General features: G+C 40.3%; 1 protein-coding gene across 2 annotated transcripts; it reads right to left on the bottom strand.

Moving 5' to 3' along the window:
• Positions 1 to 38,844: 38,844 nt before the first annotated feature.
• Positions 38,845 to 313,353, bottom strand: ARID5B (AT-rich interaction domain 5B). Of its 2 annotated transcripts, XM_069980286.1 has the most exons (10): positions 313,139 to 313,353; positions 312,643 to 312,897; positions 261,426 to 261,651; positions 204,231 to 204,461; positions 102,480 to 102,592; positions 100,248 to 100,470; positions 95,652 to 95,704; positions 90,902 to 90,999; positions 54,243 to 54,438; positions 38,845 to 47,070 (listed from the first exon to the last, which is right to left on the bottom strand). In XM_069980286.1, exons 1-10 carry the CDS (start codon positions 313,157 to 313,159, stop codon positions 44,944 to 44,946), a joined length of 3,543 nt encoding a protein of 1,180 aa, XP_069836387.1. In that variant the 5' UTR covers positions 313,160 to 313,353; the 3' UTR covers positions 38,845 to 44,943. The 2 variants fall into 2 exon arrangements, with proteins under 2 accessions (XP_069836387.1, XP_069836388.1); XM_069980287.1 differs by lacking the exons at positions 204,231 to 204,461; positions 261,426 to 261,651; positions 312,643 to 312,897; positions 313,139 to 313,353 and adding an exon at positions 111,798 to 111,901.
• Positions 313,354 to 558,967: the final 245,614 nt, after the last annotated feature.

The following is a 558,967-nucleotide window of genomic DNA, read 5'->3' on the forward strand; positions in this document are numbered from 1 at the left end:
ACAATTAACAACCGTGGTGGGACACCACAATTGTTACTAACATATAAAGATATAGCTTTCGTATATAAGCATTATATTTGGCATATGTCCACCCAGAGAAACATCTTGTTTGTTCTACAGCCACCTGGCATAAAGAGAAACATGTCTGTTCCTTCACCACACATCATATACTAAATTATAGATTGTAAGCCCTCGCAAGCAGGTTCCTCCTCCCCCATGTACCTGTCTGTCTTTTGCCTTCATGTAATGTGTTCTGATCTTGTATTGTTCCTGATTGTTCCTGTTTGTTACCCCTATCTATTGTATAGCGCTCTGGAATTAAGGGCGCTTCATAAAAAATTGATAATAATAAAAATAAGTTGTCAGTATAAATGTTCTACACTTGCTATATCTGCCATGAGCACCACCACAGAGCGGAGTGCTGTCCCCTACCATATTTATGTTATCTGTATAGGTGACATTTTATGTACATTTCAAGTTATATGAAGTGTAAATGATCTTTACCACTTTTCTGTTTCTGTTTACAGAAATGACAAAACTATGAAGAGCACATGGCGTCTCTGGCCCCCTATAATCACACATGACTCCTAGATACAATGCTATAACTGAAGTTACCCCTGATTAGTGACTCTTTTTAGGTAGAGATAGATGTAAGGCTATTATGTAACTCATATTATTTTGGCACAAATTATGCAGTTGTGGTTAAAATAGCGCCTATTCAAGAGCAGGCCTTTAAAGGGGGGGGGGGGGGGGGGGGGGGGGGAGGGGGGAGTGTTAGTAACGGTGTAACAGTAATAATACAGAACTCATTGTATAAATTTTCCTATTCAGATATATCGTATGTGCTGTGACAAACAAGTACTTAAGGCTAGCTGAGATTTTTATTATGTTTTGATGGGTTGGGAGATCATATATGCCCAATAATAAATCCAAAAGGCCCATATGGTTAAAAAATTTACTAGGCATATTTGATTCCTAGTGAAAAAAATTCTTTAAGTCTAAATATTTGATCCACTTTCAGGATCCAAGTGCTCAGTAACATAGTTAGCTTACATGTATTAGCTTTGTTTTACAATAACTCTTTGATATGTAAAATAGAACTTTTTATTTTACCTTTAATATAACTTGTCAGATTAACAATAATGTTAATATTAATATTGAAAATTTTTACTAATCTTTACCTTTCATTCCTCACAATAGTCTTAATTGGTTGTTTAGGTAATGTTAGAACATTTTAAAAGTTTTTTTTTAGAGCTTATTTAGCATTAGGTCTAGCATTTTATGTAGGAAGTTGCTACTACATGTCTTACTAACAAAGATTAGATGTCATTTGTACGAAGCAAAACTGATCTGCGCTCATCTCCCTGAGGCTTCTGGCGCCATTCAGAGATCGGATAACGCCTGTGGACAGCCTGGAAAAAATGGATCAGTGCCGTTTATGGCACTGACAGCAAGGGGGCCCTGGTGGCACCCCTGGGACGTCACTCAGCGGCGATGTTTAGCTTGCCATGCTGTTATCCCTCCCCACCGGAACAGCAGGGCAGGAGACATTATTGCTTCATACGAAGCAAAACTAATCTGATTTGTTCATCGCTTAACATTATCTTTAAAGGGTAACTTCAGGTAGAGGTTATAAAAAAAAATTAACTTCTGCAGAAGCATATAGCATCACTTACCTATCCCAGTTTTGAAACTACCAAAAATTCATTTGTTTTGGGTGCTTTTGTTCTGTATTGTGTTTCTGTACTTCCTGGTTGAGCAGTTCCCAGAATGCAGTACTGGTTCCAGAATTCAGTGCTTTCCCTCAGCTGTTCATCACAGTCCTCCACCCTTCCCAAATCTGTTGCAGAGCATCTAGGCTGTGTTCACACATTGCAGTTTCATTGTGATACTGATGTGGTCCCACCCACACAGCACACTGTTACTACCTGTAACACCACACAGCACGCTGTATTCTCTACCTGAAACACCACACAGCACGCTGTATTCTCTACCTGTAACACCACACAGCACGCTGTATTCTCTACCTGTAACATCACACAGCGCGCTGTATTCTCTACCTGTAACACCACACAGCACGCTGTATTCTCTACCTGTAACACCACACAGCACGCTGTATTCTCTACCTGTAACACCACACAGCACGCTGTATTCTCTACCTGTAACACCCCACAGCACGCTGTATTCTCTACCTGTAACACCACACAGCGTGCTGTATTCTCTACCTGTAACATCACACAGCGTGCTGTATTCTCTACCTGTAACACCACACAGCACGCTGTATTCTCTACCTGTAACACCACACAGCACGCTGTATTCTCTACCTGTAACACCACACAGCGCGCTGTATTCTCTACCTGTAACATCACACAGCGCGCTGTATTCTCTACCTGTAACACCACACAGCACGCTGTATTCTCTACCAGTAACACCACACAGCACACTGTATTCCTTACCTGTAACACCACACAGCACGCTGTATTCTCCACCTGTAACACCACACAGCACTGTATTCTCTACCTGTAACACCACACTGTATTCTCTACCTGTAACACCACAGAGCACGCTGTATTCTCTACCTGTAACACCACAAAGCACACTGTATTCTTTACCTGTAACACCACACAGCACGCTGTATTCTCTACCTGTAACACCACCCAGCACACTGTATTCTCTGCCTGTAACACCACACAGCACACTGTATTCTCTACCTGTAACACCACACAGCACACTGTATTCTCTGCCTGTAACACCACAAAGCACGCTGTATTCTTTACCTGTAACACCACACAGCACGCTGTATTCTCTACCTGTAACAACACACAGCACGCTGTATTCTCTACCTGTAACACCACACAGCACGCTGTATTCTCTACCTGTAACACCACACAGCACGCTGTATTCTCTACCTGTAACGCTGGTATTGGAATAAAGTAAAGACCTTATTATACTGACTGATTATACCTCTTTTTTTTTTTTTCCCCCCTGGTGGGATTGGTAGTACCCACTTTGATCCTCAGTGCCGTTTAGCTTAATTTACTTCATCATTCTTGTGAATACACTGCAGTACTGCAATCAAACTCCAACATGTGTGAACAAAGCCCTAATTTCACTGCAGACTTTTGCACAATCAGTGAAATCAGTGCAGCAGCTGCTTCTGGCCGGTCAGAGAATCACTCAGGGGATTGGGGGATCCAGCCCCGCCTCCTGTGACATCACGCCCTGCCCCCTGTCTGCATCATCAGCCTGCACTCAGCAAACACACACACACAATGTGAGACAGAGGCATGGAAGATTTGTCTCCTAAGGTGGGAGAGCAGTTGGAGCAGGAGACAATGTGAATTCGCACAGAGGCCATTTTTCTTTACTTCCTGGATTTCAAACAACTACCAGTGTGGCAGAACCACACAGATACGGTAATACATTATACAGACACATCTATATAACTTTTAATGTACTTTTAATAGAAAACAAGTTTTCCTTATGTGGAGTTTCCCTTTAAAGGGATTCTGTCACTAGGCGATTGTATTCTGTTTCTCTTACATCTAGTGTGATGAATTCAGATCTGGTTATAGGTTTAAATTGTTCCTCTTCACAGTTCAGTTCTATACAGGATATTCTAAAATGTTGCTTAAACCGAGATTTGACAACCAGCTCATAATGTTGTAGTTCTGACTTTGCCTTATAACCCTTGATTTACAGCTATTGTTAATGGTCTTTTGTCTCTGTGTCCTACTTACATAAGAATGCATAGATGTGATTTCTCAGCTGCTCCTACTTGTAGTGCTCATCTTTACTGTGTATAATCAGAATGGTGGATAAATCAGCATCTCAATCTTTTTATTATTTCATTGCTTAAAAGCAGCTGTTATAATATCAAGATTAAAGATTTTTCTTCTTTAGATGCAATTAGTCTTGTAGATCCATCCATTAAGTGAATGCATACACACTTCAGTGTCTTATAATTGCCAGTACACTGTATAATGTCTGCATTTAAACATGAATTATTTCTGTCTAACTGTAAGAATAATATGGCGCTTCCACATTGTTCGGCTCCCAAAGAAAACTATCTAAGGTTACAAATGGGCCACATCATCACAGCACATCACTGCCAAGCCTAACTACAAAGATATGTTTTTTCTATCATTAATAACATCTGTATCCTGCAGCAAACTACAGTTAAACGTATACTTCAAGCTGTCAGAGCTGTGGAAAGACTGTCTAGATTGTTCAAGATGACTCTTAGAATCATCTCTTAACAATAGAATTTTGAACTTTCAATTTCCACCTTTTGAATCTGTTTTTCAGTTAATGATGGCGGCTTTTAGTCTGACTATATTGCATTGTTATAATATTTTATCTATATAGTATATGATGACCAGTAGTTATCTGTTGTTGAGATTAAGCTTAACCCCTTAAGGGCACTGTGGATTTTGGTCTTGATGACCAGGCCTATAGGGTTATGACTTTTTAAAGTATCACTGTCATTTGGAAAAACTTTTGACGTCATAAAGACTAGGCTTGATCGAACATCTGAAAAAGTTAGGTTCGATCGAACTCGAACCTGGACGGACCTTCCGTATTATATTTCTGATGTCTTCACGGACCGTGTGGAAGGAGGAGCAATCCCGGGGACTGCCTGGAATTCCGGGATTCAGCCTATTACCTAGGCGGTTCCCGGGATGTCTCCTCCTTCCGCACGGACTGTGAATGTTTCAGCAATTAAATGCGGAAGGTCCGGCTAGGTTCGAGTTCAATCAAGCCTAATAGAGACGTGACAGAAGTTTTGAGTGGGACGGGTCTGTGTGATCAGACCCATACCGATCATGAGAATGAGCCAGGAGAACACTACGCTTAGCTCTGTGTCACATGATCAGTTGGGCTCTGACTGACTGCCTGTGTAAGTGGCCCTCTCCCCGCTCATTCTCCTGATCGGTACAGGTCTAAACACTCTGTAGCGATCGAAACTTTTGGCATGTCTGTATGACATGTCAAAAGTTTTCCTAAGCAACAGTGACACGTTAACCTTGAAAATGTTAATTATCCTGATGTGCATTTGATGAACTTTTGCCTATATGTTGGTTTTCTCATGTTTTGTTATTTTCATTGAAAAACTTCCCGCACCCATTCTAATTTACACTTACATAGTACTTTATGATGTAAAGCATAAAAAAAAACTATAACTATGAAATATATATACTGTCCTTGTCAACAAGGAAAGAATCAACTGTGCTTTAACACTTGGTTAAAGAAGCGATAGATGTACCCACACCATCGCAATAGGGAATCTGGCATCAAGGGGTCAAGGAGGCAGAAAAAGTGAAGAATAAGCCGAAAGAAGTTATTGGTGAAGAGGAAATTGGTGAAAGACTGTGTAGACGAACTGATCTGTGAATTATCAGTGAGCGACCAGCAATGATTTAAGAACATGTTGAAAGACCACGATAAACAATTTCTCGCTGGTCGCCTGATCATTGGGTGTTTACTCGAGCCGATTATCATTCAAATGCGATTGTTATATGAACCATGTAAATGGACTAGAGATGAGCGAACCTTGAGCATGCTTGAGTTGATCCGAACCCGAGCGTTCGGCATTTGATTAGCGGTGGCTGCTGAAAACATGGATATAGTCATTGGCTGTATCCATGTTTTCCAGACAACCTTAGAGCTTTTTCCAAGTCCGGAACCCCCTGCTAATCAAATACCGAACGTTCGCTCATCTCTAAAATGGACCATTGTACCTTTGATGACTTTATAGGTCTGTGTGCATAAGACCCTACCTTAATGAGGGTCTGAGGTTTAAATGCGGTGTGATTAGTCACTTACTATCTGTAGCTGGAATGCCTCTGTAAAGGTAATAATAATAATAATAAATTTATTTGTATAGCGCCAACAGATTCCGCAGCGCTTCTTTTTTTTCTATGCATACAGTACAGAGGTACATAATACACAGTTAAATTTGAATAAATAAGAACATAATAAATAAAAATATACAAAAATACAAAGTATAAACGAGACCTGCTCGTTGGAGCTTACAGACTATAATTTGGGTTGGCACCAGGCATAAGTGCTTTATTTGTCCATGGTCCAGCCATTGTACATAGTTAGAAATACAGGATAAGCCAGTAACAACGCCAATGTCTGATGCAAGTAAACATATAAAGTGCAGGAACAGTCAGAGATATAGAGCAAGGGAAACAACAGAAGGGGGAAACAGTTTAGGGAATGTTATAAGCGAGCCTGAAGAGATGAGTCTTCAGGGCACGCTTGAAACTGTGAGTATTGGGTATGAGTCTGATGTGTTTGGGTAGGGCGTTCCAGAGAATTGGTGCAGCACGAGAGAAGTCTTGGAGGCGGGAATTAGAGGTTCTGATTATGGAAGATGTTAAGGTTAGATCATTTGCAGAGCGCAGAGCACGGGAAGGATGATAGGTGGAGATGAGGGAGGAGATGTATGGAGGGGCAGAGTTGTGGAGAGCTTTATGGGTGAGGAGTTTGAAGTGGATTCTGGATTTAATGGGTAACCAGTGCAGTGACTGGCACAGAAAGGAGACGTCGGTATAGCGGCTGGAGAGGAAGATGAGCCTGGCTGCTGCGTTCAGGATAGACGGGAGAGGGGAAAGCTTAGAGAAAGGGAGGCCGATTAGTAGGGAGTTACAGTAGTCAAGACGGGAATGGATCAGGGCCACAGTCAGAGTCTGAGCGGTGTCAGTGGTGAGAAATGGGCGGATTCTGGAGATGTTTTTGAGATGAAGATGACAGGAGCGTGTAAGAGCTTGGATATATGGAGTGAAGGATAGGTCAGAGTCTAGCATAACCCCCAGACATCGAGCTTGATGCACAGGAGTTATGCTAGTACCACAGACTTGAGAGTGAGATGTCGGCTTTAGGTTTGTTAGAGAGAGGAAATACCAGAAGTTCAGTTTTGGAGAGATTAAGTTTGAGGAACAGAGAGGTCATAGTTTTAGAGAGAGCGGATAGACAGTCACTGGTATTTTGCAGGAAGGCAGGGGAGATGTCACAGGAAGAAGTGTATAACTGGGTGTCATCAGCATAGAGGTGGTATTGGAAACCAAACCTGTTGATGGTCTGTCCGATGGGGGCTGTATAGAGGGAGAAGAGAAGGGGACCCAGGACTGACCCCTGGGGAACTCCGACATTAAGAGTTAGGGGACCGGAAGTAGAGCCAGAGAAGGATACACTGAAGGAGCGGTCAGAGAGGTAGGTCCCCATATTTCACATTTCCATTCACATTAGTAATGTGTTAGCCCAACTTACCTATATGAGCAGGACTGGGTAAGCATCTAATGTGTATGGGGGGGGGGGCTCTTGAATCTCCCCCAACAAATGGTGGGAAGATTAAGGGTTGTTACCATTTGAATTTTAATTGCTCAATCCTTTTGTTCTAATAGAGATAAGTCACTGCCATAACAATCTATCTCTGTATTCTGTTCAGGTGAATGCTCAGTCATGTCAAGTGTTCATCTACAGTATATGGGGGAATCCAGACAGATAGGTGTCAGCTGGGCTGCAGTAACCCAGCATGGCCACTATACAATGTACAGAGCTGTCCGTTTCTGTCTCTCTTTTATGTAGCTAATCCTGAGGCTCAGCCAAACAGATAAATGGTGGGGTACCACTGAAGTATACACTGATTGATGGCCTATCTTGGCAATAGGCCATCACTACCAAAAGCCCTGGCAAACACCATAAAAGAGGTCTCATTAGGACTATTTGGTCACCTCACATGAATCCTGCTGTGTAAATGAGCCCTTTTTCAGTATATAAAAAAAATATATAAGATGTCAGTGTGTTTTACTATATCAATTGTTCTGCACTCTGGCTGCTAATAGCTGCATAAAATAGTTTGAGTGAAGTTTAAGAACGACAGTGATATGCTGAACGATACATGAACCAATACAAACATAAATTCCGGCTGGTCAGATATGTTATAAAGAAAACCATTTAAGTCTATGCGGCCAATATCAAATCACAGAAAAATCTACTACAAAAGTAACTCTAATAATAAACTAACTTTGATATTCACAGGGTACATTATTGTTGGCATGTTCTATGCTACATGGTTGTTCTTGGCTTTTGTCATTGACATGCTGCCATATCTTTCTTAGTGCAGAATTATAAAATGACTTGGTCAACAATCCTCATCAGCAATATTACCTATTTGGCTTAAAAAAGAAAAAAAATGTACAACATAAATATTCAACTTATTACTGAATGTCCTGGGGATAAACTTAAGACGCTAAGCAGGTGTTTTATGTTAGCACAAGTCTCCTACATATCTGGTATGGGATCTGTTGGAGATTGCTAAACATTTTTTAAAGAAATTGTAGGGTTTATACCAAAAAAATCTTAAAAGGAAAAGCGTAGTCTTACATTATTAAAGGGGTTATCCAGCGAAAATCTTTTTCTTTCAAATCAACTGGTGTCAGAAAATTAAATAGATTTGTAATTTACTTTATTTAAAAAAATCTCAATTCTTCCAGTACTTAACAGCTGCTGTATGTCATGTAGGAAATGTTGTTTTATTTTCAGTCGGACACAGTGCTCTCTGCTGACATCTCTGGCCAAGACGGGAACTCTCTAGAGAAGGAGAGGCTTTGTATGGGAATCCCCATAGAAAACCTCCCCTGCTCTGGACCTGGACAGTTCCTGTTTCAGCCAGAGATGTCAGCAGAGAGCACTGTGTCAGACTGAAAATAAAACAACATTTCCTACATGACATACAGCAGCTGTTAAGTACTGGAAGACTTGAGATTTTTTTAACTAAAGTAAATTACAAATCTATATAACTTTCTGACACCAGTTGATTCAAAAGAAAAAGATTTTCGCTGGACAACCCTTTTAATATATGTATATATTTTCCCAACCTCCATTCTCTTTGATCTGTATGGTGACAATTACTTACTGCAAAGAGAGAATAAGAAAATGGATGGTACTTCCTTGTGTAATATCGCTCTCACATCTAGATCCACCAGCATAGACTTCTAGGGAATATTGCTATCACACCGGGATCCACCAGCATAGACATCTAGGGAATCTTATCACACCTGGACTGCATCCACACCGGTATAGACATTTAGGGAATATTGCTATCACTCCTGGATCCACCAGCATAAACTGTAATAAAACTACTGCAGCTGTAATCTGTCAGGGCATGCTGAGGGTTGTAGTTCTGCAACAGCTGTAGAGCCTCAGGTTGAGTATCATTGATCTAGGGTCAGACCACTATATCATTTGAGTATGATATGCATAGTGCATGAATGAACTGTCATCAGTGTGCTACTTAAAATCAACCAGGTCTAATGCTTCCCCTCGGATAGATATTACCCTGTCTCTGCAGGGTAAGTAGATTTAAGTTTCTCCCAACGTTTTTTTCTATTATCACTATTGCCACTAATGGGTAGTGACAGTAAACCAAAGCAGGGCAAACAGGAACAGGTCTGGATATTGACTTATGTAAAGCAATAAAATACTGGCTACGTAAGAAAATGTCCATGCAAGATAGATCATTACACTTCCAAACACATAATCAAGCATGAAAATTAAGGGCTGTTACTTTTTCTAATTTTTATTTTAGTTTTGCGCTGTTGGTTACTTTAGAACGGTTTAAATCCCTCTTTAGGTCTGGGTGAAATTATATTGGACCTTTTTTTTTTTTTTTTTATTAAGATGCGGTTAAACATGATGATAATTTTCTAGAAACCGCAATACACTTGTTGCTAAACTCTGTTTCAGTATGAAATGGTTTGTTAGCTTAGTAAGAACAGTGTGTATATCGCCATCTTGTGGTCAAACAGCAGCCTGCACAGTGTGAATAAAGTCTATCCACTTTAGTTATAAAAATATGAACTCAGAAGGGACATGTTCCCCATTGTCATGCAACATTTTATGTAAAACAAATGGTTCTGCTTTTCCAGTTATAGTAATGTTGCTCTTGTGTTATTTTTATATTCTGAAAACATGCACTTTTTTTTAAGGGTAATGATTCGGGCATTCATTCTGTTACTAGATAGAAAATGTGTCTTTTTTACTTTCTTACCATATATTTACCTTGCAGACATTGCTTTTATGACTTATAATGTGTTGTAATGTTATAATTACCTAAAATTTGACAAAAGACACCCATGTGTTTCCCCTTACATTAACAACAATATGAAAAAAAAAATGTGTATGTGTGTGGGAGGGGGGAGAGGGTTTTAAAACAGTACAGCTACTTTCTTGCACAAACAGCGCCACCCTTCCTCGGGCTGTGAGTAGAATTACAGTTCAGATCATTCACTTCAATGGAACTAAGCTGCCAAACCACATCCAAACTGAGGACAAGTGGTACTGTTTCTGAAAGAAAGAGGCTAGAGCCTTATATTTAGTCATATAATACTTCTATAAAACTCAATATTCTTCCCCATTAGCACTCTTACACGGCATTTGTTGGTGCTTACGATTTGGCACAAACTGGCACATGCTAAAGTCAAACACTGAGACTGCACTATGTAATAGCACCCTAAGGCTAGGGCTATATTGAGACTTTCCAAATAATGGCACCAAGACTAGAGCATGCTAGAGTCTGATCTTTCAGCACTAATTACCGGTGACTGAAAAAGTTGGATGCAGCCCTAGGGTGTCTTGGGTAACATAGATACAGCCTATGGCACACAGTTATACAGCCTATGGCACACAGTGATCCATGTTTTCCCGGACTCCCTAAGGCTGTTTCCAACTTCTTCAGCCACCGGTATTCAAATGTAGAATGATCGGACTTTGCATGCTCGAGTTGCACTAATTTCTACCCAGGACCAAAGGCTTTGTTTCACTCCCAGCTGATATCACTGTGGTACGGGAACCCTGCGCTGCACTGATTGGCTGAGTGGGACGTCCAGAAGCCCCTGAAGCAAGCTGGATCGTGGAACAGGTAATGTATGCTCCGGCTGGCGGGGGTTAAGGGGGCTCTCACTTACATACTTGCAGCGGGATGTCAATCCCGCTGCAAGTATGTCTTCTCATTGAAAATAACTGACAAGGGATCCGCAGCGGATTTAGCCGGGAATTCGCATCTTGAAATCCGCTTTGGATCCGTTACGTGTGAAACTGACCTAAAACAGAAACTGGGGTAAACTGCCCATAGCAACCAATGTCAGCTCAGCTATCCTTTCAACAGACCTGAAAGCTGAGCTGTGATTTGTTGTTGTGGGCAGTTTACACCAATTTTACTCAGTTTGATAAATGTAGGCCATATATATATATCTTTACTATTGCCATACTGTGAGCTCTAAGTGCAGTGGTTTCTTTCTTAGACCTATAAAGAAATATGACCATATCACTCATATGTCTCAATACTTTTGTATAAACCTTGGCCAGCAGTATATGTGAATAATAAGGGTTCACTCACAAGCAGTTTTGCAGTTTTTTTTTTTTTTCTTGTGAGCTGCTTCCTTTGTGGTAAAACAACATATTTAAATGGTAAAGGCTAGAGATGAGCGAACTTTTCAAAAGTTCATTCCGACCGGACTTACGGATTTTTTTGAAAAGTTCGGTTTGACCGAATTTCGGATTTCTTCGGATTTCATAGTTTAAAGCATCTATATGATACAGGGGTAGTGTATTTGGTTGAATTTAGGGCTCTACATGTCAGTAACATAATCACCATTACAGGGTCTATGCAGGAAAAAGGTCATAAATGCAGTGAAGGAGCAGTCTCTCCACTACACTCGCAAGGGTCCAACTACAGTATAGTACTTGTATATCTGTACAGCACTTTTTTTTTAGTTTTATTCTACACATATGCACAAGTTATATATTTGTGCCTCAGGAAAACACCTATGTCATATACACTTTTAGGCTCTGTTCACACTACGTATATTTCAGTCAGTATATGTATATTTCAGTCAGTATTGCAACCAAAACCAGGAGTGGATTAAAAACACAGAAAGGATCTGTTCACACAATGTTGAAATTGAGTGGCCCCGTCTAATAGGGGTTTTACTCTGGTGACTTTTTTTTTTTTTTATTGCTTTGTTATAGAATTTCTTTAAAATAAATGTACGGTTCCTTATATACATATGCTTCCTTGACTGGCGGCAGTAAGGGGCAGCACAGCACCTCTGCTGCCAGTTACCAATCCTGTGCTCGGAGCAAGCCCCCCATGTACTGTATATTCTTACACAGTAATCTTAGCCTGACACAGTCACTGTGTGTGTCAGCTTCTGTACAGCGAGCGGTGATTGCACTAGACCAGGGTAGTCAAACTTAGGTCCTCCAGCTGTTACAAGACTACAATTCCCATCATGCCTGGACAGCCAAAGCTAAAGCTTTGGCTGTGCAGGCATGATGGGAATTGTAGTTTTGCAGCAGCTGGAGAGCCTAAGTTTGACACCCCTGCTCTAGACTGTACTAGAACCAGTAGCAGAGCGCGCAATAATGGCATTCACTGCTCGCTGTGGAGAGGCTGCTGCACACAGCGACCATGTTGGGCATCCTTCTCCAGGTATTAGAGAATATACAGTACACAGGGGGGAACAGGACACTGCAGCACTAAATCAAAGCAGAGGATTACAAAATAATATAACCTCAATAAAGCAGTGTATCAGAAATATTTTGTCTCCAGAGTACCCCTTTAACAGCAATTTCTTGTGAGTGGAATTGTCACCCATCATTCACCCAAACGTCTAGTACATGTGAATGCACCAAAACTAGACTACAGGAGCCACAGGAGACGGCCCACTACCTAGCTAGGTTGGTCAGGATTTTTTGTATGATAGGTGACAACCACTTGGTTGTCACCCAGTTTTCCCATAAATTAAAATAACATTTAATCAAACTGAAAACAAAGCTGGTGTTTATTATCTGCGCATTTCATTATCGTCTATATTATATTGCGCTATGTCTAACACACATCTAATATAAGGCGAGGTAACGGGGGGTAATGGCGGCCTGGCGTACTCCATCTCTTCTGCTGCTACATGGCAGTGATATCGGGTTGTGTTTTGTGAATAATAAATAAACTACTGCTGTTCCTTCCATTATAAACAGGAGTTTGGCTGCCAAGTGATTCAGTGCGTGTAATAGAATCCCTGAGGAGAAATAAACAAGATAATATAGAAATGGTATTAGCAGAATCAAATCTACAGAATAAAATATATGATCACATCTGTTGTTTGCAATACATTTTAATGCTCTAATGAAACTATTTTAATGATGAGATTAGAGAGGAACCATGCCTCAAACACAAGCGTATGTGACGGGGGAGAACAGTTTGTCACCATTTACACATCTAGACGTTCATGTTCTAAGGAGCTGGCAGTACTTGCAATGTAGGGATAGACCTCATCTCTGGTACCTAGCCTTTCTGCTGAGTGGAGAATAGCTCATATATTGTGGTGAAATTTAATGTTGAATCACAATTCTTGCAAGTGAATAGAATTTGCATGGCTTTAGATCTCGGCCTTTGCAATGCAAAATGTAAAATTTAAAGGGGTTGGCCACTTTATAGTAAAATAAAATGGCCTATGGATAACAATGGGGGGGGCATGGTCACATGCTCCTCCATGTTGGCAAATTTATAGACAGAATCACCACAAAGCAGGGCAGCACAGCCTGAGGAGGGGAGTGTGATTTTAGTTCTGTGAGGTACACAGGAAGCTGCTGTCAGTAAGGGCAGTGAATACACTTACTTATAATACACACAAAATAATTTTACTATAAAGTGGCCAAACCCTTTAAAGAACCAACAGTCCCCACTTGTCAAATTGTCAAATTAAAAATAAAGACATATTTATTATGTTCAGCAAAAAAAAAAAAATCTTTGAAATCAACTGTTGCCAGAAAGTGCCAGAGATTTGTAATTTTTCTATTGTAATTTGTATTTTTTTTTTTTTATTGATTTGCTCAATTTATATGTTCTATGTGGTTTTTTTTAATGTTTTTTATTTATATAGCGTGCACAGATTCCGCAGCGCTTCACCTATCTGTATGTCTTTGGGTGTGGGAGGAAACCGGAGTACCCAGAGGAAACCCACGCAAACACAGAGAGAACATACAAACTCTTTACAGATGTTGCCCTTGGTGGGATTTGAACCCAGGACTACAGCGCTGCAAGGCTACAGTGCTTACCACTGAGCCACCATGCTATTTATTCAATGTACACGTTTGTCTGAATCATTTTTTGTTGTTCCTAATACGATGCATCAAATACCATTTTCGATTTAGTGTACTTTTATTTCCCAACCTATTTTCATATTACTGTCTCTTTCCTTAATAAATGTCTTTATAATTTAGCAAGTGTCTAGCCTCGAGGACCATTTGTTTGTTCTTTAGTTTTCTTCTTTACTTCTTCACCTCAGTAGTCACCTATACTTTTTAGCAGTTGAACTCACACTATTTCCTTTCTCAAAAGGTAAAATTTGGAGAAAAATGGAGAAAAATCCAAGGCACAAATGTGTGCATTATGACACTGTTCATTCCCTATAGCAACCAATAGAAGCATCCATGTTATGGGGTACAATGGGGGCTGAGTTTTAAAGAATAGTTGCTTTGTATTGTAATTCTTTACTTTCTCATCCTAAATGTCTTCCTACCCAGGGACAGGTGAGATGAGGATTTCAGGGCTCCTGCAATGCTTATCCCTGCCATCAGCTGTGAGTATAGTTGAGTCAGTACTGCACCACCACTATGCTGTGTGAGCGACCGCAGCCAGCAGTGGGCATAATCGTTGAAAAGGAAAATTCAAAGACAGTCTTCCTTTTCCTTCTTGGAGGCCAGAAACAGTAACGGCACATACAAAATCATATCAGTAGTCATGCACAACTTACACCAGACAGAAGAGGAGAATATGTCAGCATGGAAACAGGGTGGAGGTGAGTATACTTATCCATCTTCTTTTTAAAGGGAGGCAAATCTCTACATACTTAGAGAACTACTGGGGGGACTCTACCTACTGAGGAGTGGAGATGATCAAACATCAGGAAATCTTAGGTTCGATCGAACTCGAACCTTCAGCATTTGATTTCCGATGCCTTCCCGCTCCGCGGGGAAGGTTGAGACTGCCCAAGTACCACCTGGAAAACAGGGATACACTCTATTACCTAGGCTGTATCCCTGTTTTCCAGACGGTATTTGGGCTGTTTTCCAGGCGGTACTCGGGCTGTCTTAACCTTCCCCACGGAATGGGAAGGCATCGGGAATCAAATGCTGAAGGTTCGAGAAGGTTCGAATTCGATCGAACCTAAGATTTCCCGATGTTTGATTATCTCTACTGAGGAGAAGCTCTACCTACTGGTAGGCCAATTCTACTTACTGGGTTGAAGCTCTACCCACTAGGGGCAACTTTATATCTACTTTGGGACGGCTCTACCTTTTGGAGGAACCAATCTACTAACTGCGGGCACCTACTTAACTAGAGTTTGGGACACTATGGTGGGGCAAAGGTAAAATGGAGCTGAAAAAGTGCAAAGCCTAAGAAGAGTGATGGCTGGAAGACGTCTTTATGGCGGTCTGGGCCAGACAGAGAATAAAAACCAGAAAAAATATATATATGATCACAGAAGATGTGGTCACTGGTTGTAATTATACTGCAATCACTATATTGTGACTATATGAGGAGAATATTGATCTGGGTATAGTGACTTCTATTCGGTAGCAGTATTTGTGATATTTATCAGACACCAGGAAGTGGTAATATATTGTCAGGATGTATCTGTATTTTATTTCCCCTTGTATTCTGTTATTATTAGTAATGTTAGCCTTGGTATGCTGGGTTTTATTCAATAACAGTATGACATTATTTTAGTATGTGGTCATAATATATGGTTATGATGTGGTGTTATTAATCAGTCTTTATATAATGTTAGTCTTGGTAAATTGGGCATCGTATGACTTTTTGCCTCAGGCAACAGAAAAGTTAGAATTGGCCCTGCTCCCACCTTCATATGACTCCTGAAGTATTTAAGCCTCTGGCTAAAGATGGTTATCTGTTAGCAAACTGATATTCAAGAAAGAAAGTTGGCAAAAGTATAACACATTATTAACTACTGACAACTGTTAGTTCTCAGTGCCAAATGAAAGCATTTCCACCCAGAAACAAGATATCTCTTGCATATGTAAGTCCCTGAGCTAACTTTTGGGAGACAATGGCAAACGTTTAGGTCTTATTCACATCTCCCGTAAAGTTGTCCATAATTGCGGATCCGTAATCACGGTTCAACTTAGAGCACATTGATTTATATTGGGCTATTCATTGTTAATTTTTAACCGTAATCCGTTCCGTAAAAAAAAGGACATGTCCTAGTGCAGATTGTGATTGCGGTATGGACCATTTACCAATAGAAGCTTATGGGATCCATATTTTTTACGGACGTCACGGGTGTCCTAACCATGACGTCTGATAAAAACAAAGATCAAATCTATGCAAACTAGTACTATTCACATTTTACGGAAATGGATGCAAATACGGATGATTTTCCACAGATCACGGAGGAAAAAAATAGCGGGAGGTTTTGTGGCCAGAAAAATCACTGAACGTGTGAATGAGGCCTTAGTATGCAGTGTATACCTGGTATTGTCATGACCTATGGTCACATGCAATGTTATTCCTTGTCCTTGTTATCAAAATAGAGTGGTCTCCAATGGAGATGTAGTTTAGGGCAAATTCATTCTGTGAAGGAACCGGCACAGTTTGGAGGAAATCTATGCTTACACTCAGTTGCTTTGTCACGTACAAATGCACTAGTGTTGAGTGTTAAGGCCAAACTGTTCGGGTTCGACAGCCTTCTCTGAACCCCAATGCTAGGCATTTGACTCCCCATGGCAGCAAAAGTTGGATGCTTGTGGCTGTATCCATATTTTTCAGGGCTCCCTAGGGCTGCATCTCGTCTCTACAGCTGGGAGGAGTCAAATGCCAAGCATTTGGAGAACATTGCCAAACAGTTTGGCGCCTCCACTCTACACTATGCACCAAATTTATTTAGAGGTTTATATTTATTTTTTACAAAGTGTCTATTTTTTTTTTTTAGGGTGGAAATAAAAAAAAACACCAGTCTTAGAAAATATGGATTGATCAGTATTGCCCCTATTGCAACTCCCACCTTTAATATTTAACCCCTTAACGACATCGGGCGTAAATTTACGCCCTGATGCCGGTAAGGGAGTTCAGAGCTCTGAACCGCGCCGGTCCCGGGTGCCGCGTGTAGCCAGGGACCGTAGGTATTAGCGGACACGGTCCGATCGCCGTGCCCGCTAATACAGTAATCAGATGCAGCTGTCAAACATGACAGCTGCATCCGATTACCGGACGCAGCGTCATCCCTGGTGTCTAGTGGGGAGATCGCTCCTCCGGGATGTTATCCCGGAGGAGCGATCTCCGTAAATGAAGCCGGCCGGGGACCGCTCCAAGGTGGCGCCGTCCCCGGCTCGGCACTCGTTTACTTCCGGCTGCAGCAGCCGGAAGTAAACGAGTGCCTATCTCATGGATCTCTGCAGCATATCTATGCTGCAGAGATCTCAATGAGAGATCAAAGCACTTATACTAGAAGTCCCCCAGGGGGGCTTCTAGTATAAGTGTAAAAGTTAAAAAAAAAATGTCATTATTAGTAAAAAGCCCCCTCCCCTAATAAAAGTCTGAATCACCCCCCTTTTCCCAGGTTATAAATAAAAGTAAATAAATAAATAAATAAACATGTTTGCTATCGCCGCGTGCGTAATCGCCCGAACTATTAATTAATCACATTCCTGATCTCGCACGGTAAATGGCGTCAGCGCAAAAAAATCCCAAAGTGCAAAATTGCACATTTTTGGTCGCATCAAATCCGGAAAAATTGTAATAAAAAGCGATCAAAAAGTCGTATATGCGCAATCAAGGTACCGATAGAAAGATCACATCATGGCGCAAAAACTGACACCTCACACAGCCCCATAGACCAAAGGATAAAAGCGCTATAAGCCTGGGAATGGAGCGGTTTTAAGTGTCGTATATTTGTTGACAATGGTTTAAATTTTTTACAGGCCATCAGATACAATATAAGTTATACATGTTACATATCGTTTTAATCGTAACGACTTGAGGAACATATATAACAAGTCAGTTTTACCCCAGGGCGAATGGCGTAAAAACACATTTCCCCCAAATAAACAAAATGCGTTTTTTTTTTCAACTTCACCACACTTTGAATTTTTTTCTGGTTTCGCAGTGTACTTTATGCAAAAATTCAGCCTGTCATTGCAAAGTACAATTAGTGACGCAAAAAATAAGGGCTCATGTGGGTCTCTAGGTGGAAAAATGCAAGTGCTATGGCCTTTTATGCACAAGGAGGAAAAACCGAAAACGCAAAAATCGAAATTTGCTCTGTCCTTAAAGGGTTAAAGGGAACCTGTTATCACCTGCATACTACCTGAACCACAAACCTCAATGTTTGCTCCCATGAAGGTCATCCACCTTGGAAGCTCATATGTGGTTTAGTTGATTATATTAGATCTTACATGTGTTATTCCTACCCAGTTGATGACTGCTGACCATGACCTCAGCACAATGTTAATTAATGTAATGTGGTTAGAACTGGTTTGATTGGAAAAATAAATGAAATATTACCAGCATTTATATTGTCCTTCTTGTGGCAGATCAGTCCAGATTCCAGTCTTGAGAGGACTTTAGTTACTGGAATTCCTCCTTCTGTTAAGTTGGATAAGTCACATTCCTTTGCTGGAAATCTATCCAGGCAATAATGAGAGTGATGCAAGTTAGGAGATATATCATATGCCTCCCAGCTGTTCCTCCCTTCTTGCATTTATGTAAAGTTTTATTGCCATTAACTATAATCTGATGAATTATATGAAAGACTAAAAGAGCCACATTCATATAGTGACGTAAAAAAAAAAAAAAAATCTTAATAACCAAGTAATGTTATTATGTTTGTAGATTATGTCTCCACCCCCAGGAGCAAGGCCATGGTCTTCTACGTCTTGGTACAAGTACATTCTCCATTTATACATTGCAATGATCTAATAACACACACTACGATGCAACCAGTGAGTACTTGGGCTCAAAGATCGGGTGTTACCAACTAAGGCACCATTACATAAAGATTACACTAAGAGGAGGAAGAGCAAGAGAATAATTGGAGCACACTACTATTTGTAATTCTAAATGTATAATTTTTTGTTACATCCAACAACAAGGTATGACAAAACATATAAAAACAGGTAGAATTGCTTAGAAAGATGAACCAGTGAGCCCTGTAATAAGGCTGATTTAAAATAAAAAAAAACACCAAACAAAAAAGCCATGGCTTTTTTTTTTTTTTTTTTTTGCAAAAATGTCACTGGCCCGATGTTAGCTGGAAGTCAACCGCAGCTTATGAAACGCTTTACATATGTGCCTTTTTTTTCTTGGTGTGACATTTTTCTCTTCTCTCTGGTGTCTCTGGACCAAAAAGTGACAGTTTGGCTCCCAGGGAATTAAGTTAACCTTCTGTGAGTCAAACTGTGCTTCCTTGGTGGGGGGGGCAACCACCTTTAAAAAAATGTCTAATTAAAATGTTCGACCATCTTTTGGCTAGAGATTATCGAACATCGGAAAATCTTAGGTTCTATCAAACTTGAACCTTGTCGAACCTTCCGCATTTGATTCCCGATGCCTTCCCGGTCCGTGGGGAAGGAGGAGACAGCCCGAGTACCACCTAGGTAATAGGCTAAATCCCGGAATTCAAGGCGATACTTGGGCTGTCTCGTCCTTCCCCACGGACCGGGAAGGCATCGGGAATCAAATGCGGAAGGTTCGACAAGGTTCAAGTTTGATAGAACCTAAGATTTTCCGATGTTCGATCATCTCTACTTTTGGCATCTTTCCGTAAATGCCAGTGAGAAACTAAAGTCCCACTATGGCCCCATTCTTTATGAATATGTAGCTCCGTCCTCACCAATCCCATCTTTGTCCTTTCATCGCTCTGACCAACCAACCAATCTTCTGAAAAGTTTGCTTATCTCTAATCCTTTTCATTGTTTCAATTATTTTGTCGCTGGCAATATTTTCTTTGAATGAGCCAAGCCATTTTCTTTGAATTAGCTCAGTAAGGTCTAGGTTTACTTCCTTATAACTAAAGGATTCTTTACATTTTAGGCTGGTGCTGGTAGTTGTTTTAGAAATGCAACTTAAAAGGTGATTCCATTACTCTTTCCTCAATTCTGAAGGAGTCAGGTATGTTTTCCATCTCCAAAATACTCACATATAATACAAACATTGCTTTGCGTCAAATCTGTGATTTGTGTATAAGTGCTGGCTGAACATCAAAGTAGGTTCACCCTATGATTTCCACACCCTAACTTCATAGAATTTTACATGCAAAGAGTTGTTATAACATGAAATGCATTAGTAAACTGTTAGCAGGGTATTCCATTTGGTCAGCAATGATAAGCATCACCTTTGGTCTGTAGGAGTGATATTATCGCTTTAATATGGTAAATGGTAATATACAGACTTGTATGCTGTTTGTCTACTCCTAGATAAGCATCTTACAGCTGCGGAATCTGAGCTAAGCGCTGACATAAAGTATGCTGTGTTGTTCTATCTTATGATCTTATCTACAGTTTTTCACACCTGTTTTTTCTTTATACTGTAGATGCCTACGGTGAGCTTGACCTTCTGAGATGAGAAGGAAACTGTTGTCTGTCTGCACATTTTACCTTTTGATTTTTCCATATTTTTCTAATAAACATTGTGGTTTATATCAGGTGTAAATGACTATACAGTGGTACCTTAGTGTAAGAGTAACTTCGATTAGGAGCATTTTGCAAGAAGTAATTTAAAAGAATTGTAACTTGGTTTAAGAGCATTGCTTTGGTTTAAGAGCTCTATGTACTGAATAAGTAGAGGAAGGGGTAGAGTCTGCATAGCGGGGTCTACAAAACTGGTCTCCCTCACCTTCCAAATCATAGCAAATTCACTTTAGGCTGGGGCTTGCATCAGGGGACAGGACTGTGGGGGGTAATCTCTTCATAGCTGTAACCGCTTCCTCCGCAGACAGTGCTACATTATGTGTCCACATATGTCCTGCTCCTCTCCATTCCTGCTATAATGTTCCTGCACTTACTTAGCTATACACACTGCTGCTATAATGTGCCTGCCCTCACACTCAGCCATTTACACTGCTGTATAGAAAAGTTTCTGTCATTGTCCTCCTGCACAGCTCTGTGATTCTCACTGCCTGATTGGTCCATGCTGGACACACCCCTTCCCCATTGCTGTCATGTGACCACACAGACCTCTGACAGCAGCCCTGCTTCTCTAGCCTGTTGTACTACACTATTGCATTATGGGGATTTGCAGCTCCATCCTGTATCTACAAACTGCTACTGTTTTTCAGGCGTATGCCCTTACTATACATTATACTCCACATGCTGATTGCTATACTGTACAGTAACTTATAATATGACATATTCAGCTTTTTCTCATTGTTTGTTTCATCTGTTTTACATGTTATTCAGAATAAAAAATCATTATTTTTGGGGGTGTGGAATCACTTGTCTGCATTTCAATGATTTCTTATGGGAAAATTTGCTTTGGTTTAGGAGTGGATTTGGATTACATGCATGGTCCTGGAACGAGTTATGCTTGTAATCCAAGGCACCACTGTACATGGAAACAGGGCTGGGGCACGATTAAAGTAAATCTTGATGGGGAGTGGCGGTGCAGTACCTGTGCTGGATCGGGACGTGTGAGTGTTGTTTGTTGTGTTTACTGCTCCCCCTGCTTCCCAGTATTTGCTTTTTATTTTGTTGGACAACCCCCTTTAAATATACCAGTATACATGTTGTATCTACCTCTGTATATGTGTAGTGAATATCTGATTTTTTTTTTTTTTATTGTCACTAATTGTTAAAATTATAAAAAACTAGAAAGAAAAAAAAAACATACTTGGTGTGTGAAATGTACGCATATTACATTTTTCAATTTCAGATCCCACAAGATCAACGTCGTATTACTTAAAAATACCAGTCTAAAATTGAAGATTTGTAGTGACATCACATCCCCCCCAAACAAAATTGAATACAAAGTATCAACTAAACTAAAAATTACATGACAAAAATATGCCCTCATTCAGCCCCACAGATGGTAAAATAAAGAAGTCATAGGGTCAAAATAGGGTCATTTTATGCCCTTTTCATTTGGCAAAATGAGAGCTACATGAATTGGATATCATTGTAATTGTAGATTACAACACATTACATGTCAATTATTTATTTATTTTTGATTTACCAGAATAAATTCTGGAAAAATTAAAGGGGTCATTAAAAAAAGGGTGTCATGTAGGTTTGTAGATAGAAAAATAAGAGTTATAGCTTTTAAAGGGAGATTATCAGCAGGTTCGAAGCATCTAACCTGTTATGTCCCTATAGAACATGGGGCACTGAGGATGTATGTAAGTTTCTTCTTTTCATCCTGAGTGCCATTTCCATCATATAGTTTAATCCCTATACTAATAAGTGCCCAGTGCCCCAATCCGCACCCGGTTGGCCTGCCTCTCCTAATGAATATCAGCAGAGTGGGCCTGCCGGAGGGTTGGGGCAGGGCAGATTGGTGCACTGGGGGCGGTAGTGCACTAAAACGACTTATTAGCATAGGGATTAAACTCCTTATACAACAGAAATGGCACAAGGATGCCTCAGCGTCCTGTGCCCTATAGGGGGTATATACAGGTTAGATACTTCAAACCTGCTGCTAATTTCCCTTTAAAAAGCAAGGAGGAAAAAATAAAACTGCAGAAATGTAAATTAGCGACATGAAGGGGTTAAAGTAAAAAAAGATACCATGTGGTAAACACAGTAACGCGCTCCATACTCTGTAGTGTTCTTTACTCTCTACATTTACAAACAGAGCGAGTGAAATTCACTAGAAAATAGAAGTTCCATTTGTTTTATTATAGAAATAACTTTGGATACAATTGTTTAGGAGCCGTGACCTTTCATGGTAGTCAAATTTGTTTAATGTCAGCTTACACCCTTGATATTGCCCACACGCTGATTCTTTTGCTTACACAGAGAAAACACAGACCTCTGGGAAGCAGATGTCAAAATGTTGATTATTTTTTCTGGTTAAGCTGATTTTTATCTGAGTAATTATATTTCTATGATCATTTATATTGCAGTAATTACTTTTACATGATAATTAAGGCATTGCAGAATGTTAAAGGGGCGATGTACCTGCCTTGTATATAGAAAGGAAAGGCTTTATTTCCTATTTCCAATTGAAGACAGAGATGTAACATGAGGTCAACAAAAATCTCAAGGCAAACAATTAAAATGTCTCTAACAGCAGTCTGGGTTTACCTCTTTTCTGCTCAGCCCATTTCGAGCAATAATGATCAAGCACTTTTTTCTTTTTCAATGTCACATTTTAAGAGCTTTAACTTTTTTTTTTTTTTTTTTTTCATTTTTCAGTCAACTAAGTCATATGAGGGTTTGTTTTTGCAAGGCAAGTATTTAGTTTTAAAGGGGTACTCTGGAGAAAAAAAATGCTTTTAAATTAACTGGTGCCAGAACAGACTTGTAAATTACAAATTGTAAAATTATAAATTTAGATTTAAAAATCTAAAGTCTTCCAGTACTTATCAGTTGCTGTATGCCCTGCAGGAAGCTATGTATTCTTTCCAGTCTGACACAGTGCTTTTTGCCGCCACATCTGTCCTTGACAGGAACTGTCCACAGCAGTAGAAAATCCCCATAGAAAACCTCTCCTCCTCTGGACTGCTTTGTCCTATTGTACCTGAAGTTTTGTATTTAATAGAAAGAGGCAGCGTTGAAGGTAGAGTAATAGTACAGCATAAGACACAGCATTGATGTTAGCAGCAAGATCACATTATCAAAGGAGAAGTCTTATGAAATTAAAAAAAAATACAGGAAGGGGGGTGAGGAACATAATAAAAAAGGTATACTTACCTATCCTTGTGACCCTGTGGCGCTGCCTGAACTATACCGAAAGTCAAGTACCTGGCTGATGGATCGCCCGCTTACCCACTGGGGTAGGGCACCGTGTAGTGACTGACTGGGTTAGTGGGCAATTCATCAGCCCGTTCACGAACCCCACCTGCATTTTTATTATTTCATGGAAGTTCCTCTTTAAAGAAAAGGCGTTTCTATAGTGTGTGATATTAGCTACCAAAGTGAAGGACCAAAGATATCTGGTCAGTATACGCTATAGTTGTTAGAAGAATTTGTCATGTCGGTCTGGCCAGCTATAAAAATGGAAAGAGAATGTCTGAAATCAAAGAAGAGTCACCAGATGTAAGAGTTGTGCATCTCTGAACATGTCTGAGAAGTCCAGAACTGAGGCCAGTCAGACATGGACATAATACAGACACTTCAAGGATCTGTGTTATTTCACATGTTTATACTGTGGAATTAATTCTAGGGGCCCATCCCACAGTTACTGTATGTTACAGTATTTACCTGATCACTTTAGGGTCTCCGGCACATGACTTCTGGATATGAGATCTAGCCTCACTCAATAAACACAGACTATGAAATGAAGGCACAAAACACACTTTCTGATGTCAAGATGGGCACAGCTTTATTTAAATCACACGAATAAAACAATCGCAGGAGTCAGGTGAAGTTCTAGGCCACTGGACTTTATGAATACTGTGAGATCCCCAGCTGTGTGATGTACAGCAACCAGCCAGACAGCACATTCCGGCCATTCTAGTAGAATCAGGATACTGCAAGGGCACAAATGACCCTACTAAATATCCTCACTCTTCAACCACCATGCACGTCTCTGGATGACATTTCCATTATAACATCCCTAAACATCCCTAAGGCTGGCCACTTCCAGGCATCAGCCTGTTCAACATCACGAGTTTTAACATCCTCTTGATTTGAAATGACTCCCAGTGGATACACCAGTTGGCAGTAATTAGGAGGGTAAAGAGAGAGCACACAACGTGAGCCCTCTCTGTACCAGGCCACTCCTTTCTGCTATCTGCAGCTGGGCACCACTATTAGCTGGCACAGGCTGATTGCTGCACCAGCTAATTAACCATTTAAATGCTGGAGTCAAGACTGACAGCTGCATTTAGATGGCTTTAACACGATCATTGGTGGTCCAGTGGCGAGACCGTCCCTCAAGATAATGAGAGAGCGGTCCTTTCTATTTGCTGGGCTTCAGCAAAGTAATTCCACTTATACTAGCTTGGCGCTCGATTACTATGGCCTTCAGCAGCCCTTACTAACTGAGCACCACATTCATGGATCTATGCAATATCTACATACTTCATTGATCCCTATGAGCAATCAGTGCATTTCTCATATGGGGATTAAAAGTTTAAATCACCCCCTTTTTCTATTTTATATATACAAATAAATAAATAAACATTATATCCAGAAAATTTTGAATAAAAAGTGACACCTCAAAAAATCATTGTAATCATACTGACTTGAGTAACATAGATAACATGTCAGTTTTATCACAGGGTGAATGGCGTAAATACAAAACCCCTTGAAATTAAAAAAAAAAAAAAGCTTTTTTAAAAAATTTTAAAGGGAAAGGGACAGATTACAAATGATTCTATATTCCAATAAGAAAAATTGGTTGAACAATCTCTTTAAGCTCTTTAAGGATTAATGTCAAACTATAACTTATCAAATGAAAATAAAATTGATATTGTCATCACATATCCGGCACCATGCACATAGATAAGATTTACAATAATACATGCTTTACATTTACAGAAAGAGAATCCGTTGTAAAGATTAAAAAAAGGGTGTGGGGGGACAAGACAGGAAGTTATATCTATTCATAAACCAGACTCAACTCATAGCAATACACGAGGCACTAGGCATAAATATACTCCTCCCTTTTAAAGCAGAACCCCCCATGCTTAAGTGTATATCATTATACAGGCAAGACTGCAGGGCTATAGGTCCCCCCTCTCCCCCAGAGTCATGTTCCCCTTTGCTTAGGGCTTCGAGGGAGTCTTAGATGGATGCAATGGTAATGGTCATATGATTGTCATGATGTAATGGTAATTCTTAGTGCACTTACTATTTAAGGCCCTTATGGTATTTTTATGCCAAAGTGTGAAAAACGAGGAGGATGATGGCGGCAGGCGATGGGCCTCTTGATGCCGTGACTGCACATTTACAAGTGAAAGCCATGTAAGGGGGTTGGTGGCAGGTGGCAGTCTTTATGTCCTGCATGCAGCTGCTCTGCAACAGATGGTGAAGGTTGGGGAACAACGGCGGCAGGCTAAAAAGAATCACAGCTGCATGCCCTGGTGTTCTGTTCCAAACAGAAACTTTGCTAGGTCTTACTTTTTGGGGAGGCCTTTTATTTCGGCAAAACCTTTACTACAGTAGGTCTTATTTTCGGGGAAATGGTATATAATAAATAGTATTTTTGGTACACAAATGTAAAAACTTGACGCACATCTGTGCCTTTTTTAATTTTAAGTTATAACAATTCCTTTTATAAGTGTATTTTTTCAACAATATAGATATTTTACACCGTTTTCTCAGACTACATTGGGATTACTTTGGCATTTCATTTCAGTTTACATAGTTTCCTGTTAAATATGAAACAGTTGTTTTTGTTGTACATATTTTAAGATGACTTTTTGCTGATTTATATATACACAGTGCTATATTTACCATAGTGTCTGTTTTCCTTCTTTTTGAGCGGCATGTGAGAAAACCAACCCTTACAAAGCCACAGGAAGTCTAACTTCCCCAAACGATGACTTTGACAGGTTCGGGCTAAAATTGGAAAGTAATGAAAAGCAGAGATGCGGTATATTTCTACTACTCAAGATGTTGTATGCTGTTCACAGGTTCCACAGTTAGGATGATAATATGTGGTTTTGTTTTATGTCAGATATGCTTTGCCGCTCTGTGGTGATGTTTTCATTGTCTGTGTGCTAAACCAACAAAGTGCTCTGCAAGCTCAGCACCCTACATTCCATCTAACCGACTATGCTGTACAGTTCTATCTCCTTGTCTCATATTTGCCTGCAGAGATCCTGACTGTAGTGTTCCTCTACGTAATCATGGCGGTCAGAGGGAAATGCATTAAATTGCACGTTTGTTCATAACAGCCCAATCGGTTTGCCAATATGCAATAAAACTTTTTCCCAGTAATTGAAGCACATTAAAAACTGTGTAATATGCTTCAATCACCTATCTGCCTCCCTTCCCTGTCTTTTCCCCCACAAGAAGGAGCTGCCTGGTGACGGTGACGACAGTAATTAGGTCTGTGAGTCAGGACACTTCCTGGTGGGGGGTGGAGGGGGAAAAGACAGGGAAGGAAGGCAGATTTGAAGCATATTACAGAGTTATATAACTTTGTAATGTGCTTCAATTACTGGGAAAAAGTTTTTCATGGCACTTGTCCTTTAAGTGCGCTTTATAAATAAATAATAATATTAATAAAAATACCAATATTTGGAACCAGTAAAGGAGTTATTTAGCTTATAGCTGTATCCATGTTTCCCCAGACTCCTTAAGATTGCATCCAACTTCTGCAGCCACCGCTAATCAAGTGCTGCTCACTCAGGCTCAGATGAACTTAACTCTAGTTCCTACCCCTTCAAGGAGCTGTTTGAAGGGACCACAGTTGGGGGTTACATTAATGTGTTGTTGCTAGTTATAGCAACAGAACTGGAAGTACAATATGCACACACACCCCCAGCACTGTCCCTGGACATATAAGTAAATGCTGTGAGCGTCACTTATATGTCCAGATAAAATACTTTGTAAAACTCACCTATCTAGTCATGTGGGCATTCCAGAGCTCCTAAGTAGTCATGGCTGCCGGGAAATCACACCAGCAATCCCGCACTTTCTAGCAGCGTCATAGAGGGGCCAATCACGCCAAAGCATGATTGTTGGCATTATTTACCACCAGCCTTTATGCAGGCTCCTGTCTATTTCTTAAAGGTTACCAGCAACTGCCATGAGTAAGGACTAGCTATATCTACCCACACATGGTTAGTTCCATCTAGTGACAGCAGCATGCAATCAAGATTATATAATTTCTCATAAATCAGAAAAAGGTCTCCCATATACAGACATCATATAGCAGTCCATTAGGGATTCATTGTACACCCAAAGGAGCCTGAAAATCCAATGTAAACCCTTAAATATGTAAGTGGGGGGTTGAGATAATGGAGGATGATCAATGGCTGAACACAGAGCACCAGTAAGGTGGTAGACACAAAAAAGGAGATGTATGGCCAAGGTGGAGACTTTTATAAGTTAACATGACATATACTAAATTCGACTGAAATGATTAGTACTTTTGCAATTTTAATCTACCTTTCATGTGAAAAAGCATTGAAATAACAACACACGGTATTGTAATGGATACACGAGCTTCATTTGCAGTAAGAAAAAAGCAGTGGATACAAATTAAACTCTTGCTTATTCTATATTCTGTAACAGTTCTAACAATATCAGGTACCCTTTAGAAGTTGTAAGAAACAATTGTATTGTAGTGATGCTACATGCAGACTATTATCTCTAAAATGTCAGACACCTGCGATACTATTAGTCATTTAAACAGGTTAAATGGAGAGGAATACTCCTACAGTACGTTCAGAAAAGAGAAGATGCAAAAAGAAAATTTAAACATATTAGATTGGTAACATTATGGAAAATGGGGAAAAAACACCTTTAAAAGGGATTGTCAGGGCAGAACTTGGGTCAATATATATGTCATATCTTATTTAAGACAATAATTTCATAATTAAAAGGGAGAGTAATTTTTTTTTTTTATACATTACCTTAGTAAAGGTTCATTACTTTGTAATATAACTTCATTAAAATAATTTACAGTTGTGCTCAAAAGTTTATATACCCTGGCCGAATTTTGGCCTTCTTGTCCTTTTTCAGAGAATATGAATGATAACATATTGTCAAACTACTGTGTTTTTTCCTTTTAAATCATTATGACAACCAGAAACATCCAAATGACCTTGATCAAAAGTTTACATACCTGAGTTATTAATACCATGTATTGCCCTCTTTAACATCAATGACAGCTTGAAGTTTTTTGTGCTAGTTGTGGACGAGGCTCCTTATTTTCTCAGATGGTAAAGCTGCCCATTCTTCTTGGCAAAAAGCCTCCAATTCCTGTAAAATCCTGGGCTGTCTTGCATGAACTGCGTAGTGGAGATCTCCCCAGAGTGGCTCAATAATATTGAGGTCATGAGGTCAGGAGACTGAGATGGCTGCTCCAGAACCTTCACTTTGTTCTGAAATCTAAAGAATTGATAATGCCAGTCAGCGGTGTTCAAACTGTTATTAACAAATGGAAAATCAGGGGCTCTGTAAAAAACAATTTCAGCCAAAACTGCCAAGAAACTTGTTCAGGATGCAAAGACTCTGAAAACTAGCGGTGTGGCTGTTTCAAGATGCACAATAGGGAGCCATTACTATGCAAATGCCACAAAGTTTCTCACCTACAATATGCCAAACAGCAAAGAGACAAGCCTCAAAACTTCTGGAACAAGGTCATTTCGAGTGATGAGACCAAAATCAAACTTTTTTGCCACAATCATAAACATTGGAGAGGTGTCAACACAGCTCTACAGATACATAATGCATGTTGGAATGTATACCCTTTGCACAGAGACTTTTTGTAATAGAGAGCAACTATGCTTTCACAGCACCCGTACCTGTAAACTGTGCGGGACACAATGGCATCAGGAGACATTTATCATTTCCATTGTTAGAAGCTGAAGCTCAGTCTGGCGTCATGGGTCCTACAGCAGCATAATGATTCATACCATACCTCAGATGGTAAGAAGAAAATGCTGGAAAGCATGCTCCAGTCCATCCGAACCCGAACTTTCGGCATTTGATTAGCGGTGGCTGCTGAACTTGGATAAAGCCCTAAGGCTATTTGGAAAACATGGATATAGTCATTGGCTGTATCCATGTTTTCCAGACAACCTTAGAGCTTTATCCAAGTTCAGCAGCCCCCGCTAATCAAATACCGAACGTTCGGGTTCGGATCGTCTCTAACCCGAACCCGGTTCGCTCATCTCTAGTCCTTAACTTCTTTTTTTTTTAACTTGTTTTCTTTTTGTTCTTATTAGATCAGCTTCTTAGTCAATATGTATGACTCAAATATACTAAAGTAATCCTGGCCATGCCTGTACTTACTTGGTAAGGACAACATTTTCCTTTTTTGCCCAAAAATGCAAGCTAAAATCTCAGCCAAGGGATTGTTACAGTGAACTGTACTTCTCATGCCTGATTTTTATAATACTAGTATGTATTGGAGAGTTGGGGGAGAAGGCTGCCAAAAGCCAACTATTCAGTGTTTGAATAATGTATTCTTCATGATAGACTCAAATTTATTTCAAGTGGGAAATTATACATCTTGGTGAACACAAGTAGTTTCCTATGCCTATTTATACAACAATGAATGTGATATGACTGCACCTGTGCAAGGAACATCGAGAACCGAGACAACAACGTCTCTGTATTTGTGGAAGTAAAATGATCACTCCAACCACTACTCAACTACTACATAGAGAGCACACAGAGTTGCCTAAAAGTATGACCATAAATTATGTTCAATCGACTAAATTGTTTATAATTTATATTGGTGAGCTACTTTCCCTTATTTTACTCGGTGTACTACATATACTACATACATTGAGCCAAAATTTAGGAAAGATTTCATGTCAGACAATTCACCTTTTGGGTTAGATTTCAGTTTCTTGATAGTATAGTAAACATTTTGACACTTACAACCTGAGGCATTAAATATATAGCTTCCTATAATTTGGGGTAGGACTCAAAATCATTTCATATTTCCTATGTAATTAAACCAACGCCAGGATCAGGCTGCAAAAAAAGACTTCTCCAGCTTGCTGGGTGCAGTGGCTCTCCAGTTCACCATTAAGGGCCCCAATCTCCAATGGTGAAACCACAGGAAAACTCACTGTGAGTGGTAGGGTTAGGCACAAGTCCTTGCAGCATTCCACTTCATTGTTCAAAAAATTCTTCCTAAAAAACTACATACACTCATAGGGTACCATAGACTTAATTCTATGCACATGCAGATTCCGCCATCCGTCCGAAGAATGAACCGGTTCCTTCTTTGGGAAGACGGGTAATCCGCCTGTGCATAGAATAAAGTCTAGGGCACAGGTGGAAATGTGCGGAATCCGCAGCGGGTGATCATTCCTCAGTATGCACATACCCTAACTCATCTTCCACTCTAGCTTATGCTGTCCACAAGTCCTCACTTTAGGTTAATCAGATGAAAGCGGAGTGAAGCATGCCTGGTTAACCTACTGCATTTTATCGTTCTAATTTTTGTGTATTTCATCCCCTAAAAATACTTTACTTCATGACACAATTGCCTGTTGCAGAGCTGTGTGTTAAAGGGGTTATGCAGCGAAAATCTTTTTCTTTCGAATCAACTGATATCAGAAAGTTATATAGATTTGTAATTTACTTCTATTAAAAAATCTCAAGTCCTCCCATACTTATTAGATGCTGTATGTCCTGCAGGGAATGTTTTTTTATTTTCAGTTTGACACAGTGCTCTCTGCTGACATCTCTGGCCAATACAGGAACTCTGTCTCGGTTTTCTATGAATCCACATAGAAAAACTTTCCTGCTCTGGACAGTTCGCGTCTCGACCAGAGATGTCAGCAGAGAGCACTGTGTCTGAATGTAATAAAACAACACTTCCTGCAGGATATAAATATGGGAAGACTTGAATTTTTTTAATAGAAGTAAATCACAAATCTATATAACTTTCTGACACCAGTTGATTTTCCAGTTGACAAAGATTTTCGCTGGACAACCCCTTTAATGTTGTGTGTGTATGTAGCAGAGTTGTCTGTATCATGTGTGCAGCAGTGTTGTGTATACTGTGCGTAGTGCAAAGCTGTATACGTGTATGTGTGAACATGTACACTCACCGGCCACTTTATTAGGTACACCATGCTAGTAACGGGTGGTCTTCTGCTGCTGTAGCCCTTCTGCCTCAAAGTTCGACGTACTGTGCGTTCAGAGATGCTCTTCTGCCTACCTTGGTTGTAACGGTTGGCTATTTGAGTCAATGTTGCCTTTCTATCAGCTCGAACCAGTCTGCCCATTCTCCTCTGACCTTTGGCATCAACAAGGCATTTCCGCCCACAGAACTGCCGCTCACTGGATGTTTTTTCTTTTTCAGACCATTCTCTGTAAACCCTAGAGATGGTTGTGCGTGAAAATCCCAGTAGATCAGCAGTTTCTGAAATACTCAGACCAGCCCTTCTGGCACCAACAACCATGCCACGTTCAAAGGCACTTAAATCACCCTTTTCCCCATACTGATGCTCGGTTTGAACTGCAGGAGATTGTCTTGACCATGTCTACATGCCTAAATGCACTGAGTTGCCGCCATGTGATTGGCTGATTAGAAATTAAGTGGTAACGTGCAGTTGGACAGGTGTACCTAATAAAGGTGCCGGTGAGCATATACTGTACAGTTCCTTTAAATTCCTAACACCAGGCTTGATAAAGAAAAATGATTAGTCAAAATGAGTTCATAGTAATGTTTTATTAAATATTACAGTGGATCAAAAAGTACAAAATATCTTTTTGTCTGCTATGTGATTGGGAAATTTTATTAGCACATCATACAGTATCAAAAGCAATTGGATAGGTACAATTTGGAAAACATACAAAAATTGAGTGTCAGTGTTTGGCTCAGCGTTTTCTCGCGGTAGTGTTTAGACTCACACAAGGTTACTCAATAACCTTTTATTTTCAGTTGAGAATCCGAGCTAAGAACATTACTGGGCCTTTACACTATATACAAATATTCACTTACACGGCTTTTAAGCTACATGACTTGAATCACAAAAGTGTACAATATTTACAGCAGATTATTGGTTTTACTTTAAAAAAAATATACACAGCCAGCAATATATGAACAAACGTCAACTCCAAGTAAAATATGTTATACATTTACAGCAATTCTTCCTTTGTAAGTGCTTGTGGCTAACAAAACTGGTAATGTCCGTGAGAGATTACCATTCACATAATCATGAGGTGCACAGGACAAGACAGGTAAAATCAAAGTATGACCCATTCCCAGCCATTCATTTATTAGTCCCCAACAGCCAACCATCATTTCCAGGACATACTGTAAATCTAAGGGGATCATGTGTGATCAAGTGTCATCAAGTCAAATCGGTACGTTAACCAGTGGCTGCCATCACTTTCATGCTGCCTGAACCACAAATCATTGAGGCAGCCCCTGGCAGCTTCTGCCCACTCCACCAGCCTTGATCAATCTGTAACTTTTATTGATCACGGTTAGTGGGGTAGGGGGAAGCCATCAGGGACTGCCCCAATGACAAAAAAAAAAATTATGAAAAGGTCCCTTTTATATTGGCCGCTTGGGCACAATGGGCATTTTCTTCAAAATTTAGGACCTGGAGATTATGGTTGGTTGGAGAGTAAAAAACTATTTTATTAATCATATACACCCTTGCTTAGGGATAATATAGGCACAAGCTATTTAAAGAGTTTGTCCAGAATTGGAAGAAAGCCTCTGCGTTTCAGCCAGAAATAGTGCCAACCTTGTCCATTGGCATATTAAAGCTTTAAGCACTTTAAGTGCTTCACGAAACACTACATTGCCACAGCAAAATGCCCTGTTTGCTATGCATTTTTTTGCGGTGCGGCATAGCCCCGTACACGCGTACAGGCGTGTGAACCAGGCCATTAAATACCACTGTTCCGGGGACCGCCTGAAATTCCAGGATTCAGCCTAGGTAATAGGCTGTATCCCGGAATTTCAGGAGGTCCCCGGGATGTCTCCTCCTTCCGCACGGACCGTGAAGGCATCAGGAATCAAATGCGGAAGGTCCAGCTAGGTTCGAGTTGGATCGAACCTAGCTTTTTCCGTTGTTCGATCAAGCCTAGTCATAAGTGGCCGATAATGAGTTTGAAGGATCTTGCTATCATTTGTGTGGCCTGGCCACATGATCGATCAAGCCTTATGAAGACTCTGTAAATGAACACCGATCACTGAAATAAGCACTTGTTTCCTGCAGCCAGTTGACTTATGTTAAGGGACCCTTATTTGAATGGGTTGTATCACCAGACATAGCCAATAGACAAGAGTGGCAATGTTTTTTGGGGAAAAGTACATAAAACCTTTTCTTCTAACCCTGGAAAGACCCTTTAAATGGATTGCAATCACATTATATTATTAATCCTTTAAATGGATTTCCTTCTAAAACACTTATTACTAGTCAGACATGCCATAAAAGCCTGATAGGTGGGGTCTGGCAGCTGGAACCACCACTGACCAATCAACCAGTCCCATTATTGAAGAGATGGTCTTGAATTTATAGGCCCTCCCTATAGAAGCGACTGGCAGTTACAGAAGGCAACAACTTGTTCTTTTACGACAATGCTCACCAATTTACAATTCCCCACAAATCAGGGAATTTCTTTGGGACATCCCATTTAAAGTGCACCCTTCACCTGTTTAGGCAGATCCAACATTCATGACTACATAGAGGTTCTCTAGAAACCCCTTACTTCAAGACAACTTGGGTTGTCATAGTTTACAGAAATTGCCTATGAAATGAATCACTGATCTTGGTCGTCACAGGTTACTAGTGAGTAGGTAGATTTCAATTCTTTTGTAATAAAAGCTTCCACAATGGTCACGTGCCATGCAGCCTCTACCATTGCTCTGCACATGTGTGTCCAAGCACATCCATTGACACTATGCCGATCGCTGTGCCTGCACACACATCTGTATGTGTACAATATACCACACGCATACCATACAGCATATAATAAGTGATTACAAAACAAACAGCATCTTTTACAAAAGATAAAGGCGTGGTTCATGGCAAAAGCCTAAAAACACGTTGTATATCTTCAATGGGATGTGCTACACAACACATTTACATGGAAAATGTAATGCACGGAGGGTAACAAAGGGGTATCTTTAAATGTGCTCCAGATATATGATATATTCATATTCTCAGCAAGGCACGGAAATACACAAGAATGAGTGGGTGGCTATAGTTTGATCTATTAGTTACAGTACTTCTTAGAAGTCATGCATCATATTTTTAATAGAGTACATTGAAATATATTTGGTTTACTTGAGCAGGGAACTTGATATTTTCTCATCATTATAAAAAATATTTTTGTGTTACCATTTGCTTGGGGGGGGGGGGGGGGGTATCGGAGAGATTTCTGAGGACATCAGCCGCTCTCTCCTGGTTGTGATTTAAGCTTAGGAAACAAAACAAAAAAAATACTTTGCAATCTTTGCCAGGGGGTTAGAGGAATGTTTTATCTCACAACCTTGAGAACGGGTAATGAATGAGTAACGTGGCAGAATCGTGTGTTACAACATTTCTTGGAAGAGAACGCACTTCATAGATTTATGAGTATTGCCAATTAGAATTTGCAGTGATTTTCTTTTTTTTTTTTTTTTCCTTCAAACTTCAAACAACAATGGTTTAATTGCACTACATAGACTTGTGCATTTCGGTATTAAATCCTCTTGAACTCACACAATGCAAACAAAGCCCCTTTCTAAAACATTTTTTTTTCTAATCTGCTCTTAGCTGAGCGAGAATTCAACCGTCTTTTTGAACTGTATCCAAGATTCCTGTAAGCAGTTTTTAAACAAATAATCCAGCGGGGGGTTTCTGCCAATAGTGTTCATTTAGAAGCCGATCTGCTGCCTGCTTTGAAAACACTTTCAGGTAAAATCAATAATTTACAAAGTAACATACTGCAAATGAATCATAATGATGTCAAAGTGAATGGAATATGCTGTATGACACTAGTGAATACTGGCGGGAACGCTGGGCTTTGCTTTTTTATGTCAGATTCATAATTAAAGAAGTATTGATGAGGCTGAGAGCGCTTATAATTCCTGTTGCTTTATAGTGTCAACATATTCTGCAGCACCGCAAAAACACTCGCATGATCAAATGGCACTGACCAAGTGTTATACTTTCCATCCAGAACTGAAGGACTGCCACAGTACTGCCTGCATCCTACAGGTATCAATCAATTGCTTAAAGGCGACATATAAGATCAAAATATGGAATTTATCAATGCTTTATATATAAGTTTTGGTGTAAAATTTTTTCTTTTTTTTCTTTTTTAGAAATTGCTAATTTGCCATTGTTTCTGAGTTTTATGCAAAATTTTAAAGCATTAAAGGAGAAGTCCCATGCACTCAAAGGCTAAGTTCACACAACGTCATTTAACGGCGGTTAAGAAATGGCCGTTAAGAAACGGCCGTTTCTACCGCAGTAAAAACGGCCATTTTTTAATGCGGTGTGTGCATTGGACGTCCGTCCTCCCCATTGACTTCAGTGCATTGCCATTGCTGTCAGTTAAATCGCGGCAAAAACTGACGTTTTTTTAATGGCCGTTGAATGACGTGTGAACCTAGCCTAAAGATGGCAGCGGGGGATGGGATGAGAAAATAAACTCACCCATTCCCATGCCTCTGTAGCGCCGCTCCCAGATCCCGTTCAACTCAGCTGGAGTCCTGCAGCTCTGCTAGCTGCAATGTCATGACCCCGGCTGAGTGATTGCTCACCCAGCCAATCACTGACTGGGATGGGACACCGTTCTAGCCACTGACTGGCTGAGCAGGCAATTGGGCAGCTCAGCCAGACCGTAGTGTTGCTGCTGCAGGAGCTGGGCATGTGATGTACTTGGTTTACCGCAGAAGATGACAATCCGCAGCGATGCATGGGACCCCAGAGCGGCACAACAGAGACACGGGGACAGGTAAGTTCACGTTTTGTTTTTTGTCACCCAAACCCACCTACCTGCCGTTTTTTACAGTTCATGAGACTTCCTCTTTAAGGAAAAAAATTGCAGCCTTGTACAAAAATTGTTGAGTTTCTTACACTAGTTTACTGGTGAAGGCAGTGCTTAGGTCCTTAGGGTTTATATGGGCTTCAAGTAAACTTTGGGAATAAAGGGCCTTTAATGCTTTTTTTAGGCTATGTTTACACACCATCAAAATTACTATTTTATTGGACAACAGTTATTTAACGGCAAATAACATTATCTGCCTTTTTAAAACAAAACAAAACAAAACAATGGATGTTATTCATAAAATAATGGCCCTTAAATGATGGCCGTTCAATAAAACGATTTTTTATATCGATGGAGTCTGAACAAAACTTGTTTTTCTTTGAAGTAGTGTTCTCCAACCTGAGGCTGTCCAGCTGGTGCACTATTTTTAACACTAAATTATGGAAATACATAAATAGTCATAGGATAGATCCGGCCATAAACTACAACAACATTAAGATTCCCTGACCATGCGCTGCATTTATGACAGTCAATTATCTCAATGTTATTAAGATGATTTTGACATGTAAAAATACTATTATGATTGGAAGCAATCCAGCCATACAGATATTACTAGACGCCAGCTACAGGCCACATTATACAGATGTACTATGCCATCGCTGGCACCTACACATCACCACTAGGGAGCCGTGAACCCTGACACTGTTTACAAGCTGTGTAACCACATTAACTGCATTGGTTTTCTCTTTTCTTATTAGTTAAAAATCAACCATTTCTGTCACCCATTATCTCAAGCGTCATTACCTCCCGACTGACAGTTAATGTATTAAAGGCACACAAGACTGCGGTAAATGAAGCGGAAACACAAAATGCAACATCAACGGCATATCTTATTTTCAGATGATGAAAAGGAAATAATATTATCAAAGTTGCTACTGGAAAACTAAGGGAGATAAGCGGGCCTTAAAATAAAAATCGGCTATTGTCCTTCAAGGATTTATGATCATAGCCTGGCGGAAATTGCCCTGTTGCAATGCCAATATCTAGGCCTGTTGCCACAACTACATGGCCAATAGTTGGGCACTCAATTTTGCCCATTACCTTACTGCTTGCTATTGATTACAGAACATGTAATCTAATTTTTAATTTAATTGTCCTCATATTTTCAATGAAGTATTCCTTTAACTAGAAATAAATGCAAGGATGTGAGACATGAGTCATGGTTTGGCCAAATCAATTCAGGCAATTTTCAAATTGATAATGACCACATGGCTGGCCTGCAAAACTGAGCAAACATAGTGAATAGACCCTAAATATATAGACAATTTTGCAGGTAAACAGTAATTTTATCAGTAAATGCTAACAACAACTGGATCTGTGGCCAAAAAAAACATTGGCCTGCTTACATTGTACATAATTGTCATGTGTTACTCCTACGGTACAAAGATAATCATTTGGTTGTATTAGGAAGTGGAACATCCAAAATTCAACCCAGATCTTATTTTATTTACATTCAAGTGTACTAGCAATACATCCTGTCAATGCAACAAAAAGCTTAGGCAAAAGAAATGAGAAACTTATCGCTGATGATTCTCAATTATTTCTTTTTACAGATTAGGGCTATGTTCACATTACGTATGAGACCGGCCATTCCGTGACCCCGGCCGGGTCACGGAACGGCCGGTCTCTGGCCAGATCATAGACATTGCAAGATGCTAATGACAGTGATTTTGGGGTGTTGATGGTACTCCTTTTAGGAAGGCAAATACAGCAAGGCTGTACAGTGGGTATTAGCAAAGGCAATAATATATTATGCTAAGCTATGGTCACAAAACGTAAAACTACGGCCGTAGTTCTCGCCGCAGAACTACGGCCGTAGTTTTGCGGTGTGTAACAAAGCCTTATGTGCAATGGGATCCCGGCCGGAGCGTACACACATCGTGTGACCATAGCCTAGCACAGTATATTATTGCCTATGCTAATACCCACTGTACAGCCTTGCTGTATTTGCCTTCCTAAAAGGACTTACATCAACACCCCAAAATCACTGTCATTAGCATCTTGCAATGTCTATATTTATTGTGTCACTGGCTTTTATTACACCGCACCGAAAAATAATAATTTTTGAGTTGTACTGATGTAACATAACAAAAATCCCCATCTAATGCCAGACTGTAATTTTAGATGAAAAATAATTATAGTGCAGGACTGTGCCCAATAATCTTTTTTTTTTTTAATTATTCATTTTCAATTCGGCTTGTAAATAAGTGCAAAGATTGGATGTCTGTGCTCTTGGCCACACATAACCATGCAGAGCCGAGTGTCTCCTAGACACCTGTAGACAAAGTGAGACCTATTGCAATGTTTTTCTATGGGAGTTATGGAGAGAAGAAAATGCTTTGCTCCTACTGCCTAGTTATGAGTGGTCGGGAGCATGGCCAAAGGCCCCTCCCTACAGCTATTTAGAAGTTAAATTGAACATAAAAGTAAAATGATTATATTGTGCAATGCTTTACTATAATTATTGTTTATCTATCATTTCAAGTACCCATAAAAAAGGCCCTCCGATATCAACTATCAATACTAGTTCCCCTGTATCTAAAAGAAAAATTGCTCCATACCCTCTGCCTCCCTGTTGGGACTAAAGCCTCTGCCTATAACCCCAGTTCAACATATAACAAACTATAAAATCATCAAGTGTTGTGCCCAATGGGCAACCCAGCTCCGCTACCTCTAACAAAACTGCATATGAAAAGTGACCTATAAACATAGCCTTGCTAATGTCTAACATTTACCATTGTGTTCTGCAATGTTCTTTTAGGCTCGGTAATAACGTACCATCATAAAAAGCCAGTAACATAGTAACGTACCTAAAAGCAGATTTTACAACACTCAGGAGAACCCAATACATAAGTTTAAATCAGCCTCTAATTACCTCTATGTAATTTTCTAAAATATCAATTCCCCTTTTGCTTGAACATTTCCATCGCCCGGGTGTTTGCCTGGAACTTGGAATGTTAAATGCTTTCATTGCTCTAATGTTTACACCAAAATGATTAGAGAACAAAGGAAGTGGTTTATTAATATAATTCTCGTCAGAGATGTGGAAGTACTTACATTTACTTACATTTGTTTTCATTTGAATAAAGAATAATTCATGGCAGTTTACGTTATGTGCACAGCTAAATTTGCTTGCCCACTGTGAAAGATAATCAAGCGGTTTTATATATTATGTCTACTGTGAACGGCTTTATGGCTTAGTAAAGGTTGGATACGGCTCGATGTGTTGTTTTTTTTTACAATTATTACGTTTAACCGAGCTATCGAAGGAAAACACTCCATGCAATTCAAATGTTTGGATTAATTCCGACTAAAAATAAGTCGGATCTGTATATCTTTACGGTTAAAGAGCACCTGTCATCTACCCAGAAGGCTGCCAATATTCATGAGACTTATCAATTTAATAGGAGCAGTGACATCATTAAGGTTCTTTACAATTAATATTCACAGAACCAGATGAATATTCATATGACTCCAGGTAGCAGCTCTGAGCTCATGAATGTAAACTTTCCGACGGCAGGAAGGTAACAGGTGTATGTTAATATTACTCGATTTCAGCATGATGAAGAAAATTTCTGCAAATGGGGGAAAAGAGCTGAATGTCATAGAAAATAATGGGATTCTACATAATCTACTCATAGTGGCCCATACGCAATGATATATACATTTGTGCATCAATCATAGACCATGTTATATAGGCACTGCCCTTAATAAAGCCTTAGAAAATTAATTAGAATCTATTGTTTTAATAGCAGATCAGATTTTTTTTCCTCTAGGGTCATTTTGTAGGATGAGTGGTAAATATATAGAGGGGGCTGAAGTGGATGCATACGAATATAAATTTATAGTCCTTTAACTAATCAGATTAGTCATGAAGACCAACTGAACTTCTCTCTGTATATGTGCACCAGATTGTTGATGGATATTCCCTCTATTTCCAGCAGGGTCCTCCAATGACCACCAGTGAGCTCTGTGTGTTAAACCAGCTCTTGTTAAGTATGTCTCTTCTTCATACTGGTAAACTATTGCCTCAAGAATTTCTAACATTTATATGTTACTTTTTGTATTTTTCTTGAAACAAAAATATGTTTTGTAATTTCTTAGCAGCCCCCAATCTGTACCCCACCCATACATTCTTTACTAGAGTGTCACCACCAACTTGTTATGACCATAGTCTGCGGTCATGTGCTTTTCCCCTAAACCTGCCCATTGAGGGTCAACTAAAGGTCCTTTAACTAGTAGAAGTTGATTATTGCTCATTTAAAGGACCATTTACACGGACCCACTGTCAGGAGTGGACAGTTCCACTTGCAGCAGAACATCCTCTATTTACATGTGCTGTGTTGATCATTCATCAGCTGATCGCTGGGCCTCGTACGTAGGACTATAAATGGGAATAAACATTTCCACAAATGTCCGTACCGCCTTATAATTTACCCATAATAAAAGGTTTTCCTTACATGCCATATAATATCACCCACTGGGCGAACATTTAAAAAAAAATAAACAGAAGGAAACCTAAATTAAAGGTTTATATAATAGCTATAATAATATAATATAACTGGTTTGACTGTGGCAGCCATATGCACTTTTCTGGGCACTCTCCAAATTTGGCAAAGAAAGTCATAATTTTTAATCAAAATCTTTTTCTGCTAATATTTACGCCAAAAAAGTGTGTAGTTAATGTGACTCTTTATACAACATGAATGTTCTGCAGGTTAATAGATCTGGTTTTTAATGTTTCCCAAAGTTGAAGTTGACAAGTGTTTTTATTTATTTTTTTATATTTTTATATTATAACTTCTAAGCCATGTAAAGAATGCGCATGTAAAGCAATGCAGCATATATTGACACTACATAGGTTATTACCCTATATAGTATATTTATGAATTAGAACAAAGGGAAAGCAAAACGGTAAAGGTGTCATCACATAATGTCATTGAAACCTGCAAGTGTGAACTGCAAAGCAAACCACGTCACCTGAACCCCGGCCTAAAGAGCAAATTGCCAAAAATTAATTATTGGCCATGGTAATAGAATTTTACTGGCAAACAATTACTTAGACAAATACGTTTTCTGAAATGAGAGTAAAGGCCGTATTACACAGCACAATACTCCTGGGGAAGTGAGCGCCGACCTGCTATTACATGTACAGACAGCAAGCGGGGGGTGGCGGGGGCGTTGTAGCCTGGACGATCCTTAGATTGTTCGGGCTGCCCATTGAAGTCAGTGGCAGTCTGCTGCCGCCGTTCCTCTTACACAGAGCGACAAGCAGCAGACCGACGCTAACATAATTGTGATCTTTTAGCATAATGAAAGGCCAAGGTCAGCCGACATCATGCATGTTGGATGATTATGGCCTTTCACCATGTGCTATCACACTAAACAAATCTCCTAGAAACCCCCCCCAGGCCTCCCCCAACTGCTATAAATAATTCCCACAAAAATAATGGGGCTCTTGGTTACCATTTTCAAACAGGCATGGGGCCACCTTATCGTTGGTGTGGTGGTTTACACTGTTTGCAAATGGTAATCAAGAGCCCCGTTATTTTTGTGGGAATTTTTTTAGCAGCTGGGGGGGCTTCTTTTAACTATTTTCATGTCTGTAGAGGGTCTGTATCTTACCATTGCGGTGAGCTGTTGCATTTTTGCATTTTTTGTGTGTTCACACTAAACAATTATTGACCTTAACGGTAGGTATTCAACCAAATATAGCTTGGCGTAATAGGGCCTTAAGGTCAGATCGAGCAGACTTGAGTATCAGAAAATAATATTTTCTCTTTCATTCCATACTAGAACTTTTAGGCGATCATGGACTTGATTGAGTTCAATACAGTGTGGGTAATTTATCTGTTCACGACACTTTCTTGACTAAAATTGTGCCAATAAATTAGTGCTCTCTATTTTATCCAAATTTATAAAAAAAAATGTATGCCAAAACTTCGGGACATGTTTGGGTAGTGTCTAACAAATTTATTATCTAGTAAAAGCATTATTCTGTCTATAAGGGGTTACCAAGGATTAGAAAAAGCAGTTACTTTCTTGCAAAAAGAGCACCACCCCTGTCCTCAGGTTGGGTGTGGCATTACAATTCAGCTTCATTCATTTCAAATCCACACCCAAAATGAGCATAAGAAGTCTGGATAAAGGTGGTCATGTTCTTCTAAACCTGCATAACTACTTAAAATTTCTGAGTAAGACTTATTTATTATGTGGTCTGGACCTGAATCAAACCAATAAGTTATCATGTGTAAACACTTATAAGTCTGGCCATTATTTACGGTTCACCTTATATTCTTGTGCTCAACAGCACGGCAGAAGACCAAAATATAAGAGATAAGAGGGGGAATATATTTCTTATATACAGCAGTATTGATACAGGCATGATTGGTAAGATTAGCTGACAAGAAATTCCTGTAGAACAGACCTACTGGCTTCATGTATAATTTTTATAAAAGCATCTAACCTGCTGATATCTTCCTATAGCGCATTGGGCACTGAAGATGAAGGCAAGTTTCTTGGCGCTATTTTCATAATATTAGGAGTTTAATGCCAATAAATCGTTTTGGTGCATTGGGGCTACTACCCTCAATGCACCAATCTGCCCCTGCCCGTTCCTCCTAATGAATATCAGCAGAGTGGGCCAGACGGGAGCGGATCCGGGCCTTGGGGTCAGTAGTTGTTCTACCACCAGAACTCCATAATTACTTATTAGCATAAGGATTAAATGCCTAATAGCTCAGAACCAGAACCAAGAATGAAGGTAAGAAACGTACCCTCATCCTCAGCACCCCATGCACTATAGTGAGATATCAGCAGATAAGATACTTTTAACCTGCTGATAGTGTCCCTTTAATTCTAATTATACTTCATAGTAACATTTTTTTTAACCCTCCGCTGGTTATTGTTCTGATAAATACATACTCAAAGGACAGGAACCTAGAATTGTCAAATTCTTGCTCAGTTTGGCTTTGTTTTTCTATAGAGATTAGATGTCCCAAAGCAGGAACACAATTGTGTTCCCATGCTAGTCTAGTATTGATTGTAATGTACAAAGGTGAAAGGTAACATTTATCATTTATATAACACTGTAATATACTGTTGGTGATGAAATAAAAATGGAAAAAATTTAAATTTGAAAGAAAAACTCCGGTCAAACAAAGGGAAGCAGAGTTTATGTAAATTTTTTTGAACAAAATGGGGGGTGGAACTTAAATGACCTGCCATATAACAAACACAAACAGTACTCTACATCATAACAAATGTTCCATTGATGACTGGAGTTTTCCTTTAAGTAACAATTATATACTCCAGCAATAGCTGTTGTGTACACAATAGTATTTGCTCAGCCAAGAAAATGGTGCAGGCAATGGGTATGGTTTGTTTCCTTGTATATGTAAACATGCATGGATAGGAAAAGCTGCTTCTTAAGTTATAATCCTGACAACACACAAAATCAACCTCTCAAAGTGACCTTGCTGTTTACACACAACTGTTTAATAAAAAAAAACAAAAAGATAAAAAAAGCAAAGAAATCAACTGAGGGCTTATTCCATATAAATTAATAGAACAGACAGTGACACCGGCAGATATGTACAGTCAAATAAACAGTGTTTAACCTTCTTCTGCCTTTATAGTGTTAAATTTTACTTGTAAATTTACTTGTAACTATACATTGCATTGATTGAACCGTTAACAGTCAAAAAAGACAAAAAAAAAAAAAAGCAAAAGCGTTGCCTCTAGAGTAATTCATGACATCTGAACCTACAATATTCCAGCTTTTTTTGTTAGTTTTTTTTTTTTAATCTTCTGTCACAAATGTGTGGAGCACACTAGGTTCTCTACTTTTTTGTGCAAGCTGTTTTCAATATAAAACTGAACTAACCCAGGAAAGTGTGACCTTGACGCCATTGTTTTTACCTCTTATATGTTACATATAGAGTTACAGTGTGGCTCACACAGTAAAAGAATGTTTTTTATGCAGAATATTGTGCTAGGCAAGGAATGTAGCTAAAGTATTAACAATTAGATTTTTTTGTTTTGCCAAAGGGAAATTGCTTAAAGTTTTGTGCTGGGGTGTACGGATGATAGCTGGGATGAAGGAAAAGAGGACTGCGGGTTGATAGCTGTTAAAGGGTAAAGGTTGTTGTGTAGTAGGTCGCCGTATGAAGATCCTACAGGGGTGGCTGAAGCCAAATGTCTATATAGCTGCTGGGAGTTAGCGGAGTTTAGATATTGTCTTTGCATCATCAAGGAATGGAGAGCTAAGGGTTGCATTAGTGGTGAAAGCACACTCTGGTTTTTCAAGTACTGCAGTGGATGAGAATAGGCAGGTGGTATGCGTGTGCTTAGCCCACTACATAGGCCTCCAGGATAGATCCCAGTAAAGATTGGCGCTGATAGTGGATATTTGTGACTCTCCATCATACTACCAGAGTGAATATCATGCAGTGATTTGCTGCTTTCACCCTCTTGACCTGATACATCTTTAGGTAAATTTAAAGGAGACACTGCTCTTATTTTTTTCTCACAGAGAGGGCTGTCCATATCATCTAGATTTCTTTTCAAAGATCGTGAGGTCCCGAAGTTCTGCGGACTGGCTTTACCAACCGTGATGGGATGGACAGTGGCTTCCATCTTTCTTACATTATCAAGTCTTAAACTGTGGGCCTTAATGGGCCTGTGAACCGATTCTGCGTGCCTTTTTGATACTTGTATCGGCATTGGTGAAACTCTACAGGCCTTTGGGTTACAGTCTATGCCAATAGCCTTACTGTTTGGAACTTGAAATGGACTTTGATGGGTTTTGCTTTCTTGCTGTATGAAATGATGGGAGAGGTTGCTTCCCGGCATTTTTGAAGTGTGCTTGTGCATAGATTTCGGGAGGCTCAAATCAGTCGGCTGGTCATCCATATTATCGGAGACATTGTGTTTTTCTTGTTGGTGTACCGAGTGATGATAGTGAAGTTTCTCTTGATGTTTGTGTGTAGAGGACATATTTTCACTTTCTCTATACATTTCCCGAGGATGATATTTAGATGAATGTTCATTATGAAGATGGTGCTCTGTATGCCGGTAAAGCCTATGCAGATGAGGCGATGAATAGAACTCGGCCAAAAAGGCTGGCATGTTGGAGTTGTGCGCGGCTCTCTTCTCAGCCATTTGCTCTTTGCATTCAAGCATACTGGACTTTAAGGAGTATGACTCGGCCAGCACGCTCTGATGCTGCTTGGCATATTCACAGCGATAAGAGTCTGTTTTGCTTAAAGCACTGCTTTTGTACAGGTCATTTATGCTCTTTTTGTCATCTGCTGATTTTTGCTTAAAACTTTGAACATGCTGTATCACAGATGGTCTGTTTATAGCCACTGTTTGTGAGTTCGATACCTGATGGGTTTGCCCTAAGGGTTGAGATACTTCTATTTTGGAATTTAATTTTTTTTTGCTAATAAGTGGAGGTGGTGAGCCATAGGGGTAACTTCCAGTTTGCGAAGCCCCACTAACCTGCGACAAAAGCTTCTTTTTTGCTAATGGGGACATTATTCCCGGGTTTCCCCTCGAATAAAGCAAAGGGGTGTAACTGAATGATGAGTCTTCATTCGATGATGATGAAGTATCCTTCTCTTTCAGCATGTCCAGAGTCTGAACCAAGTACACTTTGGGATTCTGCTTCAATGCATTCTGTAAAATGTTACTGTCCAAAGGATTTTTAAGATCCTCAGAGACCAAAGGGTCCATCTTTACGGTGCAGTTTGCAATATAATCCGGCATATCTGGCAATTTATCATCTGCATCGTGAATTTCATGCTGCAGCTGGACCTGAATTGAGGGAAACATATTGTAATGTCCTTCCCGTACTTCCCTTTCTGATGGATCTGGCAATTCTTGCTTGCAATGCTCTGCTTTTAGTACAGTTGCACTTTCTATAAGTGTTTCTGTTTCATCATCGTCTAAACTGGAGTTATTCTCTTTCAGAACATTGGGGAATGAGTCAATGGAAATAGGTTCCGAGTCCATTTGATCTTCTTTCACGTGGCATACGCTAGGAATGGACTCATCCAATTCTTCATCATCCATATGTGTGGATAGACTGTCTTCTATCAAATCAGCGTTTTCTAACTTTGTCTCCTCTGAATCACAAGTAAGGTTTTTCTCATCGACATCTATATCCTCCTGTGGTGAAGCCTAAAATAACAGAAATAATGTTTTAGTGTTGTAAGCAAAATCATTGGAACAGTCATCCAGAATTAATATCATAGTCTATTCATTGTAAATAGTAATTTTATACTTGGTGTATTGGATTTTGACTATTTGACCCCTGTCTGTTGGCAGTAGTATCAATATACTGTTTCAACACATACCCTAGTCACAGGTCAGTAATCTTGGCAGAGATAATGTTTAGTTGATTCCTCTGCATCATCTGTTGACAGTCCCAGTCATATTAGTAGTAGGGATGGGACTGTCAATCAATATATGAACTAAATATACTTTAATAGCTGTCAGAGAGCTCCAAATCCCCAGAATAGACACAGATAGATAAGATACCCTTATAAATGCATGCTGTGTCCTCTAGGGGGAGCTTACTGCAAACTCTGCAATAAAGCTGTATTTGTATATAGCAAACCGAAGTGTCATGATTTAATTCAACATACTATGAATGCACAAAAGTTGTAAAATTCTGTGCAAGCCTAGTGCAACAATGTAATTTTTTTTTTGTTTTTATGCTACTCTAAGCGCTTTCAAAAAATAAATAAAAAGGCATGGCTTAGCAGGAGGAACGTGTCCTTCCTCAGTCCTGCGGTTTTGCTATAATTCACACCAGAAATTTATGTAAATTATAACTAAAATCTAATATCTCATAGCTGCAAGAGGCGACCGGTTTATTAGAAGGCTTGTGCCTCTTAACAAGTTTGGTGCGTCTTGCACCAATGCACTTTTCCTTAATACCAGCAAGTAAAAAGTCGGCCTGGATAAAATTGGATTTTTAAACTTTAAGGCCAGTATACAAATTGGCAAGAGTTGCTGACCATCTATGTGTATGGTGGACTCCCAAGGATCCATTTGGATAAAGCGGGGTTGGGAGATGTAGTTGCCTGCCTGATGAACATTAATCGACGGCTATCTTATGTGTGGAACAACTGTAAAAACTAGTCGATTATTTAAGGAACCTAAAAAAATATTTATGTATAGGGGGTGTATAGACAAATGATTGCTCCTTATATGTATGGTAACTAAGAGTAACATTTTTTGTTAAGAATAATAAAAACATAAATAAAAAAATAAATAACTATTTAATCAGGAGGCTGAGAAATATTTTATCTTGTTTTTTGTTTTTCTGTTAGATATTTATTTTCCTTTAATCAGTCTTAGGCAGTGTACAACATTACTTTTTACTGTCTAGTAACCCCCAAGACCCTAGGGTCAGTGGTGTGTTCTCTCTACCATACTGCAGACTGATTGATATGAACAATAGCGTCACTGCCTTGCATGAAAGCAATTCTGAGCCATTGTGTGAAATCTTATTTTTCTTCTGTCTCATTACGATAACAGACGTTGATATAACATAAAGAAGCGCATTATCTAAATGCCAAGCTGCTGGTCTTTACTTTAAGGTGAATATAAAGAGCCTAATGATTCACAACTGTTTTACAGCTGCCTGTTTCTATGCAGAATCCTCCACTATCTCTACGCTTAGATTTTTTTTTCCCCTCTTAAGTTCTATTCATATTTTCTTTTCTCAATTCAGCCAAAATGCCATTATTAGCTGCTTAATAAGTATTGCATTATCTGTGGTCTCTAGGGCTTATTCAATTACATGAAAATACCAGACGGATGAGAAAACTTAGAGAGGGAGTGAAATTAATATCATTACAGAGAAAATCCCACCACTGGATTATAATCAGTATATACTTTTAATACCAGAATGCAAAACAGAAAAAGAAATGTTGGAGCTCTAGCGTTCGGTGGAATGTGGAGATTAAATGGAGGCTGCGGGGCAGAATCGGGGTAAGAGCCAAGCGCAAAAAGTAAAAATGCTAAGTAGTCAAGGTGAAACCTAGGCGTCCTAGAATACTGGGGGCAGAAATGTAATCTTAAAAGTAAACAAACCCAAAGATTATTAGAACATATGGAGAAGGTCTACTGAATTACATCTTGAATTCTCAAGCTAGCCCCATGACCCAATGGTTGTCATCTTTTGCCCTGTTGCACTACAACGATGGAGTCCCACTCAGGCCTACATTTACATTGAGATTCTAAGTTTTCCCCAATTTATCATGACCTTTCTTCTGTTCTCTGGGTGCCAATTCCGGGCAGGGGGATTTTTTTTGCCAAAGTGCAAGCAGGATAAAAAATAAAAAGCACTTACAGCTTCAGCACTGGTAAGTGCACATTATTTTTTCATCCTCCCTCAAAAAAATCTGGCAAAAAAATCTCCCTGCTTTTAATTCACCTTTAAACAGTGATCTCCTCCAATTCCACTATACACATATATGATTGGCTCACTTGAGCCATAAAAAGCCATAATCAGGCTTCCTGAGGTTAAAAGAATAGGGCATGGTAAAATCCAACTGATAAATCCTTAAAGCGACTCTGTACCCACAGTCTAACCCCTCCAAACCACTTGTACCTTCGGATAGCTGCTTTTAATCCAAGATCTGTCCTGGGGTCCGCTCAGCAGGGGATGCAGTTATTGTCATAAAAATAACTTTTAATCCAGCAGCGCTGTTTCTAACAGCCGCGGCTTACATTTGTGTATGCATTAGGCTGGCACACCCTCTCTGTCCCTCCTCCCCACCCTCCTCATCATTAGGAATGCTCCAGGCAGATTGCTCCCTATTCCCCACCTGTGTGTATATTGAACATGGGCTGGATCGTTAATACACCTGTGCAAAGCTCAAACAGCAGTAAATGTTGAGGAGGGTGGAAAGGAAGGACAGAGAGGGTGCGCCAGCCTAATGCATATAAAAATGTAAGCCCCGGCCGTTAGACACAGCGCTTCCGGATTAAAAGTTATTTTTATGACAATAACTACATCCCCTGCTCAACGGACCCCAGGACAGATCTTGGATTAAAAGCAGCTATCCGAAGGTACAAGTGGTTTGGGGGGAACAGATTGTGGTTACAGAGTCGCTTTAACTTATAGGAGAAAGTTGGAAAACCTCAATATACATTAGATGGTTACAACAACTGAAATTAGAGGACTTCACCGACATTTATCTAATGTGTACTGTGTTTAAATAGCAATATAAGGCTATGTTCACACAGAGTATTTTTGCTCAGTATTTTGGTCCTCATATTGCAACAAAAACCAGGAGTGGTTTGAAAACACAGATAGGCTATGTTCACACGGAATGGCCAGTGTCAGAAAAGATCATCCCGGCTGGTACTGCAGTGAATTTGGATGCAGGCGCATCCGTAAACGCCCGCATCTGAATTCCCAACTGGTCACAATGGAGTGTGCAGAGCTCCATTGTGCGAACTGACAGGGTTTTCTGCGGTCGCTATTCACTGAATAGCCGACAACGAAAACTGGCATGTCAGTTTCTTGCGGCGCCCCTGGGGATCCCCGCCGGAGCATATACTATGTATATACACTCCGGCCGGGATCCCCTCAGCTGCAGCACTACGTAAGTACTGTAGAAATTACTACAATCCTAATGTAGTGTGAACATAGCCTAAGACCACCAATTAGGCACCAATTTGTGTATTGGGTCCTACTCAGTAGTTCTTAAATATTAGTTCAAACATCTCTTGGGGGAGAGTCAGGATACACATTGGAGAGTCAGCTGATCCCTCCAAATGTTGGATGAGATTTCACTAAAGTGTAAGGGGACATTAAGTGTTTAAAACAACTCTGTACCCACAATCTGCCCCCCCCCCCAAACCACTTGTACCTTTGATAGCTGCTTTTAATCCAAGATGTGTCCTGCGGCCTTTTTGGAAGGTGATACAGTTATTGTCCTAAAAACAACTTTTAAACTGGCAGCCCTGTGCCCTACGAGCATGGCCTAGATTTTGTATGCATTAGGTTGGCACAACCTCTCTGTCCCTCCTCCCCACCCTCATCATCATTAGGAATGCTCCAGGCAGATTGCCTACTATTCGTCAGCTGGGTCAGCCCGGCACATGGGCTGGATTGTTAAGGACCTGTGCAATGTTCAGCATGGAGAAAATGTTCCAGTGACATTCCTAATGATGAAGAGGGTGAGGAGGAGGGACGGAGGGGTGGTGCAAAGTTAGGGCACAGATACTCCCGTTTGGCACGGGGCTGTAAGTTTAAAAGTTATTTTTTAGTACAATAACTGTATCATCTGCCGAAAGGACCACAGGAAAGATCTTGGATTAAAAGCAGCTATCCGAAGGTACAAGTAGTTTGGGGGGTCAGATTGTGGGTACAGAGTCGCTTTAAAGACATATTTCAGATGTCAATAATTTGAAGTGCATCAGTTTGGTTGACAGATTTAATATAAAAATAAAAAAGATGTTGGCCACATTCATATTATTTCCCTGTATAAATTGAAGCTGTATTGCCATATTTCTATTTTAATAATCCCACAGCCCAATTTAAAATGATGCACAATGACCCCCCACATATAAATTGCCCTCCCACAATGTGAAGAATGAGCGGCTTTATTATGCCGCTAAACCTGAGAATATTCATCCCCGCTGCTCTGAGCTGTCATTATTTACTATACATCAACAGTAATTCTCAGATGTTTCTTTCAGAACTGGAGAAAAGCCTAGTTAAAGCAAGCTTTTTAAGAACATGCTGAACGTCAGAAACAAGGAGGCTCTACTTATAGATTTCTTCTTTACATCTGCTTTCAGTTTACTTCGACACAAATTAAACATCCTCTTCAGCATTCACATGTTAAGAAAACATCATAGGGTAACAACAAGCATTTTAATTATGACAAAAATGAAGAAATAGTCCGACGTCTGCACACAGTCCTCTTTGTGTTTTTTTTCTACCTCTCCTTTGTGGCCCATGAATGGCAATAGGCAGTGTGCAGAGATAACCATTTTATTTACTTCAAATAAAACAAAGAGTTCACAAGTGTTTTTACATCGGGTGACACTGGACTGTAAGTGACCCTGATCAGAGAGATCACTACTGGTGTGTAGAATCCCATGGGACAAGGCCACATGAACAATCGCTGGATTATTCGAGTGACCTATCGACTTGATGATAGTTGTCCACAAATTTCTCATTCATCAGATGATCACTGGCCCTTTTACATGGGCAGACTCTAAGTAGTGATAGAACTGCTTTGGCCTTGGTCCTCCTTAGGACCTCTCTAAGAATCTACTACTTCTCTTTAGGACTTCACTCCGAATTCACTACTTCTTTTTAGGACCTTACTATGAATTTACTACTTCTCCTTAGGACCTCACTACAAATTTACTACTTCTCCTTAGGACCTCACTCCAAATTCATTACTTCTCCTTAGGACCTCACTTCAAATTCATTACTTCTCCTTAGGACCTTACTATGAATTTACTACCTCTCTACAAATTCACTACTTCTCCTTAGGACCTCACTACTTCTCCTTAGAACTAGAGATTAGAGATGAGCGAACTGGGTTCGGGTTCGAGTCCATCCGAACCCGAACGATCAGCATTTGATTAGTGGTGGCTGCTGAAGTTGAAAAAAAGCTCTAAGGTTGTCTGGAAAACATGGATACAGCCTATGACTATATCCATGTATTCCACATAAACTTAGGGCTTTATCCAAGTTCAGCAGCCACCGCTAATCAAATGCCGAAAGTTCGGGTTCGGATCGACTCAAGCATGTTTGAGGTTCGCTCATCTCTACTAGAGACGAGCAAACTTTTCAAAAGTTCATTCCGACCAGACTTCCGGACTTTTTTGAAAAGTTCGGTTTGACCGAATTTCGGATTTCTTCGGATTTCATAGTTTAAAGCATCTATATGATACGAGGGTAGTGTATTTGGTTGAATTTTTTTTTTTAGACTTTAATATTCACCATTACAGGGTCTATGCAGGAAATTCACCATTACAGGGTCTATGCAGGAAATTCACCATTACAGGGTCTATGCAGAAAAAAGGTCACAAATGCAGTGAAGGAGCAGCAGTAGTCATTGGAGGCTAGTGGAGGTCCATCAGTAGTCATTTTAGGCCAGTACAGGAGCAGCAGTAGTCAACATGGAGGCCAGACAGGAGCAGCAATAGCCAACTTGGAGGGCAGGCAGAAGCAGCAGTAGCCAACATGGAGGCCAGGCAGGATCAGCAGTAGCCAACATGGAGGCAAGGGCATATATATATATATATATATAGCACTTTTTTATATATATTTTGTCAATGACAAGCTCTGTGCACTGCTAACAGTATGCTTCCTCTCTCTCTCTCTCTCTCTCCGCGCAGACTGTGTCGTGACCGCTCCTCTTAAAGCAATACCGACGTCACAGGGGGTGGGCTAGTGCAAGATCCATGCTGATTGGATGTGTTCCGGGCATCATGGGAAAGCGCTTTTCCCGCCCAGACCACTTCCTGCTTTCTAAAATGGTGGCTGCCATTTTAAAAAGCAAGAAAAAAAAATCGGAGCGGACTTCCAAAAATCCGAATCCGATCGGACTCCAAACCGGATCCCATACCGGCCCAACCAGTTCGCTCATCTCTACTCTACCTCACTATGAATTCAATACCTCTCTACAAATTCACTACTTCTCCTTTGGACCTCACTACTTCTCCTTAGGACCTTACTAGGAATTCACTACTTCTCCTTAGGATCTCACTATGAATTCACTACTTCATCAGACTACTCTTAGTCTTGGTTTAAGTAGAGAAACTAGAAATGTTCAGTCACTTGGCTCTAAATATTCAGTGAGCAGAATCGTAACCATAGATTTTCTACACTTGAGCTGCAGTGTCAAAGTATTTACAGCACACTTGCCAACATATAAAAATCATTTCCAAGGACACATTGATGATAATTGGTGCATGGAAACAAGTTTTATGTGATAAGTCTTGGCGAGTCAACGTCCAACTATGAACATCATCATGTAGTTTTTGGTCCAAAATTCGGGGCTGATTAATTTCATAAGGTTTCTGCAGAAGGGTCAAAGCTCCGAAAATATGTAATAAATTGGCATAGAACACTATAACAATATGATGTTTATTGTTGGAAAACTGGGAACACCATTAGAAAAAGTCATAGGCAGCTTACCACTCCCACTTCCTCTCAGCATGGAGCATGTGACTGGCTTAATCGGTTACAATGCATAGGAAGCAGAAAGTAGGAAATAGAGACCCAGCAATCATTGGAGTGAAGGGTTTATACCATTTTTTCCAAAATTTGCTTATGGGGAGGGGGGATACAGTGCACTATTAGTTACCTCAGATTCTTCAGATTTTCCCGCCGCATCCTTCTCCTTCTTCATCTTTTGGCCTTCCTGTTTAATACGTTTTGTATTGCACATTTTCGTTTTCACCTCCACTTCTGGGGAATTACTTTCTGGTTTCCGAGGCTTTACAGGAGGTAGCGGTTTGTCCTCTTCTCCTTTAATAAACCTTTCATAAGGCAGGATTAATCTAAATAAGCAAGAAAAATACATTAGCTCCACATTGTAAACGCATTTAAAAGAATTACTGAAAATGCACTTAAATACTTTCATGTCCAGGCCATTTTGTAGGATTATTTTTTTTCCTGTGAATAAAGATAGCAATTACATTAATGTAATAATAATCTGCTGAGAAATACAGTAATCAACCATAACAATAAAACCACTGACAGGTGAAGTGAATTACACAGACTCGGGAAAGTATCACTTGAACAGTTCCCTAGTTCCCTAAGTTGATTTGTTGAACACTGGCAAGAATAATTAGGCAACTTTGACAAGAGCCAAATAGTGATGGCTAGATGACTGGTTTATAGCTTGTTCCAAGTAGCAGGTCTCCTGGGGAGTTCTAGGCATGAACATGTTATTACCTACAAAAAGGGGTCTATGAGAAGACAAATGGTAAACTAATGATAGGGTCATGCCTACCCATGAAGAACATGATAAAAACTTCAAGGTAGCCTTAAAACTCCCAAGAGCCCAATCCAATTAGACGTCTGTGGGACATGCTGGAAAAACAAGTCTGGTCCATAGAGGCCACAGCTCATAACTTACAGCACTTAGAACGTCTTGGTGTCACATATCACAGCACAAAGGTCTTGTGGAGGCCATGCTATATTCTTAGGCCACTAGAGGACTTATACAACATAGACAGGAAGTGGTTTTGTTATGGGTGATATTGTCTACATGGAACGGGAAATAATTTATAAAATAATTTAATTTTCAAATCAATTGGAATGAAGGGGACCAAGAATAGACTAGTGATGCAGCTAACCTGATCAATAACCAATAGTCGGATTATAGGGAAATCTATGATAACAAAGTTGTTATAGCTATACTACCATAAAAATAATTCATGGCAACCGACTGAAATATTAGCTATCTTTATCAGGTTCATAAACTTGAATGGAGCATCAACATACGTCGCAGTATCCCAGTGGTCGAATGGCCACCGAACTGACACTTATCACCAACGGGTATGTGCACACTGAGCAATTCTCGTGGAATTTCGAACAGAAATGCGCGCGGAAGCCGCTCATAAATCCGCCCGTAAAAAAATGAGCAGTCTTGGCTCCCATTGTTTTCTATTGTATTACCGAACATTAGCGCACACGGTGGAAATTTCTGTCTGGAATTCTGTACGAAATTCCGTCCGGATTCCCCGTTCCGCCCAAAGAATTAACATGTCAATTCTTTGGGCGGATTCCGCTAGAGGAATGCTAAAGAAGTCAATAGGACTTAAATTCTGCTTGAAATTCACTTAAATTCCACTTGCATTCCGCTCAAATTCCGCTCCTATTCTTTTCCTATTGTACCAGAGCAGAAAAGGAGAGGAATTTCAAGCAGATCTTTCCTCTTCAATTCCTTGCGGAATCTTCAAGAATTGCTCAGTGTGCACATACCCTACCTGTGGAAAGGTAAAGTGTGTGGTTGGTGGGAAAACCACTTCAAATATCAGTGCCAGACTCCACCTTATGCTCATGTCATATTATGGCTCTGTACAAAATCAGGAGTAGCACAGGTCATGACAACAATTGCAGAAACCCCTCACAATGAGATCTGCCACACTCATGGCTTCGCCCATCAACAAACAACACAGCTATTTTTTTTATTATTATTCCAAGAAGAAGACAATGACAGTAACAATGACCACAGATATGTTCCCTTGTACCAGAGCCCAGACATGAGCAATCTCAGGCCATACGCAACTACTGGGGGATTTACGACATTAAAACTTTAATCACAATTATAGAAAACTAGACACATCAAACAATGTACTACTTAATAATCTGTTTTCCAGTCATTGCTGAGTTCTTGATCTTAAAGAAGAACATAACTGTGTTATAATTAGAATAGATGGATTATATTACAATCTCAGTTTCAACTTCAATGATGAACTTTTTTTTTTCTTCTTCCAAATGCATTTGGCATGATTAATGACTCACTGTGGGATTAATGCACAACTCAGCGACTTCACAATATGAAGACTGTTATCCAGAACATTATGTTGTTTTAAAGACAAATTAATTTAGTGGAGCCAAAGCTTTGTTTATAAGACATACACTCATTGTAGAGAAGCATGTTTAGTTACACAGAGAAGGGTAAGAAATGCAGCACAGAATGACATGACATTTCCAGATATTTCTGCCAAGTTAACCCCTTTAAGCTAATTTCAGACTTCAGGTGGATGGATTTTTTCAGTTTGATAAATGAGGTCTTCTGTTTTGCAGGATGAGTTGTACTTTCTACATGCTATTTTCAAGTTAGGTATTATAAGCCTTTTATTTATATGACCTTTTTCTACATTTTTTTTTCTTTTTTACACCCCCACTGCCATGCAGATCATTCAATCACTTTGATAACATATTGAAATAGTTTTAGATTTATTTATTTTTTTTACTTAAAGGGAACTTATCAAATTGAAAATACAGTCCTTATTGAAAATACGATCTGCAGGCATCATATAAAGCAGGAGGAACTGAGCAGATTTTGGGAAAAGTTCCATTATAATGTCTCATTTATTCATGTAAACTTCGGTTTATTTTTGGGCTCAGAGGTCATGTGGGCGGTCCTGCTCAGTGACTGACACCTCTGTATTGATGTGCATACATAGAAAGCTGTCAACCACTTAGCAGGACCGCCTACTTGACTACTTTACATGTTTACATGAATAAATTAAAGTTATCTAGGAACTTTTTCTAAAAACGATATATAACTCTGCTCAGCTCCTCCTGCTCTGTAATGTGCTGCCTATAGACTGGAATACATTTGAAAAGGAACAAATCTAACCTGCTGATATGTTCCTACTGCACAGGAGACGTTGACCTTCCTCCTTTGTGTAGTTCTGGTGCAGTTAGTCGCGTGCTACATGGTCTGGTGAGACTGTTAGGAGCACTGCCCACCATTAAAAGCACTGCCCACCCCCATAGCTCTGATCTATCCCCGGCCGGCATGCTCCATTCATGATCATTAGAAAGAGGCGGGCCTGCCGGGGGCAGATCAGTGCCATGGGGGCGGGCAGTGCTCCTAACAGTCTCACCGGACCGTGAAGCAAACGACTAACTGCACCGGAACCATGCAGAGGAGGAAGGTAAGAGACATAACTTCCTCCTCAGAGTCTCCTGTGCAATAGGGAGCTTAGATGTATCTAACCTGCTGATAGTTTCCCTTTAATGTGACCGGTTCAGTAAGAAACTGACACTTTATTGTCAACAACATTTTTTTGTTCCTTTTTTTGTTGTTTCTGTGTTATTGTTGTTTTTTTTTTTGTACTGTATTCCAATGCACTCTAATTACTGCATGTGCCAAGTATGGTGCATGTCCATACTTCCAATATCGTAACCACTTGTGCCTCGAGTATAGGTACATCCTAAGAGTAAAAGGGTGAAATATTGTCAGCCTTTTGTATGAAATACATGACCCTGCTGTTCTTAGCTACCAACAAGTTTTCATGTTTCATATTACAGCGCAGTTTACAGAATTAAAGCTGGATTCTGGCTGAGGTCCTTTTATTATTTTTACAGCTGTTTTCTCTGACTGCTTGTTCCATTTAAAGATACGAGTTTGTAGGAAAACTAGTCTGCATTGCTGCCTCTAGGGTGCACACTGGCTGCCATTAAGGGGGTCAGGAGCGGCTTTTCCACCTTTTCAGGTATTACTTTCCCAGATTTAATACAAAAAACAGGCTCTCCTCCTCCCAATAGCATACAAAAGGACTAACTATTGTTGTACCACCAGTGACAGAACCTGACATACAGTTGAGAGGTACAAAACTTTATAGACATGAGACTTGTAAACCAATCATAAAAAATGTGCTCTCATTTTCTAACTGACCCTAGAAGTTATGGTGACTTAATGCTGTATACACCTCCGCTCCTCAACTAGACTCATTGTCATAAAGTTTAGAAGAATGAACCGTCAACAACATAATTCATTAAGGGTGCATGCTCTGACATTGTATGTGTAAGAAAATAACATAAATAATGTTCTCTAGCCCGGGGATTGGCAGTCAGCCAATGAGGCTAAACAGAGCCTACGGGGAATATTCATCCTCAGATCCCATTACAAACTGAGTTTAAACATGTTACAGCTGCTGAAACTGTAAACTGTTCCCTCTATGAAGACTTACCAAAATAATATATGGCTGCCAAATGCCGGCCTCCTGCTGTAATGTTACTGTCCATATTTACATAATAAAGAGGATGGAAAAAAGAACAGAAGGGGTCGGTGTATACAGAACAGTGGGATCTCCCCTGGCAACTGATGTGCTCTAAGCAATATACAGTAGCAGAGGGTAGTGAAAAAAAGCCATACATTATCACTAAATAAAAAAGCACCCTGGCTGATCATATTAGTTCTCTTGGCCTGTGACCATATTGTCAATATGGTGAATGAATAAATAAAATGCTGTTTTTCACATTGAGCAATAATATCTGGATAGAGCGGGAGGATCCGGGGATATTTGCACAATATTTTTAAAAATGTGTTTTATAACCTTTCTAGATATCATGAAACGGGGAAATGGATTATAGTATATAGTATACAGTATATAAGGTGGTTGGGGGCCAAAAAAAGCCAAATGGGTTGTTTTATCTATTTTACTCCCATAGGCTATGTTCATACTGTGTAAAAAAAAAAAAAAAAAAAAGAGAAGGGACATCCGTTTTTTTTTTTTTTTAAATACCATCCATTATTACCGAATTATATCTGGATGGAATGACGGCTGTGTAATACACATCAGCGTATTGAATAACGGACATTGTTTGCACAGACATCAAATTAATGTTCATGACAACGATTCACAGATGTTATTTTGCAAACAATGGACGTTATTTTTAACCCAAAAGAGCCAGAACTAGAATAATATACCAACGTCTGTCATTGTAATGATGGGCACCAAAAACAAGAAATGACGGATGTCAATTTCGAAGAAAAAGAAAAAAAAATGTCATGCAAACATAGCTACAAAGGTTAATAGAGTAATAAAGTTGTGTAGATAGCATAATATGGTAAGCTATGTAATTTATGTAACTTGGGAGAAACTACATAGCTTATTTGGCTGTTTTTGACTTCCCAACCAACTCTTGTCCATGTTCTATAGATGGTCCTTGAGTAAGACCCCATCTATCAGACATTTATGGTATCTCCCTTTAAGATCAACTCAAATCGATAGCTATTTCTACATAGTCTCTTCCAGAGATGTCTGATGGGTCTCATCATTGTCTTTAACCATAAGCTTGTGTCTTTCGACTCATCTGTACAACGGCCATAAACACTATAAAATACAATTTGTCAGCAACATAAGAAATAAACATTATAGTAACAAAACATCAGCTCTAATGAACATTGTGATCAAACAAAATTCTAATATCACAACAAGTGAGGCGCAGTGAACATTTTAGGGCTCATTAGGGTTGTAAATGATGGCATCACACGAGGCAATGCATCAGCCGCTATGTCTTTTCCGAAATATTTAACATCCATTGTAATGCTGGTGGATTCCGCGGTCCTCATTATTAGCTTAATAGGATAACTCAACATAATGTACTTCTTTGTCTTCTAGAATTCATTTTCAATATTTTAATTCAAGTATTTCATCAGACAAAAAGTATTCTGCAGCTGCAACCCCATCTCTATTAAATAACGGCAGCAGTTAGCGACCCGGCCATAATGTATCCTGACCATGGTCTATGGCAGATCCGAGAGGAGGTTGGTTTGGATTCTATACGCTTGTGATACACTAAGCCATAAATGTTTTATAGTCATTTCTCATTGAGATAACCGTTCTATTACTTTGTTCTTCAGTTCACGGCTAATTGGGGTCCCCCCATAGCATTCACGAGAACATAGAGGAGTTTATGAAGTAGAGAAACATTTTCATGTTAAGTTCTTTTTTTTTTCACTGAGCTCAGCAGTTGGCAGTAAGACAGCAGCAGAAATACATTTCACACAGCTGGTCATAGGCCTAGAGCCAAGAGCTGAAAATCTGGAATTAAATGTTTCTTGTATCTAAAAAGAGCCATGACTAAGGTAAAAGTGAATGAAAACACAAGGCGGCCATGCTGAAGCTCATATTCAGAATAGCTTAGCTTAAATGCTGTAGGAGTTAGCTTATCCAACTTGTTCCAAGCAACATTTTATACTATTCAGCCTATACATTATGCTTTTTATTTTTTATTAATAAATGTGTAACATATTTTTTTCTTTATCCACTTTCTCTGTTCCAGAAATCGCACCACATCCTGTCCTAAACCTAGACTAGACAGTCTAAAGAATGAGACAACATTTTCAGAGGCACAGGCTGTTTGAATCTCTTGCATTTTTAGGCTTTGTTCACACAATGTAAAAATAAGGGCAAAATATGACCGTGATTTTAAAAAATATAATGTGCCCCACTGAATTTAATTAAAAATCATCTTTATTTTTGGACCTATTTTCACCTCAAAATGACAGTGAACATACCCTAAAACTGGTTACTCTATACTAGTCGCTGGCTTAGGCTGGGTTCACACACTGTATACTTCAGGCAGTATTTGGTCCTCAAGTCAGGTCCTCATAGCAACCAAAACCAGGAGTGGATTGAAAACACAGAAAGGCTCTGTTCACACAATGTTGAAATTGAGTGGATGGCCGTCATATAACAGTAAATAACGGCCATTATTTCAATACCACAGCCGTTGTTTTAAAATAACAGCAAATATTTGCCATTAAATGACGGCCATCCACTCAATTACAACATTATGTGAACATAGCCTTTCTGTGTTTTCAATCCACTCCTGGTTTTGGTTGCTATACAGCCTCACAAATACAGTCTCAAATATACATAGTGTGAACCCAGCCTTAAACTGTACCAGTATCTTGCACTAGACCTATGGTGAACATGGTGGAAAGTTGTCTAAAAAGTGTCTAAACTGTCTAAAATGTGGGACAAGTCGTGTAAGCCAGGTTTTTGGAACAAATTACGTAAGAATTCTGGTGCATCTACAATAGTAAATCTGCACAATTGTGTATATTGCATATAACAAATTCTATCACCTCTTAACCCCCAACCAAGCTCATTGATATCTATCCAGCAGAATCGCCAGCTCAGTAGGCCACGAAGAGGCACCGGATTGGCTTTAATGCCAATGTAAAATGCTAGGGCCAAACGCTAGATTATCCTGTCACACACAGTCCACCATATGTGGTTTCCATCCATCTTGAGAACAACGAGAAATTCTGTATGTAATGGTATAATCTAAAGATATTCCATCACAACTCTGTCAAAATTTGTATCGACATCATGTTATAGAGCAGAGAACAGAGTCAGTATACCAACTAATTGAAATTCCTGAACATTCTGGGTTTAAAAGTCAAATGGGTGGGGTCCAATGATTTACACACAATTCCCTGCTATATTGTTACCACTCAATGATTAGCCTTGTATGAGCCTTGCACAGAGAGACAGCTGTCAATCACTGAGTAGGACTGCCCACTGGACTCTAAGCCCAGAATGCCCAGGGATTTAACTTACTTATGAGCTATACTGCATACCTATACATCAATCTACTCAGCTCCTTCTGCTTTATAACATGCTGTCATCAGGTCACACTGCATTTTCATAATAACAAATTCCCTTTAAGAACATTAATTATCTAATATATAGAAATGTATACATAAAATATCTTATATTAAGATAGAAAACGCCTTTTGATAAATGAAGGTAATAACACATCACCTTATAATTATATCGGACTACACCTTTAAATGTCATGCGTCCACGTACCTCACTGGCTGCATTCTGAAATTAATACGTTATGTTGTTCCATCAATAATAAAGTACATACATATTTACTGCACAGCTCCAGGGATTACATGGAATTCTAAAACCATATGAACAATTGCTGTTTTAAAAAGGTCTCTGTAATTTTCTCTGAAAGTTTCTTTTTTTTTTCCGTCTCCCCCCCAGCCATCCTGGTAATAGTACAACACAAATGCCCACAGGATGTGATCTTATCATTTGATTATGAGAGAGGTTGTATTTTCTGCTCGCTCTTAACAGCACAAGAGCTATTCTAAATGGATTTCTGGTATTTTCAAGCTGCAACACTAAAGAATCAGCAGAGGTCATTGTAAAGTAAACTGAGCCCCCCTCCTCGTCCAGGCACTAATGAGGGTTATATTTATCTAGCCATGCATGAAATAATAGGTTGTGACTATAAAGGCAGCATAATAGCATGGGAATACAGTATAGTAGCTGTAGTGTACATAAACCCTCATTATATATCCACTGATTACATAAAGGACATCATCAACATTGGATAAAGGGCTAAAAAAACATCATCTATAGGCTGCTACATAAGACAAACACTAAAGTGGGATTATATTCTATTATCTCTAATAAGCCCAGCTAAGAGCAGTTTAAGGAGGCACAATGCTTTTATGCTTTTAACATTTATGTTTCCTTATACATAACACTAAATAGTAAATTACTCAGGAAACTTTAATTTTAGATCTCATCTATGGATAAGCATGCATACACTGAGAGGGTAATGTTTCTCCTCGGAGAGAGTTCTAAAACGAGTCTTTTTTCCTATGAACCACTTGGATAAATAATATGCAAAGTAGCCCTCTCCCAAAAGGAAAGGGGCTTGCTCTCTGGTGCCGCCTACTGGAGGTACAACACCAAGACTGTTGTCTATAGATGGGTAACATTCTCTTGTGGCTGGTAAATACCTAGTCATGTTCTAACGCTTTTTAAAGAAGCCAAACCCTGACTACAGAGATGCAATGTTCAACAGGTGGCGCCAGAAAGCAAAGCTGTTTTCTTTCTGGAATAGAGCTACTTTGCATATCCTGACACTACTCATCCACTGACAAAGCTGCATACATAAAGTTGGAGCTATACAAGTTAGGGTACGTAAGAGAGAACACACCCTAGTCCCTGATATCACTAGATTCTTGCCTGCTACTTCCTATGGTTGTACAGATTCAGGCTGGGTTCACACTACATGAGACACCAGCCGTTCTGTGACACGTCCAGGTCCCAGAACGGCCGGTGTCAGTGAAGTTCATGGATGAATTTCATTTGTGCTGAATTGGGATGCAGGCTCATCCGTGTGCACCCGCATCCGAATTCACCATAGCACACAATGGAGGATGCGTCCAGAGCTGCACACTCCATTGTGGGAGCTGTCACTGTTGTGTGGCCGTTATTCAATGAATAGCAGCCGCACAAGACTGACATGTCAGTTTTTCCTGCGGCTGCTAGCGATCTTGGACGGAATTTATACTATGTGGATTCCCTCTGATTGCAGTACAGCATAACTTTCCATTAATCATGGCCGTGTTGCAAATCGGCAACAATGGCCGTGATTAAAAGAAAAGTTACGTTGTGTGAAAGTAGCCTCCAGATGTATCATACAACCATGATTATATAGGGGGGTTATGTTTTTCCTTGAGGAGAGTGCCTAAAGGCAAGTGGAGACTTACAGGCCCTTCGGCTCCACTAGGGAAAAAGATATGCAAAGTAGTTCTCTCCCAGAAAGAAAAAATATTGCTCTCTGATGCCACCTATTGGAGGTACAACCTCAAAACAAGTGAATCACGGAGCCACTACCTCCAAAAGGTTGTACCTGAGAGAAAGCTACTTCCCGCATATCCTAAATGCTATGTACATTACTCATCCATAGCGTGAGATATATACAGTACATAGAGTTTAAGCTGTAAAACTGAGCAAATATATGAGGAAAACTTATCCCACGTTTACTGCACTAATGCCTGGTATTTCTGATACCTATAAAGTGTTAGATTCTTGTCTCATCCATGAAGACACAACTGATCTGTCCAGCATCAGTACGGCAAGTACAGGAAGGAAACCAGAGGTAGGAAGAGCCATGACCAGGCACCGTAAACATCACAGTATTACATTTTGGAATCTTGCCCTTGAAGCTCTTGTTGGGGAGTTTATTGCCTCGCTATGTCCGCATGGTATCTTACTCTACACCTGTTACTCCGAGCTACATGTCAAGCATGAAATCGATGAAGTGTCAAAATAAAGAGCCTTATAGAATGGTTTATGGCCTCTATCAGCAGCGGCGCTGACAACTGATGACATATTAGAATTACTCCTTAAACCCTGACAACAGAAGGAAGTAACTCCACACTGGGAGACGCCGCTACATTCCTCATCGTTGGCTCAAACCTTGTCTTTACTGGAATTAGTTTATCTTAGGTTTTTGACAAAAGACGACAAATCCAAATGCTGATGTTGCACCAGAAATATTGCTCTAAATAGACGATGGTCGCGGATAGCTCACATTCTCCAGCTTCTAGTCTGTATGCTCTTTAGTAAATTTGCTTTAGAAGTCAAGGGCAGCCCTGGTGGTGACAAAGCATAAAACTGAATACGACACCATAACCATAAAACTGTTTATGAACTGTGCAAGAGTTATTATTTTGTTCCATATTGTTCATACTAAGAAATCCACAGCAAATTTGCCACAGATTCCACTTAAAATTCAGCCCGTAAATTATGAAATTAGCATTGTCCCATTGATTTTCATACAATTTCTGCACTGTTGTTCACACGGTGGAATTTCCACGCCGAGAACTCTGCCGCGGATTCACATGTCAATTCTTTGGCCAGATTTCGCTAGAGGAATCCTAAAGAAGTCAATGGGGCTTGAATTCTGCTTGAAATTTTGCTTGAGCTGAATAGGTAAGGAATTTCAAGCAGAAAACTTTCCTCTTCAATTCCTTGCTGAATACTCGCCTATTCCTGAACATACCCTTATATTGCACCAACATATTCCACAGTGATGTGATTTTTTTCCCCACAACCTTTCCTCCTCTGATTTTATTTGCCTCCATAGCCTTCTCCATTAGACAATAAACATCTATGTATAAAACAAATCAAATTTATCCAAAAATGCTTGCAAAATATGCAGTTAAAAATTTGTATTTACATGGAATCCCGGAAAATTTTATAATAATTTTTTGTTTTTTTATGTACTATTAACAGACATACAGTAAAAAAAAAGTTATCAGTGTGCATTATCACTCATAACCAGCAGATGGCGACAATGAACCAAACCAATTTTTTTTTTTAAGTCAATTATTTTACACCACAATACATAAAGACTGTAAAAACAATATGTTTTACTATTTATATTAGTCTTCTTATTACGTGTATAATTCCTTGAAATAGTGAGGTCATTGTTAAACTATCCACAATCACACAGCACTATGGCAAGTCTGTAATCAGTCATCCTCCTAACCTGATAACTTCCAGATTACTAGTAGAATTATTGATCAGCTATTTATAAAAAAAAAAAAAAATCACTTTAAGAATCCAGGCATCTGATCACTTTTCTAGTTTCATATACTGGTCTATTCAGCAATTTAGAAGAATGAAGGAAAACTTATGGCTATTTGGGTGAATGTTACATACTGAATCCCTTACAGATTTCTTTAGCAGTTTTAGTCACTAAGGAATTGGTATTCCATCCACTAAAAACACCCGTCAGTCCGCTTTAATATACATTAGAAGCCGGCAGCCTTGATAAAGTATTCTCTCTGTGCGCTAATGAGTTCTGCAAAGTGATCAGTTTTTCAGAAAGGATAATGTCATTTTTGAAGCTTGTATCAAAAAGCTGGTATTAAGATTCATAAATTGCAAATCCGACCTATGAAGTAACTAATACAACCACAGTACAGTCGTATGTTATAAAGGAAATAATCTACTCAGATACAGCCATCATTTCCTTTTATTTTCCTCTGTAATGTAAGATTAACATAAGAGAGAGGGGGAGAGGGGGGGATGAAGAAGAAAAACCTGGAAACAGTGGGTGGCAGAACTTTCTTCTCTGACGACAAAGCTTCTACTTAAATGAATGTGTCTTCTCTTCCTAGGGCTGAAGCACGAGTACGTTTTAATTGATAAAAGGAAAGCAAAGTAATATTCGCCTAGTCATTTCACATATCAATAGTTCTGTTTTCATACATATACTTGGGAAATAGATTTTCCCCTGCTGAAGTCACTGCGGCTCCCGCTGCAATTCATCTACATAGAAACGTGTTTCAGACACTGCTCTCAAATTAAATAAAGGTGTGGGGAAAAACATGGGCTTTAGTTGTTGTTTTTTTTTTTCCAGCAGAATTTATGAAAATCCAATGCAAGGCTTCAGGAAAGGTCACACATCTATTACAGTAAGTAATCTGGACTCCTGCCAGTGGGTCTAGGAAAGACGGAGGAGGACAATTTTACATTTGCAAATTGTAAAACTCTCCAGGGACATCATTTCTTTCTCAATCAAAATCACTGTATTAAGAAAAGGTTATTTTGAGGAAATTTTTATTTCATGGCAAGATCATACATACGTCCTTCAAAGTGGTTATGCAGAGATATTTACTGTAAATGATAGCAGGAATTCTCTGTGTATGTGTATATATAGGATCGCTACTTCTAGAATGGGAAATGTCAGGATCATACAGGAGACAATGATTTATTTCAGCTATTTGCATCACATTCCCAGCGGCTTTGAAGTTTACATATACAGTATGTGGTTAGTATTCAATAGCTTTGTCTTTAAATTGTCTAACTTAGGTCACACAATTTGATTACCTGTCCACGTGCTTCTCCCTCCCAATAAGGACAGGTTCACACATCCGTAGTCGTCCACAATTGCACGGACCCATACATAGGTGAATGGTGATCCTTGTGGCAATTGAAGGCCACTCAGATTTTTTTTGCAGCACAGATCACATCCCTGTAACACCTACAGTCTGAATGGGCCCTTAGTCTGTCTGCAATTGTGGACAAAAATAGCATATGTGTGAATGTACTTTGGATATTTTGGCTCACTCCTTCCAGCAGAACTGGTAAATGAGTCAGGTATGTAGGCCTCATTGTATGTAAATATTATTCCAGTTCTGTCCATAAACTGTTTATGAGATAGAAAACAGAGTTTTTAGGGGCAACATTCTGTGCTAATTAGAGACGAGCGATTGGGGTTCGGGTTCAATCCGAACCCGAACGTTCGGCATTAGATTAGTGGTAGCTGCTAAACTTGGATAAATCTGGAAAACATGGATACAGCCAATGACTATATCCATGTTTTCCACATAGCCTTAGGGCTTTATCCAAGTTCAGCAGCCACCGCTAATCAAATGCCGAAAGTTCGGGTTCGGATCGACTCGAGCATGCTCGAGGTTCGCTCATCTCTAGTGCTGATTAAAGTAATCTAATCTATCTATCCATCAATCTATCTTACGGACATCAAACAGCATATAAAAAGACAAAACCTGTTACCAGTACCCACCACTAGGGTTATCTGCACGGCAAACTGTCTACTATGATATACTTTTAGTACAATGTACTAACAATGCACTGTAAGCTCCCCCTAGTGGTGGCTAAAGGACATAGGCTTTTAGAAATTATATATTTGCAGTCCCCCCAAAAAAGATGTCAGGTAAATTATTCAAATTTTTGAAAACCGAATAAGGAATGGAATACCACTGGCTGAAAATATAGTGAAATTACTGTATTTATATAGTAAAAAATACTATTTTATTCTCTGAGCACACATTTATATTGTACATATACCGTGCTTTGCTTAGTACCACGTGAATCATTCTTGTAGTTTCCACTGAGCTCATTAGGAATCCATAATAATCGTACATCGTATGATTGTGAATCGGAGTGTTTTTCTATTTCCAGCAGAGACATCAGTAAATATTGACATACATATGGAAAGTCCTCAGGTAAATGAGGTGGAGCACCTTTGTACAAACAACCTACAATCTTAATTATTACTATTTCGGTGCCATCCCACACTAGAAAATTACCTAATCTCTCAGTCTTGGTCTTAGCTGTCTACTCCCACTGTATCTCGTACCTTTGTATGTATCCGGTTTCTAAGAGCTTTCACTGCTGAGACATTAATCTCACGTTGCTAGAATTAATGAAAAACAAGGTATGAATGGAGCAAACTCTCTCATCTCCAATATACTCGCAGCCCTACGGGCCCCTTATACTGTAAATATTCACATATGTATTCAGGCAATTCATCCATATATTCACCTTATTTTGGAGTCTGTCACTTTCAGCCAGTGATTTATATTTTGGTACGGCCAATTCATTATTTTAATTGATTTGTTAGCGATATGGTCGTTTTGTTATACTGTGCCATATTCCCTTATTTTATGGCCATTTTTTGCTCCGCGTAAACATAGCCTTAGAAGTTGTCTACTATAGAAACATGCAGATTACTTCCAGTTAATGGATCTGGAATTGTGCAATGTTCTCTTTCCATAGTCCATATAAATAGTAATACCTATACTACTGTGTGACTATTCCAGTAGGGAGACCTGACCACATCAATTATAGGCTGTTTGCTCCATGCTACTTGCTCGACTGGTTTCTGTAAGTAGATGTGGTGTTATTTTTGCAAAACAACTGGGAAACAGTTGGGTAGGGCTCTTAAGAAGAAATCCTTTTAATATCTTATTAAACAGGAGTCATGTGGAGGTCACGTATCTGTACACACTGCTTTTATGTAAGAAATGTTACCAAATGATTCATCAAGCAATCCTTTAAGCCCCGATATCAGATGTAACATTGTCACTATATTTGTCTTTGTAACACACGCTGGAATGTCATCCCATTGCAAGCAGCTGGCTCCAATGACTCCTAACCGGCCACAATTCCTGGACTAGAAATTAGATTTTTTTTTTACAATAGATTTGAGCTAATTGGGTAGCCAGAAAAAATATTATTCCCCTTCTATAAATACTACATCTCTATGTTCTGTACACAGGGGGGTAATCTATCCTGTATTCTAAGCTAGGTCTTAGGTGTACAAAAGTTGTAAGATTGTGACTTGGGATGGTCCGAACTCTCCGAGGCTCGGGTTCGTATGAACCCGAATGCTCGGCATCAGATTCCCACTGTCTGCCCGATCCGTGGAGCGGGTGGATACAGCGGTAGGACCGCCTGGAAAACTGGGATACAGCCTATGGCTATGGCTGTATCCCAGTTTTCCAGGCGGTCCTCCCGCTGGATCCGCCCACTGCACGGAGCGGGCAGACAGCGGGAATCATTACCAAGAGTTCGGACCATCCCTAATTGTGACTTTTAGAATTGTGACTCCTTTGAAAAAATGGCCAGGACTAGGTGGGGAGCCTCCTAATAGCATCATCTTGCTCTGATACACTTTGCTTTAAGACAAAAAAAAACTAAATGCCAGTCGTAAAGGGGAACCAGCATTTTGAACTGGTGTCAAAACTGGTTTACTTTAATTTTAAAATGTCCAGTCTTCCAGTACTTATCAGCTGCTGTATGTCCTGTATGAAGTGGTATATTCTTTCCAGACTGACACAGTGCTCTCTGCTGACACCTCTGTCCATAAAAAAAACTCTCCAGAGCAGTAGAAAATTCCCATAGAAAACCTTGTATGCTTTGTTCAATTCCTGTCACGGACAGAGGAGGCAGCAGAGAGCACTGTGTCAGACTGAAAAGAATACACCACTTTCTGCAGGACATACAGCAGCTGATAAGAAATGGAAGACTGGAGATTTTTAAAAAGTAGTAGATTACAAATCTATATAACTTTCTGAAACCAGTTGATTTAAAAGAATTTTTTGCTGGATACCCCCTTTAATAAACTGCAAAAATATTGCCCAAGTTTCCTCTAAAGCAGCAGTTTCCCTGTCAGTCTATAAGCAGTGCCTTGAATTGCAGCTCAGCGCTATACACTTGAATGGTAATAAACTTAAATACGAGACACCACCCATGGACAACCTTGGTGACGTTTCTGAAACAATAAAAATTGTACTTTGTCCAATCTTGGACAATTCCTTGGATTAATTGACTGCCCAATACTATTCATATGAATAATTTATTATTTAATAACTACACGGTGAAATAAATATGTGTATTACAATGCTTATTATTATGATTATTATTATTATTTATAATTACTCATAAAATAAGGAACCCCTGCCCTAAAGAGAAACTTTCCTGAGTGGCAGGCGCCCCCCGGTGGAAATCTATTGTGTTTCATCAAGTCATCAAAGCATCAAATGTCCACGGTTATTATATACACCATACAAAGGAAAGCTGTTAAAAGGGAAAAAGTGAAATTCTAGAATGAAGAACATAACTGATCTCATCTGCTAAACGTATGTCATGATTTTTAATGCATATTAATCACATTCTCCTGTCATCTGCGTTTTGCACTTTTTCTTAACTTGCTTCCTTATTTTCAATAGATTCTTTGTGAAAGCATCTGCTACTCCCATAATTGTAAAGCTGATTGTGCAATGGTATGCATAAGAGTAAAGTTACTCAGTGTTAATGGTAAAGCCCCAGGGACAGTAAAGCTTCTGTCTCACAAGGAAGAAATCTATGTAAACTTTTTTTTTTTATGCACACACATCGCTTACTCATTTCAATAGGTGTCACCGGTGGCAGGCAGTGTGCAATGCTAGTGTTCATTGATATAAAACGTCTATGGCCACCAGTAAAACTATAAGTCTTATTTGAATGTAGATCAACTATTGTCAGCATCTAGGTATGTTAGGATGTGCCAGTTTACAGACACAAAAATATGTCCGTAATGTGTGAAACCGGCCTCTAGGCTATGTTCACACTGACAAGTTTTTTTGTTTTTTTTAAAGAATGGCCATTGATTTCCACAACAGCTGTTTTTTTTTACACTGCAATGATATGCACTCAAGTCAATGAAACAATGGCCATTGTTTTCACACAATGCATTGAACGGCCAAAACAATGGCCGTTTTTCTATTGACTTCAATGCATATTATTCAAGTATGAAAATAAAGGCTGTTGTTTAAATGGAAAACAACGACCATTCTTTTAAAATATAGTACGTTGGGTGAACCTAGCCCAATAGAGATATTGATACAGATCCACTGTAAAGTTTAACCTGATAAAGAAGACACTGCAATATCCCCGCCCTGGAGATAAAGCATGGAAAGCCAATTTCCTTTAGAAGTCTTTCTAGTAAAAGTTATAAGTCAATATCCAAGAGCCTTACATCTCACACAGAACTCCAAAACAGTGTTTCCCCTGAAGAAGTCATGCCCAGTGGCAATGTGCATGGGAAGTTAGCCAGTCCAGGCCCTGCTTGCTCATATTATATTATGGATGATACAACTTATTATTTTCCTACTGATACTTATTTTTCTTCCCCTTTTGGACACATAGCCATGCTATTATTTATAAGCACTTTCTATGTGTTTGTCTAGCCAGTCAGCCTATTAGCCCCTTCCTCTAGTAGGTCCTAATAGGTATTAAGGCAGAACTGGGCTCCTTTCTAAAGCTTGTGGTTGCTATTAAAAATTATTATCCTTCTGCAATGGCGTTGCAGGGTAAACAGAGGGGGCGCCACTTAGATACCATGCTGTGTGTAAGTACGATATGGTTGTATATTGTTTTTTTTTGCTTTTAGTAGGATGTTGTTCACCTGTTTAATCATTTCTACTGACGTGTGATTTAGGGGAGGAGAGGTCTAATGTTTCTATTTTGGTCAGGAGTGGAGCTGACACAGGTAAAAACTATAATGGACACATCTGCACCTATTTCCGTGTATTTGACACATGGCTTTGGTAGAAATGCTGATAAGAGCGAGGCGCAAAATACTATATGTGCCCGAGGGAAGATCATAAATGCATCAGCTGGACACTTTGAGTGTTTCACATACAGATGTAATTGGTCTTAAACCAATGGAATTAAAGTGACCTTTTCAGTGAATCTAGTGTCAATCATCTGTTTTTCTATTGTTAGGGGAAGCAGGATTTAGACACCAGCTGAACTGGGAATTTTAGGTTCTTTAAAGTATAAGGTAGTGCAGAGCCCCCTTAAAGAGTACATGTGATTTTAAAAAAAAGCTGTGATATGTAAGAGACATGCCAAATGTCCAGACCTTGACTCCCCAGGAAAATTCTCCGCTCTGTCAGGGACCTAGATGGCCCCATAGACTTACATTGGAAGTCAGCCTAGGTCATGTGACACAGGACTGGGAGTGAATGCGCTGTGCACTAACTTCTTCTCCTGGCTCGTTCGCCTAATCGGTTGCAGTCTGAACACTAAAACCCCGACTGATCAAAACTTTTGATATGTCTCTCTGACATATCAAAAGTTTTTGGAATAACAGTGCCCATTTAAGGTGGAACTAGAAAGACCATTGTCTCTCTTTAAGAGAAGAACTATTTTGTACACTGAGCTGTTTGAAGTATTTTAATTGTTTTTTTTTTTTGGATCCGGACAGTTTAGCGTCACTCCCTTGTCAGGCACAATGGTCCCACAATGGTTGCTCACTGGCAGCAGGAAATCTGTTTATATAGATTTGTAATTTACTTCTATTTAAAAATTTCTAGTGTTCCAGTACTTATCAGCGGCTGTATGTCCTGCAGGGAATGTTGTTTTTTTCACAGTGTTCCCTGCTGCCAGCTCTGTCCATGTCAGGAACTGTCTAAAGCAGGAAAGGTTTTTTATATGGAGATTTGCTACTGCTCTGGACATGGCAGCAGAGAGCACTGTGTCAGACAAAAACATTTCCTGCATGGCATACAGCAGCTTATAAGTATGAGAAGACTTGGGATTTTTAAATAGAAGTAAATAACAAATCTACAGTATATAACTTTCTGAAACCAGTTGATTTGAAAGAAAAATATTTCCGCTGGAGAACCCCTTTAATTTCCGGATGTGAATGGAAAAAAAACACCATAGACCTGCACATAAGCGCCAAAACAGTAAAGCAGATTTATTCAGCAGCTTATGTAGATTTTAACTGTGGAATGTTTTTAAAGGGATGTTCAAAATAGACTTTCCTTTAAGTCATAGTATTTTTAAATGGCCCATTATTACAAAGGTGCCACCTACACAAGTACCTAATGTGTTAAAGAGGAAATGCTGGTTTTTATTATACATTCCAAAAGCTCAGGCTGAAACAAGAGTTGAATTGCAAAAAAACAAGGTTGTAATTTGTAACGTTCAAAATTACCATAAAGAAAAGGACAGGGAAAAAAAATACATCAACCAGGCAGAAATGTGATGCTGTAGCCTGATATATTTTCCACACATCCTGAGTAGCTTGCCTCAGCAAAACCGGCCTCTATAGCTGCTGTAAGTGCACGTCATGGAACCCTGACTACAGTCATGTCCTGGAACTTCTGGAAAGTTATAGAATACAAGACTAAAGAAGCAAAGGCAACAAATCTATCTGCTCAATTTACTTTACTGGAGCAGTCAGTGACTGTGTTGTCTGGCAATGTTCAGTCATAAGATTCATAATAGACATACCAGTGGTATGCCATGACATACCGCCATATATGTCTCTCCTATGGAATGCTTTATTTCATCTAACAGAAATATTAGGAATCTAAGAATTTAAAAGCTAGGCAAAAAAAATCGGTACCTTTCATGAGGTAAAATAAGTATGTCGGGAAACAGGAAAGCAAATCTTAAAAAAAAAAAAAAAAGCTATTCACAATTTTATTTTTAGGTTAAGTTCACAGAATGTAAATGATCAATTAATCATGGCTGTTGTTGCGATTTGCAACAACGGCCATGATTGATTGACAATTTACATTGTGCTGCAGACAATGGATTCTTAGCCGGAGTGTATACACATGGGGGGGATTTAAGAGTATTACGCCAGAGTACGCAAGGGAGAAGGTGCAGATTCGTCCCTTCTCCCTGGCGTACGCCTCCCATGCGCCCCGCTCGCCTGATTGGCAGGCTGGTGGAGCTTGTGGGGGCGTGGCTTCCCCCACACCTCATTTATCATGATTTACGCCTGCTCACATACGCAAATCATGGCGCAAATCTACACCTTCTGGAAGCAGGTGTAGATTTGGTACTCCGGAGCAGTACGCCTCTTAGTGAACTCTGCCGCGAAAAAGGGGGCGGGGCCTTATATAAGACCGGCGTACTTGTACGCCAGTCTTCGTAAGTCCCCCCAATAGTATTTGTCAGTTTTGTGCTGCCGCTATTCATTGAATAGCGGCCACACAACCCTGACAGTGCACACAATACAGAGTGCGGCTCTGGCTGCACTTTCCATTGTGTGCAACTGTGAATTGGGATGCGAGCGCACATGGATGCGCCCACATCCCAATTTAATAGAAATGAAGTCTATCGCGGCCAGGTCACAGAATGGCTGGTGCCATACGTTGTGCGAACCTGGCCTTAAACTGTGCAATGTTTCTAAGGTTACAAACACACTTGCCGGATCTGCAGCGAGTCTCCTTGCTGCGTTTTTGCAGCGAGACTCGCTGCAGATCCCGGCCCTATACTTTCAATAGCAGAGAAACTCGCAGCAGGGATGTACATCCCTGCTGCGATTTTGTCTGCAGCCCGCCCCATTAACCCCCTGGCCGCCAGACATTATACATTACCCGGTCCCCGTTCCTGCTTGCTTCGGAGCCGCCGAAGCAAGCAGGAGCCGGGATCAGGTAATGTATATCCTGCCCGCCCCCAGCCCCCGGCCGCATGATCGCCCCCAGCCCCGCAGCTCCCGGCCGCACGATCGCCCCCAGCCCCGCAGCCCCCGGCCGCACGATCGCCCCCAGCCCCGCAGCCCCCCAGCCCCGCAGCCCCCCAGCCCCGCAGCCCCCGGCTGCACGATCACCCACTGGGGGCGATCGTGCGGCCGGGGGCTGCGATGCTGGGGGCGATCGTGCGGTCGGGGGCTGCAGGGCTGGGGGCGATCGTGCGGCCGGGGGCTGGGGGCGATATACATTACCTGATCCCGGCTCCTGCTTGCTTCAGCGGCTCCTGGCACGTTCCGCCTGGCCAATCAGTGCGCTGCCCCGCCGCAGTGCACTGATTGGCCGGGCGGGCCGTGAAGACACCGGGAGCCCCGAAGCAAGCAGGAACGGGGACCCGGTAATGTATAATGTCCGGCGGCCGGGGGGTTAATGGGGCGGGCTGCAGACAAAATCGCAGCAGGGATGTACATCCCTGCTGCGAGTTTCTCTGCTATTGAAAGTATAGGGCCGGGATCTGCAGCGAGTCTCGCTGCAAAAACGCAGCAAGGAGACTCGCTGCAGATCCGGCAAGTGTGTTTGTAACCTAAAAGAGGAATTTATAACCGAGGAATTCAATATTTCAATAGAACAAATTCCAAATGGAATGGACAGGAAATATCTAAAAAGTGCTAAAAATAAATGGTTAAAAAAATAACACTAAAAAAAAGTTACACAACACGCAAAATAATTAAAAAAAAAACAACACCACTAGTTTCATATGGTATATATTAGGCAATAGTTTTCTAAGGAACGTCAACACTAAATCTAAATGAAAAATAAATATGTCAGTCATCACATCAGTTATTAGGTCGGTCTTTCAACAATTACAATAACGATTATTTGAAACAAGCTTTTTCTTCTGGATGGATTTGTTGTGTATAGGAGGACATTTTCCTGGAGGGGCATTAATCATCATTCCCACAGCAAGCATGTAAACTAGGAGTCACTTTAGTGTGCTCAATATCCCTTTAAGTGACACGCCATTTGATGAATGTTACACAGCTAGCAAGTTACTATATGGCAGGAGTAACTGTGTGACACTTTTTTTTTTAAACCCTTAGCAAATAAGTAGCCCAGGGACCTAAATGTCGTGTCTCCTTTTAGCGGGCTTCTTGGGAAAATGTAGAGAATAGCGGTGGGTGGCTTCGTATACGTTATCCCTTTAAGTGCAATTACATCAAACTACAGGGGTAATTGCTCCGGTTAATATGCCCCACTTTGTTTCCCATATGCTAAAATGTGTGCGAGAATGACATTCAATATATTTCAATAAGAGAGCAGATGAACATGCTTAAAACATGAAGTCACTGTTTATAGAGCAATTCTAAATACAGTCAAGATAGTCTAAAAGCCTCTCTTCTGTATCAAAACAAGCAAAGAATGAAAGATTGTTTAAAGATAGGCCTCTTAGGTCTCGCTCTATCCCAACAGACATGCGGAGAGTAAAGCAGAAGAATGTTCCTTAAGAATATAATCTTGTGAGACAGATGAATTTCATGTTTTGCACATTTAAGAGTCGATGATATTTGGGAAGAAACTGTAATCTCTAATGTGAAAACATATGTTCTACTTTAAAGGGGTTGTCCAACGAAAATGTTTTTCTTTCAAATTAACTGGTGTCAGAAAGTGATATAGATTTGTAATTTACTTCTTCTAAGTCTTGCCATACTTATTAGCTGCTGTATGTCCTGCAGGAAATGTTGTTTTATTTCCAGTCTGACACAGCGCTCTCTGCTGACATCTCTGGCGGAGTCAGGAACTGTACAGAGCAGGAGAGGTTTTCTATTTGGATTTGCTGCTGCTCTGGACAGTTCTTGACATGGACAGAGGTGGCAGCAGAGAGCTGCGTGTCAGACTGAAAAGAAAACAACATTTCCTGCAGGACATACAGCAGCTGATAAATATGGGAAGACTTGAGATTTTTTAATAGAAGTAAATTACACATCTATATAACTTTCTGAAACCAGTTGATTTGAAAGAAAAAGAATTTTGCTGGACAACCTCTTTAACCAAAAAAGGGACACAATTTTTGTTTTGTCTACCTATTAAATATATTCTTACTGTCTCCTATGTAGCACCCCAAATCTGTTAACTACTGGTGACATCATGAAAATCTGATAGATTATCAAGCTTGGGGTTGTTTAATTTAGAAAAAAGACGTCTTAGGGGCAAACTGATTACAATATACAAATATATGAATGGACAGTACAGAGATCTTTGTAGTGATATTTTTACTCCTAGGTCTGTAACCATGACAAGGGGAGGCGTATGCTACGTCTAGAGGAAAGAAGATTTCACCATCAGCATCGACGCGGGTTCTTTACTGTAAGAGCAGTGAGACTATGGGACCCTCTGCCACATGATGTTGTCATGGCTAATTCATTAAATAAGTTCAAGGGAAGCCTGGATGCTTTTCTAGAAAAATATAATATTGCAAGTTAAGTGGATCAGATTTCTGTTGACAATGATCCAGTGATTTACTCTGATCGCCATGTTTGGAGTTGGGAAGGATTTTCTCCTCTGGGATGGGGCAAGTGCCATCTGACTCTTAAGTTTTTGCTTTCCCTTGGATCAACACAGTAGGGTGATAGTTTGGACTTAATGGTCTTTTTTTCAACCTTATCCATTTAGTGACTTTGTTGTGTTGTGATTTTCTATCAATCCTCATCCTGAAGACCCCCATCAATGGGGTCTGAAAAAAATCCACTGAAGAAGGGCTCTGTAACAGCCTCCATTATACAAGTATAAGGCTCCTATGAACAGAGCCGGCCACCAGGACTTCTGATCCCGACTGACTCAATGTTTTCCTTATTACAGCGGCAGTAATAAGGGGGCCTATAAAAGTAGTAACATAGACCAACGCATTACATATGTAAATCTTCATTTTGAAAAAGATTTTCTTCTTAAGCAATGATGGGATGGTACAGAAACCTTCTGTGGCCAGTGTTTCATCTGCAGATGTTTCTGAGGAATAAAATCCGATACCGCGGCTACTGAAGTCCCAAGTGAATCATTTTCTATAAACTTAAATTATGAACACATGGGGGCTTCAAGCGATGTCCTAAACCATTTCATGTTGACAGGTCTGCATTATAATATTGTGTTACCGACTAGAATTGTCACTGTATTATATTATATGAAAAGGAACTAATCTGGTTACTTATAAAAAAAAAAATATTGTATATATATATATATATATACATATATATATATATATGTATATATATACAGTGGTGCCTTGGATTACGAGCATAATTCGTTCCGGGACCATGCTTGTAATCCAAATCCACTCTTAAACCAAAGCAGATTTTCCCATAAGAAATCATAGAAATGTAAACAATCGGTTCCACACCCCAAAAATAATGATTTATTATTCTGAATAACATGTAAGACAGAAGAAACAAACATTCAGAAACAGCAGAATATGTGATATTATAAGTTACTGTACAGTAATGGAGAGGATGGGAAACACAAGGACTGACAGAGACTGCAGGAAGTATGAGGGAATGAGCAGTACAGATGTGGGTACATACATGCAGCACTCTCTGTCCAGGGAGAGAGGGGTTACAGCTACATGAAGAGGTTACCTCCACAGTCTTGTCCCCTGATGTGAGCCCCAGCCTGAAGTGGATCTGCTATGATTTGGAAGGTGAGGGAGACTTCCTGGGTCAGAGTACAGGGCTGTAGACCCCGCTATGACCATACCCCTCCTCCACTCGCGCTCCCACCCCATACAGGGAGCTCTTAAACCAAAGCAATGCTCTTAAACCAAGTCACAATTTTGAAAATCTGTGAGCTCTTAAACCAAAACGCTCTTAAACCAAGTTACGCTTAAACCAAGGTACGCTTATACTATAGCTAAAGCTTCGGATGTCCAGGCATGATTGTAGTTTTGCGACAGCTGGCAGGCCACAGATTTCCAATTCCTGCTTTAGACAATATAGCATATATCTACAGACAGTGCCTTTCAGTATTATATTTTCAAGGGACAATTCATCTAAAGAATAAATTAGTACTAGATGTATATGAAGTGATTAAAGGGACAGATATTTTGTCAGTGAATCCATTGAAGGCCGCCTGAAATGTCACACCATATCCAACAGCACAGGAAAGTACCATATATTCATAGGGTTCATGTCTCTTTAAAAACAGTGGATGTAACAACGTATATATGATCTACCGTGAGTGGTAATCATTGTTATGTTCCTATCTGGCATCCTGACAGTGCGCAGTGTTACATGATGGAGCACGACTTAGTAAACATAGTTCAATGTCAATAACACACACTTTATTCTTTTTTCTTGTCTCTGCCATAAAAGTAATTTGAATGAACATCTGTTGTAGATTTTGAAACAGATTTGTTTTAATGCTGTATTTAACAAGCCTCTTTAATCTACATCGACTGATGCTAACCTTTATTTCTATTATGCTATTTTGAAGACATCCTATTTTTAAAGCCTTAAAAATGTCTCACCATTACAAAAAGGAGATATATATATATATATATATATACACACACACACACACACACACACACACCTAGGTATATAGAGTAGGGTGTGTAGACGCTAGAATTAAGAATTCTTCAAGTGGTCACCCTAATTTTAATGCTGGTCAATAGAAGGCTGAAAGAATTGTGCAAGGTTCCATAGGGTGAAGAGAGGTAGCGGTGAGAGTAAACTGACTGAATTTGCTCACCTTGTGATGTACAAAGAGCACAACATCTACAAACGCTATCAGTGGAGAAAGTGAGGTGGCCCAGAGCAGCCATAGCTTCCAAGGTTGCGGGGGTCAGGAGCCAGGAGGCAAGTAGTTTGTGGTGTCCTCTCACTGTGGTTCGGATGGTGAGTGTAGGTGAAACCTCTATAGGCGCTGTACGGAGGAGTATCCAAAACAGGTACTAATAAAAGTACATTTAGTTGTCTCACGCAACAACGCGTTTTGGGGTACAGAGACCCTTTCTCAAGTTAAGAGAAATGGGGCCCTGTACCCCGAAATGCGTTGTTGCATGAGACAACTAAATGTACTTTTATTAGTACCTGTTTTGGATACTCCTCCGTACGGCGCCTATAGAGGTTTCACCTACACTCACCATCCGAACCACAGTGAGAGGACACCACAAACTACCTAAATTTCAGTGTGTTATTCATACTCTCTTAACAAGTTACTTTTCCATTAATCTGGTTCATCAATCATGGGTACAGGTCTGCTTTTATTTGACAAACTCCCAATAGTTTATGGTTATACAAAGCCACAACTTTGTAGCATGGACATCGGCCAGGGATGTAGAATCTTCGACCATCTAGCTGTTGCAAAATGACAACTCCCATCATGCAAAGCTTTAGCTTGATAGGAGTTGTAGTTTTGCTAGAGCTGGAGGGCCCAAGGCTCCCCATGCCTGTCTCAAAGTAAAAAAAATATATAAAACATACCATCCTGATAGTGGCTGGTCCAAACTGAGCGGCATTTTCTGCTTTTGACTTGACATACAGGCAATGGCTGCTCTGCCGATCAAGACCAACTACTACAGAGGACATGATAGGTATTAGCAAGATACATGCTATGGTTACGCTCCTCAGCCTAACCTCTTACTTTATTTCTGGTTCTCTTTGCAACGCTACAATGTTCTAATTATTAGATCTATTGTTCAATGTGAGAAGGGCTCAGAGCCCTAACCTTATTTAAATAGGGTTTTCACACAGCCCTAGGAAGCTGCGAGCAGACCATTAAAGTCTAAGCACATCATTCTGTGATGAAGAGATCTGGAGGGGTTTTCTGGTCTGTTGCCTCTGAAGCACGAAACGCAGAAAGAGCAATCTTGAACTGCCCATAGATCTGTATATAAATATCATCAGAGGCAATCTTTATTTATATAAGTGACTAGATGCATTATGACAATGTGATTTGGGTTTCATGCTTTACAGGCAGTAGGCTAGAATAACGTCCAGATTTCTGCATTGTAGGACCACAAGTGAGAAAGGTGGGAGATTGCATTCTTTTAGGACACTCAAAGATAGGGACAAGTGATGAGCAAACATGTTCGTATGTTTCTACAAACTTGACGCTAATTGTTTCGTGTTCGACGATCACAAACAATTTGTTCGATGGTCAGAATAGTTATAATGATCATTTTTTTACAAACTCGAACATCCAACTGTTCATCTTGCGATGTATGCAACTGTGAAAGTTTGCTCCAACCAATTTGAAAGAGCCAATAAACGTGTGGGGGAGGAAGGGCACATCAAGTAATGCAGTAGCCATATTCACCACTGGCATTACTGTGAATGGCTGTAAGATTAGCGTCATTACGTATGTTATGTACATGCAATAAAAACGCGACACTGAGGCGGATTTTCGCACAGACTTTCCTGATTCTTGTGCCGTTTAGTAGGGAGAGTGGAATGAGCAGGGTCACAATCTGAATTTAGTCAGGCAGCAAGATTCACAGTGGTAGTTAGTCAGGTTAGGGAGGGAGAGTTGACCGAGTAGGACTTAGAACATTTTGAAATTATCAGTGTAGGGAGGGTGACAATATCCAGCGTCTAAGCACTATAAGGATTTATTTCTTAACCCTGTAATGACCAGGCGTCCGCTGTGAAAAAATTTAAGAACCCAATAGTCCTTTTTACGGCTAATTTATATATATATATATATATATATATATATATATATTTTTTTTTTTTTTTCAATTAATCTTTTTGTATGACTCTTCTCTTCTCCTCGTAATTGCTCCGCTATTACATATTTAGGCTGGGTTCACACTACGTATATTTGAGGCTGTATTTTTGAGGCTGTATAGCAACCAAAACAAGGAGTTGATTGAAAACACAGAAAGGCTATGTTCACATAATGTTGTAATTGAGTGGATGGCCGTCATATAATGGTAAATATGTGCTGTTATTTTAAAACAACGGCTGTTATATTGAAATAATGGAAGTTATTTACCATTATATGGCGGCCATCCACTCAATTACAACATTATGTGAACAGATCCTTTCTGTGTTTTTAATCCACTCCTGGTTTTGGTTGCTATGAGGACCTGACATGAGGACCAAATACAGCCTCAAATATACATAGTGTGAACCCAGCCTTAATATGGACCTGCGCCTGAGCGTAGACCTAAACGCACGCTTCTACTGTAGTGGACACAAAAAAGACAAAAGTAGACTATCTTTTGACAGCTCTATCAAGGATATGTTTATTTTGAACAATTTGACATTATCTTTCTATACACGTCTTTCAGTAGAATTCAATGTGTGGTTTCAATCTACGTCTTGATGTTTTAAATAGAATATTACAAATGTTAATCTCATTAAATGGAAATAAAATAAAACTGAAGATGTACAAAATATTACGAGCTGCATTTTCATCCGTGTCTCTTTCTCTTTTTTCAATGGTAACTAATGCTTGAAAGTGACCTTTCCAAAGGATTTCCTAATAACTAGATAGTTTGGTTAAGCATGTGTGACTGCTTTATGGCTGAAAGGTCAGATGCTTAAGTACTTGGGTTACGTTAAAGCACTTTTTTTATTTTACACACTCGGTTGATGCATGCTGCTTAGATGGAATAAGAATCTCATTATATAAGCCTCAACAAAAGACATATTTAGATAATGGAGTGATTAAGCTGATGACATGAATGATGACATCATTTAACAGCTCAAGGGAGAAAATCCAAGTAGGACATTAACCCCTTTCTCAAATAGTTTCCTTAGATTTTGTGCAGAAATACGACCCCCTTCCACTTACCTAATGCTGCTCTGTTAGCTATTATAATTATAGGATAAGGCAAACTAAAATGTCACCACCAATAGCACAACTGGATGTATGCAATGCCCAGAACTCAAAGCCATGGCTATATACATTGTGTAGCAGTGGTGCCAGGATACTGTAGTGAATCTCCCATCTGTAGGCACTTTAAATGGGCATTGTCACATGTTATAGAGATGCTAGAACGAGCCAGAAGAAGTGCGAGCTAAGCATGTTCTTCCGACTCTGTGCCACGTGATTGAAACAGATTACTAATATAAGTCTATGAGACTCAGTCATGTGCCCAGATGACACCGAGAGAAACACTTAGAATGAGCAGAAAGTGAAGAGTGTATATATCGGTCAGGGTCTGAAAACGCCAACTGATTGAGACTTTTATCATATCTTTACGAAATGTCAAACTTTTTTTAAAGAAACATATACACTTTAAGGCTATGTTCACACTACGTAAAAGTACAGCCGTAGTTCTCGCCGCAGAACTACGGCCGTAGTTTTGCGGGGTGGAACATAACCTTACTTTCAATGGGATCCTGGCCGGAGGGTACACACATCGTATATGCTCCGGCCGGGATCTATGCGGCGCCGCAAAGAACTGACAGTGAATTCAGAAATCAGTGAATTCCGTCGCAGAAAGACCTGTCAGTTCACACAATGAAGCGAGCCGCTCCGGCCGCTTGCTTCACTGTGGGCTATGGGAAGCTCTGATGCGGGCGCGTGCTGATGCGCCCGCATCAGAGCTCTGCGGCTGGAAAATCATCCGGCCGGTACTTAAGTACCGGCCGAGATGATCCGGCCAGAGACCGGCCGTTCCATGACCCGGCCGAAGTCACAGAACGGCCGGTCTCATCCGTAGTGTGAACATAGCCTAAAGTGTCACTGTCATGCAAAATGTAAATCAACAGTAGATGTGATATAAAGCAAGTTTCCTAATTACATTCATTTTCAAGTTATCATGGAAAACACGGCACTTCCTGTTTTCTGACTTTTTTTTCTCAAAAAACAAGAAACAGTCGGAAAACAGAAAGTCCTGTGTATCCCAGGCTGTCTGAGTGCTTACAGAGAGAAGGCAGTCATGTGACTGACGGACACGTTGAGCCGTGACTCTCTCTACTAGACGGAATTCCTGTATTTAGTCTGTTTTTTTTAACCAGTCAGAAAATCTGCCTTCAGGAGACTGGACCTGGACTTCTGGTAAGTACAGCTTTGTTTTACAGCATGATAACAACAACAAAAAGTAATGAATGTATATTGCAAACTTGCTTTATATCACGTCTACTGTTCATTTAGATTTTGAAAGTTATAACGGCAGGGACACTTTAAGGTCTGCATGGGACAGATCCACACTACAAAAACTCTTCAGGAATGGTTTCAGAAATATGACAAAGGTTCCAATTTTAAGGCTGCATTAAGGCTGTACTTTACCATTTTACAACCAATCGTAACTATTAGCATGATGACGTTTGCCTCAAATAAAATACGCTGACTTAAAAAAAATATGCAATTTACTATAGAGTCTCCTACAGGGAAAAATGTGGTCATTTTAGCAAACCAATGTACAGGACAAAAAAGCAGAACCTAAAAAGCTTTAAAAATACCTTTTGAACCATGCCAAACAAAAGAAAATGTAATAGCGACTATAAATCACAATGTTACATTGGTGATTTAATATCTCATAGACAAGAAATGTTCAGACTCGCAGCTGGATACAGAAGCCTATACAAATTGCAATACCTACTGGCAGTGAAGCACTAAATTGACATCTCCTCCACAACGCTCACACAGGGTAGAAATGACTAGTTCATAGAAAATGTCATTTACATCAACCCATCCGCCACAGTTTGAAAAGCAAATGCAGATCTTTTTAAAGTGTTAAAGCCTGCACTGCATCGCTTTCTAATGAGAATATTAGGTCCTATACCACTGTATAACAATGTAAGTGCTATAATTACAGATGGGAAAGTATCTGCGTAACCCACCAAATTAGGAGCAATTACAATTAACACATCTCTCATGTCTCCCGGTAAGGATCTGCTGGGGTTGTCACAAACCATTGGTGTACTGTATGGTACTGCCATTTTGTAAGGTTGATGCGGCTGGATACACTGACAGTGAATATACACTTAATTATTAACTATAGATCCTTACACATCAATGGGCAGCAGAGGCTATTGACATTTATAGATACAATGTACAGAAACCATGTCTGTATTGATCTGTCTACCATTAGACTAGGGCTATATAAAGAAGAACAGGCAGCGTATTTCTTAAAGGTCACCTACTAATGCATTTGGTCTTTTAACTGCAAAGCATTGTGACCGAGAATCTGCAGTTGAAGAGTTTTGGGTAATGTTGACAAGTAGCAGAATTGTTGGAAAAATTTGCTGCAGGAAAAAAAAAAAGGAAAATCTGCAGCCGATATGATGACATAATCAGGGGCCGGGAGGACAGAGACCAATGGGAACTAGAGGAGTATTGCTCATTGGGTGCCCAGAAAGGTCAGTGTTTTTGTTTAATTTTTTTTTGTTTCTGGATTTTGCTGAATGTCATACCTTTTCCTACTTTGATATTTTACTACATTACATATCCTACTGGTATGGGCAGATATAGCTTTAGATTTGGTGCCGCCTTCTTACAGTAAGGTTGACCCAAAACAAAATCTTATAGTGCCTCTGTCACTTTAACAAACCATATACTTACATTAGGAGCCTGACCACTTAGAGTGGTCTTCTCCTGACTCATTCTCATTATCAGTACAGATCAGAACACTTAGGGGGAAATTTATTAAGGGTTTTGCACCTTTTAGGTGAATAATTGAATTTTTTCTGCCCATTTTTGGTCTAAGTTCTATTTTCTGCAACTTTTTACTTAGATACATTCACTATGGCAGTACTACATTTTCATAAATCATTCCCAAGATAGTGGAACAAAATATCCACCAATCCCCATTAGAATAGTCACACAAATTAGACTCCTTAGTAAATGTTCCTCTTAGACATGAACCAATCAAAACTTTTGACATGTCTCTATGACATGTGAAAAGTTTTTTCAAACGGCAGTGACACTTTAAAGTGAAGACTACCAGGGAGTAAAGCAACTAGCCAAGCACTTCTGCCCAGTGTTTAGCACATGTCAAATGTTTTTTAAAGTAACAGCGCCCATTTAAGTAAAAGAGGAATTTCACCTCAATTGATTTTCTGCCATGTCCTTCGAGCTGACCAGGGATACCAGCTCCCAGAGAAATATTTATGATATCTGATACCAATGTTTTGTAACATAATCATGGGCAGAATAGAGAACAGCGGAGCAATAGACCAAGGCCTAGAACCTGCATGCTGCTGCACAGGACATACACCGAAGGGTCCCCTGTGCCTTCGACCTACTTCTTGGTGTCAATGTATCCTACTCAAAGAAATGATGAATCTGTTATGTTTACACATGGCCTATACACAGAGGATTTCACATAGTGAATATTAAAACGATCACTGCATGGAATTTGCAGCGTACAGTAAATGCAGCATATGAACATAACCATTTAACACTTCATTTCTGTAATACTTGGGCAAAGCATGATAAGACAGCAGCTACCAGATCTACTGTCTGCAGCCAGTCTACAGTCAAGATTGAACACATCATTTATTTTTTTTTTTGGGGGGGGGGTCAATATAATTTCAAGTCTCCTTGATGGTTTTTAATACATTAACGTGTCCTTGCCATTTAAAAAAAAACAAAAACGTTTGACTTGTTACCTAGAAATGTAACAGAATCTGTAATAAAATAAGACCAGTTTAGTTACATAATAAGGTAAACAGAGCAATGTTTCAATCTTCAGGTCTTTGTCAAGCCTTGGACTGTTGGACTCTCTTTTTGTTGGGTTTTCACAGAGAAATGTCAAACTTTTTTTTTTTTTACCAGTTGGGGTTTGGGTGTTCAACACCCCTCCAATCACTAGAGAGAGCTCAGAGAAGCACTTGCTTAAAGCCCCAATTTATGGGGCACGGGGCGATGGAGAGGAGCAAACAAGCGGTGTCAGCGCTCGCTTGGTCCTCGTTCTCCACTCGCTGCTGGTGCTATTGCACGTGTCGGCAGCAAGCGAGTACGGGGGGGGGGGGGTCTGCCCAGGTGATCGCTAGATTGTCTGGGCAGCCCATAGAAGATAGCAGCGGTCTGCCACTCATATTCTACAGAGCGATGGCAGCAGTCATTTGTTATTTGTCTTTCAACATATTAAAAGGCAACGACAGACAACGACGTTCATGTCAGCTGATCGTTGTCTTCTATTACACAAGACAATTAGCAGCTGTAACGGCTGATGTCGGCCGAATACGGCCGATAATGGTTTTGTGTAATAGGGTCTTAAGGGTTTTTTTCCCCCATCTTTCTGCTGGAGACCAGCTCCATAGATTCACCGCTTCCTAATGCGAGAGGAGAAAAGTAGAGGGCCATGGTCGGTGAGGATCTGAACACCCACACCCTGATCCATAAAAACTCTCTGTTTTTTAAATGACAGAGACACTTTAATAAATTAATTCACAATTATAAAAAGTATTGGTCATAAGATTATATTGTGTAATCGGTGTGCATATCTGAATATACAGTCCTTGACATACCATCTTATTTCCTATGCAGTCAACATTGAGCTGGGACCAAATACCTATTTAAAGTGAATGTATCATCAGGCCTGGGCTGAAGCACTGGAGGCAGGCCGACCCATCCCCAGTGGGAGAAAACCCCTGCCCCTCTATGACGCGGCTCCATTACAATCAATGGATCCATATCATAGAGGGGTGGGTGTTTCCTCCCACTGGGGGTGGGTCGGCCTGCCTCCAGTGCTTCAGCCCGGGCCTGATGGTACATTCACTTTAACCTACATTCTTACTCTTTGCCCGTCTCGCACTATTAATAATACATCTTGTATCTCTAATAGATCCTCAAATGTTCCAGCTGTTTTTAGTCAAGGAGAAATAGATATCTGTTTAAATTCTAATTTTAAAGGTTTGGAAGTCACATGCTCCTTATTCCTGAGGATGTGGTTAGGCATTCATTTACTATTGGAAGCAATTATACTTTCATTAAGAAATGTTTCGATTGATTAAAATGTCAGATACAAGCAGCAGACTGTTTACATCGTGGCACTGCAATGCTCTTCTAGAGTCTTGTAATGTACTTTACAGGATCGGGAGCGAATTAGGAAATTTAAGACAACTCACATTTTTTTGGTACAATTAATTACAAAGTGGGTAATTTTTATTACATAAAGCTGGATGAATGCTTTAATCGCTTACATATTTAAGGAAATTATTTCATTCCTCATCCAAGGCATTGTTCCTCATGTCTGCAGAACCATTCCAGTAAATTAAACCGTTTGGCATATTATTTTTCCAATGAGAGGTGATAAAATTTGAGAAAATGACTCAGAAAACGTTGTTTTTTACTAGTTAAGATAAATAAAACTATGCACGCAATGTGTAAAACAGGAGATATGTGTTCAAAGGGACATGACATTTGCAATGAATTTTAGAGCTGCACTAAAACAGTGAAACTGGATCCCTTTAGTACTAGGGGTACCTGCATCACATTATACTTTTTTTCTTTCACATCCTGAAATATTACCCTTTAAGTCTGTATGTAATTAAATGTAATAGTCATTGTGCATTAAAAATGCACATTAAAAGATCTCATAAGAACAACGGCCAAATGTATTAAATCTGAAGATTGGGGGCGGGGGTGGGGGGGTGGGGTTGTGTTTCAGTCGAGAAACATAAAATCTGTTGTCCCAATTCAAGGAAGAGAAATGCTGTTTTTCTTACAGTGGTTACATGCATAATATCATCTACCATGAGCATAACTCATCCATAACAAAGATGCAAACTGCTAATCATATAACCATTTCATACACTAAAGATAAGAATACGTGTACCTCTCATCTCAGGATAACCTCTCATGTGTGTACATAAGGGTTTGCAACGTTTCTGAACATTATATAACATGTATATGGCATTATGCATTAGATTTTGTTATATAGACTCATTTCTGTACAGTTGTCCCTGAGCTAGTGGGCGAAGGCTAGCCTCCATGATGTCTCCCATACAATAATACAAAGAAGAGGGGATGCTGCAATGATATGTCTCTATATGGATCCTAAGAAGTAAGAGCAGCATAGAGAACAGTAATGAGTAGAGATGAGCGAACCTCCAGCATGCTCGAGTCCATCCAAACCCGAACTTTCGGCATTTGATTAGCGGTGGCTGCTGAAGTTGGATAAAGCCCTAAGGCTATGTGGAAAACATGGATATAGTAATTGGCTGTATCCATGTTTTCCAGACAACCTTAGAGCTTTATCCAAGTTCAGCAGCCCCAGCTAATCAAATGCCGAACGTTCGGGTTCGGATGGACTTGAACCCGAATCCGGTTCGCTCATCTCTAGTAATGAGCAATATCAGCTGTAAATCAGGACCTAAGGTGCCAGCTGATGTGTAGTGTATTTGTGTCTCTCTCTCTTAGTGTTTCTGATTTCTCCATTTGTTCCTCCTATTTCCTTCTGCCTTACTCCAGCCCTCAACAAAGTCTTGTTTGTATGGACAGTATGCAACCTGATCTCTCACCAGTAAACTGTTCTTCAGAGTATATGGACAAATATAAGCTTAATAAGAGGAAAAACATTTTTTCTGATAAGATATACAGCCATACTGGAGAAAAGTACAGGACTGACATTGGACAGTGATGGTAAACTTTGCTTCTTAGGGTCCTGTTACATTGAGCGATTTTTACCGATTAACGACTAACTATAAACGGTCGCAAACGAGATTGTTTATAGTTAACCTGAAATCGTTCACCATATTACACAGAGCAATAATCGTTAGTTACGATTGTTACTATGATCGTTTATTCCTTCTGATCCCAGAAGAACAATTAAAAATGTGCTATTACACTGAACGTTTAGTGAAAAAATGCGGAACTTGAGCGAACAAACGTGGAATTACAGCGAACGATTAGTGAACGATTAACGATAATTTTAGGTTCAGATCTATATCAACAATCAACGACATACGAACGATTTTCCGATCGTTGCCTGAAATTACATAGAACAATTATTGTTTTAATTCGAACGATTTAATGATTTTTCGCACGATAATCATCCCGTGTAATAGGGCCCTTGGGGTGAGACTAAGGGCCCACTTACATGGTACATTATATATAAAAATCCTCTTTTACAGTCAGCCCATACACCAACACCAACCATCAACCCCAAAATGTAATATCAAACTGTACATAAGGTGTTAAATAGCACAAAAGAGCTTAGCATGTTTCAACAGTTCAGAACATGTAATCATAACCAAAAATTTAGACCCAGATTCAATATGGCCGAAAATATGTCCTGAATTTGTTTTCTTCCCCCAGCATCTCTTTACCATACCTTTCATAATTAGACATTTGCTATTTAGTACAGCTCTATGCAGATCATATTGAAATGGGGAAATCTAATTTGTTCCCCGTCATCTATATACTCAAGTATTGCTTCCTTAAAGAGGATGTACCACCAGGTGCATCCTCTTTAACCTGAAGTCATGGATCGAACAGCGCCGGCAGGGGGAAGCAGGTGCCGCGGTCCATTTTTCGAACCGAGGCCCGGTTCCCGTGCACGGCGCCGTTCTATGCACAGGAACCGGCCGGTGCTCAAGCACTGGAGGTGGGCCGTCCCGTCCCCAGTGGGAGGGAATTCCCTCCCCTGTATGACGCGGCTCCCTTAGAATGAATGGAGCCGCGTCATAGAGGGGAGGGAATTCCCTCCCACTGGGGGCGGGCCGGCCTACCTCCAGTGCTTGAGCACCGGCCGGCTCCGGTGCATAGAACGGCGCCGTGTACGGGAATCGGACCTTGGTCCGGAAAAAGGACTACGGCACCGGCTTCCCCATGCCGGTGCCGTTCGATCCGTGGCTTCAGGTTAAAGAGGATGTACCTGGTGGTACATCCTCTTTAACATGATACATATGTGAACATTGTCTTTTCCAGGAATAATTGTCAATATGTCAATATTTGTACTTTAATACAACGCACAGTCAAAAAATAAATAAATAACTATAAACACATCAGGATCCAAAGTTGCATTCATTGGCAAATAATAGAAGGTTTACCTCTCGTAATGCCTCCGAGTGCAGGTGGCTGCACTGGTACTTCCTGGATTCCCACCCAATTCATCGTAAATATGTTTCCATTGCCTCCGAGCTGTAATCTGTACAAAAGCAAGAGGCGTATTTATTTGAATAGTAATGTTTTCTATATTACAGTCTGCAGAGTACACATTTTACATCAGGCAAGAACAACATTGTAAAATGATCTACAAGAACATTTTATATAGCCGAGAACTGTATGATCCATAGATTCAAGACTCTTGACTCAAATTATTGGTGGAAGAGTTATTACCCTGCCCTAGTTTCTGTAAGCCACAGAGGGGGTTTATTACACTTGACTACATCTTCACTCTCATATGTTTTCAAGACAAAGAACCTGATTTACACTTATTCCAGAACAGCAACAGGAAAAATAAATTTAGCATTTCAGCAGCAGTTGTGAAATGTCAAAGGTAAATATCAGCCTTTAACCTGTCCCTGTCTGCAAAGCACACATCCACTTTACAGTCCTGGCTCTTATAGGCATTTAATGAGTGAACAGAATGCCCTATTGATTGCAATTGGAAGATGATGGTTTTTGTTCTTTATGCTTACATTTATGGCTTAAATGCATTTGACTATACAGACATAAAAAGCTAAAGTGCACAGATAATTAGTTACAGGCATCCAAACTAATGAGAACAATACATTTCTTTAATAAACACCTTCTTTAAGGGTAAGGGAGAATGTTTTTGTTTTTTTTACATACACATATTGCAGCCTTCATTTATATTGTGATTAATCACAGCAATCCTGACCATAAAAAAATTAGGTTATCTATTGCCCTGGTCATAAAAGATAGCGGCTTGCAAGTGGAGGGTGTCATGGGGTAGATTGGGTAGTACAGTAGGTCTCAGTCTTCTTTACTTAAAATTTATGATAGGGCTCCATAGTTACTGTATTCAGTGTCATCGCTTATCAGTTTGCACATTGGAATATTGAGGTGGAGCTTTCCATTATGAAATCTAATTCAATTATAAGTCTATTTCAATTCAAATTATACATCTAATTCAAATCTAATTCAATTATAAAAACAAACAAACAAACAAAGAAAACCTTCTTGTTTAACAGTTATGTAAAAATAACGCTAATAACATTTTTCTGGTTGAGATTTTATGTTTTCATAGATGTCAAATCATACTGGAGATATTATGTAACTGAATTACAGTAGTGGCTTTATTGCACCTGTTAAAGGTGTCGCTCAGGATGGTGAAAAAAGAAAAAACGTGTGAACAACTAAAAAATAACGTCCGCTGTTTGCAAAAGACGTCATTACATGATCATGATTTTGATGTCAGCGCAAACAATGTTCGTCATTTTATACACTGTGTGCATTCAAGTCAATCAAATCTTTTTAAATCGAAAAAGCGGCCGCCATTTCTCTTTTTTTGACGTTGTGTGAACACAGCCTTATAGTGTGCTGCAGCTAATATAATTCCTTTTTAGTCCATCATTTCTCAAGTAAACCAAAGTAAATGTGTTGAGCAGCGTCTTCATATTCTAGATTGTTTGTCCTGAAGCCAGAATGGCTGGAATGGACTATTTTGTGAGATTGTATTTGCAGACCTTACATACTGCTGCCTAACGCATGACCTCATATCCTAGATCCGCCGACTGCACGAACCTCATGTCTAATGTTTACATGCATGCGAAGTTAGCGAGGGAGACTATGGCTCTGATTAGAGTATCTCACAATTAAACAGGAATAGGTTTCATTTAATCAAAGCCGAATCTGGAAACAATTAGAGATGACATCTTTCATTTCTCTGTTGGACTTGTCATCTGGGAGTGTGTGTTATAGCTGAATGGTTTACATTGGGGAACAAAAAAAAAAAAAGGATCTTAATCTTTTCTGCCTTATCTAATGTTTTCTTGGTTCAAAGAACATAATGTTCAGTCTGTGACCATCAAAATGTATTTGTGAGCTAAATATAGAGCGCTCATGCCAGATAGCATTAGTTAATAAAAACGAGTGGAGAGAGTTTTCGGAATAACTGATAACTTCCTGTTTATCCGCTCGTGGCATTTCACCCATTAAGCTATTTTACACTACAATTAAAGCAGATAAGTGCAAAACCCAATTTCTTAATGGCCGTTGCTGCTGCTGATGATTATGTTTTAAAGCTTTTAAAAGACATTCCACATTATTAGACATGAGCAGATGTCAGGTATTTTGCCAAGCGGAGTTTTCTTTTTTATACAATCTTGGCTGCTTATACAATAATAAGCTCTTTCTTAACATGGGAAAAAATTACAGACCCAACTAATTTCCTTGACGGGGAAGAGTTACATGTGTTTTCCACTTGTACATTTTTTTTTTTTTTTTTACGACAAGTTTACAATAGTTCTAAAGCTGGAATTAATCAGGCGTCTCTCCAAGGCTAGTTCAATAAACCCCCTATGTGAATTGCTATTCTGAAATATTGTTTATTTAAGCTTTTACTCCAAATTTGTTAAACAGAGGAAAAGTTACATTTCACAATTCGTTCTGCTAGTGCAATCTCATGAGCTAATGCATTATTTTCTAAGGTGTTCACTGGCAAAAGCCTGAGTCACCCCCAGCAGGAAAATCTATTTGTGCAATAGCAGTTACTGTAAATGAATAACAGAATCCGCAGTAAAGTGGAGAGCTTATTGTATTTGTGTGTTGGAACTGGGTATTAAATTCAAAGACTTGTGGGGCAATATATTGATTCTGGTTACCTGGCTCAGTTAGAGTTACCTGTCTTATTCCTTGTGGTTTATGTTCTAATATCTATATCTATCTATTTAAGAGTTGGACAAAACCCATTTGTCAGGTCTCCAGGACAATGAGAAATTCTACCCTGGTGACTGGATTTTGCTGACTGCTCTTCCTGTACATTGTGGCCAGGTGCTTCCATCCAGTGTATGGAGCTATATGCTGAGGTAGTTGGTGTAGTCTGCTACAGCCAGGCGGAGTAGGCACACTGATAATGTCATATAATGGTAGTGCTGTGTGCTCACCCTGCATTAGGCTAAATTCACCTAAATTCACACCATGTATATTTTCAATTAATCATGTCCTTTGTTGCAAATTGCAACACCGGCCGTGATTTATTGAAAATATACATGGCATTGAAGTCTATGGAATCCCGGAAGTGCACACTCTGTATACAATCTGTCCGGGATTCCTTGCGGCCACACGAAAAACTGACATGCCAGTTTTGTGCGGCCGCTATTCATTGAATAGCGGCTGCACAAAACTGACTGTGCAGACAATGTAAAGTGCAGCTCCAGCCGCACTTTACATTGTGTGCTATGGGTAATTGGAACGCGGGCACACCGAAATGTGCCCACATCCCAATTCTAAAGAAATGAAGTTCACCCGGCCACTACTGCAGTAGCGGCCGGTATGAACTTCACTGACAAGGACCGTTCTGTGACATGGCTGTGTCACAAAACGGCTAGATGTCATACGCTGTGTGAACCCAGCCTTAGTCTGTTAATAGAAAGGGAAAACATATACTGTATACAGTACCCGATGTTGTCTTTTGCCAGCATGTGGAATGTTAGTACATGGAGGGAGTGAACTCCATGCCATGACTACTGGGAGCAGATAAGAGGCGAGTTGCAGAAAGTCCTGCTGTGACTAATAGGAGATGAGATGGACTACCATGACTACTGAAGAAGTAGAGAGGAGATTTAAAGTGAATCTACCAGCTGAAATTTTTATTCCAAACTGCTGACACTGTTAGGTCAAGACGACACATAGAACCTTTAATATATTGTCTGTGCTTAAAAAATGTAGAAACATGATATTCTCCAAAGCAAAGTGTCAAAGAGGTGTTCCCAAGTTCTTGAGGTGCAGGAAGCTGGAATGCCTCCTCATTTCCCTTCTATACCTACCCTGCTTAATTAACAATGAGCTGGAAGTAGGGATAGGGATAGCGAAAGGAGGGGGAGTGAGGAGGCATTACAGCCCTCAGCAAGAGCTTGGGAAACAATCTTTGACACCATCAATGTACGGAGACAAAGCATTTCAGCTCTTGTTTACTTCCAGGTGCAGCAGCTGTGCTGACCAGCTATTGACCAGCTTATTCTGTGGATAGGCCATCAATTATTTTTCCTTAGAAAGCTGAGGTAATGAGGAGGGACTTCTGCTGCAACTATTCGGGAATCAAGGGAATGCCCTACCATAATGGAACTACAGTATACTATAATAATTATAGGGGAAAAGTTGAGGGGATGGGAGAAACTCCTGGGGTGCCATTTACAAAAGAAATGTAAATTAACTTTAAACTCCTGGGTCCAAATGCAAATATGTCTCTGTATGGAATACTAATCACTTATGTGGCAGAGGGGTCTTGGGCTAAGAAAGAAGGTGGAGGTGCTACTGTTAACCAACATATCCACTATATTTCTATAGTTATGCTTTATTCTAGTTACATGTACGGCCAGGCTCAAATATCTCTGGTTACATTGCATTTGGCTGCTATTTTATGATTTTATTTGTGTTTTTATTTTTTTCCTTTTAAATGTGCATCAGTAGCTCCTTATCTAGGTTTTGGGACTCACAGTATGTTATTCTGGCTCCTGCCTTTCAGACCTAACTCCCAGATCTCTTTATTCCATATACAAGAAGCGCTCAAAAATAGACACACTCTTTAATGCATCAGTTTGATTAAGTAGAACACTATATATGGGAACCTGGGAGCAAGAAAAAGTAGAAGAATAAAATATTCACAACACTTACTGTTTCATATCCTCCCAGTTTTTGAGCAGCTTGAAACATAGTCCAAAGGTTAACTGTTAGAAGGACAATAGGTATTTAGATAAGCATTGCATTATCCAGAGCACCTCAAACAAATACATATGAAAAGATAACAATAGACTCATAATAAACAGATCAAACACAAAGACGGAAATCTGGATATATTTCACAGTGGTGCAGAACACAGTTGTATTTCTTTCAGCATAAGCAGATGTAATATATGATGAAAAATTAATGAAATCTGCACATGGAGAAAGCTTAGAGACGGTTGTTTATAGGCCGTGCTATACATGTTACATGGCTTTGATAATAAAAATAAACCACAACATTTTTTTTTTGTTAAATACATAAAAATGATATATATATATATATATATATATATATATATATATATATATATATATAATAAAATACCAGTATATATAGCAAACATTCAGTTCTTAAACTAGAAAATCCTGTCTGTACACTAAAAGCAGATTAGACTCTAACAGAGGAAGTGTGACTGTCACAACATCACTTTTCTTACAAATTTACTTTCAAAATACCGTGATATTTAGCATTTTTAACATAGCATTACACTCCCTATCCCAATAATTATAAAAAAAACTAAAAACTAAACGCTGCTAACTTGTGCTTTACTGTTGAATGTTTTTAAGGTTATGTTCACACACCGTCAAGACAACAGCCGTTTTCCTTGGATGGACGTCACTGAACAACAAATAAGGATCGTTATTTTATAACAACATCCGATACTTTACAAACAAGGCCCATTGTTACAAAATAACGGTTATTTGGCGGTAAATGACAGGTGACCAATATTGATGGCCATCTTTTTGACGGTGTGAACATAGCCTTATGCCGAAAGTTGAAAAGCACTAAATGACTATGTATTTTATGTGGAACCAAAGGGGTTATGTTTCTTCTAGAAGACAGTGCCATAAAGACATGTGGAGACTTATAGGCCATTCGTGCTCCACTGGGAATTCTGGGATAAGGATTAGTGATGAGCAAATACTGTTCGATCGAAAAGATATTCAATCGAATAGTAAAGTATTCGATAGTATCGAAAAGTACATAGAATATTTGATAAATATTCGATAAGCGTTCTAATCCCCCCTTCCCTTTCCCTGAGGTGTCATTGTGGACTTGGTGAACCTCCAAGTGGTCGAATAGATGTTTTTCAATAATCGAATACTTGTTCCCATAGACTTTAATGGGATCGAATATTTGATCGAATAGTCGAATATCAAGGAGATATTCGTACAAATATCGAATATTCGAATATTTCACTATTCGCTCATCACTAATAAGGATATGCAAAGTATTCTTCTTTTGGAGGTAGCTTTCTATAGCGCGGCAGGGGGTGGATATAGAAGTCGCTGGTCACTTACCTCCCCGTTTCCAGCGGCAGGTCCTAAATCGCGCCGCCCCGTTCTCCTGTTCGGCTGCCGCTTCCTGGTTGGAATTGCGGCTTGAGACGTAACGTCTCAAGGCAGCTCAGACCAGGGAGCGGCAGTCGGATGGGAGAACAGGTTGCGCGTTTCAGGACCTAGCCCCTCCCCGGCCGTACACTAAAAATAACCCCAGCCTGGAGTACCCCTTTAAGGACCTATTACACAAAGCAATTATTGGCTGTACTTTGCTGATTACCAACCGTTCCAGGGGATAATTGCTTGGTGTATTAGGGCTTGTTGAAAGGTAACGATCAGCTGGTATGCACAATGTCGGCTGATTGTCATCTTCCAACATGCTGAAACCAAACGATCAGCACTGCAACGGTCTGCTGCGCACCGCTCACTTCCTCCTCAACCCATGTAATAGGGCCTTGAGACTGTGTCTAAGTGACTTCCTCTGGATCAACACAGTAGGGTAATCTTTATAGGCTCTAATCTTTTTTCAAACCTTATTAACTATGTGTCATTCTGACCACCATTGGGTCCATGTGACATAACTGATTGATGCGCTACCAAATTGGCCATATACCTAGTTATATAAACTGGGCTGAAAGTCCAGATATCCCTCCAGAACTAAAACCCTCAGATTACATATATGCAAATGAAAAACTTACATTAGCTGCTTGTCTTAACTGCAAACAGATTTATCCAACATTATTCATGCGATAATTCTTTAGGAATGTAACAATGATGGACATAAGATTAGCATTTTCCCAAGAAAAATGTCATATTCTTTACTTCCTAACAGAACAGTCCTGAATGAGGCAATGCTAAAGGAGGAGAAAACTATTACTGTAACTCAGTTACATTCATAGGCCCTTATCCACTTACTAAGTACACACTGCTTGCCATCAAATTAAAAGCAGCTCCATAGCCCGGGATTTAGCCCTATCTGTTTAATACTCTCTTGTTTATGGGACATTCAAGAAATTAAAATTAGACAACGCACCCTTCAACAGAAAACAATTTGGAAAGCCTAGCTGAACCTTCCAATGTTTTTCAAATCCATTAACAGATTTGCTTAGGTCTTGATTTAATCTAAATCAATACATAATGTAACAAAGCTGTTCAGAGAACATTCATTGCTCTTCTATTTCAAACAGTCAGTTTGGAGACAAACATTGTAATCATCTGCAGCTATTCAGATGCACCATGGCTGCCAGAGCTCCGCAGCAATCAGTGCCAATTAGGTATGTAAATTGTTATGTAAAACATGCAAAGGGGTGACATTCCTCATAAAAGGAACACATGGCTTTAATGAAGTGGGAAAATATTTCCAAGTATATATTACAAATTTGGGGAAAGGAGTTGGGGGAATAAAGTAGTGGTTGGATGGTTATCCTAATTGTAGGTAATTAATATTGAACACCATACAGCCAGTTGTTACTACTTTTACAATACAGCATACCACTTCTTTGACCTTTTGATGACTATACAAGACATTATATTTCTTTCTTTGCTAACCCTAAAACAACCACAGACCTACATAATACTATAGTCTTATGCACAACTGTAGTTCAAAGGGGTTGTCCAGCGAAAAGTTTTTTCTTTCAAATCAACTGGTGTCAGAAAGTTATATAGATATTTAATTTACTTCTATTTAAAAATGTCAAGTCTTCCCATACTTATCAGCTACTATATGTCCTGCAGGAAATGGTGTTTTATTTACATTCAGACACAGTGCTCTCTGCTGACATCTCTGGCCAAAACAGGAACTGTCCTGAGCAGGAGAGGTTTTTTAATGGGGATTTGCTGCTGCTCTGGTCAGTTCCTGATATGGACAGAAGTGGCAGCAGAGAGCACTGTTTCTGAATGTAAATAAAACAACATTTCCTGCAGGACATATAGTAGCTGATAAGTATGGGAAGACTTCAGAATTTTAAATAGAAGTAAATTACAAATCTATATAACTTTCTGACACCGGTTGATTTGAAAGAATTTTTTTCTGCATTATCCGAATTATCAGATCTTCCATATTGTTTTACACAAAAGCATTATAGTATATAGAGAGACATGATTAAAATGGATATAGTTTGCTCTGTTTGGTTCTGTATATCCACTTAAAAAGCTGTTTAAATTCTACCAGGGCTTGCAGAAAAGCCTGTGAGTCCTGTTTCCCCGCCCACACTGAGCTGATTGGCTACTTTTTCTAAATATACACCAATAGGCAAAATGCAGCCAATCACTGTGTGTGGGCGGAGGAAGAAGGGTTCTCAGGCTTTTCTATAAGTCCTGGCAGCATTTAAACAGATTTTTTACATGAATAATAAATCAAATGATAGAAAATCCCATGAGTAGAGAACTACCAGGGTCTAAATACTTATAAACAAGAAATATGCTAAAACTTTTTATAAAATGTTTCCCTCTTTTCAAAATTATTAAACTATTGTTTCTGTCTATTTTGCAGCTTTTGCTTCTAACTACCACCATATTATCAGCGGTTCGGGAGTATGCAAAGCTGGTTTAAATGAGTTGTTTAATTAAGATATGTCTCTTATGACCTTGGCGAGACAATCACTCCAAATGGATTACTTTGTACTGATATGTAGAGAAAATGACATTTCTCCGATGATAATGTAACAAAGTACAGAGTACAATGGTGCGGTGCCTTTGTACCTTGGATTGTATTGGCAATGTTAATATTGTTATATTTTAATTGACACGCTACTTCAATGCAAAATTAAGCTAAGCATAGTTTACAGTCAATACCTTGACAGGCCAAAAATGTTGGATTTGATTGGAATACTTTAGGTTTTATCATGCACTCTTCAGCTCTCGCACTATAATTTAGTGTTCATGGCTTAAGCTTCTAAACTCAATAAACAATGGCAAAAAATACAAATATTTGCGAAAACATTGGCAATTAAGGTTGGAAAACATAATGAAACATATTAACGGTAGGCAAGATCAATACCACCGTTTACCCGGCATTATCATTTATACAAGTGCTAACCCATGCAGGTTACATACAGCAAAGACAAAATATATTACATTCCTAAATACTAGAACTCGGTTCTTATAGGAAAGACATGTCTCCACATTTGACAAGCTATCATAAAGCACAAACCTATATCACAGTACTTCATTTAAGCATATATAGATGTAATAAAAATCCTGTACTTACTTTGCTTAAACCCTAAATATGGTATCCTCTCAATGGGCGTTTTCCGCTCTTTCATATATTTATACAGTTCTACAAGAAATGCCTGCTCATCGGCTTTGCACTCTTCACTCTTACATCCGTCTCCTGCTGCAGCCACATTGGGTTTATCCTCTGTTGTGATTTTCTTGCAGTTGCCGTTGGCAGTCTTGGCTTTTGGCAGCACTGCCTTAATTTCACACTTTACCTAGAAGAATCGTGCACAGTGCATGAGCTTTAATACCACAGCGTTCCAATTCACAGGCAAAATACATACTTTGACTCAAATATGCACACACACTAGGAGATGGAGGAGAGATGAATGTGTTAGTGTGTTGGGGGAAATGACTGCACGTGGGCTGATAAAATAATCTAGTGATTCCTTTCTGTTGGCTCTAACATATGAGAATACCTGACTGGTCATTTTATCCGAAATGTTTTTCTAAATCAAAACATGCAGAAAGTTCATTGCCTGTAAGAATTCTTTTTAACATAGGCACTTATAATTGCCTATGGCCCTTGCTATCGGTTGTGCTACTTATACATAGCATAAAAACTTGCGTCCATATAGAAGTGTGCAGCAGACATCTCTATTTTGTATGTAACCGATGCTCGACTGAGCATTTTGGGGTGCTCATGTGCTTTTTAAATATTCATGCTACTGTTCTAATGCGTCTTGCGTCTATTGCATTTTTGCTCTAATTTTTGCATATTAGATTTCAATATCCCTTCAAGGGACAAAATATACAAACAATCAGAATTGAAAAAATGTAATACTGTAGGTTACTGCAAGACCCAATGGAAGTGAACCAGGCACCCACCATTCTGCGCATTCTAAGCAGGACGCACCTGGTTAAAATCTTGGGTCTCCCATTAATTTCAATGGGTATTTTGTTACTCTTGTCAAGCTCTTATGACTCTTTGGCCTCCGTCAAGTAATAGTGGTCTGTGAATATGCTTGCCGTATACAGTATGCTGGGAGCTATCTCAATGCTAATGCAGTGTGAAAAAAGTCTCAGTCTGACCATAGACATTTACAGAACCCATTGATATAGACAGGACTGGTTATCAATTGTTTAAGGGGAGCTCCCAATTTCTCATGGTCACAGAGGTCCATGTTTGCAGCATGGCAGTGCCCATAGAAGTCAGTGGGTCAGTGAAAAATACAAACAATACACAGTTTAACATTTGTGTGCTGGCTGGGCTCCTACCGGTGGCCATGTCTTTTTAGCAGATTGGCAAATATGAATAACATATGGATGTCATATGGAGGCATTGCATGTGTTTCTTTTTTTTTTTTTGCTATGGAGGGTTTGGAGATAAAAAAAGTATGTGTGCATAAAGACCTTAGTACAGATAAGCCCCATCCAGAGAGCTACAGTAAGGGCCCTATTCCATGGGGCGATTATTGAGCGGATAATCGTTAAATCGTTTGAAACAAAGCGATAATCGTTCAGTTAAATATCAGTTAACGACACATGAGAAATCGTTGATCGCTTAATGAGAGCTGGACCTATTTTTTTTGTTGCTCGTTCACAAATTGTTCGCATGGAATAAGACGTCGTTCGCAGTAGCTACGAACGCAATAGCAATGACAAGAGGACTGCAAGAACAATCATAAGTAACAATCATCGTTCCGTGTAATTGGGTAAACGATTTCAGGTCGTTTGCAATAGCGGTCTTTTGAGATTGTTTATCATTAACGATTATCTGAACGATAATCGTCCAGTGGAATAGGGCCCTGAGTATCTCATGCAGCAGTGTACAAAGAAGCCTCATGTAATAATGAGTATCTACTTCCGAGGACTAATGGTCCCTGAGATTATACACTGCTAATATTAGTGAGTGTAAGCCCTTTTGTTTTCTAGTTTGCACAATAACGTTGAAGAAAGTTGGACAGACATCTCCCCCTGCCCAGCACAGATCCAGCATTTACCCACAAGGCTGTTTTGTTTATTCTCCGACTGTAAAAACATTCAATAAAGTTATTATGTCACCAAGATTAAGCTAACACTACATGACATGAATGGAAGAACACTGTCCTACTTTCAGCTCCATTCTTACGACAAAATCAGTCCAGTGTCAAACTAACACTGCATTTTTACAGGAGAAAAAAAAAAATCCTTTGTGCTAAAAATAGGCAATCTCCATCGGAGACACTGGAACAATAAACAATCAAGAGGCAGCAGAAATGAAAGTGAGCTCTTAAAAGATTACCTTGGCAACAGTTTTGCCATCACAAATATTGGAGGCATCCTTCACTCCGTTCACTGAATCTCTCCTCTGCGGGCATTGCTTCTTTTTACGTGGTCGGCCTTTCAGGTTTGGGGCTGGAAAAAAATGCAAATCAATTCATTAATGCAGAAGATGTAAAAAAAGAAAAAGAAAAATCAATTGACCTATTAAACATGGTGGATACTTTGTGCTCAACGTAGAAAAAAAGTTATCATTTACGAGGTTAATAAATTAACTGAAAGGTCAGACACACAGTTTCTTAAAGTTTATCTGTCATATAAAAGCGCTTATGGCATGTCCTAGCTATAAGGATTTGATTGGTTGGTCTCAGTTGTTAGTTCCCCACCTAACCACAAATAACCTGACACTTGTTCTACATAGAATACTTTACAACGGTGTCCTCCTTATTATCCCAAACAGAATAACATTGAAAGGTGGCACAGTATCTGATAGAGCTCATTCTCCCCCCCTCTATACTATGACCTATGCACAGGGCAAAGAGCATGCCTGGAAACTTCTCCCTAACAACTTAAAGGGATACTCCAGCGAAATTTTTTTTGTGATTCACTTCTATTTAAAAATCTTAAATAATGATTAGGATCATTAATTCCGGCCATAGGTAGCATTAGACAATGGCCATTCACGAGAAACGGCAGTTCTTTGTACAGTGTGTGAACATAGCCATGAGATCTGGAGAACTTCAAAAATTTACTGCGCTCCAGGAACATCACTTGAGTTGGTGAAGGTAGTATTTCATTTTTCAGGGGCGATAAAAGAGAAATCCAACATTCACCAAAAAAGTTTCCTCTACAAAAACTGCTGATTGTGAGCTACCCATAAACCCCAACTGAACAATCCCCATAATCAGATATACAACGGTGGAAAGCCCAGATCTGATGCACATCCTGATATAAACTGTTGCCCCAAAAGACTTCTACAGTATATGTATTCCTATTAGATATGTATTCCTATTAATCATCTTCAAAGTGTGCCACATGGTCGTCTGATGCGGTAACATGGCAAAAGTATCCAGGTGACCTGTCAGACTAAGGTGTTGCTCCATTCAAAGCTTAAAAAACAAGAAAGACTTTTTAGATAAATGTTACTTTACTATTTTGGGGAAGCAAAGGATCAGTCAACGCCCTTTATTTTGGCCTGTAATCTGTCAATCTGCAGTAATTCCAGAGTAATTCCATTTTATTGTCTCATTCTGGACTATTTTGGACTGTTTACATCCGTTATTGTGCAATGAGAATAAACAATTAGAAACATATTAGAATTCCTGGGAAAACACATGCTTAATTACAGAATTCCAGTGGCCAAATCAGAACAAGGACCTGGAAGTATTTTAATCATGTCATATAAAACTATTGTTTCTAAGCAGTCTCCAAACAACAAACTCCCCAGCACTTGAGGGGCCATATCACTACTCGCACTCAGTACCATGAAGCTAATATTACTGGTACTTGACATCACAATAAATGCAATTTTATCTGATCTGATATTCCTATCCCTCATAGAAAACCTCTCCTGCTCTGGACAGTTACTGACATGGACAGAGGTGGCAGCAAAGAGCACTGTGTCAGACTGGAAAGAATACACCACTTCCTGCAGGACATACAGCAGCTGATAAGTACTTGAGTTTTTTGAATAGAGATAATTTACAAATCTCTATACGTTTCTGACACCAGATTAATTTAAAACATTTTTTCACCCCTTTCAGATGGAACAAATAGCTGCCTCATTTACTTGTCTCAATACATTCCTCAAATACAGATGTAGTCTTTGTATCTACGTTGTCATCAAGATAGAGAAGGGTTGTGGTTCATTGACTCATGACTGTCTTGGTGCAGACCAGCAATGAATTAAAGAGGTAATCCTGTGAAGTAAAATCCATGTTCAATAATCCCCCCTCCTGGAGACTAACTGCTCCATACTTCCCAAGTTCCGAGTCTGCTGCTTTCTGCTCAAGAAACAGAAAAATGTGTCTGAGCAGTTCTCTCCATCTCGCTCTAAACTCCCTCTTTTCCCCTTCCTCCAGGGACCCTCATGTAATGAGTGATGCTGGGTGGCTCCCAGTAAGGTCACTAAAAAACCCTTGTGGCCTCACAGAGTGCAAATGTCCATCTCTGAAAGGAGGGGGGGGGGGCTTCAGAGTAGAACGGGGTGAGCTGCTTAGACACAGATTTCTGTGTCTTCAGCAGAAGGCAGCAGACTCAGAACACGTGACGGAGACTGATATAACAAGTATGGAGCAGAGTGTTAGTTTCCAGGAAGAGGGATTACTGAACATGTATTTTACTTAACTAGTTAACCCCTTCAATAATGTCTACCAGAGGAGGCTGAAAAAACAAACTGAGGAGTGTTGTGACTATTAGAAGTTTAGGTGCACTGTATTGAGACTGTGAAAAGTTAAAAATCTTTCCACAATAAAATGTCTGTGAAGGTCACGTGCAAAAAATGTGTAAATGATGAGAAACAGTGCTGTACTATGCTACATTTACACCATACTGGGATGAATAACAGAACAATGAACACGTAACAGCACCAACCACTGCCTCATACTACTACAGATGGTGCCCTAATGTCCTATAGAGATAACCTCCATGTGATGAATGGGAAAACCCCTAAATGGTGGTGGCCTCAGGGTAATTTCTCCTTTTGAACATGATAGAATCTGGTCTAAGATATAGATACCACTCTTATAATACAAAAGAGTATGTGTATATAACAAATAAAGGGGTATGTGAAACAAATATGCAATCTTTATGATGTATTTAGAGGGAATGTGTCTTCAGAAAATGTCATATTGTTTGAATCAGGTTTATACAAATTCTAAGAATTTCTCACGTCACTGTCTATTCCATAAAAATGCTGGAATCTTGGTGTTTTCACATAAGCCGCTAAGCCTAATAATAAGCTTTGATTCTGTAAAGATCCCTTTTCGGCAGTCATCTACTTAGCACAGGCGGGAGAAACACATATATACTATAGATAACACAGGCAGGAGAGACACATACATATACCATAGGTAACACAAATTTACATCATTTACATTAGGTGATTGTCACCTAATGATGATGATCTCCTCTCCCCTTCCATACTTAAAGAGAGTAGGGGCCTGCACTACCGAAGCAGTAGGAGAGTAGGGTGTTTCCTAAGACAAACCAATATACATAAACCACTGAGAGAACAGAGATATGTCATACATAGGAGCACACCAGCAAATGTCCCCTTCCTTCTGCACAGGTTACAGAGCATGTCAAGAAAACGCTCAAAAAAAGTCAATGATTCCCAGACTACATGTTCATGTGGTCTGTGTAGCTACAATGAAGAATCTCTCTAAATATCTTTAGGTTTTAACAGCAACTTCGGCAAGATGGCTGCCCTTATAATCATGTACAGAAGATAGAATTTAAGAATATACAATCAAGAATTAAAGTGACTCTGTAGACACAATCTGACCCCCCCAAACCACTTGTACCTTCGGATAGCTGCTTTTTAATCCAAGATCTTTCCTGGGGTCTGTTCGGCAGGTGATGTAGTTATTGTCCTAAAAAAACAACTTTTAAACTTGCAGCCCTGTAAAAAACGGGAGTATCTGTGCCCTAACTTTGCACCACCCCTCCGTCCCTCCTCCCCACCCTTTTCATCATTAGGAATGCCACTGGAACATTTTCTCTATACTAAACATTGCACAGGTGGCTTAACGATCCAGCCCATGTGCCGGGTTGCCACAGGTGGGGAATAGGAGACAATCTGCCTGGAGCATTCCTAATGATGAAGAAGGTGGGGAGGAGGGACTGAGGGGTGGTGCAAAGTTAGGGCACAGATACTACCCTTTGACATGGGCTGCAAGTTTAAAAGTTGTTTTTTAGGACAATAACTGCATCACCTGCCGAATGGACCCCAGGACAGATCTCGGATTAGAAGCAGCTATCCGAAGGTACAAGCGGTTTGGGGGGGTCAGATTGAGGGTAGAGTCGCTTTAAGATTATGCTGGGTTCACACGTTTTTGCAATCCGTTTTATGTTAGAAAAGGATGAAAAAATGTATGCATTTGTGTGCATCCGTTTTGATCAGCTTTTCCATTGACTTCTATTATAAAAAAAACAAACAAAAAAAAAACAGATCAAAACGCATCATGTGCCCTCCACTGTAGGCAATTCTTTCAGTGGAGAGCGGAGGGCGCACGATGCATCCTATTCAATGAATAGGACAGGCAGAACTTCTAGCAGAGTCCACAGCACGGGCTTCACTCTGTGTGAACGCGCCCTTACACAAAGATAAATATATGATAGTTTCTGTTTTTGTAAACAAACATAATATAGGTGTTCCATCTCTTTAATTCTAGGTTTTAATTGCAGAGCTATTATTTATATAGAAGGTCTGTGCGCAATATATTACAAGTACTATTATCAAAACATCTTCTAGTAGATGGATACCAGAGAACATCACCTAATGGCTCTCCACAGGACTTTGTTTCATGTCTAAGTGGCATATTATTCCATGAAAAACATGTCAAAGGTAAGAATGATCCAAACGAGCAATGCGTCACTTGAATGGCAATTATTAACATATTATACATATTATGAGTAATGTTCTTTTTAGTACCTTGCAAATAAATGCAACTGACAAACTAACAAGAATTTATCAGAAGCAGCATTACAAATATGACTTTAGAACAGAGGCTGACTCACAGCACTGACATTTTCACGTATGACTAATCACTTACTAGAAATACTCTACGTTTCTCTTTGAAGATGCAGATTTATTGGCTTATTAGAGAAGTTTACTTTTTGTAACCAACTTTTCTTCTAGTAAACTGCATTGGAACTTAAGACAAAAATTACAGCATAACGTGTAAAAATGTTAGGGCTTTTAAAGAGGTTTGCCAGGAAATATGTTTTTACATTTAAAACTGCTTAGGGTGGCAAAAAAAACCCCCAAAACATTTACTCACCTGCCACCCATCCCCCACTGATGGACACTGCCCAGGGGTGTAGCTAGGATTCATGGGGCCCCATAGCAAAAAACTGTATGGGGTCCCATGAATACTGTACGCCCCCCCATACCTGGTGTACGCCCCCCCCATACCTGGCCTTCTCCCAGCTCCCCACTACCTACTGCAGCTGGTGTGTGTGCAAGTCCTTGGGGGTCTTATTTTGTTCTTTGAACTGTTGGCCAGCAGGGGGAGCAGCAGTCCAGGTGTGGGTGGTAGCAGGAGACTGCTGGTGCAAGTCAATGTCTTGGGGGGGGGGGGAGTTGCCGTCTGTTCCGTGCCATAAAGGCAGACCACCTAGGTCCCCTTATCATTCCTCCATGCCTTCATGGTTCACTGACACTGCCCATATACTGTATGAGTCTATATCACCAAATGACAAAATAAACCCAAAAGGCACAATACAAGCCAGAAGTGTATCCTGCAGGAAGAAGTATTTTGTATGTTCACACACAGCAAAATAATACCAAAATACGTGAGTAAAATTGAGTAAAAATAGGGCAGTATTTCAAATAAAATAATGAGCTCTGCTGGAGTCTATGGGGAATTATCTGTCAGTGCACACACAGAATAACAGCTATAACTGAGTGCTGGTGTAAAAATAATGCACAAGCTCATTATCAATAAGCTGCTTTTATTTAAAAAAAAAAAAAAAAAAAAAAAACAGCAGTTTTTTAATTTAATTACTGCCCATCCAGGGGGGAGGGGATTACATAACACCAAAATAAAGGGCCTCAATAGATGAGAAGCTCCGCCTCTTTGACACTGTCCACCAATGAATGAACATGTTTTTGTACATAAAAAGGACATACACAACAATGAGAACGAGCAGTTTTGCAATGTGCAGTAGACACTCTAATTGTTGGTGCTAAAAAAAAATGTATGGCCCATCACAAAAGGTAAATTAGTGGATATAAAGTTACAAACCAAAAGTTACAAAACCATATCTTTAAACTGTGTGAAGTAAAAAAAATAATCTGTCTTACTAATATAAAGTTGTTGTTTTTTTGTTTGTTTTTTGTTATTTAACTCTGCCAAAAACAGTGTGTCTGTTTTTTCTACATATTTTCCTTTTCTTTTGAAACAACTAATGGTTTTGGCTTGAAAATAAACTGCGTCAAAAGCAGCTCTGGCGTTCCTCCAGCCACCTGAAGCTGACCAATGAATAACCTAGCCGTGTTAATTGCTGGCTGACATAACCAATTAATGGATTTCCCAATTTTGGTTGCTCATTTGCAGAGGTTGAGTTATAACAGACACTGTCACTAAGTAATCACTGAACATCATTTCTGGCAAACATAAGTCACAGCCTTGTGCCCAGACACTTAGATTCCCAACCCTATTGGGATGCAGACGTACATACTCTAGGCAATATAATGTACATGTATTCGCCACTCCAGGAAAACCTCATCATTCCTTCATATGCCAATGTCACTGACTCTCTCTCTCTCTATATATATATATATCTTCCATATTGTGAGCATTAGCAATAAAACCAATATATATATATATATATATATATATACCAAATACAAAACATATATCTGTCATCTGTAAATATTTATAAAGACGCCCAATGGTAGACAATGGTACCCACATGAAACCACTTGGTTAAACATTCAGTTAAAGGAGACCTGTCACCCCCCGTGCCGGGGTTACAGGCTCCCAACCCCCAGCTAGATCCCCTTATACAGACCTTATCTGGCCGAGTCCCACTCACGGAGCCAGTCCTGGGACGGAGATAACCCGGTCAGCAGCCAGCGTGCACGCTGTGGGGAGAGGTCCGGCGTCCATAGAGAATGAATGGAGCCGTGCATACGCTGCAGAGATGAGTCCTGCTCCATTCATTCTCTATGGACGCCGGACCTCTCCCCACAGCGCACGTGCTGGCTTCTGACCGGGATATCTCCATCCTGGGACCGGCTCCAGGAGCGGAACTTGGCCAGATGAGGTCAGTATAAGGGGATCTAGCTGGGGGTTGGGAGCCTGTCACCCCAGCACGAGGGGGTGACAGGTCCTCTTTAACCTATAGATAATATGAGCAGGGTTTCTGAAAGAAAATCACCAAGAAACCATCACTTTATTTTTTTTTATCTGTATATCCTGAAGGAAGTGGTGTATTCTTTCCAGACTGACACAGTGCTCTCTGCTGCCACCTCTGGCTGTGCTAGAAACTGTCCAGAGCTGTAGCAAATCTCCATAGAGAACCTCTACTCCCCTGGGCAGTTCCTGACACAGACAGAGGTGGCAGCAGAGAGCACTGTGTCAGACTGGAAAAAATACACTACTTTCTGCAGGACATACAGCAGCTGAGAAGTAATGGAAAACTTAAAATCAAAGTTCCAAATCTAACGCTAGATAATTTAAAAACATTTTTTTCCTACGGTGTACCCCTTTAATGACAAAACTGTTGTGAGAAGTGTCCTATGATGCTATAAAGGATAAATCCGGTAAATGCTAGTCCGAGTACATCCATATCTAGGATATTCTGAATATTAGGTAAGACTAAGTAATAATAAAGTACTTAATACAATTTACATCAACACCTAGACAATACTGTACATCATTGTTCCAGGTATAGGTGACACATCAGTTATATGGCTTCTCATCTTACAGGTCATTAGGCCTTCATTTTTCTTAAAAGACCATTCCATAAAAGATCTGTATTACACTATGTACAGTAAGTATAACCAATACCAACGTGTAATCATTATCACTCAGCTATGGAACCCATAAAGTGGGAACATAAAAGTCCAATTGTGACACTTTCCCATTTACAAGCATTGAATTCACCTACATCTGTGAAAAAGCCTAATGTGCCCAGACTCTTCTGGCGACCGCGATGATAACCAATTAACCGGCAGCAACACAGCGGTTGCCATGTCATTGCAGGCCACATATGACTGGCAGCTCATTGTGATATGCTTTACAATGAAAACACATTAATTATATGCAAATTGCTTCCATTGTGGATGGAAACCACAGGGGCTGGGACCAAGCATCACACAGCAGTAAGAGTGTATGTGCTCATTTATTAATAATCACTATCATCTATCTATCTATTATCTATCTATCTATCTATCTATTTCCTATCATCCATCTATCTATCTATCTCCTATCATCCATCTATCTATCTATCTCCTATCATCCATCTATCTCCTATCATCCATCTATCTCCTATCATCCATCTATCTATCTATCTATCTATCTATCTATCTATCTATCTATCTATCTATCCATCCATCCATCCATCCATCCATCCATCCATCCATCCATCCAGTGCACTGCACACTTGTACTGTCTTCCTGATCCATTCAAGGTAGGCAGATCTTATTTCCCTCTTCTTGAACCATTAATCATGTCTTGTTAATTGTTACTTTCCTCCAATGTAAAAAGACATTGTATCCTGTTTAAGAAGACATTAAAGTTTGCAGGGAATATTGGCGAGCATTGGACTAATTGACGTAACCCATCAATAATTGACATCATAATTGACCAGGGATACAAGTCATCCTACGTAGACCGCCAGCCTGCAGTCTATTCCCCCTTTCTGATAAGCAGCAGCAGCAAACGCTGACGTATCACATATTGTACCATCACATCCCTTTATAAACATTCCTACCATGTGCACCTCATCCCTGAATGTCCCAATTTCCCTCCGATACCAGTTCACACCATTAAATCATATTACACGGTGTACATTAACACAAGTAACCATGTAAAAGTAAGAAAAAAAACATATGAATGACAAATCAATCAGCGGCTGCTGAATATATGACATACTGATTTAAAGGATTACAGTATTCTCTTGGTACATATAATTCAACTACTCGCCCTCCCTCAACCGCCCAAAAAAAAAAAAAAAACACAGCAGAGAGAAGCTGTCACCATTGAATCCACAGCAGATCTATCGTCTCTCCTAATTGTTTTTCACTTTAAATTTGTCACCCAGAGAACTGGCAATGCTCTTGACATGTTACATTTACATTTTAATCAGTCTGCAAATACTGTGCAATTTGGCACTCATTTAAAAAAAAAAATCCTGCATTTGCAAAAGATGCTATTCCCCCTTTATCCCGTGTATAAGAATTAAACACGTCAAGCAGATTTTCAGAAGGAGATTGCCATGTCCAAGCATCTCATCTCACAAAACAAAGAGTAACATTCTAAAGAACGCAGGCAGCCTGTTTAAAGTTTGCCCCCTGCATGCAGTCCTGAAACTAACAAGACATAAAACATGCAAAATCAGGTTACAAAAGAACAAAAAAAAAACAGGAAAAAGATAAAGGTGGCGTTACCCATTCCAGTCGGCTAGCATCTGTCTCACTTATATCAGTTCTCATGAATGCTACACTGCATTTGACTGCCCATTAAATCCCTGGAAGTCTCGACTTGGTGGGGATGTGAGCTTAACACAAAATGAACACTTTGAGTATCTGCTGTGTGCTTACAACTCCCCCTCCCCCTTAGCTACAGTACATTACTCGTATAAACACAGATTACATTAGTGGCTAGGAGAGGAATGACTTTAGCTGGCTGCCAGTTGGGGCTGCACTTACACCACCTTTTCAATGTAGGTTATGACATTTTGTCTTAATTGTTCTTTTTTTTTTCAGCCTCCTCAATGGCCTCTGCCTCTTTGATATAGTTTTCCTCTCAGCTGACACCACAAAAAGCCCACCTAAAAACAAACCCAAGATGGGAACAAAACCAAGGCGTTAACTCTTTGCAGACGAGACAACCTGCACTTGGCACAAACAGAGCACTTAGAGACATAAAAAGAAGACTTGATGGCTGGGATGCGAGGGTTTCACAACAGCCTGTGCCTCTGAGCATTACTTCTTTCTTTATAGGACAATAAACAACTAGAACGAAGCAAATCAGAGCGTGTGACTATGATGTGACATCGTGAGGAAGTAACCGCACTACAATATAATTAATAGGATTGCAAGGGGATGGATACTATTTATTGGATCATATGATCACTGATGCTGTTTGCCTGTATCACACTCGTACTGTAATTGTTACAATGTGTTACAATACTGAACAATGTAAACAGCCAAAGAAGATGGAAAGAAACAAACAAATGTAAAGCTACCCAAACCGTATCCCCCTATGACAAGCCATTGCATCCCTGCAGGCTATAAGGAACCTTAACTCCTCTAGTGCTGCTCTTCAAGTGCCAACGGCAGGATACGGGCACAGCTCACAGGCATTGTGACTGCCACAATAGACACCACTTTATAGAGCATTTCCACAGAAACCTAAAAATAACCACATGTAATGATTTCTGAAGAACAGTAGACGTAAAAAAAAAAAATAGATGTAAAATATTAAATGGTCGCTATGACATATTTGTAGTTCAGTTATATTATCTAAAAGAACTCCTTACTCCCAGAAAAACGGTTCTAAAGTTTTGGCCACTAGGTGTCCCACTTTTCTGCAATCTGCTGTTTACTGTTTGTTGTTAGGGGAAATTCATTTGTAGTAACAGAGACAGCAAGACAGAATACAGCAAGTGGGAACATAGCTTAGCAGGTGCTGCAAGCAGGAGAGAAGGAGGGAGGAAGGGAGTGACCATTGGCTATAAGGATGCAAATTGAGGCTTTCGCTGTGCTCCAGGGAATCTGCACTGTTCAAAGAAGGTAGAATAAAGGGGTTGTCCAGAATAGAAAAACATGGCTGATTTCTACCAGAAATGGTAATGCTTGTCCTCAGTTTGGGTTTGGATTTTGCAGCTCAGTTAAATTGAAGTGAATAGCGCTGAAGTGTAATACCACACCCAACCCATGAACTTGGGTGGCACAGTTTTTGCAAGAATCTAGCTTTGCTTTTCCTAATCCTGGATAAGACCTTTCAGGAAGGGTTCACAATACAGAATCCATGCAGATAACTTCTGGTGGATTGCGGCGCTCGTACCGATCAGGGCGGCGCACGTATCCACCAGTGCCATGGACACAATTCTATGTCCGGGCCGATTCCAACTTCTCTTGAAAGAACTGACATGTCAATTCTTTCAGCGGACGGTGGAATCAGCCTTGCCATAGAATGGAGTCTATGGCACTGGCGGATATGCACGCCGACGTGAGCGGGTATGAGCGACGCAATCCACCGGAACTTATCCGTACGTCATCGCATAGCAGTAAAGAATAGAGTCTGTCTAATAACTATGTGCGCACTACAGACAAATCACCCAGCTCTGGTTCTGCCCTCTGATACGGAGAGAATGAAAAAAAGCTGGCACCCTGGAGGGGTCTCAGCAGTGAGAGCACCAAAACCACCCCGCTACCACTATATGGGCTCGTTCACACAGAGCAAAAGCAGCTGAATTTCTGCGCTGAATCAGCGCTGAAGTTTCAGGCGTTAAAATAGGTACAGAGCTAATTTCCATTGTGTTGAATGGAAATTCTGCTCTGCAGTTCACACAGTGGAATTTCCGCACTGAACTAATCCGCTTTCCGCCAGAAGAATGAAAATGTTCATTCTTCCGCTAGCGGAAGCCTATACAAACCAATGGGACTCTGATTTTCTGTTTCAGCATGGAATATGCGCGTATTCAGCGCGGAATACAAGCGTAATACAAGCGGAAATTACGCGCTGAATCAGCGCGGAAATGTGGAAAAAAGGGGGGGAGGAGGATTCTAGTATATGTTCTGGTATAGTCTAGTTTACTCGCCAAATACTCGCTGAATTTCAGCGCTGAATGCATGCGGATTCAGTGCGGATTCCTCGAGTATTCCGCTCTGAATTTGTCAAGAGCTGATTACGAGCTGAACACTTTCCTAGCAGAATACGCAGGGATTCTGCTTACATTCTGCTTATATACTGCTCGGAATTCAGCGTCAGTTGATTTCAGGCGGAAATATTTCCTCGCGTAATCCACCCCTTTTGCTCTGTGTGAACGTAGCCTGAAGGGTCAATGTTAGTATGTTGTAAATGTTTACTATTTATTATTATTACTAATAATGATATTAATATTTGTGCGTCCCTTGTATAATGTATAAATAGAACAGTCCAAATACATGTATTTATTTCTTTGCTTCAGAATTGTTGTCTGTGTGGCTCAGAATGTATAAGTGTTGTCTCCTATGTTATTGTGTGGTTTAGCAGTTTGTGGCTTTTGTTGTATTTTAGTTAGCTGTGGGTTTTGTAATAATGTACATCTATAAGCCTGCAGAAGGTCATGCAACTATATGAAAGATAAAAGTATTCTCTGTATAAAGTGCAAAATGGAACCACTTTGCAAGTCTAACACATAGGAAACTATGACAGTAGGAAAGTGGTTTACTTCAACCGATAAGATACAAGGTCCCACTTCACATTACCTCAGTTTACAATAAATATATCCGTAATATAATATGCTGCCGATTGTGAATACTCAATAAACATCCCCATTGAGATCACTGTAGCAGCTGGATAAATGGGGCATTGTGTGTGACACTACTACAAGGTCTGTTGTAGAACATATCGTACCAAACAAGTAGGGAGATCGAAATATACATATCATTGAGTGCCTATAAAGGGCTGATTTGAAGAGACATGTAAATTAGCTTATGGAATTGTGCTACAGAACTTAAATAGCACTTTTAATAGCACCCAAAGATAACATTTTGTTATTTACTGTAAATCATAATGGTGTCATATAGTGCCCACAGGGACGGTCCTATATGAGATGAACCTAGATTACTATAGAATATAGTGGTTACAGTGACATATACAGAAAGGTAACCATCTCATCTAGTGTTACGACTTTAAGCACAGTGTTATACATTATATTCACTGATATTGCATAGAGCAATACTTCTCAAACTGTGAGGCGCCCCCTAGTTGCTGGTGAGCACAGCCGAGAAGGCAGTTTTCATAAAAGTGACTATAAGCTGCACAGTCCTTTACCTGGCTGCAACAATCTCTGTCGGCAGCAGAGAGCAGAGAACAAAGGATTACACGGCGGGAGCTGTGTGAAGGCCTCGATTCAGAGGTTAGAGGTCAGTGCTGACTTCAGAGGAGATAGCTGTAAATTAACTCTTTGTTGTCCTGTTTTGGTGCCTCATCTCCCTTCCTCCACCCCTCCCCTCTCCATAGAAAATAATGAAGACAGGGCTTCAAACTGCTTTCTCATGATAAAAATGCATTTTTCGCTAATAAACCCAAATACAAAGTTTCCTAAAATCGCTTGTACTATTGACTTCTGCAAAAAATAAATTAAACGACAGGTACACTTTAACTTTCTATCAATTAAGACTCTGCCTAACAGCCACGTGATATATGAAGGGACAGACTTTTGTTTTGAGTCCATTCCTCTGAATGCTCTGGTGCAATAGCCATATCATAGGGATAGACTTATGTGATACTCAGAGGAATAGCTCCATCACTGGATAGGGACACAATAGGATAGTAAGATATAGACCAGCTGTTATTGATTAGCCTGTCCATTCACTAGGCAATGTTATGTTCTTTTATTTTTTTCCAATGTCTTTAATTACAGTTATGTTTTAGGGTCTGTTTCTTTCAGTAAATATCATAATGGCGATATTATAATGGTGGCGAAGTACTTATTCAGGCATTCTATACCCGATAACACAAAAATTGCCAAAAAACCTACAGCATTAAAATGGTGCGATTCAAAGTGAGATTACAGACCTGTAAAGACCAATGAATGCTTAGTTTAATGCGGCTTTTCTCCTCATTCTGGATGAGCAGGAACGTGGTCCACTGACTCCTGATTGGTGCATCGTTGCATGATAATGCAATTGAAGAGAGCACTTGATTAGTCTGAAAAGCTGATTTCACAAGGCTGTTTTCAAATGGGAAATGAAACATGAATGTAGCTTATGGCGAACAAAAGATCTGCTATATTTAAAAGCCTCTGATAGAAATTGCCAGAATAAATATGGATAACATATTTAGAAAAATAAAGTCGAAAATAACTCCAGTATTCCAATATCAACAAGAGGTGGCAATGAAAATAAGCAAATGCAGCGTGCACTATATATATATGCTTTCCAGCTTGACATTTTCGTTTTGCTTTCAAGCACAGCATGGTAAATTTAAAGTTAGATAAATCCTACATTCAGCAATCACAGGCATATTTGATCTTTTATGTGGTATTGGTTAGCTGTATACAGCAGAGTCTCCTAATCTTTCTAGTGGCCCGTATGTCTCTTTGGTTTTGAAGTCAATGGAGAAATAACACAATAATTGCAAAGTAGTTGACTGAGGGGCAGAAAAAACAGCCCCTGCATTCCGAGAACTATACGTTTTTTTTTTACTTTTTCATTGATATAACTATACAAGTGCTTGTTTTTTGTAGGTAGGTATATTATTTTGGGCTGGAGAACCTAGATGCAACCCTAAGGGAGGGTTCACACTACGGAATCTGCGCAGATAAGTTCTGGCAGATTCCGTCGCTCGTTCCTGTTCACGGTGGTGCGCCTCTCCGCCAGAAAGAATTGACCACTATGGAGCCAGAGCTAGCGGGTACGAGTGATGGAATCTGCCAGGAACTTATCCATGCGGATTCCGTAGTGTGAACCCACTCTAAGGCTGCCTGGAAGACATGGATGCAGCCTACAGCCTAGCCTGTGTTCTGTCATCTCTACTGGTAAACAGGAATTCCAAAATATTTGATTTAGTTTTTAATCTGTTTATTGGACACAAAAGTTTGTTCCTAAAAACTTGTTTTAGCAGGATGAATTATATTTTGTAATGGTACCAAAATGGGCTAATGGGAAATAAAGCCACCTTTGTATTATGGATCTTTATGTCATTAATTACTATTATCTATTAATATTAATTAATATTAATATTAATTATTATCAACTATTTGGGCACTTTTAGAGAACTTTAGTAAGCAAGAAGAAATAGCATGTCGTGGGTTAACAGAATGTGTCATCTAATCTTGATTGCTTAACCTTCCATTACATTTCCAGGAGAACTCAAGAGTTCTGTAAAACAATTAGGAGATGGTAAGATTACTATCCCTTACAGCGGTCTTGTGCAATAGTCTATTGTAAAATAACCTACATGAAAGTAGATTCTTGTTCACATTCATCTAATCTGGTCCAGTGTTTTACAACTATACTCAGAGGCTATGCAGCAACAATTAAAAGGGACAGCACTACAGTACCAAAGCTAACCACAGTGGTATGTATGGTGCTATGGGGCTATGGAAAATATAAAAGAGCCCCTTTGAAACACAAATACAATACTTGTACAATTCAGATATCATAAAGATCATATACAGATGCATCACCATTTTCAACACTCTTCACAGACTTCATTAGACATTCTCATTCTCCATTGGAAAAATTGATGAAAAGAGCACATGCTGTTTTTTTTATATGTCCATAGATATTTTACACACAAATGTGAATTGCCACACTAAGTGACATGGAAACCTATACTATTTTATATTCATAGTAACATGGTTGTATAAAATTGATGCAATATGGTGTATAGAAACTGAAGCAATATGATTATGCAAATGGATAACATTACTTAAAAGTGTACCTGGCATGTACAAGTCATCTGATCAACCAGGATAATGTTATAGAACATGAAGAGCCGAGAAGATTGATATAAAATGTTGTGGAAAAATACACCGTATAACTTGTATTTTATTTATTTCTGCTAATTCTGGTCTTAGGAGTCCAGTGGGTGGTCTCCAGTGGGAGTCCAGTGGGTTGTCCGAATCAGTCACTGACAGATATATATAGAAAAATAGATAGATAGATAGGTACCACCACAGAATTACTGCTGCAGTCACTGGGTAACTCAGCGGTGTGTCCCTGTTCACACCAGGTATTTCCTTATCTGACAGATACACATATATATATATATATATATATATATATATATATATATATATATGCCAATTCTGCCTAATCTGGTTTTAGGAGTCCAGTGCGAGTCCAGTGGGTGGTCCGAATCAGTGACTGACAGCTATATTTATATGCCAATTCTGGTCTCAGAAGTCCAGTGGGTGGTCCAGTTGGTGGGCTCCCGTGGGAGTCCAGTGGGTGGTCTGAATCAGTGATTGACAGCTACATATATATGCACACACATTACTGATTAGAGCCAACCTCTGGGCTCAGAACCCGTAGAGATTTCAACCAATAAGTTACGAGTTACACTTTTACCACACAACTACATATCTATCTGCTTTATAGTATAAAGCTGAAGAAGTGGGCAGCATTATCATAGTGACAGGTTCCCTTTTGTACATCACTCAATGCAATCTTTATCTTCAGGTCACTAGAATTTACCAGCAGCAAACTCCATAAAGACACTTTAACAAGAAATATTGGTACCTTGGGTGCATTTACTGTATTAGGTTAAATCTGATTTTCACATAACAATAGCTAATTATTTCATACTTAAATCTATGGCAGCAGTCGTGGAAATGGTTTTTACCCCCTGATCAAGAAGCAGAAACATGAGCCCATCAGCATTAGACTAAGTACAACATGTTCTGCAAAAGAGATTTTACTGGTCACCATGAAAGAGTTACAGTGTGTGCACTGGGTCTTACAGTGTGCAATCTAAGTCATTCTCCTTCCACAAGACTATATTACCCGCTGTGTGTATATACGTGTATATGTGCACGCGGGTTTGTATTAGAGTTTAGTGCAATGATTGAAAGGGAAGTTCTGAGCGCTGGCCAAATAGCAAAAGCCATTGACTATTAGATTCAACAGACCAAGATCAAAGTGTAGAGAGCTGTGAAAGCTAATGGGTTAGTCAGATGGTATTATAGTTATTAATAAGTTAGAATTAACATTCATTTTCATCTTGTAGAGATTAAATAGGTAATTCAAAATGTCTTTCATCAGAGCATATCAAAGTTTTACATTACATTTCAGAGATTACACAAAGGAAAGGTTAAAGTCTACTGGTGGCCAAAAACACAAGTGTGATTAAATCATATAATTGATCTCATTGTATGAATCCACTAGTAGGTAAAAAAAATACTGATAGTGGCAGTTATGCAAACATCTAGATGGCACTGGCTTCTCCCTCCAAGAACAAAAGGTTGGGCAGTGAAAATCCAGAATCCCTGACCCTTATCTCCACCAGCATGATCCCCTATACATCCCCTATACATCTTATCGTGTCACCAGGACCCACCAATTGCTGCTAATGACTATGAGCTGCGAGACAGCAGTTGCCAATAGAAGACATTATAAGGCTATGCTCACATAACGTCTTTTTCTGGACATATTTCGTCCGTCTTTAGGGACAGCTGTCATTTTGAAGCTAAAATATGGATATATATGTACGCAATTTGCATAATAGGGCAATATTTTCACTTAGAAAAGATGGCAAAATACGTCCAAAAAATTACGTTGTGTGAACACAGCGTTCAGCCGTGATCACACACAGAATTTTTTTTTACCAATTTTCTAGCCACTTTCTCAGTATTTAAGAACTTTTCGCCAATTTTCCTATACCTAAAAAAGGGAGCAGCTGTACAATATTATGGAGCAGTACTGAGCAGTGTTAGCTGTGAATCCAGTCCTGGGTTGAGATCTAATACTCAATGTAAGCTTGTAGTCTCTTGTACACACTCTGTAGCTACTGGCTCTCTCCACTCAAGCACTTCCATCTCCTTCTTCCATCTCCATAGACTTGTATGGACAACATGTAACCTGAACCTTAAGTGAGCTACTAGTCTTTCTTGTGAAAAACAAGATGAAATTGAACTATATTAGCAGGGGTGGAAAATAGCCTGCAAATAGGGGAAAGCAGCATTTTTTTCTGATAATGTACAATACAAAGTTTCTTACATTTGCCCGTACTATTGATTAATGCAAATAAAAGCAAAGGCCTTGAATGGCATGAAATCAAATTTAAAATAAGAAAAACAAAATGCAAGCCAAAAATGCATATACTAAACACACTATTATAATTTTTTTTTTTTTTAAATCACATGACGAAGAAGCTACCCCAACCCCCCTGGGCAATGTGTGGGGTGTTAGTGGATTTTTATAAAACTGTATTTCTCTAAGTTGTAAAACCTCTATATGATGCAATACAACGTTGCACATAAGTATCCCACATTGGACAGTGCGGCACATGATATATGACCCTCATAACGCAGGGTCTGATTTTCCCATAAATCTGCTGTGTGATCAGTGCCAGTAGCAGCGCAGTATTACAGCACACATAAGATGAATCCACCCTTTTACAGTGTCCAGGTGATTACAGATATCACAATAAACACTGCAAAAGGAAAATACAGGAAATTCTGCAAGCAGCCCGGAGGAGAAAAACAATTTGATCCTGTTATACAACCGCTCTCCTTCATGTCTCAACACAAACCACTTTTCATATGTTTTCCTTGTTCCGCACTATGTACATTGGAAACAATCGGCTTGCAGTTTCTGCCTTTCAGACAATAATCTTTTATAGTAATCTTGATGACTCAAAAAAGAGGTAATTACAGGGTAAAGTCATTTACGCAGGGCTCCAAGTTCCTAATCTTTCACTTGTATTCTTGTTTAATAGCACATGGTCTGAATAGTGCAGCGTTATTAACTCATGAGCAGCTGTCACTTCAGCACACAGGGGACGAGACCTGACATATCTGGCTAAATAAAAAGGGGCACTATACTAAATAGGCTCTCGGACTTTGCTTTAGCCATCTAGGGGTTACATGCATTAGGATTTCCAGGCAGTGAAAAATAAACCTTTAGCTGCTGTAAAACCATTTACAGCTCGCTTAGCAGAAACCTCTAAGGCGCCCTCTGGTGTTCAAGAGCTGCTAGTGATGGCAGAACAATATACAGTACTGTACAGCAGTGATGCCCAAGATATGGCTCTTCAGCTGGTGCAAGACTACAACTCCCAGCATGTAGTGATAGATGCACGCTGTCAGGGAATGCTGGGAGTTGTAGTTTTGCACAAACTGAAGAGCCATAGATTAGCAATAACTAGTATCCCATATTGTGGAACTGAGCAGAGTAAGTGCATGATGTACAGTTATTCTTTTATTTCATATTGCAGTCAAAGGTCATGCAAAAAAGAAAAAAAAAAAAGAAAAATCTATCTATCTATCTATCTATCTATATCTATCTATCTATGAATAATAATAAATATGTATACATTGGTTATATGTTCTTATCTGGGGCTTGTACTGTGCACCCCTTTCACATACACACCACACATACATATATAATGTAATAAGAAAAAATTATAGAAAGTTGTATCATTGGAGATATTTTTATATTATGTACATCGGTGCTGTGTCATTTCATTATATTTATGCAATAGAACAACATTGTCAGCACAGCATATTACAGCACTTAAATACATTAGATTTGCCTACGGTGTCCACATTATGGCCTTAAGTGAACTATGGCCGCATTCACCCATTCTGTGTTCTGCATGGAACACGGACGTGGAATGCCTGTAACGGACTCTCCCCCGCCAGGGCAGCATCTGTGATAAGATGCTTGGAGCAGAGGAACTGTACAGATATACACTGCGCTGTAAAGTCATTACAGAGCAGCACATATGTATACAGCTCCCCCGCTCCCAGCATCTTATCACAGATGCTGCCCAGCGTGGAGGAGAGTCCGTTACAGGCATTCTACGTCCATGTTCTGTGCAGAACTGAACATTCACCTGCTGGTAGTGCAATCCCACTCACGACTCATAGGCATACACCTGCAGGGTGCTCACTCATGTAATAGCCCAAGTCTCCAAACAATACTGAGGAAGAAAGTAAGTGGCAACTCACCGCATCTAAAAATCTTCACATGGTAGGGAGAGCTACTGCGAGCCTTAAAGTGGCCTTAAAGTGGCACTGTGAGTTTAGTTTTTTTTTTTTTACATGTTGAGACCTCAATGGATCGGTAGAACAAACCAAAAGAAGTGTGCATGGACTCACAATGTAAGTCTATTGTACTGTCTTAGTTATGCAGGGGGAGGAGCTGTGCACTAGCAATTGTTCTAGCAATTCAAGCAATTGGTTAGGGTCTGAACACTCAGATTCTGACCAATCAAAATGTTTAACATGATAAAAGTACACTTTAGGTAGGCTATGTTCCCACTTTGGGAACATACAATATCAAAGGAGCGTGACCATTTGGTGAAATAGCCACCAATAAAGATCTTATTCTTTATTAGCAGATGTCTATTTAACAAGATGGCTGCATACCTCCGAAAATTCATGTTCCCCACTGCTGACACTTTTAGATAGCTGTCAGAGCATGAGACACGTGGTACCTTTCATATAGCTGTCTGTGATTCCATAAAGTAGAAAAATGCTTTAATTCTCCTGTGCAAAATGTCAAAGACTTTTTCCCAAGTCCCTGAATTACTGCAACCTGGAATATAATCTTACTCCCCTTCCCATCCCTGATCCTGCTTGATTGACAGTCAGCTAGAAGCTACGCCAAAAGCAGATATAGGGATGGGAGGGGGAGCAAGGAGGTATTCCACCTTGCATCAATGTAGGAGCGCTGGGAAGCCTCTCTGACACATTGCACAAAAGAATAAAAGCATTTTTCTGCAGGTCTAATGACTGGAACACAAAGCATCATAGATCCCTATATGATGCTTTCTATCGGGGTCATTAAACCTGAAGTCAAGACGGAGCATGCAGCCGTAATACGGAGGCAAAGATACAGCCATATTATGTTCATCTGAAATCTTCAAAGAAGATTGCTCACAGCAGGAGTTTATATACAACATTAGCCCTCGTGACTGCAAACAAAACAAATGACTAACACTAAAGACAGCTATAAAATAAAACTTTCTATTCCCTCTTGTGTTTTCACTACCCAGCTCCCATTTCTGTGGAGTTGCACAGTATACATTCTTCTGAGAAGGGAGCAAAGCAGTTCAGCCGTCAAAGTGTTTGCAGAGCTGCAGCAATCTTCAATGGGCTCGATTGCCTAACACTATGTATCATGAAACAAAACAGCCAAGTTGCCAAATACCAGCTACTAAAAATGTCTTTCTGAAGGCAACAGTTTTCCTTGTAACATAGCTGAGATGCCACATAATATGACCAAGAGAGGAATATTTACATTGAGACTCCACACAATAAACTCTGCTCCGAGGATTGTTTAAAGCTATAAAAATCAACTAAATTCCAGAACAAATTGAGCAGCTGCAAATTAATGCAAAGGTTTGCCTGCGTTGCACCCATCCTTAATATATTAGGGGAATGCATTTATAGGGGGGTCCTTAATATATTAGGGAAATGCATTTATAGGGGGTCCTGAATATATTAGGGAATGTATTTATAGGGGGTCCTGAATATATTAAGGGAATGCATTTATAGGGGGGCAGGTTCACAAAAGCCAAATTCCCCATGACTGCTCTCCTGGTGCTGACAACACAAACATAGAGAGAGGATGCGGCCACCTAAGGAAGCTGCACACAAAACAGCGACTGTCCCATCAACACTAGACTTTTATTATTATGAAGCTTCTTATTTTGGACTTTGGGATTTTTAGAGCTTAAAGGGGTACACCGGCACTTTAAAATGTTTTCATAATGTTTTGGTTTTATACAACATACTGAGCATCTTATTCTTACCTCACCGCGTTTCCCTGGTGTCACTTGCAGCCTTTATAAGGCACGATTAATGGCGTGCCCGGGTGTTCGTGCGGATGGGATAGTGTGTAGGGCCATTTATATACATGGTCATTAGCCGTACATATTCCGTTTACATAGTTGAGTGGACTTTAGGAAACTATCCAGGTTCAGAAACATCTCCGAACCCAAACACTAGGCATTTTATTTCCGGCATCTTGAAAAGTTAGATGCTGCCCTAGGGAGTCCTGGAAAACATGGATACAACCTATGGCTGTATCCATGTTTTCCTGGCAGCCCTAGAGTGGCATTCAACCATTCAACTTCTCCAGATGCAGGAAATCAAATGCTAAGTGTTTGGGTTCGGAGACGTTCCTGAACCCGGACAGTTTCCTCAAGTCTGCTCAACACTACAAATCAGTCGACCAGAGGGTGTTTGCTGATCGTTGGACCTTTTCCATGGGTCGATTATTGGGTGAAGGAGCGTTTTTTATAAAAGCTCATGAATGATAATCGGCATGTGCAAAAGGGCCTTAAAGTGTCCCCCTTTGCGCATTCTGACATCTCTCCAAAGGTGTAAAGGGTAAATTTAGCGTTTTTCATACCTTATTTCACAATGGTACCGTTGGCCCCGCCCCCTTACCGGCCATTGGAACAGGCTGGCCGAAAGGTCTAGACTCCACCCCCTTTACATCAGCCAACCAATGGGCATCAAGGGGGCGGGGCCAACACCCACTTCATACAATCTGCAGTTTATAAAAGGACACTTTTTACTTGAACAAACACCATGACGTATGATATGAAATAAGGTATGAAAAACGCTAAATTTACCCTATATACCTGTGGAATGATGTCAGAATGCACAAAGGGGGGGGCGGGAGCTAGCCGGCCATGTGAACGGACGTGCACAGAGAGAGCTCCGTCCATGCAGCCCTGAACAGGCCTAATTACCGGTGTTCCCACCGCCAGAATCGCACACCGGCACATGGGGAAGACCACCGGGGGACGCTCACTTACCCCGACTCCAGCGGCGCCACGGAAGACCCGCTTACAGACGCTTGAGCGCTTCTTCCCGCGCGGTACGTCTGGAGGCCGTGAATCCCGCAGCCAGCGCCAGCCACCCGGAGGGTCAGAAGCCACTGACCCGACCCGCTCCCTCAGCTTACCTCCCGCACCTGCACCGGACTGCTGCGGAACCCGGGCGGCTCACTTGTTAGCGGTGAGCGCAGAGCCGAGGACACGCTCTGAGCACCGGGAAGGAAAGCGGGCGCCATCTTGTCCACGTGGGGCGCTGGGCCCGGCTGCACGGGACGCAGAACAGACACCCCGGCACCCTGAGACACCATACAAGCACACAGTAAGTGAGGCCCTGAGACCGGGGGACCCCCCCAATAGCCCACAACCTCCTGAGGGGACTCTAGACCTATCTGGACTCCCCCAAATCCCAGAGCCGGCGCCATCTTGGCCCCAGGGAACCCTCCAGGGACACATAACACAGGAGGAAGCGGCTCCCATACAGCCTCCTACACAACCCCCCGTCTCGCAGAGGGACCCTCTACCTGCCTCTCCCACCCCCCCCTTGCGGAATACCCTGCACCCTGCCCTCTCTCCCTCCTGTGGGTCTGCATCTTCTATAAAATATAATCTAGGCATGGCTGCAGCACCTTTGCCTCCAAGAAGTGACAAATCTCATACAAAAAACCCACAACAGAAATCCTCCCAGAGACAATCTACTAAAGCTAAAAATGGGGGCAATTCCCTCACAACCACGCCGCCACATGAGACTTCTTGGCAACCTGGGGGAGACTCTGACTCTGACTCGTCTATATTTGGGGCTCAATCTCAGGGCAATGTTAGACAACTTCTCTCTCAGCTCCCCACACGAAATGATTTCAGAGCCCTACTCTCGGAGATCAAGGCGTGTAGGGTGGAAATATCGGAAATCCGCAAAGATATCCAACATGTGTCAGAACGAGTAGAAAATCTGGAGGAGGAACATGACGCCACTCGCTCCTACATTGCACAACTCCACGCTACAGTAGGGGTGCAATCTTCCGCCCTCAATGACATGCAACGCCACATGGAGGACTTGGACAATAGGGGACGGCGCAACAACATCAGGGTCCGGGGGCTTCCTGAGGCAACACACGATGAGGACCTCTCTGAAACTCTTGAGGCCATATTCAACATTGTCCTGGGAGAGCCCTCCTCACACAAAATCAAGCTGGACAGGGCTCACAGGGCCCTCCGGCCTAAGCTGAACTCTGGCGTCCCTAGAGACGTTATCTGCTGTGTGCATGATTACGAGGTGAAAGAACGCATCATGACTAAAGCCCGGGCAATGAAGGATCTTGAGTTCGATGGAGCCCCTATTCAGCTCTTCCCAGATCTGTCCTGGCTCACTCTGCAAAAGAGACGGCTTCTCCGTCCCCTCCTCATTACTCTGAAAGATAGCCAAGTCAGGTACCGCTGGAACTTTCCATTCGCCTTGGTGGCTAGGAAGGATGGCAGATCGGCAACTCTGAGAGACCTCTCCGACCTTCCTGCCTTTTGCGAGACTTTTGCCCTCCCCATCCCTCGGATAACGGAATGGACTGTCGCACATCCTCCCGCCCCTCCCGAGACTGTCTGGCACTCCACACAGCAGAAGCGGCGCAGATCCTCCTCTCGCCCCTCACCTCCTCCAGCTCGCGACCCTGGAGGTTCTTCTTCCTCTCCCCGCTGATCTAGCGCCCTGCCTTCAGGGCCCATTGAGCTACCACCTGGCGGTGGGACTGTCTTTTCCTTTTATTGATTATTGCTTTACATTTGGCCTATTTTTTACTTCTACAGCTACTTAGGCTGCATGGACGGGTTGCCAACCTGACTACCGTACACCCTGTTGCCTGTCTGGTTCGTAACCTGGTCTCTCCCTCCCCCCAGGAGCCTTATCCCTATGCTTTTTTTGATTCTACATTTATCTGTGTTTCGTAGGGAGAACCTTTTTTGTTTTTTTTGCTCCTCCCCATGCCCATTTTGCATGGGTATATGGCCTAGAGCCGTAAACTTCCTTTTTTGGGATTTTTCTGAAATGTTTATTGATGCATTGTTTACCCTTTTCTTTTTTCTATGTACCCTTTATGTACCTCCCCCCCCTCTCTTTCCTCCCCCTCCCAAGCAGCTCCAGACTTCGAATGGAATTCCCGCCTTCTCGGATTGCCTCCCGTGGTGGATCCCCTATGTTGTGGATTCGGGTGAGTTTTATGCTCTCACTAGCCTTATGTTCCACCTGACCTCCCTATGGCTCAGATAGTCACCATTAATGCCAAAGGGCTAAACTCTAACATTAAAAGGCGCCTGCTCCTGCAGGAACTGCGCTCCTTGAGAGCAGACATCGCCTTTGTACAGGAGACCCACTTTGATGCTACAGCCAACTTCAACTTCTCTAAACACTTCTATCCACACGCCTATTCGGCCTCAATGGGATGTAAAAGGGGAGGGGTAGCTATTCTGATCTCCCGACACTGTCCTATACAAGTGACTTCCTCCTACTCAGACCCTGGGGGGAGATTTGTGGTAGTGGAGGGGACCCTACAGGGTAAACCCCTCCTACTCTGTAATGTGTATGCCCCGAATCGCAGGCAAATTCCCTTTCTCCGAGGGGTGCTCAAGCGGCTTGCAGCCTATCCGCCCTCCCCCAGAATACTAGGGGGTGATTTCAATCTTCCATTCTCAGATCAGATGGACAGATGCTCTTACTCAGGTATTCCTCCCTCTCATGATTTACGTAGGTTGTCGGTTGAATTCCGTAAATTGATTCGCCGACATAACCTTTATGATCTCTGGCGTATTGTGCACCCCCTGGAGAAAGCTTATTCCTTTTACTCCCACCCCCATCAAACACACACTAGAATTGACTATTTTTTTGGGAATATCCCGACAGTTCGCTTACTCCGGAAAGCAGACATAGAACCCATCTCGTGGTCTGACCACGGCCCTGTTCGCATCACCCTGGCCCCCATGCTCTCACCCACCCGACAGTGTCATTGGCGTCTCAATGAATCCCTACTTAAAACCCAAGTATCCCGAGACTCTATTAAACTATGTATCGAGAATTATTTCAGGGAGAATGAGGGATCAGTTTCCTCCCACTCAGTTCTGTGGGAAGCCCATAAGGCGGTCACAAGAGGGCACTGTATAGCACTCAGTTCTAAACTCAAAAGGGACCGCCAAGCTGGTATCCTAGAAGCTAAGCGCAGTATCCGCACCCTAGAGGCCTCCATGTCTTCCCGTCCCTCGGTGAGTACCCTGCGTAGGTTGGTGGCGGCCAGAGCTAAGCTTAAGGATCTCTCTATCCATAAGGTAGAGCGTTTACTTCTATTTTCTAGACAACGCTTTTATGAGAAGGGGAACAAGGCGCATACCCTTTTAGCTCGTATGCTTTCTGAACGCTCGGCAGCACAATCTCCGCAGGCTCTCAGAGACGAACAGGGGAACACAAAATACCACCCGGCAGATATATCCCGAATTTTTGAGACATACTTCTCCGCTCTATATTCCCTCCCATCCTCTCTGCCATCCGACCCAGCCGCTCGAGCCCAGAAGATAAGGGACTTTCTGACCACCTGCAATCTACCCACTCTAACCCCGGAAGCAGTGGAACACTTAAATTCCCCAGTCACTCTTGAGGAATTACAGGAGGTGCTGAAACATCTGCCCTCGGGGAAATCCCCGGGGCCGGATGGCTACACCTATCTATATTACAAAACTTTCTCTGAACTCCTCTCCCCCCAACTGGTTTCGCTCTTTAATACCTATATGCAGGGCTCCCCCATCCCCTCCTCCATGCTTCATTCCCACATAACTTTAATACCCAAACCGGACAAAGACCCTCTAGATTGTTCTAGCTATCGGCCCATCGCCTTGTTAAATACGGATTTAAAGCTTTTCACAAAAATCTTGGCCACACGCCTTGGGCTCTATCTACCGTCATTAGTAGATAAGGATCAAGTTGGATTCGTTATGGGTAGGCATGGGTCAGACAATACCAGGGGAGCGATCGATATAATCGATGCTGTCAACCTCCAAAACGACAAGGCACTGGTCTTGAGCCTGGATGCTGAAAAGGCGTTCGATCGCTTGGGCTGGCCCTTCTTAATGGAAGCCCTTTCGCTTTACGGGTTCTCCGGTCCCTTTCTGGCAGCGATTCAGGGTCTATATTCTTGCCCGACAGCATCCATTGTATCCTCGCACCAACGGTCGGGAATATTCCCCCTCTCTAATGGCACCCGCCAGGGCTGCCCACTTTCGCCATTATTGTTTGTTCTCTGTATAGAGCCTCTGGCGGCGGCCATCAGGAGTAATGTAGATATCAGCGGAGTCACTATCAGGGGGAGGGAATACAAGCTGATGTTGTTCGCAGATGACGTCCTGTTGACCCTCACTAACCCACTCATATCACTACCTAATTTAAATGCACTGTTGCGAGAGTTCGGGGTGTTATCAGGGTACAAGGTCAACACAGCCAAAACTGAAGCGCTTCCCCTCAACTTGCGAGCTGGAGAGCTGCAGCACCTACGGGCGACCTTTAAATTTCGCTGGTCTACGGACTCTATCCGCTATCTGGGGATTCGTCTGACCGCATCCTATCTCTCCTTGTACCAGGCTAACTTCCCCACACTCTTTAGGGACGTTAAGACCCTTATGGCAAAATGGAGCAAACACTACATCTCCCTCCTGGGTCGAATAGCAGCGGTAAAGATGACTATACTCCCCAAACTGCTGTACCTATTTGAAACCTTACCTGTCAGGGTCCCTATGCAGGAACTTAAGGCCATGCAGGCGGCTATGTTTAGATTTATATGGGATGAGAAGAGGCATAGGATCCCCAAAACAGTGATGATGGCTAGTAAACTACAGGGTGGCTTGGCGGTCCCAAATGTCACACATTATTACTGGGCGGCCCATCTCCGTTATATCCCTTCCTGGACTGCCTATCACGCCTACAGTAAATGGATGGCCATAGAGCGAAGGTGGCTGGCCCCTACCCATCCTAACTCTATCCTCTGGCTCTCTAACCCAGCTGCCACCTTCCCTGATTCACTCCTTGGCCCTATCAAACATACGAGGCACATCTGGCAGACATGCTCGGCCAAATTTAAACTTACCTCTGAAGCATCACCCTTAGTCTCATTCCTTCTTACCCCCGCATTTCCCCCGGGCATGCAGACTGCAATAGCCCGGACGTGGGGGGAACACAACCTGTTTCAATTCGCTGACATTGTCAACCCACTAACCCGCACTCTGCTACCTTTTGCGGACCTGCGTGAGAAATATGGACTCCCTCGGACTGAACATTTCACTTACCTGCAACTACATCACTTCATGACAACCCTAATGGCTTCCACCACGGTATCAAGGCCCACAGCTTTTGAGCAATTGTCTAGACTAGGTCCTAATATGCAGGGAATGATCTCTGATATCTACAAGATATTAGGCTCGCCTCCGGACGACACCCCGACCTGCCATAAATACATGGCGAAATGGGAGGCGGCTTTGGCCAAGACTATCTCTCCAGAGTGTTGGAGGATCATATGGGAGAGGGCAGCCAAAACGTCCATATGCACTGCGTACAAGGAAACCCAGTACAAACTGCTTATGCTGTGGTATCACACCCCCGAATTACTGAACAGACTGAATCCTTCCATCTCCCCCCTGTGCTGGAGATGCCTGGGGGGAACCGGAACGGTTCAACATATCTTTTGGGACTGCCCGATCATTAGGCCTTACTGGGCCGCTGTGTGCGGCATGGTGTCCACTATTATACAGAAACCCTTCCCGTGTGATCCTCTGGCCTGCCTCCTCAATTTGACCCCCAAGAATATTGGAAAAAAGCTACTAAGCTTACACTGCAATTACTGTCAGCGGCCAAAACTTTGATAGCGCGGCAGTGGAAGCAGACCCTACCCCCTGCATTGATGGACCTGATAGCTAGAATAAAGGATATGAGGACCATGGATCATCTCACGGCCTCATTGGCAAACCGCCTAGATACCTTTGATGCAGTGTGGTCCCCATGGGACGCCTATTGTACACAACAGGGATATGCCTGAGAAGTCTGGATCGCTGCCTTACCTTCCCTCCCCCCTTCCCCCTCCTCCCCCCCCCCCCCTGTCGCTATTTGTCATGTCTGTCCATCTTTCTTCTCCTAGTACGTGTCTCCTGTCGTTTGGTCTCCAACTATGTGTCCTCTTCTGGTCTTATATACTTATGATGTGACGTCAGTACCCGATTTCGCACTACTTATACAGGCTTGGAGATTGTTTATGTTGATTTACTTCCTCACGATGTTCCAGTGTTTCTATGACGGCTTTTCTGAAAGAACTATGTGCTCTCCGCCTGCCACGTGCTCTGCGACCTCACTCGGGAGCTCAATGCTCATAATATGCCGTACTGTAGAGTCACCTGTTCTTGGCTTTACAACCTGTTGTTTCATGTTTTTCTGTTGTATAAAACTTTAATAATAATAAAAATCACAGTTTAAAAAAAAAAGAATGCACAAAGGGGGTGACAGTGTTACTTTAAGGGTATGTTCACACAGGCAGACTTTCTTTAACTGATCTGCAGCAGATCTGCATATCTGAACATTCCCTGGAGGGCGTATTAGACACCTCAAACTACGCTTAACATGGACACCTATCTTTTAGATCAGCGCTCGTTTACTGGGCCTACATGGCTTAATATTCATGTGGCCCAGGCTGCTCGAACAATCGATAGATTCCCTTGTTGGCTAAATTACACAGGAAGATTACACTGTTACATGAGATGTGCAAATGATGGCAGATTACTTTTTGACAGGTCAGAACTAAGTGATCAGCTAACGAGTGTTTCTGCTCGTTCATTGGCTCATTGCTAAACCCATTATATAGGGTGATATAGGGCAATAAGTCCTCAAGTCTACTTTCACACACACCTGATCTGTTAAATTTCATGCTGTTAATTTTCTGATTTAAACTTTCGCAATTTATTTATATTGATAAAAATCCTCTGCATTCAATCTGCAGCAGATTTCCCTTATACTGATCCATCTAGTGTGCAATCTACCACCCAACAAACATTTACCAAAGTCAGCGTACCAATGAATACATTTTTTCTTGGTTCCACAAATGATTATTTATTAAACTATATTTTATTTTCTGTAGGGCACTATATGGGCAATGACGGTTTATAGCCCTCTTTGTAACCCTGGGTTTATAGCTACTTGGTTAAGGCTATGTTCACACAATGGAAAGAGACCGGCCGTTCCGTCATGGAACAGCTGGTCTCTGCCCAGATCATCACGGCCGGTACTTAAGTACCGGGCGGATGATCTTTCCAGCCGCAGTGTTCTGATGCGGGCGCATTAGCGCGCACCCGCATCAGAACTCCCCATAGGACACAATGAAGCAAGCGACCGGAGCCGCTCGCTTCATTGTGTGAACTAACAGGTCTTTCTGCAGCCACAATTCACTGAATTGCGGCCACAGAAAACTGACATGTCAGTTATTTGCGGGTACGCATTGGGATCCCGGCCGGAGCGTATACGATGTGTATACGCTCCGGCCGGGATCCCATAGCAGATAAGGCAATGTTCCACTCTGCATAAAGTACGGCTGTTGTTGCTGATGGCAACAACGTCCGTACTTTTACGTAGTGTGAACAATGCCTAAAAAGGTTATTTAAAAAAATTGAGTTATATACCTAAACAAAAACATGATTTATATACATAAAGCTCTTAGTCTTAAAAGCACAATTTATAAGATGCTGCATTATGCAGAGTGTGCAAAATGTTTACTCAATATTTAGAGCACCAGATAAAATTAGCAGGGAACTTAATACCCAGAACACAATAAATCTTGTACTGGATGCCTTGACAATGCAAAAGTACAATATTAGGGAAGATGAAAGAACAACAACAATTTCTAGACAATCTAAAGTACTTGTGAAGTAAGGCTGACTCAGCGGTGGGCTGTGCTCGCTTTCCCATCATCTTATTACTGTTTATTGTACTGTATCTGCTGGAGCCACAAAGACATGAGCTAATGGCCTTTCAATACCAAGTGGTAGTTTCCACAGTATGTGAATTGCATACATAACTGCCAGATGTGTCTGCAGCAAAGGCTGCCTTATATAGAGCATCTGTTCTATTGTTCTGTTTATTCTGGACTATTACATTAGCTATAATATCTGATTCTTCTTAAAGAAAACCTCAAGCAAGATAAAGTTTACCACTGAACTATAGACTAGCAGGGACGCTGAGGCCTCAGAATGTCCCTAATTTAGTAAGAAAACTGGCTCTGCCTATAATATCACATCCATAAGGCCTGAAATGATATTCAATGGCTTTACAGCAGTCAAAGTATTAACATTTATAGCAGACTTCACAATCCCGACTTATCAGAGTTAAATTGGCTAAGGGTGGTGATAAAAAGTGTCTGTCCCATCAGAACAATCCCTGTCCATGTGTCCTTTAGTAAAGAATCCAGGCACTCACCAAAATTAACTGATGCTTATTTATTCAGTGTAGAAAATCACAGATAGGTAACAAGGACGCGTTTTGGCCCACTGGCCTTCATCAACTGTACTTATGTGTCCTTGTAGCCTATCTATGACTTACTACACTGAATAAATAAGCAATCAATTTTGGTGAGTGCCTGGATTCTTTCATAAATATTTCTGGATTTCCCTACCACAAGCATCACTAACCCACAAAGTGCAATCTTTCTACTCTAACACACATGTCCAGTCTTCCAATGAGCTAGAGAGTTCCATTGACTCTTACTCTGATAGATTTAGCCATCTATATGAATGGTTGTCAAGTAATATTACATTTCCACAAAGATAACCAAACTGTTTGATGAGCGTCTAGAGAGCCAAGCCTTCAACTATCAGTTGGTCGCCACTGCTTCAGTACTCAATGCTTCTCTCATCTTTTTTCTCTATTTGTAGTTTCGTTGCTAGTAATTTATAATTCTACTACTAATATATTAGAAATCCTCACCATATGCACTAACTTCCTGTACATGCATTAGTTGACGTAGGCAAAAGCTGCAGTATAAAGTATAGGGGACTAAGCAGTGTCTTTGGGGTTCTAGAGAAGAGATAAACTTCAGGCTCACTTGGTCCCTATTGAATATGACTTACTCCAGGCTTTTCTCTTTTTTTTCTAATTCGGCCATAGGTATGAGATTTTTTCTCTATACTGATTGATAGACCGCCCCATATGCCTCTGTGGTGTATATGGTGTTGGATATGTTTGCTGGTACTTCTGCTATAATTAAGTTACTAGTCAGTCAAGTAGTTAATAGGCAAGCACTGACCACAGTTTAAAGAGGTATTTAAAAAAAAAATCAAATATCCTGTGGATAGGGGAAAAGTCTGAGAATGCGGGGGGTCGGACCCTCTGTTCCCCCCGCCGATCTCCGTATCGGGTCTCCAGCTTCTATATTATGAATAGAGCCATTGATACAGCACATGACCTGTGGCTCTATTCATTCCTATGGAGCTCTAGAGATGAGCAAACCTTGAGCATGCTCGAGTCCATCTGAACCCGATCGGCATCTGATTAGCTGGGGCTACTGAAGTTGGGTAAAGCTCTAAGGTTGTCTTGAAAACATGGATACAGCCAATGACTATATCCATGTTTTCCACATAGCCTTAGGGCTTTATCCAACCTCAGCAGTTACCACTAATGAAATGCCGAATGCTCGGGTTCGGATGGACTCGAGCATGCTCAAGGTTCGCTCATCTCTAGAGCTGACGGAAAGTACAGCACTCTTTTGGCATACTTGGCTCTTTTCCTCGATCCATAGGAATAAATAAAGCCACGGGTCACGTGCCGTACCCACAGCTCTATTTATAATATAGAAGCCAGGGGCCCGATATGTAGATCAGTGGTGGTGGTGGGGAGTACAGAGGTCAGACCCCCTGCTATCTCCTACTTTTCCCCTATCTTACAAATAGGAGAAATGTTTATTTTTTTGCAATAGCCCTTTAGGACTTTAGGACAAACTATGAACAATATTTAAATATAACTTAGAAATTTAAAGGACCATCTGCAAACCCTGTTCCCTCACAAGCATCTCGGAATAAAAACGACTTTCAGCTCTTATTTTTAAAAGACGGGAGTGAAGACTTCAGCTTATAAATACTTACCTTCTTAGTACACTGCAATGCCATTTGTGCTGGAGAAATCAATGCAATTACAGTGTTCATCTGTTTGGGAGAATGATTTATTGACATAAATTCCAAGTCCTGTAACCGATACTGTGAATAAGAGGAGGCCAGGAGTAGGACATAGCTTTAAATTCCAATAGAAACTAAATTAGAAGGGAACATTGAGAGTCTGTGATCTTCAATGCAAATCTACATTTCTACCTCTTGTTTTACAAGCACATTTTTTTAAATCTTACATAGCTGTATTCTCTCCCCCGAAAAAAAAAAAGAGTCTGCCCCGTTGTTATTAAACCTGGGTGCTTTTATAATGCCGGTTTTGCGCTGTCATATATATATATATATATATATATATATATATATATATATATATATACACTCTCTGCATGTAGAATCCATTTAGATATTCTTATCACCTTGAAAGTTAAATTGCACTGTGAAATTGTGAGAAGAGCATATCCAGGATGACAAGTTTATTTTGAGCGCGGTGAACACATCTTTTCTATTGACACAGAAGAACACTGATAATGGACAATTAAAGCTGTTTGTTCAAACTTTATTCAAGAGCTGTGCTTTAGGGCATACGAGGAAAACACTGTACATACACTATTTTTAAACAGTAGCTACTTTCTCCTGCACAGTGCCCAACTATAAGGTGAGGTTCTGGATGTATGGATGGGAGTCTCTATCTGGCTATGTTTACACAACGTTTTTATTCAATACATTGTGTGCATTGGATGTCCGTCCCCCCATTGACTTCAATCCATTGCCATTGCAGTTAAATTGCGGCAAAAAAGGACGTTTTTTTAAATATCAAAATCGGACGCCTTTTCTCTATTTTTGACATTACTGTTTTTGACATTATTTGACTACTGTCCAGCACTGCAACATAGCATGTCAACCGGTAGGGTTGCTCCAGATTTAAAAAATGTTGCATGCTCCACGCTAGAGGGCAACTCTGCCGGAGGGCCCAAAGGTCTGGCAATGTGCCCCATTACATGCAACAGATCCATTCAAGCTTGTTCCATCCAGTGATACTATCTGGGGCACCATACATATCTGTGCACAATCTAACTATGATTGCAACATTTTGTCAATATTGAAAGTAGGACAAGTACAAACTATAAATACAGTCACACATAGTGTAGCTAAAACAGGAACATTCAAGGGCACATACACGTTTCAGCTGAGGTGTGGGTTTTTTTTTTTGCATAGTGATGCTGTTATTTATAGTGTTCTATCATACACTACTTGCTGTTCTAATGATAATTCTATGGTTCCTCTTTTATGCCTAGAGATATAAAACTAATTGCTAGGAATATATTGCCTAAGACCTGTACTATCCTATATACCAGTGCTTCTCAAACTTTTTCTACTGGAGCCTCACCCAACAGACCAAGGCAATGCCTGGGCCTCACTAGACTGACCAAGAGGGTGCCTGGGCCTCACTATCTGTGGTGAAAGTCCATTTGAAAGCTGAAAATAATGCTAGGGCTACCTTTCACCTGTCTCCCAAGCTCTATATACTAATAAAGCAAGTACGAAATAAATTAATAATGTGGCTAAAATAGAGATTTTTGCCAACAGTAAAAAGAACTGTGCAGATCATAGTTACTTTGTGAAAACTGGCTCCCCAGCTGGGCCTCACTAACAACTAGGGGGCACCTCACTGGTGAGCCCCGCCTCACAGTTTGAGAAGCACCGCTATATACTGTTGTCAGATGCAACTCCCAGCAACCTGTTTAATGTAAAAGATTTCCTGATATAATTTACACAAGGTTTTTCTCTAGCTCTTAATCAAGTATGAAGCTAAACGCTCCGTGGAAAAGGTGGAGACAGCCTGAGGACCACATAAAAGAAACATGTATACAGCCCAGGAAAACATGGATACAGCCTATGGCTATGTTCACACAACGTATATTTTCAAAAACTACAGCCGTTGTAGCAGATTGCAACATGGTATACACTCCGACCGGGATCCTTAGCGGCGCAGCAAACAACTGACGTGTCCGTTTTCCGTATTCATTGAATAGCAACCACAGAAAACGCTCTAGCCGTACGCTCTATAGTGTGCAGTGGAGAGTTCTGATGCGCGCGCACACTGATGTGCCTGCATAAGAACTCCGCGGCCCTAAAGATCATCCAGCTGGTATTGATGATCTTTTCTGAGACCGTCCGTTCTCATACGCAGTCTGCACATAGCCCATGGCTGTATTCATGAATTCCAGGTGGTCCTCAGGTTGTCTCCACCTTCTCCACGGAGCGGGCAGACATTGGAATTCAAAAGCCGATCATTTAGCTACATACAAAGCTAAACGAAGCCCGCTTTCTCATCTCTACTCTCAGTTTGTCTGTATTGATACCTCATACACCCCCTCCCCAACCCCAGAACCCCCATTGTATCTGATCCTTTTGTTTTCTTGGAGGAAGTGTTTTAGAATATATCTAGTGGTGACTTCTACCTCCCATCAGAAGTTATTCCACCACAGATATCCAGGCCTGTTTGGACAACTAGAAGGGACTCCACCCCCATCCCTAAATTAAAGGTGTACTCTGGCAAAAATCTTTTTTTTTTTTTTTTTTTTTTTAAATCAACTGGTTTCAGAAAATTATAGATATGTAATATACTTTTATTTAAAAATCTTAACTCTTCCAGTACTTATCAGCTGCTGTATGTTCTGCAGAAAGTGCTGTATTCTCTTCAGTCTGACACAGACCTCTGTCCATGTCAGGAACTGTCCAGAGCAGGGGAGGTTTTCTCTGGGGATTTGCCAATGCTCTGGACAGTTCCTGATATTGAAAGAGGTGGCAGCAGAGAGACTGGAGAGAATATCCCACTTCCTGTAGGACATACAGCAGCTGATACGTACTGAACGACTGGAGATTTTGAAATAAAAGTAAATAACTAACCTATATACGTTTCTGAAACCAGTTGATTTGAAAGAAAAAGATTTTCACTGGACAACCCCTTCAAGGTCCTCTGTAAATAGGATAAAATATGCAAACAGAGGATACTGATATATAGAGAGGGCTACTAAGCTCAAAAATATAATGGGCAGAGATACTTAGACCTCTTTGTTAACTTAAGGATTGTTTGGGAGGTGACGTCTCTTTAAATAAACAAGTTAAAAGGCTCAGATCTATGAACAGCTGTATTGTGCCAAATCAACTATAAATTAGTCAACTAGAAACTTTGGTGCAGGATTTCCCATCCAACTTCTCTTTTCACATCCCATTACAAATTATTAAAGAAAACGAAGACTCTGTGTAGTTATACGCTGCAGTATAGTAGACAGGTAAGATAAGAATAGATATGTTATTTATTGCAGGCTAGTAAATCAATGGCTGAGTGACACTGATTGATCTATATGGGTTCAAAGTGGGATACCTTAACAATAAGGACGCTTAGTGACATTCGAGAAGGTGAATTACATTAGTGTGCAGAATGAGAACAGTATGGGACTAAAAAAAAAAAAAAATCCATATGTTTTTAATACTTAAGACTGAGTTAAGTCGCCTGATCTGCTGATTTCTGATTGGAGCGTTGTACAATAATTTCATATAATACGAGAGGTGATTAGTATGAGAATACTTCACCCTGGCAGTGAGGCTGGGATAAGGTCAGTGTGTGCTGATCATGTGCGTCTGATGTCTCGTATACTTTGTATCAGCCCTCAGATTATTTCACATACATTATAACAATATACTTTAACACTAGCTATAGCGGGTGAAGACATCATTGCGGCTTCTCCCATTCTATGTTTGCTGGATATAAATAGAGTTTGCTTTGTTGGTTAGGTAGTAGGAATTGAGAGATAGATATCAAAAACATTGCATGTCTGTTAGTGCATATGGATATATACTGATGTTTGTACATTATTCTAGTTTGGGTTACTATTTGCCCTTTGGCTGTGGCTTAATTGAAAAGTCCATTGAATTTAATCGTAAAAACTGAGAAAGAACTGTGACAAAAGAAAAACTGTGTGAAAAACTAATAAAAAACGTCCGCTGTTTGCAAAAGACATCCAAAAATAATGATCATGTTCATTATTTTGACGCCCGCGGTAAGAACGTCTGTTATTCAATACATTGTGTGCATTGGACGTCCGTCTATCCATTGACTTCAATGCATTGCCATCGCAGTCAGTTAAATCGCGGCAAAAACTGACGGTTTTTAAATTAGCGTAAGCGTCCGCCATTTCTCTGTTTTTTAACGTTTTGTGACGTAGCTTAAGGCTATGTTCACACATATTATTTCTGTCAGTCTTTTTTTCAACCAAAACCAGGAGTGGGTTGAAAACACAGCAACTGTACAACTCTTTCCTTTATAATTTTGCCCTGTCAGTTCCACTCCTGGTTTTGGTTGAAAAAAGACTGACCAAAAGACTGACGGAAATACTATGTCTGAACATAGCCTAAGACTATGTTTCCCCAATTTTAAAATGAGGAAAATTACAGCCGTTGTGTCATGATGGTGATTTGCCCTTATTTTTACATTGTGGGAACATACAGTAGCTTTAATGGGATAAATACTAAGAAATATAAAGCCTACAGAAACAGAGTAATTGTGCTCTATTGTGCTTAGTGATGAAATACTTAACACTGCTTCCTTTGGTTATAGTGATGCAATAAAATACTTTATCAGCATAGAGAATATAAAAAAAAATCCAAAAGGAAGTTCTTGTATACACTGTAGATACAAACAACATTAATTCTGTATTCATTTCTAGTCTAAGGCTAAGTTCACACACAGTAAAATAATGCCAAAATACAGCCGTAATTTTTAATTTTGAGTGAAAATAAAACAAGGTGTGGAGTGTGTTATGGACATATTTTCACTCAAATTTGCTGATGTATTTTACCTTTATTTAACTGTGTATCAACATAGCCTAAAACTGGACATACACATTACATTAATGTTGTCTGCCCCCCCCCCCCCCCCCCCCCCCCCCCTAGTTTTGATGGGATCTGGGGGCTTTCCAATCCTCCTCCAATGGCAGATGTCAAAAAAAGAGAATGTCATTTTTTATTTCAATATGTCCAGTTCTTTTTGGGGAGATAAAACACTGCTACAGATGTCTGTCAGGGGCTTCCCCTTCTATCACGCTTGGCTGAACTACATGTACATGTCTATGGGTGGGTCAGATGACGTAGCTGTTCGATTTTTAGTTTATGTTCCCATTTCGGGAACATATTAGGGAGTATATACTGACAGCAGCTCCCTGTGTACCTCATAGAGCTAAAATCAGACTCCCCTCCTCCAGGTTGTGTTGTCCTGCTCTGTAATGAGTCTGTCCATAAGATGGCCGACATGGAGGAGCATGTGACCATGCCCCGCCCCCAGTGTTCTCCATAGGCATATACAGGCTCAGTGATGGACACTGGGGCGGAGCATGGCCACACAACAGGGCAGCACAGCCTGGAGGAGGGGAGTCTGATATTAGTTCTATGAGGTACACAGGGAGATGCTGTCAGTAAGTACACTTACTAATACTGTACATTGAACTATTTTACTATAAAGTAGCCAACCCCTTTAATGTTCTTCTTTCCTGTCACCTCCATCCAGAATTGTAGACTAGAGTACAACCGAATTCCCTAATGAGCCCTGGCTCTGGCACAATATAGGACCCATAGATACATCAAATCCCCCTAAACTGACTTTAACCTATTTGCTACTAGGGTCTGTTTGTTACTAGATAACCCCTAGACCTGTTTGACCCTGCTGATGGTACTTTCTGAATGTAACAAGACTGCTAACATAAAGTTTTATATGTGAGCCCGGAAATGATTCCACTAGTGGCCTCAGTGATCCATAGTCTCATCCCAGTGATCCTGACAGTCTGGTAATTCTGACATTCACTTTCCTGCATCCTATGGATGGGACATTGCAGTAAAAGCCGTTGACATAGAATACAGAAGAATCTAAATCATACTTTTTTCGTCAATAAATGTAATTACCACCAATAAACAATGCGGCCATATACGAGAGCCATCTGGAATAGCTGTTTAAACATTTGTAGACAGGACATGGTCTAGCTGTGACATAATACAGCATTTCGCCTCTCTACCAGAACGGACAATTCCGTTGAATGACTTTTTGTACATGTACAGAAGCGCATTTTAAAAGTTTGTATTCCAGGATTGTTGAAATGAGTCATTACAGTTATAACAGCAAATGATAACTGCAAATTCTCTCCAAATGTAACACAAGAGTGTCTCATGTTCTAAGTGTTTATTTTTTACAGGGATTTTTCCATTTTGCTTCTCTGGCCAAGATGTGTGTGTAAAAAAAAAAAAAAAAAGGCCTCCGAATGTCTTATTGCTTTGATTACACACATTTGCTGAGCACATTATAGGAGATCATTCATTTAAAACTGTTTATTTTCATACCGGGCTGAAGGAAAGCCGAATTCCCTATTACTCTTTTATCGAATAATCCCAAATGGCCAGGACAATATGTGACTATTAAATCGGAGTATTCACAAAGAACACTTGGAAAAGAATTTGTTTTAGTTTATTATTTCCTCCGTCAGGAGCACCGCTGTAAAATCAAGAGGTATTTTACATAGGGGAATATTCCAACCAATTATTCCCGGCAAAATACCAATTACAATATTGTAGACAGTGCCTTACTGCAGCAAGGTTCTTAAAAGTAAGGTTATTAACTTGAAAAGACGCTAAGACCCATCTGCTGGTAACATGACACTGGCTTATTTCTGAAAGTGCATATCAATGGCTTATTAATAGACTATAGCTTCACAAAGTGTAAGCCTTTTAAAACGGGAATCTTCAAGTGTTAAGCTGGCCACACATTCTTCAGTATGTCTGCATGTGACACCGATACAAATATGAGGTCTGGTTGTAATACAAAATGAGAGAAATGATAAGTAATAATAATAATTGGGTAGAAGATGATGACTACTTTTACCAGTGATTGTATACGTTTTCCTTAAATGGCCATAATCAGATGTGCGTAATACATATTCTTTCTTCTACATAATGGTCCTGGTCCGATTTCGCATTTATATATTACCAATAAATGATGTTAAATCAACAGAGGAGATTATATAGTACATCTCTGCAATTTACTTCAATTATTTTTTTTGCATGTTTTCTTATACGAAATACAGTGCTAATTTGGCCACTAGGTGTCTCACTTACTGAAAAAACTGCAGTTGAGGCTCCATCACTAATGCCATTTTGTCTTTAGTAGCAAAAAATAGACCATATACAGGAAGTGACGTCAGTTATCCCTCTGCACAGACAGGCCCAGTGAAGATGAATTCTGATTGGCCAGCAGCCATACACGCCCCTGTACACTGATGTAACTGAAAAAACTAAGTGATCTAAGCGCCTGTCCACCAGCTGCATAGCTGCTTTAATGCAAAAACAAAACTCTTGTCCTCAGGTTGTATGTGGTATTACAACTATACATTATTCACTTCTATAGAAATGAGCTGCAATAGTAAACACATTGGATAGTGTTCCTAGAAGAATACACCTAAGTTCCTTGGATCCTGAGTAACCCCTTTAATCTCTTAATATATCTTTTTGGCAGTCATAGATCAGATATCTTTTTTTGATTTACAAATGAATAATCTTAGATGTAATACTCTGCCTGCTTGCACCCACCACTAGATGGTGCTAAGGAGCTTGCTGCATACCATTGTATTACAGAGTTCAACATACTAACAGTATGTAGCCTTGCTCCATCTAGTGGTCACTGTAGACAGACAGAATACTTTGTTTTACATCTACATCTATATAGAAGTCTCAATTTCAGAACAACAAAGCTGTAACCGCTATAAAGCCATATCAACTAAGCATTTGATTTAGTTTTTTTTAAAATTGTGTTTAAAAGTAGACACTGACTGTAGACCTATTGATTTGGTCATAGCAACCAGTGAGGACTGGTAAAGTATATAGACTGCTATACATACACTATACTAATCATCATCAGACATGCACAAGGCTAAGATAACTTATAGAAGGATGATGCTCTCAGATCACCACATCAGTACCAGAAATCTCAGTATTACGACAGAAAGAAGACTATTTGGCGGTAAGCTCTGCCAGGATTCTCTCTTGGTTTCTTTCCTACTTAGTAAATATTTCAGTCAATACTTTCGGCATAAGCACTGAGATTTTTTTTTTTTTATGTACCCTTACACACAAATAATTATGCATGCTTTAAGGCAACTCATAACCAAAATGTGGAATTGGATGCCAAGAATCATTTCAGTTCACTGTTGAATACAGGCATCTGGTCTCGCTGAAGAATAACGTTCATTATTTTGTTTTACAGCAGAACTTTATTAGATTATAAAATGCCTTTTGTTTCAACTTCCTGGTTGATTGTTGTGACACTCGGTATTTCTGTATATATTCCAGATAAAGGAAGGGTAATTCCAACTTTATAAAAATACAACCACAAACATAGATGTAAAAGGTTTCACTCACTACCCATTTCACACGACGCTTGTAGTAACTTGTAATACATTTATAGGAACAAAATAACTACTCATTAATTAGCCAAGATTACAGCTAATAAATGAGATAACACTTTTCACATGGCAATCCTGCTTTATGATGGTCACAACAGACATAAACTCAACTTTTCCTGGATGGTTTTGTATGTTCAGTATAGTATTATGGAGGTGTTAAGTGCAGAAGAGTCAAGTCAGTGTCAGAGACCATTTGAAGGAAACCTGTGACCAACCCTGACCTGTCTGTATTAGTAAATCCTGTAGGGGCTTTTAATGTGTGCAAGGCTGTTCCAATGCAAGCAGTCCTGCAAACATCAGTGTCGCCGGTATTGGAGGTTGCCTGTCGTTAATCCCTTAAACACTGCAATGCATAGCACTTGCAGCGTTTAAAAAAGTCATTGACAGGTTAAGTACTTGTCACTGACTGATCGGGACCCCCTGCAGCATGCCTGCGGGTGTCCTGATCACTAACACTGGCAGGTGCGGGTAAAACACTTATCTCTGTCCTGTTAGATTGGCAATCTGGGCATAGAGTCTGCTCTCAGGCAGACTCTATGCACAGATCGCCGATAGTACTGATCAATGCTATGCAATGGCATAGCATTGTTCAATATATGCAATCTGAGCAATGCATATATAATTCCACAAAAATGTGTAAAAAAAAAGTTTTAAAACATATTTAAAAAAAACCTTATTAAAATAAAGCCCCAATAAATGTTTGAATTACCTGCTTTCCCATTATACAAATAAAAATATAAAAAATAAACATATTATATATCGTAGCATGCAAAATTGTCCGATCTATTAAAATATAACAATATTGTTCTCGTACGGTGAATGGCATAAACAAAAAGAAGAAAAAACACCAGGATTGCAGTTTTTTTTAACTATATAATCAGAAAAAAATTATAAAAAGCTATCAAAATTTTTCTTTTAAACCAATATGATACTAATAAAAACGATAGATCATGGTGCAAAAAATAACGTCCTGTAGGTGGAATTATTGCTCTTAGAAGGCGAGGAAAAAAAACTGCGTCAATTTGACCTGGACATCTGTGCATCAATGACCTTTGGCATGAAGGGGTTAAAAAAAGTATTAAAACATAACTACTAAAATCCTGACTATACAGTGATCTTAACACCCAGGACATTGCTCAAGGGTCAGCCGAGGTCACACACGAGAAGGATTAAAACTTTTTGGTCAAGCAATCTATCCATCTATGTATGCTCACGCTGCCTTACTCCTCACCTATCTGGTCCTGTCAGCAGTTTTGAGGGGTCAAATCTGCTGACAGACTCCCCTCCAAATAATGTACTAGGTTTACCTGCATTCCTATGCACAACCACAGATGACACACTGTTATTTCACAATGGAGTCCTGCAAATAAACTCCGTATTTTTACACCTCACAAATGCATCTGTGAACATTCACAATCACACCAATTGCTTTTTTTTTTTTTTTTTTTTATAAGATTGCACCTTTTCCACCGAGCTGTACTTTCTATATAATAAATGAATCACTGTACAATCTTTCATTAGGCGAAGAAAAGGCCCTTTTCTCAGCCAAAGACCCTCAGAAGAAAAAAAAAGGGACAAGATTCTGCATGCCATACAATTAACGTAATGGTTGAGTAAGCGGAATGTACTGCACAAAATGTACTTTTTCTTCTCTGAAGCAATTTTACATCTATGTAACCTCACCGGCTGGAAAAATAACATCAATAAAATGCTAATGAGATCACGTGTAAAATGCCCAGTAAAAAAGAGAGAATAGACTAGAACTCTTGCAAGATCAATGAAAAATGAGGTTTGGAAGAAAAAGCCGGACTGAGCTGTAGCTACAAAAGATTCTCCTCGGAGTGACATTCTAGAAGTTTAAAGCAATGCTTTTATATTGATTGAAAAAAAAAATTACTTTGAATATAACATAGAGAAAGAAAGAAACCGTTCAATAAACACTCAAAACAGAATACCTACTTCATATAAAGCCTATCATTTCGGCAATTAGAAATCCTACACTCCCAAGCTTATTATCAGTTCTTCTACTATATACAGGTATATATCACATAAATATTTACTGTAGATGTTAGTATGGAACAGAAATCAGGGAGGATGGTGTCGAAGAGATGTCAACCAGAGAGAAGATTATTGTACACGAGTGGGGCATAGGGTGAGCCATGCTAAGTGGATGAGCGGTGGAAGAGAGAATGAGTGTAGGAATTAGTGGAAGGAGGAATCAATCAACAGAAGATCTTGTTTCTTCTATTTATGTTTATTAGGGGGACATTTAAAGGGGTTCTCCAGGAAAAATAGACTGATTAAGAGCTGACAACACCCCACACTCCAGCCTATCAGCTGTTTGGAGACCAAATGGCAGCTGAGCTGAAGTTAGGGTGCGTTTACACTACAGAATCCGGGCAGATAACCCGCTGCGGATTCTGCCGATCGCGGTACGTCCACCCATGGAATTGATATGTCAAATCTTTGGGCGAATGTCGGAATCTGCCTGATCATAGAATGGAGTCTATAGCACAGGAGGAGATGCGTGCAGGTGCAAAAGGCAGAATCCGAGGCAGGTTATCCATCTGGATTCCATCGTGTGAACCCATTGTTACAGGTTGGCAGTGCTAGACAAAGAAGGGAGACAACTGCTTCAGGCCCTGGTCACTGTGTAGTGCAGGTAATAAACAGGGTGTCTGAACCCCAGTGGCTGGTAAGCTATCTTGTGGAGTAATGAAGGGAAACCATCACTCCATTCATTCTCAGCTTTTGGCAATGTTTGGATACCCCAAAGAAAACAATTAAAATGCTGGCTACCCATGCACGTTGCATCACCATTCATTTGGGAACGATTGACGTTTATTCTCGTGATCAGTGGTTGGACCTTTACAATCAGTATCCTATGGATACAGCATAACTTTAATCTTGTTATAAAATATATTTGCGTTTCATGCAACCTCAATTGTGGCTGTCTGCATGGAAATGGCGTCTGCTTTTTCTATTTAAAAAAATGTGCAGTATTGCCACAATATAACTGACTGCAAAGCAATGCAGCAATGGAATGATGGACGTCCAATGCACACAGTGTATAAAATGACGGACATTATCTCAAAATAATGATCATGTTTAATTATTTTCAGATGTCTTTTGCAGACAACAAATGTTATTTTTTAGTTGTTTACACAGTTTTTCTTTTTTCACCATCCTTTCTCCATTTTTATTATTAAATTCAATGGACTTTTCAATTAAAAACACACCCAAAGGCCAATCAGTGCACCTAAACTAGAATAATGTACCAACAGCCGTCATTGCAGGTGGCCAATCCTCAAAATAACATAATTTTGCACTCAAAATGACGGATGCCATTTTAAAAATTATAGACGGACAAGAAAAAACGTTGTGTGAACATAGCCTAATACTGGACAATCCCTTTAATAGTAAAACTCAATGTCAAGCAGCCTTTATGGCATGATCACATGTCATGGCTCATAGAAAATGAAATCCCTTATAGCCCCCCACACCAATGCGAATAATGCTGACACATACTATAATTAATATTACACACCTTTGCACATATTAGGTTCATGTTCTTATTGCCTTTCTCTCATAAGGAATTCTACAGGGTCCTCAGGCTTCTATGAACCTTATATCCTACTGTCTGAGTGAATACCATTTCCTTACATTACAGAATTGGTCCTAGGAAGTTCTAAGATTCTAAAACTATTAAAGGAAAAGTCATATTATGTCTGTTTTTTATGAACAGAACTGTCTTTTTTTCTGCTTAAGTGCTTACATAAGTAGGCTAACAAAAGGAAACTATTGTGCACTATAAAATTCTCAAATCACAAAGCATAAAATGATTAAAGCAGATCTCCAGTTTTTGCTATAAAACCTCCCTCGGGATACTGTATTAAAACACTACATTTTCATTGTGAAACTTCTCTTTTTCTGGCTTGTCAATACCCAAGATGCAATCTAATTGAATTCAGACTGAAGCCTTAACATGAGGTGCCAGAGAGAGAGAGTCTAAAGACCAAGCGTTTCTATGAAACTTTTATTACTCTACAAAGTCACCAACATTTTCTAAGCCTAGAATGGGACAGTTAAACTCTACTATTTGGGTGGATTTTACATAACTGTTGGCATGCATGTTCTGTGACTGAAGAACCTCACACAGGCAAATTATTCGAGAAATATCAATAGGAAATATAAACCTATAAAGCATACGTTATTTATATTGGTGATTTAAAACAGGACAATCAGCAGGTATGATGAATCTAACCTGCTAATAGCCCCCTTTTGTGCAGGAGGCCTGGAGGATGAAGGTAGGTCTCTTACCTTCATCCTTGGCGCCATACCCGTGTAGTTGTTTAGTCCTCAGTCCCCCGTAGTGCAGGTCTGGGGGCAGATTGGCGATATAGGGGTGGGGCGTTGCTCTTAACAGTGCCCCAGTGCTCCTAATGGTCTTACTAGACTGAGGAGTAAAAGACGCAAAAGAATGGCGTTGAGGATGAAGGTAAGAGACATACCTTCATCCTATGTGCCTCCTGCGCAACAGGACTCTATCAGAAGGTTAGATTCATAAAAGCTGCTAATAGTTTCTATTTAAATGGGGTCATCCAATGATTTTATCTTATTTTTAAAAGTATCCAGTTTGAGCTTTAAAAGTAAAAAAAACAAAAATCAAAAAAACACAACACAATCTCTTTATGCTTTGAATGAAATGGTGCTTAATGCTTGCATGCATGCTGCTTGCTGCTTTCTGGTCTCCTCTTGACACAAAGTGCCCACTTGGCCAATCACTGGTTGAGATGGGTTAGTACTAGAGATGAGGGAACCTCTAGCCCACTTGTGTTCGACCCTTGGCATTTGATTACCAGTAACTGAAGGAATTTGATACAGCACTAGGGAGTATATAGGCTATATCCATATTTTATAGTAATAAAGAAACACCGGCACTACTAGACTAAGCAGACTTGTCCAATAATCCCCCAACAAACCTACGGTGTAGGTGGTGCTCTGCACAGTATGCAATATTTGTATAAGTAAAAGAGAGGAAGTTCTTGCGGCACTCACCCAAATATCACTTTTATTGCAAAAAACGCATCGCAGTAGACAATGTGAAAGAGGCCAGGGAAGGAGTGTTTCACATTGTCTATTGTGATGCGGTTTTTGCAATAAAGGTGATATTCGGGTGAGTGCCACAAGGACTTCCTCTCTTTTATGTATCCATATTTTGCAGGACTCCTTAGGGCTGCATCCAACTTCTTCAGCCAACAATAATCAAATGCAGAGGGTCTGAACCCGAGCATGCTCTAGGTTCGCGTATCTCGTCAGCATTGCAGATGGTGATTGGTTGAGTGGGCACCTCATTATGTCAAGAGGAAACCAGGAAATGGTGTGCAGTGGGAAACAAGCACTGTCAGAAAGGCAATAGCAATGGTATTGTGGCAGGTGAGTATGGATTATTCCTTATTTTTACAGACTAACCATATAAAAAATGTAAAGAAATCGTCAGACAACCCCTTTAACATAACAATGACCATCACACTAGAATCAAATAAAAACAACTGAGTGTGGAGGGAGAAGGGCAATATTTCCTACACACGTCATTATATAAATTCATACATTATATGTATGTGCAGGTATTGTTCTTCTTATCTATGGCCTTCTTTCTACTAATGCTTATACAGTATTGGTGTTGTTTTTTTGTATATTAAATTGGAGTCACTTACAAGTGTATTACTTATTGTGCTCCATAATGTTGCATTTACACAAAACGATAATTGGCCCGATCGTACGATTAACGATGTCGGAGTAACTTTTTTTTTTTTCATAACGATCAGCGTTTAGACGGTACGATATATCGTACGGAAAATTCGTTTTGCAATCGCTTAAGCCTATCTCATACATTGGTTAAATCGGCGAACGACTGTTCACACGGAACGATCTGCGGATTTTTTGCGAACTATCAACGACGATTTGAGAACATGTTCAAACATCAAAATGAACGATTTCTCGCTCGTCATTTGATCGTTCGATGCGTTTACACGTACGATTGTCGTTCGAATTCGATCGTTATCGTGTAAATTTGCACGATAATTGTTACGTGTAAACGCAGCATAAGTTCTATGACCCATTAATGACCATTTTAACTCAATCTGCACTAAGGCCACCAGGAAACACCTTCGCCCTATTAATAAGAAGTCACATTTATAAACATTTTACTCTGCGTCCATCGCATCTCCAAACAAGCCTAATAAAATACATACAATCAGCATACTAAAAAAACAAAACTAATAAAACTATCACTTAGAGTGCCCATTACACGGAGAAGTAGCCATGTAGAAAAATGAAAATATTACAAACAGCAGAAGATCCAGGAGGAAAATACAGAGAGCTTGTGTTCTACTTTAGAATCTTATATAACTCCTCATTGTCTATTTCTCCTGGCTGCCGGCCCAGTGTGCTCCATGCTATGCTATACTAATTTTTACAATAATAAACTGTTACACAAGCTTTGTGCAGCCATGCATGAAAAGAAGCTGTAGATTACATTACATCGGATCATCTCGCTAGATACAAGTCACCTTCCTAACATTAAACATTACCAGGTATGCACAAAAAAATTGTATCCCCCAAAACCTGCTGGAGCAATTGGGGTCATGTATCATAAGGCTCACACTAATGTTACTTCTGGCTTGTGCTCTTTTGTGTCCATTAACAGGGAGTTTTTTTTTTTCGTTTTTTTTTTAATTCTCTTGCTCAGAATGATGACTGGAAGTCGTAAAGTTACTGTACAAATAAGGCATTGTTAGCACAGCACATTATAATACATTATGCCGAGGACAAAAGGTCTTTTCTGTGCAGGAAAGCCGGTCTAGGAAAAACAAAAATTAGTAAAAGGGGTGTTCCCTGCTGTCTGAACCCTTGTGATTGATTGTGTGATCTCATTTAACTTCTCCGGTGACCGAACCAACAGACGTTATGTTTAACAGATAATTAAAACTGCCTATTTTTCCCCCCACTTCACTTTACTATGGCAACAGACATAAATCCTCTTTTAAGATTGCTTAAAAAAGGATAAAACCATCAGGGATTTAGAAAGAAATCATTTCTGGACTCCATGAGCACAATACACTTTTTTTTTTAACTTTTTTTTTTAGGTTTACATGAATATTATAGTTGCTATCTATTATTGTGTGCACGTTGTTTAGTTTGTACGAATCGAAGGAAGGTAGGCATAGGGATCAATGATCTAAGTGTCCTTATAATGTTTTGGGCAATGCAGAGTTCCACAGAGTTTCACAGTGCAGGCGGTAGAAATACTTTATTTAAGGGTCAGAAGCTAAAGGGGTTTTCCCGATTGTAACAATTGGTTTCCGATGGCGTAAAATGTGAAAATGAAAAAAACTTGTCATACTGTCACATTCGTTTCAAAGACTGGCAGAAAGCGTTAGAAGACGGGGAGCAAAAAAGGAATCGGTAAGGTGAACGTGTTAGAAAGTTTTTCATTCTTACATTTATATTAAGATCTGAAATCTACAGTTCCAGTTTTTTTTCTTTTTTACAGTTTCATTTTTTTTTCTTTTTCATTCCTAAAGGCCCCCCTTAGGCCTTGTTCGCACAGTTTTCTTTAATGTCGATTCCACATTGGAATCCACATGAAATTCGCTCCCCGCTGTTTTCACCGGGTATCTGTGCAATAATTCACACTGTGAATTATAGTAAGGATTTTTTTAATGCAGATTTGAAATCTACATTTTGGAGAAAAAAAGATGTTACTTCTTTTATGTGGAATCGAGGAAACTTCAGCTTTAGGTGGCCTAGGCACATATATTAGCTCAACTGAATAGAGCTAACCCATCTAACAAAGTCTTAAGTGAATCCATAAGCGTACATGCTGCAAATCCGATATGCTTTGGTTTTTTATTGCGGATTCTACAACAAAGTTTTCAGCTGGAAAAATCTAAGACTAAAATATTAAAGAAGAGTTGTCTGAACCTTCCTATTTTGGTAGGACTAACTAACCACCTTTTTTCTTTAAAGGGGTGCTCCAGCATGGGGGCACTTTCTGGGGGGACCTGGGAGGAGGTGGCTGAAATAAAAGACGTCCACTCACCTCCCTGGTTCAAGCGGCAGGTCACTCATCGCGGCGCTCCGGTCCCCGGAGGCTTCCTGGTGTCTGACGCCGCCCGAGACGCTACGTCTCAGGGCCGCTCAGCCACTCAGTGAAGGAGGCGGGATCCGTTTGAAGTCCGCTCGGATCCCGCCTCCTTCAATGAGTGGCTGAGCGGCCCTGAGACGTAGCGTCTCGGGCGGCGTCAGACACCAGGAAGCGTCCGGGAACCGGGGACCGGAGCGCCGCGATGAGTGACCTGCCGCTGGAACCGGGGAGGTGAGTGGACGTCTTTTATTTCAGCCACCTCCTCCCAGGTCCCCCCCAGAAAGTGCCCCCATGCTGGAGCACCCCTTTAAAGAAAAAAGTTGGAAAAAAGGTCCCCCCAAAAAAGTGCCCCCACACTGGATAACCCCTTTAATGCTTGAACAGTAGGTCTTAACAGTGAAAGTATTAGCAATGGGCAAATAGGGCAAAAATATAAGGAGAATCAATTGTAACACATAGAAAAAATAGATATATAACAGGCTAGAGGCCATGTATTCTATGGACCCTATTATACGGAGCTATAATCACCTGAATCGGGCTAATTCGGCCAATTATTGCTGTGTGTAATAGAGACAATGATCAGCCGACAACTGATAGACCGCTCAGACGTTGCTGCCACCGGGAAGCTGTGGAGCACAGGGGAGGAGAACCGGAGCGGGGAGAGGTAAGTTTGAGCAGGGGCAGGGGTTTAGGCAGGGGCTGCATAGACAGCCAGCTAATAGGTCCAGTAAACAAACGCCGATTTAGCAGACCAGCACCCGTTTACTAAAATGATCGGGCCGTAGTTGGCCAGTGTAATAAGACTCTTAGACACAGATACACACACAATGAGAGAAAGAACGGGCTGAGTTTATATAGTAAATCTCTAGATTACATTATCAGAGACAGCCCTAAAAAAGCACACTATAGCAACATTTTACAATAACACTAAGCGAACATTTTGCAGCAACAAGGACTGACCATGCATAAGGCACAGAGCAATGTTAGTGAACAGGTATGTACTAGAGATGAGTGAACTTACAGTAAGCTTGGTTTGCAAACTTACTGAACTCTCTGCATTTTATTCCCGCAGCCCGGAGAAGAGGAATGCAGCCCTTGGGCAGCATGCATCTTCTCCTGGCAGCAAGATTCAGATATAGAGTGTTCAGTACTGTAAGTTTGCTCATCTCTATTACATACAAGAGCAATAAAGAACTGTTCCTCAGCAAAACTCTGGCACCACTGCTCCATATGTAAGAGGGTTCCTTCTGAGATCCTACTGCTACCCTTCTGGTTGTATGTAGAGAGAAAGTAGTATACTGGTATGTTATTACTGAAGCCGAGTGATTATGTACATTTCTATCGCTTTACTGCTATTGTGACTTCTGCACATAGACGCCACATGTGAGACATGAGTTTATAAAGTCAGAGCAGAGATGCCACTAAGGACAAGGCTTCCACTGTTTTATTAACCTCCCTCAGTTCGGTCCCAGTTCACTAATTTACCATACAGCTATTTATATTAGGCAGCAACATGGAAGGAATATGTACAGTGTTTGTTTTGTGCGGCTTAGTTATGTCCCGTACGCTGTGTTGACATAGTTCAGAGCCCGGCCTGTAAACAAGTACAACTCAGCACGTTCTGGATGCTTCACCAGTGAAGTCAGACATGTTTGGTGAGGATGACTCAAAAAGGTTCATTGCCTCATTGCATATTGCAGTATTAGGAGATATAACGCGTATTTTTCTGTTGCATGTAAAATCCTTGTATGATAAAAATAAAATAAAAGGAGGAATAACTTAAAAACCAAATAACAGAATAAGGATGAGTCACTTACATTTTTATTTTATGGAGGGTGGAGGATTAAACTTAAAGGGATTTTCCAATGAGAATCCTTTTCTTTCAAATCAACTGGTGTCAGAAAGTTATACAAATGTGTAATTTACTTTTATTTAAAAATCTTAAGTGTTTCCATTTTTATCAGCTGTTGTATGTCCTGCAGGAAGTGTTTTATTTACATTCAGACACAGTGCCCTCTGCTGCCACCTCTGTCCGAGACAGGAACTGTCCAGAGCAGGAGAGGTTTTCTATGGGGATGTGCTGCTGCTCTGGACAGCAGAGAGACAATACAATGTGGACCTGAAACATGCTGGAAAGAGCTAATTTATACACAATAGAGTTACTAAAATAATAATAGCAGAGTTAATATAATAATGTCATAGACAGGGTAAACTTAGACTGATGATGCACCAAATGTATCAAAATAGCTTATGCTATAGGTCTTACCACCTATTTGTTGGCTAAATTTGCATTGCAATTTTGGTATGTAACATCGCCTATTAAGCCATTCCTATATTAGCTTAGCTACTCCTCATTTTTAAGCAGAGTCATACCCCTTGTCTAACAGACATGAAAATTGCACCAGAACTCCTGACAAATTGTGTTGTGGGAGAAAAGTGTTGGGTGTGTTAAGAGTTCAACTTTCCAACCCTTCTGTTTTTAGGGATAAAAGCTGCTGTTTTGCTAATAGGTGTAGCTGTCTAAGGCAAGAACCTCCTATCAGACATCCAACACATAGTTTAAGGTTTTTAGCATAATTTTTTTTTTTTTTTTGTTACGGTGTATGTTTTTTTTTTTTTTTTTTAACAATGTCTACATGTTTAGTAATTTCCTTTAGTTACAAAACATGGCTTTATGTGTTGACACTATATAAATTAATTGTTCTACTAATATGGGATACAACCCAAGAAAGGAGAAATATTCCAGTGAGTATTGGTATTCATTTCAGTTTTTCTAAACATAAAAACTGCAAAAATGCCTAAAATGTCAGTTTTCCCCTACACCTGAGCTTGCTGTTGAAGTACGTACAGTACTGTATTTTAGAGGCGTTTGTCAAAGTAATTATGACAGGTGTTATTCTGGTAAATGTCCATTATCTGTTGCTACGACAGTCTTTTTTTTTCTCTCACAGCTGAAATGTTCCATGATTTCCAGTGGTAAAGAGTAAATATTCCACAATGAGGATTTATGGGAGATCTTTTCCAAGAGCAGTCTGGCACTGCAAGTGCTTTAGTTGTCCAACTTCTGCAAATGAAAAACGAGGCTGACTATTGGTTATTAACATTTAGATTTTCATCATGTAAATTACCATTTCATTAGCTATATCAACTAACATGTGATTTGTTTTTATGCTATTTCATTGACTTTAATGGCATTTTGCTAAATCGCAAGAGAACAGTTTGGCAAAACCACAAGAGGATGTTTTGGCAAGAGCACAAATGCAGCTTTGTGGCAAAATAATACACAAGTGGCTAATCTTTCCCCGAGGCTTAAGTTCTCATTAAGTCTCATGCACTTCCAAGTGCAATAACATAAGAATCTATTAATATTATTTATTAAGTTATTTTAATGCTCACGTCATAATTAAAATATTAACAGAAATTAAACAAAAATATGTAAAGGGAGCAGCTGAGCCTGGGAAGTACACAGCCCGAGTGCTGCCAAACAGCTTTCCGTTCTCATATTCATAGGAGACTGTCCAGTTGTTGGGCAATGTACAGCAGAACAGCTGATATAGACCAAAAACAAACAGCTAATGAATTATGCAGTTTAGTGGATCCTCTACTGTGCTGAGCTTTTTAGTCCCTGCCCAATGCGGTCGGCCCTCCAAGATAGCTTCCATCTAACTCTCAATAGAATAAAATGATTTTACTGGGATTGTAAAAGTGTATTAAACACATATATACAAGTGCAGCACTTACTATGGGAAACTATAAAGGACATTTTTAACTTTTATGTGTCTAAAGATTAACAGGCAATGAAAGATACGAAACTTTCTAAAATACGTTGTGTTTCCATCCCTTAAAGGAGAAGTCCGGCCAAAATTAATTTTTGATATGTTGTTACTTATGAAAAGTTATACAAATTTCTAATGTACATTAATTATGGGAAATGCACATATACTGCTATTTCCCTTAATTTAGTAGATCAGGAAGTGTTAGAAATATCTCTGAAGAAGTGACGTCACGACCCAGGGTGTAATTCCTATGGAGTGTCCAGCAGGGGGCGCTCTCTATATAGAAGTCTATGGGACTTTATTGTTTCTATGGGTTTCTATGTAATGTAATGTAATGTAGTGTACAGTGCTTTATTGAATGAATACATCTATGGAATACTTTGGGGAGCAAGTGTCCTTGCTCCCCAAAGTATTGCATAAATGTATTCATTCAATACATAGTAAGCCCGCCGATCCGCCGCATTTCCGCCGCATTCCCGCTGATCCGCCGCATTCCCGCCGATCCGGACCATATACATTGAACTACAGCTCCCATCATCTGCTTCTAGTATGAACAGGTGATGGGAGCTGTAGCTGGGTAATGGATATCACATGCCGCCGGGCGCAGGGGGGAGCCGCTCAGTACACAGGAGCGCTCCCCCTCCTCCTCCTCCTTCCGGGATAACTTCCGCCTATACCAATGCTGACTCCCTGCCTGCCGCCGCTCTCCGCTCACATATACCGGCTCCCGGCATCAGCGCGGACACCAGGATGCATCGGGAGCCGGTATGTATGGGGGGAGAGCGGAGAGCGGCGGCCAGGCAGGGACTCAGCATTGGTATAGGCGGAAGTTATCACGGAAGGAGGAGGAGGAGGAGGAGGGGGGAGCGCTCCTGTGTACTGAGCGGCTCCCCCCTGCGCCCGGCGGCATGTCATATCCCATCACCTGTTCATACTAGAAGCAGATGATGGGAGCTGTAGTTCAATGTATATGGTCCGGATCGGCGGGAATGCGGCGGATCAGCGTGTGGCGGATCGGCGGGAATGCGGCGGAAATTCGGCGGAAATGCGGCGGATCGGCGGGCTTACTGTGTATTGAATGTATTGAATGAATACATTTATGCAATACTTTGGGGAGCAAGGACACTTGCTCCCCAAAGTATTCCATAGATGTATTCATTCAATAAAGCACTGTACACTACATTACATTACATAGAAACCCATAGAAACAATAAAGTCCCATAGACTTCTATATAGAGAGCGCCCCCTGCTGGACACTCCATAGGAATTACACCCTGGGTCGTGACGTCACTTCTTCAGAGATATTTCTAACACTTCCTGATCTACTAAATTAAGGGAAATAGCTCTATATGTGCATTTCCCATAATTAATGTACATTAGAAATTTGTATAACTTTTCATAAGTAACAACATATCAAAAATTAATTTTGGCCGGACTTCTCCTTTAACAGCTTGTGTTTCCATTCCTATCTAGATTTCAGCTTGCCATCTGTGAATGGAAACAGTCATTGTTTACCTTTAAAACTTATCCTAACCAGGTTCAACTGACACAAGGATGCCGATATAAGTATTAATGGGCTACCAGCTCCAACTGACACAAGGGCGCCAATATAAGGATTAATGGGCTACCAGGTCCACCTGACACCAGGGCACCAATATAAGGATAAATAGGCTACCAGGTTCAACTGACACAAAGGTGCCAATATAAGGATTAATGGGCTACCAGGTCCACCTGACACCAGGGCACCAATATAAGGATAAATAGGCTACCAGGTTCAACTGACAGAAGGGTGCAAATATAAGGATTTATGGGCTACCAGGTCCACCTGACACCAGGGTGCCAATATAAAGATTAATGGGCTACCAGGTCCACCTGACACCAGGGCACCAATATAAGGATAAATAGGCTACCAGGTCCAAATGACACCAGGGCGCCAATATAAGGATTAATTTCCTACCAGGTCCAAATGACACCAGGGCACTAATATAAGGATTAATGGGCTACCAGGTCCACCTGACAACACGGTGCCAATATAATTATTAATGGGCTACCACGTCCAACTGATACCACGATGCCAATGTAAGTATTAATGGGCTACCAGGTCCAAATGACACCAGGGCACTAATATAAGGATTAATGGGCTACCGGGTCCACCTGACACCAGGGTGCCAATATAAGTATTAATGGGCTACTACGTCCAACTGACCCCATGGCACTAATATAGGGATTAATGGGCTACAATGTCAAACTGACACAAGGGAACAAATATAAGGATTAATGGGCTACCAGGTCCAACTGACACAAGAGCACCAATATAAGGATTAATGGGCTACCGGGTCCAACAGACACAAGGATGCCAAAATTAGGATTAATGGTCGTACCAGGTCCACCTGACACCAGGGCGCAATATAAGGATTAATGGGCTACCAGGTCCACCTGACACCAGGGCACCAATATAGGGATTAATGGGCTAACGAGTCCAACTGCCACAAGGGCAACAAAATAAGGGTTAATGGGCTACCAGGTTCAACTGACACAAAGGCGCCTATATAAGAATTAATGGGTTACCGGGTCCAACTGACACAAGGGTCCCAATATAAGGATCAATGGGCCACCAGGTCCAAGAGTAGGAAACCTGATTATAGACAGAAGTCCCTGCTCCTTTTCAGTATAGTTTAGTATCTACAGAGAATTGTTCTTGTATATAACGTAGGAAAAGGGTGGTTAGACTCAGTAGAATATGTACTGGATGATATAGAGTATTGAGCAGTGATGTATACACTGTACACATTACTGCTCACTTCACCAAACCATATGTATCAAAGTAAAATGCACTTCCTGTCGTGTACTAATTTATTATTCATTATGTTATTTAGAGACCGCTAAATAACCCTAATATACAATATTAACATCAGCATTAAGTCCACTTTCCTTAGCCTTGTAAATAGAAACATTACAGGAAATGTCCGACAAAAACTTGTATTTTCCATAGTGATTACTTAGTTGTAGTGCTCCAAAACGTCCGTATAACAGTATAGTTTCTGCATTTTAGCTACTAGTGGCTGTTATCTTCTCGGAAACATATGTTCTGATTCCAGCAAATGCGACAGGCTCAGCGAGAAGAGATAAGTAGGAAATGGAGCCTTAATACATCTCCATTCAACAATTGAAAAAAAATAGAGGGATCATCAATGGAAGATGATGATGATGTGGAGAGCGGAATTCTCTTTTAATGTAAATCAGCAGTGATGTTACAAACATGAAGACTTCAATTAAATGTTATGAAGGCTGCCAGTTATCTACTGCCTGTAACTAACTAATGAGAAAATACTGCTGAAGTGGCACTATAGACCCAGATGAGCTGTATCGATACAGGGCTGCAATCCTAAGTGTAATTTAGCTGAAGAATAAATTATTAAAAGAAAAAGTGTATGTAACAGTGCTGGCAGATTGCAAAAAGCTATTAATGTTCTTTCGAGTGGTATTGGCATGCTGCTAAATTAAGATTCAGTTTGCAAACTGCAGAACCTGTGCAGTGCACATACATACAACAGGTGCATATACTTCTCAATGTACAGTGAATATTCTATGGCTTTATCTGCAGCATTTGTCAATATTTTTAGCAATTGTTTCCTTTTTTATGTGGTTGTAAAGACACACAAGATTTCTGATTCGTCTCACAAGTTTTTTAGGAGCCGTCAAGCACAATATGACAGGTTATACGTTTTTTTGTTTGGCGCTGAGTACAATTAGACATTTGTGGCACAGTAATGGGAAAGGTAAAGGTCCCCACATGGCACACTAGTGAAAATTCACCTGACCCCACTGATATTAGCAGGACTCTGGCCTGACAGAGACAGGGTATAGAGGGGACAGGTATATTGGCTTATTTGGGAGATAAGCTGCTGCCATAGTTGTCTAGTCATCATAGCAGTGGTTTTCTTCCTTTCTCCCCATTTAGAGCACATCAATGTTCACGTGCATGGGGCAAATGGGATAGCTATTGAAGGTGTATAGGCACTTGGTAAAACATTTGTGGTTCCCATTAAACTATATGCAAGAGGGATGTCACCAATAAAAACACTATTTTTTTTTTTACTGGAGATGAGATTAAAAACCCACTTAAAAACACTTATCTTTTACTTCAATTGTATAAAGAAGCTTATATTTTACCTCATCCCATAATAAATGAAGATTTAGCATTATTATTTTATAGGTTTCTTATGCAACATATGATGGACCATATTTCGCTATAACGGTGTCTATTGTTGTGACGTAAAAACCAGAACTACATGAAATGTTTTTTTAGGTTAGATTTCTTGCAGTCCTATATTTTTTTGCTGATATTTTAAAGTGACTGTACCACTAAGTTCATTGCTATGGGCTTTTAACATGAACAGACTGACACCGGAGCAGGGATACCGCTGGTGCTGTGCTTTTTTTGAACCGCCGTCCTGTTACCACGCATGGCACCAGTTTATTTCCCGATGGCTCCTTTAGAATCAATGGAGCTGTGTCACAGAGGGAGGGAGGATCATTACACTCGGGGTTGGTAGGCCCGTCCCCAGTACATCATAGCCCGCAGGTGCTTGGGAATAGACCGGCACCGGCGTGGGAACTGGGTGGTGGTTCAAAAAAAGGACTGTAGCATCCAGATCCCTGTGACGATGCCAGTCTCTTCAAGTAAAAAACACAAAGAGATGTGCCTAGTGGTACATTTGCTTTAAGTATGCTAAATATTTTACTGTAATAAAAAATGCATAAAATATTTAAGAAAATGTAAAAAATACTTGATGCTAGTAATATCAATGGACAGGTGGCCACTCAGGACCGGTTACTTTGGCAGGTTCGCAACCTGGTCGAAAATAGCCAGTTTTCTTGTGTCACCACATAGTACATATTTAGAGTACATATTTAGGCTATGTTCACACTACGTATCAGACCGGCCGTTCCGTTACCACGGCCGGGTCGCGGAACAGCCGGTCTGTGCCCGGATCATCGCGGCCGGTACTTAAGTACTGGTTGGATGATCCGTCTGGCCGCAGAGCTCTGATATGGGCGCCAAAAGCACGGCCGTTGTTGCCATCGGCCGTACTTTTATGTAGTGCAAACATAGCCTTATAGCTATATTATACAAAGTGAGATGATGATAAGATACTGCGGATCTGTAATTTTCTCCTGCAACAATAGTTCTAGAAGAAGAAGGTCCTGCTGGTACTTAAGCAAGAATTACAGAAAACAACACAGCCCATCCACATGTTTATTTCTATTTGCTGAGTCTGCACAAGCCTCTTATTTCTCATTACTCCCCCCTCTACTATTTGCATTTATGAAGCCTTCTCAATTGTAAAGCTCCTAGTGGTATTACAGCGAGCCTGGATCTCTCTAGTCTTCCGCTCAGTCACATAAATATCACAGTGTGTTTACAAAACTTTGTCAACTAGTCCGCACAATCTCCTCTAAACAAACAGATGCCCTAGTGCGATGCCTGAAAGATTCGCATTCTTCGAGCCGCTTCTAGAACACCAAGCATTTCCCCATATGTTTCACATTTGGATGTCTCAACAAATGAATAACATGTTCACAAAGGCAAAGAAGTGGGGCCAATATCTATCCAAAGATATTTTTTTTCTCCCCAAAATGGAATAACATCTGTGGCAATAAAAAAAAATGTGTTTCTGCTATTCCTCAATAACTGCATTTAAGCACATTATCTGTGGAAAAGAGCTTACGCTTAATTGTCTTAAAAGGGCTTTATGCTTGAGAAATGTAACAAGGCCTTCTAAGAGATATTTAATTACATTGGAGCCAAAATACAAGAGCAATACTGTAATGCATATTGTTGCAGATTTTTTTTTATAGATTCATGTGACAGACCTCATGATCTTGGTTAAGCGACACACACAGCTCATTAACACACATCACAGCTAGACATTAAAGCTTTGAAATGCTGCCAACATGCAGGGTTTAGCATGCTGCCCTCTGACCTTTGTGCTTCTAATGCCAGTCTTGGTTAAACGGGTGACATTTAAGAGTTTTATTACCTTACCTTTTATTTAAAGCTCAAATGCCACTAATCAACATTTAAGGGGTCGATAATAATATTAACCCACTCATAAATGCTTATGTTACACTCATTGCCAGCTCTGGCTGTGGCTTATCTTTTCCAGAGCAAAGGGGTCAGGCAGTGAATCACACCTAACCACTCCGACATCATCTATTGGTGGTTGGTCAGGAGACCCCTCCTCCCATACACCTTATACTGACAAAAGTAAAAGGTGTATGGGGGGCCTTTAGACAAGGTTTTATACAATCCGCATGTCTGCTAATACTGTATGCTTAAAAAAACTCAATCCAAAAAGAGTAATATCCCTGTTGCCCTTTCATTTTGATCAGTTACTTAAACAATCCCCACACTTAAAGTGAAAGCGACTTTGTACCCACTTTGTGCCCTCCACAACTACTCATACCTTCCTGTAGCTGATGATAAGTTCTTGCTGGTGGTATGTTTATCATCGCTGGTGTCGCTTTCCAGTGCCCGAAAATCATACTTTACTGTAGCTGGAACCGTGTCTAAGAGGCGTGGCCTAGAGCGATTGTGCCCTGGGCCAGCACCGCCTGTGTGGTGGTCTTCTCTGTCTCCCCCGCCTTCCGCTCCGCCCTCTGTCCGGCACCCAGTCATCGCATTGATTGCGCATGCGCCGCCTAGTAACCCCCCGGCGCCGACGCAATGACGTGTTTGGGTCACCGCCGCCTCTCTGGTGTGGCCGCTCAGCGCCATCCCCGCCCTGTGTTTCTGAAGTTCCTGGCCTTTCCCCGCCTCTCTTGCCTGTCCCCGCCCCCCCGCCGCATACCATGGTACCACCCACTGTCATCAGCTGGTCTTCTTCTCGGCCCATGCGCCATTGCTCTCATAACCCGCGCACGCGCAGTGATGCACACGGCTAGTCGGAGAAAGCTGGAAGCATCACTGCGCGTGTGCGGCTTGGGTGCGCAATGGTGCATGGGCCAGGAAGACAACAAGCTGATGGCAGCAGGCAGCACCATGGCATGCGGCGGTGGGGCGGGTACAGGCAAGAGAGGCGGGGAAAGGCCAGGAACTTCAGAAACACAGGGCGGGGATGGAGCTGAGCGGCCACACCAGAGAGGCGGCGGTGACCCAAACACGTCATTGCATCGGCGCCGGGGGTTACGAGGCGGCGCATGCGCAATCAATGCCATGACTGGGCGCCAGACAGAGGGCGGTCAGCGGGCGGAGCGGGAGACGGGGGAGACAGAGAAGACCACCACATAGGCGGTGCTGGCCTAGGGCACAATCGATCTAGGCCACGCCTCTTAGACACGGTCCCAGCTACAGTAAAGTATGATTTTCGGGCACTGGAAAGCGACACCAGCGATGATAAACATACCACCAGCAAGAACTTATCATCAGCTACAGGAAGGTATGAGTAGTTGTGGGGGGCACAAAGTGGGTACAAAGTCGCTTGAATTCACACATGACAGATTTATTGCAGAAATCAAAACAACCACAGTAAGGTGAATGAAACAAATTTTCAGTCAATTCTGCTTCTTGTGAATATACCTTAATGGTGCGTTCACACCTACAGGATATGCAGCAGATTTTCTGCAGCAGATTTCATTTAAATAACTGAACACAGCATCAAATCTGCTGCAGATCTGCTGCAGATCCTGTAGGTGTGAACGCACCCTTAGGCCATATTCACTCAACATATATTTTTGTAAAAGTACGGCCGATTGCAACAACGGCCGTGATTAATACGAAAATATACATTACATTGCTGTGTATGGAATCCCGGCCGGAGCATATACACACAGTATACGCTCCGGACGGGATCCCTAGCGGCACCACAAACAAGTCATGTCAGTTTTCTGTGAATAGTGGCCGCAGAAAACCCTGTCAGTGCACACTGTGGAGCGTGCCTGGAGCGAGCCTGCTCCATTATTTGCAGTGGAGAGTTATGATGCAGGCACGCGTGGATGCGCCCGCATCAGAACTCAGTGGCACTAAAGATTATCCGGCCGGTAATGCAGTACTGGCCGGGATGATCTTTAATGAGACCGGCCGGCCTCATACAGCGTCTGAACATAGCCTAACAATGTGGAAAATGCTATTAAATAGGTAGCATTGTTTCCAGAAGCATAGATCATTAGTGCAAGGAATAAAAGAAACTTGTGATATATCTTATAAGATGAAAATGCCTTCTCCTGTTATCAAGGGCACACACACACACACACACACACACACACTAAACTGTCCATTCTGATGACAAAGCAGCTCACGTATCAAATTAGAAGCAATACAAATCTACAGAGGGGGATGAGGAAGATGTGAGGAGGAATGTTTGTGAACACACAGGCTGCAGAGCGAAACAGCTAAAAGGCAACTCTATATTTAAAAGATCTCATCCCAGGGCTTTACACACAATTTAAGCTCTGTCTACCAACTGTGTGAGAACTGAAAATTAAAGATGAAAAATGCCATATGAACAATATATAATTTCAGTTGATAGTGCTGCTCCTCACGTGTACACACAGGACAGCTTATCCTAAAAGTCATGACACGTACACTTTAAGGCTATGTTCACACTATGTATATGTCCGGCCGCATATTTTTCGCGGCCGGACATATACATGTAAAACTCCGGCCGGGATTTACGCAAGTTGCGGACGGCTACGTACAGTCCGCGAACTTACGCCTGTAAGCTACGTACGCTTCCCGAGCGGCGTATGTAGGGATCTGACAGTGGTATTTTACTTGGATATCTTTGGCTAGCCCCGGGCACCCCACAGAACCTTTTGGATCGACAAATCAAAGTGTAAAAATGAAGATATCACCACTCCGTACAGGACCGCATGTTACGCTACGGGCGTAAGTTACAGCATTTCCGTCCCGAAACAATGGTCTGGTTCATTTTTTACGGCGCCGCATATGATCCGGGCGTAAGTTTTTACGTACTGTGACCTGTCAGCCGTAGATCCTATACTTTCCATTGTACGCAAACTACGTAAATCTCCGGCCGCTTATTCACGGAGCGCGCTACGGCCGGAAACTTACGTAGTGTGAACATAGCCTAAAAGTTGCCAGTGAAGATGAGCGACACTGCAGGTTATTTTTTTTTTTATTTTTGCTTGAATCTAAACCTTCTGACAATTTGTTTAGTTTTTTTAAGATTCATTCAGCAGTCAAAGAATCTCACATGCCCTTATTGTTTTGGATAGGAGAAGGTCTAATTTTTTAGCATGATAAAAATAACATAAAATTTACAATAATTGGTTTTTGACATTTAGGTAAAAAAGGCAGATAATCAAACCATCTGTATTCATTATTTTAATAAAACCAGCTACAATTTACTGTACATTAGGCACTCAAATGCAACCAAAATAATTAATCAGTACAAAATGTAATGGGATATTTAATGATCATTTGGACAGAGCTAATTGACCTGTCTCTGTCGGCTGCCACCTACACACTGTTTCATTCCAGGAATTTTCCCATATATTCAGTATTTATGGTGAGTAAAAGTCATGTACCAGTGACCATGTAGTAGTAAGAACTTTTAGAAATGCAAATATTGGTAATACATTTACACTCACCTAGATAAACATACCTCTCTAAGCTCAAACTACATCATGATCAGTTATGGCAGGAATGGGGAAATTATGGCCCTCCAGTTTTTGCTAAACAGCTGGAGGGCTGAAGGTTCCCGATACCTGACCTACCATTATCTGTAAGCCTATACGTAATGGCTTAAAGGGAAGGTCTACCTTCATAATTAAAAATTAACAATAATTATGTAAATATTAGAGATGAGCGAACCTCGAGCATGCTCGAGTCGATCCGAACCTGAACTTTCGGCATTTGATTAGCAGTGGCTGCTGAACTTGGATAAAGCCCTAAGGCTATGTGGAAAACATGGATATAGTTATTGGCTGTATTCATGTTTTCCAAACAACCTTAGAGCTTTATCCAAGTTCAGCAGCCCCAGCTAATCAAATACCGAATGTTCGGGTTCGGATCGACTCGAACCCGGTTCGCTCATCTCTAGTAAATATGTCTTAAATATATCTAATTATTTTGTGTCTACAGCTTATACCTTTATAGGTTTCTATGGTACCAGACTACAAACATAACTTAGTAGTCTGATTCTGTAATCACACTCCTCTCCATCAGTCCCCTAAATCTCATTATAATATATTTGTTTTTTAGATAGAACAGAAAAAATGGGATAGCAAAATGATAACAGAACCATCGACACAGTTTGTAATCAGTTACCTTAAAGTGGCCATACATTTTTATCAGCTTTCTACAAAACAGCTATCTCTCCAGTCCTCCCTAAAAATATAAAAGTTTGGCATAGCTGAATGTGTGTCTTCCAAATAGAGAGAGGGAAGGTAAGTCGCTGCTAGTCAACCGTAATTGGTGCTTTATCTCCAAATATTGATAATGTTTATGCTGCGTTTACACAGAGCGATAATTCGCCCGATCATACGATTAACGATTTCAAAGTAACGATTTTTTTTTATAACGATCAGCGTTTAGACGGAACGATATATCGTACGGAAAAATCGTTTTGCAATCGTTTTGCGATCGCTTAAGCCTATCTCGCATTTACTTATTTGGAGCTGTAACAGCATTTTTACAGTAATTGGCTCCCTTTAAGGGAGGAACCCCCATACATCCTTGACAGTCGGCTGCTCCTGATTTGTCTGACTTTTTGACTAAACTATATGAGAACTAGAGTATATGAGATATTGGTTAGAAGCTGAATTTTTTAATTTTTTTTTTCTTCTCAAGATAACCTGTAAAACTTTTTCCCTTTTCCATATAATAAGCACTGGTTGTAATGGTAGACAATGTCTTTGAAGTAACTTTAGAATGTCAAATAAAAATGACATCCATTAGACGCCCAAATAACCTGACTATAGAATCAGATTGCCAATGAAAGGATTTTAATGAAATTGCATTATACTGATTGTCAGACAGTAGAATTTACTACAATGAAATACATTTCAGCAATACTAATCCATTTAAATGGGCATGTTGCCTGATGTATTTTCCTTACAGTTACTCAACTCAGGCTCTGAGAACATCCATCTGGATAACTCATGTTCAATCTATAGACTGGGGCTTGGATGACTAATATTTGCAATGTGTTCCACATTGTAAGGGTACATCTATCAGAGACTTCTATGGATCCATCAGCACACCAAGGAACTACAAAACATTACACTGCAGCCTTGTATCATCCACCGTGTTTTTAGGCTCTTTGTGCTGACTTCCTCATATGGTAAATCTCATGGATGTTTATTTTTCTCAGTCGTGTAGGGATGGGTGAGAGGAGGAAGGTCATGGAGAAATAAAGTGAGATAAATCACCATCATTGCCCTCACAACCTTTCCTAAAGAATGGATAAATGTTTGCTTTGTTGGGGTACATTCACACTGAGGAAAAGGCGAGAAATTTTAAGCTGAATCAGCGCTTTATTTTATGCATATTCTGCTTGAAATTCCACCTGTAAAATATGTACAGAGCAATGTCCCATTGTGTTCAATAGGATTTCACACTGTGGAATTTACACACGGAATGTTCTTTGGTGGATTCTACTAGAGAAATCACATACTGTAGAAGTCATTGGCGCTTTGAATTTCCGCTTTCCGCTCAAATTCCACGCCTTTTCTGCCAGGGCTGAAGAAGAGGAAATTTCAAGAAATTTTAAATTTTTCCGCCTATTCCTCAGTGTGAACATTCCCTTAAAAGAAGAAAATATAGCAAACACTGTTACAGAAAATGAAGACTACTTTATATCCCTTCACATAAACTGACTAAACATGTTGTGTTAAATGTTTTAACTCATTCTTACCAAATGGTTCCAACAAAAAGAACCATGTACAGCATTGACCAGAGAATTTAAGTGGGTGTCTGATTAGCCCCAACATTTTTATTCTGCAGCAGGACCCCAAACATACAACCAATGTCATTAAGAACTACAGTATGATCTAAAAAACAAGTAGTCCTCCACGTGTCCCTTTAAACTTGAACTTATTACATAAACTTTGGATAACTTATTACTTAATAAAAACTAAACAAAAATAATATACAGGTCATGTAGACTTCTTCCTACTGCCACCAATGACAGATCATACAAGCTACCAGGTCTCTAAATACAACTTACTACATGACCTCTGTGCTTCAAGGCCTCCGTTTTCCTTTCACTAGGTGTAGATACCATTTCCCTAAAAGGTTCTTGAACAAACAAGCATCTTTAAACTTCATTCTGGGTTCTCACTCGCTATTGTTCACTGCTTACTGAGCCCGACAAAGGGATCATTGCAAGAAGTGACCTAATGAACCGTGGATGGGAATAATGATGTATACTGCACTCAAGTTCTTAGCTTCTTTCCTGTTTGATAGTTGGTTTTTCAGATCCTGTATCAAATAAATGTCCATTTATTCTGATCTCTGCCTAAGCTGAACTGTTAGTCAGCCAGACAAGCACATGGTGACTTTCTATAGAGGACATAATAAAAAGAGACTGTATCTGTTACCAATTATCATTAGTTCTATGAATAGTATTAGTGCTGACATTATTATTGTTCTGATTGCATAATACATAATAAACATTTGCTTTCAACATTGTTTGTTTCCCATTCTAAGACTCTCTTCACACTTGTGAAATGATAATCAGGTTTTCCAGTCTTGTGGGAGAGCAAAAACAGAGAATCCCAAAACCCTGACAAACTCCATTAGGTTGGGATGCTTTTCGATCCAAAATTGTGTCTGAATATTTCTTATCATTTTGTCATAGTAATCTGAGTTTTGCTTTTCCTATTATGGCCTGCACGGGTCATGGCCTCAATGTGTGATGGGTATTTATCCCACTCCTGATTCTAAAGATGGTCATATTAATGATTCTTTTTTTGGTTAACAATCATCTGTAGACCATGCTTTACCTATCGTCAGCGATGGTTGACGGCAGACTTATTCTTGTAAAAGAAAAGCATGATTGGCCATGCTGGATTTTTTCGGTGAGAAGCTCTTCCCCTTAAAGAACATTCTGCAGACTCAACTTAAGGCCCTATTCCACGGAACGATTATCGTCCGTATTCGGCCGATATCGGCCGCTACGGACGATAATCGTCCCGTGAAATAGAGTGCAACGATCAGCCGATATCGTTCATGTCGGCTGATCGTTGCAGTCGCTTCTTTTTCAACATGTTGAAAAACAAGCGACTGATATAGCAGCGATCTGCTGCCGTCGCTCCGTTGAATAGGAGCGTCGGCAGCAGACGCTGCTATATCCTATGGGCTGCCCGGACAATCTAGCGATCACCCGGGCAGCTCCCCGCCGCCCCCTCCCGCACTCACCCGCGGCGGGGAATAGCGGCGGCAGGGAGCGGGGAACAAGGAGCAAACGAGCACTGAGAGCGCTCGTTTGCTCCTCTGACGACCCGTGTAATAGGCCCTTTAGTTGCACACACTAGAAGTTGCTTTTATTTCTTCTTGCAAATGTCTTTTGGTAACACAGAAGGGGTCCTTCTATAGACCCCCCACTTACACAGTCTGCTTCTGAAATGAAAAGCCCTACTAATGTAGGCTCTAGGCCCTACCTAAGCCCAGGTGACACAAAAGGGAATATGGGCTTCAGGCGGCCTGACAAGGCCCGATAGATACCATGGGTAATGCAAGCTCTAGGCCCAGTTAACAGTACTCAACTGGTGGTTCTTCGAAGATTTTGAAAGTGCCTTGAAAGACACCACATGGTCTGTCACACAAGTAACAGATCAAATTCCCATTTGTTATCTGTGCCTGTGCCTAAATAAAATGGTGTCCAAAGAAGGATTTGAATAGGCTGCCAACTAGAGATGAGCGAACCTGGAGCATGCTCGAGTCGATCCGAACCTGAACTTTCGGCATTTGATTACCGTCGGCTGCTGAACTTGGATAAAGCCCTAAGGTTATGTGGAAAACATGGATATAGTCATTGGCTGTATCCATGTTTTCTAGACAACTTTAGAGCTTTATGCCAACTCCTTCTAGTGACCCTTACAGCACATGGCTACACTGTGAAGCTACCAATTTGACATAAACCACAAAAATACCCAAAATTGCAAAGAATAGTTCCATTAAAGGGCAGAAGACAGACACACTACCAGTATAACCATCCATGGTCCTTGTACGGCACAGGCTCTAATTGCAGACAAGGCAAGTTTTAAGACACTTGGCATACTATTTTATATAATAGAGATAAAAATAATCATACCAACTCCCACCATGCTGGCATCCTATATTAACCACTAAACACAGCATGAGGGCTTACTGTTTACTGTCCTATTGAATTGAATGTATATATAGAGGTATATGGTAAGCTCATAAGCTTCCTCTAGTGGTAGCTGCCTATAGATTACATGTTATGGCTTCAGAGCTTCAAGTGCAATAACTTTATAGTTAAAAAATTAAGCAGTTCAGAATTTTGCACCTTTTTGGCAAAAAAATATATGGTCTTTTCTGTAAAATATTGATTTACACATATTTATAGTCTTGCCATTGGCAATCCATGCAATAAAGATTTTTGGCCCACTACCTATATATTTGTAGTCGATGAACAAGATTCCCATAAAAAAGAGAGATCAAGATCTTTTGATCTAAAAAGACATACTGAGAAGAGATCTCCCGAGTGTGGTGTGAAAGTAACCTAAAAGAAAGCTGTATAATCAGATTATATTAGGTATTATTTACACACCTATCAATGAACATTGCCCATTGATGTGTAATATTAGAACATGAATCCCTTTTCAAATATTGTGTAAAATAAATGGAACGCTATAAAAGACAAACATTTGTCTGATGCAACGTGCACACACCCTATTCCTGTTATGCTGCTAATTCCATATTTCAAAGCCTCTGGTTATTCAATATTTTCTTTTTCTAAACCAACAATGTATTTGCATAAACGGCCATAAAACAGCTAGAAATCATGCGTGAATTTTTCTTTTTTTCCAGTTTGCACCTAGTAAATTTATTCCAAAATAAAATAGTTGGTAAAGCACCAAAACAATGCAAAAAACCTGTTGACTTTATTATACTTGCTCGCTCTGCTCAAGATGGCATTATGTAAAATTACATTTGTTTTTATTGACAGACAGCCTCAAGTGCTGACATGAATTGCATGACTTGGTATATATGGTAATGCTTTTAAACCAGTTCTGACAGGTCCCTGAAGGCATAATGTGGCTTGTGACTACATTAAGGGTGTTCCTCTCTATAAATCTACAAAGGGAAAAAATAAAATAAAAAAAATATAAAAATAACTCGGCGTATCAAATGCTCTTAACACACAACAGGGGCTTGATGGTGTGTTGGAAATTCTGGGGCAGAGAAATTGAAGCCAATTAAATAATTTCATAAAATGGAAATGAAATGAAAGGTTTGGGGAAGTAAAATTGAACAAATACAACTCTGGAATTTCTTTAATAGCTTATGGGATTGCATTACGGGTACTTTGTTGGGATTATAGTAAGGATTTAAATTTAAATAAAATAATATTATTAAAATAAATATTTAATATTTCTTTTTTGTTTTGTTTAGTTGGATGTGTTTTATACAATGTGGGTATATTACATATTATATTGTCTGTTTATATTTGTGAAATTCATTCATGTTTTATTTATTTTTTGCTAAAATCAAATAAAGCTCTGTTCATATCTATTGTACACTTTTCCATCATTAGGTGCGTTCACACTGAGGAATCTGCACAGTGAAGTTCCTGCGGATTCCGTTATTTGCCCACACGCGCTCTTGCTCGCATATCCGCCCATACCATAGACTTCATTCTATGGTCAGGCAGATTCCACCGTCCGCTCAAAGAATTGACATGTCCATTCTTTGGGTGGACAGCGGAAACCCCGAGACCATAGAATGGAGTCTATATGACGGGCAGAGATGCGAGCGGGATCGCGCTGGGGCAAGCTGCGGAATCCCCTGAAACTTCTCTGCGCAGATTCCTCAATGTGAACGCTCCCTAAATGGCAACAGCAATCCACTGTCATATGTTTACAGACACCTGTGGCAAACATCAGATTTTCATGACTTGTAATGGGTTCTGTGGGATTGCACCACAGCACTCATTGCTTTAATGGGAAGAGAAGAGCTACATGCTGAGCTTTTCTTCCCATCAAATATGACAGACTGTGGAAAGGAGGATCTTGATGGAGTCTCCAATGCAAATGTGAACATGGCCTAGAGTTTTTTTTTTTTTTTAAGTTTATATTAACTGAATTTACACAGTTGTAACCAACAGGACTCAGTATAAGGCAAAGTTGACTATGTTCACACATAGTATTTCCATCAGTTTTTTTGGTAAGTCTTTTTTCAATTAAAACCCACTCCTAAGTTTGGTTGAAAAAAAAAAAGAAAGAAAGAAAAAGAAAAAAAAGATTGGAAAAAATGAGTGAACCCTGAGTGAACATGGACTAAAATGTCTTGAGGAACTAAAAATAAAAAACAAACCTCATCAAAATCTTCTTCACTTCCATGTGATTTCCTTGTCAATTCCTTTTTAAGGAACTTTAAAGGGCAAAAGCATATTTCCACCTGAAAGCCTTCTTAAGGAATCAAAATGTCAATTCTTGAGGCAGGGAATGAAGTGTAGATTTTGGGGTGAATCCCCATGGAAATTCATGTGGAAATAAATAGTAAAAAAGTAAAATAGGCATCAAATGCATACTTAAGTAGGACAGCAGTAAGATACCCAATACCAGAATACAAGTAGTGCTTCCTATGCCTTTTACAATCTGAAGCCATGTTCCCACTTGGTATAACACCGGCCGTTCTTTGACCCGGCCGGATCACAGAACAGCCGGTGTTACTGAAGATCATCACGGGCGGTACTGCAGTGCTTTATAATCTTCACTACTAATGAATTTGGATGCGAGGGCATCAGTGTGCACCTGCATCCGAATTCCCCGCTGCACACAATGGAGTGTGCGGCCGGAGCCACACACTACATTGTGTGAACTGACAGGTTCTCTGCGGCTGCTATTTAATAGCTGCTGCAGAAAACTAAAATGGCAGTTTTTTGGCAGGGCCGCTTGCGATCCCGGCCGGGATTTCCTGCAGCAGCACATTGTAAGTTAAGTATTAATCACGACCGTGTTGCAAATCTGCAACAACGGCCGTGATTAATACTTAACTTACATTGTGTGAACATAGCCTGCTACTGTATTCTGCTGTAAGGGAGCTTGTATTCTGCTGACAGTTCCTGGAGGACAGCAGAGGAACAGTTTTTCTGTTCACCTAGTATAATTTGCAAATTCTTCCCTTAACAATAAAATATATGCAGTAGTAATAACATTCTCTAACCTTAGCTGAAACACAAAGCTTGAAGGTATCATGTACTTGATTTTTTTCCCCTCCACTTCATACTGTATATTAAATATAATTTAGACACTAGGGACTGAAAGAGTTAATCTATGGATAAACATTTTTCTTATGAACAGAGCGAGAACTTTAGCCTTTCCAGTGCCAACATTCCTTAAGCCAGTACAATGGAAAAGAGAAGTGGTTTATTTTAGTATATAGCTGCATAGTTATTCTTAATTCCACTCAAAAGAGAGAAAGAGAGAGAGGAAAACATTGTAATATTTTCCAATGAGTGTTTATCACGGGTTATGTCAGCCTATGTTTAAATTACATTTTTCTCCTTAATGCTGATAGGAGCCTGACTAATATACAGTAGTGGCAGATGTTGAGCCATGAGGTTTAGGCTTTAACAAATGACATGCAAAGCTTAAGAGTATGGAATCTTCCTGGAAATATGAATAACCTTTTATTGAGGAATAAATACATCATTTTTTAGATTTTAAAGTGCACCTGTTCCCAGAAATTAACATGTGCTTATGCTTTAACAGTTGTGCTAGCAATAACAGACGGGGGCAGGTTGAGCAGTGGATATTAATACTTTCTCCCATATACTACAATGTGACTATAGGATTAAAATAACTAAAATGATCCAAAATGCAAATCAGGGGTTTTCTGGCCACTTTAAAAAGGTTACTCAGAGGCCTGCACTTGCAGCGGGTTGGGTCGTTGGTGTACAATGTATGGGGCCCTTCTAAAACCCCAGTGGTCAGTGGAGATATGGGTTGGGTGGGATATAAAATCCTAAGCTGACCCCTTTTTCCCCAAACAGATAAGCCGCTGCCAGAGCAGTGCTGAATGTTCCTGTGTATGGGGAGGAGAGATGACTATCTGCCGATTGTTTGACAGACAGTTATTGAAGGTATATGGCCACCTTACATTACTTACCTAATCTTACCAGGGGAGATACAGGGAACACCATGGGATTTCTTTTTTGTTAGAAATGATTCCTTAGGCTATGTCCACACTTGGTTTAACAGCATCTGTTGCTATGTCAAATTGCTGGCCATTGGGTTGCATTCAGGACATTCCTCTGTATCGGCTGCAGGAACATTCTTTTTTAACAATTAGCCATTCACTTCAATGTAATGTGAGGCCGCCGCCACACATTACATTCTGTGAACATCTATTATTGCTGGACACTGTTCGGTGGACAACGTCCGGAAATAATAGGCAGGTACATTATTTTAATCCCCGTTCTAAAGAATGGGAGTTAATAGGACAATGTATGAACACAGCGGGCGGCACTGCATTGACTTAGATACAATGCCACCCCCTGCAGTAAAGAACAGACGCTGATTCCATTGCAATTAGCGTCTGTTATTTACTGAAATAATATGTTGTGTGAACATAGCCTTATAAAGAAATGAAACATTGCAATATGGCAAGTTTTTGGGATCGGTGTTGGTCCCGGTGGTCAGACCATAGTGATCAACTTTTTATCCCTTATCCTAGGAAAAGGGGTAACAAGTTCATATGGGAATACCCTCAATCTACTAAATTATCCAAGGGTGGCCATAAAGCCAGAGTAGACAAGAAAAATAGCCTTGAGAGCTACAGTGCAAGACTCCTAAATGAGAGGTAGACTGACAAATGTCTGGCTGTGGCAACACACCCTCGAACATACAATTCAGAACCTTATAAATAACATGACATGTCTCAGTGCCCACCATAATAGGATCAATGAATAAAAACAATATTAACAAAAATGGCTTTAGTAAAACCTCAGCCATAATATATCATCAGGGGGAAAAATGAGAATTGCGGTAATTTTTATGGACACTGAATGTCAAACCTGCATTAAAGAAATAAATACCTAATGATACGCTCAAGTAAAGGGAGGAGGGAAAATAAGATCTTTCGGCTGACGTTCACTGTGGTCTACAAAAGCTAGAAATAGAAATTTGAGAAACATTTTAATAGGGATGCTTCAAAGGCTGTATGAAAGCAATGGCTGAAAAATAACATAGGGGAGTTAAAGAAAAAAAAAAGGATATGAAAAAAAGTATAAAAGGCTGTTTAGTATGAATGACTAAATTCACTTTCCTCCTTAACAAAGCTAAAAAATACAGCATATACCCTATGGACTTACTGATAAGTCAGCTCAAACAAAGGCTCAGAGCTACTTTTATCAGCAAAAGCCCTATTCATTAGGAATTATCTCCCACCAGTTAGTGCTTGTGAGAAAAGGCCTGTGTCAACACAGCAGCAAAGTAAGGGCATATAAGCAATAAAATGAGGTTTTGCACAAATCTGACAAACATCTTATTGATGTAGCCGCATTCAATTACTACCAGGCTTCTACACCAATTATATAACACAATATAGCCCGGCACAATGGCAGTAACAGACGTAGAGATTCCCTGCGGATCAGACGCACGATATCATACTTGAAGGCTGGTACAATAATGACATACATGTAGGCATCATGCTAGAATTAAGGAAATCTGACTACATCCAGCAAAACACCAGTAGGATATAGGATTAGATTTTTACTGGATTCATGTGAGGGCCGATGGGGTCCCGATTATAACTGTAAATAAGCACCGATCTGCTAGATCGGCGCTCATTTACTGGGCCTATTAGACGGCCAGATAATCATGTAATGTATACTGTTTGCAAATCAACGATCACGATGATCGTTGTCATTGGCTAATCGTCGTCTCTATTACACGGAGTGATAATCGGTTGGATCGGGCCGATTCGGCCGATTATTGCTTCGTGTCATAGGGCCCTTAGTTTGTTGACTACATCGCTATCATCAGGGGACAGATAATAATTTGATGGATTTCCATTGGTCTTAATGACTGGATCTTCCACATAGAGATGAACTAAATTAATTTTTGTTGGTTACATATTTATGACTGGTGCAAGTGGCAAGCTACACTAATCCAGTACACCATGACATCAAACATTTAAAGGAGATGTCCGGTCATTTTGAAAATCTGGCCCCGGCAGGTGCAGGGGGGAATTTGATAACAATTATGAACTTACCTCTCCCCGTGCCCGCAGTGAGAGTTGGGACCAGCCTTGGGACCCCCTCCAGACTCCGGCATCTCTTTTGCTGCATACGTCAAAGCCCAGCTGATGGGCTGGCCACTCAGCCAGTCAGTGACTGAGGCAGGTCTCCATTCCAGTCACTGATTGGCTGAGCAGCCAGTCCATCGGCCGGGGCAGACATTTCCCCCCGGGTCATGATGTCATCACAACTCGGGGGGAAATGCCTTTTGGCGGGGGTCCCAGGCCAGTCCCGCTGCTCACCACAGGAACAGGGAGAAGTAAGTGCATACTCAATATCAAATTCCCCCCTGCCCCGACTGCCAATTTTTAAAAATGGCCAGACTTTTCCTTTAATGGAATCATAACATCCTATGACATCAAAAGGCCCCATTATATTACTACATCCCATGACATCACATGTTCCAACAGCAGATCACAATATTTTTTGCATAAAACGGATAATAAAAACGGACTTCAAAAATGCAGTGTGAACCCAGCCTTGCACAACTTAACATTAACTTAACAAAATGCATCAAATACATGGCCTGCGCCAGATTAAATCATCCCCATTCTATTGGAAACAATGTTGGGTAGCTGTTGCAGAGTCTGTTCATGAGATGCTGACAACAATAACTATTCTTATTGACAAACACTGCATAAAGGAGAAGTGGTTATGGCCTCTCCCCTGTTACTAGCATCGTTCCACTTAGTATTACAATCTCGTCTAAAGACCTGAAAGAAATCCATTGAAGAATAACTCCACCTCTAATTGTTCTCTACATGCTGGCAAGCTGTCAACTAAAAGTGATTCAACAGAGTACTAAGGTAGAGGAAGTGACTAATAAATGATTCTTTTATTTTTATCCTCATCCAGCTACTGTTCACATAAACATTGTAAGCACAGTGGTCAGCAACTTGTCGCTCTCCAGCTGTTGGGAAACTACAACTCCCAGCATGCTCTGATCAAGGCATGCTGGGAGTTGTAGCTTTGCAACAGCCGAAGAGCGTGCGGACCACTGGTATTCTAGATGCTGTTCAATTACTATGGTTGTAACATTCTCATAATCACATATAGGTGGATTCACATGTAGGCATATTCTAATATAGTTGTAAAAAAAAGTCACAATCAATAGATCCATCTGGATCCATCATGCAAATAAATGTTCCCGAGCTGGTCACCAATACTGCAACAACCACTGTATCCTATTATAAGGGACAGCAGGAGTTAATTTTGCTGGGATGGGAACGTTTTGCCCGTTCTCGTCCTTGCAGACTATCTCTGCGTGTAATAATTCATTATCTGGATGTCCATCTGATTGTGTTTCTGAGGATAAGAGGGAGGGAAAGGGGATCTTGACGTGTAAACTGTGTTTCTTGTGAGAACTTATTTTCTAATATAGATAATCCCCCGATGCTTTGTAATGCTACCCGGCACACTAGATATATGGCCAAATTAAGTCATTCCAAATGCAGAACTTCCACTTCCTCAGAATACTTACATCTTGCTGTATAAAAGAGAGAAGTGTGGCATATCAACATGCTTTTTTAATCATGTTTCTTGGTTGCAAAACACCATATGCAACCTTTTTTGAAAAGATGATCATTTATTTGACTATTTAAAGCTTCTTTTGAAGCTGTGGATTTTAAAAACTAGACATGGAATTCAAATCTAAAGAAATATATTTTTTGTTTTTAATTATTTATACTGTTTTTTTTCATGGTAACTTTCACATGTACTTGTGAACTTCAAAAATGGCCCATTAATTTAGACATAAAGGGGCATTTGTATCATTCTTTTTGCACAATTATTTTAGTGAAAAGGGTGGTTTTTGAGCAGTTTATGCTGACTGCACCTTTTTCAATTTTTTTTATTCGGAGGGAGCATGGTTGGGGTATGGTTTACATTAGCTACTTTTTTAGCCAGATTTATCATGTGCAATTTTTTATTTTGCACCAAAAATACTGTTCAGCGGTACTTCAGTCAGACTCGTAGAGGCGTAGTTGTTAGTTTTTTAAGCCTGCAAAAAATGCAAAAATTGTGCAATATTTATCAAAACCACCTAAAAAAAAACAAAGTACATAAGAAGAGAACAAGTTACAGAAGTAGATCAAATAAATGGAAGCACTTGTGAATGTTACAGCTAAGGAGAAATCATCCCCTGGACTGGTAGTGCTCATCAGTGTTCTTTATATCATGTATCCTATATAGCACTTTACATGATTGCTTACAGTTTTTTGCTAAAGGTGTTTCGTCTCTAAAGATGAGCGAACCTCAAGCATGCTCAAGTCGATCCCAACCCGAACCTTCGGCATTTGATTAGCGGTGGCTGCTGAAGTTGGATAAAGCCCTAAGGCTATGTGGAAAACATGGATATAGTCATTGGCTGTATCCATGTTTTCCAGACAACCTTAGAGCTTTATCCAAGTTCAGCAGCCCCCGCTAATCAGATGCTGAACGTTCGGGTTCGGAACGAGTCGAACCCGAACCCGGTTCGCTTATCTCTATTCATCTCTGCACCACTGTGTTGTGATCAGAAACATTAATGTACTATCGAGAATTGGAGGCATCTCAAAAATTTCTTTACAACTCTACCTGACCTCTTCAACTCTGTAACAATTCCATCTATATGTGTGCAGATTACATCTCCATTCCAAAACAATCTTCAATAGTCGAGAGTTTAGATTTTTTTTTTTGTAAACTGTAAGTGGAAAAATCATGTAATAAGTTGAAAAGGTAGAAGTAGTGCAGATGTTTACATTTTTGATCACACCAATGAGATAATGTCTGATCTTGCAAGCTGTATCTGTTTTATTGTTTATCGCTATAGACAAAGGATCATGAAGTGTCACTCCACCTACTGTATATTAACTATTTACCAAAAAAAAAATATATATATTTCGGTATGCACCAGTAAGAAAGCTAGCAATCTGTTCTGACATAGAATATTGGAATAATCTGGTAGATTATGACCACGGCCATACAGCAACATGGGTCACGTGACAGCAAATCACATTTAAACTGTGTGATCAAAATTTTTTACGTGATCTGCCTGTTGTCAATCAAATCTGTAACAGTTGCGATTTGGCCTTAAAAATTGGCAAATCACAGAGAAGGCTTAAGTGAGTAGTGGCAGACAACCGGTAGGCAAAAATCCATCCAGTCTCTATTTTGGGCAAAGACTGTTTAATGATAGCATTATGCTGCATACCTTAATGCATCCACATAGGCAGTAATTAGATACAATGTTGCAATGCAACATAGTGATCTTCATGTCACATTATCAAAGTCACCATGTAGATGTAGCCTATTAGACATACGCTACTTGACAACTACACTGAAAAGAGTTTTAGTTAGGAGTCCTGTAATCTGTACCACCGGACACTCCCCAAAAACCGCTGGAACCGTTCTGTTGTGTCCCACAATGCGTACCTGGTCCCTTGGTCTGTCTGTCTCCTGGGGACAGTATTTGGGCTAAAACCAACTTTTATAACAACGGTGCAGTGTCAATGAAGTGGGGCCTAGATCATCCATGCCTTGGCCTCACGAAGATGAAGATCCAGCCTAGGGGCGTCATGACAGTAGAAAAGTGGGGAGGGAGGCGATGCAGGCTAAGGGCACAGATGCTCTAGGCCCTGCCTCATTGACACCAAGGTAATGGAATAAAAGTTGTTTTTAGCTCGAATACAGGTCTCAGGAGACAGACAGAACCTGAGACCAGACATGGTTTAAGGAACACAAGAGAACGGTAACGGTGGTTTGGGGGGCATGTCTGGCAGTTCAGATTTGCTTTATTAGGGTTAGAGCTGAAGCTGACCCCTTACCGCCGCTCACTTCCAGTGATTACCTTCTGAGATGTGGAGGGGTTGAATGCGTATCCTGATCATCTTGTGTGGGAGAAACCATTTCCACACCTGATGTCCAATAACTGTGTGGTGTTGCTGCTACATTAGATTCAGTAGTCTTCTGCTCCCCAGACAAGTCCTAGTATTTAGGGTCACATTACTAATTTTGCACTGGGGCTCAAAAGCTTTATTTTTTAGCCCTACTTGTTGGGAGAAGCATCTCAGATAACTAAAATGTCAGCTGTTCAGCTAAAAGCAGGACTAGCATTGGACTGACGGCAGAGTTAGAAAAGCAGGAGGTGAGTCATTCTAATGTGCATCTTGGACTGAAGTATTAATCAGATTTTTCTAAAAGTAAACATGGTGATAATATTTTTAACTCATGATCCAATATTTTTATCAGAACATTTATTTAAACCATTAGGCAAACTTATGTGTGAAGAGATGCCAAGGTTTCAGTAACTAAAGAATATCAGAATAACATCTATTTCATCTGTTTCTGAAGGTTAACAGGGCATTTAAATGCTGCGATAATGCTTATTATTTGGCTAAATTTGAACATTGCTTACCATAGTTTCAGTGTGTAAATACGCCTACACAACCACTTTAAATGGTCGAATTTGTGAGTGCAGATCTCCGGAAAAGCTAAAAAATGATACTGTAAGACCTGCAAATTGCTGTGAATAAGCAAACATTCAATGGGCTAGGGATATAACCCCCCCCCCCCCCACTACCCATTGTCCACAATCTCCACCATTATCTCTCCTGGCTATTGAGTTTTAAATCTCTGCTTCAGCTTGCACCTCTGCAATCTATCTGTGAATCCCTAACCTTTGGCTTTGTTCTTTGACTTCCCTGTCTGCCGACTGCCTAGACCTTTCTGCCTGACCTATTGAGTGCCTCAATTTTGTACCTTTGCTGCCCGCTGTTGCTGACCCGGATTGTCCACTAAAAATTATTGTGTTTGTTTGTCTGTCTGTGTTTCGTGTACCACCTATATCAGTGCAGAGACCATCCTCATTGTTGTCCGCAGCTGTCTAGGGCTGTTAGTGGCAAGTTGGCGGGGACAGTGAGTGGAAACAGAGCAGGGCTCACTGTCAGTGTCCTTGTCTTTCCCACTGGTTGTCACTGAACAAGCTCACACATGTCATTCAATTTTTTCAAGACTGGTAAAAAATTAAGCACATTACTAAAGTATTTAAGGGCACACAAATATTCACCTAGGAATCGGCCACACCATAGGAGGAACCATGTTTTTCTGGCAGCCATAAGGCTCCATCCAACTTCTGCAGCTGTAGAGAATCAGATGCCGAGCGTTCAGGTCCGGAGAACACTGAAGAATCTGAACAATTTAACAGGTCCGCTCAACACTACTGCCCAATAATCTCCATTTCCTGGTCCTATCTCCGCACACACATAAGAAATGTATTAAAAATGGCAATTCACCCAACCACTGGCTTCTCAGTGGGCTAGGTATTAGCATGTCCTGTAAGTCAAAATGGGAACAAGAATGGGGGACTTGGAGAAACTCAGAACAGTAGCAATGGGGAATCGGGTAGGCAAGTTATGATTATTATTATTATTATTATTATTATTATTAATTATTTTTGCTTAAAAAAAGTAATCTCTTTTTAAAAGAAAATACCCCAATGGACAATCCCCTTCAAGTAAACAATGCAAACTATATAGAGAAAGCTGACAGCAGGGAAACAGCTTATGTTTACATGAAACAGATGGATAAACACAATTCTGATCTAAAAACACTAGTTTATATTCTATGTTTAGGTTCCTTTAAGTGTTAAAATCAGCGCTGCTACACTGCTAATATAATAATGTAAGAAGAACGTGCCAATGTAGATTTTTCGCAGATATCACAAACAAAAGTTATATTTCTATCAGTAATGTCAGTAAAACACGTTACTGATGTTATACGAGAATAGTTTTGTCAAAGAGCAGACATATTTCATGTACTGTAATGAGTGGCAGAATGCAAAACTTGCAAATATTTATTTTTAGCTGCATGGGAAAAGAAGCAATTAAGAGCCGAAATGTAAAACTGAAGAGCACACTTAACAGAAGCAATTATATTAGTCATACAAACAAGGCGATTCTGCTCCCCCCGTCCCAGCTCTATAGCATGCCGCACATTTAAAACGACTTAAAGTATTATTTATCAGCAAAAGAAATCGATTGTTAAGTGTGACACCTGGGATCTATTAATAATTGGCTTTTTTTTTCCTTTTTTTTTTTTTTTTTTAATTGGAATATAAGCCATCATGGAAATATCCCATCAGGAATTCCAGACATTTCCTGCTATCCTTCTCTTTTGTTTAAGCCAATTTCACTATAAACTATTCCATTTATGAACACATGACCCACATGCATGCTTATTATGTTTTGTAAAACCCAGTTGAGGCCAGACCATGTCCATGTAACACATGGAATCCTCAACCATATACGGTATATGGAAAAAGTACAGGATATGTAGTCATGCACATACAGTGTGCTATGTACAACGTAATGAGAAGTTTTAGTTGAACGGAGATACTGTACTTTGGGTATAAGAGAACACAGAAATGTGAGGTGACCGTCTTGACAATTGGGATTAAAGTAAAATGAGGGAAAAGGATTAGAAAACAGTGTATAAAAGAAAGATATCAAAACAGGTGGGTTAGTACATGTCCTCATCATCATCCTACCTAGACTACCGCAACATCCTTCTCCATGGTCTCAACTACACTGTCCGGTTTATATACCTTTCCTCACTGTCCGTCCTTTCATTGAGCACCATCGTCCATGAGAATTGAAAATGCTGTCCAAAACCTGTCCCCCAAAACCTGATTTTTGCATACCTTCCCACAAAACCTTCTCCTCTACATTTTCCCATATTTGGAACTCAAGTTACTCTTTACTACCTTATCAGACAGGCCTACAACCTACAATAACCCTGCTGGCAATACTCTACTATATAAGTAACTTTCACCTAATGTCTCGTCTCATATTCCTATGTAGGTTGTAATTCATTATGGGCAGAGTCCTCTCTCCCTTTGTACGAGTCATTCGCTCTTTAAGCCCATAATTATTGTCTTTGTTTTTAATGTTTCATCTTATTTACTTAAACCCTTATGAATTTCATACAGTATATAGAAGCTGCCTGGTTTAAAGGCGGTCTGTCAAACTGCATTGTTGATTAGGTGATAGGGAAAGCAAATTAAATAAAACATGACTTATAAAAGCAAATTTTCATATGGGAGAGAGTATCAAGTACTTGCTAACTTTCCGCACCATCACATGCCTCCCTATTCCCCTATGCCTCCTGTCCTGTATGGCATGTGGGGCTTGGCTTGCAGCTCTGTTTCAAGATAAGTTTGAAAGAACCAGCACACACACTTGACCACTGCTCCATTGACAGTCTATGGGGCTTCCAAACAGCCGACTTTAGTTCTTGCCAATCTGAAAATCATGATTAACGCAGGGTCAAGGGGTCTCTATTCTCTTGGTTGGTGGGGGTCCCAGCAAATGGACGCCTAGTTATTGCCTATCCACAGGATAACTTCTTATCTTGGTATAACCAATTTAAGGAAGGGATCCTCGGCAGTATCTGTGTTAGTAATACTTCTACAAACCAGATGCGTAAAACCAGTATTCTGGCACCCGAGGCAATTCAGTTAGGTCATCTGCTAAAAAAAAAAAAAAAACTACAATGTTAAAATAAACGAATCCTGATATTCACTTTGCATAATGTGCAAAAACCATAACTGGAGATCTCCCGAAAGATCTGACATTATCTTTAGCTCCGGGCACATTCAAAGGTGAGTTTATTACAGACTTCATCTTACAAACATTCCCCAGGAAACCTAGAACTTTTTTTTTGTTGTTGCTGCAAAACAGAACAAAAATAAAATGTTGTATGACCTTTCAAAACATTCCCCAACATAACTGCAGGGCACTAAAAAGGCCGCAAGTGCGATCGGCACAACTCCTCCTGAAGATGCTTTCAAAGAGTTCACATATTTACCTTTCAAATGAAATGCTAAGATTTCATAACTGTATCCCAGTCCTTCGTATGTTTACCGTACTGATTTATTCTATTCTATTGTGCAAACAAAACTTGGTGACCTTTAAAATCAGGTCAGCCTGTTACTCAATCCATAGTATTGTTAAGTAGAATATATACAAGGCTCCCACACTGAAGGCTAAATCCGGCAATGTGCCACTTACAATTATTGTGTGTGATTTTGCTTCTCCCGTGTAATTAAAACCACACAGCTGACTATGCACATTACCTTTTATCATAGAATATGAATAGAATATCTTTTACACTATACTTATCATCATATAACTGACAGCTATCTGTCACCATTCAACCACTTATGTGAATATTATGCTTTGTTACTATGACACAAAGTATTACATAAATTCCGGTGCTGCTTGCAGATCAGTAAGATGATGTTCAGCATGAACATTTTTACATGTAATAAGGGTATGTATACTGTACATCTTATTTTCTGTGCAGTCCCAGCCACTATACCCACTCTCTGCCTGGACAACCCCTTTAAGCTTTGAAGTGAATTTTGGAGGCTTCTATTATATAAACTAAAGCATAAAAAAATAGTTGAAGCTTTCTTCTTATTTGCAAGGCTACCTGGTTTGCCTTTCCATAAAGAAGGTTTCACACAGTGGATCCAGCATTAAAAAGAAGTATAACTCCGTCTTTATATTTTCTATTTCTTCAGAATCCAATCCTGGCTGTGGCTCAAAAACAGAATGAAAAACTAACATAAAAGCTGAGTGTAAAACCTCCCTAGGCACCACAGTAATGGCAACTTTGCTAAGGTCATAACACTGATAGTTGAACTAAAATCATTTGCGAATTGAAAATGATTTAATCACTAATTGAATACTCTAGAAGGTTCCCTATACCATATACAAACTTTAAAGGCCAAACACACCTCTTGCGGCAAATTTGGCCCGTGTAATAGAGAACACAGGATTGCTCTGCTGTGCCAAACATTCCTGTGTATGGAGAAGATGGGGGCTGGTTGGGAGAGACAATGATCGTTCGGCCACCAGTTATTGAAGGTGTATGGCCACCTTTAGAATCATACTTTGAGAGTCAGTACTTTAGGTAGACCATAGTTCCTTAAAGTGACTGTACCACCAGGCCCAGGCTGAAGCACTGGAGGCGGGCCAACCCATCCTTAGTGGGAAGAAACTCCAGCCCCACCATGACGTGACTCCATTGGAATCAATGCAACCCTATCATAGAGGAGCTAGGGTTTCCTCCCACTAAGGGTGGGTCGGTCCGCCTCCAGTGCTTCAGCCTGGGCATGGTGGTACAGTCACTTTAAACATGTAGTTTATCTAGTAGTTAGATCACAGGTTAGGAATGCGTACTTATATATAATAGTAATGTTCCAAATGCTAAGCTTTTTCCATAGGACTAAATATTCACCGTATTGAGCCAATGTACTAAAAAGAAAATGTATAGTTTTAGAATTTAGTTCTAGTTATAGAATGTATAGTGTAAAAAATTCTGTATATAGGAGACATTGTTTCCCTATGGGTGGCTGACATGTCCCAATGAACACTTATATAGTAGAAGTCATCATAGGCTTCAGCTGGCAGTTTTCAGGAGCTATTTCCAGAGTATTTGTCAAAAGGAAGCCATTAACGTGATGTTAACAGGGTCTTAAAAATAATCTGAAAGCCACTGTGTTACATCTAACTCTGCCTGGAAGTAAAGGTCTTCCTTCGTTTCCCAGAGGATATCATTGCTATTTCCAAGAGTCATTCGCATACATCAATATTTAAAATTCAGCTTGAAATGTTTTATATTTCCTGGCACTTTGCTTCAGTGTCGGGAGAAAAATGTCGGGAGGAAAAAAAAAACAACAAAAAAAAAACAATAATAAAAGGCAACTAAAACCACAACCAATAATGTGCCAGATTTAAAAGGTTCATAGTATAAAATAATGACGGATCCCTCCACTTAGTTGTATTTTACGAAACACAACTTATTAAGGCTATGTTCACACTTGTTATGTTATGACCGCTATGTCAGATCCGTTTCCAAATACTTCAGAATCCTAATGAAAACCACTAACTTATAATAAGGAATTGGGTTTCCATTAAGGAGCTGGTTTTCTTGTCATGAAAAAATACTACAACTTATAAGCGCATGAAAAAACACCAGTGTGAATTTAGTCTAAAAGAAGCTCCCCAGCTTCTTAGCCATAGTTCACAGGGGAAGCAAGTGTGAAAAAAAACCAAACTCATAGAAAATCAGGGCCTATAAATTGGCTATATTCTAGTTTACTTTTACATGTATATAGCACTTTGGCTTGTCTGCTTCCTACTGGGGCCTGGTGTTTTAACAAGCCCTTGTTTCAGTAATTGGGCCATTGATCGGACAGTGGATTTAGATTTTAGTATAGAGACTCACACAATGATGGGCAGCCATTACTGTGTATTTTGGCCAAAATATGACCCAATACAGCAAACGTATCCTTCTTACCACATACATCCTGGCTTTGTGATGTTGGGGGAGAATGGGGTGTCATTGTTTTGTGGGGGGTGTATAATGAAGGCACTGGGCGGTTGCTTGATCTAATAGTTGGGTAAGACCAGTGTTAGCAAGCATGGTGCATGGTGCATCTGTGAGCCATTAGAATACTAAGCACTCATGGATGGCAGGTATGTGAATGACTGTTCATCAGCATTTTAGCAATTGTGTTCCTTCCACCACAAACACTGAGGCTTATCTGCAGTCTGCTGAGAACCGGTGTTTGAACCTGCCCTTGCATCAGTAAATATGACCTTTTCCTGTGAGATGTTATAAATGTAATATCCTTTTAATTTTACTGACCTACACATGTAAATAGCCAAAAATAATTGTGACGTAAACTAGCTTAATTGATGACCTCTATAATAAATGTATAATCACGTTATGTTCAACACAGCCCCTGGCACGCAGCGTTGGAAATAGAAGAACACACCAGATTTTAGTGGTAACTTTCCGCAACTAGACATTTATTAATTTGTCCTTGGTCAACTAAGTGATCTGTTCCCAAACTACCAATTACTTTAAAAGCTTTAATGTCACCCATATGTCAACTTCTAAACCTATAATAGGCTCTAAGGACCACAATCACACAGTGTTACTCTACTGAAGCCGTCATGTACAAGGAATCATAAACAAACAACAAAGAAAGTCTATATTTATGTGATGAATATCAATCCCGTTTTATTACCTCTCTTGTTATACACTATTTGGCTAACGTTATTACAACTGATTTAGGAGAAATTCAAAGTATACCCTACAGCACATTACCACAGTCATATACTGTACAGCAACCTTATTCTGAAGACATGTCATAGTCCATAGATCTGGGGTTTTTTTTATTTTTCCCTACGGTCACCATGAATAAGAACAGACTGTCCTGTCTTGAAACAGTGTATGAGAAAGATGTATAATTACTCGATGTTTTGCAGGTTGGAGCCCAGTTTACCAGGAAATTTAGCACAATCCTGAAAGTGAGCATTCTATCAGAAGCTCAAGTATATTGGTTTAAGGACATGGCACGGATCCAAGCTGAAGGATCCTCAACAATATCTTTTCTTAAATCTTCCAGGAATTTGCCTTTAAAGTTTTGCTGACTGTAGTAAAAGAACAGTTCACTGATGTGATATTATTTTTATATGCTCAGCAGAATCCCCCCAAAAAGGAGAGGTTCCCTGTTCAGAATATAGAAACAAATTGTGCTTTGTATGCAAAACTCAAAACTGGGAACAAATCAACAAAACATGCTCAATAAAAAACAGTGTGAAACATCTAATAAAACATCTAGGACCAACCAGAACAGACGACGTTCTAGAAAATTATACAAAACAGCTATCAGAAGGTACTTTTTATTCAGCCAGGAAGTATCTCCTCTGAAAGTTCCCTAAACATGGATGCTTGGTTAAAAAATAATGATGGTTTTAAAAATATAAGTATCAAGTATAAAGATATAAGTCCATCAAGTTCAACATATAACTTAAAGGATAAAACCTAACATGGCCAATCGTAAGTTTTCCCTAACATTTGCAGAGGACAACCAGGAGACCAGAAGTCCACATAAATCTTCTGTACGTGGGCATCTATGCTTTTATAGGGCAAACAACATTTGTTGGTCAATCCAAACACAATATTAGAAAAATTAGTCAATTTTAATGTATTTCTTGAACATCAATATTTTAATTATTCGCAAATTTTATTCCCATGATCTTAAATTTCAGTACTGGACATAAACCTGGACATCCCATTGAAAACCATAAAACGTGTAGATTTTTTCCCAGCACTAGTGTTTACTAGTGGAGTCAGTTTTAAACATGCTGAAAACACTTTGACAGTTATCATTAGCAGCTTACAGCCTGGGGATATTTTGCTAATATATATTGAAGACATATTCCATAGCGGTTTAGCTATTAAAACACCTATTTATCATATTTTCTTTATTCTAATGACATTCTTCACTCATGATATGAGTCTTCAGCAAATTAAAGTGATTGATAAATGATAGGTAAAAAACACGTCACATAGTGCTCTTGCATCAGTGCTCATATATGTGTTCTACTGTAAAATACCTGTACTTTGGGCTAATTCAAATTTCTGAGATTTTTCTCCACGTACCATCACAGTCCACAATGAGTGTAACCATGTCTGCAAGCCATCCCTATCATAGTAAATGGTTTGGTTTACGTAATTTTTTATTTTTTTTTGCATCGACATACACAAAGTTGTACACAGTAAAAATAAAATGTTTGCCTTATTGGATGTCGCCTGTAGCTGGTGATTGTACAAAAACATAAGTAAAGGTGGCTCAAAATAATCCCATCTTTTAGGGCCCATTCACACTACGGAATCGGCGCTGAAATTCCGCACGGAACTTCCCTGCGCAGAATCCTGTCTGCTATCTCAATTCTTTAAGCGGAGAGGCGTGGAGAGCGGAGCCGTGCAAGCCCTATCATTCAAACGAATAGCAGGCAGGATTTGGTGCAGAGTCCATGTGGGGGAGTTCTGCATGGAATTTCGGCGCTGATTCCATAGTGTGAACTGGCCCTTAGCGGTGAAGGAAAACCATTCGCATTGATCTGTTATATAATAATATGGACAAGTTACAGAACTCCACCCAGATATAAAACAGAAAAATTGGATAAACCCATTGATTATATACTGTGTACTGTGTAAACCCATTGATTATATACTGTATGTGTTTCAAGCCATATTGGAATTTCAGAAACAATGAAATCCCATACCTAATTTCTAAACAAATCTAACTAAATGTGGAAACAAAGACTGCAGAATTTTCTTCATGTAATCTTTGAGGGTATAACTCCTCCAATGAGGCCACAATGGCTGCCAGTAAATTCATATATTGCATATTGAAATGCTGGCTCACATATGCCTCAGCTGTGTGAATGCAGCTGGTTAATATTACATTACAACCACATTAAATATCACATTAGAGAATTGCATGGCTAGTATAAGGTAGAAGCTCCTACATATAAAGAAAACACCAGCTACCATAAATAATGCCTTTATCCTGTTGGTCCTGCCTGCAGAAAAGCTGCCGTGGTCCACAAGATTACTTTATGAACATTCTAGCTATGCGAGCCTCTCATATACCCATTAAAGCAGAAGCCTCAAGCTCATCTATTTTTTTTTTTTTTACCTGCCAGCACACGTATGGGCATCTGCAGTACAAATATTTACATAAAACAATTAAATATAAACACAACCTTGATAACAATCAATACCACGATGACGGCAACACGTTATCGTGCTAAAAAGAACAACGAAAACTGAAAATTGCATAAGGAAGTGTTTTTCAGCAGAGAGGAAAACCGTTTTGCAGTAGGGAAGTGAAATTTCCTTTCCATGATTAAGTTTGATGAAGAGACACCATTTCAACATAAATCTAACATCTCTTACATGCGGTTTGCTATTTGCTGTTTTTTATACCTAATGATAAGAAGCCTTGAATGTCGGTCGCCAGATATGCATCATATTGTCAGCCTAGATAAAAATCTTTACAATAGAAAACTGGTGTGGACATGAATGCAGATAGAAAGCGACACAAAATAGTTGGACAGATAAAAGCAGCAGTGTCCGACAGTGGCATAGAACACTAATATTCCTGGCAAAAATATTCACCATGCAATGTACTTCAGTCCTCCAAACTATGATACTTACTATTAGAGATGAGTGAACCCCTAGTGCTCATCTGGGGAGTCACAGCCTGTTCAGCCAATCACTGACTGCTGCGCTGTCCTGTCTCAGTCACTGATTGGCTGAGCGGGCTGCCACACCCAAAACGATTTTGTCACATAAGTGGTTGCTGCAATCAGCGGGGGACATCGGAGAGCCCACAGCAGGACAACGGGGGACCGAGGACAGCATAACATTTGTTTGTCATGTATTCAAATAGGGTAGCATTTTATTTTTAAAAAAACTCCTAATACTGGATAACCCCTTTAATATTATTATTTTGTTTTAGCTTTTCCCAAATAATGTTTTCATTAAATTTTCACAGTCCCTGATGAACAAACACCCTGTCCCCTTCCAAATGCATTGTGTAAAAATATAAAGCAGGAGAAAAAGAACATTTAGTTCTTCAAATCAAGTGAGATCCAGTGTAAAATATGAAGCGCTTTAACAAATGTACTTCAATCAACTCTGATTTCCCAGCCAGTGATGTATTTGTCTGGAACAGTTGAACAAACACACTAACTTACATTACATAGATAAGGGCTTTCATCGACATTGCTAAGAGAGCTGACTATACACTTATGGTAAGTACAGAGGCTTTTAACATTTCCAAATGTGCAGCAACAAAAACTCATCGCAGAGCTAAACAGACTTGGGCAATACAAAGTATGATCTATGGCTCCACAGTCGGGCCACAGTGTAATATTATTTTGCAATTTTATATTAAAAGACATTTCCCATAAACGGATGGTTTACAAAGTGAACAAAGCCGGCAGTACAGTATATTACATTTCACAGAACTGGAGAGAACTACATCTAGTTGCAATGCCTGAGGCACATGGCGAGAGAGAGGACAATGACAAGGTCAGCATAAAAGCGATCACTGAGAGTCATCTTGCGGAATATCTACTCAAGTAGGGCAATCTCAAAGGGTTAGACACACATCTGTCACATAGATTCTCTGATAATTGAACCTTTCCCTTTGTTATGGTTAAAGTGCAATCCTGGTCACATATGAATATTCTACTGCTCCCTAGGTTCCTCTTCTACTCTATAGGGTGCAATATTACAGTAGTTATTGCTGGTGTAGAAAATAAACTGAGCTTAGTAAGTACAATTCAGTAGCTGAACCAGTGACAAAGTAACAACCACTTTCTGATTTACAATATGCCTATAGCAGTGGTGCTATCACTACTTACAATACTCCGGCCAAGCCACATATGTATATTCATTGTTCAGCAGAGGTCACCATAAATAGAGTATAAAAGAACATTAAATCACAAATACTGATGTCCACAAGCAGGGGCGTACAGTGACTAAAACTCATAGCAAAGCCCCATAGCAAAATTAGATCTCTAGGCTCTACTTTAGGCTCTACTATCTAAAGACTGGAACCAGAAACAGCAGCGTAAGTAGCAAAAGTAGGCAAAATAATAGCGCCATATATCAGACAAATCACATAGTAATGCTAGATAACAGAAAGCCGCCTATTTATTATTCCCTACAAAAAGGTAAATGTGTTCTAACATGTGTCCCCGAAACCTCTAGGCCCCATAGTGGGTGCTGCTGCTGCTGCTCTGGCTATGGTTACACCCATGTCTACATGTTATATTGACAGTATTTGAAAGGGGTATTTCCATCTGAGCTTGTTATCCCCTATCTCACCACAGGGACCCCCATCAACTCCAAGCACTGAATTCTGAGGCAGTCCTTGGTTCTATAAAGAATGAATACTGTCACCTACGGTGGCCACACAGGCCACGCTGAAGTCTCCACTTCCCATTGCACCCCTTTCTTAGGTACATCACTTTTTTTAAAGCACCCTCCGGTTCCATTCTTGGCACCGTTTTCTTCTTGTGCACCAGCCTGGATCTAGGCATTAGAATGAAAAGGACCGCGTCATAGAGGGGAGAGGATATCGCAATACTGGGGGGCATCAGGCCCAACTCCAGTGCATAGAGCCGGGCCCGTGTATGAGCAGAGAAGGTCACCAAGTGCAGGAACCGGCTGGTGTTTTTAAAAAGGGCCTCAACACTGAGATCACCGTGCTGGAATCAACCGGGTAATGTAAAAAAAAACTGATGTACCTGATGCTACATTTGCTTTAAGATTAGTGGTGGTCCCTAGTGATCAGGTTAGGGGTAAATATGCTCAGATGAGAATACCCCTTTAAGTCAATAACAAACCTTCAATTCCATTAGATTATATAACATAACACAAATAACTTAAAAGCAACAACCGATATGACTGCACTTTCTGTTGGAACAATTCAAGAAATGGCCACTGCAATTCAATATGAAAATGTCAATATCACCAGGAGGTTTCCAATGTGATCTAAGCAACTGAATTACCGCCATCTGAAAACAGCCTTGAGAAAATGATCATCATCTGCTAACTCTGGTTACTGCTATCATTTACTAATAAATGGACATTTTAGGTTGTAGGTAGAAATCCATGTTTATTACGGCACACTAAAAGGCAAAAGTGTCAGCACTTACAGGGAAAAAGTTCTGCATAAATCTGATTTGGTGCATGACGTTACCTGGAATCGCAGAGTTAAATTCCAACAACTTCCTCATTATTTTCTTGCTCTTTGCAAAGCATTTACAAAATGCTTAAATTCTTCTGATCTCTATACAAATCCTTTGGATAAATATCAGTCTTTTAATAATACAAGCATTGCCGGTTCCATTCTGTTGCAGCTAAGGTTAATCTGTCATCGCTTTATAGATACCAAAGCAACTGCCTCCACACTTATACAACCTGTTTTTTAAGACAAAAGCCGTGATGTTTTATAGGGGCGATCGGGAAACTAGGTGGATTTACATTCTGCCCCAAATCGCAGTCTCTTGATAAAAAAGTGATGAAAGCAATGTATGTGTTAGAGGTAGACGGGCAGATAGATGTACAGATCAATAACATAGACACCTTTATCTTCTCTCCATCTGAGAGCCTGGAATGCTTGACAGAAAGAAGTTCTGTTAAACAACATACTAGGGTAATGGCAGAATATGAAGCTGTGGGAATGAGACTAGGACACTGCAGGGATGAACGAGAGACTGTGCAAGGTGCTAGCCATTTATTAAAGGAGTCGTCCAGCGAAAAATCTTTTTCAAATCAACTGGTGTCAGAAATTTATATAGATTTGCAATTTACTTCTATTTAAAAATCTCAAGTCTTCCCATACTTATAAGCTACTGTATATCATACAGAGAGTGGTATTTTATTTACATTAAGACACAGTGCTCTCCGCTGCCATCTCTGGCTGAGACAGGAACTGTCCAGAGCAGGAGAGGTTTTCTATGAGAATCCCCTATAGAAAACCTCTCCTGCTCTGGACAGTTCCTGCCTTGTCCAGAGATGTCAGCAGAGAGCACTGTTTCAGGCTTGAGATTTTTAAACAGAAGTAAATTACAAATCTACATAACTTTCTGCCCACTTTCTGTCCTCTGGGAGTAACAGTGTCTTGGGATGGGAGAGAGACCACGACTCTGTAACTCCTGGAGGTGCAGGCTGTGCAGTGGCTGCTGTGTGGGTGCAAACAGGATGACGACTCCGGCAAGAGACTTATACAGTGTATCAGGGACTTATACAGTATGAACTGACATCACCATTTTATCCAGGAAGTGAAGCCTAGCGAAGTGGAGGGAAAAAAGCACTTTATGTCCATTTCCCGTAATAAGCGTCTATTGAGAATTTGTACAACATTTATGTTGCAATAACATACTTCAATTTAGCTTTGAGTCTGACTTCTCCTTTAATGTGAATGTGTCATCAAAAAATGAGCTATTGTTTAAAAATGTTTGTGTTAACCCTTTGAGGACCAGGCCCAAAATGACCCAGTGGACCGCGCAAATTTTGATCTTAGTGTTTCCGTTTTTCCCTCCTCCCCTTCTAACAGCTCTAGCACTCTGTTTTCTATCTACAAGCCATGTAAGGGCTTATTTGTTACAGGAATAGTTGTACTGTGTAATGGCGTCATTCATTTTACCATAACATGTATGATGGAATCCCAAATATATTATTTATGAAGATATAAATTGGTGAAATCGTAAAAAAGAATGCAATATGGTAACGTTTGGGGGGTTCCTGTGCCTACGTAATGCACTATATGGTAAAAGCGACATGATACAATTATTCTATAGGTCAGTCTAAACACAACCATATGCAGGTTACACAGATTCTCTAATGTTATATATTTTTTTTAAATGAAATCCTTTTTTTTGGCAATTAATTATAAATAAAATGGGACTATTGTGACGCTTATAACAGTTTTATTTTTTCACCTACGGGGCTGTATGGGGTGTCATTTTTTCCGCCATGATCTCTAGTTTTTATTAATACCATATTTGTGAAGATCGGACGTTTTGATCACTTTTTATTAATTTTTTTATATATATAATGGAACATAAAATCGGTAATCCGCGCACTTTTTTCCCTCTTTTCGTGTACGCCGTTTACCATTCGCAATGACGCTTGTTATATTTTAATAGATCGGACAATTACGCACGCTACGGTATATTATATGTTTATCTATTTATTTATTTTTATATGTTTTATTTATATAATGGGAAAGGGGGGTGATTTCAACTTTTATTGGGGGAGGGGTTTTGGGGTTGTGTGTTAGAGTTTTTAACTTTTTTTTTTTTACACATTTGAAGTCCCTTTGGGGGACTTGTACATAGATTAGTCTGATTTCTACACTGATGAATGCTATGCCATAGACATAGCATTGATCAGTGTTATCGGCGATCTGCTCATTGAGCCTGCCTGTGCAGGCTTAGTGCAGCAGATCGCCGATCGGACCGCATGGAGGCAGGTGAGAGACCTCCTGCAGTCCGTTTTACCGATCGGGACCCCCGCAGTCACACTGCGGGGGTCCCGATCGGTAAGTGACAGGGGACTCCCCCTGTCACTTACACTTAAACGCCGGGGTCGCGCCGCGATCGCGGCGTTTAGGGGGTTAATGACACGCGGCAGCGCGATCGCTGCAGCGTGTCATTACCGGTGAGGTCCCGGCTGCTGATTGCAGCCGGCCCCCACCTGCTATGAAGCGCGCTCCGCTCCGGAGCACGCTTCAAAGCGGGAGAAACACCCAGGGCGTACAGTTACGCCCTAGGTCGTCTGGGGACAGACTTCCATGGCGTAACTATACGCCCTGGGTCGTCTAAGGGTTAAACATATTTAAATATAAAATGTTTTGTTTTCTCCTTGTTTCAACTTTAAAATCTATATTATAAAATAATCCTGAAATAATGCAGTTTTTCAATCTGGCCACTAGACCTAATAATAAGGTAACTTCCTGTTCTGTACTGATCAGTCCACCTTTTCATCACAGATGGGATAACAGTGAAAACTGAGGCCAATATATTGATAGCATGGTATCAGACCATTCACACATCCCCTACCATACTCCCTGCACAGTGACCTCATATCATGCCTGATATGAGTAGGGTTGAGTAAGGTTAAGTGGATAGGGTTCAGTCTAGTCTATTTTGCTTATGAGTATTCATCTCTACTGGGCCAAGCTGTACAGAGATGAGGGACAACGGACATCACTTCCCGCATTTGGTCTCTTTTTTTTTTTGTTATTAAAGACCAAATGGCCTTAGTGTCGGAGCCTCAAATGCAGTTTTCCATAAAGTGAGACACCTAGTGGCCAATTTTATAGCACTGTATTTCATATAGAACACAAGCAAAAGAATAAATGAAGTAAATTGCAAATATGAAGAATATCACCTACCCTTCTGATTTAACATTCTTTATTGGTAATGACAGTGCCCATTTAAAGTCTATGGAAACATGCCAGTCTGTAAACACAATCTAAAAAATATATTTCTTAACATGCACAGACTGATATATTTCCATAGACACATTATTAGAATCAAAATATGGCTGTGTTTTATACCTAATTTACTGTCATATTTTTCTTTTCTTTTCTTTTTAACCCCTTAGCGACCCATGACGTATCTGATACGTCATGGTGCCGCGGAAGGTGTTCAGAGCGGGGTCCCGCCGGGACCCCGCTCTGAACGGCGCTGATCCCGGCTGACACGTGCAGCCGGGCAGTGCCTCTGTTAGCCGGCGCGGGTCCCGTTGCCGCGCCGGCTAATTAAGCACTTCTATGCAGCTGTCAAACCTGACAGCTGCATTGAAGTGCTTTATGCACACTATCCCTGGTGTCTAGTGGGTCGGATCTCCCCCCCGCGATGCGATCGCGGGGGGGAGATCCGTTCTTCTGCCCGTGCTGGACCTCAGCGTCGGAATGACGCTGATCCCGGCTGGGCAATAGATTGCTATGGCCTGCAGCAGGCCATAGCAATTTATGACCAATCTAATCGATCTTTGCTGTGTATATACACAGCATTGATCTCTATGAGAGATCAGTGCTATGTATATACAAGCCCCCCAGGGCTGTAGTGTTTTTATTAATAAAAAATCCCCTCCCCTAATAAAAGTCCAAAGCACCCCCCTTTTCCCATTTTATAAATATAAATTAATAAATAAACAAATAAATAAACATATTTAGTATCGCCGCACACGTAATCGCCCGAACTATTAATTAATCACATTCCTGATCTCGCACGGTAAACGGCGTCAGCGCAAAAAAATTCCAAAGTGCAAAATTGCGCATTTTTGGTCACATGAAATCCAGAAAAAATGTAATAAAAAGTGATCAAAAAGTCGTATATGCGCAATCAGGGTACAGATAGAAAGAACACATCATGGCGCAAAAAATGACACCTGACACAGCCCCATAGACCAAAGGATAAAAGCGCTATAAGCCTGGGAATGGAGCGGTTTTAAGGAACGTGTATTTGTTAACAATGTTTTTATTTTTTTAAAAGCCATCAGATACAATAAAAGTTATACATGTTATATATCATTGTAATCATAACGACTTGAGGAACATGCATAACAAGTCAGTTTTACCATAGGGCGAACGGCGTAAATGCAAAACTCCCCGAAATCAAAACAAATTCGTTTTTGTTTTCAATTTGACAGCGCAAATGATTTTTTTCCGGTTTCGCAGCATATTTTATGGAAAAATAATGCCAGTCATTGCAAAGTACAATTGGTTTCGCAAAAAATAAGCGCTCATATAAGTCTCTCGGTGAAAAAATGCAAGTGCTATGGACTTTTAACCCTTTGAGGACCAGGCCCAAAATGACCCAGTGGACCGCGCAAATTTTGATCTTAGTGTTTCCGTTTTTCCCTCCTCCCCTTCTAAGAGCTCTAGCACTCTGTTTTCTATCTACAAGCCATGTAAGGGCTTATTTGTTACAGGAATAGTTGTACTGTGTAATGGCGTCATTCATTTTACCATAACATGTATGATGGAATTCCAAATATATTATTTATGAAGATATAAATAGGTGAAATCGTAAATAAGAATGCAATATGGTAAGGTTTGGGGGGTTCCTGTGTCTACGTAATGCACTATATGGTAAAAGCGACATGATACCATTATTCTATAGGTCAGTCCGAACACAACCATATGCAGGTTTACGCAAATTCTCTAATGTTATATATTTTTTTTAAATGAAATCCTTTTTTTTGGCAATTAATTATAAATAAAATGGGACTATTGTGACGCTTATAACGGTTTTATTTTTTCACCTACGGGGCTGTGTGGGGTGTCATTTTTTCCGCCATGATCTCTAGTTTTTATTAATACCATATTTGTGAAGATCGGACGTTTTGATCACTTTTTATTAATTTTTTTATATATATAATGTAACATAAAATCGGTAATCCGCGCACTTTTTTCCCTCTTTTCGTGTACGCCGTTTACCGATCACAATGACGCTTGTTATATTTTAATAGATCGGACAATTACGCACGCTACGGTATATTATATGTTTATCTATTTATTTATTTTTATATGTTTTATTTATATAATGGGAAAGGGGGGTGATTTCAACTTTTATTGGGGGAGGGGTTTTGGGGTAGTGTGTTAGTGTTTTTAACTGTTTCTTTTTTACACATTTGAAGTCCCTTTGGGGGACTTTTACATTCACTAGTTTGATTTCTACACTGATGAATGCTATGCCATAGGCATAGCATTGATCAGTGTTCTCGGCGATCTGCTCATTGAGCCTGCCTGTGCAGGCTTAGAGTAGCAGATCGCCGATCGGACCGCACGGAGGCAGGTGAGAGACCTCCGGCAGTCCGTTTTACCGATCGGGACCCCCGCAGTCACACTGCGGGGGTCCCGATCGGTAAGTGACAGGGGACTCCCCCTGTCACTTACACTTAAACGCCGCGGTCGCGCCGCGATCGCGGCGTTTAAGGAGTTAATGACACGCGGCAGCGCGATCGCTGCAGCGTGTCATTACCGGTGAGGTCCCGGCTGCTCACTGCAGCCGGCCCCCACCTGCTATGAAGCGCGCTCCGCTCCGGAGCACGCTTCATAGCGGGAGAAACACCCAGGGCGTACAGTTACGCCCTAGGTCGTCTGGGGACAGACTTCCATGGCGTAACTATACGCCCTGGGTCGTCTAAGGGTTAAACATAAAATGGAAAAAGCAAAAGCGCAAAAACGAAAATTGGCTTTGACCTTAAGGGGTTAAAGACACTACAGCTGCAGGCTCCTAAAATGCATACTTGGCACTAACCCTGTCTATATCACTATGTTGGTGCAATAGAATAACTACACAACTACATTAACTACTACGTGTTAATAATATCTATTAGTTTGTTAAAATAATCAATTACAGCATATTACCATGTACAACAGCTGTAAAGCAATAACATATTAGAACATGCCTTTATTTTCTATTTGATCCCATCTACAAGCTTTCAATTTGAAATATTCTTAAACACAAGGACAAAAAAAAACAGCTATGAAAGACAATTATTGTGAGTGGGTGTAAGAAACAGAATGAGAAGCAAATGTGGTTTTTGAAACAGTCATTTTGTGAAGGGAATTATTCATGCCTAAAGTATGCAGAAACAGTCATTCTAAGTAATGTACCAGTAAATAAAAAGGAAGACATTTATATTTGCATTTCAAAGCTTCAGACAGAAATTGCACAATAGTGTAAACAATATTTTTGCCATTAACAGCAATATCATTGTACAGGCCAGTGGAATGAGATTTCCTTACCAGTAAAGACTATGTAAATATGTTTCCTATTTGATTATAGGAGGTAAGTGTCAGGGGCAGAAGTTGCAACACACAAATGGATCAGAAAGGGAACAGCATTAACGGAATGCACTTTATATACAGTAAACTGCTTATGTTTAGAAATGTAATATTACATGTGGTTAGAGAATGGTATTTTCTCAGACAGAGGGCTAAAAATACAGAACAGAATTTTATATATGGCCAGGATACAGTAAAACTAAATATTAATCCTATTAAAAAATATACGGAGAAATGCAAGTTTTCTATTTCAGTTTTATGAAAGTTTTATTCTGTGATTTATTTCTATATCCTCAATGGTCCAATCGTGGCTAGGATTTCCTTCAGTTTGCAGTAATACTTCTATCTCTAATATCTATCCCCTCCCCAACTCATGTCAACCAACACCCAGGGCTTATACCTTAAGATTGCATTTTTATCATTATTCAACATTGGTGGAGTCCATACTGTATAAATAGACTATATCTGATATTATGGGGGGAAATTTTGGGGGGAAGAATAAAAAGTTACATTCTCATTAACAGTGGAAATGTACGTTGCAACTATCTTGAAATAACATGTTAGAAATAAATAAATAATCCGATTTTCAGTATGGCCCATAGGGGACATGGCCTCATCATGCACCTGATTTACCATCATGGGAAAATTCTACACCAGCTCAGAGCTAGGACTGACGCATGGCAGCCTCACATTCACTAGATTTACTGAGACATGTGGGCCTATGAATAAATTGGTTTGGGGCATGGGAGCGGGGATTTAGGTAAGAAAATAGATATCCTGAACTTGATAAATCCCCTTCTATGTGCCTCTGTGCAATAGGCTCTAAAGTGTCTTCAACATAAAAAAAAACCCCTAGAGACTGAGTAAACACTGCTTTAATTCTACCTAATACACAAAGTCCTGACATACACTGTAAGTCTGAAAGCAGTGCTGGAATCTGTCAATCACTTTCTATAGTGAGGACATCAGCTTTGTTCGGTTATTATACAGTACAAGCAGGAGCAGCTCATCCTGACCCTAATGAAGAGTAGTAAACTATATGTAGTACAAGTAGATGCTGTTGTAGACCATGCAGCAAAGATCAATATAAGTACAGGACATGTAGTACAGGTGGAGTGCAGTACAGTACAAGCAGTACATGTAGACAGCAGTACAGTACATGTTATAAAGATAGAGGGCAGTACAGTGCATGTAATACAGGCAGGGAGCAATATGGTACATATAGTAGTAAGGTGCTACTAGATATCCAATCAGAACAATAACTTCAATAATATGGAGTCTGATGATTGACTCTACATTGCCTATAACTGGCTTGTCACTACGACCAATTGCATACATTTTATCTTTGAAATACACCTGCTCATTGGTGGAACCTCCATACCAATCACTTGCCATAAAGTTGAATGTGGTTGTGAAATTGGTTTGACCCAGAAACATCAACTAAACCTAAGGGACCGTCATCATATTTAAGGATCATAAGACCACGAACATCAGCCACATGTATACATCATATCATAATATATGGCCCAATTGGAAAGAACAAAATAATGGCAATTTTCCACCACACTTGTATGCATAAGCCTCCACATTATTTACAGCACAGAGTTGGATAATTATGATGATTATAATAAGAAACAAAAATATTTAATCACAATTTTGCTTACATCCAGTATTTCATCAAACAGAGGAATCAGGCAAAAATCTATCACATTAAACTAATTAGACAAACATTATAAAGAAGCAGCTGAGAATAATAATTGGAAAGTAAGTTATACAGACGGTGTTAAGAAGTAGTAATAATATACAATACAGTTTTATAATTCAATCCGAAGATACCTGGGAGATTTATAAAACGCAAAATCTCATCATATTTTAATCACAGGTAATATAGCTGTAAAAAAAGAGCCTTCTATAAATAGCTTTAATAATATCATTTGGCATTCATACATGATTCCTTCACTAATTATTTTGAAAATTAGCATGCTAGATATAATCGTGTTTCAGCTATGCAAGGGCATGTTGTACTAGCTCATGCTCAGGGGAATCAATATGTTCAGATTGTATTCTCACACAGAGCATGTGTTCAAATTTATTGGAAAAAGATGGATTATATGTAACGCGGTTACTGCAGGAGACATGGAGAAAACAAGGAAATGTAATTCTTATGGATTGTTTACGCAGCTAATAAAGTTCTTATGGAAGCAGGTGCAGATAAGGATATTTAAGTCATTCCTCATCTATCAATAATCAAGGCAACGGATAACCCTACGGGCTTGGTCCTCGGCTGAAAAACATGTTTACATTTAAAGCTATTTCGCATGGGCCTAGTGTGACTATTAAAATACGGCATACCAATATATGTGGAAAGCAATATGCAGCATGATGGGTTTCAATATAGCTTTGAGTATATTGTGATGGCCAACTTTTTAGGCATGAGGGAAACCTAAACAATTTGTCTACTCCCAGGGAACCTATTCTTCCATTCATCCTTTAAAGAAGCTTCATATAGGGGTGGGGAAAGTGCTTGCTTAGGGCCACGTTCACGCAGTGTATTTGGTTGTTAAACAACTGCTGCTGTCACAGAGTGCAACAACGGCCGTTGTTGACAGCACTGCTTCATTGAATAGCATTCTATGGAACCATGGCCATTGTGTATAAACCCTGTATACGCTACGGCTGTGGTTCTCTGCGAATGCAAAAAATAATTGACAGGTCTATTTTGTGCGGCTGCTATTCAATGAACAGTGGCTGTACAAGAGCCTGCGACACAGTGTAAAGTACAGCTCCCAGCCGTGCTTTACATTGTGGTCTATGGCAAATTGGAGCACGGGCACACCTGAATGTGCAACTGGACCGCGCCGTCTAATAGAGGCACTCCCCGGCTGTACATAACAGCCATGAGCAGCGCCGTTCAGAGCGGGGTCCCTGTGGGACCCCTCTCTGAACTCCGCCCGCGTCACCATGACGTATTAGATACGTCATGGGACGCTAAGTGGTTAAAGAACTGTTGACATGCTCTTCATTAGTTAGGCAGGAGAAGCACTCTATTTCCATGGAGGGGATGGAAGTAGCGCCACGCTGAGCACTACTTTTGGCTCTGTTTAATTTTGAGTTATGGTCTAAACACTCCCAAATTTACATATACTTCTTCCCAGAATTTTTGTGAGCCATCTAAACCTGGAAGTTAAATTGAAGTGCCTCTATCCCAGAGGAAATATTGTGCTACATGTGCAAACATAATATGGCTGTGCAGGAAATAAACCACTGAATAAATCAGATACCAGTATAATTCAGATAGTACCCAACAATAGAAATGCCATTCTTTTAGTATATTTCAAGGAAAGGCATGTCTTCATAACATAAAACTTATCATGCAGAATGTACTTATTTTGTTCTTTCTAGTCAAATTTAGTTGCAATATCATAAAAACATAGTATCCAGCCCATGGTTGTAGATAGCCTCCTCTAGAAGCATATACAATAAGAATTATTAAGCATTTGATGCTGGAAAAGGAGAGAGTTTACATGTTTGCTACTGTTTGATCAAAACCATTGACTTAAAGGGGTTGTCCGGCGAAAAAAATTATTCACAGAATAACACACATTACAAAGTTATACAACTTTGTAATGTATGTTATGTCTGTGAATGGCCCCCTTCCCCGTGTCCCACCGCCCCCACCCGTGTACCCGGAAGTGTGGTGCGCTATACATTACCTGTCACGTGCCGACCACGGTCTCCGATCCTCAGCAGTGACGTCTTCTTCGGGAGGCCAGCGGATCTTCCCGAGTGCTGGCCGCCCTCTGCAGCGTCATCCGAAGCTCAGCCGCGATTGGCTGAGCATAACTGTGCTCAGCCAATCGCGGCTGAGCAGCTGATGACGTGGCCGCGTCATCAGCCGCTCAGCCGCGATTGGCTGAGCACAGTTATGCTCAGCCAATCGCGGCTGAGCTTCGGATGACGCTGCAGAGGGCGGCCGGCACTCGGGAAGATCCGCCGGACTCACGAAGAAGACGTCACTGCTGACGATCGGAGACCGTGGACGACACGACATGCGGTGAGTATAATGCACCACACTTCCGGGTCTAGCGTGGGTGGGGGGAAACACGGGGAAGGGGGCCATTCACAGACATAACATACATTACAAAGTTGTATAACTTTGTAATGTATGTTATGTCTGTGAATGGCCCCCTTCCCCGTGTTTCCCCCCACCCACGCTAGACCCGGAAGTGTGGTGCATTATACTCACCGCATGTCGTGTCGTCCACGGTCTCCGATCGTCAGCAGTGACGTCTTCTTCGTGAGTCCGGCGGATCTTCCCGAGTGCCGGCCGCCCTCTGCAGCGTCATCCGAAGCTCAGCCGCGATTGGCTGAGCATAACTGTGCTCAGCCAATCGCGGCTGAGCAGCTGATGACGTGGCCGCGTCATCAGCCGCTCAGCCGCGATTGGCTGAGCACAGTTATGCTCAGCCAATCGCGGCTGAGCTTCGGATGACGCTGCAGAGGGCGGCCGGCACTCGGGAAGATCCGCCGGACTCACGAAGAAGACGTCACTGCTGACGATCGGAGACCGTGGACGACACGACATGCGGTGAGTATAATGCACCACACTTCCGGGTCTAGCGTGGGTGGGGGGAAACACGGGGAAGGGGGCCATTCACAGACATAACATACATTACAAAGTTGTATAACTTTGTAATGTGTGTTATTCTGTGAATAATTTTTTATCGCCGGACAACCCCCTTTAAAGACCTTTAGTCTTGCCATAACTTTTACCGCCCCTGCATAATCATTACTTTCATTATTATTTCTGACCAGCAACAGAAGCCACAGAACGGAACATTTTATACATACAGTATATCAGATGCGACTTGTTGTAGGGTGACTTACCAAATTCATCACATACACTTTCATTATCTATAAGGGTGGGGTGGTCAAAAGTGTCCCGACAGTAAAGGATCTTTGTGTTCTTGTTGATGATAGGAATTCCACCTAATGCCTGAACAAATTGATCGGCCAAGACTGAGGAAGGTTTTTCCTGGATACGTTTCAAAATGGAACGATATCGGCAATATTGGGGGTAACTTAACACCATCACATTTCCCTCATTTTCATCTTCTCCTGCAATAAAAGAATACAAATAATTTTAAAGGACTGAATGATAATAAACTCACAAAAAACTCACAAAATACTATGATAAAGATTATGCTAACACTGACTAATAAGTAATAACCAAAAAACATTACAAAAATATCAATATATCTTAATCTGAGATGTATTGATATTCAGAGTTGTTCAGAGTTATTGTACTTCGCTTAGGGGATGAAGTTAATTTATGCAAGCGTCTTTTGAAAAATGTGGTAAAAAAAAATGTTCACGCTGCCTGGTGTCCTCTTCTGCGTCTTCGGTGTCTTCTTCTTTGCCATCTCCAGCGCACACAGCCAATTACTGATGAACATGGGATAGTGATGGCCAGTGATTGGATGAGTGGGCTGTCACTCTCCAATCACAGGCCATGGCGCTGTCCTTTCTCAGTCAGTCACTGACTGGTTGAGTGGAAGTCACTGTTGTCTGGACAGTGACAGCCCTCTCAAAAAATTACTGGCTGCCACTGTCCTGTCTCAGTCAGTAATTGGTTGTGTGGGCTGGAGATGGCACAGAAGAAGACACCAGAGACACAGAAGAGGACAAGAGAGAGAGCGCTTAATTAATTAATCAGTTTGCAAGTTCGCAAATTTTACATCCAAAAATTTAAACCTGGCTAAACAACTTTTTAAAAAATTCGCTCATCTCTAACATTAATCAGTCTTGGATTCTAGATAATAGTCTGAAAAAAAAAACATTTACCATTAGAAATTGATTCCATTATACTTAATTTACACAAAGTAATGGAAATTAAATTTAAGTTAATGAATTCCCCGGCTCTATATTTTGCCGTGAACCTTTTCAGAAAGTGTATTATTTTGAGTAAATTACACTCTAGTACTTCTACAAATTATATAGTCATCCACATCATATTATATTGCTTAAGCCTGGTATAATTCCTGGGTGTAGCTACTAGTGAATAACCATATAAACAATACATGTTGGAACCATCAAGCCTTCTCGGTTCCAGCACCAAAGTGTTTGTTTTATTATTCCAGTACTACCACTAGTAATTGCATTTATTGCTCTACGAGTAGAGCCCAACCTCTCAACCTGTAGAGCAGTAAAGTTGCCAACGTCTCCCAAATAAAGTAAAAAAAAAAATCTGAAGCAGTCATACAGCAACTATTTTACTCCACAGTGAATCATTTCCTTATCAACGGTACTTAGTGGAGTTACAACATCTTTCCAATACTTGCTTCATACAACGGGTGATGATATTATCACACTGTTGCCATCAATGACCCTGGTTGTTTTAGCCACCTGTTTCTAGTACTGTAAAATTATGTTTGACTTGCCTGTTAAACAAGACATTCCTAATTGGTTAGAATTAGGCCTTTCATGAAGATTAGATCACCTATAAAGCATACTTCCAAAGATTAAAATAAAAATATGCTCATAATTTACATCTCAGGGTGAACAAAAACCTGCTAAAAACTCCATGTGTTACCGTCCTTTTCCGACAATTATGCCCCAGGTAGCCGACTTTAATGACTCCTAGTTAAATCCAAGGTGGACGTCACAATTTAACTTCACTTGCCAGCATTCCTTGGTTATTATAAGGTAAAACTATAGCCAATCAATCTTTGACAAACAAAAATATACAGTATTTAACTGCTGATAAAAGATCAATTTTGACACTGTACAAATATTTTATCAGTAGGTGAGAAGAATATGAGAACTTTCTATGACTAGCGATAAACTACATTAGATAGGTGCCATCTAAACAAAATGAGGTAACAGGTATTCTTATAATACTGATCAGCTAGGGGTAGACACGCAGTTTTTAGACTCAGCATGCTCCAGTAGAGCCGCTCAGCATTTAGATAGTGGTGGCTGACGAAGTTGGATGCAGCCCTAGGAAGTTCTATAGCTTATGGCTGTAACCATGTTTTCCAGGACTCCCTAGGGCTGCATCCAACTTCATCAGTCACCAGTATTCAAATGCCTGTTCATTCTGTGGGCGGACGGCGGAATCTACCTGTGCATAGAATGGAGTATATGGCACTGGCGGAGAAGCGCTTGGGCGCAAGGGGGGGCAAGCGTCAGGAATCTGTAGAGGGTTATCCACACGGAATATGTAGTATGCACATACCCTTGTCACGCTCATCTCTAACAGTTTTTATCAGTCAAAAATAAGTGCTCCCTGTTGCCACCTCTGTCCATGATGGTTACAAACCAGCAGGAGCAAACCCAAAAACCAAACCTATTTGTCATCCTGTTCTGGACACTTTCAGACATGGACAGAGGTGGCAGCAGAGAGCACTGCATTGGAGTTAAAAAACAAACAGCTTCCTTTTTTTATTTGAATAGAACTAGAAAATGGCATGGTCTGCACCAGTACTATGCATCTTCTATTTCCATCTACCCATTGCACTCAATGCATTATAGCGCACTATTTTTTAAACTGGAAAAGACATCAAAGTAATGGTCTTTCTAGCCATTCACGCAGTGATCAGAAGTGTGACATACAACAGTGTCTACGCGGAGTCCATTTACGGAGTATAGACTACTCAACATGTGCAACCAATGTAGCCATGTGAAATTTAAAAGTAAGGAAGCAAGGTGTCCTTATAATAACATATTAGGGGAATGCCTAAGAGTACTCCCAACAATGGATAGGGACTCACAAAAGGAACGAAACCTTTCTTTGCTATAGCACATGAAGAGCAGAAACAGTAAAATGCACAAAGGATGACTCCTTTGATAACATGGAGTCAAACAACCCCTAGAGACTGTGTCAAAACAAAATCAAACACGTAAAAGCAAGATGTCATTTCAGAGAATGTAACACCTTTTAAAAGACTTCTCTCTCCTACGTTATACATGTCCCAAATTATTATGAAAAGGCAGTCATGTTGCCATATACTGCCCATTTAGAAGGAAAAAAAAAGATGTTGCGGACAGCTGTAAAAAGAACAGATAGGGAAGGCGTCTGGTTTTCTATCAAAGAAGCAAATACTAAAGTGTAAATATAATTTTGTTTTCCAGTTCAAAGTCAATTGAGATTTTTTTTAATGTAGTTTCCTGTGAAAGCTGGTAACAGAAAGAAGTGAAGTCATGTATTTTATTTCACTTTGCATCTTGGCACTGGCATTTAATGTTTGAAGAGGTTGAAAAACATTGCTCGTTCTTGAAAACAGAATGTTCTCTTTTCCAGAATTCCTAGTAACAATCCAAAAATATGAAATAAAACATGACGTCAATATACAGAACAGTACGGGGCTCAGAAGAGTACTGTATATTTAGAGTGCCCTGAATTGAATCAATGATTTATGCAACATCTCCCGAACTGCGGTTTATAAATGGTTTCCCACTTACTTAATAAGTGGTTTATAAAAGTTCCACTATTTGAACTAGTGAATACATTTTAGACTTTACAGTTTTATTGGTTGTTTTTGCTAATAAAACAAAGTCCATTGGTGACAGGAATGGTAATCTGAAACCGGGCAGATGTAAGCTGTCATACTGTATGTACAGTAGAAGTAGTGTCAACTGTGCACCACAGATCACAACTGCAAAAAATGGAAATGCTACCCATAAGCAGCACATAGTAAATCAGGTATGCTAATGGTGCGGTTATAGCCATAGGTAGTCATGTTTATACTTTAACATAAAATATGATAACTAGCCACACATTGTATATACAGTATGGACTCCTTGGCTGATTTCTTTTTGGGTGTTTGTTTCCTAAATGTAAAATGAAGCAAGGTTAGTCTTCATTTGAAATTTTCTACCATTTAGCTGCGAATTAGAGAAAAATAGAATAAATCTTTTATGTATTTTCGGCTCTCTCAGTATTATCGATAACAGCAAAGAGGAGTTTACAGAGCCACTAAGAAAGGGGGGAAGGAAATCCTTTAGGACAGCTCACACAGGCTGGAAAGAAAGAGAAGAGCATACAACATGCAGTCTGCTGGATAGAATCAGATAGTAAGGATGGTCCGAACCTGCCGAGCTATGAACCCGAACTCTACTCTCGGCAATGATTCCCGCTGTCTGCCCGATCCGTGCAGCGGGTGGATACAGCGGGAGGACCGACTGGAAAACTGGGATACAGCCTATGGCTATGGCTGTATCCCAGTTTTCCAGGCGGTCCTCCCGCTGTATCCACCCTCTCCACGGAGTGGGCAGACAGCAGGAATCATTGCCGAGAGTAGAGTTCGGGTTCATAGCTCGGCAGGTTCGGACCATCCCTATCAGATAGGTGTAGAGAGTAAAGGGGGCTCACCCAGTACAGCACATTGTAAGGGCTATAGAGGCAAAAGGAAGCAAAATTAGTGATTAAAACCTAGAGGAAAAAATGATTCTTGCATATTAAAGTGTCACTACTTTTATAACATTTAAAACCTAAATCAACAGTAGATGTGATGTAAAGCAAGTTTGCAATTTACATTCTTTTTTTTTTTTTTTTGCAGTTATCATAGAAAACACTTAGAAAGGCACTTCCTTTGTGCGGACTCTTTTTTTCAAAGAGTCTAAACACAGGAAGTCTTGTGTTTCCCAGGTCATCTGCGCAGACACACACACGCACGCACACCGTAATAAGACATTTCAGCTGATTAACCTAATCAAAATGTATAATTCTTAACAAATTAAGTTTATGCTCACACTGCTGTAAGAGGAGTGTATGCGGAGAATAGTGCAACGATGTTCTTCCCATTAAAATGATGGACACAGTTACAAGTTAATGAAGCCCCTGGGGTGTCAAATGTGTCCGTAGTTTCATAGATCTTGCACTGCATCATGGCTTTTGTTAAAAAAGGTTGTGATAAAATGTTTGCCCTTATAATACCCACATTAAAGCCATTAAGCACCCCCTCCCCAAAAAAAAATAATGATATAAACCACACCCTTTATATATATTAGCCAAAACCTTCATGAATGCAGATCCCAGACCCGACCCCCTTTTATAAACGTTGTTCACTCTTCTACAAACCACAAATCAGACCCCAAAGCTTTAGAAGATAGTGATGATGACAACTGGGCAGAAACAATAGAGGCAGTGATGGTGGTTTGAGCAAAGTAATTAAAAAAAAAAAATATATAAATATATATCACATAGAAGATGCTGACACTGGCTTAGTAGTTCATTACTAACATTATAATTTATACTTTATTATTACTTTGAAATCTAGAAGTCCTTACACAATGGGAGCACTGTTAAATGATATGGTGCTGTGGTTGGAATGCCACTAATGTGTTTCCTCAGATACACTAACAATATATCATTTTGCAATTCCAGAGATGGTGAAAAAATAGCCACTAGTTACACCACAGGGACATATTTTTAGACAAAATCCATATTTAAAAAAAAAAATGCCAAGGGTATTGAGGAAGTGATTTAAAAGCCACTTGCACTTTTCTTAAAATCTTGAATTGTTGGATTAGGTTTACATTTTTCTGCAGTTTTTTTCTTTTAAAATGATTGTATTTATTTCTACACCTGTGAAAAGTGGATCAGTCTTCATCAAATTCCTAACAATTACTTTTCTTACCATTGATGTCCATGAAGTGGACTAAGAATTAATAAACTGACACAAACTGCTGTCAATTTGTCCTGAATTTTCCAAACATGCAAAACTATCATTCTGTATGGATTGATTACAGATTATGGATCTTTACAAAAAGGCCAATACAATTTTTTTTTATTTTTTTTGCAAATGTATAAATATACAAAATTACATATACTGTAGGCAGTGTCCTGTCAGCAACCTTTGCATAGATCAGCCAAAAATGCTTCCTTCGCCTGTTATCAAGCATCTGCCCTCTCACCCGTTCCTGCTAAACTGTCATCCATTCTACAAATTAGCTTAGCAAGGACTTTTGTTCACTGGATGCGATTTGTCTTCTGATATCTGAGCTAGCTACAAGTCTATGAAGTGGGGAGGAAAGAGATGGAAGGAAAACATAGTGCGGGTTACCAACATCCTGGACCTCCAAGAATAAGCTGTCATGCAGAGCTATTATGGCTGGATCTACGATACCAACATGGCTTGAGGCAGTTGGCACAATTCAAGGCATAGTGGTTGATTCTGGTTACTGCAGCTCAGCTCCCATTCCCTTCAAGAGGAGCTGCAGTAACCAGGTATGACCATTATTGCAGTAAACATAGCCAACTGCTTCCTTCCTCATTCAAAATAGCCACAGCAGCAATACAGCTGATCGGTGAGGGTGTCGGGTGTCAATATCCAATTGATCAGCTATTATGAGAACAGGTCAGCAATCATTTTTGTCTAGTAAACTCCTTTAATTAAATTCTTTATCGGGTATATAGGATTCTGCATCCTCCCTGAATTTGGTGTACAGAATGATCTGAGTGAGCTTTTCTCCTATTGACTGATGGGACCATCCTTATATTTATCTGAAAAGTTAATATAACAATAATATAGTTTAAACTAATGACATATTATGTTTGCAGAAATCTTAGCGCCCACATGATGCTGTTGCATCTTTGTTTTTCCGCGTTTGGACAATTCATCAGAAAGGCCCATGAGGCTCATCAGCTCAGGATATGTAATACTGACCGCCAAAAACAACCCAAATTAAATGAATCCCTCACAGGCCCCAGGACACTGTCAGCTTGATATAAGTTGACAGCAAATGATCAGTCATTTTTAAGATTTTTTCAAGCAAACTAACTGGTACAATAGTTCTGCATTGGCTCATTTGTGGTTCAAGCCAGAGACATTTTTCACATAGCTATCATAATTTGAAAGCGAATGTGCAGTTTTCTTTCATACTTCACGGTGAAATACTGAAACGGTGATAAATCAATTAAAAGCCCTTGTTACACTGTGAAACATCACAGATCATGCAGAGGTTCATTCTGTGGAGCTTTCATCCATGCAAGTAAAGACGTATTTTAGTAAAAAAAAATGGTATCACCCATTGGATTAGGCTGTCACACCAACCAATGGTTAGGAAAAGGGGGTCCTCAATCCCTTCTAAGAGTTTCTATAAAGTGGCAGATATGCCAAAGCGCTGTGGTCAACACAACTTTATGCAACAGTGTTCATTTTTTCTTTTATTTGTGGAATTATACTATTAATGCCTTTTATTTGTCATTTTTTAATATTGTGAATAAGTTGTTTCTTTTTTTACTTTTTTGCGTTGTTTTATTTTTAATTTTTTAAACCCACTGTGGTTGTTGACCACACGGGGCTTCATTCTCACAGATTAAACTGCAATACTAATGTACTGCAGTGTATTGAGCTGTGATCATGATCCTATTACATCTGGTAGGCCGTAGCCGTGGTAACATGATATAACTTCTTGCCATTCCCTGACTGTCTGACAAAGGTAGCCTTTCCCTCTTCCAAGTGGTTGAATGGAGATACCTCTGATCCTGGCTACGAGTGGGTGTTAGCTGTAATAAAACAATGGCTTCAGAATGCAGTTGATACTTTCTACAATCTTGACAATTGTAGTCCAATATACAGTACTTCAAGAAAAACTGTATTATACCTAGTGTTGGACCTGTAACATGGTGCTCTCACTTTGCTGTTTTGGAATCACAAGGTCATGCCCCTACATTACTTCAACAGTTTTTATGAGTCCCTTACAATCAAGAGAACTGAGGTGTGTAGGTGTTTAAAGCAATACTGTATCCACCCCACCCAACCGCTGGTACCATCCATTTTAAGAAAGTATGTCCTTCTGGCCATGTTTTAAAATGTGCCTGGTGCTTAGGTTAGGGTAAAAAATAATTAATCTGCAGCAACCAAGTCAATGAGGCATGGCCTACAGTGTCTGTACCCTAGGCCTTTCTTCCTCCCCTAACGCCCCAGAGAGTTATCCTATTTATCACTTGTCTAAACATTGCCATGCCTTAATGACTCGGCTGCTGCAGATTAAAAAATTTTTTTTTACCCTACCCAAGGCACCAGGAACATTTTAAAAGACATGTTCAAAAAGGACTAAGCGCCCTATTCCACGGGACGATTATCGTTCAGATTATCGTTAAATCATTTGAATCTAAACGATAACCATTCATTTGAATAGCAGTTAACGATTAACGACCGAACGAGAAATCGTTGATCGTTTAATAAGACCTGGACCTATTTTTATCCTTGCTTGTTTGTAAATCGTTCGCATTGAATAAGATGTCGTTCGGTCGTTCGCAGTAGTGACGAACACAATAGCAACGACAAGATGACCGCAAGAAGAATCGTAAGTAACGATTATCATTCCATGTAAATGGGTGAACGATTTTCGGTCTTTCGCAATAGCGGTTGTTTGGATTGTTAATCGTAAACGATTATCCGAACGATAATCATCCCGTGCAATAGGGCCCTTACTCTCATCAAATAGACGGTACCGGTGATTTGGGGGGTGGGTTGGTGGTTACAGTATCGCCTTAAGAAGGGAGGATGGAGAATATCGATCAGGAGATTCACATCTACCAAACATTGATGGCATATGCTTAATTGTATAAGGTATAATCCTTCAAGCAATTCTCATTTTTAATGCAGCTCTACCAATGGAGCTCCACTTTAAATACTCAGCCACCATGCTAACTGTTGAAGATATGAAGACAATACAAATTATGTTTAATTGTAACCTTATAATCCAACCCAAGTATTTTCAATCATGGGCTGCTTTGATATGAATATTATTAGTTCAGCCAGCCAAGTGACTGTCTCCATTGTGTATTTAAGCAACGGGTGCACCTTCAATGAGTGTTTTCAAGAGCATTTTTTCCTGCATGCAAATATTTAAGCACAATCCTTTTCCACCGCCCATCTATCACACACACACTGGGTTTACATACGCACACCAAACCATGAAATTATTTACATTTACATTCAGATTCACTGTGTTGCAGGGAAGGTATTATTTTTCCAGACAGACTGTTACAATTGCCTCAAGGCTCCTGAACTTGCATCTGCAGGGAAAAACAGGTGTCCAGTTTATACACAGTATAAAACTAAATGTACAAAAAAATAACTCTGAACCAAAAGTTGTAATTAGTGGGGAAAGGATGCCAAAGCAATTTAGTGGATCTTGCAGAAGTAACCAGAAAAATAAATGTAAGTTTAATGTCTTAAAAACATCTGCGGTCTTCAGAATAGAATATTCTCACCGACCTTGGGATCAACCCAGTTATAATTTAGAAGAGGGTGAATCTGATCTATTTATTTCCACATGGGAAGAAGCTATTTTATTCCAGCGATTTAGCAAACCATGCAGAATGGTAAAGTAGGTTTGGTACCATGTTAGCCAGTTGAAATAACTCTCATTGCTCTTAATACATGTACCGTAAACAGAAAGAACTAAAAAAAAACATGGACAGTGACATTTTTATTTTTGCTAAATGCAAGGAAGAACTAAACATCAATTTCAAAGAGGTTTAAAATTAAGGCCACATGAATAGTGGTAACGTATCCTTAATGTAGCCAAAAATTGCTGGGGCGTTCGGCCATTGTGGTTTTTTGATTGATTGTTTATTCCCACATAAATTTGGAGGTAAACCACAAAACTACCTACTAAAAATTCAGCCAATAATACTGTTAATAGCCCCATAGGTTTGTAGACAAAACAGAAAATGTTTGCATTCATAATAATAATTATCAAGGTTAAAACATTGCTTTCCCATATGCAGTGTTTTCAATGCTACTTGCTGATGGTTTTGTCTAGTCATGTGTTCAATTTCCAGGATGGGGATGCCAAGTAGAGTATGGAAATGGATTTGTCTATGAAGGGGACTGGTTTAACAAATTAGGAAATTAGAAGTGCTTCCATGCTTCCAACATATCTGTTAGGCTAGGTTCCCACAACATCTTTTTTTGGCCGTTTGATGGCTGTCTTTTTTGATGACCGTCATTTTGAGGCCAAATAATATCCATTATTTTGAAATCACGGCCGTTATTGCAAAATAACAGATGTTATTTGTCCTCAAAATGACCAAATGTCTAAAAAGAGGGCCGTCAAATGGCCAAAAAAAGATTTTGTGTGAACCTAGCCTTAGTGCAAACATAAAGCGGTTGTGTGTGGAGCAGAAGTTGGAGCAGAAGTTGGCGCGTGGCTTGAATTCACCCACATGCAATAATCGGAATAGACATTTTGGAAATGCAGGAAGGCTTAAAGTGACTCTGTACCCACAATCTGACCCCCCCCCCCCCCCCAAACCTTCAGATAGCTGCTTTTAATCCAAGATCTGTCCTGCAGTCCGTTCGGTTCAGTTATTGTCATAAAAAAAAAACAACTTTTAAATTTGCAGGCCCGTACCCTAAGGGAGTGGCCTAAATTGCATATGCATTAGGCTGGCACAACCGCTCTATCCCTCCTCCCCACCCTCCTCATCATTAGGAATGCTCCAGGCAGATTGCTTCCTATTCCCCAACTGTGGCAGCCTGGCACATGGGCTGGATCGATTAAGGACCCGTGCAATGTTCAGCATGGAGAAAATGTTCCAATGGCATTCCTGATGATGAAGAGGGTGGGGAGGAGGGACGGAGGGGTGATGCAAAGTTAGGGCACAGATATCCTAAGCCACGCCCGTAAGGCACGAGGCTGTAGGTTTAAAAGTTGTTTTTTAAGACAATAACTGCATCACCTGCTGAACGGACCCCAGGACAGATCTTGGATAAAAAGAAGCTATTTGAAGGTACAAGCGGTTTGGGGGGGGGGGTCAGATTGTGGGTACAGAGTCGCTTTAAACTGGCTTTTGTTCCCCAAACAACCCCTTTATGCCTGCTAATAATAATAAGGTGGTGCTATAGTCCTAATGAAAAGAAGACACATGACAGGAACATGACCAGATAGAAACAAACAAACAAACAAACAAAAACTACTCAATCAGATAAAGACTCAACTCAAGGAAGCTGGATAGGGTCATCAGAAGTCTGTCTGCAGAGTATACAAAGCTTTTGGACTTAAAACATCAGAATCACAGAAACAAAATGCTTGACATTGCTGTCTAAAATACCTAATCTTAAGATGTGGTCTCTTTAGGTGTATCTTCAGACTAATGGGATTGTTTCTGAGTCTGTGCTACACCGCACCGAGGACGGAATTCATCCGGCATATAATAAAAAAAGGATGACTATCTGAATTTAATATATCTAGACCCTTCCCTGCCATGTTACATACAGAAAACCTCTAAATTTGAGAAACAGTATGATGAAAGGAACCTATCAATATAAGGAGCTGCAAAACCTGTTTTCATATAATAACCACAGGCCGAATACAAACAGGTTGTAAGATACCTGGGACATACGCAGGTTCTTTATACTGAGGAAACAGGACAGGACTTAAAGCAAGAATAAGGTCCCTTACCCACATAGTTAAAAACAAGGACACAAAACAAAACATATAAAAGTAGATAATTAAAGATTTCAAATGCCATTTTACAGCACAAAAAGGGGAAGAGTCTGGAAATGCAGATTTATGATAGCCTTTGACACACTTAACAGGAATGAGTTTGTTGCAAGGATTTATGTCATGTTACAACATCTAAGGAATCTGCTCTAGAGATAGTGGGGGCATCAGGTCTATGAACTAACATCAATTTAGAGACAATAAAATTCTCACACTGCTTATCTGTGAGCTCATTTAGGGTTTATTCTCCTAATTCATTCTGTTATTTTTTTTACTATATCACCCCCCCCTTATGATTTTGTTTCTTTATATATTTTGTTATACCACTCCTGATAAAGGCCCCAGAACAGCCTTCAAAGCTTGAAGTTTACCACAATTTATTTTCTTTAATCTAGTATATTAAAAGGAATTGTACCTGCAAATAAAATGTAATAGAAGGCAGCGATCAGCCGACATGAACGATGTTGGTTGATCATTGCAGTCGTTTCTCTTTCAAATCCTGCAGTCTTTTCACCATCACAGAGAGGATTGCAATAAAACAAGACACCAGTATATAGATAATAAGATCAGGCCAATCACAATTGATGGTAAGAGCTCACCTCCCTCCTGCACAAGAGTGCCCAGCAGTCCATTGCTTCCTGTATCCATGTGACTGCTGTAAAGCATCCCTCTAAATGTTATGCAGAAAGCTCAGACTGCCCCCAATATAATGTAAAAATAAAAAAAGAACATGTGTACCTGGCTTGATCAGTAATCTAGTTGACTCGTTCCTTGGTAGCCAAGTTCCCCACAGATTGTAGGTGTGGGGGGATTCAGCTAAATACTATAATACTATGTTATTTTCAAAAGACTCTTCTAACTAAAAGTGATTGCCTAAAACCAACAACTCTGGCGAATTATTATTATTATTATTTATTTATTTATTTTTTTCTTCAAATCAACTGGTTTCAGAAAGTTATATAGATATTACCTCTATTTAAAAGTCCTTAATCTTCCAGTACTTATCAGCTGCTGTATGTCCGGTAGAAAGTGGTGTTTTTATTCCAGTCTGACACAGAGCTCTTTGCTGACATCTCTGACCCATGTCTGGAACTGTCCAGAGCAGGAGAGACTTTCTATAGGGATTTGCTCCTGCTCCGGGCAGTTCCTGACATGAACAGAGGTGTCAGCAGAGAGCACTGTGTCAGACTGGAAAGAATCCACCACTTTCTGCAGGACATACATCAGCTGAAAAGTAATGCAAAAGTTTATATTTTTAAATAGAAATAAATTACAAATCCATATATCTGAAACCAGTACCACTTTAAATATCATCCTTTGATGTCACTCTGGTAACCTAATTATCAATACTAGCCATATGCAAATAATATGCAAATACTCTAGCTGTTCATCTCGAGCTTTTTAAGTGTATTCACAATTGAGTAATTCATATAATACATTATACAATAGTAGCTATTTTGTAAAAAAAAAAAAAAAAAGTCTGCCCATACGCATGGTTAGAGCCTCACATAGTTTATGAACACAAAGATTCTTTGAAGCTAAATGGAAAAATTATGCATGTTCCTTCCTGTACCTAATTACCTCAACCTCAAAATCTGCCAAATATTTTGCCCTTTGGTTTTCTTAATCGTATTAGTGTGAATGCATTTGGATGCCAATCGAAACAAATATTTAATGATTTCAGCGCTAAAGATCCTTGAGATGCATTAAAAACGCCGTCCGAAACAATACGTCTTCATTCTTTTCAAAAGAAACGTCCAGGTATTTGTAGGAACAGGAATTAATTTGCTCGAGTTAGGAAACTAAACACCTTGTTTAAAGTGTATTTAAGCAATATGGTGTCAATACAAAGTTCTCTTGAAGTGATTTATGTTGCCTTGAGTTAGTTTATTGCATTAGACATTCCATTCTCTAAGCTTTTTACTTTCTTAGTGAGCATAGCAACCAGAAGGGGGGGGTAAAGGCTTAAAACAGCTGGTGACAATCTAGTTTTAATATTTCCAGATAAGCAACATGCAAGTGTGGAAAGTGTGATGCAATTTTATAATTATTATATCAGTTACAATGGTCAGTGACAATGCAAATCACAAAAGCGGGAACCTGGGAATTCAATTTCAAGGTATATTGTCAAATCTATTTCTATAAAGGTTTTTCTACGATGCATTAACTATTCTTGTTAGACGCGCTCCCTGACAATAAGATGATTGCAGGTTATAACTGCTGGAAGCCCCAGTGATCGGCTGTGGTCTGTGGAGTATTACATAGCATATTACGGTCTTATTGTGTGTTTGTATCCATGAAGATCCGAACTTCCGGATGAACAGGGGAAATCGCGGCTGATGACAGGTACATATTATATAAAAAGGTTGTTCATGAACAATGATCAATTGCCGGAGTCTCCAGAGAGTGTTATATTCTTTATAACTGTTCTCAGCTATAATGCATTAGGACCCCGTGTCACACAGGACGATAATTTGGCCACATAGAAGGGCCAGCAATGGGCAGACGAACTAGAAATCGCTCATTTGTCAGCTGATCAGATCCTCCTTGCTTGTCAAGCACGCTGACAGGACCGAGAGCCGTGACCAGTCACAGCTCAGATGACTACTTCACGGCTCGCCTCCTTCCTCACGTGCCGTATTAAAATGCATTTTACCGCACATGATGCCCATGGAGCCCAGTATCTCCAACACTACCGGAGAGCGGCCTGCCAGGTGCATGAAGCCATTCTGGGAGCCCTATCAGCAAACATGTGCTGATTGGTTCCCTTTAACCAAGTACTAAAAAAAGATCAAAATAAACACTTTCTTACAAAGAACTAGTAATATGATACTTTTTATGGGTACACTGACAACAAGACCAAGTTACACATCTTGCCACCCCCCTTACGTTTAACTTCAAAGAATACAAAGCATGTCACAGCATTGTTAGATACATTGAAATTTTGCTAGCTTAGAAATTTGAGACAGTGTTGTATTCTAGGTGGTATAGATTACAAATTAATGGTTTTTGCCATGACTAATTGAGAAGGAAGTAATGGACCTGCGAGAGTAAAAAGAATAAAGGTTTCAAAGAGGATAGTACAAATTCAAATATATATATATTTATATATATATATATATATTATAAGGTATCAGGTACGAACCTGAACTCTCGGTAATGATTCCCGCTGTCTGCCTGCTCCGTGCAGCGGGCGGATCCAGTGGGAGGACCGCCTGGAAAACTGGGATACAGCCATAGCCATAGCGGGCAGGCAGCGGGAATCTGATGCCGAGCGTTCGGGTTCATACGAACCCGAACCACGGAGGGTTCGGACCATCCCTAATTATGAGTATAATATATGGCACCTGGCTATGTAAGTTAAAATGTTAGTGTAATTTTAGTAACTTCTGACATATATAAGTACATATATAGGTTACTGATTGGCCGGGGTTACACTTCAGCCACCAAACCTCACTGATGTGAGTAGATACAATATGTGAATATGTTTGGTATAGGAAGTGATGTGAGTGGATACAATGTGTAACTATGTTACTATATCCACAATGAAAAATAAATTCAGGTAAAAAAAAAAAAAAGAATTTTGCAATATTTGACAAGTGTGAAATTGCCGTTGAATTAGTTAAAGCTTTTCAGACATGACGTGAAAAAACAAATTCAGACCAAACTATTCAAAAAGTAAATGTAGTTTACATGCATAAAGTAGAAGTTAAAAATAAATTCAATTTTAGGTTATACTTAAGGGTTCATTGCAAGAACTTTTACTGAAAGGAAAACAAACCACTGCTTATCTAGCTCGCTGATGCTTATCTTAAAGATGTTAATGTCACTGCATTTTCCACCCTGTGTTCTCCAACCACAATGCAGATCAATATAAAATGTATGCAGACCCCCTCCTTTCCCCCACCATTTCTTCACACTTTTTTTTTTATATATAATTCAAGGATTGGCCAATGTAATTCTTAAGAAACCGTTTCTGCAACGAGACATTTAATCATAACAAAAGGAGGAAATGACTTCTATAAAGAGCACAAAGCTCTTCACAGGGAACATATTTGCTATAAAATCAATCACTTATGTAAGATGATTAGAGTATTTTACTAGCATCTCAATTTACATCCTTTTTTCCCACCCTCTGAATGATGTTAGATCCCAGCATTGCCGTGTTCCCAGAGAGTCACAGACACTGCAGGAAAGAGTCTGGGACACATTTCAAAGTGTGACCACAACTCTGCCAAGAGCAGCAGGCTTGCCCAGTGTGTCAAGGGCATAATCAGGCTTTAAAGACGGGTGATTTCCTATGAACGGGTAGAGATAAACATTGTGTAGCCGCTTCAGTATGAAGCTCTAAACAAGAAAAGGATTTTTTTCCAGTAAATGGGAAGTGAAATAAAAAATCTCTAAAATTTACTGTATCATTTCTCTTTTTTTGGCATCGGATACCGCAGTATAAAAGCAGCTGATAATTTAGAATATGAAACGACTGTGAGTAAAGAAGCTAAGAGCTTTATAGTCTTATTAAAAAGATATTAATTTGTATAGTCAAGGACTTCCTGGAGGACCTAATTCTCATGGGGAAAATGGAAGAGCTGGAATTACTAAGAAGAGCTAGAATTCAATCACTAGGGGATTTTTCGGAGGACTTTGATTCCTCTTATGCAGCAAGGTATAAGTAGAGCAACTATAATAATAAACTCCACTGATAGGGGAAGTGAATAATACTGATAATCTTGAGATAATGGTGCCTGTATGGCAGTGGGATATACAGTCAGATCTTGATGTTGTGTTGGAATCAGGAACAATAAACACGTGTAGTTTTGCAACAGCTGGAGGGTAAAAGGTTCCACATCCCTGCCCTATCCACAGAGTACCCATACTGACCCCCAGTTCTCCACTGAATGAACGTACAGTCCCCTCCCTATAGAAAGAGCTCTATAAAGGTCATTGGGAATGCCCAGAAACTTTTCACATTGATTTTAATAGGACAGGTTTTTGTCTATTATGTTACTGCTGTAAAGGATATTTCTAGATGCTGTTAAAGCAAATGTACCTGATGGTAAATTCGCTTTAAGTACTGCACGTGAATAGAACAGTAGCAGCCCGGGGAAGCCGCTGCCGCAGTCCTTTTTTTGAACCATGGCCTGGTTCCCGCGTACAGCTCTGTTCTATCCCCAGGCTCAAGCACTGGAGGCATCATAGAGTCACATTATAGAGGGGTAGGGGTTTCCTCCCACTGAGGGCAGGTGAGCCCACCTCTAGTGCTTTAGCTCGGGACGGTTTCTGGGGATAGAATGGCGCCGTACGCAGGAAATGGGCCACAGTTCAAAAAACTGAACACGGCATCGGCTTCCCCGCACCGGTGCCGTTATATACATGTGCAGAACTTAAATCGAATGTACCTAGTGGTACATTCGCTTTAAAACAGCTCAGCCAAGATGGCAGTCCCCATAATAAATATTATGAAATTACAATCAGAAAATAGAAAGAGAATAGAGAAAAAAAGAACATTCAGTTACTAATCAATATATTCCCTTTAATATTATCGCAGACTGTGCACATTTCTATATTTGAGCCAACTTTAAAAGTCTTATTGCCATAGGTGAGGGAATCCATCTAGGAGATAAAACCTTTATAATATAACATGTAATGGTGGGTGCAAATTTTCACAAAATCCATGGCAAAAAACCTCTGTGAAAGAACGCAAAGACAAGGAGATAGCATTAGGCATGTGGATTTCAAGATATTGGATCTTGGATCTGTAGTACACGGTTCACGTTAACATGAAGAATGAATACATACATGTAAGGCTATGTTCCCACAAGGCGAAAAAGATGGCCGTCTTTCTAGAAGGCCGTCATTTTAGCTAAACGACACCCACAAATAATGATCATGAGCATTATTTGTGGCACTAAAATGATGACCTTCATATTCCCCACTGTCTCTTTTACACACTAGCCTGCTTTCGATCACTGTCTCTTTTACTCTTACGTGTTTATACTATATTTTGCTCTTGTTCGGGCAAAAACTGCAATTTTTTGGGGTTTTCCCACAGTAACACTTTAAGTACCCAGCGTACTGTACATCTAAACAGGGCTCAGATTTTACAATAGAATGTTCTTCTTTTTTTTTCTAAACTATTTCTCAAATAGAAAGTGTGAACACATTGCTCTTGGCATAGTCAGATAAACATGTTCTTGATCAGGAAATGAAAATGAAAATTCATATACACCACTTCATCTATGTTATCTGAACAGGAAAACGTAATATATTATATATATATATATATATATATATATATATATATATATATATATATATATATATATTTGTTACGTAAAAAAAAAAGGTGTTCTGTAATTGCTCTTTAATAATTCAAGCAGAAAATAAAAAAATACAAATAAAATAGAATAGGTAGTCAGATATGTCTACTATACATCAAGAAGTTTCACTCTGAGTTGACACAAGGTAATAGGGATGGAACCACAGACCTAAGAAAGAGAAAGACCCAGTGCAGAATCTTCTAAGAAAGTTCCTAACTGAACACGCTACAGACCATCAAATAAAAACATGCAGTGACGTAAATGACACTACATTATTGTGCTGCGGTGGTTATTTTGAGAAATGGTTAGTACTGTAAGTCAGCTGGTACAGACCGCTCCCCACCAGCCTCTCTGGTGAAAAAAAAAGTAGAAAAAATGTAGAAATTTGCTGTGAAATCAACGAAACAGAGGAAAAAACAAATAAATCTAAATGTCAATGTGTGTAATAAAGCTATATTTTCCTGGCCTCGCTCCAGCACTATAACTCGCCAGATGAATGTGCTACAACAATCACCATTCTATACTACATTAAATAATCCCTTCAGGGCTTTCAGTATGTAGAAGTGTACAGGAGAAAAAAAGAGAAAAAGGTTACGCTAGTGCTGTTACATGGAGATGTTTACTTTACAGACATTCTTACTGAAAATTTCTTAAACACATTAACAAGTCAAGATCTGAGGTATTTAATGTCTCCGCTGTTAAGTTATATTGCAGATGTTCAACGTTCAGAACAGTCTCTTAACAAAACTTTAAGGAAACAACATGTATTATTACTACTATTCATTCAAAGCTAATGGGTTATGGACAATCTCATGTTATAATAAAACACGCAATAAACACATTTTTATACATCGATGAGTTGCACGAGTTATGGAGCAACAATAAAAAAAAAAAAGTATAAAAAAAACACACACCAGGCATGTCACAAGAGTCATAGCGGTAGGTGTCCAGGTCCCACATTACGCGCACGATGAAATGGATTTGACTGGATTTTCTAGCACTTTAAGCACTATGTATAAAAACACCATAGCGTAGGGGAGTGGAATGGACCCTTACCTCCCCAGAAGAGAGTCCCTGCAGCTCCTTTGGCATCTAGTAGAGTGTGCAGCTTATCAGGAAGTGAAGAATAGGAAAAAGATTACAGGAGTGCTGCATCAATTCCAAAAGACCATTATTAAGACGTGTTTCGAGAGACAACACACTTTCTTCAGCAGGTCCTGAAAGGTGTCCTCATTAATAAAGGACCTTTTGGAATTGATCAGTAGTCCTATAACTGGTTTTCCTTTCCTGGCTCTTCACTAATGTGTATGGTGGCCTCTGAGTGAATCTTGAGCACGCTCGGTTTCGTCTGAACCTGAGAATGCGGCATTTAATTACCGCTGGCTAAAGAAGTTGGATGTTGCCCTAAGGCTGCCTGGAAAATATGGATACAGACATAGGCCGTATCTTTGTTTCCAGGACTACCTAGGGTTGCATCAAACATCTTTAGCCACCAGTAAGTAAATTCTGCATTCTCAGGTTCAGACAAAACCGAGAATTAAGAATTCTGATGAAGATTATGAATTTTAAATATCCAATCCTTTTGTTTTGAGGAGGTAGGCTGCCAGGAGAGTCCGGCAGCAGCTTACTTTCCTATCCTTTATCTCTGTTCACAGTACTTGAATACTTGGCCATGCCAATTGTTCATATACATTGGAAGAAAAGAAGAGATAGCTGTTGGCCATCATATGTACTTGACCAGTGTAAGAGTGGCCCCCACTAATTTTAAAAGAAAGTTGGCACATTTCTCCAGAGAACACAGAACTTTGACCCACCACTAGAGATGAGTAAACCTTAAGCACGCTTGGGTCCGTCAGAGCCCAAGCATTTGATTACCGGTGGCTGCAGAAGTTAAATGCAGCCCTAGGAATTCCTGAAAAACATGAATACAGTATATGACTGTATCCATGTTTTCCAGGCAGCCATCCGTAATCAAATGCCGCACACTCAGGTTCGGATGAGTGTTCAAGGTTCGTTCATCTCTACCTGCCACAAACAACTGTTTATGCTACTTCAGCAAAGTAAAAAGTGAGATTATTAGGTCGGTGCTAGTGTTGAGCCAACTTCAAGCATGCTAAAGGTCATCCAAGCCCGAGCCTGCAGCATTTGATTAGTGGTGGCTGCTGAAGTTAGATGCAGCCCTAAGGCTGCCACGAAAACATAGATAAAGCCTATGGCTGTATCCATGTTTTCCAGGCAGCCAATTCATAGTCACTCTTGAACATTTTTGTGTTTGAAGAGAAAGGCTTTCAGAAGATATGGAATGATTTTTTTCTGTAGTGTTTAAATTATCCGGTATCACAAACATACAAAGGTTTATAGGAAGCCATAGGCTTACATTTTGTATGTATGAACCTAGTCCATAAGATATAATCATTCAATCACCTCCCGTATGAATAAACATTTTGAATTTTTCTGAAAGCTTTGATATTTTTGATCTATCTAGGCAGCTCGGTGCATAAGGGAAAACATACACAGTATACTAAACAGTCATAGATGGCTTACATTTTAGTCTGCTGGGTAACCTGAATATTTTTTTTACAGTTTGATGAATACTCAATGAGGAAGTGATGATATTACACTGTTATGAAGGCAAATGACACTAAATCATTTTAGTTGGGTGACTACGTTTAAAAATATGTGACTAAACACTGATACAAGACATTAGTAATGTACAAGGTTGTATGGGTCATAATGGATACATTGTATAGCAAGGAGCTACATGTTCAAAAGACGTAATATAACCAGGTTATTTAAGTTAAATAATCACATAGTATAAATACTAAATAATCTTGAACAGTGGAAGATTATAGGATGGACAAGAGAAGGGTGGATATTTGGTAATAAATATAAGGAAGCCTGTCAGGATTAGCTTCTCTTATGTATATAATTGGTCCTATAGTACTGCATGTTGATAATTGTTAAATTGCTGCGATCCGCACTAGGACATGTCCTATTTTTTTGCAGTGCAGGTCACGGCACGGATCATGTAAATGGCTTTATTCACTCCAATGGACCCTAAAATTGTCAGCGGTCGCAGATCCGCGACCACGGACAATTTTTACGGGACTTATAAATGCAGCATAAGGCTATGTTCCCAATCTGTAAGACACCGGCTGTTCCGTGACCCGGCCGGGACACGGAACTGCTGGTGTCAGAAAAGATGATCTTTACTGCTGCTGCATTGTGTGCACCCAAATTCCCCGCTGCACACAATGGAGCGTGTGGCCGGAGCTGCTCGCTCCATTGTGTGAACTGACAGGGCTTTCAATTAATAGCGTCCACAGAAAACTGACAGCCAGAGTGTATACTATGTGTATACACTCCGGCCAAGATTCCATAGAAGGTACCACTACCTTCTAAGTTCCGTAGTAATCATGGCCGTTGTTACAACAGCCGTGATTATTACAAAACTTACGCAGTGGGAACATGGCCTAAGGGTGTGTTTACACATAAGAGATTTATCTGACTGATGTCTCCTTTTTTTACATCCATTCCTGGCTTTGGCTTCAAAAATCTGTCAGATAAATCTCTCTGTGTAAAGGCACGCAAAGCTACTTTACAGAGCTCATTAGAGGTGATGGATGTTTATGACATCACAGGGTCAGAGAAGTGAAGGCACCTTTTGTGTCATTAAAATAGAGTTGTTGCTTCAGGTGAATTTTTTTATTTTCTTTATTGGATGGAGACTAGCCTTTGGATTTGCCTATACACTGTAGACACAGAGAAGCAGAGAAGAAGAGAACCTGCATTCCTATATCACGCCCTTGGATGAGATCTAATACTCGTTCTAAGCTCTGCAGTCTCACTGCTTACTGCCCGCTCCTCTGCCTATTCCCCCTCAATTTTCCATAGAATAGCATAGAACCTGATCCCTCAGCAAGCTGCTAGTCCATCTTGTCTTTCAGGACACATCTGAGTGGCCTATTATAATGAAATAACATATAGTACAAGGTTCCTTTTATTTTCTTGATTTACTGTAGGCAAGGTATGAAGTGAAAGTTCCTATTTAAATACTACTATAGGAATGACTATAATTTCTGAGAAAGACAATATAATATAATACAATGTGGACACCGCATTCACACCTTTGTGTAATTTTGAATGTACAGTCTATAAAAAAAAAGGTGACTTCCTCCGTCTTTATTTCCTGTTCTTAATTCATAAACAAAAAATACAGTGTTTATCTGACCAAAAAGGAAACGTAAAGAAATGTAAAGACTGCTCTATCCCCTTCTGACAGACATCACGACGCCCACATTAAACATTAAGGCATAAAAACTATTAGCAGAAAACAATTTAGAATAAGGTTTCACAGACACACTTTTAGGCTGTGTTCCCGCACATTATTTTTGCTTAGTATTTTGGTCAAACCAGAAGTGGATTGAAAACACAGAAAGGCTACGTTCACAATCTGTTGAAATTGAGTGGATGGTCTCCATTTAATGGCAAATAATTACCATTATCTTAAAAGAACGGCCATTGTTTTAAAAATATTTGCAGTTAAATAATGGCCATCCACTAAATTAGTGTGTTAACATAGCCTTTGTTTGTCTTCCGTCCACTCCTGATTTTGGTTGATAAATACTGACCAAAATACTGAGTATAAATACTGTGTGGGAACATAGCCTTACCCTGTTGTTACCTTCACCAACTACCGTTGTACATTCTGACACAGAACAGAAAATATACATATTTAAAAATGTTCCATTTTTTTTAATTGGTGATTTTCCACTAATCAAAATAAATAAATAATAAATAAACAAATCAGCACAACAAAAATGCAAAGAGTAAACAAAATAAATAAAGGCTGACACTATGTAAAACTATGTACGTCTTTTGTAACAACGGCCATCACTGCGCAAATAACCTCTGATGTTTCAAAAATAATGGACATTATTTGCGCAAGGACAGCCGTTGTTGTGAAAGACGGACGTCATTTTTACATAGTTTCAACCTAGCCTAGGGCTGTTTTCAAGAACCGAAATGATATATATGTAAAGTACTGTTTATCAACTCTATGCGGTATTATTGTGTTATGCAGTGACCCAGCCTGACAGCTACATGAAGGATCCTGGTGTTACTTGTTGCTGCATGCAGCCGCAGGATCGTTTCATTGAGGAAATACAGAAGATTTAGCCCGTACACACAGTTGTCACACTTAAACAAGTCTGTTCATTAAAATAATGCTGAATGATTGAAATGATTTCTTACAGGATAACTTCTGGTGTAAACAGAGAGATAATGTGCGCCAGGCATGATAGAACATGTGTCATATTCTCCAGTAAATGCTATTTAATTATACCTTGCCATATCTCTAGAAGGTAATCATTCTCACACAGCATGCCCCATTTCCAATTCACCACAGTAACTTCTAATCTGCAGACTTAACATGTTATAACTTTTTTTACTCAGCACTATTAAAAAAGCTGACAATTTAGGTCAAAAACTTCTGTCCTGGTTTATTTTAAGGCTGTGTTCACACACGGTACGGACAATGGCCGTTGTTTGGCACTCAAAAACAATGGCCGTTGCAGTCAGTGTCAAAGAACGGACGTTGTTACATTGAAAATTGCATTGATATCAATGCACATTGACCAAAAATAGTTGACAACGGACCTTGTCCAATACACTGTGTGAACAATGACCGTTGTTTGCATTGACTTCAGTGCCACACATTTCACAAGCCAAGAAAGGCTGTTGTTTTAATTGAAAAGTTTGCAGCAATGGCCGTTGTTTAATCACAGCTGCCGATCGCATTAGCCCCTATGGAATCCCAACTGGAGTGTATATATGTTGCAGTGAAATGATAGAATCCAGGGATTAGATCAAATCCCTTGAGATTGTTGTTCACCCAAAAATTTTTTCTTTCAAATCAACTGGTGCCATAAAGTGCCAGAGATTTGTAATTTACCTCTATTAAAAAATCTCCAGTCTTCCAGTACTTATCACCTGCTGTATGTCCTACAGGAAGTGGTGTATTCTATCCAGTCTGACACTGTGCTCTCTGCTGCTACCTCTGTCTGTGACAGGAACTATCCAGAGCAATAAAGAATCCCCATAGAAAATGTCTCCTGCTCTCCAGACTGTAAAGAATACACCACTTCCTGCACAATATACAGCAGTTGATAAGATAACTGGAAGACTTGAGATTTTTTAAATAGAAGTAAATCACAAATCTCTGTCACTTTCTGATACCAGTTGATCTAATACAATGCTCTCCAATCTGTGGCTATCGAGCTATAGCAAAACTACAACTCCCATTGTGCCCTGGCGGCCATAAAGGGAGATGTTATTTTGCAGCTTCTGGAGATCCACAAGTTGGGTCTGTCAGGGCATGATGGGAATTGTAGTTTTGCAAAAGAAGAGGCGTCACATGTTGGGGCTGTCGTGACATGATGGGATTTGTAGAGAGCCACTGATCTCATGTATAGGCTTAGTATCAACGCAGAAAAGTGAAGATACCAAAAAGACAATGAATAGTAATATGCAACTAAAATGTATTCAATTACTGACAATAAAACAAATGTGATACCAGTCCTGAAAACCAATCCTCCAAGTGCCTGACTTTCTATTCGAGAAGGTTTTACAAACCCCCTTAGATTTGTATTATTGCCTTATTCTCCCCCCAGCTATGGCATTTAACAGAAGATTTAATCTGATGAATAGGTAATGAAACCTGGAAAACGTAAAGAAAAAAACTCATTATACACGGGGCGGATTTCATTAGGATTTTTTTTCTCTTAAATTATGATTCACCTATAGCATTTAAAAGTACTCATTGTGTAACTTGTATTTCGATTTTCACCAAAGGGCATTTGAACATTCCAGGGCTTTGTATGTAAGCATGAATTTTAAATGAACCCATGAGATCAGCAGCTATTTTTTTCTGTGGCTATAATGTAGAGAGAAAAACTCATTTGCAATTGATTTGATATTGTGATTAAAAAAAAAAGATGGAAAAAAAGATATATATATAGTACGAGTACTGATGGGAAGTGTAATATGTACCACGGTACAGTATAAAGTGGATGTGCTCATGTTCTGTATAGCTGAAGGCGGTGGCCACATGAACCCTCTGATATTACACAATCTTCAAGGGGTTATCATCCAGCTTGGACAGAATGGCAGAACATAATAGTTACATATTGATATGTAGTGTTATACTGTTGTAGGCCCCTTTGCGCTAAGAAGGTGTAAAGCCCATGTTGGGCCTGTAATATTATTTGCAGCCTACATTTTTCATGAACCAACACAGAAAAGGCTGATGTTTCACTGCAGACAAACGTACTAAGGCGGTCCCGGCCTGTGATTGGCTGAGCGGCCTACCAGCTGACAGGCCGCTGTGAAGCTAGAGCGTGCACGGGACCCCAGGAGAAGCGGACGGCAGGAGCAGCCCTGGAACGTGGATGGGTAATGTATGCCAGTTTAGCAAGGGCTGCAAGGACATCGGTAACGATGTCCTTGCAGCTCTTGTCAAACAATTATCGGGCCGTGTAATAGGCCCAGTAAACGAGCAACGATCTAGCAGATCGCTGCTCGTTTACAGGTATTATCGGGCCCTGCTCGGCCCGTGTAATACCACCCTTAGGGTACTGTTGCAAAGCTCGATGGGGGCCCAATAATAACTGTAAAGGAGCGCCGATCTGCTAGATCAGCACTTATTTACTGGGTCTATTACATGGCCTGATAATTGTTTAACAAGGGCTGCATGGACATCATTATCAATGTCCTTGCAGCCCTTGCTTAAACTGGCTAGGACCGCCGCGGCCAGTGATTGGCCTATCAGCTAAGACAGGCCACTCTGAAGCTGCAGCGTGCGGGACCCGGGGAGAAGCAGAGCGCAGAAGGAACCCTGGACCATGGATAGGTAATGTATGCACTGCTATTACGCGTTGCGGTGCGTGGTCAGTGCCCGACAATTATAGGTGCAAATCTATATCAACCATCAGCTGATGATCGTTGTCATTGGCTGATCATTGTGTTTATTACACTGAACAATAATCAGCCGGATAGGGCCGATTCGGCCAATTATCGTTCCGTGTAATAGTACCCTTAGTTATTACTGTATATTCGTCCAATAGAGACCTTATTACAGGTCTGCACAATACAGATCCATAACATGACAGGAAGTGCCATGTTTTCCAATGATAACTAAAAAAATAAATAATGAATGTATACAGCAAACTTGCTTTATTTCACATCTGTTGATTTAGATTTTGAAAGTTATAATGACAGCGGCACTTTAAGGATTTAAATTGGATATCTTTTCCTTGTCCCCTGCCAATCTAATGTTGATGGTCAATCCTGATAACAGGCCATCAATTTTTAAAGGTTGGATAACCCCTTTAACCTTACTCTGGTTTATATTATTCTTTAAAAGCATTGCTACTTGGGAACTGCCTCATTATTATTATTATTGGAATGTTCCCTTGACTAAATTAAGAGTTCTGTAATTCCTAGCAGTCATCCTGCCAAATCATCAGCAAACTGAGGCTACAAATTATTATCACAAAGCTTCCAAGCTGAAATAGATGCACTTTCAAAAGTAACATTATAATAATAAGAGTAATAATTTATTTATACAGAGTGAACTTAGCCAGCAGTACAATACACAGTATATTATCCCTCACATTAGTCTTTCTCTCCAATAGATTTAACAATCTAGATTCCATATTAATCAGAATGCTTTTGGAGTACAGAAGGAAACTGCAAGAATATGGAGGAAACCAACACAAACGTGATAAGAAAATACAAACTCCCTTCAGATGTTGAGCTTTATTGCATTTGAACTCAGGATCCAATTGGTGCAATGTAACAATGCTAACCACTGCTATACTATGAAACCATAAAGTAATTTAACATTGTTTTAGAAGGAAAAGAAGTAAAGGCAGAGGACATGTGCAAAAAGCATTTTCTTTTATTTTTTGCCCCATACTTATTATTTCTCCATAGGTCTTTATATAAAAAATTACTTAGTTTCTCTTTTACATCCACTACTTATTGCTGTATAAGATTTGCTTTCTCTTCCCACCTTATGCACACACCTCACATGATTTTCCTCTGCTAAATGCCTTTTATTTGCTCTCCTCTTTTTATTCAATCTATGCGAGCTGCCCTCCAAGGTTTCTCTCCCCACATTCACAATCTGAGCTGGTCTGTTCTGCCCTTCACCTCCCTGCTGATATCTATAACCCTGAGGGAGCAGAAAGCCAACAGATTTATCTTATCATTCTACAGGTAGCAGCTAAATGGTAAGAACTGTCTAATCAATAGGATAGGATACACTCATTTGGTCATGTCAGAAAATACCAGATTTGACAGTAAAGTCAGCAAATATCGAGGTGTTCTGTGCTGGAAGTCTCGTGTAAGATTCCAATTCTATACCATTTCCTAAAAACCAACATGGTGGTAAAGGGAGGCAAAGTATAGGATCTATTTTTTAGGAAACCTTTGAAGCAAGTCTCTAGAAATTCTTGTACGCAGACCATCAAAGGGGTATTACCATCTCACCTAATATAAATATACTTGTAGGTCTCGTCAGTTTAAACATTGAAAATACATTCATTTACCAAACTTGCCTCCTTCTCCTGATATGCCGCTGTTTTCCTCCTATTGTTGAAAGCTCGTTGTCTCGGTTACAGACCACCACTCTGCTCTAAAAGCAAAGGTCTGGCTGGTGTATACATGTATATAATATAGTACTGTATATATACTATGGAGGACATTTAATATCATGCTAAAATGCCGCTTTATGTTGCAGATGGGCCCAATGGGTGTAAATATATTCACAAACACTGGTTTTGCAAATATTTTATTTCCATCAGATCCCTCTGCGCCACTTTCGCCTAAGAGATAGGGAAGGGGAGCAGCTGCGTAGAAGGGCGAAGCCTCTGCATGCTCCGAATTTACGCTGGAAAATTTTAATTAAAACCTATGCCAGCTCAGAGCTGGCGTAGGTTTAACTTTGTGTGCACAGAGGGGCTCTGGTGCCCAGGGGATTTATGTAGAGGCATTGTGCCTCTACGTAAATCCTCAGAGCCTCGGCACTGTGGGAACAATTTTAAGCCCAGCACAAAAAAATGCCGGACTTAATAAATGTCCCTCTCTCTATATATTTACATTATAGCTATATATGCACCAACCATACCACTGTTTTTAGAGTAGAGTGGTGGTCGGTAACTAAGACACTGAGCTGTCAACAATGGAAGGGAAATAACAGGATATCATGAGAAGGAGTCAAGTTTGCTAAATGAATATATTCACAACAATATTTACCTTGACGAGTCCTTCAAGTTTAACTATATTAGTTGAAGTACCCTTTAAGAGAATTAAAGAGATTTTAATGGGGAACTATCAGGTTAGACAAATCCAACCTGTCCCCTATAGCATTGGGGACACAGAGGAGGAAGGTATGTGTCTTACCTTCTTCCTCGGCACCAGTTCTGCGCTGTTAGTCGGGGTAAAATCTGCTCCGGAGCACCATTAAGAGCAATGCCGCACCATTTGGCCCACCTCCTCCATTGATTACCATTAGAAGGGGCGGGCTGGATGACACGGCAGCGCTCCTAAGAGTTTACCCCTGACTAACAGTGCAGGACCACAGTGCCGAGGAGGAAGGTAAGACACATACAAGCCTCCTCAGCGTCCCCGATGCTGTAGGGGACTATCAGCAGATTAGATTCTTCCAACCTACTGATAGTTCCCCTTTAACATATTTAATACCAAATGGAACCAGTGTAAGAAAAACTAAGTTTACCGCTATGTCATTACTTTATCGCCTACCACCTTATGCACTTATCATTGACCTTAGCGTCCACAGGAAGTAACCCCTGTGTTATAGCTATAGTTGGTGTATGGTATATTATATGCAAGTAATGTATCATACGGGAAGATTATTTCCATTATCAAAGCCTTTCCAGAAATGTTAACTTTACGTCTCCTGATCAGCAAGGAATAAGGGCCACAGCAGCCCCCCGGCAGGGACATAGGAAGGATGTAGTTTGATAATCAATACCGTCTGACCACAGGTTTAACTAATAAAACAGAAATCAGATTTTGACAATTCTTGTCTGATCTATTCCACAGACAAAGGAGAAAAATGCTTCATATTGTTACACGAGAGACAAGAAACATTACTTCTCACGTACGTCGCTCCTCTGTTTTCGCTGTTCCTTTTGTTAAAGTCATCATGTATTTAGCACAGAGAGATTCAAGGCTTAATCTCCGAGCACCGAGGGATATATAAAAAGGTTGCTGAAGTAGAAAAACGTAAATACTCTTAGTACTGTGAATCACCAGCCTCTGAGCTGCGTTTTCAGTTTGTTCTCTACAATATTGGGTGTGTATTTCTGCCGCCCTGCATTCTGAATTCTTTATTTATAGGGCAGGTTAAATTCATAACTCACAAGGCTTTTTTCAGGCAAAGCAATGGACACACAATAAAACTATTCATTTCTCTTAAAGGTCACACTTGGAAAAGCACACAATATTTTGCTGCTTACCAACTAAGCAAGTTATCCCATTGCAACCAGGAAGGAAAATAAAACATTAGGCACATCAGGTACCGTTTGCATATAAGATAAAGGTACTGCGCCAAAGCACAATCACAGGGTACTGAAACAGTCACTTCCATTTATTAGGCTTTCCAACAGAAAAAAAATCTCAGCTATAAAAATTAATTCCTTCTGTGTATTCTTGGAACCTTTGGACAATTTTAGTCTAAAAGCAATTCTCCCGTTCACAGTAAACAATGTATTATACATACAGACTGTGTAGTTAACATACCCGGTGCCCACTCGATGATAATAAGAGGTGAAACTTGAAGCCAGTGGGCCCCAATGCAATATCTGTCACAGGGCCCCTCAATCAAAGTACTTCATTATTAGTACTATATGGGCTTCCTCAGGATCCTGGGCCCTGGTGTAACTGTATACTCTGCATCCCCTAAAGCTACACCCCCAATCATAATACTGTGGGTCATCCCATTCTCATGGATGTACAATGACTGCCAGAACCTGCAACATCAGCACTAGTCCATCTGAGAGCAAGGAGCAGTGTATACTGAGGCACACTGTGCATAGGGTAGTCTAAAATTCTGGTGGCAAATTGGAGAGGGGACTGGGAAGAGTATGAACCAATAGCAGCAAGAATGAAAAGGAGAGCGCCAGGTATGCCAATGATATAATATGCATATACAGAATAATTTTTACTATGAAAAAAATGGACACTTTAAGGGTTACGATGCAAGAACAGGCATCAAAAAATTTATTACACATACTTGCCAAGAAGAAAAATATAGAATATACATAGTGTTCTGTATATTCACAGAGAGACAGACATGGCGGACGGCCTTCGCAATCTCAAACATGGGACTCACAAACAAGGCTCAACTATAGCAGCAGTGTGCAGACTTGATTGTTGCTCCATCTGTCTATGAGAGTGCCGAAGATGGAACAACACAGCGTTCGGCTATCTTTATCACTCCCATAGACAATGATTGGAGCAAAGGACCAGTCTTCACAGCGACGTGCAATTCACCACTGTGGACAGGGAAAAACAATCTATGGTGGCAAGAAAACTATAATAGGCTCTATAGTGGCAGCATTTGACCTGCCTGGATTCTTCTTTGGTGTACTACCAGTCAGTGCACATGGGAAGAACAATGCTTCATCTCTTATAAAAGCCTTGTGGTAATGGTTAGTAAAGAAAGACAGGCAGTAGGCCAGGTCTCGTGAGTCACGAATCTCTTAGACTTTTTTGTTTATTGTATAGATTACATCCTTTGTCTGCAATAAAATATGGAAAGATGTCAGATTCACTTTAGTGTGTATCCGTCAGATAGACATGACAAGGTTTTTATTGGTCAGGGTTTCAGCATGGTCGGGGGCATGGTCAGGGTCTCATTGCAGGAGATGGGCTCCATAGGCTCAATAGACTTGGAACCCATCCTCGAAGCAAACAAGAAACTGAGGAGTGAAGTGCGTTGCTGTAGTTTTAGCAAAACTTTTGACATGTCTACAATAACAGTAACGTGTCAGCGTAAATCTGCCACCAGAACAGCCTAACCTAGTGACAGATACCCTGACTATAGTGGTGTATCACTTACTGGTCAATATACAGTAGCTATTCTTATAAAGTCATGTTATATCATAGGCAGCTATGAAGTCCTCCCAGTCATGTACACACACTCCGGAGTCCCTTTAGGGCTAGGTTTACACTGTAAAGTATTTTACCTTTAAGCTATGTTCACACTACGTATATTTTCGTAAAACTATGCCCGTTGTTGCACATTTCAACAACAGCCGTGATTATTATGAAAATATATGTGGTATACGCTCCACCCGGGATCCGTAGCGGCGCCGCAAACAACTGACATGTCAGTTTTCTGCGGCTGCTATTCAGCAAATAGCGGCAGCAGAGAACCCTGTCAGTGCACACTGTGGAGCCAGCGGCTCCGGCCGCAAGCTCCATAGTGTACTGTGGGGAGTTCTGATGCGGGCCCACACTGATGCGCCCGCATCAGAACTCTGTGGTGCTAAAGATTGTCATTGATACAAATAAACTGAAAAATACAACACAGGTTCATAAGATGTCAATACTGTATTGAGCTAGGTTCACACCATGTAAAAATTACGTCTGTCTTTCATATTAAGCGCCATCATTGCACAAATAACGTCTGTTATTTTAGAAATAGCAGACATTATTTGAAGACTGATGCCCGTTGTTATTATACATAGTGTAAACTTAGCCCTGTAGTGTGATATACTAATAAAATCTATTGTCACGTATTAAGTAAAGAAATGCACAGGCAGCATGTACTGTATAGTGAAAATTCAATTTAACACAATGAAGTGAACAGTAAGGTTTTCCAGCTTTTGAAATCCATGATATATCCGCAAAGTCTCTGCTGTCCAATAGAAGAGCAGTGTTCAATGACAAGGATCAGAAGAGCGGCTCATCATTCTCTAGCAGGTAATTAACCCTACAGCTTGACCCAGTTACAAGAAGATTTTGCTTCTATGTTGTCTATGAACACTGCGTTTTGTTTGTAGATTACACATTAGCTGTTAGATTAAAGCACTCGGCTGCCTAGAACTGTGACACTGCCCTGTGTTCTACAGCCGGACAAACAAAGCTCTATTGTAATGAGAATAGAAAACTAATTTGTGCTAATCAATGCTATATATTCCCTATAAAATAGCAGAATCAGGATATTTAATAAACAAAACCCATATATATTTTATTGGTACTTTTACTATGTTTTACTACAGCTCAGACATCGTTTATCGTTACAAGATCTCTGCTTGCCGTCAGTTACTGAAAACAAACTTGTTTATACCTAGAAGCCAAAAACCAGTACAAACCTAATGCATCTCACCCTTGATGGTTTATATCCAATCTAGGCTATCCTCTGTAGGGTAAACAGTACTGAATAGAAACATTATAGTACGCTACCATGAAATCAGAGAAATGTGTGCAACTAATGTAATCAGGGGTGATGGCAAACTATCAGCTGTCAGGCTTATATGGGTTTATAGCTATTTTGCGATATAAAGAGTTTTCACACAGGCATAGGTTTTAGGGTATGTGCACACTACGGAAATAAGCGAGGAATTTTAAGCGGAGTCTGCATGGCGGGTTCCACTTGAAGTTGCGCCTGTCCCATTGACTCAAAGTGATTTCTCAAGTGCAATCCACGATCCGCCCAAAGAATTGACATGTCGCCACGCAGACTCCACTTGAAATTCCCCTCATAATTCCAAAGTGTGCACATACCCTTAGAAAGAAACTGAAAAAAAAAAAAAAAAACCTTGACTCTGATTGATGGAATCCTGTCATAAAGTGATCAACGGGCAGGCCTTAGGCTAGTTTCAAACTGCATTTTTGCTATCTATTTAATGGATCCCTTTTTAAATGTTTAATTTTACATACAGAAAAACATGGTCAACGATGTTTTTGTGTATGCTATAATTTTTTTTTTTTTTTTCTTAAAGGCTGGTTTTCAATACTTTTTTTATAATGTGAGTCAATGGAAAACAGATCATGATAGATGGCATAAAACTGCATCAATTTTTACCATCTTTTTTTCTTTATAAAACGGATATGTTAAACGGACACCAAAAAACCCCGCAAGGTAGAACCTAGCCTTAGCTTCTAGCTGTCTTACTTTTAGCAGCTAAAATTGTAATAGCTGCTATTTATGAACAGGCAACAGAATCTTTGGACTTGGTTAGATCTAAATTAAAATGGATAATAGTAAATTAGATTTTACTATTAGATTTCATAAAGGCTGTATCATATGACCGAGCCACTTAGTAAATGTAAAGCTAGTACAGCCGTTGATGCGGTCCTTTCTCGCACATGGTGGAGATCTATTAGCAAGCACTGGCCAGGTCTTAAGCACTGGAGGCAGGCCGACCTGCCTCCAGTGGAGGAAACCCCCTCCCCTCTGTGACGCGGTTCAATTAGAATCAAAGAAGGCTCATCATAGAGGCGCGGGGGTTTCCTCCCACTGGGGACGGGCCGACCTGCCTCCAGTGCTTCAAAAAAAGGACTATAGCACCAGCTTTCCCACACCGGTGCCATTCTATTCATGTGCAATACTTAAAGCAAATGTACCTGATGGTATATTCTCTTTAAGCATAACAGAACGGAGCGATCATTGATTATTGGCCGATGCTGGAAACCATGGCTGGAATACTCGCTACTGTGATTTATAAACACAATCTACAGGATTCATCTAAATCACCTTCTTATAAAAGATAAGTAAGAAAGAAAAGTAAATTTGCACAACAAAAAACACAATGTTTCAACAGGATGCAAAAACATGGTGTGAAACCAGTCTTAGCTATTTGTTGTTATTTTTGGGTATATATGTAAGTTGTGCTTTATTCTTATTGCATTCCACCCCAGGTCAAGGTAACAGTTTAAGCCACACAAGAATGTCATTTAACCACTGTCACATGACCCTACACAGTACAAAAAAAAAAAAAGTACCGCAAACAGTCAGCTTTGGAAAGACATTACATTGAAGATACAGTATTGTGTGAGTCACATGGGCTCATGGGGGCCCAAGTAAGTAATTGCATTAAAACCTTTTCTATTTATAAGTGTTGCTTTTGTCATGCATGAGATTTCTATAAAGTAGATCAGTCATTCTGACATTTCAAAGAAGATGTCCTGTTTTATAAATTAAAGCGTGTGGGAAATATACAATATGACTCAAAACAATAACACATGCTAAAATGGAAACTCAGCAAAAGGGATATTCACAATCTGAAGAAGTTGCCAAAAAGAAAAAGAATTACATCCATTACTTAGAAAAATATGTTTTCTAGACTTTACAGACATAATCAAAACAGACATCAATAAACATCATCAATAAAAAAAACCCTCATCTGTACAAAACATTAACAATTACTAGGGAAGAAGGTCAGAGACGCAAGGTGTGGAAAAAGAAGAAATACATATGAACTTCTGACGGTGTGAAACAGAGTTTAGTGTGTGACCAGGATCATAGCTATAGGGGATGCAATGGTAGCAGATACATCAGTGTTCTAGTACCTTACAGATGGTTACAGAGGGTACCCTGCCACTTGAAAATGACCTGTAGCCTGTCTTGTCTATTTTAGTAAATACATGGATACAGATACTGGAGCATCATTCCTTACAGCTCTGATGTGACGTTATTCTTCCTAAAAATGTACTCAAACAGGAAACTGGAGGCTACAAGTCTGGGGCATGTGACTACTATCTCACAATTACAGCCGTTGTTCTATATAGTGTTTGCACTGACTGCCGATATCCCATTGACTTCAATGGAGCTTATTACAGCATTGAAAGTATGGCTGTATTTTAACCTTAAAATTTACACTAGTGTTCACACTAAATAAAAAAAAAAAAAAGGCTTCCGCATTTTAATTGAAGTCAATGGTATGCACTGGAGTTAATGGAATGACAGCCACCCAATTTACATGTATTAAATGGACGTTGTTTGTGGGGACGTCAAAATAATGACATGACAGTTATTCACGGACATCTTTTGCAAAGAGCGGACATTATTTTTTTGTTGTTCACACAGTTTTTATTCTTACCATCCAATGGACCCAATGGGCTTTCAATTAAAGACACACCTAAAGGGCAATCAGTCCACCTGCTCTAGCATAATGTAATGAGGGGCGGCCGGACCAGAAACGGACAAGAAAAAACATCATGTGTACATAGCCTGATACTGAATGATTTTCAGACTGTTTAGTGAGTAATCTTCCCCTCTATTATGCTATGTTCCCACAACGTCTTTTTAGGCAAAATTACAGCTATTGTTTTTGTAATAACATCATTTTTAAAGGCCATCAGTATCAAAAAAGTAGTTTTTTTTATTTTTTGCCTAAAAAAGACACTGGGGGAAATTAGTCAGACTGGAGTACAGTAGAATTGTCTTAGTTGCCCCTAGCTACCAATCAGATTCCACTTTTCATTCCTCACAGATTCTTTGAAACATAAAAGGTGGAATCTGATTGGTTGCTAGGGGCAACTAAGACTATTCTACTTTACACCAGTTTGATAAATCTCCCTCATTATGTGAACATAGCCTTAGACTGATGTACAGTTTAGAAACTTTAGACCCACATTCATCAAAGCGTGAAAAATAGAGACTGGTATAAACTGCCCACAGCAACCAATCACTGCTCAGTTTTCAGCACAATAGAACAGCAAAAGCGGTCGGCACTACTGCAGTCACAGATTGATTAGTTCACCTGTTCCATGGACTCAGGGAGCTGGAAATCATACAGCAAATAGAGTGGTGCTCGATCGGAAATAGCAAAGATGCAAACGTAAAGTCCAATCACAGTAGAAAAATAGTAACACCGCGGCACTCACCAGATGCTAGTCTTCATGCTTTATTGTAGCCAAAAGTACAGGAATTCAATCTAACATAGAGGACAGGTGAGGGAGGACGTACATAGGGTGCATATCAGGCGACGGACCTGATATGGTCCGTCGCCTGATATGCACCCTATATACGTCCTCCCTCACCTGTCCTCTATGTTGGATTGAATTCCTGTACTTTTGGCTACAATAAAGCATGAAGACTAGCATCTGGTGAGTGCCGTGGTATTACTATTTTTCTACTGTGATTGGACTGCTCAGTTTTCAATTTAGCAGAGTTAAAAGCTGAGCTGTGATTGGTTGCTATGGGCAGTTTACAATAGTTTCAGTTTTACACATTTTGGGCCTATTTCTACATTTACTATGTTCATTTATACATTTCTATATTTTTACTAAATATAATTCTGAACAGTATCTACTACATAATCATTCTGTCTTCTAACCTTCAGTTTTCCAGCTGTTGCAAACCTAAAGCTTTGACCGTCCAAGCATGATGGGAATTGTAGTTATGTAACAGCTAGAGGGCCACAGGTTCCCCATCCCTGCCTTATGCTGCGTTTACACAGAAAGATTTATCTGACAGATTTCTGAAGCCAAAGCCAGAAATGGATTTGGAAATGGGATAGATCCCAGTCTTTCCTTTATGACCTGTTCTCTGTTTATAGTCTGTTCCTGGCTTTGGCTTCAAAGATCTGTCAGATAAATTTGTCAGTGTAAACGCACCCTTAGATACACCCAATCCGAGGAAATTTTTTGTCATGATCGTATTCTCACTGTGTGTGTTCTTCTCTAAAGTTAATTTTTAATAAAAAAAAATAAATATGATGACTGCAGCGTCTTTGCCTTTAAGGGCATATTAAAAATGTTTCACATAAAACACAAAAAGCCAAGAAGGCATTATGCCAAAATCGGTCCACACATAAATCAGCTCCATTTTCATTCCATTTTTTTTCGTGCCTGACAACAAACTAATATGAAGCAAACAGAACAGCAACAACGCCACGCTGTCAATATATTCATATATCACCGTGAAATGTTCACTCTAGTGACTTAATGTACTGTACTAAAACTTTAGTACCATCTAAACTTCCCATCCAAAGACGTGCTTAGTACACTCCACAGCTATTATAAGAAACTAAATATAAATTCACTAGTAACTGTTGTGTCACCGAGGTCAATGAAGACTAGCTGGGAGCTTGTAAACAAGACTTAATCACAGGTTTTCTTGATTTTTGTCCATTTTTAACATTACAAACATTTCCTATTTAAGCTTGGAAACTTGTATTGTCTTGCCTGGATCTCCTCTGCTTTATACTTGCCAATCCTACACATACTACTACGGGCTGAGGTCACTAGCAACAATCCTCTAAACGTTGAAGGTTGTGTACGATGTAAAATTGTGAGAGTGTCTGACAAAATTGTAGATATAGCAATTATTAGACTTTTATACTTAAAGATTAGAAAAAACACAGCTGTTCTCTTTCAGAAACAGCTCCACTCTTGTCGTCAGGTTGTATGTGGGATTGCAGCTCAGTACCATTGAAGTGAATAGAGAGCAGAGTTGCAATTCCTCACAAAACCTGAGGACAGGAGTAGTGCTGTTTTTAGAAGAAAGCAGCTATATCACTTTCTTTTTTAGCCCTCAACTTCCTTTTATGGCCATGTTCACACACTTTATTTTGCCGTTAACCAATGGCTGTTGTTGAAGAGAGCAACAACGGCGGTTGTTTAACAGTACTGCTTAACTGCATAGCAGTCTATGGAACCACGGCTGTAGTGTTTACACCCTGTATACACTACGGCCGTGGTTCTTCATGGCCACACAAAATAATTGACAAGACTATTTTGTACAGCCGCAGTTCAGTGAACAGCATCCGCACAAAATAGGCTATGCTCAGAGTAAAGTACGGCTCCTGACCATACTTTACACTATGGTCTATGGCAAATTAGCGTGCGGGCACACCCGAATGTGCCCACATTCCAATTACAATCAAGTGATGTTTATCACGGCCGATGTTCATACAGCATCTGAATATGGCCTAAAGGACCAAACCTCTGCTGCAAGACAAAAAGTTTTTCATCTGAAATGGCCCTCTAACTAGCGACAGTACAACAGGTTTTTTTTTTATTGTCGTAGCACAACTATTTTCGACACTACTGTACATGCTCAGACCTTTTGCAACAGAGACCGAATTTACAAAAAAAAAAATAAATGTAAAAATACACAATGTACAATGCAGTTGGACACTTAGCAAACTACAGTATATTCCACTGTGTTTCTGATTGGCCGGTTACTTTTAGACTATGTTCCCACAAAATAAAAATAGGAACAAATAGCAGCCATTGTTGCAACAATGGCCGTTATTTATCCTTATTTTTACCTTGTGGGAACATAGCCTTAACATATTTGTTTTATTACCACTATAGCAATGATTAAAGGGGAATTCCGGATAAGAAAAACTTGTTTTCTATTAAAAATGTGTCTATACAATGTAGTACCGTATCTGCGTGGTTCTGCCACACTGGTAGAAATCCAGGAAGTGAAGAAAAATGGCCCCTGTGCCAATTCACATTGTCTCCTGCTCCCACTGCTCTCCCACCTTAGGAGACAAATCTTCCATGCCTCTGTCTCACATTGTGTGTGTTTGCTGTTAATGCAGACAGGGGGCAGGGCGTGATCTCACAGGAGACTTGGCTTGATCCCCCAATCCCCTGAGTGATCCACCATCTCTGAATGGCCAGAAGCAGGTGCAGCACTAATTTTACTGATTGTGACGGGTGGGGGACTGTGATGATCAGCATTGCATTCTGGGAACTGCTCAACCAGGAAGTACAGAAACACAATACAGAACAAAAATCTCCCAAACAAATGGATTTTTTGTAGTTTCAAAACTGGGATAGACAGGTAAGTAATGCTATATGCTTCTGCAGAAGTTTCATTTTTTTTTTAACCTCTACCTGGAGTTCCCCTTTAAGAGCATTACACATGCTTAAAACGTGTTGTAATATGAATTGAAATTAGAAGCTTTAACTTTCATTGAAATGCCGGGTATCTGGTTTTGGTATTATCTATTTGGGATGATTTCTGGATATATGAATAGTAAACCATCCTGCTCTTCTACCACAATGGAACAATCATCAATAGATTATAGAACTGACACAGAATATTGTTCTTTTAAGCATTAGTATTCCTCTCCTACACTGAACCCTTTAAAGCTGTCACATTTCCTTCACCCCAGGGTAAACCGTAATATTAAACAGGTAAACATAAAAGTTAAAAAAGAAAAAATAACTACTTGCCAATAGAATTTTATGACGGCCTCCAGATTCATGAGTCACTTTAAACCTCACAATACACATTAAACATTATAAAGTCTAGACAAGATTGTTCTGAGAATGAGTAGACAAGAATATAAAAAAAGGGGAAAATGTGAAGTTATGGCTTTGGGGGATTTATCATAGTTTTGTAATATAGTCTGAGCTGTACACTCAAAGTGAACTTATTGCCCAAGCCTTAACTGCAAGACATTTATAGACTATGCTCAAACAGGAAATGTTCAGCCTACCCATCACTGGGATTATTGTTAAAGCATGAAGCATAACAAATGAGAAAACTCACGTTAAAAACTCCTTTTTTGGAAAGGAAAAAGTGGGGAAATGTGTTGTTCCTGGCTATTAAATCACAGAAGTTATGTTTTAATAAATTAGACTGCTATTCACATTTCACAATGTTTGGCATTGCTTCTGAGGCTCATGGTATTCATCTAAATATGTATAAAGAGAGAAAGAAATCAATTGACTTCATTATCAGAGAACTGGCTACCTCTCCATAGTATAAGGACACGTTGTGAAACGGTATTGTACTCGCAAAATGTCATTTCTTGTTCAAGGTAAACAAGCATGGTCTGCTGAGAAAAGACTATCAAGTGCAAAGCTTGTTTTCCCTTCTCCCAAGAAGAGTGTTAAAAGTTTCTGTTTGCTCTAAGAAATGCTTGCGTAATCCTTTTTTATGAGTTTATTAACCTGTTTATTAAGATTTATTACATGTGCTTACTAAATGAGATTTGCTGCACCCTTAGAAACTACAACATTAGGATAGGATTGTGAACAAGCTTACCTAGTGTAATGCCATGGCCGTGATTAGTCTGATTCTCCAGATGTCTAAGGTGGACTGTACTAGAGGGTATGTTCACTGATATAGCTACATGTATCCTTTGATGAGCGATCGTCCTGGTTAAGTTTCACCCGTTTTCATCAATTTTAATCTAATGTGTATGATGATACACATTAGATTAAAATTGATGAAAACGGGTGAAACTTAACCAGGACGATCGCTCATCAAAGGATACATAGCATGGACCCGGTCGAAGGGCAACAAACCGTCATTATTGTTTTCGATACTTTTTGTTCTTAGAACGTTATTAGAATATACGTAGAAAAATCATTTGTCCTTCGTCTGGTGTCATTGATCTTTTATGGCCAGTTAAAACAACTGTAAAGGCCAATATAACCTAAAATGTGCATGACTGCTTCCGCAAAATAAATGTGTATCAGATATTTATTCCACGGTCCTTCAACCTACATCTTTCTAATATGTATGGGCACCTTAAAGGGGTACTCCGGGGAGAAAAGTGAGAATCCTTCTAGCAATAAGTGGGGGTCTAAATAACCAGCCCTTATCAATACAAGATACAATGGTAAATTTAAGGCTAACGTCACACACAGTAAAATAAAGGTAAATGAGCAGTAAAATAACTATACAAGGCTATGTTCACACAGAGAATTTTTTAAGACAAGAACGTTCGTTGTTGCTGATTAAAACAACGGCCGTTCTTGTCTTAAAATAATGGACCGTATTGACCGTTGTTTGAAACCGCAAATACTACAAAAATACGGCTGCAAAAAAAACCAAAAAAAAACAGCCGTTTTGGAAAAACAAGTGGTAAATAATGTTAATTATTTAGACAGTTGTAATCAATTACAGATTTTATTCTATACGGGGTGTTCATTTCCTATTGACTTTTTTAATGGAGCATGTTATTACATTGAAAATACAGCTGTATTTTTACCTCAAAATTACGGCTGCATTTGGTATTATTTTATTGTGAGTGAACATAGCCAAAGGGTTGTCTTCTCAAATGTATAGTGGATTGAAAATCCGGTCTGGATAAGGGGGTGGTCACATGGAGTGATGCCATACAGTTTATTATATACACTACTAGAAAATGTACCCGGCGCTGCCCGGGTATAAAGTGTCAGTGTGTTAATTAGATTTGTTCTAAGGTGCCCAGGAGGCCAAGCTGAAGGTATTGTTTCATCTGAGTTAATCAGTGGAATTAGTGTATACCTGTAGTGCATAGTTGGAGGGGTTCTAAATACCCACAATGTATCGTTTTTAGGGGTCTCGCATATCTGTAGTGCATAGTTGGGGGGGCTGTATACCTATAGTGTATAGTTAAGGGAGGTCCTGTATATCTGCAGTGTACAGTTGGTGAAGGTCCTGTATACCTTTCCTGTATAGTTCGGGGGACCTGTATACCTGTAGTATGTAGTTGGTGCTGTATACCTGTAATGTATAGTTGGTGGAGGTCTTGTATACCTGTAGTTTATAGTTTGAGGGTCCTGGATACCTGTAGTGTATAATTGGTGGAGGTCTTGTATACCTGTAGTATATAGTTCGGGGGTCCTGTATACCTGTAGTAAATAGTTTGAGGGTCATGTATAACTATAGTATAGAGTTGGTGGAGGTCCTGTATACCTGTAGTGTATAGTTTGGGGTCCTATATACCTGTAGTATATAGCTGGTGGAGTTCCTGTATACCTGTAGTATATTTGGCGTCCTGTATACTTGTAGTATAGATTTGGTGAAGGTGCTGTATACCTGCATTATAGAGTTGGTGTAGGTCCTGTATACCTGTAGTGTATGGTTTTGAGGTCCTGTATACCTGTAGTGTATAGTTTGGGGTCCTATATACCTGTAGTATATAGTTGGTGGAGTTCCTGTATACCTGTAGTGTATAGTTTTGGGGTCCTGTATACCTGTAGTGTATAGTTTGGGGTCCTGTATACCTGTAGTATATAGTTGGTGGAGGTCCTGTATACCTGAAGTATATAGTTGGTGGAGGTCCTGTATACCTGTAGTATATACTCAAAAAACAAAATCTTTGTGCCTAATCGCACTGTGTGTGAATAGTCCCGTACCCAGTCGCCAACTTGGGTTAATGCAACATCCAATAAATAAAAACCAGGACAAGTACTGCTTTAAGAAATTCTTGTTTGGAAATATTACTCTTTTTGCAATGCAATTTTCACAAGAAAAACAGAAATTAACATCACCACAGTGCTCAGGGATTGGGGATCCGATGTTCACGCCGTAGCGTTGGTATGTTCCATTCCCTTACTGAAGACTCTCACTCTCCATAGGACGTAAGATGACGACCACACGTCTTGCTACGTTTTGGGGGTATGCCCCCTTTCTCAAGCATAATGGAAGTGCACCCTTCACCATATTTATAGCAGTTGTTCAATTACATATCAATTTACTATAAAAACAATAAATATCGGTTACAGATCTAAAATGCAAATGGTAACTTTAACTGGTTTTTATATATACATTTTCAGCATATTTAGAACTTTTTTTCAATAATATAAACCATCTACATTATATACGTCATCTAAGTGAAATAATGAAATTGCTAATCTACCCTTACAAAAACACTGTAAAATTACACACTTCATTTAACCCTTTAGGGTGTAAACTTTCTAATTGATGTATCCAGAACGTTTCTTTTTGTAACAACTTTCTTTTGATGTCACTGACACTAACTCCACTCACTTCCTCTAGTACAAGCCACCTCACGTCACACACCTTGTGACCAAATTCGTGGAAGTGGCGTGCAACAGAGGTTTCTCCAAATTCTTTTTTTTTTTTTTTTTTTTTTGGAGAAACCTCTGTTGCACGCCATTTCCACGAATTTGGTCACAAGGTGTGTGACGTGAGGTGGCTTGTACTAGAGGAAGTGAGTGGAGTTAGTGTCAGTAACATCAAAAGAAAGTTGTTACAAAAAGAAACGTTCTGGATACATCAGTTAGAAAGTTTACACCCTAAAGGGTTAAATGAAGTGTGTAATTTTACAGTGTTTTTGTAAGGGTAGATTAGCAATTTCATTATTTGACTTAGATGACGTATATAATGTAGATGGTTTATATTATTGAAAAAAAGTTCTAAATATGCTGAAAATGTATATATAAAAACCAGTTAAAGTTACCATTTGCATTTTAGATCTGTAACCGATATTTATTGTTTTTATAGTGAATTGATATGTAATTGAACAACTGCTATAAATATGGTGAAGGGTGCACTTCCATTATGCTTGAGAAAGGGGGCATACGCCCGAAATGTAGCAAGACGTGTGGTCGTCATCTTACGTCCTATGGAGAGTGAGAGTCTTCAGTAAGGGAATGGAACATACCAGCGCTACGGCGTGAACATCGGATCCCCAATCCCTGAGCACTGTGGTGATGTTAATTTTTGTTTTTCTTGTGAAAATTGCATTGCAAAAAGAGTAATATTTCCAAACAAAAATTTCTTAAAGCAGTACTTGTCCTGGTTTTTATTTATTACCTGTAGTATATAGTTTTGGGGTCCTGTATACCTGTAGTGTAAAGTTTGGGGTCCTGTATACCTGTAGTGTACAGTTTGGGGTCCTGTATACCTGTAGTATATAGTTTTGTGGAGGTCCCGTGCACTTGTAGTGTATAGTTTTGGGGTTCTGTATACCTGTAGTGTCCTGTATACCTGCAGGGTTGTATTTACCCGTATGGCAGTGTTATTCAGTCACAGTGTGTCGGTATTGGTCATGTCTGGTATGGGGGTGTTATCCAGTCACAGTATGGCGGTATTGGTCAGGTCTGGTGTGGCGGTGTTATCCAGTCACGGTATGGTGGTATTGGTAAGGTCTGGTATATCGGTGTTATCCAGTCACAGTATGGCAGTATTGGTCAGGTCTGGTATGGCAGTGTTATCCAGTCACAGTATGGCGGTATTGGTCAGGTCTGGTGTGGCAGTGTTATCCAGTCACAGTATGGCGGTATTGGTCAGGTCTGGTGTGGTGGTGTTACCCAGTCACAGTATGGCGGTATTGGTCAGGTCTGGTATGGAGATGTTGTCCAGTCACAGTATGGCGGTATTGGTCAGGTCTGGTATGGAGGTGTTATCCAGTCACAGTATGGCGGTATTGGTCAGGTCTGGCAGTGTTATCCAGCACAGTATGGCGGTATTGGTCAGGTCTGGTGTAGCAGTGTTACCCAGTCACAGTTTGGTATACCTGTTGTGCCCTGTATATACATGTACTGTATGGATGGAGTAGGGGACCCTGTATACATGTACTGTATAGATGGAGTAGGGGGTCCTGTATATACATGTACTGTATAGATGGAGTAGGGGGTCCTGTATATACATGTACTGTATAGATGGAGTAGGGGGTCCTGTATATACATGTACTGTATAGATGGAGTAGGGGGTCCTGTATATACATGTACTGTATAGATGGAGTAGGGGGTCCTGTATACATGTACTGTATAGATGGAGTAGGGGGTCCTGTATACATGTACTGTATAGATGGAGTAGGGGGTCCTGTATACATGTACTGTATAGATTGAGTAGGGGGTCCTGTATACCTGTACTGTATAGTTGGAGTAGGGGGTCTACCAGTTATTACTGTGGATGTTGTGAGGCAGCTTCCCTAGCAACCATTGCTCCCTGTGAAAATGAAAGCAGTAATCCTATTGGTTGCTAAGGCTCCAACTGCCGTGTCTGCTGCAGCTAATTATATCACCTGTGTGTGCAGTGAGGAGATTTTCCCATTCATCTCTATGGGGCGCCTCTCTTCCCTCTCCCCCTCCCCACCTGTACATCTGGCGGGGACGGGACCTTCGCAATAACCTTCCCGGGCACCCAATGTATCTGTGTGCCAAATTTGGGGTCAAACGGTTCAGGCGTTTGGAAGTCTATAGAGGACAGACAGACAGACAGACAGAAGGACAGACAGACAGACTTTGATTTTTATGATATAGATAATATTATTCTGTGGTTTACATAGTATTTCTACACAAAAAAACAACAACTGACATCTATGGTAAATTGTGCTCCCGCTTTTCACCACTATAACAAAAAAGTCACCATCTGCATTCCTGCGGACTGATCTACAGGAGGAGCAGAATTAGTTGCTGCACAATACAGAACATGACAGATAACTTTTTCCGAGCTAATTCCAGGGCCACACAAATTCTTGACTTCATTAACAATAACTTCAGCTCCATCTGCAGCTGCTAGGCAATGGCTTTCATTTCCACCCACTGTACACAAACCATTCTTGTTCATAGAATGACTTTATCCTCGCTCTATTAAGAAGAGAAAGATTAAAAATGCCTATATGAACAGGCACATACTTGAAAATAATTAATATGGCATTAACCATTCACAACTGAATCACGCTCATTAGAAACATTAAGCTTCGTATTGCATTTATTTCAATTTGCAAGGTTACTTATTAAAAGAGACATTTCCTAATAGCAGCCTCATTGTTACACTCTGGAAACAGGGAGCGTATTGTTTCTAGTGATACTGCAGACAGTTGTTGCCTTTAGTTTTCTCATGTGAAATTTGCACTTTGTTCTTCCCAATACTGTCTGGCAGTGTGGCCATTTCATTAAATGAACCTGTCTAAACTCCAAGTTAAGCTAAAAGACACAAAGATTCCCATTTGTGACACAGAGATGATGACTGTCGGGCCTCAATCTGGTAAAATTTTATATTGAAATAATAATAATAATAATAATAATAGCCTAAATGTGCTAAAAGTAGCAAAGCTAGATATGGATATCTGAACAGCATTACTTCTGTGATAATAAAGTAAAATTTATTTCCTACTATAATAGATGGGTGCAGGATTAGGTGCACATGTTCTGAATTACTATACAGGTATAGCAAAATATATAAAACTTTATTATAAAGTGAGAGGACCTCCATGATGGATGGCTGACACCAGCATAAATCATTTTAATATTATCCCTTTTTGGATTACTCATTGAATAGATTATCTAAGATAAAGAGGTTGTCTGGAGAAAACAAACTCTCCCTACTGCCTCCCTGTGGCATACAACAACAAACAAGCCATACTTGCCACCCCTTGCTCCTCCCGCTGAGCGATCTTCTAGTCCCAGCTGTGTTCCCATTCTGCTGGTTTCCACTGATGTCCTGCTCCCTTGTTCAGCTCTGTGATTGGTTGAGCTGGGAAGTGGGAGGTCATCAGAAACTAGCAGAATAGGAACAAAATGGGGACTGGATGATCACACAGCATGAGCGGCAGGCAGGGTAAGTAGCTTGTATATTGTTTTATGCCACACAGTGCAGTTAAATAAATAATCCTAAATAGTGCTGATAACAATGATTACCAATGGGAGGGTATTACATTCAGGGGGCAACACTGTGTACATAGTAAGAACACAAGTATTTACACAAGATACAGCTGCCTAGAGCTTCATGGGTGATCAGAGACCGCTGAGTTGCTTGAAACAGTGACCATACAATGAAGGTAATCCAGGGTTCAAAATTGTGTAAAAACATATCACTAAGTTATGTTTACACATCCATTTTTATAGCTCAAGAAATGGAAAAAAATTGTCTGTTTTTTACAGGAAAATTGTTGGTTCTAGATAATGCTCAATGCTCAAAAGATGCAGCAAGCATACCTTCTTCCTCCCCCACCCTTCCATACCATGGGGGAGGGGGAGGGGTTGCATGAGCAAGGTCTCTTTGACATGTGAGTTCTAAACATGATCTAGAACTGATAGTTTCCTTTTAAAGGGTCATATGTTAGGTATGGCCTGCAATTAAAAGAAAAGTCCAGCAAATTTTTTTTATTAAAGTATTGTATTGCCCCTCAAAAGTTACACAAATCCCCAATATACACTTATTACGGGAAAAGCTTATAAAAGAGCTTTTTCCCTGCACTTACTACTGCATCAAGGCTTCACTTCCTGGATAACATGTTGATGTCACAACCCGACTCCCAGAGCTGTGCGGGCTGTGGCTGCTGGAGAGGATGATGAGCATCTGCCTGCCATCATCCTCTCCAGCAGCCACAGCCCGCACAGCTCTGGGAGTCGGGTCGTGACATCACCATTTTATCCAGGAAGTGAAGCCTTGATGCCTTATGTGCATTCCCCGTAATAAGTGTATATTGGTAATTTGATAGACATCAAAGTATTTTCAGGTTATGAGCAAACGCTACACAAGACTAAAATAAAGGGAATATAACTTTGTTCACATCTCTGACAAACTAGAGTTTGCTCCAGTGTTGAACTTCAAATATTGATTTTCTCTTACTGCATCTCATTGACGCTTCTGATGTTTTTCCACAAACAAAGAGGAAAAAATATAACTGAATAAAACAAAACCCTAGAACGGAAGTTGATAAAGTTGTAGAAATTTAAAAAAAAAATCAGTGTGGTTTTCTTTCCTTGTGATAAAACATTGAAAGAAATAGTAATTATTTTTGTATTTAGTTGGTAAGGAAGAGGAGGAGGAGGATGAGAAGGCTATTAGAAGCACAGCTTGTGTGGACTGGACTGTCACTTGGGAGCAGCACAAATGTTTTCTCGGTTTGTTAACATACTGCATTCTTTTGGCACTGAAACCTAAATTCTTAATTGTGAAATACTCCTGTACAAGCCTAAGCAATAAAACAAAAGGTATCATTTTGGCCTATGGGAATTAAGAGAACATTCTTTTCATGGCTTTTCTGATAGAGACTAAACAGAACATGCTGGGTGGTGTTACCTCACTATGTACAACACTATAATCAGACATTGTTTAGTACAACTATATCTAAGCCACCATGAATTAGGAGTTAAAAGACAACTCCGACATTTTTTCCCCCTCCCCCCCCCCCCGGAAGTAAAAAAAAAACCCTATACTTACACATTTACTGTCGACCCCGTCTTCTTCTCCCGTGGGGGCGGGCCCGGTCTTCCTCTTCTTCAGAATGAATAGAAGGGAAAAGGCTGCCAGTGCGCACGCGCACCTGCAGCCTTTTCATTGGCTGGAATGCATCACATGGCTTCCAGCTTGCTTAGCTCTGATTGACTGAGCAAGCTGGAAGCCATGTGATGCAATCCAGCCCAAAAAAAAAAAGGCTGCTGGTGCACACGCGCATCTGCAGGCTTTTCGCTCTCATTCATGTCATGAGAACCCGGAAGTAAAGAAGATCTGAAGACGCGGACGGGGTTGATGGGGACCACGGCCGGCAGGAATTTTTGAATGGCGATTGACTCAGGAGGGATGGTGAGTATAGCGTCTATGTCTGTTAGTGTTTTTTTTTCCTGATGCCGCAGTTGTCCTTTAATGGATGATGGACATTTATGGTAGAGTATGTGGAGAGAACATATTGGCAAAAGCTAAAGAGTCATGTTTGCATTCTCTGCAGGAAATGTCACGAAAGGGATGTAGATATGTTTCACCTGGTTTGGTCATGCCCACAAATACGCGGGTTGTGGGATAAAGTGTGGCAGACTGTGGGTCAACTATTTAAGAAAAAAGTAATACCTATCATAGAGGATGCTGAAATGGTCTTGGGCGGTTTGTCTGAAGATGGGGGGGTTAACTCCTTCATTAATAGGATTTTGAACTGTGTAAAAGTTCTGTGTAAAAGTTCTCATAAGGTTTGGGGGCATCATTTGAGAATTCGGAAGTATTGGAGGGAGGGTTCCGAGCAAGGGTGAAATGGCTCCTTTTTTTTTTTCCTTTTCCCACTGCCGAGGCTGGGTGGGGAAGGGGATAGGGGAGGGGGGTTATTAAGTATGTGTGGGACTGCGATGTGACGGGACTGCAATGTTTTTAAGATGCGTGTTCAGATCTGTATGTTTATATCTTTGTTATATTGTGAACTTGAAAATAAATATAAAAAAAAAAAACACATGTTTGCAAGATAAAGATTAAAGCAACATGATCACAGCAAGAAAGGGGTTATAAGATGGAGGCAGCCCTGGATTAAGCAGCCAACTGCTTATAATGATGATGACCAATGTAAGGTGATTACATTAAGGAGGCAACATTGTCTACATACTAAAAACACAACTATTTACACACCGATGCCTAGAGTTTCACGGGTGATCAGAGACCTCCGTGTGAGTTGCTTGAAACAATAGAGACCATATAATGAAGGTATTCTAGTTTCAGCTAATAAAAATTTAAAGGGTTGTTCCAGTTTCAGCTAATAAAATGTATCACTTATACAATTAACTAATATCCCATGCGTTAGTAACTCATAGGTTCAGTTTTTCAATGGGTTCCTTTATTTTTTTTTACTTCCAGAAGGTGAACATGGGTCCTATTCGTGTGATGATCCCACATAGGTACCACTTGTTACAGTTATCCGTGCCGTGTCTTGTAACTGTTCACCTGTGTCAATGGTAAAGAACTAATATCCATACTCAGGAAATAAACAATGAAGGGTCCATCTGAAGCAATGATGTCGGCAAATTACCGATACAAAAAGTATATAATAAGACTAGTTCTCACATCCTGTCTCAGTGACTATAGAAATCATGCCACCAGAATTATTGGATGCCTGATGATAGGGAATTTTACTATATGATTTATGCAGACACAAGCCTCATTATTGTTTGTATTCCTGCCGCAGAACAAACACTGTGACAATTGTGGGAATTCTGGTGGACTTATTTGCATACTCATGACATTTCTGTGGAGCGCCTTGTCCCATTTAAAGGCTCAGAGCACGGTCACATGATGTAACAAATGCTAATCTTGCAGCATAGATTCTAGGGTAAAAGATCAATCACTGACAAAAAAGGAAAAGGGGGGGGGGGAATAAGACAGCTTTTAAGGTGTTTCTAGACAGGAATGCAGGTTTCCTGCCAAGATGTGTATTAAAAGTATGTTTATATGCAGAGGAGGGAAAACATTGCAGTGTTATTGTTAAGTACAGTACAGTAAAGCTGCATTCCACATGACATCAAAACAGTATTCGTTTTTTATTGTTGCTTTTTTTTTTTTTTTTGCAAATATGACATGCAAGAGGGTTTGGCTGGGTCTATTCTGCATGGTAAATCTACAGCTATTTATAACACAGTGCAAAAGGATGTGGATATCGAAACCCCGCCCACATATATTTATAATACGGTCCAAGTGGAGTGTCAAAACCCCACCCACATATATTTATAATATAGTCTAAATGGTTGGGGATATCGAAAACCCGCCAACACATATTTAAAATAGAGTCCACATGGATGGGGATATCAAAATCCTGCCCAAGTATATTTAGAATACAGTACAGATGGATGGGGATATGGAAACCCCCCTCACACATATTTATAGTATGGTCCAAGTGGATGGGGATATTGAAATTCCGTCCACACATATTTATAACACAGTGCAGGTGGATGGGCATATCAAAACCTCACCCACACATATTTATAATACACTGCAAGGTTAGGGTAGCACATTGTTTGGCTGATAGCTATCTTGAAAATCAAGACTTTACATTCATAGACTAGGTTCTAACTTCTGGAAAATATTTGGTAAAGGCGGCCGTTAAATAGATGCCAGCTAATAAATATCATGATCATTATTAGTATCCGTCTATTTAACAAGACGGCCGCCTTTACTGATATTTTCCCAAAGTGGGAACGTAGCCATAGACTTAGCAATTCTCAATCATAACATTTATTGTCACCAGCTTAAAGCTTCACATCCGATGTGCCAAGTCATGAGAGTCCATGACAATAAATCCTAAGCCTAAGACTGGAAAACGAATAGATCCAACTGATAATGCACAACTTTTTTAGAAAATTCTCCACACAACTTTTAAAACGTATCGGTTGTGGATCATAACTCTGTAACCATTGATATGTGCTTTCTATTCTTACGAGTCACGGATGATAACCCACAATAAAGCCCATTCAACGTACAGGCCGCAGATTATTGGCAGACAATGGAGTGTGTCCGAAGTCGTTCTCAGTTATTTCCTACACGTTCTACGTAATTTCACCAGCTTATACAAAGACAAGAACAGGATGCCTGTAGTCTGCTGAGACACTAGGGCTATTGATGTGCCTAGATGCAATGGTGAAATAATAGTAGAGTATTAGCTGCCATAGGATTTTTTTGAGGTTTATTCCTTGCTTTCAGCATTGTGTGGGTTAAATCGACACATTCAGAAAGTCTCCACTGTGTGTGCTAGTTATTTTATGATGTAGCCTACTTATTATATTAACTTTATCTACTATCACTACTTATAAGAACCCCATTTCCAGTCGACAGGACAATGCTTTATTTTTTTCCTCCCACATCACAAAAAGAAAAAAAAACAAAAAACAGCGCGACAGCAAAGTATAAATGGCCTTTGGTGCGCTGTCTGGGTAATACTGCTTACCTAGCAAATCCTGACCCATTTACTCAAACCACATGCAATGCAATGTTCTCATAAAGACATTAACAAGCGTCTTAAAATCTCAGCGTGAGACAAATCCACGTAAATAAATGTTACCGAAAAAATTTAAATGTGTTGTCGCGCGGCGGCCATTCGCTTCCCCCGTTAAAGTTTGTGCGTCTCTCAATTACGCGAATCCTCACAGATGTGTTAATTCACCTTTATATTTTATGAGATGCTACTGCGTACTCCTCTTCATATTATGTATCCATCCTGCCACTAAACCATCTGTCAAGCAGCAGGCTTTTGGGCATGCATTATTTGTCCTTCAGAACGTGATAGCTTTGATACTAATTTGTTCTAACAAATGGATTGACAAAAAGCATACTGGTAGGGGTGTTTTGTTTCATTAAAATGGCAGGACCACGCACACATCCGCAGAGAATACAGCCAGCTCCGTATCACTAATTCAGCTCGGCCCATGTTTCCAAATAACATTGTGAGATTTTCCAAAGACCTATTTTTTCTCTTATTACGCCTGTAATTATGAAGCTGCAGCCCCTCGTTCACCATGGTAACCTCGCCTTAAGAGAAACACAATTATTCACCATCTTGTTCATTTCTTGTAAAAATATTCTTGACATGTGAACTTAATGCAGTAATGAAAACATGGTTATTGAAATTAGGATTTATGCTGCAAACCTTTTGTTCTCTATTGTTTATTTAAAAGGAAAAAAAAATTGGCTTTCTTTTACATTGAAATTATACCCAAATAAGTTACGTCTGCTTGGGCTGATGCCTTTTTTTTAGGTCTATTTCATGGGTTTATATTTTCTTATTATAAAAATAAATGCATAGGGGGGGGGGGGGTGATACAAAGTTTTTTCGTGGCAGTTTTTTTCCCCTTTTTTCAAAAAATCCTAATTCAGAAGGGGATTAAATAGGAATAGGAAATGTAGGAAAAAAGAACTAAGGGTGAGTTCACAATTAAAGGGGTTCCCCAGGAATAGAAAAAGCACAGCTACTATCTAGCAAAGACAGCACCACAGCTGTCTTCAGGTGCTGTGTTGTGTTACAATTCAGCTCAAAGGAAATGAGCTGCAAAACCCGCACCTAAACTGAGGACAGTAGTGGTGCTGTTTCTGGAAAAAAGCATTCATGTTTTTTAAGCCTGGGTAACCCCTTTAATATCCTAGTATGAAACTACCCTAACAGTCAAGTATATATATACATATATATATATATATATATATATATACACTGTATATATTATTATTTTTTTTATTATTATTATTATTATTATGGAAGACTCATATCATAAATTAACCCTTTAAGGACATGGCCCATTTTCGTTTTTACGTTTTCGGTTTTTCCTCCTTGTGCATAAAAGGCCATAGCACTTGCATTTTTCCACCTAGAAACCCACATGAGCCCTTATTTTTTGCGTCACTAATTGTACTTTGCAATTACAGGCTGAATTTTTGCATAAAGTACACTGCGAAACCAGAAAAAAATTCAAAGTGTGGTGAAATTGAAAAAAAAAAAACGCATTTCTTTTATTTGGGGGAAATGTGTTTTTACGCCATTCGCCCTGGGGTAAAACTGACTTGTTATGCATGTTCCTCAAGTTGTTACGATTAAAACGATATGTAACATGTATAACTTATATTGTATCTGATGGCCTGTAAAAAATTCAAACCGTTGTTAACCAATATACGTTCCTTAAAATCGCTCCATTCCCAGGCTTATAGCGCTTTTATCCTTTGGTCTATGGGGCTGTGCGAGGTGTCATTTTTTGCGCCGTGATGTGATCTTTCTATCGGTACCTAGATTGCCCATATACGTCTTTTTGATCGCTTTTTATTACATTTTTTCTGGATTTGATGCGACCAAAAATGCGCAATTTTGCACTTTGGGATTTTTTTGCGCTGACGCCGTTTACCGTACGAGATCAGGAATGTGATTAATTAATAGTTCGGGCGATTACGCACGCGGCGATACCAAACATGTTTATTTATTTATTTATTTGTTTACTTTTATTTAAAACCTGGGAAAAGGGGGGTGATTCAGACTTTTATTAGGGGAGGGGGCTTTTTACTATAAACAACACTTTATTTATTTTTTTTACACATATACTAGAAGCCCCCCTAGGGGACTTCTAGTATATACACTGTGATCTCTCATTGAGATCTCTGCAGCATAGATATGCTGCAGAGATCCATGAGATCGGCACTCGTTTGCTTTCGGCTGCTGCAGCCGGAAGTAAACGAGTGCCGAGCCGGGGACGGCGCCATCTTGGACGCGTCCCCGGCCGGCATCAGTAACGGAGATCGCTCCTCCGGGACAAGGTCTCCCCCACTAGACACCAGGGAAACGTTGCCTCCGGTAATCGGAGGCAGCTGTCAACTTTGACAGCTGCCTCCGATTAGCTAATTAGCGGGCACGGCGATCCGACCGTGCCCGCTAATAGCAGCGGTCCCGGGCTACTCGCGGCACCCGGGATCGCGGCACTTCAAAGCGGGGCCGCCGCGCGGCCCCGCTTTGAAGTGCAAGTGAGGACATATGACGTACCGGTACGTCATATGTCCTTAAGAGGTTAAACATGAAATAGACCTTAAAGGGGTATTCCGTGAAATGTACTTCTATTTAAATATCTCATGTCTTCTGGTACTTATCAGCTGCTGTATGCCCTGCAGGAAGTGGTGTATTCTTTCCAGTCCTGTGGTGCCCTTTGCTGCCACCTCTGTTGGCAGTAGCTAATCCCCATAGAAAAACGTTCCTGCTTTGGACAGTTCTTGACATAGACAGAGGTGGCAGCAGAAAGCAATATGTGAGAATAGAAAGTAAATTACAAATCTATATGACTTTCTGCAAACAGTTAATTTAAAAGATTTTTTTTTTCTGAAGTACCCCTTTTATACTTTCAGCATGTAACATAGGCATACAACAATATGCCATTGGGACAGTCACTGAGCTTTTTATTCCCTGTTATAGCTGATGAGCTCTGAAGTGGTTCCAGTTGTCACCTATGGCCTAAGCTAACCCATGTCTGTGACATTCCAGTGGATTTTCCCTTTAATAACATTCTACGGTTAACCCAATATTGTTCTCATGATTATATGACGTCATATGTATTGTCACCAAAACCACTGTAATATTATAGGTTCATCTAATGCACCAAAGACTAGAACTGACCCCCTCCCGTTGATTCTGGTAACTACATACTGTACACCATATTAAATGAAAAAGAGCTAAATGTGCACCGAATAGGGAAAAAAATCTATAGACCTATAATTGACACTGCATCAGATCCTAGAATAAAAGTACTGTTTTAATAACCTCAACCTAGAACATATTCCGCTCGATGCCTCTAAGGCTTTCAATAAAATAGTCAACCTGTAGAAGCATATTTTCTTGGCTTAAACAACAATCCAAAGAATATAAATGTAGTCCGACTGTAATGACATATTTATAGGGCAATAAAGCTTACACTGCTCCTTCTTGCTTCACTTAAAGGGATATTGTAAAAGGTGCTGGTAGAGAAAATAGTCAGAATTTTTTTTCTATAAACTATTACCAGATGAATTACAACCCAACGTTCAGCTGATAATGTTTACACTACATTGCTGCTGCAGCTCTTACAAATTATTATTCATTCAGCCTTTTTTTTTTTTCTTTCTTTTTTTACCTACTATTTGCCAACTAGGCATGTTTCGTGATCACAGATGCTACCTAGTTCTACAGAAAACATGCACATACAGACATTTCTGCTAAACAAAAGCATTAATCAGGCTGACACCCATTATGCTACGCTTTCCGTTCCTAGGAAATTATATGGAATAAGGAAAAAATAAAAAGAAGAATGAAGAACCATTTGAGCGTCGTTTTACTGTTGATATTTGGAAATAATCTATATAAAACTTTGCAAGTAGATTGCATTACTTATCTTGCGCTGGACCTTAGTTACAGCCTATATTATAGCCTAGAGCTGGATTCAACTCGCTGCTGGATGTTATTGGATTTGGTCCATGGCTAGTTGACAAACACATCCCTAACAGCTTAGCTGAGCTCCTATAATGCGATAGAACAATTAGTTTTCTTTTTCTAAATCAGATTACTGAACAGTGTCTGGTGTAAAGACATCAGTTCCTGGAATAAGAGAAAGCTTGGTGCAGATACTAAACAAGCTGGAGATGCTATGGGGGGAAGGTCTGAGCTCGTCTGAAAAAAAGAAGCCATGGAAGAGCATGGACCAGACACTAGTGCTTCTCAACATGTGGCTTTCCAGCTGCTGCCATCATGCCTGGAAGTTGTAGTTCAAACCTCAACCAATTGATAAAACAAGTAGGGAGAGAAGCGCATGGCTGAGCGCTTCGCTATCAGCTTTCTGTGCCTGCAATCAGTACAGTCCCACTGAGTTATGTTGAGAGTCCATCACATGTCACCAACTGAGAGAGAACATGCCTAGCTTGTAATTCTTAAGGTTCATTCTAGTGATCAGTCAGGGTCTGAACAGCAGCCTGATTAAAATCTATCTAGCTCTATCTATCTATCTATCTATCTATCTATCTATCTATCTAGATAAGTATATTCCACGGCACACGTATGAAGTTCCAAACGAAAAGTGTTTATTCCATCAAAGGTGATAATATAACATAGTGCAGCACAGCAAGTTTAGGGTAGATGCGACGTTTCGACGGCCTCAACGCCGTCCTCCTCAAGCATGCTTGAGGAGGACGGCGTTGAGGCCGTCGAAACGTCGCATCTACCCTAAACTTGCTGTGCTGCACTATGTTATATTATCACCTTTGATGGAATAAACACTTTTCGTTTGGAACTTCATACGTGTGCCGTGGAATATACTTATCTATCCAGTGGGAGTCCGTGGTCGGGACTCATCTACAGGCACCGGAACATTTATGGTGAGGTGTGCTGCTCAGGGATTACCTTGTGCTATCTATCTATCTATCTATCTATCTATCTATCTATCTATCTATCTATCTATCTATATCTATCTTATCTATCATCTCTCTATCTGCTCTCTCCTATCTCTCTCTATTATTTATCCCTCTATCTCCTATCTATCAAGCTTACGTGCGTACGTTAAGAATGTAGCATCTGTTCAAGTAAATCATAGACAAACATATCATACATTTTTAGGGACCTCTTTTTCCTCTACACATTTGCAGACTGAAGCTTTATTCAGTTGAGCGATCATTTCTGGACTGGTAATTCAGCGGAATAGTCACTTCTGCAGCAAAGCAGCAAAGCTATATATATTAGTTACATATAACCCTTGCATGCCCAGTAATTGTAGGGTGCAGAGTTGGTTTACCATGGACATTAAAAGGACCCAATATATCACAAATCATAGAAAATTAGGCAGTATGGAGATGTTTCAATGTTTAGACCTGCCTTAACGAAAGAAACATGAATATACATAGTAAGTATACAGTATACCACTGTACACAGATTGTTACATAGTGTACAGTGGGCAGCATTTAGACAACGTATTGTGTACATTACTATTAATCGAATAATAGACACAACACAAAATCTGTTCTTAAGATCAAAAGAGGTTACCAGGCACTACATAATGGCCTACTCATAGGATAATCCATACTAAGGCCTCATGCACACATTCTGTGCATGGTCCATATATATATATATCAACAGTGTGCAACGGAATGGATTATTGGAACTCCCAGCATCATGTATCATTATGATACCAGGAGTTTCTAAAATCCTTGCGCTGCTGTACTGACACAATTCTGATAATCCAATTGGTTGTACACTGTCCATATATACCTGGTGCACAGACCATGCGCATGAGGCCTTAGTATGGCCACATTGTTATGAGAACACATATACGAACTGATCACAGATACTGAAATATTTCAGAATTAAATAGTTACCTAGTTCCACCTTTTCTTTGAAGACATCCTTGAAGTTGAGACCGCTATTTAATGAGGATTGTCTGTACTTTAAAATACATTCTTTTTGGCCATTTTTTCCCAGTTCTTTTAGCTTTAAGGGTAAGGCTCGGAGTCCACATTTCCATTTTGAATAATCCGATTGTGCCCATTTTGTTAAATCTTCAAGTCTGACTATTACTTTTTCGGAAACTGCAATTACTTCATCCTGTAACAAAACATAAAGAAACTGTAAAACCTGCAGCATAACTTTTGCTTTTCATGCCTCTGGGGAAGCAAAGTGTAAACCCAGCAATGGCCGCCATTAGAGGCTGTAACTTTGCAATATCATAAAGAATTTTTAACGCCTTGATTCCAAATAATTGTAAACTTTGTGACACCTGGCAGTAAGGCTGTAAGCAAGGTGTGCAACCCATGATATATAGCCCTGTGTGAAGGCCACATATCACAGACTGTACACTTATCTGTAGTTGTGTCAGTCAGGTAGTGTAGTGGTCTGGCCGTTCAGGAGCTCAGTGCATCATAACTCATTATGATGCTATGAATCCTGTTTACCGGTATGTGCTCAATCAGTGAGATTCGGCCACTACATGAGCCGTATATCACAGGCTGCACAAGATATGGACAATGTGCTACAGAAGAGAGTTCGGAGCACCCGGCATCATCATTCATTCTTTAAGTGTTTGTTCTACTGTAATGACACTTCATGTCAGTACAGTAGCGAGAAGATATAAACAGCTTTTGAAAAGACACTCCTTTTGAAGAAACAAGTACAATTCCTTAATAGGGTATTTACAAGGAATCCATAAATTGAAAAAAAGTAAAAAACAAAGCAAATACAGACAATAATGCTGGGCACATATTATTCATCACACCAATGAACCTCCCAAAAGCAACGGTGGGCATTTTTGCATTGGTAGAACGGCAGCCTATAGCAAGTTAAATATTGTTTAGCAGCTTCAATCTGACCTGACGGGGTTGAGTTTGAAAATAACATTTGAGCCTCTTTTGTCTAAACAAACAGCACAAACACAGTGATGGACTCATTGTCACTGCTCCATTGTTCAAACTAGAGTAAAAGCAGATGAGAAAGGATTTGCACAGAGACATGCTTTTATGTAGGTATTTTAATAGAGAAAATTATGGTTTAAAGATTATATTAAAGGGGTATTGCAGGAAAAGACAACTTTTCCCCTATCCACAGAAGATCGCTGGGGGTCCGACCTCTGTACCACCCAGTGATCTCCTTGTCAGGCCCCAGCTTCTGTGTAATAGAGCCTCCTCCTGTGGCTTCCGGCATGCAGCTGCAGCAGTGGCTGATGTCAGGATCCTGGGAGCCACAGTAGGAGGCCGGAGTGTGGACCAGGTAATGTATACACTGGGCCGGCGTGGGTTTAGGGCGATGGCGTTTACATGAAATTCCTCTGCAAGTGTGTAACCCTATTCAGAATGACAGTGAGAGATTAGCAGCGGATTTCTCTGCAAACTTGCAACGTGAATTCCACTGCAGATTCATTACGTGTGGATCTAGCCTAAAGGAGGATTACGGGCAGGGACAATTTTGTCAAAACTGCCAAGAAGGGTGGAAAAAACAACCTGCACTCACTCCCCGACTCTAGTGCTTATGTCCGTTGTCCTCTGCTCTAGTCCCCTGCTGCTTCCTGGTCTAGAGAGACGTGACGTTCTAGGCTTGCTCAGCCAGTCTGCTGATATTTCCCCTCTGTCGCTGACTATCCTGACACATCAAGTCCCAGATCCCCACTGAGACCGGGAGGTGGCTGGCCAACCCAGCAAAGGACACGAGTGCTGGAGCCGAGGGGCGGGTGTTAGTGCATGCTGTTTTTTTTCATCCACTCCCTCCCGGGCAGTTTTGAAAAAAAAAGGCCCTGCCTGGAATTGTCCTATAAAACAACTTAAGAGGAAAATGTCATCATTTTCATGCACAAGTGTTCAAGTCTTCAGGGTGGTCCCTGTTTTTTTCTTGATTGACAGATCTCTCATCCTCCCTCTGTTCCATTGCCCCAATGACTAGTGGTTCGGGCAGCATTAAAGTAACAATTAGTTTTATGTAATAGGCACAGAAAAGTCTAGTAACAAGCGCAAAAAACCCCCAAAACTTTAACATGTTAGGTCCAGAACTTCTAACAAATATGTGCAGGAGTGCTGAACTATTAGGTGTCATAACTGATAAATAACATTCTAAAAACTGCTTCCAGCATTTTCATCAGTGCTGAGAAAAACCTTAAGCTACGTAAAAATGACACTGGACACCAGTAGCCATGAAGCTCCATCCTTATTCATAGTCCAATATTATATCCTTAATTTGTTACCCACCAGGAACTAGTTGAACTTGGAAGCACACAGAACTAAGCTAACCCTTACAATCCTCCTGAATGCACTTTTTTCCCACCATGCTGACAGTTTTTCCTGCATACTACATAAATGCTCAGGACAAGACAAGGCACAAACACTGAGCTTTGTTGCTAGGTTTACGTCTTATCAATATTCTAAAAATAATATTCAGCAATAAGACAACACACAAAAAAAATTTGGAGACCTCCCTACGGGCACATTAATTATCCAACGTTACAATCTGCTGTGAAGGAGAGGCAACAAAGACAAACGGAAATAGAGTGAATTGAAGAAATGATGAAGTTAAATTTAAAAAAATGCATCCGTGAAAAAACACAAATTCCGCAGTGTAACACTTCAGCTATTTCACATCACCAGCAGAGAAGGGCTGCATAGTGAATGAAGACTTTTAGGTCCATTTAGAAGCAAATGTAACTTGTCACGCTGAGATGACTAATGGATTGCTGATCTTTACAGAAATGAAGTAAGTTAATATAAATTCTTGAAACTCTGACTCATCTAAGAGCGGCCTCTTGTTTAGAATGTGTTTTGCCGGGTTTTGGGCACAAAGTATTGATTTAAGCTTTCTACTGCAAAAGAAAAAAATAACGTAAAACCATGAAATAATTGCCCAAGAACCATCTTCCGTAGTTGATGCACATTTTCGAGTCTCCCAACACACACATACACGTTGAGGACGTAAAAAGTGAAGGCGCCTTATTTTCCTATTCCAGATGTCCAAATATAGGACACTGGCACATTTTCTGAAGAAGAACCGCCAACTGGAAGCTCTCACAGAAGCTAAATAAATAACTTCTTAAAATAGTTCTCTTGGTGGCTCTGTATTTTTGGGAATTGAAGGATGTTCCTGTAGTAGATTACATAAAGTAAACCGTGTGCCAAAAGGTTTCTGTGTGAAAACAATTTAGATTTCTTCCTTTCACGGACTTAACTTGAATGGATAAATTAGTATACCTGTCATCAGCTGGACTAGTGAAAAGCCACCTAAGCCTTAGCTCAAAGTGTCAGGGTGATAGCTCATCCATCATTCTACCACATGAAACCCGTGACTACTTTTAATGATATAGTGAATGGCAGCATTACTGGTCAAGAGAAAAAACACAATTATTTTTATAGTAAAAAAAAAAATAGTATTTTCCTCTAAATTCAGAGCTGAAATCAAGGTAAATGATAGACAGTTGGTAAAAATTCTATTCATTGTCAGCTTTTCCAAGATTCTGAAGAGCGGATATGTGGCTCTTGCTAAGACCTTATTATATAGGCCGACATGCACCAATCTGGTATATTAACAATCTATTACAGAGCCTAATGTGTGGTGAGGACTGCATCATTGGAACAGTTGTAAGCTGCACATCCCCTATTGCTCAGGGAGATGGGTAGATGAAAAACAATGATTTTTTTAACCCATCAAAAAGAAGAGAGTGACAAATAAGCATTTGCTTGTTCACTGACTGATCGCTGGTCCTATTACACGGGATGATATTGGGCCGGTTGACTAATTAACTAGCGGTGCCATAAGTCTCAGTGTCCAATATGCAAATGAGGACCAACACTATCAACTGGATGGTCATGACTGCTCTATTAAAAACAGGGAAGCCACTTAAGGCTCCGATGCACATTAGTGAAAGGTTGGCCAACCATACCTACCAATCCAAGAATCAGATGATTCTCAGATGTGTATGGAGGCCTCTTGACAGGTAATGTTGGGGGAGGAAAGGATCAGTCATGTTGAATAGCAACTGCCCAGTATCAGAGTGGGAAAAATGACGGGTAGCAGCTTTCCTCCATTTTCCCCATTCAGAAAACATCGGGGATCAGGGGAGCTATATGATAATGTGTATGGGGTCAATAAGTGAGGTAGCTGTTAGCTAAATGAAAGTTTAGGCAACAGCTATTAAAAGGAGGACAACTTTAGTATAACTACCCACTGGCAACTGAGAGGAAATGACAGACTATGGATTCCAGCAAAGATGGTCTCTACTGTATTGTGCCAGAACAAAGTACTGCTGCAACAAGTGCTCCTATACTAGAAGACAACACTACGCTTCCATGGGCCCCATATCATGCTACATCACCATGCAGTAGTACAGCGTGAGTAGCCAGATATATCTATGGCAGGCTGCCAGCTTATCTCTCCAGTTTGCCCTCCCTATACCTTGATGATCAGCAAAAGCCAGGGCAGCTTCATTGTTAGAAATGTATATGTAAGCTTAAACAGCCTAAATCAAGCAAAGAACATGCAGAGAAGTTACCTAAAACCGGTAGTATACACAGTAAATATTGCGGTTACTCAGCTTTAAATTCAATGGAGCAGCACACCTCACATACTGTTAACAGGACAGTGCTAATTGATGAGTGAGCTCACAGCTTTACAACATTTCCATACGTCACCAATCCACACATATTACCCAGCCAAAACCTACTCATTTCTGTGACATTAGCCCAAAAACGGTGCAATTCTGCTACAAATTGTACAACTTTTCAAACAACACTGCAATGTTGGGAATTATGGGGATACGTAAAGATATGTGAAGAACTCCATATTTTATATGGATTTCATAAAAAAAAAAAAAATCATAAAAAAAAGTTAAAATCAAACTGTTTAGCTGTGAGTTCTACAGAAAGATAAATAAAATCTGAAGACAATCCTATAGCATTTACAGGGAATTTCTATTTCCATTCCCCGCCACCTGTTGTAATTCGAGCAGAGCTCAGAACACACTATCGCCATAATTGGCAGTTGACCTTTCATCTGAATTTACAGTTCATGAATGCAGATGAATAGTGTGAAATCTCATTAACTTAAAAGGAACAGATTTACCTGGAAAATTTCATAATGCAAACAAAGTGAACTACTTCTTTTTAGCAAAAAAAATTAAAGAAATATATTACCCCATATGTTCAATCACTCGAAATATACAAAAGTCTATTTGAACTGTAGTTTTTTTTTTTAATATATAGCTGTAGTGTTTTTGTTACAGGAAAGTCTTACATTACATTACACAGGTCAATCTGCTAAACTAAAGCACTGGAGTAAAAAAATTTAAGGCGTGTTCACATGTACAATTGTTTTTCTGTGGTTTGACCTTTACAGGAATTAATAGCAGTGACCAGAAATTATTGTAAAGAAAGAGACAGTTCAAAGATGGAAAAAAAAACACATATCACAAAAAACTAAAGCAGATTTCTAGATGCATTGGTTACTTTGCTCTTGTCAATATTGCTCAACGGCCAGTTCTACTGACGTATATGAAGTATCACTCGGGTGCAACTTACACAACAAATATTTAATTGTAATGGGAGATAGTTGTATTTTTTGATAAGTAATCCTCCTGAGTGAAGTTTTCATTATCAGGTCTTGCGACATCGGAGCAAACAACTAAAACATTGTTGTAATAATTATTATGTTTTTATATCTGATTCATTTCAAGTTCTGGGTAAACAATTTGAGAGTAAATTGTTGCTCAACTTCCTAACTCATTATGTAATCATTTAGCAGAATGGATAGAGCTATTTCAGTTCATTTTAGCCAGCCAGTCATCTATGTTGAATTAGACTGCACAATTATGTTCCTCCATGGTAATATACCCCTTCTATTGTTTTATAAAAGAGGCGCTACTTGTTAATGGGTCCCTAATAGCTGGCTATTTACAAAGTGCCCCATACCCTGCAACATTAAGCAGTGTTATGAGGAAACCTGGCTTTAAGGGGTACTCCAGCAAAAAGCTTTTTCCCAGTAATTGAAACACATTACAAAGTTACATGACTATGTAATATGCTTCAATCACCTATCTGCCCCCCTTTCCTATCTCCCCCCCCCCCCCCTCAACCCTCCACCAGAAAGTGAAGTAAACTCATTCTTACCTAATGACTGTTGACCCCAGGCTGTTCTGTGGCAGCCATTTTGTGACAATGACATCATCAAGAGGGAGGTGGGTCTAAGCCCTGTTAGGCCAGCCTCCCTTTGTCAGATGACACAGGTTGCTCAGCTCTGATTGGCTGAACAAGATGTAAGCCATCTAACAGTTTTACAGAGTCAGTTAGACATCGCAGGAAACAAAGTGCATCATAGGGAAGCCCAAGCCAGAAAAAATGAAGACACCAACTGGAGCTTCAGAGACCTGCAGGAAATTCAAATGGAGACAGACTCAGGAGGGATGGTAAATGTAAAAACTATGTTCAATTGATTGTTTTTTTATCAGCGCTGGAGTACCCCTTTAAGTGTTCAGTTTTTCTGTAGCGCCACCACAGGAGAAATAAAGTATTACACAGTGTTCATTCAAATCCATAGGCTGTCAGGGTTTTGCCGGACAACACCTGTCCTCCACAGTGAGAGATGCTCTTTGTAGTCACCCTTTACTCTGGCAAAGAGAAGGGGATCCTAAACAGAAGGTGTATGGAAATTGTTTGGACAATCAAGTTAAGATTTTCCTGTACAGATATTTATGTTTGATCTCTAATGTACATTAGAATAAACTTTACATCAGGATAACCCTATGTTACCATCACACCAAAACCCAGCGTCAGAGAAATCTAAAGGTGCCCGTACACCTTCAATGACTGACAGCCAAATGACAGTGATCTTGCCCTACTCCTACACATGAACAAGTGTTCTCTATAGGGGCAAATAAGCTGCAGCCAGGCAGCTCTAATGGTGGCTTATCACTCCCAGAACAATAGGGTTGTGTACTGAAAAGCCTTTACACCTGATCTTGAAAGTCATAAGACCCCCATACATTTTATATTAATGGTCAAACCTGCCCAAATGTGGCAGGTTCATCCAACTTTTGAATAAGGTGTATGGGCATTTTTAGTCCCAGAAACCCCCCCGCACACTTCTAAACAGTAAATATAGCAAACCTAAACTTGACATTTACAGCTTTATATATGATAAGGCGGTAAACTTTAACCTGACATTTTCAATACTGTGTCACTGTATGTAATGTGTTAATTGTTAAAGTTTGTTACACATCTACCTTAATAACTATTCATCCTTTTATCGGTGTACCTATAGATAGTCGACAAGTCAATTTGCAGGTAGAGAGACGCATAGGTCCCTCTGTCCCTTATAGTTGTTATAGTTGAGGGACCATGTTACTGAATTTCCATAGGGCGTCAGGATCTTCACACTATACCTCTGCCGTTCTCCCTTTATAACCAGGTAGGTCTGATATTTCTGGATGTCTCATAAGTAATGTTGAGCGGACCAGTCACACTGCCTGGATGCTTCCCTAGGGCTGCCAGGAAAACATGGATACAGCCTATGGCCTATGGCTGTATCCATGTTTTCCAGGACTCCCCAGGGTGGCATCCAAGTTCTGCAGCCGCAGGGAATCAAATGGCAAGTGTTACAGCTTGAAGAATGTTGAGGAACATTTGACAGGTCCGCTCAACACCACCCATGAGCGATTTTTCACTGTAAAAACACTGGGAGAGATTTATCAAACATGGTGTAAAACTAAACTGGCTCAGTTGCCCCTAGCAACCAATCTGATTCCACTTTTCATTCCTCACAGACTCTTTTGGAAAATGAAAGGTGGAATCTGATTGGTTGCTAGGGGCAACTGAGACAGTTTCACTTTACACCATGTTTGATAAATCTCCCCCACTGTTCCTTACCAGAAATAAAAAATATATTTTTTTCATCAGAAAATAGTGAGTTGTGCTACCACAAAAATAACAGGTCCATTCTCATCAAGTTCACATTACATAGTACGGCTTATGTCACCATCAGCCAATACCTGTGGGTGTTCTGCTCATTGCTGGCATGCAATGAATGCCGGTCAGTAACAATGGGAACACCCTCAGGGTGAACAGCACTTTTCAGACAGACATCTCTTTTAACAATGGTGATGAATTTCTTTGTTAAAATATATATAGATATTACAGAGTGTAAACAAACAATATTATAGCCGCTACAACAACAGAGAATGCGCCTTTGGCAACCTTAAAAGCTAATATTGCAGATTGTGTTCCGCATCATATGTTCTCTAGAGTGAATGTTAACTCTAGGGTAAAACCCCGTCCAAACACAGCGATTTACAACATGATACATACAGTATGTAATACATGCTCTGTTCTGGTTTTGCACTGCTAGAATCCTGGTAATGGCAGGAAGTCAAAGGTGACAACAACTATGAACAGTCAGTGTAGCTTTCTATGGGGTTGCCTCCTATGAAAACAGCACAGAAAGTCATCCGGGAATCTATCCTTTTGTGCTCCCCCCACCCCTCTGGCTCTTCCTAGCTGCCATGTGCTTTGTCAAGTTGTTTCTATTCTGAAAATGTGTAGGCAGACATTTAAAGGGGTACTCTAAAGAGAAAAAAATATAGAGTGAGAGCTTTGTAAATTACTTCTATTTTTTTAAAAAACTTACCATTCCAGTACTTATCAACTGCTGTTTGTCTTGCAGGAAGTGGTGTATTCGTTCCAGACTGCTCTCTGCTGCCACCTCTGTCCCTGATAGGAACTGACTAGACCAGTAGCAACTCTCCATTGAAAACCTCTCCTGTTTTGGACAGTTCCTATCACCGGCAGAGAGCACTGTGTCAGACTGAAAATATTACACCACTTCCTGCAGGACATACAGCAGATGATAATTATTGGAATACTTTTTTTTTTAAGAAGTAGTATACTTTCATTCTGACACCAGTTAATTAAAAAAAAAAAAATCCATGGCGGTCAAAATCCCTCCCAAGACCCAGTGTTCAATAAGTGATATATTGTAGCAGATGGAGGAAGTTGATCTATCCTTCAGCAATACATTGCACCATGCGTATTTATCATATAGTGTTATCCCAATCTACTGCTAACGCTGACATGGCTCTTTAAGGAAAGTACAATCGTGTAAGAAAAGCACAATGTTAGTCCCCTGATGTCATCTTGACATCATCATGACAACTTTAAAGAACGGAGTTAACAAATAATAATAATTGAAGCTCTGAAAATGATGAACTGACCAATAACCTCGCCACCTACTGATGTCACCTAATTGCTTTAGTATTAACACAATGCAAATGCCAATTATAAATGACTCATATTTTCAAGACAGTCACACTGGCCCTATTCCAGTGAATAGGTGTGAAAGGAAAGCTTTCACCAGATAGAGACGTTTAGAAAAACAGCTTATATTCTACATAAGGAATACCATTTAACCCTTTAGGACCCAGCCACGAGAAACGTTTTCTTTCTATTTGCACTGTACATACAGTCTTGGAAAATCTATACTTCAGATATTTGTTTCCACTTTATTTTTAACTATACTTCTTGCAGACCTAGAATAGGTAAACCTATACGTTCCCTCGTGCCATCAAAACAGATCTGCCACTACAATGCATAGATTTCACAAAAATTATGAACGTATATTGTATATGGCATCAACACATTAGCAGCAGATCCTTTAAGTCCTGTAATTTGCAACCTCAATATTTTAGTCTTAAAGTGGCACTATAACTTCACAAAACTTCTGACATGTCATTTGAGTGTTCAGACCCTTACCGATCGGGAGATAGAGGCAGGAAAAGACGGGCTGCAGTGTGACTTGATCAGTCGGACTGATCAGTCGGGCTCCATAGAGCTTCTTAATAAGTCCGACTAATCACGTGACACAGAGCCGGGAGAGGACGCGCTGCAGCACGTCTTCTTCTGGCTCTATCTCCCGATCGGTAAGGGTCTGAACACTCAGACCTGGACTGATCAAAACTTATGACATGTCAAAAGTTTTGTGAAGTTACAGTGACACTTTAATATATATAGGGAATTTTGGGGTAAAGTTAAAACCTTGAACTCTTATGTTCCAAAAAAAAAACCCATTACTGAGCACTTTATTTTTCATTGCGGCAAGGGCATTTTCCTTCTGAGAGTGTAGCGCTGCCTTAAGTGAAAACCCCTGTCATGAAGGGGTGGAACTGAGCTGCAACAATGTTTAGGTAGAAGGTACGTATTAAAGTAACATCCGCATGAATGCCAAGAGCCATTTCCTAGCAGAACCTTGGCCGGAACATTACACTAACAATGCATCCTGGAGCCATTTCTTCCCTAGGTAAGTGGCACACAGGAACCCAATCACCTGCATTCAGCTGTCCTGGTCGTCAATCCATTTCTAGTGTTGAGCGGACGTGCAGAACTGTTTGGGCCTAACATTGGTCTCTGAACCCGAATACTCGGCATCATTAACTCCTGGCAGCCTATGGCTATATGCATGTTTTCCAGGACTCCTCAAAACAGCATCCAACTTTTCTGTCTGCTGGAAGTCAAAATCCGAGCATTTGGGTTTGGAGAACATTGTCGAACCCAAACATTTTGTCAAGTCTGCTCAACAAAGTCAAAGTCACACAGGTCCTTACACTTATCCATTTTTTCACTTTTGACACTACAACTCTGAAAACTGACTTTTTACTTGCTGCTTTATATTAGGTTATCCATGTTATTCACCTCACCGGCCAGTGTTTTCTTTATTTTATATGGCTAATTGGTGTATATTTATACAACGTGGGAGACCAAGTGTAGGAGATACGTTGTATGTTATCCGGTACTGTTTTTATTAAATGTAGTTTATTTACAAATAATGAGGGCAATAACACAAAACAGGCTACAATAAAAAAAGATATGGTGCTTAAAAACATGGCTAACAGGACATTTCCTAATTTGTTATTGAGTTTTACAAACTTTTGTGCCTTGCTCAAGAAAATGAGTAGCTTAAAGGGGTAGTTCACAAAAAAAAAAAAAAAAAAGGTGTATAACCTGCGGCAAGTGGTATTCCTTTCAGTCTGGAGAGCAGGAGAGAGTTTTCTATGGGGAATTGCTACTGCTCTGGACAATTCCTGACATGGACAGAGGTGGCAGCAGAGAGCACTGTGTCAGATTGGAAAAATACACCACTTGCTGCAGGACACACAGCAGATGATAAGGAGTGCAATTTTTACTAGAGGTTAATTACAAATCTCTGTCACTATCTGGCACCAGTTGTTTTGAAAGAATTTTTTGGGTGGGTGAACAACTCCTTTAACAGAAACATGAATGATATAAACTTAGCCTAGACAGCCATGTCAAAAATAATTTTTAATGACAGTGACTTTTTTTTTATTGTTGAAGGCAAAATAAAAAATAAAAAGAGTCACTTTTAAGACCTGGTGCATTCTTTGACTGTCTAGGCTACCTTTACATTATCCACAGCAATTATACCCTTTGTTATTATACCCCCTGCCCCCCACCTCCTGTGTTTCCTGTGTTTGTCATATTTAGTTATTTGACTACATCCCAAAGAGTTGGGATGAATGAAGTGAAGCGTTAACCTTCTAGAGGATAATAATCCTAATTACTACCCTGCTTTATATGGCCATAATGACATACCTCACATAACAGTGGATCTCATTGAAACTCAGGGAGTATATGGCCAGGTGGAATGTGGAATGTGGTATATACAATAATAATATTCCTTTATTACTAACCAGACAAATGCTGGATTATTAGATATTACAGATTATCAAAGATCACTGGAACTTAAAGAGTACCTGTCATTTAAAATAACTTTTGACAGGTTATCAGGCATGTCAAAAATATAACCAGGCCATCCACTCCCCGGTTGCTCACTAATTCCGACAATGTACTGTAGCCTCATCGTCTTACATTGTTGGAATTAGCCAAAAAGAACATACAGCCGGGGAGTGGATGGCACGGCCGCCATGCTCTCTCCCCTGATCACAGCATATGCTATTAATAACTTTTGACAAGTCAGTGAGACATAAAAACAAAAAGTGCAACAGCAACCTACTGGTGCAAGCGCTTACTGTACATAATCCCCCTGGCATACACACGATATGCCTGATGACATGTCAAAAATTATTTTTAATGGCAGCAACTTTTTTTTATTGTTGAAGGCAAAATAAAAAATAAAAAGAATTCAGAACAGAAAACCAGTGAAGTTCACAAAGCACAAGGTCCTGTTCACATGACAGAGGAGAAATAAAGTTCACCCTTTATCACTGTACAACCCTTCTAGTATTTTATGTGATGCAGCATAAAACTCGGAAAATTAAACAGCGACTGCAGTGTAAGTAGTTTTAGTTTTTGACGATAAAAAATATTTGACTCAGTGGTTGCTTTTAACTTTTGCCAGTAAAAGTAAAAGGCCCGAGTATACCTGAAAGCATTAGAAGTCCTAAAATATTTTCTTTAAAAACCGAGATTAAGCAGCAATTTATGGTATTCATGGCTACGCTAAGTGTAGGTAACATCACAGGAAAGTCCCAATATTGCAGACATGACCTCTGCTGTGGAGTAATTGATGGCGTTTGTAACGTGTTATTGCACCGAGCAGAACTTTAGGTCGGGTTCGGAGTTCCTCACATCCAGCTAATCCCTAAATATTATTAATATCCAAAGCTAGATATAGGCAAGCCTATCCGAGTGCCAAGCGCGTCTTAAAAACTGCAAATAATGGAAGCGTTCCCTTCTCCATACATAGAGCCGCCATATTGTTACAATGTTTCATTAACAAGAACATGGCCTGGCTTAGGAGCTGGCTCAGCGAATGGAATAGTTTCTTAGGAAGGTTTGTCACTTGGCAACTAAGCTAATGGCTCAGTTTCTCTCATGCTGGAAATACTCTACAGGCAGGATTATAATATCTCTATTTTTATTGGCATCCTGTTCCCATTTCCACATGAAGAAACAATAAAGCTATATTGTTCGCTGCCCTGTTCAAATGATGGTATCTAAATGCATATATGAATTCGCTTAAAAGCTAGAGGGTTATAAGATATCAGAAGAACAAATACAGCATTTATTCTCCAGCAGAATACTCCTATGTGCTGAACCTTTTCCACAAACTACTCTATTATATTGAGGCACAGAGAGTGGGAGGTTCGGGGTTTAACTCTCAAAAGGACTATGGTAACCAGCAGCGAGATTTATACTTTGTGCAACTTGAAAATCAAGTAAGATTCTAACAACAGATTTGTTGGAGCTGTTACATATCTCCTGCTGTTACAGCACACATAACAATCATAACCGCCATGCTGCATACACAGTAAAGCCCTGTTCACATCATCTTAATAGCTTCTATTTAGCACATACGCTGGGAAAAGTTTATGGGGTATACAGTATGCTTAACAAAAGCCATGATGGATGCCATACAGTAGCTACCACCATCTACAGGGACTCATTGCAAGACAATAAAATACTGCTACCATTTTCGATGAATATGACGGATGCCATATAATGCTATATTTATGGTTTTTCACATAGCATAGCTTACTATCATATCACTTTTATACAGGCATTTGTGATATACCCGCTAGACAAGGCCTAAAGGACACACTTAATGGGGGAGATTTATCAAGCATGGTGTAAAGTGAAACTGGCTCAGTTGCCCCTAGCAACCAATCAGATTCCACCTTTCATTCCTCACAGACTCTTTGGAAAATGAAAGGTGGAATCTGATTGGTTGCTAGGGGCAACTGAGCCAGTTTCACTTGACACCATGTTTAATAATTCTCCCCCATTATGACTATTAATTACAGGTATAGAATATATACATATTCCACATTTAACTCAGTACACATACAGAAAGATAGGGGGACATTTATCAAACATGGCGTAAAGTAAAACTGGCTCAGTTGCCCCTAGCAACCAAATTCCACCTTTTATTCCTCACAGACTCTTTGGAAAATTAAAGGTGTAATCTGATTAGTTGCTAGGGGCAACTGAGACAATTCTACTTTACACCATGTTTGATAAATCTCCCCCTATATAGTGTGTAGGCTTTAGTTACCCATAAGACAACATTTCAACTCCTCTATGGAGTCTTTTTCAGGCCTACACATTTTCTTTCGACACCTGGAGTGTTGTCTTTTATTACCACTATCTCCATTGTTTTTATAACTATATGGCGTTGAGTTACTATTTATGTCTCTATGTATGTAACAATTTACTCACAGATTAGTCATCAATGGCCACAATGACTTCTATAGCAACATAGATTTTTATGTGGTAAAATGTCACCAGAGGCTTACTTCTCTATCAGATACAGTAGTTCCTTTAGTCAGTGAAAAACATCAGTGCAAAATTGAAAAAACAAAATCCCCATCATTCCCAAATGATTCCAGCAGGTCTTCAGAACCCCCTAGAGATTGGTTGCAATCATCTGGGAGGCTGCAGTTGGCAAGGTACTTTTCCATCACTGTACGGGAGCTGACTGTTGTGTCATTGGGAGGTTGTCCAGGAAAAATTAACTAGGAGGCCACGGGGGGTCTGACCTTTGTATCCCCCGCCAATCTCCTTATCGGGCCCGCCGGCTCTGTTATAAATAGAGCACGAGACCCACAGCTCTATTCATTCCTATGGAGCAACGGAAAGAGCAGAATACGCTGGAAGAGCGCTGTACTCAGCTCTTTCCATCAGCTCCATGGAAATGAATAGAGATTTGGGTTGCATGCCATTCAAGCGGCTCTTTATAACAGAGCCGACAGGGCCTGATAAGGAGGGGGTACAAAGGTCGGAACCCCACAACCTCCTACTTTTGAACTTTTTCCTGGACAAAGTCTTAAAAATGTTATTATTTTATATAGCACCAACATATTCTGCAGGACTGTACTGAGAAGTTAATCTCTCACATCAGTCTTCCAACTGGGACTCACAATCAGTATATATTGTACTTGAAATACTTAGAAAAACTCACATAAAAACACAGGGAAAACATATCAAAATCCAGGCAGATGTTGCGTTTGGTTCAAATACAACCTGGGAACTTAAAGGGAGGGTATCATTAAGAAAATGCATTATGTGAAATTAAACATTATGTGAAATGTTTTGTTTAAGCAATATAAAATTACTAATCCCCTATGTGCATGCATCATTTTGATAACCTGTCGTCCTTGGTCATGACCCACTAAGGCAGGCCAGGCATGCTCAGTTCAACTGCAATGTCCAGAGAGTACTGGGAGTAGGTCTCCACTAAGCCTGCAAACAAGGGGGTTTGTGGGAAAGTATGTGCACTATTGCATGGCCAAAGCAGATCATAGTAAAGAAAAGAAACCAGGAAGTGATTAGGTCCATGGGTGAGAAAAAGAGTACGGGGATGTACGTTGCTTAACTAATTTTTACACACATTTATGTGGTACGCATTTACCTTTACCAGCTTTGTTCCACGACACAACCCCTTTAAAGCTCCATGGCAGTGTTCACCACAGTTTGTTACATAAGGACAGTTCGGGTCCACCTTTTTACAGGCTAGGGCTATGTTCACACTACGTATGTTTCCGGCCGTAGTGTGAACCGCAAATATTCGCCTGTAGTTTTGAGGTTAATGCGTACGCTGGAAAGTATACGATATACGGCTGCACAGTGCACACTACGTATGAGCCTACGGCCGGATCGTATACGGCGCCGTGAAAAATGAACAAGACCATTGTTTGAGGACGGAAATGTTGAAACTCACGGCCGTGGATTTCCATGCGGTCCCGTATGGAGTACTTATTCCAGCCAAATTGAACTTTATTTTTCGATCCAAAAGGTTCTGTGTGGTTTACGGGGCTGGGCGAAGATTTCCAAGTAAATGACCTGCCTCAGATCGCTTCGAAACAAGCTAGGGAAGCATAACTGTACTACGGGCCCGTAGTTTCAGCCGCACATGTACGGCGGCGTACAAAATGCGGCCGGACTCGTACGCAGTGTGAACATAGCCTAAAGCCTAACACTTGTTCCTGATAATCTGCCCAGGTAAAAGCAAACATTTGTTGGCTATTTTAATAGTATGTGTAGCCAATAAAATCATCACTACTGGCCGCACATTGCTCTGTGTGAATAGGTGATGTGCCGCAGATTAAGATGAATTTGAAGTGCTGTATGACTGATTGAGCCTTGTACAGGCTCTATAATACAGCACAGGGATCATCTCTCATTTCCTGCAGCAAACTGGCCCATTTAAAATGACCCTACAAGGTGCTCTTTCATATAATCTCTCTATGGAAAGGGTTTGATCTGGTGAGATGGTGCCTTTAAGGCCACAAATAGCCATTTAAAGGGGTTGTTCACCATTTTCTTTCCTGGTTCCAGTAAGTGCCAGAGATTTGTAATTTACTTCTATTAAAACATCTCAACTGTTCCAGTACTTATCAGCTGCTGTATATCCTGCAGGACATGGTGTATTCTTTACAATCTGACACAGTGCTCTCTGCAGCCATCTCTGTCCATGACAGGAATTGTCCAGATCGGTAACCCATAGAAAACCTCTTCTGCTCTCCACACTGGAAACAATAACAGTTCCCGCAGGACATACAGCAGCTGATAAGTACTGTATGACTTGAGATTTCGTCATAGAAGTAAATTACATACTTCTGTCACTTTCTGGCAAAAGTTGATCCGAAAGAAATCTTTTTTGGTGAACTACCCCTTTAACGCTTGCATGATTACACTTTACTGTCAGGATGATTATAGACATTCAAAATTTGAAGGATAAAATGTTTCCATTAATTGAATATACAGTATGTGATCCCTCTGGTGCCCTATACTTGTAACAATTACCTTTATGAAGACATATTATCGGTCTAAACATACGACAACTTGATCGCTTAAGGGCAGCAACACAATGTACATTAAAGAAGGTCACAAGAAAAAACAAAAAACAAATGGCTTTGTTTCACAGCAAGCACAAAAAGTATGAGACTGCGGATAATATCTGTCAGAGTCTTTAAAATGTCTGGAGAAAATAAGTGGCAACTACTGCTAGAAGAGTAGAGAAAAGCATTAAATAACATCATCCAGTGCTTAAGAAAAAAAACCACACTATCTGGCATTATTATCTGAGTGGCTAACATTGTCTTTCCTTTGTCTTTTATTTTGATGAATTGAAAAAGCCTGTGATAATTCAATAAGAAGTAACATGACGGCACACAATTAATTGTATTTTATAACTTAGTAAGTGGTTGCTGTGACAACCGTATTTTGACATTTATAGCAGAACAGAATTATCATCGTGTGCCAGTGTACAGCTATCCAGGGGAAAGTTATCAAATTGTATGAGAAATAACATTCGGGAAATTAATATACATTGCTTGGGAAGATAAAGGCACGGGGACAATAAAGTCATTGCTGCTATTAATCGCCATCATTAGGAATACAATCGCTACCATCCTCCTCCTAATTTCCCAATAATGAGGGTAAATCCAAACATGGATGATCATTTCCACCATAGATTTTGCCACATTTGAAACATCTATAAATCCATGGACAAGTTCACTTAATGAAATCCGAAGTTAGGCTATGTTCACACTAAGTATATTTTCGTATAACTACGGCCGTTGTTGCTGTTTGCAACAACGGCTATGATTTATACGAAAATATACTTTACACTGCTGTCTATGGGATCCCGGCCGGAGTTTATACACATGGTATACACTCCGACCGGGATCCCTAGCGGCGCTGTAAGAAACTGACATGTCAGTTTTCAGGGGCGCAATTCAACAATTAGTGGCCGCAGAAAACCCGTTCAGTGCACACTATGGAGCGAGCAGCTCCGGATGCGCCCACATCAGAACTCTGCGTATGATCTTTTCTAAGACCAGCCATTCCGTAACCAGGCCGGGTCACGGAACGGCTGGTCTCATACGCAGTCTGAACATGGCCTTATAATACGCATTCATACACCATACAGTCCGTGAAGATTAAACTCTAGTATATCTGAGAGAGTTTCTGTGCACACAATCCACTTGCTGATCCTCACCACAAATCTACATCAAATCTTTTATGTCTGAATCTGACCTCAGTATTTTTTGCCAAAACCAGGACAGTAAAAATTTATAATGCAAAGATTTACACCTTTTTTGAACCAACGCCTAGTTCTGGCTAAAATACAGACCAAAATACTACAAGTGAACCCAGTTTAAGACTATGTGCAAAAATGGCCCTGTAAGGGTATGTCCATACTAAGGAAATTACGCAGATAAGTCGTCCCCACCTGTCCCATAGACTTCATTCTATGGTCAGGCAGATTCCGCTGCCCGTCCGAAAAATAAACCTGTTCATTCTTTGAGCGAATGGCGAAATTTGTATTGAGAATGCACAAAATACTGAAGCCATGCCACGTTTTAGGATATTCAGAACAGCATCGAATAGGAAAAATAATGGAAAGGTCAAGAAAAATCTGTCAGGAAAGGTGTGAACATGCAAAAAACACAACACAATTTTGCACAAATAAATCTGGGCCGTTGTGTGCGCACAGTCTTAGAGTGTTTGTATGTTGAGGACAGCTGGAAATACCTGTTATTGCACAAGGGCTTTTCTTTGTAATCTACACGTGGTAATGCACAAAAGAAGTAACAGGAGAAACAGCACTATAATCTGGGTTACACATGGTAAAGCACATGCTTCTGGTTGCATTTACAGTTCATGTTTTATAGATGCAGTTTTTGAATCCAAAATCCAAGAATGGATTTATAAGAGTGGAAAGATCTCAAGTCTTTTCTTCGGATATATTCTGTATTTATGATACATTCATTGGTTTGGCTTCAAAAAGTGCATAAAAGACCTAAACGGGTGAACATACCCTTATTTCTGTTCCAACACTGCTGATGACATCTAGGGCAATTTAAAGGAGAAGTCCGTCCGGGAGTTTGATAACGAGTGGGAACTAACCTCTCCCTGTGCCCATAGTGAGTGACAGGACCAGCCTTGGGCCCCCCAACCAGAATGCATTTTCCCCCCGAGTTGTGATGACTTCATGACTTTGAGGAAAATGCCTGCACCAGCTGATGGACTGGCCGCTCAGCCAATCACTGACTGGAGTGGCGTCCTGTCTCAGTCAATGACTGGCTGAGCGGCCAGTCCATCAGCCAGGTCGTGACATGTGCAGAGCAGAGATTCCAGAGCCCGGCGGGGCTTCCAAGGCCAATCCGGCCGCTCACCGCAGGCATGGGGAGAGGTAAGTTTCTACTCGTTGTCAAATTCTCCCCTGCCCCTGTGGGATTTTAAAAATGGCCAGATTTTTCCTTTAAAGGCTGTGTAATGAATAATGTGATACATGTTCTAACCCTCTCACAACTATTGTTGCATATGACCACTAGACATTACAGGCCAAAAGTCTAAGGTGGCCCCAATGGGAATTCCTCATGACAAGAAGTTCCACTATGACTACTGATTGTAGTATTGTCGGGAAGGTCAGAAAATACATGACCACCTATATCCTACCTGGCTACAATTGACGTGACATGTATAATATCACAATTACCATACTCAGCCCAACCATTACATGACATTGAAGTAGTAGTAACATTTTAGTAATTGCCAATCAATTCATCCAACGAGCCGATATCTGACAGCTAATAATTGTTGGATCTTTTGCTTTCATTAAATTGCTAACAACGCATAATACAGTAAATATCCCCATGAATATAAATTATGAAAACAAAGAAAAATTCAATTTCCAGCCATAATTTTATTAATGGTAGGAATCAATAAAAATTGAGCATTCTGCACAGTGTCAAAATGAAATTACTGCCTTGTGTAATTAACATTACTTTCAATAGGGAAGAAATCTTAAAGAATAAAGCGATATGACACTATAGTACGAATAAACAGAACTAGGTGTGAAAAACACCATTACAGCCTGAGGTTTCAGTTTGATGGCATTCTTTGTGATGTTAAAGGGGCTTTTCTCGAAGTCCAACATTTTAGTCAAAAGCCCAGTACCTTCCTAACATCAGAATATATAACATGCCTAAATTAAAGGCGTATTCCAAGAAAAATGTAGAGCCCCCCCCCCTGACTTCTGTATTATAAATAGAGCCATACTCATTCCTATGGAGTTGAGTAAGCTGGGGGAGTGCTTATAGGCCTAAGGGCCCAATTCCACCGGACGATTATTGTCCGCATAATCGTTAATGATTAACGATCTCAAACGACCGCTATTGTGAAAGACCTGAAAACATTCACTCATTGCCATGGAATGATAATAGTTACTTATGATCGTATTTGCGATCGTTTTTTCTTCACTATCTCTTCGCTACTGCGTTTGTATCTACTGCGAACGACCGAGCAACGTCTTATTCAATGCGAACGATTTGCGAACGGTTTGCGAATGAGCAACGATAAAAATAGGTCTAGGTCTTATAAAGCGATCAACGATTTCTCATTCGGTCGTTAATCGTTAACTGCATTTCAACCAAACGGATATCGTTTAGATTCGAATAATTTAACGATATTCTGAACAATAATCGTCCGGTGGAATAGGGCCTTAAGTCCTGGACACTTTAGGCCCTGCCTCTTTGACACTGTGCTGCCAGAACAAAAGTTCTTTTTTTTGCGAAAGTACCAGCACTAGGAGAGAAACAGGCCCCAGGACCCGACATGGATGGTCACTGGCAATGCAACAGTTCTGGAGGTTTTAGGAGGGGTCGCTGGTGCCTACAGATTCACTTTAAGGTCCCTACAACAAAAGTCTTGTAATGCAGATTTTCCTGGAACCAGCTAAACAGGATTTTGTTTTTCCAATTTTTCAAAAAATTTGCTTCTTCCCCCAAAACACCACAATTTTTAAACAATACAGTAAGAAGAAATAAACATGTCCAACTATAATGCATGTCACATGAACATTTTTCAATTATGTTTAGCCCAGGGCATGTGTGTGGCATATATACAATACTAGACTTGTGTATAACATGTGTAACAGCATTAAATATGTAATTGAAAATTCTTGGAAAGTCACACAAATTATATTTTCAAGCAGAAATAATAAGAGATAGTAAATCACTGGGTTACTCTATGTACTGATATATATATATAGCAGTAGCCTACAGCTATATTCCCACTACGTCTCCATTTGGATTTTACAGACACCACAATGCTCAGTCAATAGGATCCATCAGGTGCCTTTTGTCTCTATCATATGATGGATCCGGCACTGCTGTCATGGTATCCATTATAACAGAAAAGTGTGATGGTAATGTGAACAGAGGTTTAGTGAAGTTTTGCAGAAATATACAGGTTTACAGGCTCTGTCACAATATAAATGTGTAACTATTATTCATGCAGAAAGTGTGAAAATGCTAAGTCTCACTAATAGCCATTCTCTCCTTTTTCTTTTTTTTTTCTTTTTTTCTTTTTTTATTACAGAGTTGAAGAGACTAATTCTTCTCCACCAGGCTTGGCTATATATGCCATCACCTATCAATCTGGATGTAACACATAAGACTTAGTGGGGGGAAAATGCAATCAGTTGTGATTTGCATAATGCATATATTCAACAGGATCAAGGAGAAAAAAAAAATTCATTTAAATAACTCGGATTCATATTTGTCTTCAGCTGGCTAATGGTGGAGGTGATTCATCTTATGCTAAAAGCTTCATAGAAAAAAAAAAGAACTAAATATTCTCTTTTATGCAAACTTCACCTTGGTACAAACATGTGATTTAGATACGCTTCCAGTGAGTACACACATCTTTTTTAACCTTGCTTTCAGCAATTTGTATAATTATCCATGTGTCTGCAATATTCCATATCAGATTAAAAATTTCTCTTAATATCTTCCGAGATATGTACACTACCGCTGGTTCCTATCAAAGTAGTTTGTTGCGCAGACTTCTATTAAGAATTAACCACCATATGTGCTAGATGTGCGATATATTATTCATAGGCACTATATTTAACACCATAAAATGTCACAATACATTAAATAAAAAAGGGGAATTGCTTCGTATGAATAACAGCAAATGCTAATTAGACTGTGCAAATGAAACCAAATTCCAGAATGTTCTTGCAAACACTTTAAATATACATAATGTATGAAATTGTAAGAAGTAGAAAATTAGACAAACTTAAGGCTTTTTTTTTCTTTCGCAACCCTGATAGCAGAGTGGCTCAATGTTCAGTAATGTGGCCTAGGGCAATGTTTGCATGGCAATCATAACATATGCTTATGACCACCTAACATAGCTGTGGGCAATCTTTCTAAACACACCCCTATACAAGCTGTCTATAAATGTAATGCAGGGGCTTTAACTAGATGACTACTAGAGACATGCCAAACTAGCATCATTTAAAGGGGTTATCCAGCACTACACTTTTACCCCACTCTTGTCACCAGTTCAGGTGCGGTTTGCAATTAAGCTCCATTTACTTCAACAGAACAGAGTTTTAAACCCCACCCAATCTGGTGGTGCAAAAGTGGCCATGTTTCTGTAGTACTGGCACTAACAGAAGGTAAGAATCCCAAAGACTACCTATGGCTTGCTAATGTCGTATAGCAATACAAAAGGTATATGTACTACTGTGAGATCATGCACCCAAACTTCACTCCTAGGTCCATGGATCTAACTCCAAAGTACAAAACAGAGCAGCTGAAGTTAAAAAGTTCCATTGGGCCATTTTATTAGGCCATATTGTGGAAGGTATCTTGGGACCAAAATATGCCCTATAAGAAAGTAGCCATTTTTGGGACAATAACCTTAGTCAAATAAACTGCCCCAAATAGAGTTAAAGGATGTTCCAAAAAACAGGCCAAAGGGAAATAAAGTTAGGAATAAAGCTGTAAAAAAATGCAATTTTCGAGCTATAAAACAAAGCCTCAGGCTGCTGGGTTCACACATGCTGTAGCATTACTAGCTGATAAGAACGTTGCTCAATTGCTTCTTTCTGGGTGCTCATAAAGAATGACACAAAGTAGGAACTTAAAGGGGTTATCCAGGGTTGGAAAAACATGGCCACTTTCTTCCAGAGACCACTCCACTAGTGTCTCCAATTAAGGTCTGCAACTGTGCTCCATTCTAGGGATGGTCCGAACCTGCTGAGGTTCGGGTTCGTACGAACCCGGACTCTCGGCAATGATTCTCGCTGTCTTAAACCTCCGTGCAGAGGGTGGATACAGCGGGAGGACCGCCTGGAAAACCGGGATACAGCCACAGCCATAGGCTGTATCCCAGTTTTCCAGGCGGCCTTCCCGCTTTATCCACCCTCTCCACGAAGGTTTAAGACAACGGGAATCATTGCCGAGAGTCCGGGTTCGTACGAACCCGAACGTCGGCAGGTTCGGACCATCCCTACTCCATTTACTTCAATTGAACTGAGTTACGAAATCTGCACTTAAACTGGAGACAAAAGTGGTGCTTTTTATGAAGAAAGTGGCCATGTTTTTCTAACACTGCATAATCCCTTTAAAAAAAAAAAAAACACAAAACATCCCAGTCTGCCGTTAAGTTACGGAAAAAACATCACAGATGTTTTGCTCTTCAAAAGACATATGTCTTAATAAAAGTAAAAATAAATAAATGAGTATTAAAAACAAAGAGATGCAAAACTATTAAGTATAATAAATAACTACAGCGCTGATGGCCTGTGGAGAGTTTCTTTATTAAGATGGCATCAAAGATTCCATTAGAGGCGGCCAAGAATGTGACGCGTGAACATACTTACAGGCCACAAGCTAGGGCCATCAGACTGTAACACGAAAAAACAATACAAGTGGGGTAAATGAGACCACCCAGATGTCAATGTCAGCTGAGGGTCTAACGCTTCAGCAAAGAAAATTATTTGTCTGTAAATTCATGCTTGGGGATAGCGGAGGCAGAAAACTTCTCAATCCAACATGTTACTGTATCTGTTAGTATTTACATTTTACAACATACCGCTATCTCCACATAGACAACCAACATTATTACTAGGTATATTCTTGCAAGGTTAATATTGAGTCATAGAAGCAGCTAGCCTGAGAGGCCATAGAAAATCCTGGGAACAGCACATGAACAGGAGGACAAAACCAAACTCAGGGGGTGCATACAGAGGAATCACCAAATTATAGGCTTAACCTAAAGCTTGTAAAACAGATAAATGCTAATAACATCACCAGTAACAGTAATCAAATAGGTTGAAAAATCAAGAACAAAAAAGCTGCAGGACCAACAGAGACCATTGGAGCATATGTACTTACTGGTGTGGTGGATGATTGAAGTATTGCAATCTGCAATTACAGTATGACCTGACCCCTATTAGGAAATACGGTAGTTCCATCATTTTCCTGTTTCCCCACTTTCTGATTTATAGGGGCTATTACATGAATGTATTACATCTAAACAAAGGGCAAGTTTACACTTTTTTAACAGAAAACCTATAGATAGCCACAATGAAATCCACAACAGGCTGCCCTTAGCTGGAAGTCATACATTTGCTGAGAAGGTGATTAGATCAGGATGGGCAACATAATTACTATGGGTTTTGACCTCAACTTTCTTATGGCTTTGTTGACACTATATAAGGTTTTCATGGAAAAGTATTGGTAAGGGCCAGTTCACATGGAGAAAAAGTGGCGAAATTCCACTCAAAGAATTGACATGTCAATCCCTTGAGCGGCGAGAGTGACGGAAGCCGAGGCGCGCAAGCCCTCCCAAAGATACACTGTGGGAGACTGAGGCAGGCGGAATTCTCCGCCGTGGAATTCCACCGCTTTTGCTCTATGTGAACTGGCCCTAACCTTTCATCCTACAGAATTGCTCTTTAAATGTTGTTTTGTCTTTTTCATTTCTTCCGATTTCTTGCAAGTTAAGCCCCGACTTAGCTGATACTGGATTTTTTTTCAGTTTTTGGATTACTTGTTAGTGGCCTTAAACTTTATTATCTGGGTCACTTCTCTTTTTTTTTCCAGAAGGTTTTATAAAAACGTTTTATTAAAAACATAAAAAAATAAATAACTACAAAAAATAAAAATCTACAGTATTAGTGAGCTTAATAGCCCTCATGTAAATCACCTAACCAGTGCTACATAGGAAGCTCTTACTGGCCATGTTTGGCAGCTCTATTAGGATAATTAATTTCTATGTATTCCATCTTAAAACATACAAAGGATTATTTTTGGCATGTTTCGGTAAAGGAAGAAAATGATCTAAATCGGTTTAAACAGTTTTCTCTGATCCGTGAGAAATATAACATTTGTTTATTGCTGTCTTCAGCTTTCTGAGCCTAATACGCCAGGTTGTAGATCCGACCTGTGAAGTCAGTCAATAATCAGTCAAGAGATCACACAGGCATAACCAAATTGATAGGAACGTCGTTCATCACAGACAATAATTCCCATCTTGTAGGGTTTACAATGTTTTATGAGAATATGTTTACTTTCGGCTGTCCAGATGCTTTGATTAAGGAGATAAAAAAAGCTTTAATAAAGGGTCATGTTTCAGTGATTTCCAGCAGACTTGTAGAACATTACAATTATGTTAGCTGCATGAATTTCAAAGTGGATGAGCCCAGACACCCATTGAGAGTCTAAAAACATATTTAAAGAGCCCCACTGCTGTGCTGTTCTAAGCATTCCAAAATGTAGATGTAGCTGGGTTGATTGGTTTTAAGACATAATTCACCCACAGGCTAAAGAAACCAAAATCTGAGCACTTGAAGAAAAATCTCTGCCGTCATGACTCTGCAATAAAACAATTTCTCAGACATGAGAATACTGCTGTTGTCTATTGGCAATGTGGGCTTCATCACTTTATGCAATGCCTTCTATAGAGATTTTCTGCATAATGAGGACTTTAAGATTTTCATATCAATAGACCGGCGCGGGGATGTCAGTGGCGTGGTCCTTTTTTTTTTTCAACCGCGGCCCACTTCCCGCGCAATGGAATCAATTAAGCCAAGTCCCACAGGGGAGGGCAGAACGTCACAGTGGGGGCGGGCAGGCTGGCCTCCAGTGCTTCAGGCCAGGCTGGTGACTTGGAATATTGATATAAAGATCTTAAAGCTGTACATTTGCTTTAAAAAGAAAGTACCACTAGAATGGGTCAATAAGGATTTCCATATGACCTGATCGGTAACCTGTCTGGTGTGGTGCACTGGAGATGGGCCCAGCGCCCTCAGGGCACTAAACTAGACATTTGCATTTATACAAACTGGAGAATATCTCAGGATCTCAGGAGAAGATCTCAGTTTTTTAGGCATGCTTCCCAGAATGGCCTGATCTTGGCTGTTTAATAGAGTTGAGCAAACAGTACGTTCGGGTTCACGTGCACCCAAACTCTCAAGCATTTAATTCCCACAGCCTGCAGAAGATTCAGCCCTGGGGCTGCCTGAAAAACATGGCTACAACAGGCAATGGGATGTTACACCCAGAAGTAGAGATGAGGGAACATATAGTAAGATCGGGTTTGCACCTATGACTATAGCCATGTTTTTCAGGCAGCCCTAGGGCTGCATCCATCTTCTCCAGGCTACAGGAATCAAATGCCGATAGTTTGGAAATCTATCTATATAAAGGAGTTACCTATGATTGTAATCCTGCATGTGATGACAATGATGAGATTAGATTAGATTGAACATTTAAGGATTTCAAGATTTTATAAAAAAAAATATTAAACAAGCTTTTAGTCATATATACAAAAAACAAGAAAAGTGGTGTCATTTGTAAAACATGCCAAGTGAACATGTGGCCAGGATAAAGAATGACACTTGTCAATCTGGTGCGGCAGGCACCAGCGGACAATGGTCTAAAAGGTAAGGCTGTGTTCTCAAATGATACGATGAGTTTTGTTGCAGTTAACACTGATTTTCACCAAAATGAAAAATTAAACATTAAAATAAAACTGCCAAAACAACATGAGAACACGGCCCTGAATAAAAATTTTACCTGCTCTACTTTAATAAACAATTCAGAACTGTATTGTCTATATGTTCTCTATAAATATATTTATTACTCTGGATCTTACATTGGGGGGGATGACACATCACAGCTTTAAAGTCCAAACTTGGTTTTATTTTATCCAAAATCAACAAAGTTGTGTAGGCACTTTGAGCATATAACACATGTAATAATAAAGAAAATAAACTCCTGCCGGTCTAGGCACTAACTATACATAATAGCAGGTTACGTCACCTAAACACAACTTCCACAAAGTACTGTATAGCATCCAAACAAACTCTCAACAGTAGCTTTTGTGGCTTCCTCACTCTCTACGCAAGATCTACCCTGTACTGGAGTCAACACAGGCCAGGGGGGTTCTGTCGCACCGAATTTTCTTGCAACTTATTCTCTTTTTCTGCAGTTGTATTTTCTTTTTTTGTCATTTTTTTTTCAACCAAAACCAGTAGTGAAGCAAAAAGAAATGATAAATGTACTTCTGTACTTCTACTTCCTGCTTGATCCATATTTAGATTTGAACTTCTGCTTATGAGTTAAGCAATTTGCATCTTTCATATGTACAACAAGAAGCAAGTGCCACAGGGCTGAGCCCATCACCTCAAATGCCCAGCAAATCTATTCCTTATAGCACAGGGGCTGTTAATCAAGGAGGCAAGCAGTGATAGACAACAGAAATTTCAGGCATTGGAGGTGATCAGTGATCAATGACAAAATTGAATAATTGATCTCTTCCTGCTTGGATATGGAAAGAGATCTATCAATCAAGCCCATGGAGGTGCGGGACAGTCCCAATGACCTAGAGCCCTATTCTTAGTATTAGGACAATGATTTCTCTGAAGTTTCTCTGAAGTTAATCACACGCCATTATAACTCAGCAGGTCCCTGTTTCATACTTTTGAAAATCTACAGATTTGGTTTATACCATAAAAATTCAACTGTTCAAAGGGTAAAAAGTTGCATCATATCTCACTTACTAAACTGCATCATACCCATAATCATGGTTCTATTATGTTATTCTCTTGTTTGTACTTGAGTATTTCTAATTTTTTCCTCCTGCACAATGTAGAACTGGAATCAATCTGCCTTATTTCTTTCTGCAAAGGTGGCACTTATGTTCTCTTTGAATTGATATTGATATTGTACACCCAATTGTGCCTTGAGAACTTTCATACATACATACATACATACATACTTTTCTTTTATGTTGTTCTTGTATTGTCTTAAAAACGCAATAAAATTTTTGAATAAAAATGTAGCCTCATTTTCAAAGTCATTTTATTCTGCACTCAGATATATAGCTCACACTGCACAAATAAGAATTGCAAGTTCTCTTTTACAGTGACACAAAATATGAAAACTGGAGTAAAGGCCTACAGGCAGTCAACATGCATTAAATCTTAGGCAACAGGACAAAGGAATGCACAAGAATGCCTTTGATAAGAGGAAGAAAAAAAAATAAAAGGGAAGCTATTAATGGAACTAGTGTAAACTCAACTAAGCATTTCTTCTAGGTTGTAAGAAACAGCAGTTACAAATACTGTATTACTATTTATTAGTGCCAAAGGACATACTGGTTTTGAGGGTAACTCAAGCATGTTCGAGTGTGTCCGTTCAACATGTAAATACCCGTGGCTAAAGACGTTAGATGCAGCCCTAGAGAGTCTGAAGCCATGTTTTCCCAGACTTCCTAGGGCTGCATCCTACTTCTTCAGCCACTGGTATTCAAATTCAGAACAATCACACTTGAGTTGTGCTCATCTCTACTAGACACCTATCCAAAGGGGCCATTGTCCTATGGATAATTCAGGGAAACCTCAAACAATAGTATAAATGTATGTCGCATGTAATAACCAAACTATTTTTTTTAAACTATTTAGTTCTTTTTCTAACAGGGACCTATTCCTTATACCAAGGATGGGGTACCTTCAGCCCTCCAATTCCCATCTAAAGCTTTGGCTGTCCAGGTATGATGTGAAGAAGAGGGGGCTGAGATTTCCCATCCTTGGCTTGCACAGACCCAACAACAGAGGTATATTGGATCTTACAGTCCAGGCCAAGGTCATCGTTGCCAAACAAAAATCTACAAAACACAATAAATGGACAATTTTACTGACATTTTCTCAGGTCCTGCATTATGACCTGGTTTGTTTCATGGTTTCTACTACCGCCTGCTGGTACCACCTTGACCTGCTCCTACCGTGTTATAAAACTTTTTCTTCGGTTCCTGGATTACAGATTTGTTTTCTTAACTGGTACTCAATCCTTCTAGGCCTCGCTCCCACTGTGTCTACTAAAGAGAGTTATAGCTTGAGAGAGGGACCAAAACATTGCTACCTATTCTCATATGCTATTGGATATCATTGCTATAAGAATCCCTTATATTATTTGTCTGGTTGGAATAACCTTGGAGTAAAATAAATATCACATTTGTTTCTCAAAAAACACCTTGAGCCTTGTTGTTTTCTGACTGCTAATCTAGTACTATGTGCATAATACTGACCTGGCTTGCCTAACCATATTCATCTCAGCCACATCCTATTCATGCGATTGCAAGGTCTGCAACTTGGGAGTTCCCAAGAACAGACCCTAGGCCCTGAGTCGGGTAGCAGTATTGCCTGCTGCTATTTGCAGGTGTTGCCCACTTACATACATGCCTCTTTCCTGTTTCCAGCACCTTTATAGCCATCCTGCCCAGTGCATCACAGAAGAGCTGGACCCAGGTATGCTCCCCATCGTACATCAGCAAGACACAGCCTTATTAAACCTAAACCACACTAAGCATTAAACCTTAACACTACAGTAAAGAAACCACTAAACATTTCAAAAAGAACATTTGAAAAAAAAAATTCAAAGAGCTTCCAGCAGATTTCTTCTCATGTTTTGAGTCGCACCATTAATGAACACTGAAGGCAATCTACCTCACAGCAACACCAATTTTTAAAACAGTGAGGTACTATTTTAGACATAAAACTAAATTTGCCTTAAGCAATAATTCGTCCTATTTCATTCAATAAAAATGTATTCGTCTAAATGAAGTGTTCTTTAAAAAACGTGCCTGCATTAACAGAGAAATTCTTCTGTTCTGTTACATTTCAATACACGTTCCTTATTCCTGATCCATTATTTTCATTTTCTTAATACATTGGTAAATTACCTATAATTTGAGATATTTGAAATAAAAAGCACTCCACAGCCTCATTGTTGTCTAAGCAACCAGAAAACCTAGGTAATGCGCAGAACGCTGGATCTATCCTACCTGAGTGAGCAGATGATTCAAGTGTTTCGCTTCTGGAGAAATGTGCATTATAATAGGAAGCAATTTAGGTGATTCACAACATATGCGGCCATGCTAACGTCAGATACTAATGGTACATTTACACAGAAAGATTTATCTGACAGATTTTGGAAGCCAAAGCCAGGAATGGATTTGAAAAGAGAATAGATCCCAGTCTTTCCTTTATGACCTGATCCCTGTTTATAGTCTGTTCCTGGTTTTGGCTTCAAAGATCTGTCAGATAAATCTGTCTGTGTAAACGCACCATTAGGACACATGGCTCACAACCCCTATATCGCTCATTGTCCATCAACATAGATGAATGGAAATTAATTGTCCAATACTAGCGGCACACAGTCAGTTATATGTTCTTACGAGTACGGCTTCAGTGCTAACAAGGACTGCCTACAGAGTATAGGCTACAAACAGTTATTACAAGAGTCAAATGACATGTTATATTAAGCTGTCAGGCAGTTTCATCATCTCTATCATATTATAGTTATTATGTTCAAAACATCTAGAAGAACATACTGCCGGTTCTCTCTTACTCTCCCTCTCTCTGTAAGTGTTCCCAAACGGAATGTTGAGACCAGTAAGGTGTCCCTCTAAAGTTGCGTGATGGATGAAGAGCTCCTCGTACCCTGTACCCAGACTTAAAACATTACTATCATTTGCAAAAACTTCTGATATTCCATCAGACATATCAAAAGTTAGTGATCGCACCGGGTCGCACTCAAGACCCGTTGCAATCAAGAGATCCAACTGTCTAGCAGTACATCTGACTTGTTTGCTCCATAGGTTATAATGAAGTAAAAGAGTCAAATTTAATTGAAAAGAGGTATGCTGCCATGCACTTCCTCTAGCTGTATCTTGGAATCACTCATGAGTGAGACCTGATGCAATCAGTAACTTTTTATATATGTGAGGACACATCAAAAGCAACTTGCGAAAGTGCTTCCATGCAGTTTGAACCCACCCCCTTCAGCGGCTCAGTCTGTTGCTTTATCCCTCGACTAGTGGCGTAGCTACCATGAAGGCAGGGAAGGCGACTGCTATGGGGCCCCTGCATGAAGGAGGCTCGAGGAAGCCTGCCCTGCCTTCATGCTAGGTACCGACCACTGTACCCCCAGGGGTCCAGAGAGGAAGAGGGACCCCCACTGCACTGTTCAGCCCCCTCACTGTAGTGCCGGGTGAGCGGACTGAACAGAGGAGCACAGGAGAGGAGTGAAGGACCTTTGGGTCACATGACCCAAAGGTCCTGAATACTTCTATGTGAAGATCAGCCTGGACTACAGGAGGAGGAGGGGAAGCCTGGGAGCTGTAAGTGCTGTGTATGTGTGTCAGTGAGTGTATATATGTATCTGTGGGTATATGTATATGTCAGTGTGTGTATATATGTATCTGTGTATATACTAATATGTCAGTATGTGTATGTATCTGTGGCTATATGTGTGTGTATGTCAGCAATGTCTGTAGCACTGGTGTATATGTGTGTTTGTGTATGTCAGCAATGTCTGTAGCACTGGTGTATATGTGTGTTTGTGTATGTCAGCAGAGTCTCAAGTGATTGACAGGTTTGCTCCCAAAGATGTTCTGCAGCAGCTTCTATTAATGCTGGGCTCTAATAAAAGAACCCACCACTAATATCTACTGCATTTTCTTTTATTTCTGGTTCAGTATTTCTTATTACACTGAGACGATTTCCCTGTGTACAGTCTACTCATGGCGTATACATCAGCACTAGTGTAATCACATTACAGCGTATATATGTGTGTGTATGTCAGTGACGTTTCTGTATATATGTTAATGGTGCCTCTGTGTGTGTATATGTGCGTCATTGTCTGTGTTTGGCGAGGGGGGGGGGTAGGGGAGTGTACAGGATTCATGGGGCCCCGTACAGTTTTTTGCTATGGGGCCCCATAAATCCTAGCTACGCCCCTGCCCTCGACTATGTTTTACACTGCAGTCATATTGGTCAGATCTGTCTTGAGGAGTATTGACAGTCTACTTTAAAAGGTTATTTTCATCATGAATACCTATGGCTGATATATTTAAGCTAATAAAGACCCTCACCTATCTTTAAAATGGGGGGGGGGGGGGGGCATCCTTATGCCATATTCCATCCTGGAACCCTGTGAATCAAGTTTATGATTTGTATCATTGCGTCAAAATGGCAGTCTCTGACAACACCTCGGGATTACCTGGGCTTTAATTTCTTTCTATGAGTTTAAAGTGTTACAAAGTCCGGTGACCTAATTCCACTCTGCGGCTGGAACTTCGGCTTTTCATGGAAAGCACCACGCCATAAAGGTAATGCACTAAACCCCCCATGAGTAGTGGCAACCATTTTTTTTTTTTTTAAAGCGTCACTTTATATCTACGGCAATGTTTGCCAACCAGTTTCGAAACCCATAAATAATGGCAAGATTTTATTTTCAAGTATCATTTTGACCTTCGCCATTGTTATTGTTCTCTACCCTATTCTATATAAGCAAGTTTTATTCACTTGGCCATCTAATACTATGGAATATTCAATACCCAGCAAATAGTGTGGTTTTTTGTTTTATCTATTATTATTCACTTGGAAAACAGAGTACAAAGGCTAGTTCCACATTATGATTAATAAGCAGAATAGCTCGGGGACCGGGGTATTCTCAGAACACACTATTTCCACTACTCAGCTTCCTCTGGTTATACGAGATATTTGTAAGGTCAGGACAGAGCTGTCCACCTGTTTTTCCATTATATGTGTTACACAATAATGTTAAATTCTGGCCTGTAATAGAAGACAGAATAATCTGGTGTAAATTGTTACCGAAACAGAAAAGAAAACACAACCTTCATCTTTCATCTTTGTAGAACTCTCACTTACACCCACAAGTACTACAGTTACCCAGGTCACATTACACTCTATTACTGACATGTAGTATAGGGTGGTAAATATTTTACTCGCATTTATATGCGGCCGTAGAAAAAAAAATATCACATAATCACTTATAGTTAATCATTTACAAGGCTCCTCTTACAGTAAATAATTAAGGTCATGTACTTTAACCTTTGTTCTACTCAACAGTATGTCCACATTATATGTGTGAATTCAGAACAGACGTGTCAAGAGATAAGGAGACTTCATTGAGGTATATATATGGAAGCATGACAACTAATCTTGTACTCTTATAAAATACATACAGTATACTCCCATATACGTACAAGTATTTGTACAAACAAGAACTGTTTCTAAGGTAAACCCTGTATTATTCACATGGGTATTCACATCATTATTTGGATGGTCGTAATCAATTGTGGCTGATATTCTATTGTGTGCACTGCTGGACAATTTCACATTGACTTCAATGGCGCACATTATTATATAGAAAATATGGCCATATTTTTCTTGATTTTCCAGTGTGTGAACATAAGCCTAAAAAGAGCCTCTTATATACATACAGTATAACTCCTGCATATGGCTTCAGCCTTAAAGGACAACTCCGGCGCTGATAAAATAAAAACACTGAACTGAAGCTCTAGTTGGTGTCTTCATTTCTTCTTCACTTCCTGGTTTGGCCTTTCCCATGATGCACTTTGTCTCCTGTGATGTCTAACTGACTCTGTAGAACTTTAAGATGGCTTATATCTTGCTCAGCCAATCAGAGCTGAGCAACCTGAGTCATCTGACAAAGTTATATAACTTTGTAATGTGTTGCAATTACTGGGAAAAAGCTTTTCACCAGTGTTGTCCTTTAAAGGAGAAGTCCAGCCATCTTTAAAATCTGGCAGGGGCAGGGGGGAATTTGGTCAGGAGTAGGAACTTATTTCTCCCCGTGCCAGCATTGAGCGGCGGGACTGGCGTCAGGATCCCTGCCAGGCTCCGACCCGGCTGAGAGACCTGCCGCTCAGCTAGTCAGTGACTGGGGCAGGACGCTGATCCAGTCACTGATTGGCTGAGTGACCAGTCCATCATCCGGGACAGGCATTTTCCCTTGAGTCGTGATGTCAGCACAACTCGGGGTAAAATGCCTTCTGGCAGGGGTCCCAAGGCCAGTCCCGCCATTCACTGTGGGTGCAGGGAGAGGTAGGTTCGTACTTCTGATCAAATTCCCCCCTGCCCCTACTGCATTTTAAAAATGGCTGGATTTCTCCTTTAATGGTGGCACAAGGCGTCCACTATGGCTCTGTCCTGCAGAACACTGCTATATGTATAAAGCTATTCTCCCCTATGAGTAATGCATCATCCGGATGTCCTTTGATGAAGCATCCAACAATTATGTCCACTGACATCATATATGGAAGTATACTTAGACCTATCGCATCACTATAGGAGCCAAAAAACAGCTATGTCCATGAAGCCTTACACCATTCCGTAGTATCACAAAGTTATAGAATGGCCCAAGTAGCGGTAGCTATAGTACCATTATGGTAGTTACAATACAGCGCCCCTTTGAGATTATTTTACTGAGCCAATAGAATAAAGCGTTCAATGATCTGACAGAAGAGGCCGCTTCAAATACACATTTTAATGGGAACTTTTGTTATTCTAGATGGAGATACTTTCTCAAGAAGGTCAGAGTGCAAAAAACTATAAATATTTTATAAGCCCCAGCAAAATATAACTGGAAAAAGATGAGTTTTTCTTATATCAGTTACAGTCGTCTACAGAGAATTTTGTGTGACAGTCTATTCAATCATCAGTAAATTTACACTACACAAAACACTGTTCCAGTATAAAGCAAGACAGCCCTTTACAGAGATGTCAGAAGCGCAATTTTGGGATTCTCTTCAATCACGTTGACGTCTGCAGTTCAACCATTAACATTGTCTAAATGGATTTGGGTCTATGAATATCGGCTTTTCAACCATTAAGATCCTTGTGTTTGATTTCATCCTTCCAGGCTGAGGATCACACAGCATTTTCCACGTTATCAATGTAACAGTCATAAGATCAAACCATGAAGAATGTTTCAGCCAGAAGGTTTTCCCATCAGAAATAGTGTAGATCTCGGCAGCCAATATTGCTAGTGTCAAACAGAGAAGCAATTTACTAGAATATACCAATTCAGGGTGTAGGCACAATACAACTCCATACAGTAATTACTTTCTTCCTAAGCCAGAATACATATTTATAGCTGTTTAAATTATGTATACATGCTCTGTTCATAAAGATATTTATTAGTAGCCGTATTCCTACACTCTAGACTGGCATTCACACAGGAACATAAGGGCAGGAATATTATACACATGAGAGACAAAGAACAATGAGTAAGCTTTCCCTCTTTTGTTTGCAATGCATGTTCCATTTCCACCCAAAATTAAAACCATTCAACGCGAGGGCCTGAGACTCCGAGCAGCACAAGTTCTCTGCCTAAAGTTAAGCAAATTATTTCATAAAAAGATGAAGGAAAGAAAAAAAAATGTGACATTTGAAAAGCTCAAATATTTTGGAAATGAAAACAAATGTTCCTGTTATCTACTATTGTGGCACCTCGGAGGAGAAACATGGCCGGCTGCCAAATATTAAGGTCACTGGAACGGTGCCATACACAGTCACCGCTTCCCTGACCTTATGACAACGTTTTCGTTTAAATCATAGAAGCTGCTGCTAAAAGAAGATTCCTCTAAGTACAAACTGTTCAGTTAATTTGAATGTGGATACAGTGATATGGATGTTACAAAATACAACGTATGTCACATGGGAAATGAGAACTAAAAGTGCTTGAGATTCCTGCGCTCTCACAAGACACTGACACGGGTACTTGCTCTGGCTCTGAACCGAGTGCCGGCGCTTGTATGCAAATCTACTTTTATTTTGAGCGGCAGAAGTTTTTTTTTTTTTTTAACAACTCTGGGGAAAATTGTTATAAAAGGAAAATCAGCTCCAGGGAGTCTTTTTTTTCTCCAAGAGTCTTTACTTACGCAACAGAAGTCCATGAGACTCTGCAATAACTTTCATCCTGAGAGTAACTGTGTGCTAGATTCACCAGGGGAGAGTTATTGAATCTAGGGCAAAGGAATAGTGGAGGAGTTGTCTATAGAATGTTCTATTCATTTTATAACGTGTTTTAGTCTATGCACTAAATCTGTTTCTTAAATTTTTACGCACTATACTAATACTATAGTCAAACATAGTGCTTTTTATTATGCATATAACAGCAAAAGCTACACTGAGCTCACAGCCCGTGGCTGAGCCTTTCCAATACCGTCCTATGCTAAAAAAGGCAAGGCCAGTTTTTGACCACCATAATAAGGCAATATTTTAAATGCACACAAAGTGAGAAAACCATCAGGCCTGGGCTGAAGCACTGGAAGTGGGCTGACCCATCCCCAGTGGGAGGAAATCCCCGCCGGTCTATGACACATCTCCATTAGAATCAATGGAGCCGTATCATAGAGGGGCGGGGATTCTCCCACTGGGGGTGGGTCAGCCTGCCTCCAGTGCTTCAGCCTGGGCCTGATGGTATATTCACTTTAAATGAAGTCCATGCATCATCAATAGCTGGTGGCTGAAGGCTTGTTTTGTTTGGTTGACAGCTATAACTAGTCCTGAGGAACCATGCAAGATTGGGTTTATTTTTCATTAAGGTGTATAAGGCCCCTAAAAGGGTTAATTTGGGAAGCAGAAAATATATAACTTTTCCTCGCTTCTCAGCAATTCACTTCTGTCTCGGTCTCGTTTCTCAAGTACAAGACAGGAATGGGACGGTACTCACTTGCAAACACCATAAAAACATGCCCCCATGAGCTAGCCAATGGTTGTATGATGCTGCAGTATCACCTGTCCACTGGCCATCATGTGTGTTGGCTTTGCCGCATATAATGACTGAAAAAGAGACTATGGCGAATGTGGAGCACCAGGGTGAAAACAAAGGTAATGGCTTTTCTGTTCTGCTCCACCAATAACACTTTCAAGGAGGCAAGATATCTACAGGGTAAGTCTGTGTGTGAAGATGTTTGACTGCTCGGTAGGGGTCTCAGCAGGGAGACCCCAGTGATCAAAAGTTTTGACATGTCAAAGTGGAAAGAGTCCAAGAGCATCCAATGGGTAGAGAAATCTTTATTGAATATCCGAGAAAAACAACAGAAATTTATTGACAATTGAGGTCGAAAAAGACCTATACAGTCAAAACGGTGCTGTTGTTTTCTCGGATTTGCAATAAAGCGTGAAGATTTCTCTATTCAGTGGATACCATTGGACTCTTTCCGTGTTGAAGTATTATTGTGTGAGCTTTTGGGATAGCTGACCACCTGGCATTGACCCAATTACTTTTGAAATGTCATTGTGACATGTTAAAAGTTTCTTTTTTATAACAGGTACCCCCTAAGTTTGATTCTTAAGAAAAATGTATTCCAATTCCTATAGCGTAATACAGAGCCTAAGAAAGGGCTTTATTATGGCCATCTGATATCAGCTGAATCCGAAAAAACTATTTGCTCAGAACACCAACAGGTAAGTAATGTGAATGAGAACAATCTCTGTACAGCCCTGCAGAATATGTTGGTGGTATGATCTCTGTAAGGGCCCTTGCACACGGAAATCACGTGGATAACTTGCTGTGGATTCCGTAGCTCGCCCCCCCCCCATTGTCCAGCTTTAAATTTCGCCGAACATGGCAATTCTTGAGGCAGATGGCAGAATCCACCCGAGTATAGAATGGAGCCTATGGGACAGGTGGGGAATCAAGCAGGAGCATGCAGGGAATCTGCAGCAACTTATCCACACAATTTCCGTAGGGTGCAAGGGCCCTATGTTAGATGTATAGCTTAGATATCCCCGGCTCTAGGTGAAAATGTACACCTTCCTGTCTTCTGAATGCCAATGAGCACACACTTTGTTTTCTATACTAATATACTCATATTATACATATTCATTTCTTTAACAGGACATAAGGCGCTATTACCAGTTGCTGTGAAGACTGAACTGCTATATGCAAATAGTGCATATGTTAGGTTCCCAGGTTGAACATAGGAGTGCTTATAATAAGATGGTAATAGAAACACCTATGGTATAGTTAAAGAATCTCATCCTCTTAGCTATTCAGTTCACTAGTGGTTAATAACATGGATGTTCTAGTCAAACTAACTGCAACCTCCTTCATATTGACGACAAGTGTCCTTTAAGAATTCCTATGCACAATAGGAGAAAAAAAAACTAACATCATGTTTTGTGCAGGTAATAATGAATTGTCTTTGAAATTCAATGTGCTGTATAAACATACAATATGTAAGGCATTGTTCTACTTATGTCACCCAGAGACCAGGTTACAGCTACTGGGAGAGTACAATGCATAGATTTTTCAATAAGTGGAGATCGGTGTGACAGAATGATGATGTACCGTTTCCACAGTGAGAATTATTGAAAAAGGTAAAATCTACATATTTTCGCTCTCCAGAGCAATATAGTCATTATGTTTAGGGGACTTGCCGCATAAAAGAGCCAATTTATCTCACATGAGCTGAGAAATACTACTTTGTAACTAAGCAACTGAAGGCAAAATATGTTCTCATTAATTCACTCTTATGCTTATTTAAAAGACACAATTAGAACATTTTTAGTTTCCATTCTGCATAACACGGGTTCAGATTACAACATTTATTCTGAAAGACTAGTTAAGTGTCACCGGCTATTTTAGTTACTGTAAATGGCAGTGGTGCTGGCGAGGACTTTCCCCTCTATGGTGTACCTTATCATTCAAGTGCTCAGATTCCAAGAAGTAACTAAGTATTACACATCCTCAGACATCACTTGTTTAGTAAGCATTACACTTTACCAGTCACTCTGACTCTATAGCTGTTGCTTTTGAAACCTGGGGCCTTTCCCTTAATGGCGGACAATTTGTTAGCAGCATTCATTTACAAAAGGTACCTTACATGTACAAAATAATAGCTAAAAACCTATGCAAACCACAGCACTGGGTTGTAAGAGACAGTGCTGCATCTATTGTTTCACGGGCAAAAAACAGCCCAAATGGGCTAAAAATCAATAAAACTCTCAGCATCACAATACAGTCATTCAAGAAGCCATTTTCAATAATATTAGGTGGAATACAGTTGCGTGCAAACTCAAATTTTTTAATCCTTGCCAAGTCAACCATAAAATTAATAATGTTTCCATATAAAATATTTCATTATTTAAATAAAATTTTTAATAAAACTGAAAAATACTCATTTTGATTTCTGCATGCTGCAAAACAGTTTCCAAAATGAACCTCAGCGTTTGAATATGTTTTCCAGGACTAGAGATGATTGAACAGGGAACTAGGTAATAGGCTGTATCACTGTTTCCAGGCGGTACTCGGGCTGTCTCCACCTTCCCCATGGGACGGGAAGGCAGCGGAAACAAATGGCGATGGTTCGGGTTTGTACGAACCTGAACTTCGGCCCTGTTCGACCATCTCTATCCAGGACACCCTAGGGCTGCTTACAACTTTTTCAGTATTCTAATCTCGAATAATCGGAGCATGCTCGAGTTGCACTCATCTCTATAATATATCTTATCAGAGAAAGTGCTTCTGTCTCCTCTTATCAAGCTTCTTTTTTTTCTGCTTTCCCCACCCTTCCTAATCTGTCATCAACTCTGAAAAACAGTTTAATTCTACCTGGTATATATACAATGGGCTGGGGAATTAAGTTACATTCTGTTTAAACAACTTTATAAAGGTGAAGGGGAAAGGAAATGAGAGTGGGATCGATTGGAGATAGACAGAGGCAATCAGCAACTATAAATAGACTATACAAGGCTACTGTCAGTATTAGATCTTAGGCCAAGGTTTGTTCCTCAGCTTAGACTGCTCAGTACTGCTCTTTAATGTTCTCCATGCTGCTGCTGCCTCTAATGGTATGTAAAGTGACAGAAAATAGCAGGATCTACTCTTCAATATATTTATCATAAACTCTAGACTTCACCTACTCCCTCAGGGACAACTAAAAATTTAAAAATAAAAAATGGTCCAACTCCCCATGTATACACACAAAACAGTTTATTCTGAAAAGTTACCCAAAAGAACAGATACAGTTTAACATAAGTGAGCGTATATATCATATTGCAATTTAACAGGCCTATAAAATGCAATGTTTGCAACGTGCTATACTGCTATGGAACACCTGCCCATAAAATATAGTCCCTAACATTAGAGCTCAGGAGCCAAACTAAAACGGTGAGTAAATGACAATAAAAGAAACCTGAAACTCATACAGAAGTTGTAAAAGAACAAATGAAGAATGAACTGTCAAAATGAAATACACAAATAATCTTGATGACTAAATCTGAAACCTGACGGTATACTGTATATATTCATCAACCTGCCATGTTGTAAGTAAAAACCTCAAAACAAAAATGTGAGACGTTCACAGCAAAGTCCCAAAAGCCGATATTTCAGTAAACTGTACACAGAGATAACAGGTTTCTGGGTAATGTCCCTTCTGTGAGAAAATTAAATCCACAATCTCTTACGTCTTATCATACATAGTAGGTGTTGGTAATAATACATTGCTGTACATACTTTACATTTTCTACAACTTACAATACAATAGAACAAACAGGAGCTTATACATGTAAGTTCCACCCATGACAAAACACTTTAAGAGTGATTTAATCATCTAAAGACTGGAAGTATCTGTTCCTCCTGTAATACACATAGCGGTAAGTGTTCACTGTCCTCTGAGTCATAGAACTGTCCAAGAAGTCATTTGTCATATTTAAAAAAAAAAGCAACACAGCTATGTGACTGACAAGAACCACATTCTTGTTTTTCAATATAAATTTGGGTTCAGATCTAGGAAATATACAATACAGTAAAAGGGACAATCTGTACAAAACAAGTCCTGGTCATTCATATGCAAATAATATATTACTAATATAAGAAACTACGCTTGTGAAAGAAGATGGTGGGATGAATGAAAACATGCTGCAGACTGCAAGAGCAATACAATTTGTAAGGTTTCTTTTTCTGTAGCAATCCTAAGCTACAAAGGAATGGCCTGCAGCAAATTCCAAAGGTAATGCAACTCAGGCCTCATTCACATGACTGTATTGTGTATGCGGACCCCATACACAATCTGCATTTTTGAGGATCAAGAAGCAAGAAAAAGTGCTAGATGGCCACCACGAGGAGCCTGGATAAAGGTTAACATGCACCTAGAGATGGACGCAACTCATGCTTGAGTCTGATTGTTCGCCATTTAAATACCGCATCTGATGCAGCCCTAGGAAGTCCGGGGAAACATGGATACAGCCTATGCTGTATGCATATTCCCCCAGACTTCCTAGGGCTACATCTAACTACTTCAGCCAAGGGAATTCAAATGCAGGATGATCGGACTCATCTCTACACCCAATACGCAAATACAAGCGGATGACATAAGGATGGTAATCTGCATGTTATCCGTATTCTTCACTGACTCATCGTTTTCTATGGGTATCTCTGAGCAGTTGCAAAAAAGAACCATATAAGTGTGGGCCCTTTTTTTGTGTGGAAAACAGAAACGTGACAGGTGCTATTGTGTCTGTAACTACGGACAATATGCAGACCTGGAAATAGGATCACGTGAAGGAGGCCTCAGACTATGTGGCTGACCAGTTAACAGCGCTTGAATAGTTATGCAATATTAATAATATTTTTAAAAAATTGAAGAAACTGTAGAGTTTAAAGGGAACCAACTAGCACAATTGGGCTGATTTGGTTGTCTGCAGCACTGTATAAAGCTCCTGTGCAGCTCGCGGCACACACTGGCCATGGCTACAGCAGCAGCTTTATACCTGAGAAAATAAAGTTTAATCCCCTGGCGCGCCTCAGGTAGCCATCTGTGAGTAGTCACTGCTTTCTCCCTGTCAGCACGCTCGGCGGGTGCCAGTAATGGGCCTCTCTGTCTGTCACCCATTCCCGCTGAGGGCGCTGACGGGCAGAGTGATGACTAGACACGGGTGGGGAGTCGCCCAGATGACTACCTGCCGCGCGCCGAGGGATTAAACTTTAATTTCTCAGGTATAAAGCTCCTGCTGCAGCCATGGCTGGTGTGTGCTGCGAGCTGCACAGCTTTATACAGTGCTGCAGAGAACCAAATTGGTTCCCTTTAAATTACTTTCACCTCCACATGAAATAAGGCTGTCAATAGGGTGAATGTTTATTTGATATCAGGTGTAGACCAACAATCTATGATTTTTTTTTCTTTAATTATTTGTTCCACCCCCTGTAAATCCAATCCCATTGACTTTCCTTAGGTAACCTTGGAAAGCTTAGTGTGAAGTTTGGTCTGTATACATTTCCCATAGTAAGCTACAGGGAGGTAATAAGAGTCAATAAGCCATTGCAAACTGTGGGGTCTCAGAGTCCAGACCATCATATCTTCTGACATACCTCTATGCTATGGTAGTATATTTGTATTTACAATTCATGCTTCAGAGACATATTGGCAGTTGCGTATATTTTTTTAAGCAGAATCCCGTAAAAAGTAACCCTCTGCTGACTATTCATGGCCCAAATTGTGCTGTCAGTGAGAGAGGGGATACAACATGTTAGTCTTATTATTGCTAGCTGGCGGACTTGAATTTCCTTTTTCCCAACAATAGAACATGTCAGGGCAATAATTCTATGTCTGACTGAAAGCGCTAAGCTCTGTGTAAGTTTTTTTCTGTTATACTTTTGGGCATTAATTGTAAAAGTAGCTGCACAATGGCAATATGAGTCTGTATTAAAGATTACAGCTTCCCTTTGTAGACAATATTGACAGTTCCTCTTTCACTTTCAGCCGCACTGTACAAACCCCACTGCATTAAGGTAACAATACAAAATAACACAAACAAAAACAACATCAGCAATGTAGTCTGACACTCTATCCTCCAAACTGATAAACTATTCTGGGAGGAAAAAAACTTAGTATTGTCAGTGTCAGACACATTATTTTTTACCCTGCAATATAGAAGAAGAAAACTCTCCAAGTTATAAAAATGCTTCAAACATTCAACACGCCAAACACTTCCTGTTTTTTTCATGTATGTCAGAAGTTGAAAATAAATAAACAAATAAATTACAATTATTTTGCCATTTGTCATTGTTTATAGCCATATCAGTAAGTGAACACTGGTCCTACTGGGTGTTGGATGAGGCATGCCTGTAGAATGGTGGTGTTTTGAGGGTAGCCATACACATATGATACCGTAACTCTTGGGCAAACATTCATAGGGGGTTAAGTTGCTTCTAGACGCCTCTGGCAGCGATTTATTTATTCAAGAACAAGAAGGATCAAGCAGTTAAAATCTAAAATGCCCAATCCTTACATTTGACATTTTCCGCTAATAGTTGAGCAGTTCCAGCAAAATGGGCCATTATTATTAATTATTATTATTATTATTATGCATGGGGGTCTAATAGCATTAAATTAGCAGGGCATATAGTAAGACACCCAAATCAAGGGTTGACATAACATTTAGCAAGTTCATGTGGTTACGAGAAAAGAAAGAAGTGGAGTGATGTACATAAACACAGAGGAGGCAAACTGTGATTTTTTTAAACTAAAATATGTCAGATTTAAAGGGAATGTTTTACCAACTACTACTTTTTTTTTTTTTTTTAAGGCTTGAGTCAGATGGTTTGACGCTCCAATACTGGTGGTTGAAGAAGTTGGAAGCAGCCCTAGGGAGTCCTGGGATACATGAACACTAGGGATGAGCGAACCGGCCGAGGTTCGGGTTCGTATGAACCTGAACTCTCCGCTTCTGATTCCCCCTGTCTGCCCGCTCCGTGAAGAGGGTGGATACGGCCTGAGGACCGCCTAGAAAACTGGGATACAGCCTATGGCTATGGCTGTATCCCAGTTTTCCAGGCGGTCCTCAAGGTTGTATCCACCCTCTCCACGGAGCGGGCAGACAGTGGGAATCAGAAGCCGAGAGTTCAGGTTCATATGAACCCGAACCTCGGCCAGTTCGCTCATCCCTAATGAACACCCTAGGCCTAGAGCTGTATCCAACTTCTTCAGCCATTGGTATTCAGAAGCGAACGATCCGACTTGAGAAATGCTGGAGTTGCGGACATCTCTATTACTGATTAGAACTAGATACTGTTTTTATAGCATTTAAAGATATGCGCTTTTCACCAAGCCCCATAGTCATGAGAAGAATAGACTGGAGGGTACCTTATTCACTCTATGGGAGAATTTTCTAGACATGCTTTATGCCCTGTGCAAACATTACTGTAAAAGAAAGGTGAGGTCTAACATCACCCTGTTAATCTATATACTGGTGTCACCTTTCATTGTAATCCCATCTGTGATGATAAGGAGCACACTGCTGAAAAGTTAACATTACAGAAAAAGTCAGTTCAATATTAGGCCTAGTGACCAGAATAAAAACTTGCGCCTGTTGTCTTAGGCTGGATTCAGACTACGGAATTCTCGCGGATAAATTCTGCGGAATTCCATTGCCTGTACGTGCTCACGGCGGCGCGCCTTTCCGCCGGCACCATAGACACCATTCTATGGGCCGGCTGATTCCGCATTCCGTCGAAAGAATGGTCACGTCAATTCTTTCGGCGGAATGCGGAATCAGACGGCCCATAGAATGGTGTCTATGGAGCCGGCGAAAAGGGGCATGGCCAAGAGCGCGTACAGGTGAAGGAATTCTGCGGAATTTATCCGTGAGAATTCCGTAGCCTCAACCCACCCTTAGTTAGAGCAAAAAAATTATCTTTTAATCTGCAGCGCTGTGTCATACTGGTGTGGCCTAGAGTGTCTGTACCTCAGGTATGCAACACCTCTGCTTACTTCTTCTCCACCCTCATCATCATTAGGAATATCCCCTGGCAGGATTTCTATTCATTGCTTGTCTAAACTGCACCTGTATCGCTACAGCCTAGGTGCAGTTTATACAAGTGATGAATAGGAGAAATCCTGCCTGGGGGCGTTCCTAATGATGAGGAGGTTGGGAGGAAGGAAGGAGAGGTGTTGCAGACCTGGGGCATAGACACTGTAGGCCACACCAGTATGACACAGAGCTGCAGATTAAAAGGTATTTTTTTGCTCTAACCAAGGCATCAGGCGCATTTTAAAAGACACGTCCGGTAAGGATTTACTCTCATTAAACAGATGGTAGGGGTGGGTTTGGTGGGGGAGGGGGGGGGGGTTGGTGGATAGAGTCACTTTAAGGGTTATTTTATAGTATGGATGATAAAATGGAAAACTACAAAAATAATAAAATAAAAAAAGATTAAAATAAAAGCATTTTCCACTGACACATTTCCTTTAAAGTCAAATAAAAATAGAAGGGAAAACCAGCAAAATAAAAATAAAAAAAATTAATTACAACCACAATCAAAAGGACAACATTCCTCTAAAATTACTTGTTATTTGTAGCAAAAAAATAAATAAAAATCTGAAAAAAGTTTGCCAAAGTTTAAGATAAACAGATAACTTTTCAGGCCCAACACAATGGCATACAACCCGTCACAACGTAAGAACATCTTCAGATAGTTGTAGATACATAGAAAAAAAAAACACCTGAACTCTTGTGCAGTAGTCATTTATGTATCCATACAAACCAATCCATTTGACAAACTCCTGGACAAGCAGGCCTATAGGGACAAACTGACACCAAGTTTCCCCAAATATCTCATTGCTTCTTCCATAAGTCACATAACATCACCCTTTATGTTACCTATAAAGCTGCAGTCACACTACTACGAGCGTCGTACGCACATAAGAGACCATTTGACAGCTCAACAGTATGCTGGACAAGCCTCTAATGGGAGTGAGCTCATAGATCACTCAGGCTGATGGCTTATGAGACAATTATTGTTCCCAGGGAAACATATACTGCCAAAGGAAAATCAAACTGATATGGCGCCAAGTATAAACACTTACAATGTGACTTAGTAGAAACAGAAATTGGCAGGCGGCTGTAACATATGCCAGGTTACTTATTAATATTTTATTACACTTATAATTAAACAATGTATACCACATATCAACAGTGACTTATGGAAACACTGTTGGATTATCCTGATATATAGGTTATAATTATTGGTTACAGCCTCATGTGGACTGGGATCTCTAGTTGAATGTCTCATTGTCTTTTAGTCTTATGTAAATATAGTAAAACCAATGTAAAATGAACACTAAACGTTATGTGCAGGTTCCGTCCAGCTGAGAACTCTGCTTGCTTTCAATGAATGGCGATAATCCTACTCAGGTTGACCTAAGGGCCCTATTCCACCGGACGATTATCGTTCAGATTATCGTTAGAACGTTCGAATCTAAACGATAATCGTTCGGTTGAAATGCAGTTAATGATTAACGACCGAACGAGAAATCGTTGATCGCTTTATAAGACCTGGACCTATTTTTATTGTTGGTTGTTTGCAAATCGTTCGCATTGAATAAGACGTCGTTCAGTCGTTCGCAGTAGATACGAACGCAATTACGAAGAAATAGCGAAAAAAAAACGATCAAAAATACGATCATAATTAACGATTATCGTTCCATCGAAATGAGTGAATGTTTTCAGGTCTTTCGCAATAGCAGTCGTTTGAGATCGCTAATCGTTAACGATTATACGAACGATAATCGTCCAGTGGAATAGGGCCCTTAGGCTCTGCCTGACCTGTTATCATTGAGGTCTAATGACTAATGTCAAAAGTGCCTGAATCGATGTCAAAGGCTCCGAGCTTGAGTGTGAACGCTTACACCTACAGCTTCAAAAGTGAGAAAACAATATTACCATATCTGCTGACTAGGGTGTAGCATCAACTGAAAAACACAGATGTGAATACTACCGATCACTTCTACCAAAAGAAGGTATGCTATTGTTGCATCCAGGCTAGACCATGTCCTGTGATGTTGATACATTTTACCTAGAATGGTAAACCGTAACAAACTAATAAAGGGTTAGTCCAGCGAAAATAAATTTTCTTTCAAATGGTGTCAGAAAGTGCCAAATATCTGTAACTTACTTCTATTAAAAAATCTCAAGTCTTCCAGTATTTATCAGCTGCTGTATGTCCTGCAGGAAGTGGTGTATTCTTTCCAGTCTTACACAGTGATCTCTGCTGCCACCTCTGTCCATGTCAGGAACTGTCCAGAACAGTAGCAAATTCCCATAGAAGACCTCTCCTGCTCTCCAGACTGGAAAGAATACACCACTTCCTGCAGGACATATAGCAGCTAAGAATTACTCTGACAGCATTAGATTATTTTTAGTCAAACTCAAAAATTTTAGTAGGACCAGACAACCCAACCATCTATAGTGTATAGCGGTCTCCAAACTCTCCCCTAAAAGTAAATATTGGAGGCAACAGGATTCGAAATCTGGATGTCAACATGCCTGATCCTTCTTCTAAAGTCAGATATAAAGTGTCTGGCTTTTGCTTATTCCCCTCTTCCCATTTAGAGCATACCCATACTTGTGTACGGTAGGGATGGGATTGTTGGCTGAAAGCCAATCTAATGTCCATGGCCCACCTTACGGTAGGTTCACAACTGTGTTGGTGACCAGGTTTGGGGCCTCCGTTACATATTGCACCAGGTATGGGGCCTCCCTTACATATTGCACCAGGTTTGGGGCCTCAGTTACTTATTGCACCAGGTTTGGGGCCTCCGTTACATATTGCACCAGGTTTGGGGCCTCCCTTACATATTGCACCAGGTTTGGGGCCTCAGTTACTTATTGCACCAGGTTTGGGGCCTCAGTTACTTATTGCACCAGGTTTGGGGCCTCCGTTACATATTGCACCAAGTTTGGGGCCTCAGTTACTTATTGCACCAGGTTTGGGCCTCCTTTACATATTGCACCAAGTTTGGGGCCTCCGTTACAGATTCCACCAGGTATGGGGCCTCAGTTACATATTTCACCAGGTGAGGGGCCTCCATTACATATTGCACCAGATTTGGGGCCTCCGTTACATATTGCACCAGGTTTGGGGTCTCCGTTACATATTGCACCAGGTTTGGGGTCTCCGTTACATATTGCACCAGGTTTGGGGCCTACATTACATATTGCACCAGGTATGGGGCCTACATTATATATTGCACCAAGTATGGGGTCTCCGTTAGAGATTCCATTCAGTGGCAGCAAATGGAACTGGCCAGACTGCTATAGGACAGACACAAGTGGAGCCCAATAGACCCAACTAACAAAAAAAAAATTCCATTCACTGACAGCTAACAGAGATCCTGAACATGAGTTTAGTAACTACTCCTTTTGAAAACACCATGTTACGGTTGTGACACAAACACTTTTTTTTTCCATGTATCAGGTATATGTCATATCTACCAGTAATATAAAGATATTTTATTATAATGTATCCAGGAAATAGTTATAAAAGGTAATAAATTGTATTGTAATGACTGTGTACTTCCCAACAATATAACAGACAAATAAATGCCAAGAAGAAAAACAATACTCCATTATCAAAGCAAACATGACCTCCACTATAAGTCCTGGGATTAATGCTTATTATAGACAGAAGGGGGAAGTGGATTCACCCAAATAAGTCAATATTTACACACAGAAAAAAAAAAAAAGATTTCCAATCAATAATAAATTCATGGGAATGTATATAAACAAGTTAATGGGACAAGTGGAAACAAAGTGTATGTGAACATGGGAGTGTTATGTTGCCCTCTTTAGGCTCTGGCTCTCAGTGCTGGTTTCTGTAGGCTGCCTGCCAATGAAGTAACACTGGATTCTGTTGCTTCTGCGATCCTGCTAATGAATGACTAACTCAGGCCAGAGGGGAAATGACATCACCAGGGTGTAAAGCACAACTGCATTAGGAAACTTTCTACCTGTTTCAATTATTTATCAATATTATCTTGTAGAACAGAGCCAGACCTTTGCATAATTCCTCCCAGTGTCAATGCCCCCTCCTCCTCCTCCTCCAGAAAAAAAAAAAAAACTATTTAATGCTGTCAAACCAGTTACTGTGACAGAAGGAAATTAACTGCTGAAAAATAAATACAATAAGCTTCACGTAATAAAATGGTGAAAGAAAAAAAAATATTAAAATGTAATTAAGAGAATAAATAAAGCTATGTCACCGCCCTGAAGTCACAGAGCACTATCATAATCTATTTATGGCACGCCATTAAATCTGCCAATTGTTCCACTATTAAAAGGAGATCTCAGGACTGCATTGTCTACAACTGTTTTGCAGCTTGTTATTGATGCTGTTCAGGCACTAATAAAATGGCTGAGTCATTTCCTTTAAGTGGCAAGAGAACATGGATGATATTCATACTGCTTTCTTGATATTTAATCCTTACCCCCCCCCCCCCCCTTTTTTTTTTCCAGATCGCAAACCATGTTGAAGTAATAAATTTGAAAAGCAAATAATAAGTCCTGCCTATGGGGGGGGGGGAGTAGCTGAAGAGGGGGGCGGTATAGACAGCTGCACAGGAAAGTTAGACAGGGGGAGAGGACATGTTCAGATCTTCGCAGAAGTGAGGTCAACCTGCTAATGTGTTGTTTTTTTTTCAGGTTTTTTTTTTCAACCATGAGAAAAGATATAGGACACACATAAAAAAAAAAAACTTGAGTAAATGAAAAACAAAGCCATTAAATCTGAGCATAGGGGGGCAGCCAAGCACAACTAAAAATACTGAAGCCATTTCAAACATGTAATATTAAACTGCAATGTAACCCAAGCTTTAAATAAAGGCAAGACAAAACTGCTATTAAGTCCATTAGGTGATAGGTTCGACTTAAGCAAGCAGCAATCTGTAAAAATAGGATGACTTCTATTTCGTCTTTTAGAGGAGAGATTTAAAAAAAAAAAAAAAAAAAAAAAAAAAAAGCTGAGTGCCCCGGAACAATGCTGTTTATAGGATTTAACATGCAATCCATTCTCTTAAACACAGAGCTGTGCATGTACACTGTAAAGAGTTCAGCAGTAACCTAGTGCAGCCATTGGAGTACAATAAAGCAGCATAATTGCAGCGCTACTTGAAATTACAGATCTGGGAGTAAAAAAAAAAAAAAGACATTGTAAAGCGATCATGCTTTGATGATTTAGGCTATTATCTGAAAAATGTCAACTGTAGATCAAACATTATTTTCTGCCAGGGTAGAAGAGGAAGAAGAAGAAGAGGAGAAGGGGAGGGGGAGTGTAGGGGAGGGGGGGGGGTCCATTTGCTGATTATTATAAAACACTGCATTGTGTATTGTAGGGTCAGCAGCACGTCAGGGGTTAATTCACGATGACAACTGCAAATACCTTCCAGTGGAAGCGTCATCTTAATAAATAGTCTCCAGCCATCAGATTCCTTGTTAAGGATTAAGCAGTTAATGCTTAACGTGTTTGTGCTGGTTTACATGCCTGATTCTACTCTCCTCTCTTCCTTCTCTCTCTCTCTATCTGCCCAAGCAGATCTGCAAGTTATTCCGAATGTATTTATTCAGGTAGCTGTCATTTATCACTTTATTCAACACATCTTTGCCAGCCAAAGAGCTTTTGATCTCACTCAGCCTCCATTTCATAATTTCCTCCCTCTTAAAACATATCAAACCCCAGTAGTGAGCTGGGAACAATATCATGCACTGCAATAATAAGCCAGTGGGACTGTAATGGATGCAATCAGCAATAAAACACACATACACATACACACAGCCATAGGAGTGAGAGCAGGGCAGCATTGCAATATGCAGAAGAAGAAGAAGAAAATGCTGGGTTATTCATAGAACTGTCAATCATGGGAAGCAGAAATAAATCAGGATCTATAGAAATCTATAGAAATACAAGATCACATCACCCCCCAGGGTGGGAGGCAGGGGGGGAGGCTTGATCTTCATGATCTTCACTGCATCTGCAATGGTGATCCCACCACAACAGCTGGAAGCCCCCCCATCCTAGCAGAAGAACTCTGTAGCAAAACATACAGTAGGTAGACTGCAGCCTCCAGTGCTGATCTCGCCCAATACATCATCATCAATAGGGATCGGTAAGCACAAAGGGTTAATCACCTCTCCATGGTCGCTATTCCTACCCAAGGGAGTATCTTCTGGAAGGAAATAAAGTTTGGAGCTTGATAAAAGTTGCTTGCTAGTTCTCTCTTCCCATAACAGCTGGAGCTCCGCTATGCAAATCGGATCCTCTGGCTTACATCTGACTAAGAAAAAGTCGCCAAGGGACAAGATTCTTGGTCTGTCTTCAAGGTGGAACTGAAAAGCCTTGTAGAAGATATAAGGTCCATGGAGACCACAGGGTGAGCCGACCCACTGCAGGAGGAATACAGGGAAAAAAACACAACAATGTCATGTAAAAGGCAACAGATCCCCCAGAAAGGATACAATGTATCAGTACAGGAATGTGACAACAACACAACAAATCCCAATATTCTGCGCCTTTTTAGCTTCCAATGGGTGAAAGTTTGAGTAAAAGTTGTGTTGTGTGGCTGTGGGGGTGAGGGGGTGCCAGCCTGTGCCCCTGCAGCCCCTGGTACAGAGCAGATGATCATACCTTCACTGAGTTGGGCTCCATCTCGACGTTCTGAATTGATTGAACTCAACATTCTCTCCAAACTTGTTGGCTTCAATGGATTCTATCAGGTCCTGGCAGGGCAAAGCAACAGCGCCGCGGCTCGTCAATATAAAACAGACACTCCTCGGCAAGCAAGGGTTAAAAATAAGCGCCGAGGAGCCCTAATATTTCTAGGGAACCCCGATTTTATCGCCGTGTTAAAATTAAGAGCTCGGGAGCCCGAAATGGCCACGGTGAAAATAGAAAAAGAGCGCGCATGGCAATGGGAAGGAGGAAGCTGAGGGAAAAAATATAGTTAAAAGCGATGGAAAAATCAAATATCTACGTTATTAGGGATAAGGCGATGTGAGGAGGGTATTGGGGGGTCTTAGGTTTGGCTCAGTGAAGGGGTTATTTTTTAAGAGGCGAGAAAGGCGTTGTGGCTTGTTATCGAGCTGCCAGGACCTGCGTGTATATGTATAATATAAAGAAGGTTTCCTGCAGAGATTCAGGGGCGCTCTGCTCGCTCATAGAGCGCTCGTGTAACGGACGGGCACGGCGGAGGGAGCGCTCACCGACACCACCGGCACATCGGGGGCTCCGGGAGGGCCACTTTATTGGGGTTTATAATGTGATAGATGGACGATCAGCTGCTGGTGTGTACAGGGGAGGAGGAGGGAGAAGAGGAGGAGGAGGAGAAGAAGAAGAAGAAGGCTTTTATTATATAAACATATAAATATTAATGCAGTTGTTGTCAGCTCTCAGGGCAGGAAAATACACTCGGCGGAGATCACACGGTGTGCACACAACCGGGATGCTGGAGGGAGGGAGGAGGGCGAGGGACGATGCCCACGATTAATCGATACGTGTTAGTGGAGGATGAGCTGCATGCTGGGGTGATAGGGACTGGTGTGTTATGTATGGCTGCGAGATATCACTGATTCAGGCACTGCCAAATGGATGGATGGAGATTATATATATATATATATATATATATATATATATATATGTATGTGTACCTGTAATGTATGTTATATACTGTACAGTGGACATATTCACCTGCATATAGTATAATGTGTATATTATGTGTTCATACATATGTATTATGTATTAGGTTATGCTGTACCCATTGTATTTATAATGTACAAAACAGACACCTATAAGTGGCTATGTATATGGAAAATGATATTAATATGCATATCACCTATATGACAACCACTTTAAATCTACCCAGTTACGCATACCAGTCTGTACCACTGTATAAACCCCCAGATGTGCTGTTCAGGAGTTTTAGAAAGTTGAATGACTTGTTAACCAGCTCTCCCCCCCCCCCCCCCCCCCCCCCCCAAAAAGAGAAAAAAATCATTCAACCTTCTAAAACTCCTGAACGGCATATCTAGGGGTTTATGCTGTGATACAGATTGGTATGCATAATTAGGGATATTTACAATTGTTGGGGGATATATAATTTCTGATATTTATAATTGTTGGAGGAGATGGATACAGCATATTGATACATAATATACACATTATACTATATACTGTAAAATATGCCCACTGACTGTACAGTATATACCATACACTTATTATGTTACAGGTACAGTGACACACCTATAAAAAAACATACTCTTCAACAAGTCGTTCAATTTTCTAAAATGCCGGAACAGCCCATCTGGGGGTTTATACAATGATACAGCCATGTATGCATAACTAGGTAGATTTACAATGGTTGTCACCTAGTTTCCCACACCCCCTTGTGCTCTCCAATGCCCGTGTATGCATAACTAGGTAGATTTACAATGGTTGTCACCTAGTTTCCCACACCCCCTTGTGCTCTCCAATGCCCGCGTAGGGTTAGTGAGACTCTCATATTAGTGAACATAAGGGGGTGGTTTTAGACACGTACGGATGCATACATGTGGGAGCACAGCCTGAGGGTCCATGCCCAGTATGACTCAGTCTAGCAAATCGGCACTCAGTAAATAGGTTGCTCGGGAATAAATATATAAATTAAAAAAAAATGGCTCGAAATGGTGTAAAAATGAAGACGCTATACACCCCCCCCCCCCCCCCCCCCTCTATTGCTCCTATCGACACTTACTGCCCTGCTCATCACTGCTGCTTTCTGGTGATTTACTGCCAGCCCTGCAGGAACTGCCCCACTTACCCAATCATTGTCTTATGGTGCGTTTACACAGACAGATTTATTAAAGAGTAGAGATCTCACTCTTTCCTTTGTGGCCTGTTCTCTGTTTATAGTCTGTTCCTGGCTTTGGCTTCAAAAATCTGTCAGATAAATCTCTCAGTGTAAACACACCATTAGGTATGACACCAGTGTTGTCAGTGATTGGCTGAGCGGGCTGTCACCACCCTCTTGGAGGTAGCAGAAAGTGTAACCAGCAGGGAGCCAAAAGTCATCAGTAGGTTGGGAATCTGTTGGCACTATACAAATAAATAGTAGTAGTATGAATTGTGTCTTATTGTGTGTTTTTCATTGAAGCTTAAGCGATATAAATACAAACAGTATTATCCGCAAAACACCTTTAAGAAATGTTCAGATTGAAATATTTGTCTTTTATTTAGAAACACAAGTATATCAGTATATGTGCATGCATATGTATACGTGTCTGTATATTCACCCATCCGCTATAATGTTTCACCACTGACAGGTGAATTGAATACCATTATTATTTCATGAGGCTGTCAGAGGATGGGGATACATAAGTGCTCAGGCAGTTCTTGATGCAGATGTGTAGAAAGCAGGAAAATGGGCAACTATAAGGTGTTTTTGACTCGGTCACTCTGTGATTGCCAGACAGCTGGGTCATAGCACTGCCAAACCAGGCCAGCTTCTGATGTCTGGGAAAGTAGGGTAAAAACGCTCTTCAGCTTGAGCTGTCAGCCATACTGGGTGTTATCCAGCTTGCTAAAAAGAGTATCTGAATAGAATATTAGCATATATATATATATATATATATATATATATATATATATATATACTGGGGAAAGTTATTAAACCTTGAGCAAAGGGACAGTGGGTACGTACATTTCCCACAGCAGCCAATCAGATTCAAGCTTTCATTTTTAAAAAGGCCTCTAAAAAAAGTTTGAATTCAATTGGTTGCCATGAGCAACTGCTCCACTTTTCCTTCACTCAAGGTTTAATAAATCTCCCCATATGTATCTTATATCAGTGTTATAAATCCATCCATTAAGAAATTGAAGGGGTTGTTCACCATTTTTTTTTTTGGTTTAAATTAACTGGTGCCAGAGAGTGTTAAAGATTTTGTAATTTACTTCTATTAAAAAATCTCGAGTCTTCCAGTACTTATCAGCTGCTGTATGTCCTCCAGGAAGTGGTGTATTCTTTCCAGTGTGACACAGTCCTCTCTGCTGCCACCTCTGTCCATGTCAGGAATTGTCCAGATAGAAAACCTCTCCTGCTCTCCAGGTTGGAAAGAATACCACTTCCTGCAGGACATACAGTAGCTGATAAGTACTGGAAGACTTTAGATTTTTTTAAAATAGAAGTAAATTACAAATCTATATAACTTTCTGGTACCAGTTAATGTGAAAGAAAAAAAAATGGTGTGACCAACCCCTTTAAAGTCCACATGCAGTGTACTTTTCAGTCACAAACTGTGGCACACGTGCGTTTGTTTGTGTAACCTACATGTAATGTGACACGTCAGTTGCAAAGAGTCCATGTTTGATGGTTCTTTGGTCACAGGTTACAAATTGCACATGACTTTGCCACCATTGAGTTCAATGCAAGTCACATGAGACTTCCACTTGCTTGTCAACTAGAGATGAGTGAACCTCGAGCACGCTCTACATTTGACCACCGATGGCTGAAGAAGTTGGATGCAGTCCTAGGAAGTCCTGGAAAACATGGATTAAACCAAGCCGAAACTGTAATAAATTTTGTGACAGCAATGTCAAGGTGTAGCCCTAGCCTTGCCAGCTTAGGTAGGGTTAGAGGTACATGGCGGTTCTGACTGCAACAGGTGTCACATGACCAGATTCAGCCATGTTACACACTGTAAATCCTGGTGCACCGCAGCTAATGCAAGTAAATAGGGGTTCTGCTGCGACCATGACCCAACAAGTGGAAGAAATTTCATTTCAAATGGATTTCTTGCAATTGGCAGGCCATGATCCTATTTATTTTCATTAGGCGTAGTACAGGGTGCGACATGACTGTATCTGGACATGCAACCCCAATCTCTAAGAAGAAGCAGCATACATCCTTCACTGTATATTGAAATTTTACCCAATCAAAGTTGTTTCCCATTAAAAATAGTCCCTACTACTTTGTGGTGCAAGAATATTCTGCAATAATGACAGACACCTGCTAATGTTTCATCCCCTAGTGATGTCATATAAATTGGCTAAAGACATCTCATGATGTCTTTATTATTAACCCTTTGAGTACCAGGCCCAAAATGACCCAGTGGATCGCGCAAATTTTGATCTTAGTGTTTTCGTTTTTCCCTCCTCCCCTTCTAAGAGCTCTAGCACTTTCAGTTTTCTATCTACAGGCCATGTAAGTGCTTGTTTTTTACAGGGTTGTTGTACTTTGTAATGGCGTCTTTCATTTTACCATAACATGTATGATGGAATTCCAAATATATTATTTATGAAGATATAAATAGGTGAAATCGTAAAATAGAATGCAATATGGTAACGTTTGGGGGGTTCCTGTGTCTACGTAATACACTATATGGTAACAGCGACATGATACTATTATTCTATAGGTCAGTCCGAACACAACCATATGCAGGTTACACAGATTCTCTAATGTTATATATATATATATTTTTTTTTTAAATCCTTTTTTTTGGCAATTAAATATTAATAAAATGGGCCTATTGTGACACTTATAACAGTTTTATTTTTTCACCTACGGGGCTGTATGGGGTGTCATTTTTTCCGCCATGATCTCTAGTTTTTATTAATACCATATTTGTGAAGAGCGGACGTTTTGATCACTTTTTATTGATTTTTTTTAGTATATAATGTAACATAAAATCGGTAATCTGTGCACTTTTTCCCCTCTTTTCGTGTACGCCGTTCACAGACCACAATGACGCTTGTTATATTTTAATAGATCGGACAATTACGCACGCTACGGTATATTATATGTTTATCTATTTATTTATTTTTATATGTTATATTTATATAATAGGATGGGGGGGTTATTTCAACTTTTATTGGGGGAGGGGCTTTGGGGTAGTGTAATAGTGTTTTGAACTTTTTTTTTTTTTTTACACATTTGAAGTCCCTTTGGGGGACTTTTACATTCACTAGTTTGATTTCTACACTGATGATTGCTATGCCATAGGCATAGCATTGATCAGTGTTATCGGCGCTCTGCTTATTGAGCCTGCCTGTGCAGGCTTAGTGTAGCAGATCGCAGATCGGACCGCATGGAGGCAGGTGAGAGACCTCCGGCGCTCCGTTTCAACGATCGGTAAGTGCAGGGGACTCCCCCTGTCACTTAAAATTAAACGCCGCGGTGGGGGCCGGCTGCAGTGAGCAGCCGGGACCTCACCGGTAATGACACGCTGCAGCGATCGCGCTGCCGCGTGTCATTAACCCCTTAAACGCCGTGATCGCTGCAGCGTGTCATTACCGGTGAGGTCCCGGCTGCTCACTGCAGCCGGCCCCCACCTCCTATGAAGCGCGCTCCGCTCCGGAGCGCGCTTCATAGCGGGAGAAACATCCAGGACGTACAGTTACGTCCAGGGTCGTCTGGGGACAGACTTCAATGACGTAACTCTACGTCCTGGGTCGTCTAGGGGTTAATGTTTATTATTAAAATTATTATCAATAAGATTATTAATTATTATTATTATTATTATTATTATTATTATTATCTTATTAATGAGATGTCATTGTGTCACCCTCACAACACCATAATAGGCTCAATAATTCATTATTTTAATGGGGAGGGGGCAGCTTTTGGGGGTGTTAATCATTCTATATACCCTTGGACAAGCCCCTTTACATATACTTGAAATATAAGTACCTTCATTAGTTAGAGAGTACGTTAATGGTTAAAAGGAACCCCGTAGTATAAATCCAGTATATACAGTTTAGTATTGTATATCTTTGTATGTGTACATATAGGCTTACTGTACATATGCATGAATGGGGCAGGTTCCAAAGCACTCATACAAGATTTGGTGTAAATCTGTGGATTAGGGTGCCTTTACACAGAGAGATTTATCTGACAGATTTTTTATCTGACAGTTATGCTCAGCCAATCGTGGCTGAGCATCGGATGACGCTGCAGAGGGCGGACGGCATTCGGGACAGTCGGAGCTGTTCACCGGCCGCCCGAAAAAGACGTCACTCGCTGAAGATCGAAGACGGGTGTCTGCACGTGACAGGTGAGTATAGCGCACCACACTTCCGGGTACACGGGTGGGGGTGGTGGGACACGGGGAAGGGGGTCATTTACAGACCTACTAGGGCTGGGTTCACACAACGCATATTTCAGTCAGTATTGTGGTCCTCATATTGCAACCAAAACCAGTAGTGGATTAAAAACACAGAAAGGATCTGTTCACACAATGTTGAAATTGAGTGGATGGCCGCGATATAACAGTAAATAACGGCCATTATTTCAATATAACAGCCGTTGTTCTAAAATAACAGCACATATTTGCCAATAAATGGCGGCCATCCACTCAATTTCAACATTGTGTGAACAGAGCCTTTCTGTGTTTTTAATCCACTCCTGGTTTTGGTTGCAATATGAGGACCACAATACTGACTGAAATGTACGTAGTGTGAACCCAGCCTTAACATACATTACAAAGTTGTATAACTTTGTAATGTGTGTTAGTCTAAGAATAATTCTTTACCGCCGCACTACCCCTTTAATGATGAGTATAAAGATAATGCTGGGAGACTGCAGGTTCACTGTCTGCATAATGCAATATTTTCTTTACAAGTGATATGTAGGAGTTCAGGTGGGTGGAACACAATGTAACATTTTTAAACAGTGTAAGTAATGCACAACTTTCACTTTCACTCCCCTTGGGGAGCAGCACGTTCCCATGAAAATACATACATACGTGATGTGCATGAATCAATCATATACATGATATTACTATGGTTTTCCATTTTGAAAAGACCCATGTTGTTGACTGCAGTTTGTTATATGTGTTATATTTAAAGGGGTAGTTTAGTGGGGGGGGGGGGGGAAATATATATATATATATATATATACATATTAAAAAATCTCAAGCCTTCCAATACTTATTAGGTGCTGTATGTCCTGCAGGAAGTGGTATTCTTTACAGCCTGGAGAGCAGGAGAGCTTTTCTATGGGGATTTGCTACTGATCTAGACAGTTCTTGTAACAACCAGAGACAACGTCCGTTATTTTATACACTGTGTGCACGGGACATCATTCTATAAACTTCAATGCATTGCGTTGAAGTCAATTACATTGCGGCATCACATTATGTGAACATAGCTTTAGTCAGGTCTGATAATAGCTTTCATGATATCCTGTAAAAATTAATGCAGTCAACCAAAATAAGACCAATAAAGGACTTGTCACCTTTACACCAAAAGCCTAAAATGGTCTAAAGTACTGTATATAAAAGTGTATAATACTGTAGGACTATAGATAGGGAAACCATGTATGATCTATAGAGGTCCAATCCCTGGTATTTCAGTGATGAGCAGAAAGTGTACAATGACACTGAAGAGAATGAGATCCTTCAATTAATGTATTCAGAAAAGTCACATCCATTTGCAGTAGACACTAGGGGAGATTTATTAAACATTTTGTAATAGGGAACTGGCTCAGTTGCCCCTAGCAACCAATCAGATTCCACCTTTCATTTTCCAAAGAGTCTGTGAGGAATGAAAAGTGTAATCTGATTGGTTGCTAGGGGCAACTGAGTCAGTTTCACTTTACACCATGTTTGATAAATCTCCCCCTAAAGATTCAACATTACAACCATTGGCAGGTAAAGTGAATATGACTTTTCACACCATCAGAGGCGCTGTTGGCAACTCTGTCATTTCTTTTTTTTTTTTTTAAATAAAGTTTATTTGGTTTTTAAACAAAGTTCAAAAAAGAGAACAATACGAAAACATCAAGAGAATGTTCTGACACACTCAACAGCAGATACAAATTATGAAAAGTAGGTACTAAGCTCTAGAATTAAGACAACGATGATACCAAGTGAGGCAAAGCGGAAAATAAAACGTGGTCCATTATACATGCACCAGACTGCGGGTACAGGTCCAGCAAATATGACAGTCCCATCCTAGATTAAAAACCAGGCTACATCCCCTTCATCAGAAGACCTTTAAGCGACCAAGGGATCCTGCCAGATCCGACTTGCAATACCAATCTGTCAAGCGGAAAGGCCTCATAATATCAGCAATTTCAGATTGGTTATAATGAGTTACAATAAAGGTGCGCCACTTTTGAAAAAAAACAGTCATTTCTGATGGCTTGAGCTTGACATTGATTATCTCACGGCAATGTCCTCTGCCAAAGGCTGGTATATGTAAGGTAAGCAAAGGAGCAGTTTTTGAATCTGAATAGTGATTGACAGACTGACATAGTCATAGAGACATTACAAATGTAAAGAGAGTCCAACAGCCCCAGTGATCCCAGTAGTCTTCATGATAGTGGATACATGCCGGAAGCCACAGAGTTGGCTAATATAACTGCAATCCAAGAAGTCCAAATTTTGAAACCACCAAGCGATGCTGTTGGACCTAACAGCTTGGTTTCCTGTGCCAGGATTACAGAAACCATGTCCTTTTCCCTGCTCGTTCTAGAAATTGGTGGGAGTCTCAGCACTCAGACCCTGACTGATCAAAACTTTTGACATGCCCCTAAGTGACAGTGACATATAAAGGGGTTGTACCACCTCACTTGTTCTGCTCCGTCCAGCGTCGTGCCCACTCTTCTTGCTTTCTGCAGGACGGGACATTTATGCTTGATAAGTGGTTCAGATCAGCAGCACGGAGGTGGCATAAGTGCTAATGACTTGGCCATGCACACTCCCAAAGCTGCTATGGAAACCACGCTTAGCAGCATTTGGACACATGGAAGCTCTAGGCACTGGCTGGTTCATTCCAGTGGTGACAATCACCAGAGCATTGGTGACAATCTCCCAGTATTTCCCCAGTTCCATAATAAAAGGGGGTTGAGAGATACTGTGCATGCATAAAATAAAGTGTTCTCATGTCCCACCTATACTTAGTGGCATCACTGATATAGTTAACCATAGAAGAATCTTGAGAGTGCACTCACCATAAAAAGCTTTCTTTATTAGATCCTTTAAAAATCCAGACTTTAGCAGACGACAGCGCAGCACGCCAGCACCCTCCACTGATCGTTGAACGTTGATCGTTGATCGATCAGTGGAGGGTGCTGGCGTGCTGCGCTGTCGTCTGCTAAAGTCTGGATTTTTAAAGGATCTAATAAAGAAAGCTTTTTATGGTGAGTGCACTCTCAAGATTCTTCTATGGTTAAGTGTTTTACGGACTTGCATTCCCGAGATGTTTGCACCGCCTAAGCAGAGTTCACTACCCGTTTCCCTGTAGCTTGCAATACCGTGTCCCAGGTGTCCCAGGTGTCTTGTAGTGCCGGCCGCTTTATTCTTTGCACACATTATCACTGATATAGTATATTATAGTATGAAAAGTCATTTTCAGTGTACTGAGGTTATGTGCACACTACGGGATCCCGACAGAACACCCGTTGCGGATTCCACAGCTCGCACACACTTGCGGACTCGCACATCTCCGCTGGTCACATAGACTCCAATCCCCCCCCTAGAATGAAGCCTATGGTAGCAGTGGAGATGCTCGCAGACATGAGCTGTGGAATCCGCAACGGGTGTTCTGTCGGGATTCCATAGTGTGCACATACCCTTACAGCTGCAGTTCAGTTTCCCCAGTCACATATATCGACACATCATCAAACAGGAAAAAAACTACACAGCATGTTGGACCATGTGACTGTGATCTACAACAATAGATTGTGCAGCTCCTACAGTAAAAAAAAAATACAACTATATTAAAAAGTGCTTTCTTTTTAAGTTACAGAATCAATGTTTAACCCATTAGCGACCCATCACGTATCTGATACGTCATGGTGCCGCGGGGGGTGTTCAGAGTGGGGTCCTGCCGGGACCCCGCTCTGAACGCTGCTGATCCCGGCTGATATGTACAGCCGGGCAGTGCCTCTATTAGCCGGTGTGGGTCCCGTTGCCGCGCCGGCTAATTAAGCCTCTAAATGCAGCTGTCGAACCTGACAGCTGCATTTGGAGGCTTTACGCCGCAAGTCCCTGGTGTCTAGTGGGACGGATCTCCCCCCCTGCTATACGATCACGGGGGGGGGAGATCCGTTCTTCTGCCCATGCCGGGCCTCAGCATCGCAATGACGCTGATCCCGGCTCGGCAATAGATTGCTGTGGCCTGCAGCAGGCCAAAGCAATCTATGACCGATATAATCGATCTTTGCTGTGTATATACACAGCATTGATCTCTATGAGAGATCAGTGCTGTGTATATACAAGTCCCCCAGGGGGACTTCTAGTTACAGTAAAAAAAAAAGTAAAAATGTTTTTTTTATTAATAAAAAAATCCCCTCCCCTAATAAAAGTCCAAATCACCCCCCTTTTCCCATTTTACAAATATAAATAAACAAATAAACAAACATATTTGGTATCGCCGCGCGCGTAATTGCCCGAACTATTAATTTATCACATTCCTGATATTGCATGGTAAACGGCGTCAGCGCAAAAAAATTCCAAAGTGCAAAATTGTGCATTTTTGGTCGCATCAAATCCAGAAAAAATGTAATAAAAAGCGATCAAAAAGTCGCATATGTGCAATCAAGGTACCGATAGAAAGTACATGTCATGGCGCAAAAAAATAACATTTCACATTACCCCATAGACCCAAGAATAAAAGTGCTATAAGCATGGGAATAGAGCGATTTTTAAGGAACATATATTTGTTAACAATGGTTTGAATTTTTTACAGGCCATCAGATAATATAAAAGTTATACGTGTTACATATCATTGTAATCGTAATGACTTGAGGAACATGCATAACAAGTCAGTTTTACCATAGGGCGAACGGCATAAATGCAAAACTCCCTAAAATCAAAACAAATTCCTTTTTTTTTCAATTTGACAGCGCAAATGATTTTTTTCCGGTTTCGCAGCATATTTTATGGAAAAATAATGCCTGTCATTGCAAATTACAATTGGTTTCACAAAAAATAAGTGCTCATATGGGTCTCTCGGTGAAAAAATGCAAGTGCTATGGCCTTTTAAACATAAAGTGGAAAAAGCAAAAGTGCAAAAACCAAAATTGGCTTTGACCTTAAGGGTTAAAATTATAAATATATATGTAAATAAAATATATATATATATATTTTTGCCTTTGGACTAGCATCATTTGTTACTGAGCGATACTTGTAAAATACTCTACTGTTCAAGGATCCCCTTCTTTTCTTACGTTGTTCTGTATTTATTGCTAAATATTATACAAACTACACAACATTTTGGAGTCTTTCACTTGAAGTAGATGGCAGTTCGGTCATTACTGCTGTGCCTGAGGACACAAAGATCACTTCTTTTGAGCTGTAACTCTTCATCAACTGACACAAATGGCAATTGTTTCTTTCCAGCCTTCTGCTAAGCTTCAAATCTTTTACCAGTTTGATCTTGGTTCTAGAACACCTTCAGTACCGAATATCCAAAAAGTTATTTTTTAAGTACCTGCAATGCCAATGTTCCCAAAATATCCACGTCTTATCTATTTCAGTGGAACGTATACCCTGTAAACAAATAATACACTTTAGTCTCTATATACACCCTACATTATATAAAAGAGCACCCTGTGCTGCCCCCTGGTGCCGATCAATGACGGCTCATTCAGTCAATTTTTGGCTGTGGCAGGAAAGCGCAGTGATTGGCTGAGTGGCTTGTTGTTTTTTTACTATAACAGTAGCATAATATTTTTTTTTACAGATATATAAGGCTATAGACTCAAAATGGAGTACCATAGACTTTAATAGTGATCAGTATCGGAGCTAATTTAACCCTGAAACTCGGTACATGTGAATGGACCTTTATCAATTCAAGAAACAAAGAGATCAGTCTGCACTACTACAACCTTCAATCCTCTCCGTCCAAACTAAGGCAGATGTATGTAGGTCAGGGTAGAGACCAGGTGACGCAATGCTCAGAAAAAACATCCATATAAATCCACTGAGAAAAAGGAACAGCAACTCGCCAAACATCACAAAACTTTAGCCTTTATTTGGAGTAACCACCCAATAATAAACACACTTTGGGCAATGTGAACAGATGCCAGATCTCACCATGTGGTTATAGCCACTTCACACCATCATAGGGGTTTCATGAAGACGTTTGGTGAGTTACTGCCCCTTTTTCTCAGTGGATTTATATATTTTTTATGTTGTCAGCCTAACTACCTGGTGTCCTGTGTCGGGATTGCAAGAGGTCAACAATCATAATGAGAGCCAACGAGAGCCTCACACTAACTGTCAGAACCAGGGAAAACTCAGATCCTGGCAATATAACCCATTATATGCTGAAAACAAAGCGAGAATAGAGGCAAAACATTTTTTTTTACTATCCCTCTCAATTTTTTTTTATAAATTATTTTTAAATAAATATAAATAATTTTATGGCTTTATGAACGCCAAAATGATGTCATTTAAAAGTACATGTTGTCCTGCAAAAAATAACTCCTCATATGACTATATGTATGAAAAAAAAAAAAAAAAAGTTATAACAGCGATGTCCTGGTTCTGGTCTTACCAGTTCTGCTCACCGCTTTAGGCTTGATCCTGCTTCTGTCCATTAGTGTGTGCATGTAGCCTCTTGCCTCTTTTGGCCCGGTCTCGCACTGGCAGTGTCTGGTTGTAGGAATACATGCTGGTAATTTAACCACTCATTTTATTGGCTCATCATGCTATCCATTTGCTATAGTAGCGGATATTTTAGTTTACAGCTTAAATAGTATAAGCCCAGAAAAAGAAGTCTACATCTGCTCTTGTACCTTTAAGTACATGGCTGAGTGACAATCTCTCAATCTAAAACATGCCGGGGAATTAAAGTATTGTATGTTAAGGAAAAGCTATACGGCCTCCTACAATGCAGTACCGTCACCACCTCTCTATTAACTACTGTAATCCCTGTCATTCAGAGTAAATTGAGTGTTCTGAAATGAAATGGCAATTCTACCCAAAATGTCAAACTCTTTAACACTTTGCTATTTTACCATGGTTTACTTGAGCAGTTGTTTTGCTTTTTTGTCAAATATTCACAAGATCTTTACCTTATGCTTGGTCATATCCATTCTGTATTCGATTTTATGGCGATCATCCATATTCCATGAGATGATTTAAAGGTTGTGTAGGTTACAATTTGCTTTTAATTGATTAACTTAATTCATTTGATTAATTTTGACACTGCAAGATAAATAATGTTACCTTTATTCTGTGGGCCAGTAGGACTACGATAATACCAAATACATTTATGTGTGTGCTATTTATATATGCACTGCTCAAAAAAATAAAGGGAACACTTTTGCCTTACTCACACGTCCTGTAATCTACGGATCTGTATTCGAGTTGATGCACATTGTTGTCTATTGAGCTATACACATTAAGGGTGCCTTCACACCTACCGACTCGCAGCGTCTGAACGACCGCTGCGTGTATGTAAATCTGCCGGCCGCTTAACCCCTTCTGATGCCGCCCTCCTCCCGCTCCGTATACATACCTCCTCGCTCCACAGGGTCCCGGCGTACTGCTCTTGCGCCCAGCCAATCAGTGTGTTGCCCTGCCGCAGCCACTGATTGGCCGGGTGGGAGAGCAGGACGCCGGGACCCCGTGCAGCGAGGACAGGTAATGTATACAGAGCGGAACGGGAGGCGGGCGGCATCAGAAGGGGTAAAGCGGCCGGCAGATTTACATACACACAGCGTGTATGTAATGACAGTGATCTGCCAGGACCTAGCCGACTTGCAGCGTTATTAACGCTGCGAGTCGGTAGGTGTGAAGGCACCCTATTAGTAGATTACAAGGACCCAAACCAATCCAGAAAAAAAGGACAGGTCATAGGCCTCATTCATGCGTTCAGTGATTTTTCTGGGCCGCAAAATCTCGCGCTATTTTTTCTCTGTGATCCATGGTAAAGATTTGATCTGTATTTTTTTACGGATGTCACAGATATCATGTGATGTCAGTAAAAAATACAAATCCCATAGACTTCTATTGGTAATACGTACCGCAATCACAATCCGCACTAGGACATGTCCATTTTTTAAATGGAACAAATTACAAATCGAAATTAACGAGGACCATGTCCCAATATAAATCAATGTGCTCTAAGTTGAATCGTGATTACGGATCCGCAAATTACGGACAACTTTAAAGGATGTGTGAATAAGGCCTTAGTTTGGACTTTTTTTTGATTTTTTTGCGGATTCTCTCTGAGAAACCAATGGGATTTGCTATTTTCTGCGCCATGTAATCTTTTAGCAGCCTTATTTCTGTTAAAAAAAATAGGGATGAGTCATTAGTCACATGTTTAAAGGTTGTGTTTCTAAAAAAAATGGATTTACAGAAATACGGATGCCCTGTCTGTAATTTTTATCGCATTGTACGGGTGGATAGTGGGAGGAATCTACGGACATGAAAAAAATGCTGAACGTGTGCATAAACCCTAAAAGACCACATCCTAGATCTCACTAAATGAAATATTTCATTTGCACATCTTCATTGAATACATAATGGAACAATGAAACATAAAAGTGATCAATGTAAATGAAAATGAATATTCCATGGAGGTCTGGATTTGGAATGATACTCAAAATCAAAGTGGACAGTCAAATTACAGGCTAATCCAACTTCAGTGGAAATGCCTAAAGACAAGGAAATGAGGCCCAGTAGTGTGTGTGGCCTCCACGTGCCTGTTTGTTCTCCCTACAACACCTGGGTATGCTCCTGATGAGGTGACGAATGTTCTCCTTTCTAGACCTGGATTAAAGCATCAGTCAACTACTGGACAGTCTAGGGTGCAACATGAGATTGGTGGATAGAACAAGATATGATGCCCCTCATTTTCTTGATTGGATTCAGGTCTGGGGAACAGGTGGGCCAGTCGATAGCATTAATGCCTTAATGAACTGCTGACACACTTCAGCCTTATGAGACCTTATTGTTATACATCAGAAGGAACCCAGGACCCACTACACTTGTATATGGTCTCACAAGGGGTCTGAGGATATTATCTTAGTACCTAATAATAGTCAGGGTACCTCTGGCAGCACATGAAGGGCTGTACAGTCCTCCAAAGAAATGCCGCCCCACACCATTATTGACCCACTGCCAAACCAGTCATGCTGGAGAACGTTGCAGGCAGCAGAACATTCTTCACAGCGTCTCCAGACTCTCTCACATCTGCCCAGTGTGATCCTGCTCTCATCCTTTCATGTCGAATCTGCCAATATTGGTTTTCTATGTCATATGCCAATTGCCCTGCACACTGTTGGGCTGTAAGCTTAACACTGACTTGTAGACATCAGGCCCTTATGCCACTGTCATGGAGTCTGGGACATCCAATATTTAGACAAAGTAAGCCTGGACCAGGCCGTTAGAAGATGCACCAAATGTATTAAATTGGGTCATGTTGTATGATAAATTGTAAATTGTAACTTCATACAACCTATCCGTTCCCTTTCCTTTTGCATAAAATATTTAGATTTTATTTACATTTCAAGCCATGCCTTTCAGCTAGGCCAGGGGTAGGGAACCTTGGCTCTCGAGCTGTTACAAAACTCCTACTCCCATCAAAGCTTTAGCTGTCTGGGCATGATGGGAGTTGTAGTTTTGCAACAGCTGGAGAGCCAGTGTTCCATACCCCTGAGCTAGGCCATAGTCCTTTGGTACAAAGGAGTGATACTCAGAAAGCATGTAAGACGCATAATAATTGTGGTGCAAAGCATGTACACAAGGTTCCCCATTGGCTCCGATTGGTTACTAGGGACAACACGGATACATTTACTCCAAGACAGTGGTAATACATCAGGTCCAAAGTGTACTCATTTATTCTTAACAAAATACTTGACGTCTTCGAAAAGAGATGGAATCCCTCTATACTAAATAATTCAAGGATTATCATGTTGTGGTAATGGGAGGGAATTAGTTTAGGGATTTTCAGGAGGAGTACCATCTCTATAATAGTTTCAAACAGAAAAGATCTATTCTTGAAAGTAGTTAAACCCTGAAATGAAGCAGTTGAAAAGCAGGGGCATGAACCGTGAGACAATAAAAAAGCTTTTAAATGTGTATATTTATTGTTCCTGAGCCCTGGAGCATTGAGGGGTTTGCATGAAGCAGGGTTATTATGCAAACACTAGGAAACTTAAGAACATTAGGACATTGGAAATGAACAACAAAGCAATGAAAAGGCAGATCCGAGAGAAGCAATTTTTCTTTACATCTCAATCATACCAATAATTTATCTACACCGCGCCGTATTTCCTAACTTCATTGCGCAAGGCTACATTTTAGCAGAAGAAATCTTGCCTGATCTTAAGAACATAGAGGATCTCTATTGAGAATTATGACAGTTGAAATCTGATCTGCGATAAAATTACAGGATGTTGAAATTATTACTCACAAGCTATTTTTAACGCTTTTGCAGTGTTTCACCTTTTAGTCATAAGGTTTAGTACACACAGGATTACTCCAATGAAAATTTATATTCTCCTGACTGCAGTTCTTGTTGGAGAGGAGACAATAGAGGAGTCGGATGCAGAATTGCCCTGGATATTTATTCTTAATGTAATTTTCTATAGCGCTCGGATTTGGTTTGATTGTTAAGGGACTATAGACACTTGACACTTGAACCACTTTTCTCAATGAGCAAAAAAAAAAAAAAAAAAACAAGATTGGGCTTGCTTCTTGCATCATGAAGTGATAAAAAAAGAAAATGAAAGATCTTCAAATGACTAAGAGGAATAATCCATATGAGTGACGTGAGCAGACGCCCCCCCCATCCCCCCCACGCACTAACCCATTCTGTGACATTACAGTAATTGGAGATGGAAGGGAAATGTTTTGTCGTAGATGTCTTCAATGTCTGTCATCTAAAATTCATCATATTGATTAGTACAATCGCTCCTGATATGTTGAACAAGAATTCTGCCCACCTGCTTCAATAAGGTAATGTCTATTGGTCCTAAAATTAGCCTAAACCCTAAAATACCCATTGGTGACCAACCTCATAAAACCCAGGAACCATCCATACCCGATGTACATCAGAAAAAGCCCAGATCTGGACAGGTTTAGACAAAAATTTGTGACTTTTCCCAATTTATGTTCTGCTCACCTGATGGATGGGCAAGAGGGTGCAGCAACAGGCAGAGCATGACCTCACCCATACTGAATTTACATCTCCAAGAAGCATGCACCTCTCAGTAAGTCCAGAGTGGGGCATGAGGACAGGGATTTAGGTAAGACTGGCATACAGATACACGGTCTTGATAAATTCCACCCCCCCCCCTTAGGGCTTATTCCCACATCCTGTATTTTATGGATGGCAAGTATGGGGAAGCCCTTTAATGGAGTGTTTCCCTTCTCGGCATTATATATCAACATCATACCGGGAGCGGGGAAACTGTTTAAATCTCCATGGTACTGTAATGACACAGCTGTGTGTCTGTTTCAATACAGTGCCGCAGAGATTCAAATGGTTTCCCCGTTCTCATCATGATATTGATACATCATGCCGGACGGGAAACAGTCCACTACAGGGCTTCCCTGTCAGTGTAGTCCAAAAAATATGGGACGTAGGAATAAGCCCTAAGTCATGTTTTTAATAATAAACTATTGTCAGGATAAATTTATAGCGCTCAATTCCCAATAGTCACTGTCTCGGGTTTTGCATTAGAAGCACCATTCACGGTCGGATGGTCCATTGTACAATGAAAAGCAATGGATCCTTATGGATCCTTTTGCCTTCAATGAGGTCCTTTAGGTTTCTGTCTGTTTATTTAGCAGGAAGTGGATAGAAATTTTTTTTTTGCCCACACAGATGTCCCTAAATATATAGATTTTGCACTGGAGCTTTAACACAGATGTGAACTTACCCTCCAACTACTATAAAGTAGAATTTTTTCTATAGCTGAGAACCCAGGAACACAAACACAGCCTTTGTAACGTGTAGGTAAGGGAAACAAAGAAATGTTATGTAACAGTTTCCCTTTAAGGCTAGATAAATAATAAAGTAGTGCCAGGGGATAATAAAACCACCACATGATATACAGATAATAACTATATTTAAAGCACAGTTTATATTCAATAATGGCTACCTGGATAAAATGGGTAATTCTCCAACACTGCAATGGTTCATTTGCATGTAATATTTCAAATAAAAACTTAAAAAACTTAAAACCAGGAAGAAATTAAAGAGTTATTTTTCACACAGTGATGACATATAATAATAACATGCCATTACTTTATAATTGTTGGGGATCTGACTTCTGGGTCACCCACTGATGCTGTGAATGAAGAGGCCACTCTGATTCATCTCTTATTTCAGCCCTTCCCCCCTCTTTTTTATGTACTGGGGCCAGGGTCTTCACTGCAGGGGGAGACTGTGACTGTTTATTGTAAGGTTAGGTTGGGTCCCTGACAATATGTCATCACATTACAAGATGAAAATACCCTTTAAAAAACCTATTTGGGATTTTAAAAAAATGGCTAAAAACAGCACCACCTCTGTCCTCAGGTTGTGTGTGGTATTACACCTTGCTCCATTCACTTTAATGGAACTGAGCTACAGCCACACACAACCGGAGAACAAAATGGCACTGTTTCTGGAAGAAACTGCTATGTTTCTTTCTAATGCTGGATAAACCCTTTAAATAGTCTAGCAGAGTCTATAATGGCTCAATGTGGAAAAAAAGAGTACTTACCTTTTTCAAATCAACTGGTGTCAAAAAATTATATAGATTTGTAATTTACTTCTATTTAAAAATCTCAAGTCTTCCCATACTTATCAGCTGCTGTACGTCCTGTAGGAAATTGAGTTTTCGTTTAAACTGACACTGTGTTCTCTGCTGACATCTTTGTCTGATACAAGAACTGTCCAGAGCAGCAGCAAATTCCCACAAAAAAACCTCTTCTGCTCTGGACAGTTCCTGTCTCAGACAGAGGTGGCAGCAGAGAGCACTTTGTCCGGTTGGAAAGAATACATCACTTCCTGAAGGACATACGGCAGCTGATAAGTACTTGAAGACTTGGGATTTTTATATGGAAGTAAGTTACAAATCTACAACTTTTGGACATCAGTTGATTTGAAAAAGAAAACCGATATGTGTAAACCAATACAATCATTGGTTTGCATATTCAAGACCATTCATTTTTCTTTCTATGTCAGAACCATAAAATTATCCAATAATATCCGAAACAAAGTAAAGTATAATTGCAGCAGTCAGATTTACTAGAGAAAACTGTGGCCCACCAGCAACCACTGCAGGGGAAATACATTACTATGGTGACTAAAGTCCAGTTCAGTTCCAAACCCCAACGCCTGGGTGGCTGGTGAAGTTAGATGTATCCCTAGGGAGTTCTGCAAAATAGGCTGTATCTATGTTTTTCTGGCAGCCCTAGGGCGGCATCCAACTTCTCCTGTGATGGAAGTCAAATATCGAGCATTCAAGTAAGGCTAGGTTCACACTGCGTTTTTGCAATCTGTTTTTTTATCCGTTTTTTTGCATTTGTGTGCATCTATTTTTCCATTGATTTCCATTTAAAAAAAGACCCAGATCAAAACGGACACACTACATTTGTGTCCATCAAAAAAAAACGGATCCGTTTTGATCCGTTTATTTTTTTACAATCGAGGTCAATGGAATTTTTTTTTTTTTTTTTAAACGGATTGCAAAAACGCAGTGTGAACCTAGCCTAAAGACAAACCTTGCCGATCCCGAACTTTTGGCAAGTTCGCTCAAAACTCATGGGGACGATTGAAATAAATGGCTGTTGGTATAATACATGGCTGGCTTGAGTCTACCAAAGGCACCAATTTAAATGGGTATTCTGGGAAAAAGTATCTTTTCACTTATCCAAAGGATAGGGGAAAAGTAGGAGATCGCGGATGTCTGACCCCTGAACCCCCTGGCAGTCTCCATATCGGACCCCGCCTGCTCTGTTATGAATAGAGTTCCGGGTCAGCATGTGACCAGTGGCTCTATTCATTGCTATGAAGCGACAGGAAAAGCCAAGTACAGCGCTCTTCTCGGCTCTTCTCGGCACTATATTTATAACAGAGGCGGCGGGGTCCGATACGGAGATTGCCCTTTCCTGTGGATAGGAGAAAAGTGATTTTTTTCCCGGAATACCTTTTAATGTTATGGAAGAGTGCTATATATTCTGTACAATGCTGTGGAATATGTTGGTGCTATATAAATAAAAGAATGCCAAGTGTGCCCCTTTTGTCTGTCTACCTCTCTCTACCTATGTCTTTTTTTCCCACACATTGTACAATGATATACAGAAGGGAATCAAATAATGTGAACGTACTTATCTTTAAAACATACCAAACCAAAGCACAATGAAAAGCCCCTGAACTAGAAAGAATAGAAGTGAATGATGACAGCGCCTCTGATGCAGATCATTCCATCTCTATAATCACACACAATCCTGCAGATATTCGATAAATGGAGATACCTAAACAGTGCAATGATTTTTTTTTTCTTTTTCCTACCAATCCATTTTGCAGCATACATGACCTTTAATTATTTTCAAGATCTCCCTGTTGTTTCTGTACTTGATGCATATTGATTTGTGTCTCATTTATTCAGGCCTCTAAATGATGTGTACTAAAGGACTTGAATGTGTGTATTCTAAAGAGATGACATTCCGCAGTTAATCAGTCAGTTTACTGTTCAACAAATGCAGAAACATTAATGCAGAAAAACCCAATTGAAAGCCTCGGGGTATCTCCATAAGTAGATACAGTATTATGCCATTTTTTCAATGCTTAGCATTTTTCTTCAGCAGTCAGGAATCTTTTTATTTGAAGCTCTTGTCTCAAAATGTCTTTTAAAGACTTTATGTATAATTGGAAACATTGTGTCAGTGAAAGCTATGCTGAGATGTACAGAGTTACATGCTGTGTTATCGGTCCTTTTTTTTTCCATGATGGTAACAATTGTAGCATGACTGCTTAATATATTTGGACATCTGCAGAAAGCAATTAAATTCATAGATTTTGCACCTAAGATAAATGACATGCATTTTGATTAACCGTATCAGGATGGGATTTCAAGGTGATTGTCGAGGCTCCGTTAGGCGCACGCACGTGCATACAAATTATTAGGATCTTAGAAAGGAGCCGGATTGTCTTATTAATATTATCCGGCTATTCTGTAACCAATCGGCTTCGGCTTCCTTTGTTATGACTGTTAAGTACATTTAACAATGTAAAATATCATAAGGGCTCTGCATGACGAGGTCAATGCAGATTGCTCTGTAAAGATATACATTGTGAAAGGAATTGTCTGGGATATAGGATTTATCATTATGCTCTTCCAGGGCTTGGCTTTTCAATCTGATTTTCTCCTCTTCTTTACAACCACTTCAGTCCTTCATTAGGCGATGTTCACACTATATATAAACAAAAGCCATTGTTTAACATGGTGTGCCAGCAATCTAATTAACCTTGGAAGTCCATACAATGCACGGCCATCGGAACGGCCGTAGATTTTGTGGACAAAGCAGGAACAACGGCCGTTGTTCCTGCATTAGTGGCTGCAATTACCTGACATGTCAATTATTTGTGTGGTCGTCGGGAAACAATGGTCGTTGTTTGATATAGTGTGTGAATAATGGCTGTTGTTGCCCATATAGTTCAATACTTTGAAACTAGAACGGCCATTGTCTTTACATTGACAGGTGTCCCATACATTGCACAGACTTTATGGGGAGGGGCCCATGTAAGCACCCAAGTGCCACTCTAAGGGCCCTATTACATGAGGCGGGTATCAGCGAACAGCAGGATAATTGCCCTGTGTAGTAGGCCCACCGGTCGAATGACAAACATGCAAAAGGGTTTTGAAATGTTTTACGAATCCCTGTTTGCCGGCTGCACATATGCCCCATCTCCCCGAGTAATAGGGGATGTGCCGTTGAATAATAATTGAGAGTTTGGAGCCTCACAAGCAATCTAGAGTTATCAATTTGTTACATGTGGCATGATTTATTAGGCATATTTGACACATTTCTCTTTTTCATAAAGATGTATCCCGATCTCAAAAAATGATGCCCCATTTACAAGCTGATGCTGGGGGTCTGATCTCTGGGCAATGTTCCAAAGCCCCATAAAGAATGACCAGAGCCCTGGCCACACATGCACGTTGTACTTTTTTCATTTCAAGAACTATTTTGTCCCCGTTCTTGGGATCATGCTTGTCCCAGCAGTTGGACTCCCAACGATCAGCATGTTATGGCCCATCTTGTGGATAGGGGATAACTTTTGTGAGCTGAATACCCCTTTAAGATACCTCATAGTAAGTGTTCAGTTTTATCAATAATTTGTTCCAAAAATGTCAGATATCTAAAAGGAGTTTTCTGCGCTAAATTTATTGAGGACCTACCCTGAGTATAGGATTGGTGTTCTGACGACACCTGGCACCCCCACCAATTAGCTGCTACACAAAGGAGAGCAGGATACAGACAACTTAGTAATAATAATTTTTATGTATATAGCGCCAAACAGTTTGCAATTCTTGAGGTTCATACATAGACATTACAAAGCTACACATGTAATGATTGAACCATCCATGAGGAATGAGGGCCCTGATCGCAAGATCTTACAGACTATGAGAGGAGGGCTATGTACAACCGCTACAAAATGTATGGCACTGCTGTTTGTTTCCAGCTCTGCTCTATATGTGCAGGTGTAGTTGCTCTGGGAAGAAGAAGACCTTATTCTAAGAAAGAAATATCGTATGGTACCGTGTTAGCCAGAAAAATTCATATTGTGGTAAATACTTGTGATCTTGTGATCTATATATACCCCCCATTCACAGTCTCTCCCTTCTTGTTTGTAACATCCCTAAAATGTTGTGCTGTTTCTGTAAGTCATTCATTTGTGAACATGTCTGAAGAAGGGATCTTTTGAATCCCGAAAGTTCATAATTTTGTTTGGCCAATAAAGGTATCACTCCTAAAATACTTTTATCACAAGTATTTACCACGATATGCCATATTCTAATGCTGCATTTACACGGAACGATTATCGTTCGAATTTTCACAATAACGATCACATTTGAGTGATAATCGGCTTGTGTAAAAACCGCGAACAATCAAGCAACGAACGAGAAATCGTTCATTTTAACCTTTAACATGTTCTCAAATCGCCGATTCACCGATTCATCCTACGTGTGAGATAGGCTTAAGTGATTTTAAAGTGATCACAATAATGATTTTTCCAAACGATCGTTATAAAAAACATTGTTATTTCGAAATCGTTAACCGTTCGATTGGGCGAATTATCGCTGTGTGTAAACGCAGCATAAGGATTCATCATTAATTAATTTAGCCTTGGAAACCCTTTAATTTTTACAGTAAATTTATCCTTGGAAACCCTTTAATTCATTTTCACACTCTTCATGGCCACATGCCTTTCTCTTGGTCGCAAAAGTAGGAATACAATTATGCTACTTCGGGGGGGGGGGGGGTGGGGGGGCGCTGTGTGATTCTGGTACAATTTGCAAATTTCAATAGTATCAATATTAGTGATTGTAGTCATTTATAGGTCTGGTGTCGGAGATCCAGAATGAACACATTTTTGTGGCTGTATTTACCACTTAGGTGATTATATACATACATACATATACACATACTTTAGAAGAATGCATCTAATTTGGACTTTTCATGCTTTTTTTTGTTAATTATATTCTTTAATTTTATTATCAATTATTGCTAATTGATTATTGTAACTACCTGTTTTCCCAATACTCTTCTTAAAAATAAATAATAGTGGGGCTTAGGATACACTGCATGAGCTGGTACACGTTGCATTGTATTTGTACACAATTTAAAGGGCACTAACTATAGGGAAGTCTTGTATGTGTCCTTTGCTATAGCAACTTACCATCTATTTATCATTAATTTGTCTTCTTTTTTCATATACTGTAGAGTTGTGCTTAAAATAGATTAGGGTTAGTCAATTCATGTTAAGAAATAGCTAATTTAGTTGATGTTTTCAGATACTGCCCCTTCTGGTTAGGGGATAAACTGCAGTCACATTTTCCTTTATAAACATGTCTCCATCATCCTACAACTGTCTAACCAAATTAGAATCTGAACCTGCAATCCTTTACTGGCTAAGCCACATCTTTTTTCCATCACAGATTAGATTGGATACAGATTGCACCTGTAGTTTATCTACACAACATAACAAATATCTTTACGAAAAAAAAGTTTCAATTAAGATAAGTACGTTGTATAGAAACAGCTCTTTGAAGTAATGTAGTTAATAGCCTGTTTGATTTCTGCTTGTGAGAGAGTAATAACGTGTATTCAGGTTCCATCAATCACTGAGCAGATGTAAGACATCAGACACTGACACCCAGGGGAAAAAGAGGCAACTCCTGCAGAGAGGGTCTCTGGTAATGCTAAGTAAATACTCATAAACAGATTGAATAGAGAAAGAAAGGCAATCGGTTCAGGAAAGTTACGTCCTTGAGAACAGCAGCTTAAATTGCCTATAAAAGCTCATTACTGTATACGGAATGTGCAACAATCATTATCTGCATTGTTATTTATTTACGTCTCTAAATAATTGCAGAAGCTAATGTAGTTTATATTAAAGCAGTCAATGGCATTTCATGTTCGATGTGGCTAAAGACTGTCTGCAAAATTTCATTCATATGTTATAGTTAGCGTTGAGCGGACTTGCAGAACTATTCAGGTTCGGCAACATTCTCGAAACCCAAATCCTTGGTGTTTGACTCCCGGCGGCTGGAGAAGCTCGATGCTGCCCTAGGGCTGCCAAGAAAACATGGCATCAAACGCATGCAAGTCAAACAATGAGCGTTCACTTTTGGAGAATCTTGCTAAACCTAAACAGTTGGCACTAGTTAAAATACAGGTAGGCAAAATGCCATCCATATCATGCTGAAAAGAGGTGCAATACAATGTATTAATTCACAAAATGTCTACAGATACAAGAGAAAATAAAACAGCGGCACTCACCCCTTCTTCTCTTCTAGCTTTATTGAAGTAAAAAAAAAAAATCGAGATATTCATACCAATCAGCACACAGGCGAGGGAGGACAAACAAAGGTGTACAAAGCGACGGACCGTTTTGTGCGCACGCGCACTTCATCTGCGACTTGACACCAGTGTGAATGTCAAAACCTAGACGAAGTGCGCGTGCACACGAAACGGTTAATCGCTTTGTGCACCTTTGTTTTTCCTCCCTCACCTGTGTGCTGATTGGTACCAATATCATGATTTTTTTTACTTCAATAAAGCTAGAAGATAAGACAGGGTGAGTGCCGCTGTTCTTTTTTCTCTTGTATCTGAAGAATTTTGCTGAACTCTATCTCTTTATTTGCTGAGCACAACTGTGTGTCTCTATACAGTACATTACTCCAGCTTCCATAGGAGTTAATGATTGAGAATTCCATTGCCGCATAATGTGAACTAGGTGGTGCTAGTCTTTGCATCTTATTTGGTAGATTCTTCACAAAATGTCTATATTACACACATTATGCAGTTTGACCCATGAAGCTATGAGCACGTTATGTTGAAGAAGCTATAGGGATTTTTAGATAGTGACTTATATACAGCTCAGCCATCTATAGCAACTATCTATAGGTTTGTGTGGCCTTGCTATATTTGACAATAGGAACAGGAGCAGTTTGAATTGTGTTTTTAATTATTTTTTGTTTTTCTTAGAGACATTCTTTTAAAAAATGAAAAATTAAAAGTAAATTTTTAGTTAGGTCCAACTTAAGGGGGCTTTATTGATTGGCATTGTGTATAAGTTGGTAACCCCCGACCTATGACTGGAGGGTCTTGTAAATATATTGATGTTTTGTTACTAACATCTTAATAAATAGGTCACTTTAGTCTAGTTGGACTATAAGGCGCACCTTCAATTTTAGTCTGCTAAGCCATCTAGGTTCATATATAAGGCGCACCGGACTATAAGGTGCACCGCATTATAGTGTATAAGTTTGAACGAACGAAAAACGTAAGTCACCTGCTGATCACAGTACTTACTGAGGCTCCTTACTATGTCACCTGCTGATCACAGTACTGTATCTACTGAAGCTCCTTACTATGTCACAGTACTGAGGCTCCTAACTATGGTGGCCATAATGCACCATGCAGGATAGGCAGAATTCTGCCAGCGAGTCCCGTTGGCCGAATTCTGCATGGAGCATTGTGGCCACCATAGTTAGGAGCCTCAGTACAGTACAGTGTTGCTCTACAACCTCTGGCCACTAGTTGGCGCTATTGAATGAAAGTCTATGCCTGAGCCTGTATCCGGGCTGCGGAGAGCAGGACAGCGGGTGAGCGGTACAGCGCTACAGCGGGAGAGCGGGACAGCAGGACAGGCCTGCGGAGCCATGGGCCGGGAGTCCAGGTGAGGGAGCGCTGTGCTGTGTGGCGGGGAGATGTGAGCTCAGCAGCCTATCTGCGCCATGGAGGCCGGAGCTGTCCCGGTCCATATATAAGGCGCACTGGACTATAAGGCGCACTTACAATTTCTTATAGTCCGAAAAATACGGTAATTAAAGTTTTCATTGTATTTTACCTCAAATTGAAAATGTTATACTAAATTGGTATCTTTGAAAACACACTGATAGTATATTGCTAGGATATGGTATTCATTTACAATTGCAATTTTAACTGATTTGAGACAAGGGTTGCCTCGGTTTACTTTCGTGTATGAAAAGTATCTGGCATCCAGTCAGGTGAGATTAGATGACTTTCTTCACCATACAACGTACACACACTGTAACATTTCCCCCAACCAGATTCCAACGCGTTTCTGCTGCATTACGCAGCCTTAGTCATCACTTAGCCTGACTAAGACTGCGTAATGCATCAGAAACACGCAGTGATGGTCTTTCCACAGGCTCTTTCATCAGCTTAAGAGGCAATGTTCTCACAACATCTTTTTGGCACCATAATGAAGGCCATCATTTGACCTTTTTGGTCAGCCTTCATTTTGGCCTGCAACATGTAACCATTATGCAAATTTTGTTCATTTGTTGCATAAAATAGACGGTCGTCCAAAAAGACGGCAATAAAATGACCAAAATGAAGACATTGTGCGAACCTAGCCTTTTTTTAACTTCTTTAACACCTCAGTGGAACCTAATAGACTAGAGTCTTTTGGGGAATTTATAATTTGTGGTGTATGTACCACCAGTCTTATCCGTGCAAGTTTTTATGTAGCATGTGCAAAATTTCCAAAAAGTCGCACATGGTGTGAAAATTTGCACTAGTCCACAAAGTCACACTGAAAACTTACAGATAAGACTGCTCAGAGTTGGTGTGGATTTGCACAAAATGTAAAAAGTCATAGATGATAAAATAAATAATAAAACTAAACTTAAATAAATAATAAATTAAACTTGTCTGTAAAAGCAGCAATAAAAAAAGATGAGAAAGGTGTGAGGTCCATGGTAGAAGCCACAAGACTGAGGGGGAAACTTCAGAGCGCAATTAAATAAAGATTGACTGCATGTAGAAATCAACAACAAATTCTTTATAAACACTAGCTTTGCTCTTAATGGCATACTGTCTCTGTGACTTGAAGAACAAGGTATGAACAGGGGCGTAGCTAGGATTCACGGGGCCCTATAGCAAAAAAATTAAAGGGGCCCCCCTACGCACAACACAAAGCTCTGTGAGGTGGCCAAAAATAAAATCTCTTGTGGCCAAAGGCAGAATCCTGACTGCAGCCACAGGAGTGACTGACAGAGCAGAGAGACATTGGCTGCTTGCTCTGTCAGTCCACTGTTTGTACCTATAAGGGCCCATTAGGAACCCATGTAGTAAAATACATAGGTGCAGGAGCAGACTACCTTCTACTTAACGCCTTATGTACTGCAGTGTGTAAGTGACCAGATGTTTACAGGACAAGGAGATATCTGCCTTACTGCTGGTGCACTGATAACCCCTGACCTCTGCATGGAGCTCTGCACATTTTCCTACTTAATTGGGCAGCTGGAGAACAGAGGTCAGAGGTTGTCAGAGGAGATATTTGTCTTCTGCTTGTTAACCCTTTTTTGTGTTGCAGCATGTAAGTAAACATTGGGTCACTTACACACTGCAGTACATAAGGGGTTAAGCAGAAGGACACACACTCTTACCTTCTCCCCTGGGCCCCCCTCCTGCAAGGGTCCCATAGCAACTGCCTACCCTGCCTCTATGGTAGCTACGCCACTGAGTATGAACCCTGAAACACATTGTCAGCTGAGCTTGTTGATTTCTACACAGAGTCACTATGCACTTTGTCCTATTGGGCCATGCAGTCCCCCTCTCGGTTTTGGGCTGTTACCATGAACTTCATACCTTTTTCATCCTGATCACAATCTGGATTTGTTTGGCATCAGACCCATGTGCTCCTGTGGGATTTGCTGGTACTTTAAGATGTATACATACAGCTCTCAGATGTTGTACTTTTAGCACAACCTATCAAGGTGAGCCTTTTCATTGCTCATTTTTTACCACCACTGTGGAGGATATTATCCTACATTGTACTTTTACTTTATATTTTAGCTGTCTGGCCATAAAAGATGAATAAATTGTGGAAGAAACAAATAAACGTAGCAAAATTGCAACAGAAAGAATGACTGCCACAGAAAATAAATGAATCCCAAAATGTTCTTCCCCTACAGAAGTAATAAGAGACTTAAAACTGAAAATGTTAGTCCCTTCAAAAATTATCTGGGTGTTATTGTGGAAATGGACAAGGAAAAGGCCAATCTACGAAATACATTCTTTTCTACTGTATTCACAGAGGATAATCCTAAAACATATGACATGACTAGGAATGATGTAAATTCTACCATAAATCTCACGTGCCTAACACAACAAGAAGTGAAGCGATAACTTAAAGACAAAAAATTAATGAATCACCAGACCCAGAAGGCATCTATCCCAGAGTTTTGCATGAATGAAGTATTGTATTAGGCAGACCCCTGTTCCTAATATTTAGAGATTCTATAATGACAGGGATTGTTCCACAAGAATGGTGCACAGCTAATGTAGTGGCAATGTCCAAGAAGGGATCAAAAATGATCCTGGAAACTATAGACCTGTAAGTCTGATGAATATAGTGGGTAAAGTATTTGAGGGTTTTGTAAGAGATGCTATACTGGTGTATCTTAATGAAAATAATCTTAAAACGCAGCACCAGCATGGATTTATGAGGGACCCGTCCTGTCACACTAATCTGATCGGCTTTTATGAGGAGGTCAGTTATAGACTGGACCTGGGGGAGGCTGTGGACGTTGTGTATCTAGACTTTTCAAAGGCATTTAATACTGTGCCTCATAAAAAAGTTGGTCCATAAAATGAGGATGCTGGGACTAGGGGAAAATATATGTAAATGGGTAACTGGCTGAGTAATAGGAAGCAGAGGGTGGTCATATTGATGGAACATGTTCAAATTGGGTCACAGTTAGTAGTGGGGTACCGCAGGGGTCAGTACTTTTTAATATGTTTATTATCAACCTTGTAAAGAGGATACAGAGTAGAATGTCCATTTTTGCAGAAGACACTAAATCCGTAAAGTAAACACCACAGAGGAGAATATAATATTACAGAAGGATTTGGAGAAGCTTGAGGCTTGGGCAGAGAAATGGGAAATGAAGTTTAATGTGAATAAATGTAAGGTTATGCACTTGGACCAATAGAAATAATAAGTACAATTATGTACTAAATAATAAAACACTGGGTAAAACTGCTTCTGAAAAGGACTTGGTATTGTTGGGCAGTAAACTCAACTTTAGTGATTAGTGCCAGGCAGCGGCTGCCAAGGCTAATAAAATCACAGGATGCAACAAAAGAGGCATGGATGCTAAAGATGAGGAAGTTTTGCCTCTTTCTAAATGGTCAGACCACACATGGAATAATATGTACAGTTTTGGGTACCAATATATAAGAAGGACATGGCTGAACTGGAGCAGGTGCAGAGGAGGGAGACCTAGGTCATTAAGTGAATGGGTGAATTACAGTACCGAGACATTTTATCAAGCTTGGGGTTATTTAGTTTAGAAAAAAAGACGTCTTAGGGGCCATTTGATTACAATGTACAAATATATGAATGGACAGTACAGAGATCTTTCTAGTGATCATTTTACACCTAGGCCTGTAACCATGAAAAGGGGGCATCCTCCACGTCTAGAGGAAAGAAGGTTTCACCACCAGCACAGATGGGGGAATCTTTACTGTAAGAGCAGTGAAACTATGGAACATGATGAGTCATGGCTGATTCATTACATAAGTTCAAGGGAGGCCTGGATGCTTTTCTTAAAAAATAATATTGCAAGTTATAGGCACTAGATTACATGAGCTAGGATGTTGATCCTGGGATTTATTCTGATTTTCATTTTGGAGTCAGGAAGGAATTTTTTACCCTGTGATTGGGCAATTGGCATTTTGCCCTTTCTCTGGATCAACACAGAAGAGTTTCTATAGGTTTAACTTGATGGACTCTGGTTTTGACGGACTCTGGTTCATACTGCCACACATAATTTTAGATTGGAAGGTGGACCAGGAACCAAAAGTTGCAAAAGTTGGAAAAGCCACATCCAAAACAGCCTGTAAATCAGTGTGGTTTTTATTTTTATTCATCACTGTTTTTATGCTATTTTAGGCTATGATCACAAATGACATTTTACAGACTTTTTTTTTTGGAACGACCATCGTTTTAACAACAAAACATGACTGTATTAAGCAAATTACATTCATAATTTGCATAATATGCCAATTTTTAGCTATCAAAACTATGTCCAGACAAAAACACTGCCGTAAAATGGGCAAAAAAGGAGATTGTGTGAACATGGCTTTAAAGTCAGTATGTCAAAATAAAACTGCTAAAGAACGAAGGTTCTATCCACGGCTTCTTAAAATATTGAAACTTTTATTGAGACGTCACAAAAAAAACAGAATAAAAAGGCTAAAAACACGCCGACGCATTGCAGGGTGAAAACCCCTTAATCATGGCAAGTGTGTAATGGTAACAGCCAATTTTTTAATGTGTAGGATGTGACGTCTCGCTTCACTAGAGAAGGCACGCCCCAAACCCAGAGCGGGAGCACCTGACTCCAGGAGGTCTCATGACTACTCACAACAGAAATATTACAACAGGAAGAATACAAAAATTACAAAAAATAAACATAAATAGCAAATAAATCGCATGAAATTATTTTAGTAAATGTAATATAAATCAGATTTATAATTAAGTCTCTTAGGATGTCTAGTATTTAGATTAAGAATCCACAGTGCTTCTTTTATGTGACAAATGAGACCAATCCCCCCCCCCCCCGGGTCTGGGCATGTGTTCTTTTGTATCTAAACCATATTTAGTAGTTTCCAGTACTATGGGCCGTAGTTTTGTGATCCGATCCTTCATTAACTGTAGTTATACACACAGGGTTTATGTTGCCCACTGCACTGTGTGTGACCTGCAGTATGTGGGATCCAGTATCAGGAAGCTTAGAACCCGTATTAGGGAACACCTGAGTGATGTGCGAACTGCAACAGTCTAATAACTATCGCTCACTCTCTGGTTTTTCAAAATGTTTTGCCGATGTCTCAATAAGTTTCAATATTTTAACCCCTTCCGGACCAGGCTAATTTTCGTTTTTGCGTTTTCGTTTTTTCCTCCTTGTGCTTAAAAGGATATAGCACTTGCATTTTTACACCTACAAACCCACATGAGCACTTATTTTTTGCATCACTAATTGTTCTTTGCAGTGACAGGCTGAAGTTTTGCATAAAGTATACTACGAAACCAGAAGAAAATTCAAAGTGTGGTGAAATTGAAAAAAAAAACGCATTTCTTTTATTTGGGGGGAATGTGTTTTTACGCCATTCGCCCTGGGGTAAAACTGACTTGTTATGCATGTTCCTCAAGTAGTTACGATTAAAACGATATATAACATTTATAACTTATATTGTATCTGATGGCCTGTAAAAAATTCAAACCATTAACAATTATACGTTCCTTAAAATCGCTCTATTCCCATACTTATAGCGCTTTTATCCTTTGGTCTATGGGGCTGTATGAGGTGTCATTTTTTGCGCCATGATGTTTACTTTCTATCGATACCTTGATTGCGCATATACGACTTTTTGTTCGCTTTTTATTACATTTTTTTCTGGATTTGATGCGACCAAAAATGCGCAATTTTGCACTTTGGGATTTTTTTGCGCTGACGCCGTTTACCGTGCAAGATCAGGAATGGGATTAATCAATAGTTCTGGCGATTACGCACGCGGCGATAGCAAACATGTTTATTTATTTATTTATTTTTATTTAAAACCTGGGAAAAGGGGGGTAATTCAGACTTTTATTAGGGTAGGGGGCTTTTTACTAATGACAACACTTTTTTTTTTTTTTTTTTTTACACATATACTAGAAGCCCCCCTAGGGGACTTCTAGTATATATACTTTGATCTCTCATTGAGATCTTTGCTGTATAGATATATACAGCCGAAAACAAACGAGTGCCGAGCCGGGGATGGTGCCATCTTGGAGCGGTCCCCGGGCGGCTTCAGTAACTGAGATCGCTCCTCTAGATCTCCGCCACTAGACACCAGGGAAATGCTGTATCCGGTAATCGGATGCAGCTGTCATGTATACCGGCGGTCCCGGGCTACAAGCGGCACCCGGGACCGCTGTGATTCAGAGTGGGGTCGCCGCACGGCCCCGCTCTGAACACCCGCGCGAGGATGTACAGTTATGTCCTCGTTCGGGAAAGGGTTAAGAAGCTGTGGATGGAACCTTCGTTCTTTGGTGGACTTATCGGGTTGCGGCCCGTGATATTAATCCTACGATCTCCAAGAGGTCCATATATATTTTAAGGAAATTATGGCAGATTTTTGGTGAGCTGTGAACATACCCATACATATCCCTCTGTTCTTTTTGACACTTTTTTTGCCCATGTGAACATACCCATACATAAATGATGAAATTCTGAAATAATTAATGTTATTTACTTCACTTATCAGTGTTTTTATTGTCATTGCATAATGTATGTGTGTGTGTTTTTTGTTGTATTTTATATTGCTGCTTTTTAAAGCATTCCTTTCATGACAGGTTTTCTTGACAGCTAACATATTTATAACATCCACATAATTACTAGCAAGGGGAACTGGCAACTATTTCTATCAACTAAGGCACAATGCACACAGCCGATATGTATTTCGAAAACATGAAATCTCTTATCATTCCAAAAGAAGCAGTTTTGACCTTGACTACAATATGCTTCATGCTTTAGTTTTTTAGTCAGCAGTTTATCTGCTAATTGCTACAGAATACTGCATGTGGTTTGAATCAGGAATTGCAGGCTCCTTCTTTCACTGGTGACTGAAATCCTTGATAACAACGACAGGGGATGTAAGCTATTTTTTATTCTCCTGCTAAGAGCCAGTTATTTTATATAGACAAAGAACAACATGGATGAAGAAAAGAGGAGGTAAATTGTCCTGTAAAGCATTAATCAACATGTCTTTCTGCCGGATATTGTGTGTTGCAGGGATAAATACTTTATTATGGGAGAGCTTAATACAAAATATCATTCATAAATGTTCTTCATTATTGCATTTTCATTTGAAGCGCAGGTTTCATTGTTCTATTATTGATGTAAATAATACCCAACACCGCAGAAATTGCCAGCACCATGAAATTTACAACAAAAGATTAATAAATCTCTTCACATTGCTGAGCAAAGGACAGACAAACGTGTAGGGAACATTGCACTCTAACTATGTATATCATTTTTAGTGCCTGACCCTTATAAAGTAAATCTATTTTTAAAATTCTCAGCCTGTAAGTCCTGACCTATTGGATGGATCTGTGCTGTGAATTATCATACGCGTTTTATTTTTCTAGCAATATTGTCGCACACATGATGAATTTTAAGTGCCTTTGTTCAGTAAAATATGGGGTTTCTAATTATTTCTTTCTTTTGCATAAAATCTTTTAGGATTATTAACTGAAAATATTGTTTTTGCTATTTATTGTTATTTATTTTCTAAGGGGTTCTGCTCATACTCAGCCCTATTTAAAGGGAACCATTCACCCCGTGGCCCCAGGCAAAAACTGACATACAGTGACATAAAGGTCAATATACTTACCACATCGCTCCCGGTCCCGTCCCGGATCCCATTGCTGACACGGAGAGATCGCAGATTCTTCTTCTCGCGCCCATTATGGTAATGAGCTGAGATGAGTCCAACGTCCATAGAAGACGGACAAGTCCAACTTATTCATGAGGTCCTCTTCTTGTCGCCGCCCATCCACGCCTCCTGGAACTTGATTGACGTCTTTAGTCTTCTGACAAATTCCCGCGCAGGCGCCGTTGCGATGGTCTCGTCACCTCTTCTTTGCCTGCGCGGTAAACAGGATACGTGCTCGAGACAATCGGCGCACCACAGTAAACAGTAAAGCTGCGGAGCGGCTTCAATTGTGAACTGCGCATGCGCCGAAAACGACCGTCATGACGCCTGCGCGGGATCCGGCGAGAAGAAAAAAGACGAGGAGGAAGAAGACCCGGCGTCAATCAAGTGTCGGAGGCGGGGAGAAGGCTGGACTTCGGGCCCAGCGGCGCTCATTACCATAATGGGCGCGAGACAGTAGCGTAATTTGGTGGGGGCAGAGGGGGCGGATGCTCCCGGGCCCACACAGGCAGGGGGCCCACTGAAGATTTCGCTAGTTAATGCTGACCACAAAAGCTATTGCTTTTGCAGACAGACTTAACAAATGTTTATTGGTCACTTAGTGTTCCTGGGAGGCCCACACGGCTACCGAATGTTGTGTCTGACTATTTAGCTGTATGCGCTTGTATGCGAGGAGAAGATACAGTTGAATGCAGCAGGGTGATTGACAAGGAGAGGAGAGCATTGGCTCTCCACCCTGCCAATAACTGTTGTGGCCACAAGAGGCTGTTTCCTCCCTTAGAGCTGTGGGACATAGATGATGTCATTTGTGTGCTCACAGAGCAGGGAGAGAGTTGACATCAGAAGACTACAGTACTGCAACCGCACAGCAGGTAAGTATGGCTTTTTTCCTCTTAGTTATAGAGGTGGAGACCTATGTGGGTGGGTGGGGCTAACTCCTAGGAAGGATTTCATATATGGGGGTTGGGGTATGGGATGTCCTGGCTAACATAAAAGGGTATACCTAATTTGGAGGAACAGTACAGTCTACTTACAGTGGTGGTGGTGGTGTCTAACCACCAGGAGCATTACCAGGTAGATTACTGCTGGGAAAGGGGGTGGCCACATGGGGAATAGATACCAGGGGGATTACCTAGATGAGATGGTGCTGGAGGGGATGCCTACATGGAGGATACTACATGTGGAGGTCTAAATACTAGATAGATGCACAGAGGGGTAGCTAACTTCTATATGAGGGCACAGAGGGCCCTAACTAGTACTACATGGAAACAGAGGAAAATAATAACTATATTGGGGCACAGATGGCCTAACTACAGAGGGACCTCAATACTATATGGGGAAGCACAGGGAGGGTCTATCTTCTATATGGAGGAACAAGGGGGATAATCTACAATGTTAGGGTATAGATGGTGGGCTTTTTACAATATGAGAGCATAGTGGGACCCTGCAAACTATATGAGGGTAAAATTGGGTCTAAATACTACATGGAGGCATCAATTGGCTGCTCTCATATACCCTGTACACCAGGATTAGTGGTGCTGATTTCTCCTACATTTTTCATGTATTGTTTCTATGGATTTATAAAGTAATTATTCCTTTTAGTTATGTTGCAGTCTGGCTTTTTTTGTATACAGGTTATTTAAAATAGTTGCCTTGAACTGCATGGGACTATTTATTATTACCCAGAATTGTACTATACATTCACTCTACTACTTTGTACTGCGGTTATCCCCTTTGGGTGTTGCTAATTTGGTCATTGCCCATCAGCTATGGTGTAGTCCTTATGCTGCCCAATAGATATTAGACAGATAGATATAAAAAAAAGAGATAGAAGAATGGATGGATAGCTAGATAGAAAACAGAAACAGCACCATAACTTCCTCTATGTTGTGTGTGGTATTACAACTTGGTTGTAATCTCTTTTAGTGGAACTGAGCTGCACTACCACATCCAAGCTTTGGAGGTGAGTGACGCTGTTTCTGGAAAAAAAGACAGCTATGTTTTAGCAATGCTGGATAACCCCTTTATTTTTTACATGGTTATATATGTGAGATGTAAAAAGTCTTTTCCACTGTTCTCAGTCCCTGTTCACTATGAATAATGTGGTAGGTAATACCCTATATTATTCAGAAAGCGTTGTCATCTGCTGAGGTTCCCTATGGGTAACATACTGTAATCGGTGGGGGGCCCACTGAGACTCACTCGCCCCCCCTAGGCTGAACCCCTAGCTACGCCCCTGGCGCGAGAAGAAGAATCTGAGATTTCTCCATGTCAACAATGGGATCCGGGACGGGACTGGGAGCGATGTGGTAAGTATATTGACCTTTATGTCACTGTATGTCAGTTTCTGCCTGGGGCCACGGGGTAAATGGTTCCCTTTAAATACAATATTTTACCACTCCTGCTGACATCTGATTGGCTTGTCAGAAGGTCACCATGTGTACTAGTCAACATGATTGGTCAAAACCTCATCCACAATCAATTGAAAGGGGCAAAGCTGCAATGCCACATGCAGCCCATGGACAGGAGTGGCGTTTCTGAAACAAAATATATTATTTCCTAATTTTAGATAACACATCATTAGAATATATTATAATAACGAGCTGTCAGCTGAAGAAGCCACTCTTCTTCTCTTCCTCCTGAGCTCCCTGCATAGCATCAGTATTGCTAACAGCTCCTCAACACACAAAAGAGCTTGCATTATTGCCTGGGAAGCCCCAATGATAATAGACAGTAACATCATGGTGTTTTCCTATATCATGGTATTTTTTTCTGTATCTTACTGGACATTACTTTACTTGGGATGCCATAGTTTGATTACCTTTTCATATAGGCTAATATGGTTTCTGTTTAATGCATACTCTTGTCAGAGGATACCAAGGTATAGAACAGCGCAGTCTACTACATTATTCCATAGTTATTACTTTTGTTCTTTTTGCTAGACAGGTTCATACTGGCCAAAAGGACGCTCTTTTGGCTTTCATTTGACAACAGACTCCAATGGACATTTTTAGCGTGTACGTTGGGAACTTTTGAACCAATGTAATACTAAGGCCCAGAAGTACTAACTGTGATGCATCACAAAATTTTTGTCCACTGATAATGCCAAACTGTTGCACTTGTATTTTTGCCAATATTTTTAGTGTGTGCACCTCTTCTGCGACACTTTCCTCACCAGGAAGTTGACTCTCCATCTCCTCCTCCTCTTTAGGCCATCTGCGCCGAGCAGATGTTTTGAAACCGATACTACCCTCTGCAGTGTCCACAATACTCTCTTGCATCTGTTCATGCTCCTCCTCCCCCCATTCATCCAATCTGAGCAGAGAAATTGAAAAGAGGGTGGTCTAGCTAACATCCACTGTAGTGGTATGGTTAAGCTCACACTAGCAATATTACAACTCACCATTTGGATTGACTTCTTAAAGTTTGTTAAACCTCACAGATGTTAGCCATTCATGCCAAGTTCTCGTTAGTGAAGACTGGTGGTTGACTGGCAAACCAGCAGATATGTTACAGTGGGTACTCTCTGATGGCTCTTTGCTGCTTGCAAACCCTGGCCAACATGTAGAATGCGGAGTTCCAATGTGTGGCCAGATCAGGCAACAGTTGGTGAGCTGGCAAACCAAAGCGCTGCTCCAGTGTCATCAGGACAGCCCAATCAGTGGGGAATTTTCTGAAATGGGTATACATGTGATGCACCTTGTGGAACAGTTCATGCAAATCAGGGTATGTTTTTAGAAAACACTGAACCACAAAGTTGAAGATGTGGGCCTGGCATGGCACTTATGTGAGGTTTCCGAGCTGCAGAGCCGCAACCAGGTTACAGCCATTGTCACACACAACTATGCCTGGTTCTAAGTTAAGCAGTGAGAGCCACAGAACAGTCTGCTGCCCAATACCATTCAACAGCTCTGTGGCAGTGTGCCGTTTTTTAACCTAGGCTGCGCAGTTTCAGCAAAGCCTGTTGCGGCTTCCCCACTACAGTGCTGATGTGCTTTCAGCTTGCGACTAACGGTGGCATGCTCACTGAAGATCGTTGGGAAATGGAGGGGGAGCTAGAGTAGGAGAGGTTGGTGGAATAATCTACCAGGAAACCATGACCAAAGTAGGGCCCGAAATCCTCGGGGTTGGTAGGATGTGTGCGGACCCTGAGTCCAAATTTGTCCTAGCGTCCACCACGTTCACCCAGTGTCCCATCAGGAAAATGTAGCAACCTTGGCCACAAGCACTGGTCTACGCCTCTGTGGTTTAGTGGACCTTCCCTGAAATCACATGGGTCAGGGCACAAGTGACATGCTGCTGTAAGGCTGGTACGACACAACATGAAAAATAGTGTTGGCTATGGATGGAGTACCAAGCAATGGATGTCTCCATGAGGCTGCAGAATGCCTCATTTTCCTCCAGGCCTATATGACAACATCTCCAAGGTAAGTGGATGAGCTACTCTGCATGCAGGTGGGTGGCAGCATATTTTCGGATTTGCTCCAGACTTTGGGGTATTGAGAAATGAGGGCTGGGATGGGAAACTCTGTTGGACGATGCGGATGACCCTGGACATGAAAAGCCTGTTTCAAGGGGGTATATAATGTTGTTTGAAACAACCAGCCCTCCAGAACAAATCAGTTTTGCCGTGCATCTGGTAGAAATCTACTAATGTAGAAAAGAAATACCGGCACTCGCTTCTTTGCTCTTTGAGGTTAATTCAGCAAAAATGCTGCACACATTCCCACTAATCGACAGCAAGAAGGAATGTAAACATGGCTGCTTCCGAGGCCTGGGACATGGGAAATTGCTTGCAGTGCGAGCAACTAAGGGGAAGATTCTGTCGTGTCACATGCAAGTGCTGGTTGTGGACCATGGCCTTGGTTCCAACTTGTCGGGTGATTCGCTGATTTGTTCTGAATCATGCTGGTGGTAGTCAAGTTGTTAATGGTGGCTCCCTTGTTCTCTGTGCCTGTCCTGTTTCTGTTCAATGTGCCTGTCCATAGAGCTTTCTTACCAATGAAGACAAACCCCACTGCACATTAGCTTGATGCAAGGAGGTGTCCGGGTAACAGTTTCGTGACCTTTTGTTTTAGACTGCCATGGCCCTTTGAACACCCCACGGCCTCTTCCAGTCTGTGGTGGTGATGCAGTTTCCTCCCCCTCTGAATTGCTGTTCCTAGTAATCTCACTAGTGACCTGCATGTGGTCGTTCACCTCGTTATCCAACCCCTCTTCTTCCATAACCTCACCCAATACCTCTGCTTGACTTCCTGATCTAACAACCACCTCTGTGACCGACAACTGTCTTTCATCATCATGGACCCCTTCTCACCCTGACACAAAGGAAGGTCAAAGCTTTGGGTATTAGGGTACACAACCTCCATTGGAGATTCCTGAAGCATCACTTTCGAATCATGGAAAGGACCTAAGAACAATTCTGGGGAGAGAATTGGAATCACCCTGAGAGGTTGGAATCACCCTGTTGGTTTGAGTGGCTCAGTTGGGAGCAAGGGGGATCAAATGAAGGATTGACACATTCCAGTCCACTGGCTAAGGACATTGGAAAGCGTGGAAGACTACATGGTTGACAAATTGCTAGAGGCATTATCCACCATCTACGTCATCACCTGCTCACACTGCTGTGGATCCTATAGCGGTGTACCACGTAACCTTGTTAACCGGGAGACAAAGTTAGGGATCCTGGCTAAGCTGCATTCTAGCGGTCTCTCAACAGCATGGTTTTTCACCATGCCCACGTCCTCGTCTCTTCCCACTAGTCTAGACTGTCGCACTATGCCTTTGGTTAAACTGTATAAGGTGTACTTAATTATTAAACACCTTCCTTTTCTTTAGCAAAATAGGTCTGAAGAGAGATTTGACGGACTCTGAAAAGTCAAAAAATGTGAGATGTCTTGCAGAGGGATGCAACAGTCTTGAAATTGCCAAACTTTTGAAGCATGATCACCAAACAATTTTCATGGCAAATAGCCAACAGGGTCACAAAAAGCGTGTTGAAAGACAAAAGGGGCAAAATAACTGACAAGATGCCATTAGCCACCAGTTTTGCCATATTTCAGAGCTGAAACGTTACTGGAGTATCAAAAAACACAAGGTGTGCAATACTCTGGGACATGGCCAAGGTAAAAAACGAGAAAATGGCTGAAAAATTAGAAACATAACATAAAACGTCAAGACTGGGCCCAGAAATATCTTAAGAAATATCTTTTTCTAAGGTTTTATGGACTAATGAAATGAGAGTGATTCTTGATGGGCCCGAGGCTGGATCAGTAAAGGGCAGAGTGCTACACTCAGACGCCAGCAAGGTGAAGGTTGGGTACTGGTATGGGCTGGTATCATCAAAGATCAACTTGTGGGACCTTTTCGGGTTGAGGATGGAGTGAAGCTCAACTCCCAGACCTACTGCCAGTTTCTGGAAGACACCTTCTTAAAGCAGTAGTACATGAAGAAGTTGGTATCGTTCAAGAAAAACATGATTTTCATGCAGGACAATGCTCCATCACATACATCCAAATACTCCACAGCATGGCCACTGAACAATGAGGTGTGGTGTGTTCAGTCACATACGTAAGGTCCCCTATGCTTGGGAAGAAATGTCTTTTGGAAATATATTTACGTTTATTAATGGTGAGGGGAACGGGATAGGTGGGAACTGAGAATTGGAATTATTTTGGACGACCTGTGGACAGAGATTGGTGAGGGTATAAAATATATTTCAGTTAATCCCTCCCATAGGTTGATACAGCTTAAAACTCTGTTTGGTTTATATCTTTCTCCAAAGGATCTTTATAGGAGAGGACTTAGAACCAATTCTAATTACCCCAAATGCTCTGTCGGGGATATAGATTTTTTCCACTTATTGTGGGACTGTCCCAAACTACAAGACTTTTGGAGTTTAGTGAAGAATCATATAGAGGCTGTTATGGGCCCAGTGGTCAGTATAAATGTCCCTAGACTACTTTTAGGAGGATAAAATAATAATGGTTTGACGGGATCACTATTAAATAAGTTAAGTGTATTGGTAAAAATTGTTATATCCAGAAGATGGTATGGGGATAAGGCTTTCTTGTTTGAGGAATGGAATAACCTGGAACTTAGAATACAACAATATGAGAAATACTGGGCAAATCAAAATTCCTGGAAGGCTGTGCTAAGATGTAGTAAACTATGGTCTCCATGGATTGATGGTGATGGTGGTTAGTGTATCTGTTGTTGTTTTTTTTCTTTCTTCCCCTTCTCTCTCTCAGGGTGGTGTGGGTGGGGAACGGGATGAAATATGTATTATATGTATTATGATACATAGCCTATGGCTATGGCTGTATCCCAGGCGGTCCTCCTGCTGTATCCACCCTCTCCACGGAGAGGGCAGACAGTGGGAATCATTGCCGAGCGTTTAGGTTCTTACAAACCTGAACCGAACTTGGTTCGGACCATCCCTACTTTTAAGCCCCACGGGATATTCGTTTGAGTATCAAATATTCTCATCTCTATTAATTAGCTTTTTAATATACAATTACTATTGAAAAGATGTCTTATAGATAAGATGTTCCCTTACAAATAAAATAAAAACAATAATGGATCTTATAGAAAAGGCATAAATAAAATAAAATAAAAATAACCACTAACCGTGCTTTAAAATGGTACACAGTTCTTGCAGGCCAGATAACTGCTGCTGTGTCTGCTATGGCTATTGTTACCACCATGCATACTATTCATCCCCAGTCCATAACAACTATTGCAAAGATTAGCATGCAAATCTGATCAACTCATTTCTTGGCATGAGTCATAGTATGGACTAGATGAAACAATTTTATTTCTCCCTTTAGGCCATGTAAAGTCTATAGTCAAAATATGTCATTACTGGTAAATCTACTATAATATAGCACTGAAATAGTGGAGTATCATTTTGTCACTTTCTAAACCTTCTAAACGGTTGATATGTATGCTGTGCATGTTCTACCCTTTGTATGCAAATTACTTGACTTAAAAATTGAGTGTGACTAAACTGTGACTCGTGTGACTAAGCAGCTACTGGGAGCTCATGAGAGTACATGCTGGTTGACTCCCTATATTACTCTTAATCCTTCTTGTCAGTTATAGTCATGTTTTGCATTAAAAAGTGGGATGAAAACTACAGCTTAAATGGAGCCCATTGTGTTTGAGGGTGCCTTCACATCTACCGGATCCACAGCGGATTTCACGTTGCGGATTTGCAGCAAAATCCGCAGCGGATCCAGTGCCATTCATGCCTATTAGAGCACATACTTGCAGCAGGATTGACATCCTGCTGTGAGTATGTGAGTTAGCCCCCTGTTGCCCGCCGCCCCACAGCCCACCACTGAGAGCATACATCGGCGACGCTGCTGCATGTGAGGCTCCCGGCTCCGGTCCCGCTCAGCCAATTAGTTCTGCCATGCACTGATTGGATTAAAAGGACTGTAGCCGGGAGCCTCACATGCAGCCGCGTTGCCGAGCAGGTAATGTATGCTATCGGTGGCGGGCTGTGGGGCTGCAGGCAGCAGGAGGCTAACTCCCATACTCCCAGTGGGATGTCAACCCTGCTGCGAGTATGTGCTCTTATAGGCATGAATGGCACTGGATCCCAAGCAGATTTCGCGGTAGGTGTGAAGGCACCCTGAATAAGAATATGTTTGTAACCAACATGGTCAGGTTGTGTCACTTTTTTGCAGGCAACATTTCACAGTTTATTGGGCTGTGTTTACTGATTTCCATAGATGGTCAGATAGATCAACAAATCCACACAGGAGAGTCATTAAGGGTCTGTTCACACGTACAGACTCGCTGCATATTTATTGCTGTGAGTTTCTCGCACATAAATCCACAGCGATACTGATTGCTATCAAGTCAATGTATGTGTATTCTTGCTGCGTGTTTGGTGTGATTTTTACGTGCGAGTTTTGATTTTCACATGATTTTCACAGGCAAGTGCAACACCACAAAAAAACACAGCTACTTTCATGCGAGTTTAATGCGAGTTCTGTGCCAGTTTTACGCAGCGAGTCTGTACGTGTGAACAGACCCTTAAACAAAAAGTCCAAGATGAAGCTGCCCTGTAGAAGTAGGTCATGACTTCTTAAAGCGAATGTACCACTAGGTACACCGCTTTATGTTTTTTGTGTGATCAGACTGACACCAGCTCAGGAATGCTGTGGTCCTTTTTTTTTTTCAACCGCCGCCCATTTCCCTTGCACGGCGCAGGTCTATTCCAAAGCACCAGCCGAGCATGAAGAACAGGGGATGGGCCTGCCGGCCCCCAGTGTGACGAAACCCCCTCCCTTCTGTCACATGGCTCCATTAGAATCATTGGAGCTGCGTCACAGAGGGAAGGGGAGAGCATCCTACTGGGGGCCAGAATAAAGGTAAAATATGCCCATAATTTTGATGTTTAGGGTTTGTGTACATTACGAGACTCTATTCTGCCTGACCCTGGAATACCCTGGAATACAGTCTATGCAGGGCCGCTTTAACCAGAGGGCACATGGTGCACGTGCACCGGGCCCACTGGTTAAAGGGGCCCCCCCGAGCAGGCCGGCCGTTGCTATGTGCGACCAATGCGGTCGCACAGAGCTCCGGACACCAGCCTGTCAGGGGGGAGCGCCATGGATGGGTAATCTACTTACCCCTCCATGGCGCCCCCTGCAGGGCCCCCCCGGCGTTCGCCGCTGCCCCCGCCCGCTGCTGCTGCGGCGCCTCAGCGCTGCACCAGCAGCGACACTGACAGAGAGAGAGCCATTGGCTCCCTCCCTGTCAGTCCCTCTTGTGGCCGCACTTCCTGCGGTCACAAGAGGCCGCACTCTCCCTCTAGCGCCCGACGTCACTGGAGCGTCGGCGCGAGGGTAAGGGGAGTGCAGCCTCTTGTGACCGCAGGAAGTGCGGCCACAAGAGGGAAGAGAAGAGGAACGCGTGGACCTAGGTGAGTAACAGTGTTTGTTTTTTTCAATGTTATATGGGAGGGGGAGCTATATACTATGGGGGGGCACAGGGGGCTATATACTATGGGGGGGGCACAGGGGGCTATATACTATGCGGGGGCACAGGGGGCTATATACTATGGGGGAGGACAGGGGGCTATATACTATGGGGGGGCACAGGGGGCTATATACTATGGGGGAGGACAGGGGGCTATATACTATAGGGGAGGACAGGGGGCTATATACTACTGGGGAGCACAGGGGGCTATATACTATGGGGGAGCACAGGGGGCTATATACTACTGGGGAGCACAGGGGGCTATATACTACTGGGGAGCACAGGGGGCTATATACTATGGGGAGCACAGGGGGCTATATACTATGGGGAGCACAGGGGGCTATATACTATGGGGAGCACAGGGGGCTATATACTATGGGGAGCACAGGGGAGCTATATACTATGGGGGAGCACAGGGGAGCTATATACTACTGGGGAGCACAGGGGTCTATATACTATGGGGGAGCACAGGGGGCTATATACTACTGGGGAGCTATATACTATTGGGGAGCACAGGGGGCTATATACTATTGGGGAGCACAGGGGAGCTATATACTATTGGGGAGCACAGGGAGCTATATACTATTGAGGAGCACAGGGGTCTATATACTATGGGGGAGAGCACAGGGGGGCTATATATTATGGAGAGCACAGGGGGGCTATATACTATTGGGGAGAGCACAGGGGGCTATATACTATTGGGGGGGAGCACAGGGGGGCTATATACTATTGGGGGAGAGCACAGGGGGCTATATACTATTGTGGGAGAGCATAGGGGTCTATATACTATTGGAGAGCACAGGGGGGCTATATACTATTGGGGGAGAGCACAGGGGGGCTATATACTATTGTGGGAGAGCACAGGGGGGCTATATACTATGGGGGAGAGCACAGGGGGGCTATATATTATGGAGAGCACAGGGGGGCTATATACTATTGGGGAGAGCACAGGGGGCTATATACTATTGGGGGGAGCAAAGGGGGGCTATATACTATTGGGGGAGAGCACAGGGGGGCTATATACTGTTGGGGGAGAGCACAGGGGGGCTATATACTGTTGTGGGAGAGCATAGGGGTCTATATACTGTTGGAGAGCACAGGGGGGCTATATACTATTGGGGGAGAGCACAGGGGGGCTATGTACTATTGTGGGAGAGCACAGGGGGGCTATATACTATTGTGGGAGAGCACAGGGGGCTATATACTACTGGGGAGAGTGCACAGGGGGGCTATATACTAATGGGGGAGCGCACAGGAGGGCTGTATATAACTGGAGGAGCACATGAGGGGCTATATACTACAGGGACACCTTAAAACTATGGAGGCACAGAGGGGTGTAACTATGTAGGGGTACAGAGGGGTGTAACTACTGTATAGGGGTACAAGGGACCTAACTACTGTATGTGTTGGAGCCTAAAATATTTGTCTGGCAGATTCTGGAGAGAAGATTCACAGCCAGGAGAAGACTTCAAGGTGGCCTACGCTGGATGGAGAGAAAAAGAAAAGGTGACAGACTCTGATCGGAGAAGACGCCCCCGGTGAGTCACTGGATGTAACTGCACTCTGTTATAGGGTTGTAGTGTTAGGGGTCATGATGTGGCGGTATTATGTAATGGTATCATTGGTGATATCTTTCTGTTTTGTTTAGTGCAGTTTTTATGTAATATGTAATCACTGTATGGTGGTAGGAGTGTTATAAGGTAACTACTGTATGTATTGGGGCTCTTGATACAGTGTGGGGGCAAATTCAGTACATTATACAATGTGCCGAAAGGGAAGGGGGGGGGCCCACTCTTGAGGGCTGTGCACTGGGCCCACCAATGTATTAAAACGGCTCTGAGTCTACATGTGATATACTTAGTGTGGACATACCCTAAAAGAGAAGTCCAGCCTCAGCTAACTTTTGACAGGCAGCAGGGAAGAGAGTAATGAGTCACGACTCCCTGCCCCTTTCATTCAAAAAAAAAGAAGGAAGGCTAGAATTTTCCTTTAAAATACGGATGTATTTTTAATATAATAATGCAATTCAATTAGAAATGGGCTGGCAGTTCACCCACCGTATAGAATAACAACTGAAATACGGCCGTTGTTTTTACATAGTGTGAGCATAGCCTAAAATAGTTTTTTGCTCTGTTCTTCCCCTATGCTTTACACAGTAGTTGAGCGTAGCTATATTCGGTGAAACTTCTAAACTACACTACCTAAACCAAGAAAGATAGGATTATCGGGTAACTGTCATGCAAATTGTAAGCCCTCGCGGGCAGGGTCCTCTTACCTCTTGTACCAGTCTGCCATTTATCTTATTCATGTAATGTGATTAGATCTTGTAATATTCCTGTTTGTTAACCCCTATCGCTAGCATAGCACTTTGAAATCAAGGGTGGTTTATCTTGAAAATCTTGAAGATCTGCTGTAACCACAATATGTAGATTTGCATTTCCCTGTTTATTACTAGATATTTTCATAAATGTTGTATTTTTCTAACAGAACATCAGTTAATAGCCAAACTACTTATCGTCTGCTATTCAGCAGAATGTAAGAAATTATGTGCTATATACATTATTAAAAAGGCTGCTTTGTGGTTTTAAATAATACTCAACAAAGAAAGCTTCTTTTCATAATCAGGTGTACATAGAAAAATAAAAGAAATAAAAAATATAAAATTTTACCTTATTATCTAGAAGAATTGCCATCTGCTAGACACTAACCCCTCCATGAAAACAAAAGTGAGGGCTTGCTATTAAACACAAATGCATTTTGAAATATGTATTTATTAGGCTCCCTCCACACACACACATTCACACACACACACACACACACACTCACACGTACACACTAAGGGCCAATTCACACGGAGTAAAATCAGCGGAACCCCGCCTGCCTCAGTGTGACACCGTTTCTCTGTGGGAGGGCCTGTGCACCTACGCTTTCCGGGGCTGCCCACTCAAACAATTGGGAACTCCCATAGAGGAACGGTGTCACACGGAGACAGGCGGGAACTCTCCACCGTGGAATTCTGCCGATTTTAGTCCATTTGAACTGGCCCTAACTGGATGTTATGTTCCTATAGGATTTGGGATACTGAGGCTGAAGATCATTTTCTTACCTTCATCATCATCGGATTTCAGTAAATCTCCACTTTATTCAATCTGCAAATGAATACAGAGGCGGAGGTCTGCAGTGATGTCACTCTGGCACTGTTCACATGGATGCAGCTGGGCTCCCACTCTAACTGCCAGCAATGAAGAAACCTCCCAGTAGTTGAATCCTTTAAATGCCATTGTCAAATTATTACTGTGGCGTCTAAGTAGTTTCTGGGGATGTGTCCCCCATATTTATTCTTTTTTCTGTTTTAAATAATCCTTTAGAAAAGAAAAAAAAAACATAACTCTAAAATTATCTTATTATTTCCCCCGCATGGTAAAAAGTAAAAAAATTAAATTAAATTAAAAAGCCAAAATCATGGATATAGTCATTAACTGGATTCATGTTTTCCAGACAACCTTAGAGCTTTATCCAAGTTCAGCAGCCCCAGCTAATCAGATACCGAACGTTCGGGTTCGGATCGACTCGAGCATGCTCGAGGTTCGCTCGTCTCTACTTAAAATATATTAATTATGGCTTTTTAATTTAATTTAATTTTTTTACTTTTTACCATACGGGGAAAATAATAAGATAATTTTAGAGTTATGTTTTTTTTTCTTTTCTAAAGGATTATTTAAAACAGAAAAAAGAATAAATATGGGGGACACATCCCCAGAAACTACTTAGACGCCACAGTAATAATTTGACAGTTCGGATCGACTCGAACCCTAACCCGGTTCGCTCATCTCTAATTTTAACCTTAATGAGCCACGAAAAAAGAAAAGGAAACAATTAAAAAATAATGAAAACAATAAATACTAAAAGTTTTCCCATAAAACCACAAAAAAAAAAAAAAAAACAAGCTCCACCCCATACCTTCATAAGGTATATATGAAGATATGGGTCTTTACTGTAATCAAACATCACATCACATATGTAATTGTCCAATCATACTGAAGTTAAATAAACTTCAAAATGGTGCAATTAAAAGTAAACCTATTCCACAAAAAACAAGCGCCACTGACATTCTCAATGGAAAAATAAAATGTTCTGACTCTTGGAATGTAAACAATGGAAAAATGAAATAAATACATAAATAAATAAGTAAAATAAATAAATAAATTGCTTAGCCATTAAATCCAAAAATACACCTGGGGGAAAGGGGTTAAGCACTTGTGTTTTTTTTTGTTTGTTTTTTAACACTAAAAAACCTGACAAACACAATTGGACACATGTATAGGGAGTGAAAAAAAACCTAATTTGATTTAAATCAAGCATGCTTGAGTCTAATCATAAGGCATTTGAATGAAGAAGTTTGATGCAGCCCTGGGGAATCCTGGTAAACATGGATACAGCCATAGGCCATGACCATGCATCCTTTTATGACCGTTCAAGGGGCGTCATTTCGCAGTCAAATAATGTATGTAAAAAAAAAATATCCGTCGAATAGCCAAGAAAAGAAATTGTGTGATCGTGGCCATAGACTGCAGTTATATAGCTTACAGCAGATTTAATATTATACTTTACAAATGTTAGTGAAAAGCATGCATTTTGTATGCCCCCCCACCACACTACATGTTACTCCAGATACACATGCAAGTAAAAACATTCTCCTTGTATGTTGCACGCAGAAGGGAATATTTTGGCCTTATTAATGAATAATAAATAAAATCATGATCATTCAGTCCATGATCATTTTGGCACAAATAATCAGACGAGAATAATAGTTGTATAACACGTATAGGCATGTGCAGGGATATCCAACCTCCTGTAAATGAACCCCTAATGGCCTTTTGCTAAGCCGTGCAAGAAACTGAAATTGATTTATCACAAGAAAATAACTTGTACTGAAAACCACTGAATATTCGGCTTTGATAAATCCAGTGCTGTTTCTGCACTATTTTCCCCTTCTGAGTGTACAGCTGAAAGACTTTGATAAATGATCTGCGAAGGAGACACAACATGCAATTGATGATGTCCCTGTCAATTTGATGGAAAGATAGCTTTTTTTTTATAAAATACAGTGTGATGGATAGTCTCCTATGTATTATTTTCATGACATGGCATTCTAGTCATGAGTGAGGAGACCAGAAGATGCCCTTTAGAGTAGTCTGCCTTTAATGACGGTCATTTTATGCGTAATTGATTGTATGATAAATCACATACAGCCAATAAAATTTACTAGGGTGTTTAAAAAAGCATTAAGTCGCCAGGTTGGTAAAAGTGTGCTGTGTATGTGACTTCAGGCAGAGTCTGATGGGCTTCGATAACCAGTAGACCAGAGGCTGTTGTCAGTCCTCTGGTTGCCATGGTTACTATTAGCACCCCACTCTAGCATTGCAGGGCACCTATAGAGAGCAGAGGGAGATTTTGACCTCTATCAACCTGTTAGATGCTGTGGTCGTACTGACTGCAGCATTTAAAGGCTTAACTGTCAGGAATGTCTTCCTATTTGTGGTAAAATGAGCGTGCAGCTACGGCCATTTTGGGGAAGAAGTTAAAGGATAAATTTTTTTACTATACAGCTACGGTAAATTTTTTCCCCTTTCATTGACATAGTTATGTGTCATTCTGCTTATTACATGTACATTTTAGGCTTATTTGGAAAGGGACCTTCAACCCCTAGACGACCCCGGACGTACCAGTACGCCATGGGTTACTGTCCCCAGATGACCCTGGGGACAGTGGAGGCCGGCTGGGGAGGTGGAGGCCGGCTGTAGTGTGCAGCCTGGCCCTCAGCATTAACCCTTAGGTGACCCTGGACGTACACGTACGTCCAGGGCCGCCTCACCGTGGTCCTGGGTGCCGCTCGTAGCCCAAGACCGCAGGTATTAGCGAGCACGGTCCGATCGCCGTGCCAGCTAATACAGTAATCGGATGCAGCTGTCAAAGTTGACAGCTGTATCTGATTACTGAATTCAGCCGTTCCCTGGTGTCTAGTGGGGAGGAAGCAATCAATGTGCCTATCTCATGGATCTGTGCTGCATATCTATGCAGCATAGATCTCAATGAGAGATCAGTGCACTTATACTAAAAGTCCCCCAGGGGGGCCTCTAGTATAAGTGTAAAAGTTAAAATAAAAATGTGGTTATTAGTAAAAAGCCCCCTCCCCTAATAAAAGTCAGAATCACCCCCTTTTCCCATGTTATAAATATAAATAAACAAATAAATAAATAAATATGTTTGCTATCGCCACGTGCGTAATTGCCCGAACTATTAATTAATCATATTCCTGATTTCACACGGTAAATGGCGTAAGCGCAAAAAAATCCCAAAGTGCAAAATTGTGCATTTTTGGTCGCATCAAATCCAGAAAAATTGTAATAAAAAACGATCAAAAAGTCACATATGCGCAATCAAGGTACAGATAGAAAGATCACATTATGGCCGAAAAAATGACACCTAACACAGCCCCATAGACCAAAGGATAAAAGCGCTATAAGCCTGGGAATGGAGTAATTTTTAGGAACATATATTTGTTAACAATGGTTTGAATTTTTTACAGGCCATCAGATACAATGAAAGTTATACATGTTAAATATCGTCGTAATCGTAACGACTTGAGGAACATATATAATAAGTCCCGTTTACCCCAGGACGAACGGCGTAAAAATGAAAAAACCCCAAATAAAAGACATGCGTTTTTCAATTTCACCACACTGAATTTTTTTCTGGTTTCGCAGTGTACTTTATGAAAAAATTCAGCCTGTTACTGCAAAGTACAATTAGTGGCGCAAAACATATGGGCTCATGTGGGTCTCTAAGTGAAAAAATGCAAGTGCTATGGCCTTTTAAGCACAAGGAGGGAAAAACGAAAATGCAAAAATTGAAATTGTCAGGGTCTTCTAAGGGTTAATGACAGGCTGCAGCGATCGCGCTGCAGCATGTCATTAACCCCTTAAACGCCGCATTCAACTGTGACTGCGGGGGTTCCGATCATTTTAACGGACAGCCGGATATCTCTCAACTTCCTCTGTCCCATCGGCGCTCTGATGATTAAGTCCGCCACAGGCAGGCTTAATCAGCAGAGCGCCTATAACACTGATCAATGCTATGCCTATGACATAACAATGATCAGTGTGTATAATCTAATAATTGTATGCAAAAGTCCACCAAGGGGACTTAAAATGTGTAAAAAAAAATGTTAAAATGTCTTTAGAAATACCCCAAAGCCCCTCCCCCAATAAAAGTTTAAATCACCCCCCTTTCCCATTATAAAAATAAAACATAAAAATGAATAAACATATAATATACCGTAGAGTGCGTCATTGTCCGATCTATTAAAATATAACAAGTGTCATCACCAACGGCAAACAGCGTAGATGAAAAGAGAGAAAAAAGTGCCAGGATTACCGATTTTTTTTTGTTACATTATATATTAAAAAAAATAATAAAAAGTGATCAAAAAATCAGATCTTCACAAATATGGTATTAATAAAAACTAGAGATCATGGCGGAAAAATGACACCCCATACAGCCCCGTAGGTGAAAAAATAAAACCGTTATAAGCGTCACAATAGGCCCATTTTATTAATAATTGCAAAAAAAAAAAATTCATAAAAAAATATATATATAACATTAGAGAATCTGTGTAAACCTGCATATGGTTGTGTTCGGACTGACCTATAGAGTAATGGTATCATGTCGCTGTTACCATATAGTGCATTACGTAGACACAGGAACCCCCCAAAAGTTACAATATTGCATTCTTTTTTATGATTTAACCAATTTATATCTTCATAAATAATATATTTGGAATTCCATCATACATGTTATGGTAAAATGAAAGACACTATTACACAGTACAACTATTACTGTAAAAAACAAGCCCCCACATGGCCCTGTAGATAGAAAACTGAAAGTGCTAGAGCTCTTAGAAGGGGAGGAGGAAAAAACGAAAAACACAAAAATGAAAATGTGCGCGGTCCACTGGGTCATTGTGGGCTTGGTCTTCAAAGGGTTAAGTTTGATCAGTTGTTTGGATTAAAGGTTATTATTATTATTATTAATAATATTATTATTATGAAGATTGGGAAAAGCTAAATATACTTTACATTGAACCTCTCTCAGGGATATTGTATGCAAATTTGCTCTCCTCAAGCGACAAAAAAAAAATCTCATACTATTCAACCCAGAGTCACTCATCTATAGGCTATGTTCACAACGTTATTTCCTCTCTGTTTTTAAAAAGAAAAAAATGATGTCCGTCATTTTGAATATAAGATGACGTCCGTAATTTCGCTGTTTGGCCGCCTGTTAGTGCAATGACAGCTGTTGGTACATTGTTCTAGTTTAGGTGGACTAATTGGCCTTTGGGAATGTCTAGTGAAAAGCCCATTAGATTTAAGGCTATGTTCACCCAACGTCAAAAATATTGAAAAGGTGGCCGATTTTCATATTTAAAAAAATTGCCGCAATTAAACTGACTACAATAGCAATGCATTGAAGTCAATGAAAAGACGGACGTCCAATGCACACAGTGTATTGAATAACGGATGTTTTTACCATGGACGTTAAAATAATGAACATGATCATTATTTTCGGATGTCTTTTGCAAACAACGGACGTTTTTTATCAGCAGTTCACACACAGTTTTACTTTTGTCACCGTTCTTTCTCCGGTTTTATTATTAAATTCAATGGACTTTTCAATTAAGCCGCATCCAAAGTTCAACTAGTAACCCCAAACTAGAATAATGTACCAACACCAGTCATTGCACTAAGGGGAGGCCAGGCTGCTAAATAACGTCTGTTATTTTAAAATAAATAACGGACGTAATTTTAAACTCAAAATAACAGACGTAATTTTAAACGGAGCTGAAAAAACGTTGTGTGAACATAGCCTAATACTAAAAAATGGTGAAGGGAGGTAGGCTATGTTCACATACTGTTTTTTTATTTTTGCAGTATTATATAACTGTAATAAAAAATACTGCTGTAATATGATCTAAAAGTAAAATGCAGCCTTTTTTTAACTACTTCTATGGTCTGTTATATATGACAGCTGTATTTTTCCTTATTTTTGAGTTTGTCACTTTTCATCCCCTTTATCTTTTTAGAGGGACAGTTCACGGTCCTATACATAGTAGGTGCATTTTTTAATATTTTTTTTAATGTTAATGTTAATATAAAGTAAAACATTTACATTAAATCAAGACGTTAATGGTGTTCACTGTGCCATAGGTAAGCTGATATAATTTCACCTCTGTTATGGAACATCGAGGAACAAATGTTTAGAAATTACCCACTTTATTCAGTGTATTACACGTTCGGTACTGATGTAGTCACCCAGCCATATACCTATTACAATGTGCCAAAATGTATTATTGTAAGAGGTGAAAATATAAAGGTCCTGCATGCATCAGTGCCTAAGCTGGATAGCAAATCCTAATATATTGAACCGGACTTGATTAACATTTAATAGTAAAAGTGGTTCATATGACTTTAATATCTTGCATTTACCTAAGACCGACATCTGTAAAAAAAATAAAAAAAATTTAAAAAGTAGAAAAAAAACACACTCCTACCTTAATCTTCCTATGAATAGTTTTCATTATACTTTTTAATACAGCAAATGGCCTTTTAAATGAACTACCTGAAACATAAAAGATATTTTTCAGCTATAAAAATTCATATTACATTTTCCAAGCTGTGATTTGGTTGAACGTAAGGAAATGTTTACCTGGCATTTAGATTGGTGACTGATTACATTTCTGGATACAGATTTGCATTAAAAAAATAATTTTGAAAATAGCTATTTTATATTATATTCCAGTGAAAATGTCCATTTATATCAACAGTTCATTAAGGGGGTAATGTTTTTAGCAACTGTGGCCTAATATGAAATGGACAACAGTTTTCTGAAAGTTTTTGTTCCTGTTTAGGTTTTTCCCTTCCTGAAGTTAAAGGGAATGTGTCACATGTTTTATAAATTAGAACCAAATATTTAAACATGTTCTTTTTTTTGTAATCTTTTTCTATTGTTAATTATTATTAATTTTTTGTTCATTAAAGGGATAATCCGGCAAAAATCTTTTCTTTTAAATCAACTGGTTTCAGGAAGTTATATAGATTTGTAATTTACTCCTACTGTTTTTAAAATCTCATGTCTTCCCATACTTATCAGCTGCTGTATGTCCTGAAGGAACTGGTGTTTTGTTTTCAGTCTGACACTGTGCCCTCTACTGACATTTCTGTCCAAGACAGGAACTGTCCAGAGCTGTTCTATGACTGAAAATAAATCACTAATTCCTGCAGGACATACAGCAGCTGCTAAGTACTGGAAGACTTGAGATTTTTTAAATAGAAGTTAATTACAAATCTATATAACTTTCTGAATTTAGTTGATTTGAAAGAAAAAAAAACCTTTTAGGATAAACGAGGGAGGCCATATTGCCTGAGCATCTGCTAAGCTCTGTTCAAGATATGTCTTAAAGTCAGGCTAATGGAAAAAAAAGGCAATAGTTTGGAGGGAACCCTATTGACTTCTATGGCAAAGTTTTCTAGGCATGCACTAGACATATCTGTACAGAGGTCATTGTGCAGGGACGGAAAAGAGGGGAACTAGGACCTATTGTGAATGGCCTGGTACACTCTTATCTATCTACAGGTGTCACCTTTCATTTCAATCCCATAAGGAGGATAATGCTAAAAATGTTTTTCTACAGAACAGGAATTGTCAGCTTAGTTTTAGGCTCAGTGGCCAGAAGAAGAATTGCAAGATTGACGAATTATTTTAATATAAAGGTAAAATGAAAAATTAGAAATAATGTCATCAAAAATTCTTACAAATGTTTTTAACATTAAGACATAAAAAATCACGTGTAATCAAGTGTAAAAAATTGCTGATTTGCAAGCTTAAAAACCTCCTCGCTCCCCCTCATATCCCTATTCCTGCTTCGGTTTTACTGTCAATTAAGCTGTGATCATTTTTTCATATTTTCATAAAGAAGCACTGCAAACAACAATACAGTTTTTTAATCAGCTGGTGCCAGAAAGATATATAAATTTGTAAATTACTGCTATAAAAAAATAAGTTTTCCAGTACTTATCAGCTGCTGTACATCCTGCAGGAAGTTTTATATTCTTTCCAGTCTGACAAAGTGCTCTCTGCTGCCACCACTGTCCATGTCAGGAACTGTTAAGAGCAGGAAAGAGTTTCTATGGGGATTTGCTAAAGCTCTAGACAGTTCCTGTCACAGACAGAGGTGGCAGCAGAGAGCACTATGTCATACTGAAAAGAATACAGCGCTTCCTGCAAGGAATACAGTAGCTCAGAAGCTTGAGGTTTTTTTTTTTAAATATCATTTACAACTCTATATAACTTTCTAGCATTAGAACTTTCTCCAGGCTACCCTCTTTAAATAATAATAATTAATCATAATTAATTTTAGATAATTATGGTTTTTTATGTGACATATACACTCACCGGCCACTTTATTAGGTACACCATGCTAGTAACGGGTTGGACCCCTTTTTGCCTTCAGAACTGCCTCAATTCTTCGTGGCATAGATTCAACAAGGTGCTGGAAGCTTCCTCAGAGGTTTTGGTCCATATTGACATGATGGCATCACACAGTTGCCGCAGATTTGTCGGCTGCACATCCATGATGCGAATCTCCCGTTCCACCACATCCCAAAGATGCTCTATTGGATTGAGATCTGGTGACTGTGGAGGCCATTTGAGTACAGTGAACTCATTGCCATGTTCAAGAAACCAGTCTGAGATGATTCTAGCTTTATGACATGGCGCATTATCCTGCTGAAAGTAGCCATCAGATGTTGGGTACATTGTGGTCATAAAGGGATGGACATGGTCAGCAACAATACTCAGGTAGGCTGTGGCGTTGCAACAATGCTCAATTGGTACCAAGGGGGACAAAGAGTGCCAAGAAAATATTCCCCACACCATGACACCACCACCACCAGCCTGAACCGTTGATACAAGGCAGGATGGATCCATGCTTTCATGTTGTTGGCGCCAAATTCTGACCCTACCATCCGAATGTCGCAGCAGAAATCGAGACTCATCAGACCAGGCAACCTTTTTCCAATCTTCTACTGTCAAATTTCGATGAGCTTGTGCAAATTGTAGCCTCAGTTTCCTGTTCTTAGCTGAAAGGAGTGGCACCCGGGGTGGTCTTCTGCTGCTGTAGCCCATCTGCCTCAAAGTTCGACGTACTGTGCGTTCAGAGATGCTCTTCTGCCTACCTTGGTTGTAACGGTTGGCTATTTGAGTCACTGTTGCCTTTCTATCAGCTCGAACCAGTCTGCCCATTCTCCTCTGACCTCTGGCATCAACAAGGCATTTCCGCCCACAGAACTGCCGCTCACTGGATGTTTTTTCTTTTTCGGACCATTCTCTGTAAACCCTAGAGATGGTTGTGCGTGAAAATCCCAGTAGATCAGCAGTTTCTGAAATACTCAGACCAGCCCTTCTGGCACCAACAACCATGCCACGTTCAAAGGCACTCAAATCCCCATTCTTCCCCATACTGATGCTCGGTTTGAACTGCAGGAGATTGTCTTGACCATGTCTACATGCCTAAATGCACTGAGTTGCCGCCATGTGATTGGCTGATTAGAAATTAAGTGGTAACGTGCAGTTGGACAGGTGTACCTAATAAAGTGGCCGGTGAGTGTATATATATATATATATATATATATATATATATATATATATATAATAACTGTATGGCTATGTTCACACAACGTCTTTTCATTTCCCCTTAAAATGAAGTCCGGCATTTTGAGGCTAAAATAACGGACGTTATTTAGCAGCCTGACCTCCCCTTGACTGACGGGTGTTTGTACATTATACCAGTTTGGTTACTAATTGGCCTTTGGATGCGGCTTAATTGAAAAGTCCATTGAATTTAATAGTAAAAACGGAGATAGAACGGTGACAAAAGGAAAACTGTGTGAACTACAAATAAAAAACGTCCGCTGTTTGCAAAAGACGTCCGAAAATAATGATCATGTTCATTATTTTGACGCCCGCTGCAAAAACGTCTGTTATTCAATACGCTATGTGCATTGGATGTCCGTCTTCCCATTGACTTCAATGCATTGCTTTGCAGTCAGTTAAATCTCGGCAAAAACGGACGTTATTTTAAATCTGAAAATCGGCCGTCTTTTTAATATTTTTGACGTTGTGTGAACATAGCCTATAACTGCATATATATATATATATATATATATATTAGTATTAAAGTTATAAACACAGATCTGCAAATTTACAGTATGTATAGCTTCATGAAACCAAAATTTACTGTAAAGCTCTCTAGTTTTAATCATTCTGACTTGGTCACATACAGTAAATTGGCCAACATATTGCACATTTTCAGTGCTAGACCCCGATACTGAGGGTTAATTATACAGTAAACCATATTATGATTTTATTTTTAATGTATGGACAAAATACAAGACCATATCTCTCTTTATATACAAGAGACTTTACTAATTAGTAACATCTAATTTAATATCACAAAGTGCCCTGATACTCAGCAACCCACAGACACGAGGAATGATAGATACAATAAACGTGCAGAAAGGTCAATAAAGCGATATATTTCATTCAAGTTAAAGATAAAGATGTTATCCAGCTATGACGATCAGGTATAAATAATTCTGAAATACATACAGAGCACAGAGATCTCTTAGCCTTCACTAGTGACCTCAATTGGCTTGATGTGATAAAACAAACAGAACACACCTTGGTGCAGTAATGCATGGCATGTTCATATTGTTAGATGCCAGTAATTTCCACTAATGACGCCCACACAGTCCTAAATCTTCCACTCTGAGAATAGCAATAATACATTTCTATATTGTAATTTTAAGGGTGGGAAAAAAAATAAAAAATAAAACTAAATAAAGAGAAACATACTAATAACAAAAGCAACACACCCACAAGCACAATAGAGAGGAAGCGTGTTTAAGGTCAGTATCACAAACAGCATATTTAATGAAGGTTTTCAGATTATAGCACGTGATTTCTGTGCAGCTGTTGGATTTCAGACACGCTTCTACAGATTATCATGTGGGGTTTTATATATTTTGTTGCTTGAAATATACAATATATTGTTTTATAAGTCAGCAAGATGTTGGTCAAACACAACTGGTCATGGGTCTACCAGCTCTCAGGTGACCACTAATTGGCTATGTTCACACAGCGTCAAAAACAGAGAAAAGGCGGCTGCTTTTGCAATTTTAAAAAAACGTCCGTTATTGCCACAATTTAACTGACTGCGATGCAATGCATTGCAGTCAATGGGAAGACAGACGTCCAGTGCACACAATGTATTAAATAATGGACGTTATCGGCGCCAATGTCAAAATAATGATCATGACAATTATTTTCAGACTTCTTTTGCAAACAGCGGACGTTTTCTATTAGTTATTTCCGCATTTTGATTGAAGTCAGTGGAATGCATTGGTCAATGGGATGATGGCCGCCCAATCCACACAGTGTATTAACCCCTAGATGACCCTGGACGTACAGTTACGCCCTGGCCCCTGTCACCAGGCGACCCTGGAAGTAACTGTACGTCCTGGGTGTTTATCCTGCTTTGAAGTCTGCTCCGGACCAGATCGCGCTTTATAGCAGGTGGGGGACAGATGCAGTGAGCAGCCCGGCCCTCACTGTTAATGAGCCCTCATCAGTCACTTACTGATCAGGACCTCCACAGTGTGACTGCGGCGGTCCCAATAGCTTTCATGGACCGCCGGAGGTCTGATTGGTCCGATTCGTGCAGTCCAATCGGCACTCTGCAGATTAAGTCTGCCACAGGCAGGCTCAATCAGCAGAGCGCCTATTACACTGATCAATGCTATGCTTATGGCATAGCAGTGATCAGTGTATGTAGTCTATTGATTGCATGTAATAGTCCCCCAGTGAAAAGGTTTTTTTACAATACCCTAAAGCCTCTCCCCCAATAAAAGTTAAGATTACCCCCCTATCCCATTTTATAAATAAAACATATAAAAATAAATAAACAAATAAACATATTATATACCGTTACCGGTATATATCGTGCGTAATTGTCCGATCTATCATAATATAACAATCTTCATCGCGTACAGTGAACGGCGTAAATAAAAAAAGGGAAAGAAGCACCAGGATTGCAGATTTTTTGTTATATTATATTTATTTAAAAAATTAATTAAAAAGTGATTAAAAACGTCCTAGCTACACAAATATGGTATCAATAAAAAGTAGAGATCATGTCACAAAAAATGACACCCCATACAGCCCCATGGGTGAAAAACTAAAACCGTTATAGGAGTCACAATAGGCCCATTTTATTAATAATTAATTGCAAAAAAAAAAAGGATTTAATAAAAAATAATATATAACATTAGAGTATCTGTGTGAACCTGCATATGGTTGTGTTCGAACTGACCTATAGAATAATAGTATCATGTCGCTTAAACTGTATAGTGCATTATGAAGACACAGGAACCCCCCAAAAGTTACCATATTGCATTCTTTTTTACGATTTCACCAATTTATATTTTCATAAATAATAATTTTGGGGTTCCATCATACATGTTATGGTAGAATGAAAGACGCCATTACAAAGTACAACTACTGCTGTAAAAAAACAAGCCCTTACATGGCCCTGTAGATTCCCATTGTTTTACTATTAAATTCAAGGGTCTTTTCAATTAAAGGCACACCCAAAGGCCACCTGAACTTGTATAATATTTCAGCGGCCATCATTGCACTTACAGCTGCTGAAACATGTTAAACCACAGACAAGCACATAAAAAAAATGTCATGTGAACATAACCTAGATTAATTTAAATACAGAAGTAGCTAATGCAAACTTTATTTTTGGGGCTGCACATCTGTCGCAAAGTGTGCTATGCTGTCTTTTAAAGCAATAGTAACATCTGCCATTACACTGTTCATTAGTGTAGGACATCATAGACGCAGAATGCATGGGATCCAAAGACCAACTGTAAATGTCCTTAAAGTGCTTTTTTCCCTCCACTTACTACTGCATCAATGCTTTACTTCCTGGATAAAATGATGATGTCACGACCTGACTCCCAGAGCTGTGCGGGCTGTGGCTGCTGGAGAGGATGATGGCAGGGGAACACTGAGGGACACAGGGCACTGGAGAGACACTGAGCATCCCCCTGCCATCATCCTCTCCAGCAGCCACAGCCCGCACAGCTCTTGAAATCAGGTCATGACATCACCATTTTATCCAGGAAGTGAAGCCTTGATGCAGTAGTAAGTGCAGGGAAAAAACACTTTATAAGCATTTCCTGTAATAGGTGTTTATTGGTGATTTGTATAACTTTTGGGGGGCAATACAATACTTTTCCTCAGACTTCTCCTTTAAGTTTTAGCTAGATATCATATAAGAATTCGAAATAGTGATATTTTTATTTTTCCACTTAAAATAGAGACCAGCCTTTTCTGTTGAATGCCATAAAGAGGGCGGTGGCCTTTGTTGAATTTGGATCAGAGGGGCAACATGTTTAGGAGGCAAATGTGATGCAGTTATAGGCTATGTTCACACTGCTTATGAGTCCGGCCGCATTTCATACGCCACCGTACATGTGCAGCTGAAACTACGCGCGTGGGAAAAATCGACATGCGGCCGGATGCGTACAAACCGCGAACATACGCCCGTAGTACAGTTATGCTTCCCTAGCTTGTTTCGAAGCGATCTGAAACAGGTCATTTACTTGGAAATGTTCGCCCAGCCCAATTAAACTCCCAGAACCTCTTGGATCGAAAAATCAAGTTCAATTTGGCTGAAATAAGTACTTCGTACGGGACCGCATGGAAATCCACGGCCGTGAGTTGGAACATTTCCGTCCTCAAACAATGGTCTTGTTCATTTTTCACGGCGCTGCATACGATCCGGCCGTAAGCTCATACGTAGTGTGCATTGTGCGGGCGTATATCGTATATTTTCAAGAGAACGCATCAACCTCAAAACTACGTGCGTATATTCGCAGTTCGCAGTACGGCCGGAGACATATGCAGTGTGAACATAGTCATATTGTTCAAGGAACTAAATCATCTGTCTTAAATTAATGACAGTGTTTTGCATTTTGTTTCATCAGTGGACTCTCTTCTCCATCCTAAAAATTTCTAAAACCAGAAATGAAATCTTGTTTATAAAGAGCACAGTTTTTTCTCATCTTGTCTTTTTAGAAATGAGGATTAGTTTTTCCATTCTCAGCGTCTTCTAGTTTCTTCACAATCACTGAGAAATTGTTTGTATTTTATCATCTCACAATTGTCATGGAAAGCAAAATATTTTGATGCTACCGTGCAAAAACATCTTGCCTATAAATTATTGGCAGGGCTAGTGAGGAGCTATAAACTATTGATGTTTAGCATTCCCAAGTATTGGGACAGTGCAACACTTTTAAACTCCATCCTAATCTCAGCATTAGTAATTTAACATTCCTTTATACCAGGTTTGTCGCTCTTCGTGAGTAGCATGCAAACAAGTTGCCAAATTAATTTGTCTTGCTCGAGTAACTGTGCAGGCTATGTTTTATAGCTGTGACAAAAAGACAAGACGTTTTTTCAAGAACATCATACATTAGAGCTTTTAACATTTCAGTAGACTCAAGGCATTCATAAAGGTGAGTACTGTGATCTGTCATTCACTAACCGCCATGTTTTGAGAAGTTGTTTTAAAATATTGGTTTAACCCCTTAACGACATCGGGCGTAAACTTACGCCCTCGCGCCCTGGTACTTGGCGCATCAGGGCGTAAATTTACGCCCGATGTTTCCCCGATCGCTGCGTGTTCACACACAGCGGTCGGGGAAGATGGCCTGCTATAAATCATAGCAGGCCATCTTAGCTTCACGGCACGGGGGGTGGTTAACACCCCCCGTGCTTACGATCGCCGCTATATGCTGATCAATTCAGATCAGCCAATAGCGGCGATCGGAACCTTTCCGGGTCATCGGCGACCCGATGACCCGGAAAAAAATGGCGGTCGGTGCTGTCCGAGGACGGCACCGACCGCCATTACTGTAAAAAGTAATGGTGGTCGCCGTGCCACCGGCCCGATCGCCGTGAACGTTCACGGCGATCGGGCTGGTGGCACGGCGATCAGAGTCCCACAAAATAGTAAATACCTGCCCTGGACCCCTCAGCTAGGTAGCCGAGGGGTCCAGAGCAGGTATTTGTACATTACTCACCTGTCCCGGGCTCCTGATCGGCGTCTTCCGGGTTCGCGGCATCCTCGTCTTCGTTCGGGTCTTCGGCTTCTTCCGTGACGTCACGTTCGGCTTCTCTCGGCTATTTTCGGCTCCAGCGTCGGCTCTTTCCGTATTTTGCGCTCTGCTGCCCTCTAGCGGCTGATATGTGTAATACACTTAGCAGCAGCTACAGGAATGTTCAGAATGTAGAATTTTTTTTTTTTCTATTTTCCGCACCCTATCGCCGCTGAGTGTTGATCAGCATCGCACGAAAGTGCGCTGCTAATCAGCAACTCCTCCTTTTTGGCGTAGGGTGTTTTTTTTCTATATTCTACTGCCACGGTCTGCTGATAAGTGCCGCACATAAGTGCGGCATTTATCAGCAACTCCTTTGTTGGCGTAGGTTTTTTTTTGATACTTACTGTAAAAAAACACGTAAAAAACACTACATTACACCACACTACATTGAATAAAGTTTGACACTACACCACTACATACCCCATATACTAATCCCCGTATAAAGATGGCCCCCAGGGTGTTTTCGGCGTCAGAGGGATACGTTATTATTGCCTCCGACACCGAAACAGCCAGTGAGGATGAATGGGGGATCCTTCTTTCCTCCATTCATCCTCATCATCCAGTGACATGTCTGGGGGTAGCGTAGCGTACGCTGCCCCCCAGACACGTCTTTTCCGCCAGTACCGTCCCAATAAGAGATGACGGTATGGCGTGAAATTCTCCAAGCTCTGTGAGCGTACCTCAGGGTACTCTTACAGATTTCGGGTACGTGCACACTGCGGAATGGCGAAGGATAACCCTTTGTGCATTCCGCAGCTGGCACCCGCCGGCGGACTGATGCGGGCGCATGTCTCTACCCGTGTCATAGACTCCATTCTATGCACGGGCGGAATCCGTCGTCCATCCAAAGAATGAACACGTTGGACGGAGAGCGGAATCCGTCCGTGCATAGAATGGAGTCTATGACACGGACGGAGACGTGTGCCTGCATCAGTCCGGCGGCGGGTGCCAACTGCGGAATGCACGAAGGGTTATCTGTCGCGATTCCGCAGTGTGCATGTACCCTTAGAGTGTATGTAGGAAGGGACACCCGAATCCAGCCCCAGATGCCCCCCCCCCCCCATCCTCGGAGTTAGTGGGAAGATCGTCCGGGAACTGATCTTCCCACTGCTGGATAAAGGTCACCACCACCTGTACGGGGATAACTTTTATACCAGCACCCCCTCTTCCGGTCCCTCGCTGCCCTGTAGCTTGCGGCACGATCCGAACATATCAGAAGCAGTAATAGAGCCCTAATATTTAGCAGCCATGGAGCGGACCCAGCGCTTCTGGATATGAAGGACCCCGTATCGCACCAGGACAACATTTTCCAGGTGACGTCCCCCACACTGGAGAACGGGAGACCCCAGAAGAAGTGCAGAGTGTGGCATAACAGGGGGATCAGGAAGGACACCATTTTCCCGTGTGACACCTGTCCTGATCGCCCCGACCTCTGCATACTGGATCGCTCCAAGGCGTACCACACGTCACTGGGGTTCTACATTATCTAAATTCTGTCCCTTATTCCAATTCCTGGGGTCACGTTGATCCAGGGATTATTCTGATCGCCATTATGGAGTCGGGAAGGAATTTTTCCCCTGTGATGAGGCTAATGTCGTCTGCCTCACGAGGGTTTTTTTTTGCCTTCCTCTGGATCAACACAGGTTGAATTTGATGGACACCTGTCATTTTCAACCTTATAAACTAATAATTGGCCTAATACCCCCAAATAAATTAGAATTGTCCCTTTTCCCCAGCTAAATAGGTATGGCCGCCATTCCCATTAGAGGATGCCATGATTCAATTACAAAGCCTCTGTGCGGCCAGGACAGTAGAAACCCCCCACAAGTGACCCCATTCTGGAAACTACACCCCATAAGGAATCTATGAAGGGGGGCAGCGGGGATATGGCCCCCTGGTGACGGCCACATTTGGGACGTGAAAATGAAAAAAATTGTATTTTTTATTTTCTCGGCACATGTTTTACGTAAGTGCCCGTCACCAGTGGGGTCCATATGCTCACTGCACCCCTTGTTAGATTCCTTATGGGGTGTAGTTTCCAGAATGGTGTCACTTGTCGGGGGTTTCTACTGTCCTGGCAGCACAGGAGCTTTGTAATTGTGACATGGCCTCCATCCTCCATTCCAGCCTCTAAATGGCGCTCTGTCCCTTTGGTGACTTGCCCTGTGCCCATATGGCACATTATGCCCACATGTGGGGTATTTTCGTACTCAGGGGACACTACCCTACACGTTTTGTGTTCATTTTCTTTTTTAACCCCTTGTGGAAATGGAAAAAAATCAAGGCTAGACCAACATTTAGTGTAATTTTTGTAAAATTTTTACTCTAAATCATTAATCTTGTCATGTTTTTTCATTTTCACAAGGGGCTAAAAGATAAAAAAACATTTAATGTGTAGAGCAATTTCCCCTGAGTACGGAAATACCCCACATGTGTACATAAAGCGCCATGCGGGTGCAGGGTAAGCCTCCAAAGGGAAGGAGCGCCATTTGGTTTTTGAAGGCTGGATTTGGATGGAATGGATTTCGAGGGGCCATGTTGCATTCAAAAGGCCCCTGTGTTGCCAAGACAGTTGAAACCCCCCACAAGTGACCCCATTATGGAAACTGCACCCCTCAAGGAATGTAACAAGGGGTGTAGTGAGCATATGGACCCCACTGGTGACGGACACAAATGTGGAACAATGTGGCGTGAAAATGAAATATTACATTTTTTACACTATAATGTTGGTTTAGCCTTGAATATATCATTTTCACAAGGGGTTAAAAGAGGAGAAAAAAAACAAAATGTGTAGCGCAATTTCCCCCGAGTCTGTAAATACCCCACATGTGGACATAAAGCACCATGCGGGTGCAGGGCAAGCCTCCGAAGGGAAGGAGCACCATTTCGTTTTTGAAGGCTGGATTTGGATGGAATGGATTTTGAGGGGCCATGTTGCATTCAAAAGGCCTCTGTGTTGCCAAGACAGTTGAAACCCCCCACAAGTGACCCCATTATGGAAACTACACCCCTCAAGGAATGTAAAAAGGGGTGTAGTGAGCATATGGACCCCACTGGTGACGGGCACAAATGTGGAACAATGTGGCGTGAAAATGAAATATTACATTTTTTACACTATAATGTTGGTTTAGCCTTGAATTTATCATTTTCACAAGCGGTTAAAAGAGAAAAAAACACACAATATGTGTAGAACAATTTCCCCCGAGTCCGTAAATACCCCACATGTGGACATAAAGCGCCATGTGGGCGCAGGGCAAGCCTCCGAAGGGAAGGAGCGCCATTTGGATTTTGGAGGTTGGATTTGGCTAGAATGGATGATGAACGCCATGTCGCATTTACAGAGCCCTCGTGCTGCCAAAACACTGGAAATCCCCCACAAGTGACCCCATTCTGGAAACTGCACCCCTCAGGGAATCTAACAAGGGGTGCAATGAGGATATGGACCCCTTGATGACGGGCACATTTGTGCCATGAAAGTGAAAAAATGAAATTTTTCCCTTTCACGTCACATTGTTCCACATTTGTGCCCGTCACCAGTGGGGTCCATATGCTCACTGCACCCCTTGTTAGATTCCTTGAGGGGTGTAGTTTCCAGAATGGGGTCACTTGTGGGGAATTTCCAGTGTTTTGGCAGCACGAGGGCTCTGTAAATGCGACATGGCCCTTGAAATCCTTTTCAGTGAAATTCAGCTTCCAAAAGCCAATTGGCTCTCCTTCCCTTTGGAGGCTCGTCCTGCGCCCCCTTGGCACTCTATCGCCACATGTGGGGTATTTCTGTACTCGGGAGAAACTGCGCTACACATTTTTTGTCTTTTTTTGCCTCTTATCCCTTTAAGAAAATGAAAAATTGAAGGCTAGAACAACGTTTTAGTGTAAAAAATAAATTTTTCTTTTTTCACGCCATATTGTTCGGAAAATCTGTGAAGCACCTGTGGGGTCCAGATGCTCACCGCACCCCTTGTTACATTCCTTGAGGGGTGTAGTTTTCTAAATGGTGTCCCTTTAGGGGTGTTTTTTAGGTTTTGACACCCCAGAGCCTCTGCCAACCTGAAGTGGTACAGTCAAAAATGACCAAATATAACGGAGGCGTTGAAATTCACTAGGCGCTCCCTTATATCTGAGGCTTGTGGTTGCGTCAAATAGCGCAATAGGGCCACATATGGGGTATTTCTATAAACTGCAGAAACGGGGCAATAATTATTGGGGTGCATTTCTCTGGTAATAGGTTTATAATTATGAAAAATATTGGATTACAATAAAATCTCTGCACAGAAAATAAAAATTTTCAAATTCCTTACACACTTAGCTTTTATTTCTGTGACTCCCCTAAAGGGTTAAAACACTTTCTGGATGTGCTTTTGCAGAGTTTGGGGGGTGCAGTTTCTGAAATGTGGTGCTTTGTGGGGCTTTCTAACATACAGGCCCCTCAAATACACTTTAAACCTGAACAGGTCCCTAAAAATATCTGATTTTGAAATTTTACTGAAAATTTGGAAATTTGCTGCTAATGTTTTAAGCTTCCTATCGTCTAAAAAAAATGAAAGATAGTTTAATAAATGCTGCCAACATAAAGTAGACATGTTGCTAATGCTATTTAATATATAATTTATGTGGTATAACCACTTTCTGTATACGCAAAAAAGTTTCAAAGTTGGAAAAATGCATTTTTTCACATTTTTTAACATTATTTGGGTTTTTTTCATAAAGATTTGTTATGAGTATCGACTCCAATTTACCAGAAATGTAAAGTACAATATGTCACGAGAAAACAATCTCAGAATCAGCCGGATAGGTAAAAGCATCCCGAAGTTATTAATGACTAAAGTGACACTGGTCATATTCATAAAATTTGTCTCTGTCATTAAGGCCATTTCAGGCTCTGTCCTTAAGGGGTTAAGGAAGAGTAAGGGCCCTATTACACAAAGTGATAATCGTCCGAATCGGCCCGATTCGGCCGATTATTGCTCAGTGTAATAGAGACAACGATCAGCCAATAAAATGATCGTTGCTTTAGACCGAAACCTAAAATCACTGTGCCACGTGTAATAGTAATGTATGCCTGGAGGCTGACAATTCTGCAAACAGTAGACATTACCTATTAACACTCTAGGGCTCCTCCTTTGGTCTGCTTCTTCCCGTGTCTGGCAGCGATCCCTGCCAGTGATTGGCTGAGCGGCCTGTCAGCTCAGAGAGGCCGCTTTGAAGCTGCAGTGCGCGGGACCCGGGAAGAAGCAGACCGCAGGAGGAGCCCTGGATCGTGGATAGGTAATGTATACTGTTTAAGCAGAGGCTGCAAGTACATCAGTAACAATGTCCGTGCAACCCTTGCTAAATGATTATCAGGCCGTGTAATAGGCCCAGTAAACGAGCGTCCATCTAGCAGATTGACACTTGTTTATAGTATTCATCGGCCCGTGTAATAGGACCCTTACTGTTCCATGCACCCTGAACTGTCCTAAAGCCTCTCAATATCCATAGGCTGTCTACAGTACAACTAACTTCAACTGAACTCAACAGTTTTTAACTCATTTGTGTTTCTGGGAGATTGACTGTAAACAATGTAAATGCTTCCCATAAATGCCTTTAAAAGGTTAAAAGGTTTATTGCATTCATTCTACAATAGTGTCATGAACTGCCAGTTCTAATCTGTAATTCAAGTTTTTTTCCCCATCTATGACATCAGCTTCATCAGATGTAAAACCTCTATTTTTTTTTTTTTACATTGCTTTTATAGCATTCAAATTTAAAGCTTAACTATAATTTCAGTAGCCAAAAAATGAAATTCCTCAAATAAAAAGCCCACGTGTTACCCTTTAAAAAGAACCCTAAACTGTGTTGATAGTGTGTGCGCTCGCTGAGATATCCCCAGTTGTTTGGCTCAGAAGAATAAATGAATTTTTCTTCTGGCTGAGAGAAAGTGGGCGTGGCCTATCCCTCATCTCCCTGGCTGGGTCCCTACATTCACTGAGCAGCACCTTAGCAGATGTATCACACATAGCAGGATCAGATAGAGCCTAAGCATACAGTATCACAATGTAAGATTAGATACAAAGCACCAGCCGATGGTATCACACACAGTGGGATTGGATACAGTCATCTGCTCATTACACTGTAGGATAATGTCAGGCATGGAGGTGGGGGCACCTGCTGCAGACATCTGATAGTGAATGTTATATGTACTATGGAAGGACTACAGCTGTGTTGTGTTGGGACTTGTAGTCCTCCCCTTAGTGACTCACCCACTCTCCCTCATGCAGCACATTGGAGTCATGGCTGGCATGTCCCTCCTTGTTGAAGCACTAAGTACTTGTCCCTCCATCCATCTCCTCCCCTGTGCTGCTCCTCACACACAACACCCTGAGCTCTGCTTAGTCACCTCTGTGAGGGGAGGGGGGAGAGTGTGCTGCTAGGAGGTGGGGAGGAGGTTTTGTTTATGTTTCTCTCTGTGTCAGGGCTGTTATCTGATGCTGCTCTCAGAGTCTGTACACTAGGTTTGGGTCTGCAGTGAGGGGGCGTGTCCAGCAGGAATGCAGAAATAAGTCAGAGCCAGACAGAGCTGTAAGGGCATAATCAGCCTTATGTATTTAAAAAACTGTTCATTTTAGGTTATTAATGTATATTGCAAAAATTGTTATCATGCCCTAAGCTAACTAAAACTGAAAGGTCAAAATATTTTATAGTTACGCTTTAAATATTTCAGAAGTCTCAGTAATTGTTTCTCCCCTTTATTCCAAAGAAGCCAAATCCCCAAAATGTTGTAGACTCCGCTCAGCGTCTTTGCATCTCCAACTGAGATCACAGGTGGCTTCATGCACAATCCACAAACCCTGGAGCTGTCTGTGATCTCAGTGGAAAACACAGAAGCTGGCTGAGAATAATCACCAGCTAAAGTGTGCTACCTCAGGTCCAGCATCGGAGGACACCAGCAGCCTGGTCACCGCTCACAGTGGAGAGCAGTGGTCGGTAACCTAGGCCGGTCTCCAGTTTTCTTCCAGCTCTGGTGTGATCATGAACCAGCAGGAACTACCCTTTCAGCCAGTCAGTGACTGCAGAGGTGTCCTACCTCAGTCACTGACTGGTTCAGTGGGCATTTCTGAGCTGGATCGTGACATTACAGAACTTGGAGCTACAAGAAACCAGTGGGTTACCATGAAGAGTGGCACTGTGCGGGTACTGGTAAGTATAATTTTTTAAATTATGTTAACTACCACAACCTCCCAACCCCCATCCCCACCAGCCCGCTCTGGATTTTTAAACTTCACTGATGTCCTAATACTAGTGCACTGTAATTTCAGTATTAATTCAAATATCAAATCTTGAAAAAATAAATTGTAAGCTTTAATTATAAATAAGTCGAAATTGGCAAAAGATATGACTGCTATGTGATTGATTTATACAAATTCTCAGCTATTTCTGGCCCAAAACAGTATAATCCACTGACACAAATGACTGATGTGTGATTAATATAAATTATACATTCCCATTTATTCTGGGTACAAAGTGGCAAAATTCATATACACAAACAAATAACTGACGGTAATTGTAGGTTGTTAAAATTAGAAATTGCCTGGGCCAAAATTTTCACTTTTTCTTACGTTACTTTTTTCCCCTCAAAGTCTACTAGTTGCTCCACCATCAGTTCTTCTCCAGAATTTTTTTTTAGGAAAAATACAGTGCTTCATATAACTGCCATGCTGACATGCAAAATTGTTATGGTGCCATGTTATAGATGCCAAAAAAAACTGCCAAGAAGCCCCCCAAAAATGCTATTCAAAATTTCTGTCTGATGAAAGCATGATACTTATTTTTCCAGCTTCTATTCAAAAAGCCAAATGAAGACTCCATTGAAAGACAGTGCACCTAATTCTGGTGTAGATCTGTGGTACCACAAACTGCACATCTGTAACAGATTTGTTACAATGTGTGATTTTATTACAATGTGTGAATATACCCTAACAGTAGCATAATCTCTGCCAACAAACCTCAAGTATTTTTCTTTACAGGCATAATTTTCCAGTTTTTAAAGATATAATAATGGGTCAAAGAAAAGGGTAAAGTAAAAATTAAGTTTTATAAAACAATGACAATAAATGCATTTTGTAAATAAAGGTAAAATAATAATAATAATAATAATAATAATAATAATAATAATCGAAACCCAAAGACACATATGGTTTCCCCACCTCCATGACCATACAATACATCAAACATATAATATATAGGAATTGGCAAATAAAATGTTGAAATAGCTTCTTTTTTATATTTAACTCATAATAAGATAACAATCAAATTTTTCTTTTGTGTATGGAAAAATGGTACCTAATGGTATTTAAAAACTACAGATTACTAGACCTCATGCAGATATGTTGACCTAACAGTAAAAAAAGTGTGGTTATTATGGTTATGAATGTGAAAAGATAAGAAAAAAAATCATGCGCCCTCTCAACAAATACAACACCCACTTTGGATTCAGTTACCATATTTGCAGTTTATTGCTGCACATTGCGTTGGAGTGAATGGCTAGTTGATTTGCGGGCACAGCGGCTGGTGCCCGCAAATCAATTAGGAAAAAAGAACGTTCCTGCCGTCGATACGGAGGTATCGGCTGCAGGAACGGGCTGAGTGCAGCCTGGCGGCCGGCTTTTTAACAGCGTCCGTTGCTATGCAACATAGCCTCACAATGACGGCCCTTGGTACAATATTCTAGCTCAGGTTGATTGCCCTTTTGGGTGGGGCTAGTTTTAAAAGGTCCATTAAATTTCATTGAAAAAAGAAAAGAAAATGAACAACATAAAATAACAGCCGGTGTTTGCTCAGTAACGGACACAAATAATGACACAAACTTTAACTGGATGGTCGCTGCAAACAGCGGACGTTATTTTATACATTGTCTGAGCTAACGGACGTTGTTTCCATAGACTTCAATGGAAATCATGGAAGGCTGAAAACAACAACTGTTATTTTAAGTTCAAAAGTTTATTTTTGAAAAAAATAAATAAATCAGTAAATGCAGCAAAACCATTACAAGAACACAAAACCCGTCACCGAGACCATTATTAGAAAGAAGATGTTGAGTCATAAGGGGATCCATGTAAACCTAGGGCTGGCCTTTATTATGGCCCTTCTTCGAAGACTGGAAAAGAAGATGGAGGAATGTTTTTGTATACTATGTTATTTTTTATATTAAATCAAAGTAAAATATTTGTCCTTGTTTTCCAAAATAAAAAGCATTTAAAGGATCGGCAAAAGAAATATGTGTAAAATCTGCTTTCAGTAGAAGTAACATTATTTGCAGGCAAGTGTATTGTCTGAATGAAAAAGTTCGACTAGCGATGCTATATTTTTTCTTGCTTTGTCCATATCCAATTTGTTTAACATCTGAAATCCTTAAGTGCCCACACAGCAATTCATTTTTACAAGTAAAGAAATATGTGTTCATGAAAAGCCATCAAAGATTTAGTGCCAACAATACAGAGCTCTCTATATTCCAGCTCTCCAAAAAAGCTAATGTCATTTATCATTTCTTAGAATTCTTTTTCTCACTTCAGAATTGCTGATCTGAGGTATTATTTGCTCCGTGTTTTAGAATGTGCAGCATGTCTTCTGTTTTGTCTCTGTAAAACCTGAGAGCAGGAATGTAAGGTCAGTAAATCCTGACACGCTTTGCAAATAATTTTTATTAAGCAAGTTTCTGAACTGCAGTATACATTTTGTAAACCATAACCATTGTATAACCGTTACCTTGGATTCAGAAAAGAAACATTAAATGTTGTTCTGTATGATTTATTAACAATAGATGTATTTATTTTCTCGTTTTTTTTATGTATACTTTGCTTCCTATTTTCTTTACATAATTTAAAGGGAATCTGTCAGCTTTGATTCTTGTTATAAACTGCTGACACTATTAGATAGCTGGTACTGTAGGTCAAGGAAACACATAGTACCTGGCATATCTCCCTCTGTGCTTCCAGAACATTGAAGAATGCCCTTAGGCTACATTCACACCTCCATTTGTTTTCAAGGATGAAAATCTGGATCCTCTAATTTTTATCCGCAGTCCACCAAAAAATTATCCGTATTGTTTCCATAGTGTCTTCCGTACTGTAACCTGTTTTGGGCGGATCTGCAAAAAAAGGTGTAGTGGGAAAAAAAGAGGTGTACTGAAAAAAATGATGTCGATAGGTGTCCCAACCCCCCCAAAAAGGTCACATGGTCATCTGGGGGCCATTTTACAGTCATTTCTATCAGGCAGGATATTTCTGGCAGGAGGAGCTTGGTGATGTAAAAAAAACGGATCCATGATACAGATGGTTTTGTGGACAGTTTTGCGAATTGAAATGTACCCTCTGAAAATTTTGCACTCTCCATAGACTACTATGTGGGTGTCCGTTCCGTACTCATGTACCGTATTACAACAGATGAAATTTTTTTTTCATCACAGATAGCAGATCCGCAAATTTACTGGATGTATGAATAGACCCATTAAAATGAATGGGTTGTAACAGATTTATTTCCAGGTCTGTGAAAACAGATGAAAAATGTTTGAATATAGCCTTATTCTCTGTTCTAAAGAGTCCAAAGCTTCTTTCTCCTTCAATCCTTGATTGACACCTGGAAGGTGAGTTGTTTTTTCAAATCTCACCCCTATGCTATAAATACAAATTGTGCACAGGTGTATGATTTGCAAACAGTATTTAGCTTCAAACTGGCTGTCAATAAGCAGGGATAGGGATGTGAGGGGGAGCAAGGAGGCATTATAGCCCTCAGAAGTTCAGGTGCACCAGGGAATACAAGTATTCGAAAGGCTATGTTCACACAACGTTTTTTTCAGCTCCGTTTAAAATTACGTCCATTATTTTGAGTCTAAAATAACTGAAGTTTTTCGAAGCCTGGCATCCCCTTAGTGCAATGACGGGTGTTTGCACATTATTTTAGTTTGGGGTTACTAATTGGCCTTTGGTTGTGGCTTAATTGACAAATCCATTGAATTTAATAATAAAAACAAAAACCGAGAAAGAACGGTGACAAAAGAAGAACTGTGTGAACAACTAATAAAAACGTCCGCTATATGCAAAAAACGTCCGGAAATAATGTTCATGTTCATTATTTTGACGTCAGTGGCAAAAACGTATGTTTTTCAATGCATTGTGTGCATAGGACATCCGTCTTCTCATTCACTTCAATGCAATTGCATTAAAGTCAGTTAAATTGCTGCAAAAACTGACGTTTTTTTAAACAGCGAAATCGGACGTTTTTTCTCCATTTTTGACGTTGTGTGAACATAGCCACAGACAGATATATAAAAAGTATCATATGTTTTCTTGCGCTAACAACTATTTAACAGTGTCAGCAGTTTGGAATGTGAAGTGCAGATTGACATATTGTCACGGCCGCGGCGGCGTCCCGTGTTCCGGGCCACCGCCGCGACCTCCTCCTGCCCCATGCAGCCGCCGGGGTCCTTGTGTAGGGACCCGGCGCTGCTGCTAGTTCGGCCCCTGGGGGCGCCTCACCTCTCCTCCGCTCCTGTCTCCGTCTGTGCCGGCCGGCGCGCGCGTCCCCGCCTCCTCGGGCGCGCGCGCGCCGGCTGTCTCAGATTTAAAGGGCCAGTCCGCCCTTAATTGGTTAATTGCACCTATCACTCCCTATAAATCCCAGCATGCCCTGTCCCTTGGGTTGGAGCCTCTACATGCTTCCCATAGCGTTTGGCCCAGCCCCCTGTTGTTCCTGATTCCTATCCGCTACCTGGTCCCAAGTCCTTGTTCCTGATACCTATCCGCTACCTGGTCCCTAGTCCTTGTTCCTGGTTCCTGCTCCCCTGTCACTCCATTGCTCCTGTGTTCAGCCTGTCACCTGCGGTTACGCCTACAGACCTCTGCCAGCACTATCTCCTGCCTACTGCTCCTGCCACGCCTCTCCTGCCGTCACTAGCAACCAAGCCAGGGGTAGCGACCTGGGGGTCGCCTGCCGCAGCAAGTCCATCCCGCCTTGCGGCGGGCTCTGGTGAAAACCAGCGGCCCCTTAGACTCCGCTCCCTGGTGAGGTTAGTGCCATCGCTAGTGACGGTCCAGTGGATCCACTACTCCAGGCGTTACACATATTCCCTTTAACGCCTTAACCTCTTCAGCCTATTTTGGCATTAACGACCAGATCATTTTTCATTATCGCAATTTTTTACCTACTCTCCTTCTAAAAGCCATGAACCTTTTATTTCTCCACCTACAGGGCTTCTTGGGTGTCATTTTTTGCATCACAATCTCTAGTTTTTACTAGTAGCTTGTTTGTGTACATGTGCATTTTTGATTGGTTTTCATTATTTCTTTTCATATACATAAAGTGTCAAAAAATCTGCAACCCTTGCACTTTTTTCCTCTTTTCCTTTACGCTGTTCAATATACAGTAGAAGGTATAATGTTGTTGTATTTTACTAGATCAGACATTTACACACGCTACAATATATAATATGTTGATTTATTTATTTTTATGTGTCATTTTCAAAATAAGAACAGGTGATTTAAACTTTTATTTGGGGAGTGACTATGTAATATTTTTAACAACTTTTTGGTCTCCCTTAAATTAAAAAAAAAAATCAATCAGTATTGATCAATATCATCTGCAATCTTTCCATAGAGTTTGCCTGAGGCAGGATCTATGAGAAGAGCGAAGAATGAACAGCATGGAGGTAATTATAACTCTTTCAGCAATCAGGCAAAATGAGTTAGGCACCCTGCATTCAGACTATGGGGGTCCCGCTCAGACAGTGACGGGAGTGCATTTAAGAGGTTAATGGCAGGTAGCAGTGCGATAAATGGTCAGGTAACTCTGTAAAAGGATTTTAGCTCCTGAGCTAGCTTTATAGGGCCCCTGCACATCATCACGTGCCAGGACCAATTAAGTGCTTTTCATGAATTCTGGGATGTCATTTTGCGGCAAGGGGATAAAGGACTCTGACATATCCGGACCCTCGCAAATTACAAATTAAAGGACTATTCTGGTATCTAAAAATTATGTATTATTAAATGTATAGCTATATAATATAATATATTGTTATGGGCAATTGTAATGCTTTTTAATGTTGTAATGCTTCAGCTGTACTTACCTGAGGTGGTGATGTCATTTAGAGGGTGGGCTTCAACTCAGAGATGAACTCAAGCCCCCTGAGGCAAAATTAAAGGGATTGGCCACTTTATAGTAAAATTGTTCATTGTACAGTATTAGTAAGTGTACACACAGCACTAACTCCCTGTGTACGTCATAGAGCTGAAATTGGACTCCCCTCCTCCAGGCTGTGCGGCCTTGCTCTGTGGTGAGTCTGTCCATAAGAAGGCCGGCATGGAGGAGCATGTGACTATGCCCCGTCCCCAGTATCCAGCCTGTGTATGCCCACGGAGGACACCAGGGCCGGGCATGGTCACATGCTCCTCCATCTTATGGACAGACTAACCACATAGCAGGACAGCACAGCCTGGAGGAGAGGAGTCTGATTTTAGCTCTATGAAGTACACAGGGAGCTGCTGTCAGTAAGGGCAGTGAGTACACTTACTAATTCTGTACACTGCGAAATTATACTTTTTTTTTCCAATTGTGGTCAAAGCTTCAAGAAAGCATTACTATTGCATAAGTACCTGTATATATTACACTAGTATACATTTTATGGTTATACATTAAATTGCATAAAAATGTCTGATACTGGACTACTCCTTTAGGCTATGTTCACACACTCTTAAAATTGGACAATGGCAGTTTAATGGCAAATTATGTCCCTTATTTTATAACTATGGCCGTTTTGAACATTTTGAAAATTTTGCTGGAGTACTCCTTTAACACCACAACTTCTGAGGCTTCTAATAATTTGAGGCTTGGTTCACACCACCTGCGTGTCGGACACAAATGGCCCCCACAGATCTGCTGGCTTATGTCTGATATTTTTCCCAGACAAAACCCTAGCAGATATAGCGGGAGGGTATGGCTAACAACAGAACTGAGCAAGCAACATGGAAATGAAACATTGGATTGCAAATGCATCTCAAATTAAGTGTCTAACATCTATAGTTCAAGGTAAAACTAGTAATATGGATGCTATACAATGACCTTTAGGGGGTCATACTGTACTTTCATGTATCTGTGATGTTATACATTGGTTTTCTCATGGAATTAGAAATTTCATCCATTTATATGAAATTGAAAAAAAAAAAAAAAAAAGTGGACAATTATGTAATATAGTAGGGGGCCCGAGGGCCGAGGACCGCCACCCTGCAGGCTCAGTACATGTGTTTATTTGTATATAAATTGAAACTAATAATTCCCCAAAACTCTTTTTCTGATATGTAGGAAGGTCCTATTATTCCAGCCTTACTCTTCAGTTTCAGGGTCAAGTGGCAGCTAACATTACCCCTCTTAAACATATCTAATTTCAATTCTATCCTTCAGCTCCGTAAGACTAGAGACAGTCCCCGAGGCTTTATTGTTGTGCAGTATTTATAAGTTATATGCGTTTTCAGCTTTAAAAAAAAACCCATTGTCATAGGAAGCAATTATCTATGTATAATCTTCATATACATATTCCATGTAGAAGGAGCCTGTGTTATTAATGAAGCCAAAATTACATTGTTCCCATGCAAGCAGTAACATTTATTATGTTCGGATTATTATTGCTAAGTTTAATTGTGGCTTAAATGTGTTTGTAAGACACAGGAAGAACAAAGGCGATACTCATCCTTATCTCATTTATTCCTTCATTATAATGCTCCCAGTTCTGCTTATCACTATTAGTTATAATGAGAATTATCTATATATTTGCTTTCTTTGTAGATTAAAACAATGCATTTTGTTACCATCTGAATTGCATGCATTCTTCCTATCGCTCTTGATATATTTATTCTCCCATTACACTGCATTTGATAAACTGGATACTGTTGCTTGCTTCTTGACAACTGCTGACATACAATATTTTCACCTTGACATCCTCGGAGAAATATGAAAGATATAAATAGAAAAATGTATACAGACTCTAAAGGCTCCATATAAATGAACGCCGGGCCCAGGCATTCAGGTTTTAATTATCATCTGCTGGACTAAATTTAGCTTGGAGAATAACTTGAAGTATAACAATCGTGGACTATATAGTTGAGTTCTTATTATAAAATCTTACATAAAATAAAAATACTTGCTTAGTCTGGAGAAATAGGATAATAAGGCTAGTGGGGGGTGCTGTTTATGAGCAGCTTTGACCCATTATAATGCTGTATATGTAAATGGGTAGGTTTCAGATTCATTAGTGTGATGGCTGCACTTTTGTATGACATACAGTATTTTCACCGTATGATAGAATTATATATGTATTTTTTAAAGAATCTAAATAAATCTATGTAAATAATCTATCAGCTCTTCCTCTTAGTCTATTATTCCTCCAGAACATTCTGTACATTTGTACTGGGAAGTAAAATATTTACTATTCTTTAACCCCTTCACGTCAGCAATATGTATATATACGTTCTTAATGTACATGCCCCAAGCAGTAGGCACGTACATATACATTCCTTAACTGATGGGGCTGTAATTGTGTGCGGACCGCTGTAATGCGAGCATTTCTGCACACATCAGTGTAGTCAGGCCAGAGATAAAGACAGACAGCTGCGCAGCTGCCTGTCATTAACCAATTAAATGCCACGATGCATAGCAATCACAATGTTTAAGGTTAAGCACCTGTCACTTACTGATCAGGACCCTCGCAGGCACATGTACTGACAGGTGGGGGAAAGCCTCTTAACTGCGTCCTGTGGGATAGGCGATCTGTAGACAGAGTCTGCTCTCACTCAGACTCTATGTACAGATTGCTAATAGTACTGATCTATGCTATGCTATGGCCTAGCATAGATCAGTATATACAATTTAATGATTGCACGTTTAACTGTAAAAGAAATTCAGAAAAAGGCTATGTTCACACAACGTCAAAAATATTAAAAAGGCGGCCGATTTTCAAATTTAAAATAACGTCCGTTTTTGCCAAGATTTAACTGACTGCAATGCAATGCATTGCGTCCAATGCACACAGTGTATTGAATAACGGACGTTTTTGTCGTGGGCATCAAAATAATGAACATGATCATTATTTTCGGACGTCTTTTGCAAACAGCGGACGTTTTTTATTTGTAGTTCACACACAGTTTTCCTTTTGTCACCGTTCTGTCTTCGTTTTTACTATTAAATTCAATGGACTTTTAAATTAAGCCGCACCCAAAGGGCAATTAGTAATTCCAAACTAGAATAATGTACAAACACCCGTCAGTGCACTAAGGGGAGGTCAGGCTGCTAAATAACGTCCGTTATTGTAGACTCAAAATGACGGACGTAATTTTAAACGGAGATGAAAAGACGTTGTGTGAACATAGCCAAAAAGTGTAAAAAATAAAAAAAAAAACTTTTAAAAATATAAAAAAAACTTTAAATTTAAATTTAAATAAAAGTTCAATTTACCTCCTTATACATTATAAAAAAAAATTTAAATGTAAAAAAAAATTAACATATATATCGTAGCATGTGGAATTGTCCGATCTATTAAAATATCAAAATATTTTTCCCGCACGGTTAACTACGTAAACAAAAAGAGGGGAAAAAAGCCAGAATTGCTGATTTCTTAATGTTACATATCATAAAAAAAATTATAAAAAGTGAAAATTTTTTACTCCATTATGATACCAATAAAACCTAGAGATCGTGGCACAAAAAATGCACTCTGTGTGTGTTGAGTAAATAATGAGATATTATAGTAGCTAGGCTCCATCCATCAGGTCAAGGACAACTGATTGATGAAGGGGAAGACTGGTGAACAATGCCATGTAAGTTATATAATGGCCAGAAATGCTGCCCGCGTGGCTCGAATTTATGCCTGTGTAAAAGTGAAAATTGTAATAAATTGAAGACAAGGGGAGGCCATGCCCACCTTCGCACAATGCCACCTCCCCTTCCCATCCACTTTGCAAGTGTGGGGGAGACATGGGAATGTCACAAAGTGTTTGAACCAGTATTTTAATTTTATTTAAATATCTCCAGTCCTCCAGTACTTATCGGCTGCTGTACGTCCTGCAGGAAGTGGTGTATTCTTTGCAGTGTGACACAGTGCTCTCTGTTGCCACCTCTGTCCATGTCAGGAACTGTCCAGAACAAGAGAGGTTTTCCATTGGGATTTGCTACTGCTCTGAGCAGTTCTTGTATCAGACAGAGATCACAGTGTCAGACTGGAAAAAATACACCACTTCCTGCGGGGCATACAGAAGCTGATAAGTACTGGAAGACTCAAGATTTTTAAACAGAAGTAAATTACAAATCTATATAACTTTCTAAAGCCAGTTGAAAGATTTGAAACAAATAGATTTTCGCTGGAGTACCCCTTTAATGAATTTCCCCCTAAATATTTTAATACAGGACTTTTATTTAGTCTGCGTTTCCCATCATACAGTAGAGGTCAGACATGCCTTTATGGCTATTTTCTGTTGCTATACAGGAAGCTGTATTCATTTACAAGAGAACAAATTGCTTTTAAACTATTTAAGATTTGGTTCTTGCAATGATTTCAAATTAGTCTTTGAAATTCAGTAAATGCCTAATTCATCTCGAGTTCTGATTATACCTTGTCCCTTTTGCATTAATGAGATATAATTTTTGCCATAGCACAAGTGAATGATTCTGCTATGCTTTCATGGCTATCACAAGCTTATCATTGTATTTATAGCTATTACTGTTATACCATTGGTATTATGAGGATTAGTATGATTGTAATTATTACATTATAGATGTGGATGGACAGCTAAGTTATTACATCCAGCCGGATTACAATGTGATACAGTTGATTATAACTGATAGGACAAATTGACAGCCATGTTGTATGGATCCACTCATGTGAAAAAATCCTTTCAGAATAACATCCTCAAAACCCATATACTGTACCGTATGTACATTTGGCAAGTGTGACATACAAGAAAGTCAGCGATAATGCCTTATAACTGTATTATATTTAGTTTGTGTGAGAGTAGGGCCCCTCATAGTGATTTAATTTGGCATCGTATTTCACTCTTAAAGGAGAAATCCCACAAACTGTAAAAACGTCAGGCAGGCGGGGGGGTTGGGGGAGAAAATAAACCAGTAAACTCACCTGTCCCTGTGCCTCTGCAGCCCGTTGCCGGGTCTCTTTAACTTCAGCCACGGTCCTGTAGCTCCGCTAGCTGCAACGTCTCGACTCCGGATGAGTGATTCCCCACCCAGCCAATCAGTGACTGGGATGGGACACCCGGCCGTGACATTGCTGCTGCAGGAGCCGTACCTGCATGTGCCGTTAACATATTCAACACACCCCATGTACCACTAATATACTTACCATATATAACCATGTGCCACTAACATACTCATCATATGCCCATTGTGTCAGTAACATACTCACTACATACCACATGTGCCACTAACATACTCATCATATGCCCATTGTGTCAGTAACATACTCACTACATACCACATGTGCCACTAACATACTCATCATATGCCCATTGTGTCAGTAACATACTCACTACATACCACATGTGCCACTAACATACTCATCATATGCCCATTGTGTCAGTAACATACTCACTACATACCACATGTGCCACTAACATACTCATCATATGCCCATTGTGTCAGTAACATACTCACTACATACCACATGTGCCACTAACATACTCATCATATGCCCATTGTGTCACTAACATACTCACTACATACCACATGTGCCACTAACATACTCATCATAGGCCCATTGTGTCAGTAACATACTCACTACATACCACATGTGCCACTAACATACTCATCATATGCCCATTGTGTCAGTAACATACTCACTACATACCACATGTGCCACTAACATACTCATCATATGCCCATTGTGTCAGTAACATACTCACTACATACCACATGTGCCACTTACATACTCATCATAGGCCCATTGTGTCAGTAACATACTCACTACATACCACATGTGCCACTAACATACTCATCATATGCCCATTGTGTCAGTAACATACTCACTACATACCACATGTGCCACTAACATACTCACCACATGCTTTTTGTGCTACGCACACGCTGACCCTATTAGTAGATAAGAAACATGGCACCAAATTACATATTGTCATAATTGGCATGATCATTATTGTGAAGTCCGCGCAGACAATGTCTGTCATTTTATACACTGTGTGCATTGGGTGGTCGTGATTCCATTGATTTCAATGCATTGCATTGAGGTCAATTAAAATTCGGCTTTTCTCTTTTTTTTATACTTAGTGTATGGCCATACTTTTTCTTTTTTTTCAAGAAAGAACCAGGGGGTCTACATATTGTATAAAGGCAGAAGCTCCTGGTTTTGGCTTCATTTTTACTCCACCTGCACTATGCAGCCTATGGACTCTTCCTCCTCACCCCCTACGCACTTTGCAGCCTGTGGACTCTTCCCCCGCACTGTGCAGGTCATTGGTCGTTCTGTATGTAATAGATATGACATATACATATGACTAAGCCCACAGTATTTAGCTGCAGTGTCACATGATCAATCACAGTACTTCCATCAGGGGACACCAGTGGTGTGGCAGCGGTGGCAAAGCAGCAAACTGAGAGATGGGTAGAGGTGTTTTTGTTGTTATTTTAGGCCCTTTTTTGTAAAAGTTTTCCAGTACTTATCAGCTGCTGTATGTGATGTATTCTTTTCAGTCTGGAGAGCAGGAGAGGATTTCTATGGGGATTAGCTGCTGCTCTGGACAGTTTCTGACAAGAACAGTGGTGGCAGCTGAGAGCACTGTTTCAGACTGGAAAAAATACGCCACTTCCTGCAGGACATACAGCAGCTGATAAGTACTGGAAGATAAGAGATTTTTTAACAGTAGTAAATTTCAAATCTTTGGCACTTTCTGGCACCAGTTGATTTGAAAGATTTTTTTTCTGTGAACAACCCCTTTAATAATTAAAACACCTCTAGGCCATGTTCACAAAATGACGGCCATTTTTATTCTCACTCTACAATTAGCCACCGCTGTTATAAAATTTTGTTGGTTATTTGTCGTTAAATGACGGCCATTCAATTAATACCAACGCCGTTTTGACGGTGTAAACATAGCCATTCCCAGTATCCATGATCAAATGAATAAGTAATACTCATAACATGCACACATCCACATTTATGTTACATTTTCCTTACACATTATCATTTAGATTTGTTTATAGTTTTAAGAATTCTGCAATTCAACTTTCCAAGGTTTTAAACGAAAGCGAGAGGCCTATTTCCTCAGGCAGTTTATGAATTGGGAAGCAGTTTACTCTTTTAAGCAATAATTACTCCTATTTCTGCTGGGTTCTATCAAGAAAAACAGTGCTGCATATGAATATTTTTCTTAGGCTGTGACAGATGGGCTTGTAATGCATGGTTTAGTAATACATTGCATGCCCCTGAGGCACTCAAGAGCTTAAAGCCAAGATCCACCTTAATCATATCAATGAGTTCATTAGTAGCATGCTTTACATGTAATTCATTTACTTTACCATTTGGTTGTTTAACTGCAGAGACAATATTTTATTTCTTCAATCTAAAATTGTATTTATATTATATAGTTGCATGCTATGAAACATTGAAAAACATGGTATGTCCTGATTATCAAGTACAATAGGTTATATTAAAGGGGTTGTCTGGGAAAAATAAAAAATTACAGGACAGCAGGGAGTGGCGTAAAAAACAAACAAACAAACAAAAAAAAGTTACACTTACCCATCCTAGTCCCCTGCAGCCACTGCACCAATGCTCCTAGTTCCCTGCTGGTCTCCTGTATCATCACACCAGCACAGGAACTGCCTGCTCAGCCAGCAAAGGCTATAGGAGTGTCCTGGCTCAGTCACTCGTTGGCAGAATAAACAGTCCCTATGGTCATGTGATGTTACAGGAACCAGGAGATAAAGGAGACCAACCAGGGACTGGTGGCACGGTGGCTTCCAGGGATCGGGTTAGGGGAATATAAATTGTTTATTATTTTTAAATGTCCTGCATTTTTTTTATTTTGTCCAGACAACCTCTATGGTCTTATATGGAACCACACTGGTCTTTCCTTAGAAATAGACGGGGCCCCTACTGTCCTGTCCTATGCCTGCAGTATCTTATAAAGGCATATCATAGAAGGAAAAAAGGAGAGTGCTATGTGCAGGAAAACAAGATGGAGCCACACAGGAGAGGGGGATAAAAACTCGCTCACCTGGTCGGGTTGTGCATAGGGCACAACACCGATAGAAGTATTGGGTGGAGAAACCCCAGCAGAAATAGGGTTACGAGGAGCTGCAGCCAAGGTCACAATCCGGCTTGGGGAATCCCTCCAGTTCAAAATCAGTTTGGCATATGGAGAAAAAGGAGGACCACGATCGGCGCTGCTCTTGTGGATGGAATCTTTGTTAGGACAGCACAATACAACAAACTAGCACACAAGAGCAGCGCTGATCATAGTCCTCCTTTTTTTCCATATGCCTGATAAAGGCATATCATGGCATGCACTATTAGGCCATGTTCACACAACGTATATTTTCGTAAAAGTATGTCCGTTGTTGCTCATTGTAACAACAGCCGTGCTTAATGCCAAAATATACGTTACATGCCTTCTATGGAATCCCGGACAGAGCATATACACGTCAGTTTTCTGCAGCCACTATTCATTTAATAGCGGTTACAGAAAACCCTGTCATTGCACACTATGGAGCAGTGGGGAGTTCTGATGCGGGCGTGCACGGATGCCACCACAACTCTGCGGCTCTAGAGATCATCCTTCCGATACTGCAGTACCGGCCGGGATGATCTTTGATGAGACCGGCCATTCCATGACCCGGCCCGGTCACGGAACGGCCTGTCTCATACAGCGTGTGAACATAGCCTCAGAGGAAAATATCATCAGACAGACAGTCTGTACAACAGTGAACAGAGGTGGTCTGGCTATGTATACTACTTTGCAGGCTCCCTGCACACAGCCTATCCCCAAGTGTCCCTCTTTTGGAGGAAGAATTCCTACTTTTAACCCATATCCTTCTCTTCTTCTTTGTTTTTTTTAATGTCCTTCCTCTTTTTTACCCAGGAAATAAATTTGCATTACTTTTTACATTGTTTTAACAACTGTCTGTCTGGTTTCTAGCTGTATTTTAGACCCCAACCTGCATACCTACTCCTCCACCTCCTCCTCTAGCATCAATTGGTCCATCTCCTGGCATTAGTATTAATTATTAGCCAAAACCAGGAGTGGGACCAACGCATAGAAAGACTATTAAAAAAAAACAAAAAAAAACTAACTTTTCTTTTTCTATGCTTTGGACCCAATCCTGGTTTTGGATAAATTACTCCCCCAAATGAGGACTAATCCAATATTCTGTGTGTGAATCCAGCCTAAGATGTCCCTGTGATTACTTATCTGTATGTATATTGTCACCAATTAACAAACTCATTGTCCTTTTGCTTTAATTCTGTATAATGGAAGTAATAAAGTAATACATAAGAAAGTATGCATAGATTATTTTGCTTTAAATAAGAGCTTTAGATAGTGTAGTGTTGCTATTACCTTGCCTTTAGTCCTTTATGTGGATATTTTGAGATTAACCCTTTGAGGACCAAGCCCAAAATGACCCAGTGGACCGCACAAATTTTGATCTTTGCGCTTTTGTTTTTTCCTCCTCCCCTTCTAAAAGCTCTAGCACTTTCAGTTTTCTATCTCCAGGGCCATGTGAGGGCTTGTTTTTTACGGGAATAGTTGTACTTTGTACCATATCACGTATGATGGAACCCCAAAGTTATTATTTATGAAGATATAAATAAGTTAAATTGTAAAAAAGAATGCAATATGGTAATGTTTGGGGGGTTCCTGTGTCTACGTAATGCACTATATGGTAAAAGCGACATGATACCATTATTCTATAGGTCAGTCCGAACACAACCATATGCAGCTTACACAGATTCTCTAATGTTATATATATTTTTTAAAATGAAATCCTTTTTTGGCAATTAGTTATTAATAAAATGGGCCTATTGTGACGCTTATAACAGTTTTATTTTTTCACCTATGGGGCTGTATGGGGTGTCATTTTTTTCCGCCATGATCTCTAGTTTTTAATTATACCATCTGTGAAGATCGGACGTTTTGATCACTTTTTATTGTTTTTTTTTATAAAATGTAAAATAACATCGGTGATCCGCGCACTTTTTTCACCGTTCGCAATGGCGCTTGTTATATTTTAATAGATGGGACAATTACGCACGCTTCGGTATATTAAATGTTATATATGTCATATATTATATGGCTTTTTTTCTGCCATCCTTTGAGTCCTGTTGACTAACCTATGGGGAAAATGCCATACACAGAGCATGCCGCATTAAAAAAAATTACACCCTAAGGCTAGGTTAACACACACTAAAGTAACAGACCTAATTTTGAGTGAAAATAAAACAATGTGTGAACAGGTAAAAAACTGTTTTTTGCAAAAATAATGAGCATGTTCGGTATTTGGACAGTTGTAATGAAATACTGCTGTTATTCTATACTGTGTGTGCACTGCTGGCCAATTTCCTATTGACCTTAATGAAGCGCGTTATTATATTGAAAACACGGCCATGTTTTTTTTTTAAATCTTTAAAGCGTAACTGTCATGTTTTTTTTTATTGCAGAAATCAGTAGTATAAGCGATTTTAAGAAACTCTGTAATAGGTTTTATCAGCTAAAAAAGCCTCCTTCTGTACTCAAGAAGCAATCTCCCAGCTCCCCCCCTGACTTCTTATCTGTGCATTATCAGGCAAACACGTCTTCATTACAGAGAAGCCAGTGAAGACGGGTTATGCTCTCTCCATTGTAAGCCTATGAAGGGGGGAGGGGCCGAGGGAGATGAGGTAGCAGGAAGAGGTGACATGAAAGTCAGCTGTCTGTAGACTCTCTGGGCACCTAAAACGCTAAATTCAGGTATCAGAAAGGTCAGTGCTTATCTAGGAACTTACTGAGAGAAGATTGCAGGGTGTTGTGCTGTGCTGGACTGCTCCGTGCTCAGTCACTCCTAACAGCCCCTCCCCTCTCCATAGCCACATAATGGAGACAGAAATCCTGCTTCATTTGATTTGAGGGGGGAGGCTGGGAGATTGCTTTTTCACTACAGAAGGAAACTCTTTTAGTACATAAAACCTATTACAGAGTTTCTTAAAATCGCTTGTACTGTTGATATTTAATGTTTTCAGAAAAATGGCCCTGAAATGACAGTTATGCTTTAAGCACTGAAACCCCGGCACTATAGGACCCAGCAGTTTTTTTTAAAGTGTCCAACAACAGATGTATTGGTGTTCGGTGGTGCTCAGCTGTACATATAGTTCATAAAGATTATAAAAGAAGAAAGTCCTCTCGGCACTTACCATGAATTCACCTTTATTAAGCTGCGTTCACATGTAACAGATCCGCAGCGGGTTTCTCATTGCAAATTCGCGGATCCCTGCCCTGTAATCTCTATGGGCAGACAAACTCGCAGCGGGATGTCCGCAGCCTGCCCCGTTAACCCCCCGGCCTCCGGGGCTCCCGGTGTCTTCACATCCCTCTTGCCAATCAGTGTGCTGCGGCGGGGCAGCGCACTGATTGGCTGAGCGGCACGTGCTGGGAACCCCCGGAGCAAGCTGGAGCGGGGACCAGGTAAAGTATAGACTCCGGCTGCCGATGAGTTAACAGGGCGGGCTGCGGACATACTCGCAGTGGGATGTGCATCCTGCTGAGAGTTTGTCTGCCCATAAGTTTACAGGACAGGGATCCGCAGCAGGTCTCGCTGTGAATTCACAGCGAGAAACCCGCTGTGCATCTGTTACATGCGAGAAACCCGCTGTGCATCTGTCACATGTTACCTGAAAATGATAGCTGTATTTTGGTATTATTTTATTGTGTGTAAACATAGCCTAAAATGCTACAAACACAATTTTTTTTAATACACATTAATGCATTTGATAATACACTATAACATCTGGCTGCGCACAAAAAACAACAAAAAGTATCTATGAAAAGTGGTGTTTTTATGAAAAAATGTTGTGTGCAGAAGAAGTCTAGGGTTGTTCTAAAAGAGCAAACCAATGATTAATGACCCAAACTGAGGTTGACCATAAGCAGATTTTCTAGATGGCCAGAAAAGCCAATTTAGGCTATTTTTGATTGACCATTGGCACATTTTTTCCATACATAGTGGGGTGATGGAAGCCATTAGGAGGCAAATATCAATGGAAAGCATATCCACTATGTTGCATCACTGCCGTGGGGTATCACTGGCACGCAGCAACGCCTGCAACATGCCCCTGCCCTCCTCTCATCTGTGGAAGTTATCAGCAGAGATGGTCAGAGGAAGAGCACTGGCGGGCAGAAGAGGTAGGACTTTTTCTGCTCTGCAGGTAACTCCTTAACACCAGACAGTGCACAAACATGCTAGACATAGGCTATGTTTACACAACGCCTCTACATAAATCTGGTGAACCTCATCATTGTGTGGACATTCTTAAGTCTGGCGCTAAAATTGCCGGACTTAATAAATGTCCCCCATAGGTTTATGGCAAAATATTTAGCATATCTTGTAACTTATTCATTAATATCACTGCCTATTCTGGCCTCAGGAGTCCAGTGGGTGGTATCAGTAATTGACAGATTTTCCAATGTAATTTTTCATACAGACATGTTGGTCGCTGATTAGGACCGCTCAATGGACCTAAGCAAGGATTTCGTGCAAGAAGTTAGAATTTACACCAGATCTTTTTCCACAACACTAACATGACATTACCAGGTTAAACAGCTTTTTGATTGTTAAAGTTCTTTGTTATTTTCATTGCAGTATGGATAAGCATCACAATCACAAATCAGGTGTACTGTGTGTATTGTATTGTATGTATGATTGTTATTATTATTTTACTAGTTGTGGTATCAATACAGAACAAATTATATTGAAGGATTTTTATTGCAAAGCAACTTGATTTTTTCTACTTTTTTTCCTTTTACAAAAGAAAGAAACTGAACAATACATGAAACATTATCACATTCTTGATGTTGCTTACTTTTTTAGATTAATTTTTCTTAATATATAAAATTATTCCATTCCATGGAGCATATACTTACAATCCATGCCCCATGCTGGGCCGTCTGATATGAGAAATGCAGGCCTTGCATTGTACTCAAGCTTACAATTATTCAAAATAATGGATGTGATTTAGTCACAAAAGAAGGAACACATTAACCAAGCCTAGAAATAATAATCATTGTATGATTCTCACAAAATAACCTCTCATGTAGGGCTGGGAAAAAAAAGATACTACTATTTGATTGGTGTTCATTGTTGTACTGAACCTGAAATCACATTGCAAAACTAATATCAGATTTTTAATTATTTTGAGCTATAAAAACATACAGATAACTGTAGGAATTTACTGACTAAGTGAATATTTAAAAGGCGCTTACCGGAAAATTGCTATCCAATGCTGCTTATAAATAAGAAAATGAAATCTCTTATGTTCTGTTTACAATGCAGAGTCATTTGTAAGAAAAGTTTTGCTTGGCTCAATGTTTAGTTTAGTGTTCATTATGAAATTTTAAAAAAAAAAATTAGACAGGATCTAGTGCTCTGACATCCGGGAGTGCCGGCTCCTCCACTTCAATTTATTATTATTATTTTTTAACTAAATAAAACCAAGTGCTGATACATCTGTTTTCATCTTCAGATTTTAGATTTTAATTTTTGTACAACATTACAGCATGTCAATCTTGCTGTAAAATTAAAAACCACATCTTAGGCCCCGTTCCCACTGAGGAAAGGTAGCGGAATTCCGCGACGGAATTGTCCACCGCGGAATGCCGTTAGCCTCCCGCTCATAATGGGAGTCTATGGGAGGCGCGCGCTCCTGCCCTGTCCGCGCTGAAGAATGAACATGTTCCCATAGACTCCCATTATGAGCGGGAGGCTAACGGCATTCCGCGGCGGACAATTCCGTCGCGGAATTCCGCTACCTTTCCTCAGTGGGAACGGGGCCTTACTCAAGTCACCTGATCCAGTGCTGGCACATTTTTCTGCCATGATCCTTCTGTTTATTTATCCTGATGATATGCTCTCCCTGTACTGCTGATGACATTCTGAATCAAACTGCAGCCAATCACTGAGGATCAGAATGTCACCAGCAGTGCGGGGGACAGCACATCATCACAGTAAGTAAACACAGTCACTAGGATGGACCAGAGAGTTTGCATTGGGCCAGGAGAGGTTAACATGCTGTCCTAACATGCTAACCCTAGCAGGCTGGTGTATATTTTTTAATAATGCTCAATATGCCTTCAATTACATTTAGAGAGCTACTTAAAATAGTTACATGGATCATAGGAACCTGTAATATAAAGCTGACTTCTATGGGAAAGTGTTGTGAGCATGCTCTGTGACCTGTGCATTGTTCAGTGTACATCGATAATGGGGAGGTGAACTGTGGCTGATCACCTAATCTGATTTGTGCAATACTGTGTTATCTATCTACTGATGTCACTGTAATCCTGCCTGTGATAATAAAGGAGATGGTTGTTAAATGAGCTATTCAGTAGAGGCCCAGTGGTTAAATTGTGAAAATTTTAGTTTTTTTTTTTTTTAAACATTAAATTTTGTAATATGGAAAAACTGAAAATGTCACCAATATTGTTTAAAGAGTCACTGTCATTAAAAATAACTTTGAAGATATCATTAGGCATGTCAAAAGTTATTGACATGTGGGTCTCACTTCTGAAACCAGCTGTGATCAGGAGATATAGCCGGGGAGAAATCCACTCACTGGCCGTATGCCTATATATGTATCCCTGTCTATAACTACACTGTCAGAATTAATGACCTGCCGGAGAGTAGATCGCACTGCTGTTGCGCTCTCTCCCTGGCTATTTCTTCTGATCACAGCAGATCACAGCAGTGAGACCCACTGTGATCAATAACTTTTGGCATGCCTTGACGTGACATGTCAAAAGTTATTTTTAAAGTATGATTTGACATTATAAAAAAAAAATTTGATAATTTTATGATGGCACATTCCCTTTATGAGTTTTGTCTTGGCAACCACCTTCTTGAAATGAAACCGACCCTGAAACCAGCTGATCATCATTAACATGTCTTGTAAAAAGTGTGACCCTTTTACAATTTTTTTTTTAAATACAGAAATGTGTTTTTTTTTCTAATTTTTCATTTTTATGAATAGATTTTTTTTTTTTTTTTAGTACATTATTCAGACACCAGCCATCTTGCCTGAGCTCATTTAACAGCTTTTAGTTACAGCATAGTGACATTGATACCATGAACATCTCCAGACCCTATTTTTTGTACCTGACCAGAGGTCATTTTTTAGGGGAAGGGGAGGCTGAGCTCCCATTGTCTTTTTTATCTACTGGTGTCACCTTTCTCTGTAATTCAATACAGATCACTTTCCAGCAGCCTCCTCCAAATCATCAACAACAGGAAGTCTGAACTTAGTTTTAGGCCTAGTGTTCAGGATGAATATTGCAAGATTTCAGGATTATTTAAAAATATAGACAGTGAAATGGAAATAAAAAAAAAACACCAAAAAATCTTAAAAAATAAATGTTTGAAAAAAAACACCAATACTTGATTTAAACAATAAATCATATTCTAATGATAAATTTAATTTGAGCATTGACTGGACAGTGTCAATGGGCCTTATTTACTAAGATTGTCAGGTTTTCAAGAACCCTACACCTCTGGGTTTTAGTTTCCCAAACTGGCAGATTCCTTAATGTGTCTTATTGCCTTTAGTAACCCTTGTCAGGGTTTTCACATGACAAAACTAAAACCAGACCTTCTGGCCATCAAATATGTTGGTTATAGCGGGTTTTTAAGGGACACACCCAATTTTAGTTTTTGTCTACAAAAAAGACAGGTGGGTTGGGTTTATAGCATTTTTGACATAAAATTGACAATTTTCGAATAGATCAGCCCCAATGTGTCAAGAAATGCTCTATTATCAAGGGCGATGATGACTTTCTCTTATACATTTATTCATTATTTCGAGAATGGATAAAAGAGGAAAGGCCCAACACATTACCAGCAGGTACATCGCTGTAAGATTTTTACATCAATAGACCACTGCCGGTATGGTCATTCCGGTGCCACAGTCCTTTTTTTGAACCGTGGCCTGTGCACGGTGCCGGTCTATTCCCAGTTACTGGCCTGGCTCGGCCACAGTGGGAGGAAACCCCCCTCTGTTATGTGGCTCCATTAGAATCAATGGTGCCGCGTCATAGAGGATAGAATGTTTCCTCCCACTGGGGGTGCGCCGACCCGCCTCCAGTGCTTACACCGGTGCTGTGCATGGGGACAAGGCCGCAATTCAAAAAAAGGACCGCGGCACAGGCATCCCTGTGTCGGCTCCGGTCTATTGATGTTAAAATCTTAAAACGATGTACCTGCTGGTACATTCACTTAAAAAAAAACATTGTTTTATGGGAAATTTGAGTATCTTCTAAAACAAAACACAGCAGGAGAACTGATAGATCCTCTAAGGTTTTTCTTTTTGCATATAAGTAGAAAAGCTTACAATGATATTTCCAGTCTCCATCAGGTTTGTAAACATTTGCTTTGCATATTTGTACTTTTTTAAGTCCTTCGATAAAAATAGAATGTTCTCCAGTGTGAATATTTCTTTGAAATGTAACAATATTTATGTAATCTTAAAAGCCAAAAAAACCTTGTATTCACATGAACCTTCTCTCTCTCTCATTAATGTTGGGGGTTTGCCACCAATAAATCTGTCATCAGTATATTGCCAATAAGTGTACGGGGGACCTTAAATTTACAAAATCTTTTTCTGCGCATGGGATTCTGGCATATATTATATGAATAAACAAAAAGCCATTTGTTTTCAATCTTCAGGTGCATAAATCTCAATGACTCTAAAAAGTACATTATAGCTTTCAAAATCAACTGTACTCTGTGTGTGGTTGGAATTTAAATTCCAGTTTAATAATAGCTGTGCATTTTGGCCTCGGGTCAAATCGTATTATTTATACAAAAGTTTAGCAACCTTATCTGCACAAAAGAAATCTGAGAAATGTTGTAATATTTTTGCATTTTGCTTTTGGCAGTGTAGCTCTTGCAGACAAAAAATATGTTTAAACATTCATATTGTCACATGTGAAAGCATATTTCCTGTATACACTTGTAGAGGCTGATGGATAATACAGAGGAAGGAAGATTGTTACACGGAAAAAGAAAAAAAAAAATCGCATTGCAGTATATTAACCGTTGCAGAAAGTGTTTATAGGTCATGAGTATTAGGACTAAGTACATGTTGTGTGTAATGTTCACTAAAAAACAAAGCTCTATTCACTTCAAGCAGTTGAATACATAGCAAATCATCATGCTTGTCAAGTAGATTTGTGCAACTGAAATAGATAAGTCTTTGAAAACAGCTGTCTCTGTACATTCAGCAAAGTCAAAGGGCTCAGAGCTTAGGAAAATAAATAGGTTCAAGAGGAGCTCCACCTAGGAGAGACGTTAAACATTAGAGAAGAAAACTACAAAAACAGTATGCCCTGAAGACCTAGCCATGGGCACAGGCTGTTTTTACAATATCCTGTACCCTATAGTATGTTGTTTGCTTATGGGTCTGCAGGCCATCCAGGGGTGTAGGAAATTCCTTGCAGATTGTAGGCATACTCTTGCAGTAAAAGGCTTGGTTACACCATGCCTAAAGAGATATGTTAAACATTCTTCTTATTTTTCTTCGTATTATTTATAATTATTATTATTGTTGTTCTTGTTGCTTTTGTTGTTGTAGTATTCATTTAACCCTTTGAGGGCCAAGCCCAAAATGACCCAGTGGACCGGGCAAGTTTTCATTTTTGCTTTTTCGTTTTTTCCTCCTCCCCTTCTAAGAGCTCTTCAACTTTCATTTTTTCTATCTACAGGGCCATGTGGGGGCTTGTTTTTTTCAGGAATAGGTTTACTTTGTAATGGCGTCTCTTATTCTACTATAACATGTATGATGGAACTCCAAAAATATCATTTATGAAAATATGAATTGGTGAAATCGTAAAAAAGAATGCAATATGGTAACTTTTGGGGGGTTCCTGTGTCTACGTAATGCACTATATGGTAAAAGTGGCATGACTCCATTATTTTATAGGTCAGTCCGAACATAACCATATGCAGGTTCACACAGATTCTCTAATGTTTTATATATATATATATATATATATATATATATATATATATATATATTTATTTTTATTTTTTTATCAAATCCTTTTTTATTTGCAGTTAAAGCGTAACTGTCATTTTTTTTTTTTTTTTTGCAGAAATCAGTAGTGTAAGCGATTTTAAGAAACTCTGTAATAGGTTTTATAAGCCAAAAAAGCCTCCTTCTGTACTCAAGAAGCAATCTCCCAGCCTCCCCCCCTGACTTCTTATCTGTGCATTATCAGGCAAACACGTCTTCATTACAGAGAAGCCAGTGAAGACGGGTTCTGCTCTCTCCATTGTAAGCCTATGAAGGGGGGAGGGGCCGAGGGAGATGAGGGAGCAGGAAGAGGTGACATGAAGGTCAGCTGTTTGTAGACTCTCTGGGCACCTAAAACGCTAAATTCAGGTGTCAGAAAGGTCAGTGCTTATCTATGAACTTACTGAGAGAAGATTGCAGGGTGTTGTGCTTTGCAGGAATCCTCCGTGCTCAGTCACTCCTAACAGCCCCTCCCCTCTCCATAGCCACATAATGGAGACAGAAATCCTGCTTCATCTGATGTGAGGGAGGAGGCAGGGAGATTGCTTTTTCAGTACAGAAGGAAACTCTTTTAGTACATAAAACCTATTACAGAGTTTTTTAAAATCGCTTGTACTGTTGATATTTAATGTTTTCAGAAAAATGGCCCTGAAATGACAGTTACGCTTTAATTATTAATAAAATGTCCCTATTGTGACTCCTATAACGGTTTAAGTTTTTCACCTACATCGCAGTATGGGGTGTCATTTTTTGCACCATGATCTTTACTTTTTATTAATACCATATTTGTGTAGCTCGGATGTTTTGATCACTTTTTAATACATTTTTTTTATAGATAATGTAACAAAAAATTGGTAATCCTGGCAATTTTTTCCCCCTTTTTCATTTACACCGTTCCCTGTTCGCGATGATGATTGTTATATTTTAATAGATCGGACAATTACGCACACTATATACAGTATATGGCTGGGTTCACACTACGTATATTTCAGTCAGTATTGGGGTCCTCATATTGCAACCAAAACCAGGAGTGGATTAAAAACACAGAAAGGATCTGTTCACACAATGTTGAAATTGAGTGGATGGCCGCCATAAAACAGTAAATAACGGCCATTATTTCAATACAACAGCTGTTGTTTTAAAATAACAGCAAATATTTGCCTTTAAATGGCGGCCATCCACTCAATTTCAACATTGTGTGAACAGATCCTTTCTGTGTTTTTAATCCACTCCTGGTTTTGGTTGCAATATGAGGACCACAATACTGACTGAAATATACGTAGTGTGAACCCAGCCTTAAATATGTTTATTTATTTAATTATTTTTTATGTTTTATTTATATATTGGGATAGGGGGTGATTTTGATCTTTATTGGGGGAGGGGCTTTGGGGTATTTTTTAAAACATTTTTTCTTTTTTCTTTTTTTACACAATTTGAGTCCTCCTGGGGGACTTTTACATGTAATCATTAGATTGCATACACTGATTGCATAACAGTGTTATCGGCGCTCTGCTCATTGAGCCTGCCTGTGGCCAATCAGACCGCACGGAGGAAGGTAAGAGACCTCCAGTGGTCCGTGAAAGCAATCGGACCCCCGCAGTCATACTGCGGGGGTCCCGTTCGGTAAGCGGCATTTAAGAGGTTAATGACGCGCAATTGGTGCAGCCTGTCATTAACGGTGAGTGCTCCGGTGCACTCTTCATAGCTCCTTAGAGGCCCATGACGTACATTTACGTCCATGGTGTCTGTTGACAGACATCCATGATGTAACTGTACATCCGGGGTCGTATAGGGGTTAAATAGCACCAACACATGCCACAGCCCTGTACAGAGATTGTCATATCTGAAATCTATCCCTGTCCTTGTTAAGGCTTACAATATACATCCAAACCCAAATTAACCTCAATGTGTTTTTGGGCTGTTAGAAGAAACCCAAACATGGTGAGAAAATAAGACCTCCAAGCAAATGTGGCCCCTGGTCATATTTGAACCCAGATTCCCAGCACTGCAGGGCCACAATGGTAATGCATAATAGCCAAATATATATTCAAATAGTGACCTGTCGACATGCACTTGGCCTGTATACATTTCTTTTCAGTACACTTGTATCAGAAAATATGTTTTTTTCCCATCGTAATAGAGGTACAGAAGCAACATATCTCTGGGGCAAATGTTTTAAGGAGTAGTTCAGTTAGGCCTGTACCCCATGCTTGTTTGTAATAGGCTTCTATTATATGAATTGGTGAATTGGTCCATTTGTCTGAATCACATGCTGACTCACCCTCTGAAGTTGCTGAAATTCCTTCTATCCTTGTCCACTCTGTCTCCACTCCTCTGTCCTCCCCCTCCCTTCTGGGACAGATGACATGTGATCTCCATCTTTTCTGTCAGCTGTAATATGTCTTCTGTAACCGACTCACATCTATCATCACCGAGCAAAAGCAGGTGCAGAACCAGCTAGTGGTGGGTGGGTACTAGGCAGTTAGCTCTGAGGTACAATGCATGCTGGGAGTTTCTCGGCCCTGTGCCATGATGTAAAACTGGGATCACTTGTAAAAGTTTGAATTTGGCGCTAGGAGCAATGTAGACAAGCAGGATGGGTGTCAAATGATAGGTAGGTGAGTGCACCTATATCCTTTTAGTACTATCTTGTAGTATTTTATTTTTTATAGGTTCACTGGAATACCCCTTTAATTGCATGTACCCATGTGAAATACAGTGGTACCTTGTTTAAGAGTAACTTGGTTTAAGGCTATGTTCACACAACGTATCAGACCAGCCGTTCCGTGACTCTGGCCGGGTCAAAGAACGGCCGGTCTGTGCCAGGATCATCGCCGGCCGGCCGGATGATCTGTCCGGCCGCAGAGCTCTGATGCGGGCGCATGAGCGCGCGCCCGCATCAAAGCTTCTTATAGCGCACAGTGAAGCAATCGGCCGGAGCCACTCACTTCACTGTGTGAACTGACAGGTCTTTCTGCGACCAGAATTCACTGAATTCCGGCCGCAGAAAACTGACATGTCAGTTATTTGCGACCCTGTATGGGATCCCGGCCGGAGCATATACGATGTGTATATGCTCCGGCCAGGATCCCATATCAGATAAGGTTATGGTGCGCTCTGCAAAAAGTACGGGCGTTGTTGCCGATGGCAACAACGGCCGTACTTTTACGTAGTGTGAACATAGCCTAAAAGCGTTTTGGTTTAAGAGCTCATAGTTTTTCAAAATTGTGACTTGGTTTAAGAGCATTGCTTTGGTTTAAGAGCTCCCTGTACTGGGTGGGAGGGCGAGTGGGTGAGGGGCATGGTCTGCATAGCGGGGTCTACAGCCCTGTACTCTGACCCAGGAAGTCTCCCTCACCTTCCAAATCATAGCAGATCCCGTTCAGGCTGGGGCTTACATCAGGGGACATGACTGTGGAGGTAATCTCTCCATAGCTGTAACCCCTCTCTCCCCGTACAGAGAGTGCTGCATGTATGTGCCCACATCTGTCCTGCTCCTTCCCTTCATGCTCCCTGCAGTCTCTGTCAGCCCTTGTGTTTCCCATCCTCGCCATAACTGTACAGTAACTTATAATATCACATATTCTGCTGTTTCTGAATGTTTGTTTAATTAGTTTTACATGTTATTCAGAATAATAAATCATTATTTTTGGGGTGTGGAACCAATTGTCTGCATTTCTATAATTTCTTATGGAAAAATTTGCTTTGGTTTAAGAGTGGATTTGGATTACAAGCACGGTCCCGGAACGAATTATGCTCGTAATCCAAGGCACCTCTGTATTAATTTAACTTATTTTGCATTCGTGCAGTTGCCCAAAATGTTATGTAGAAGGCTTTAAACCTATGTTTTAATAAAAAAAAAAAAAGTAAAAAAAAAAAAATTGCAAACAAAACAGTGGCATATCCTTATAGTAGATGAATTGTCTGGGGAAGTTGTGGTGTTACCAGTAGAGATGAGCCAAAGCGTTCACCGAAGCAAATCGCTTTATTTGATCGGTGCTGCTGATCACGCTGCTGGGCTTCCTGCACTGCTCCGCTCTGTGCCACACCTCCCAGGATGCGGGAAAAAGCAGGATTCAATCCTGGGGAACTTCTCCCAGTTTCCCAGGAATGGATCCAGCATTTCCCTGGCACACGGAGTGGTGCGGCAGGGAGTGGAGCAGTGCAGAAGGCCCGGCGGAGTGATTAGCAGAGCGCTGATCCAGCAAAGAGCTATCCAGGATGAATGGGCTGTTGGGGGTTAGGGTGAATATAGCTTCTTTTTCCCTTAGCAAATATATTTTTGTCATCCTCATGCAGCCCTTTTAAAAAATTCACTCATATGTATCTGATCAATAAGAACTAAAATACTTGAGTCGTTAAGGAGTTAGGCAAGTCAACGAATAGCACAGGCAAAAAGAAACAAACAAAACAACAACAAAAAGCCTCACTGCAACATGAAACAGCCGTATGCACATACACTATGCACAGCAACAGAGAAACAATATTAAGTGGAATGTGTGTCAAATGCATCTGTTTTATTGATGCTGTGCCAGGAGTGACAGCATTTAATGGTAAATGAGACCATTCTGCTAGGTGTTTATGTCCCTTTAAACAGCACGGCAATCACTGTGAATATAGAGTGCACACTGAGATGATGATGTGAGAATCGGGCCGAAATACTGCATATTGAAGATTGTCAGCTGAGAGTAATTCATTCAGTCTGTTCTCTTCATGAAACATGGGAAAACAAACCACATTTTACATTTCTAAGAAAAAAAGAGGAGAAAAAAAAAAAGCCTAAAACCAATGCAAGCCTTATGCTAAGAGTACCTAATTCTCATTGATAGAGATGAAATGAGGATCCAAAAATAGAACATCTTGAGTTCCTTTTTTCTTAAATAATCAGCTCATCTTGAGCATATTGTTTGCATTTGCAAGTTATAATGTAGCAGCGATATGTTACACGCATTTTTTTTTTTTATCTTCAAAGTGCAGAAATATTATCTCTACCTATGAAGGAAGCGGCTCGGGCTGGCGCACCACACTTGGCAGCACATGCAATAAACTACAGAAAGAGAAACTCTTGATTTGTAATTTGATTGTGAAGTACAAGGCGTAATAGGAAGATTTCCTCTGGTACATTAACAATATTGTTTTATGAGTGTTGCATCTAAAAAAGAACATATGTTGTTTTAAGGCTATCACAATCTCATATGTTTCTCAGTTAATTTAGCAGTTGTATTTTACAATTATAAAAGGATGTATATTTTCTGCAAAGTGTTATGTAGTTTTCTGGTTATTGCTAGAACTTGGCCACAAAGGCTCACAAAACTTGGCCCGTACCTATGATAATGGATATTTACTGGGGTAATCTAGACATTAAAAGGATAACTATTAGCAAGTTCAAAGTATCTAACCTGCTGATGTGTCCGTATTGCGTATGGGGTGCTGAGGATGAAGCTACTGTAAGTGTCCTACCTTCATCCTTGGTGTCATTCTCTATGCTAATTAGGCATTGGGTGCTCTGGGGGCGGGACTTGCTCCAATTAACCAAAACACCCTATTAGCACAGGGATTAAACTCCTAATAGCACAAAAACAGCCCTGAGGATGGAGGTAAGAAACCTACCTTTTTCCTCAGTGCCCCGTGCACTATTGAGACATATCAGCAGGTTAGATGCTGATAGTTTCCATTTAAATGGGGTTTTCTCACCATGACAACCCTTATGCACATAACCTATTTTGGGAACATGGATCTTATGAAGTAGGCCTCATGCTCTGGACCCCTAATATGAGCCAGAATGAAGCATCCTTCTGTAATAGCAGCTCCTGCTCCGGTGGACTTGGGGCATCCTTCATTAAGCTGCATTCACATCTGCATTTGGACCTGTTGCAGATTTGATCATATTTTTGAAGAATAGTGCACTATTCTTCTGGATAAAAATGACATTGAGTCAACTGGCTCTGTCAGGTGCAATTTGTGTCTACTGTAAAATCGATGCAGATGTAAAAACAGCCTAAAGGTCCCTATATACCTTATACTTTTGTCGGCTGTACCCACTGCAGTACTGGCCGGGATGATGTTTTCAGAGACCGGCAGGCTCACGTAACAGCCGGTCTCTTATGATGTGTGAACATAGCCTGAGGCTATGTTCACACTATGTATGTGTGCGGCTGTATTTTTTATGCGGCTGTAATTGCGGCTTTATGCGGCTGAAACTACGGCCGTGGGAAAAAATAGACATGCGGCTGAAAACATACGGTCATTTACTTGGAAATCTGGTTCAACTAAAAATAACAAATAAAATCTTAGGAAAGTGATGCAAACACCTCTGGATGCATCTGGGAAAGCAGGGAACACAGTTTACAGGAATCGCTATTACCGGGGTTTGCAATCCTCTGCAGTATGCCGATGGTGATGCATCTCGTGGTTAATATATTGAATTAATAAATTACATTTTCGTTGTAATAAAGTCCCTTTCATTGTTCAATAATTAAATTTAAACGATTCCGTCATTTTGCAATTAAATATACTGTTAAAATAAATATATATATAAATAAATGTATATTTATATATATATATATTTTTTGACAGTATATTTAATTGCACAATGATGGATTCATTTAAATTTAATTATTGACCAACGAAACTGATTTTATTTAAACGAAAATGTGTTTTATTAATTAAATATTAATTAGTACAGGAAGCTCCAGTAAGCTGTTAATTCATATTGCCGGCAATAGAGCATTCTGTACTAATCATCACTTTACTTTAATTAAAACATCAAATGTTTCTTCTAATTATGTTATCACAATAGCATTATTAGAAGAAACATTTAGAATTATATATGCGCTCAGCTGATTGGCTGATCGGCTGAGCGCACATATAATGAGTCCGCAGTACAGTGACTTCATTGTGCTGCGGACCAGCGAAGAGGACACATCGGGGTGAGTATAGAGCTCTCCTTACCCCTTCCCAAGCACTGCACCCCTCCCAGCAAGGAAGGGGGGTCCCTTAACCCCTTCCTTGCTGGGATGGGTGCAGTCTGACATCAGTCTGGCCCCCAAGGGGTTAAGGGGGGTGCAATACATCCTCCCTTAACCCCTTGGGGGCCAGACTGTAAGCAGCAATCTGTAAAGATGCTGCATACTGTAAGGAGCACAACACCGCTCACAATGATGGGTGTTGTGCTCCTGTTTGTGTGTTTTTTGTGTGTTTCTCCCTTTTTGTTTTTCAGATATCGGTATCCTGTGGATTATGTCGGATTCCGTGGACTACGTTGATGACCAGCGGTTGTTTGTTGTTTTTTTTTTTAATAAAATGGTCAATGAGGGGTGTGGGGGTGTTTTTATTTGAATAAAAATTTTTTTTAACTTGTGTCTTGTCTTTATTTCTTTACTTTATAGACTTAGTAGTGGAAGCCGTCTAATAGACGGAATCCATTACTAAGTCGGGGCCTAGTGTTAGCCGGTATAAAATGGCTAACACTTACCCCCCATTATTACCCCAGTACCCAATGCCACCAGGGGTACTGGGAAGAGCCGGGTGCCAGTGGTCCCGGAGCGTCAAAATTGGCACAGTTATGCTCAGCCAATCGCGGCTGAGCTTCGGATGACGCTGCAGAGGGCGGCCGGCACTCGGGAAGATCCGCTGGCCTCCCGAAGAAGACGTCACTGCTGACGATCGGAGACCGTGGACGACACGAGATGCGGTGAGTATAATGCACCACACTTCCGGGTCTAGCGTGGGTGGGGGGAAACACGGGGAAGGGGGCCATTCACAGACATAACATACATTACAAAGTTGTATAACTTTGTAATGTGTGTTATTCTGTGAATAATTTTTTATCGCCGGACAACCCCTTTAAAGAACAGGCACCAACTGATGCAAAAGGATACCCCAGAGATCCCATTGCTTTTGATGGGATCTGTTAGGTTTAAGTCTGATGTCTGTTAAAACCTTTCTTGCCAATGTTCCTTGGCCACTGAACCATCCTTCTTGTACACCCAGCAAGTTGAAGTTGAACTTTTCTAGTCCGAGGAATTTTAGAAGAGTCTATAGAGGAACAACTCATTTGGCCTATGTGTTCACTTCTGACACAAGAGGAGCAAAATTATCCAAGATATTTGTGTTGACACTTTAAATTGAAGCATTTGAGCTGACATCATTACATGTATGTGCCCGCCTTCTCCATTCACTTACTGTAGACTGTACCAGCATATGACTATAAGTATTAGCACTGTCTCAGATGGCTATTACCTCTTGTGGTAGTTAGAAGGTCATCATGATATTCATCTCCAGTTGAGATGTGATGATATTTGAGCCGTAGCTAATAGGCCCTGACATCATATCAAAAGTGTTGGTCCAACTGGGGACACTTTAAAAAATATTTATAAAATTTATACTAAGGTTATATTCACATAAAGGACTAACAAAACATGACTATATATAATATACAATGGCTTTTGGGCATTTTTTATAAGTGAAAGGAAAAAAAAAAGAAAGAAAACAAAGGCTATTGATAAGTGTTAATCCAGCCATGTAGGTCTGTGATTTAACATAGTTAAAAATCAATATGGTAACGTTGTTTTGTATCTTTCTACTTAGGTGAAATTCAATTAAGCAAACAGAACAATGCAGTGATATTGTAGAACATTAGACAGTCCCAGATGATCTACCAAAGATCTGTTCAATGGAGAGAATTAATGAAATTCTATCAGGATTCGATGGCTGTGCGTCCCACAACAACATATCATACAAACAGAAGGTCTCCTCCTTGTGATATGAGCCGTGTGTTTTTCCGTGATTCTTGTTTGTTTATGTTTTCAGCTGCATATTGTCCAAACATACGAGCAAATGATGTCTATTTATTTGTGACAATTTGTGCGGAGAATTAGATTCGTATTGTGGGCAGCTTCCTATATACTTCAGGAACACTTACTGTACCCCAGGAGAAGCTGAAATGATCAATTATCACAATAATGGTCATTACTGTTTTAGTCTTTCAATGTGACTTATTTTCAAAATGGCTCTTAATGCCTTTTAACCTTTTAACAAGCCTCATTTTTCCCCTTATTTTCTTTTTTTTTTTTCTACATGTAAAATACAGAAGCACAGTAGAGTGTTTACAGGTTAGAGGACAGAATTGTTCTCTTGTCCTATGCCTTGAATATACTACACAATGACTGTTATCCCACACAATGATAGGTCAAGGGTCAACAATTTTTAAAATATGAAAAAAAAGTGGTTAGTGGAAATGAGTAACAGTATTCTGTTTGCTCAAACAGAATATTACTAGGTAGCTTTAAATACAATAATATCTTGTGCCCCGTAGCGCCACCTTGGGGTCCAGCTACTTAAAGGAGACCTTTCACCCCAGCACCCCAGGAAGAGCCCTCCCAACCCCCTGGTAGAGCCCCAGATACTTACCTCATCCTGCAAGTGCCGCTCCAGAAGCCGGTCCCGCAGTGGAGAGATCACCGCCCGATTGACTGCGCACGTGACATGTAAATGACCAGAGATGAGTCTGACGTCCATAGGAAATCACTGGAGCAGTGATGAGGAGGATGGGAAAGAAAACTGTTGGTCAAACAAACATTCAGCTGACAGTTATTGAAAATATACAGCAGCCTTGATGTTTCAGCTCCAGGCAATCTCCCTACAGGCCCTTATTAGCATTTGCCATGAAATTGGGAAAATTAAAAGGTAATAGCTTATGATGATGTTCTATACTGTATGTCATATGTAGGTAGATGAACAACTAAAGCAAGTGGCATATTTTTTTTCAGAACATAGGACACAATTACAATAGAAGCACCATATGTGGACCCCAAGTTGCATAAAAGTGGAAAATATGGCAAACCTGTGGCATTGCATCTAGGATGTAAATGCAGTTCTAATATAATCATATGATCAATGGCACAATATGTTGCATGGAGTGTAACTAGCTCTATTGAGTTATAACCTAGCTCTATGTACGAATATGAATAGTTGAATAAAATCTAATGCGGCAGTGGTCTCAGTGATTGTATGCACTATATTACATTTGTATTGTATTGTATTGTAAATATCAAAGGTTCCAAAACTATACATTATAGTTATAGGTATGGCTTTACTTAGAGTAAAACGGTGAACCTTAAAGCATTAGCTTGCATATACTGTAGGTTCTATTGCTCTATTTAAGCTGATTTATTAATAGGATCCTTATTATTTCATAGGAGTATGATAAAACTGGAGAGCACGTGTAGTATACTGTGTTATATGATATTCATAATATAGCAAAAGTCATTAAAATAAGAGTTATTGAGGGAACCATGTGATTGCCAGATCTGACCCAAGAAAATCGAAAATGGCAAATAGAAAATAAACTAGAAGTCAAAGTTTTATAAAGCCATACTTGAAATGTTTAAGATATTCACACGTTACAAAAGCAAGAGAAAGTCTGCTGAGAAAGCTGCCTGGAGTAGTTATTCAGGTCATCTTAAGAAAAACATCTGCAATGAGAAAGGGCAGAGTCCCAACCATAGTGTAATGTCAGTACATGCTTCAGTCCCAACTCCACCAGCCATTAACCCCATCACGTGACCCATACATATATGCCAATACCCTATGCAGTTGCAATATATATATATATATACACAGGTAATTACCTCCTCCTTCTCCTTTTACCTACTGGTGGTTTAGTGAGTAGTAGTACCTTATTCACACTTGTGTTGTTTGGTGGCCACTTACTCGGCCGCCGCAGCCTGCAGGGTTTGGAGGGGCCCTTGGGGTTTGGTCCTATGGCAGTGGGGCCGCAGGGCCTTTCTATGGCCTCCCTTGCCTGATTGAGCTTGCTCTGCGGGGTTGGTGGTCGCTGACAGGCACAGTGTTGTTTAGTGTAGGGACTCATGTGTATCAGAGATCTGCACGTGGTACATGAGGCAATATGAGGTTTGAACAAATTGTATACTAACTTCTGATGTTGGTTTTTAATGTAGCCGATAGGCTTTCGTATCAATCATGGGTGCAATGTGCAGCTATTTCTGTCTTCCAGGCTTGTGCAATATATATCTACCTGATGTTTTAGGCTGGGTTCACACTATGTATATTTGAGGCTGTATTTGGTCCTCATGTCAGGTCCTCATAGCAACCAAAACCAGGAGTGGATTGAAAACACAGAAAGGATCTGTCCACACAATGGTGAAATTGAGTGGATGGCCGCCATATAAGGGTAAATAACTTCCATTATTTTAATACAACAGCCGTTGTTTTAAAATAACAGCACATATTTGCCATTAAATGACGGCCATCCACTCAATTACAACATTATGTGAACAGAGCCTTTCTGTGTTTTCAATCCACTCCTTGTTTTGGTTGCTATACAGCCTCAAACATACAGCCTCAAATATACGTAGTGTGAACATAGCTTTAATGGGTACAGTATGAGCAACCTTGTATACATTAATATGTCAGGAGCTCTTCATAATGTCAGGCAGCAGTGATCACGCTGCTGCCTGTCATTAACCCCCTAAATTTTAGTTTAGCTTTTTTTTTTATGTTCTACGCCAGTTTAGTTTGAGCAAAATAAATTAACACTTTAAAGAGAACCTGTTACCAAGACAAGGGTATCTAATCTATCACCATCATGTTATAGATCAGGAAGAGCTGAGCAGGTTGATATATATCTTTATGGGAAAAGATCCAGTATAACTTGTAAGATGTTGATTGAAATCCCTGATCATTCTGTGTAAAGGAGTCCAGTGGGTGGTGTCATGGACTGGACTCTTTAGCATGGAAACAAGAGAGATTTCACTCAATATATAGCAGGTTATGCTGAATATTTTCCCATAAAGATATATATCAATCCGCTCAGTTCCTTCTGCTCTTTAATATGATCCCTATCTTAGATAGCATTTTCATGCTGACGGGTTCCCTTTAAAGCATAAAGTGTCTGTAACAAATTTATATTTTGCTCTTCAGGAGACTGTGCCATCTAAGTGTAAAAGAAACCAATAGGCTATGTAAATTTTCTAGAGGCTGTAACCATTACGGTTGTTTACTAATAAGAGCCAAGTGTTTTCAATCTGTACATGAGCATATAGAGAATAGAAAGGTTCCCGGTTTTATATCGAAAACGTGTCTGTGACATTCCAGTAGAGGAACGTGCACCCCTTACAAACCGGAATAATAAGTATTAAAATATTTAACAGAGCAGTTACCGCAATGAAGATTTTTCTAAGCTGCATGAGGAAGAGGTTTAGAATGCCATAAGCCAGTTCTGCAGCAGTGACTGATTATCAGCGAGGAAATGCTAATTTGAAAGCATTTGAAGAAAGCTGTAATGAATAAGAATGGGAGGCAATGATACCACTTCATTTACTACGCAACTAAGTATTGTAAAAAATAATTAACCTTTCTGATTTCTACAGAGACAGTGTCAAATTGATTTTTCTCTACTATACAAATAACCATATAAAACTGTGAAATGAATGCAGGAAACACCGGACAATTAATGTTTATATAAGTGTCTTCTGAACCTGACGGCTCTCTGAGTTTGAAAAATATCTGCCCATTGACCTTGCTCAATGTGATGATACAATAAAAGAAATTTAAAGGAAATATTAGAGCTGGTATTAATAAATATGGAATTGTTGTAACAAGTTGGCAGTGATTGAGTACTTGCCTTAACTGACTTCTTAATTAAAATCTGCAATGAGAGACAGACAGTCGTATGGGCCTCTGTGATACTATTTCATCATTGTTGTAGCACAAGTATTTTTATACAACATAGAGATTAGCTGACTGGTGCAAGGTCATGAGGTGCTCACGACAGATAATGGAAAAAATATATATGGATTGGAACTTTATGAATTTTATTTTCTGTGGGTTTGTAAACGTAACAAAATTAGTTAAAGGGGTAGTCCGACATGTAAAGAAATAAACATAATGAAGACGCGTGTAGCATTGTCTACCTAATGATCCCAGTTCTGAAGTTCTGAAACTACCTTTTTTTTTTTTTTGGGGGGTGGAGGGGGGGGTCCTTAGTTCAGTAGTTCATGGTTGTACTTGGTAACTGGTTAAGCAGTTGCTCATTACTACAAGTCCCAGAATGTTATTAAGTTCTCCGCTCCAACATTTTCCAGAACATATAATTTAACTGCAGATTATTGCAGATTATAAGTGAGGTTACAGCACCTGCTGCATCATTTGTAGGATAGGTAGGATATTGTGATCACACCTTACTCACCCTAGATGGTAAGTAGGCTGGGAGAGCAGGTCAGGGGTGGTAGCATCATTTATGGGGGTTGGGGTGGGCCTGGAACTCTGAGACAAGATGCATCAAAGCCTCCTGTGACATCAGAAGATGATGCATTGACTTTAAAGACCGGGAAGAGTCAGGGAGCTGTAGACAATACTCATTTTCTATTTCCTGTCATTGGTGCAGTGATAGTTCCAATTCAATACAAATTTCTTAAATTAGATAATTATCTTAAACTGGATCATTATGAAGAATTTAACAATATTCAGGATGTTCAAAAAGATTACATTACTACAGTATGTTGAATTCCTGTGTGTGTGTGTGTGTGTGTGTGTGTGGAGGGGATCGAATGTTCTTTGCAGTCATAGACTATTACTTTTTTTTCTTTCGTTTTTTTTTTTCCCTGTCTGTCATTACAATGATGGCTGTTGGTACATTGTACTAGTTCATGTCCTTTTGGGTGTGGTTCTTTTTTGAAGGTCCATTGAATTTAGTGGTAAAGATGCTGAAAGGATGGTGATAACGCGAACAGTTGTCATGAACATTACCTTCCGCAAGAAAAAGTCTGTTATTCAATACACTATAGGGGACATTTCTTATAATACCAAAGTGCCTTTATATGGCACAGATGGGCCAAATGCACGTAAATATATTTGCAGATACTGTTTTTGCAAGTATTTTTGGGAGTGTGCAAGAATGGTCGGTGCTAAGATCTAGGTTTGATTTGGGTGAGAATGTATGGTGGGAATATGTAAGGTCGAAGCATGCATGGAGTCGGGAGAGGGAAATTCCTCATTTAGGGTGGGTTCACACTACGGAATTCTCAGCGGAATTCCGTCGGCTGTCTGCGCGCTCGGCCGCGCGCCTTTCTGCCGACTCCATAGACGCCATTCTATGGGCCGGTGTATTCCGCTATCCGCCGAAAGAACTGACCTGTCACTTCTTTTGGCGGATAGCGGAATATGCTGGCCCATAGAATGGTGTCTATGGAGCCGGCGGAAAGGCGTGCGACCGTGCGCGCGGACATACTGCGGAATTCCGCGGACATTATCCGCGAGAATTCCTTAGTATGAACCCACCCATATTGAGTGTTTCTGGCATTCTTAAGTCTGTCCTAGAGGGGAAGATAAAAGCAAGGGTGGTTTCGGGGATATATAGGAATATTATGGAGCCTTTGGCAGTAACCCCTAGAAGCACGGTGGTTTGGGAGAGGGAGTTGGGGCCCCTGGAGGAAGATGCATGGGCTATGATATTTAAGAACATAAGGAAGGTTTCTAAAAATGGGGGTCACCGCCTGGTCCAGATAAATATACTCCACAGGACTTATTTCACCCCTGAATTTTTGTTCCGGATCAACAGGCGGGAGGGGGATGCATGCCCAAGGTGTGGGATGCATTTGGATGGATTTCTGCATATGTTTTGGCAATGTTGTGAAATCTGGAGGTTTTGAACTGAGGTTTTTAAACAGGTTTTGTTTCATATTCAGGTTAATATGGAGCTCCCCCCTCGGGTAGCGCTTTTGGGGTTAGTCCCTATTGATGGTCTGAATAGGAGGAAAGAAACGGAAGTTATAAGGAAGATTTTCTATGCTATTGATTGCCCGAAAATGTCTCTCTCCTACTCCCCCGATTGTAAATGAACGGAAGGTACTTGTGGGCACATTTGAACAATTTAATTTGGACACTGTGTAGGGCCTGATGGTGGGATGGGGAGGGGATTAAGCCGAGGCGGGGTGAGTTGTGGAGTTTAAATTGTGAAATGCTGTGTAATTATCATGATATATAATATCATAAGATATACATAATATATGTTTAGACAAATACTTGATATGTGAAATTCGGGGTTTTGTATGTCTTGGAAAGTAGATAAAAATTTATAATATATATAAAAAAAGGTAGAGGCATTTATGTAGAGGCATTAATATAGAAAGCCTTGGCACTGCAAGTACATTTTTAAGCCAAGGGTAAAAAATGCCGGACGTAACAAACGCCCCCCCCCCCCCCCCCAATGTGTATTGGGCGGCTACAATTAAAGCGGATAATAACTCACAATAAAAAATAAAAAAAAGATGCCTTTTCTCTTTTTTAATACAGTGTGAACATGGCCATAAGAAGACTTTCATCCACAGTGTCTGATTCAGGATTCCCTTAGCTAAATTCTCTGTGGGAAAGGTCAAGCAGGAATAAGTTATGATTATGCCAAATTTTGAATTTACAAATACAGGAGTTCTGGCCAAAAACTTTCTCTATATAGAGATATGTGTGTTTATGGGCCACATTGCCAGTCCTACTTTGTACTCCACATAACTCAGGGTAAACATTGTTTTTATATATATATATATTTCTTTGATTTACATTACCATTATGATACACATCACCATACAGCTGCCCACATGTTACTGGGACCTTTATTCCTGGAATTTAGGGCTTGCTTTATCTCAAAGGCTTGGTGTTCATAGTTTTGCCCTTTTTGTTTCATTTTTTTGTTTCGTTTTTTACTATTATCTGCTACTTCTACATAGGTCATTATATTAAGTTGTAAAATGTTTTAGTGTTGACTGATAGGTATTGTTAAACAAAACAATTGGCAGTACATCATGCTGAGCTTGTCTAACCCTTTCATTGGAATTTTTATATACATAGAAAAATAATGAAAATGGTCAATATTTGCTTTTTTAATCTCATTACATTTTATAGATAAACAACTATTAACCTGTGATTGGAGATTTTCCAAGGTACAATTAAATTGTTAACGTCTCAAGTAAGCTCTACACCTTAATTTATCATTCTTTCGTTATCATATACTTCCTGCTTCTATCACAATTGTTTGCACTCTCTTTTTTTTCCTGGTATTGAAGTATATTAAGGCTCAAAGTTCAATGTTAGCATAATAAAACATTCAGTTGCCTGATAAGTAATTTCACTATTACCTTCATAAATACTGAAATTCTTAACAATAAACCAATTTAAACATAAAGAAGCCACTATCAAAAACTCAAACTAATAGATGTAATCACTATGGTACAAGAAATAAAGACTTGAAGAAGAAATTTTCCTATTGCTATGTTTATGGTTACAGCCTGGCAGCCAGACTAAGGGCCCTTTTACACAGAAAGATTATCTGACAGATTATCTGCCAAAGATTTGAAGCCAAAGCCAGGAATGGACTATGAACAGAGAGCAGGTAATAAAGGAAAGCCTGATATTTCTCCTCTTTTCAAATCCATTCCTGGTTTTGGCTTCAAATCTTTGGCAGATAATCTGTCAGATAATCTTTCTGTGTAAAAGGGTCCTAAGACTCATACACATATATTTTATGGTATTTTCAATGTAAAAATTATATGGTGTCAAATATGGACATTTACTTTCAAATGAAATTAAAGCATTACCGGTCACATTACCTATGTCACATGGTATGATATATTGCACTAAGGTTAGATTCACAAGTAACGGATCCGCAGCAGATTTCACACTACAAGTTGGCAGCTAAATCCGCTGCAAATCCTTTACTGTCATTCTAAATAGGGTTACATGCTTGCAGGGGAATTTTTTTCCGCTGCGAGTATGTAAATGCCTCCCCCCCTTAAGCTATGGCGGCCCGGGGCACACATTACCTGGTCTGTGCTCTGGCCTCCTCCTGTGGCTTCAGGCATCCTGACATCCCGCTCAGCCAATCAGTGTGCTGTCCCGCCGCAGCCACTGATTGGCTGAGCGGGATGTCAGGATGTTGGGAGCGAAAGTAGGAGGGCAAAGCATAGACCAGGTAATGTATGCACTGAGCTGTCGTGGGTTAAGGAACGATATTTACATACTAAAGTATATAGTATAGTGTATAACCCTATTCAGAACGACAGTAAAGGATTTACATGATGAAATCCACTGCGGATCTGTTACCTGTGAGTGTCTGTATACACTTTAAGGCTATGTTCACATTACGTATATTTCAGTCAGTATATATCAGTCAGTATTGCAACCAAAACCAGGAGTGGATTAAAAACACAGAAAGGATCTGTTCACACAATGTTGAAATTGAGTGGATGGCCGCCATTTAATGGCAAATATTTGCTGTTATTTTAAAACAAATGCTGTTGTATTGAAATAATGGCCGTTATTTACTGTTATATGGCGGCCATCCACTCAATTTCACCATTGTGTGAACAGATCCTTTCTGTGTTTTTAATCCACTCCTTTTTTTGGTTGCAATATGAGGACCACAATATTGACTGAAATATACGTAGTGTGAACATAGCCTTAGGCTATGTTCACACACAGTATTTTTGCTCAGCATTTTGGCCAGTAATTTTTAACCCAAACCACGAGTGGGTTAAAAACACAGAAAGGCTATGTTCACACACTATTGACAGTTTTGAAAACAAACAATGGTTTTTGTTTTGAGATAATGGACATTATTTACCATTGAATGGAGGCTGGATTAGGTAAATAAAGCTTACCAGCCTAGGCTGGGTTCGTTTTTGCCATCTGTTTTTTTCATCAGTTTTTTTGCAAAAAAATCAGATGCATTTGTGTGCATCCGTTGTGATCTGTTTTTTCAATGACTTCTATTATATAAAAACTATTTCCAAACACCGGTCAGGGATGAAGCACTTAGAGCTGGCCCACTGGCCCCCAGTGTGACGATCTCCCCTGCCCTCTGTGACGCGGCTCCATTAATTCTAATGAAGCCGCATAACAGAGGGAAGGGGGTTTTGTCGCACTGGGTGCCGGCGGGCCCATCCTTAGTGCTTCATGCCTGGCTGGTGCTCGATGATAGATGCATGGGAACCTAGGAGGCAGTTAAAAAAGGACTGTGGCATTGGCATCCCTGTGCCAGCTACGGTCTGTTCACGTAAAAAACACCAAGCAATGTACCTAGTGGTACATTGCCTTTAAAAATATTTTGGCAAATTTCTTGGCTCATTGTGACATTATATAGGCCAGTAGCGCTGGACCAGAATGAAATGTTTTGCTGATAGTTATAATGAATGAAAGTATTGAAGATGAGAAGGATCCATGGTTACACAGCTTACTTCTCCTTTCATCCTGAGCACAGGGGCTGTGGACCTTGAAGTATAGTATGTTACATTAAGTACAACCGTCAGATTCTTTAAGGAATGAATTCTTCATACTTGCATACTAAAAGGGAAATTGGTTCAAGTATTCTAATGGCTCACAGCTATTTATAGTGTAGGAAATATCTGCGTGGACTGAGAGAATTTACCTCATAAAAATCAGATGGTTGTAAATGTTACTTAAGAAGGACAAAGTTTATACTGAAGAACACTACTAAGAAATGTGATGATGTAGGTTTTATATTTCTAAGAGTCTGATAATAGTCCCTAGCTTTACTCAGAGTGATAGCAATCATTCTACTCTATGTGCTCTATTTCTGCTTAGATAACATCATGGACGTTCTATGGTAAAGGTTCCCTTGGGCACAAGTATAAATACATTTCATAGGATTCATTTTTATATATTTATTTAACCACTTTAGGACAACGCCTTAACCCTTTCTGGACCGGGCTAATTTTCATTTTTGCGTTTTCGTTTTTTTCCTCCTTGTGCTTAAAAGGCCATAGCACTTGCATTTTTACACCTACAGACCCACATGAGCCCTTATTTTTTGCATCACTAATTGTTCTTTGCAATGACAGGCAGAATTTTTTCATAACATATGCTGCGAAACTAGAAAAAAATTATATGCGCGGTGAAATTGAAAAAATAAAACGCAATTCTTTTTCTTTGGGGGGGGGATTCGTTTTTACGCCACACTTTCTAAAGAAAAACTGACATGTTATATATGTTCCTCAAGTCAGTATGTAACATGTATAACTTTTATTTTATTTGATGGCTTGTAAATAATTCAAACCATTGTTAACAAATATACAGTATGTTCCTTAAAATCGCTCCATTTCCAGGCTTAGGGCTGGGTTCACACTACGTATATTTCAGTCAGTATTGCAACCAAAACCAGGAGTGGATTAAAAACACAGAAAGGATCTGTTCACACAATGGTGAAATTGAGTGGATGGCCGCCATATAACAGTAAATAACTGCCATTATTTCAATATAACAGCTGTTGTTCTAAAATAACAGCAAATATTTGCCATTAAATGGCGGCCATCCACTAAATTCCAACATTGTGTGAACAGATCCTTTCTGTGTTTTTAATCCACTCCTGGTTTTGGTTGCAAATACTGACTGAAATATACTGACTGAAATATACATATACTGACTGAAATATACGTAGTGTGAACGCAGCCTAATAGCGCTTTTATCCTTTGGTCTATGGAGCTGTGTGAGGTGTCATTTTTTGTGCCATGATGTGTTCTTTCTATCGGTACCTTGATTGCGCATATGCAACTTTTTAATTGCTTTTTATTACAATTTTTCTGGATTTAATGCGACCAAAATGCACAATTTTGCACTTTGGGGCTTTTTTGCACTTACGCCGTTTACCGTGCGAGATCAGAAATGTGATTAATAGTTCGGGCGATTACGAGCGCGGCGATACCAAACATGTTTATTTATTTATTTTTATTTATAACATGGGAAAAGGGGGGTGATTCAAACTTTTATTAGGGGAGGGGGCTTTTTACTAATAACAACACTTTCTTTTTCTTATACTAGAAGCCCCCTGGGGGACTTCTAGTATAAGCACTCTGATCTCTCATTAACATCTATGCTGTATATCTATATCTATATACAGCATAGATCGATGAGATCAGTATTCTATTGCTTTTGGTTGCTGCAGCCAAAAGCAATAGAATGCCGAGCCGGGATCTGCACCATTATGCCGCAGACCCAGGCCGGCACCAGACACGGAGATCGCTCTTCCGTGACAACTCATGGGGGAGCGATCTCCCCACTAGACACCAGGGAAAAGCTGCAATGAAGTTTTCAGATGCAACTGTCAACGGCGATCGGACCGTGCCCACTAATAGCCGCGGAGTTGCCGCCCAGCCCCACTCTGAACTCCCCCCTCACGAGGACGTACAGTTACGTCCTCGTGCAGAAAGGGGTTAAATTGTGTTAATGATGGTGTTGGCGCCAATTTTCATTTATTCCTCTTTGCTTTCTAAGAGCTATAATTCTTTTATTTTTCCATCTACAGGGCCATGTAAGGGCTTGTTTTATTCAGGAACAAGTGTCCTTTGTAATGAAACCTTTCAATCTACCATAAACTGAATGACGGAATCCCCCAAAATATCATTTATGTGGTGAAATTGGTTAGGTTTGATAAAGTTCTCTAGGCATGCTCTGCCAAGTCCAAGGAAGGGGAGCTCAGAACATTATCTGTTGTAAATGGTGGTAGATCCTGTGTTATCTAAACACTGGTGTCACCTTTCACTGTACTCCTCTATGTGATGATAAGGAGGACACTTCTAGGAAGTGATCAGTACAGTTCAGTAAGTATCAGCTTATTGTTGAGCCTAGTGGCCAGAATGAAAACTTAAAGATTTCTGGAGTATTTTATAATATCCACAGTAAAATGGACAACTATAAAAAACAACAATTTTTAAACGTATATTTAACATAAAAAAACATAATTTAAACAATAGACCATAATTTGACACAGCATATTATCAGCCCATGCATCACGCACCAGGTGACATGGGCCACACAAGGGTTGACGGCATCCATGTAAGTTACATTATTATTTGTGTATCCATGTAAGGTACATTATTATTTGTGTATTTAAAGGGAGGCAGATTGCCCACATTGTTCTAATACTTTGAGTAGAGTCGTGTCTTACTAGTTGGATATAATGCATTCACATGACCTTCATTCTTCTTTATTAGAGTTCTCACAAACGTACTTATTTGAGGCCAGCAGAATATGTTTCCATCGCATTTGATATTGTTAATTTTTACCTTGAGTATGTATATGAGACTGTTTAATATTTGAGAATTATTAATGATTAACTTGAAAAGCTTTTATCATTTTTCATTCAAATTCTACAGTGCAAAGTTATGCGGATCCTGTTCTCGGTATAGACAGTAGACATGTGATGTTTGCTCTGCATAGTTTCATTATTTCCCTTACTTGACATATTGCCTCTGTTCAAATATCACAATCATCCGGTATAAAACGCTGTTTCAAAGCTTAATAGCTGCCTTGACACAGTTATCAGTTATTATATTGCACTTTGAAGTTTTCAGTCCTTTTTGTCTTTTGTACCTGATAATGGGGACATTTTCTATACCATGTTTCTATAGTTTTCTTTTTTATTTCTGATCAATGATCTCACATTAATGGTCCACATTGCATTTTCTTCACACTGGTGATTTGTTCCCAACCCCTTTAGTATTTATAGCGGCAATATCTCATGCCCCATATAGCACACAATTACATATGTCACTCATTGACTCCCTTTGTGAAAAACATGCTACATGGTATACAGTCAAAGTTGATTATTAGAGATGAGCGAAGTAGCTGGAAAATCATTTTGCAAGCTTTGTGAATTTTCAGTTAAACTCGCAAATTGAATCTTACGAATTTTATTAAAACAGTCAAAACTACAGTAGCTACAGTACTGGGACTATTACAAGAGGGCAAATTTGTTAGAGCATGCTGTTGTAAAAGTGTGAAAAATCGGAAAATCACAATCTATAAAAATGTCAATCAGCCAGTTTCTGCTATTCCTCTCCTCTCTGTTCCTATATCACTCTGTTAGTCTTTCCCTGCTCTGCTCTAACTGCCTGCTGCCATCCTGCTCTCTCGTCCACACACAGCCCACTGGCCACCTCCGAACCGCCTTATATAGAGGGGGAGGTGCTGACATCACAGAGGGGCCTGCAGTTGATTGGACGGGTGCTAGCGATTATTGTTAATCCCTTTCTCTCGCCCAGTGACATCAGGCAGCATGTGCGTCCGCCATTTTTTTTTTTTTTTTGTGAATTTCCTTAATGAATCGGCGGGAATTCACATTGGTATGGGGATGCATATAGCCTGTACAGCTACTATATCCAGACTTTTTTCATAAGTTGGTCCCCTTAATAGACATATTTGACACATGTATTGCCGTACACAACTGCTATTCCTGGTATAATCATTGGTAGATTTTTTTCATCATTACTGCTTTTTTTATCATTACTTTTATAAAGAATGTATTGTATTTTCTGACGTTTAAGACGACTGGGCATATAAGATTACCCCTAACTTTTCCAGTTAAAATATAGAGTTTGTGATATACTCGCCGTATAAGACTACCCCTCTTCTAACGCACACCAAATAAAAATTAATAAAAAAAAAACATCAGACTGCAGCAATATCTGAGAGGCAGGGAAGGAGGTATAGTAATACCAGTAGGATACAAAGATGGGCCAGACAGGTGAAATAGGTGTGTTTTTCCGAGCACAGCGCCACTTTACCATAACTCTTTTTTCCATACGCCAGACGCTTTTTTCTATGCCCTGCAAATTCTCCAGTCCGGTTCCAAAGTTTTTCAGCAACTGCCCTATAAGACAACTCCCGGCGTATAAGACGACCCCTGGCTGAGAAGATTGAGAAGATTTTTCTGGGTTAAAAAGTAGTCTTATATGCAGGAAAATACTGTAAATATGTAAATATAAATACATGCATTCTAGTTTTTTGTACTGTTATGTTTTGGTAACTTTAAGACTTTGCCTTTTCATGTTTTTTTTCCAACATATAAATATATAGCTGTGAAATAAAATCTATGGCTTATTCACTGATGTGTGATAGCTACCAAATAAGACATGATCTTATATTATGTCTTTCTCTGGAAAAAAAGGGCCTATTTTCAGGGTAGATGTTATTTTTTTGATGAACAACAATCACACATTATACTAGATTTCTTTCTTGTACTCTGTCTAGTAGCATTTTTATTATAGAGTAGGGCTTACATTTAATGCTTACTCCAAAAACCTTGCAAAATCAAGCTAGGGTTTATTTTCAGGGTATGGCCTATTTGAGGAGAAACTGGGTATGTTCAGCTTAAAATGTACCTGCCGTGATGTACGCTGACCTGGTCGGCCTGTGGTCGATTCTGCAGCCTGAAGTTTGGGTACCATGGATACCATCTCTGCTACACCTAGGCCTAATGGCTGCTTACCCCTTGCTGGGCTGTATTTCCTGCTGTAGACCGGCACTAGCTGATGGATGTGCCTTCTGCTTTAGCCCACACTGGACCTGCCCCGTGCTTCCTACTATTATCACCAAGCTACTGACCTGTTGTGCCATTCACACTTTTCACTGAGTCCTTGGTGTCTGGCACCTGGCTGTCTTTCCTCCCTGGCCAGCCATTACTTATTCTGGAACTACACTGGGGGTAGTGACCTGGTACCCTCTAGTAGCAAAAGTCCAGCTTTCTGGAGCAAGAGAAGGGGTTAAAAAAATCGCTGAGGAGCGATAAAACCCTTTGTGCAGCATTAAAATTTATCAGGGTCAGCCATATATGTGCTAAGGTAAACAGTCTCATAGCTACATATTTAAATGGTCACACAAACAATGCAGTGATTGTTGGTGTGGCCCGGCTGTGCCCATCACTGCACTAGACAGTATGTGGAAATATCATTGGTATAGATTAATAGATTTGATGATTGCGGATTGCAAATATGTTTATCTATTTATCTTTATGTATAAAATGTTAAAAGGGGACTTTAATTTTTATTGGGGAGGGGCTATGTCAAATTTTAAAATATTTATACGCTTTTATTTTACATTTTTTAGGTCCTCTTAGTGTTAGCAACGATCTTCCCGTAGAGCCTGCCTGAAGATGGCTAAACTGATTGCACAGAGATAAGAAGAACTCCTTCTGCAGTCAGTTAAAACAATTAGGATCTTGCAATCACACTGTGGGTGGTCCCAATTGGACAGTGACAGGAGTACATCTCCTAAATGCCACAATACTAAAATATGTGTATACCTCCCTGGACTAAGTATATGGACTGCTGCCTTTTCACAAGAGTTCCTGCTCCTATAGCAATCTAAATTGATATTTTATAATTTTTATGATAAAAATTCCAAAATAATTTCACAAATTTAAAGTTCACTCTCTGTTAATATACATGTAGTGGCTTTCATGACATTGACGCATTTTTATAGTTTACCCAATGGTGACACTCATTTCCTTTTTATTCCTTATGTTTCGCAGGTCAGAAATCTGAATGACTGAGACTGTAAGGAGTCTTGTAATTGAAATAAATTTATGTAAATGATGCTTGAATTCAATGTCAAACTATCCAACATGTGTCAAGTGTAGTTAAAATAATGTTGAAGGAGACCATTATATCTTCCATCTTTGATGTTTACCATATGGTAAAAAGGTAACTGGATATTTGCTAACAGTCAATTGAACTCTTTGAGGAAGTGGTTAAAAGTATATGAGACATAACATACATAAATATCAGGGCAGCAGGCATAACAGCTGCTATGGGGCCCAGTAGCAAAGACAGAACCACCTCAGTATATCAACTGATCCCAATGAATAATGGAAGGGGAGAGTGAAACGGGCAATGGAAAATTGAATACAAATCACTGGGACCAAGGAAGAAGTTGAATACAAATCACTGGGACCAAGGAAGAAGAAGAGGAAGACATAGGAGAATGAAGAGAAGACTGATATATATAATACATATTCTGAAATCACTTGCTGTTGAAACTGGACATGAATGGGGTCCATAATTGCTTGCAATATCATTGCCCAGGACACCCTCCACTGGCTAGAATGGAGAATCACTACCTTCGGAAAGGTCACGTTCATCCATAGGTAAACAACTATAAACATGCCACTTAATTATTAAATTACTATATTAGCCAGGACTGTTTTTAACAGCATTTAGAGATATGCTTTAAAAGAAGCCCCATGGACACACACAGTGGTCTGGAGCAAAACCTATGCACATGTATGGAAAAGTTTTCTAGGAATGCATTGTGACTTGTGCAGAGGTCATTGAGGAAGAAAGGACAAGGCTGAGCTCTGAACTTCTGCTATTGTGGATGGTGTGTTATCTGTACACTGCTGTCACCTTGCTGTAATCTTGTCTGTGATGATAAGCTTAAAGGGATACTGTGGGCAAATGTAAAAAAAAAAAAACAGAGAGGGCAGCGGGTGGTGGGAACATAATAATGACGTTATACTTACCTGTCCTTGTGCCCCTGCAGACACAGTACAGTACATGACGTACCTTGATTCCAGCTGAAAATGACCCGGGAATGGCACAACGGAGGCACAGGGACACAGTTTATTAATTTTCACTTACCCCAGGGCGGGAAGTATAATTTCATTATTATGTTCTTACCCCCCCCCCCCCCCCCCCCCACACACACACACACACACCTCCCTGGCTTCTCAGGTTTTTTTTTACATTTTCCCAGGGGTGGTGGTAACATAATAATGAAGTTATACTTACGTATCCTGGTGCCCCCGCAGTCACTGACTGTTTAAGCAGGCAATTGCTCAGCCAGGCCGAGACACTGTAAATGGGTACGTAATGTACCTATATTTCAGATGAAAATGACAGCCCTTAGCAGGACCTGCGAACAGCGCAATAGATCCACAGGTACTGGAAAGAATACACTGTTTATTAATTTCCCGTAACCCCCTGCATGCCTGCATGCCTTATTTTCTGTGCCCATTTTTGTAATCTGACATGTCTTCTTTATGTGGTTATAACTCTGTGATGCTTCAACTTATCCCAGCGGTCACCATAAGTAATGTGATCATTTTATTGCCAGTGTAGTTACGCACAAGGCGATACCAAATATGTTTGATTGCCTGATGAAAGATACAATATATTGCATTGCTGATCTGCACTGCAATATATTGTGCCTGTCATAGGTATAGGTGATCAACCTTAGGCCTAAGCCTGATCAGGTTCCATAGCTATGACACTGGAGGCCTCCAGTTGTCATACAGTAGCTACCATCAAGGCTGCGCAATCGCTTTGCACAGCCCCAATGGTGAACAGAGAATTCTCCCTCTGTTCTGTCCTATAGATGCTACAGTTGCACTGATCACAGCATCTATAGGGTTAAATGTTACAATCTGAGCAAGTTTCAGCACCGAGCAGTTGTGGTGGGTGCCCAACTATCACTGACAGCCGGGCCCTGCCGGCATGGGCACAGCTTCTGTGCCTGTCACATCTTCAGACGTAACTTGTATGTCCGTCAGCCGAGATGCACTGCAAAAATGGGTGTAAAGCTATGTCTGTGGTCCTGAACAGGTTAACGTGGAACCATGTGACATTTCAGTAGGCATTATATCATATTACACGAGCAGCTACACATACAGTATAATAGTCAATCCCTGATAGACATTTTATCGACTCATTGACAACCTCAATTCAGGAAACTATCAGGGAAGGCGGCCATTCCTGAAGTGGGAACATACTTTGTTATGGACAGTTATTGACAGGAGACTATATAACAATATTCAATTGCATTCCAATAACATAGTATTGTACACATAATCCAGTATGTTATTTGCAGAGCATTGCTCTCCACTATAATATTTATACTGTGTAGAAACCCGACATCTGCTTCATACTCAGCTGCCGCAACTATGTTTTATAAGCTCCCAACTAGGTTAGCATAGAAAATATAACAATATTGAAGTTTTACAGAAATGGATGCCTGATCCAATTTTTGTGTTTACGGCACATTACTAATCTCTGTCTACCAAGGACGTGAGTGACTGACATTGAGATTCAACCAAGGTTTGAATGCTTCAAAAGCAATGAAAATATCACAGTCACAGCTTATCTGCGATAGATTTTTTTTTCTTTTTTCTTTATTTATGACCTATATTCTCTCATTAATCTCATTTTAACACATAATAATTTGGCAGGACCACAGTTCAGAGCCTTTGGATTTGCAGGGCTTCTGCTCTATTTTCCATGTGTGATAAACAAAAAAATCAATAATTGGTAACAACAGAAGCTAGAAAAAAAAAAATCTATAAATTTGTTCCTTGAGCCTTTTATGAAGCTGACAGCGTTTTAATTCTCTTATAATGTCGAAGGTTTCGATGTATATAAGAATATTTAATTAGAATAAAGAACAGTAAATGTATATGAAACAAAACAGAAGAAAGACAATCCCTTATGTATTTTCATTTCATTTGCTACCTAGCAACTGACTCCAAACTGCTTATTGTTCAGCCTGTGATCCTAAACATTGTGAGCTGGTGCTAAATAGATCAAAGTTTCCCCAGTGCATTTAGTATGGTTGGGCTCTCGTGCCATATTTGTCTTGGTTTTTGCCGTGGTTTTTGAACCCGGACTAACTGTATCACAAAGAAGCTATATTTTCTGTATTTTGTAGTTGGTTGCTAAGTAGCAACCAGAAGATTTAAAAGGGTTGTTGTAAGGAACCGCTGCTAATGAGTGTTTAGTGGTAATGGGTATTTCACTGACAAACACAAATTATATCTACTCGACTGGACTGTTGAAATAGTTATATTTTCTGAAAAACAAATAAATAAAGTAATTACTTAGCAATGTGGTATTGTTTCTTGCCATGTCCATACTGTGCAAAAAAGGGTCCGTGGAGCCTCGGTTAGGAGTTTCAAAACACAGAAATAGCCAGATATCCCTCCAGAGAAGGGAAGCCTGTTGCCAAGGGGGTGACTGTCAGTGGGGAGTTCACCACAGCACTCTCATAGGTAACCCCTTAAGTCCCACTTAGTTGTTAGTATTGGAACATAAATAGGGAAATACCAGGGTGGCCCCTTTAGTGACAATGTCTAACTCTGTGGCGAGTATTGCAACATGACAAGGGTTACCAAGGCAGGCATCCATACACAGACAGCGGTTTCAGGGTATTTGCCCCTCGTCAGTGTGGAGCAGGATTCTTGCTACGAGGGCAATGAAAAATAGACCAACAAAAAACAACAATCACTGAACTCGAGGAGATCAGCAACAAAAAATCCAATGGAGTACTCACTCAAGAGTCTCCACAGATACATGTATCAGTGGAGACTCTTGAGTGAGTACTACATTGGATTTTTTGTTGCTGATCTCCTTGAGTTCAGTGATTGCTGTGTTTTGCATGTCCAGACTGTGCATACAGTGCATTCTTAGAATCTTTGTTTCCTTCTGTAAGTCAATGGATTGTTTAGGCATTGCAGATCAGCCCTGATCAAATGAATGGGGCTAAGGGTCCTTTTAAACCCACAGATTTATTGGCTGTGAGTGCCACTGCCGATCAGCAAGATCAGCGACTTGTTTGCTATGCCTTTACACGGCATGAGAAATTGAGCAGATGGGCTGCATGAACAATTCTTGAATCATTCATGTAGCCCTTTAAACTGAAAGCATGGATATGTGCTATCACTTTCCAGATCCCAAGCAGCATCTGGTTCTCCGTTCCTCGAACTTCCTGTATCCTCCAGCCCTGGAGAAACATTCCGGATCACAAGCAGCATGGCTGGTAAGTATAGACTGCTGCATGTGATCTGAAAACTGACAGCACAGATATTTACAGTACATATCTTATATACATATCCGTGCTGTCAGTTTCCCTGTATCTTTCTTGTCCGCATAAACCTCTGTTTACACACGACAACATGCGGCTGATAAAGATAAATTTTAACCCCATCAGGACTGGGCAAATTTTTTGCATTTTCATTTTTTCCTCCTCGTGTTTAAAAGGCCATAGTACTTGCATTTTTTCACCTACAGACCCACATGAGCCCTGTTTTTTTGCGCCACTAACTGTACTTTACGATGGCAGACTTAATTTTTCTATAAAGTATGCTGTGAAACCGCAAAAAAATTATTTGTTCAGGAATATTGAAAAAAAAGGGAATTTTTTTTGTTTGTTTGTTTTTGGGGGGGTGTTGTGTTTACGCTGTTCTCTCTATAGTAAAACTGACATGTTACATATGTTCCTCAAGTCAGTACAATTCTAACGATATGTAATTTATATGACTCTTATAAGTGTGTTTAAAATTGCTTTATTCCCAGCATTATAACGCTTTTACCTTTTGGTCTATGGGGCTGTGTGAGGTGTCATTTTTGTGCCATGATCTGCACTTTTTATTGGTACTTTAATTGCATATATGAGACTTTTTGATCACTTTTTATTACAATTTTTCTGGATTTGATGTGTCAAAAAATGCGCAATTTTGCACTTTGGCAGGTTTTTGCACTTTACCGTTTTGCTGTTTACCGTGTGAGATCCAGAATGTGATAACTTAATAGTTTTGGCAATTATGCACGCGGCGATACCAAACATGTTTGTTTATTTTTATTTTTTTATTTATAAAATGGGAAAAGGCGGGTGATTCAAACTATTAATAAAACCACTTTTTTTTACATTACACTTTAACATTTAGTCCCCTTGGGGTACTTTCACTATAACTGAAGTTATCTCCCATAGAAATCACTGCAGTATACTTAATAAAGCAATGATCTATCGGATCATTTCTGTATTACCCTGGTCTGCAGCAGACCAGATAGATGGATTGCCAAGCTGGGATCAACGTCAGACACCAGGGAAAGATCATACATTTAAATGCAGCTTTGAATGTATAATTAGTGGGCACGGTGAGTCTGCTAATTTTCGCGATCCCAGGCTACACATAGCACCCGGGATCGCGCTGGTTCAGAGCAGGGTCGCTGTGCGACCCCTCTCTGCACCCCCCCCCCTCCCGCATCGAACATATATGTACTGACTGATGCGGGAAGGAGTTAAAGCAGGTTCCAGATAGCTAAATGACGCCCGTCATTGTAGACTCAAAATGAAGGACGTCATTTTAAACGGCACTGAAAAAAACGTGAGAACATAGCCTTAAGCAGATATAACATGAGAATTATTCCTGACCTTTAGTCAACATGGTACTGGTTTGCATGCAATAGATGAGTAATCTAACACTGCAATGTACAAATATTTAACAGAACTTTCTCAAGATCTTTTGAAGAAGCTTTTTTTAAATCGGTGCTGGCAGAGTGATTCTGAACTATTTCCCTAGATGTATTTAGAGATACTGTACATTCCATATTTTAATGGAAAACAGCTTTATTCATTTATTTGACTTTGAATAGATTATATGTTATACAAGTGAGCTCAAAGCTGTGCTTACAATATTTACATGATGTCTATACTGTAGGACAAGTCATTTCTCTTTCCCGCTGTTTTGGCAGCGTCAGATAGGCAAAGACCAAGACGTAATTTCACCTGTGACCCTAAATGAAGGTCTGGGTTTTTGCTTGATGTATACAAGACACAAAGACAACATTTTGTATGGGGAGCAAAAAACACCGGTTTAAATAGATCTACTCATGGTATGACAGCTCCATGACTGATGGGGACAAAAATATCCCACATTACAGATCAATAGATTGGTGGTTATTGTATTATAGCAATATGGTTATTTTCCTTTACATTAAATTTTTGGTTATGAATCTGCTATATTCATGAGTGTAATGCTCTATCCACCCCTGTCTGCTTACTAAAGCCCCTATTACACGGGGCGACGGAGAGGAGCAAACAAGCGCTGTCAGCACTCACTTGCTCCTCGTTCCCTTCCTCCGCTACTACATGCAGCGGCAGCGAGCGGGTGAGTTCAAGGGGGCGGAGGTAGCTGCTGAGGGGGCTGTCCGGGTGATCGCTAGATAGCAGCCGGTCTGCTGCTGCTGCTCCTATTCCACTGAGCGATGGCAGCAGATCGCTGTTATATTAGTCGTTTGTCTTTCAACATGTTAAAAGTCAAACAACTGCAACAATCAGCCGACATCGTTCATGACAGCTGATCATTGCCTTCTATTACACAAGACGAATATCGGCCGTAACGTATGATTAATGTTTCATGTAATAGGGCCTTTAAGGTCACCATACACCTTTAATAACTTAATGCAGAATGATTGGTCAACTGTCAGTTACCTCTCCTGTCTGGTGCCATGTATTCTTTATAGGGAGGGGTAAGCCGCAGCCAGAGAGCTCTGACTACTGCTTATCTATCCCAGAACAAAGAATCAGGTAGTGATTTTCCATCACACTCGACCCCTTTCACCACTGAGATCTGTTGGAGGTTGTTTGGGAGACTCCAATACACATACCAATTGCGGGTGGGATGACAAAAGTATATGGGGACCTTTAAGAAAAGTACCTGGTGGTTTATTCATGTTATTCGGGCTCACAAAAACCATGGTTGTCCTCTTCGAGAAATAGCATATACCTTGTCCTCAGTTTGGCTGTGGGTTTACAGCTCAGTGACACTAAAGTTAAAGGGGTACTTTGGTGGGAAGAAATTTTTTTTTTTCAAATCAATTAGTTTCAGAAAGTTGTCCAGATTTGTAAATGACTTCTGTTTAAAAATTTCAAGTCTTCCAGTACTTATCAGATGCTGTATGTCCTGCAGGAAGTGGTATATTCTCTCCAGTCTGTCACAGTGCTCTCTCCTGTCTCCTCTGTCCATGTCAGGAACTGTCCTGAGCAGCAGCAAATACCCATAGAAATCCTCTCCTGCTCTCCACAGTGGAAAAAATACACTACTTCCTGAAGGACATTTAGCAGCTGATAAGTACTGGAAGACTTTAGATTTTTTTAATAGAAGTAAATCACAAATTTCTGGCACCAGTTGATTTAAAAGAATTTTTTTTGTTTGTGACCAACCCCTTTAAAGGCTTGAGATTTTAAATAGAAGTCATTTACATATCTGAAACCAGTTGATTTGAAATATTTTTTGCTGAGTACCCTTTTAATGGAGGTGAATTGTAATACCACAAACAACCTGTACACAGGGGTGGTGCTGTTTTTGCAAGGTTCAGCTGTGTTATCCTGGATAACCCCTTTAACATGATGTTTTTTACTTCTTTGCAGTAAAGTTTAACTTTTTTTTACTTCTTTGCAGTACAATTTAACTTCACCTCAGATGGTGAATAAAACAGTAAAGTCTGTTGGCTGTTGACTTGTTCATAATTCTTGGAGTTGCACCTCAGCTCCATTAAACTGAATGCACTAGGCCACCCGTAGACAGTTGTGGTGCTGTTTATAAAGGAAAGTAGCCATGTATAGAATGTCTATTCCTAAATAATCCCCTTAAAGGGAATTTATCATCACTTTCATGCTACCTGAACCATGAGTGTTTTGTGATGGTCCCTGACAGCTTCTTCCCATTCCACCAGCTTTGATTAATAGTTCTCTCCATGTTTGTGTACAGGGAGAGATCTATCAGTAAAGACTGACCGGGCAGGCAGATGCCACTGGGGCCCATCACAGTGACTTGAGGTTAAGGTAGCATAAAAGTGATGATGGGTTCCCTTTAAATATTAGGTTGGATTCTCTTAAAACTATAATCTATCATTTTTCTTTTACCTTTTGTATTTTTTATTCATAACCAATGAAGACCTTTAGACAGCTGTTTTCCCTTATTTTTCCTAAAAAATTCAATATATATTGCATCTATTATTAACCGTACCGTGATGCATATAATAGCTCAATTATCTGTAGTGCCAGATGTGATGTTTCTAATCTGAATTTAGAGAGAAAAGGCCAAAGATCTTATAATTGTAGGAAATGTTGCCGTAGAAAACTGACGGACATTTCTTTCTTCTTTTCTTTTACAAAGCTTCAACTGCACAGGTATAATTTCATTTATAAAAGGGCACTTCAGAGGGGAAAAAGGTTTTAAATCAACTAGTGTCAGAAAGTTATACAGATTTCTAAATTACTTCTATTTAAAAATCTCAAGCCGTCCTTATCAGCTGCTGTGTGTCCTGCAGGAAATGATGTATTCTTTCCTGTCTGACAGAATGCTCTCTGCTGCCATCTCTGTCCATGTCAGGAACTGTCCAGAGCAGAAGCAAATTTTCATAACAAACCTTTCCTGCTCTGGACAGTTCCTGACATGAACAGATGTGTTGGACTGAAAAGAATATGCAACTTCCTGCAGGACACACAGCAGCTGATAAGTACTGGATGGCTTGAGATTTTTAAATAGAAGTAATTTAGAAATCTGTTTAACATTCTGACACCAGTTGATTTGAAATCTTTTTTCCCCCCTCTGGAGTTCTGATTTGACAACTTCTTAGATAACCCAGTTCACTTGTCACACCATAATTGTATGTGTTAAAGGGAATGTGTCACTAAGAAAACGACCTATTGTTTCAATAAAATTTGTTCAAGAGTTTTTAGAGATATTTCCATGTTACTATATATATATATATATATATATATATATATATTTATTTATTTACGAAAATTACTTTCATTTTTGCAACCTTGCCTCATAAAATGCTAACACTTCCTGTTTTGTAGAGATCACTTAAAAGCTATGTTCACACAACATTAATTTTGAGTAAAGAACGGACACTGATTGCAATGGAATCAGCGTCCTTTCCTTTCTGCAGGGGCGGCATTGCATTGAAGTCAATACACTGTTGTCCGCTGTATGCACACATGGTTATTTTAGTGCATGAAAAGGGCTTTAAAATAATGATGTGTGCATACAGCACATGCCTATTATTTCCAGCGTTCAGAAATAATAGCTGTTCACACAATGTTAAGTCGGCCGGCGGTATTCTTTCCAGTCTGATACAGTGCTCTCTGCTGCCACCTCTGTCCACTGTCAGGAACTGTCCAGAACAGTAGCAAATTCCAATAAAAAGCATCTCCTGCTCTAGACAATTCCTGAAATGGACAGAGTTGGCAGCAGAAAGTACTGTGTCAGACTGGGAAGAATACATCACTTCCTACAGAACATATAGCAACTGATAAGTACTGGAAGACTGGAGATTTTAAAATAGAAATAACAAATTACAAATCTATATTACTTTCTGACACCAGTTGATTTGAAGAAAAAACAAAGTTTTTCGCTTGAGTACCCCTTTAAATATTTCAGGACTGGTGAACAATGTTTTGTATTTTCATTTGAGGATACCAAGTAATGACTTGATAATCTAAACCCGAATGATAGGAGGCAGAACCAGGATGAAGAACAATACAGCTAATCTCTTTTTCCTGCAAGAAATAGAATGTCAGGACTTTCCATGCCCTCATTTTATAACTAAAAACACATAAACTTCTAATTGACTTTGATAATATTCATTAACTTTTTTATGTACAAACCATGTGCTGTATACTTTCTTATTCACCCAGTATGGTTATCAGTCATTAGAATAGTATTCCATTGCCTCACATAGTTGTAAAAGAAATCTGGATTTCCTATTGGAAATACTATGGCTGACATGTTAACAGCTGTGTGCAGCCATCTAAACATTTGCCCCCTAGTGGTGGCAACAGACATCTGAGATTCTTAAAACCAGTTTAGCGAGGTTAGGAAGTAGAACTAGAAGAAGTAAAACAGGAACAGTATTCTGTACTTAAAGGGGTTGTCCAGCAAAAATTTTCTTTCAAATCAACTGGTTTCAAAAAGTTATATAGATTTGTAATTTACTTCTATTTAACCCTTAGACGACCCAGGGCGTATAGTTACACCATGGAAGTCTGTCCCCAGACGACCTAGGGCGTAACTATACGTCCTGGGTGTTTCTCCCGCTATGAAGCGTGCTCCGGAGCGGAGGGCGCTTCATAGCAACCGGTAATGACACGCTGCATCGATCGCGCTGCCGCGTTCCATTAACTCCTTAAACGCCGTGACTTAAGTGTAAGTGACAGGGGGAGTCCCCCCTCCGTGCGGTCCGATCAGCGATCTGCTGCTCTAAGCCTGCACAGGCAGGCTCAATGAGCAGATCGCCGATAACACTGATCAATGCTATGCCTATGGCATAGCAATGGTCAGTGTAGAAATCAAAGTAGTGAATGTAAAAGTCCCCCAAAGGGACTTCAAATGTGTAAGAAAAAAAAAGTTAAAAACACTATTACACTACCCCAAAACCCCTCCCCCAATAAAAGTTGAAATCACCCCTCTTTCCCATTATATAAATAAAACATATAAAAATAAACAAATAAACATATAATATACCGTAGCGTGCGTAATTGTCCGATCTATTAAAATATAACAAGCGTCATTGCGAACGGTAAACGGCGTAGACGAAAAGAGGGAAAAAAGTGAGCGGATTACCCTTTTTTATGTTACATTATATATAAAAAAAAATTAATAAAAAGTGATCAAAACGTCCGATCTTCACAAATATGATATTAATAAAAGCTAGAGATCATGGCGGAAAAAATTACGCCCCAAACAGCCCCATAGGTGAAAAAATAAAACTGTTATAAGCGTCACAATAGGCCCATTTTATTTATAATTAATTGCCAAAAAAAAGGATTTCATTTAAAAAAAATATATAACATTAGAGAATCTGTGTAAACCTGCATATGGTTGTGTTCAGACCTATAGAAAAATTGTATTGTGTCGCTTTTACCATATAGTGCATTACGTAGACACAGGAACCCCCCAAATGTTACCATATTGCATTCTTTTTTACGATTTCACCAATTTATATCTTCATAAATATTAATTTTGGAATTCCGTCATACATGTTATGGTAAAATGAAAGACGCCATTACATAGTACAACTATTCCTGTAAAAAACAAGCACTTACATGGGTTGTAGATAGAAAACTGAAAGTGCTAGCGCACTTAGAAGGGGAGGAGGGAAAAGCGAAAACACTAACATCAAAATTTGCGCGGTCCACTGGGTCATTTTGGGCCTGGTCCTCAAAGGGTTAAAAAGTCTTCCCATACTTATCAGCTACTATATGTCCTGCAGGAAATGTTGTTTATTTACATTTATACACAGTGCTCTCTGCTGACATCTCTGGCTGAGACAGGAACTGTCCTGAGCAAGAGAGGTTTTCTATGGGGTTTTGCTACTGCTCTGGACAGTTCCTGTTTTGGCCACAGATGTCAGCAGAGAGCACTGTGCCTGAATGGAAATAAAACAACACTTCCTGAAGGACATACAACAGTTTATAAGTTTATAACTTTCTGACACCAGTTGATTTGAAAGAATTTTTTTTCCGCTGGACAACCCTTTTAACGTAACCAAGGTTAGGTTCACATTTATAGTACAGTGCGGAGGGTGCACAGATTCAATTTATTTAGCAGGATTTGACTGCACACATCATTTTCTTCTCCAGCCAAATCCTGCTAAATCGGACACCAGACAGAAAACCAACAGAATTTCTAAGGAGCCATTGGTGTCAGTTTTGAAATGGACCATATGCCTCTGTTTTGTAGTCCTGTAAAGAGACTGTGATGGAGGCCACAAAAGGAAGCTCCAGTTTGGGTGGGGTTTTGAAACTCAGTTCCATTGAAGTAAATGGAGCTTAATTGCAAACTGCACCTGAACTGGAGACAACAGTAGGGGGAAAAATGGCCATGTTTTTGTAGCGCTGGATAACCCCTTTAAAGGGGTACTCCAACGAAAAAAAAAAAAAAATTCTTTCAAATCAACTGGTGCCAGAAAGGGCCAGAGATTTGTAATTTACGTCTATAAAAAATCTCCAGTCTCCAGTGCTTATCAGCTGCTGTATGTCCTGCAGGAAGTGGTGTATTCTTTCCAGTCTGACACAGTGCTCTCTGCTGCCACTTCTGCCCCCGACAGGAAGTGTCCCGAGCAGTAGCGAATTCCCATAGAAAACCTCTACTGGTCTCCAGACTGGAAAGAATACACCACTTCCTGCAGAACGTACAGCAGATTATAAGTATTGGAAGATCTACAAATATTGGAAGAATTACAAATCTCAGGCACCAGTTGATTAGAAAGAAAATCATTTTTGCTAGAGTACCCTATTAAGCAATATGAAAAGTGAACTCAGGAAAATGGCCAGGCTATTACATAGTATAAAATATTGTTTGTAAGCATAGGAAAATTATACATAATACATAAGATGTGGATTTCAGACTAAGGCATGCATACAGCAAGTAGTAGTGACTTACTGAAGCTGTGCAAGACCCTTGAAGGAGTATTCCCATCAGGGACATTTATGGCATACTGTTGAAAATCAATGCCATGTCATTGATTGGCGCCAAGGGCCTCTAAGAATTATGATAGTATTCAGATGACAATATAGTTAACAGAGTTAAAGAAGATTGCAAATGTCAACCTTTGTAACTCCTGAACTGGCCAATGAGAAAACAGGAATATATAAGGATTCTTCACATTAGCAGTCACATAAAAATACAAATACTAAAAACATGTTTTTAAAACATCATTTTTAACCCCTTCGAGTCAGCAGGATGGATATATATCTTCCTGCTGCCGATGCCCCATGCAGCAGGAACGTATAAACATGGGTTTTGCTGCGTGCGGGACCACTGCAGTGTGAGCGGCCCTGCATACATCAGTGTTGATCCTGCAGCTGCCTGTCATTACCTCCAAAACTCCACAATGCATATCGATCGTGGTGTTTAAAGAAGGCAGTGACAGATTAAGCACCTGTCACTGACTGACTGTGACCCCCGCAGCAATGCTTCAGGGGTCCCGATTACTTTTACCAACAGGCGAGAGTAAGACACTTATCTCCATTCTGTTGGATGACCAATCTGTGCATAGAGTCTGCTCTCAGGCAGACACCACAACCAGCCCTGTAGGTGGAAAAATAAAAGTGCTATGGCTCCTAGAAGGCGAGGAGGAACATTGCATTATTTTGACCCGGACATCCGGGCACCAATGACCTCGGTCCTGAAGGGTTAATGATACATTCTTTTAAAAAGTCACATCTGTGAGTGTTACATCAACTTTTATAAAGTAGAGGATTCATGTTTTTACATTCTCAGTATAGGTTGTGAAGCATCTGAGATCCTTAGATTTTTGTATGTTTATATATGTAATCCAGAACGGCATCTCCACTCAGTCTATGCCGCTATACATGATTAACAGCAATGAATGCAAAAGTAAACCTGACATGATCAATAAAAGGATGCTGGTTATATGCCATATGTGTTCTAAAAGGATGAAGGTGTTTGGAGGAGATAGCTTGGCTTCTAGCTTTGTGCAAGATAATCATATTAGATTTTATTTCTTTTGAGTGCAAAGACTTTTTAGTTTGTCTACATGGTTGAGTGTAAACAGCATAGTACTTACTAGATGACAGTAAGGACAAATACAAGCTAGAAAATAAAATTATAATAGAAATTCTATTTACTTACATTACATACAAACAAACAAACCTGTTGATAGGTACCTGTAGCTGAACAGATAGTGATTCTGGTGCTGCTTTTCCTATTTCTGTCCACCGCACCATTTTGCGGTAATTTAATAAAAATAAAAAATGAAAATGAACCTATTTGGTGCACTAAGGGTGTTCCTTGGCCCCTCAGTGCCCCATCATGCCCACCCACCAGCTTGTTTGTCCTTCTACTTCTGCATATTCATATAAGTATAAGTAGTGATGACTTTCCAGATCTCCAGATCTCCAGATCTCGTGCAGCAGCCTGGTGCCGTACCTGTTGCTGTTCATGGTGGATCAGGAGAGATGGCACTACTTCTGCATTTATGAATATCCATAAGTAGGGGGACAAACAAGCTGGTGGGTGGGCAGGATAGTGCACTAAAGGGCCGTGGAATGCCCCCAGTGTACTAAATGGGTTAATTTGCATATTGCCTTTGTATTAAGTTACTACAAAAAGGCATGAGGGAGAGAAAATAGGAAGAGCAGCACCAGAATCACCACAGATAACGGTACAGGTATCAGCATGTTACCAAGATAGCTAATTGTATGTAATCCACAGACAGTTGTCACGGTGGCGGCTCTGCCTGCTGTCTCTTCAGCCCTCTTGGGCGCCTCACTAGCTCTGGCTCCTGTTTCCCCCAGCTCTGTGTCTTGGGTGGGCGCGTGCACCAGATGTCTCAGATTTAAAGGGACAGTGTGTCCCTAATTGGTTAGTGCATCAATCGCACCCCCTTCCCCCATAAATAGAACACCTGTGCTGACATTCCCCGTTGGTGGCTCAGCATGCTTCCATAGTGTGTGGTCCCAGCTCCCTGGGATTCCTGATTGTGGTTTCTTCCCGTGGTTCCAGCCGCTTCTGGTTCCTGCTATCTGTGGTTTCTTCCTGTGACTGCTATCCCGGTTCCAGATGTGAGTCCTCCTGTGTTCATGCCTACCACTAGCAAGCCAAGCCTGGGGTAGCGATCTAGGGGTCACCTGCTGCAGCAAGTCCATCCCGCCTTGTGGTGGGCACTGGGGAAAACCACCGCTCAGTGGTGCAGCTTAAGTCACGACTAGCAGCGGTACAGTGGAGCCACGACTCCAGTCATTACAACAGTCCTTAAAAATAGGAAACCTTTGTTCAATGTCAGTAGAAAAACAAATGCTATAGCCATGCTTAGGTTTTCATCCAGCTTTATTTTACTCCATAACAAATACACAAATCACATATATGACACAAAACAATGTTTCTAGCTTCCTGCAACATCCCTCAAATACATGAAAAGAAATTATTCTAATTGGTGGCATATGTTTTTCCAGATGAAGGAGAGAAGATAATTATGAAATTATTCAATGTCGAGGAAAAAGTTATAGAATCACCTTGAAATTTGCATTTTATAAAATAAAGATAAGAACAAGTGTAAAATGCAAATGAGTCACGTAGACATTTCAAGTCGACTGTATGTAGAAGTTGATGTAAATTATAAAAGGAAAACATATGGTTGACCTTAAAGTGTCCAGACAACTCAAAGCCCTATAGCTTACAAAAAAAATATGCACTGCAATACAAATGACGTCTTTCATTCTATGTCTGTGTCCAGCAATCATCTGCAGGTCATGGGGTCAATGAAGTCAGTAGCAGACAGTATAATTTATGGCCTCTCCATAATACATGCCGCCCCTACAAATCTGCCACCTGAGCAATAAACTCATTTGGCCTTATGGCAGAAACAACCCTGGAGGTAAAGAACTAGGGCAGATGGGGATTATTACCTAAATGCATAGATGGACTTGGAAACATAGGAATTTTTCTCATTTAAATAATAGAAAATTATTTGATGATGATGAAGTCATGATGTGAAAAACCTTGTTAACACTTGTGTTGCTTAGCGGCCGCCTTGCCCACCGTCAGCTCCGTTTGGGTGTTGGAGGGGGGGCCTTGGGGTTTGATCCTCTGACAGTTGGGTTACAGGGCCATTCTATGGCCCCCCTCCCCTACTTGCGCTCGCCTTGCGGAATGGCGTTCGCTGACCAGCACGTTGTTGTTTAGTGTAGGGGCTCATGTGTTTCAGAGACCTGCACGTGGTACATGAGGCAATATGGTTTGATCAAATTAAATACTAACTTCTGATGTTGGTTTTTAATGTAGCTGAACAAGCTTTCATATCAACCATGGGTGCGATGTGCAGCCATTTCTGTTCTCCAGGCTTGTGCATAATGTGAAAAGTCGATAGTTTTGTCCGTAGCCACGAGTCTTCAGCAAAAGAGAGGGCTACAGATGTGTGAATCAGGCCTAAGTATGACTATTACATAATTGTTTTTAATGAAAGTACAGAATTAAAACCTTATCCTCAACACAATGACCACAACATATATATATATACATATATATATATATATATACATATATATATATATATATATATATATATACACGTTGGAAACTAAGATAGATATAGGTTACAAAGAAACTGCCTACTGTATATTTTTTTAAGAAATTGATATACAGATAAATGGTAAAAAAAAGTAAATCTAATAAAGAACAAGTAAAAAAAATCTAACCCTAAAATAAAAATATAAAAAGCAGCACATGTAAAAACTAAATGACAGACAAAGGCTCAGTAATAAGTTTAGATATATTTAATAGGACCATAAAAAATATATAAAAAAGAGCTCTATATGGCTATCAAAAACATATTTATTCTAGGGAAAAAATTGGATTTGTTAAAATCCACCATAAACCTGAGCCTTAACAGACTTGTTTTTATCCTTTTGCCTGTGAGTATAATTAATAAGAAAAACTGAAAATAGGAAAACAGGAAACTGAATTTTGCACTAAGCCATTGAATTCTGTCATTTGTTGATGGTGCAGAAATGCAGGATAATCTGGAATCTCACAAGAGCAAAAGCAAAACACTGAACAGATATAATGAATGATGGGGTTTAGCTGAGAAAAAAAACAGTGGATGAAGCATTTTTTTTATTTTAGTATTTTATTTTTGGATATCTCTTTAGAAGCCCTGCCTTATTACAAATAATCATCTACATCTTTAAATAATGCATTAAGGTTATGTTCACATGTAGCTGAAAAGCTGCATATTTTGTGTCTGAATTCATGGGCAAAAAATTTGCAATGGAACATAGCTTCAACAAAGTAAAGTTGATTTTACCATTTTACTGTAAAATACAATATCCATGTGTAAACTGACCCGTGGTGCAGCACTCTAAGGGTTACTGTCGTTTGACATTTTAAAAGTTAAAGTGTCAGGGAGGGTGTGACCGGAAGGAGATGTGAGCGGTCGCATGAGCTGAGAGCTCCGCTCTACATGGCCAGAATATAGCGGTTCTCCGCCCTACAACTGTGACCCAGACCACTCGAAATGACCAAGAAGGGGCCCAAGAAGATTGTGGTCAAGAACGCCCGGCCGATGAGCCCCTCTGTCGCAACCCTGGACACTTACTTGCGCCCCAAGCTCTCCCAGCAGGGATCCAAGATGGCGCCGACTCCACTAAGACGGACGTGCAGGGCCTCTGATCCAGGCTCTCTTTCCTCAGACGCGATGCTGCGGCTCCAGGCAAGAGACCGGGACACGAATCTCCCCACACAGGTCAGCAGGAGGCACAGAGGGCAGTGTAGACCGCACGGGGAGGAGGTCTGAACCCGTCCACGGACCCGTTTGAGCCCGCCAGCGCCACATCACAGGAGGGAGGTAATGGGAGCCCAGGGGATCCAGTACCGGGCTACTCACCCCGAGATTCTGGGGAGACTCGAGATGGTAGGTTCATGGACAAAGGACCTGCCCCATCCCCCTTGCCTCAGCGCCTTTCCGCGCAGAAACCATGCGCCCCTGGAGGCGCCATCTTGGGGCCTGAGACACTGGTTCCACCTAAAATGGCCACCCAGCGTCCCCCCTTACCTCCCAGAGCAGTGACCCCTGACGATGCCAGGGAATGGTGGTACTCACAGTCCACAGCTTCAGACAGGGAGGCCTACAATACAACTCCTGATGCCCCATGGTCCCAACTCCTACATAATCTCTCTACAAAAGAGGACTTCCATGCCCCCATCATTGAGGTGAGGGAGGCCTGTAGGGCCGAAATTGCCACAGTTCGACATGACATACAATCCATGCGACAGAGAATTGAAGTGGTAGAAGATGAGCATGACACCACTCGCAAATATATAGGTGAACTCCACTCCACAATTTCAGCACAACAAACAATAATGGGAGAATACCAGCATCACTTGGAGGACCTAGATAATAGGGGCCACAGACACAACATTCGCATAAGGGGCCTCCCAGAAGCCACCAGGAATGTGGACATAAAATGCACAGTGGAAGCAATCTTCAATCAGATACTAGGAGCCCCTGCTGGACATAAGATTCAGCTAGACAGGGCCCACCGAGCTTTGCGGCCCAGAGACGCATCTTCTCTACATCGTGACATTATATGTTGCGTCACCGATTATTCCACTAAAGAAGAGATCATGGCAAAGGCCAGAGGGTTGAAAGATATTGATTTTGACGGTGCCCCATTGCAAATCCTCCCTGATTTATCATGCGTCACCTTGCAAAAGAGCAGAAGGCTCCGTCCACTGTTACAAATTTTCCAAGATTTGCAAATCCTCTACAGGTGGGGGTTTCCCTTCAGCCTCACAGCCAGAAGAGATGGTCGCTCAGCGACCTTGAAAGTAGCGGCAGACCTGGAAAAGTTCTGCGAATTTTGGACATTTCCCCCCCTAGGCTGATGAACTGGGAGCTGATTCCCCCGCCTCCTCCACCTCCACCAGTGTGGACTCCAGCCCACACCCGAAGAAAGAGGGCTGCCCCAAGATCTAACCAGCAGCTAACCCGCCCTTCGGGAAGGGCATCCCCGAACTGACCCCCCACCCACATAAATGTGACAGCCCTATGTTAGATCCCAAGCAGCGGATCATGTCTCCTTGGTCACTTCTTTTTACAGTCTTATTGACTGAAATACCGCTCCAGTTATTCTTAATCTGTATAGGCAGTGCTAGAGTGCGAAGTAACGGCCCGATGTTTCTATCTGCCATTGTTATACTTTGTTGGTGTATTTTTTGGTTCTTTTGCATGTTAAGTTTTTAATGGATGCAATTCCTGGCTCACCTACCGGACACTCTCCCCCTGAATCCGTTGAGAGCTAATGGGCCTAGGCCCTCAATGATTACTCCATCTACTAAGACCAGCCCACAGGCTTCCCTGTGCTGGGCTGGCTTTTCTCACCAGGTACCGAGGGTGGGCGGGTTACCCCCTTGGTATAAATGTGTGGCTATTTTGGTCTTTTGTACTGTCAGTTATGTTGGTTATTGTTGTGTTGAGTCCTGTTTGGCCCCCTGTCTTGTCCATTGTTTGGTTCCCCTCTAGTTTCTTCAGGTTATACCTATGGCAAGCTTGCTTTCTTGTGGAGGAAACGGAATCCGCCTATGGCCTCTTCCTGGCTCTATTACACATAATCCCTACCGGCGAAGGGCTCGCTGGGACCCGGACCGGATTCTACTCTTGCTCTGTTTATCAGAGCCCAGGTACATTACTATGCATATGAGTGTTGGCCACTTGGACCATGGTGCGCTTAGTTAGTTTAAATGTTAAGGGTCTCAACTCGGATATCAAGAGGAGACTGTTACTGAAAGAGCTATCCACACTACAGACGCCCCTTGACCAACTGAGCAACTTTAAATTTGCTTATTTTAAGTTCCCCACAGTGTACACCGATCCAAAAGACAAAAAGCGAGCTGGAGTAGCCATTCTAGTGGGTACTAACTGTCTCCTCCAGGTTTTCACCAGTGAGTTAGATCCCCAAGGCAGATATGTGATATTGACGGAGACTCTGGAGGGGGTGCCTGTAACACTGTGCAATATATATACTCTCCTAATGAGGGACAGATGGGGTTCCTTGCAAGGGTGTTAGCTAAACTTTCCCATCTTCCCCCAGCATTACTGCTTGTGGGTGGCGATTTTAATGAAATACCCTCCGAGACCTGGGACAGACACACGGTATCTCGCACACAACTCCCTCGGGGAATGGCACAAATGTCTATGGCCTTCCGTAGGCTGATCAGACAACACCAGCTGTTTGACCTGTGGCGTGTCTGTCACCCTATGGAAAGAACATTTACCTTCTTCCCCCCCCCCCCCCCCACTTCACACATACACGCATTGACCTATTCCTTGGTAATGTACTGGGACTGAGAGCCGCGTCACATGCTGAAATTCATTCTATTACATTGTCTGATCATGACCCAGTAACCCTATATCTGTCCCTCCCCTCGCGACCCAATAGGGTATGTCATTGGCGTCTTAATGAGGGGTTGCTGAGGCATCTTCTGCATAGGGAGAATCTGGCAACGGGACTCAAAGAGTGCTTCCAGTTGAATGAAGGTAGTGTTGGCTCAATCGCTACACTATGGGATGCCCACAAAATGGTGTTCCGGGGCAACTGCGTTGCCCTTTCCTCTCGTGTCAAAAAGGATGCACAAATGCGTCTCACAGAACTGTCACAGCTCCTGCGCATTAAAGAAGCCCGCATGATTCGCGCCCCATCTATTCCCTTACTCCGAAACATAGTGGCAATACGGAATGAACTGAGGGATCTAGCAGTAGCCAAAGCTACTCGTCTTCTTTCATTCACGAAACACAAGTATTATAACAAGGCCAATAAGGCCCACACACCACTGGCCACCCAGCTGCGAGACCAGGCTGCTAAGAAGGCCCCATTTGTAATGAAGAACCGACAGGGCAACCTTCACTATGATCCCTCAGGTATTGCCACTGTCTTTGCGGACTACTACACCTTGTATTCCCTCCCTGACACTCTCCCCCGAGACCCTGTTGATCATCTCCTTAAATCCTACCTCAATTCCTGTGACTTACCAAGGCTTTCCTCTACTGACCTGGACTCCCTTAATGCACCCATAACAACGTAGGAATTAGAAGAGGTCCTTAAAGGCCTCCCATTGGGGAAATCCCCTGGGATAGATGGCTTGCCCTATGCTTATTACAAAACATTTAGTGCTATCCTACAACCTCATATGCTCTCTCTGTTTAATTCTTTCCTTAGTGGTGTCGAGCAAATTCCTTAAGCGATGATGAGCTCATACATAACGGTAATTCCAAAGCAAGGGAAAGATCCCTCAGACCCCGCCAGTTACAGGCCTATCTCCCTGCTTAATGCAGACCTAAAAATATTTACCAAGATACTGGCGGTGCTACTGGGGGCCCTCCTGCCGAGTCTTGTCCATGCTGACCAGGTCGGATTTGTGTTGAATCGGCAGGCCAGTGACAACACCAGACGTACTATCGACCTGATTGAGATCTTAAATAAAACCCACTCTCAGGGCCTTCTCTTGGGTCTAGAGGTCAGAGAAGGCATTCAATAGACTGGGATGGCCCTTCCTGATGGCAGCTCTGCAGGCCTATGGCATCACAGGACCCTTTATGCAGGCAGTTCGGGCATTGTACACATCCCCCACAGCCAGGGTTAAAATGCCCCATGCCACCTCAGCTTCTATACCTATTTATAACGGGACTCGGCAGGAATGCCCTCTCTCATCGCTTTTATTTATTCTGAGTATAGAACCATTGGCGGCCCAGACGTTCAGGGAGTCCAGGTCAGAAACAGGGAGTTTAAACTCTCTTTATTTGCTGATGACATCTTGTTGACCCTACGTAACCCACTGCTTTCCCTTTCTAATCTTCAAGCTTTACTGGATGAATATGGAGCCCTATCAAGCTACAAAATTAACCCCCATTAAACAGTGGCCCTCCCTATAAACTTACCCTCCCCTCTGATTCAAACCCTGCAGTGATCCTACCCGTATAGATGGATGGAAAGCAACCTGAAATACTTAGGAGTTAACATCACCCCATGGTTCTCCTCAGTCTTTAAACATAATTTTCCCCAGTTCTTTAGAGACATTTCCATACAACTCACTAAGTGGTCTACCCTCCCGTTGTCCTTACTTGGGAAAATCAATGCGATTAAAATGAATGTCCTACCCTGTTTTTTGTATCTTCTAGAGACCCTACCCATCCCTATACCTGCCACTGTCTTACACAAATTTCAGAGGTCTTTACTGCACTTTGTCTGGGGCGGATGGCGCCACCATATAGCCAAATCTGTCCTATGTGCGGGAAAATCCAATGGGGGACTGGCAATGCCTAATGTATCCCTCTACTATTTAGCGGTCCATCTGCACAGAATTGCTTCTTGGACCTCCTTATCTGCCTATAATAAATGGACGGAAATCGAGAAGCTGTGGATGGCCCCGATCCACCCCAGTGAACTGATATGGTCCCTACACTACTCAGGTACCACTGACTGGCTTCTAGGGCCCATGAAACACACTAGAGAGATCTGGCAGAAGGGTGGTCACTTCCTCAGGGCTAAACCTTCCCTGCTCACCCCCTTCCTTTATACTGACCCATTACAAAACAGTTACGACCATGCCACTATTCTTCCATGGCAGACGGCTCGGCTGTTCGCAGACATTGTCTGCCCTATTAAAAGACAAGTTCTGCCGTTTCGAGCCCTCAGGGAGAGATTCGGGTTGCCCTTGAATGCTGCTCTGTACCATGAACAGGTGTCTTACCTTGCCTCAGAAATAACAAACAATAGACCATTAGGAATAGTCCATTCCCAAAACCCACGGGATTCGAACTTTCAGACATCTACACTATTCTTCCAACACTGGAGCCAGTAACAGCAATCTCTGCAAGCTAAGTGCTTTTATATTGTATTTGTGAGCGAGTTTTGGAGCGTGCGAGTTTTAGATCTGAACTGTGTTTTTGTCTCAAGTGTGGGACTTTAGATTCAGGGAGTTTTAGAGGAAAACAAATTGTTTACTTGCTTTTGAATACATTGTTTGCTTTTGTTGCTTTTGTTTTGTTTAGTTATACATAATATCCCCATAAAAATGAGCGACATGTTTGACAATGCGGCCCAATGTACATCTTGTGCGATGTATGCAATCTTTCATCAACCGATCGAGGGTGCATACCATTGTGGGAGATGTGTGTATGTTGCTGGTTTGGAAGCCCAGATCCTGGATCTAAATGAGCAGCTGCGACGTTTGAGATACATTGGCAAACTGGAAAGGGGTCTGGTGCTCACTGAGCAAGCGCTCCAAGGGGTAGATGGGGGAGAGAGTGATAGCATGGAGGTAGAGGAAGATACCAAGGAGGAAGAGGCAAGTAGTTGGGTCACAGTTAGAAAACGGGGTAGAGGGAAGAGTGTGAGGGAGGCCAGTCCTGATCTGGCACACCCCAACAAGTTTGCCAAATTGGCGGATGAGGGGGATGTTGGTTCAGGGGTGGCATTGCTGCAGCAGGTCACTGCCTCTGAAAGCCAGCGGGGTGTCTGTTCCATTAAGGTGGGAAACAGGAGTTCAGGGCAGACCAGGCAGGTACTGGTAGTGGGGGACTCAATTATTAGGGGGACAGACAGGGCAATCTGTCACAAAGACCGGGATCGTCGAACGGTGTGTTGCCTTCCTGGCGCTCGAGTTCGTCACATCGCGGATCGGGCTGACAGATTACTGGGAGGGGCTGGCGATGACCCAGCAGTCATGGTGCACATTGGCACCAATGATAAAGTTAGAGGTAGGTGGCGGGTCCTTAAAAACGATTTCAGGGACTTAGGCAGGAAGCTTAAAACTAGGACCTCCAAGGTGATATTCTCTGAAATATTACCTGTACCACGAGCCACACCTGAGAGACAGCGGGAGATAAGGGAGGTAAATAAGTGGCTCAAGTGCTGGTGTAGGATAGAGGGGTTTGGGTTCATGGAGAACTGGGCCGACTTCTCAGTCGGTTACAGGCTCTACGGTAGGGACGGGCTGCATCTCAATGGGGAGGGTGCAGCCGTGCTGGGGGAGAAGATGGCTAAGAGGTTAGAGGAGTGTTTAAACTAGGGACCGGGGGGGAGGGCAACTACAATATAGTAAGTGAAGACAGAGTAGATGGAGAGCTGGGCCTAGATTATGGAACTGGGGGTGGAGCGGCGGGAGGGGTTAGAACAGTCACTAGTGACAAGAGGAAAGGGAACATGGACAAACATATTAAATGTATGTATACTAATGCTCGAAGCCTCACTAATAAAGCTGAGGAATTAGAACTCATAATGGTTGAAGAGAAATATGATATAGTGGGGATAAGCGAGACATGGCTGGATGAGAGTTATGACTGGGCTGTTAATATCCAGGGTTATAGTCTATTCAAAAATGACTGTAAAAATAAGAAAGGGGGAGGGGTCTGTCTATATGTTAAATCCTGCCTTAAGCCCATTCTGCGGGAGGATATAAGTGATGATAACGTAGAATCTCTTTGGGTAGAAATAAGAGGAGGGACGAAGAATAATAAAATTCTTTTAGGAGTGAGTTATAAACCTCCAAGTATAGTGGAAGAGTCAGAAAATCTTCTTATAAGACAAATAGATGCGGCAGCGAAGCAGGGGGAAGTCATTATTATGGGGGACTTTAACTACCCAAATATAAACTGGAAAGCAGAAACCTGCAGCTCCAGGAAGGGAAGCGTGTTTTTGGGAATAGTAAAAGATAATTACCTTTCCCAACTAGTACAGGAACCAAAAAGAGGGGGGGCCCTTCTGGACCTGATCTTAACCAATAGGCCAGACAGAATATCAAAAATAGAGGTGGGGGGTCACCTAGGTAATAGTGACCATAATATAGTAAGTTTTCAATTATCCTTCAATAAAATAATTAGCAGAGGGGCTACAAAAACATTAAATTTCAGGAAGGCTAATTTCCAAAAACTAAGAGAGGACCTTGGGAACATAGACTGGGACAATGCCTTCAGAAATAAAAGTACACAAGAGAAATGGGACATATTTAAGAGCATCCTGGGTAAATCGTGTGAACGACACATACCATATGGGAATAAACGTAGTAGAAATAAGAGAAATCCAATGTGGTTAACTTCAGCTGTAAGGGGTGCAATAAATGATAAGAAACAAGCATTCAGACTACTAAAACAAGAAGGTAGTGGGGAAGCATTGAGCAACTATAGACAGAAGAATAGAATGTGTAAAAAGTAAATAAAAGAAGCAAAAATAGCAAAAGAAAGAAGGATAGCCACAGAAAGTAAAACGAATCCCAAAATGTTCTTCACTTATATAAACAACAAAAGACTTAAAACTGAAAATGTTGGTCCCCTCAAAAATAATCTGGGTGTAATGGTGGAGGGGGAAGAGGAAAAGGCCAATCTACTAAATACATTCTTCTCTACTGTATTCACAGAGGAGAATCCCATACCAGACGACATGACTAGGGATAATATAAATCCTCCCATAAATCTCACCTGCCTTAAAAACATTAAAATCCATAAGTCACCGGGCCCAGAAGGTATCCATCCTAGAGTTTTGCAAGAATTAAATACTGTGTTAGACAGACCGTTATTCCTAATATTTAAAGATTCTATTACGACAGGGATTGTTCCACAGGACTGGCGCATAGCTAATGTGGTACCAATATTCAAGAAGGGGTCAAAGAGTGATCCTGGAAACTACAGGCCCGTAAGTCTAACATCTATAGTAGGTAAAGTATTTGAGGGGATTGTAAGAGATGCTATACTGGAGTATCTTAATGAAAACAATCTTGTGACGCAGCATCAGCATGGATTTATGAGGGATCAATCCTGTCAGACTAATCTGATCGGCTTCTATGAAGAGGTAAGTTATAGACTGGACCTGGGGGAGGCTGTGGATGTTGTGTATCTGGACTTTTCAAAGGCATTTGATACTGTGCTGCATGAAAGGTTGGTCTACAAAATGAGGATGCTGGGACTCGGGGAAAACGTATGCAAATGGGTAAGTAACTGGTTGTGTGATAGAAAACAGAGGGTGGTCATTGATGGAGCATATTCAGATTGGGTTTTAGTTACTAGTGGGGTACCACAGGGGTCAGTGTTGGGTCCACTTCTTTTTAATATTTTTATTAATGATCTTTATGAGGGGCTACAGAGTAGAATCTCCATTTTTGCAGATGATATTAAACTGCGTAAAGTAATCACCACAGAGGATGATAATATCATATTACAGAGGGATTTGGAGAAGCTAGAGGCTTGGGCGGTGAAATGGCAAATGAAGTTTAATGTGGATAAATGTAAAGTTATGCACTTGGGCCATAGAAATAATAAATACAGTTATGTGCTAAATAATAAAACACTGGGTAAAACTACTTCCGAAAAGGACCTGGGGGTATTGGTGGACAGTAAACTCAACTTTAGTGATCAGTGCCAGGCAGCAGCTGCCAAGGCTAATAAAATAATGGGATGCATCAAAAGAGGTATAGATGCTAAAGATGAGAACATAGTTTTGCCTCTTTATAAATCACTGGTCAGACCACATATGGAATACTGTGTACAGTTTTGGGCACCGGTATATAAGAAGGACACAGCTGAACTAGAGCGGGTGCAGAGGAGGGCAGCAAAGGTCATTAAGGGAATGGGTGGGTTACAGTACCAGGACAGGTTATCACGCTTGGGGTTATTTACGCTAGAAAAAAGACATCTTAGGGTCGATCTGATCACAATGTACAAATATATGAATGGACAGTACAGAGTTCTTTGTAGTGGTCTTTTTACTCCTAGGTCTGTAACCATGACAAGGGGGCATCCTCTACGTCTAGAGGAAAGAAGATTTTATCATCAGCATCTACGCGGATTCTTTACTGTACGAACGGTAAGACTGTGGAACTCTCTGCCACATGATGTTGTCATGGCCGATTCATTAAATAAGTTCAAGGGAGGCCTGGATGCTTTTCTTGAACAATATAATATTACAAGTTATTGGCATTAGATTTCCGGTGATACGTTGATCCAGGGATTGTTCTGGTTGCCATTGGAGTCGGGGGGGGGGGGGGAGTTTTCTCCCTGTGGTGGGGTGGTTGTCGTCTCCCTAGTGGGGGTTTTTGCCTTCCCTGGATCAACACAGTAGGGTTTTCCTAGGTTGAACCTGATGGACTCTTGTCTTCTTTCAACCTTATTTACTATGTTACTATTTACTATGTATTCTTAACACCCCTCCTGGTGACTCCCCGATATCCCATCCATACATGGCCAAATGGGAACGATTCTTACGGAGGCCTATCCCTCCGGCACTGTGGCAAATAATCTGGTCCCAGGCGGCCAAGTCCTCCTCTTGTATTGCATATAAAGAAAACTAATACAAAATCCTCCTACACTGGTATCACCCCCCCGATCTCCTCCATCGTCTGTTTCCCACTACCCCTTCAACCTGCTGGCTCCATTGGGTAGATTTACCACATTTAGTATGTCTCCCCAGACGATTTTTGTATAATATACCTTTTTTATGCCTTATTCAACAAGTTTAATGGTACAGCACAAAAAGAGTTATGGGTAGAAATGCAACATTGTGCACCAGACATTTGCCTCATAAGTCAACTAGCAAAAGCCCACTGTCAGGTGCACCTTAGGATTTATATATTTCCCTATATGTACAGAGAGATCCTTCCCTAGAAGCAATGTGAAGTATAGAAGACCCCTTTAAAGGATACCTGTAACTAAAAATATCTTTTAATATGTCATCAGCTATGTCAAAAGTTATTGATTACAGTGGGTCTCAGCAGCAGCAATCAGGAGATATAGCTGGGGAGAGAGTGCGGTAGCAGTGCCATCTACTTCCTGGCCGTATCTCCTTAACGGCCAATAACAATGGAAGTCTATGGGATTACATTGTCATAATTACTAGCCATCACGGCCAGTGTCGGATTGGTCTACTTTGGGGCTCACCAGGGGAAATGACCCTGGGGCCCCACCAATGAAGAACCATTGAGAAGCGATATGCTGACCTTATTCTATGCTGGATTATTCTATGCCTACACCTTGTCGAACTACAACTACTGGGAGTTGTAGTTTCCAAAGGGACAATTTTTTAAAGGGGTTGTCCACCCAAAAATTTTTCTTTTAAATAAACTGGTGCCAGTAAGTGCCAGAGATTTGTAATTTACTTTTATATAAAAAAAGTCATCCAGTACTTATCAGCTTTGTATGTCCTGCAGGAAGTGGTGTATTCTCTACAGTGTGACACAGTCTCTCTGCTGCCACCTCTGTCCATGTCTGGAACTGTCCAGAGCAGTAGCAAATCCCCATAGCAAAACCTCTCCTGCTCTCTAGACTGGAATGAATACCATTTCCTTCAGGACATATAGTAGCTGATAAGTACTGGAAGACTTGACTGGAAGGCTCAATGAGAGCGGAATTTGCCTCTAGCAGGGGGCCCTGCCACTCACTGTCATCTGGCTGGGTAAGATCACCCAAGGCCCAGTCAGATGACAGCTCGTACATGCTGCCTAATGCTGGCCCTGCAGGGGCCCACCAACAGGGAAGAAGGGAGAGGGGTCCCCAGTGGCCCAGTCCGAGCCTGGTCAGGGCAGTGGTTCTCTCTGTTCTCTGCTCTTTCTTCCCAACTATATCTTCTGGTACTCTTCTGGTCCAAAGGAGCATACTATATCCCAATGATTTAGGTTTTGCATTCCACCAGGGGTTACAGTACAAGCCTCTTGCACCTCTACTGAAGCCCTATCATGGCTGTGTACACAAGAGAAGTGGAAGTTTCACCTAGATTTTCACATTTTTATTGCTGTTCATCTTTAAAACATGCATGTCCCATTATCTACAAATAAAGTGTTGTGAACAGTGCTTTTAGGACTATTATGGGATTTATAGCTAAGCCTTCCATCTTCAATTTTATTCATACTATTTTCTTTTGAACCTTTCTAAATCTATTACAATTATAGTCTGTTTGATTTAAAAAAATAAAAAATAAATCATCCTATGGATCTTGCTTTCATAATCATATGGAGAAATTCCTTGCATTCTTTTATATATGGATTCATGAGAAATGAGTCGGATGTCTTTGAAGTTTTTCTTTCTACTCGGAGCTTTTATTGAGTGTTCTTTAATCTTAAACTATTAACCAAGTATTTTGTTAACAGTAATTCATAATTTGACTTAGTGACATCACGTTGTAAGAGCGAGCAGATCCAGGCTTATACTTCTCCTGTCTGAATTTGTGTAAGTATCTCATTGTATTGGAATGTTCAAAGTAGAAATGTAAACAACTTAATTCTTTCCTCATCACCACTAAACATCTGGCCGAGCTAAAATCGGAGCTCACTTTCATGCTTAGCTTTTATTTTTAAAGTAGAAACAACTATTCAACCTTCACATTATGAGATGAGTGTAGAGTCAATGTTTTCCCCCTTAGATGACATAACAATATTTTTTTTTCATGCATTACCCAGATATTGGTCTATAGGAAGATAAACAATATATGTATAATTATAAAGCTATGTTCAAAAATCAGTCTTTTGGTCAGTAGAGATGAGCGAACCTCGAGCATGCTGGAGTCCATCCGAACCCGAACTTTCGGTATTTGATTAGCGGGGGCTGCTGAAGTTGGATAAAGCCCTAAGGCTATGTGGAAATCATGGATATAGTCATTGGCTGTATCCATGTTTTCCAGACAACCTTAGAGCTTTATCCAAGTTCAGCAGCCCCCGCTAATCAAATGCCGAACGCTCGGGTTCGGATCGACTCGAAACCAAACCCGGTTCACTCATCTCTATTGGTCAGTCATTTTTTGACCAAAACCAGGAGTGGGTTGAAAACACAGAAAGGCTATGTTCACACAACGTTTTTTCAGCTCTCTTTAAAATGACAGCCGTCATTTTAAGTCTACAAAAATGGACGTCATTTAGTTGTCTGGCCTCCCCTTAGTGCAATGACAGCTGTTGGTACATTATTCTGGTAAAGGGTCGATTTACACAGAAAGATTATATCTGCCAAAGATTTGAAGCCAAAGCCGTTTACTAGACTACAAACAGAGATCAGGTCATAAAGGAAAGCCTGAGATTTTTCCTCTTTTGAAATCCATTCCTGGCTTTGGCTTTAAATCTTTGTCAGATAATCTGTCAGATAATCTTTCTTTGTAAATGGACCCTTATGCTACGTTTACACAAAACGATTATCGGGCGAATTTTCGCGATAACGATCGAATTCGAACGATAATCGTACGTGTAAACGCGGCGAGCGAGTGAAAAATCGTTAATTTTGATCTTTTAACATGTTCATAAATCGTCGTTCGTCGATCGCAAAAAAATCGCCGATCGTTCCGTGTAAACAGTCGTCGCGCGATAGTCCGGCCGTGCGCCACCCGCAGCCCTGCCCCCCGCTCATCCGCAGCCCCCTGCGCCGGCTCGATCGCCACCCCCGCCACCGCCGTTCCGATCGCCCCCTCCCCCCTGCCGCCGCACCGATCCCCCCCGCCGCCACTCCGATCGCCCCCCGCCGCCGCCGCTACGATCGCACCCGCCACGGCCATACGTTACCTGCTCCGCGTCGCAGGTCTTCGACATCCCCGGCTCCGCTCTTCAGTGCACTGATTGGCTGAAGAGGGGAGCCGGGAATTTCAAACGGCTCCTCTTCAGCCAATCAGTGCTCCTCTTCAGCACTGATTGGCTGAAGAGGAGCCGTTTGAAATTCCCGGCTCCCTTCTTCAGCCAATCAATGCACGGCAGCACTGATTGGCTAAAGAGGGGAGCCGGGAATTTCAAACGGCTCCCCATCAGCCAATCAGTGCTGCCTTGCATTCATTGGTTGAAGATTGGAGCCGGGAATTTCAAACGGCTCCTCTTCAGCCAATCAGTGCTGCCTTGCATTGATTGGCTGAAGAAGGGAGCCGGGAATTTCAAATGGCTCCTCTGCAGCCAATCAGTGCTGAAGAGGAGCTGTTTGAAATTCCCGGCTCCCCTCTTCAGCCAATCAGTGCACTGAAGAGTGCAGAGGAGGTAACGTATGCTCAAGGGCGGGGGCGATCGGAGCGTCGGGGGGGGGCATCGGAGCGGCGGCGGCGGCGGGGGAGCGATCAGAGCGGCGGCGGCGGCGGGGGTGGCGATCGGAGCGGCGGGGGTGGTGATCAGGGCGGCGCAGGGGGCTGCGGTTGACCGCGGGGCCGGGCTGCAGATGAGCAGGGGGCTGGGCTGCGAGCGGGGGGGCGGGCTGCGGGCGCGTGATCGCGAAACGATCGCAAAACGATTTTTCTGTACGATATATCGTACCGTCTAAACTCTGATCGTTATAAAAAAATCGTTACTTCGAAATCGTTAATCGTGCGATCGAGCCAATTATCGTTCCGTGTAAACTTAGCATTAGTTGGATAAATTGGCCTTTGGGTGCGGCTTAATTGAAAAGTCCATAAAATTTTATAGTAAAAATGGACAAAGAATGGTTAAAAAAGAAAAACTGTGCGTAAAAAAAGTCCTCTGCTTGCAAAAGAGAATGTCATGTCATGATCATTATTTTGACGTCTGTGGTGATAACGTCCGTTATTCAATTCATTGTGTACCAACTTTTGTGTACCAAAAGACTGCCGTAAATACTGTGTGTGAACATAGCCTAAAGTGGTATTCTAATCATAAGATATTCTTGAAATACATATATTATACCAATTCTACTGAATGCAATGGGCCATTCAGGTAATTTATGGACATGTCAGGTCCTTCAGAAGGCACTATTTGTAGCCACTCTCCACTCCAAAGAAGGCTCTGAATAAGAAACTTCATCCTTAAATGGGCTATCTAATTTGTAAAAATTTATGACCTATTTACGGAATTGGCCATTAGCATTACATCAGTTAGCGTTTAACTCATGGAACCGTAGCTGATCAGTTGTTTGAAGCTGCTGTACCTTGTATCAATGAACTATTTGTAGCAGTGGCGCAAATTACTCCATTGCTGTCCCAACCAAGTAAACGAGGAAACACTGTATTTGGTAATAGTATGGCAGTGCAATGATGAGTGCAAGAAAACTGCAACCAAATAGCTGGTCACCAGCATAGCTGGGAGCTTGACCCATTACTCTAGACCATTAGTGATGCAGACATTAATCCCTTTACTGTAAGACCTCCAGGGATGTGCCATAGGTGTTCCAGTGTCAATAAATAAATAAATAAATAAAGAACCACCACATGCTCATCACATGAGTGAAAAAAACAGAGGATACTCACCTCTACCAACCCAGTGCCAGTGTTCAGTCTGCCTTGGTCCCTCATTTATTCACCCAGTTGATGTGCACCCCCTAATAAGAGTGCCTTTGGAATGTTAGTAGGAGAAAATAAGATCAGGCTTTGTACCTGGAAAGAGTTGACTTCTCAATAGTCTTATGGCTATACTTTGTTTTTGAACGTCTGCTCCTCCTTTTGACCTACTCCTCCTTGGTCTCTCGACTCTGTTTCCGGTCCTGACCTACGACAGCATCTCTTATCTATTTCTCAATGCTAACTTTCTAGTTAGCTTTGAGATTGAATTAAGTCTACTATATCTGTGTTTCCACATTATTCCTGTCTAAATTATGTCTAACTGATTCCAGCCCTCACCAGCAGTCTGACTTCATCTGTCAGTTGACACTGAGTTTTGCAGACACCTTGGAAAGTAAAGGCCCTATAACACGTGCCGACAGTGAGGAGCAAACGAGCACTATTACATGCGGCAGCAGTGAGCGGGTGAGTCGGGGGGGGGGGCAGCCCAGGTGATCGCTGATCGTCCAGGCAGCCCACAGGATATAGCGGTGGTCTGCTGCCGGTGCTCCTATTCCACAGAGCGATGGCAGCAGATGGCTGCTATATAAGTAGTTTGTCTTTCAACATGTTAAAAGACGAACAATTTCAACGATCAGCCGACATGAATGATGTCGGCTGATCATTGCCTCCTATTCCACGGGGCGATTATCGTCCGGAATGGCCGATATCGGCTGAATACAGCCGATAATCATTCCGTGGAATAGGCCCTTTAAAGACACTCCTTTTCATCCTAGATTCCTATCAGATTATCCCACTGAGGCCGTGGCGCCATCACTAATGGTCATGACTCTAGTACAAATTACATGCCGGCAGTGTGAAGATAGGGGGATTGATACATACTGCAAACAATGACCTCAAATAAAGTAATATGTCATTATGTGTGCCCAGGTACTCCACTGCATAAGAAGGGTGACCGACCTCCCTCCTTCACTGATTGAAATCTTCTGGACCCTCTTTAACCAAGAGATTTGCAATGATGTAAAAACAATCCACATCTTTACATAACTGCATTAACAGAACTGCGTGAACCGACAGGTCACTCTTTCAATAAAAGGGCAGCAAAATTTTCCTACCGTTCATTGTGCTCAGACCCTATTTTAATGCACCATAGAGATAGGTTTCAACAAAGGAAACACATTTCTATTCTTGATCTTCTATCTGGATCTGATCTCAATTTAAAGCACATTTTTTCGACAGACAAAATGACATCTACTCGCTGTATATCGTTTGCATAAATCGGGCAATAATTTCTCAATATCAATGCTTAGATTAGGGGAAAGAAAAGAAAATGTTGTATACACTAGTACATTGTTCTCAGCCCAGAAATAGCCCTCACAACTATTTTTAAATGAGATTTCCTGCTGACAAAACGACTGTTGTGAACTTGAAACTTTACCTAATTGCATGGAATATGCTTCCTCTGGGATAATGGTTTTCAGGATTATTCTGTTTTGCAGCCAGTGCTAGGTTAATGTTTAATGGATTACTAAGGGCATTTAATGTTTATACCGTCTTGATTAACTTTAGTATCCTTGTAACTAATGTATAACATGGCTACAATGTTTCTGCATGGTATAATAAAAGCAGATGTGAAAATACATTCTTCACGGAACATATGACTTTTTTTTATTGTTTTCTGCTTTCATTATTTCCCAGACAAAGATATCAGGCAATATTTATATCAACAACACAGTGTACAAAGGGCATCCAAAACCTGTCTGAACCAGATACAGAATATTTTAAGTCTTGCTGCTTATAACATATCTTGTTGCAGCCCAGCCATTCATTTTTCTTTGTTTCCCATGTTCTGCCAAGAATGTAGTTGAAACAAATTAGCAAAAACAACAGTTGCACATAATGGCATGCCCATAAAAGGCGCTATCCCAGGCAGTAGTATACGCCAGAGCTGCAATGGAATATATAAATATATATATATACAGTATATATATATATATATATATATATATATATATATATATATAGTAAGATATAATTATATATATGTATAATATATATATATATATATATTAGCACTATACCAGCAATTATAGTACAGTAGTCACTCCTCAAACTCTTCACTAATCCTTTACTATATAGTCTACCCCACCCCAGCACTGTAAAGTATGGGAGATGGTGGTGCACTGACTGTACTACTACAGTACTGTATATGCACTCCAGCAGTATTATACAGTTCTGTACAGCAGTGCTTCTCAAACTGTGAGTTGGGCCTCACCAGTGAGGTGCCCCCTAGTTGTTAGTGAGGCCCAGCTGGGAGCCAGTTTCACAAAAGTAACTATAATCTGCACAGTCCTTTTGCTGTTTTCAAAAATCTCCATTTTAGCAACATTATTAATTTACTTTGTACTTGCTTTATCAGTATATAGAGCTTATAAATTGACTTTCACCACAGATGGTGAGCAGTAGTGGATTATAATTGGAGCGTTTCGGGCGGCAGCCCGGGGCCCTGAGCTCCTGGGGGGCCTATGACCACCCAAAAAGACTTATACTTTCAGTGGTGTACTGTCTCCTGGCTACACTTCTGCTATGATTTGCAAAAAAATCACTGTTTTTTATGGCAATTTTGCACAAATCAGGACATCCTGAAATTATCTGTCCTGTACTATGAACGCCAGGCTAGTGCTGCCATAGTTACAGTGGGGTGGGGGGGCCCAGGCTTGGTGAACAGCCCAGGGCCTATGGTAAAGTTAATCCGACCCTGATAGTGAGGCCCAGGCACCCTCTTTGTCAGTCTGGTAAGGCCCAAGCATTGCCTTGGTCAGTTGGGTGAGGCTCCAGTAGAAGCACTGCTGTACAGGATGGGAGATGGTGGTGTACTGACTGTTCTACTACTGTACTGTATATGCACTCCAGCAATCTTATACAGTACTCTACAGCAATGCTTCTCAAACTGTGAGGCGGGCCTCACCAGTGAGGCGCCCCCTAGTTGTTGGTGAGGCCCAGCTGAGGAGCCAGTTTTTAAAAAGTAACCATGATCTGCACAGTCCTCCAAAATCTCCATTTTAGCAACATTATTCATGTATTTTGTATTTGCTTTATTAGTATATAGAGCTTGGGAGACAGATGAAAGGTAGCCCTAGCATTATTTTCAGCTTTTAAATGGACTTTCACCACAGATAGTGAGGCCCAGGCACCCTCTTGGTCATTCAAGGAGGAAAAAAGAACTTTTCAGCTCACCCTTATGCGGTTTTCTTTGTATTTTTTCTGGCGTGCAGTTCTCCTGTTTGTTGGAGCACGTGGAAGGGATGCGGGCCGTTACCCGTGTATCATGAGAAAATAGATATGGATTCCACAGCTCCTTAAAATATAATGCTTTATTCTTGGTACATTTAAAATCTTCACATTTGTTGAAATTGCTCCGACGCGTTGCGGAGGCTCACCTCCTTAATCATGGCAATAGTAGTATGTTTACAATCATTTTTATGTGCAATGTACCTCCCCTTGCTGGACACTCCCACAGCCGTGGGTAGGTGCATGCAAAGGGGCCACATGACTCACATTACAATTGACATAAGAAAACCAGGAATGGATCGGTACATCGGCTTAGTGGATATAGAATAAATCCGTTTTTAACTTCATTCCCTCGGGGAATCTTGTTACCAAATTTAAGATCCCCCTCTCTCTTTCTCACCAAATGTGTCCAATCCCCCCCTCTCTTGGGTTTTTGTATTTTCTCATGGCATCATGGCAGCCAGACAGAGACTCTACGTATGACTGCCATAGAGAAAATACAAAAACCCAAGAGAGGGGGGGATTGGACACATTTGGTGAGAAAGAGAGAGGCATATTGGATCTTAAATTTGGTAACAAGATTCCCCGAGGGAATGAACTTAAAAACTGATTTATTCTACATCCACTAAGCCGATGTACCGATCCATTCCTGGTTTTCTTATGTCAATTGTAATGTGAGTCATGTGGCCCCTTTGCATGCACCTACCACGGCTGTGGGAGTGTCCTGCAAGGGGAGGTACATTGCACATAAAAATGATTGTAAACCATACTATTATTGCCATGATTAAGGAGGTGAGCCTCCGCAACGCATCGGTGCAATTTTAACAAATGTGAAGATTTTAAATGTACCAAGAATAAAGCATTATATTTTAAGGAGCTGTGGAATCCATATCTATACCCTCTTGGTCAGTCTGGTGAGGCCCAGGCATTGCCTTGGTCTGTTGGGTGAGGCTCCAGTAGAAATAGTTTGAGAAGCACTGCTCTACAGGATGGGAGATGGTGGTGCACTGACTGTACTACTACTGTACTGTACATGCACTCCAGCAGTCTTATACAGTACTGTAAAGAATGAAAGATGGTGGTGCACTGACTGTACTACTACTGTACTGTACATGCACTCCAGCAATCTAATACAGTACTGTGCTGTATGTGAAGCCTCACCAGTGCTAAACTCACCACGTATAACCTACGATCCACACTCTCAAAAATGTTTGTATACCGAGTAAAGTTCGAATTCTAAAGCTTAATTTCGAGTATATTTTCTTTCGAATATCGAACAGTTAGAATTCAGATGCTTTCGAACACCGTGGTATTACTGTACTTCAAGACTGGGCGCCAAAAAGTGTTTGAGAACCGAGCAAGAGTTAAAGAACTGAAGAAAACTTTCCTTGAAATTATTCTTTGAGAACTGAACTGAGTTCAGAGCAGTTTGAGCACTGAGGTACCACTGCATATATATATATATATATATATATATATATATATATATATATATATATAGTCACTCATATCCAACAACCCTAATATAAAACATCCCTTCATTGTTAACATAAAACTTCACTCTAAATGTATTAACAATAACATTACCTCATTCCAAGCTGTGTGAAACCGGGAAACAAAAGAAAGATACAATCAGACAGTTGTATTACAGTAATGTAGTTTCCATACTGTGAGCTTTTGAACAAAAGTATAATAAAACCAGAACATCTTGTAAAGTGGAAAGGGTATACAATAAATCCAACATGTGCATATACTTCAATGTTTTCCAGGTCTATCTAATAAGTTTAATTATAGTGCTTGAAAAGCACTATATTGTAATCCGTATTCTTCTTCTTCTTCTTCTTCTTCCAGCTATTTTTCTGCGCGTAATACAGCCCGATCCGCTTTACGCACACACTCCGTTCAAACTGCGTTTCGAAGCCCTCGGCGGTGTGAGGTGTGCTATCTATTTTTAGTTTCGATCAGATTTGTCGTTTTTAAGAAATTTACGTTTAAAGACCCCAAATTTCCCATAGAAAATAATGGCCCGTTGAAAATAATGGCCACACTCTAACCGCTAACAGCCAATTACAGCACATATGCAAATAGCTGAGATATAGCAGCCAATAGGAACTCTAAGGTCTCGTCAGGCATGTATCACAACATCCACAGTCACATGTCCACTATTGGCCAATAGAAGATGTAATATATGGAAGATCCTTAACGATTTTGTCTCACTGACATGAGTAAGATTGTCATGGTAACCGAGCAATGAGCTTTACCATTATAAGTACCCAGATCGCTCTTAAAGGGACCCAGGTCGCCCTTAAAGGAACGCAAGTCGCTCTTAAAGGGACCCAAATTGCTCTTATGGGACGAGAGCCATGTCGCTCTTAAAGGGACCCAAGTCGTTCTTAAAGGGACCCAAGTCGCTCTTAAAGGGACGGCACCCAAGTCGCTCTTAAAGGGTCCCATGTCGCTCTTAAAGGGATCCAAGTCGCTCTTAAACGGACGGGACCCAAGTTGCTCTTAAACGGACGGGACCCATGTTGCTCTTAAAGAGACCCAAGTCACTCCAAAAGGTATGGGACCCATGTCGCTCTTACAGAGACCCATGTCACTAGAGCTACCTGGGTCCCTTTAAGAGCGACCCGGGTCCTTTTAAGAGCGACCTGGGTCTTTTTAAGAGCGAAATGGGTCCCTTTACGAGCGACCCGGGTCCTTTTAAGAGCGAAATGGGTCCCTTTAAGAGCGACCTGGGTCCTTTTAAGAGTGAAATATGTCCCTTTAATAGTGAAATGGGTCCATTTAAGAGCGACCTGGGTCCCTTTAAGAGCGACCTGGGTCCCTGAAAGAGCGATATGGGTCCCTTTAAGAGCAAAATGGGTGCCTTTAAGAGCGACCTGGGTCTCTTTAAGAGCGAAATATGTCCCTTTAAGAGCGACCTGCGTCCCTTTATGATCAAAATGGGTCCCTTTTGAGAGCGACCTGGGTCCCTTTAAGGGCCAAATATGTCCCTTTAAGAGCAAAATGGGTCCCTTTAACAGCGAAATATGTCTCTTTAAGAGCGAAATGGGTCCCTTTAAGAGCGAAATGGGTCCCTTTAAGAGCGAAATGGGTCCCTTTAAGAGCGACCTGGGTCCCTTTAAGAGCGACCTGGATCCCTTTAGGAGCGACCTGGGTCCCTTTAAGAGTGACCTGAGTCCCTATAAGAGCGACCTGAGTCCCTTTAAGAGCGACCTGAGTCCCTTTAAGAGCGACCTGGGTCCCTTTAAGAGCAACTCGGGTCCCTTTAAAAGCGACCTTGGTCCCTTTAAGAGCGAAATGGGTCCCTTTAGCGACCTGGGTCCCTTTAAGAGCGATCTGGGTCCCTTTAAGAGCGAAATGGGTCCCTTTAAGAACAAAATATGTCCCTTTAAGAGTGAAATGGGTCCCTTTAAGAGTGAAATGGCTCTCTTTAAGAGCGACCTGGGTCCCTTTAAGAGCCACCTGGGTCCCATTAAGAGCAAAGGGACCCAGGTCGCTCTTAAAGGGACGGGAGCCAAGTTGCTCTTAAAGGGACGGCACCCAGGATTAAAGTTTCTCTTAAAAGAAAGTCACTGGTAAAGGGGTACTCTGGAAGTCACTGGTAAAGGGGCGCTCTGGAAGTCACTGGTAAAGGGGCGCTCTGGAAGTCACTGGTAAAGGGGCGCTCTGGAAGTCACTGGTAAAGGGGCACTCTGGAAGTCACTGGTAAAGGGGTGCTCTTTTCAAGCACTATGTATTTTCCTGGAAATGCAAATCTAGTTAAATCTCTTTATATAAAAAAAACCCTAGACATTCTGACCCACATTTATTAACTGGGATGTGTAGGAACAAAAAATAAAATAATTTGCCGGGTAGTTCTTGCAGAAACTAGGGCAACTTACAATTTTTCTTGGTAAATTGTTTGGCAAATTGGGCAAACAATAGTAATAGTGTGTATGGTCTGCGAAGGAAATGTAGTTTAGGCCACATTTATGATGGTATTATTATTATTTATTTATAAAGCGCACTAAATTCTAGATCGCTATACAGGCGACAAGGGTAACAAACAAGAACATTACAAGATCAAAACACATTACATGAAGGCAGATGGCAGACTGATACATGGGGAAGAGGACCCTGCCCGCGAGGGCTTACAATCTATAAGGTAATGAGAGAGAAACAGGAGGTAAAGTGCAGCCATTCAAGTGTGATGCAGAGTTATTGTAGGTTGTAGCCTTGTTTGAAGAGATGGGTTTTCAGGTTACTTTTGAAGGACTTGATGGTGGATGAGAGCCGGATGTGTCGGGGTAGCGAGTTCCAGAGTATGGGGGAGGCTCGGGCAAAGTCTTGGAGGCGGTTGTGCGAGGTACGAACAAGGGGGTAGCGCAGGAGGAGGTCACTGGAGGATCGAAGGTTGCGTGAGGGACGGTAGCGGGATATCAGGTCAGAGATGTACGGAGGGGACAGGTTGTGGATGGCCTTGTACGTCGTGGTCAATAATTTAAAGTGAATACGTTGGGCAATGGGGAGCCAGTGGAGGGATTGGCAGAGGGGAGAGGCAGAGGCAAAGCGAGAGGAAAAGTGGATTAGTCGGGCGGCAGAGTTAAGGATAGACTGGAGAGGAGTAAGGGAGTTAGAAGGAAGGCCAGAGAGGAGGAAGGCCAGACAGTAGTCCAAGCGGGAAATAATGAGAGCATGTACCAGCAGTTTGGTAGAGTCAAGGGTGAGAAAAGATCGGATTCTGGAAATGTTTTTGAGGTGAAGGCGGCAGGAGGTGGTCAGGGCCTGAATATGCGGTTTAAAAGACAGGGCAGAGTCAAAGGTGACCCCAAGGCAGCGGACTTGGGGGACAGGGGACAGAGTGCAGCCATTGATAGAGATTGACAGATTAGACGGCAGGGTAGAGCGGGATGGGGGAAAAATGATTAGTTCCGTTTTGTCCATGTTGAGTTTTAGAAAGCGGGAGGAGAAGAAGGAGGATATGGCCGACAGACACTCTGGAATCCTAGATAGCAAAGAGGTGACAACCGGACCAGAGAGGTAGATCTGGGTGTCATCGGCGTAGAGGTGGTAGCTAAAGCCGTGGGACTCTATGATATGTCCCAGGCCAGAAGTATAGATGGAGAAGAGAAGAGGCCCAAGTACAGACACCAATTGTGAGCGGACGAGGAGAGGAGGTGGTGTGAGAATAGGAGACTCTAAAAGTGCAAAAATCGGTCAAATTTCCATGCAAACCTAACAGGAGTACATTATGGAGGCAGTTATCATGTGCACAATTATTTTTGCGCTTGTGTACCTGGGCAAAAGTCTCAGTTCCATGCACAAAATGTTTAATTAGGAGCACAGGCTTTGATACATTTTGAACAATTTTTGCACTTTTTTTTAGATAGGGGTTAACAAGTTAAAAAAACAACACTAAGGTCTGATTGGACTGCTGCTGCACAATTGTTTCAGAGGAAAGAAAAAATTTCATCTGATAAATCTAACATAAAAGTAGCTAACTTAAACCAAGCCCCCTCTGAGCAAAAAATTCTCAAAAATAGTGCAAACGCCTTGATAAATGTTGCTTGAAAATTTACACTGTGCGCAAAAACACCAATGTGCTCCCATATTTCTTTTCTGTTTGAGTTTAGAATTGGCTGAATTTATTGCCTTTAAGCCCTTGACTGATGTGACTGATATTATGCTTTTTTGTGGCACTTTTATGGCTCTTATACAACTTTGGTAAGTCATATGGAATCCAAAGGCCAAGAGGCTAATTCTACAGATTTTTGTGTTGTTGTGACATTAAGTATTTTATCACAGGTTGTATCTCTTTAGTGTAATGGGTTAAAAATTTCCCAAGGCCAATAATCACGGGAAATGATGAAGCTTTGACAGCGTAACTAAATGCATATGTAAGTGAGATTAACATCTGTATATTAAATGATCATTTGGATTTGCACCTGTCATTAAATTCCTATACCATTCTGACACTATCTGATTAGGTCTGTGAACAATTCTGCAGCACAACAGGACATTCTATAGACAGAGAACAGTGTCATTATAGAGCTCATATCTGCGCAATTGTTCTTTAATGGGTTCAAATAAATCAAACCGCAGCTGTTACAATTCTTCTATGATTTAGTTTTGTGCCTTATGTGTCAGTGTGGTTCAATTCAGTGTGGTTGTCAAAAGTTACCTGACCCCATCCCAGCACTGTCAGGCAGTGAGAGTGCCTGACCAATCAGGATGTAAGAGTGCCTGACCAATCAGGAGGTAAGAGTGCCTGACCAATCAGGATGTAAGAGTGCCTAACCAATCAGGATGTAAGAGTGCCTGACCAATCAATCAGGATGTAAGAGTGCCTGACCAATCAATCAGGATGTAAGAGTGCCTGACCAATCAATCAGGATGTAAGAGTGCCTGACCAATCAGGAGGTAAGAGTGCCTGACCAATCAGGAGGTAAGAGTGCCTGATCAATCAGGAGGTAAGAGTGCCTGATCAATCAGGAGGTAAGAGTGCCTGACCAATCAGGAGGTAAGAGTGCCTGACCAATAAGGAGGTAAGAGTGCCTGACCAATCAGGAGGTAAGAGTGCCTGACCAATCAGGAGGTAAGAGTGCCTGATCAATCAGGAGGTAAGAGTGTCTGACCAATCAGGAGGTAAGAGTGCCTGACCAATAAGGAGGTAAGAGTGCCTGACCAATCAGGAGGTAAGAGTGCCTGATCAATCAGGAGGTAAGAGTGCCTGACCAATCAGGAGGTTAGAGTGCCTGACCAATCAGGAGGTAAGAGTGCCTGACCAATCAGGAGGTAAGAGTGCCTGACCAATCAGGAAGTAAGAGTGTCTGTCCAATGAGGAGGTAAGAGTGCCTAACCAATCAGGAGGTAAGAGTGCCTAACCAATCAGGAGGTAAGAGTGCCTGACCAATCAGGAGGTAAGAGTGTCTGACCAATCAGGTTGAGTTCTGGATGCTTCCCTAGCCTCTGTGTATTCAATCAGGCACCTATGAGTGGTCTCTTTGAGCCTAAACAGCATGTCCAGCTTGGTATTAAACTTTCTGATACCCTGATTTCCAGCCTATGTTTCTCCTTGCTTTTACACAATAATTCTGACCTGACATTGACCACCTGGTATAGACCTGGTCTTTATTATCTGCTTTCTCTTTCTAATGTCTTGATCCCATCTTGCTCATACACCTGGTACTAACTAATGCTTGAATGCTTGTTACTTGAGTCGAACATTTTTCAATGAACGAGTGCGCAACGTTTATAACAAACCCTATTGAAATCAATGGGATACCCGAACATTTAAACAGGTGCCCCTGCTTAGCAGAGCAAAGGGTGTCTAGTTAACCTATTACATTTTTTCATTCTAATATTTGAATATATCATCCCTTTAAAGGATGTTTAAATTAAATTTACCAATATTTGATGAAAACAATATGTTTCTGTGGTGGGCAGGAGACATAACTAATAGTCAACCAAGCTTGCCCACCTTAACACTAGTACTGAACCAGCCTGTCTGACCTTTCCCCTTCCTGTGCCATTATCCCAGTGTAGGGACTGATGCCAAGTTGGTGGCCGCCATTTAGGGTGCAGTGTACAAGTAGATATGGACAGAGGTGTTGTCAAGAGCAGTGCTGCATAGATCCCTATCATACAGACAGCGCATGTTAAATGAATAGTAAGAAAATACAGTTTATAATCATTGGCAACACTTAAAGATTTCTCTAGATGTTAAAGGGAACCTGTCAGTGCCAGGGCTAGTCCTGGGGTGCTGACAGTGTAGTGAAGGTGTATATCCCTTATTGTGTAGGTGTATATCCCTTATTAAATCCCTTATTGTAGCATTGGTGCAGTAGATTTTTCACATTCTTGTCCATTTAAATGTTAATTCACATCTTCCTTTGATCCTGAAGATGCTTGCTTCAAGAACAAACTGTCAGGATTCCGGACTGAATGCACTGTTGAAATAGCTGAGCGATTGACATCATCCAAAGGTGTCTAACGGACAGCACAGGCGCTGTGAGGCCCTGAAGGCAATGCCCTCAGTTGGTCCGCTCAGCGTGCCCGCACCACTCCTACGCATTACAGCGCATGCGCAATTCCGGATGCAGGAGCGTGCAGACCTGACAGATCCAGGGCGCGTGCGCTATCTGGCAAGTCAGCGCCCACGGCCCTTGCCAGCAAAGGTGTATGCGTACCTTAAGATAACGTCACCAGGAAGCAGGAGGCAATCAATATGCATGAAAAACGGAAGAGGAATTGGTGGTGAGGTGTGCCGAAGTAAGGCACAAACACCTCACCTCTACTCCTCTTTGACACTTGATTCCAAAGTTAGAGTAGCTTCACACGTACCGCATTGCAGCTGATTTTCTGCTGCAGATCCGCAGCGGATTTAATGCTGTGCTCACTCATTTAGTCAAATCTGCTGCGGATCCGCAGCAGAAAATCAGCTGCGATGCGGTACGTGTGAAGCTACCCTGATGACAGGCAAGAATGTGAAAAATCTACTGCACCGATGGCTACAAGAAAGGTACCACGTACAATAAGGGACACATACCTTCACTACACTGTCAGCACCTTGGGACCAGCTCAGGTACTGACAGATTCCCTTTAAATTGTTCATACCCCTTAATGTCTGATTTTTGCAGACCCAGTTCTGGGCTATGGCTTTATTATAAGGCCTGTATGATAACCAGCCATGCTTTGTCAACTAATGTAATATTCCTATTCATACAAACTACTTTACCCACCCCGACATACACTATTCTATTTATAAAAGTTGACAGGAGCATTTACCAATGAAGAACTTTCTGACTTTTGTCTCAACCTTCCTCATAGATTGTAGGATTTAGTGAGCAGGGCTCTTACTCCTCTTGTTTATATTGATAAGTAGTGTATCCTTCTGTATTGTCGGAGTAGTGTCTGTATACGCACCCTCGGCATTGTAATGTACTGCGGAATATCTTTTCCTCTCCATTTCCATAAGTAGCAGTAAAAGGATCAAAGCATTCTAACTAGGGTTGAACAGTTGCTCAATTCTCCAAGCTCCAGTGTTGTTCTGTGTATATACTAATGTATATTTTTAAACATTTAGCATGAACAGGATATCAGAAAAGGAAATATTTCTTTATAATTGAAAACATAAGGATTTGAAACACATGTTTTAGATTAAGTATACAATTTGAGTGTGGCATTTCAGTATTGTTTACCAGAATATGTAAACCGTTCACATAAAATTTACATAATAAGTCCATAATAAGTCAATCTAACTAATAGCATACAAATGCTTGCATACCAAAGATAGCCTTTTCTTTTTAAATCCAATTGCAATACTATTTAAGGTTATTTCCCTTTGATGATTATCATCAGATTCTTTGGTTTTATAGGGTTATGTTTAAAAGGCAATTTCTCATTTTTAGTGTGTTTATTCTCTAAACTAGAAATACATCAGATGGCAGCTAAATCCACATAAATATCATTGTCAAGGAGACATTTATTTTAAATAGAAATTCTCTCTTTTAAATTTCGCTTCCCAAGAAATGCCAAGAGATGACTCAGTGGCATCCAAGCATTTTTATGACAACATACAAAATTACGAATGATCTTATCTCTAGCCAAGGAAATGTGAAATGTGAAATGTTTTTTTGAGAATTGTTCATTGAGTACAATAAAATATCTAATATTAGTAATTTCTTCTTTTTCCAGTCTTCTCGTCAAGGTCCTGTGAAGAGACATAGTTAGGCTGTAGTTGCTGTGCGTTAAATATTAATGTTAAATATGTACTTATACATGTAAAATATTACATAGTAATTATTCAACACAAAATAGAAGTATTTCAATGTACTCAACAGCACCCTGTTAACCCATAAGTGCAATGCTCTGGTGATCCGATGAACGTTGTGTGTCAGACGGCTGCAGTTCTAGCAGTTTTACGAATTCAATAGAATAGATGGCCATGTAATTGCTATGTTCACACAATGTTTTTCCTTCCCGTTTAAAATGACCGCTGTCAGTTTGAGTTTAAGATGACGTCCGCCATTTCGCGGTTTCTTCGCCCGTCAGTGCAATGACGGCTGCTGGTGCATTATTCTAGTTTAGGTGGACTATTTAGCCTTTGGATGTGTCTATAATTGAAAAGTCCATTGAATTTAATAGTAAAAACTGTGAAAGGACAGTGAAAAAAGGAAAACTGTGTGAACAACTAAAAAATTGTCATTATTTTGAAATCTGCGCAGATAACGACCATCATTTTATACATTGTGTGCATTGGACGTCCGTCATTCCATTGATTTTAATTATTTGCATTGAAGTCAATTAAATGACGGTAATAACAGACTTCTTTTTGAATAGAAAAGGCAGCCGCTTTTTCTCTTTTTTTGACGTTGTGGAAACATAGCCAATGCATGATTGCACCGAAGTCCTCCAGAGCTTAAAGAATTACAAAAATTTAAGATGACACCAAGTACATGTATACAGACAGCTTTTTCACTTGAAGACTATGGACCATTCAGACCAATGGCGCAAACCAATAATTAACCAATGGCATATTAATATATTTGTGTGACACAATTGTATTATACCTGATGATATCACACACAATACAATATAATAATCACACATGACACTGAACACAAATATATGCACAATATATAGAGTACCTGGGATAAACCAGTGCTGCATTTATAGATAATATTTCTGTGTTGAGTAATCAAAATACTATACATAGTTACATAGTTACATAGTTAATACGGTTGAAAAAAGACACATGTCCATCAAGTTCAACCAAGGAGGGGATGGATACAGGGAAGGGGGAGAGATGATAGGTTCTATACATATGCATTTATATTATTTTGCTCTAAGAACTTGTCTAGGCTGGTTTTGAAGCCCTCTACTGTTTTTGCTGTGACCAGATCCTGTGGTAGACTGTTCCACAGATTCACAGTTCTCATGGTAAAGAAGGCTTGTCGCCTCCGGAGATTGAACCTTTTTTTCTCCAGGCGGAGGCAGTGCCCTCTTGTCCTTTGAGGGGGTTTTACCTGGAACATCTTTTCCCCATATCTCTTGTAGGGGCCATTTATATATTTAAATAAGTTAATCATATCTCCCCTTAAACGTCTCTTCTCCAGACTAAACAAATGTAATTCTTTTAATCTCTCCTCATAACTAAGATGCTCCATTCCCCTTATTAGTTTAGTTGCCCGTCTTTGTACCCTCTCCAGCTCTAGAACATCCTTTTTATGAATCGGGTTCCAAAACTGGACGGCATACTCCAGATGGGGCCGCACCAAAGCTTCATAAAGCGGTAATATTATATCCCTGTCCCGAGAGTCCATGCCTGTTTTAATGCATGACAATATCCTACTGGCCTTAGAAGCAGCTGACTGACATTGTGTACTGTTCTGTAGTCTATTATCTACAAGTACACCCAGATCCTTCTCCATCAGTGACTCTCCCAGAGTAACTCCCCCCAGGACATATGATGCATGTGGGTTATTAGTACCCAGGTGCATAACTTTACATTTATCCACATTGAACCTCATTTGCCAAGTGGACGCCCAAACACTCAGTGTGTCTAAGTCATCCTGTAACATCTGCACATCCTCCATAGACTGTACTGTACTACAAAGCTTGGTGTCATCTGCAAAGATAGAAACATTGCTGTTAATTCCATTCTCAATATCATTAATAAACAAGTTAAACAGAAGAGGGCCCAGTACTGACCCTTGGGGTACACCACTTATTACCGGGGACCATTCGGAGTAGGAATCATTGACCACCACTCTCTGGGTACGATTATTAAGCCAGTTTTCAATCCAGTTACACATTAAATTTTCCAAACCAATAGACTTTAACTTACCCATCAGACGTCCATGAGGAACTGTGTCAAACGCTTTTGCAAAATCCAGGTACACTATATCCACAGCCGCGCCGCCATCCAGGCTTCTACTTACCTCTTCATAGAAACATATTAGGTTGGTTTGACAGCTTCTGTCCTTAGTAAAACCATGCTGGTTATCACTTATAATACTATTAGCCACTACATACTCCTGGATGTAGTCCCTTATAAGCCCCTCAAATAGTTTCCCCACAATGGACGTTAAGCTTACGGGTCTATAGTTACCTGGGGAAGTTCGAGAGCCCTTTTTGAAGATCGGCACTACATTTGCCTTACGCCAGTCCCTCGGCACAATACCAGTAAGCAAAGAATCACGGAATATTTCATACAAGGGTAGTGAAATTACAGAACTGAGTTCCCTAAGAACTCTGGGGTGCAATCCATCAGGCCCTGGAGCTTTGGTTACATTGAGTTTGTTAAATTTATCTTGGACCATATCTATAGTAAACCAGTTCAGTACATTACATGTGTTAGCAGCACTGGCCCCACCCACCTCAGTACTGGCCCCACCCACCACAGCTCCATCCTCTTTTGTATATACAGAACTGAAGAACCCATTAAGTAACTCAGCTTTCTCCTGATCCACAGTTATTAATTCCCCGTCGTATTTAGGGGTCCTACATGCTCTGACCTTGGTTTTTTTGCATTAATATATTTGAAGAATTTTGGGGGGTTTCTTTTGCTTTCTATAGCTACCAGCCTTTCATTGTGAATTTTTTCTGCTTTTATTACATTTTTACAGGTTTTGTTGACTTCTTTGTAATGTTTAAAGGCTACAGCTGACCCCTCAGATTTATATTTTTTGAATGCCCCTTTTTTCTCATTTATAGCCCTTCTAACCTCGGTTGTATACAAAGGAATAGTCATTTAAGGGCCAGTTCACACGGTTCAAACAGTCCGCCGCAGAATCCCACCTGCTTCAGTCTCACACTGTTTCACTATGGGGGAGCTTGCGCGCCTCTGCTTCCGTCGCTCATTCGCTCTTCGCTCAAAGAATTCCACCGATTTTACTCTGTGTGTACTGGCCTAAAGACAGACACCAAAGGCCAGTTACTACAATCTGCAACATTGAGAAAGGTGGGACTAAAAATCTCTAACCTAATCCAAAGGCTGGCATATAGTGGTGTAAAGGCTCCTTGAAGACTCCCAATAAATGAATGAGTAGTGCGACGTTCAACATTTGTTCACTAAATAACACACATTACAAAGTTATACAACTTTGTAATGTGTGTTATTTATATGAATGGCCCCCTTCCCTGTGTTCCCCCCACCCTGGAAGTGTGGTGCATTATACCCACTGAATCACCGGACCGCTACAGCCCTCACTCATGCCGGCCCACCTCCAGTGCATCATCAGCTACTCAGCCGTGATTGGCTGTTCTTCACATAAAATAAGAATGGCGGTATAGTTGCCTGTGACAGGTTCTAATATAGTGTCCTATGTGTGACGCCAAGAAAAATTATAATGTCCCTTTGGTGGTATTATTGTAATATGCTGAGGGTATTGTGTTGCTGGGTGGTGTAGTGCAACCTTAGGGCTCACCTTCTGAAACCTTCCTATCACGGTGGGGTCCAAGGGTGCTGGGGCCCTTGTCTTCTTCAGCATACATGCAGGGACATATAATTTTTTAATAAAAGTCTTCACACAATAGTGGTGAAAGTATATCAAGACTTTACTTGAAGGATAACTATATACAATCCAATACAGGGGCATCTGATGATGGCAAACTGTTGGCTTGATCAGAGTCCTTTGCTTCAGGGGGAGGGTTACCTTGGTTACTATAGCTTAGACTTGGTGGATAAATAGGATTTCAAAGAGACAGTCCTGTTCAAGAGACTTTATAGCTTTCCGCCTTTATAAGGATACGTGTGAATAGGTACTTCAAGTTACTGAAGAGACTTGACGCTGTCAACGCTCACTATCATGTAGGAGGAAGACGCATGGACACACTGACTTGGAAGCCAGGAAGATGTGGACGGTGAATGGGAGACCCTCTATCACTTCCCCAATCCGACAGCAGGCACTAATAAATACAGAGAATGTCCTGCTGAGACTTAGAAGACACGTATTGGTCCTTATGGCTGACTGGAAACAGGTTAGGGGGTTGAAGATGGAGTCTAACAGGATTACTGAGGTGGCGTAGGGAGGTTAGATGTGACTTTGGCAATGCCAGACTACCAACTGCCAACTGCCAAGATCGCACAGCCCTTCTGGGTAAAAGTTGGGCGGAGCTAGCCTTCCCTTGGCCAATTATAGAGTGTGATAGGTTGCAGGGGAGGAGCACTGATCAAGCTCAACACTTGTATCATTAAAGATTAATACATAACAACATATTAAATAAATACATAGCAGAAAACAATACCACTACAAGAGAGCTAAGGAAGAGCAGCAAATACATAGGTCCCAATACAAACCATCTAAGGTTGCCAATAGCAACAATACATTTCCAGACGCCTGACAATAAATACCGTTCTGGGCCATTACACTAGCACTATTGTATGACAGGTCAGCTATTAGTGGTGAAGGCATGGTTTTACAATCAGTCCTCAAAGTTGACCGTAGTGACTAGAGATGAGCAAACCAAATCTACTGAACGAGATTTGTTTTGAACTTTGTAAAAAAAATTTGGTTAGCTACTGAGCCAAACTTTTTGCAAAGTTTGTAGGGTTTCAGCAAGTTTGCGCCACTCATTAAAAAAAAATTAACAAACATATTATCACCTGTCTGTGGTCCCAAAGTGTCTCCTGGTGGCTCTTTGGTTCTGTCTCTGCATCCTCTGTGATGAAGGTCTTCTCAGCCAATCACAGGCTGACTAGGGTGGGGCAGTACCACAGCCTATGATTGGCTGAGTGGGCTTTCACTCTTGTCTCTGGAGTGACAGCTTACTAAGCCAATCACAGGCCATGGTGCCATCCCACCCTAATCAGCCTGTGGTTGTCTGAGTGGGCTGTCAGTCTTGTCTCTAGAGCAGTGCTTCTCAAACTTTTTCTACTGGAGTCTCACCCAACAGACCAAGGCAATGCCTGGGCCTCACCAGACTGACCTAGAGCCTGGACCTCACTATCTGTGGTGAAAGTCCATTTAAAAGCTAAAAATAATTCTAAGGCTACCTTACACCCATCTCCTAAGCTCTATACACTAAAAAATTTAGTACAAAATAAATTATTATTGTTGCTTAAATGGTGATTTTTGCAAACAGCAAAAGGACTGTGCAGATTATAGTTACTTTGTTAAAACTGGCTCCTCAGCTGGGCCTCACCAATAACCAGGGGACACCTCACTGGTTAGGCCTGCCTCACAGTTTGAGAAGCACTGCTCTAGAGTGACAGTCCGCTCAGCCAATCACAGGACAGGGTACTGCCCTGTCCTAGTCATTTAGCGAACCTGATGAACCAAACTTTCGAAAAGCTCGCTCATTTCTAGTAGTGACGATCAGTGCAGGTGTAGCCTAGCTGGGGAGTAGAACAGTTTATATATGAGATTGATAGGTGCAGGTGTGACCCTCTGGGTCAAGGGTCTTTTATTTGGATCAGGCTTCCCATTCTAATATTTTAAAATTTTGGTCAATAATGAGTAACGTAAGCTACAAAATTTCTTCCAAATATCAGGTGGTGTTTATTTTATTGCTTGTATGGTAAAGAAATTGGATTAGCAGTTTTATCCGTTATGGCAAAAAGTCTATCCTTTTTTTCTAATAATGGAAAAACCGCTTTAAACATTGTCAAGATTTTTGAAAGTTTTCTAGCTCTGTTTCATGGTATAATTGTCGTCTTTAATGGTCTGCCTCTGAAAAGGTTGCTTGCAGTGAACAAATGTTAATAAGTTCTTATAGATTACATTTGATTCACAGTAAATATGTTTCACACTGTTCAGCTTCATTTTTGAATGAACAATTGCACAAGATATCCTATATATCAGCATTATTAACACATCATTTTTAATTACATATTTCTTGGCACGGCGCTCTGTCCTTAGCACCCTTCATTATATTACTGCTTAGGTAACAAAATCTTTTGTAAAGCCCGTAGAGACGAGTCTGGTAAGAGTCTGAGAAATAATTAAATGTGTGCAGTCAATATACATTGGAGATAATTATATGAGATGCTTTGTTATTAGTGTATAAGCAGTTTGCTTAATAAAAGTGCAATATATCTGACGGTTTTTTTTATAATATACTGTATTACAGTGATGGTCTACAACCTTGTGGTCAATTAGCTTTTGTTTGTGATCTGTGATAATCACAACAACTCACATCTTTCTAACACCAAAGATATTCTAATTGCAATTATTTTTCTATCCTTGAGGCTGGGTTCACACTACGTATATTTCGGTCAGTATTGTGGTCCTCATATTGCAACCAAAACCAGGAGTGGATTAAAAACACAGAAAGGATCTGTTCACACAATGATGAAATTGAGTGGATGGCCGCCATATAACGGTAAATAACTGCCATTATTTCAATATAACAGCCGTTGTTTTAAAATAACAGCAAATATTTGCCATTATATGGCGGCCATCCACTCAATTTCAACATTGTGTGAACAGATCCTTTCTGTGTATTTAATCCACTCCTGGTTTTGGTTGCAATATGAGGACCACAATACTGACGTAGTGTGAACCCAGCCTAAAGGTGCTTTCCGGGCTTATAAAAACATGACTGCTTTTTTTCAGAAATATTTCAAAATTGGCTCCCGCATCAAGGAGACACATACTGCGGCATTCCAAACATCACGGATGCTGACACGACTGTATTCTGGGACGGGCAACATCTACAAACCTAACAAATTAATTTATTAACAAGACTGAACATCTCCCTATAGGAAATCTCTCGGGGACACTATTAAGTCATCGCATACAACCTATACCTGACTGTGCCATCCTAGTAACCTCTGGAGCACCCCTCATCTTACTGTTGGGCTCCTGCATAACATATAATAGATATCCTGTGGAAGGGGTATCACCCCTATCCCATTATATCGCCTACAACTAAGAAACGTATTCATCTATATACAAGACCCACACCTTATTTCCCTGATGAACCCACCTTATTGTCAATGTTAGGAGGGGGAAACGTGTTGGAAGAACAAGTGTGGCGTCTTTATGACTAAATTTTCTCATGACGACAGGGTCTGATTTAACTATCCTTCTACAGGCACTGGGTGGCAAATGAATTGATGCCACAGGTGCTGTCAAGTGCACAAGTTGTATCTTTATGCTATTCTACACCTGCCTTATTAGATGAGTATACTGCTATCTCTGTACACAGGCTGACCTGCATTATTAAATGATAAATACGTGTTTTCATATATCTGTACCTACTGTACTTTACTGAGTTATATTTGTGTACTCACCTTATCCTTATTGCTCCAGTATAGGGACAGCACCCTTGAATCTGGAGTTTGTGGACGCCCACACCAGGGGGCCTCTAATCTAGCATAGGCAGGAACTTTGTAGTCGCTGTATATACATGTAAATAGATTTGTATGTCTGTATTTATTATTTGTATATCACAACCTCCTTTTTGATAATAAATTCTTCTGCACAATATGAAAAGGGGCCATACAGTTTTCATTCTTTACATATTTCACTCATGCTTTTTTTCAGAAACAGCACCACTCTTGTCCTAAGTTTCGGTGTGGTTTTACAGCTCAGTTCCATTGAAATCAATGGCACTGAATTGGAATACCACAACAGATGTAGTGCTGTTTTTGGAAGAAAGTAGCCAATCTTGGATAACCTCTTTTAACCCCTTTACGTCAGCCATATGGCTATATATGTTACTGCTGCACATGCCCCGTGCAGCAGTAACATATATAAGCATTCCTGACTTTGTAGGGGTTTTGATGTGTGCAGGGTTGTTTCAATGCAATCGGCCCTGCACACATTACTGGTCCTGCAGCTGCCTGTCATTAACCCCTTTAAACGCTGCAATGCATAGCAATAGTGGCTTTAAGGCAGCCAATGACAGGACAAATACCTGTTACTGATTGATGGGGACCCCTGCAGCATGGCCGCGGGGGTCCAGATCACTTGTTTTGGCAGGTGGGGTAAGCCACTTACCTCCACGCTGTTGGATCTTTGATCTGTACATAGAGTCTACTCTCAGGCAGACTCTATGCACAGATCGCCAATAATACTGATGACTGCTGTAAATGCAATCAGAGCATTGCATATATAAGTCCCCTAACAGACTTATCTATGCAGTACAAAAATTTTCTCTTACACCAATATGATACCAATAAAAACTAGAGATCATGACACCACAACCGGCTCTGTAGGTGGAAGAATAAAAGTGCTATGGCTTTCAAAAAGCGAGGAGTAACATTGCTTCAGTTTGAGGTGGACATTAGTGCATCAATGACTTTTGGTCATGAAGGGGCTAATACACGAGATACAGATGAGAGGATTCTCAGAGTCTTCTAAATAAAATAGATATGCACTAGTGAACTCCAATTTACACCTTATTTGGAGCACACAGGCAATAATGGGTCCCACTTCAATGGTGCCAGGTTTTGCAACCCTTTACAAAATGGCTGCTGTTTGTTTACCCTAACAAAGGGGAAGGGATTGGCCCAAAGGGCACCTTTCCATAATCTTCCAAATGGGATACCTATTTGAAGAGGTTATCCCCTATACACAAGAAATAAGATAACAAGTTAATTGGTGGAGCGGTTAATTGCTAGGAGCCCCACTGATCATGAGAAAAGGGGAAAAATTGCCCCCAGAATGCTAACTCATTCTCGGGCTCATTCTAGAGACAATTTTGTCCATATTTTGAAGATTGATCAAGGTCCAGGCAGTAAGACCTCCACTGATAAGCTTGTTTTCCTTATCATGTGGATAGGAGGATAATTTCTACAGATGGGAATACCCCCTTTAAACTACAAGGTCATCTTTTCCTGACATCTGGGCCAATTCTCTGCCTCCATATCAAATTAAGGGCCCCATACACCTTATACCTTCATCATCAGTACCTGCCCTTGCAGCAGGTTAGGTCATCGATGTAAGTTTTATGGGGCTCATCTGAATGACCACCAACAGGTGATGTTATTGGAGATAGGGGTTGGGCGTGATGGAAAATCATAGCCTGATCCCTTTGTTCCGGGAGAGATAAGCTGCAGTAAGAGAATCTAAATAAGAACTTGAGTAACCTTGTAAATAAATAGCTTTACACATTTTGCATTGATTTTCTAAAATTGAAAATAGCCATAGTTACAACAAGGAAATACTGTTTGTATGGTTCCTGGAACACAGTACAATGAATATCATGTCCTTATTTTTGTAGCATAAGAGCATAACATAGAACAAAGGCAGAGGCTATATACTATATATCACACACTGAACTACAACAGTCTCAGAACGTTTTTGTACAAGCTACAAGCTAACACATTAGTAAAACAGGATGAGGGAGTAGGGCTGATTGAAGCTTTACTGAAAGAACACATTATTTTTAAGAGCTGCATTAACACATTTGCAGGTTGTCATATTAATAATAGTAATAGTTGACAAACCTGTTGACATGCAACCACTACTACTCCACACATCTCCTGCTATGCCCATCATGTCCCATGTACTACTATAACTTTTACTACTAGGCCTACACAGCTGCACATCTCCTGCCTTGTCCATCATGATCCATGTACTGCTATAACTACTACTACTAGGCCTACACAGCTGCACATCTCCTGCTATGCCTATCATGTTCCATGTACTTCTATAACTACTACTACTAGGCCTACACAGCTGCACATCTCCTGCTATGCCTATCATGTTCTATACTGTACTTCTATAACTACTACTACTAGGCCTACACAGCTGCACATCTCCTGCTATGCCTATCATGTTCTATACTGTACTTCTATAACTACTACTACTAGGCCTACACAGCTGCACATCTCCTGCTATGCCTATCATGTTCTATACTGTACTTCTATAACTACTACTACTAGGCCTACACAGCTGCACATCTCCTGCCTTGTCCACCATGTTCCATGTACTACTATAACTACTACTACTAGGCCTACACAGCTGCACATCTCCTGCTATGCCTATCATGTTCCATGTACTTCTATAACTGCTACTACTAGGCCTACACAGCTGCACATCTCCTGCTATGCCTATCATGTCCCATGTACTTCTATAACTACTACTACTAGGCCTACACAGCTGCACATCTCCTGCTATGCCTATCATGTTCTATACTGTACTTCTATAACTACTACTACTAGGCCTACACAGCTGCACATCTCCTGCCTTGTCCACCATGTTCCATGTACTACTATAACTACTACTACTAGGCCTACACAGCTGCACATCTCCTGCTATGCCTATCATGTTCCATGTACTTCTATAACTACTACTACAAGGCCTACACAGCTGCACATCTCCTGCCTTGTCCATCATGTTCCATGTACTACTATAACTACTACTACTAGGCCTACACAGCTACACATCTCCTGCTATGCCTATCATGTTCCATGTACTTCTATAACTACTTCTACTAGGCCTACACAGCTGCACATCTCCTGCTATGCCGATCATGTTCTATACTGTACTTCTATAACTACTACTACTAGGCCTACACAGCTGCACATCTCCTGCTATGCCTATCATGTTCCATGTACTACTATAACTACTACTACTAGGCCTTCACAGCTGCACATCTCCTGCTATGCCTATCATGTTACATGTACTTCTATAACTACTACTACTAGGCCTACACAGCTGCACATCTCCTGCCTTGTCCATCATGTTCCATGTACTACTATAACTACTACTACTAGGCCTACACAGCTACACATCTCCTGCTATGCCTATCATGTTCCATGTACTTCTATAATTACTACTACTAGGCCTACACAGCTGCACATCTCCTGCTATGCCTATCATGTTCTATACTGTACTTCTATAACTACTACTACTAGGCCTACACAGCTGCACATCTCCTGCCTTGTCCACCATGTTCCATGTACTACTATAACTACTACTACTAGGCCTACACAGCTGCACATCTCCTGCTATGCCTATCATGTTCCATGTACTTCTATAACTGCTACTACTAGGCCTACACAGCTGCACATCTCCTGCTATGCCTATCATGTTCCATGTACTACTATAACTACTACTACTAGACCTACACAGCTGCACATCTCCTGCTATGCCTATCATGTTCCATGTACTTCTATAACTACTACTACTAGGCCTACACAGCTGCACATCTCCTGCCTTGTCCATCATGTTCCATGTACTACTATAACTACTACTACTAGGCCTACACAGCTACACATCTCCTGCTATGCCTATCATGTTCCATGTACTTCTATAACTACTACTACTAGGCCTACACAGCTGCACATCTCCTGCTATGCCTATCATGTTCTATACTGTACTTCTATAACTACTACTACTAGGCCTACACAGCTGCACATCTCCTGCCTTGTCCACCATGTTCCATGTACTACTATAACTACTACTACTAGACCTACACAGCTGCACATCTCCTGCTATGCCTATCATGTTCCATGTACTACTATAACTACTACTACTAGGCCTACACAGCTGCACATCTCCTGCTATGCCTATCATGTTCCATGTACTACTATAACTTCTACTACTAGGCCTACACAGCTGCACATCTCCTGCTATGCCTATCATGTTCCATGTACTACTATAACTACTACTACTAGGCCTACACAGCTGCACATCTCCTGCTATGCCGATCATGTTCCATGTACTACTATAACTACTACTACTAGGCCTACACAGCTGCACATCTCCTGCTATGCCTATCATGTTCCATGTACTTCTATAACTATTACTACTAGGCCTACACAGTCGCACATCTCTTGCTTTGCCCATCATATTCCATACCGTACAGCTGCTGCTGCTACTACTAGCCCTACAGAGCGGACATCTCCTGGCTTGTCCATCGTGTTCCATACTGTACTGCTTCTACTGATAGACTGCTAGCCCTACACAGCTGACATCTACTGCCTTGTCCATCATGTTCCATATTACTCCTGCTACTGGGAGCCCTATCCTACATAGCTGCACATCTCCTGCCTTGTCTATCCTGTTCTGTACTGTAGTGCTGTTGCTGGGAACCCTACCATACACAGGATAAATATAAAACACCTAAAACATAGGAGACTAAGAAGGGTCATACACAGCTTTCTTTTTTTTTTTTTTTAGAGCAATCAGGGCTCTTGGATTATGACTGATTTTATTTGCATTGAATCAAATCTGATAGCCAATGACATGTTTATTATTACAACAAATTACTGCATAGTGTATGGTGTCAAGAGGACACTTATCAGAATGGAGCTAACCCCAGATGATTGGGTGCAGACATAAACCCAAAAAGGTCAATCCTATGATGAATGCCACCTCGAGCTATAAAACCGAATGTAACTAAGGATCAATGGAAGATAAGTAATCTAAAGAGTTTACAAAATTACTTAAATATGTAAACTGTAAATGGAGCGTAGATATGGATAAGCCCTATAAGTAACAATTTTACGAAACTGGAGGAATGTCCCTCTCAAGTGCAAAGTCCTGTAGTTCTGTAAAAATTCACAAATTAGCTGCCTGTTAGAACTTTGCTTACAAGGCTATGGAAGTTTGTGCTACACAGTACCATCACAGTCTACCACATATTTTGACACTACTCGGGTCAATGCCAAACAGGTATTGGTAACCCGTTTTTCACCTTGATTTTTTATTCCTCAGTCTCATAGGTCTTGGCTACAATATTTCATCCTATTTGCCTCTCCTTCTTATTGTCCAGTTTCCAACATCCCGACTGCTTCGTTTCTTACAAACCTGTATTGACTTTAGTTACGAGATGGCTATATCAGTGTAAAAATTTTAATTCCACTCTTGATTTTATTTGTTTTTAAATCCCTCATTTCCCAATAGTTTTCACTTACGTCTTAACTTTACTTATTTCTTAACTTTATTTCCCAATTGTTTTAGCTTGTGAAGATCCAATTACCGCTGCTGTTGACGTCACTGCTATTCCCATCGTTTGAGCATAAATTGTCAGACTTGCATCATACGAGTGTGCACATAAAAAATAAATCACTTAGAAATGTAACATCTTTGCAAGGAAAAAGAAATGTTCTTTTATGTACGATAAGCTCCATCATTTCTTCTTAAATTCCACACTTTGAAATCACTTAAGTTGTTTAAAATTGCCAATTTTCAGCTCCTTTGGGAAAGTTACACATTTTTCACATCGTGAGTACATTATTATTGAATAGCACCCAATTCAGACAATGCCTTAAGGTAAATGATGCAGAAGAAAAAAGTGATGATTAAAAAAGGAAATGCTCTATTTTTCACTGTTTAATAAGCGACACATAAAAGTATCAGATCCCTGGAGTTTTAGTTTTACAAATTTTTAAATGAGCTGCAGAGATTCTAGAGCTTGAAACAGCATGTTATATTGGTCTTTTATGTTCACAAAAAATAAAGTTCCTATGCTGTCCTCATACTGATAGCTTTTAAAAAAAAATTCTAATACATATTTCATATTTCAATTTCCTTACTTTAGACATTTATGATAAATGCACAGAATATGCCATAATTGTCTAATAATTGGGGATCGTAAGAAGCCAAATCTGTTGATATGCTAAAATAACTCATAATTAGGGTTCACCCTCACCCCATCAAAAGCACAGGGGTCAATATTTTTTTAGCAAGACAAGGCATTGGGTTTGCCTTAAAGGGAATCTGTCAGCCCCTGGGCCCTACCTGAGGTGCTGACAATGTGCTGTAGCTGGCAGCCCCCAGTGAGCATGGTGCCTTTTTGGTAATTTTCCGTGCAGCGGATTATGTACAATCTTATGTCTCCTGCTGTACTAAAGATTCACAGAGCAGTTGTTCGTGCCACACTCTGGCATGCATCCTCCTCCCTCTTAATGAAACTGCGGTTTCTCTCTCTGTCTGATTTTATGGTCCCCGATGCAGGTTGTAGTGGTTTGCCGCATAGGCTTTTGCATGTACATGCACTAGGGCAATATTGCACATAGGGGAAGTGGGGAGTGGTATATCATGCATTATTGATACCGAGATTTTGTATTTATCTGCACTCATATATCTATTTGCATTAGTTTACTTTGTTTTATCTCCCCTATTAGGGATATAGGCAGTATACCATTGCCGTTTTGGACAGAGTGTTAGTGCACCTTATTATGGGTTGCACTATATGTTTGTATGTTTTTAAATGTTTTTAATATTTTTCTGTGCTCCAATAAAATTATATTTTTCGATTGAATAATTAAGGTGTGCTGATATTATTATTACTTGTTTTGCCACTATAGCACCCTATTTTTTATTATTTGGTGGTGCCCTCCCCAAATCTATTATTAGTTTCTGTGTTCTCAATCCACTCCTGGTTTTGGTTGCAAAATACTGACCAAAATACTGACCAAAAATACTGTGTGTGAACATAGCCTTAAAAATAATACAATAATGAGAACAAAAAAGATATCTATTTAATTTCCACCAGGGGATTCGAACCAGAGAATGAACTGCTGGCAGGTCTACTAGACAGGTGAGTTACCCCTAGGCCACAGCTCCAACACATTTACAAGAAGAGATTCAATTATACCTGAGTGTTTCTTTCAGAGATAAACTGCCTACAGAGGACTGATCTGCAATCTGACAGCTGAACAAGCAGGAGGTCGGGCAGCATTGATTATTCATGAAAAGGGAGGAGGATGCATGCCAGAATGAGGCAAGAACAACTGCTCTGTGACTCTTTAGTACAGCAGGAGACATAAGATTGTACATAATCCGCTGCACAGAAAATTACCAAAAAGGCACCATGCTTACTGGGGGCTGCCAGCTACAGCACATTGTCAGCACCTTAGGTAGGGCCCAGTAGCTGACAGATTTTCTTCAAATGTCTGAAGTTTCGACATGTAGTCCAAAAAAACAAGGAGTCAGAAGCACGATAATACAATCCAGCAAGAAAAATGAGACAGCTGCTGTATGTTTAAATCTGGCAGAATGGCCGAGCCTGATTGGCCCAGCATTGGTACTGCCTCACACACTGTCAGTGGGGCTGGCAACCATACCAATAGAGCAGTGCTGTTGGCAATATAGCAGAGATCAGGACCAAAACTGGCTTCTTAGATTGGGTTCACACTGCGTTTTTGCAATCCTTTTTTTTAAACATTTTTTTGCAAAAAACATGAAAAAAAAACATGCATTTGTGCGCATCCGTTTTATCCATTTTTCCATTGAATTCCATTATAAAAAAAAAAAAAACACAAATCAGAATGTATCCGTATTTTTATAATGGACAGAAAAATTAGGTTGACTATGTTTTTGTGTACGTAAAAAAAAGGATGAAACTTTTATCATTTGTTCTATTTCAGAGTGCTGGATCCGCTACTTCATTGTGTATTCTACCAATTCTACGACTGGCTATCGTTGGAACCGTGCACCCTCTGCTATAGACTGTGACCATAACATACCACAAGAGGTGAGCTGACTGCAACCACTATTTATCTTTTGTGTGTCTTAAACCATCTTTAGGCCAGGTTCACACACAGTATGACACCGGCTGTTCTGTGACACGGCCGGTGTCAGTGAAGTTCATCCCGGCTGGTACTGCAGTACCAGCCGGATGAAGTTTATTTCTTTAGAATTGGGATGCGTGCACATTCCAGTGTGCCCCCATTCTAATTACCCATAGCTATCATAGCGGCTATTCAATAAATAGCAGCCGCACAAAACTGACATGTCAGTTTTTTCTGCGGCCTCAAGGAATCCCGGCCAGAGTGTATACAGAGTGTATACACTCTGGATGGGATTCCATTGAGATAAATGTGATCGGCAATTTCATTTAAAGTAGTCATGCATGTAAAATGATTTAAACGTGGAATAGGCTATATTGTTAGCTTCACAATAGAAAGTCCATCCGTTTCTGATGTAACTGATGTATTCTCACCAGGATTTCTCTTTAAACCAGTGCATGGGGCATAGATTTATGAATTTGATAGATACCTCAGTTAGAGTTGAATTTAATGAAATTCATAGTAAGCGGTTGAACTATTACACTGGTGTCAATTTTTACATTACCCTTTTCTAATAGGGAGGGTAAAGCTGGTAAGTGATCTGTAAAAAACTGAAAGTATCAGCTTGTTACTAGGCCTAGTGGCCAGAATGAAATCTGCAACATTTTTGGATTTTTCTAAAATGTACATAGTATAATAAAAGAATAGATAAAAAAAAATCACCAAATCAAAAGACTTACCAAAAATGTAAAAAATAAAAGTAATAATATTTTAGAACATACCCCAAGCCCTTACATGGCCCTGTAGATAGAAAATTGAAAGTGCAAGAGCTCTTAGAAGAGGAAGGAGGGGAAAACGAAAATGCAAAAATGAAAATTGGCGCAGTAATTTTGGTCTGGGTCATGAAGGGGTTAAGCATAAGGGCTTAATATCACCTATTAGTATGTACCTATTCTATGACCAGCTTGGTATATGGACTCTTCCTTGTACATTGTATTAGGCAGAGTTCACACTATGTAAAAAACACGGACGTATTTCATAACAACGGCCGTATTTGCGCAAACAACGGCCATTATTTGCTAAAATACGGCCGTGTTTTTTACGTAGTGTAAACATAGCCTTAGGCTAGGTTCACACATAGTAAAGAAAGAAGCTAAATAGCACCGCAAATCACAATGTGTAGACAAAAGAAAAATACACACCTATATTTTGCAAAAGCAGGTGGTAAATAATGAGCATGTTCCTCATTTGGATTGTCGTAATCAATTACGGCTGTTACTCTATATGGTATGTGCCCTGTCGGCCAATTTCCCATTAACTTCAATAGACGGCATTATAATATTAAAAATACTGCCGTATTTTTACCTCAAAGTCGTATTTAATCTTTATTTTCCGGAGTGTGAACATAGCCTAAGACAAAATGTATTACCAGTGTGCAATAAGCCTTCATGTCAGGTAATTATCCTACAATTCAACTAAATTGAGCATAAACTATAAGTATTTTAAAACAAGCTGGAAACATGCAGATGAGCCCCTGCCATTAAATATGACTTGTGTATTCTCCATTATGTGAAACACAATCTGATCGAATTTTAGCATATTTCTCTCTTGACTTGTAAGATGATCCCATCCAAACACTGATGTGTATTGCAACTGCTAGCAACACGTTCACTATCCATCAAGCCGCCTTAAGTGAACTGTAATTTGTTTTCATCAATAGGAATTACCCTAATGTACTGAGCAAGAACAGAAAACTCTCCAAGTATAGACTGTAAATACTCGTACGTTTTCCTTATAATATCCAGTTGTATCTGACAAATTACCCTTATTTATCCGATCCATGAAGATTTCCAAGTATACCATATTTCCTCTCTGAACATTTATATTTCTCTCATCTGTGCTGGTATGCGGAAAAAGGGCTACAGTGCACTGTAGAGCAATAATACAAATCAGATTTCTTCCTCTTACAGAACTACAAGAACAGGTTTAAACAATTAAAATTCCTCCGGTGGCAACTGATCTGTAGAAATTGTTTCCATGTTCTGCTTTAAACATATCGAATCCTGATATTTAAATCTTTCTGCTCTTCTATTTCACAGAAGAATTGAGTTATTGTTATTATTTGATGTTATTTGTGTTTATAATTAAATATGCAGGAATAATTAGCCAACTGCAAATTCCTGACTCGTTGCACATATCTATGAATATATTTTCTAATAATAACCTCTTTGAGAAAATAACAGCCTGAGTCAAATGGCCTATTGACTAAGATTTATTATACAGAAACAATTTCACATCAGAAATATATCTTGAGTGAAACTCTAGAACTTTGATAAACTAAATTCTCCTGGCTTTATTTATAGCTGAGAACTGGAATAGCCATAGATCTTGGTGGCTTCAAATGTTTCACTGTTTAAAAAAATAGAGGAACATGACCTATATATTGCATGACATCTGGGACCGATGCCTCATTTGCTTGATAATCCTTGCTTGGATTTGTTGGACATCTGTATTTTATGGAGTAATGATGGTGGTCCTTAAGCAATTCCGCCAGTCAACAAATAATATATATTGAGTGTTAGGCATTTGTCTACTATATTTTTTCTGTCAATTTCTATTAGCAGTCGTTAAATTGGAACTGTCTCTATTATGTTTCAGGGGAAATTTTCTGGGGGTACTTAAAGACTGGCATTTTATATTCAGACCTTAAAGGGGTTATTTGATATAAGAAAATAGTTTTTAACCCTTAGGAGACCCTGGACGTACCCGTACGTCCAGGGCTGCCTCTATGCATTCAGAGCGGGGCCGCGTGGCAGCTGCGCTCTGAACCACCGTGGTCCTGGGTGCCGCTCATAGCCTGGGACCGTGGCTATTAGCGGCCACGGTCCGATTGCCGTGCCCGCTAATACAGTAATCGGATGCAGCTGTCAAAGTTGACAGCTGCATCCGATTACTTGATGCAGCCGTTCCCTGGTGTCTAGTTGTCCCGGAGGAGGGATCCACACATCTTACCCTGCCAGGGGTCAGCACCGTAATGGCGCTTATCCCGGCTCGGCACTCGATTGCTTCCAGCTGCAGCAGCCGGAAGCAATCAATGTGCATATCTATGCAGCATAGATCTGTATGAGAGATCAGTGTACTTATACTAGAAGTCCCCCAGGGGTGCTTCTAGTAAAAGTGTAAAAGTAAAAATAAAAGTGTTGTTTTTAATAAAAAGCCCCCTCCCCTAATAAAAGTTTGAATCACCCCCCTTTTCCCATGTTATAAATAAAAATAAATAAATAAATAAACATGTTTGCTATCGCCATGTGCGTAATCGCCCAAAATATTAATTAATCACAATTCTGATCTCACACGGTAAATGACGTAAGCGCAAAAAATCCTAAAGTGCAAAATTGCGCATTTTTGGTCGCAACAAATCCAGAAAAATTGTAATAAAAAGCGATCAAAAAGTCGCATATGCACAATCAAGGTACCGATAGAAAGAACACATCATTGCGCAAAAAATTACACCTCACACAGCCCCATAGACCAAAGGATAAAAGCGCTATAAGAATGGGAATAGAGCAATTTTAAGGAACATATGTTTGTTAACAATGGTTTGAATTTACAGGCCATCAGATACAATAAAAGTTAAACATGTTACATATCGTTGTAATCGTTATGACTTGAGGAACATATATAAGAAGTCAGTTTTACCCCAGAGCTAACGGCGTAAAAAACGAAAAAAAAAACAAATAAAAGAAATGCTTTTTTTTTTCAATTTCACCACACTTGGAATTTTTTTCTGGTTTCGCAGTGTACTTTATGAAAAAATTCAGCCTGTCATTGCAAAGTACAATTAGTGGCGCAAAAATAAGGGCTCATGTGGGTTTCTAGGTGAAAAAATGCAAGTGCTATGGCCTTTTAAGCACAAGGAGGAAAAAACGAAAATACAAAAATTTAAATTGGCCCGGTCCTCTAAGGGTTAAATTAAAAATATACTGTATAGTGTTCTAATATAGCGTAGTCACTGATATTACTGGCTTCTGTATGGCTTTGCATGCTTTTCCCCGACAGGAAATATAAAATAGAAGAACTACAAAATGTTTATTGTCTACTGCTCTCTGGCTCCTCCCTCTCTTCAGAGACTACATATCACCCTCTGATGTCACAGGAGGCTTGGCTGGATCTTGTCTCTGAGCCCCACCCCCTGCCCTCTCTGCAATGCATAGCTCTCTCCTTCTTCTATGTTGGATGAAAGACCAGTGGGACCAGTGCTGTTCACTGATGACAGTGGAATTATGCTGAGCAGAAATGGCCGCCAGCAATGTTGGAAACAAGAAGGAGATCGCTATGCATCAGCTATCAGCTGAGATGCTGTGTAGGGGCTCCTAACTTTGTACCCCGGGACCTCAATGACTCAAGGGCCGTCCTTCAAAAAGAGTGGGGTGCCATGCCTCAGTATGAACAGCATGAAACATCATTTTAAGCTGTAATTGATGCTCAAGAGCACATGACAGGTTATTGAGACACTGACATTTTTGGGGGTATACCAACTACTGTTGTTTGCTTTTGTTTCAATACATTGTTTGAAATGGGGAAATCATCATTGCATGATTCTACTTAAATGCCCTATTCTCTTGATGAAAGGAAAAGCTAGCAAAGATCCAAGGTAGGTATCCTCTTGACCAACAAGTGCTGATACACAAATGCAAATATGCACATACTAGTACCGCTGCTGTACAGAGCGATACCGGAATGAAATATATTGCCAATAGCAGGAATTTATTAAATAACAGTGTATACATAATATTTAATAATATTGAATAGGCTGTTATATAATGAATTCCTGCTATTGGCAATATTTATGTCGCATTCCAGGATTGGACCGCAGCGGTACTGATATGTATGGATTTGCATTTGTTTATTAGCGCTTGTTGTTCCGGATCTGTGCTAGATTCTCCTGCCTTCTGTTGTGGACTTCAGTTTCTGCGCTGATCTTCAAAGACCAGCGGTGACAACTTGATTTAAGAGGAACCCCAGTGATTCCGTAAAAAAATTAAATGCACAAAAACATATAGGTGCATTCATATATCCCCCACTGTTTGATACTCGTCCCTGCTGCTGCTAGCCCCAGATAATTTTTTTTTTAAATGATCCCAATTTTACATCAATGCATCCACCTGGGAAACTATGTCTCTCAGCATGCATTGCACATCCAAACCAACTGCCGGGTACCCACCCGTCTTGTTGTAGAGAGAGAGAGAGAGAGATGAAGCAACAGTGTCTCCTTTCCCCTATACTACTCAGGAGATGCAGATGTTTTCCTGCGCTTGGCAAGGTGATCACTGTGTGATGTCAGTGGTGTTACAGATGAGGTGTTACAGCTTGCCTGGCAACAGAGGGAAAAGAGATAATGTGACCTCTGTCTCAGAAGGGAGGAGGAGAGCCAAGGAGCCGATGCAGAGTGTACCAGAAAGTGAGGACTTTCAGCAGCTTTAGGGTGTGAATCAGGATGTGCTGCAGTAATAGATCTGTGGCGAGAACTACGCCCGTAGTTTTACATAGTGTGAACATAGCCAAACGCTGCGGTCGCGCCGCAATTATGGTGTTTAAGGGGTTAATGACACGCTGCAGGCTGTTATTAACAGTGAGGGCCGGGCTGCTCACTGCAGCCGGCCCCCCACCCTCCTATGAAGAGCGCTCCGCTCCGGAGTGCGCTTCATAGCTCAGGACGTACTGGTATGCCCAGGGTCGTCTGGGGACAGACTTCCTTAGTCGTCTAGGGGTTAAAGCTAATTTAGACTCCCATCAGATGGAAGGATGTTTTTTTTTCTAGTATGTTCTGTCTTGTGTTTGAGTCTTCAGACTTCTCTGTGAAGATTTCTGAGATTCAACCCATTCATCTTGTAGCCTTTTTCTCTTTTTTTTTCTTCTCTCCTTACAACTTTTCCAAGCATAACTGTGTACTGTAATAATTTGTGTCTGTTCAGAATATTAAAAAATATGTAATTTGTCCTTCAAGTGAAGTGTATTTTCATTTGGGAGAGGATCCTCTTGTTTTTCTTCTCCTCCAACGTATTCTCAGGCATCTCTTACAACATCAAAGCTGAAGGCAGCAGTACTGTCTAGAATGAGCATCTGTCTTTTTATAGACATGGCAGTGAATTATGAAAATAATTTCTAGGTCTTTTAGCATTGTCCAATAATATGATATCTGGCCTCGAATTATTACTACTTTATGTTGTTGTCATGTAAATTTCATGCCTTTTTTATTCTAAAATAACCAGTTATTCATCATAATTGCCTGATGCCACCTTCTCTTATTCTGTGATTCAATTTTTCTTCTTTCTATACAAAAGTGATGAAACAATTCTGTAACATTTGCCAACTTTCATGTTAGAGGCAACAACCAACTCATTATTATTACTGCTAGGTGGGGAACTCCATCTCCAGAAATACCAATTATCAGGAAAATATACTGTAGGTTTTAACTTAGAATACATGAAAAAAGTAAATTTCCTATCAGGAAGAAAGGGTTTTTAGTTAAAAAACTAAAGGACACAGTAAGAGACTAGTTGGGAAAAAGATCAGAAGCAACATGAGAAAATATTACTTTACTGAAAGAGTAGTAGATGCCTGGAACAAATTTCCAGCAGATGTAGCCGGTAAATCTGCAATAACTATATAAAACTTCCTGGGATAAGCACATATCTATCCTAAGATAAAAAGAAGGGAAATACTAAAAGGGCAGACTAGATGGACCCAGTGGTCTTTTTCTGCTGACAATCTTCTATGTTTGTAAGTCATTTATAAAACTGTATAACTTTCTGATATAAACTGATTTGAAAAACATTTTTTACTGGAGTACCCCTCTACGTAAAATTATAATTTTAGCAAAGATAAATATATAAAAAACTATAAAGGGAATACTTCCTGGCAGTAAGTGACAGAATTACTTTGACATAACTCGTGATTACATAGCTTTATTTTATATTATAATGTTATGATGGTGATAAATGGAGTAACAAATCATGCCCTCAAAACTGTTGTGGTAAAATCCAAAAGCATGCTGATACGTTCATCTGTTACATCAGTCTTCTCCATAATTAATGTAATCTTTTTCTCTTTCAGGCATATATACTTCTTAAACCAGAAAATGCATTTCATGGGAAGTCTTGGCAGACTTACAGCCACTGTTGTTTAGACCAAAATCTGCTTAATTCCACTAGAGCGGAGTGTGTTATAAAACAGTAACAATAATGTTGTCCTTTTCTTTAATATTAAAAATGCTTTTAAGGCAAATTTCTTTTTCTTCTTTTTGTTTCCATCAAAAATATCCTTGCTCAGTGCACGTAAGAAGAAGCCACTTCTACAGCACTGATTTTTATTGGTTAACTTACACCAGGGCTATCAAACTCACGGCCCTCTAGTTGTTACGAAACTACAATTCCCATCATGCCTGGACAACCAGAGCTTTAGTGCTATTGCCTGTACACTTCTTTTATTATTTTGGCTCTGGTGTTGATAGAGGTTAGGTTAGTGGTTAAAGGGGTTTTCAGGATAAAAATCATTGATGGTCTATTCTCAGCATACATTAGGTCATTAAAGGGGTTATTCAAGCTTAGAAAAACATGGCTGCTTTCTTCCAGAAATAGAATGACTCTTGTCTCCAGTTTGGGTGTGGTTTGCAATTAAGCTCCATTCACTTCACTCCAAAACTACATCCAAACTCGAGTCAAGAGTGGTGCTGTTTCTGGAAGAAATCGGCCATATTTTTCTAAGCCTGGATAACCCTGGTTAGTGGGGGCTGATGTCTACCACCTCCGATCAATCAGCTGCTCAGTGGAATCGGCAGTGGGATCAATGTGCTGAATAGGGTCAGGAGCAGTTGCTCCATTCACCGAGTAGTGGTTACTTCAGCATCAGCTTCTATTGACCTCAGTGACAACCCTGTTGAACAGCTGAAGGAGTTTGAAGGGGTTTCATCACTCCTGATCTATCCTTTTTGCACCCAAAAAAACCTTTAACCAGCCTGATATGAGCATTGACCATCATCTAATTAAAAAAAAAAAAAAAAAAAAAGCTTCCTGTTTTCCTTTGCTAAAATGGTAACTACAAAAAACAGAGCTATGCCAAAAAGATGAACTAAGGGCCCGTTTACACTGCCGAAAACAGGTGGAAATTCTGAGCGGAATCAGTGCCAAAGACTCCGTTTGGAATTCTGCCTGCCTCACTACCACAATGTTAAGCATAGGTTGCCTCTGCTCTCCGCGACTCTTCACTGAAAGAAGTTAGAACAGAACGGATTCTTTCAGCGGAGAGCTACGGAGGGCAGTGTGAACGGGCTCTAATGGTTTGATTTCTTATTTGTATGAGCAATTTTACACATCGATTGGAAATTTGTAAGTATCGGAAATAAACTGACACATGTTAATCTCTACAAGTACTATTAATTATAATGTTAACATTCTTAGCATGGACACAGATAAGTGGGCAGCGGAGAAGGCCTAGATACTTGTGTAAACTGATAAAAGGTGCAAAGTTTCCTAGTCCCTCCTCTGTTTCACGTCAATAACTCTTGAAAGCAGCATTCAGGATGAACACAAAGCTCATAGCTTTCTGTAAGTTCCACCATTGTCAGCTACAGTAGCTGTTTGCCTTTCTATTACCTTCTATTGTCCACTTGTCCACCAGGAACTAGGGTCTGTATTGTACGCTTGACAAAACATGACTTGACTGTGTTTCGCAGTGAATGAAATAAAAGTTAAACCTGTATATTTTACGAATAATAGAGCTCAAACATACTCATTAAAGCCTCTGAAATAGCAGAACAATATAAAAATAGGACCCTTTAAAGTAACTGTACCTTTTGTAGAGAGTGCAGAATATAGGCTATTCATTTACTGTAGGATATATTTGGCTTTGTCAAAGACTGGGAAAACACTTCATTACTTTAAGCGAAAGTTGTTAGAGATATAATAATTGGCATCACGTGTTAATAGCTATTATTTTCTGGCGTCACTCATAGCCTACCTGCTATTTGTGCTTTCCATGGCACTTACTAACTGCAGGAATTTATTAAAGCTACATTTAAACAAATAAGCAAAGCCTTTAAGGTGTAGATCTTTCAAGCGAAAAACACCTACCTTCCCAGCTTTAGTACTAACTTCTTATTTCATTTCATTTTCTATAAAACAAATGAATGGATTTATCCAAGATTTAAAAAAGCACAGCTACTTCCTTGCTAAAACAGCACTACCCCTCTAATCAAGTGATATGTGGTATTACAGTTAAGACCCATTCACTCCATGTAAAATCATACCCAAAATGAGGACAGGAAAGGTGCTATTTCTTGAAGAAAGCAGCCATGTTTTTTTCTAAACCTGGACAATGCCTTTAATGTAACCCATTAATGATCCATGATGTAAGCTTACATCATGGTGCTATTAGCGGGGTCCATAGAGGGGTCATGTTGTGACGTCGCTCTAAACCGCGTGGCTCCCAGTTATTAGCCAGCCAAACGCAGCACTAGGCTAAATAATCATTTAAATGCAGCTGTCAAAACGGACAGCTGCATTTAAATGCCTTTTATTCCACTCAGCTAGTGGTCTAGTGGCCGAATCAGCCCCCTTCCCCCCACAATGCATCCTTCTGGCCAGGTCGGAACTTAGCACCGCTATGATACTGATAACTCTAATCTCAACACTGTATGCCCAACTGTTACAGGAACACCTCACTAGATTTCCATTGACAATAAGGGAAAAATGGGAAAATGACGTGGGTAGTCTGTCTGATGAACAGTGGAACGATGTCTTGGAACTCCCTACTATAGTGTCCTTAAGTGAGTCATAGAGGCTCTCACAGCTGTTCTTATTACATAGGACGTATAAAACTCCGGTCTTTTTATACAAAATTGGAGCCTGGTCTTCTGCAGACTGCCCGAGGTGCAAATCGGAAAACGCTTCTCTCCTCCATATGATGTGGGAATGCAGCCAGTTAGAAGAATTTTGGAAGGGAGTAGTAGGTATAATTGAGAGAATGTATGGCTTCACCACTCCCATGACTCCCAAAACTTGCATACTCGGGATCATCGATTTCCCAAACATTGAGGACACAGATAAGATTGCGATACAGAGAATGTTCTATCAGGCCCGAAAAGTCATAGCTTCCAGGTGGATTCAGACAGACTCTCCCACGGTGCAAGAATTCATTAATAAAATGAATAATGTTATTAGATTGGAAAGAGGGGTCTACATCAGGAGGAAGTGTTCACACAAGTTTGAAAAAATTTGGGGACGCTGGATAGACACGGCAGGCCTGCCATCAAGAGCACTTTGGGAGTGTTGTAGAAACCCTATCCAGGTTATGCTTTACCAAATGGCGAATCGGTAGACCAGTGTGGCCTCCTATTGCTAGAGGTATTAGCTCCACCGGCCAGATTTCAAGACCTCACTGTAGAAATATCTCTGATACCAAATATTCATTATGCCCTGCGATGATCTCTAGTACAAGCCACGTGTGCGCACTGTTAGATGTGTACTCTTGTTTTTTGTTTTTTGTTCTGATAATATGTGTATATGTATACATATATATATTTCTTTTTCTTTTCATTTTTGTCTGTTTTATTGAGATACTCGCTAGAATAAGTGTAGTATTGAAGAGAGCTATAGCATAACTGTCTGATTTAGTGATGAAGGAATCAGGAGACATGCTCGCAGTATAAGACTGTACTTTCTGGAGTTTCACAGTATTACCTTACTAAATGTCTGTCTATAATTTGTATGTTTGAAAAATCTGAATAAAAATTATCTGATTAAAAAAAAAAAAAATTATACTGATAACTGTTAACAATCAATATATTGTATATAGAAGTCCCCCAGTTTGACTAAAAAGTACTGTTAACATGGGGGGTGGTCCTGCTTATCTGTCAGTCATTGAGTAGTTTTATTCACTGAACTTCTAAGCACAGAATGAGTAGCATTTTGAAAAGTTTACAGGTTCTTCTGGAACTTTTCTAATAATCCCAGCCTCTCCTGCTCTATAATATACCCCCGTAGTTAAGACAGCATCGACATCATGCTCAATGTGGCAGGTTCCCTTTATTAGCTTACCGCATACAGATCAAGGCTGGGTTCACACTACGTATATTTCAGTCAGTATTGTGGTCCTCATATTGCAACCACAACCAAGAGTGGATTAAAAACACAGAAAGGCTCTGTTCATACAATGGTGAAATTGAGTGGATGGCCGCCATATAACGGTAAATAACTGCCATTATTTCAATACAACAGCCGTTGTTTTAAAATAACAGCAAATATTTGCCATTAAATTGCCAAAAATCATTAAATTGCTGGTATTTTAAAACAACGGCTGTTGTATTGAAATAATAGCCGTTATTTACTGTTATATGGCGGCCATCCACTCAATTTCAACATTGTATGAACAGAGCCTTTCTGTGTTTTCAATCCACTCCTGGTTTTGGTTGCAATATGAGGACCACAATACTGACTGAAATATACGTAGTGTGAACCCAGCCTTACTATTAAAGGGGTTATCCAGCGCTACAAAAACATGGCCGCTTTCCCCCTACAGTTGTCTCCAGTTTGAGTGGGATTTTGAAACTCTGTTCCATTGATTTAAATGGAGCTTAATTGCAAACCACACCTGACCTGGAGACAACAGTAGGGGGAGAAGTGGCCATGTTTTTGTAGCCCTGGATAACCCCTTGAAATACTATGGGACTTATATAAATTGGTCTTCAGTAGGTTCCCCCTAGTGGTGGTTCCTGGCAGAAAGAATTGTATCATTTAATTTTATGGTCACATGGGAAAAAAAAAACAGATTTGGAGCTCTGTATCAGAGCTCCAATTCCTACAAGGAGATCATCAATAATAGAATCTTAGACCAACTAAAGTAAAATAAAAATAAAATAATAATAGGTACGCTTTGGGTGGATTCACATTATGGCAGTTTTTTTTTTTTTTTTTAACAACAGCCATCATTGTGCAAATAACATACATTATTTAAAAAATAATTATTTTCACAATGATGGCCATTGTTATGAAAGACAGCCAGCCTTTTTACATAGTGTGAACCTAGGCTTTCTGTGTTTTCTTTTCATAAATGCATTATTCATACTAATAATAGTAATTGCACATTTAGGCTATGTTCCCACAGATTGCTGTCATTTAGTGGGGGATAGCGGCCATCTATTGTACTCCTGTCATGGGAACATAGCCTTCCCTTTAATTAACCCCTTAAGGTCAATGCTAATTTTCATTTTTGAGCTTTTGCTTTTTCCACTTTATGTTTAAAAGGCCATAGCACTTGCATTTTTCCACCTAGAGACCCACATGAGCCCTTATTTTTTGCATCACTAATGGTACTTTGCAATGACAGGCAGAATGTTTGCATAAAATACACTGTGAAACCAGAAAAAAATTCAATGTGTGGTAAAATAGAAAAAAAAAAAGGCATTTCTTTTATTTGGAGGGTATTTGTTTTTACGCCGTTTTTACCCTGGGGTACAACTGACTTGTTGTGCATGTTCCTCAAGTTGTTACGATTAAAACAATATATAACATGTATAACTTTTATATTATGTGATGGCCTGTAAAAAATTCAAACCATTGTTAACAAATATATGTTCCTTAAAATCGCTCCATTCCCATGCTTATAACGCTTTTATCCTTTGGTCTATAGGGCTGTATGAGGTGTCATTTTTTGCGCCATGAAGTGTTCTTTCTATCGGTACCTTGATTGTGCATATGCAACTTTTTGATCGCTTTTTATTACATTTTTTCTGGATTTGATGCGACCAAAAATGCGCAATTTTGCACTTTGGAATTTTTTTGCGCTGATGCAATTAACCGTGCGAGATCAGGAATGTGATAAATTAATAGTTCGGGCGATTACACATGCGGCGATACCAAACATGTTTATTTGTTTATTTATTAATATTTATAAAATGGGAAAAGGGGGGTGATTTGGACTTTTATTAGGGGAGGGGATTTTTTTATTAATAAAAAAACATTTTTACTTTTATTTTTACATTAACTAGAAGCCCCTCTGGGGGACTTGTATATACACTGCACTGATCTCTCATTGAGATTAATGCTGTGTATATACACAGCAAAGATCCATCAGATCGGTGATAGATTGCTGTGGCCTGCTGCAGGCCACAGCAATCTATTGCCGAGTCGGGATCAGCGTCATTGCGACGCTGGTGCCCGGCACAGGCAGAAGAACGGATTGCCCTCCGCGATCGCATCGCGGCAAGGAGATCCGTCCCACTAGACACCAGGGATGTTGTGTATAAAGCCCTTCAGATTGCAGCCAGGAGCGGTGCCGTTCAGGGCGGGGTCCCGGGGGGACACCTCTCTGAATACCCCCCGCGGCTCCATGACGTACCAGGTACGTCATGGGTCGCTAAAGAGTTAATATTAGAAATATGTTAACCAATTTTAACTATATTTTAGAAATATGTTAACCAACATTTTTGTTTTTATAAAATAATAATGAATTATATATAAAACATAATATAATATAAAATATTATATAATATTTATATATTTATAAATTAATATATTTATAAAAAAATATTTATAAAAAATAGGAAGCATAAGGAAGAAGGGACTACATTTTCACAGCATTTTCTTGCATTTTACTCTTCCAGGGCTTGAAACATGTTAAAATAGAAGGTGTTACACAATGCATACAGTAAGTGTAGAACAAGTCGACTGACTTCAAAACATCACATTCATAAATTTGAGAAGTTTTCTTCATATGTATATTGGCTACAAATATGCTGATATTGCCTTTAATTAGATTTTTGGTGTTTTTCTTCCATTTTTCTGCTGCCACATTTAATAAATAAGCACCAACTGTTTGAGAAGGCTGTTTGTAAAGCACAGAATTAATTATTCCTCCACAAGCTGAAGATAAAACTAACTCATTAGCCATTCAGTTACAGCTGTTGATGTATTGTACCTGGAGGAACATTCCTGATGTCATAATCTGCTTGGGAAAAAAAAAAGGTAGAAAAACAATTCAGGGCACTCAGATGCCTGAGATAAATGACTTAAATGCAGATTGCTTTTCCTTTTTTGGTAATCTGGAAGGAAAAGCTACACTTATATTATGCTGTTAGTCAGACTTAATATTTGATATACTCAGACAAGCAAGTGGAAAACAATTTTTTTAATGCAATTAATGTACGTCATAAGATGAATGAGGTCTAAAGGAGTACTGAAAACTCACAGTGCTCCAAATTAATTTGGGAACAGGTGCCTAAGGCCTAATGGCACCTAATGTCTAGTTCACACAGCACATTTGTTTTTCATCTGAAACTAGGAACAGAGAGACAAGCATAAAGAAATGGCTTAGGTTCAATATACATGGCCATATTATACCCAGGGGCGGATTAACTTTACCATGGGCCCCGGGCTGTTCTCCAAGTTTGCCCCCCCCCAACCCACTGTAACTATGGCGACACTAGCTTTAGTCTTTTTCTTCCATAATGCAGCCTGTAAAGGACCCATGGTGACATCATTGTCACATGATAAGGTCCTTCAGTATGTTCTCTAATGTTACTGCATTGTCTCCTGGCTGCAGTTTTGCCCTGATTTGTGCAAATCATGGCCAAACTGTAGCCTGGAGATAATACACCACTGAAAGTATAAGTCTGTTTGGGGGGGCCATGGGCCCCCCAGGAGCTCAGGGCCCCGGGCTACAGCCCGAAATGGACCTATTGTAATCCGCTACTGATTATACCTCTTTTTGTCGTGATGCAGGGAGCTTACTGATTAAGGCTATGTTCCCACACAGTATTTTTGCTCAGAATTTTGGTCAGTATTTTGCAACCAAAACCAGGAGTGGATTGAAAACACAGAAAGCCTATGTTCCCACACTGTTGAAATTAAGTGGATGGACGTCATTTAATGGCAAATAATTACTGTTATTTTAAAACAACAACCGTTTTGAAATAAAGGCCGTCATTTGCCATTAAAACTTAAATTTTAACAGTGTGTGAACATAGGCTTTCTGTGTTTTCACAGAAAACTTGACAGCTGCATCTGATTACTTTATTAGCGGGCACGGCGATCGGACCGTGCCGCTAATAGCCATGGTCCTGGGCTACGAGCGGCACCCGGGACCGCGGCAGTTCAGAGCAGGGCCGCTGCATGCCCCCACTCTAAACACATGGAGGCGGCCCTGGATGTACGGGTACGTCCAGGGTCGCCTAAGGGTTAAACTAAGGGCCTACCCTGCACAGTAAGTAAGTGTCATTCTGCAATTGCTTACTGAGCCTATTACACGGCTCAAGATTCTTGGGGCCAAGCTGCATGGACATTGTTATTGATGTCCGTGCAGCCCTTGCTGTTATCAATAGTTGGCCGGGCACCTCAAAGCAGATGCGCGGTCAGCGGCTAATGAATTATTTAAAAAATGATTGGCTCCTTGGCTGATCACTGTCTCTTTTACACAGGGTGATATCTGCATGATTCCACAGACAATCGTTTCAATTAATAGGGCCCTAACACAGTCTCCAGATTATGGAGATAAAGCACAGATCCACCCACCCTGCATTCAGAGGACTCCAAAAGCCCAATGGCACTGTCATTTGTCACCTAATCCTCTATCCTCTAATAATAATGAGATGACTCTGACCCTGCCCCAGTCCAAACAGCAAAGCTCAACTGAGCTGCAAAATACAGGAAACACAAGCCAAGTGTCTGCTTCAGTAGCCATGGTGAGTGAGTAACGTTTTTTTATGTGACTATTACCTAATGTGAAACCTAATTCATGTTATAGCTCTTTTTCTCGTTCAGGGAATTGTCAGATGAATGTAAACTTACTTTTAATAATGGGAGAAAATATTATACAGTCAGGGGTGCATATTAGGGATACATGTGCTTAAAAGTAAAACATTCACACCCTGCAACTGTATAATCACACCCATCACCTGATATTTACTCCAGTTAAGAAAATTAAGTTCATGTCCATCTGATTATTAACTAAATTGTCAAAGTATAAACCCACATATCTTGGGAACAGGAGGGCATATGAAGAAACTGTAAAATGTTATATAATAGTTATATAATATATCAGTTTTTGGGGTTAACAGGTCCACTTTAAGGCCTCAGGTGCACATACTGGCCCAGATTTATCAGGCTGCTTGAAACCCACACTATCTGTTTTTTCCCACTATAACCAATCACAGCTTGCGTATAATAGATTACTGAGCCCTGGTAGAATGAAAGCTGAGTTATGATTGGCTGCCATGGGAAAAAAAGGCAGTGTGGGTGTGAGGCATCTTGATAAATCTGGGCCATTTTGTATTTAATTTTTGTACAACCTCTATGTGGTACAGGGTAAAACTAACACCCCTTTGGGTATCCTCTTGATCTCTATATCACTAATCTCATATAGAGACAAGGAGATTTATCAAACATGGTGTAAAGTGAAGCTAGCTCAGTTGCCCCTAGCAACCAATCAGATTCCACCTTTTATTTTCCAAAGAGTCTGCGAGGAATGAAATGTGGAATCTGATTGGTTGCTAGGGGCAACTGAGCCAGTTTCACTTTACACCATGTTTGATAAATCTCCACTAATGTGTTTCTCAGTTTACTTTTGTATAAGTTTAGCGGAAAACAACTTGTGCCATGATCCAGTGGTCACCAGATTAGCTGGTTGATTTACCCCCCAAACTATTTTCTGGATGAGAATTTCTCTGTAATATTGTTACTTATAGAAGCAATATATGACAGCCCATCCAGCTTTGTACTGTAGAGAAATAGGAACTCCATATGCTATGCTACATGCCATATACATTGATCCTAATAAATTATATTATTTTGATTTTTTTTTATCTGGGGATATATTAGGAAAATAGTAATGAATTAGAATAATCATTAAAAATATATAATATTCATCAATGCTTCAAACATAGTTGGTAACGTCAACCTTTTCAGTAACTCTCCAGGCTAAAGACTATTTAATAAGTAAAATAAACAGAAAACTGACACCATATCGTCTCACAAGACATACTGGTAATAGGATATGCATGGTTTTTTAATGAGTTAACAAAAAGGCAAAAACATGACAGATTGCGGTTCACTTGATGTAGACATCTGTGTGCGCCTTCCAACAATTTTGGCAATTTCTAAATATTTAATATTAAATAGCTAGTATATCATTTCTAACCTCTGTATCTACTAAATTTGACGACCAGACACAAAAAAAGGTCCTTTTTTATTTTTTTTTATTTTGCAAAAGTGCATAAAAGTTAAAGCAAATATTACTTAGTGATTCATACGAAGAAGAATTTGCCATGAAGGCAGAGGTTTTTTTTTTCATGTCTGTATCAAAGGAAATGAAATGTTTGCAATACTTTTCGCTTGATAAATTTATGAAACCATTTGTAGTATGAACACTGCTGACATAAACAGACTGTGACCTGAAAATGATTATATTCTACTCTGCAAAGAACAGAGAAAGGGGGAAGAATATATTCAGCAGTCGGAAACATTGCCACAGGGCCAGAGTAATCCTTAATTAACTGAATATATTAACAGAGCACTATAAAAGGAAGGAAAAGAATTTTGTTTTTATATCACGCCCTTTGAAAAGAAGTCATTCCGTTGCAATTTACAAGCCACAATAAGCTGTAATAGCCAATGGGCATTTTCTACAATTTTCTACAATAAAACAAGATTGTTTCAGAATTGGGAGGTTAAAGCCGAACCTTCACTTTCTTATATATTATTTATTGATTGCGTGTGTGTTTTTCTGAGATGCAAGTGTATGCAGCTCTTTTATTTTTATTATGTGAAGAATGCAATGGAAGTTCAAAAAAAAAGTACTCATTCCTTCCCTTAAGATAATAGAACTGACTTGTGGTTATTCACTAAATGATGACAAAGCATTGCCACACTACATTAGGGACAGTTAGCAATTTTCTCATAATAATGGGGGCTCATCGGCACTGATGTTAGGTGGTAAATAAAATTTATACATGAATATGGCTAAATTAAATTTCTGCTTTCACTACATTGTTTATGCCGATATTACTCTACAGCAATGCAGCCAAATCATATTAAAAAAAAGAAAAACATAAAATATGGAGCAATTTTTCTTAGCAACCAAAGCCATAGGGACGATTTTTCAAATAATCTGACCAGTTGGTATGAACAACTCCTTTCTCTTCTTATACTATTTTGGCATTATCTCCAAATGGTAGTGGTGAGATGCAACACCTATGTTCCCTCTGATCATGTTAACAAAAGGGTTTGCCGAGTAAACTTAACTCCTTAAACCTCTAGAATCATGAAGCAAGATATTAGCACTTTTTATGTGGTCTCCTCTTCCAAACCTTCAACACAAAAAAAATTGAATATCAGATTATGACATTGAAGAAAACATTAAATGGGACCCCAAACACGTGCCTGAACCAACAGGTCCCAAATATCTTTAAGTGTTCTGTGGTCAGTAACTTTTTTTTTTATTTACCTCTGATGTCCTTATTTGTCCTTTTCCCCAGATAAAGGGATTTTACAGTTTGGTTGATGAATTAAAGCCTCAGAGGATGTGAATCAGGTTAATGGTGGAGTATAAATATGAAGGGGTGTGGATAGAAGGTTGAGGAGGCAAGAATCAGGCTCAAAAAGGTGTATGAAAATAAGTATGAGCGGTGTAAATCAGGCAGAGGGAGTACAATGGCCGTGATTATTACGAAAATATACGTTACCTTGCTCTCTATGGGATCCCGGCTGTAGCGTATACACATGGTATATGCTCTGGCCAGGATCCCTAGCCGCGCCGCAAACAACTGACATGTCAGTTTTCTGCGGCCTCTAGTAATTGAATAGCGGCCGCAGAAAACCATGTCAGTGCGCACTATGGACCAAGTGGATCCGGCCAGAGGCTCCATAGTGTGCAGTGGGGAGTTTTGATGCGGGCATGCGTGGATGCGCCCCCATCAAAACTCTGCGGCCTCAAAAAACCATGTCAGTGCACACTATGGAGCCAGATGCTCCATAGTGTGCAGTGGCCGCAGAGAGCACTCTGTGGCCTCAAAGATCATCCGGCCGGCACTGCAGTACCGGCCGGTCTCATAGCCTCAGTGAGTATGAGAATATGAAGCTGAGAAGGAGTGAACCAGGTTCAGTGAGTATGAGAATACGAGGCTGAAGGGGAGCCAGGATACCTATCATTCACACCCCTTTTTACTATGACGTTCCCACTCATATAAGTATTTAAGGTAAATTAAAGATACTTTTTCCAGGGATTGGGGGATTAAAACAGGACTGGAATAAGGGCATCTTTAAATTTTAACAACTTAAATTATAAAACAAATATGTTTTTTTGTGCTTGGCCATTCTCTCTTGCGAAACCGCAGGCAGTTTTCTAGGCCAAGCAATGTATCCTGGGAAAATGTATGCAAAGGAGTTTTCCTCATGAAGAAAAGACCTTGCTTGCTTGTGCCAACTTCTATATGAGCAAACACTGAAACGCCTTCAAATTATTATCAAACAGGATCGCAAATCCTGAACCACCACTCATGTTTTGTGACGAATCTATAAAATAGATGTTATACAAATTGAAAGTATATCCATTATTTGAATGGAAGAACAGTGATATGTCTCCAATCTGTCATCTGCTTGTACTTGTACCAGCACAACACTGTAATGTAAACTTGAATACTTGAGGTCCTTACACCACCATGAGCTTCAAAGCCATATTTAAAGCATACCTAAACATATAAATGACATTGTGCAATTTATTCTGGCCCCTAAATGAATTTACATAAGAGAAATTACTTATTTTATATTTTTTTCCTAAAAGTGACCCCCACCACCACTGGTGGTACACGTTAAGTAATTTTACTACACATGAGTATACCTAATTTTTGCTTATTTCTGACCCTAATGACCTAAGCCCATAGACCGCATGCTATTGCCATTACATGGTTTCTTATACATAACCTTTAAAAAGAAATGCTTTACAATTTGCATAAAGAAATAAATAGGTTGATATATAAAATTGATGAATTAGATAGCATTACATTAGTTTGACAGATGAAAGACTTTTTATTAGATAACATTACATTTTGATCACCCTGTGAGTGCTTGAGTAAAGTGAAGGCAGATTATTACACATTGATCAAAGGGAAAATGCACATTCCAAAACCTTACATTGCTAGTAAGTATACAAATGCCTTGTGCTGTGCTCTAGGCTATGTAGACAATATCACGATTCAGGACGGACATAAAATGTTCATAGATAAAATCACTTTGATTTATTTCATATTAGTTGACATCAGAATAAATGGCATACAACCATGTGGAAGACTAAGGCGATTTATAAAGGGAATTTGTCACCTAGTTTATGCAAGTACTATGAGGCATGAGTCAGAGGTATTCATGAGATGTGGTTTCACCTAACCCTCTTTCCACTGGCAGATAGCTTTGTCCGTGTGCGCTCGTATCCCAATTCCCCATAGACAACAATGGAGAGTGCGGTCACCGGTCATTGTGTGACCTGTCAGGCTTGTGCAGCCACTATGAATAGCGGTCACCCAAAACTGCCATGTCCGTTTTCCGTGCGGCTGCTAGGGAACCCGGCTGGAGTGTACACTATGGGGGACATTTATTAAGTCCGACGTTTTTTACTCCGGACTTAAAAATGTCCCCGCATCTCTGACGCTACGGAGATTTATGTAGAGGCGGACTGCCTCTACATAAATCCCGTGCGCGTCGGTGTGCACGGCCGAAAACCTACGCCACCTGAAAGGTGGAGTAGGTTTTCGGCGTATCTTTTGCCGGAGCAAAAGATAAATCGCGCGGACTCTGAGTCCGCGCCCCTTGTTCCGCCCCCTGCACACAACCCCCCCCCCCTTCGGCGGACCCGGCGGAAAGTGCCGATATGCAAATATTTTATTCGCAAATCGTCCATTTGCGTATAAAATAATAGGCAAATCGGCACTTTCCGCCAATACGCACCTTAATACATGTGTATACGCTACGGCCGGGATTCCCTTCAGACTGCAGTGCACAAAAGTTTTGTATTTATCACAGTCATTGTTGCAAATCGGACACAATGGCTGTGATTAATACAAAACCTATGTTGTGTGAACATGGCCTTAAGCTGTGAGTTAATAAAAAGTTCCTCATAGTCGCAGACAACAGATATGTTCAAACGTTTTTACTCAATATTTTTAAAAGAAAAAATGATGTCCGTCATTTTGAGTTTACAATGATGTCCGACATTTCGCTGTTTAGCCGTCCATCAGTGCAATGACAGCTGTTGGTACATTATTCTAGTTTGGGTGGACTTATTGGCCTTTGGTTGTGTCTTTAATTGAAAAGTCCAATTAAGTTAATAGTAAAACGGTGAGAAAAGAAAAACTGTGTGTAAACAACTAAAAAATATTGTCCACTGTTTGCAATAGACATCCGAAAAGAACCGTGCAGAGAACGTCTGTCATTTTACACACTGTATGCAGTGTCCTTTGACTTCGATGCATTGCTTTGAAGTCAATTACATTATGGCAATAACGGACATCTTGTGTGAACATAGCCATACAGTGCTGACATCCCTGTGTCTTTCATTGATGTATGCTGTTCAATTCCCTCTAAGGTAAAGTTCACAGCCCATGACACGTAAATATTAGAAAAATGTAAAAAAATGGAGAGGCTTGGGCCCCAGTGACTGACTACATTCAGCTAGTTAGTAGATTTGGGTAATTTCCCAAACTTATTTTTGTTTTCACTTGGACTTAAAAGTGCAGACAAATCTTTGGGTACCAAGCTAAAACACAAACATTACAGGAAATCACCCCAGCATAGTCACTAACTGACCACATTGAGGTCAATGGGATCCCTGCCATGCTGTGCATGTATATGTCAATGTGCCATTTTGACAGCATATACTTGTCATGGACGGCACAATTATTATTATTATTATTATTAATAATTTTTAAAGCACTCTTCCAGAACGCTATAAAAGCATTTTCTTCCTAGGTCATGTCTTGTGTAGTCTCTTTTACAGTCTCTGTTTTTGCTTTTTCCTCCCTTAAATCATTTCTCTCCCCTTCACCTTTCATCCCTCCCACTTTATAAACATGTACGGGCAGTCTGTAACCTGATCCCTCAGTGAGCTGTTAGTTTTGTAAACACAAGGTGAAATAGAGCTGTTTTTATAGAGTGAATAAAGTTTGTAGAGGAACAGGAAAGTCGCCTGATAAAATATATTACAAAGTTTCCATATAATAGTCGGGATTACATCCATAACACCCATACTCAACATAAATCTGCTGAACTGAAATGAGATCATTATGGTGTAACCACTATACTTAAGGGGTTATCTAGCGCTACAAAAACATGGTCACTTTTCCCCCTACTGTTGTCTCCAGTTCAGGTGCAGTTTGCAATTAAGCTCCATTTACTTCAATGGAACTGAGCTTCAAACCCCACCCAAACTGGAGACAACAGTAGGGGGAAAGTTGCCATGTTTCTGTAGCGCTGGATAACCCCTTTAGGTCCTCCACCTAACTGAGAAGAGCCTGGCATTCTACTCTATCTAGTAATGGCGTCCCAAAAAATACTGGATTAATAGTGAAGATATTGTGTCACCCCATTCCTGATTTATTAGTTGGCTTATGTAGAATTAGAAAATGGAAGAATTGGATATATATGCTGATGCTGATTGCTTAGTAAATACAAAAGTACAATGCTAGTAAAAACATAAAATTATTTGCGCTACATGCAGTGTAGCTCTTTTCAACATATATGTACTACACAAGCGCTATACAAGCTCTAAGGCTGCTTCAACACTTTGATCAGAGACTATTGTACTGTATTGTCTTAAAGAGGTAATCCGGTTAGGTAAAATACATGTTCAATAATCCCCCCTCCTGGAGACTTACAATTTTCTCCATACTTTATCTGTTTAGTCTCCTTTCTCGAGTTCTGAGTTTCCTGTTTTCTGCTGAAGACATAGAAAACTGTGTCTGAGCTGTTCTCTCTGTCCCCGCTCTGAACTACCTTCTCTTTCCTCTCTTTGGAGATGATCATCCCTGTTCGGCTGTCTCTGCACTCTGTGATGCCAGTAGGGTTAATCACAGTGAGCTCAACAGCGATTTGACCTCAGAGGAGGCTACCCAATATCATAGAGTGCAGAGACAGACAGCCAGAGATGCTGTTTAAATGTGCTTCCCTGAAGGGAGGGTAAGGATTGGAGTTTAAAGCAGGATGGAGAGAGTTGTTCAGACACATGTTCAGTTTTCTGTGTCTTGAGCAAAGGGCAGCAGAGTCAGAACTGGGGGAAGGAGACTGATAGTATAACAAGTATGGAGCTGACTGTTAGTCTCCATGTATTTTACATGTATTTTACCTAACCAGTTAACCCCTTAAGGTCAAAGCCAATTTTCGTTTTTGCACTTTTGCTTTTTCCACTTTATGTTTATAAGGCCATAGCACTTGCATTTTTTTCACCGAGAGACCCATATGAGCCCTTATTTTTTGTGAAACCAATTGTACTTTGCAATGACAGACTTTATTTTCCGATAAAATATGCTGCAAAACCGGAAAAAAATCATTTGCGCTGTCAAATTGAAAAAAACAAACAAACGGAATTTGTTTGAATTTCGGCGAGTTTTGCATTTACGCCGTTCGCCCTAGGATAAAACTGACTTGTTATGCATGTTCCTCAAGTTGTTATGATTACAACGATATGTAACATGTATAACTTTTATTTTATCTGATGGCTTTTAAAAAAATTCGAACCATTGTTAACAAATATATGTTCCTTAAAATCGCTCTATTCCCATGCTTATAGCGCTTTTATGCTTTGGCCTATGGGGCTGTGTGAGGTGTCATTTTTTGCGCCATGATTTTTACTTTCAATCGGTACCTTGTTAGCACATATGCGACTTTTTGATCACTTTTTATTAAATTTTTTCTGGATTTGATGCGACCAAAAATGCGCAATTTTGCACTTTGGAATATTTTGGCGCTGACACCGTTTACCATGCAAGATCAGGAATGTGATTAATTTAATAGTTCGGGCAATTACGTGCATAACGATACTAAATATGTTTATTTGTTTATTTATATTTATAAAATGGGAAAAGGGGGGTGATTTGGACTTTTATTAGGGGAGGGGATTTTTTATTAATAAAAACACTTTTTTACTTTTATTTTTACTGTAACTAGAAGTTACCCTGGGGGACTTGTATATACACAGCACTGATCTCTCATAGAGATCAATGCTGTGTATATACACAGCAAAGATCCATTAGATCGGTGATACATTGCACTGGCTTGCTGCAGGCCACAGCAATCTATTGCCGAGCCGGAATCAGCGTCATTGCGACGCTGAGGCACGGCACAAATAGAAGAACGAGATCCATCCCACTAGACACCAGGGACGTGAGGTCTGAAGCACTTTAATGCAGCTGTCAGGTTTGACAGCTGCATTGAAGTGCTTAATTAGCCGGCGCGGCAACCGGGCCCGCGCCGGCTAAAAGAGGCGCTCCCCGGCTGCAGATATCAGCCGGAAGCGGCGCCATTCAGAATGGGGTCCCGGCAGGACCCCTCTCTGAACTCCCCCCGCGGCACCATGACGTACCAGGTACGTCATGGGACTCTAAGGGGTTAAAGCATAGTGGAAAGCAGCTTTTATCATTGTGTTAAAATGTCAGAGACAGTGAAACACAGACAATATTAGAAGTCGTATAAAGCCCCAATTGGAGTTTATGATAAACAATACACCTTACCTTTTAGTAAAGCTGAATTAAATTGTGCCATGTTTTATTGGATGTGGTAATATGGAGATATTAAGTATAGACGATTACCTTTATAATATACTGCCATACATAGACACTATATGGCAGCACACAGAGTGCCTACAGCTCGGTAGTATGAAACCATAGTGACTGCAGCTCATTGGGAACTGACAATGGTTTCTAATTATTTGGATACTGTATCTAAAATATGAGCAAACACAGGGAAAGAAAAATTCAATCAGGAACAAATATTTTTGTCTTCTTTCATTGTGCGCGAAGACATTAGTATCCATTTAAGAGAAAACAAAATCAATAAGGATGCAGTTTAGAGAACATTTTACCATTATTGCCAATAAACTTACTGTGTTTTTCCAATTTAGCAGGATGAGCTAAGCTCAGTGAAAGCTCAAACAAATAGGGCTTACAAAATATGGAGTCCCATTTATTGATGAAAGAGACGACACACAAAAAGAAACAAATGAAGACTGTAAAAGATAAATGCTAATACATTTGTTGGTGATGAAAAGGTTTGGAGAGCACAGTGCAGATGTGACCCATTTGTTCTTTGTTTTTGCAGCTGTTTATTCCATGAGTATGGGGTCGATGGTGATATAGTAAAGCTGATATAACTACCCAAGGATGAATACAGGCATTGGAGTGAGGACTTGTTTTATGATTATTTTTTTTTGTGACTTGTGAACATGGAGTTAATCAATAATTATTTCTTATTATAAAAATAAGTAGTTTTAATGAGTCTATTCAATTTGGAATATATATATATATATATATATATATATATATATAGTGTATGAATGATGTATGATTTTGTTTCTTAATAGATGGATAGATGAGGTATAAGAAAGGGAAGAAAATTATAAAATCAATACATAAAAACATTATTTTATTGTTCTAATGCATCTAAGCTAAACACGAAGCAACGTTGCAAATATCCTCGAATTAAAGATATTCTCGTATCACCATGAGGGACATTTACTAAGGAGTCTAATGTGTGTAACTATTCTAATGGGGATTGGTGTGTATTTTGTTGCAATATCTTGTGACTGATTTATTAACATGTAGCACTGCCATAGTAAATGTATCTAAGTAAAAAGTCATATTTACGTGATACTGACTAGATGTAAGCCTGCACCTGTTTGTGCGACTGTTTGGGCACTAATCCCGGATTAATCGAACTTAATACTCAAAACAGGCAGATTAAAAAAAAGGCGCATCTAAAAAATTTTCACTTGTCGAATACTGGTTCATAAATAGAACTTAGACTAAAACTGGGCAAAAAAAACCAATTATTCACCTAAAAATAGGCGCAAAGCCCTTGATAAATTTCCTACAGTACCTATGCGGACTATTCATCTTCATGATAACAGACCTTAAAAACAATAGAATATCATGCACATTCTACTTACCAGAATACAGAATTTGGTTTAATATAACAATAACTGAACAGAGCCAGGAATGGTGTAATCATCCAGTGAGAGTCTACACTGCCAAGTGACATCCATGATAGCTTGGCGTAATTAAGATAATCCTATAAAGAACCTGGACATAGGATGCCAAGACACAACAGGTCTTGTGTATCAAGAGCGGTCTTAGAAAAAAATGATCTTGCTGCTCATAACAACCATAGTTTATTTTTTTCCCAATGTAATATAGACCTGATTGAGTTAACAAGGCTCATTTATAATAATTAAGTAAGGTTTAATGACTCCAAGACTAATGTAGAATTGTAATACTGGCACTGTATGGCACCTCCCAGCATGCACAGCTGTTGGATTACCTTTTGTTTCTGCGGTTCTTGCTGCTGCTGGCACTGCAGTTCCCTGATCTTCACAAAACTAGTCCCCAGTCAATCATCACTAAGTGCAACCTACAGTATATGAGGCAGTATCCCCTCACTAACCTGCCTGAGCATTAGGTTCCCTAGTGTTCCAGTGAAGTTGTACATTCATGTATCTCTGCTACTGCGTAAGCCCCCAGCCCTGTGGTTGACTTCAGCCTGATTGACTGGGAACCTGTGTTGCCCTTACCAACCAAGACATCAGCCTGAACCCAAATGTATCTCTATCTGTCGCCTTGGTGCATAACACCTGAGTCTTTTGGACCACTGGGCCATATGCACCAGGACTACTCTCAATGGTAGAGACCTTCAGTGAAGACTTGATTCTTAATAGTAGAGGGTTAAAGGGCAAAAAAAAAACATGTTGGGGCTACTTAATGTCCTCACAAATGGCCCAAAGCCAAACTAGTAAGAATATGCAAAAGAAAAGCCCGTGGAGCCTCATTAAAGTGTCTCGAAACACAGTAAGGAGGCATCTAGGGTTCATTAGAAGAATAACATCAAATTCTATAAATTAAATATATAAATACTAGTACCTTAATATTCACATATTATGGTAGATTTTATATGAAAAATTAGCTAATCCTTTGTGAGTTCCCCAGGAGGCAATTGTTCGAGTAAGTTCTAGTTCAAGTAAGTTCGATGGCTGTGTGTTATAGAGTCTCATTAAACATAATAGAATAATTTAAACCCCTTTGTTCCTGTGAGAGTTGTTTTTTATCAGGTTAATGAGACCTTTTCTCAATTTCATGTCAAAGGTAAAACTTTAAAGAACCAAACTTTAGCAATACTGTGGGCTAAATATTTAGAGAATATTATTCAAGAAACCTTTTGTTAGAAGTTAATTTCTATGGACCTTATTTACCTCCAACTAGCTTCAGCCAAACAAGCATTGGTTTCTTGAATTTCCAGTCTTCCCTTACCTTATATAATAGATATAAAGTTTGCTTCATGATTAATAAATAGCTTTTTTCATTATCTTTCATTTGAAAAGTCCATTATTCAGATTAACCACAAATACTTCTAATTTCTCTAAGTCCAGAGTAAACAGTTTTTTAAATACAGTGTCGCCTCAAGTTACAATATTACTTTGAGGTCAACCACTGTAGGTTGAAAATGTTGTAACTTGAGATCATAACTATGGAAAAGTTTCAAATAACTACAAACACCAAAAATAATCCAAATAGGAATAATACGAAAACAGTGGAAAATTTGTTAAAGAAATAGACAGGTAAAGAGCCACTGTCATAGAAAAATTTTTTTGGAAATGTCATTAGGCATGTCAAAAGTTATTAATCTCAGTGGGTCTCACTGCTCAGACCCGCTGTGCTCAGGGAATATAGCTGGGGGGAGAGCATAGCAGTCATGCCATCCACTCCCCGCCCGCCCACTAATTCTGACAACGTAGCCTCAGACTAACATTGTCGGAATTAGCCCATCAGAAGATATAACCGGGGATGGATGCTGGTGCTGCCCCGCTCTCTCCCTGGCTATATCTCCTGATCACATTGGATCCCAGCAGTGAGACACAATGTGATCAATAACTTGCCTGATGACATGTCTAAAGTTATTTTTAATTGCTGCAAGATACACTAAATCACTTACAACACAGGAGATTTTTCATGGTCCTCCACAGGATGTAAAAGAGGTGGCTAGAGGTGACCTTCTAATTAAGTATAAATAAAAGTCAATACACAGCTGTCTCCCATGAACTACTTATACCTAATACCTAAGACTGTATGTATACCATACATCTTAAAGAAAGTACAAGAACAAGTGAGATACCATTGGGGGAGTGAAAGGTCAATCCAGGGGTCATATTACTAGGAGGGAGCATAAAAAACAAACTTAGAACTAGATAAACCAGGAAAAAGGCAACTAGTTGGTACATTCAGAAGATGAAGAAAGTTTATGTGAAGCACTGTTGTAGTAATAATCTGTGGCGAGCAGAAAGCCTGCTTAAATCTGGCACCTCCCAGGGACTGTGTGATGTCAGTAATCTGAGTAAAAACAAAAGGATTACTTGACGAATTCCTGGTGCTGCCAAAAAAATCTTTCACAACGATTGTAAAAATTAAAAATGCTGATTTATTGGTAAAAAACAATATAAAATCATGCATAATAACATCAATAACGTGTTTTGGGAGTTATAACTCCCTTCATCAGATTGTATAAGTATAGTGTGTCCAACAGCCAGTTTAAAAGTGTGATGTCAGGGTTGAACCTGATTGGCCTGGCATTCCCGCTACCGGGCTGGTAGCTATAAGTACACAGAGGTGCCAATGACACGAGAGAGAACCAAGGTCACCACTGGAGTGCGATCAAGTGAGAATGTTACAATAATATATGTGTTGTTTTCCAGCCTTACAAAAAAACTAATTAAAATAAAATAAAATAGTGTCACCTTCATCAGGTCTCTAAGGCTATGTGCACACAAAGCAAAAGTGGTGGAATTCTGTGGCGGAGAATGCCGCCAGCCTCCCTGTCATAATGACAGTCTATGGGAGGATCGCGCACCTCCTCTCTCTGTGCTGAAGAATGTTCATTCTTTAGCGCGGAGAGAGGAGGCACAAGCCTCCCATAGACTGTCATTTTGACAGGAAGGCTGGGGGCACTCCTGCCGCGGAGAATTCCACTGCGGAATTCCGCCACTTTTGCTTCGTGTGCATGTAGCCTTATGGAGCAACTCATCGGGATGGAATTAATGCGCAGTACAGAACATGTACTGTAGTACTGCACTTTACTGTATATAGCAGCTACTAGACAGCCGATCATTGCATGTGCCTCCCTAATCATAATCTTCCAGATTGGCAGTATCTATGGCATTGTTTAAACATCTGAAAAAAAAAACACAGTATGCTGAAAATACTGTAAAATGGAGCCAATAGAATTTGAGAGGCCACTGTGGTTCTATGACATAATCCTTTATATCATAATACTCTAGCTAAATAGATATTGCTTTTAGGCATCCAGCTGAACTTCTGAGCTTCTGAATATTTTTGATATGTCATCCCTGGCAAAATGTTATGTGCCAAGGTTTGGATGGCTGAGGTGAAGGGTAACGCTGTTGGGCTGGCAGCCAAAAAAGGGAAGCACTGGGGTAGCATTCGCAGAGGAGCATCGGAAAGATTATTTAGCAATAATCCTCTTTATTTATTTGGACGAATAAACAAAAATGATGATCCTTTTGTGTTCCAACTCCAGCAGCCTTTACAACTCTATGCTCAGAAACATGGGTATTTAACTGGAGGAATTTTATTAGCTGGCAATGGTTTAATAATAATAATTATATATATATATATATATATATATATATATATATATATATATATATATATATATATATGTATATATTTATTACATAGGTATGTGTGTGTATATATATATATATATATATATATATATATATATATAATGTATTTATGTGTCTGGATAGATATATACACTATGAGGGGCTGCTGATAAGCCTTTGGCTTTGTGTTCTTTTTTTGTTTCTATGGTAACAAATGTTAATACACATGAAAGCCTTATGTGTCTTGTCTTATATATATTTTCAACATTTTGTGTATGTAGCTTATGGCAACAGTGATCTAGGCACACAGGAAAACAAAATGGTGGAGTCTAAGACGATATTCACAGCATTTGAGAGCAGAGGAGTAATAAAATCTCGTTTCTGCATGGAAAGTCCGCTAATTATATTTATGGTGATATGTTACAGATATTTGGGGATCAATGTCTTTCATATTCTACAGTTAAGAGCTTTGTTGCCAAATTTAAAATGGGCTGCTTCAGCACCAATGATGAGGGACGTCCTGGGCGACAGAATGGTTGTTGTTGTGGAGATCGTCAATTCTGTGCACAACCTCATATTAGAGAATCAGCATATTTCAGCTAAAGATATAGCAGACATCATGGGGATTTCTCGTGAACGTGTTTGTGTCATCATCCATGAACATTTGAAAATGAAGAAGTGATCTGCAAAGTGGGTCCCCAAATGTCTGACAACAGATAAGAAAAGCATGTGAGTGAAAACTTTTTGGACCGTTTGTCAGTGTTTCCGGACTGATAAGAACTACCTGGATGACCTGGTCACTATGGATGAGACCTGGATTTATTTGTATGATCCTAAAACCAACGAGCAGTTAAAAGAGTGGAGGCACATTGGTTCTCCTGGTCCAAAGAGGTTCAGGCTGAAAAAAATCAGCCACTAAGGTGATGGCGTCTTTGTTCTGGGATAAGGAGGGAGTGCTGCTGGTGGACTACCTTCAAAATGATTCCACCATCAATGCAAGGTATTACATTGAACTGTTGGACCAATTGAAGGCAGCTCCGAAGGCCAAAAGGTGAGGCAAACTGTCCAAAGGAACCTTGTTCCTGTACGACAACGCCTCCGCTCACACTGCACAAGCGACCATGGCAAAACTGGTGGAGCTAGGCTTCCAGCTGGTTGACCATAGACCTTATTCATCAGATCTCGCTCCCTCTGACTATCATCTGATTTAAAACCTGAAGAAACAGCTCAACAGTAACAAATTTCACCCCATTTCTGATGCCATGGCTGGTATGGATGAAATATTTGGGGCACAACGGAAATTCTTCTTTTTGAAAGGCTACAGAACTTGGAATACCGATGTAAGATGTGTGTTTCATCTTCCTATCGCTCAGGATATATATAATATATATATCCTGATATATTATATATTATATATATATCCTGATATATATAAATATATATATTAGTGTGTGTGTGTGTGTGTGTGTGTGTGTGTGCATCAAGCTTTTTTGTAAAGAGTTCAACAACTTATCGGGATTATTTTCCTAGAATTATACAGATCTAACAAGTATTTTTTTTTCTCATTGCCAAATATGTGATGTTAGCAAGAATGTGTGACAGCTTGCAAATAGGAATATTTAATGCTTGTTTTTGTAACAGCTGAAACACACCACCAGAAAACAATGAGATATCAGTTGTTTCACAAGTTGACATTTATAAATAATCAATGATATTTTGAGTAACTGTATTTTACTGTTGAACACGTGAGGATTAATACTTTACATTATGGTATGCACTTCCCATTTACTTGGAAGTTAAAGGGGTTGTATGCTTTGGAGAATCCCTTTTTGTTAGAAGTGTTCCTGGAATACAAGATAATTACAGGGTTTCCAATGGCTGTAAACCGAGGAGGAATCCAGGAGCAAGCATTCTATATCCATACACACTATTGCATGGGTAATTAAAGGGGTATTTCCATCTGAACATGTTATCCTCTATCCATTTGCATTTTCTCTGCAATTTATAGAAACAAATGGTCTTGTATAAGTCTTGTCTCATTTATAAGTGGGGAAAAGCTGAGGGGGCAGAGCTTAGCCAAAGGGAGTGCATAGACAATCTTTTTGTTCTATTGCAGACAAAGAAGAGGGGGGAGGCTCCTGCTTCAGCCAAATGCTTTACAGGACAGGAGGAGGAGGAGGAGGAGGAACATGGTTAATCTGGGACACAGGTCTTTTTTTTTTCTTCCTTTCTCTGTTTTACTGCAATGTGAGTCAAGTACAATATAACTAAAAGAAGAGATTAAAGGGGTTGTCCAGCGAAAATCTTTTTTCTTTCAAATCAACTGGTTTTAGAAAGTTATATAGATTTGTAATTTACTTCTAGTCAAAAAGTCTTCCCATATTTATTAGCTGCTGTATGTCCTGCTGGAAATGTTGTTTTATATTCAGTCTGACACAGTGCTCTCTGCTGACATCTCTGGCCAAGAACAAGTGCTGCCGAGAGCAGGAGAGGTTTTCTAGGAGGATTCATAGAAAACCGAGACAGAGTTCCTGTCTCGGCCAGAGATGTCAGCAGAGAGTAGTGTGTCTGACTGAAAATAAAACAACATTTACTGCATGACATATAGTAGCTAATAAGTACTGGAAGATATGAGATTTTTTAATAGAAGTAAATTACAAATCTATATAACTTTCTGACACCAGTTTAGTATTTATCCTTCAGGACAAAGTCTATATATTTATTTTATTACTTTTCTGTCAATGCCAGCACTTGTTTTGTGCAAGGTGGCATGCATTTTGCAATGGCTACACTTTGGGGTAGACATTTATTGATTAGCTTTTATTAACTCCTTCAAAGGGAATGGAAAAAATAACAATTCCATCAATTGTTTTTTAAATTTCGCCATTCACTCTGTGGCATAAAACATATTGGAGGGGAATATAGTATCAAGAGCTGTGTTTTCATGCAGCTCTAATTTCTCATTCCCCCACATTCGTACAGCTAGATTTATCAGGAGGTGCACCCCTCTCAATACATCCTGCGCATCTGAGGCTAGCATGCGGCATACTCATAAATCTATCCCAGCTCCAAGTGAGGCGCCAAATGACAGGTCACACAAGTGACGGCTCTGTGGAAAATATTTGCAACTTTTTGATACTAAGCACAGAACTTGATTCATATGTCCCATTATTTTTATTTTATGGGCTAGTCAGATCACAGTGGTATCACGTATTTAAAGGTTTATTTTAGAATAACTAATCTTTTTTTTCTTTTACAATAAAAGCTAATTTAATGGAAAAAATAATTGTTTCAAGAGTGTTATGAGTCATAACTTTTAATTTTCTGTTGCTTTAGCCATATAGGGACATTTTTGTGTGATGAGCCATATTTTAAAAAGGAACAATTATTTATTATCTTTCATTACTATTGATTTGAAGGGAGAATTGGACTTTTTTAAAATGTTTTTCACCAATAAGTTTGTGTTAACTTAATTATAGAGTACTTTATTTAGTCTTAAATCAGCAAAAAGGTGCACATTTTTATACAAACTGGGCCGTTTGTCCAAATATTGCTGCCTTTTTGCCAGTCTGTGCCAAGGAGCAGGATGATAAACCCTCCCATGTCTTACAAATGACAGCTCATTTTCAAGTCATTTGTCAAGGTTACAGACCACCACTCTGCTGTAAAACAGTAGTCTGCCTAGTGTAAAAAAAAAAAATAAAACCTCTGGAGTTCTCCTTTAAGGATATTTTCCCTCAATGTTTTTTAGGTGAAAATACGGCTGTATTTTGATAATTACAACTAAAAAATAAAGATTGTGATCATTATTTATTTTTCTAAATACAACCATAGTTTAATCTAAAAAAACACATTGTGTGAATATACCCTTAAAATGTAGTCCACACGGGGTTTTAATGTAAACTGTGCCAATGAAATGTCAAAATGTCATAACAGGCATATATTTAATTTCCTGTTAGACACAAAAATGTCAATGTAAAAATGCACCACATTTAATAAAAGCATATATTAATAAACATTTTATATATAAAATATACCTATCCAATAAATCTAAATCATTTTAAGATGATGAAATGCTTTAAGAGATAAAGTATACAATAAAATCCTGAATCACAGGTCTCCTGAATGAATAATAATCTGCAGGAAATGTTTTGGGACTTTACTGTCAAATAAAACAAAGAAGAAGTGCCTGGCATTCTGTGCTGTAATAATGAGAACAATGGGTGGAGATTTAGCCTACAGCATTATGTAGGTTGTGGCATGTCCTCTGATAATGAGTTGAAGATCTGAAGTCTTTATCAGAAAGGAATGTCTGCCTGTATAGTAAGAAGGCGCAGTTTTTGTTGTTATAGATTTTTGTGTCAGACTGCAAGGTCATTGCGTACACTATGTTAGAAATATTTCACTGTAGGCAAATATTTTTCACCAAAGTGCAAATTGGCATATTATTTATGGATTTCAAAACATTGGGTATGTTCAAGCAAACTCTTTTCTTGGCTGTTTCTTGTCTATTTTTTGGGGAAAGGCGTAATTTTGGTGGCAAAATACAGCTGTTTTTTTAAAAATGACAGCCGTAATTTGCATAAAACTGTCACAATTTGCTGCCAAAATGAAGGCCGTCCATCTTGGTGGCCGAAAAGACCATTCTGTCATCTGTAACTATAAAGTGGCTCTGGGTCCAAACCCAGGCACCACTTCTATGCATCAGCATGTGGAGCGCCACCAACATACTGCCTGGAAGAACCTGGGACCCCCAGGGCACATGCCAGTCTCCATCAAAGTAAAGTCTCTAATAAAATATTAACCCATTTTAAGTAATCTTAATTTTACCCCTTACGACAAATTTTTTTTCTTTAAAGGAGTTATCCAGCGCTACAAAAACGTGGCCACTTTTTCCCCCTCTCCTGTCTCCAGTTCAGGTGTCGTCTGCAATTAAGCTCCATTTACTTCAATGAAACTGAGTTCCAAACCCTACCTAATTTTGAGACAAGAGAGACCATGGCCATGTTTTTGTGGCGTTGGATAAACCCGTTAATTCAAGGATAATACTGTAGCAAATACCCATAGTCAATTCAGAAAAATTGAAAAAACTCTGGGGGATATTTATCAAACTTGTGCAAAGTAGAATTGGCTCAGTTGCCCCATAGCAACCATTAGATCCCACCTTTCATTTTCTAAGGAATCTATGAAGAATGAAAAGTTGAATCTGATTGGTTGCTAGAGGCAACTGAGACAGTTCTGCTTTACACCCCTTTGATAAATCTCCCTCCATCTTTAAATTTAGAGCCCATGCCAAAACATTTCCAACATAGTACATATTATCCACACCAGCTTAATGCCTCACAAAAGTACAATGTGCAAGCCATGCCTCAAGAACAGGATTATCCAGACACACATCTGCATGACTATGGATCACAAAGAGACCCTTTGTTAACCATAGCCATAGGGCTTCAACCCTGGCACTTGTGCCAATAAAACTTACCCCTCGTGTCCCATTTTTCAGGATAGGCATGGTTACTGGACAATAACTGTTCCTGATTGGGTATTGTTGTGTGATGTTTTAATGGCTCTTGTGGTTTCTTGAGTGGTTTAAAGCTACAGAAAGGGTTTCTGATAATGTATATATCACAGAGGATGATGTGAATGTGATATAAGATGTGATGATGTGAATGTGATATAAGAAACCTCTAAAGCTACTAACAGCAGCTATCTGTTACTAAAAGGCAGGTACCTAGCCTTATTTATAGTGCATTTATCCATGTATGGTTGATTTTTGGTTTCTGCTGCCTAAAACCTTAGCAGATACGCAGCTGTTTTTCAGCCAACTTTCAGTACTGTGGGACAGGCGGATAATAGAAAGTTCACCACAGAACTGCAGAACACTGATACTGTGTATTTCCCAAAGTCTACATAGTACTGACTGGCTTAAAGATCTGCTGATGGTTTTACCTAGCAGCCCTGGTGCGACATGTGAATGCACTATTAGGGTGAGGTTTTTTTTTATGGGGGGAGTGACCAAAGTGAGGGTGGGATGTCACTCCCATATCCCATCAGGGGTTTCCGCCTCCCCTATTCATTTAAGCTGGAGACAGCTTAACCCCTTAAGGACCGGGGCAATTTTGATTTTTGCGTTTTCGTTTTTTCCTCCTTGTGCATAAAAGGCCATAGCAGTTGCATTTTTTCACCTAGAAACCCACATGAGCCCTTATTTTTTGCGCCACTAATTTTACTTTGCAATGACAGGCTGAATTTTTGCATAAAGTACACTGCAAAAGCAGGACAAATTCAATGTGTGGTGAAATTGAAAAAAAAAACACATTTTGTGTTTTTAGTGGATATGTGTTTTTACGCCGTTCGCCCTGGGGTAAAACTGACTTAATATATATGTTCCACAAGTTGTTACGATTAAAGGGGTTGTCCGGCGAAAAAAAATTATTCACAGAATAACACACATTACAAAGTTATACAACTTTGTAATGTATGTTATGTCTGTGAATGGCCCCCTTCCCCGTGTTTCCCCCCACCCACGCTAGACCCGGAAGTGTGGTGCATTATACTCACCGCATGTCGTGTCGTCCACGGTCTCCGATCGTCAGCAGTGACGTCTTCTTCGGGAGCTTGGCGGATCTTCCCGAGTGCCGGCCACCCTCTGCAGCGTCATCCGAAGCTCAGCCGCGATTGGCTGAGCATAACTGTGCTCAGCCAATCGCGGCTGAGCGGCTGATGACGCGGCCACGTCATCAGCCGCTCAGCCGCGATTGGCTGAGCACAGTTATGCCCAGCCAATCGCGGCTGAGCTTCGGATGACGCTGCAGAGGGCGGCCGGCACTCGGGAAGATCCGCCAAGCTCCCGAAGAAGACGTCACTGCTGACGATCGGAGACCGTGGTCGGCACGCGACAGGTAATGTATAGCGCACCACACTTCCGGGTACACGGGTGGGGGTGGTGGGACACGGGGAAGGGGGCCATTCACAGACATAACATACATTACAAAGTTGTATAACTTTGTAATGTGTGTTATTCTGTGAATAATTTTTTTTCGCCGGACAACCCCTTTAAAACGATATGTAACATGTATAACTTGTATTGTATCTGATGGCCTGTAAAAAATTAAAACCATTGTTTACAAATATACGTTCCTTAAAATCGCTCTATTCCCAGGCTTATAGCACTTTTATCCTTTAGTCTATGGGGCTGTATGAGGTGTCATTTTTTGCACCATGATGTGTTCTTTCTATCGGTACCTTGATTGCGCATATACGACTTTTTGATCGCTTTTTATTAACATTTTTATGGATTTGATGCGACCAAAAATGCGCAATTTTGCACTTTCGGATTTTTTTGCGGTTACACAGTTTACTGTACATCAGGAATGTGATTAATTAATAGTTTGGGCGATTACGCACACGGCGATACCAAACATGTTTGTTTATTTATTTATTTATTTATTTACTTTTATTAATAACCTGGGAAAAGGGGGGTGACTCTGACTTTTATTAGGGGAGGGGGATTTTTATTAATAATGACACTTTTTTTTTATGTTTTACACTTATACTAGAAGCCCCCCTAGGGGACTTCTAGTATAAGTGCACTGATCTCTCATAGAGATCTCTGCAGCATAGATATGCTGCAGAGATCCATGAGATAGGCACTCTGCAGCCGGAAGAATACGAGTGCCGAGTCGGGGACGGCGCCATCTTGGAGCGGTCCCCGAGCGGCTTCAGTAACGGAGATCGCTCCTCCGGGATAACATCCCGGAGGAGCGATCTCCCCACTAGACACTAGGGATGACACTGCAAACAGTAATCGGATGCAGCTGTCAACTTTGACAGCTGCATCTGATTACTGTATTAGCGGGCATGGCGATCGGACCGTGCCCGCTAATACCTGCGGTCCCGGGCTACAAGCGGCACCCAGGACCGCCGCGGTTCAGAGCGCGGCCGCCGCTCGGCCACGCTCTGAACGTCTTTAACGACCGCAGGCCGTAAATATACGGCCGTGGTCGTTAAGGGGTTAAACACCCCAAGAGATGAAAGCATTGGGTTGCGCCTTGCACTTTGTAGAATCAATAACTCCACGTTTGTTTGTTTTTTGCAGGTGGGGTTTCCCGGTCTATTTAAATGTATTTCAATTGACTAGGTTTTCATTTCCATTTTTTGGCAGTTCGATGGCACATTCAGCTCAACTGTCGGATTACAGTAATTTTACTTGACATGTTAAAAAAAAAGTAAAAACTAGGTTCTGTGTGTGTATATTCACCTCCTAGAGTCTGTTCTAGGCCCCTAAGAGAGTCAGAGTGCTGCCCCTGCCACATCCAGGTGTCTGTTCTAGGGCCTTCTAGGACAAGGACATTGCCCCTGATGGGGCTGTCGCAGTCGCATTAGAATATCCACTGCTGTCCTGGGAGAAAATGTCATTTTACGCCACTGATCCACCAGTGTCCAATGATGTCCACGGAGTAAAGGTGAGTATACACTGCTGATTCACTAACGTCCATTGCTGTGCTACGAGAAAACTTGATTTGATGCTGTTGGTTCACCAATATCCACTGCTGTCCTGGGAGAACGTGTCACTCTACACTGCCCATTTACCAATATCCACTGCTGTCCTGGGAGAACGTGTTCTTTTACACTGCCCATTTACCAATATTCACTGCTGTCCTGGGAGAACGTGTCATTCTACACTGCCCATTTACCAATATCCACTGCTGTCCTGGGAGAACGTGTTCTTTTACACTGCCCATTTACCAATATTCACTGCTGTCCTGGGAGAACGTGTCATTCTACACTTCCCATTTACCAATATCCACTGCTGTCCTGGGAGAAAGCGTCATTTTACACTGCCCATTTACCAATATCCACTGCTGTCCTGGGAGAACGTGTCATTCTACACTGCCCATTTACCAATATCCACTGCTGTCCTGGGAGAAAGCGTCATTTTACACTGCCCATTTACCAATATCCACTGCTGTCCTGGGAGAACGTGTCATTTTACACTGCCCATTTACCAATATCCACTGCTGTCCTGGGAAAACGTGTCATTTTACCTTGCCCATTTACCAATATCCACTGCTGTCCTAGGAGAGCACGTCATTTTACCTTGCCCATTTACCAATATCCACTGCTGTCCTAGGAGAGCGCGTCATTTTACCTTGCCCATTTACCAATATCCACTGCTGTCCTGGGAGAGCGGGTCATTTTACACTGCCCATTTACCATTATCCACTGCTGTCCTGGAAGAAAATTGATATTACACCCCTGATCAACCAAGGAATGATTGACTGGCTGATTAACATTTTTTTTTTAAATTGTCGTTTTCCACTTAAAAAAATTACTCTGTAATAGTCCCACTATTGTTGCTACTATAGTTTTCAGATGCTTCGTTCATCTCTAATAGGCACAATCACTGATATAGTATGTTTATCAGTATGCCTTAATTTTTCTTAAACTTGCCAGTTACCTGGGGGGGGGTTGAACCAAAGATAGTTCGTGTGATCGCTCTTTCATACCCTTCTCTCATAGATATACATTATTTGTTAGCAGCACATTCCCTGCTTGCATGGGGAGGTGAGATGCTAACAAACAATTATGTTAATGTCTACATAATAATGCGATCAGCAAACATTTGCTAGTAGGGATAGACAATGAAATGATTAAAGGGAATCTGTCAGCTGTAATTTACATTCCAAACTGCTGACATTGTTAGGTAGCTGTTAGATCAAGGGGAAACATGGTACCTTTCATATATCCAGCTGTGCTTCCACAACACATTTTTATCCACTGGTATAAAATGTTGAAGAGGGTTTTCCAAGCTCTTGAAAATCTGCAAGCTGTAATGCCTGCTCTCCCCCTCCTCCTTCCTTGAATGACACCTGGAAGCTAAGTCCAAATCAGGCGCGGGTATGGGGTGGGCAAAGGTGTTACAGCTTGGTGCACATCAGGAGCTCAGGAAAGCCTTTTTAACTCTTTGTACAAAAGAATCCTGGTATCACAGCTTGAAATATGACCATGAGTCATCTTACAGATTCCCTTTAAATACCCCTTTGATAAGTATATTGCAAGTCAATAGAATGCCAGAAGGCTTTTAAACATTTCAGGGAACATTCCATAGTTAAATTTCATTATATTCTCCTTTTAAAATAAACTACATAAAAATGTATAGCTGTATTTTGTCAATCTGCCTTAGAAAAAAAATGTCATGAGGCTATGTTTCCACTATGTACTGTACAGAAGAGCGCAAACAACAGCCATTGTTGTAAAGATACGACTGGAATTATTGATTGATTGTGGACATTAATGCTAAACCATGGCCATTGTTGTAAAACTACGTCCATTCACTAAAGAACGGCTGTTGTAAGTACGTAGTGGGAACATAGCCTGAAAGAGATCAAAAACTTATTTATATTTAAAACTTGGTATCAATAAAAACTATACACCTTCCCACAAAAAATGATACCAAAAACAGCTTCATCACTCAAAAAGATAAGAACGCTATGGATCTTGCAATATGGCGACAAATTTTGTTGTTATTTCAGGAAGATAGTTTCTACTGTGCCAGCGACTAGTGACTGTGACTGGTACTAGAGATGAGCAAACATTTCGAAAGTTCAGTTCGGCGGGTTTGTGAATTTTTGTCGCAAAATTTGGGTTGGTCCCAAAAGAACCTTAAACAAACCACTCTGAAACAGCTGAACTTTGGCAGCTGCACTAGTGGGACTATTGATGCTGTATAAAACCATACATACATACAAAACGGCCATTCTTTCACAGCGAAAGGTAATTTTAATGTTTGATTTTCAAATTGCTTTCTGTGGGTCAAGTGGGTATTTCAAGCATTTTTCCGTGAGATTTTGTAGCATAACTCCCCCTTAACACGCATCAAAACCAGCACCAGAAAAGCCTGTGTTCCCGACCCGTGAAGATGTGTTTCTGGCCCTGTGTTTCCACCATGGAATGAAAGTAAAACCATGGCAAATAAAAAGCATTGCAGGAGGTTGGCAGCATGATCGTGAGCGAGGAGCTTGCTTACCAGGAGTGTGGCCATCCATCAGTGTTAATGGGGTGGCCTGAAGAGGATGAGGAGTCCTGTTGTCCACCAGTACTTCAGGGTTGCCTGAGGATGAGTAGTCCCTTTATACTTAGTGGGTGGCCTGAGGAGGATGAAGACATGGTGTCATGGCAAGTGGCTCCCCTGACACCAACAAAGCCTGTATTTTATGTTTGGTTTCTCAATAAAGACTATTCTACTTGGATGCCATTGGATTCCCTATTTACCTGTTCTATTGTTCACTACTTGGGATTGTGGACCTTCCACCGTGCATCTACTCTCTATCGCAATTTGGAACAATCCGTGCTATTGGACTTTATTCATTTTTGGTTTATACCACCACTGCACAGCTACTAGGGGGCTATCAACTCTGGCTGGAAGGGGCAGCCAGTTAAAAACTCCAGAAACTCAAAAAATAAATGTTTTGCTAACGCATTGCTTTAATAACTTCCTTAAAATGACTGTATATTTTACTTTATATACCATTCAACTTTTATTGAGTAAGGCCTTATGCACACGTTCCGTAATTTTTTCGGGTCCGGAAACCACCCACTAAAAATTACGGGTTGGACATCCGTATTGCTTCCGTATTGCATCCGGAAGCACGGAAGTCTGATGATGCCTGCAATCACCACCGAGCACGGAAGCGTCCCCAGTTGCCATGGTGATCGATCACCATGGCAACTGGGGACGCTTCCGTGCTCGGCCGGGATTGGCATCATCAGACCCCTCCTGCGATCACCATGGCAACCGGGGACGCTTTCGTGCTCGGCCAGGATTGGCATCATCAGACCCCCTCCTGCGGCGGCATCAGACCCCCTCCTGCGGCGGCATCAGACCCCCTCTGTGGCATCAGACCCCCTCCTGCAGCATCATCAGACCCCTCCTGCGGTAATGATGCGATCTCCTATGCGATCCTCCTGTGCCGTTCTGCCTTCAGTGCTCTTAATTGATTCATTGATACTTTCCTAACTACATTGTAAACACCCCAATTTATTGAGGTAATTGGTACTTGTACCTTTGTAGCCCAGCTGCCAATCATCATTACCAATTAGCACAATAAATTGGTGTTTACTATTGGTTAGGAAAGTATCAATGAATCAAATAAGAGTCTGTGAGCAGTGAATAAATGGCCTGTCAGCTAAATTCGGCACAATATAATAGATCCCAGCACTTCTATATACTGCTGTGCAAATAGGAGCATGAGTTATCCATATTTTTGTACGGAAATACGGATGCCAAACATGTTGCAATCCGCAAACAATCCGTAGACAATTGATGTCAATGAGAGCATCCGTGAAAAAATCTGGGTCCGCACCGGGTCTGCACTAGGACATGTCCTTTTTTTTTACGGATTAATTTTCATCCATTTCTGCTACTGATCGTGTGAATAGCCCAATAGACTTCAATGTGCACTAACTCGGATACGGAAATACGGATCCGTAAATTACGGAACGTGTGAATAAGGCCTAAGGCACGACACGGCTCCCTCTGCTGCTCCAACGTTTGTGTTGGGAACTGCAGCGCTGTCTAAGCCCTGCAGTTCCTGATTCCTGATTCCCTACTCTGATCAAGTGCAGAGAAGTCACAGGACGTCTCTTCAGTGTCTGCTGGGAGTTGTGGTTCCGCTGAATTGAACTTCTAAAGACTTGATGATAGTGTACAGTAAATCAATGGAATTGTAACACAAGCTAACACTTTCCAAAGTCAGCGAAGTACAATACAAAATGTTCTCCAAAGTTTTTTTTTTTTTATGTTTCTTATTTTAGACATTACATCATTAAATTATAACTCCAGTTATGTCTGGATAATCCATCTTCCATAAATATAATGATGTAATCCTGTTGCCATGATATAAAACTTCAGTCAATACATTGCGAGAAGCTTTAGGAAGCTATAGGTGTAGCTTACTGTAAGCATACAGCTATGTCCCTTATTACCCAACATGTGATGAAAAGCTTATCAAATAAGGAGGATTATGCAAGACTGTGTCAGAATATGTACATGCTATATGTTTCTAGGTGTGGCTACCCAGTGGTTGTAATATGAATTGTATATTCAAGAGACTGGTCTTGGATTATTGCACATTCATAAACCTGTTCTAAGACATAAAGGTACTGTTGGGGGTGGAATAAGGGTACCATGGGCCCCCGGGCTGTTCAGAAATTGTGGACCCTCTGCGAACCATGTCCCCTCTAGACCTGAGCGCCGCTGAAAAGGCAGGAAGCCAATAGGCTTCTCTATAAGGTATTATAGTGCAGTTACATCACTTGACTCAAAGGAGGCGTCTTCTCTGCATGAATTGCAAGTGACGTCTTCTTATCTGAGTAGTTCACTTTTCCTATTCTTCTCCATCTGGCTCGGCCATCATGAAGACTTCTCCAGCAATGCCTCATCTCCACAGGATCTGCCAGACAAACATTTTAGGTTTCCCGCTGCAGCATCTTTCTAATCTCTATACAAACTCCCCATGTGTATTTCTTCACATAGAAATAGTGCCCCGTCTGTGTCCCTCATATAAGCAGTTATGCCTTCAAATAGTAGTCAAGCCATTCCATATATTATAGGTGTACTCTGTGTCTCTGTATAGTATAGCTCTTCTTTGTTTCTCCATATAATATAGGTCCCAGTTATGCACCTGGATAGTATAGCCCCCCTCTGTGCATTAATTTAGTAGTTAGACCTTGTTGTATCCCCAAACAGTAGTTGATTCCTCTGTGTCCCCACATGGTAGTTGGGCCTTTCTGTGCCCCCATATAGTAATTGGTCTTTCTGTGCAGTCAAATAAGTAGTAACCGCAACGCACCCCCCCCCCCCCCAGTAGGTATCCCCATCCCCAATCCCCATGGCGGTGATGCCACCTGAAGGCAATGTCCTCCCCCTTTAGGTGATGCCCACTGTAGGCCGCCTATGGATACTGTGGGGAAGATTTATCAAAGGGTGTAAAATATAGACTGGTTTAAACTGCCCAAAGCAACCAATCACAGCTCAGCTTTCAGCTCTGGTAAAAGGAAAGAGAAGTGTTGACTGGTTGGTTTGGGCATAATTGATTATAGACATCCAGATAATATTATTTATTACCTGCTTTTGCAAAATACAGACTTTTTTAATCTGTCCACAGAGAACCTAACAGAACAGTGAAAGGTGAAACCAGATGATATCAAAAATATCAGCAACTCAGCCTTCCCCTCCATGTGTAATGAGGCCACAGAGCATGCTTATAAATGTTCATTGCATCTATATATATATTGGACCTGCCATAAAGCATGTCACTGAATGCTATTAAAAACTGCTTGGACAAGATGGCTGCCCCTATAGTAAAAAACTAAAAGTAAAATAAAAAAAATAAAATGTTCAGGTATCTAGCGCTAATCAATAAAAAAAATTTCCCTTTAAATTACATTTTATGGCCACTTAGGTGGTCAATTAAAGGGAATGTGCCACCTAATTTCTTTTACTGGTTAGAGTCAGATACAAAATAATTGCTCTTTTATTCTGATCTGTACCCAAATTCTCACTGTAATTTTTTTCACTGCTGCCACATGCTGCCACTTGCCTGGGATATTCTTAACAGCATTTATTGACATGCTTTACAGCAAACTTCATGGACATAGACGACAATAGACAGACTTTGTCCCCTTAAGGTGAATGTGAAATCATTTAGCATGCTCTGTGACCTTTAAGGGTGAGTCCACACATACCGGAATCGCGGAATTTCTGGTACTGTCAGTTTGTATGGGTTTACATACTTGTAGCAGATTTTTTTATACTGCTAAGAGTATGTAAACCCCACCCCCCTTAACCCGCAGCGGCCCAGTGAATACTTTACCCGTCCGCGCTTTGGCCTGCTTCTGTGGCTCCTGGTTCCCTGACGTTCCACTCAGCCAATCAGTGGCTGTAGCGGGACAGCGCACTGATTGGCTCAGTGGGATGTCAGAGACCTGGGAACCACAGAAGCAGGCTGGAGCGTGGACAGGTAAAGTATTAACCGGGCCGCAGTGCGTTAGGGGGACAGTGCAGCGGAATTAAAAATCTGCTGCAAGTATGTAAACCTATTTAAAATGACAGGGCCGGGAATCCCAGCAGATTTTGCTGCGGAACTTGCCGTGTGAAATCCGCTGCGCTTTGGTACATGTGAAGCTACCCTAATTCTATCTACCTCTATCTATTGGTGTCACATGTTGCTTTAATGATGTACAGATCACTTTACAGCCGCCTCCTCTTATCACCACAGATAGAACAGGAAGTCTCAGCTTAGTTTTAACCCCAGGGGTGAGAATGAAAACTGCAAAATATGATGCAAGATATGAGAATTATTTTATATTATAGATAGAAAAATGAAAAATTAGAAAAAATTTCATCAAAAACTTAAAAATATGTTTAACATAAAAACATTATTTACTAATAGTAAGAAATGTATTAAGTTTAAACGTAATTTAGTACATAATTGCTAATCTACTAGATAATAAAGCAGAATATATATATATATCCCCCTCTCCAATATTATGAATGTGCAGACACTATATATATATATATATATATACACTATATATATATATATATATATATATATATATATATATATACACGAAATAAAAAATATATAAATATATATATATATATTTCATATTGGAGGAAAATAATGCAGCTTTTGTTCAGTAAATATTATGCAGCCTGCTGCAAGTGAAATTAATTTTCCTCCATACTCTGCAGGTGTTTTATGAATAAGACATGTAAGCAATATCTCAATTGTGAAGATATAATTAACCTTCCACTGCAATTTCCCTCCGCCCCCCATTTCAGTGAATCTCCAATGATACAAAATGTGCATATTTTGCAAGCAGTGTCAGAGTTATTGAGAGGAAGAAAGATAAAAGGCTATTTGTTGTTGCACAAAGTAATACCATTCATTAAAAAGATAATCACGCAGCCCCACCCTAGCAATTATAGTGAAAAACAAGACAAATCCCTCTCTATAACACACACCAGCACAGCCGGGGATTTTTTCCCCCCAGTATTCTTAGTGCACATTAATGCGACGGTCTAATGTATTGCAAACTGTTTTATTAAAATCAGCTGAATCCTGTTTTGCATAAAAAGGATCTCTGTTTGCTATCAGGAGCGCATTCACATCAGACGCACTTTGACAGAATAGAAGAAAAAAAAATTACATTAAAATGATGTAAGCAGATAAGACAATGAAAACTCTGTAAGATAGTTTTGGCACACGGATCTCAATCATGTCCCCACAGGAATGGAAACAGATTTTACACCGTGTATTTTCTGTGTTTTAAATCTTGGTCGGCAGCCAAAAATTAATACACTTTAAAAAGATTTTTTTTATATATATTTTCCTCCCCTGCTCTTTGTTAAGAAGACATATCCTGTAAATTACATTTCCTTTGTACAATAACACAAACACATTTTGTTCTGTACACTGAACTGTAATCATCTTGATTATTGCAAGGGACTTTCCAATATAGAGAGCAGCTGAAGACAAGGTTTTGGATTACATGGCAATTTAGGAATGCATGAAAAGCTCATCGGTAACCATAATAGAAAGCTGAACAAGCATCATACTTTTTTTTTTTTTTTTATAAAAGGCCATAACAACATATGTTTTATGCTTAGCTCACATGAAGCCTGTTTTTTTTTTTTTTTAAACAATGTTTTTTTTTTTTTTTTGTATATTTTACCAGAAAATTTAGCAATCCAGCCTGGGTTCTGGTATTTTTATTACAGCACATTGCTCTCAGCGTTAAGGCCTCTCGTTTTAGTTTAGTCATTAAGAGAGAGGCATTGATGGATGAGAATAATGTTGTGGATTTTATGACTAATCAGACTTTGGCAGCTGCAATATTTCCTTAGTAGTGCAGCTTTAATATTCCCTTTTTCATTCGGCCCTGTAAAGACTATTTTTTTTTTCGAGCTATAAAAACAAACTACATATTAAACATTACAACATACTTGTTATATGAACTGTAACATCTTTGATCTAATGCAAGAAAAATCGAAACAATCTAGACTTTTTTTTTATAGTGATTTATTGCCGGTATTTGCATGAGTGTAAATTTATTTGTCAAAGCTTCCAACACATTTTTAATTAACTTGTAACACTTGAGAAAAATAATAGCGTGTGCTGGGAGATTTAAATGGGTGAATCATTTGGAAGTTAACTTATGACGTTGGACTTAGAGCTCATTTGTCTTTTTAGGGTGGAAAACGAAAAGGAATATTTGACAATGTGTAAAGAAGATTTTTTTTTTTTTTTTTTAGGAATTGGAGACGACAGAAATGTACATGAAATTTTACATTAACACTATGGGTAAATGTTTACAGGCTTTTAAAAAGTGTATTCAATACTCATGAAGACAACATCTTTCCTTTTGACTATTTGGGTATATGGAGATTACAGAGGGGGTGTCTTAAAGCAAATGTACAATCAGGTACATAGGTATGGGCTTTTAACATTGACAGACCGGAGCCAGTGCGTGATCCTTTTTTAAAACCGCCACCTGGTTCCTGTACATGGCACCAGTCTATTACAATGCAGCAGTCAGGCATGAAACACTGTGTAAGGATCTCCCCTCCGTTACAATCAATGTAACCGCGTCACAGAGGGGAGATTGTAACACTGGGGCTGGGGAGCCCGCTTCCAGTGCTTCATACCTGGCCGGTGCTCAGTAATAGACCAGCACTGCGGCATCTGCATCCCCACACCAGCACCAGTTTTTTCATGCAAAAAAAAAAAAAAGCAATGTACCTTGTGGTACATTCGCTTTAAACCGTAACCTCCTCTTCAAGCTTGAACAGGTAACTTTTCTGTAAAGGTAGCCATACTATATACTGATACTACAATACACAAAAACACTAGACTTTGTCAAGCATTCATGTGCTTGGAATAGAGGCTGGACAGGGCCATGTCTGCCATGAGGCGAGAAAAGTATCTGGCATCAAGTGGCAAATCCCTGAGGGGGTGGCATGTTCCATGTAGAGGTCATAAATTCTACTCTCTAGCATCTTCTATGGCATGCCAATGGAACACTGCCCCGCCCCAATACTCGGATTTGCTCCAAACAGCCTTACCAGACAGAGGACTATATTAAGGCTATGTTCACACTACGTAAAAGTACGGCCGTTGTTGCCGATGGCAACAACGGCCGTACTTTTACCGCGGTGGAACAATGCCTGTTGTTCTATGGGATCCCGGCCGGAGCGTACACACATCGTGTGCGCTCCGGCCGGAATCCCATACGCAGCCGCAAACAACTGACATTTCAGTTTTCTGCGGCCGGAATTCAGTGAATTGTCAGTTGTCAGTTCACACAGTGAAGCGAGCGGCTCCGGCCGCTTGCTTCACTGTGGGCTATGGTAAGCGCTGATGCGCCTGCATCAGAGCTCTGCGGCCGAAAGATCATCCGGCCAGAGACCGGCCGTTCCGTGACCCGGCTGGGGTCACGGAACAGCCGGTCTCTTACGTAGTGTGAACATAGCCTAAAACTGCATGGGAATGGCACCAAGGAGGATGGAAAGAGACATGTCTTCATCCTCAGCGCCCTGGGCGCAATATGATATATGATCTGAAGAAAAGAATCTAAAGGGGGGAGGCTTTTAAATACGATAAAGAACTAAATAATATGGTGAGTGTTTTTAATAATAAAAAAAAAATGAATACAAGAAAAAGGGGGCATACAGTATACTAAGGTACTAAAAGGGTGGACTAGATGGACTAGAAGCCACATTTACCTACCCTAATCCCCTATCACTGCTGTTCTGATGCTCCTCGTTTCTGCCACTCTTAGGTTCTTCCTGCTTCCTATGACATTTTGGAAAGCCAAAAATGTTGGAAAGCCACATAGGAAAGTAGTCTTTTTTAATGCAGTGATCTTTCCCCACATTACAGAGTTTGTGTAGCTACCTGAAATTTTTGGATCACGGTCCTTACCATAAATCACAGGAGATTTAACTCAACAAGCTTACAATACAATACAATACAAATTGCAATACAATTTGCCTATAGGATGCTAATACACAGAGTCCACTCCAGGCCTAGATTCAGAGACATTCTCATCCCACAAGGCCTTATAGTAGTGGAGTCCAAACTGCCTTAGCATCGCATAGGAAATGTATAATTGGTTTCATACTAGACAGAAAGCTTTATTTTGGTAGGATCACTCCTACTTTTTTCATACACATGTTTTACATGACATGTTTTAAGCTCTGATAAATCAATTTGTTGCCGTTTTTTTTATATTGTTTAATCAAAGGAAACACTTAAAAGCAACCAACTGAGGAAGATGCACTGTTATGCACCTCACTGATAGTTTCTCACCTCACTAAAAGGAATCATAAAATACTAAATGTCAACAGCTCAAGTGAATGGTGACCATATAATACATAGACAAAGCTAAGCCTGAGCCTTTCTCTCTGCTGTACATTTGAAGTTAAAGAGAAATCTTATGTAAAGAGGTAAAAAAAAAAATACTTCTTGCAGGACATACAGCAGCTGATAAGTACTGGGATAATTGAGCTTTCTGAATAGAAGTATTTACAATTTATATAACTTTCTGCCACCTGTTGATTTAATAACATTTTCCCCACTGGAGTACCCCCCTTTTAAAAGCATGAATAACAAAATTTAAGGAAAACCTGAAGCATTAGTCGAAAGAAAGATATCATAGATCATCGAATAGTCTAAGCTGTGAATCAAGAACTGGGGTTAAACTGAATACTAATTGCAAGCTCCAGTAGTCTCTCTGCAGTCTCTGTTTGCTTCTGTCTCTACCCCCCCCCCCCCCATAGACTTGTATGGGCAGAATGTAACATAGTTTAGTTTTAAATTATGATTTTAGGAAGAGGTAGAGCAGGAATTGAAACCTATAGGAGTAGAAAGGAGCATTTTTCACTATGTAAGATATGTAACAAAGAGTTAATACTGCTCTATAACATTATAGTGATAGATTAGAGAGCATTGTCTTGGTGACAGGTCCCCTTTAAATTGAAACTTTGACTATGTAACCATATTAAAGAACATCAAAGGTGCATTTCTGACACAAACATTACACTAGGGAACATATTTAATCATTTCTAGAGATGAGGGAACCAGGTTCTGGTTTGAGTCCATCTGAACCCGAACGTTCAGTATTTGATTAGCGGGGGCTGCTGAACTTGGATAAAGCTCTAAGGTTGTCTGGAAAACATGGATACAGCCAATGACTATATCCATGATTTCCACATAGCCTTAGGGCTTTATCCAACTTCAGCAGCCATCGCTAATCAAATGCCGAAAGTTCGGGTTCGGATCGTCTCGAGCATGCTCCAAGTTCGCTCATCTCTAGTCATTTCCTTATATTACAATCTATAAAGAGGTTCCAAAGAAGACCTTCATTTTGAATGCATTTAAGCAATAGATATACAACATATTAGTGATATTACAAATTGAGAATATAAAACCGTTGTTAATAATTAGTTCAATAATACAACTTGCAGCAGTTAAAGTATTGCAAATGATGCATAGAAACAGCTGCTCCCATTATTATCCAGCAGATGCCTTTACACACTTAATCAATCTCCATTTTTTAACTTATTGTACGTGAACTATGTTTAGCCAACAGGCAGAATTATACAACAAACAGCTGATATATATGCCATTTTGTGTATTTATTGTGTCTTCTAATCATGTAATATGTTAGTGCTATAAATACAGGTTATAGTTCCATAAATACAAGAAAATTATTCTAAGAATATCTAATGATTTTCTTGGTATGACATTACCTCAAACCAGTTCCTGCAGTAACAATTTGCACCACCAGATGTCTCTACTGAGCTATGTAGTTTCCACTAAGGTGAAATGTGTACAATAGTTCAAGAAGATGTTCCGTCATCTTTAATTTAACATTCTTAACGTGTTTTGAATGGCAGCCAAGTGGACCTGAACAGATCTGCAGCAACAGGAATAATATCTAGATGTTCATTTATGACAAGCCGTAAATAAATCTTTCTGGTAGTAAAACGGGGTACTTAAAGTTAAATAATGACGTACTGTTGTTTCTTATTGAGTTACAGTAAATAGCTCAAACTGTGAATGATCCCACTCTATAAAAATAAGAATAATGATGAATCCTATAAAAGAATAGTGGCTATAAATAGCCCTTTGTCATTAAAAGGTGTATAAAAAGGGATACAAAAGTAACAAATTCATTTCGCAGAATGGCCACATAAAAGATAATACAGCTAAAAGCTAACAAGATATACAAAAATCTCTAGTGTCTGAGCCGGATGAAAGCTAATCTATTTGTATAGTGGCACATTCAAGGAGATTTTTTATTTATGTTTGATGGTTGTGCATTATACTGGTAACCTTACTCAGTAATTGATTTTTTTTATGGCAAACATCTATGTAGAAATGTCAGGGTTATGGAAACACATTGGACTCACAACTTAAGACTTGTATCCTATGGAGTCATATTTCATGAAGAATAAGGCTCAATTAGTTTCCACTTCTTAAAGCATACCTGTAAAAAACTGTATTTTTTTAGGGTAGTTTCACACGTACCGGATCCGCAGCGGATTTCACGCTGCGGATTTGCCGCAAAATCCATTCATTCCGCTGCACATATGTGACCCGGCCCCTTTAACCCCCACCCCCACCGCCTCGGCTCACAGCATACATTACCTGCTCCGTGCCGTGGCTTCGGACTCCCCTCGCTCACCATCAGCCAATCAGTGCACGGCAGCACTGATTGGCTGATGGGGAGCGAGGGGAGCCGGGAGCCTCACACACAACCGCGGCACCGAGCAGGTAATGCATGCTGTGAGCCGGGGCGGCGGGGGGTTAAAGGGGCGGGGGTCACATATCCGCAGTGAAATGAAAATTCTGCTGCAGATATTTAGCCCTCATAGACCTTCACAGTACATAGATCCGCAGTGGATTCACTACAAATCATGAATTAACATGAATCCTTGTTTCAGGACTTAAGCTGAGTTGTTTGCCAGTAGTACACACACATTGGCTTCCTTGCCCTTACTTCTCTGGCCGGTCACATGGCAGCCCCTACTACTCACTGATATGCTATTACATAAAAGTTTAGAAAGTGCACTGGATTATTTACAATACAGTACTATAGATAGTCTATGGGGAAAGGGGTTATGGAGTATTGGGATGCTATTTGTGAAGAAAGGAAATAAAAGTAGGGGGCATTACCGCAAGGAAAGAGTTACATGAAAAAAGCAGGCCTGGTCTAAGCAGTTAAAAGGGTACTCCAGGCAGGAGACCTTTTTTCAGTATCGCCAGGGAGGGGTGGATGAAGACAATGACATCCACTTACCTCCCCCTCCTCCAGCTGTTCAGGTTTCCCGATCTGTGTCTGCTGATGTCTCGGATGTGACATGAGATATGATGCCAGCTAAAGCGGTGTCCCATCTCTACTGCTGAATGGCTGAGTGGGTCTGCCAACGTCACATCTCAAGCCCTGTCTAAAACGTGATTGGTCTGAGACTAGGGGACTGCAGTAGCATGATGGGGGCTCCATAGTTTGAGCTAGTGTACGTCATGGTTTTCATTTAGCACCTCTTCTGCAATCCTGAAAAAAGGCTTCCTGGCCGGAGTACCCCTTTAAATGCTAATAATGATAAAATAATGTGGAAGGGGTTTGAAATAAAAATCAGCACAGCACTGTGTATATAATAAGAACATAAGTCTACACATGGAACAGCTGCCCAGAATTTTATGGGTTGTACGAGATTAGAGGGAAGCCTTCATTTACAATCAATCACTTTACATTGCTATATAGATGGGGGGGGGGGCTAATTACTTGGCTAGTCATTGGCGTCCAACAATTTTGTACGCCTGCCCATAGAGTGCAGTGAGTTGGCTTACTGTCCATAGCTTTGCGTTCCAGCAAAAATCTCAATGATAAATGGAGGACGTAAATGCAGCATCATGGGCATGCTAATGGTTGCTATAAACTTGGACTAAACTTGGATACAGATTAAAGCTCTTCTCTTAAACCTTGAAGGGGTAATCCACCTAGGAGCTAAAAAATAATCCCAAACCTAGCTGGTCTTGCTCACCAATTCCCCCTGGGTATTTTGAGCTCCTGTCTTTCTAGTTGCTACCATTCCTGAGTTACAAGTTTTTCTAAAAGCTGATCTATATCCAAGATGGTGTCAGCCAGGAAATTGCCTCTCCCATCATGCACCTCCCAGATTGATCCATCTGCGTACTCCCCCGTTAGCAAAGGACTGTTGATGCACTGATACACGCATGGTGTAGCATAATATGGTCATGTGTATGAGGCCTATGGCACAGGAATAAAAAAGATAACACATTCTCATATAAATTTATATTCCTTTAGTATAAAAAATAACAAATTGTCAATTATAGCATTTACACTAAAAGTCAATCAACTCAGATGCAAAAAACTGGAAAATGTTAAGTTTCATAAAAGTTCTTTTGGCATATTAAATACAAGTGTGCATGTCGCATATTGTTGGCATTAAAAATGATCTGATACTTAGGGATTGGGGTGATACCACTCATATGACGTCACTGGGATATTGTGGCATTACAACCATGGTCACCTTTGGTTTGCATAATAAACATTAAATGCTATATTTGCATGTGTTCTATATCTGTAATCTGAGCTATGTGCATTTCTTTGAAGGGACGATTTATATTCTGCACATGTGAGTTTTACAGAATCACTTACTAGATGTGAACCTTGCTCTTTGGAAAGGTTGTAAGTAAACCTGTTTATTTCAGTTATAATATTAATAAAGTTTAACTTTGAACTAGGATAAGGTTTTAGAGGTTTTATTAGGAGCCTAAAAAAAATCCTAGAAAAAAATTGGGCAGCATGGGGCACTTTTTTCTGTCTAGGTTACCAACCACCACTCTGCTATAAAAGCAGTGGTGTGGTTGATGTGTAATAGCTGTTACGTCTAGCCTATTTTTAGGCTATGTTCACAGAACATTTTTTCTTGTCCATTTAAAATAATTTTAAAATAATGTCCGTTATTTTGCTGTTTGGCCTCCCGTCAGTGCAATGACGTCTGTTGGTACATTACTCTAGTTCAGGTGGACTAATTGGACTTTGGTTGTGTCTTTAATTGAAAAGTCCATTGAATTTAATAGTAAAAACAGTGAGTGGACTGTAAAAAAAATAAAAGTGTGTGTAAACAACTAAAATAACCCCACTGTTTGCAAAAGACGTCTGAAAATCATTGTCATGATTAACATTTTGCTGTCCGCGCAGAAAATGTCCGTCATTTTATACACTGTGTGCACTGGACGTCGGTCATCCCATTGACTTCAGTGCACTGCGGCAATAATGGACGTCTTTTCTCCTTTTTGACGTTGTGTGAACATAGCCTAAGTCTTCTATAACTCAAAGTATCTCAAGTTCTTTTAGGATAAAAAAGAATGCTTTTCCTTCCCTTTTTTATGCTTTGTAAAACCGTGCAGACATTACATTGCCCGGAGACATTTCAGGATTTTGTAAATTAATCATTTCTAAGATTTCATTTAATAATGATACATTTTCATCTAAAATAGATCTTAGAAAAAAGCTGGTATAAAGCCAACTGAACAACAGATAGAGCAACTCTGCCCCAATCATTTCTGATATTCAGCCAAGCCTTTGAAGTTCTCCCATAAACAGACAGCATAGTGTTTTTCATATATTATCATTAAAATCAGAATAAAAGAGCAGTAATCTCTTAATGTGCCCATAATTGTTCACTATGACTATGCTATTCTTGGTGATTCATTCTGTCATTGTATTGACAATATATTTTGTAATGATCCGATTACAGACAGTTTAGTTTTAGGCGCTGTTCACACATGTTGCATCACAGAACTGCAGTCTTCACTGAAGTGACACAGTACCCCAACAGTACTGGAAACATATTGCAATGTGTGAATGCAGCCTTATGGTCCTATTCCACAGGCCGATAGGGGTCCGATCAACAATGTAAACGAGCGCCGATCTGCTAGATCGGCGCTCGTTTACTGGGCCTATTCCACGGCCCGATAATTGTTTAGCGAAGGCTTCAGGTCCATCGTTATCTATGTCCTTGAAGCCCTTGTTTAAACATCAAACTTTACCTATCCAGGCTGCAGGTCTTCTCCTGCGCTCCTTCTCCCGCTCCCGCGCGCCGCAGCAGCCTCGAAGCGGCTAGTCTGAGCTGACAGACCGCTCAACCAATCACTAGCGGTCCCTGCCAGTGATTGGCTGAGCGGTCTGTCAACTCAGACAGGCCACTCCAAAGCTGCTGATTATTTTAGGTTTGCACCAATCATTGCTGATCGTTGTCTCTATTCTACGGAGCGATAGGCCGATTATCGCTCTGTGAAATAGGCCCCTTAAGGCCCTATTCGACCAAAAGATCTGATGACAGATAATCTGCCAAAGATTTGAAGCCAAAGCCAGGACTGGATTTGAAAAGAGGAGAAATCCAGTCTTTCCTTTATGACCTGATCTCTGTTTATAGTCTGTTCCTGGGTTTGGCTTCAAATCTTTGGCAGATAATCTGTCGTCAGATCTTTTGGTGGAATAGGGCCTTTAGTTTGGGCCTTAATCTTGTGTGAAGGTTGTCTTACAAAGAAACCATAGGCAAAGCTACCAAAGCAGCTAAATTTGCCAGAATGAATCACCAGCGGCTGCTCATTCTCCGTGCTCTGATATAGCACTACAAGTAAGCATTTCAACGACTGTCCATGTAACACATGAATAAACTGGGTCCACCAAAATGAAAGCCTCCACTGTTTACTCTGACATATTTGGGTTCATAAAGGGGGTTGGATCCCCAATAACGTCCATAGGCACTAATTATTTTTATTTTTCCTAGTCTAAATTACTCGGAAATTCATTTCGCGAATCGCATACAAACACATTTTCTTTTAAAACAGGCAAACTATATAGTAACTACAAGAGTGGAACTATTACAGAATAGCAATTTTTTTTAACAGCTGTTGCTGGGACAGTGTCAAAATTTGGAAAATGTCAATTTAAAAAAAAATGTCAATCAGCCTGTCAATCATTCCATTTCCAACATGGACAGTAGTGGATGTTGGTGGATCAGTGGTGTAATATCAATTTTCTCCCAGGACAGCAGTGGATATTTGACACTGGCACCCAGTGAGTTATTAAGATGGACACTGTGTTCACTATGACTTCCTATAATGCACACCCAGCACCCAGTGACTTCCTATAATGCACGCCCAGCACCCAGTGACTTCCTATTATGAACACCCAGCACCCATTAACTTGGTATAATGAACAACAGTCACCCAGTAACTTGGTATAATGAACAACAATCACCCAGTTACTCGGTATACTGGACAATGGCTTCACTGCTCCCATAGAAAACCACCCACAATCCACCCTCCCCTCGTCTCTGTCCCTATATCTCTGTATTTCTCTCCCTGCTCTAACTGCCTGCTGCAGCCTACTCTCCACTATACACAGCCGACTGGCCGCCTCCAGGAGGCCAATCACCTTTTATAGGGGTGTTGACATTACAGTGGAGTTTTCAGCTGATTGGACAGATGCAAGGGATTATGGATAATCTCTTGCTCTCGCCAAAAGACAGTTCTGTAAGCTAACATGTGCGGCCGCAATGTTTAATGTGAATTAGTAAAGCGAATCACTACAAAGTGAATTTAATGCCTGATTCGCAGTTCGGCAGATTTGCTTCGCCCATCTCTAATCAGCATAAAATTACTATATATATTATATATATATATATATATATATATATATATATATATACACTTAACATCCTGGTTACATAATGTCAAGTGAGCAGAAAATCAAGCAGCACTATACTAGTCTACCAGGCTGATGTTATTAAAGTTGATCTTTACTTAAAACACACTTCTATGTAGTTTAGTATTAGTAAATAGCATGGATCTCGCTGCTGTGCCATTTCCCCAGCACAGTGATTTCCTGTATTGTCTATACCTGTAATAGAAATACTAACAGTTATTCTGTGAAGTACAGAGGGCTGATTATGATGGTGTCCAGACTTCACACGAGAAGGGGAAAGGAATGGAGAAATAAAAATAATAATATAGGTATGCAGCACAGGCAAGAGGTTTTACAATTATTGAATGTTGTATCAGAGTGGAGCTCCAAATTTCCATGGGCAGTCTCCTACCATCAGTATTTTCCAAGGTCTTTTTCCATCAGGGACAAAATTATTAATTTTTGCTGCACATTTTATTTCTATGTTGATAGATTGCATGAGTTACTAGTTCTGCTACCTGACATGTTCTAAAATCAGTCTAGAGATATTGCCAGAAAAGGATTTACCGTCATGGAAGAAGGAGAAATATATAAACAGTCCGGAGACTTTTGAACCAGAAAACAGTTTATGCAAGAAGATCTACAAACATGGCATTGTAATGGCTTATCTCTCCTAGAACAAGAGGAGTTGGGCGGTGATTTTCCATCATGCTCCACCCCCATTACCACCAATATCATCTGTTAGTGGACAGTCAGGAGAGCCTCATACACTGTGAGTGGCACTTTTGGCCAACAGAAGTATAAGGTTATTGGGACACAGAGATAGCCTAATGCATAGTCATAGCTGTCAGACAAACAATTGTTCGTCTGAGAGCTATCGCATGTTTATGGGTTACAAGAGTTGATGCTACCAGTCCGATCATTGTGATGTGTATATTGGATACTGTAAATCTTAAAGAGCTTTGTTTTCTGTAAAGCTTACTTTTTTTTAGGCAAAGTAAAAATCAAATAATTTAGGACTACTGAAACTCAAAGGGAAACTATCAGCAGGTCAGATGCATCTAACCTTCTGATATGTTACTATAGTCATGGGGCACTGAGGGTGAAGGTAATTAATTTTCTTACCTTCATCGTTGGCATTGTTAGTATATTGTTAGGGAGCGGGCCGTCCGGGCCAAAATGTGCCCAACCTCAAATGCACCAAAACACGTCATTAGGATGGTAATATGCCAAAACCGGTGCCAAGGATGAAGGTAAGAAAATTACCTTCATCCTCAGTGTCACTGTGCAGTAGGGACATAACAGCAGGTTATATGCTTCTAACCTGCTGATAGTTTCCCTTTATTACCATTACAACAAATAAATTGTATGCTAATAATAGTCTTTTTTTCATTTATTCATGAACAATCATTTAGAAAATAATTTTTTATAGAATGTTCCTAAAAATGTCCTTGAATTATTATTTTTCACATATTATTGATCATGTATGACCTGTTTGAACAACTTGAACAGTCAATATGGACTAAATTGGCTGACTGGGACGTCAGGGAGGCGGGAGCCACAGAAGCAGGCCGGAGCGCGGATGGATAAAGTATTCACCGGGCAGCAGTGGGTTAGGGGGACGGGGCTGTAAATATTTCCGAGACAAGCCTGTCTCAGAAGTAAAAGCAGGATCATTTAGCTGGGGCATGAAGATAATGTAGGAGGAGATCGGGGAAGGACAGAGAGGTAAGAATACGCTGCTTGTTATGTTCTGCACCAGGGCCGCAAAATATGAAAAGTTAATTCTAAGCAGAATACCCCTTTAAAGACACATATACCCCAAAGTGGAAACAATGCCCTCTGTATTCTAAATGATAAAGAATTGTTTTATATATTTAATCTTATGTATGATGATCTTGGTTTATCTTGGTAAACAGAGCAGCCACCTGCACAGAAGAAAACAGACCAATGACTAGCAAGACAAAATTCCCTATAAGTAAAACAAAAAAACGTCCCAACACTCTTCTTCCATAAAATCTAAGTGTTCATCAGGGGGCACAAATCAGAACACATATTTAACTGGTAAAGAGAATGGGCCTTTTTAATGTACTGTATAAACCTCAACCTATAAATTCTTGTTTTTTTCCTTTTCCTTTTGCTCTTTGCAAACATTTTGAGAAAACACAGTTTAGCTTGGCAAGTGTTTAAATGTATGCTTGTAGTTAAGGCATCACACTGCATCTGTATATATGCAATTCGATTTTCACAGTTTGAAAGCACTTCTTACATGGGGGTGATTGGCAAGCTGAGGTTTTATTCTTAGAAATCTAAATTCTAAAGTCTACAAAGCAGTTTTGCATCAGTTGTTTTAGTAATTTAAAGAACCTTTGCCACTGCCATTTATAACAAGTTGTTTCTCGACAGTAAACAAATTGCACTGTAATCAATAAAACAATACAGCCATCCAGATAAGTAGAAATAATTCATTGTTCATTTTTCTAAACATCTCATTTGTATTCGCAATGATCACTGCCTAAATCTAAACAAATGTTTTATTGCATTTGGTTGTTCTTGTGGAAATCTTTTCATTTTAGTCATCAAAGCTGCACCTGAACTGTGAATATGGGGCAAAGCTTGACTTAAGACTTAATAACATGAGAGAGTATAATTAACAAACTCCTAATATAGAGCGGCCACTTTGAAAAGATAAAAAATTAAAGGAGAAGTCCGGCGAAAAATTTTATTAAAGTATTGTAAAGCACTTTATAAGCATTTCCCGTAATAAATGTATATTGGTAATTGGTAACTTTTGGGGGGCAATGCAATATTTTAATACAATTTTTCGCCAGACTTCTCCTTTAAGGTCTTTAAGATTCCACATGACACTTCCAAACACCTACCCACCCAAGCAATGTTTTTACAGTATAAGGGTAAATTCACACGGGCGGATCCCCTGGGAGTCTCACGCACGAAATCCGCAGCTAATCCGCAATACACGTATTAACCTCTTAAGGACATATGACGTACCCCTACGTCATATGTCCTCACTTGCACTTCAAAGCGGGGCCGCGCGGCGGCCCCGCTTTGAAGTGCCGCGATCCCGGGTGCCGCGTGTAGCCCGGGACCGCCGCTATTAGCAGGCACGGTCTGATCGCCGTGCCCGCTAATTAGCTAATCAGAGGCAGCTGTCAAAGTTGACAGCTGCCTCCGATTACCGGAGGCAACGTTTCCCTGGGGTCTAGTGGGGGAGATCGCTCCTCCGGGACCTTGTCCCGGAGGAGCGATCTCCGTTACTGATGCCGGCCGGGGACGCATCCAAGATGGCGCCGTCCTCGGCTCGGCACTCGTTCGTTTTCGGCTGCAGCAGCCGAAAGCAAACGAGTGCCGATCTCATGGATCTCTGCAGCATATCTATGCTGCAGAGATCTCAATGAGAGATCACAGTGTATATACTAGAAGTCCCCCAGGGGGGCTTCTAGTATATGTGTAAAAAAAAAAAAAAAGTGTTGTTTATAGTAAAAAGCCCCCTCCCCTAATAAAAGTCTGAATCACCCCCCTTTTCCCAGGTTTTAAATAAAAGTAAACAAATAAATAAATAAACATGTTTGCTATCGCCGCGTGCGTAATCGCCCAAACTATTAATTAATCACATTCCTGATCTCGTACGGTAAACGGCGTCAGCGCAAAAAAAAATCCCAAAGTGCAAAATTGCGCATTTTTGGTCGCATCAAATCCCGAAAAAATTTAATAAAAAGCGATCAAAAAGACGTATATGGGCAATCAAGGTACCGATAGAAAGATCACATCATGGCGCAAAAAATGACACCTCGCACAGCCCCATAGACCAAAGGATAAAAGCGCTATAAGCCTGGGAATGGAGCGATTTTAAGGAACGTATATTGGTTAACAACGGTTTGAATTTTTTACAGGCCATCAGATACAATATAAGTTATACATGTTATATATCGTTTTAATCGTAACAACTTGAGGAACATGCATAACAAGTCAGTTTTACCCCAGGGCGAATGGCGTAAAAACACATCTCCCCCAAATAAAAGAAATGCTTTTTTTTTTCAATTTCACCACACTTTGAATTTTTTTCTGGTTTCGCAGTGTACTTTATGCAAAAATTCAGCCTGTAATTGCAAAGTACAATTAGTGACGCAAAAAATAAGGGGTCATGTGGGTTTCTAGGTGGAAAAATGCAAGTGCTATGACCTTTTAAACACAAGGAGGAAAAACCGAAAACGTAAAAACGAAAATGGGCCCCGTCCTTAAAGGGTTAATAATAATAAGAATAATATGTGTATTGCGGATTAGCTGCTGATTTCGAGCGTGAGACTGCTGGCGGATCCGCCCGTGTGAATTTACCGTTATACTGTAAAAACATTGCTTGGGTGGGTAGGTGTTTGGAAGTGTCATGTGGAAGTACTATTTTTACTTACCTGTTTGCTAATATTTCAGAATCTTTGTAGAGAATATTTCTGTCCTTGTTCATAGCACTGAAGAATCCCAACAGCAGCCATATATTATAACTTAGTTATATACTTAATAAATGTTTTTTTTTTTTTTTTTTTTTTTTTTTTTTTTAAATAGGGGTATTCCTAAGGCATTACCGAAAAAAAAAAAATCAAAGAAACAAAAAACTAAGAAAAACACACTTACCTGGGTGTATTGTGCTCTGGAAAAGGCACAACACTTCTGTATGCTTAGTACAGTAACCACAAGAAAAATAGCAATATATATATACTCAGGCACCGTATCCACAAAGATATAGGGGCACATTTACTAGCAAGTCTAATTTGTGGGATTATTCTAATGGGGAATGGTGTATATTTTGGTTTAATATTTTGTGACCGATTTATTAAAATGTTGTATTGCCTTAGTAAATGTATCTACGTAAAAAGTTGCAAAGAAAGGCGCAGAAAAATGTGCAAAAATGCAAAAATTGTGCAAGCAAATTCACCTGGTGCTGACCAGACGCAAGCCTGCACCTGTTTGTGCGACTTTTTAAAAAGTCGCAAATGATAAATTGAGCGCTAATGCCAGATTATCCGAACTTTTGGGTGAATACTCAAAACAGGCAGATAAAAAAAAATTTGCATCTAAAATAGATTTACCCATCGAATGGTTCATAAATAGAACTTAGACCAAAAACAGGTGATAATCCAATTATTCACCTAAAAATATGCGCAAAGTCCTTGATAAATTTCCCCCATAGTGAGAGTTTAGTCGTCTTTATTGATAAAAATGGACAACGCATTTCAGTACAGAGCTTGCACCTTCCTCAGGACCTGAGGTGGTTACTATAATAAATATGTTTCAACATAACAACATTAAAAATTTAAGACAATACTCTGAGTCTAATTTCTGTGAGGACATCCATCTAATCCTGGACAGTCAGTTAACTACTGTAACTTCAATTCCACCAAAGAAAAGGGTAATAATGTTAGGTATTTAGCAATGAAGGACATTTATAAAACTGAGCGCATGGAAGTGGTAAATAAGTGATTTGGAAGTAATTTGGAAAATAAAAACAGTGACCTTATCAACTACTATGGTCAACTCCTGCTTCCAATGCTAAATAAACCATGCTAAATAAACCATGTAAATGTAATACAGTCTAAGGATATGTTCACACACTGTAAAACAATGGCTGTGTTTAACAATGGGCATTTATTTCTGCACAGTACTGGCCACATTTTTACATGTTACTGCAGCTGATACTGCCATATGGGCTGCAACATTACTGAATGGTTATTTGAATTGCAGGCACTTTTGGGTGTGCCTGCAATTCAATTAACCTCAATAAAATAAACAGCTGCTGTTCACAGTCTGCCGGTCAGAAATAATTAACATGTCATTTCCACGGCCGTAGGGGAACAGCGGCCGTTCTGCAATACGTGTGAACAGTGCCGCATAATCGTTATAATCGGCAACAATGGCCGTACTTATAATAACTTTACACCTCTACAGAATAGGAAGTGTCTGCCTATTATAAGGCTCAAGAAATAACTTAAGTAAATAAAACATGTTTGACATACAAAATTTATCTATACTGTATCTGATTTTTACAATGCATCCCCTATCAGATCCCTGGTGTATCACAATGACATGTGAGGAGAACAAGGTTCTGATACAGTTCTCAGTTATATTCTATGTGTGCATGCCGCTGTATAGAAGTGACTGCAATCCAGTCCTGGGGGGATGAAAGTGGCAGCTTCCAGTCATGTTCCACAACCTCTCTCCTGCCCAAACCTGCTAGATTCAGAGAAAGCTAGTCAATCTTGTAGCTTGTTTCTAGTCATCTAGTCATCTTGTCTGCTTCAATTTGTGACTGCCATTACATCCTTTGTTTGGGCCATTATCTACCCAAAAATCATTCCGTTTGTTGTCATTTCCTTTTCTTGGATTTACAATCATATATGCTTTCATGTTCTGATGACTGTCTGATTAGTACAAAATATGGCTCTACTGGGTTATCTAAAAACTGGGAGCCATTGTTAAGACCCAGGAAAGTTGGCTGCTATAGGTGAAGTCCAGATGTGCCATTTTAAACCATTAGGAGCCGCTACACAATAATTGTTATTAATTGTAAAAGAACTTTTTTGGCATATTAAATAGTTGCTAGAGATGAGCGAACTTGACAAAAATGGAGTTTGCATGGACACAGCCTATGGCTATTAGTACATTATTCTAGTTCAGGTGGACTGATTGGCCTTTGGATGTGTCTTTAATTGAAAAGTGAATTTAATTTAATTGAAAAGACGGTGAAAAGATGGTGAAAAAATTAAAACGTGTCAACAACTAACAAATAACATCCGTTGTTTGCAAAAGATGTCCATAAATAATTTTCATGATCATTATTTTGATGTCCATACAATGTCTTTTATTTTAATACACTGTGTGCACTGGGTGGCCGTCATTCCATTGACTTCAATTCATTCCATTGAGGTCAATGAGGTAATATCAGACATCATTTTAAAAAGAAAAAGCAGACGCCTTTTCTCTTTCTTTTACTTAGTGTGAACATAGCCTATGGCTGTATCCATGTTTCCAGGCAATCCTCGGGCTGCATCCACCTTCTCCAGCCACAGGGATTCAAATGCCAATTGTTTAGGACTGTGCAAACCCAAACTTTCGTTAGGTTAACTCATCTTTAAAAGTTGCCACTAGAGATGAGCGAACCAGGCCGAGGTTTGGGTTTGCAGAAACCCAAACCATGGGCATTTGACCCCTGCTGTCTCCTCGTTCCGTGGGGAAGGTAGAAACAGCCTGAGTCCCTTCTGGAAAACAGGGATAGAGCCTATGACTTATGGGAATGGGAAGACAATGCCAATGGTTTGGGTTCGTAAGAATACGAATCTCTGCCCGGTTCGCTCATCTCTAGTTGCCACTGGTAGCAACTTTAGAACATCAAAGATAGACAGATCACTTTGATCTCCTTACTTCTACATGCAATTCACTTGAATTGGACAATTTCAGATACCGTCCATGAAAGAAAAAGCAGACACAATTCTGACAGCCCCATTGTCATATGTTGAACAGATGTCCCATTTAAAGCAAGTTCTTAGATTTTTGGTAGGTTTATGGGTAGTGTGGGACATTTCCATCAAACAACCATTTGGTTATGGTGCAAACTAAATTCAGTTTGAAGACTCTTCTCACCCAGAGATGTAAAACAACACTAATGAATGGCCAATATAAAAAAAAGTTGATGGACAAGTTTGTAGAAGACTTCAATGCCGTCTGTAGACAAGAAATCAATGGTGCAGCAATTATAGACAGATAATGACAACTCTTCTTTGTAACATGTCAGTCAGAATAATTAGCTTTTTATAATATACTATATATCTATAATTATAGTGTTATATACTAGTACAGACAAGTTTGTTTTACTGCTAATTTCTTTGTCCACAACATATATTTAAGGCATATCTTTTTCTAGCGTTATACACATTCCTTATTTTAATTAACGATCTTTGCCTTAACAGCATTTCTGACTTGGCTGCCAATGTGCAAATTAACAGTGAACTATGTGATCCGAAAATACCTCAGTTTTGAAGTGAACTGTTCATAGGGAGGACATACAGGGTTAGGTTCAATATGTCTTGTGTCTGAATATCACCTAATGATATGCCGCTGCTTGAAAAGTCATCACACAATGACATATTCTGTGAAATCTGCAGATACAAAAATGTTATCCTCATGGATATTGAAAGCTTCTGGAACTGAAAACAGTGCAGTACGGCTGAAAAATGATACTAAACCTGTTAAAAATCATCATTAGTTTATAAAGGAACTTTCACTCAGGTCAACTTTATTTAAAGGGAACCTGTCACCCCCCGTGCCGGGGTGACAGGCTCCCGACCCCCCGTTAGAGACCCCTATACTTACCTCATCCCGCCGGGTCCCGCTTCTGGATTCGGTCGGGTCCCGGAGATCTCAGCCGCTGCAGCCCGGCGCGCGCGCTGACAGATGAGTCCAACGCTCATAGAGAATGACGGAGCGATGGACTCTCCTGTCATTCTCTATGGGTGTTGGACTCATCTCTCAGCGCGCGCGCCGGGCTGCAGCGGCTGAGATCTCCGGGACCCGACCGAATCCAGAAGCGGGACCCGGCGGGATGAGGTAAGTATAGGGGTCTCTAACGGGGGGTCGGGAGCCTGTCACCCCGGTACGGGGGGTGACAGGTTCCCTTTAATATGAACCATTTTGTGCACTTACTTAGAAGTCTGAGAGCTCAACTGTGATACTGACCAGGGTCCGAAGATAAAGATTATTTTTTGCTATCTACATAAATGCTTCACACCATTGTTGCACTCCTAGATGCCCCTAGTGTTAAATAATTAGCACATTAAATTGTCTTTTTTGCAATAGAGAAAAGAACCAGAGTAATCCCATACCTTTGAATTGGTGATTTAAATTTATTTGAAAAAGTCGCTATACATAGGGCAGGAGATAACTAGCTGATTGGGAGGATATGACCTTTGGTCCCCCAACATTCAAAAAAATGGAGGAAAAATGTTCCCCAAAATGAATAGAGTGCAGCACATATGCCCCCGTTGGTTTCCCCTGCTAGCTTTATTGCCGAGCTCCAGATTGTTTAGACTTAGGCTATGTTCACACTACGTAAAACTGCGGCCATAGTTCTCGCCGCAGAACTACAGACATACAGTAGTTTTGAGGGGTGGAACATAGCCTTATTTTCAATGGGATCGTACGGAGCGTACACACATCGTATATGCTCCGGCCGGGATCCCATGTGGCGCCGGAAAAAACTGACATGTCAGTTTCCAGCGCCCGGAATTCAGTGAATTCCAGCCGCAGAAAGACCTGTCAGTTCAAACAGTGAAGCGGATGTTCACGTAATGTGAACATAGCCAAGTGGTGATAGACAGCTGCCTTCTCCACTTATCTCCCTTCCCTGCTGGTCTGTGTCCTCTGTGATCTGGATGTCAGAGGGCTGGTCCAATCAAGCTCTGGACTGTTACTCTGGTATCTCATAAGAGGTCCACTTGTACTCTTGGACATGGATTGTAATAGTCTTTTGTAGCTTGAGCTGGCATTTGTATTGGATTAGATTGATTGGTATTATGATCTCTTTGCCTTTCCTTCTTACCTATGCTTTTGCCTGAAGTTCATGTACTGTTCTGCCGTCCCTGGTTTTACCTGTATCTGCCTGACTATTCTTTATTGTGTTTGTCTGTTTTGTCCCATTCTGTGTTTAACTTACCAAGTGTAGGGACCCAGTGTCCCTGACTGTCTAGGGTGGGGCTCTCGGGTAGGCAGGAACAGTTTTTGGGGGCCTAGCGCTAAGGCATACACTGTCTGTCCCTGTATTCCATCAAGGACCTGGGTTCCCTTACACCTATAGAGAATGAATGGAGCACTTGGAAATGGTTGTACCCCCCGACCAGCTAGTTATCCCCTATCTCTTAAAAAGGGGATAACTTTTAGCTGCGGGACTACCCCTTTAAAGAAGAAAAT

This window comes from Dendropsophus ebraccatus, chromosome 8 (assembly GCF_027789765.1).
Source record: "Dendropsophus ebraccatus isolate aDenEbr1 chromosome 8, aDenEbr1.pat, whole genome shotgun sequence".
Lineage (NCBI taxonomy): Eukaryota > Metazoa > Chordata > Amphibia > Anura > Hylidae > Dendropsophus > Dendropsophus ebraccatus.

What these genes read in the sequence shown, in the direction of transcription:
- ARID5B (XM_069980286.1), bottom strand. Translation starts at nt 313,159, where the DNA reads ATGGAGCCCAACTCAGTGAAG. An exon ending in ATGGCAAAACTGTTGCCAAG is followed by an intron (nt 100,471 to 102,479) that starts GTAATCTTTTAA and finishes CGATTCTTCTAG; the next exon opens with GTAAAGTGTGAAATTAAGGC. An exon ending in AACTGGGAGGATATGAAACA is followed by an intron (nt 91,000 to 95,651) that starts GTAAGTGTTGTG and finishes GCTTTTGTACAG; the next exon opens with ATTACAGCTCGGAGGCAATG.